The sequence below is a fragment of the Bos taurus genome, chromosome 8 (genome assembly GCF_002263795.3).
Source record: "Bos taurus isolate L1 Dominette 01449 registration number 42190680 breed Hereford chromosome 8, ARS-UCD2.0, whole genome shotgun sequence".
Lineage (NCBI taxonomy): Eukaryota > Metazoa > Chordata > Mammalia > Artiodactyla > Bovidae > Bos > Bos taurus.
This window is the reverse complement of record NC_037335.1, coordinates 59,295,402-59,719,276: the sequence shown is the minus strand read 5'-3', so window position 1 is coordinate 59,719,276 and position 423,875 is coordinate 59,295,402. Positions and strand designations below refer to the sequence as shown.

Here is a 423,875-nt window from a genome sequence, read left to right as displayed (position 1 = left end):
CTGGTCATTTTAAGGTAGCAATCAGTACTTGTTACTTTGAATATTTAAGATGCCTAAGGTAATGAAAGTATTTTTTAAATTTCATACTTTAAAATGAGAGTTTTTCTTATCTCTCAGCTTGGCCCTATTGCAGATGGTCACGTTCAGTGAGGCTTAGTAGATGTCTATCGTTCCTCACTTATCTCTTTTCCATGCCCCAGTTTGCTAATCTTCTTTCTCAGGTGTTTGAGCAGGGTGGAGGGAGAAGAAGGTTCTTACTTGACTAATACTGTCACAGACTAGTTTTAGTGTTTGGCAGGTATCTAAAATCCATTTTTTTGACAGATTCTTTCTTTGTTGGTGTAGATATTTCTCCTATACCAATTTACTTTAAGGTGAGTGAATTCAGCTCCTCTAGCTGATCACTTATAGCTCCTTTAGAAATCTCTAGGCAGTTAAAATGGAGAAGGCAGTGGCACCCCACTCCAGTACTCTTGCCTGGAAAATCCCATGGATGGAGGAGCCTGGTAGGCTGCAGTCCATGGGGTCGCTAGAGTCGGACACGACTGAGCAACTTCACTCTCACTTTTCAATTTCATGCATTGGAGAAGGAAATGGCAACCCACTCCAGTGTTCTTGCCTGGAGAATCCCAGGGACGGGGGAGCCTGGTGGGCTGCCGTCTATGGGGTCGCACAGTCAGACACAACTGAAGCGACTTAGCAGCAGCAGTAGCAGTAGCAGTAGGCAGTTAAAAAATCAACTTTACTGAAGTATAATTATGCACAATAAAATGCACAGATTTTAAGTGTACAGTTTGATGAGTTTTGACAAATGTATACATACATCCATGTAACCACCTCTGAAATCAAGATATAGAAAATTTACCTCATGCTCTTAGACAGGCAATCAATCCCACCCTCAGGCAACCTTCTATCTATTTAGAAATATCCAGGCATTTGACACCATATCTCTTGCTTCCTTCTGGGGAAGTCTCCTCAACCTTTCAGATGGTCTCTGCGACCAGATAAAGAAACCCTAACTAGGTTTCTTTTATGGCTCATGTCTGATCTATGGGGAGCACTCATGAACCACTTGTCCTGAAAAACAATGCCAATCTCACCAACACTATTAATATCTCCTCTTGCTCTGCCGTAGAACAAATAGCTAGCTCTTCTCTCACTTTTGAGATTTTCCAGGTATGAGTCAGGCATGAGTTCTCTGTATCCCTCCACCCATTAACTGTATCAATCTTGGCAAGTAATTTCCTTATACCCTTTCAAAACTGAACTGAGGGTGGGACTCAAAGCCCACCAGTAATTCTCTCCAAGGATACTCTTCCAATGTCTGAATTTCTGGCCCCTTTCTCAAGGTGGGTAAGGAATTAAGACTTTGAGACTTTTCATATCCGATTTTTTGGCAAGTCTTACATGGTTATCTAAAACTTCACCTTGGAAAGAAGCATCTGCTGTTTTGGATCCTTGAAAAAAAAGTCATGTCCAATTCTTTGTGACTGAATGGACTATACCTCGCCAGGCTCCTTTACCCTGTGGAATAGGAATTCCTTTATGGAATTTTCCCAGCAAGAATACTGGAGTGGATTGCCATTGGCTCCTTAGTAGAGACCAAGACTCAACTCTCCCAAGATGCATATGAGCCATCAGGGAGGGTGCCAAATGTTCAGGAGTTTGGGGGGATATTATTGACCTGAAGAGGTGTCAGTTCTTGGGTCAAAGAGAAGTTCAGTCCAGTTTAGTCCACCAGTTGTGTCCGACTCTTTGTGACACCATGGACTGCAGCACATCAAGCCTCCCTGTCCATCACCAAATCCTGGAGTTTACTCAAACTCATGTCCATCGAGTTGGTGATGCCATCCAGCCATCTCATCCTCTGTTCTCCCCTCCTCCTGCCTTCAGTCTTTCCTAGCATCAGAGTCTTTTCAAATGAGTCAGATCTTCACATCAGGTGGCCAAAGTATTGCAGTTTCAGCTTCAGCATCAGTCCTTCCAATGAACATTCAGGACTGATTTCTTTTAGGTTGAACTGGTTGGATCTCCTTGCTTTCCAAGGGACTCTCAAGAGTCTTCTCCAACACCACAGTTCAAAAGCATCTTCAGCACTCAGTTTTCTTTATAGTCCAACTCTCACATCCATATATGACTATGGGAAAAACCATAGCTTTGACTAGATGGACCTCTGTCAGCAAAGTAATGTCTCTGCTTTTTAATATGCTGTCTAGGTTGATCATAACTTTTTTTCCAAGGAGCAAGTGTCTTTTAATTTCATGGCTGCAGTCACCATCTGCAGTGATTTTGGAGCCCCCCAAAATAAAGTCTGCCACTGTTTCCCCATCTATTTGCCATGAAGTGATGGGACCAGATGCCATAATCTTAGTTTTCTGAATATTGAGCTTTAAGCCAGGTTTTCCACTCTCTTTCACTTTCATCAAGAAGCTCTTTAGTCCCTCTTTACTTTCTGCCATATCAGTGATGTCATCTGCATATCTGAGATTATTGATATTTCTCTCAGCAATCTTGATTCCAGTTTGTGCTTCATCCAGTCCTGTATTTTTCATGATGTACTCTGCATATAAGATAAATAAGTAGGGTAACAATATACAGCTTTGATGTACTTCTTTCCTGGTTTGGAACCAGTCTGTTGTTCCATGTGCAGTTCTAACTGTTGCTTCTTGACCTGCATATAAGTTTCTCAGGAGGCAGGTCAGGTGGTCTGGTATTCCCATTTCTTGAAGAATTTTCCTCAGTTTGTTGTGATCCACAAAGTCAAAGGCTTCGGCAAAGTCAATAAAGCAGAAGATGTTTTTCTGGAACTCTCTTGCTTTTTCCATGATCCAGCAGATGTTGGCAATTTAATCTCTGGTTCCTCTGCCTTTTCTAAATCCAGCTTGAACATCTGGAAGTTCACGGTTCATGTATTGCTGAAGCCTGGCTTGGAGAATTTTGAGCATTACTTTACTAGCATGTGAGATGAGTGCAATTGTGCGGTAGTTTGAGCATTCCGTGGCATTGCCTTTCTTTGGGATTGGAATGAAAACTGACCTTTTCCAGTCCTGTGGCCACTGCTGAGTTTTCCAAATTTACTGGCATATTGAGTGCAGCACTTTCACAGCATCATCTTTCAGGATTTGAAATAGCTCAACTGGAATTCCATCACCTCCACTAGCTTTGTTCATAGTGATGCTTCCTAAGGCCCACTTGACTTCACATTCCAGGATGTCTGGCTCTAGGTCAGTGATCACACCATCGTGATTATCTGGGTCATGAAGATCTTTTTTGTACAGTTTTTCTGTGTATTCTTGCCACCTCTTCTTAATATCTTCTGCTTCTGTTAGGTCCATACCATTTCTGTCCTTTATTGAGCCCATCTTTTCATGAAATGTTCCCTTGGTATCTCTAATTTTCTTGAAGAGATCTCTAGTCTTTCCCATTCTGTTTTCCTCTATTTCTTTGCATTGATCGCTAAGGAAGGCTTTCTTATCTCTCCTTGCTATTCTTTGGAACTCTGCATTGAAATGGGAATATCTTTCCTTTTGTCTTTTGCCTTTTGCTTCTCTTCTTTTCACAGCTATTTCTAAGGCCTCCCCAGACAGGCATTTTGCTTTTTTGCATTTTTTCCCATGGGGATTGTCTTGATCCCTGTCTCCTGTACAATGTCACGAACCTCATTCCATAGTTCATCAGGCACTCTACCTATCAGATCTAGTCCCTTAAATCTATTTCTCACTTCCACTGTATAATCCATAAGGGATTTGATTTGGGTCATAGCTGAATGGTCTAGTGGTTTTCCCTACTTTCTTCAATTTAAGTCTGAATTTGGCAATAAGGAGAGTTCATTATCTGAGCCACAGTCAGCTCCTGGTCTTGTTTTTGCTGACTGTATTGAGCTTCTCCATCTTTGGCTGCAAAGAATATAATCAATCTGATTTCGGTGTTGACCATCTGGTGATGTCCATGTGTAGAGTTTTCTCTTGTGTTGTTGGAAGAGGGTGTTTGCTATGACCAATGCATTCTCTTGGCAAAACTCTTAGCCTTTTCCCTGCTTCGTTCCAATTCCAAGGCCAAATTTGCCTGTTACCCTAGGTGTTTCTTGACTTCCTACTTTTGCATTCCAGTCCCCTATAATGAAAAGGACATCTTTTTTGGGTGTTAGTTCTAAAAGGTCTTGTAGGTCCTCATAGAACCATTCAACTTCAGCTTCTTCAGCATTACTGGTTGGGGCATAGACTTGGATTACTGTGATATTGAATGGTTTGCCTTGGAAACGAACAGAGATGATTCTGTCGTTTTTGAGATTGCATCCAAGTACTGCATTTTGGACTCTTTTGTTGACCATGATGGCTACTCCATTTCTTCTAAGGGATTCCTGCCCACAGTAGTAGATATAATGGTCATCTGAGTTAAATTCACCCATTCCAGTCCATTTTAGCTCGCTGATTCCTAGGATGTCGACGTTCACTCTTGCCATCTCCTGTTTGACTACTTCCAATTTGCCTCGATTCATGGAACTAACATTCCAGGTTCCTATGCAGTATTGCTCTTTACAACATCAGACCTTGCTTCTATCACCAGTCACACCCACAACTGGGTATTGTTTTTGCTTTGGCTCCATCCCTTCATTCTTTCTGGAATTATTTCTCCACTGATCTCCAGTAGCATATTGGGCACCTACTGACCTGGGGAGTTCCTCTTTCAGTATCCTATCATTTTGTCTTTTCATACTGTTTATGGGGTTCTCAAGACAAGAATACTGAGGACTTCAACTTGACTAGAAGCTTTGGGGGTTAAGGAATTACTGGTTTGAGGCTCAGTTGTCTCTGACTCTTTGTGACCCCATGGACTGTAGCCTACCAGGCTCCTCTGTCCATGGGATTTTCCAGGCAATAGTACTGGAGTGGATTGCCATTTCCTTCTCCAGGGGATCTTCCTGACCCAGGGATCGACCCCGGGTCTCCTGCATTGTAGACAGATGCTTTACCATCTGGGCCACCAGGGAAGTGCTCAGCCTGGGGCATGTCATCAATGGCCATGCTATACCTCCTCAGGAGATACTCAAACACAGTTCTGTCTCAGTTTCTGTGGGGTCTCTGGGTCCTGATGCATACAAGGTATGTTTGAGCCCTCTGAGCATCTCTGGTGGGTATGGGGTTTGATTCAAAATGCAGTTTCACCCCTCCTACCATCTTGCTGTGGCTTCTCCTCTGCCCTTGGACATGGGGTATCTCCTCAGTCACTCTTCAAAGAGAAGAGAAGGAGGCAAAATCTTGAGCTGTCCTACCAAGGCAAGAACAATCTCCATTCTTTTTCTGGTCCAGAAACTCTCCTTTGGCTTCTTATGACCAACTGTTCACAGCTGCCTCCTCCTTTTGGTATCCAGGCCAGCAAAAGACTCTTCCTGAATCCCTCAGATAAACCTGGTAAGGCTGCCAGGGTGAATATGCTTGTGCCGGGCCCTGGCAAATTTTATGGTTGCTCTGGGTATGGGAACGATTATTAGATCCTTCTTTTCCCTTCCTCACATTCCCCCTTTTCACCCATTACTTCTTTAACAGGAGGGAAAGGGGCAGGGCACAACTTTTGAAAGAATTCACACAACATATACCAACCAGAATCAAATGGGATCATGATAGCAGACAAAACTAGATCAGCAAGTGAAATGGCACAGCCAGAAGTGCCATGACAGTTCCAAGGCACTGTTGAGAGATCAAGGAAAGGGCAGTGGCCCAAATCCTGGAAATCTCCACCCCTTCCCCCAAATAGTTGGAATCCTACCACTCATTAGCATATTAAATTGCCCGGCCTATAAAAACTAACCATGCCACATTTAAAGGCCGCACTCATCTTCTGTAGTGGCCCACACTCTGTCTGTGGAGTTTGCTTCTCTCTGTATGTGAATAAATCCACTTCTTACCTATCACTTTGTCTCTCACCAAATTCTTTCTGTGTTGAGATATCAAGAACCTGAGCTTCATTAGGTCCAGAAACCAGGTACTGTGGGTTTTGGCTGGGTTTGAGTCCCTGCCACGTGGGTCAAGTCCCAAGCAGTGTTTTGGCTGGGTTTGAGTCCCAGCCATGTGGGTTCAACTCCCAGACTGGGTTTTGGATGGTTCGAGTCCCAGCACATGGGTTTGAGTAGCAATCTGTGGTAAACAGTTTCACTTCCACATGTGCTTGTCCAGATTAGAACTTGGAAGGGTTGGTAGAGGAGGCCTGACATGACTTTTTTTTGAAATGCTGTAATTGTGACAGATGTCTGGGGCTTATTTTTTACCTTACTTTGCCTTACCGGGCACAGCCTTTTAGGGAATGAAAAGGTTGAGCCCCTGGAGTGAGAGTGGAAGTGTGGTATTACACTGGTTTCCAGGGGCTCTTATTTCTTCTTAAGTTGTGTAAATCTAAGGGAGGAAGAGCAATGGCTCTAGTCAGGAGGCCATGAGTGAAAAGATGCCTGCTAAGTATAACTGGAAACTAGATCCTGAAGGATAAAATTCACATCGAAAGGACAGGTAAAAGACAGTTTTAGGAAAAATAAAAGGTAGCAGATTTCATTCAGTTACTTACTAATTGAAAAACATTAATAATCCAAGCGTTAGCATTTTGTTTAGTTATTCAAATTAAAAAATGAAACAATTGTTATTCTCAAGGCGATCATCATGGCCTAGCAGAGGAGAAAACAGTAAAATAGGCATGTAAATGATACACAGTCAAATCATGGGAACCAAAAATAAGAAAAATGTATAAGGTGGTCTTGTGCAAGGAAGAGGCAAACAACTCAGAGTAGGGAATTGGGTGTCAGTGAAGGCTCCCAGAGGAAGCAACTAAAGCTACTGAGGTTGAAGATCAGATAGACCTTAGCTAGACAAAGGAAAGAATGTATTCTAAGAGGAGAGAACAGAAAGGGCCAAGGCACAGTGGCTGCTGAAGACAGTGGGACCTTTGGGGGAATTGCAAATAATTTTGTACATGCAGCAGAAAGTGACAATGAAGCTGGAGAGGTAGGCACTGCCAAAGGCAGGAAAGCTCTGATAATTCACTAATGGACTTTAAACTGCAAATGACATGATCTGATTTGGATTTTTGAAAGATCATTCTCTGTGGTGTGGATAATGGGTTGGGAATAAGCAGAATCAGAGGCAGGGAGATCTGAGAGGAGGATGTTGGCACAGTCTAGGCAAGGAACAATGAAATCTATGGGATTGGGAACAAATATGAGGAGAAAGACTTAAAGATATTTCTAAGACAAAGTGACAGGATAGATTGGATTAGAGGAACGGAAGGGAGCTGTCTAGAAAGACTTCTAGTTTTTTGGTTTGAGCAACTGGGTGGTAGTGCTATCAGGGAAACAAAAATAGAGAAGCTAATTTAAATTTATTCAACAGATATTTATTAAAGACCCATTATATATTGTACACAGACAGGTAAATTAGTGATTATAATTCCTTGTGATAAATATCACTGATGGTGACATTTATATACAGGGGAGTAACCGAATACATTGGACAGACATATAAAAGTCACACTGAGGAATTAGGGTAAGCTCTTACAGGAGACAGTGCCTAATCTGAGTGTTTATTTATTTTTTTAAAATCGAGGTAAAATTCTCCCAACACAAAACATTCTCATAACCCTTTTTAAGTATACAATGCAGTGGCACTTGGTACATTCACAATGTTGTTCAACCATTACTTCTATTTAGTTCCAACTATTCTGAGTTTCTGGAGGGTGACTAGAAGTTTGCTAGATGAAGAAGGGAGTAGGCAAAGCATGTTAGGATATGACAACAGTATGCTGACGACAAGAAGACCAGAAATAGCATGACTGGAGTGAATGCAGATGGGGGAGAAGTAGAAGACAACGCTAGAGAGGGCCCAACAATAAAACATGCAGATTTTAACTAGATCCTGAGGTGTGCAAGACTCTTAGAGGATGCTAAGCTGGGGCTTGACACAGTCAAGTTTGCAGTTCAGAAAGATGACTCTGGAAATGGTACTGGTGATACTTTAGACAGGGGAAAGCCAGAAAGATGAGTGGGGAGATTTTCTGCAGTAATCCAGGTGAGAGACGATCCAAATATGAACAAGGGCAGTGGTAATAAAGGAGGAAACTGAAAGCAAGGCAATGGAGATGCTGAATTTATATTACTTGATGACTTATTAGACATCAGACTATACAGGAAGAGTATAGTATTCTGCCTTGGGTGACTCAGATGACAGTAATGACATTCCTGGGGTGAAATTTGGGAGGAATATATTTAATACAGTTGGTGAGTTTCCTGAGATTCAACTAAGTGAAGTGTCTTAGAGTCAGTTTGATAAATGAATCTGGACCTCAGAAGAGAGATCTAGGATAGAAAGAGAGTTAAGAATCTTCTTTTTTTTGGTAAATAAAACCATGACGTTATAAGAAGTCACTCAGGAAAAGTGTACAGAGAAAAATGAGCAGAGAACCTAGGGTTGAGCTTTGGGAACGAATATTTAAGGTGTGCAAATAGTATATAAATATACAGTTAAAAGATACTGAGGCCAAGACAGAGTTTAGTAACTGGGAAGAAAAGTGGAATAGAAGTAAAGAAGTAGAGAAAGAGTTGGGGAAGGGAAACACTGGTCTCATTTGAAAGGGGGCAGGTGTCAGGAATCTATAGACTGATGTTATTGCTTGGCCTGAGTTACTATCACTGGGGCCCCAACAGACCATACAAATCTCTCCACTCCAAAATAAGCAGTTTATTACTTGTCTATAAACTTATTAGAAACAGTTTCTCAAGTACATACAATTTCTTCTCAAAATAATTTTATGGAATGAAAACAAATGTTCACCAGTTATGGCTTATGTCCCTCAAGAAAAGATTTTTTTAAATCCCCTGCATTTCCCATCCCAGTTCTGAGGCCTGAAAAGGTGTCAGTTCTTGGGTCAAAGAGAAGAGAGGGTGGCAAAATCTTGAGCTGTCCTACCAATGCAGGAACAATCTCCATTCGTTTTTTGGTCTAGAAACTCTCCTTTGGCTTCTTATGACCAACTGTTCACAGCTGTCTCCTCCTTTTAGTATCCAGGCCAGCAAAAGATTTACTCTGATTACCTCAGATGAAGCCAGGAAAGGTGCCTGGGTGAATTGCTTGTGCGGGGCCCTGGCAAATTTTATGGTTGCTCTGGGTATGGGAAAGATTGTTAGATCTTACTTTTCTTTTCCCTTCCTCACATTGCCCCTCTTCACTCAGTATCTCCACATGTGCTTGTCCAGATTAGAACTTGGAAGGTAAGGGGAGGCCTGACATGACTTTTTCTTGAAATGCTGTAACTCTGACAGATGTCTGGGGCTCTTTCTTTACTTTGCCTTGCCTTACTTGGGCACAGCCTTCTAGGGAATGGAGAGGCTGAGCCCCTGCAGTGAGAGTGGAAGAGCGAGTTTATGCTAGTTTCCAGGGGCTCTAGTCTCTCCTTATTAAGTTTCGTGAATCCAAGAGAGGAAGAGCAATGACTGCCTCCTTTGGGGCTTCCCCAAAGACCTCTACTTTTTATAATGAAAGCTGTTTCTCTTGGGCAATTTGGCCTTCACGGTCTTGCCGGAAGTGATGAGGGCCCCAAAGCCCTGTTTGTGGGAAAACGCGTAGGCAGAGCGTCGAGAGGCTGTGTGTTTCAGTTTGGTCCGGATTGGGTATGGCAGTGGATGTCTCATGCAGTGATGAATTCTGTCAATAATCTATAGTCAGAGCATGGGGGACAGGATTTTTATCCATAGAGGCAAAGGCTAAGAGGGTCATGAATTCTATTTGGATAGATTCTTGTTGCACTCACCTGGTCCACGCTGACGGGCCAGAACAGTGGTTTGAGAAACTGGTACCCAATCACAGGCAACATGCAGAGGATTATGCTGAGGATAACACTCAGCCACATCTGTGGCAGGTTCAGAGTGTTCCTGGCCACACCTGTAAACAAAGAGCCAGAAAGGGAAGGCGGGACCAACGCCTGGAAGGAGGGGGCTGTCAGCCTGAACTTAGGTACTTCTTCAGCCCAAAGAAAGAAGTTACTGATTTGGAAACAGTTTAGTCTCCTGAGAAAAATATAAACGCTAAAGGACTGTACTGGGGTCCTTGGTGTAGCCAAAGTCACTGTGAATTCACATGCCTTTGTCTCCCCCTAAAGGCCAGGCAAGGCAGCAGCGGTGAGGGTAGGTTCTAGGAGTCCTAGAGCACTGACCGAGACACAAAAATGGGATGGGGGGTTTTGGAGGGGAAAAATGAGTGGCTTGACAAAAAATAGGAACCAGTTATATACAGTAACATCTGTCTGTTATTTTGTCCTCATCAGAGTGGAGATGAGAGAGGGGAAAATTAATACAGGAGCTAAGAAGGCATTATGTCATAGTAGGAAGGACATCTGACTGGGAGTCAGGAGGCCTAGATTTGAGTCATTAAAAAAAACTTCCAGTCTCTAAAGTGGTGCAATAATTCTTGCCCTGTCTATCTCTCGGTCTGCTTGTAACGCTCAAATTAGGTAAGAAACTTAAAAATATCTTAGAGACTCTAATAAGGTAAAGTATTTTCGCTAGCTAGATTTTGAGTCCTTTTAGGGCTAAGATCATGTCTCAATCATATCTATATCCATGGAGTCTAATACATAGCAATAGCTGCTCAGTAAACATTTAATAAACAAATAGACTTGGTTCACACTCCCACCCCCAGCCCCAGCCCCAGCCCCTTGCCACACTGGGCAGAATATTACCTAGGAACTGGAAGATGTCGGGGAACAATAAGCATAAGCCATCACTGTACAGGAAGAATAAGACGCAAAAGTAGAAACCCAGGCTACCCCAGGTGAAGACATGGCTTATCATCGTCCAGTAGGTTGTCTCCAGTGTAATCTGAAAAGCACCCTCTTATGTACATTAGCCTACAACCCAGGATCTTCAGTTACCTCCCTTCTCCCATTTCATAAAAGGGGACACTCCCTTTCTGCCTCCCCTCCCTCCTTCCCTTCCTCTCTTCCAGACAGGCTCCCCATGCAATCCCCTTACCCCACCACCGGCCACACCTGCATTGTGACCACACAGAGCAAGGAGGTTTGCACTATCAGGGAGAAGGACTGGTAGTCGGAGATCTCCTTCCCATCTTTGCGCACTGAATTGTAAACAGTCCCCATAGGGATAAAGAACAGCACAAAGGAACTGTAGATCCCATGCAACAAACACTTCACAAATTCCTTCTTGTTGAAATACAGGTTGTGCTGGCCTGGCTCATACAGCTCTGGGAAGCGTAGGCTCCATGTTTCATTCACATCCTGGAAGCATCAGAGAGTAAGGAGGAAGGCTCAGGGTCTCTCCAAAGGTCCCATCTCCAGCAGAGTAGAGGCTTCTCCCCTCACTGAGTTTGCTGTTAGGCTGCCTAGGAGATTCCTCATGGATTACTTGAGATGTGGAACCAGAGAACAGAGCAGTGACCAGAACCTTTCTAAAGCCCTACTCTCTAGGCAGGGATATACGTGGTGGAAGAAAGCTAAAAGTTCATGATGGGGAGTTAAGAAAGGGGGAAGTTAGGATTGGGAGTAGAGGGAAGGAAGGACTGGAGCTTGGGTGGGGAGGCAACTGGGACATGAGTCCCTAGTTCTAAGTGTTCTTTTGGCTGAGTATTCTGTCAAAAGCCAGTGGGAGGCAAGAGGCGGCCGGTGGCATCCAGTTAGTCCGTTAGAGGTATTTCTGTTCTGTGATGCTCCTCCCATTCCCGTAGCCACTGGGAAACTCAGCTGAGGTAATTCTCTGTGAGGATGACATGGGACCATCTTCATCTCCTAAATCTAAAACTCTGGGTAACAAGGATTGAGGCTTGTTTTGAGAGGTTGTGGATCCCTAGATTTAGATCACTGAAGCTGTATAGCTGCTGAATGACAGAACTCATCCTCTTGCTGCTCTGAGGCTGGCAGCTACTTCATGGAGAGTTTCCTTCCTACCCTGATGGAGACCAGGAACCACGATCCCGTGATGTCCTCTTTCAGCTACTTTATTTCTCTTTGGAGGCTCCCTTTTTATTCTACGTACCCAGGACTGGAGGTTGGGTAGAAGAGGGAGAGGTAGGGCACCAGGACCCTTGTTGCCCAGGGAAATTTCCAAGAGGATTAGGCAGTACCCCCCAGGCTGACTCCCTACAATTTGAGGAATCAGACCCATACTTCCAAGCTTGGCCTTCAGGATTCTCGCCTAGGCCTCGCTTATCCCATTATCTCTTTATGGGTCTCTCCTTTCTGGAGCCCCTTGATTTATCTAGTCCTGCCCCAACAACTATTTCCTTCCACTTTTGTACACACTCCATTTATTGCACAGCACAATGTCTGTGTTTCTCTCTATGAAGAAAAACTTGACACAGGAAAGTTTGGGTTTCTGCAGCCGATGATTATTCTGTGGCAGAGTATACTTTACTTTATCCAATGATACCTCTCCAGGTGGTGAGCTCCCTCCCTTCCTCTAGAAATGATTCTATTTACATTTGACTTTGGAGCCTATCTCTTGGCTGCTGCTGTCCTTTTCATTCCTGGGAATACTCTTCAAGGGGCCAGGGGCTTCAGCCTTGACTAAGAGGTTTGTTGCTGGTCTTACCTGATCAAACAGACTCAAGCCCAGGACAGGGAGGGAGGTGTAGACCAGGTTGTAGAAAGTGATAAACCAGGTATCATAAACTGTCTGGAAGAACACCAAGGAGATTTCTTAGGAGATTTCTCTTTTCCAAAGTCTCAGCTCTACCTCCCAGCTTTAAGAGGACCCCTTCTGCCCTCCACCTACCCATCACCGTGATAACCTAGAACATGGTTTGGATTTCTGAAATTTGACCAAGAAAGCTGACTGCAGACTCTGTTTGGTCCCTGGGTCCTAGGCTGGGGCAAGGCCACATTACACTTGTTTGTGGCCAATCTGATGAGGATGATTTAGACCAACTCTACCATGACCTGTACTGCTCCTCTCTGCATGGAAAGGACCCAGAGTGGCTGCTAGGGAATGCTGAGTGTACCCCTGCACTCCCAGGCATGTAAGCCTCTGTGTTCTTTATCTGCTTTATGGCATTCAGTAGTTCTATAACCCTGGACACCTTCTAACACTGGCAAGCAGAACAGACCCATGAGCCTATAGTAGGCTACTTTCTTTCCTAGCCACAAGAGGTCAGCAGTAACATGTACATATACATACGCCTCCCACAAGCTAGGCTGGTGTTACTAGACACTAGGGGCAGACAAACCCACTACTGTCTGCTGACTGGTCTGTTTTCCTGGAGCCTTAAGGTCATAGCATAGCAAGGTCACAAAGGTAGTAGGGATCTCCCAAGATGATCGTTCCGGAGGTTGTTTCTCTTTGGGAATCCTGAGAAACTTCTTATAGGAAAAAGGGAATTCTCATAGAACATCAACATCCAAGGATCACTTCTCCCCACTTCTGTGGAGATTTCATACTCATTAGAGCAACAACAGTTTTTGGCAGGGTGGTATGTCTGGGTGAGGAAGGAGAAGTAAAGAGAAGCTGTGTTTCCAAGTGTTAGTTCAGTTCAGCCTGTTCCATAAAGATTACTCTGGATCCTAAAAAACTCTCAGATCCAGGAATCTCATCCCCACCACTCCCCACCTCCATTACATATGTTTGGAAATTCTAGGTCTCTATGTCATGGGAAAGATGGAAGTATCTTCTGGGAGAGTTCTGTGGGTAGAAGTCAAGGCTGAGTCAGAGCCAGGACAGAGTTTAGAACTCTAAGGTTAAGTGCAGGGTTAGGAGATGGGATCATCATGGGTGAGGAGTATAAAGGATGGATGGTGCCACATCATACACAGGTCTCTAGAGGTGAAAAAGGGTCTGAACTGGCTGAAGTGGAGGAAGATTAGAGAAGACCCACTTGACCAGAGTGGAGAATGCCACTTGAGCACTTACCTGTGCAGAGAACCCACTGTAGAAGGCATACCAGACATGCACCAGGGTGAAGGAAAAGTTTTTGTAAAAGAAGTAGCTTAGAAACTTGCACATGCGATTATAGGACCAGCGGCCATGAACCAAGAGCAGACGCTGAAGATAGCGGAACTGGGAGAAGGCGTAGTCGCTGCTGAGCATGGCCTGCATCCCCTCCTGGCCACTGATGCCGACTCCAATGTGGGCAGCTGCAAAGGAACCCCAGGAAATTTTCAGCCAAAGAGCTTTCTCTCTGGGCTCCCAGCCTGGGAAGTGTACGATTAAGGCTGAGATCGCGTTTCATGTACCTCTTATTTTACACCTGAAAAACACTGGTAGGCCCAGCTGAAGTGCCATTTACTTAATGGAGTCTTTTCTCCTCAGTGGATTTCCCTTCCCCCACAAGTCAGAAAACAGCCCCTTCATTCACGCTTTGTTTTGGATGCTGCCCCCCGAGATTACCGGGTATGGCTAGCATTATTGTAGAAGTCTGTCCTTGATGGTCTTTGTACTTACTATAGCCATCTGGGCTCTCCCCTACTGCCCAGGTGCTCAGGTAAAAAAATTTCTTGTTATCTCTTGATAACAGATTCAGGATGGATATCAACCTAACACATTATTTATTTATCTAAGTTTATCTAAGGAGCTAACTCCAACTGTTGGGAGAACAGTGATGTACATACTTTGTTAGTAAGAAATGAGTTCTTCAGGAAGCTTAAGGTGTCTTTTTCTGGATAAAGCAAGGGAGACTCGGGTTCAATCCCTGGGTCAGGAAGATTCCCTGGAGAAGGGAATGGCTATGCACTCCAGTAGTCTTGCTTGGAGAATTCCATGGACAGAGGAGCCTAGCGGACTACAGGTCATGGGGTCGCATAGAGTCAGACATGTCGAGCAACTAACACTTTCACTTTTATGCTTGATGGAAGATAAGACTTAAATTTCTAAAAGTTTTAATTGGCCTGTGGTAGTATAGATTAAATTCTTTGATCTTCTGGTACATACCGATTACACTGCTTAACAGAATAACTAAAACCTCTGAGGCCCTAAAAGTCAAATAAGTTCCAGAAACTGGAGAAAGAGAGCAAGAACGCTTCCTAGTGTTGAAACTGAGGCTGGCATATATGCTAGTGTCTTCAGTATGGGAGAGAGGTTGGGCTAGAGGACCCCTAGATGTGATCATAGCTCACAGAACTATAAGCTGCTGGAGGCTAACAGCGTTCAGCTGAAATTAACACCAGTTTCAGCCATTTGCTTCTATTACTCTGAAGCATCAGTAAGTTTGCTATTCTTCTCCAGCCAGGGGAGTCAGGGAAAGCTCTTGGGAATAACGCCTCAGAGAGGAAAAGATCCCTGCATCAGGCTGCATAGCTAATTCCCTGGTTGGGCAGCCCTGTTGTCTGCCTAACATTGTTCAACTCTACAGCCTTCAAGAAAGGAACCAACCATGACTCCGGCCCCGGGGTCCTTTCTGTGGGCTTTGATGCCATCTCAACAAGATGGGTGTTGTGGTTGCACAGCTTGTTCTCTGAGCATGTGCTTGTGTTCTTGTTGGAGCCATGGGTATCTGAGTACATGAGTGTTACATGCATGAATCTGAATGTGTGTGCATGACTGTATGTAATGATGTATAAATAAGTGGGTACTCAGGTGCCGAGGAACATGGATGAAGTTGCAACAGTATAAATGCACAATACATACAGGACATATGCAGGAGAATGAACCAGCAGCACAGAGCCACACACATCAGTTTTGCCCATGGAAGAAGGAAAGGGCGAGCCCACGGCTAGGCACTACTGCCCCCGACCCCTCACATGCCTTTGATCATGCTGACGTCATTGGCCCCGTCCCCGATGGCCAGTGTCACCGCCTTCTTGTACTTCTTCACCAGTTCTACCACCTGGGCTTTCTGGAGGGGTGTCATCCGGCAGCAGATCACCCCCTTGCACATGCATGCCGTCCGCACCAGTTCCAACTCCAGGTTTCCTTCTAGAGCGTGGGCCTGCAGCACCAGGACACATCTACATTCCAGGCTGCCCCAAAAGCTCTTGGGACAGAACCTTCCTTGGCCCTCTCTTTCCCCTCCGTTCTCCCCTCTCAGGCAGAGCTGCTCCCAAGATGCTCCATTCCCAGTGAAGCCAAGCCCCCAGGTCAGTTCTAGGTATCCTGACCCAGCTTCCAGTAGGAAACCATGAGAGTCTCTCACTACGTCAAATTGGTTGACTGGGTTAAAAGGCCCAGAGACCTTTTGGAGGACCTGGTTCTGCTCACTTCCCTCCTTCCTCAAGTAATGGGCAACATCAGCAGTGAAGAATTTGGAGAAGGAAGGAATAAGCCCTTGGCTTCTCTTTCCTCATTACTCCTGCCTAGAGAAGGCCGGGGGAAAGGTGTCTGACAGGGAGGGGGACTAGGGTAACTCAAGGAATAGCAAAAGGATCTTGAAATTTCCCTGAAGTGGGTTGGACCTAAGAAAAGATTTCCTTGGAAGAAGAGAACAGAGTTGTAGATCTGTGTTGCCCACCAGACTGTAGCCATTGATGATTAAGCCATAGCTGCCATTGGGCACCTCCTCAGGTATTTTGAAGGGTGGTTGGGGCTTTGTGGCGAGGTAACTGTTTACGGGGTCTGATTCCAGTAGAGAGTCGGGTTTCATCTTTTCCCTTGCTGACCTGTAAGCCAAGAGTGATGATTAATGTCTGACCGGAAGCCTTAGAGCTTAGGAAGGAAAAGGTGTCCTAAAGTGAAAATGGGCCAGATGGATGCAGAGCCTCTGCAGAGTACCTTCCAGGGCCTCAGACACAACCACCTCCTGAGACCTGCCCCCGCCTTGCGTGTGATCTACACATGACACTTCTCCACTTCCACACACTCCTTGAGCTCTAATGCCTCTTCACAAAATTCTCTCAGATATTTTAGGACTTTTGTTTTGCCCTCCCCCACTTCTTCTCTGTCCCTTCTGGTAATGTGGGAGCCATACTGGGGGAAGAGATGGGTAGGAAATCTTGGTTCCAGTGACAGGCTGTGGCAGTTCTTCCCTCATACCTGAGTTCTCCTCCAACAGTCTCATCATTGTTGCCTTCCACGATAAATATCTCATCCATCTCATCCTCGAATATGTTACAGGCATAGGCAATGTTCACAGCGGTCTCTGCAGGGCAAGGGGGAACACAGGTCGCATTTGGCTGGGACAGGGTCTTTACAGTGCACAGGCATAAGGTGCAGACACGTGGGCTGCAGACCCCATGTGTCCACAGCTGCCATGGATGCATTTGAATGTGTTTTTCATGAGTCAGTAGAGACTATCTTCAAACATCCACAGGACAGACTTGTAAGTTATTGATCAATAACTAGGATCATTCTGACTTAGCTTCCTCTAGGAAGCTTTCCTTATTACGTAAAGCAATTCCAGTCTGTACTCACTTCTCCAGGCAATCTGGATATACTTCCTTGATCAGTACTGTGCCCGTTTCTATGCTAGATTTTATGGGGGACTGAGATATATTTAGGCTGTAGCATTGGTCAGGCAAGGAGCTCCCCTTACCTTGCTTATCTCCAGTTAAAACCCAAATTTTAATTTTGGCTTTGTTCAGGGTGAGGATCGTCTCAGGTACTCCATCCTGCAGCTTGTCTTCTATGGCTGTGGCCCCTAACAGCTTGGAACAGAGATATCAGTGAGAGAGGAAAAGGAAGAGACTCATGGCATTTTGTTGTTGATCAGTTGCTCAGTCATATCTGACTCTTTGTGACCCCATGGACTGCAGCATGCCAGGCTTCCCTGTCCCTCACTATCTCCCACAGTTTGCTCAACTCATATCCATTGAGTCGATGCCATCCAACCATCATCCTCTGTCACCCTCTTCTCCTCCTGCCTTTAATCTTTCCCAGCATTTAGTGGTATCCAACAACTTGACTGGCACCTTAGTATCCTCTTTAGTAAGCTGGCTCTGTCCTGGCACAAGGGCCTCAATGGCATAAAACTCACGGCCTTCTGCCCTTCAACAGATACACTTCTTCAATTACACACTGACATCAAATTTAGAAACAGAATATAAGGAATCAAAGAGGGAAAAGACTGACTAAGTCGTACATGAAGCTTTGTGCCACTTCTAAACCCTCTGTTTCTCAGCACACTTTTCCTTCTCTCTTGCTCTCAGAGCACGTTTCCTGGCCTTGGTCTCCAAAAGTGGTATGTCTCAGACAAGGGACTCCCAAATCCAACTCGTTTTTCAGCTCTAAAAGAGTTTGGATGAACTTCATTTGTTTGCATCTACTGAGGGCTTCTGAGGTTTTCAAGGCCTTTCCCACACTAGATCAAAAGCATGTTGGTCCACACCATGCCTTCTTCTCAATGATATCCTACTGATCACAGGGATGGGCACCAACACTGAGTCTGAGGAACTGACAGATGGACAAACGACTGACTGATTGCTGCTGGGCCTCTAAAAGGACAGACTAGAAACACCACAGAGCTAACCATGGAAGGAGATTTGTGACCTTTGGCACCTCTAAATTTTCCCATTTGGTATCAGCAATTTCTCTTATTTTTACTAAAATAATTTTATTTATTTATTTTTGGCTGTGCTGGGTCTTCATTGCTGTCTGGGCTTTTTTCTAGTTGTGGTGTGCAGGCTTCTCACTGTGGTAGCTTCTCTTGTTGAGGAGTATGGCCTCTAGGGCAGGCGGGCTTCAGTAGCTGTAACACATAGGCTCAATAATTGTGGCTCCCAGGCTCTAGAGCACAGGCTCAGTAGTTGTGGCACAGGAGCTTAGTTGCTCCATGGAGTGCGGGATCTTCCCAGATCAGGGATTGAACCCATGTCTCCTACATTGGCGGGTGAATTCTTAAGCACTAGACCACAGCAATTTCTCTTTTTATAGCAGAGCCTGTATCAATCTGGTCAAAAATGTTGGGGTCATCCTTAACTTCTTTTATCATATTCTATAATCCACCAGCAAATTCTGTTGGCTCTACTGTTTAAAAGTGTACATAATTTGATCATTTCTCACCACTTCCGCTACTTCTATCTGATCCAAGCCATTATCATTTCTCTCTGGTACTACTGCAGTTACTTTCTACTTGGTCTCCCTGTGTCTGCACTTGCTCCTTTACAGCATAATCCCCACATGGCAGTCAGACTAATCATTGTAAAAGCTATCACATGCCTCCTCTGGTTGAGCTGTTCAGTGGTTTTTCATGTCTCACTATAAGTCTTTATACCAGCCTGTCAAGACCTGCTACTGCTTCTCTGTTTCATGTCCTTTTATTCTCTCCTTGCTTACACTGTATCAGTCACATCAGCTGCCTTGCTCTTCAACTAACAAATTAGGTCTGCTCCTGTTTCATGGTCCTCGCTTTTACTATTCCTTCTTTCTGGAAAACTGACTCCCCAGAGATCTGCTTGGCTTGTACCTTCTTCAGATCTCTGCTCAGATGTCTTTTTCATAGTGAGGACCAAGTGCCTTATTTAAAATAGCAGTTATGCTCTCTCTTCTATAACACACACACACATGCAATGTGCTAATACTCCCAACCCTTCTTCCTGGCTTTATTTTCTTCCACAGAACTGTCACACCTAACATACTATGTATATATATTACTTTTTGGTCTGTTTTGTCTACTACTACATGCTCAGGGCTTAAAACAGTACCTGGCAAAGCACTTAATAAAATATTGTTGAATGAAAGAGTGAATACTATTGTCTTGATTATTCCATCAATTAATTCCATCATTTATTTTCATTTCTCCCTGCCTTCCTTCATCAAGTATTCAGTGGGCATCGTAAATAGCAAATACTTTTTGTACATCATTCAGACCTTGATTTCTTCCAGATTACTTAGCTTCTGTGGACATCTTTGGGATAAGAAACACTGCCAGAAAGATGAAATTTACAACCAATGCATTTTTCATTATTTATGGATTTCAAAGATGCACAATATCCTGAGTCAGCTTGGATTCTATATCCAGAGACAGCCTGAACCTATGACTTGCTGGAAGCCATTCTCAGAGTCCTTGTTCAGTCTCCCAACTGCTCCCCTGCCCCTAATCTGTCCCTGATTTTCGCACACTAACCATCAGGTCTCTTTCAATCTCTTCGTAGATAATTGATATTTTATTTTCCCGATCCTCCAAAGACAAGCAGGCTTCACTGTGCTTCTTGCTCCAGTCCTGGAAGAATGCACTGTCCAGTTCTCGGTAGGCCACCATGAGGGTGCGAAGGCCATCACTGGCAAAATCCTGGAAGACATGTGTGCACTGAGTGGACTTGGGCTGAGTTAGGGCTGAGTCAGGAATGACAGACTAGCCCCACAGGCTCCCTCTGCCCATGAGAGAGGGTTTATTGCCTAGTATCACAGGGCTACTACCTAACCAGAAAACACCTGTTTTCTCAGTCAGATGTCCTAAAGATAAGGCCAGTATAGCTGTGTATAAAGTCTGAGAATACTTCCGAGAGACAGAAGATTCTAACTTCTACCTATGGTTAGGCAGTTTGCTGTGACCGTGGTAAAGAATGAAGCCTTCAGACTTCTTCTAAAATTGGGATAGTAATTCACCCTCCACACAGAAGATAATGATGTTTATAATATGAGAAAGAAGGGAGTGATAAAGCAAAAAGGAATTTTTATAAAAAATAAGGGTGTTACTGGTTTTTTTTATAAGCATACATTCATTTATTTTCGTTTCTCCCTGCCTTCCTTCATCAAGTATTCGTGGGCATCTTAAACAGCAAATTTGTGTGTTTGTCTACAGCTGGTTGGTTTCCCAGGTGGCTCAGTGGTAAAAAATCCACCTGCCCAAACAGGAGATGCGAGTTCATCCCCTGGTTTGGGAAGATGCCCTGGAGAAGGAAATGGCAACCCACTCCCTTTCTTGCCTGGGAAATCCCATGGACCTCTGAGGAGCCTGGTAGGCTACAGTCCATGGGGTTGCAAAGAGTCAGACATGACTTAGCAACTAAACCATCACCACCACCTACAGCTGGTTGGCTCAGCTGATTTAGTCACAGCCAAGAGTGCTAATGAGGTCACTGCTGAAATGCTCTCTGGGTAAGTTAGTACCTTTTGCTCTTTGGCCACCAATGTATCCTGCTGCTGCTGCTAAGTCACGTCAGTCGTGTCCGACTCTGTGCGATCCCATAAGACGGCAGCCCACCAGGCTCCTCTGTCCCTGGGATTCTCCAGGCAAGAACACTGGAATGGGTTGCCATTTCCTTCTCCAATGCATGAAAGTGAAAAGTGAAAGTGAAGTCACTCAGTCGTGTCCCACTCTTCGCGACCCCGTGGACTGTAGCCTACCAGGCACCTCCGTCTATGGAATTTTCCAGGCAAGAGTACTGGAGTGGGTTGCCATTGCCTTTTCCTAATGTATCCTAACTAACCACAACTAATTATCTTGCAGAAGTATACTCTTGGTTACAAGGAAAGCAGGGTGACAGTGTGGGTAGTTTAGGACACAATCCATATCTAACTGAAAATGAGTTAGAAGCAGACTTTGTGTATTGAGAACTGCAAATGAATAACAATTCTACACAATCACTGGTAATAGTGAGCTTTAAAATAATTCACTGTGGCATCACAAGACCAAAGAGAAACAGAATTTATCACCTTGATATTTTGTTATTAGTTCTCTGTATAACTCCTGAGTACTTCACGTTAGCTGTCAGGTAAAAATAACATTCAGGAATATCTGTAGAGAATCCTATCTCTTTTTAAAAAATTAATTAACTTATTTGGCTGTGCCTAGTCTTAGTTGCAGCATGTGAGATCTAGTTCCCTGACCTGGTCCCCTGCACTGAGACTGCAGAGTCTTAACCACTGGACCACCAGGGAAGTCCATGAATCCTCTCTCTTAAATCTCTTTACTGTTGACAGGTGAAGCTATAAAAAAGAAGGCTGAGAGATGCTCTCAAGAGACTTCTTACAAAGGAAAAATCTTCATACTGGTTTCCCTAATGGTTGCACCAGTTTATATTCCCACCAACAGTATATGAAGGTTCCCTTTTCTCCACATCCTCACCAACCCTTGTTATTTCTTGTCTTCTTGATGATTTAAAATAGAATTACCATATGATCCAGATCCAGCTATTCCAATTCTGGGTATTTATATTTATCCAAATAAAATGAAACCACTAATTCAGAAAGATACATGCACCCTTATGTTCACTGCAGCAATATTTACAACAGTCAAGACATGGAAACAGCCTAAGTGTCCACTGATGAATGGAACACTTCACACTCATAAAAAGTAGAAATCTTGCTATCTGTGACAAATAGATGGACCTTCACAGTATTATGTTGTTTGAAATAAATCAGATAAAGAAAGACCAGACACCATATGATTTCACTCATATGTGGAATCTAAAAAACAAACAAATGAACAAACAAAACAAAAACAAACTCATAGATAAAGAGAACAGATTGGGGGTTACTAGAGGGGAGACGGAGAAGGCAATGGCACCCCACTCCAGTACTTTTGCCTGGAAAATCCCATGGACGGAGTAGCCTGATAGGCTGTAGTACATGAGGTCGCTAAAAGTCAGACACAACTGAGAGACTTCCCTTTCACTTTTCACTTTCCTGCATTGGAGAAGGAAATGGCAACCCACTCCAGTGTTCTTGCCTAGAGAGTCCCAGGGACGGGGGAGCCTGGTGGGCTGCCATCTATGGGGTCACACAGAGTTGGACACGACTGAAGCGACTTAGCAGCAGCAGCAGCAGAGGGGAAAGGGGTTGGGGGGTGAAAGGGGGTCAACTGATGGGGATGGGTGATAACAAGACAAAGTGGTGATCACTTTGAAGTATATGCAAGTATCACATTATAATGGCGTACACCTAAAACTTATTTAATATTACATACCAATTTTACCTCAATAATATACATACATATATGCACATATATATTCAGGAATTAAAAATATACATCAGCCATTTAAAAAAAGGAAGAGATATGGCAGAAATTGATCTTGCATGGCATACTGATACGAGGACTTGGCAAGCTTAACAATACATTGACAGATTCTTAATCCATTCAACAAATACTTTAGCAGACTGTCCTTAACATTATTTCCTACATATCTCTTACTTGTATGTTTTTCTTTTCCCTTGTGGGGGGCAAATTGGGGTCCTGGGGTCCTGACTGCTGCTTGTTTTTGTGTGATCTGTTTGCTGGATTCCTGTCTTAGAGGGCTTGGAGCTGTGCTTCTGCATAAATGGGTTTCTGGAACTTGACTCTTACAGAATATTCTCAATGGTTAATAGACTAATGTAGTCAGGCTCCACTATGGGCGTCTGTTAAGGTTGGTTGCAGGTCAAAAGATTTGAAATGGTTTTATGATTCCCCTTTGAATCTAGTCTGTGGAAATGCTGAGAAGATACCCAAATTCATGTGTTCTGGACGGTTAAAAGATAAGGGAGGTTTTCAGAGTAGCCTATCACACACACACACACAGCCTATAACACACACACACACACACACACTGAAGAAACAAAACTGTGACCTCAGGAAACCAGTTTGAGAGTTGTCCTATGAGGGACACATCAGTGGTTTTTTTCAAAAACTAGAGATACAATGCTATGTACCATAAAAATCACCCTATTAAAGTACACAATTAAGTGTAATATATAGGTATACAATTAAGTACACAATTATGTATAATATAATGTATATGTATATATACGTATACACCTGCAATGTGGGAGACCTGGGTTCGATCCCTGAGTAGGGAAAATCCCCTGGAGAAGAGAACGGCTACCTACTCCAGTATTCTGGCCTGGAGAATTCCATGGACTGTATAGTCCATGGGGTTACAAAGAATCGAACACAACTCAGCAACTTTCACTTTCTATGTATCTATATGTCTATATACTGATAAAGTTGTGCAACCATCACTACTATCTTAATCCCAAACATTTTCATCATCTCTGAGATGATGAAACCCCATTACCTATTAGCAGTCATTCCCATTCCCTTTTTCTAGAGCCCCTGGTAACCACTAATCTACTTTCTCTTCTGCAGATTTGCCTGTTCTGTACATTTCATATAAATGAAATCATACAATACTGGCCCTTTGTGCCTGGCTTCTTTCACTTAGCATAATGTCTTCAAGGTTTATCATGCTACACATTGTAGCATGTATTAAGTATGTCATTCCCTTCTGTGACTGGCTAGCATTCACTGTAGAGATTTATCACATTTTATTTACTCATTCATCCACTGATGGGGATCTGGGTGGTTTCTGTATGAATAATGCTGATATAAGCATTAGTGTACACATTTTTGTGTGAAGGTAAGTTTTCATTTCCCTTGGGAATACACCTAGGCGTGGAACTGCTGGGTCATATGACAACTCTGTGCTTAACTTTTTCAGGAACTGCCATTGCCAGACTGTTTTCCAAAATGGCTGTACCATTTTACATTCTCGTCAGCAATGTGTGCAGGGTACAATTTTTCTATATCCTTGGCAGTACTCATTATTGTCTGATCATCTGTTTGATTTTAGTTACTTTAGTGATGTGAAGTAGCATCTTGTGATTTGATTTGCTTTCCCCTGATGGCTATGACATTGAACATCTTTTCATGTGCCTATTGACCATTTGTTCTCTGATTTTCGACTATGTGTTAATGTAGGGCCACGCCAAAATGTCCTAATAAAATAGCATTTCCTCCAAACTATTTCTTCCTTAAAATACTTCTCTGATCTGCCTTTTCCCCCATCACATCCCCTGTCCCATCTCTCCAACCCTTGATATATCCAGGTTTAGGGGTAGAAACCTCAGAGAGCATGAATATGGTTTTCCTTTCTAATGTTAGCATACTGGAGCCATTCTCTCCGTTACATCTCAAATCCCAGAAGGTGGAAGTGGAGTGCGGCAGGTAGGCACCTGTGGGGATTCTAACCCTATAAATAACAGAGGATGGTGTCACACAGTCACCTAAACAGTCCAGGCCTGGTGATTTCTGCTCCATACCTAAAAGCAGTCTGTTCCTGTCATGACTGGGCCAGGAATCACAGAGTGAACTGTCCTGACTGTACTAAATGTTCCTACAACATATTCTCATCATGCCCCCTGGGATCCTGGCCCATTCAACTCCTCACTGCAGAAGCTGGCCACATGGTCAATGAGAATCCCACAGAAGGATGTAGTTTTTACTCTTCTATCAATTAGAGAGACACAGATACCAATCTACCTCATACTGAAACACACTGACATGGGGACACGTACGCGGATACACATCCAGATACACAGAGCCACCTGCTGCTCTCCTGCCCCGCAACCTGAACACTTACATCTAAATGGTCCATGGTTATGTCTTTGAGGGATCTACAGGATGGGTGAAGGAGCTCACAGATGATCGTGTCTGCACCCTTGCAGAATAGCAGTATGCGATTTTCAGGTGTCCTCACTGAAAATAAGCAAAGTAAGCAAAGTAACCACATGGGTCCGTTGTCACAAGAACATGTCGAAGCCACTGAGGGATGGCTGAAGGCTGTTCCCATGAGGTTTGTTTCTGATACCACGTGAAGCTAAGCACTCAATGAGTGGTCACACAGGGTGAATGATGAGGGCTGGTGAAATGTGAGAGATCTTTTGGAACCAGTTTTTCCATGGGTTCAACATCACCTATGGAAGACTGATACAGAATCACATTTAGCTTCTCAAGTCCAAGTTCCAGACCAAGGCCCATACCTAGTGAAGACCAAGGAATAAAAATGACCTTCCTCTTCAGTCTGAGGCCCAAACTAAGAGCAAGATAGTATGAATTTCCCCCATAATGCCTGCCCCCATTTCTCATTCCAAGTTCAGGCTTTAAGAGTTTATTCTCCATTCTTATCTTGGCTTTGAAAGTTCTGACAAGTCACTATCCAGGATCACTAAATAAGGGGCTTAGCATGTGGTTGTTAAGTTATATATGTGTATAGAAGGAAATATAAAGAATTATGAGAGAGAAAGTGGGAATGGCTGTGTCTGTATTTGTGGCAAGAGTGCCTTGGAAATGGCATGTGGGTGAGAGAAAATATTTGTGTGCAGACAGAAGAGAAAAATGAATGTATGAATGTATATGAAATACAAAGAAGGGGAGAGGACTGACAAGGAGCGGCACCCACCAATAACTGACATCCTCTTGCGCACATTGCTGAAGTCCAAGATAGCCAGCAGTTGGTAGATTCTCGCTTTCCCCATTTCGACTACCATGATTGTCTCAGACGTGCGGGAACGGAACACAAAGCCAAAGTTCCTGGCAGCAGTGACCAGGGCACCTTCATCTGGGGACTGAGCCTGGTAAACCAGCTCACCTGGCAGGAGAGAAGAGGGCAGCCAGAGCCCATAGAGATGTGCGGATGAAGTCCACCCAGAAGTTAGACTGTCATCCAAGTGGCTGACATAAAGATGGAGCCCAGGAGGGGCATCTTTCTTCAAAATTTCCTCATACGTCTGGCCCTAAAAGGCCAGGTTGCACAGAACAGGTCAGTTTCTTTTTTCTTTCTAATATTTTCACCTCACTTCACAGACCTGAGTTAGTATTACAGAGGTACACAGTACATGTACACAAACAAAACATAGCTAGCTGCTTTCCAACTTTAGAGGGTAAAGGTGGCTCAGGAGGTTGTTAAAAATGAAGGTTCCTGGGTCCGAGCCAAACTACAGAATCCAGAATCACAAAACCTGGGAGGATAGCCCAGGAAATTGAATTTTAACAAATCTCCTGAGTGAGTCTCATGCAGATAGGTCTACGTAAAGGCTCCTGCATAAGACTGGCTGCACTTTGATGAACACTGCTACAGGGTAACAAGATTGATGGTTTAGTAAACAATTAAAATATATATATTAATGCGTACTGTTGCCTTTGAAACTCTCATCCTGGGAAGCTAAATGACTTACTCTGTTGAATCAATCTTTCAACCTGTTATTACTCAAGACATTTCTGGAACTCTTCTTTTAGGATACCCCCATAACCTGAGCTATATTTTGGATTATTTCTCTTTTGAAGGCCAATTTAATTTTGAAAAGCAATTAGGCACAAGAATATTATACTTGGGAATGATGTAGATGAAACAGTATAATTTTAGGTCAGACATACCATGTGTCCATTGGATAGTAAGACTATTTTCTTGTGTGTTTCCTACCTTGTCACTCAAGGAAGTAAACAAAGGTAAGTCCAAATATGCTTCAAGTCATAGCGATTAACTGGAATGTCAGACCTGGAGAGGCCTTGGTGGGGTGGGAGCTTATGGGACCAGATGACACAAGATTTGGGTTCTTATCCCATTTTTGCCTTTCTTAGCTATAGGACTTTAGTCAAGTCACTTAATTTCTTTTAGCTTCAGCTTACTTCACTATAAAACAAGGATCATTCTTCTTATTTTGCAGAGGGCTGTCATGAAGACTGTGGGAGGTAAAATAAATGAAAGCAACTTGTAAAATTATAAAGTGATGTAAAAATATAAGGTATTACCCATGGTAGTATTCTATTAAGTCAATTATATTGACTTTAAAAGATGTGATTTATTGGCTGCCTAAATTCTTGTTTGTTAAGGAAAAAAGTCTTTTTAATTTAAAATCAGTAATTTCTCATTATTTCTAAAAAAGATTTCAATAAATTCATGGATGACATTGTTGTCTTTGGTGACTGAAGAAATTAGGGCATACGGGGATACCTTTAAATTGTGAAGCAACAAGAGGATGACAACTCATCCTTTAGGAAGTCTTGTCAGAGGTAGTGGGGTTGATCTTGGCAATAAATTAGACAAACTCTGTGACAGAACATTAGAGAATCTCAAGTTCCCTAGATAGCACCAAGTTTGACCCCTATCCAATGACTGAATCTTCTTTAAGATCAAGAGGTTGTTTTCTACTTGAATATATCCAGGGACTAGGAGCTCACTACTTATCTTGATTATCCATCCCATTGCTGGACAACTCTCCCTATTAAAAAGTTCTTTCTTAGATTAAGCCATTAAAACGATATCAACCCCCACCCCCAAATCAGCCTAGACTCGACATATTCTCAATGAGGCCTCATGATTACTCACCTTCTACTTTCTCTTCTGATATCACGGTATGACACAATGAGAGTGACAGGAAAAACAAATGTACCCAGCGATCTCCCCTTTTCACCGCTTCGACCAAAGTCTTGTCATAAAATGAAAACTTAGGATCGGCCAGTTTGTTGTAGGAGAAGTCAACCTTTTCTCTTTTCTGGAACACATAAGTCAGAATGAACTTCTCAACAGCAGCTTGATACTTTATAGAAGGTCAACTGATTTAGGGGCAATTTCTGGAATGTGATGAGAACTCTCAGGAGGATGGGAAAAGAAAAGCAAGATAAGTGAGAGAGATCCCATGCTGGTTTCTGAGGCCTTTGTACTCTGACCTGGACCATCCATTCACTCAGAAAAGATCCATCACACAGGAGAGAAGCTGAGCACTTCCTGGCAGACCCTTCTTGCCCCCTTTCAACTCCAGCTGTCCTAAATGATCAATGGGCATCTTCAGGCTCTATTCTTCCAAGTCCCAAATCCATGACAAATCAAACCTGAGGATACAAGAGGGTAACTGTTCCCTATGAGTAAATGGTTAAGTCCTGTCTCTAGCTGTCCTCTACCTGATTTGGGGAGCTGGGGAGGGAAGGAGTAAGGTACAAATGATATCCTTGTGTTGCACTATTCCTATTTTAGCCCACAAGAGGGCTAGAGAGGAATATTACAAGATAGGGCCAAGGATGTATAGCAAGGAGGCTTCAGTATAGACTTCTTATTCACAGACTTAATTTTGAACCATTTTATTTGACCCATCAGCACCCCTGATTCCTTCCTGCCTCTAGTCCTCAAGGTTATTGATCTTGCCTCAATCTTTAGACCTAATATTCACTACCATTTTCCTGGCTATGGGCTTGGCTCCTTTAAATGTTGACTGTCATTCATTTCAGGTAGGCTGCTGGTAGCCACCTTGGGTAAACATTCTTTTCTGGCTCAGTTTGGTCCCAAGACTCTCTTATGCCTACCCTGGAGTGCAGTGTTGTTAACAGACTTCACCAGGCCACACCAGAACTCTCAAGGATATATAACCAGTTTTTCGTAGTTGTGGTGCTATTACACCAGAACTGGGCTGGGCTCCAATGTGTCAACTACAGACACAATTGTCCTGCTTGGTGCTAAGTTGGGGAAACAGTAGTCTGCAGTGGGCTATACTGGCTCTTTTCTATGTCCCATCTAGAGAGTTTTTTGTCATGACAGTGAGAGAGTATGGTCAGATCCAGAGCCAAGTTCTAGACCTGGCCAACCACAGAATTGCGAGTTCTGATAAGTTTGTGGGTTCAGTAATTTAAGATAACTCATTATATAGCATCCTCTGAGGCTTTTCTAGAACTGGGCTCTTGTACTAGTACATTGTTTGAGACTAGAAGCTGGTGAGTGATGAGAGAGAAGTTGGAGAGGTAGATATGAGGCAGATCCTGCATTATCATATTATATCATATTATAGGGAACCACAGCAATTTTCTGCCAAGAGTCATATGATCAGATAGTCCTCTGGTAGCACCATGAAGAATATATTGAAAGTAGCAAGACAGGAGGCTGGGAGACCAGTTAGTAGGCCACTCAGTAATTCACAAGAGAAGTCATGAAGTAGTGACAAAATAAATATTAAATTCAGGGCATGGTTTGAAAATGTTTTTGACAAACTGACCTGGGGATACCTGAAGGGCATACAGGTAGTAACAAAAGCAGGTTTGTATAGTTTTGAAGCTCAGGTAAGAGATCTGAGCTAGTTTCTAATCTCCTGTTCCAAACAAGTAATGTTTGAGAACACTGGACCTAGCTGGGTATGGGACTGGGGCAGGGCTGGTTTGGAGCCGCAGTACAGCATGATCTGAGAGGTATTATTCATGAATTACTCCGAAATTGGAAGTCAAACATCCAGCTGAATAAGACTGAATGGCGAATCCAAGTCCCAGACAAAAGGATGGAAACTGGGGATATCAGATAAGAGGAAATGAACTTAGAATGGAGGGTAGATGATGCAGTAATGAATTGAGGAAGCTCTTTGAGATGCTGTGACACAGCTATAGATAGTTTTTATAGGATATCTTTAGCCTTGGTCATGAAAGGGGAGGGAGATACAAAGGGTTCCTGGATATGTGGATTTGGAGTTCATTAGTAAGTAGGCAGTAAGGTCAGTAAAAACATGATACTATAAAGATGGGAAAAGAGGTGCAATAATAGAGCCCTGGGGGAGAAGGGAGTGAGATGTGGTAGAAGGCCTGAGGGTGGTGAATTTGGGAATAGCTAATAAAAAGAATTAAGAATTAAACTGACCATAAATAAATTAAAAAATTATCCAAGAGGCACTGGAAACCCAAAAGAAGTTGGAGTCTCTGAATTTGTAAAGGTTTTGTGATCTCCAAAAAGTACTTGGCATTCTGAGATTAGAAACAGAGAAGGGTAGATGGCTTGATTAATTCAAGATTGAGATTTATTGGGAGATCAAAGAGAGGAAAAAAAGGGAGGTGTTGAAGATGCTCATGATCTTGGGTACAGATCGGAGGAAAGGAAGTAAAGTCACAAGGGATTGACATACTGGAGAAAAAGGAGAACAGAGAGTTCGTAAATCTTCCTAGGATAAGAAAGCAGGTATACTAGGAGTCAAGTACGAAGAAAACTGGAGGAATAAGGTTTGTGACCAGAGATCATGACAAGGGAGTTTACAATTTCATAGTACAATTCTGGATGATGACATGATGACCCAGAAATGGATGATACAGATTTTTTTTGAGTCCAAGAAGTAATCTGAAAGATAAATTCTTTCAGACACCTGAAAGCATCTATGGTGCTAGATCACCCATAAAGAAACCAATACCACCAAGATGACAGCAGGGATTGGGCAGAGAGGGAAAACATGAAAAAGTTTCAAAGTCCTCAGGATGAAGTGGAGAAGCCAGGAGATGTGTAAATGTCAATGAAAGGAAGAGAAAGGAGAATAGCTAGAAGGCATCAAAACACACTGCATCACAGGAAGAAAGATTATATGAGGGAAAAAAGTAATAGTTTAAAAGTGGCACAGGAAAGAATGTCCCTGGTGGTCCAGTGGGTAAGAATCCACTTTCTAATTCAGGGGACCCAGGTTTGAGGCCTGGTTGGGGAACTAAGATATGCTGCCAGGCAACAGCCTGTATGTTGCAACTAGAGAAGCCTGTACACCACAACTACTGAGCCCACACATTTAGAGCCTGTGCACTGCAAGAAAATAAGTTCATGCACTACAATGAAGACCCAGTGCAGCCAAAAGAAAGAAAAGTGGCACAGGATAATGAGGAAAATATCTTTGGGATTTTGGTATGCTGAGTGTGAGAGATGGAGGAAAAGGAATATTCTCAGGGAAAGTTATGTTTCATTCAAGGTAGGAAGAAGAAAGCATTTTTAGGAAAAGATTCCATTGAACCAGAGGAAAATGCGTTATGGTCACACAGTAGTGAAAGGAAGAGGAAGAGAAAGGATGCTCCAGGGTAACAGTTTACTCCCTAGAAGCAATCTTTGTTGATTTTGCCAAGGTCATTAGCAGAGTTCCTGCCAGAGGACTGAAGGCAAATACTGATTTTATTTCCCATTTCCAATCTCTCTGGATGGATAGAGTGAGGCATTAGTTGGGAGCTGGAGTTAGCTGCTCAGTATGTAAATGAAGTGGCTAAGGGTTTGGAATTGGTTCTGACAGGAAAAGGATAGGTGAAGAGTACCCCGAATGTAATGAAAGAAGCCTTATGAAAGAAGGTTTGACTCAAATTCATAAACAAAAGCCAAGATCCAATAATGGAAAAAAACAGTAAAAATGAACCAGCCTGAGACAGGAAGAATGAAAAGGAAAATATTTTTACAATTGTGTGGGTTAGGACTTTTGAATATGTCACAGATCCTGAAGTTATAAAAGAAAAAGATTGATAGAACTGGTTACATAAATTAAATACTTCTAAACACAAATTTATAAACAAAATACAAAAATGGAAAAAATAATTATAATATATATACCAAAGGAAAAGTTGATATTTTTACTATATAAAGACTCCTTGGAAATAAGAAAAAAAAAAACCCCAAAGAATATGAACATGCAATTCACAAAATAATAATATATAGGCAATAAAGTGATTGGGAAGAGGAAAGAAACTAAGTATATAAAAATAATTCAATCTGATTAGTAATCAAATAAAGGTAAATTAAATGAGATATAATTTTCACCAATTAAATTTCTAAAGATTGAAATATTAATACCTAGTACTGACAAGGACATGATAAAAGAGGAATTTTCCTATATTTTTGGTGGGATTAATATGTGAACCGTGAACTTCCTGATGTTCAAGCTGGTTTTAGAAAAGGCAGAGGAACCAGAGATCAAATTGCCAACATCCATTGGATCATGGAAAAAGCTCCTAGAGAGTTCCAGAAAAACATCTATTTCTGCTTTATTGACTATGCCAAAGCCTTTGACTGTGCGGATCACAATAAACTGTGGAAAATTCTGAAAGAGATGGGAATACCAGACCACCTGATCTGCCTTTTGAGAAATCTATATGCAGGTCAGGAAGCAACAGTTAGAACTGGACATGGAACAACAGAATGGTTCCAAATAGGAAAAGGAGTACGTCAAGGCTGTATATTGTCACCCTGCTTATTTAACTTATATGCAGAGTACATCATGAGAAACGCTGGCCTGGAAGAAACACAAGCTGGAATAAAGATTGCTGGGAGAAATATCGATAACCTCAGATATTCAAATGACATCACCCTTATGGCAGAAAGTGAAGAGGAACTCAAAAGCCTCTTGATGAAAGTGAAAGTGGAGAGTGAAAAAGTTGGCTTAAAGCTCAACATTCAGAAAACGAAGATCATGGCATCGGGTCCCATCACTTCATGGGAAATAGATGGGGAAACAGTGGAAACAGTGTCAGACTTTATTTTTCTGGGCTCCAAAATCACTGCAGATGGTGACTGCAGCCATGAAATTAAGACGCTTACCAACCTAGATAGCATACTCAAAAGCAGAGACATTACTTTGCCAACAAAGGTTCGTCTAGTCAAGGCTATGGTTTTTCCTGTGGTCATGTATGGATGTGAAAGTTGGACTGTGAAGAAGGCTGAGCGCTGAAGAATTGATGCTTTTGAACTGTGGTGTTGGAGAAGACTCTTGAGAGTGCCTTGGACTGCAAGGAGATCCAACCAGTCCATTCTGAAGGAGATCAGCCCTGGGATTTCTTTGGAAGGAATGATGCTAAAGCTGAAACTCCAGTACTTTGGCCACCTCATGCGAAGAGTTGACTCATTGGAAAAGATCCTGATGCTGGGAGGGATTGGGGGCAGGAGGAGAAGGGGACGACAGAGGATGAGATGGCTGGATGGCATCACTGACTCGACGGATGTGAGTCTGAGTGAACTCCAGGAGTTGGTGATGGACAGGGAGGCCTGGTGTGCTGCGATTCATGGGATCGCAAAGAGTCAGACACGACGGAGTGACTGATCTGACTGATCTGATCTGATCCAGAGAGCAATATGGCACTACTAAATGCATTAAAAATCTAGCCACCCTTTCAGCAACTAATTTTACTTACAGGACTTTATTCTAAGGAAATAATTATCAGAAGAGGAGACAAAAATGTATGTACCTGGGTGCTTATCATAATGCTATTTATAATAGCAAAAGACAGCAGAATAAAAACAGGAGATTGGCTACATCAATTAAGATGCATCGATATACCTCAATGGTGAAAAATTGAAAGCATTTCCCCTAAAGTCAGGAACAAGACAAGGGTGCCCACTCTCACCACTACTATTTAACATAGTTTTGGAACTTTTGGCCACAGCAATCAGAGCAGAAAAAGAAATAATAGGAATCCAGATTGGAAAAGAAGTAAAACTCTCACTGTTTGCAGATCACATGATCCTCTACATAGAAAACCCTAAAGACTCCACCAGAAAATTACTAGAGCTAATCAATGAATATAGTAAAGTTGCAGGATATAAAATCAACACACAGAAATCCCTTGCATTCCTATACACTAACAATGAGAAAACAGAAAGAGAAATTAAGGAAACAATTCCATTCACCATTGCAATGAAAAGAATAAAATACTTAGGAATATATCTACCTAAAGAAACAAAAGGCCTATATATAGAAAACTATAAAGCACTGGTGAAAGAAATCAGAGAGGACACAAATAGATGGAGAAATATACCATGTTCTTGGATCAGAAGAATCAATATAGTAAAAATAAGTACACTACCCAAAGCAATCTATAGATTCAATACAATCCCTATCAAGCTACCAACAGTATTTTTCACAGAACTAGAACAAATAATTTCACAATTTGTGTGGAAATACAAAACACCTCGAATAGCCAAAGCGATCTTGAGAAAGAAGAACGGAACTGGAGGAATCAACCTGCCTGACTTCAGGCTCTACTACAAAGCCACAGTCATCAAGACAGTATGGTACTGGCACAAAGACAGAAATATAGATCAATGGAACAAAATAGAAAGCCCAGAGATAAATCCACGCACCTATGGACACCTTATCTTCAACAAAGGAGGCAAGAATATACAGTGGAGAAAAGATAATGTCTTTAACAAGTGGTGCTGGGAAAACTGGTCAACCACTTGTAATAGAAAAACTAGAAGACTTTCTAACACCATACACAAAAATAAACTCAAAATGGATTAAAGATCTAAACGTAAGACCAGAAACTGTAAAACTCCTAGAGGAGAACATAGGCAAAACACTCTCCGACATAAATCACAGCAGGATTCTCTATGACCCACCTCCCAGAATATTGGGAAAAAAAAGCAAAAATAAACAAATGGGACCTAATTAAAATTAAAAGCTTTTGCACAACAAAGGAAACTATAAGCAAGGTGAAAAGACAACCTTCAGAATGGGAGAAAATAATAGCAAACGAAGCAACTGACAAACAACTAATCTCAAAAATATACAAGCAACTCCTACAGCTCAATTCCAGAAAAATAAACAACCTGATCAAAAAATGGGCCAAAGAACTAAACAGACATTTCTCCAAAGAAGACATACAGATGGCTAAGAAACACATGAAGAGATGCTCAACGTCACTCATTATTAGAGAAATGCAAATCAAAACCACAATGAGGTACCATTTCACACCAGTCAGAATGGCTGCAATCCAAAAGTCTATAAGCAATAAAGTGCTGGAGAGGGTGTGGAGAAAAGGAACCCTCTTACACTGTTGGTGGGAATGCAAACTAGTACAGCCACTATGGAGAACAGTGTGGAGATGCCTTAAAACACTGGAAATAGAACTGCCATATGACCCAGCAGTCCCACTGCTGGGCATACACACCAAGGAAACCAGAATTGAAAGAGACACGTGTACCCCAATGTTCATCGCAGCACTGTTTATAATAGCCAGGACATGGAAGCAACCTAGATGTCCATCAATAGACGAATGGATAAGAAAGCTGTGGTACATATACACAATGGAGTATTACTCAGCCATTAAAAAGAATACATTTGAATCAGTTCTAATGAGGTGGATGAAACTGAAGCCTATTATACAGAGTGAAGTAAGCCAGAAAGAAAAACACCAATACAGTATACTAATGCACATATATGGAATTTAGAAAGATGGTAATGAAAACCCTGTATGTGAGACAGAAAAGGAGACACAGATGTATAGAACAGTCTTTTGGACTCTGTGGGAGAAGGTGGGGGTGGGATGGTTTGGGGGAATGGCATTGAAACATGTATATTATCATATGTGAAATGAATCGCCAGTCCAGGTTCAATGCATGATACAGGATGCTTGGGGCTGGTGCACTGGGATGACCCAGAGGGATGTGATGGGCAGGGAGGTGGGAGGGGGTTCAGGATGGGGAACACATGTACACCCGTAGCGGATTCATGTCAATGTATGGCAAAAACCAATACAATATTGTAAAGTAATTAGCCTCCAATTAAAAAAAAAAGATGTATCGATATAGCTGGATACAACAGTCATTCAAAATGATATAGATGTAGACATAAATATACCTAAATATACAGACATGGAAGGAGGGCCACAATATATACTGTGTCTGATGAATAAAAAGAGGCTGAAAATAGCATGGATGTTGTGATCCATCCATCCTTCCTTCCTACTTACCTACCTATCAGACCTAGATGTATATGTGTGTATATATACACATGAAAAGTATCTGAAAAGATCAGATCAGTCGCTCAGTTGTGTCTGACTCTTTGCGACCCCATGAATCGCAGCACGCCAGGCCTCCCTGTCCATCACCAACTCCTGGAGTTCACTCAGACTCACATCCATCGAGTCAGTGATGCCATCCAGCCATCTCATCCTCTGTCATCCCCTTCTCCTCCTGCCCCCAATTCCTCCCAGCATCAGAGTCCTTTCCAATGAGTCAACTCTTCGCATGAGGTGGCCAAAGTACTGGAGTTTCAGCTTTAGCATCATTCCTTCCAAAGAAATCCCAGGGCTGATCTCCTTTAGAATGGACTGGTTGGATCTCCTTGCAGTCCAAGGCACTCTCAAGAGTCTTCTCCAACACCACAGTTCAAAAGCATCAATTCTTCGGCGCTCAGCCTTCTTCACAGTAAAATACTCCCAAATTTGACACTGGTTATCTAAATGAGACTAAATCATTTTTAACTTTCTTCTTCATACATTTCTATATTGTTTGAATTTCTTATTATAAGCACAGATAATTTTTTTAAACAGAAAAAACCCAATAAAGCTATTTTCAATTTATTTATTTATTAATAAGTAAATAAATGTTTTAAAGAAATTTTAATAGCACTATTGAGAAAACAAGTAATATTTATATGCAGAACTAGAATTTATTCTCGAGTAATGTAATGTCTTCCAAAAAAGTATCTTAAACGACTATTTATTTGCTGTCCTAGATCATTTTTATGAGCTCAAGGATTTATCCCTTTGCTGGCTTCTATAGACATTCTTGACTTTAAAAATATTTATATATCATTTGTATGTAATTATATACATAATAACCTTCTTATAAAAAGGTATTTTCATTTAAAAACACAAACCCAAATCTGCTCAAATAAACAGGTTATTTCCATAATACTTTCTGATATTACAGGGTCAATAACAGCTGGGGTATTTCAGGGGCTCAGGGAGTCCCAGTCTGTACTGAAGATGCTGCTGTAAAGCATAGCCTCGCTCAGCTCCTGCATGCACCTCACAGGGACCTGTAAACACTCACCTTGGAGACTTCTGTCCTAGGTCCGTTTTTGTCACAAACATCACCTGTTGGTAAGTAAACAGAGTACACACTTGGCAAAGGTTTTAAAGAAGGATTTACATTTCTTTTTATTGTGGTAAAAGATATATAACATAAATTTTCATTTTAACCATTTTTTAGTTAAAAAATCAGTATCATTCACAATATTGTGCAACACTCACCATTATATATTTCCTAAACTTTTTCAGCATCCTAAACAGAAACTCCTTACTTTCCCTTATTCCCAGCCCCTGGTAACCTCTAATCTGCTTTCTGCCTCTATAAATTTGCCTATTCTAGATGTTTCATACAAGTAGAATGATACACTATTTCCTATTTTGTCTGGCTCATTTCACATAGCATAAAGTTTTCAAGAATCATTCATGTTGTAGCATGTGTCAGAACTTTTTTACTTTTTATGTTGGAGGTCGTGACATTGTACAGGACACAGGAATCAAGACCATCCCCAAGAAAAAGATATACAAAAAAGCAAAATGGCTGTCTGAGGAGGCCTTACAAATAGCTGTGAAAAGAAGGGAAGCAAAAAGCAAAGGAGAAAAGGAAAGACATACCCATTTGAATACAGAGTTCCAAAGAATAGCAAGGAGAGATAAGAAAGCCTTCCTTAGCGATCAATGCAAAGAAATAGAGGAAAACAATAGAATAGGAAAGACTAGAGATCTCTTCAAGAAAATTAGAGATACCAAGGGAACATTTAATGCAAAGATGGGCTCAATAAAGGACAGAAATGGTAGGGACCTAATAGAAGCAGAAGATATTAAGAAGAGGTGGCAAGAATACGCAGAAGAACTGTTCAAAAAAGAACTTCATGACCCAGATAATCACGATGGTGTGATCACTCATCTAGAGCCAGACATCCTGGAGTGTGAAGTCAAGTGGGCCTTAGGAAGCATCACTACAAACAAAGCTAGTGGAGGTGATGGAATTTCAGTTGAGCTATTTCAAATCCTGAAAGATGATGCTGTGAAAGTGCTGCACTCAATATGCCAGCAGATTTGGAAAACTCAGCAGTGGCCACAGGGTTGGAAAAGGTCAGTTTTCATTCCAATCCCAAAGAAAGGCAATGCCAAAGAATGCTCAAACTACTGCACAATTGCACTCATCTCACACGCTATTAAAGTAATGCTCAAAATTTTCCAAGCCAGGCTTCAGCAATACGTGAACTTCCACTGACTCAACGGACATGGGTTTGGGTGAACTCCGGGAGTTGGTGATGGACAGGGAGGCCTGGCGTGCTGTGATTCATGGGGTTGCAAAGAGTCAGGACATGACTGAGTGACTGAACTGAACTGAACTCCTTGGAAGGAAAGTTATGATCAACCTATACAGCATATTAAAAAACAAAGACATTACTTTGTCAACAAAGGTCCATCTAGTCAAGGCTATGGTTTTTTCAGTGGTCATGTACTGATGTGAGTTGGGCTAGAAAGAAAGCTGAGGTCCGAAGAATTGATGCTTTTGAACTGTGGTGTTGGAGAAGACTTTAAGCGTCCCTTGGACTGCAAGGAGATCCAACCAGTCCATCCTAAAGGAGATCAGTCCTGAGTGTTCATTAGAAGGACTGATGTTGAAGCTGAAACTCCAATACTTTGGCCACCTGATGTGAAGAGCTGACTCATTTTAAAAGACCCTGATGCTGGGAAAGATTGAGGACAGGAGGAGAAGGGATGACAGAGGATGAGATGGTTTGATGGCATCACGACTCAATGGACATGGGCTTGGGTAGACTCTGGGCGTTGGTGATGGACAGGGCGGCCTGGCGTGCTGTGGTTCATGGGGTTGTAAAGAGTCGGACACGACTGAGTGACTGAACTGAACTGTCTGAGTATTCCATTACAGGAATACTTTCCATGGCAGGAAAGCTATGACAAACCTACGGTGTGTTAAAAAGCAACGACATCACTTTGCTGACAAAGGTCCGTATAGTCAAGGCTATGGTCTTTCCAGTAGTCATGTACAAATGTGAGAACTGGGCAGTAAAGAAGGCAGAGTGCCGAAGAATTGATGCTTTCAAACTGTAGTGTTGAAGAAGACTCTTGAGAGTCCCCTGGAAAGCAAGGAGATCAAAACAGTCAATCTAAAAGGAAATCAATCCCGAATACTCTTTAGAAAGACTGATGCTGAAGCTGAAGCTCCAATACTTTGGCTACCTGATTCAAACCACTGACTCCATTAGAAAAGACCCTGATGCTGGGAAAGATTGAAGGCAGAAGGAGAAGAGGGCAAAAGGATGAGATGGTTGGATGGCTGATTTAATGATCACTGATTCAATGGACATGAACTTGGGCAAACCCTAGGAGATGGTGAGGGACAGGGAAACCTGGCGTGCTGCAGTCCATGGGATCACGAAGAAGCATACATGACTTGGTGACTGATTAACAACAACATTCCATTAAATGGATATATCACAGTTTGTTTACCTATTCAATTGCTGATGGAAACATGGGTTGTTTCCACCTTTGGCTATTGCGGATACTGCTGCAATGAACATGGATACGTCTCTCTGTTTGAATCCTGTTTTTCTTTTTCCTCTTTTTGGTATATACCTAGGAATGGAATTACTGGGTCATACGATCTGCCTGCAGTGCAGGAGATCTGGGTTCAATCTCTGGGTTGGGAAGATCCCCTTGGAGAAGGAATAGCTATCCACTTCAGTATTCTTGTCTGGAGAATTCCATGTACAGAAGAGCCTGTTGGGCTATAGTCCACGGGATCACAAAGAGTTGGACACGACTGAGAGATCAATACTTTTACTTTTCTTTCATAGTAATTTAAAGTAGGATTTTAAAAATATTTATTTATTTTATTTGGCTGCATTGGGTTTTAGTTGCAGCATGCCAGCTTCTCAAGTTGTGGCTTGTGGGTTCCAGAGCATGCGGGCTCAGTAGTTGTGGTGTAAGGGCTTAGTTGCTTCACCATACGTGGAATCTTAGTTCCTCTAACAGGGATCAAACTCAAGTCTCCAGAATTGGAAGGTAGATTCTTAACCACTGGATCACCAAGGAAGTCCCCAAAATAAAGGAGGATTTTTAAAAATTTAATTCTTTTATGTGGTTGCACCAGTTCTTAATTGCCACAAGCGGAATCTTTGAGTTGCAGTATTTGAACTCTTAGTTGACGTATGTGGGATATACCCAGTTCCCTGACCAGGGATTGAATCCTCATCCCCTGCATTGGGCAGGCAGATTCTTAACCACTGGACTGCAGGGGAAGTTCTAAGGAGGATTTTAAAAGCTTATTTCTTCTGATTCTATCATCCTAGACTTGCAATTAAGCTCCTCAAATCTCCTCAGGCCATGTAGCTCTCAGTGCCCTATAAGCTCCTTTCTCCAAGCAAATGGTAAGAATTCTGCTGCTTGGGGTGCAACTCTTCTCCTTAAGTGTGAGTAAGGTGAGCCTGGAGGCTTGGCATCTATGAGACCTTGAACCTCAGGAAGCTCTTCATCAGAAAAGTCCCCTAGAAGAGAGGTTAAAGTAGTGCTGGAATGCTTAGGGTTCTTGGCCAGTAGATAGCACAGACAGATTGGGGGTGGAAGACAGTCTGATGCCAAGTGCAGAAACACCCAGGACCCTTTGCAACCCTACCTAGCATATGATCAGGTCTCACAATGAGTTAGAAAATTAAGATCCTCACCCAAATCAACCACCCCAAAATAATCTTTCAGAGTTTATACATGTGAAAACTTATTTGGCAGGAGTAATAGAAAATATTAGAATGCTCTAGCTTTTAAAAATCCTTTAACTGTAATTTTTAAATTTAATTATTAAATTTTTAAAAAGTTGTACATTTTAAAGAGTACAATTCAGGGGCACTTAGTGCATTCACAATGTTTTACAACCACCACATCTTTCTAGCTTCAAAGCTTTTCCATCATCCCAGAAGAATACCCCATGTGCTCTAGCTTTTTTGATGTGATTGCTTTCCTTCGCTAGTTACTGCCATAATGTTCACACATATGAAGACTTAACACTATCACAAAAACAAGCTCATCTAACACAGGAAATAAATGAACAACCGGGTATGGGAGACACTAATCAAATTCTGAGCACCCTTTGATGACTTCTTTCTAGACTGTTTATTGATCTGAGGTGGAATCAGGAGAATAGCAGCTTCAGTAACACCCTGGTTGCACCATCTGATTTAATGTGAGATTAACTAACATTCCCAAGACATTGGCAATTCTCTGAAGACAGAGATTAAGTCTTATACATATTTGCAATGTCCCACACAATGGATGGCATCTATAATGTGCTAGGTAAGTGTTTTTTGGTTAGAACTGAATGGACTAGGTGATCTTTGCTTAGGGGACAGCAAGTTGTAAGAGTAAGTAAATGTGAATTTAGAGACATACAGATTTAGAGATAGATTATTCCTGAGAACAACCCGCAAAGTAAAATTTCCCCAAGGGAAAGCAGAAAGACATGCATACCATATAATGTCCCGTTAATTGAACACTTGTTGAAAATCATGATGTTCTGAGTCAGGGTCCCTGTTTTGTCAGAGAACACATATTTGACCTGGCCGAGCTCCTCATTAAGGGTGGTGGTACGAGCCTGTGCTGGTGTGTTCTTTGGTTCATAAAACATCTTCTGATCCCAGTTGATATAGAAACTGTTGCCCAATCTTATTATCTCAACACTAAGGAGAAAGCAAGAAAAGAAGGGTCCTGGGTCAACACAGGGCAAGTAAATTCATCCCCCTGGTTTCCTTCTTCCCAGTCCTGTGGTAGAAATGAAAATCAGAATACCTTCTCTCAGAACCTACAGTCTTGAAGGACCCTTCATACTAGCCAACCCACTGTAATTCTACTTTGATCATTATCACTCAAGTCTTTACTTATTACCAGAAAACTGATTAACTTTGCTGAGGCATATTCCCTTTACACTACTTCGTTCAAATTTTTAAAAATTCTGTAACAATGCAAGGCCTGACAGAGTTAAGCTAGTTTATAAAAGGCAGCCAAAGCTTAATTAGAGGGGTATTGCTGCTGTCACGTAAACTCATTAATGGGAAAGAGAGATACTTGAGACTGGAGACTGTGCTTCTTCGTTTCAGAAGAGGAAGGGGAAGATCTGTGAGACTCAGAAACAGCTTACTGGAGCTGATCCTCTGATAAAGTTCTCAGCAGACCCAGCTTGCCTGTAGGGTAGCTTTTTCCTAAAACAGCTTCCTCTCCATTTTATCTGAATTTTCCCAGTTGTGTTAGTCACATTCCACTTTTATTCTAAATGACACGCCTTATGGATTCTCCATGGCTTCCCTCGTGGCTCAGCCAATGCAGGAGATGTGGATTTGATTCCTGGGTTGGGAAGATCCCCTGGAGAAGGAAATGGCAACCCACTCCAGTATTCTTGCTTGGAGAATCCCATGGACAGAGGAGCCTGGCAAGCCACGGTCCATGGGGTCACAAAAGAGTTGGACATGACTTAGCCACTAAATAACAACATGGTTAACAAGCATCTTCATTTTAAAACAGTGCAGACTTTTTAAGTGCCTTCCTTCCTATCATCATTCATACTTCAGTTGAGTCAGTTCAGTCGCTCAGTCATGTCCGACTCTTTGCTACCCCATGAATCACAGCACGCCAGGCCTCCCTGTCCATCACCAACTCCCGGAGTTCACTCAGACTCACGTCCATAGAGTCAGTGATGCCATCCAGCCATCTCATCCTCTGTCGTCCCCTTCTCCTCCTGCCCCCAATCCCTCCCAGCATCAGAGTCTTTTCCAATGAGTCAACTCTTCGCATGAGGTGGCCGAAGTATTGGAGTTTCAGCTTTAGCACCACTCCTTCCAAAGAAATCCCAGGGCTGATCTCCTTCAGAATGGACTGGCTGGAGTGTGTGTTATCTCATTGCTTCATTAGTAACCCCTGTCTGAGACAACTGCATTAAGAAACATGAATCTTTTGTTTGAGGTGAGGGAGGTGGTGCTCAGGCCCTCATTATTGACTTTATTAGTCCTCATGTGTTGAGTTTTGACCCCTCTCTTCCTTCACCAGACCAGTCACCATAGCAACCTCTCTAAACTCAGACACTTAATGATATTATTTCTTTCCTTAGAAAGATTTCTGTTGGTCTTAGGATAAAGCCCAAACTCCTTGACCTAGCATTGAAGGCTCTCCTGAATCTAATCCTAAATTACCATCCAACACCTCAGTCTAGGCTCACTCACTGTTCTATGACCAGATCAAGCTTTTAAAAACCTCTAACCTTTGTACATACTGATCTTTCTGCTTGTAATATTATTTTCGTATTTTCTTATTGGTAAATTCTCCTCTTTTCTCATGTATCAGTTTGATGATTACTTTTTTCTGTAAATCCCTAAGACTCTGTAGGTGGAACCAACCTATTCCTTTTCTAGGCTCCCATAGCATTCACATATTAATTTCTATTACATAATTCTTCATATTGTATCTTAATTATTTACTTAAGTATCTGTTTCCATGGCTATGTTGTAAGCTTATCTGGAGGAAGGGCTGTATTATTATTCATGTATCTTTCTCTGTAACCTAATATAGTGCTTGGCACATAGTCAGTTCAGTCACTCAGTTGTTCAGACTCTTTATGACCCCATGGACTGCAGCATGCCAGGCTTCTCCATCCATCACCAATTCCCGAAGCTTACTCAAACTCATGTCCATTGCATCGGTGATGGCATCCAACCATCTCATCCTCTGTTGTCCCCTTCTCCTCCCACCTTCAATCTTTCCCAGCATCAGGGTCTTTTCCAATGGGTCAGTTCTTTGCATCAGGTAGCCAAAGTATTGCAGTTTCAGCTTCAGCATCAGTTAGTCCTTCCAATTAATATTCAAGATTGACTCCCTTTAGGATGGACTGGTTGGATCTCCTTGCAGTCCAAGGGACTCTCAAAAGTCTTCTCCAACACCACAGTTCAAAAGCATCAATTCTTCTGTACTCAGCTTTCTTTATAGTCCAACTCTCACATCCATACATGACTACTGGAAAAACCATAGCTTTCACTAGACGGACCTTTGTTGGTACCTTTGTTGGTAACATAGTAGGTGTTCAGTAAATATTTAATTAGTAAGATAATTTAGCTAACTTAGCACACATGCATATAGGGTGATTTTAGGGTTCGGATGCCACAATGTAGGGTTTAGAAAACCCGAAAAGGATGCAGAAAATGTGTTTGGGTGCATTTATGTGAAAGGGAATGCTGGAACTCAAAAAAGGAGATTGGAATACAGTAAAAACTTATTTTACCTATATTTCAAATTTTTTTCCAATGTGCTCATGAAAAGGGGAAGGAAACATCCTTCATCTTCTCCATCTTTTAGGAACCAGAATTTAAGTCACAATCACACCTACCTGCAGTTTGCCACATTGTTTCTGGGGGAAAAAGCATTCTGAGTTCTGAGTCATTTACAAATGACTGTTTAGAATCTGGGTCATTGATAAACTAGGGGCTGCCTAGCTTTTACTTTAACACAAAATTTGTGTGCATTGTTTTCTAATTATTTCATGTGTTTGTATGTCTTATTTAGTCATGTACATTATAAATTATTTGAGTGTAGGAATAATTTTTTATTATATAACCCACAAAGTATCTAGCACAGTATTCTGGACATAGAAAGCATTTATGCAAACTCTAAATATTTCTCAGAGTGTTTTGTGCACCAGGCACTCTGGAAAGTAAAAGGTTAAAGAGCACAGCATCTGTGTTTCCTGAAAGTTCACAGTCTAGTTGGGGAATAAGAAGGAAGTATCCTCCCCCAGAAGAAGTCAGCTCCTCCCTCAGCTGTCAAAGAAGCCTACCTGACGTAGAGGGAAATAGGCACCATGGTGTTGAGGATAATGAAGTAGGACCAGAACATAAGGGTGGCAGAGAAAACTGATGAAGAGACATAGTCTTCCCACGGCAGATAATCCTGGAAGTAGTAACCTTTGTTGTTTTCCCAAATATAATGACCAACTGCTAGGAGAAAACACATGCAGCCTAAAAACAGGAAAATCTAGAAATCAAAAAAAGAATTAAATTAACATTTCATCCAAGATGTACTGCTTTAGTTCTACCATCTGGAGTCTCTCCCTCAACAAAGCTTCTCTCTTTTCTTTGAGGGCAGGGTGGGGGGGTTCCCCCCTGAAGCTCACAGTCTCTAGGCAGTAGTCCACAAGACAGAAAAGAAAGCCCAGCAGGAGTCATCCTTGGGATTTTGATAGGACAAAACAGTAACTAAAATGCATTAAGTATTAAGTGCCAATAACAGTGCTAAGTACTCTACGTGTATTATTTAATATTATTCTCGTCTTTTAATAATAGATAATAAACTTGATATTAAGAATGGAAAAGTATTTTGCCTGAAGTTATCTGGCTACTATCCAGGAGAGACAGGTTTTGGACCAGTTCCAGAACCCAAGCTCTTAATTACTCCATTATTGAAGTGAGGTTCTACTTTAACAAAAGTATAAAAAGTGTGACACTGGCTTAGCAGTTGCAGGTGGGGAGGTGAGAAGGAAATGGATGTAAAAGGCTGACAATATAGCAATCATGTTTACAGAAAGAAGATGGTAAAATAGGAAGGCAGACCATGTGCCTACTGAGCCTAGAACTCTAAGGGAAGTGGTTGGAAAGAATTAGAATATTAGTGTGTGTGGACTGACTTTGACAAAGGAAAGATTTGAAGTAGGTGAATAATTGCAAGAGGAATAGAGTGAAATTTGGGGCTTCCCTGTGGCTCAGACAGTAAAGCATCTGCCTGCAATGCGGGAGACCCAGGTTCAATCTCTGGGTCAGGAAGATCCCCTGGAGAAGGAAATGGCAACCCACTCCAGTACTCTTGCCTGGAGAATTCCATGGACTGAGGAGCCTGGTGAGCTACAGTCCATGGGGTCGCAAAGAGCCAGACATGACTGAGCAACTTCACTTTCACTTTCACTTGGGTCATCAAATTAAATCACTATCTTGAAGAGATATCTCCACTCCCATGTTCAATGAAGCGTTATTTGCAATGGCCAAGACATGGAAACAATCTAAGTGTCTATCGACAGATGAATGGATAAAGAAAATGTGATACACACACACTCACACACAGACACAGACACAGACACAGACACACACAGACACACACACACTACAATGGAACATTATTCAGCCATGAAAAAAGGGAATTCTATAATTTGTGATAAATGCCCAACTCTTTAAGAAATGCCAAATGCTTTCCAAAGTGGTTATACAATTTTACATTCCATCAGCATCACATGCCCACATATCTACAAAGAAGACATGTATTGTTACTGTGAACTTCTAAGTCTACTCAGAGGTCTTCAAACCTATGCCCTTTGTCACAAGGTGTGAACTGTTCAAAGTAACCCATCCCCACTGGTAGAAAACTGTAGGTCTCAACTTTGAGTTACTGATAAAAAGTCTTTGAAGACAAGAGTATTAAGGCAGAAGAAGCAGATCTAACTAGGACCACTCTCAAAAAATGAGATTTAAAAATCTTTTTTATTATAAAAAACTTCAAACACATATTAAGATATTAAATATTATAATGAACTTCTATGTACCCATCACCCAGCTTCATCAATGATCAATTCATGGCTGGTTTTATTTTATTCCAAATCTCCTCTTCCTCTGTCCTCTCTTTTATTTTAAGCAAATTTCTAACATTATATAATTTTATTTGGAAACTGTTTAATATATATCTTTAAAGGATCTTACTTAATATATATCTTTAAAGGATCTTACTTAAACACATAATCACGATACCTTTATCACTTAAAAAGTTAGTAATAAACCCTCAATATCATTCAATATTTGAGACTTGAGAGTTGAATGAGGGATGAAAGAGAATAAAGCAGGAGCATTAAGATAAAAAAGAACAAAATCTGCTTTTATTCCTAGCCTAATGCAGATTCATATTGAGTAGTTCCATTCTTTGTGATGCAGGTTTCTCTGGGGCCATAAAACTCTTCATAATCTTACTCCCCCTTTGTTCTGCTTCTCTTCACTGAGTTATGTGACAGAATGGCTTCTCCTCATGGTTCAGATTAAACTTTAATGATGAGTTCTAATGGCTGTGCTTTATCCATGTCAGTTAAGTTCAGTCACTCAGTCGTGTCTGACTCTTTGCAATCCCATGGACTGCAGCATACCAGGATTCCCTGTCCCTCACCAACTTCCAGAGCCTGCTTGAACTCATGTCCATCAAATCGATGATGCCATTCAACCATCTCATCCTCTGTCGTCTCCTTCTCCTCTTGCCTTCAATCTTCCCCAGCATTAGGGTCTTTGCAAATGAGTCAGTTCTTCCCATCAGGTGGCCCAAATTATTGGAGTTATAGCTTTAGCATCAGTCCTTCCAATGAACATTCAGGACTGATTTCCTTTAGGATGGACTGGTTGGATCTCCTTGCTGTCCAAGGGACTCTCAAGAGTCTTCTCCAACACCACAATTTAAAAGCATCATTTCTTCAGTGCTCAGCTTTCTTTATAGTCTAACTCTCACATCCATACATGACTACTGGAAAAACCATAGCCTTGACTAGACGGACCTTTGTTGGCAAAGTAATATCTCTGCTTTTGAATATGCTTTCTAGATTGGTCATAGCTTTTCTTCCAAGGAGCAAGTGTCTTTTAATTTCATGGCTGCAGTCACCATCTGCAGTGATTTTGGAGCCCCCCAAAATAAAGTCTGTCACCATTTCCATTGTTTCCCCATCTATTTGCTATGAAGTGATGGGACCAGATGCCATGATCTTCATTTTCTGAATGTTGAGTTTTAAGCCAACTTTTTCACTCTCTTTCACTTTCAATAAGAGGTTCTTTTGTTCTTCTTCACTTTCGGCCATAAGGATGGTATCATCTGCATATCTGAGGTTATTGATACTTCTCCCAGCAATCTTGATTCCAGCTTGTGCTTCATCCAGCCCGGCATTTCTCATGATGTGTTCTGCATATAAGTTAAATAACCAGGGTGATAATATACAGCCTTAAGGTACTCCTTTCCCAATTTGGAACCAGTCTGTTGTTTCATGTCCAGTTCTAACTGTTGCTTCTTATCCTGCATACACATTTCTTAGGAGGTAGGTCAGGTAGTCTGGTATTCCCATCTCTTACAGAATTTTCCTCAGTTTGTTGTGATCCACACAGTTAAAGGCTTTGGCATAGTCAATAAAGCAGAAGTAGATGTTTTTCTGGAACTCTATTGTTTTTTCAGTGATCCAGCAGATGTTGGCAATTTGATCTCTGGTTCCTCTGCCTTTTCTAAATCCAGCTTGAACATCTGGAAGTTCTTGGTTCACATGCTGTTGAAGCCTGGCTTGGAGAATTTTGAGCATTACTTTACTAGCGTGTGAAATGAGTGCAATTATATGGTAGTTTGAACATTCTTTGGCATTGCCTTTCTTTGGGATAGGAATGAAAACTGACCTTTTCCAGTCCTGTGGCCACTTCTGAGTTTTCCAAATTTACTGGTATATTGAGTGCAGCACTTCCACAGAATCATCTTTTAGGGTTTGAAATAGCTCAACTGAAATTCCATCACCTCCACTAGCTTTGTTCATAGTGATGCTTTCTATGGTCCACTTGACTTCACATTCCAGGATGTCTGGCTCTAGGTGAGTGATCACAAATCATGGTTATCTGGGTCATGAAGATCTTTTTTGTACAGTTCTTCTGTGTATTCTTTTTTTTTCCCCCCAAACTTATTTATTTTTAATTGAAAGCAAATTGCTTCACAATATTGTATTGGTTTCTGCCATACATCAACATGAATCAGCCATAGGTATACATATGTCCCCTCTCTCTTGAACCACATTCATTTTTTTTTTGAAGTTTTTGTTTTTTAATTTTATTTTTAAACTTTACAATATTGTATTAGTTTTGCCAAATATTGAAATGAATCCGCCACAGGTATACCCGCGTTCCCCATCCTGAACCCTCCTTCCTCCTCCCTCCCCTACCCTCCCTCTGGGTCGTCCCAATGCACCAGCCCCAAGCATCCAGTACCATGCATCGAACCTGGACTGGCGACTCGTTTCATACATGATATTATACATGTTTCAATGCTATTCTCCCAAATCTCCCCACCCTCTCCCTCTCCCACAGAGTCCATAAGACTGATCTATACATCTTCTGTGTATTCTTGACCACTCTTCTTAATATCTTCTGCTTCTGTTAGGTCCATACCATTTCTGTCCTTTATTGTGCCCGTCTTTACATGAAATGTTCCCTTGGTATCTTGAATTTTCTTGAAGAGATCTCTAGACTTTCCTATTCTATTGTTTTCCTCTACTTGTTTGCATGGATCACTGAGGAAGGCTTTCTTATCTCTCCTTGCTATTCTTTGGAACTCTGCATTTAGATGCATATATCCTTCCTTTTCTCCTTTGCCTTCAGCTTCTCTTATTTTCTCAGTTATTTGTAAGGCTCCTCAGACAACCATTTTGTCCTTTAGCATTTCTTTTTCTTGGGGATGGTCTTGATCCCTGCCTCCTCTACAATGCCATGAACCTCCGAACCTCCATCCATAGTTCTTCAGGTACTCTGCCTATCAGATCTAATCACTTGAATCTATTTCTCACTTCCACTGTATAATCGTAAGGGATTTGATTTAGGTCATACCTGAATGGTCTAGTGCTTTTCCCTATTTTCTTCAATTTCAGTCTGAATTTGGCAATAAGGAGTTCATGATCTGAGACACAGTCAGCTCCCAGTCTTGTTTTTGCTGACTGTATAGAGCGTCTCCATCTTTGGCTGCAAACAATATAATTAATCTGATTTCGGTATTGACCATCTGATGATGTCCATGTGTAGAGTCGTCTTCCATGTGGCCAATATTAAATTTGAAACCATATTCCTCTACCTGCCACTTCTCCAGCCCCAATTCTATCAACTCCAGTTGTTAAAAAGGAAGGAAGGTAAAATGATGATAATAAATTATTATTACTTACTTATAAATATAAATTTATTTTTAATTATTTTAAATTATTAGAATAAATAAACTTGACACCCTCTAAAGTTGTGGGAGAAAATTACAGAGTGACTTTCAACACTGCTTCTGCTCCATCCCTGTTAATGACCCATCAGTCATTTCTAGGGCTGTGCCCTCCCCTCAACCAGAAAGGAAATCAGTTCTATCAGACCAAGCCCCTGAGCGCAGGACTTCTCCCACTCAGAGAGGCCTGCAGGGGCAGTACACAATCTGCTGTTTCCTCATTCCTAGAGCTTTTTCTGCCATCCTGAGACTTTCTAAAATCTTGCAGATGGTCTCTTTCTTAAGAAACATTTATGCTGTGATGGGGTTTATTGGTACTTAGTCTCTAAAGCTTCACAGTGCTTCCTCTGTATAGGAAGAAAGAAATAAGAAATTGGTTGTTGCTACAAACCCCAAACTTTACTTTGTTTATTATGAGAGCCAGTCAGACCCAAGAAGAGCAGATTACCTCCCATTTTGTACTGTGTGTCCAGTAAAGGCTGAAAGAGATTCTCAAGTCTGTCAAGAACTAAGGCCATTGCTGATCACAGTCCTAGGCAGCCTGTAAAAAGAATATTCCTCGGTCCTTGGGCCTTTCACTTCTGTGCTTTTCACTGTACCTTTTCACTCCAGAAGTATAGCCTAGATTTCTGGCATCATTTAAATTTCAAGCACTGATTTTTTTTTTCTTTGCCCCACAAATACAGTCCTACTTAAAGAGACTAGGGTTCACAAAGCATTGTCACTGTGAGCTCTGGGGAGCTCTGGGCACAGGGAAAGGACCAGACTCCAGGTCAGCTATGGGTTTATCAAGAAGCGTCTTTACTCATCTTGCTTCCTGTCTCTGTCAGAATTTCCCCTAAGAATCATTTCTAAAAATGGGGAAGAAATGAAATGTTCAAATGAGGAAGAATTTCTGCTTCAGCTTGAGAAATGGAGTGCGTTATATCTAACTACACTGACAATGTCTTGGCAAAAATACCACATAAACAAAACTGCTGAGCTGATAAGAACCTAGCTAATTCGAGAACATTTCTTCATTTAGTAACCATTCAAAAGATACTTCCTGAGAACAGCTTTGTACAAGACACTCCCAAGGATGTAGAGATGGATATAATTTCTACCTTAGAGGCTCATAATTTGGTAGCTCAGGCACTCATTTGTCTTTCTAACTTAGCACAGAATAATGATGCTTCTATTATGTGTTATTTTCCAGTAGTCATGTATGGATGTGAGAGTTGGACTATAAAGAAAGCTGAGGGCCGAAGAATTAATGCTTTTAAACTGTGGTGTTGGAGAAGATTCTTAAGAGTCCTTTGGACTGCGAGGAGATCCAACTGGTCAATCCTAAAGGAAATCAGTCCTGAATATTCATTGGAAAGACTGATGCTGAAGCTGAAACTGCAGTACTTTGGTACCCTGATGCGAAGAGCTGACTCATTTGAAAAGACCCTAATGCTGGGAAAGATTGAGGGCAGGAGGAGAAGGGGACGACAGAGGATGAGATGGTTGGATGGCATCACCGACTCAGTGGACATGAGTTTGAGTAAACTCCGGGAGTTGGTGATGGACAGAGAGGCCTGGCATGCTGCGGTTCATGGAGTCACAAAGAGTCGGACACGACTGAGTGACTGAACTGAACTGATTATATGCTAAACACAGTTCTAGGGACTGGGATACAATGGTGATAAAAGACAACGTCTTAACTCTCAGAGGGTTTGTAATCCTGTGGATATAGGTGGAAAACAAACAAGTTAAGAAATGAAAAATACAAGTTAACTAGTGCTAAATGCTGTGAGGGAGAAGGCAATGGCATCCCACTCCAGTACTCTTGCCTGGAAAATCCCATGGACGGAGGAGCCTGGTAGGCTGCAGTCCGTGGGGTCGCTAAGAGTGGGACACGACTGAGAGCCTTCACTTTCACTTTGCACTTTCATGCATTGGAGGAGGAAACGGCAACCCACTCCAGTGTTCTTGCCTGGAGAATCCCAGGGACGGCGGGGCCTGGTGGGCTGCCGTCTATGGGGTCGCAGAGTTGGACACGACTGAAGCGACTTAGCAATAGCAAATGCTGTGAGGAAAATAAAACAAGTTAACAGAATAAAAAAGGTCTTGGTGGAGGTGATGCCCACTTTAGATGGGTGGCAGAGAAGGCTTCTCTGAAAAGGAGACGTTAAAACCCTGAAAAAGAAGCAAGCCATGCAAAGGCCTATGCAGCCATTGGCCAGCCAGAATGAAGTTCCCATGAGAGGAAGAAGTCTGCTCTCTCACTTGATTTGTAGTTTGCCTGGGTATAGATTTCTAGGTCAAACTGAGAACTTTGAAGGTATGAACCTCTGGTTTCCAGGACTCAGTAGTGCTGGTGAGAAATCTGATGCCAATCTAATTCTCATTGTTTGTTCATATCTTACTCTTATCTCTATGAAAACTTTGAGGTACTTCTAAACACCACTGGAGCTCTAGAATTTAATGATGTTTAATGGATGTTTTAAATCTGAAATTCATATCCTTCTTCGATTATAGGAAATATTCTTCTATTATTTCTTTGACAATATTGTTCCCTCCATTTTTGCATTCTGATACTCCTGGGAGATCCTGTGGGGGTTCTTGGTTTGGTCCTCCAATTAAAAAAAGTATTTATCTCTTAGATTTTTGGTTTTAAGGTCTAGTATTCTTTGACTCTTTATTTCAGCCCTTCTATTGACTTTTTAATTTCAGTAGTTTTTACTTTCCAAAATTCTTTTTTGTTGTTCTTAGATTGCTTATTTTATTCTTTGATTAAAAAAAATTGTAGGGAATTCCCTAGCAGTCCAGTGGTTAAGTTTCCACACTTTTGCTGTTGGCCTAGGGTTGATGCCCAAGCCACAGCATGGCCAAAAAAAAAAAAAAAGAATCAGTCTATTCTTATTTGTGCAATTGTTTCTTCTAAGAATAGTGAAATTCTTTTGAAAGTTCTTTTCTCTTTTGAATTATAATGTTTTTTCCAGAGTCAGTTATTTTATTTGTCCTCATCCTCTTCTTTTGTGCTCCTGGTTTTTTTTCCAGATCACTTAAAAACAGAAGTAAAAGAGTAGTTTGACCATTATAGGTTGGCTTTATTTCCTTTGGATAGGTTCATTTCCCTAGTAGGCCACTCCCCTGAATGGGAAGATGGAACCACGAGCTCTGTGTAGGTAGGCAAAATGTGTTAGTTCACTGGTTTTACCCTAGGATATAAAAGGAACTTGCAGGCAAACTTGAGTCCCCCAAATTTAAAATAAAGTGGGTTTACTCAGAAGTGATGACACCCACATTAGAAGCCCTAGCCCTCTGCAGAGGTTGTTAAATTTCTTCAGAAAGCAGTTCTCTTGTTTGAGACTGGAAGTCAAATACATTTGTTTTTGCTATATGGATGCCTATAGGGGTGTTAGGATGGTACAGAGGGCCAGTGGTTGTCCAAGCTGTTTTATGGGCAGTTTTAAAATTAGTTGTCCTGATTATTATATCCACATATCTTACTCCTGCTCTCCATTCCTGCTCTCTCAAGCTTGGAACTACTCTTGAGGAATGCATTGCTGCTGAAGAGGAACGCATTGCCACCAAAGCTTCCACTATTCTGGCTTACCTATCAGTACAATCTAGCAACTTTATGCATTCCCAAAGCCCATCAACTTCTTGGGTCTGCTGATGGTTCTTCATCCTTTGTCAGAGAATTTATTTTCTATTTGTACTTTCTCACAGTCGTACCGGGCTCGAACAGCAACATCCTTCTTAAACTAGATGCCCAAGAGGAAGCATGGGACCCAAGATGATACTCCCTATTTTCTGAAGGAAAGATTGCATGAAAGAGCTCACAAATGCAGGAATTCATAGCAGCTAGTTGGCTAGTGTAGCTGCTCTGGGCATCTACACCACTTCTCTGCTGAATCCACCTTGTAGGGATTTGAATAGGGAACTACATTCTCTCTTTGAAGACTCCCACTGCAGATCTCTCCATGCAGGTGTGCATGCTAAGTCGCTTCAGTCATGTCCAACTCTTTGCAACCCTATGGACTGTAGCCTGCCAGGGTCCTCTGTCCATGGGGACTCTCCAGGCAAGAATACTGGAAAGGGTTGCCATGCCCTCCTCCAGGGATGGAACCCTCATCTCTTAAGTCTCCTGCATTGGCAGGCAGGTTCTTTACCACTAGTACCACCTCAGAAACCCAGATACCTCTGCTTTAATCTGCTCTAGGCCTGCTATTCAGCTATTATCCTAGGACTTCCTTTCAGTGTTTGCATGTTTCCTGGCTTCCAAATCTTTCTTGGTTTATTCTCTTCTTTTGCTTGAGTATACTTTAGAAACATCCTAAGAGAGGATACGTAAGGAGTAAATTTTTTTTGAGTCTTTGCACATACCGAAATTTCTTTATACTCGCATTTTATTGACAGCTTCAATGGATTTAGAATTAGAAGATGCAAATATTTTTCTGGCAGACTTTCGAAGGCAACAACATTTACCTTCTGCTGTTGCTGTTGAGAAGGTCAATGCCATTCTGATTCTTGTTTATGACCTTTTATTTCTCTCTGAAAGCTCTTGCTGCTGCTAAGTCACTTCAGTCGTGTCCCACTCTGTGCGACCCCATAGACAGCAGCCCATCAGGCTCCCCTGCCCCTGGGATTCTCCAGGCAAGAGTACTGGAGTGGGGTGCCATCGCCTTCTCCACTGAAAGCTCTTAGGATCTTTTAAAAAATTTTATAATTTCTTCACATGTGGTCAGATTTTCATGTTAAATAGACTTGTCACGTGTTTTAATTTTATCTCCACAGGGTGATAGCAAGCATAGCAGAAAGAGAATTGACTCTGAAAAGTTATGCCTAGATGGATAGGTGTGATCATTGAATAAAATTATGTATGTAAAGCATCTGGCACATATTGATGCTCTATCTTCCCAAAGTGAATTTATATACTTGACAGCTGGACCCAGGACTTATAAATCCTTATGGTCCTCATAATACCTGGCACATATTAGATTCTCAATAAAAATGACTTCACCTCACCATACACAAAAATAAACTCAAGATGGCTTAAAGACTTAAACAAAAGACATCATCATAAAACCCCTAGAAGAGAGCATAGGCAAAACATTCTGTGTGACATAAATTGTACTGATGTTTTCTTAGGTCAGTCTCCCAAGGCAATAGAAATATAAACAAAATGAAAAAAAATGGGACCTAATCAAACTTACAAGCTTTTGCACAGGCAAGGAAACCATAAACAAAATGAAAAGACAACCTACAGAATGGGAGAAAATATTTGCAAATGATGCAAGTGAAAAAGGCTTAATTTCCAAAACATACAAACAGCATAAACAAATGAACAACAAAAAAACAAACAACCTTATCCAAAAATGGGCAGCAGACCTAAATAAACATTTCTCCAAAGAAGATACACAAGTGATTAATAGACACAAGAAAAAACGTTCAACATCAAGAATTATTAGAGAAATACAAAGCAAAACTATAATGAAGTACCATTTTAACTGGTCAGAATGGTCATCATCAAAAAGTCTACAAATAACAAATGCTGGAAAGGGTGTGCAGAAAAGGGAATCCTCTTACACTGTTGGTGGGAATGTATATTGGTACAGCCACTGTGGAAAATAGCATAAAGATTCCTCAGAAAACTAAAAGTAGAATTACCATATGATCTAGCAATCCCACTTCTGGTCATACACTCAGACAACACTATAATTCAAAAAGATACATGCACTCCTTGGTTCATAGCAGCTCTATTCATAATAGCCACGACATGAAAACAAAGTAAATGTCCACTGACAGATGAATGGATAAAGATGTGGTACACATATATAATAGAATACTACTCAGCCATAAAAAAGAATGAAATAATGCCATTTCCAGCAACATGGCTGCAGCTAGAGATTGTCATATTAATACTAAGTGAAGTAAGTTAAAAAGAGAAAGACAAATATCATATGATTTCACTTATATGTGGAATCTAAAATATGGCACAAATGAACCCATTTATGAAACAAAATAGAATCACGGACATACAGAACAGACTGGTGGTTGCCAAGGGGGAAGGATGGAATGGGAGGTTGGGGTTAGCAGATGTAAGCTTTTATATATAGAATGGAAAAACAACAAGGTCCTACTGAACAGCATAAAAAATTATAGTCAATATCCTATGATAAACCATAATGGGAAAGAATATTAAATAAGGAAGTATATATATGCATAGCTGAATTACTTTGCTGTATAGCAGTAATGAACATAACTCTAAATCAACTACACTTTAATAAAAAAATATGACTTGACAATGAGTCTTTGACATTATTTTTCTGTGGGACTTTATGTTATTTATCTTTACTATGACTTAACTTGCATATTTGTCAGTGGGAAAAATATTTCTTGACTTATTGTTCATAGATGTTGTGAAGCTGCTGTAAGTGAATGTGAAAATATTCTAAAAAGTTAAAATTCCTCTACAGGTGTCAAGTATTATCACTACCTTTCAGATAGGTAACCAGGTAGTTGAGCTTTCTTAGGCATATGGGAGATATCTTGTTTTAAAGACAACCCTAGGCTAAATTACCTACTTATTCCCTAATGATACACTCTCTGATATTGTCAAAGGCATATTTACCTCTGCTGCCTTTCTGAATTCTCAACTATGATTATCTTCTTCATTAATAAACCAGGAAACGTCACTTTGTTTCAACTGCTGAAAGCTATGCAGACAGTAGTGGAAAGAAAAAGATAGTGAATACTAATATCTGGTCTCAAAGCTGAATGAACTTCCTAATTTTCTAAAATCCCAGTGGTGCAAGAGGTAAAGAATCTGCCTGCCAACGCAGGAGATGCAAGAGACACCAGTTCTATCCCTCGGTTGGGAAGATCCCCTGAAGGAGGGCATGGGAATCCACTCCAATATTCTTGCTTGGGAAATCCCACGCACAGATGAGCTTGGTGGGCTATAGTCCGTGGGGTCGCAAAGAGTTGGACATGACTGAACATGCACACACACATATGATAAGCATGGAAATTAACTAATTAATCTTCAATTTAAAATTTTATTCTTAAAGCTGATTATCATCTACTGAGTGCTTTTTAAAAAATTTTTTATTGGTGTATAGCTGATTTACAATGTTGTGTTGTTTCAGGTATACAGCAAAGTGAATCATTTATACATATATCCACTCTTAGAGATTCTTTTCTCATATAGGCCATTACAGAGTATTCAGTAGACTTCCCTATGCTATACAGTAGGTCCTTGTTTGTTAACTATCTTATATATAGTAGTGTGTATATATCAATCCCAATCTCCTAATTTATCTCTCCCCCCTTACTGCCTAATAATCATAAATTTGTTTTCTACATCTGTGACTATTTCTGTTTTTTAAATAAGTTCATTTGTACTCTTTTTTTTATGATTTCACATATAATCAGTATGTACTGAGTGCTTTTCAAATTTCATTTCTTAGCAGTAGAATCCTCTATTCTCTAACTGAAATTTTACAGAACAGATAAATGTGAGGCTGCTCTTTTTGAAGCAGGAACTTCAGAATGAAGAGGCCAGAACAAAACTCTTGATCTTCTCTATTCCCCCTGCAGCAGACCTTAGCCTTCTCTAAGGAAATAGAGTTTGAAAATCATTGGTTTAAGTGAGGTGATCTTATTAATCTAAGTAAGAGCTTATTGAAGTGGTCATGAGTTAAACTGGCTAAGAAGAAAAAGAAAAAAAGTGTCAATGAGTTTTCTTCTTATCTGGTCCAGATATAAGTTTGTGGGGTCCTAAAACTGCTTGAGACTTTCAGACAAGTAAATTCTGACTTGAAAATACCAGCTACTGCTGTAGAAGGAAGCAAAGAAGGCCTATTTATAAAAATACAGAAAAGAGGTCTTTAACTTACCCAGAGCACGAGGACATTCATGAGGTGGTCTATGTGTGTCCGTTTAAAGGTGGACTTCCCACTGTTCTGCATTACTTTGGTGTCTGGTCCTAAGTTAAACAGGGAGACATCATCTCAGAATCTCTAAATATTCTCAAGAGGACTGAAATTGGGTTGAAACACACCTTTATGATCACTTTATCAAACTTCTTTCCAATGCTAAAGGATAAAGCCTTGGAGGAAGGCTCATGGTTGGTGCCCCAAACTCAAAGAATGGAAAATTTATTTCTTAGGATAATCCCAATTACTTCTGCAAACTGCATCAGTGCTGAAACCTCCCTCTCTGCAGCATCTTAGACAGTCTAGTTTTTCATTGGTAAGTCAGAATAGGGGCCTCAAGCTTCTCTCTCATCACCATCTGGTTTATTTAGCTTAGAAAAAGGGTCTTCTGACAAGGAGATATTCATCTTCTTTTGAGGAAACCCATAGCTGGACCAGGCTCTATTTAAAGTTTCTAACTAGGAAATGGAGAAAGTAAAAGGCAATGGCAAGTGATTTCTTCTGAGGTGGGAGGTGAGATTTCTCTGAAGCTGAGCGATAGAGACTTTGAACTTCATGATAGGACAGACAATAAGTAGAAATAAAGGACTTTTAATGACACACTGAGACTAGAGCTGGAAATTATGATCTTACTGTGGTTGTTGTCACGAATACTCACCGTCACCGAGGGCATAGGGAGCACAAAAGCTTCCTTCATTTTCCGGCACTACATTATAACTCCAGAAAATCCCTCACTAAGTATGAAGGATTATGGTTCTAAATGCCATCTCAGGATGGGCCACTGCTCAGGAGCCACATGTGCCCTTTCTCTGGCATGAACACTTCACACTGTATTTTATCTTCCCCATAATGAGCACCATGTTTATTCTCTCCACATGCGAATAATCCACATGTATACCCTCCCCTTTCACACTGTTCTCCTTTCAAATGCTAATTCTATGTATACTTCTATGTGTATACCTTGTCTAGTGTCCAGATGTGGTTAGAAAGACTCATGAATGTTCTGTGGCCTTGGAACACAAAGCCTTCCACTATCAAAGGCAGGGCTGATATGCTGGCAGCTCAGTGTTTGGAAAAAAAGTCATTTTTTTTTTTCCTAAAAAAAAAAGTTTTTTCTTAATTCCTCCATCCATCTATCCATCTCCCTGCCTCCCTTCTTCAAAGCCATAGTGTTCTGGTATATACCTGAGCATCATATCTACATCATGAAAACTAAGTGCCCACAATGTGGCTATGAATGGAATCCAGCAGGCTGGGGGTTTGTGACTCCAGAAAGACGTACCAGTAAAAATAACCAAGCCATAGCACCAATCTGTATTTCTGATGACACAGCCTCGGAGAATCAGTCTGTCATGATTCAGGATGTAGTTTTTTCCCTTATACATGAGTATTCCTGTGAATCTGTCCAACTTGTTATTGGGAGACTCACACCTCACTTCTCCTGAAAAAAAAAAAAAAAAAAAGGAATAAGAGTCCTAACTCTGTAATCTTAATTCTTTCCTAACAGGAAGTTCAGTTCAGTTTAGTCACTCAGTCGTGTCCGACTCTTTGCGACCCCATGAACAGCAGCACACCAGGCCTCCCTGTCCATCACCAACTCCTGGAGTCCACCCAAACCCATGTCCACTGTGTCAGTGATGCCATCCAACCATCTCATCCTCTGTCGTCCCCTTCTCCTCCTGCCCTCAATCTTTCCCAGCAAAGAGGAGGCTTAATAGAAAAGAGGAAAGAACAAGCCTCTTTCAAAATATACACACACCTTTTTTTCCTATCCTTTCTCAGCCACTGCCCATTTCTCAGCAGCTCCCTTTAGAAAGGCAGACAGAGGGTTCTGGGCATCAGAGAAGAGTAATTCTGTGACATGGGTTATCCAGAAAGAGAACAACCCACATGATAACTTATTACCATTAGTACTTCCAGATCAAATGAGCTAAATCTGAATAGATTCAGAAACTACTTAAAGCAAACGTAGTATTTTTTTCAAAATGGAAATAAGTTAATTTTTTCATGATTAGTAAAGTAAAATATGTCCTTTTGTAAATTATATACAACATTAAAAAGGAGAAAGTAAAATTCACTCACTGCCTAGAAATAAGTGCTATTAACCTTTTATAGTATATCCTTCCAAGATTTTTTCTATACATATACTCATAAACATATATATATTTCTAAAGACAAATTTATGTTACATTATACTGTGCATAGTGTATTGTAATCTTTTTAAACTTATATGTTGTGAATATTTTTCCATATAAGTAAATATCAACTTGCATACTGTTTTTTATGAGTTATATATAATTCACTATATGGCTATATCAAACTTTAACCACACCTCTTCTGATAAAAATTTGGGTTGGCAAATCTATTTCAAAACTCACCATCAAAAGCAGACAGAAGCTTCAGGTTATCTTCCATCTCACTGGTAACGGTGATGGCCTGCTTCACTTTCAAGTTGGTTTCACTAGAGTAAGGAATGCACATATATAACAGCAGTACAGGTCCGGTTTCTCCTACTTTAGAAAATAGTTGTTGCCAATATTGCTTGGCTTTCAGACTTGAGTTGTCAGAGTCACTCCTATTGTCATCCTCTCTCAAGGGCAGTACTGAGGTAGAATGGTGGTGCTGCTAAGTCGATTCAGTCGTGGCCGACTCTGTAACCCCACAGACGGCAGCCCACCAGGCTGCCCCATCCCTGGGATTCTCCAGGCAAGAACACTGGTTCTTGCCATTTCCTTCTCCAATGCATGAAAGTGAAAAGTGAAAGTGAAGTCGTTCAGTAGTGTCCGACTCTTAGCGACCCCATGGACTGCAGCCTCCCAGGCTCCTCCGTCCATGGGATTTTCCAGGCAAGAGTACTGGAGTGGGGTGCCATTGCCTTCTCCAGGAAGCTAAATATTAGCCCACTTGCTCCCCTCTCTCCCTGAAACACATATCAACTACTTTAACCAACCTATGAGATCTTGCTGGTGGAGCTGCTCTAGAAAAGCTGAAGAAACATCACAAAATAACCTGGAGGTGGTACCTACTCCCTTCAAAAGTAAGGTCCTGGTAAGAACCTGTGAACACTTGCAAGTAAACATACTCCTCGTCTCACAAATGTTTATAGGACCCATGAAGGGATCTCACTTAACCATTATTTGATACAGAAATGCACAGAGATAGAAGTAAAAACAAAGCCACATTTCAAAAAGTTTGTGGGCACTAAGAGGAAGAGTTGTAAGGATGCAGATTAACATAAAACTCCACAGGACAAGCTCTCTGAAGATGGCCTCTATCTTCCAAAGATCTTAGCTTTTGCACATTAATGAATTTCTACCTTAAATCCTTTCCAGAACATGGTTTATCAGTACATAATTATCTCAGTATTCATTCCCCCACCCCAAGAAACTTTGGAACTATATTCTGAAATTTCATAGTCCGGTTAACCTTTCCTATCACTCAGCATTATTGAATATAGTCAGACTGAATGTTTCCAATTTGAAGATGGAGAATAATTGCCCAGATTCTGCACCCAGTTGGATGCTCAATTATCTGTCAAGAGCTCAGCCTTAGACTTGAGGCCTCCTATCTTATCTGGATATTTCTAGCTTTTAGCACTTCATTCTCTGCATCATGCTGTCCCTCAATGAGAAATCATTCTAAGCTGGCTCAACCGTCTTATTGGACTATGAGGAAGGAACACTCACCCATCCAGTTCTGCAGTTTCTATATATGCCAGACTGTAGGGCTCACTGCTCGAGAGTAATAGTATATCAGCCTGTGGTCAGGAAAGGCAGAGAAGATAAGGAAGGCAGACTTTTAAAATTACAAACTCAGGAACAGCTATTCATCCTAAGAATTTTATAGACATTTGGTTTACTTTCTTTGTCTCGAGACCCATCACTGGTACCACACACCTCCTTTCTTAAAGCCAGTCATACTTTACCTGGAATTGTGGTGAGAAGTGGACAAGAACAAACTTCTTACCACAGGAGCTGGTGATCTCTAGATGCACAGTGAAGCAGGTGAATATCACCAAAAGGAGTGGTCACAGAAGTGCTAAAAAGGTTTCTACTCAAGCCCAAAGAGAAAAAGCCACAGCCCAAAGAGGTACTCACCGTAACAATCTGATTGTTTTCTAGTTTAATTATATCTCCCACTTGGACATTCATCCATTTTTCTGTCACTATCCTGCAAGAAAGTGAACCTTGAATGCCTGCATGCCAGCTCTGAGAATATTCCTACAGTCCTGTTTTGACAATCAAGGGGGGAAAAAAAGCTGAGATGAACTCAAAGCTCAGAGGAGGACCAAACTGCTTTGGGATACTCCTTGCCCAAGCAGTATCAAGAATGGGGCCCATTTCTCTTGATCAGGCTATAAGAGTTTTCTAAAACTCTATAATGGTATATGTAGATATACAGGCACATAATTTTTCTTTAAGTAAAAGCAATATATGCATATGGTAAAAATACAGTTCAAATAATTAAAAATATAGAAAAAGAAAAAGTAAAGTCTCCTCTCTCCCCAGATTATAGTTTTGTCACTTATAACAATTTTTTGCATTTCTTTTGAGAAAATGTCAATCCATATAATCACATAATAGATATACATTTTAAAATGACATACTAGATACATAATTTTCTGTACTTTGCATTTTTCATTTAATAATATATCTGAGAGAACACTTACAGAGGTGTGGCTCATTCCTCTTGATAGCTAAAAAAATGTGGCTTTTAACTAAAGATGTGCTTGTAGCCAGAATTACTGACTACAATGACAGAAATCACAACTCAAAAAACAAAATTTTTCAAAGGTGTTAATATCTCTGTTCAAACATATGTGCTGTACAAAAAGGACACCACTTTCTGGAATATAGACAATTCATCTCAAGTGTTAAATAAATCAGACATTCATTGGCTTACAAAGTTTAACCATTAGGGCCCTGCTTGTGAATTCCTACTCTAAAACCACTCTATGACAAATTTTTCTGTAATAGTTTTATAAAACCCAAGTGCTCAAGCTCCTTGGGAAGTTCATTTGACTAAATTCATTCAGTAATTCCTAGCTTTACAAATTTCTTATACACTCAGTTTTATCTTTTCTCCTTATTTCTATAGCTTTCTTTTTTTAAATTTTGTTTTTAATCACAACTAACTTTTTTAGTGATGAGAGGCTTCAACAGATCAAAACACTTGAGGAAATAATCCATCATGAGTAAGAATCAGCAAACACAATAAATAACAGAATCAGATGCCCAAGAACTTCCCATAATAGAATTCTATGATTAAAACTATAGTTCTTGATATGTGTGTACTTAGTCACTCAGGATGAGTCCAACTCTTTGTTGACCCCATGGACTACGGCCTGCCAGGCTCCTCTGTCCATGGGGATTCTCCAGGCAAGAATACTGGAGTGGGTTGCCATACCCTCCTCCAGGGGATCTTTCAAACCCAAGGATTGAACCCAGGTCTCCCGCATTGCAAGCGGAATCTTTACCGACTGAGCTACCAGGGAAGGACAAGAATATTGGAGTGGGTAGCCTATCACTTCTCCAGGGGATCTTCCCGACCCAGGAATTGAACCAGGGTCTCTTGAAATCCTATGCTAATGCTAAGTCGCTTCAGTCGTGTCCAACTCTGTGTGACCCCATAGACGGCAGCCCACCAGGCTCCCCCGTCCCTGGGATTCTCCAGGCAAGAACACTGGAGTGGGCTGCCATTTCCTTCTCCAATGCATGAAAGTGAAGAGTGAAAGTGAAGTCGCTCAGTCGTCTCCGACTCTTAGCGACTCCATGGATTGCAGCCTAACAGGCTCCTCCGTCCATGGGATTTTCTAAGCAAGAGTACTGGAGTGGGGTGCCATTGCCTTTGCAACAACATGGATGGACTTGGAGGATATTATGCTAAGTGAAATTAGTCAGACATATAAAGACAAATACTGTATGATATCACTTATATGTGGAATCTAAAAAATACAGCAAACTAGTGAATATAACAAAAAGAAACAGACTCACACATACAGAGAACAAACTAGTGGTTACCAATGGAGTCAGAGAAGGGGGAGGGGCAATATATGGGGAGGGGATGAAGAGGTACAAAGCATTACATATAAAATAAGCTACAAGGATATATTGTACAACACAAGTAATACAGACAACATTTTATAATAACTATAAAGGAAGTATAACCTTTAAAAACTGTGACTCACTATATTGTATACCTATAACATATAATGTTGAACATCAACTGTACTTCAATTAAAAAAAAATTTTTTTTAAATAGAAATATATATATAAAACTGCAGCTACTGGGTGTTGTGTAAGGTCACCATGAGAAAGGATTGGACCTCATCTTGAATTCCCTCAGATCTGTATTTGTTTGTGATCATGCTTCTGCAAACACTGGTCACTTCTCCTTTCATATAATCTCTGTTGAATTCTTCCCCATCTTTTAAGCACAAACATCATCTTTTCTAGAAAGTCTTCCTTAATTTCTTTAGCCAGCTATGATGGCCTATTTTTTTAATTAATTCTTATGATAATTTTTGTACCTCTTACAATAATCTTCATATTTTGCTTTATATAAAATTATGCCAGTCTCCCTCTATCCCTGCCAAAGGTAAACTGCTCCAATTTTGCAGAACCCCACAAAAAAATAAGCATTTACCCATACTTTAGATAGATAAGACCAAACACTACAGCAATGAGGTCAACACCAATATTTTCTTTAGATTGTTAACAAAAAGATGTCCTAACCAAAGTCTACAGTAGAATGGTCAATAAGTCATGTAGAATCCACTGATGCACTAAAGACAGACATCTCCATGCTGACCATCGTACTGGTAATGACCACTTGCATACTAATATCATGTCATAATTTGTTAATTTCTTTAATATATATTATTTTGTTTTCATTTTTGTAAGCATCCTTTAAGGTAAAGAATATTATTTTCATTTTATAGATAAGAAATATGAGGCCCAGAGAAGCAAGTTCAGGGCATACTAGAAACAAACTCTTCCTATGTCCAGCCCAAGGCTCTTTTCACTGTCTTAAATCACCTTTCCAAACACATCAAGTTTTAGCAAGGTCAGTGCTCTCCCAGAGCTGATTCAACCTAAACTGGCTTCCCAAGAAGCACTTACCTGCCATTCATCAGCACCAGAACAGAACGATTGTTGACTTGATTATCATTTTGGTGCCTTTTCTAAAATCATACAAGAAAATGTTCAGGAAATAGAGCAAACTGTATTTAGAAGATTAATATTTTGAAGTATTGTTCAATGTAGTTCCTCTTCTTTGTAATTCTCCCTTACCCCCGTTTCTTCACCACCTTACCCTCCAGCCCCTGGCCAATTCCAAGTTCTTCCACCATTAAAACCAGACCAAGGAGCTGACTGTCTCTGAGAAGCTGGGAAAGGAGGTCAGAAAAAGAATCAAGCGAGAAGAAAGAGACAAACTCTTTGTTTTAATATCAAGAGCCAAAACCTGGGGTAATGAGAATAAATAACTTATGTTGAAAGCCACAGAAGAGAGAATGCAAAATGATGGGGCTACACCTTGGTAGGTAGAGGGAAGTTATGTATTCACAAGCATACCAATACCCCTACCCTCAACCACAGTCAGCATAAGAAGCTTCTACCATGGATACAATGAGGAAAGGGGAATAGAGGTCTATTCAAAGACCAAATAAGAGAGTAACAAATAAGTCCTGATGCTAAGATTCACATGAGTCCCTTTCCTTTCAGTTGAGATTACTCCCTGGGAAGAGGGTAGAAAGAATCCTGAATTGGTCAGAATATTTCTCCTAAAGAGACTGAGTTCTAAACCAGAAGGAACTGCCTGGGTTATCCTGAATTGGTAAGTTTAGCTTTTGGCTCTCATTAAAAAAGGGCTGAGATGGTGAGGTGGTGGTTATGAGTTACACTGAGTTTAGTTATGGAAAGTTAAGTTATATTTTTGCACATCTTAGTTGTGCCTGAAATTTAAACCACTATATATGTTAATTCTGGGTTTAAAGAGCCACAGAGTTAAAGAGCTGGAGAAACACTCTGCTCTTAAACTTTGATATAAAAATCAGAAGGACTCTCTTAGGGAAGCTCCAAACAGGTCAACACGATGGGCTTCCCAAATCCCACTGGTAGGCACAGCACCGGTTCCCCACGTTTGCCCTCCCACCTGGCCCTGCTGTAAAGGAGCATGCAGGAAGCCACGCTGCACTCGCTGAGAGCCAGCTTCTCCCGCCAAGGCCAGGGGAGGAGCCAGCCTCTGTTGAGTCATGATGCTCTCTAAACTCAGAGGGTTCCTAGCTGTGTGCACCTGATAGAACCGAAAGCTGGAGAGGGAAATACGGAGAGTCAGAGAGGAGAACAGGAATGCAGAAAGGGGAGATAAGACCAGAGAAAGCAAGGGGGACAGGAAGAAGGGAAGAGGAATATAGAAATGGGAGAAGGGTGAATGGAGAAAGAAAGGTGAGAGCAAACCCAGAGAGAGCTAAGTAAAGGCAGAGGTGGGTTATGAAGGAGATGGAAGGAAACCTGGAAATGGCGGCAGTAAGAAGACAGAGAAAGGCCTTGCGTGAGTGACCCCTTTCTGGCCATGGATGGCTCACCAATCTTGGGCTTAAGGGAATCTCATATTCCTCTGGCACAAGTAAGGACATAGGGAAAGGAAACACCTCTTTCCTTCTTCCTTCTAGTATTAGGCAGTTCTGGGGAGTCCTTCCTGCTCCCTTCCTCCCCTGCCTGACTAGGTACAGTGAGGGAAGAGAGGCCCTGGAAGCCACTTCACCACATCATCGATGGCATCTTTCACTGCTGTTATGGACAGCACCACCATCAGCGGTATCACAGTCGTGTACCATGCCAAGGAGGAGATCTGAGGAATCAACTGGGAGAGGGAAGGGGAGAGAAACATAGGTCAGAAAGCTTAAAGGACAATGTATTTCCTCCCAACCCCCACTGCACCACCATTTCCGTCTCCCTAGATTCATAATAAGTTCAACAATCCTAGTTGCTTTCCACTGTTATAACCTCCAACTAGCCACCCCAGTATAAGCAAACACCTCCTAAAGATGAAAGAAGAGGAGATGATAAATTGCCAGGTAATGTCCTGAACTCTAATATCTTTGTCTTGATGGCAAAGAGCCATTCCTCTCTTCTGATAATGAAGGTGCTGGGGGGTAGGGCATTAAGTGTGGGCATGGGAGAACCACATAACCGCCTATACCCCTTCAGCACAAGGGGAAATGAGATGACCCGTCTCTCTCTCCCAACTTGTGCCTACCCTGCTAGGCTTCCGTGCCCTGTGCTGATGTTCTAAACCATTCTCCTCCCTTGGTGCTCCCATGTGTTAACTTTCTGTCGGGGAGGCTGGGACAAGAAGGAGGAATGGGGCTGCAGCTGAGGCGGGGGTGTAGAATCAAGTCTGTGGCCTTTCACGGTTAAGCTGAACTGTGGTGATGCAGTCATGGTGAGGGAGCACCCCTTAGCATGGGACTCGGCGACCGTGTCTCCTTCCTCTTATAGAGGGTTGTTTCACCCTGGCTAATCCTGACCACAGCTATTCTAGGAGACTGGCCCGAGACTCCAGCCATCCATTCGCCCATTGTCTAAAGAGAGAAGACATCTCTCAGTTTAAGGAGGAGAAGGACTGATTACATAACCTGACCCCAGGGAAGTTGATAAAATATTCTGTGGAAAAGACCCTAAAAGGTAATACCTGTAGAAAAAGCAAAAAGAGGAAATATGCATTTGCAAGTCTCTGGAACTGTTCAAACAGGTTCATAGGCAAGAAGTTTAAGGCATTATATTTTGAGGTTTTGACGCTATTATCCTGTTAGTAAAAGAACACAAGCACAATTAGAGTAACAAAAGACTGCACCTCCAAGTCTTAACAAAAAGGACCAAGACCACTTCATAAAATAGGAAAAAGCTAATAGCTTCCCAACATAGTGAGGGAAGGAAGGAAGAAGTGTTTGTCTCCAGACTCTTTTCTTTGAGGCCTAGAGAGGCCTATGTATGTATGCCAAAGATGGCAAGGTTGATCAATATGGGACATTCTTAGGAGGGGCAGAATGTATTTACGCCCTGAGTCGAATTCTTTATTTACTGATGCTATTGATAATAATTATGATAATAAAATCAATAACAATCAAAACTTATTAAATATTTATTATATGTAAAGTACTATTCTAAGTACTTTAGTACTATTTTAAATATTTTAGAAAAAGCAACTTATTTAATTCTCAAAACAACTGCAAGAAGGGAGTAATATCACCTTTTCAGGATGCGGCAACTGAGGCCCTGAGGTTAATTTATTTGCCGAAGACCATCTATTTACTTGTGGAGTTGAGATTGTACTGTTCCCTGAGCCCCAGTTCACTTGTGCAGCCATCCAAATGCTTTCATTCCTTAGAATCAGAAATCTTTCTGTTTCATCTTATCTTCTGACTCAAGTTCCTTCTCAGTGCCAAACAGTAGGCAAGTTTGCCATTTGTGTTCACTCTACTCAGAGCTCTCTACTGAAGCTTTTCTTAAGTCTGGCAAACCCATTTTGCTGTGTCTTTACATGTTGCTTTCAGTGCTGAAAGGTGTCAGATGCCAAAAGCAAATGACTGTCTTTCAACCTTAGCCCACTGAAGGTTCTTACAATGGTTGCTTTCAGCACTGGAGAATCACTTGCCCCTTAATTGTCCTGGGAGAGGTCTGAACAGTGGGAACTTGCTACCTCTTCAATGCTAATCTCAAGATGTTGACAAGACCATCTTACTTTCTACTTTTGGATCTTCAGTTGTTTGACCTAAGATGTAAGGGTTTGAATCTAAGAGCTTAAGAAAAGTAGGAGAATGAGACCAAATAATCCAAGGACAGGGCTTCTCTCCCACCTCCTCCACCTATAGGGTCAAACAAAAGAACAAACCTACCTGCAGTCCTGGAAAACAGACACTGCTTAAGCATGAAGAATCTCTTTCTGGGTCCTAACTTGGGAAGACATCTGAATACTCTTGGAGAACCAACACTTTTTTTGTCTTAAGGCTAAAACTGGCCTTGGAAGACTAGACAGGCAACCCAGTCACGTCTTGCTTAAGGTCTATTTCCCTAGGGAAGAGAAGCTGGTCAAATAGCTTAGCACTTAGGAGTTTAGAGATCCAAGTTAAACCTAAGATTTCCTTGGTGTTTCTCCATGACTTTTCAATTAATGATCAGTCAAACACTATACATTTCTCAAGGTTTGTTCTGTTCACAGCTCTATGCTGGGCTACTCTAGTAGTAGGGACTGAAAAAGAGTTAAACAAAATCTGTCCTGGAAAGTTCACAGCTATGTCTTGAATGGAGTTCTAACTAAATGACCTCTAAGGCCCCTCCCAACCCTGAGGGTAGGTTATTCTAACATAGAAATGGTTTTCTTTGATTTTAAGATACTCTGAATTTCTGAGTGTCTAAATCCAGATGACAACACTTGGACCCAAAGATCTTTTGATCTTTTACCTTACTAAAGTCTGGCTTTAGTAAATTTTCCATTTGACTTTACAGTTAATGTATTTTGGTTTCTACTCATTTGGGTAGCATTTTTTTTAGAAAACAAAGACAAAAGCTATGCTGATTCTGTCCCAAGATAGACAAATCAGTAGTTCTTTACTAACTTGGCAACTAGTGTTTTGTCCTACTCTTAAATGTCAAACCAGAAGCAAGATCTTAAGGATATAGAACATTTGCTTAACTATAGAATTCTTGTGTTTAATTCATTTGACATGACAGTGATGGTAGATTTGGATTTGGGGTATTTATTTATTTGGGCAGGGATATTCCCTGGTGGTTCAGACAGTAAAGAATCCGCATGCAATGCTGGAGACCAGAGTTTGATCCCTAGGTTGAGAAGATCCCCTGGAGGAGGGTATGGCAACGTACTCCAGTATTCTTGCCTGGAGAATCCCCACAGAAAAAGGAGCCTGGTGGGCTACAGTCCATGGGGTCACAAAGAGTCGGACATGACTGAGTGACTAAGCACAGCTCCCGACTGACTGCTAAAGTGGAAAATAGAAAACAGAAGGCCAAGGATATAATGAGAATCAGTAGTTAGGGGGCTGAAAAGAGGAAAAGGAGCAGTGGTGGTGGTGGTTTAGTCACTCAGTCATGTCTGACTCTTGCGATGTCTCTGGAATTTCCCAGGCAAGAATACTGGAGTGGGTTGCCATTTCGTTTTGCAGGGAATCTTTCTGACCCAGGGATCAAACCCATGTCTCCTACATTGCAGGCAGTCTCCTGCATCACAAATGGATTTTCTACCACTGAGCCACCAGGGAAGGCTAAAAGGAGTAGGAATGGAAGAAATTAGAGAAATAGGGGAAAAATGAGAAACGGGGCCAGGGAAACGCAATGGTTGTTAAGTACATAAGAATCAGTGAAATCTGTTTACTTGTTCATCAATTATTTGCATACATTTATTGAATTTCATTTATGGGCCAGATTTTGTGATGGGAACAGTAGTTACAAAGATGAATGAAATTTGTACCCGTCTTTTAAGGGGTAACAGTTTTTTGGTGAAAGAGAACTAACATTTTCACAACCATATTTAACTCTAACAACCACCACGTACAGTGAACATTATTATGTTCTTTTTATAGATGAGGGAACTGAAGATCAAAGAAATTAAAATAAATAATGTGCCTAAGGATACAACGTTAGTAAGGAGTAGAACTTGTTCAAACTCAGAGTGATGCCAAAACCTGCACCTTAGAGTTACTTAGAAAAAGCTTAGAGAGTGGAAAAGGTAGAGAAGGGGAAACCTGTTCCCACAGCCATATCCTAAATATTGTTATTATCCAGAGCCTCTCTAACTCAGCAATCATAAACTAGTATCCTATAGAGACTACTGTATGTGTATAAATATATATATACATGCACATAGACATACACTATATACATAGTATATATATATACACACACACATATATATTGTATATATATACACATGTATATTATATACTTACAGCATTATATATTAAAATATCTACATATGCATAAAGTAACATATAAGTAAAAATTGCTTATAATTATAAAAGATTAGAAACAATCCAAATGTCAATTTGTAAGAAAGTGGTTACATAAATTATGCTATCTGCCAGGGAAGCAGTTGAAAAAAGAAGGAAAATGCTATTATGAAATTATAATTATGAAAACATCTCCAGGACATAATGTTAGGGTTCAGAATAGTTTAAGAAAGTGGGGAAATGATAATATATATATATGTGTGTGTGTGTGTGTGTGCATGTGTGTGTGTGTATTTGCTTTATTTGCACAAAGAAGCACTGCTGAATATATGATAAACTAATAAAAGTGATTCCTTCTAGGGAGCAGAGATATGGACAAGGATGGGGTATTGGAGCATGACTTTTAAACATGTATCTTTTTATGAGTTACTTATTCATAAATAAATAAGTGAAAATGAACAATCTAATAGAAAATGGGCACAAACCATTAACAGTCGTTTCCATAAAAAGATGTACAAAGGCTAATTAACATAAAAATTATTGCTGTCACTCAAAATTAAGGAAAGATAGATAATGAAATGTCATTTTCCACAAAAGAGTCTGGTAAAGATAAAAAAGACTGACAATACCAATTTGGCAGGAATATGGAGAAGTGAGAAGTCTTTGTTATAGATAGAAATATAAATAGATATAACCTTTTTAGAGGGCAATCTGGCAATACGTATCAAATATTTAATGTGTTTCATTTTTGATCTGGCCAATTCACTTCTAGGAAACTCTCCTAAAGTATATTCACACAAATGTGCCAAAGTATATGGCGTATAAAATGGTGTTCATTTAGGACCATTTATCGCAGCAAAACATTGTAGAAATATTTTTCGGAGGGGGCACCTGGATATAAATGGAGACACTTAAAATGTTAATCAGTAAGAAACTGGTTAAATCAATTAAGGTATATTGATACAATGGAAAACTATGTTGTATTAAATGAATTAATATCAGGAGGAGAAGGGGATGACAGAGGATGAGATGGTTGGATGACATCACCAACTTGATGGACATGAATTTGAGCAAGCTCTGGGAATTGGTGATGGACAGGGAAGCCTGGCTTGCTGTAGTCCACGGGGTCACAAAGAGTCAGACACCACTGAGCAACTGAACTGAACTGATAGCTAATATTGCACAGGGGTTTTTGAATGGTTCTGGTTGGCCCTTGAAACACTCGAGTATTAAGCACAGCAGCACCTGTGCAGTTTAAAATCTGTGTATAATTTATAGTTGGCTCTCAGTATCTGAGGTTTCACATCCACCGATTTAGCCATCCTTGGACTGAGTAGTACCACAGTACATATTTCTTGAAAAAAAATCTGTATGTCAGTGGACTCATGCAGTTCAAACCTGTTATATTCAAAGATCAAAGGTAAACAGTTGAAGAGTCTTATCCCTAAGAGTGTACCATGTAAATTGTTATAGGTCTTGGCCTTAAGAGAAAATAGTCAAAAAATATAGAAATATGGTTAAAAAATCAAATAAAAATTATAACTTTAAATAGTAATGTCATTAATTTAAAGTCTTCTGATATTTGATATTCTCAGAACACGATGATTCACTGTAAAAAGTTCTGACTCCCTTTTAAAAACTCATAAAGTATTTAAAAGGTAGATCATGCAAGGTTTTTAATAATGATGAAATAAATTGGAAAACAGAAATAATGAATGTTAATAAATTCTAGTCAAATTGTAAGATATGGGTTGAAAATGTTTACTTTGACATATGTGTATTTGAAATGATAAATAGATTATTCTTAATGTATTTGCATATATAATTGCTTTTTCCCCTTCTTCTTAGGAATTAGATACACTTAAGCAACATCTAGATTCACTGAATATGAAAAAAGAGAGCTTGGAAGCTCTAAGTATAAAATGAAGTAAAAGTTTTCATATTACTCAGCTGCAAAAGGTAATTCAGTTGAATATATTAACGGAACTCATTCAGGTATATATTTATTTAGTAGTTTCCTAACAGAAGTATAATTTCTTTCCCATTCAGAACTTCAAATATCCTAGTTTAGTAAAAAAGTAGATTCAGTGGGCATGGCAACCCATTCCAGTATTTTTGCCTGGAGAACCCATGGACAGAGGAGGCTGGCAGGCTATAGTCCAAAGGGTCGCAAAGAGTCAGATATGGCAGAGCGATTGAATTGAACTGATTAAACAAATTAGGAAGGTCTACATGTACTATCACAGAGAGATGTCTAAGTGAAAAAAGAAAACTATGAAGCTATGCTTTCATTTGTTCAAGCTACGGTATTTCTTTTCGAGGAGCAATATATAAAAACCAAAATTTGAGACACATCCTCCCCTGAGCCTAGGTCACTGGATTAATTTGGTTTCTGAGCCCTCACTGCACCAGCCCTCATTGTACGGGAGCTTGAAAGAAAGTAGAACCTATGTTGTAGGATTTACATCTACAAGGAGTTTCCTGCCTCACAGACAATGGGGAATATTAGAGGAAAATATCAGCCCCCTCTTGAAATAGCTAAAGACCATATACTCACTGGGTATCCAAACAGACTGTTAAATTCTCTGTTGTTGGCTTGCAGATATCTCTTGTGTTCTGAAAAAGATGAGAGAAATGATGAGCAGGATGCCCCTCTGAGATGAGCCTGGGATGCTGGTTGCCAGTGACTTCACTAGCATCTCACACGTTCTCACCAAGAATATCTGTCCACAAACAGGTGTTGTCTCTTTGTTTAAAGAATCAAGCAATACGGTAAAAAATGGAAACCCTCAAGTGTTCAAGCTTTCTGGAGGCAAGAGGACAAGTAACTTCTGAGGAGCTCTCTACCATTAATGCTTCTAGTAACCCTAGACAATGTTTCCACAGACAACAGGCTGGCCTGCATCAACATTATTGCCAAACACAGAAACCCAAACCTCCTTCATAAGTTAATTACAGCAATAGTTTTAGATATCTGAGGTTCTTTCTAAGGCCAGCCTTTCTTAAATTTGCTCTGAATTAATAAATCATTACCAGTATCTTTTGCACAGAAACCAGCGTGCTGGATGCTGTGAGGAGATAAAAAGATAAGTAAGGCAGAGTCCTTACTTCAAGGGACTTGTGATTTAGTGGAGTCAGCATGATAACAACAACACGTGACAAAATCATCACATCAAAATATACAGATGTCACAAACTATTACAGATAGCTCATTAATGTGTTATAAAACATCTCAAAAGTATAAATTATCAACAGATCTTTCTGTCCTGAATAAAACATTCCTATAGCCTCTTGAATTCTTCATTGGTTCAACAAGCATTTACTGAGTTCTTGGCAGGTGTTAAGCCCTGTGTTAGGAACATTCATGTACGAGTTTTTGTATGGACATGTTTTTATTTCTCTTGGGTATATACATAGGAATAGAATTACTCAGTCATATGGTAACTCTGGTTTTAACATTTTGAGAAACTACCAAACAAGTCTTCACAGCAGTTGCATGATTTTACATTCTTTCTGACAATGTATGAGAATTCCAATTTCTTCATATCCTTGCCAACACTTGTAAAAGACTGTGCTTTTTTATTTTAACTATCTTAGTGGATATGAAGTAATGTCTCATTGTGATTTTGCTTTGCATGTCCATATTGACTAATGAGGGATTCCCTGGTAGCTCAGCTGGTAAAGAATCTGCCTGCAATGCAGGAGACCTGGGTTCAACCCATGGGTCAGGAAGATCCCCTGGAGAAGGGATAGGCTACTCACTCCAGTATCCTTGGGCTTCCCTGGTGGCTCAGCTGGTAAAGAATCTGCTTGCAATGCGGGAGACTGGGATTCAATCCCTGGGTTGGGAAGATCCCCTGGAGAAGGGAATGACTGCCCACAGCAGTATTCTGGCCTGGAGAATTCCATGGACTAATTAATTAGTCCACTGACTAAAGATGATATTGAGTATCTTTTCATGTATTTTATTGAACATTTATATATCTTCTTTGGAGAAATGTCTATTCAGATCCTTTGCTCATTTTTAAACCAGGTTAATTATCTTTTTATCACTGAACTATGAGTTCTTAATATGTTCTGAACAGAAATCAGTTATAAGTGACTTGCAAATATTTTGTCTCTTATTTTAAATGTCACTTTATAATGTACCAAATTCTAACATATTGAATATAATTATGGGTTTTCTTAAGCCTCCTGCATTGGTAGACAGGTTCTTTACCATTAGCACCACCTGGGAAGCCCCTAATTATGGGTTTTCTATTAAGTTCTAGTCTATCCATCTTAAGAAAAAAATGTTTAATTAAAGTACAGTTGGTTTACAATATTGTGTTAGTTTCAGGTGTACAGAAAAGTGATTCAGTTGTTTATATATATATATATATGATTTTTTCAGATAATTTTCCATTATACATTATTATGAGATATTGAATATAGTTCCCTGTGCTATATAGTAAATCCTTGCTGCTTATCTATATTATGTATAGTAGTTTTTATTTGTTAATCCCATACTCCTGATTTATCCCTCCCTCCATTCATCTCTTAAATTATGTAACTTGTAATACAGGATAGAGAGTCTTCTATTTTAACATCTTCTTGGCTATTCTTTTTCTAAAAAGTAATTAATTTGGCTGTGCCGGGTCTTAGTTGCGGCACGCAGATCTTTAATTGTGGCATGTGAACTCTTAATTGTAGCATGTGGGATCTAGTTCCCTGACCAGGGATCGAATCTGAGCCTGGTGCATGGGGAGCGCAGAGTCTTAGCCACTGGACCCCCAGAGATGTTTCTTCTTGGCTATTCTTGTCTATTTTCTCTTCTAGGTAAACTTCAGAATCATTTTGGCCAATTTGCTTAAGACTGGAGTTTTAATTAGAGGTGAAGACAAAGAAAATTTTATTCACTAGATCCTGGGGATGGAGTGAAAGTGGGTTATTAGAAAATGCAGAGCTCCCTCCCATGGGAAGCACAGTCAGGTCTGGAAAATCACACTGCATTTCTCAGGGGGCTAAGATAATATGCTTCTGAAAGCTGAGGAGAGAGCCAGTGATAAGACAGGGACTTTTTGGTTCTTCATGTAATTTCCTTTATTTATCCTCTGGTTGTCAGCAAAAATTACTAAAGATCATGAAATCAGAACAAGACTAAATTTCTTATAGAAAATATCTAAGGGGCCAAAGTCTGCACATTGGGCAATGCTTGAAGTTCAGAATTTGCACAAATTGCAGGAAAGGTGAAACTGGGATGCTTAGTTCCTTTTACCCAAGGATTTAAATATATATATTTCGAAACTACACAGATGAATTTGGAGACAGATGACATTTTTGCACTATTAGTCAGTCCCCCATTCAGTAGCATACTATATCCCCGGAGGGAGACTGGTATGCCCCCAGGAAACCACTTCTTTGTACATGGTGATCACATCTGTACAATCACTTTGCTAACAATACACAGATTCAAGGGATTGGATCTGATAGGCAGAGTGCCTGAAGAACTATGGACGGAGGTACGTGACACTGTACAGGAGGCAGGGATAAGGACCATCACCAAGAAAAAGAAATGTAAAAGGCAAAATGGTTGTCTGAGGAAGCCTTACAAATAGCTGTGAAAAGAAGAGAAGCAAAAGGCAAAGGAGAAAAGGAAAGATATACCCATTTGAATGCAGAGTTCTAAAAAATAGCAAGGAGAGATAAGAAAGTCTTCCTCAGTAATCCATGCAAACAAATAGAGGAAAACAATAGAATTGGAAAGACTAGAGATCTCTTCAAGAAAATTCGAGATACCAAGGGAACATTTCCTGCAAACATGGGCACAATAAAGGACAGAAATGGTATGGACCTAACAGAAGCAGAAGATGTTAAGAAGAGGTGGCAAGAATACACAGAAGAACTATACAAAAAAGATCTTCATGACCCAGATAATCACAATGGTGTGACCACTGGACTAGAGCCAGACATCCTGGAATGCGAAGTCAAGTGGGCCTTAGGAAGCATCACTATGAACAAAGCTGGTGGAGGTGATGGCATTCTAGTTGAGCTATTTCAAATCCTAAAAGATGATGCAGTGAAAGTGCTGCACTCAATATGCCATTAAATTTGGAAAACTCAGCAGTGGCCACAGGACTGGAAAAGACCAGTTTTCATTCCTATCCCAGAGAAAGGCAATGCCAAAGAATGCTCAAACTATTGCACAATTGCACTCATCTCACACACTAGCAAAGTAATGCTCAAAATTCTCTAAGCCAGGCTTTAATAGTATGTGAACTGAGAACTTCCAGATGTTCCAGTTGGATTTAGAAAAGGTAGAGGAACCAGAGATCAAATTGTCAACATCTGTTGGATCATGGGAAAAGCAAGAGAGTTCCAGAAAAATATCTACTTCTGCTTTATTGACTATGCCAAAGTCTTTAACTGTGTGGATCACAACAAACTGAGGAAAATTCTTCAAGAGATGGGAATACCAGACCACCTGACCTACCTCCTAAGAAATGTGTGTGCAGGTCAAGAAGCAACAGTTAGAACTGGACATGGAACAACAGACTGGTTCCAAATAGGAAAAGGAGTACGTCAAGGCTGTATACTGTCACCCTGCTTATTAACTTATATGCAGAGTACATCATGAGAAATGCTGGGCTGGAGGAAGCACAAGCTGGACTCAAGATGCTGGGAGAAATATCAATAACCTCAGATATGCAGATGATACCACCCTTATGGCAGAAAGTGAAGAAGAACTAAAGAGCCTTCTGATGAAAGTGAAAGATGAGAGTGAAAAAGTTGGTTTAAAGCTCAACATTCAGAAAACTAAGATCATGGCATCCAGTCCCATCACTTTATGGCAAATAGATGGGGAAACAATGGAAACAGTGACAGACTTTATTTTGAGGAGCTCCAAAATCACTGCAGATTGTGACTGCAGCCATGAAATCAAAAGACGCTTGCTCCTTGGAAGAAAAGTTATGACCAACCTAGGCAGCATACTAAAAAGCAGAGCCATTACTTTGTCTACAAAGGCCCATCTAGTCAAAGCTATGGTTTTTCCAGTGGTCATGTATGGATGTGAGAGTTGGACTAGAAAGAAAGCTGAGGGCTGAAGAATTGATGCTTTTGAACTGTGGTGTTGGAGAAGACTCTTGAGAGTCCCTTGGACTGCAAGGAGATCCAACCAGTGCATCCTAAAGAAAATCAGTCCTGAATGTTCATTCGAAGGACTAACGCTGAAGCTGAAGCTCCAATACTTTGGCCACTTGATGCAAAGAACTGACTCATTTGAAAAGACCCTGATGCTGGGAAAGATTGAAGGAGGGAGGAGAAAGGGACAACAGAGGATGAGATGGTTGGATGGCATCACTGACTCAATAGACATGAGTTTGAGTAAGCTCCAGGAACTGGTAATGGACAGGGAAGCCTGGCGTGCTGCAGTCCATGGGGCTGCAAAGAGTTAGACACAACTGAGCGACAGAACTGATCTGAACAACATAAACAAGTGGCTATAAGTCTTCGCTGGACTAGTTTACCACCCAGCTATGCAGCTTATAATTTGTTCTTCTGGACTAGTATGTTTCTTTCTTGTTTCATTCTCGCAATTACTAGGATTAGCTGAATAAAGGTGGGGCAATTTGAGATGGGACTGACAGAAAGTTTGGTTGTACTTTATTTTGACTAGTTCGTGGCTTATTTACAACCTGATGATATGAGAGCTTCTGCTAACCATTATAATTTAGGTTGTGCAAAGCAATGGAACATGTATGGCTCAGATAACTTAGATGCATCTAGGATTTAGAGGTGCTGCATGGCCTATGCTCTTTGTACAGGAACTTTCTCAGGGACCCAGATGGCTGCCTGATTAAAGCAGAGTACCAGGGTAGAACTGGTGTTTCTATGGTATTAAGGTGATCCAGTACATGAGCAGGTTGCTTTTCTACTATGTTCATTCTCAATTTGCTCAGGCATTGGTTAATAAAATCAGTCTCTCCCCTGGTGTTTGCCTTTCCAACCAAACCCGACACACCAGCACAGCCTCTAAATTTTTTCAAAAATATTATTTTATGCTGCTTGATAAGTTTCTAATATTTTCTTATTGAACTTCACATTCTTATTAAATTTAACCCTAGATATAACTATGTTTTTATAATTAATTTAAATTGGAGGATAACTACTTTTACGGTATTGTGATGGTTTTTGCCATGCATCAACATGAATCGGCCACAGGTATACATGTGTTCCCCTGCCCCCATACTAACTATGTTTTTAACTTAATAAAGGTCTAACAGGTTTTCCCAGCAACTTATCTAGGTGTAGCAAGCTATCCCATCTAAGCATAGCAGCCCCAAGGGATACATGGAGTTGAGGCTCTGCACAACAACTGAATACATACCTCCCTCTTTGAGTTTAGGAGTAAAATAAAGCAGGCAGATCCCAAAGTTCAGAGCCTGAGTTGGTGGAGACAGACTGAGACTTCAAAGTGGGTAATGGGATTAACCAAAACCTAGTTCTGGCTCTTTGATCCCAGGCCTGCTATGAAAAAGAAGAGTAGGATTTTCACCATGAAGGAAAGAAAAAATTGAGGCCTAGAAAGTTGAATTTCTTAAGATGCCTCTGAAAAAAGGAAAAGCTGGAACAATGAGAAAAGTGGTTAAAACTTCAGTTAGCACAATCATCTAGAAGAAACTAAAAGTCTGAGAGAAAAAGAAGACAAACTTAAGGAAAGAGAGTAGCCAGTCATGTTTGAGATACTAAAGACAGAAAAAAAAAGTTTTAGATGAGACAATAAAGGATTAATTCAAGATTCCCTAGGGCTTGTGAATACTGTTGAGAAAAGACTAGGATGACCAAGTGTTTTCCCCATTGCATGTTAATTCAAAGTTTATTTGTGTTTGGCTGAAGCAAGAGTGAGAAAATGTGAATTACAGATGAGAAGTTAGAACTATAGAAGATTGCAAATTAGCTTAGACAAGGAGAGTCTAGGAGATGGTCTAGTTGAAGTAGTCATGGCTATGGAATTCAAGGGGACAAACATTAACTCTTTTTATGGCTGAATAATATTCCATTTGGGTGTGTGTGTGTGTGTGTGTGTGTGTGTGTGTGTGTGTAGCAGCTGGGATCCATTCATCTGCCTGTGAACACTTAGGTTGTTTCCATGTCTTGGCTATCGCAAACAGTGCTGCTGAAAACATAAGGGGTGCATGTTCTGGTGATGGCCATTCTGACAAGTGTCAGGCGGGTATTTCATTGTAACTTGATTTGCATTTTAATAATTAGCAATGTTGAGCACATTTTTTCATGTGCCTACTGGCTATTTGCACTTCTTTTTTGGAGAAATGTCTAGGTATTCTGTTCATTTTTTTACTGGGTTGTTTGGCTTTTCTGTTGCTGTTATTAAATTGTATGAGCTGTTTAGAAATTAAGTCCTTGTTGGTCACATCGTTTGCAAATATTTTCTCCCAATCCATAAGTTGTCTTTTCATTTTGCCTATGGTTTCCTTTGCTGCACAAAAGCTTGTAGGTTTGATAAGGTACAATTTATTTTTGCTTTAATTTCTATTGTCTTGGGAGACTGACCAAAGGCATTGTTGTAACATTGTTACGGTTTATATCAGAATGTTTTTAATATGTTCTCTTCTGGGAGTTTTATGGTGTTATATTTTTAAGTCTTCAAGCCATTTCAAGTTTATTGTTGTGTACTGGTGTGAGAGTATGTTCCGATTTCATTGATTTACACTATCCTCCATGTTTTCTGTTCATAAGAAGATGCAGGAGAAATTGGTCAGTTAGCCTGTTTTCCTTAGCCCTCTCTCTTTCAGCAGTTCTGAGAGTACAAGCAGTCTTGCTGCTTTTTCCCTCTGTTGGGAGTTGCCTGACTTCCTCTTCCTAGAACTAGGGCCTCTGTCCTTGTCATGGGCTACTTCCAGGAATCAGACAACTGCGTAATAACAGAAAGAAAAGAAGGTGTGCTGCTAAGCTGCTAAGTCACTTCAGTCGTGTCTGACTCTGTGCGACCCCATAGACGGCAGCCCACCAGGCTCCCCTGTCCCTGGGATTCTCCAGGCAAGAACACTGGAGTGGGTTGCCATTGCCTTCTCCAATGCATGAAAGTGAAAAGTGAAAGTGAAGTCACTCAGTCACGTCCGACTCCTAGCGACTCCATGGACTGCAGCCTACCAGGCTCCTCCATCCATGGGATTCTCCAGGCAAGAGTACTGGAGTGGGGTGCCACTGCCTTCTCCGAAAGAAGGTGTAGTGTGGCCTTAAATCAGTGACCTAGATTCCTTCTCTGTACCTTCTCCATTCTTCAATAGGAAGCCTAAACATAGAGCTACAGGCTGGTTTGCTTTCTCAAAATTTTATGTCAGAAAAAGATGTTGTTTTTTTTTTTTCATCTCAGGCTGGTTTATCCTTAAAGATGCCTTGGCTGTGATAACCCCAGCTCCTTTTAGTACTTATATTCACCACAGGAAAGCATGAAGTGGTACAGAAATCCTCTCTCACACCATAGCCAGATTCTCTAGCCCTGTCTGTAAAAAGTCTACAAAAGCTGACCTTATCTGCTTCAGCAACTGATTTTCCACATTGACCGCTTCTCTTTTAGCAAGAGGCAGTTGTGAACAATGGGGAGAGGAAAAGGAACACACGTTTTCCTGTTCAACTTCCAATAAAAGTACAAAAGATGAGCAATTGTAACTACTTAAAATTTTCAGAAGGCAAAATGATGGAGCCTCTCATTTTAAGTACAAAGGATTTACTTCTGCAAAGTATATTTCCTTTCCTGGTCAGTTAGCTCAACTGGTAGTTTGGTAGGTTGGCAGTCTATTTATTCGTCCTATATGAGAGTGCACACACACGTGCAAGCATGTATGCACTTTTTAGAGGCAATAATGATGTACAGACTTAAGAGTTTCCCCTACCTCTATTTTGTTTGTCCTCACTTTCCTTTTCAGATACAGACATCTCAGGGCAGTTTCAGTTATTATTCCCCGGAACTTCTGTAAGGAAATAAAAACATTTAGAATGAGAAGTTCTCATTGCCGATACCATTTGACTTAAACATATACTTAAGAAACTTGGAACTTGACCTCTAAAATCCAAAATAAATCTACCTCTAAAAATACATATGTTAAATTTTAGAATTCATTTCAAACATCCTTATCATAAAGTTATAGTTTTAAAACTTGGGAAATAAATTCCATTTTCTAGCAACCAAATCTAAGCTGATAACTATAATCTGTCAGAAAAATTAGCTGAAACTTGGAAACAGGAAAAAGAAATTATTGGGTGATCTTTCAGTGAAGTTCTGGGCCTGTACCTTTGATTAGCTTTTTATTGACTGGAGTGTTCTATAACTCCAGCGGGCAGCAGTTAACTTATAGATTTTCATCTAATATAGATACAAATATTTTATGTCTAGTGGAAAAGATAACTCCAAAATTTAGGACTAACTTTAGGCACCAGTGAGTTAATAATAGTTGGAGAAATGAAGTGCTGGTTATTGTGACAAATTGATCAGTGCATGCTTTCTATAAAAGTATCCAACATTTTTAAAAAGTAAAATGAAATACTGTGTATGCCAAAAAAATTCACATGTGCTGCAAGTTTTGTACCCCAACCTGAGGTCTGTTTCTTCTGCCAGCAGAATCTGTGTGCTCCTAACCAACATTAGCTATTCTAGCATCCCCACTCTTGAGGCACCCTGAGACATCTCAGGAACCCCCACAGTAGGTTCAAATCCCACAGGGCCATCAGCAGCTTTGAGAGGGTAGCTTGGCTAAATGCACACAAGCAGTACAGCTTGGAATGTGAAATGGTTATGACACTTAACAGCCAGCCAGGGACCTGACTAATGAGTATTTAGCTAGAACCAGGCATTCACCCAATCCTCTGACGCTCTCTGCATGCACATCACATTACATAGCAGCCAACTGGAAAGTACATTTAAGCTGTTAAACTCAGAGGAGGAGTGGAAAAATGTGAGGGAAGGGAAGAAGAAATGCAATGTGGGAGGAAAAAGGGAAGAGATGGAGCAAAAAAAAAAAAAAGGATTAGGACCCAGAGAACTGGGTTTCATATCAAAATCTGCTACTAATCAACAACATGTTTGAGGTCTTTACTGCATTAGTAATAAAGAACATTTTATTGAAAAATAAAAAATAACAATGAGACTTGAGACAAGTTATTAACCACTTCATGTCTCAAATTTCTCCTACAATGAGACTATTAAAAAAGAAAATAAATTAAGCAGATACAAGATGGAGGAAAAACTTGATAAGGAATAAATTTGCCAGAGAGAGGTTTAGGGGTAATTATGCATGACAAACTAAATACAACATTAGTTTCCATTAGAGAGCTAAGAAGAAGAGCTGTGAGAGGATTAAATAATATATGACAACATCTCCTACAGTAAAAAAGTAGTCAATCAAGAAATGTCAATATTTTAACATTTTAATATACATGCCTACCAGGTTGGTGAAAAAAAAATTAAGTCTAATAATACTGTGTCTGAGAGAAAGTAGAACTACTGGAACACTTACACACTGTTGCTGATATTAAAAATTGGACAGCTACTTTGGAAAACAATTTGGCCTTATCCAATAAAGCTGATGGAGCATTTACCCTATAACCCAGCTAGTCCATCTTATGAATACACCCAAGGGAAACTGTCACAATACATCACACGCAAGGATGTGTGCCGCTAGCACTGCTCTCAGTGGCAAAGCTGGAAACCAACCAAATGGCTATAACGGTAGAAGAGAGAAGTAACTTGCGGTATGTTCATAAAATGGAAAGCTACATAGTAGTGAAAACGAGTGAGCTAAGTTATACATATTAACATTGTTAAATTTCAGGAATATAATATTTAGGGAAAGAACAAACTGCAAAAGAATACATGAAGTATTATTCCACTTACATAAAGATCATGCAAAACTATATCATCAGGGATAAATACATTCAAGATAAATCTATAAAGAAAAACAAGGGAATGAAAAATACAAAATTCAGGACAGAGGTAGGGAAAGGGAGGGGAAGTGGGATGGAAAAAGCATACTGAGAACTTCAAGCTACACTCGTGCTCATGGTGTTATTCTTTACAACTTACAATTTGTTATAAACTTTATATCTATTCAATATATGATAATAACAAAAGAACTAAAAAATTAAAGTGAATATGGTGGTGGTGGTGGCTGAGTCACTAAGTCATGTCTGACTCCTGTGACCCCATGGATTGCAGCTGCCAGGCTCCTCTGCCCATGGGACTCTCCAGGCAAGAACACTGCAGTGGGCTGCCATTTCCCTCTCCAGGAAAGTGAACGTATCAGATAGGAAATACTCTTCCCCTCTTACTCAGGAAAGTCATTTTCTAAATAACACTTATTAAAAGAGTAGGCCCAATTCAGATTATTACATTAAAATTTTTATTTTGAGATAATTTTAAACTTACAAAAGAGCTGCAAAAATAGTATATAGAGGATTTCCATACACTCTTCACCCACCTTCTTATGTTAATATATAACCTTAAAACAATGACCAAACTAAGAAATTAACCTGGGTATAATACTATTAACCAAAGTATAGAAAATATTTATTTCCAATTCTTCCCACTAAAGTTGTCATGTTGTTGTTCCAGGACCTAACCCAGGATCCCATGTTACATTTACTTGTATGCCTCGTTCAACCTGTGAGTGTTCCTCATTCTTTCCTTGTTTTTCATAATCTTGACAGTGTTGAAGGGTACTGGCCAGCTCTCTTATAGAACGTGCCCCAACTTGCATTTGTGCCCTTCTCATTGTGTCATATCAGGGGGTACATTCTGTCACATGCACTCCTAGTGATGTGAACCTGGAATGCTTAGCTAAGCCGGTGTCTGCCAGAACTTCGCACTGTAAACTTACTATTTTTCCCTTTACAATTACTAAAAATTTGGGAGGGGGAAATCAAAACATTTTAAAAAGAAGATTGAAAAACAGAGTCATACATAAGTCATTAAGGAAAAGTCAAGAAATAATAATGCCAGCCTTTATAAGACAGTTATAGAAACAAAAGCTCTTTTATTTAGACATGAGAATCTAATGGTAGAAGTGAAAGGTCCCACCTTGAACTGATAACCTCCAAGCTGCCTAGACTTTGAAATGAACTGCCTAACATAGAAATGGGGTGGAGGGTGGAGTACTGATCTACCAATCTATAGAGTTCCAACTGGCATCACACTGCAAACCAACTTCAAGTTCCCCCAAGCCACAGCTGTGATTCTGTACTGCCAGCATCCTGCACCCTCCCCACACTTATATATAAAAACTAGTGAATTTACAAACTGCGAAGTATTAGAGAAAGTCTTTATAATTAGCATAGTCTGAAAACTACATAAACTAAAACACAGTATAGTCTAGCAAGGGCATATTTGTGATACAAACATAGCCAATGACTCAGTACTAGAATATCACAGACGGCATGCACACAGTCACTGCTGACTTTCAAATAGCAAATCTGTCTTCCAGAGAAGAGAGCTCTTTACCAACGAAGGAACAAACCCTGATTGACTTGAATGCTTATGAGAATCTGAGGAAGGACTCTCACATAGAAGAGATGTACCCATCATCCCTGGACTAAAAGAAGAGCTACGTTTTTCCCCAAAACAGTTGTGTAAAACTATGGATGCTTCCAGTCTACTCCATTAAGGTGTCTCTGTGTTAGCTATTACAGCCGATGCACAAATCCCCAGAGTTACCCCAGAAATCAGTGTTCCTCTGTGTCAATCCCCACCCCCATGAATCTCAGCAAAGGTAATAGAAGTTTTCTGCTTAATTCTTTCTTCTCTTTTTAAAAAATTCAACAGAAACACCTATATTAAGGGCTGCCCTGGTGGCTCAAAGGGTAAAGCGTCTGCCTGCAATGTGGGATACCCGGGTTTGATCCCTGGGTTGGGAAGATCCCCTGGAGAAAGAAATGGCAACCCACTCTGGTATTCTTCCCTGGAAAATCCCATGGATGGAGAAGCCTGGTAAGCTATAGTCCATGGGGTTGCAAAGAGCTGGACACGACTGAGCAACTTCACCTATACTAAAAAAAAAATAAAAAGCAAGTCTTACCCTGAAAGGCTTTAAAAGGCACAGCCTGAAAACTGCCAGAACTCCACACTACACCTCTCTTCTTAGTGGCAGTCCTTGCCTTACCCCTCCCTTATTTCAACCATAAATTCTTTCTGACAGGAAAACAGTCTAGTAAAACAAAGATCTTCTAAACTTAGTAACTTTAAACCTGTGGTTGGGAAAGGAAGAGGTTGAAATACCTACTAGTCTATGAGACCACTTACTTAGATGGCTAGATCTCCTTCAGTTTCCTATGTCTGATTCCTGGCTTCTGGGAACTTGTCAAATTCTGTGTACGTGTTTGTGTGTGTGTTTTAAAACTGTTTCCTTTAAATACGGAAAATGAAGAGAGCTTCAAAACCCTCGTCTGCAACCTGCTTCTTCCAAAGGTGGTTCATGGATCCCTCATAACCTTCCAATTAACTTGGATTTGGTTTCAAGTGGTTTAAAGCAAAAAGAATATAGGATGAATATAAAACAAAACTTCAAAACAATGGAACAGAAAAAATCCTGCAAAACAGAACAGTTTCTTAGCCACTGCTTTTATTTTCAAACTCATGGTCTTCCCCAGGAGTTATCTGCTCAGCTTATAAGACAGGCTTTGTAAAGCAACTGTGTACTACAGAACCCCCTCTTTTCTGCCTAGAGTTTTAATTTGGGTCTGAACAAATGTTGGAGTCCACATAATCTCCTGGCACTTGTAATTTTGCTGTCTTGCAGAGAAAGTTCCTTATTAGGTAGTGTAACACTGACGCTTTGGGATAATTTATTTTCCCTTTCTTTCAGTCTATAAAAGTGAGTCAGTGTTTTACTAAGCTGGTCTTGACTATTTTACACATACATGTAGTTAACAAGTATCTGTTCAATGGAATCTTAGAAACTAAGTGCTATGTTCTTTTTTAAACAAATTTTATTTGTTTTTTGGGAGCAAGAGTGAGATAATGAAAGAGTGCTGACTGCTGGGGAGCCTGGACACCCCTACACTATTCTAAGCTGGATTCCTAAATTATCTGTACTTGGGCTTCCCAGGTGGTGCTAGTAGTAAAGAACCCACCTGCCAGTGCAGGAGGCATAGAGACTCGGGTTCAATCCCTGGGTTGGGAAGATCCCCTGAAGGAGGAAATGGCAACCTACTCCAGTACTCTTGCCTGGAGAATCCCATGGCCAGAGGAGCCTGGCAGGCTACGGTCCATGGCGTCGCAGAGTCGGTCACGACTGAAGCAACTAAGCACAGCACAGCACAAATGACACTTCCCCTCAGTTTTCTAGCTTTTCTCATCTATAATAAAAGGCAATACCTGTCATTTTCCTTTATCACTCCCTGCCCCGCCAAAATTTAATGTAAAGCAGGTTTTTTTTCCCCAAAAGCTATTATGTAGAGCAAGGAGGTTTCAGAACCCTATTCTGAACTGGATTAAGGGTAGAGGGGAGAGAGGAGGAGAGAGGAGGAAAAGGGACTTCCTCTCCTTCAACTTGAATAACTCTGACTTTATCTGGGATTTTTCTATATTTTAAATGGAAAAAATAGTTTCTCCTGCTAAAAAAAATGTTGGAAGATCAGCTGGTGCTTCTGGGGTAAGTGCTTACTTGAGCAAGTGAAAATGTATGTTTGTAGATGGAACTTAACCTCTAGCTAGTCCTTAACAGCCTCTCTCAGTGTCCCTAACACTGGCAACTATGTGGTCTTAACACAAATTACCAAAAAAAGTTGGAACTACTGGGAACCTCAGAAAATATTTCACCTCCTCACCCCCATCTTTTCTATTCCCACGGTGATACCACAGTTCATTAAGACATTTAGTCTTCTCTTCCCTTGTTTTCATGGCAATTAATTATGGTTTTCCTCCATGCCTCTTTGACAGCCCTGCAGTGTGATGTGGTAGTCATGTACAGATGTGAGAGCTGGACCATAAAGAAGGCATAGCACTGAAGAATTGATGCTTTCGAACTGTGATGCTGGAGAAGACTCTTGAGAGTCTCTTGGACAGCAAGGAAATCAACCCTGAATACTCACTGGAAGGACTGATGCTGAAGCTGAAGCTCCAATACTGTGGCCACCCGATGCAAAGAGCCAACTCACTGGAAAAGACCCTGATGCTGGGAAAGGTTGAAGGCAGGAGATGAAGAGGACAGACTGGACAAATTCTGGGAGACAGTGGGGGATAGGGAGGCCTGGCATGCTGCAGCCCATGGGGTCATAAAGAGTCGTACATGACTTAGCGACTGAAAGCTGAAACTCCAATACTTCGGCCACTTGATGTGAAGAGCTGACTCATTTGAAAAGACCCTGATGCTGGGAAAGATTGAGGGCAAGAGGAGAAGGGGACGACAGAGGATGAGATGGTTGGATGGCATCACCAACTCAATGGACATGGGTTTGGGTAGACTCCGGTAGTTGGTGATGGACAGGGAGGCCTGGCGTGCTGCGGTTCATGGGGTCGCAAAGAGTCGGACATGACTGAGGGACTGAACTGAACTAGGGACTGAACAACAGTGTGATGTAGTGGAATTAGGCTGACCTAACGCTAAACCCTGGAGGCAGCACTATCAAATGTATGACCTTGGTCTAGTGAAATAATCACTCTGAACTACTCCTTATCTCTCACATGAGCATAATCACTTCACTTTGGTTGCAAGGACTCTTTGCAACACAGAGGAGCCTGACAGGTTCCTCTGTCCATGGAATTTTCCAGGCAAGAATACTGGAGTGGGTTGCCATTTCTTCCTCTGAGGGATCTTCCTGACCCATGGCTCAAACCCAGGTCTCTTACATCTCCTGCACTGGCAGGTAGATTCTTTACCACTAGAGCCAGCTGGGAAGCCCCCTATATAAGATAAAAGTATATCAAGTATTTTTTTTACAGTGCCTTGAAGCAGGGCAAAGACTAACCGAGTTTTGCCAAGAAAATGCACTGGTCATAGCAAACACCCTCTTCCAACAACACAAGAGAAAACTCTACACATGGACATCACCAGATGGTCAACACCGAAATCAGATTGATTATATTCTTTGCAACCAAAGATGGAGAAGCTCTATACAGTCAAGACCAGGAGCTGACTGTGGCTCAGACCATGAACTCCTTATTGCCAAATTCAGACTTAAATTGAAGAAAGTAGGGAAAACCACTAGACCATTCAGGTATGACCTAAATAAAATCCCTTATGATTATACAGTGGAAGTGAGAAATAGATTTAAGGGCCTAGATCTAATAGATAGAGTGCCTGATGAACTATGGAATGAGGTTCATGACATTGTACAGGAGACAGGGATCAAGACCATCCCCATGGAAAAGAAATGCAAAAAAGCAAAATAGCTGTCTGGGGAGGCCTTACAAATAGCTGTGAAAAGAAGAGAAGTGAAAAGCAAAGGAGAAAAGGAAAGATATAAGCATCTGAATGCAGAGTTCCAAAGAATAGCAAGAAGAGATAAGAAAGCCTTCCTCAGCGATCAATGCAAAGAAACAGAGGAAAACAACAGAATGGGAAAGACTAGGGGTCTCTTCAAGAAAATGAGAGCTACCAAGGGAACATTTCATGCAAAGATGGGCTCGATAAAAGACAGAAATGGTACGGACCTAACAGAAGCAGAAGATATTAAGAAGAGATGGCAAGAATACACAGAAGAACTGTACAAAAAAGATCTTCACGACCCAGATAATCACGATGGTGTGATAACTGACCTAGAGCCAGACATCCTGGAATGTGAAGTCAAGTGGGCCTTAGAAAGGTCACTAAGAACAAAGCTAGTGGAGGTGATGGAATTCCAGTCAAGCTATTTCAAATTCTGAAAGATGATGCTGTGAACGTGCTGCACTCAATCTGCCAGCAAATTTGGAAAACTCAGCAGTGGCCACAGGACTGGAAAAGGTCAGGTTTCATTCCAATCTCAAAGAAAGGCAATGCTAAAGAATGCTCAAACTACTGCACAATTGCACTCATCTCACATGCTAGTAAAGTAATGCTCAAAATTCTCCAAGCCAGGCTTCAGCAATACGTGAACTGTGAACTTTCAGATGTTCAAGCTGGTTTTAGAAAAGGCAGAGGAACCAGAGATCAAATTGCCAACATCCATTGGATCATGGAAAAAGCAAGAGAGTTCCAGAAAAACATCTATTTCTGCTTTATTGACTATGCCAAAGCCTTTGACTGTGTGGATCACAATAAACTGTGAAAAATTCTTCAAGAGATGGGAATACCAGACCACCTGTTCCTGCCTCTTGAGAAACCTGTATGCAGGTCAGGAAGCAACAGTTAGAACTGCACGTGGAAACAACAGACTGGTTCCAAATAGGAAAAGGAGTACAAGGTGGTATATTGTCACCCTGTTTATTTATCTTATATACAGAGTACATCATGAGAAATGCTGGACTGGAAGAAACACAAGCTGGAATCAAGATTGCCAGGAGAAATATCAATAACCTCAAATACGCAGATGACACCACCCTTATGGCAGAAAGTGAAGAGGAACTAAAAAGCCTCTTGATGAAAGTGAAAGTGGAGAGTGAAAATGTTGGCTTAAAGCTCACATTCAGAAAACTAAGATCATGGCATCTGGTCCCATCACTTCATGGGAAATAGATGGGGAAACAGTGGAAACAGTGTCAGACTTTATTTTTTGGGGCTCCAACATCACTGCAGATGGTGACTACAGCCATGAAATTAAAAGATGCTTACTCCTTGGAAGGAAAGTTATGACCAACCTAGATAGCATATTCAAAAGCAGAGACATTACTTTGCCAACAAAGGTCCGTCTAGTCAAGGCTATGTTTTTTCCTGTGGTCTTGTATGGATGTGAGAGTTGGACTGTGAAGAAGGCTGAGCACCGAAGAACTGAGGCTTTTGAACTGTGGTGTTGGACCAAGACTCTTGAGAGTCCCTTGGACTGCAAGGAGATCCAACCAGTCCATTCTGAAGGAGATCAGCCCTGGGATTTCTTTGGAGGAAATGATGCTGAAGCTGAAACTCCAGTACTTTGGCCACCTCATGCGAAGAGTTGACTCATTGGAAGAGACTCTGATGCTGGGGGGGATTGGGGGCAGGAGGAGAAAGGGATGACAGAGGATGAGATGGCTTGATGGCATCACTGACTCGATAGATGCAAGTCTGAGTGAACTCTGGGAGTTTGTGATGGACAGGGAGGCCGGCGTGCTGCGATTCATGGGGTTGCAAAGAGTCGGACACGACTGAGTGACTGAACTGAACTGAACTGCACATATTTAGGTGAGCTTCTTTCAAGGCACTGTTCTTATCCCTGTTTTTTGTGTGGGTTCTTCCCTGAGTTATGTATGATATCATGTCCCCTCATGGCATCTCTAGCCCTGGCTCCTAAAGCTATATCTAGTTCCAAACTTAAACAGTTAGACATTTCCTCTTAGGTGGTCACTTGCATCTCAAGATAAACATATTCCAAAATGACATTGCTTACCTTCTCTGCTAGTTAGCATATCTGTTCTATGCTAACTAGCAGAATACAGAAGTTATTCTGTAACTTGTTTGTAAAATTTAAGAGTTACCATCTGTTCCTCCTCTGATCACCTGTCAGATTCTATAAATTCCATCTGAGAGTCTCCTGAAGCTACTATCTCCTTTCTAATCCCTCTAACATATCAGATTCTTTATACTTACTCCTGTATTCAAGTTCCTGTGATTTGCTTCCAATTTTATAAACTGTCCACTGCTGCCCTAGAGCAGACAATGGTCATGACTTCTTACCAGCTCAGAAACCTTCAGTGGCTTCCCATGGGTTACTGAATTAAGTTCAGCCACACATACAAGATGCTATAGTTTGAACACAAACTGTTCTTTCATCTTTCTTTGCCACTATTTACCTTTATTCAAAATGGCCTATGTACTTTTCCCTCTGTATGGCCCGTGCTTTCCTGCACCTATGCCATTGCTCACACTGTTCCTTCCAAGGCTAATGCCCTACTCTGTTATCAGTTAAAATCTTTCAAAGGTGAACTTACAAAGGCCTGTTCAAATCCCATGAACTTCTCAATGACATTTCTCTGCTTTCCTGATCCAAAAATAATATTTCTCCCATCCTAACTCCCATACCACTTGGTTGACGTTATTTCCCTAAAACTAATAGTTGTTCTTGTGCTATAATTATTTTTCTCAACTTCATCCCTCTTGGCAAGTGTGAAAATGCCTACGTAATTTCTGTATCCTCTAAAGCCCTAGCACAGGGCCTGGCTTCTAAATAGGAGATCAGATGTAAAAAAAAAATTTGTGAACTTGAAAAAGGAATAAAGACAAGCAATTGGTGAGTTCATTAAGAAAATCAGACCAAGGAAATCCTTTCTGAATAATACATGTTATAAGATGTCTCCTTCTAATAATTTCATCAAGACAACTCCCATCAAGAACACACTTTATCTGATGATTTACCTGGGATCTGTACATCTCTCAGTTAAAACCAACCCAAAGAGATAGTGTCCTTAGCTGAACTACTTCATTAGATACACATGTGGCGGCCAGAAAGTGGGGACAATCTGTGACTTACATAACCTCAAATCCTAAACTCTAAGGGATTTTCTGGCCCCACGTGCCACTTCTCTGTTGGTGGTCTATGCTCCATTATTTCATAACCGAAGGCAGAACATTTCTAATGCTACCAGGTCAACAAGCTGTGGGAGTTCAAGTAACTCCCATATGAGGCTCCTGGTGCCCACATATCCCCAGGAAGCACTGGCTTTGAGACTAAACTGGGAGTTGACAACTAAAGTTGTCAAGTGGTTTTCTCATATCAAATGGGGTTTTATTGGGTCTAAGGAGAGTGAGTCACAGAGGGATCAGACTCAATCAAACTAAACCCAAATGAGAAGAATAACATTGCCTTCCACTCCCACCAGGCATGTCTGAGCTGGGAGCCATCCTGGATCTTGCGTGGCCTCTCAGGGTCACTTTGGTTCTGAAAATTACAGAATTCCACAATTGGAAAAGCACCGGGAGATAAATGGTTCATTCTCCCACTCAGAGCAATCATTCCCCAGCAATCCTGGCCACCTTGCTTAAATACTTCCAGTGACGAAGAAATCACTATCTCTTAAGATAGCCTCTGCATTTTCAGACAAGTCTATTTATAAATTCCTTTATTCATTAGATTTCTCCTGACCTTTATAAGCCCTGGAGGCAAGCAAGCGCCAACAATAGGGCCTGCCTGAATTCTATCTTATCCTAGCTCGTGAGCACTGAGATGAACAAGCATGCACACCTTGAGGGTGCTACTTTATATATTACCCTTCACCCACCATCACCTTCCATCATGTGGCAATGTGGTCACCTGTGAGCCCTGAAATCTGGCTGATCCACCTACTACAAAAGCAGCAGTCAATAAAATGAACTATGAGCACCTTATCTGTTTTCCGCACAGATCTAGGACACCTTAGCTTTGCTGCTTGCCCTAATTCTTAAATGCACTCAACTCCAATCTTATTCAACCTCAAATCCTTTTAGAGATTTCAATTCTCTGTTAGCTCCCAGAGATTTCCAATAACCTAACTCTACATATTTCAATTCCAATCCAACAAATTCAAATCATGTGCTAGCTCAACTGGTTGGGCCTACTCAGACAAATGCTATGTAAAGCAAGAGTAATAGTTCTGCTCATTGCAGTCCTGACAACAGACTGAGCAGGTGGGCACAATTATTTATTTTACAGGCTTCCTCAGCAACTCCAATTAATGGAGAATCCCTACACTCCCTTAATTTCAGTAACTTCTGATGGACTTCTTCTGGGTTATGCTGAGTGGTCAGTTGTATGGCTGATCTCAGGAAACTGTGGAGTGCTTGATAAGGAAGCTACAGGATCCAAAAGGACAAATATGGTAAAAATTTGGGAACCAGATTTTAAACATGCTCACCCACGCCCTTGAAAGTTAACAAGAACTCAATATTCGTGAATGTTTAACCATCTATGGAAATATTTTCTGAAGTAATCTTCTTAAGAGATGATTTACAAATGTGCTGATAAGATTAAAATACAGCCTAAATAAATCTCAGCATGGGGCTTAGGTCCCTCTCTAAAAAGGGAGGCATGAAATTAAAATAGAACTAATCTAAGAGAAACTACTCATTAACACCAACATATTGGTCATGAGAAAGTGAAGGAGTGACTGTTTTTAGAATAAAAATTATTCAACCACTATTTCAACCACTGCCTGGGGAGAAGTTTTTCTGATAATAATGCCAATCAGAATTATTTGGAAAGAAGTATCACTAGAACAGAACAGTTTATCAGACTATCAGAATACCATATCTTAATGTAAATACCACATAGAAACATCCAGTTCTCTTTGTTGTAATTCTGGGACCTTGAATTTGGTTTCCTGGGTAGAGCTGGCCACTAGAAAGCAATGACCTGAACATTACAAGATTTCCCATGGTAAAACTTCTAAATTAGGTATTTTGTTGATAAATTATTCTTTCCAGGAAGAAAAGAGTGAATTGATTCCCTAGGACCTGATTACTCTTAGGATAAGCCATAAATTGAACCAAATTTGTAAGCCCTGGATTGGTGATGACTACAGCAGGGTATAGATTTGAGAGGCCCGACCTTAGTAGTTTGTTGTCTCAGCCTCACTACCTCATTTTTCCACAACAATATGGTATTTATAAAATGCAATGATTAGAGATTCATGAGCTCTAACATTTTAACTCAACCCTGAGTCTTCCCTTTCACTTTTCACTTTCATGCATTGGAGAAGGAAATGGCAACTCACTCCAGTGTTCTTGCCTGGAGAATCCCAGGGACAGGGGAGCCTGGTGGGCTGCTGTCTATGGGGTTACACAGAGTCAGACACGACTGAAGTGACTTAGCAGCAGCAGCAGCAGCTGAGTCTTTTCATCTATACATAAGGTTGGACAAGATAATTTCCACTGCCCTTTCCAGTCTTAGAATTATTCTTGCTATTAGAAATAACAAGATTTCAGTAAGGTGCCTAGTTACAAACAAAATTTACAACTAAACGGCCTTTCTAGATACTTATAATAAGCAGCTGGGGAAAAAATGGGAAAAGTGCCATTTACATAGGGCGTGTGTGTGTGTGTATGTGTGTGTGTGCACACATGCTAAGTCACTTCAGTCATGTCCAACTCTTTCATAGGGCAAGAAGATTTAAAACTAGGAATATGCCTGACAATAAATGTACAGATCAATATAAAAAGTTGCAAAATTTTACTGAGGTCTGTAGAAGAAGACCTGAATTAACATAGAAATAACATGTTCCTGATAGGGAGACTCAATATTGCAGAAATATACACTATCCCCCAGTTTAAGCCACAATTTCAATACAATCACAACCAATGGAACTTTTTTGAAATCAAATACATTTAAAAATGTATATGTAAAGAGAGCACTTATTTAGTATCTTTCCAGTTGGGGTTTCCTAGAGGAGGCACAATTTTCTAAGTTTTTTGTATAAAAGAAAGTCTTGTATACTTTTTGAAGGCAAAAAACCCCACTTTTCATTGCTTTAATACATCATCAAGCCTAGAACATACATGTAGTACTGTGAACCTGGCATTCTCAGATTTAATAGCTGTATAAAGCCAGCTTTCATAAGCAACCTTGAAAGCTCATACTATAGACTGATTTTACTGAAGCATAAATCTGAATTGGGCGCTCTGTGAAGTCAGTGTGCGGTAGTCAGTAAAACAGTGAGTGAGCCTAGCTGACTGCCTAGAATTTGCATCTCAAAGAGGTTGATTTTCGTGTGTATTCTATGAGCTATCATTTATGTAGTAATTTTCATTTAAGACCCAGAAGCTACTTCAGTTCAATTCAGTTTAGTCGCTGAGTCGTGTCCAACTCTTTGTGACCCCATGAACCACAGCATGCCAGGCCTCCCTATCCATCACCAATTGCCAGACTCTACCCAAACCCATGTCCATTGAGTCGGTGACACCATACAACCACCTCATCCTCTGTCGTCCCCTTCTCCTCCTGCCCTCAATCTTTCCCAGAATCAGGGTCTTTTCAAATGAGTCAGCTCTTCGCATCAGGTGGCCAAAGTACTGGAGTTTCAGCTTCAACATCAGTCCTTCCAATGAACACCCAGGACTGATCTCTTTAGGATGGATTGGTTGGATCTCCTTGCTGTCCAAGGGACTCTCAAGAGTCTTCTCCAACACCACAGTTCAAAAGCATCAATTCTTTGACCCTCAGCTTTCTTTATAGTCCAACTCTCACATCCGTACATGACTACTGGAAAAACCATACCCTTGACTAGATGGACCTTTGTGGACAAAGTAATGTCTCTGCTTTTTAATATGCTGTCTAGGTTGGTCATAGCTTTTCTTCTAAGGAGCAAGCGCCTTTTAATTTCACGGCTGCAGTCACCATCTGGAGTGATTTTGGAGCCCCCCAAAATAAAGTCAGTCACTGTTTCCACTGTTTCCCCATCTATTTTCCATGAAATGATGGGACCGGATGCTATGATCTTAAGTTTTCTGAATGTTGAACTTTAAACCAACATTTTCACTTTCCTCTTTCACTTTCATCAAGAGGCTCTTTAGTTCTTCTTCACTTTCTGCCATAAAGGTGGTGTCATCTGCATATCTGAGGTTACTGATATTTCTCCCAGCAATCTTGATTTCAGCTTGTGCTTCCTCCAGCCCAGCGTTTCTCATGATGTACTCTGCATAGAAGTTAAATAAGCAGGGTGACAATATACAGCCTTGACGTACTCCTTTTCCTACTTGGAACCAGTCTGTTGTTCCATGTCTAGTTCTAACTGTTGCTTCCTGACCTGCATACAGGTTTCTCAAGAGGCAGGTCAGGTGGTCTGGTATTCCCATCTCTTTCAGAATTTTCCACAGTTTATTGTGATCCACACAGTCAAAGGGTTTGGCATAGTCAATAAAGCAGAAGAAGCTATTTAACTTTTCAATTATATTTTATTTAATATTAATTTATTTTTATTCAATTACATTTTATTCTACAGGAAGAATTATACATTCTAAAGAGTCGGATACAACTGAGCAACTAACACAACAACAGGAAGAATTATACATTACAATGCAATTCACAAATTTAGGACACCTGACAATCTATTCGTGAATGGATACATGCGCGCGCGCGCGCACACACACACACACACACACACACACACACGATGGGTGGTTGGCCACAGGGCTCTGAAGATGCAGAGGAAGAACATGACAAGTTCAAAGTGGGAACAAAAGTGGCTAGGGATGAATGGTTAAAGATCAAGAAGAAAATACAGATTGGGGAAATGAAAGGAGACTGAAGAAACTTTCTGAAGTTTAAATGAAATGAGTAAGGCTATAGAAAGGTTCTAATTTCATTTAACAAATGTGTCAAGTATTACACTAGGGCTAAGAGTTGCAGAAAAGGATCACACACTACCCCTATCACTGCCTTGAAGTGATAGTAGATGAGACATACAAGGAAAAATTGCTCTACAGTGTGGTGGATAGTAGGAGAGAGGTAAGGTCAGGGTGCTGCAGAAGTGCAAATGCAAAGCATCTAAACCAGATTGCAGGGATCTGGTAATGTTTCTCGAGCAGATCTTGAGCTGAGTCTTCAAGAATAAATATGTTAGCTTAGTGAACATGGGAGATGGGAGTTTTCCAGGCAGGAGTGAGGCACAACATATGAAATGGCATGAAGTACATTGCAGAATGCCACTGAAAACTTTAAAAGGTTAGTTAACATCATCAGACTTGTGATTCAGAAAGATACAGCATCAGAATGGAGTCTAGCTTGACTGATGGCCCAGAAATGAGTTAAGATGCTGCTATTTGTAATTGAGAGGAAAAAAATAATGAATATATGAGTTAAGGCATTTGTAATGAGGATGGGAGAAGGGGTGACATTTGACAGTTTTTCTGTATGAGGTAAAATATCCATGAAGTGGAATTTACCTTGTGATTCACTGTAAAGTCCAGGATGTGAACTTCAGTTTCTAGACTCAGAAACTTGGTTTTGGCTGTTCATTGAGACTGAATCTACAATTCACATTAATACTGATAAGGTTTTAGAGGCTAATTAAGACCAGAATGGCAGATGATTATTTGTAATGAAACAGATTAATTGTCCCAGTGACTATAACTTTTACTTTGGCACATTCAGATATTTTCTCCTTGGAAAAAGATATATATGAAAATTCAATCATTATCAGAAGATTGCTTGATCAACATGGAATTAGAGGACAGGGAAATTAAATTGTGTGCTTTAAACATTTAATAACATCAGGCCACAATGCAGCAAGAGAAATGTTCAAGTTTGTGACCTACCTTCTCTCTCCTGGACAGTACTTGCACAGGCACAACCAAAGTATGCTTCTCACTCTTGTGTTCCTATGTCATCTTTGTTAACTAACAGCAGTTTATGAATATTCTTCAGACAAATATATTTAGTCAACTCTTAATCTGCCCAGGCTGTCTTTTAAGGGTGATTTTTGGGTAGCTTTGCCTTGATTTGTGCTGAATTTACAATTTAATTTTCAGTTGTAAATCTAATTTCCCTTATTTCCAAGATCTTAGAAATGAAAGTGGAAGAACAACTGACTTCTTAGTTACCATTTAAGTCCTACAATCCAAGCAAAAGATGAAAAAGACAATGGAGTAGGAGGGAAATGAGTAGGATCCAAACAAAATATAGTTTACAAAGAGATGTTCTTAAGGCAATTAACCATAGGCTGGATATATAAAACTTTACAACTCAAACAAATTAAATACATATGCAATTTATATATGGGCTTCCCTGGTGGCTCAGACAGTAAAGAATCTGCCTGCAATGCAGGAGACCCAGATTCAATCCCTGCGTTGGGAAGATCCCCTAGAGTAGGAAATGGCACCCACTCCAGTATTCTTGCTTGGAGAATCCTGTGGACTGAGGAGCCTGGCGGCTACAGTCCATGGGGTTACAAAGAGTCATACTAACATACACACATATGTATATCGAATAATTACATTGTACAATGTGTTAAATGTCAATTATATCTCAATAAAGTTGGGGACAAAAAAAGAAGCAATCGTGTACATGTTACAGTGAAATACAGAAACGAATAAGATTGTGAATGAGGAAGATAATGAGATCTAAAAGTACAAATAGATATAATGCAAAAATGATAAATGCTTTAAGGGGATTTGGAGAGGATAGTAAACAAAATGCCAAAATAGTTCTGAAGGAGGAATTATTCCAGGTGGAGAAGTCAAGAAAAAGTGGCATTTGTCTTATAGTAGCAGTGAAAGTCTTGGTAAAAACAGATTCAAATAATTTTTTCCATTGATAATCAAATAACCTTTAAAATCAAATATATGCCATATTAATTTAAAATTTTATCATTATTTATTAATACTTATATCCAGTTATGAAAAACTTTATGGATATAATTAGATATACATTTTTAAAATGGAAAAGCTAAACAGAAAAGTAAATAAGGTGTCAAAGCTTAGTAATTGTGCATAGGCCTCTGTGGCCCCAGGGTTTCATTGTTACTCAATATTTCCTTGTTTGAACAGCTCATACAACTCAGTAACAAAACAACCCAATCAAAAATGGGCATGAGTTTGAGCAAACTCTGGGAGTAGGTGAAGGACGGGGAAGCCTGGCGTGCTGCAGTCCATGGGGTTGCAAGGAGTCAGACACAACTGAGCAACTGAACAGAACTGATATGGAATACTACTCAGCCATAAAAAAGAATGAAATAATGCCATTTACAGCAGTATGGATGGACCTAGAGATTATCATACTTTTTTAAATGAAGTAAGTCAGAAAGACAAATATCATACGATATCACTTACATGTGGAATCTAAAATATGACACAAGTGAACTAATCTGTGAACCAGAACAGACTCACAGAGAGAACAGACTTTGTGGTTTCTAACAGGGGGGAGGGGTGGGGGAGGGATGGATTGGTAGCTTGGGATTAGCAGATGCAAACTACTATATATATGTACAACTGAATCACTTTGCTGTATACTAGAAACTAACACAACTTTATAAATCAACTATATTTCAATAAAATTAATTAAAAAAAAATTTCCTGTTTGGCTCTTTTGGAGGTCAAGCAGTTTTCTTACTAGTTGGCTCTCTCAAAGGGATGACCAAGAAATGAAAAAATAATTTTTTTTTCTTAAAAGGTATATTTGGGACCTAAAGGGAAGGGATGGGGGGAGGGGAGGGACACTCAAGAGGGAGAGGATATATGTATAATTATGGCTGATTCATGTTGTTGTATGGCAGAAACCAACCCAACACTGTAAAGCAATTTTCTTCCAATTAAAAAAATAAATTTAAAAAGAAAAATGGTATACTTGGTCTTATTAACCCATGGATTTTAGAATTTTATAATTATACTTTTCATTTAACTTCATTTTATTGATTTAAACCTACTGGATCTTTTATTTTAGTAGGAAAATATACAATTCACTACAACAGCAACTAAAGGAGTAAAATATCCATTAACTATTATACTTTTCTCCCCCATCAGTTCCATCTCTCTTCATTTTATACCCTCAGAAACACTCCTCATTATACAGAACATTATGCAATGCTCTTTGCATCTGATCATCAGAGCTAGATCAATCATTGCTTAAAAAAAAAACTCCTTTAAGTCTCTGAACCATGAATAAACCAGAGATCACAAACCTTTTGAAGACTGTTTTTCCTTAGCACAAAAACTATAACAAGGAATAAGGGAAACTCATCATTTGCATTTGTTTAGGTTTCATGACTTATAAAATTATCTCATTAAGCTTGAGATACAGGGAAAGGTAATAATCCATTTACAGTTGAGAAAACTTAGGCTCTGAGAAATATAAAGTGGAAAAAAAACAGACCTGGGAGTCGTGCTTTTTGATTCTAAGTCCTGAATTTAAGGCCCATTCCCATCCTTTGGGTGAATATTTCTCCATTTTAAACCACAGGGATTCTTTTTTGTTTTGTAGAACGTCTCCCATTTGTTCAAGAAAATGAAGGTCTAATCTCCTTGGCTACCTTGCCTGAGGCAACATATGTGGCCACCCAGGTGTACACTGCATATCTTTAGTGGTTACCATTCACAGACCACAATGAGAACTGTGTCCCTGGAGTTGTATAATGTCATGATACTGGTATTGACGTTTCTAATACCTGCTAACAAGGCCTGTACTTGACTTTCTATCTTGTACTTGGTCACTGAGTGACAGTGTGGCAAACTCTTAAGAAGAAGTCAGGCTTGGAGAGAAGACAGTGGCATGCAGAATGAAAGATTATACATAAGTAGCTTTGGATCTGTGATTTTTTTTTAGTAGCAGATTCAGTTTCCTAATTATGCTGGGCTTAGCTCATGCCAAAAGTATTTGAATTTGAAATTCCTTAAGGACTTACTTGAGAATGAAAGCTAACATATTAAAGGCATGTTGACCACTGGGCAGCCGAAACTAATGACAAAGTGTCTACGAGCTAAAAGCTCAGGCATTTTACATAAATAGGCAAGAGGTGAACTCTATTATTAAACTTAGTAATAAAAGTGCTAAGTCGCTTGATCATGTCCAACTTTTTGTGACCCTATGGACTGTAGCCTACTAGGCTCCTCTGTCCATGGGGTTCTCCAGGCAAGAATACTGGAGTGGAAGGAAGGAAGGAAATGTATTTTCTTCTCCAAGGGATTTTCCTGACCCAGGGACTGAACCTAGGTCTCCTGCATTGAAAGCAGATTTTTACAATCTGACCTACCAGGAAGCCCAATAATAAGTGCTGCTGCTGCTGCGGCTAAGTCACTTCAGTCGTGTCCGACTCTGTGCGACCCCATAGATGGCAGCCCACCAGGCTCCCCCGTCCCTGGGATTCTCCAGGCAAGAACACTGGAGTGGGTTGCCATTTTCTTCCTCAATGCATGAAAGTGAAAAGTGAAAGTGAAGTCGCTCAGTCATGTTCGACTCTTAGCAACCCCATGGACTGCAGCCTACCGGGCTCCTCCATCCATGGGATTATCCAGGTAAGAGCACCGGAGTGGGTTGCCATTGCCTTCTCCAAATAAATAATGAGGTAACATTAATTCAGAGCTCACTATGTTGTCAGCACTTACATATCTTTTTTTCACTTAATCCTTAAAATAATATTATGATTAGTATTACAAAGATGAATACCACTGTATAATTAATACCATTGTATTATTACTCTTTCAACATTACAGATAATGAAACTAAGGCAAAGGAGAGGCTAAGTAACTTGCCCAACATAACTCAGCTCAGTATCAGTTCAGTTCAGTCGCTCAGTCATGTCCAACTCTGCAACCGCATGAATCGCAGAACACCAGGCCTCCCTATCCATCACCAACTCCCAGAGTTCACCCAAACTCATACCATTGAGTCGGTGATGCCATCTAACCATCTCATCCTCTGTCGTCCCCTTCTACTCCTGCCTTCAATCTTTCCCAACATCAGAGTCTTTTCAAATGAGTCAACTCTTTACATCAAGTGGTCAAAATATTGGAGTTTCAGCATCAACATCAGTCTTTCCAGTGAACACCCAAGACTGATTTCCTTTAGGATGGACTAATTGGATCCCCTTGCAGCCCAAGGGACTCTCAAGAGTCTTCTCCAACACCACAGTTCAAAAGCATCAATTCTTCGACCCTCAGCTTTCTTTATAGTCCAACTCTCACATCCATACATGACTACTGGAAAAACCATACCCTTGACTAGATGGACCTTTGTGGACAAAGTAATGTCTCTGCTTTTTAATATGCTGTCTAGGTTGGTCATAGCTTTTCTTCCAAGGAGCAAGCGTCTTTTAATTTCATGGCTGCAGTCACAATCTGCAGTGATTTTGGAGCCCCCCAAAATAAAGTCAGTCACTGTTTCCACTGTTTCCCCATCTATTTCCCATGAAGTGATGGGACCAGATACCATGATCTTAGTTTTCTGAATGTTGAGCTTTAAATCAAATTTTTCACTTTCCTCTTTCACTTTCATCAAGAGGCTCTTTAGTTCTTCACTTTCTACCATAAGGGCGGTGTCATCTGCATATCTGAGGTTATTGATATTTCTCCCAGCAATCTTAATTCCAGCTTGTGCTTCCTCCAGCCCAGCGTTTCTCATGATGTACTCTGCATAGAAGTTAAATAAGCAGGGTGACAATATACAGCCTTGACGTACTCCTTTTCCTATTTGGAACCAGTATGTTGTTTGTTCCATGTCTAGTTCTAACTGTTTCTTCCTGACCTGCATATAGGTTTCTCAAGAGGCAGGTCAGGTGGTCTGGTATTCCCATCTCTTGAAGAATTTCCCACAGTTTATTGTGATCCACACAGTCAAAGGCTTTGGCATAGTCAATAAAGCAGAAATAGATGTTTTTCTGGAACTCTCTTGCTTTTTTGATGATCCAGCAGATGTTGGCAATTTGATCTCTGGTTCCTCTGCCTTATCTAAAACCAGCTTGAACATATGGAATTTCATGGTTCACGTACTGCTGAAGCCTGACTTGGAGAATTTTGAGCATTACTTTACTAGCATGTGAGATGAGTGCAATTGTGCGGTAGTTTGAGCATTCTTTGGCATTGCCTTTCTTTGGGATTGGAATGAAAACTGACCTTTTCCAGTCCTGTGGCCACTGCTGAGTTTTCCAAATTTGCTGATATATTGAGTGCAGCACTTTCACAGCATCATCTTTCAGGATTTGAAATAGCTCAATTGGAATTCCATCACCTCTACTAGCTTTGTTCGTAGTGATACTTCCTAAGGCCCAACTGACTTCACATTCCAGGGTGTCTGGCTCTAGGTGAGTGATCACACCATTGTGATTATCTGGGTCATGAAGATCTTTTTTGTACAGTTCTTCTGTGTATTCTTGCCACCTCTTCTTAATAACTTCTGCTTCTGTTAGGTCCATACCATTTCTGTCCTTTATTGAGCCCATCTTTGCATGAAATGTTCCCTTGGTATCTTGAATTTTCTTGAAGAGATCTCTAGTCTTTCCCGTTCTATTGTTTTCCTCTATTTCTTTGCATTGATCACTGAGGAAGGCTTTCTTATCTCTCCTTGCTATTCTTTGGAACCCTGCATTCAAATGGGTATATCTTTCCTTTCTTGTTTGCTTTTTGCTTCTTTTCTTTTCACAGCTATTTGTAAAGCCTCCTCAGATAGCCACTTTGCTTTTTTGCATTTCTTTTCCATGGGGATGGTCTTGATCCCTGTCTCCTGTACAATGTCACAAACCTCTGTCCATAGTTCATCAGGTACTCTGTCTATCAGATCTAGTCCCTTAAATCTCTTTCTCACTTCCACTGTATGATCAATCATAAGGGATTTGATTTAGGTCACAGCTGAATGATTTAGTGATTTCCCCACTTTCTTCAATTTTAGTCTTAATTTGGCAATATGGAGTTCATGATCTGAGCCACAGTCAGCTCCCGGTCTTGTTTTTGCTGACTGTATAGAGCTTCTCCATCTTTGGCTGCAAAGAATATAATTAATCTGATTTTGGTGTTGACCATCTAGTGATGTCCATGTGTAGAGTCTTCTCTTGTGTTCTTGGAAGAGGGTGTTTGCTGTGACCAGTGTGTTCTCTTAGCAAAACCCTATTAGCCTTTGCCCTGCTTCATTCAGTACTCCAAGACCAAATTTGCCTGTTACTCCAGGTGTTTCTTGACTTCTTACTTTTGCATTCCAGTCCCCTATAATGAAAAGGACATCTTTTTTGGGTGTTAGTTCTAAAAGGTCTTGTAGGTGTTCATAGAACTGTTCAACTTCAGCTTCTTCAGCATTATTGGTCAGGGCATAGACTTGGATTACTGTGATACTGAATGGTTTGCCTTGGAAATGAACAGAGATCATTCTGTTGTTTTTGAGATTGCATCCAAGTACTGCATTTTGGACTCTTTTGTTGACCATGATGGCTATTCCATTTCTTCTAAAGGATTCTTGCCGACAGTAGTAGATATAATGGTCATGAGTTAAATTCACCCATTCCAGTCCATCTTAGTTCACTGATTCCTAGAATGTTGACGTTCACTCTTGCCATCTCCTGTTTGACCACTTCCAGTCTGCCTTGATTCACGGACCTAACATTCCAGGTTCCTGTGCAATATTGCAGCAGCGGCTGAGAGGAGCTACCCCATGTCCAAGTTAAGGAGCAGCGGCAGTGCTTTGCTGGAGCAGCCGTGAAGAGATACACCATGTCCAAGGTAAGAGAAACTTAAGTAAGATGGCAGGCACTGAGAGAGGGCATCAGAGGGCAGACAGACTGAAAACAGAATCACAGACAACTATCCAATCTGATCACACGCATCACAGCGTCTCTAACTCAATGAAATTAAGCCATGCCGTGTGGGGCCACCCAAGATGGATGGGTCATGGTGAAGAGGTCTGACAGAGTGTGGTCCACTGGAGAAGGGAATTGCAAACCACTTCAGTATTCTTGCCTTGAGAACTCCATGAACAGTATAAAAGGGCAAAAAGATAGGACACTGAAAGATGAACTCCCCAGGTCGGTAGGTGCCCAATATGCTACTGGAGATCAATGGAGAAATAACTCCAGAAAGAATGAAGGGATGTAGCCAAAGCAAAAACAACACCCAGTTGTGGATGTGACTGGTGTTAGAAGCAAGGTCCGATGTTGTAAAGAGCAATATCACTTAGCTAATACATGGCAAAGCCAGTAAGGAACACAGATAGTCTAACTTCAAAGCCTGTGCTTTTAACCACCACATATAATCATAAAATTATTATGATTAATATAAAAATGTATACCAACAACTAGGTGATAATCAGGAATGGCAGGGAAAATGTGAGGAGAAAAACTGTGAGAAGTAAATATGAATAGAGAAGAAGCCCTCTTCTATTGTCTTCCCTGAAGTGCAGTCACTTTGTATTATAGCAGCCCCTTATCCATAACATTCATATTTGGCAGCGAGCTGGTGGTAAGCAACAACTAACCATTGAACAGCCAATGCAGACAACATGAAATTTATGCACTAAAGTATTTTAATTCAAGCAAGGAGAGGCTATTTAAAATAGTAATAAAAGGGGCTTTCCTGGTGGCTCAGTGGTAAAGAATCTTCCTGCCAAAGCAGGAGACGTGGGTTCGATCCCTGGTCGGGGAAGATCCCACATGCTGTGGAGCAACTAAGCCCATGCACCACAACTACTGAGCTTGTGCTCTAGAGCCCAGGAGCTGCAGCTACTGAAACCCTCGCACCCGAAAGCCTGTGCTCAACATGAGAAGCCACTGCAATGAGAAGCCCGCACCCTGCCATGAAGAGGAGCCCCTGCTCACTGCAACTAGAGAAAAGCCCACCAAGCAACGAAGACACAGCAGTCATAAATAAATAAATATTTTTAAAACGATAGTAATAAAAGCCACATACAGTTCAATAGCTCCAGAAGGCACTAGAAATAATACAGTATCATAACATGTAACACTGAATCATCAAAATAAAGGTTAAAATTTGTTTCATATATTGTATTTAAGAAAGTGAGAAAACATCTAACAAATTTTAGAAAGTGTTTCGTCTAAAATGGTTAGAACAGAAACACTGCTGAACAGAAAATAAATTGTTATCTGAAAAAATCATTTATTTTCCAATGATGTTTATTTACTGATGTTTATGTACTTACTTCTGCCACTCCACTCTTTGGGAGTCTTCAGTTCAGTCGCTCAGTCATGTCCACCTCTTTGCAACCCCATGGACTGTAGCACGCCAGGCCTCCCTGTCCATTACCAACTCCCAGAGTTTACTCAAACTCATGTCCATTGAGTAGGTGATGCTTGGGAGTCTTAACTCCTTGTTAATCCATAATCTTGAAGTATGGGAATTGTATTTTCTTTCCCTTTGAATACCTTCCAAAAAGCCTAGGGACTGGGGCTCTACACACAGTGAGAATTAAATTACCCCATCTTTATGCAGAAATAAAACGCCATGAAATATTTCAAGTTATTTTCATTTCTTTAAGAAAGTTTTTTTTCCTACAAATCATACATTAGTACATTCTTATTTTAAAAACTCACACAAGACAGAGGTATACAAAGTAAAACATTAAAGTCCCTTTTCATAATATCCACCACTATATCCCACTCCCCTTTCTAGAATCACTGTTAATGGTTTGCTATTCCTCTTTCCGTAACTTTTACTTTGCATTTACACACATTTATACAAATAAAGTACATAGTTTCAGGATTTTTTTCCATTTACAAACATGCCTATATTTCATCATTTATTCAGGCCATCTTTTTGTCTATCAATAAAGTCTTATAGTTAAGTTTTCTGCATTTCTTTTTATGTTTATTCTTAGACAGTTTAAGATTTTGTTCCTAATGTGAATGGAATCTTTCTCTTATATTTCCTAATTGATAATGCTATTGAGTAAGAAAGCTTTTGATTTTTGTGTAGTGATTATATACCTAGAGGTCCCTTAATTTTCATGAGGAGGCTATCAACTTTATCCCCAGCTTAGGTGGTTTTGGTATCTGAATCTGCCCTGTGTCCTTAACAGCTCCCTCCTCATACACTGGTGCCTTCAAAGGCTCTTAAAATGTTCCATAGTCTCAGGATGTCTTCCTAGGTTTTTGTGTGCAAAACCTACTCCAACACATTCATTAGGATGGCTACTACTTTTTAAAAAAGAAAAAAAAAATACTATTGGCAAAGATGTGGAGAAATTAGAATGCAATTAGAAATTAGATCCTTGTGCATTGTTGGTGGAAATGTAAAATGGTGCAGCTGATATGGAGAAGAATATGGTGGCTCTTAAAAGAGTTAAAAACAGAATTAGCATACAATGCAGCAGTTCTACTTTGGGGTATATACCCAAAAGAACTGAAAGCAGGGACTTAGGAGAGATTTGTATACTTATGCTTTTGGCAGTATTATTCACAAGAGCTAAGGAGCAGAAGCAACCCAAATATCCATTGACAAATAGTTAAACAACATGTGACATGTTAAACAACACACACACACATATGTATATAACAAAATATTATTCAGCCTTAAAAAGGAAGGAAATTATGACATGCTACAATGTAAAGGAACCTTAGGAACATTATGTTAAGTGAAATAAGCCAGTCGTAGAAAGATAAGTACTGTATGATTATACTTTTATGAGGCACCTAGAGTAGTCCCATTCATAGAGACAGAAAGAAGAGTGGTGGTTGCCATCCCAGGGGCTGGCAATTGGGAGAAAGGGGAGTTATTGTTCAATTGGTACAGAGTTTCAGATTTAAAGATGAAAAGATGGACTTCCCTGGTGGTCCTATGATTAGGAGTCCTTGAAATGTAGAGGACGTGCATTTTTTTTTTTTAATTCAGTCCTGTTTCTAAAACCCTCAGTTTGGGCCAGTGGTCCCTTCTAAGAAAGATCTGACAGGTAAGGCACACAATTCTAGAATATAGACTATCTTTACTTCAGGTATAACTATAAACTTAATGATGTTCAATATATATTAAAAGCTTGAGATATAATATTTATGCAGAATTACTTTAAGGATATACACCTTGTTCACTTCTTAGTATTAGTTTTTGGTTTTTTTTTAATGCCAAGGCTTGACAGATGAACTCTAGAAACTTTGTGAACCTTCTAAAATTGTCTATACCTGTGTATTTTTTCTGGGGAAAGGTCCTAAGCTTTTAAAACTTTCTTAATATGCTTTTTTTTTTTTTTTAAAGAGCTAAGACTCTTTACAGACCGTAAAATTTGTTCGTCCTTGGACTGAGACAGACAATCAAAGCTTTACCTCAATCTCATTGTTCTGCCCCAAACTCAGACTGGCTTTTACGGAACAATGCTTTGGCACTATGCCAATAGCCTATATTAAAGGATATTAAGTGAAAACAGCTTCAGGCCTAAAAATGTGTTTCGGTAAATACTACAGGCTCCCATAAAGACAGAGCAAGACAAAGATGGGCACAGATCTTAACCAGATAGTATGTCTGTAAAGGCACAAATGTGCTGATGCCATCATTAGACAAAAACAGATTATGAACAGGCCAAGAAGAGTGAAATTTCCTACGGAAGAAAATTAGAGTCAAATCAAACACCGTAGGATTTGGAAAGCCACAAATGCAGACATTAACGGCAGTATTTGGGTAAATGTATATAACCTCTTGCATATACATGGAGTATACATAAGCTTAAAAAAAATTCAAACTACATAAGGTTTCATGTGAAATATTAAACAACTCTCCCTTCTCAATCTCAGGATAATTCTCTTTTATACAACCCTCATATTCCTCTATTTAGCTAAAATCCATCCACCCATCCTTCAAAGCTCAGCTTTTAAAATTATAACAACAAGCGTAATTCAAATGGAACTGATTTTGTTTTACCAAACCCAAAACAACTTCCTCTCTTCTTCAAACACACACACACTCTTTGGAAATCCCATAGCTCTTTTATTGTTTTTCAAATTCTTTAAAAGCAAGTATGTCCACAAAAAACTACAAGAGAAGATTTTCCGTTAGAGAAAATCCTCCCAAACAGCAATCAATAGTTGTTGGAATTATGTCAAGAGTTTAGTTCCAAACCTTGGTAGAAAATCTAAGCTTTCTCCAAAATAGCCATATCAGAAAATTATATTAATATGACAAATTATCACACTAAGAATGCAAAGTACATGGTCCGGTATTGAAGAAATTAGTTATTAAGTTAGGCCTCTATAAAAAGAGAAACAAGTTCAACAAAACCCTTCGGTCATCTTACCTTAAACTCACATGGAAAAAGGACTAATGACAGGAGGAGTATTCAAATCATGATTCCATTTTATAGAATGTTAATAATCCCAATTAATTCAATTAGCCCAGTGAAAGTTCTTGTTGGTCTATTTCTATTTCCCCTTGCAAGTTCACATATGAAGAACACTTTCTCATCTTTAGCTTTTGCTAAAGACACTTCCACCATGGTTATCACAGCAGATCTTTGGCTTTCTCTCTTAAATACCTTCAAAATTAAAGTACTTACCTGTGCCTCAAGTCTATAGGTAGAACATCCCTCTCATTGCCCTCTGAAAAGAACACTGAAACATTCCTCTCAAATGTGAATTAATATCATCAGTGGTTAAAACCAAAAACTTTCTATAATAATTTCAACTCTATAATTTTTTTTTCCTCCCACCTTTGTAGCCAAAAGTAGTCTCAAGCCAGGTCAGAGCGAAGTCAAGTCTGAGTTTTGCCCCAAGAAGTTTCTTGGAAATATAAAATTGTAAGAACCTTCCTGGTGGGCTTCAGTTCAATTCTATGAGTGCTCTGAGAGCACAAGCTGCCAATTTCCTGGCTTTCTGAGTAGAATGTGGTACAGTGCAGTACTAAGTAAATACTATTGTTGACTACTGAACTTTGGGTATCTCAGCAGATATGAGCTAAGCACTTACCTGAATTAAAAGGTTTTATATATTTAATCTCAGAGAAACACCACCTAAGAATAAAACAAAAAACTTCTTGTCAGTTAGCTCAGGCCCTGCTGACAGAATAATACCTACAATTTGACAAAATTTACTGTGTGCTGGATACTTTCCTATATGCTTTACGTAGACCATCTTGTTTAATTTTTACTAAAATCCGGGCCTAAGAAGAGGGTATTATTCTTTTTGAAAGAGGAAAAATACAAGGTTTAAGGTTAAGACGTGCTCAGGGACATACAATCAGAGAGTGGTAGAGTCACAGTGATAGAGATTTGAATCCTGCTTGCCTGACCCCTGGTGACCATGATTCTATATCATCCTTCTTATACACATGGCCCCAAATGAAGAGGTGATTGTCCAACAGAATGATGCTCAGCTGTGTTCTTTCTATAAAACTTAATGAGTGATTTTAAAAAAGAGGTGATTGTCAAGTAGGGATCTGTGGCGGTTACTGAGAATTCTGGTCACATGCCTGCTTCTGAAGTATAAATTAGAGCCTTAAATGCCCAGATGCTCCTCTTTGATAGATCTGGCACTGAGTTCAGGATGAAATCCAGTGTTCTACTATGACCCCACATTTCATCATTCATTGCTGCTTTACATTTGACCCAAAATCTCTTAAGACAATCTTTCCCAAAAGTATCATTCATGGATCAGTTGTTTCAAAGACAACTGAAAAACCTTTGTAGAAAATACAGATATCTGGCCCCCACCCTGGATGTACTGGTTCAGGGGGAGGTATGACAAGATACCCTAGAGGTGCTTTTGCCTACTGAATTTTAGACTATTCATCGCCTCGAAGCAAAAAAGCCAGGGTAATGAAAAGGAAGTAAATGGAAAGCCAACCTCCAAGTCAGGCCGGTGTTAAGAAAAAGGACAGAGATCTTGTGAGTAGACATAGAGCCAAAACCTAATTTGGGAACTGGAAAAGATCTTGGAAATTGTCTATTTCAATGGTTTTCTATCAGTGTTCCATGTAGCCTTAGGAGTTATAAAATGGGATATCAGAAAAAGGAACCAGTAGTCAGAGTTTAAAGTCCTAAAAAAGTGACTGCAGAAGCCCTACTGACAGATGTTTTGTAACCTGGATTCCCATATAAAATTTAATCTGAATAAACAGCTCTGCTGATTTAAAATAAAAGGGAGTTACCAAAAAAAAAAAAAAAAAAATCTCAAGACCCAACATGCATCCTAGACCAACTAAATCAAGTCAATGCAAGTTGTATTCTTCAGTATCAAGGGATTCCTATATATATCCAAAGCTGGGAACCTGATCTGTGCTCTGTCATTCGAGATGAAAGGAGACTAAGACCCAAAGAATTTAAAGGTGATCAGGATTCAAACCAGTATCTCTCGACTGCTAGCTCACCGTTCTATATTATTCTCTCTCCTCAATCAGAATGAACCAACTGTTCCTCTAAGGTAGAGAGCACACAAATAAAATTATTATGTAAGTTCACATTTTCAGATCTCTCTATTTTTTTAAAGAGTACTTCATATACATTTTCCCTTTAGATTTTTATACAGGGGAAGTAGGCAGGGCAAAACTTATATTTTAGAGATGAGGAAATCAAAGGTCAATTAAGTTAACTTTCAGTGGCTTAAAGGTAGGGCCAGAATTTAAATCTTTATATTCTAACTTCTGGATTAAGTAAATTAAATTTGGCAAGTGATTATTGAGTGCCTAGTACATGTTAGTTAAGACATGGTCAAAAATGCAAAAAAATATCATCCATGCCCTCAATTAGTATACAGTCTTCTTAGAAAGACAGAGACAACTAAAATACTGCACTGCCTCACTTAACCCTTGGATTGGCAGAAATTGAAAATTTTCCTTGACTGGCCTTGATGACAAAGTCCAATTCTCTTCAGAATCAGTCTGTGGCTTCTAATTTCTTCCTGACTATGGCTATTTATTCCAGGGGACACAAAGATTTGACACGGCCATGCAGCTGTATATACTGCATCTCTAGACACGGCCATGCAGCTGTATATTCCTTGACAGGGGTAGAGAAGAAAGAATGGTGCAATTTCAGTGAGATTCATTTCATATTCTCCAAAGCCAAGGATATGACTCAGCAGAAGACTGGGAGATTCCAAGACAAAGGACTAGGTAGAAAATAAAGGGTATTCACATAAATATTTGCTTTTCCCCAGCAGTTAGGTAACAGTTAGACTGTTCACAGTCTACAATTTATAGATAGACACAGTTATCTATAATTAAACAATCTTTACAGTTGTTGAAGATAACTCCTGCACACTAAAGGGGGAAAGAGCATGTAGATACTAATATTTGTATCTATGATTCGGGATGACAGAGAAGGTCACAGATGGACAAGAGTACTCAAAGAAAACTTTTTCATGAGGAATTCATTAGCCATTGCAAAATGTTGCCATGAAGATTTTGTTACATATAAGATAATGAGAAAACCAGGAACTCATGTTTTATTACTGGGCTGAAAGAGTTGGCCAGGAATAGTCCACCAGTTTTTCTCAAACTTTAATATGAATCAGAATCACCTGGTAGCTGTGCCCTCCTTTCCCCCCTCCTCTGGCCCTTGACCAGAGATTCTAATTCAGCAGGTCTGTGGTGCTGTCCAAGAATTTATCTCTCTTACAAATATAGGTGATGCTGATGCTGTTCAGATCTAATATTTTGAGAACTGCTTGTGTACCAGGAAGTCTACACTATACTGGGCTTCCCTGATAGCTCAGCTGGTAAAGAATCCTCCTGTAATGCAAAAGACCCTGATTTGACTTCTGGGTCTGGAAGATCTGCTGCAGAAGGGATAGGCTACCCATCCCAGTACTCCCTGGTGGCTCAGCTACCCATCCCAGGCTTCCCTGGTGGCTCAGCTGGTAAAGAATCTGCCTGCAATGTGGGAGACCTGGGTTTGATCCCTGGGTTGGGAAGATCCCCTGGAGAATGGAATGGCTATCCACTCCAGTATTTTGACCTGGAGAAGTCCATGGGGTTGCAAAGAGTTGAACATGACTGAGTGACTTTCATTTTCACACTTTCTATATTATACTGGATACACACACACTTGTAAATTATGGCAATTTAGTTAACTCCCTATTGTTGACTTTGTAAATGATACTCTCTATACCCACCTAACAGCCAAAAAAGATCACTCAGAAAGAAGTTTTGGCTAGTCACCTAACAAGACAATCTGTTCTAGAGCAGAAATCTATGCATTTGGACATTTCAGAGATTCTCACTCAAGACAATAGGCCCCAGGTTGAGAACCCCTTACTTGTATGCTAATGCTTCAAAAATATGTATCTTCAGCCTGAATTTTTATCCTGAGCTTCAGTAGTACATATTCAAATATCTATTTAACATCTGTATGTGGATGTCACACAATTGCCTCAAAATCTACATGTACTGAGGAGTGACTGTTTAATAGGGATGGCGTTCCTTCTTGGCACATGAAGAAGTTCTGGGACTTCCTTGGTGATGGAGTGGATAAGAATTTGCCTGCCAATGCAGGGGTCACAAGTTCAATCACTGGTTCAGGAAGATTCCACACAGCATGGAGCAACTAAGCCCCTGCAACATAACAACTGAGTCTGCGCTTACTGAGCTCACAAGCCGCCAACTACTGAGTCCGTGTGCCGCAACCAGTGAAGCCCGTGTGCCTAGATTCCATGCTCCACAACAAGAGAAGCCATGGGAATGAGAAGCCCACGCACCACAACGAAGAGTAGCCCCTGCCTGCTGCAATTAGAGAAAGCCCACACAAAGTAACAAAGACCCAGTGCAGCCAAAAATAAATAAATACAATTATATAAAAAGTTCTGGAACCAGACAGTAATGATGGTTGTGAAACACTGTGAACATACTTAGTGTCATGTAATTGTACACTTTCAAATGGTATATTTAACATAACATGCATTTTACAATGAAAAATCTACATTTACAAAACTGACATTATCACCTTTATTCTCAATGCCCACACACCCCAAATTTGTGCTTTCTCTTGTATTTCCTGTCTTTGGACATCTGTTACTAGTCTTATTATCTACCTAGTAGTCCATGCCATGAAACCCGAGTCATCTCTAACAATGCTCTTTCATTCTCCCACTTTAACAATTAATCATGAAGTTCTGTACTTTCTCCCTCATTAATAAAAAGTTAACTTGGAATAGTCCTCTATCACTATCCCCAAAGCTTCTACTTAAGTTCAGGCCACCATTATTAGCCTCATAGTCTCCAGCAGATTTGTACCTTCCCACCTTCCACCTAAACCCCACTTTAACTGACTCTTCATCTTGCCAGAGTGACTTATCATTTTGCTTAAAAACCCACCATTGCCTTTAGGATAAATTCTTCATGATCTGGCCTCTGTTTACGTCTCTGTTTTGTCTCTAACCATTGTCCTACACAAAGCCAAAATGCAGTGATATAAGCTACCTGCAATTTCCAGCTCATCACCAACTACTTTTTTTTTTTAAACTCAAGTGCACATATTACTCCAAATCCCTAGAATTTCATTTCCCTCTGTTTAGACTTGGCTAAGTTCTACGGGAAAGATTTAATTTGAGGGCTTCCCTGGTGGCTCAGACGGTAAAGTGTCTGTCTACAATGCGGGAGACCTGGGTTCTATCCCTGGATCAGGAAGATCCCCTGGAGAAGGAAATGGCAATCCACTCCAGTACTATTGCCTGGAAAATCCCATGGACAGAGGAGCCTGGTAGGCTACAGTCCATGGGGTCGCAGAGTCGGACACGACTGAGCGACTTCACTTTCACTTCCAAGTTCTACGGGAAAGATTGAATTTACATCATCACGCTCAGGAAGTCTTTCAGATGCCCCAAGGATGATGTCCTTATTATGAGCTTCTATGTTTACTCATATCTTAATATTATACTTTAAGTTGAAGTCATCTGTCTCCTTTAAAGACCGCATTATCCTTGAGCGTAGGGACTACATATTAATGCATCTCCAGTGCCTAAAACAGTACATAGCATGTGGTATGTTCTAAATAAATATTTTTAAATGAACAAGTGATGCCCTAGTGAATAATAGGAACCCTGATATCAGAAGTTACACAACTTTCCAATGACTTCCTACCTTACTCTGATTAAAAGCCAAAGTCATTACAATGGGCTAGAGTTCTGACTTCATCTCCTGGTATTCTCCCCTTCATTCACTCCAGTTCCAGCAACCCTCTGAAGTCTTGACTGGAAAAGCATTTCAGCCAAGGAGCCATTTAGGCACATGCTTTAAGGAAGGAACTAAAATACACTGAGCCTCCAGCATGTGCTAGGCACTTTCATGTGTCACATCACAGGATCCTCACAATCACTCTAGGACAAAGGCAATACTACCGCCATTTCCATGGACTGAGTAAAATATTGGACAATGACAGCTAAAGAGACTAAGCCTAAGAGTAGATTTTGAATTTGAACACAGGGATAACTTCCTTGGAAAGAAAGAGTCCATAGTGGTGACTTTTCCTCCCCTAGATATCTTGTATGCTGGTTATTCTGTTTGCTGGGCCTCCTTCCAGCCAACTCCCTCTGCCCTGCTCTGGGAAGCTGACCTCAATAAACTACATTATCCAAACTACCTTGCCCAGGGCATCTGTCTGGGTGTTGTCAATTGCAGGTACCAGCTGGAGACCAGAGGGCAAGAAGAGAAAGGTTAGGGCATTTATTTCTCTACTTTCCTGCTGCCTCGTCTAAGTCCTTATAATGGCTGCTTAACACTTAAGCCTACAGCTTCCTGTCAGTCTACCAAATTGTAGGTCTCACTGGGCCCTAGTAACAACACTCTCCTTTCTTACCCTTGAGGCCTAGGAGTGCTACTGATTCACCACTGTTGGGTTTCATCATTTCTTTTTAGTTTTTGTTAACAATGATCATACGTCTGTAAATTATCCTTTGGTTAAACTCTCTTCAATTAAATTCTTTTGAATCCACCAATTATTTTCCTACAAGGACTCTTGACTGATATACTAAACAATAAATGGCATGTTCTTCTCCTTTGTTCTTCCACTCATTAAATTTCCAGTGTCTTCAATCAAGTCTCCTTCCTCTCCTTTAATCTGAAGCTTCCCATCTTTCCATGTCTACATGGTGCCCCAAGAAGTCTAAGCATTCTATTACCCACAGAGCAACACTGCTGTTACTATTCTGCTGAATCTCAAGTGACATTGGCACTCTGTTGTCCTTTTAGTTCTAAGACTGGTTGGCTCTGTTAGTCTGACCATCCTGTCAGGACAATAAACTCATTGCAGGGAAATTGAGCAATTTTAATCTCCAAACAAACAAATTTTAGCTCAAGAGAACCTTAGACTTTACTTGTCTGAAGTGAAAGTCACTCAGTCATGTCTGACTCTTTGCAACCCCATGGACTGTAGCCTGCCAGGCTCCTCTGACCATGGAATTCTCCAGGCAAGAATACTGGAGTGGGTAGTCATTCCCTTCCCCAAGGATCTTCCTGACCCAGGGATTGAACCCAGGTCTTCTGCATTGCAGGCACTCTTTACTGTCTGGGTCACTACAGAAGCCATGTTATCACTGTCATGTCCAACTCTGTGTGACCCCATGGACTATACAGCCCACCAGGCTCCTCTATCCAGGCAAGAATACTGGAGTGGGTTGCCAATCCCTTCTCCAGGGGATCTTCCCAAACCACTGATCAAACCTGGGTCTCCCGCATTGCAGGCAGATTCTGTACCGACTGAGCCACCAGGGAAGACTTTACCTTGTCTAACCACCTTACTTTACAGATGGGAAGGTTCAGGCTCATACAGGGAAAGACTCTCACAGCTATACAGCTGCAGACTTAGGTTCATCATCTAATCTCTGCCTACTATTTCACCAGGCTGTGATACTGCACTGGGTACCTAATAGGCACTCAATATGATTACTCACTCCTAAATTCATATGGGCTTTGCTTTGTTCAATACTAGGCTCCATGCCTAGGTGAGTACCTGGTACATATGATACACACAGCACATATTTATTGATTTTGAATCCAGGACACAGAAAGACAAATTCCTTGGAAGTTATCAGAGCTCAGAGGATCATTTGTAATAATGATAATAATCCCTTATACACCTAAAGAAAATGTATAGTTTTCAAAGTGCTTTCCAATTTTAAAAAGCCCATTTGATCCCTCTGAGGTAGACACAGCAGGGATGCATAGTCCGTTTTACAGATGCAAACAACAGCCTCTGAAGGGTTCAAAGTCAAGGTCCCCTGACTAGTATGTAGCAGAGCGGAGACTCCTGTTCATGTCTTCTGACTCCCACTTCAATACCACCTCCACTACTCCATGTTGCTTCTTTAGCTTAGCCATGCTGCTTCAAGAAAAGGGGGGGGGGGCGGTTTATTCATGGAGCTAGCCCAAATATTCACAATGACTAGGTGAATTATACACTTATGCTGATAGAAATGATTTTGCTTTAAAAAAAAATCCACTTAAAGGTACTTCTATTCCACTTCTGATTAGATACAGTCTGCAGAATACCTCCAACTCTTGATACAACAAGGCTTGTTATTTCCCCCCGCCCCCCGAGAGGACAGTTACCATCTGTGTGGTCTGGAGTGAAGGAGACAGCACTTTTAAGACATCACTTTCAGTACAGACCAAAGTCAGGCCCTTTTAAAACCAGGTGTTCAGAGAAACAGCATCTTGTTTCTCAGCCTGGCCCCACCAGAGAGATGTCACATGATTTCTTCAAGATTAAATGCACCAAGAAGCCATCTTCAGTTCTTCTGACTGAATTCTCTTATGAAGAACACTTTAATACAGATTTCACCCTGGGTTTTAACTACTCGTATGACCTCTGATACTAATCAGGGTATCACAGAAACCAAAGATAACCTAAACATATATCCAGACTCTTTGGATTTTAGTTTCCATTAAGAGCTCAGAGTATTGGTACAGAAAATTACCCAAAGTCTTACATCAGGGATTACAAACTCAAATACCTCCCAGGCACCAGGTAAATAATGTAAAATCCAGTATGACAAAATAAGGAATAATGGGAGTCTCCTCAGTGTTTTTTGGGGGCCATTACATGTGGCATGCAGGATCTTAGTTCCTGGGCCCATTCCCCCTACATTGGAAGCAAAGTCTTAACCACTGCATCACCAGAGAAGTCCTTGGAGTCTATATAAACTGTAGAAAACTAATTTGCTAGTTGCTCTGAGCTCCAACCACCTGTCATTTTTTGGGTACATTAAGTTTTTCCAGTTTTTCCCCCAAAGCAGGAAATATGCATTTTTTAAATGTTAAATGTTTTTTAAAAGTTAGTTACTAATTCAAATATGCAAGTCTTTTGTAGGCTATCAGCCAGAGTCTGACTTTTCCTTATGGGGTAGGTTTCCTGCTCCATATGAGAGAAGAATGATAGCAAACGTGCCACTTTCAAGTCAAATATGGTATAGGATTCACGGTTTCCTTCTGAGAGACTCTGTGGACAGTGTTGGAAAAGTGGACAGAAAACTCCCTGAGTTAGTAGGAATGTACCTTGACTGGGGGTCTAGGGGATATCTGCTTTATTAACTAGACAGATACCCTCGGGAAGGAATTTGTGGGGGAAGATCCCCTCTGCTAGGTATCTGGGCAGATAAGTCTCTGAAGCCTCTAGGAAACGCATATACTCCAGTATGGGGATGCGGAGGATTGGGAGAACAGTTTACAAGAAAGCATAAAGACAGACAGCTACTGGGAAATACACAGAGTGCGATAAGAGGGGTACAATCTCTTCAGTCTTGGGAGGGAGAAGGTTATAACCTCTCCTCGGGCGCCACCTTCGGGCGCCTCTTTCTCACCATCGCTCCGCAGCCGTCGACTCCAGGGAACTGCCGCCATCTTAACGCACCTTTCTGCGCAGGTGCCCGGGAGCCCCCACTACCCAGCCCAGAGAGAGCCCCGCCTCCCGCCACACCCCTCCTCCCCAAGCCCCCGCCCACCACGCCCCCTTTCTCAGAAATCTGCCCTTTCCCCTAGCTGTGTTAGGCTCCTCCGCTTGTGACTGCAGAGAGGAGGAAAGAGCCGCTGGTCTAAATCTGTCATTATATTAGAAAGTCATTTCTACAGCTTTCCACACTTTACCGGAATTACCAGATCCCAAAGGCTGCTACAAGATAATTTATTACAGACTAGTCAATAATTTCTTATAACAATGGCACATACAATTTAAAACAGCAAAGATGCTTCGTTTCTTGTTTCATGTAATGGCTAATGCAGAGTCCTCAAGAAGTCCAAGAGGCTGCTATGAGGATACTGAAGGATCATGTCACATCTCTGGGCAAGGGCCTGGGAAGTCCACATGACTCCCTGGGAGTGTTGAGCCCCCCTCCCCCTCTGCTCCCCATCCACCCCCAATCTAGCCTGTACAGAGGGATCACAGTCTAAGTTCCTTCTGTAGAGTTGAACGGTTTATGAGGGGGACAGCAGCTGACCTAAATGAAAGGGAGTGAGGACAAAGGCTAGATTCTGTCTGCAAGGGGAAGGACCACCAAAAGGCAGTGGCCATAGGTGAACAGGACTCCTTCTAGACTGATTTCCACAATTTTTGGCTTTGTTCAGGGCTTATCTATGAAGAAGCCCTCTCTCCTGGATTCTTCAACTAGCTCTCAGATATGTATACTTAAGAGCCTTTCATGTCCTAAAGCATCACTCCCCTTCCTAAAGGAGTGAGGTAGGGAGACTCCTGGGCAGGTGGCCCCTGGTGCTTGGGTTCCAAAGAAATTCTGCTCAGGCCTCTGAAGCACCATGTGAACCTGGTTCTACTCATGAGAGCTAATCTGGGGGAAGGGATTAGCATAGCTCATTGCTGAAAGATATCTTGTTCAGTCTCAATGCCCTGTACTCACTTGAGCTACTCTACACTGCTGGGTTCTGCTCAACAGATGGTCTGCATTCTATTCTGTGTGTTCCTGCCCTGGCCATACTCCAGTTCAGACTACAGGGCTCAGCAATACCTGTAGACTCAACGGATTACTTACCTCATTAGGCACAAGCTCCAGGCCCTCTAAACATGTTCCTCTAATGATTGGTATATATGGATCTAACTGGATTAGGTGTGGTATGGAGGGGGGGAAAAAAGGGGTGTGGGAGTGGAAGGATCTCTACCAAGAATGGCTGACACTCTCAGAAATGTCTGCCCCTCCATGAAAAATCTCCCTGTGTGGTAAGCCCCACAGCCCAGCTCCTAGCACCACAGACCTGCTGGTCAGGGATTCAGACCCTTTCTGTGAAAAGCCACACTCACACCACCCTAGATTTTCCCTTAAACTTTCCTAACTGAATGAATCAGCCTCTTGACTGTGAGGATCTAAGATGACTATGTAGTAACTCCTATTATCCCTGACTGGTGGAACTGGTGCCCTCTGGTTGGCACAGGAGTCTGGGTGCTCAGCTCCCCTCCTCCATAGAACGAGACTCTGATTTGAGCTTCACAAACTCCCGGGCCACTTCGTCATTGCTCCTCTGAGACAGAATCCGGAGAATGGTCACGCCTGTCTCATCCATGTGGATCTTACGGCCCAAGGGGCACCAGCAAGCACAGCTGCCCTTGGCTGCCACATCCCTCAGAGGCATTACAGCCAGCCCCAGCACATGGTCCTCCCGGGCAAAGCAGTAATCCTTCACGCATATCTGCAACTCATAGGCTTCTGGCCCCTCTTCATTTCCCAGGAGGCTGTGAGCACAGGGTAAATGGAAGATAGGAGACCAGAGATGAGGGCGTCCTCAAATGAATTCACCCCAGCCACCATCCAGCCCATCCCTTCTCTCCTCTCTTTAATTCTTATTCTACAGATCACCCCCATCCCAAAGTCCTTTAGATCCCCCAACCATAACTTACAAGTGAAACGTCTCGTTGTACTTGGGAGCCCAGTTGTTACTTTTTGACTTGGTTGTGAACTTCCTCTTTTTATCACTTTGGTGAGGGCCAACCATGGTGACTTCGACAAAGGGCCGGAACATACCTGCTGTCTGCCACTTGAGGTCATTGGCAGCCACCACTACACAAATATGGAAACCTGTGAGGTAACCCATCACGCATTCCCAGTTCTTAAGCCCCCAGGTGGGATTCCCCTTGGAGGAGGGCTAAGCTGAAGGACTGGGATAAGCAGTCCCTGCCTTTGACTGATGGGGCCACTGGGCAAGAAAAGGTCTCAAGCCTGTGCATCCATGCCACTCACCTTTCACTGTGACCTTGTGCTCCCCAGTTCCAGGATGTGTAAACAAGTCCACCTGAATAGAGACTTCTCCCACAGGATCATCCACACCGGACCCTGGTGGGCAGAGGGACAGATGGTTCCCTACCGGAGAACTTGAAGACCTTAGGCCCAGTTACTCCAGGTAAAACCAAGAGCTGGGAGGCTACTATCCTACACCCTAAAGCAAGAAGCAGTCACCCACAGAAGCTATGGGGATGTGAGCCACGGGGAAAGGAAAAGAAAGGGGATGAAGAATGAGGCTGTGTATAAAAATACAAGTCAGGGTGACAACATTTTAGGTGAAACTTCTTCCAAAACTACAACTGAAATCTCTCAGGTTCTCCAAACTTCTCTTATCTCCTGGGCTGAAGAATTTTTCATTGAAAGATGATGGGAAAGGACAGTGCCGCCATCCTATATTTTTGTCTGAGAATTGTGTCCACCCCATGGTTTCTCAGCAGAACAATGTGGGTCCCATCCAGCCCAAAGCAGCTCCTTCCCACCTATGGGCTGCCCTGCACACAGTGACTTCTTCCTACTCAAACCTGGACCTCTCCACACACAGCTCCCCAATGCCCCCTGGCCAGTCTGCAGGCTCCCCTCAGTAGAGGCCTCACTCTATTTTGGGAAAACCCCAGTACCCTGCACTCCAGATAAAATTTTTTTTGTCCTCAGATGGAGTGGTGGGGGAATTCTGAAGACAACTATTGTTAACCCCATCTTGGACTATACAAATACACTGCCCAACTCTGAGACTTGGGATAGAACCTCTGACCTTTGACATCTGGTTCCCTCAGCCCCACCTTAAGCAGCTCATTCTAGTTCACAGGGGACAGTATTAGCCCGTATTAGATTCACATCTGCATGGTGTATAACGTACCCTTTTCCGGCTGAATGTCCTCATTAGCAGTAAACCTAATACCTTTCCCATCATGCACTGAGTGAGGACAGGCAAGTCAAGAGGTAGCAGCAGTAGGACAGAGAAAGAAGAATCAGTTAGAGTCTAAGAAGTTCACAGGCATTCAGAGCAGCTCTAACACATAGTCTGAGGGAGCACAGAGATGGAGCAGGGTGCAGAGAGAAGTCTAAGAACTGGGGCCAGTGAATGCTCCAAATTATACTTAACAGTTTGCACATCAACCAAATCACAGACAGAGGCAGTAGAACATACAGCAAGTTTCTGAGACCAGCAGGACACAATAAAGAAAGCTGTAGGCTCTAATTTCCTAGGCTCCAAGTGACAAAGCAGTGGGTAGAACACATACACACAACTGCAGACTCCCCATGGTCACCACCCCTGCCTGGTCTTACTTCCTATGTGCCCAGTCCAGCCTCACCTCATCTTTATATCTAGCTCAAAGCTCAGTGTCTCTGAAAAGCCTTTTAGATTAACTCCTAGCCTCTCTGATGTTGTGGGCCTTTACACATACTCATCTCTGTGAAAGGTCCCCCTATCTTGTTGAGCAAGGCTCATAACTCCTTTTGCTCTTTCTTCTCACTCTGGGCTTGAAATAAGAACACATGTGGAAAATGAAACAGTATTGCAGGTCCCCCTGCATTTCTTAATCTTCCATCAACCCCATCCTAACTGCTTAGATCCCCTCCTTCTTCCAATCTGGGTCAGTTCACAGCTCAGTAAGGCTTAAGCCTTCCCACCCCCAGGCCCCTGCCAAGTTCACTCCTCTGGGCAGCAGGCCTAGGTTTCCCTGGAAGGAGCAATTAATGATTGCATCTTGAAGGTCCTTCCCAAGAGGACTTCCTCCTCAGGGTCAGGGTCTGAATTGCAGTCTGAGCCGTGTTTGTACAGATGTGTTTGGCTATGAATGGGCCTGCCTGGAGACTGGGAGGGGTTCTGAGAACTGGAAATCATTGGGCGAGAACCAGCTACCTGGGTGCCCCGTGCACCAGCATCACTCACGAAGCTGGAGCCTCAGGTCTGTACAGCCCCGTGATCCATACCCTGCTTTCAATTGCTCCCACAGATCACCCCTCTTAGCCTTCTTCTCATCCACACTGGAGAATCTGGGAAATCTTTGGCTCCCAAAGCTGTAAGACTTCACGAGTATCTTAACCACTCATTCTCAAGGCTTCCTCACACATTTTTCCTATCAAACAGGGTATACTCCTTGAGCTCAAGACACATGCACTGGCCAGATGATGTTGGGAAATGAAAGCTCAGGCACATCTCCCAGATCTCTGGGATTCCTATCTGGTATGAGTCTGGGGTAGGTAGGGGTAAGTATTGGGGTCCATCAAGAAAATCCTGATGTCTATATGTGAAGGGCTTTCTGAAGAAGTCCCTGGAGCCTCCCTGAGGGCTACAGGAGACTGACTCCCTAGGGGCAGAGACATAGCAGGGAGGAGAGTGGGGACCTGAAACCCTTGGGCCTTACCCTGGGCAGTCTGTGAGCGCACAAAGGTCTTGATGAGGGTGTCTGTGGTCTGTGTGTACAGAGATAGGGCATAGCGCAGGGACTGCAGATCTGGGCTCTTCTCCAGGAAGGTTTTCTTCAGCCCGTTGCCTCCGGCGTGAAAGTATTGCTGAAAGACAAGAATAACTGCTACTGCATCATCTCCCTTCAGAGAGGCAGCTCCCCAACAAATCCTGAGAAAGGACATCCAAGCAGAGGCCGGCAAAGATGCCAGAAGAGGACAGGGAGTCGTTCAATAAACAAGATCAGGAATGCCACACAGAGCCAGGGTCACAGTCTCTCAGGTGCAGAGACTTATGTGAGTATCTGGCAGGAGTGGTAAGGGATGGCCACACTTCTGGACGTGATGTCTGATGGATGAATCTATATGGACAGGCACAGATACAGGATAGAAGCTTTTTAGTCAGAAGTGGTGCTTTACCCTTGGGAACCCTTAGAGCACTTTATACCTATGACCTACCTCTCTCCCCAGTGCCCTGAATCACAGCCCATGTGTACCTGCCTTATTACCACCTTATACCGGATGATACTCTGGTTATTACCAAATTATACCAGATTATAAGTATCCTGATGCAGGAACCATATCTGATTCTCTCTGCATCCTTCCTAGTGTATTAGTGCCTGGACACATGTTGTCTGGTTGAATAAATGAATGCATTGTAGGGGAAAAAAATACCCTTTGAAACCCAAATGATTTTAAACATAAATGAAGAGCTTAGCCCGATCTGGGATATTGGATCTGGAAGATTAATTCCCATTGGGAAATATTCCAGAATGACAATGAGGTTACTAAGTGAACTAAAGTGTCCTCAGAAGCCAAGAATAAATGTTCTAGCTCTTTGGTGATTCACGTGAGGCCACACAGGAGGTACCATTTTGGTTGCTCCCAAGAGGAATGTGGATGCAACAGAGAAAGATACAGATACAAAACCCACTCTCTCCTGGATGTGAGGGGGCCCGAGGGACCCCTAATCTGGCCGAGTGGAATGCCAGGACCAAGAGGGTAGGGTAGGAAGGCAGTCTGAAGGAGGGGGTCTTCCACCTTGATGGTGTCCAGGGCGAGGTCAAGGACGGCACACTGCTTTGGAGTCAGATTCCGTGTTTCCTCTCGCACCATGTGGTCCTGGAGCCCCAGAGAAAGCAACAACATCAGGACAGCTTGTGGCTGTCATGAAGGTCCCCCACTTGTCAGCCCACAGCTGCATGCCTCTCTCCTTCTCCTCCTCTTCAGTCTTCAGAGCTCAGATTTCCCCCCTCCCAGGCAACCCCTGCCCTTCCCATCTGGCTGCAGAAGGACCCCATGTATCCAGAGTACCTTGAGTTTGGAAAGTTGGCTCAGCTCCTTGGCAGCAGTGAAGATCAGCTGGGTGCCCTGGGCAGGGAGAGAATCATTCAACCAGAGAACTGCAAACTCCATCAGGAAGCAGGGAGCTGGGTAAGGGAGATACAGCAGGAGGAACTGGAAAGGAGCTGTCCTTACCGTCTGGTCAGTAAGTGGAGGCAGAACAATCATCCTTTCCATTGTGTTCATTACCACCCGCCAGAGTTCCTTCAGTACCCGCTTCAGGACCGTCTTCTCACACACAGTGGCAAAAAGTGTGAGGCTGCAGGGCCAGGCCACAGGTCAGGATGGGGTGAGTGCTGAGAGGCCCCCTCCCTGAGCAGCTCTTCTGATTGCCTCTACCTGCTTCGTCCCTACAGGACAGTACTGGGTGCTGTACTCACTTGCCGTCCAGGAAGTCCATGAGAGGCCGGAGCACACTGTCTGCATCCTGAGTCACCGAGGCCCGTGCGTTGGGGGATGCGTTCCCTGGGCCCCGCACCTGGCTCAGGATGTCGGCCATTTGTCGCACGCACTCATCAATCCGCACCTGGAAACTACACATGTGCCCCCAGTGTGGCCCTCCTCAACCCCCACACACACGGGCCCTAAGTGGCTCCAGCTGCTCGGTCCCACCCGAGCACACACGTGGTGCAGCTGACAGGGCAGGCCAGCAGGAAGCGGGGAAGATGCACAAAGGTGCGCTGGGCGGAGGCCAGTGGGGCAGGGGCTCCGGGACTGGCCAGGCACCACAACTGGCTCTGAGGGCCGTGCATTCTGGGGCCACTGACCTGTTTCCAAACACCATGCTGAGCTCATCCAAAACTGTATTCAGTTTCACCTGAAGCTCCTTCAGACTGTCTGCAGTTTCAGGGTCCAGCTGTATCCATAGGAGGCAGGCTTGGCTAAGCTGGTTCTCTTAGGCTTTTCTCCCCTCCTGTGCCCCAACCCCTCCCTCCTAGGGCCTCTACCCCAGTGCCTACTCAAATCTCTCAGCTAAAACCAGTTCTAAACCCCAAGCTAAACTTCAGGTCTAGACCCAGTCAGGACAGGGCAGAGTTCTACGGCTGAGGAGCTTGGGAACAAAGAGAGAATGCAGCAACCCTGAACCTCAGACCTACCTCCTTGCCTCCCATGGCCTCAAACATCTTCTCCAGCTGCACCCTCAGCTGCTGCATGTTGTTCATCAGGATGCAAGGCTGTGGGGAAGGATGAAGTGTTAAGTCTTGGCTCCATTCAGCACAGAACTCAGTCTAGGGCCCCTGCCTCTCACATGACTCTAAAAACCACAGGGAATTTACAGCATGTGTTACACCTGTCTCTCCCTAAGCACTGAGATCTGGAAGCAATGCTGATGGCTCTCATTAAATGAAGACTAGAAGCAAATGTTTCTGCTTTAACTCTGAATAGGGGGCCCCAGGTATTCATGGGATTACCCTTTATAACTCCCTGAATGTATTTTTTAAAAAAAGAAAGCCTAAGCAAAGGTCTAGCTCAGTAGAGGATAAATTACCAAATGGAGGCTCAAAGTAACTCCTTATCAGGTTCTTGTTATTTTGTGGCATAATCTCAAGCACAGCCCTGCTGGGAATCACAAGTCAGGAGCATCACCCCATCCTCAGCTCTGAGGATAGTTTCAAAAGCAAAGAGCCTGGCCCTCACCATTTTCTCCTTTGTGCAGTAAGCTGGGAAGTTCTTTGATAAGATGTCTGCATATTCCATGAGCACCTTCCCGATGGTCTGAGAAGAAAGAGGAAGAGGAAGGAGAAGGGACCCTTAGCTTTCCCCATGAGGATAGTACCTGGGGTCACACTTCTCCCAGAACAGTAACAACATGTACATAAAGAGGAATCTCAAAGTAGGGGACCAATCTCCCTCTCTACCCACTGAAACAAACCCACCTGTCTGCCCCAGATTCAAGTAAAGGAGCATGGGGTGACGCCAGGCTATACCCAAAAGCCATCACAAAGAGGGGTTGATCTCAGGTCTGTAGATAGGCCATGAGTGTAATGGAGTAAGGGGAAAAGAGTAGGAGGGTCATGGTACCTTAGAAAATCTCCTCATGTAGTGGGCAAGGATGTTGGGGTCTGGGCATTCCAATTTCCGGATGATCTCAAAGCTCTGATTGAGCTGTGTGAAGACGTCCACCACAGAGCAAGAGAAGAGCGCGTGCTCTGATGTCTGCTGGAACTAAGGAAGGCCACACACAGGGTCATCATCTGCAGCTGCTACCTCATCCCAAGTCTGTAAGGTTCTGAGGGGCTCTCTGCACAGCAGGGGTGGCTCCATGGCTCTGGACAGCCCTCTATATGGACTCTATCAGGCAGGGATGGCCATCCCGGCTAGCGCCCAGGAACTCCTGCTGACAGCTAATTGCTGGGAGACCTGGCTAGACACCTGTGAAGTTCAAGCCCCTGACTTACCCCATCCTTCTTATCTCGTTCCAAGGCCCCACGCAGGAATTCCAAGGACACATCCTCATTCTCGTCCAGCCACTGCAGGACAAACTGCTCAAACCACCTGCAGCCAGGCAGGAAGATGGAGGGGTTGGAGCTAGTGGTTGGCAGCTGCCACGTGCCTGACAGCAAGGATACTGGCAGTGCCCAGCCCCTGAGCCCCCCTTCCCTCTGCAGCCCCCCACATGATGACTCACGCTGGGTATTCGGGCACCTGGCCCTGGAGGGCAGGCAGATCCTGCACGTATTCATTGTGGAGCCACTTCACCTTGAAGTGCAGGTTCATGTAGTCAGCACTCTTACACAGCCTGTCTTTCTCATGCTCTGGTTGCGGGGAGAGAGGCGGGGTCTGAGCTTCCTGAGCTCAGGCGGATCCAGTTGGATGGTGCTATCAGGTGTCTTAGAAGAGGAGTGATTTCCCAGCACCTCCCCACAGTCATCTCTCCCTAGCAGTGAGTATTCTGCTAAAAGCCTGACCCAAATCTTCCTTTAGAGGCTAAGTCAGACACCCAGATAAGGCCCACAGTCTTCCTGTGCTGACTTTTGGAAGTGCAAGTGAGATACGGGCTACTGGTGAAGAAGAGGAGAAAAGGATATGGGCGCTAAGGCTGACTAGTGGGGAAACGGCCCAGGACACGAGAGGGATGATGCTTTACTTTACGCTTTATCTTCCAGGGCTTTACTAATCCTAGTAGCTGAGCCATTTCCTCAGATGGACTTAAATGCAGAGATGAGCAGTCATACATGACATACATGGGTTACTGACAGCCACACAGAGACAGGGAAAATCAAAGTGGGCCCAAGCTAACAGAAAGAGCAGTTGAGCAGCCACAGTGTAACAGAATCCTGAGGTAAACTGAACAGCGCCAGAGCAGAGCTGAAACACTGGAAAATGAACTCTCGGAGAAGTATGAAATAAGTCAGTGTGGAAACCATGGAAACACAAGCAGATGAAAGAGCCATCCGGCTACAGGAAATGGGATGCTTATGTGAAAGGTTATACAGCCAAGTCAGCAGAGGCTTCTGGAAAATCTAGGATAAAGATCACCAACAGCTTGCCCAGAGAGTCTAGAGCACTGGCCACACCCACAGGTTTCCTTCATCTACCCCCTTTAGAGATGAAGCATTAATTTTGTTTGCATAATAAAAGCCAACTGTGTGCTTACATGTAACATAATGGTGAAAGCAAGCAAAATGGGGAGAGTACTGAGTGACAGGGAGGGGAAGGTCGTTGTCCTTGGGAACACTACTGCTCAACTCCGAGTTGCCACAGGTGATGCTCCTCCATGTCAAGATAGAACAGCCAGTCTGCCCTTGTCAATCAGTACAGCAGACACCCAAGGAGGAAACGGGAGGCTGGGATTCAGCCTCAAAAGGCTCCTTTGTCCCAGGAATGTCATCTCCCGGCATTGCAGGCAGCACCGCCTCAACCCAAGGTTGCATTTGCAGACTCTTCTATGAAGCAGTGAGCCAGAGAAGAGGAAAAAGGAGTAAGACTAGAGGTAAAGGGACAACAACCGAAAGTGCTTACCACTCAGAAAGAGGACTTTTCGTATACGAATGACAGTGGAGGCTTGTGACAGAGCAGAGACGCCAATGAGCAGTACAGAAAGGGAAAAAGTCACGGACACCAAAGACACCCTCCCAGGGCCTCCCCCTTGTCTTCCACCACCCTGCTGTCCTTAAACCAGGCCAAGAACCTAGAAACATAAGAAGGAACCACCAGGAGGGCCCTCTCTCCTTTCTGGTCAACAACCCACTGGGAGAAGGGGCAGTGCTGCTCCATCCCTTCAGAGCTCCCTGATTCTCTTCTTCTAGGGACCTTCAAGCTACTGCGTTTGCAGAGAATTCTCACTTTCTCTGTCAATCCATAATCTGTAGTCCGGCCTCAATCCCTAATTTCTAATTAACTTCTATGGTACAAAACCTAACAGGATGAATGATGAAACACTGCTGCTGCTGCTGCTGCTAAGTCGCTTCAGTTGTGTCCGACTCTGTGCAACCCCACAGACTGCAGCCTACCAGGCTCCTCCACCCATGGGATTTTCCAGGCGAGAGTACTGGAGTGGGTTGCCACTGCCTTCTCCGGATGAAATACTGGCCACACTTTATTCTAACAAGTCTCATGGAGTCATGCTCCAGTAGTTACTTGAGGCTGTTGTTGGGGGGCAGGGGTGTTAGAGGATGGTTGATCTGTTAAAAAGGGGCAATTGAGTATCTAAACCTTCTCCTGCCCCTGACTTCCATGTTCCTCCCTCCATTCATCTTTCTCCTTGGAGAGTTCTTTCAACCTCATGATTTCAACTACCAGACTGCTGACATCTCCCCCAGATCTCTCTCTGGTTCTGGTAATGTCTGTACAAGTCTTTGATGGAACATCTCACTTTGCCTGGGTTTAACTCCAGTCACCATCTTTTGCTATCTTAACATCTTCAGCTGAAGTTGAACATAGTATACACACTAATCTTACCCTCTTGTTCAATACTGAGCATCATCTTCAAGTCTTCCTTCTTCCTATCTATTCATATCCATTTAACCCACTAATCCCTGTTAATTTCATCTCTAAAACTTCTCTGGAATTTATCCATTTCTTTATAGTCACACTTGTACCTGTCTAGGTCTCATTACCACCATCTCCAACTTGGATTACTATAATAGTCTCCAATCTGGTCTTCCTCCAACCTATTCTCTATATGGTAGCCAGAGTAAGTGGTTTTTCTATATTAAAAATGTGGTCATGTTAATCCCTTGTTTAACCTGGGTTGCTGTTCAATGGTTCTCAACGGCCTCAGGATAGAGTCCAAAATCCTAAATATGGCTTAAAACCTCCTGTATGATCTAGCTCTATCCTGCTTCTCTGTCTTCACCTCTCACTCATCTCTTCCCCTACACTCTAAAGTGTTAATCACACTGAATTACCGTATCCAGTTCCTGAAGCATGCCAGCTCTCTCTAGAACCCAAGTCTCTGAACATACTGTAACCTCTGCCTAAAATGTCTGTCGCTCCCTTCCCTGTCACGAATGCCTTCCCTCCCCACAGATAAGTTCTATCATCCTTCAGGTGTCAGTCAGTATATCACCTCCTACAGAAAGCCCTCCCAGGTGCTCTTTCCAGGTCTGGGTTATGCGATTCTCAGCACCCAATGCTTATTCCCTTGGTAGCACTTAAGTTTGAATTGTAACTGCCAAATTATAGGTTTGCTATCTAGACTGATCTGAGCTTCTCACCAGCTAGGACTATGCCTCATTTATCTCACTGGGGTTCCAACAACTAGCATAGTATGTGGCACAAAGAATGTACTCAATATGCTTGGTGAACAGGGTGGGGATTTACTGAAGAAACTTTCTGTTCTGTATCATAACTGGGACAGTAGTTACACAGGTGTACTTATTGGTCAAAACTCATCAAATTGTACTCTTAGAGTGTTATCTTATTTTATGCATATTATACCTCAACAAAGTTGACTTTAGAAAGGCTGAGTGAATGGTAGCATTATAACAGCAGCGGTCAACACTATCCTTTTATCAGCCAGGTCTCCAAACCCCTCCCCTTCTCTTGCCCTTCGCCATCCTGACAATCACCAAGTCCTGTCACAGCTTCCTTCCAATATCTAGCCAAGCCCATTCTTCCTCTAAGTTCTCTGCTATAATTCCAGCCCATCCCCCTGCCATAAACTATCAGACCATCTGTACCCAGCTTCCAGTCTCTCCCTGTTCTGCCTGCCCCCATTTTCCACTGAGGTAAAATCTTATAAAAATACTATTGTGTTAACACTGCATCTCTGCTCATGAGCCTTTAATAAATGTCAGGCAGTATTCTAAGTATGTCACATACATCTCAGCCACTTCGTTAGCTCAACGAAATAGATGCTATCATCACTCCCATTTTATAGATTAATAAAAATGGGAGCTCACAAGAATTAAGTAGCTCAGTCTAAGTAGCTCAGTCTAAGAACACACTGAGGAGTAAGTGGTAAAACTGAGATTTGAAACCAGGTCAACATGAGTTCTTTCTTTAAATCAGTTTTCAACTCTTTTATGTTTTAAACATCAGCAGAATTCCCCTTTTGAAAGAAATTTCATTTAAAGCCTCATATAAAATTGATAAAAGCAGAGCTGACTTGGCAGGTGGCAGGTAGAAGTCCTGGGGCCCAGCCCTGCACGCCCCTCTCCTGCCCCCACCTCCACCCTCCTCTTGCTGTTTCCCCTTTTTACCTGTTTCCTCTGTTTTAAAAACCTCTGCCCAGCCTTACACTATTCCTCTTGTGGAATCAATACACTTTTCACACGTACTTGTCTTCCCGCCCCTGCCCCTGCCCCCTAAATTCACTAGAGCTGGAGTTCTTTAAGAACTGGGGCAATACTCCTCGTCGCACTCACCATGTGATACCTGGGGGAAAGGGACAGGTGACCAAGTCAGAGGCCGGACCAGCTAAGGCATGGCCTACAGCCCCAGGCATGACCCAGTGTGGACAGGAGGCAGCCTGCTCTGGGGAAGAATTACAGAACGTGCATGGACAGTACGTGACTGTCTGAAACTAAGCACAGATCTGCAGGGTTTCTTTCAACCTCAAAACTTACTGCTCCTAAACCTCAAAAGTTTAAAAGTCTGAGAGGGTTACCCATGTCCTACCACCCTACCCAAATAACACATGCAGACTCTGGTTTGTCCTTGCTCCAGACTGCTCCCCCTCTATCTAGGTCCACTTTCACAGACTGAGGAGACGACTGACATAACATACAGCAACAGGAAATGCACTTATTTATAAGTGAGCACAGATGGGTAAAACAGGAAGGTCTGACACAGGAAGGTCTGATAGGGAGTGATATCTTTGTGGGCCAAAGTGGGAGATGAACAGAATAAGCAGAATGAACAAGATGAGTAATAACTGGTTCCATGGAAGAAGTGAGGAAAGAAGTATCTTTCTGGGTTTGTCATGCCAGTCTAGAACAACTTTCAAAGAAAGTCAGGCCAAGCAGTCTATGGTGTGAGAAAATAATCTTATCTATGTATTTAAAGCTCCATGATGCTGTAAAACTGTAAAGGCAAGTGTCGTAAGACCATTCTCTAGGGAGTGGGCCACTCGAGAACACCCAGCATGGGAAGAGTTGATCTCTGGGCTGGAAAAGTGTGAAATAGGCGCTTGCTCTGGAGCTGGAAGGAGGAACCTACATCCACACAGCAACTTCCATTACTCCTTTGGCTGAAGCTTTGCCTACCCAAGGTCTCCTGAGGCCTATCACCCACTATGCCTAGAATCCTTCTAGTTTCTCACCGCACTATTCACTTGGAAAGTGTAGTTGTCTGGGAGAAGAAAGGGATGGAAAACAGGTGCTTTGGCTAGGGGTTTGCAGCCCACTGCCATGCCTTACCCTCCAGTGCATATTTCATGTCTTGGGCAAAGAGTTGCCACATCACTTCTGCGCTGACTTTTCCCACATTCAACTCCTGGGGAAACCTGGATGATGGAAGAAGACATAGTCAGAGAACAAGGCAGAGGCATTTGATTAATTCTAAGGCCAATAGGACTAGTTCTTGGAGGTCAGATTGAAGAGAGGAGAAGCCTAGGAAATAGGGCTAGGCTCCAACTGTAGAATAAGGACCCAGGGCCAGTGGTAGGCAGAGGGACACATTGGAGCAGAAGATCCCCTCAGGCAAGGTGGCCCTAGGGGAGATGATGCCTAGAAGGCAGGGAACTCTGGCCAGGAGGAGAAGGGTTGAGGCTGAAAGACAAGCCCAGGCTAAATAAGCTAGGGCAGAAGAAGCAAGAAGTTGGGCATCAGAAGGCCCTCTTTATTCACAGTGGATGGACACATACACGCCTGGTCTCTGGATCCCCAGGGACTCCTAGGGCAGCCACTCCCAGAGGTCTCTCTCTCCAGGGAGGCTGGTTCAGTCGGGGCGGGGCCCCTCATTATGTTTCCACAACTGTCTCCAGAAACAGTCACCCAGACAGATACAAGGGACAGAGGGACAGATGGACGAACAGGAGGAAGAGGTGGCACTGTGAACACACAGAGACAGGAAAGAAAGAGGCTGTTAGACAGGTGGACAAACCAACCACCAAACAGAAAGGCCAAGTGAGGTGATACTTACTGGTTCAGAACGAGGGTGTAGGAATTCTTATCTTCCTCTATGATTGACACAATGAGTGTGATGAGTTTGGGCCAGAAATCCAGGTTCCTAATGCTGGGCCCCTGTTCTTCTGGAGGCAGCTCCTGATTCTTATTCCCGAGAAGATGGTGATAGATAGTGAGAGTCAGAGGAGAATATGGAGAGTCTTCCTCTCCCCCTTCCCCACACCATGCCCCTTCCTTTAGAATCAGGCACCCTTCCTTTCTTATACCCTGTCTTCCACAAGACACCACCACCCATTCTACAGAGCGGTGACCACTGGGAGGTCCTTGGACAGAAAGAATCTGTCTCTGAGAACTTCTCTCCCAAGCTCCAGAGCATTGCTCTAATAAGCTTGATCAGTCCAGGAGACATAAAGATGCCTGTCCCCCTTCCTTCTTCTCCCAGTAGCTAAGAGCATAGTGAATTCCTGGTTGAAGTAAACAGCCCCTTCAGTCTAAATGGGTCTAGTTCCATGTGATCCCCATTGGCAGTTCTTTTATTCTAGTGGTGGCCCTCCTCTAACATCACCCACTGCCCCACCACACACAAGTACATCTCAGCTCTGAGAAGTTCCTTCAAGTTCTACAGGAGCTACAGAACAGATCCAGCATGCAGGCTGGCCCAGCCCTCAGGGAAGCAAAACTTCCCTTAGCCCCCTGAAAGTCATTAGGGGGAAGAACTGCATTTGGAAGTTATTTGCCCAGCTGGATAAGAAAAAGCCTTGGGAAGCCAAGAATATTCAATGTGGAAAGGATAGTCTCTTCAATAAATGATGTTGGGAAAACTGGATATCCACAAGCAAAAGAATGAAATTGGACCCATATCTTATGCAGAGGGCATGTAGCTCAGAGGGTAAAGCATCTGTCTACAATGCAGGAGACCCGGGTTTGATCCCTGGGTCAGGAAGATCCCCTGGAGAAGGAAATGGCAACCCACTCCAGTACTCTAACTCAAAATGGATTAAGGACTTAAATGTAAGACCTGAAACCATAAAACTCCTAGGGAAAAAAACATGGGAAAAGCTCCCTGATGGTCACTTTGGATATGAAAACAAAATCAAAAATCAAAAAGTAAGACTATATCAAACTAAAAGGTTTCTACACAGCAGAAGAAACAATCAACAAAATAAAAAGACAACCTACAGAGGGTGGAAAGTATTTGTAAACCACCTATCTGATAAGGGGTTAATTCCCAAAATAGATAAGGAACTCAAACAACTCAATAGCAAAAAACAAAACAAACAAAAAAACCCCAATCTGACAAAAAAATGGGAAGAAGACTTAAACAGACATCTCTCCAAAGGAAATACACCAATGCCCAACAAGTACAAGGAGAGGTTTTCAATATCACCAATCATTAGGGATGTGGATGTGACTGGTAATGGAAGTAAAGTCCGATTCTGTAAAGAGCAATATTGCATAGGAACGTGGAATGTTAGGTCCATGAATGAAGGCAAATTGGAAGTGGTCAAACAGAAGACGGCAAGAGTGAACATCAACAATTTAGGAATCAGTGAACTAAAATGGACTGGAATGGGTGAATTTAACTCATGACCATTATATCTACTTCTGTGGGCAAGAATCCCTTAGAAGAAATGGAGTAGCCATCATAGTCAACAAGAGTCTGAAATGCAGTACTTGGATGCAATCTCAAAAATGACAGAATGACCTCTGTTCGTTTCCAAGGCAAACCATTCAGTATCACAGTAATCCAAGTCGATGCCCCAACCAGTAATGCTGAAGAAGCTATAGTTGAACGGTTCTGTGAATACCTACAAGACCTTCTAGAACTAACACCCAAAAAAGATGTCCTTTTCATTATAGGGGACTGGAATGCAAAAGTAGGAAGTCAAGAAATACCTGGAATAACAGGCAAATTTGGCCTTGGAGTACAGAATGAAGCAGGGCAAAGGCTAATAGAGTTTTGCCAAGAGAACGCACTGGTCATAGCAAACACCCTCTTCTAACAACACAAGAGAAGACTCTACACATGGATATCATCAGATGGTCAATACGGAAATCAGACTGATTATATTCTTTGCAGCCAAAGATGGAGAAGCTCTATACAGTCAGCAAAAACAAGACCGGGAACAGCCTGTGGCTCAAATGATGAACTCCTCATTGCCAAATTCAGACTGAAATTGAAGAAAGTAGGGAAAACCACTAGACCATTCAGGTATGACCTAAATCAAATAACTTATGATTATACAGTGGAAGTGATAAATAGATTCAAGGGATTAGATCTGATAGACTGCTTGAAGAACTATGGATGGAGGTTCATGACATTGTATAGGAGGCAGTGATCAAGACCATCCCCAGGAAAAAGAAATGCAAAAAAGGCAAAATGGTTGTCTGAAGAGGCCTTACAAAAAGCTGTGAAAAGAAGAGAAGCAAAAGGCAAAGGAGAAAAGGAAAGATATACCCATTGAATGCAGAGTTCCAAAGAATAGCAAGGAGAGATAAGAAAGCCTTCCTCAGTGATAAACGCAAACAAATAGAGAAAAACAATAGAATGAGAAAGATTAGAGATCTCTTCAAGAAAATTCAAGATACCAAGGGAACATTTCATGCAAAGATGGGCTCGATAAAGGACAGAAATGGTATGGACCTAACAGAAGCAGAAGATATTAAGAAGAGGTGGCAAGAACACAGAGTTCAGTTCAGTTCAGTCGTTCAGTCATGTCCGACTCTTTGTGACCCCATGAATCGCAGCACACCAGGCCTCACTGTCCATCACCAACTCTCAGATTTCACTCAGACTCATGTCCATCGAGTCAGTGATGCCATCCAGCCATCTCATTCTCTGTCATCCCCTTTTCCTCCTGCCCCCAATCCCTCCCAGCATCCGAGTCTTTTCCAATGAGTCAACTCTTCGCATGAAGTGGCCAAAGTACTGGAGTTTCAGCTTTAGCATCATTCCTTCCAAAGAAATCCCAGGGCTGATCTCCTTTAGAATGGACTGGTTGGATCTCCTTGCAGTCCAAGGGACTCTCAAGAGTCTTCTCCAACACCACAGTTCAAAAGCATCAGTTCTTTGGCATTCAGCTCTCTTCACAGTCCAACTCTCACATCCATATATGACCACTGGAAAAATTATAGCCTTGGCTAGATGGACCTTTGTTGGCAAAATAATGTCTCTGCTTTTGAATATGCTGTCTAGGTTGGTCATAACTTTCCTTCCAAGGAGTAAGCGTCTTTTAATTTCATGGCTGCAGTCACCATCTGCAGTGATTTTGGAGCCCCCAAAAATAAGGTCTGACACTGTTTCCACTGTTTCCCCATCTATGTGCCATGAAGTGATGGGACCAGGTGCCATGATCTTTGTTTTCTGAATGTTGAGCTTTAAGCCAACTTTTTCACTCTCCACTTTCACTTTCATCAAGAGGCTTTTTAGTTCCTCTTCACAGAAAAACTATACAAAAAAGATCTTCATGACCCAGATAATCACAATGGTGTGATCACTCACCTAGAGCCAGACATCCTGGAATGTGAAGTCAAGTGGGCCTTAGGAAGAATCATTATGAACAAAGCTAGTGGAGGTGACAGCATTCCAGTTGAACTATTTCAAATCTTAAAAGATGATGCTGTGAAAGTGCTGCACTCAATATGCCAGTAAATTTAGAAAACTCAGCAGTGGCCACAGGATTGGAAAAAGTCAGTTTTTATTCCAATCTCCAAGAAAGACAATGCCAAAGAGTGCTCAAACCTCTGCACAATGGCACTCATCTCACATGCTAACAAAGTATGCTTAAAATTCTCCACTCCAGGTTCAACAATACGTGAACTGAGTACTTCCAGATGTTCAAGCTGGATTTAGAAAAGGCAGAGGAACCAGAGATCAAATTGCTATAATCCACTGGATCATCGAAAAAGCAAGAGAGTTCCAGAAAAACATCTACTTCTGTTTTATTGACTATGCCAAAGCTTTTGACTGTGTAGATCACAACAAACTGAGGAAAATTCTTCAAGAGATGGGAATACCAGACTACCTGACCTGCCTCCTGAGAAATCTGTATGCAGGTCAAGAAGCAACAGTTAGAACTGAACATGGAACAACACACTGGGTCCAAATCGGGAAAGGAGTACGTCAAGGCTGTAATTGTATATTGTCACCCTGCTTATTTAACTTATATCCAGAGTACATCATGAGAAATGCTGGGCTGGAAGAAGCACAAGCTGGAATCAAGATTGCTGGGAGAAATATCAATAACCTCAGATATGCAGATGACACCACTCTTATGGCAGAAAGTGAAGAAGAACTAAAGAGCCTCTTGATGAAAGTGAAAGGGGAGAGTGAAAAAGTTGGCTTAAAACTCAACATTCAGAAAACTAAGATCATGGCATCTGGTCCCATCACTTCATGGCAAATAGATGGGGAAACAATGGAAATGGTGACAGATTTTATTTTTTTGGGCTCCAAAATCACTGCAGATTGTGACTGCAGCCATGAAATTAAAAGACGCTTGCTCCTTTTAAGAAAAGTTATGACCAACCTAGGCAGCATATTAAAAAGCAGAGACATTACTTTGCCAACAAAGGTCTGTCTAGTCAAAGCTATGGTTTTTCCAGTAGTCATATATGGTTGTGAGAGTTGGACTATAAAGAAAGCTGAGCACTGAAGGATTGATGCTTTTGAACTGTGTTGTTGGAGAAAACTCTTGAGAGTCGCTTGGACTACAAGGACATCCAACCAGTGCATCCTAAAGGAAATCAGTCCTGAATGTTCATTAGAAGGACTGATTCTGAAGCTGAAACTCCAATACTTTGGCTACCTGATGTGAAGAACTGACTCATTGGTAAAGACCCTGAAGCTGGGAATGATTGAGGGAGGGAGGAGGAAAGGATGACAGAGGATGAGATGGTTGGATGGCATCACCCACTCAATGGACACAAGTTTGAGGAAGCTCTGGGAGTTGGTGATGGACAGGGAAGCCTGGCGTGCCGCAGTCCATGGTGTTGCAAAGAGTCGGACAGGACTGAGCAACTGAATTGAACTGAACTGAATCATTAGGGAAATGCAAATCAATGAGATATCACCTCCTATTTGTTAGAATGGCTTTTATCAAAAAGAGAAGAGATAAATGCAAGTGAGATGCAGATTATATCCCTAGGGCTTGACCTTGTTCAAAGAACAGATAGATGAATGAATCAAGGACTGAAGGTCAGTAGAGGGAAATGAAAGACACCAAGGGTTTACTTGGGGCATCCCTGAGAGCTCAGTTGGTAGAAAATCCACCTACAATACAGGAAACCCCAGTTTGACTCCTGGGTCAGGAAGATCTGCTGGAGAAGGGATTGCCTACCCACTCCAGAGTTCTTGGGCTTCCCTTGTGGCTCAGCTGGTAAAGAATCTGCCTGCAACATGAGAGACCTGGGCTCGATCTCTGGGTTGGGAAGATCCCCTGGAGAAGAAAAAGGCTACCTTCTGGCCTGGAGAATTCCATGGACTCTATATATGGGGTCACAAAGAGTTGGATACGACTGAGTGATTTTCACTTTCACTGAGGGTTTACTTCAGTACAAATAATGAGAAAATAAGAATGAGAGAAAGTTAAAAAAAAAACACAAAAAACAGCAAAATAAAAAGGCTAAAGAAAGTCCTTGAATGGTTTATAAGGCCTCTTTCAAAGTCTAGATTTATCTAAAACTAGGTCCGATTCCTCTTTGTGACCCCACAGACTGAAGCCAAAAGGCTCTTCTGTCCAAGAATAGCAGAGTGGGTTGTCATTTCCTTCTCCAGGGAATCTTCCCAAGTCAGGGATTGAATGTGGGTCTCCCTCATTTCAGGTAGACTCTTTACCAACTGAGCCACTAGGGAAGAGATAGAGAATAGAGACCAGGTATTTAGACAGACTCCTGTATAACTGAAAGATAAAAGCTAAAAACAGTATCTTTCCCTAACAGAGAGAATGTGTTGATGGATGACGAAGCCTTGAGTGCGGCAAGCTTAACAAAGGCTCCAGTAGCTCAGATCTCAGGGGAAGGGAGCCTGGAACACAGAGGTGTTTACATGAGTCAGAATAAAATTAACCTCAGGGGGAAAGCAGACTCTAGGAAGGACTAAGAATTCACCTACTCACTCCCTGAACTGAGTTCAAATTTAGGTCCCTTTCTTCAATACCAAAGTAAAATTTATTGTTGCTGTTTCTGTTCAACTCAGTTATGTAACATCTTGTCCAATGGTTCCTATCCATCTACAAATGTCTCACATGATCTAGATGGTCCCCACTCCACAACCCACTCACTCCTGAGAACATCAAGGACTTTTCCTGAGCTCCCTTCCACCACAATCATACGAAAGAAAGCTGAGGCTTCAAGAACCACTGACAGCTGGCCCCACCTGAGCCCGATCCTCTTACCAGCTGGTACTGGCGGCTGTACAAGTCATGGCAGTTGTTGAAGATATACTCATATGTTGAGTTCAAACAGGCCTTCACACAATCTTTTACTACCTGGCTGGCTCTTGGAGGGCTCTGAAGTTCTTGCACCTGCCAATTAATTTAAAAAAATATGGGTCCAGGGTCCTGCTGACCTGAGTGAGATCTCTTCCTAGAAGTGCCCCCAAATTATCCCAGATTCCTTCATCCTTCTCAAGGTCCCTGGACCTTGCCCTGAGATGAAATTGTCAGCACAGCTGATGGAGAGAACTACCTAGTCCATCCTTCTTGATCCATGATCTTCTTGGAAGTAACTCAGGAACAGATATATGGAAATATAGGTTTAGAGGTGATGGATCCTATAGCCTTAGACTATATACTCAATGATTCTTGGCTTCCATGTCCTGGGGCCAGGTCCCCAGCCTAGCACCTCCCAGCCCAAATTCATCTCTTACCTTCATTCGGAAGAAAGTAATGCTGGTCAGCAAATCCACTGTGGACTTTAAGTCCTGAAGTCGCTCAGGGCTCCCAGCAGGGAAATTATTCTGTTGCAAATCAAGAAAATGTAAGAGAGGAACAGAAGAATATGAAAGCCTTCCCTGCCAAAAGCAAGGGATCACCTAAGGACCACCCATAGGGATCTTTCCTAGTGAAGCAGAACAAAAATGCTGTAAGACTACATATCTCTCTTTTCCATGGACTCAGGCCCTTGCCAAAAGCAGGTGTTAATAACCCCAGGCCCAGAAAGCAACATGTCCTACCCCCAACCCTACTTCCCATGCAACGTGTGAGTATTTGCACAAATAAACATACAGACATTCACACACACGCACACACACTTTTTTCTTGGGTGAAGAGTCTTACACCCAAACAATGAATTCTTCAGAAGTTACAATCTAACTGTATATCATGGAATATAAGTGGAGCCACACCATAGAAAAGACTGGGATCCAGGACGTATACTTTCTGTACAGTGGGTCTTGGTTACTCTACCATTCTGGAGCCAGCAGATGGCAAAGCTCTGAGCAGAACTGCTTTTGGAGTGAGTTCCTTAGGATCTTTCCACCTTAGGATCTTTCTTTCCTTTTGGCATGAGTTTTAGGGAGAAGCTGCCAAAGAGAGCTTAAGGAAGATGCTGCACCACTCTCCATTTTAAGGGTTGCTTTTTTTAAACCTTCAAAAGGCTACTTATATGCCAAACACAAGATATACAGTCAACTCTCCATTATTCGTGCAAATGGAGGGCACTGAAGGTGCAGATAATTAAAATTGCACTTCTTGACTTTGAGGTTGTTTTATACTTACTTTTTAATGTGGGTATATTGCCTGTTCTGGAAATTCACAACACTTTAAAGCAAGTAATGAAGTCATTCTAAGGCGGCCTAACTTAGGAAGAACAAAAAAACTGCCCATTTCCCTGTCCTGATCTAGACACTCACCTTCCTGCTATATCTCTGTCCTCTCTCCATTCTAGAAATGGACATATCTGCTACACATTACTTGCCCAAGCCAAGCTACTCTCTCTTCCCTTAGCCAGATCCGCACACCTTGCCTAGAAAATGAGGAGAATATGGCAAGACACAACAAGAAAATGTAACTATCTATGTTTTAAAGGGCATTTCTGGAAGAGATTATCCTTAGGAGACTCCCTGATGGGAATATCATCAGAGAGTTTGGTAGAGTGACATGTGTGGGGTTAGAAAGCCAACTATCTATAAACAGCAACCACACCTGCTACTGTTTAAACACTGCATGGGCCCTGGAGTTGGAAGACCCACAGGTGTCAGTGATGTTGGCCATACTCAGATGTGATGAAAAGGACTAATTTTCCTTGCCTTCAATTTTTATAGTTGTGATTGGCCCATAGTCTCTCTAGACTGACCTTGATATTATCCTTCATCCCACCCCACAGCCATGTCTTCACTCACCCTGTAGGTAGAGAGGTCAATCCTCAGTGAGTTGTGCAGCTGGTCCAGAAGTTTCACAAATCTCTCTTTCTAAGGGTGGTAAACAAATAATGGAGAAGAGAAAAGATCAGTTCCTGAGCCCTCAGACTGTAGCAAAAAGAGCACCATCTCAGGGTGAGGAGAAAACTCTGAGTTGGGGACACATCAGGTCTTGTATTTGCCAAAGAAGAGAACAACAAACCACGCAAAGGAGAAGTGGGATAGGTCATTCCTGTTCCATCTCTTAGCATTCAGACTGGGGACTCTTCCCACACTGACAAGAGGAGACACATTTCTGGGACTGGAAACAGCACTGAATACAAATCAAGAGGAGATGACCAGCGCATCTCCATCCCACTGGGACTCTAACTAATTCAGGAAACTCTAGACACAGTCTCCAACTTATTCCTGAGTTTGTGGTGTCCTAACTTATCTTGGGATAGCTCTTAACAGTGAAACAGCCACAGCCTGGCAGTGAGGAGGGGAAAGAGAAATAGTGATACATTTGGAAGGTGATCGGTGATACATTTGGAAGGTGGAACCACATTCCACATCATTTCCCTTAGTTTATACATTTTAAATGTCAAAATAAATAACAAATACTATTTGATACTTTATTTTTATAAAAGTATAATTAAATACGGAATCACGTTCCTGTAGGCTATTTGTATAGTGGTCCTAGAACTCACATATTGATAATATTATATAGCATCAGATATTAAGTAAATAGATACTGTGAAGAAACAGAAAGGAATAGATATTTGACTGGCTTAATCAATGACACTAATTCCTCTACAGAAAGACTATCAACATCAAAAAAGTGATTACTACCAAGGAAAAGCACTCAGAGATTAGAGATACTGATTTGGGAGTATCAGTAATTTTATCTCTAAAGAGTAGTCTTTGTGGTGGATCAGAAATATTCCATCCAGTTTATATTGAACTTACATCAGGTGACATTACAAGCAATGATTCAACTTCTCAAATACTTTAATAACAGGAAAGGATATACCCTGGATCAGGAAAACAGTCCAGACACTAAGAAAGGGTTAAGTTCAGGTATGTACTGGTATTCTCGCTTAGACGTCAGACCATGTGAACTTAAGTGGTATGAATCTGTCAGAGAGAGACTGAATAATAAGAAGGTTCCTTTGTGAACCTGCAGGGCTGAGGAACATGGTGACTCAACCAAGCTTTTGGCCCAGAGACTTCTCCCTCAGCCCACGTTGTGCCCCTACCAAACCACCATGGTGCTGAGGAGAGTCTACTGGTAGAATAAATACCCATAAGGAAACAAGTTCACTATCTAGGTGACACTATATATTTGAATTTTTAGGCATATCAGCTCTGCAGTACCAATTGAAAAATCAAACGCTTGTTAATTGATAACAATCAGGTAACATGTCTTAACATCACACTCACCCCAAAGTTGGAGGCTGCAAAACGATCAGATGCAGAGACATTGGTGGAGGCAGTTGTGTGGGCATAGTAGGCATTGATGTTGGCCAGTAAGGTGCTCATCACTGCTGGCACACCAGGACACATGTACTTGGATGACAAACATGCAAAATGCCTGAAAAACAGTGTCTTCAGCCTCAAAGACTCTTCAGGGTTTGTGGCAAAAGCCAAGTAATCAAAAGATCCCACTCTTGTGTATGAAGCTTATGATCACCTTGGCAGACAAAGATTTTCATAATTTATTTATTCAAACATACATTCAATGAACACCTACTGTGTGCCAGGCCCTACGCTAAGTTCCAGAATCCAAAGAGGTGATAGCCTGGCAAGTGTCAGAAAATAAGTCAGTAACTTAAGGCATGCTATGCAAAAATTCTGTGGGAACATACACGAAGGTCATCTAAATTAGAATGGCTGGGAGCTAGAATAGACTAGAAAAAAGGCTTCTCAAAGAAGAGATGGTTGAAACAAGTCTTAAAAGATAGTAAGAATTAATCATTGGAGAAGTATGCGGGCAAAGGGAAACTGTATTTCAAAAACAAATCTCTTCATGGAGAAAGTCATTCATTTGGGAAACCTTCCTTATAGCCGTTGTTCAAGTGTTTGATAGACAAATACTAAGAAATGACAGAGGAGCAGCAGACAGAGAACAGATAGTAAAAGGAGTTTATCCTAGATGGTATGGTACTTTTTAAACAGAGGTTTACTGTGATCAGATTAGTTTTTCAAAAAGGTCACCTTGATGGTAAAAATCAGAAAAGAAAACTTGGAGAGAGGTAAGACTAAGACAGAAAGACCAATTGAAGAGTTATTGCAATCACTCAGAAAAGAAGCAACAAGGCACCAAATGGAACAAAGAAATGGTTAAGAGCATAGACCCAATAACCAGATTCTAGGGTTGAGTCACAGCTCCACCACTCAGGGACCTTAGATAAATTATTTCAACTTCGTTATGCCTGTTTTTTACCTACAAAATGGAAATAATAATGACCTGGGGATGAAATGAGTTAACATTCATAAATTACTTAGACCAGTGCCTGGCACATAAGGAAATGGTATATAGAAGTTGTTGTTATTATTATCATTATTACTGAGCTATAGCAATACTGATAGATTAAAAACATTTCTAGGAGGTAGAATCTAGAGGTTTCAGAGACTGATTAGATGGTGGTAGTAAGAAAAAAAAGTTTAGGCTGACATCTGAATTTCTGTTTGGATAACTGTGTAATAAACTGTTCCATTTACTAAAATAGGAAATACAGGAAGAACAGGACAGATTTGCTGGAGATAATGTTGATTTGGATTTTGAATCATATTGAGTTTGCAATGCCTGTGGAAATACCCAGAAAGCAAATCAAAATGGATCTGAAACTCAGGAAAAGATCTGGTCTGGAGAAAGAGATCTGGGAGTCCTAAGCTCAAAAGTAGTAGTTGAGGTTATAGGCTTGAATGAAGTCATCCAGGGAGTGGAAGAAGGCAAGAAAGGCAGAGGGGCCATTCTCCAACCTCATTCCTCAATATGTTTCTCCATCTAGACTAAACTTCTTGTAATTCTTTGAATAGTCTATGCTCTGTTGCATCTTAGCATCTCTGCACCTATCCTACCAGAAATGCCCTTCCCTCTTTTCTGTATTTCAAGTGTCAGCTCTTCAACAGCTTCCCTCACAGGCCTCTCCTCAAATTTAGATGCTCTCATAATACACTGTGATTACTTCTTGATGGCACTTATCACATTATAATGCAATTGTTTGTTTACTGGTCTGTCTGTCCAGTATTCTTGCCTTGAGAATCCCATGGATGGAGGAGCCTGGTAGGCTGCAGTCCATGGGGTCGCTAAGAGTCAGACACGACTGAGCAACTTCACTTTCACTTTTCACTTTCATGCATTGGAGAAGGAAATGGGAACCAACTCCAGTGTTCTTGCCTGGAGAATCCCAGGGACAGAGGAGGCTGGTGGGCTGCCGTCTATGGGGGTCGCATAGAGTCGGACACAACTGAAGCGGCTTAGCAGCTCTCCTGCTACACCAAGTTCCCCAAACACAGAGGCCCCCTTATTCATCTTCGTGTTCTCAACATGTGGCACAACATATGACACATACAAAGAACTAAGTCAAACTAAATACAAGAGCACAGCCAGGGCACTAGCTACCTTCTGCTTACCCAGTGTTGTTTCCTGTGCAGAGCTCTAGTGGCAGCCCCTCCAACACACAGCCTATACCTGTTCTCATGGTGGGGATTTCTGTCATAGCACGTGTACCCTGTATGCTCAGGCCTGTGATGACTGGGCAAGTCTGTTCTTGTATACACACCCATGCCCTGTGAATTCTGGGGTAGACAGACAACTCCCCTCTCCCCGAGTTACTGATAAACACACTCCCTTTATACATTACTCTCTCTGCCTTGGGGTACAGATCCACCTCACCCAGCTCAGAGAGGGATAGCAATGAATCACTGCCTACTACCCGACTAGGGACCTGTCCACTCTATCAGTGTACCTCCATTAGCTATTTCAAGAGTTGGTAGCCATTTCCCAGGGCCCCAGGGGAGCCTTACGTCATGGCCTGATATATGGACTCAATGCCATAGCGCATGGCAAATTCATCCACAATTTCCTGGGCAGTCTCATCAAAGTACACCTTCCATGCATCATCTCCTCGAGCCTCAGGGATCTGGACTCCTCCGCTGCCCTGAATGTCCGTGAGGTAATGGAAGAGGTTCTATAGGAGACACAGTAAAATATATATTGATATTAAAGAGTTAAACTATATATTAGGAAAAAACCCTGTTGGTAAAGACCAGGAGAGTGTGAATAGGGTTCAACAGAAATTCTGTCCTTCGAGTCACTGCTCAGTAACTCCTATGGCCCCAGTTGTCTGTTCTCGCGTTAGTAAAAGAGAACCGAGGCTGGGACTGTTTCTTGGGCTTGTCTGCCACGCACAGTGAGCCAAGAATAAAATAAAAATGGGCTCCAGAACTTCAAGTAGCAAGCCTTCCTACTTATTGTCAAAGGCACCTCCCAACCTAGCGTTCTGGCACCCCATCTCCCAAGAGCTGGCTCACCTCATGGAGACACGTGTACTGCACATGATATGGGGCTACCTTCTCTTCTCCCTTGATCTCCACGCTGATTTGCAGTCGGATGGCCCCCGAGACGGCTGACTTGTCTGTCCTCTTCTCTAGGAAGGAAAGAAGACTGGAGATTGACCACAATGCAAATGCAGACAGCACAGACAGCTCCCATCCTGGCTTAACCCAAAGGAAAGGGGGCACCAACACAAGTGTTCACCAAACAAACCGAACTCACTGCAGTGACCGTATACTTCACAAATACTCCAGAACTGGCTGGGTGGAAGAAAAGAAGTGCCCGGTGGGCTAAAGGCACTAGGGGTGAGATCTCACTCTCTGAAAGATGGAAAAAATGTTCATCTAGAGTGCACCCCAGACACCCCCAGGCCTCTGTCCCCATCTCTATCTGTGGTGGGTTCTCTGTTGGGAAAGCAAGCTCTGTATGGAGATGTATATGCTCTGGGGACTGAGTAGTGGACTCGGTAGACAGGGTTTTCCCCAGGTTCTCCAGTCAGGCTCTCCCTTCCCAGAAGCTTTCTCTGGTCCTGCTTCCTCACCCAAGTTGTACCAGACGTCCATTTCGCCACTCAGTGTTCGAACCTCAATGATGGTTTGGCCGAGGAAATCATCAGACTCTCGCTTTAGCCGCTGCTTTACTCGTGACTTGATGTCATCATCCTCATCCCACACACGTACCTTAATGCGGTCAGAAGAGTTGTGGCACTCACTGTAAGAGAGTCAGGCAGGTTCTGTTATGGACGGGCCCAGCAACCCTCTCTCTTATGACTTCCACTTCCTTCCCAAAGCTCTACCAGCTGCACTTGAGGCTGACAGAGGAAGAGAAGGAGTCACAGGACACTGGTACTCAAGTCCCCAGTGAGTCGGGCTATCTGAGCAAATGGCTCTCCACTCCTTAGCCTGGGTAGCTCTCCCAACAGAAAACAGCCTGATAGATGCCACAGAACCCTAGGAAGCAGTTGGTAGTTCCCTCCCCTGAGTCCTGTATGAAGTCCATAAAGATGTTAAATGTTCATGGTAAGCCCATCTGGTCATATTTGCTTTAGTTTTCTACCTAACATCCCCATATATCTGGGAATGCGCTTGGTGAACTTCTCTCATTCTCCTTCTTCGTCTTCTTTTTTTTAATCATTCTTTAATAGCCACTTGACTTGTCATTTTCTCTATGGTGCTTGCTTTGGAGGGGTAGTTTGCCAGGTACCTCCCTCACACTCTCCATCCCCAGCAGTTGCTTTTTGGATCCCTGCTGCCTTATCTAAAAGTTGTACTTGGCAGAGTTTGCTGCTCCTTATCCTATGTTCTCATAATGTCTTTGCACATTCTGTTAAAGTATTATAGGATAACTACTGGTCTACTGAAAAATAACAGACAAATCATCAATAAGCCTCTTAAAGCCAGGCATTGTCTTATACATTTTTAGATGACAATATCATGTAGAGTGTCTTATACAGAATACAAGTGTGTATTAGTTGCTCAGTCATGTCTGGCTCTTTGCAACCCCATGGACTGAAGCCCACCAGGTTCCTCTGTCCATGGAATTCTCCAGGCAAGAATACTGCAGTGGGTAGCCATTCCCTTTCCAGGGGATCTTCCCAACCCAGGGATTGAACCTGGGTCTCCCAAACTGCAGGCAGATTCTTTACCATCTGAGAAGAATACAAATTGCTTACTAAATGAAAAGTGGGAAAAATTGACTATAGAGCCAATTCATTTAGCATTAACTGTAAGTATCACTTCTCGGCCTTTTGCCAAGATTGAGTGTAGAATTAACCATAAGTAATAGTCAAGCAGGAACCAGTCAGCTTCTTGACAAAAAGGTGCTCCCCTCAGTAACTATCGCCTCTGGACTGGAGATGGCTTTTATAGGCCCCAATTCCTTTTCCCAATTTCCTTCCAAGTAGCCAAGAGCAGAAGGTCTCTACATAAGCTGCCTGTTTGGCTGATTCAGACTCAAAGTCCTGGTCCTAGGCATTAACGGGGGTGGATAAAGCATCTGGATTCACCAGACACCAGTCCAGGTTCTAGGCTACAGCTTGCCATTTTTCAGCAGTCATCCCTTGCTGTCATATGAAATAGTCTGTACAAAAGTGAGATACTGAATAAAGGAGAAGGGAGTGGAAGCTGAGGCAGAAAGAAAAGCAGAGCACTTAAGGGAAATGGAAAATTGTCCAAAATCCAAGGTTTCTATCTTCAAGTCTACCCACTTGCAGGACAAGCTGTTCCCACCCCACTCCCTGGAAGAGACTAATTCTTCCTAGGGGTTAGGAAAATGAAAAGTCTAGCATTACAGGATGGCAGGGCTGCAAGGCACACAGTTGCATGGCAGTCTCTGGCTCTGTCACTCAGCTGTAGTAAAATCTTGCTAGCACTAGAAAAAGCAGTATGGTTTGCCCAGGGGCCCCTTTAATAGCCCAAGTTAAGACTTGAGTGCAATAACCCTGATACAACAGTCTATGAGAAGGAGACCTAGGAAAAGAATAAATGCTAGCCAATTAAAGCAAGTGAGAAATGGGTCTTCTCCATTGCCTCTACCCCATCTCTCTTAGAGTCCAAGTCCAGAACAACAGGATTTAACGCTGTTCCCAAAATACACACAGTCCCAGGAAAGACGACTTTCCCAGTATGACTTACAAATGGAACTTCTCCTCCCAAACAGGATTCAGGTTTCCAAAAATGGTCTTGGTACGCTTCTTGGTTTTGCCCACTTGCACAGTCACATAAGGGTCACTGGATCCTGTCTTGTCCTTGGCTTGTAGGCCCTGGGCACACACCACTGCAACCCAGACACACACAGAAGGAGGCTTCAGAGTACACTCTGGAAGTCATGAGCCCTCCAAAGTACGACTCATACTTCCCATCTTGGAGCACCCTCTATCTGCTCCTTGTACAGGAGCAGATTTCCTCACTCCTCCACTTCTATTCTTAGCCCTAAACCTTTCCCTCAAAGCCTAGCCCAAGAATCCTACCTCTTCCCTGGACCCTAACTGACCACTTGCCCAGACAGGTCCTTACCTGTTCTGATACATGCATGCTTCAGTCATATGCACCCAGCTAATAAATCACTGGTTAACTACTCCCTGATCTCCTGCCTGTCCCCTTTCCCCCAGCCTCCCAGCTCTTATAACATCAAACTGCTAACCAAGTCTGTAATATCAGATTGTTACTAAATTCTTGCATTATCATTCAGATTGCAATCGTCAGTCTTGCCTCTCCCAGCACCACTGGCATTGGAGTCTAGAAGAGGAGGAGTAATGAATAATGAGGGCTTCATTCTGTGTTCTTTCCCCCACAGTCCCTGCTTCCTCATGCTCAGGATGCTTCCTCCCCAGGCTCCTCCCCATGGCCAAGGCCATCCTGTCCCCTCAAACTCTGGCCTGCTCACCAGTGATGGTGATTTTGGCTGACCATTTGGAGGTGCCATCCAACACACTCTGCTTCACTGTTTTCATTTGTTGCACATGGGCGACTTTGCTCACATTGAAGACATCCCGGATAACTTCAAAGATCTCTGGCTTATTCCGCTCTCGGATCTTCATGCGGTCCTTCATGGCCATGATGATGTTCTGGGTCCGGTCCTCCGCTCCATGTTTAGAGCTCTTTTCTGCAGCCCCTGAAGAGTGGCCAGAGACAGAAAGTAGGGTAACCAACAGGTCACCTACCAGATCAAGGATCAGGCTGAAGAATGGGGCTTAGGAGATGTCACTGAGCAGTGAGAGAAGCTTAGGAAGACGTATTTTTCTGGGAAAAGTTGGTATCTGTGGGGCCTGCTAGAGTTTAATGCCTGGCCAGTGGAGTTTAAAAGGCAACTCAAAGAATAGCAAAAAGTTGATCATTGTTATATGTTAACAATATAACTAATATGTTAATTAGTCCATTCTCTCTATTTAGAAACATATTGCGTTTTTCATGAGAAAAGAAAAAAAAATGTAGCTCAGTCTGCAGTTGGTTTTGTCTTTCTTCCATCTACATGCTTGTTGAGAGATACCCCTCCAAGTCTAAGGCCAAAATATCAAAATGGGTATCCCAGTTACCAGGGAATGGTTGTGGATAGGCACAACTCCACCAAACTCATCCAAATGCCAAGTCATGATATGGATCTCAGAATTCATCATAGCTCGTAGCTGGGCACATCCTCCCCTGTGGCTCCAGTGTCTCAAATCTCAGAAGACATTGTGGTATGGTGAGAAAATTATGGCTTTGTTATCTGACAGACTTGGGTTCCAATCCTGACTCTACTACTCCCTGCTGGGTAAATACATTTCTTCTATCAGAAGAAAGTGGCACTTATCTCTCAAGATTTGTAGTAAGCATTTTATTAGCATAAAGCATCCAGCCCAGTGCCTGCCATCTGACACTGGGCTAAGTGCTTTATTTATTGAGTAATAAACACTCTCTACTATTGTTACCATCCGTATTATCCTGGCAAGGCCAAGGGCCATTTTTACCAGCCATGACCCCAGCCAGCTCATCTCTGCTGTCCTAAGGATTATGGAGGAACAGAGATTTCCTCCAGTGTATTTCACCAACCAGGCTTCTCAGGCAAAGGATTCATCCTTTCTTTATTGGCAGATTGGATCTTAACCTCTCTCCAGTCTCCAAAGGCTCAGGTCTTAACTACAAAATTTGGAGCAAAGAAGAAAGGTCAACATTCACCTCTTAACCCTGGGAGGATGGAAAGCAGATTTTCTGTCTAGGAAAGTCTAGACAGAAAAGGGAAGGGCATTTAATTCCACTCTGTACTTCATAGAACTTAGATAAATGAAAAGTGACCTGGGCTGCATCTACTCTTGCATTTAGCATATCCCATGCAATGATATTTCCCTGGAAGGGGACCTCGGAAAGGCTCTTAAAGAGAAGATAAGACACCCTGGCTATTATAGAGCACCTCTTTAGAGGCTTCCAGCAAGCAGCCTATGTAGCCAGTTGCTAGTTCTCCCAATTAAAGCAAGGTGCTGCTGACACCTGTCCTTGTCACCCCCTCATGATGGATTTGGGCAAAGTCATCACCAGCACCCAACTCTTCTGCTATGTTCAGCCTGTCTCTTCATGTCCACTACAGCCATGTCACTGGCATCAATCTAGGGTTTTTCAAAGAATGACATTTTAAGTCAACAATTCCTTGAGGCCCTTTTAGGTCTCATATCTTTCCTTGGGATAATGAAGTGCTTGTGAGTCTAAAGGTGACCTTCCTTTCTCCTACCACAATTTCTGAAGCTTTCATTGCTGTGGCGTGGCAATAAGGAACACCTGAAGACCTGGAGGGGTGAGAGAATACTTTCCCACACCCCCACCCCTGCTCTTCCCAGGGTCTAACCATAGCAGTGCAAGCCGAGCAGGAGTGGAGCAAGGAGATAAGAACTTGGAGTGCTACCACCTCCTGTGCCACAACTTGCTGCTTTCCCTGCTCCTGTTCTTCCCACTCAGATGGTGGCACAAGTCACATGTTTAGCAAGGGCTTTGGGAGCCACACATTCTCCTTCTGGACCTCTGCCTCATCCATTTGAAGATTCTGTTCTTGGTACTAACGTCTAAAATCTCCACCTAGAAGCAAGGAGTAAATTCCACCTTCCCTGAGTCTGGAGATCTAGACCTTCAGAGGCTCCTCTCTGAGGCCTAGAACCCCAGAACTCTCTCTTCCTATTAGTTCTCGTCCCTGATTAAATATACTCTAGTTTTTTGGGCAATACAGCCATCGTGGTGTGTACAATACCCAAGTAGAGCCTCTGGGATCACCTGAATCCTGGAAGAGATTCTAACTCCATCCAAGTGCCATAGGAAGCTCAATGAATTTTTCCTAAAGGTGTTTAAGCGAGTGTTACAAGACCTTGTTACAAGACAAGTTATTGGGAAAGGCAATATCTCTTGACTTAGGAACCTACTTTCTCTAAAAAGGAAAGAGCTTCAGAGTCAGGTAAATTGGAGGGATGATGGCTCAGCCATCCTGGTTCCTTGTTGCCAGACTATGTTGGAGAGGCCCTGCTGCCCACAAGCCCCCTCCCCCACCTGTCATCCCACAGGTGTACTCACGCTGCAGGCAGTCAGCATTGAGTAGGTCCTGGCACTTCTCATGGCACTTGACTCCACACTCGCTGCAGCGCATGCCCTGCCGGGCAATGCCCCAGAGCAGGCCTTCACACTCATAGCAGTAGGTGGGGGTGGTGGCTGACCACACCTCAAAGTTGTGGGGTGTGGTGCACGAGATGGGATAGATTAAGGCCTGCAGGGTTTTCTTATACACATGTGATTTCTGAAAAACACATATCCCATCATCCATCAGTGACTTTAGTTCTCTGCTGAGAGATACCACTACTAAGCCCAGTGCATGGCTATCAAGACCTCTGGCAGCCAAGGAGATGCTTCAGCCTGGCCTGGCCCACATTCTAGCCCAGCAGAAAGAAGCCCCAACATCATGTGCTCCTGGTCATCCGAGGAGCACATCCATGACCTGAATGCTAGATTTGAGCCTTGCCCCAGCATTCGGGCTCTTTAGGGAAACAGAGGGTACTAGGCTCACCATAAATCCCTGACATGAGTGGTCACGTACTCCAACATGAGATTTAGGTTTACCCCTGGTCTGGACCTTTGCTTCTCCCAGTGTGGAAAACTTGATGCTATAATATCTGTTTCATTAACAGACTCCACCCAAAACTTTTGAATTCCGTGTATGGCTACAGAGATGATCACTGGGCCATAGGCGAGTGGATTCATGAAAGCCCAAGGGTCACTTACCAGCTCTTCATCTTTGAGAGAGGTGCGTGTAGCCATTGCAGAAGTAATGCCTGCTTTCCGGGACTGGACCAGTGACTGTGAGAGAAGACTTGCTGTCAGCCCTGGCTACTACCAAGGGCTGGGCAAAGTACCGGGGAGGGAGTTTCAGTGACCAAAGCTATTTGAGGATAACTTACTACTTTCTATTTTTACTGTCATTCACAGGGGACTCTCCACAGGTAATGGGTAACAAGTACCTGAGGTTAAGATTCAAACTCAAGGCCCTCTGGGAACTGTTCTAACAATGATAGAACAGAACAGCACTTCTCTCAGGGTACCTGTCATCTAAGAGTTTCTCCTTCCTCCAACATTTTTAGGTATCTGACCCCATTAGGTATCTGCCCCAAAGAAAGGCAGAGGCAAATGAAAAGTCTAGAATTACAGTATGAAACAGGTCATTAAGAACAGGACAGACACAAAACTCTGCCAGAGTTGCATTCAAGAACCATCACTGGGAACAATGATGCTATACTAAATCTCCAGTCCTGGGCACTAGCCCATGCCCACACAATCCCAGGTAGCTGTGGAGGCCAACAGCCCAAATGAGCAGGGCACTGAGTGAAAGGGGGCAATGTAGCCTCACTGAAATCAAGCAGGGCAGGGGGTTACACATGAGGTCTAGGATGCCCTGCTAGAAAGGCCCATGAGTCTGCCAAGCCCGAGCTTTAGGGGCAGCCTCCAGAGCGGCACACGGTTTCCCTAAGGCAGTGGACACCAGGCAGACAGAACTCATTACATCAGCCTGAGCAGCAAGAATAGTGGGGGCGTGCCCAGGGAGGTCGAGATTCGGGCTTTTATAAAGGATGGAAATGGGCTCTGGAGACACTCACCATAGCCTGCGCAGAGGACAGCAGAAAAAGGAACAACATGATGTTAAAACCCCACAAGGGCATGAAAGCTTTCAGACACAACTGAGAGGTTCTTCCCTGAAGTCCAAAGCAGGAAATATGTCCCAGTCCCCTCTGTCTCTATCCTCTATCCACTGTATCCAACCCAGACAGCTGCCCAGGGCCCAAGGCCTAGAAGGAGAGTCATGCCATAAAGTGAAATATGGACAAGGTTAAAAGACAGAGGACGGGAAACAAGAAATGAGTAAGATACTGACATCCACTCGGTTAAGCAAAAAAAAAAAATGGTGAGCAAGGAGGGAGAAGGTAAGAAAAAGCAGGGAAAATAGAAAGAAAGAAGAGAAAAAAGAAGAGATGAAAGACAATGAAAGAAGGTAATCAAGAAAAGTTGACATAATCTTCAACCAGCCAGCTGGATGAAGTGTTGATGGGATAAGAGGTGCACTAGAAAGGAGGAGATGGGAAAGACATATCAATAGCAGGGGGAAAGGGAAGGAAAGAAAGAAATGATGAAGAGAAATACAAGGATACTTGTATTCAGTCAGTCAAGAAGGGAGAAACTGGTAGGGAAAAAAGAGCACAATATGGAGGAAAAATAAAAAAAAGAGTAGACAAAAAATATCAAATAGATTGAATAGGGGGGAAAAAACCAGGAATAGAAAATGGTAATAAGAAAAAGGGTTCAAGTCTTACTCAACATCTGGCTCTGAGACTCTAGGGTACCTGGGTGCCACTCTAACCCCAGTGAGATCATACGAGGTCCTACTGAAGCCATCACTAAGTCTCAGTGAGGCTTTAAATGACTGATCATCAGACTAATACCTGTCGCTGAAGGCCCCACTTCCATTCCTGACAGCTCACTAAGATTGCTCACTCACCAGGTCGCTGACAAGCGGCAGTGGCTTCTTTCTGCGTAGATCCGGCATGCTGTCAATGCCATAGAGCCCTCCAGCTGGCCTGAGGAGAGAAGAAAATATGTCAGGACCTTTAGTCTCCCCTTGAGTTACTGGCAGGTTCAATGTTCCATTCTCCTTGCTCATCCTCTCCCCAAAGAAGGATGAACTGACCCTCACCATGGGCCTTTAAGAGGAAAAAGGAGGACAGAAAGTGAGGGAAGTAAAGCCATGGGATGACAAACAATGGAATCTGCTCTCAGTCTCCTTCTAAGGTTTTAGCCAAGGACTGAAAGCTCTTTTATCACACTATGCCAGTCCAAGGTGCCTTTGTTTATTTGAAGACCCCTGTGCTCCATAAAAGGTGGGAACTGATGCTTAAGATAGCTTCTCCCTACACTCAGGCCAGAGACATTCATGCCTAAAGTTAAGTCTTTCCAGACCTGTGCTAGAATAGAGCTCAGGAATAGCTCTACAGAAGAGGTGCTGCCTAGGTGAGCAAGACTGACAAACAAGAACATGTAGAAACAGACCTTCTCCACCCTGAGGAAGAGTCCCCAGTTCTGTCTATCCAAGCCTCCTGAAGAAAAAGTCTCTATGGAAACAGGAGCCTGCATAATCAAATGGAGGCAGGGGAAGTAGATGAGAGACTTCCAAAAGATCATTTAGAGGGGAAAAAAGACCATTTAAGAAGGAAACAGCTAAGTGACTCAGAGTGTGGCCTAGCCCTATGGTCACATCAACAGAAACCAAGAAAAAACTTACAGCTGGAGCAACTGAAAGTGAAGTGAAATTGTCAGTCACCCAGTCATGTCCAACTCTTTGTAACCCCATGGACTATAGCCCACCAGGCTCCTCTGTCCATGGGATTCTCCTGGCAAGAATACTGGTGTGGGTTGCCATGCCCTTCTCCAGGGGATCTTCCCCAACCAGGGATCAAACCCAGGTCTCCTGCATTGAAGGCAGATTCTTTACCATCTGAGCCACTGGGGAAGCCTATGAGCAACTTGAGATTTCTAAAACTCTTATACTTTTTTTATACTTATTAACTTTTCTGTTCTTTGCCTGCTATTCCATATAACAATACACAATAAAAATACAGAGAATTTCCTAAAAAGAACATCATTCTTACATTGAGATAATCTGGATTTTATCCCCAACTCTTCTACTAATTCACTACGTATCCTCTGCCAAAATTCCTTCCTCTCTCTGGATCTTGGTGTCACTTCCATAAAATGAGAGGAACTATAAAAACCTCTCTGACCTTTCAGAAACTATCCTTCTGAGCTTTAATTAAATTAACTCAGGTATTTGGTTTTCATGTAAGCAATGAAGCGGGGAAAGAAGGGTGGCTGGGTTGTACACCACAGCTGGTGTGAAAAGAGAAATATCACAGAAGAATAAGTACATACTGCTAGCTATATGGGCAAAAAATGGAGCCACAAATTAGGTCAAGGCTAGGAGTTGGAGCAGGCAACCCATTATGCTGATTTCTAATCATCTAGCTTCCTGAATATGGGCAGTGAGCTTTGTTCTCAATGAGACCACCACACCTATGAAAGTTTGAAACTTGTGACAGTTTCTAAGGACTAAGCTGAAGGCAGGGAAAGATGACAACAGGGAGACATTTAGAAAATCCCTGCATGGCTCCATTTAAAAATAGCCTGGTTATGTTGCGTTGGTATGTATGAAGTTTAAAATTATTTGAAGAAAAATGCTAAAGCCCTGAAGAAGGGCTGCTGAAGAAGCAACTGATGCCACAAATTTGTGGCTAATTCTGAAAACTATAAAATGTATACCTTAAGCCAAGAAGTGTCTTTTTTTGGCAACACAAATGAGCTTTTGACAAAAGAAGAGTGGTTCATTCACATGACTAACTCTTGCTATAAAAAAGACATATTAAAAGGAAAAGAAGCATTTAAAAATATAGTTGATAACTTTCTGATCTAATCTTTTTTCTTCCCTGGTGATGAGGAAGAGGAGGCAGCCACTGAGAACTTCAACGTCAGGACTTTGAGGGGCAAGGACAGAAGGAAGAGCCTAACGGTCTTGAGAGCTGTATGTGGAGGGTAGAGATGGTGCAGGCACTTAAACACTTTCCTCTCTTAATAACAGTAAGTCATAGCAGTTGAACAATTTAAAATGATTCTCTGGTGCAATCACATGGGTCTGAAACTCCCAGACAAGAAACACAAACAGAACCCACAGAGCTCGTCAAGGATACTACTTATGTCTTCACTATAGTAGAATGGAGTAAGTAAGTGACTCACAACAGCTGAGGCCAGCAGCAAGCTAAGCAATTACACTATCAACAGTGGAATAGAAGGAAACCAGTTCTAAATGCAGATATTTTTCTAGTTTTCTCATCCTTATACATAAAGAGCATACCACCACTATGATGCGATACAGCAGAAATTCCAGAAATAAGGATGGGGAGCCCCAAAGTTCCCTCCCCTGCTTCAGGGGAACCATTCTGCAAAGCTCTCTCTTCCGTCTCTGGGGAATCAGTCTGCAGCGTCCTCTCCTCTGCCCCGGAGAAACAATCGTCTCGACAGTGGAACCTCTTCCTTCTCCAGAATCCAGCTGATGAAGCTGTTTCTCCTGCTTCCCAAGGGAAAAGCTAAAGCAGCATAAGAGACTGTAAGATTCACAGAAACCTTGAAGTGCCACACTTACCCTTCTGGAAGCCACTGGGGCATACAGGGATCACCACCATCTGGAATCTTTACAGAGAGAAAGAGAGAGAAGTTAGCTCCTGGGAAAGATGGGAGAGTGCCATATTTCTTTGGTCAGGCAGTGAGCAGTGAAGCAGGAAGCCCAGAGCAGCACAGGTCACATACACCGTGTGGTGACATGGCCGGCCTGAGGTGGAAGCCAGTTCCCTGACCAGCCAGGGCCACAAGCAGGCAGCTGAAGTGAGTAGGACTTCATCTCCCTTCTCCCCAGTGAGCACGGAGGATATAAGCTCACAGAGAACCCAGGACTAAGGTCCACTGGGAGTGTGAGAGCTGCCAGAATGTAGAGCCCCCTCACATATCCACTGGTATAGAACAGTAAGCATGGGCCAAGAGAGGGCCCGTGTAGGCTTCCAGGCCTCACTAAAGCCAAAGGACAACTTCATATAGAGTCCAGTCTTCCAGCTATATTCTTAAGTTCTGTTGGCTGCCCTAGAGTCAGACCTGGTCTTTCTGGATTCCTGTCTCATCTTGTGATTTGACTTGGCCTAGGGTCCTTGAAGCTATAACTTATTGACACTGAGTATGCTCTACATTTGATAAACTCGATAAAACAAAAGAATACAGGGCAGATTAGATACTTGGATTACCATTCTTGCAAATTTTATGAACTCTACAATAAGAAGCTGAAAACTGAAGCACCAAATAATTCAAGCAAGGAACTGTTGGAAAATACTTTTTAAAGCTTTTTGTTAAAAAAAAAAAAAAAAAAAAATCCAAAGCAAATCCTTCAGGCAGAGTACAGAGAGTTCCAAAGCTGCCAGGGCTTTCAGAGGACCAATGGCACCTGCTACTTAGGCTCAACAGACAGTACTCGCGGGTCTGGGGCTTTCTGTTCCTCCTTGTTTCCTCCACCCCCAATGACTTCCCTGACTCCTGGGATCTGGATTCCAGCTAGCCATCCTGAGCAAAGGAGCTCCAGATCAAGGGAGGCAGAGGTACGCTGTTAGGCTCTGGACAGGGGGTGAAGTTTTGGGAGGGCTAAAGATGGGAGGAGTTATAGACAAAATGAGGCAAGAGAGTGAAAAAGAGGTAGGACAAGCTAATCGGTGATGTAAAAGTGGGTTAGAGTGACCCTGGACCAGCAGGAAGCTCAAGATGCACTTTGGATTTAAGATCCTTTTCAGGTTGCCTGTGCTCTAATCAAGCCTATCTGCCTACTGCCTGAGGCCCTTTGTGACCACACTTCGCTGCTTCTGCCTCCTACCCTGGTTCTATGAGTGGGATGAAATGGTAGAGGGAGGGCCAGGCCCAAAAGTCAGTCAGAAGGTTGAATCAAGTCTCCTATGGTTCCTGTGAGGGGCAGCCCATTCCTAAATCCCCAGATCCCACCAACCAACTTATCCTCCCTTTAGAAACAGTCACTGCACTCAGCAGATTTTTACTTCCTACCTAGAATTAGGTGGTTGCCAGAAGCCACTGGGCGTAAGGAAACAAAATCACAAAACATCTTTGGCAGCCAGGGTTCACAGGCTCAGATCATACACATTTCCTGTGCTTAGAGGGGGCAGTGGGTCTGCAGAAGCCTGCAGACACAGTGCAGAGCATGCACACACAGGGCACAGGAGGGCTAGGGGAATGAGAGCAGGTCTCAACAAAGTACCTATAGGAGGTACATTCATAGACACAACTTGCACCTGAGGAACCATAGGTGAGCACGGATCCCGCATACAGAGATACAGAGCATGCACACCCATTTGGGGGAGGACTCGGTGTTCACCAGGGCTCAAATCACCGGCAAGCGCACCCTTACCATCTTGAGGAACCAGTGCTTGTAGGCACAGAGCTTTAGTACACCACACATTCTCATGGTGTGGGGAAACCACACCACAGGTCTGCAGACCCTTGTGCTCACAGAGAGGCCAGGAAGCCTGCTCAGAAGCACAAAGCACTTTCACATTTAGGCCCCAAGCAAGAGGCACAAAAAGCCTACAAAAACTCCCGCTCTCAAATACAAAGTGTATATGCATGCTGGGCTCAGCGAGGGTTTACAGCATATGCCAGTCGGCAGCCACAAGTAGAAAATGGACACACACTGTGCAAAGTAGGAAAAAAGGAAGGCAGTCAGTGCCTGGGGGGGTCAAACTGAGCACAAGGGTAAGCACACACATGCTACACTGAATGTGTGCCATACAGGCACACACATCCTCACAAGGCTCCACGGGTGTCTGCAGGAGCACACACGGGCATGGAGCATGCACACAAACTGCTGTCAGGACAAACACACCGGCTGCATGAGCCACAGCTCATAAGCACGCATGCGTGCACACACACACATACACACATTGTACTCAGGAGGGAGGGGAGAGAACCAACAACAAAGGGGCCCCAAAGGGCCAGAGCACAACCTGAAGGGCTCCTCGCTTTCCTTCTGCAAGGAGAGAAAGAGCAGGAAAAAAAAGGGCAGAGAGGTTAGTAGATTCATCCTAAACCAGGTAGAGCTAACCTCGTGGGACATGGAGGAGAGCTCGGAGAAGTCCTCTAACAACCCGGCAGCTCAGAGCCTGGCTCCCGGAATCCTCACCTGTATACGCTGCCCCTGCTTTTTAGTTTAGAACAGGTTTGGCTACAAAAACCAAAGGACCAAGTCGGCCTGGGAATTTCAGCCACCCTTTCCCCTCTTTCCAAAGTGGTCTGCATGCAGGGTCAGGGCCACCGGGGCCACAAGGCCAGCTGTGTTACCAAGGGGCACTCCCACAGGCCATCTGAACCGACTGAACACAGAGCAGGTTCCTTCCTCAGGAGCTACATGAGCTCATCTGAATCTGGGCTAAGTCTGAGAACCCCAAAGGCCGGGTAGCTGAGCCCTCTCCCTTTTCTAACACAGGCTGGCTACGTGTTTTGCCCCATAAGCCTTGGCCTGTTTTCCCAGAGCCTATGTTAAGTTAGGCCAAGTTAGGGCCTAGAAGTAAGGCCAGGACCTGGAGGCTCAGTGCCCATAGATTTGGAGGCACCAAGTCCTTATCAAGTCACTATGACTTAAGTCACTATGATCTGAATGATAAAACCACGGCTGCAATCCCAGGTTTGATTATCTACCAAACTTAGAACAATACATCAAGAGAAACTGACACTTCCAGAAGGACCCAAGCAAACCACAGGAGAGGAAGAATAAAGTCCAGAAATTACTCCTTTCCTATTTGCCAGACACTACACAGCCTTCTAGGCCACACTTGCTTGACAGAGGCTTCCTTCTCTAAGCAAAGTCCATTATCTGGACCCATTAGCCCCTCTTTTCTTTTTTTCCCATCCCTTTGAATAAAGATTCACTGACATTACATAACAAACAAGTAGAAGGGAGAGTCATGGTAACTAGTAAGTTCTCAATTTTTCAAGCTATTTCTGATTACCTAATGGGTCACCTGACTTGACAGAAGAGATTCAGGAATAGGAATCTTCCAAAACAGTGCAGAAAAGTGGGTGAGATTAAAAAAACATTTCTGGGAGAGGGAACTGTCTCTTCTACTACATATACTCCCTACTTCCTGGGAACACTCTGTTCCCTTTGAAAAAGAAAGCTAGGCAACGAACTGACCCTGTGATTCGAGTTGAAAAGGTTTTTCTCTTCCTCCACTATCTTAAATATATTGTACATATCATGTTAAAGTTGCTTCAGTTGTGTCCTTCTATTCTTCCCAGAGTTCCCCACGATGCCTAAAGAAGAAAAGTCAATATATTGTCATGACCTAGCTTCTTGCATTGATTGGGTGAACTCAGACTTATTCTTAAAAACTTAGATCAAATATTAATGTCTCTGAAAATTTATCTGCCTTCCTCTCAAAAACAGAATTAGGTGCTTCTCTACTATGCGTCCATGGTACCCATGCTTTTGTGTACACACTTCTATGACAGTTTGTTGTCAGTATGTTTCATTGTTAATTGTCTGTATAAATGTCTCCCTTTACATATTGTGAATTTCTTGAGAGCAAGAATTATATATATATATTTTATTTCACCTTTGTAGTCTGAGGGTTTAGCACATCCAGTGTTTTTATGTAGTAAAAGGAACTTGAAATTCAGAACTTAGAAAACAACAGCCTTTCTAAAGACATGTGTCTTGCCTAAGAGAAAAGATAGGCCTCTTAGCCTGTACCATTTTCCAGACCCCAAAGAACTGCTGTACTAGTCCCTTCAGTTTGTCCCAACCCCTGGCCAAACATTTTCTTATTAATAACTTAAAAATATCTTTTCTTGTTAGGAATCAAACACTTTGTGCCTCCTAACTTCTTAAAATACCTTAGGGTTTTTCCACTCAGATTTAGTTTTCAATTTAAGTGATACATGTCTATATAACACCTGCTTTGCAGGAAAATTTCTGATCCCTAAGAATAATCTTACTCTTCCAGATAGTCCATCTGATAAGGACGAGACACACACTTCCTCACTGTTAAAACAATCTTAACTCCATTACTTTGGAGTCAAAGATTTGAGGCACTCAACTTACCTGAGCCTGCATTTCCTTATCTTTAAAAAGAAGATAAGACTAGTGATTGCCCAGAGTTATTGTGAGGATTCATTTCTTTTTAAAATTTTTAAAATTTTAAATTTGTTTTTAATTGGAGGATAATTGCTTTACAATGTTGTACTGGTTTCTGCCATACATCAGCATGAATCAGCCATAAGTATACATATGTTCCCTCCCTCTTGGACCTCCCTCCTACCTCATCCCACCCCTCTAGGTTGTCTCAGAGCACCAGGTTGAGCTCCCTGTATTATACAACAACTTCTCATTAGCTATCTGTTTTACACATGATAATTTACGTATGTCAATGTTACTCTCTCAATCCATGCCACCCTCTCCTTTCCCTGCTGTGGCCACAGGTCTGTTCTCTGTGTCTGAGCCTATATTCCTGCCCTGCAAATAAGTTCATCAGTACCATTTTTCTACAGTCCATATATAAGCATTAATATATAGATATTTGTTTTCCTCTTTCTGACTTACTTTACTCTGTATAACAGGCTCTGTTATAGGTTCACCCACCTCACCAGAACTGACTCAACTGTGTTCCTTTTATGGCTGAGTAATATTTCATTGTATATATGTACCACGACTTCCATTCCTTAAATATTCACTGAGAACCTACTTCACATTAGGTGCTGTTCTCATGCTGCTAGAGCAGTGAATTGTGATCTTAAGAAGCTTCTATTCTAGTAGGAGGAACAGACAACTAGTAATGATGGTGAAGATGATGACAGCTGCGAACACCAAGTGAACACAATATATATCTGGCATTTTATTTGAGTAAGCTCATTTACTTCTCACAACAACTCTGAGTAAATACTGTTATAATCTCCATTTTCCTATTGATTAAAATGAAGATCACAGAGATGTTAAGAAACTTGCCTGAAGTCACAGCAAGCGGCAAAGCCAAAATTTGAAACAGGTACTCTGGTTCCAGAATCTGGAACTATGTATACTGTAACCTGATGGGAAGAGCTGACTCATTGGAAAAGACTCTGATGCTGGGAGGGATTGGGGACAGGAGGAGAAGGGGACGACAGAGGAGGAGATGGCTGGGTGGCATCACCTACTTGATGGACCAACTCCAGGAGTTGGTGATGGACAGGGAGGCCTGGTGTGCTGCAGCCCATGGGGTCGCAAAGAATCAGACACGACTGAGCGACTGAAGTGAACTGAACTGATCACAAATGATAGGGACTTAGCTGAAAAATCCAGGTAAGGGGAAAAGATATTGTCCCCAGTGGTGATGTTATGCTATGAAAAGTTTATAAATGATTGTCAGGAAGCCTCATTGCTAAAAGAACATCTAAGCAGAGATATGAAGAAAAATTAGTAAAAAAGCTATTCAGAATGCAAAGAGAAAAGTATTCCAGTCAGAACACACAGCAAGTGTAAAGTCTGAGCTGACAGCATGGCTGGTGTGAAGGAACAAGTCTGCCTTAGAGGATCATTTCAAATAGTGCCCTCATAAGCACTTTGGCTTTCATTCTGTTCAGAACAGAGAAGTGATATGATCTGACTTGTGTTTTATGTGGATTACTATGGCTGGGGAGAACAGACTGCAGACAGACAAGGGTAGAAACCGGGAGATCAGCAAGACTACCACTATCATCTAGACGAGAGAAAATGGTGACTGAGATTGAGATGTTAGTGCTAAGGTTTAGAATACGTTTGAAAGGCAAAGCAGATGGAATTTAATAACTGATTGGATATGGCTTATGAAAGAAACAGAGAAGTCAAGATTGACTCTATGGGGACTTCCCTGGTGGTGCAGTGTTTAAGACTCCATGCTCCCAATGCAAGGGGCCCAGGTTCAATCCTTGGTCAGGGAACTAGATCCCACATGCCGCAACTAAGACCTAGCACAGCTGAAAACAAACAAGCAAATAAAAAACAAAACAATGTGGTTTAAAAAAAAAAAAAAAGAATGACTATGGATTTGGGTCTGAGCAGCTAGCTGTAAGAATGGAGTTGCCGTTTACTGGTAAGGAAGACTATAGGGAAAGTAGGTTTGGCAGGGTTTACGGAGAAAGATCAGGAGTTTGGTTTTGAAAATGTCTAATCTGAGATGTCTATTCACACGGAAATGTGGGTGTAAGTAGATGTGGAATCTGGTATTCCTAGAAGATATCTGGGCCAGATATCAATCTGGGAATGCTTATGAAAATCATGAGACTGAAAGAGATTATCTAGGAAGTGAGTATAAATAAAAAGTAGTGGTCAGGATTGAATTGTGAGGTACTACAACGGTGGGAAGATAAGGAGGTAGTAGCAAATATGACTCCAGAAGAAACGGTCAATAATATTGGAGGAGATACAAGACAGAGAGGTATTCTGGAAGCCAAATGAAGAAAGTATTTCAAAAAGAAGGAATCTAGGGACTACCCTGGTGGCCCAGTGGTTAAGACTGCAATTTCAATGTAGGGGATGCAGGTTTGATCTCCACTTCGGAGAACTAAGAATCCCACATCACACATGTCCAAAAAAAAAAAAAAGAAAGAAAGAAATTGAGGCATAAAAATAGACTAAAGATTATTAATGGACTAGAACTGGTAGTCTAGAAGTAAACTCTTACATTTATGGCCAGTTGATTTTTACCATTCAACAGATAAAGAATATTATTTTTCAATAAATGGTGTTGAGATAACTAGACATACACATGCTCAAGAAGGAGGCTGGACCCCTGTCTCACACCATTCACAAAAATTAACTCAAAATGAATCACAGACCTAAACATAAGCACTAAATAAAACTATGAAACATTTAGGAAAAAAAAGTATGAGTAAATTTTTGTGACCTTGAATTAGAGGATGGTTTAGCTATAAAACCAAAAGCAAAATCAACACCAGAATAGATAAATAGAACTTCATCAAAATTTAAAACTTTTGTACTCTAATACCCATATTCTGATGGCAAACCAAACAAAGCCAACCAGGAAATAACAAGTGTTATTTAGCAAGGATGTTGAAAAACTAGAACCTATGTGCACTATTGTTAGGAATGTGCAATGACAGCTGCTGTAGAAAACAACACAGCAATGCCTCAAAAAAAAAAAAAAAAAAAAAAATCAGGATTACCATATGATCCAAGAATGCCACTCCTGTGCATATACCCAAAAGAAATGAAAGCAAGAACTTCAACAGATATTTGTACACCCCTACTTATAGCAGCATTATTCACAATAGCCAAAACGTAGAAGAAACCCAAGTGTCCACTGATGGATGAATGGATAAACAAATGTAGTATATATACATACAATGGAATATCATTCACCCTTAAAAAGGCAGGAAATTCTGACATATGCTACAACATGGTGAACTTCAAAGACATTATGTCAAGTGAAATGAGCCAGCCACAAAAGAACAAATATTGTGCAAATACACTTATATGAGGTACCTAGAGCAGTCAAATTTAGAGAGACAGAAAGTACAATGGTGATTGCCAGTGGCTGAGGGGAGGAGAGAACAGGGAGTTAATTTCATGTACCAGAACTCTGTACCAGAGTTTCAGCTAGGGAAAATGGAAAAAGTTCTGGGGATTAGATAGTGGCGATGACCACATGGTGATGGTCATGTGAATGAATTTTAAATGGCTAAAATGTCAAATTTTATGTTTTCTATATTTTATTACAATAATTTTTTCTGAAAAATAAAACATTTACACTTCAAAGGATACCATAAAGAAAATAAAAAGACAACAAACAAATTGGGGGAAAATATTTACAAATTATTTGGACCTATGTCCTTACGTCATTATTATCTGGACCCTTAGATTATACAGTGGAAGTAACAAATAGATTCAAGGGATTAGATCTGATTGACAGAGTGCCTTAAGAACTATGGACGGAGGTTCATGACATTGTACAGGAGGCAGGGATCAAGACCATCCCCAAGAAAAGGAAATGCAAAAAGGTAAAATGGTTGTCTGAAGAGGCCTTACAAATAGCTGTGCAAAGAAGAGAAGCGAAAGGCAAAGGAGAAAAGGAAAGATATACCCATTTGAACGCAGAGTTCCAAAGAATAGCAAGGAGAGATAAGTAAGCCTTCCTTAGTGATCAATGCAAACAAACAGAGGAAAACAAAGGAATGGGAAAGACTAGAGATCTTTTCAAGAAAATCTGAGATACTGAGGGAACATTTCATGCAAAGATGGGCTCAATAAAGGACAGAAATGGTATGGACCTAACAGAAGCAGAAGATATTAACAGGTGGCAAGAATACACAAAGAACTATACAAAAAAGATCTTCACAACCTAGATAACCATGACAGTGTGATCACTCACCTAGAGCCAGACATCCTGGAATGCAAAGTCAAATGGGCTTTAGGAAGCATCACTATGAACAAAGCTAGTGGAGGTGATGGCATTCCAGTTGAGCTATTTCAAATCCTAAAAGATGATGCTGTGAAAGTGCTGCACTCTATATGCCAGCAAATTTGGAAAACTCAGCAGTGGCCACAGGACTGGAAAAGATCAGTTTTCATTGCAATCCCAAAGAAGTGCAATGCCAAAGAATGTTAAACTACTGCACAACTGTACTCATTTCACATGCAAGCAAGGTAATGCTCAAAATTCTCCAAGCCAGGCTTCAGCAGTACATGAAGCGAGAAATTCCAGATATTCAAGCTGGATTTAGAAAAGGCAGAGGAAATAGATCAAATTGCCAACATCTGTTGGATTATCAAAAAAGCAAGAGAGTTCCAGAAAAACATCTACTTTTGCTTTATTGACTATACCAAAGCCTTTGACTGTATAGATCATGACAAACTGTGGAAAACTGTTTAAGAAATGGGACTACCAGACCACCTGACCTGCCTGCCAAGAAAACTGTATGCAGGTCAAGAAGCAACAGTTAGAACTGGACATGGAACAACAGACTGGTTCCAAATCAGGAAAGGAGTATGTCAAGGCTGTACATTGTTACCCTGCTTATTTAACTTATATGCAGAGTACATCATGTGAAATGCTGGGCTGGAGGAAGCACAAGCTGGAATCAAGATTGCTGGGAGAAATATCAATAACCTCAGATACACATCACGTATGCAGATGACACCACTCATATGGCAGAAAGTGAAGAGGGACTAAAGAGCCTCTTGATGAAAGTGAAAGAGGAGAGTGAAAGCTGGCCTAAAATTCAACATTCAAAAAACTAAGATCATCCGGTCCCATCACTCCTTGGCAAATAGATGGAGAAACAAGGGAAACAGTGACAGACTTTATTTTCCTGGGCTCCAAAATCACTGCAGATGGTGACTGCAGCCATGAAATTAAAAGACGCTTGCTCCTTGGAAGAAAAGCTATGACCAACATAGCACATTAAAAAGCAGAGGCATTACTTTGCCAACAAAGGTCTGTCTAGTCAAAGCTATAGTTTTTCCACTAGTCATGTATGGATGTTAGAGCTGGACTATAAGGAAAGCTGAGGGCCAAAGAATTGATGCTTTTGAACTGTGGTGTTGGAGAAGACTCTTGAGAATCCCTTGGACTGCAAGGAGATCAAACCAGTCAGTCCTAAAGGAAATCAGTCCTGAATATTCATTGAAAGGACTGATACTGACGCTGAAACTCCAATACTTTGGCTACCTGATGTGAGGAACTGACTCACTGGAAAAGACCCTGATGCTGGGAAAGACTGAAGGTGGGAGGAGAAAAGGACAACAGAGGATGAGATGGTTGGATGGCATCAATGACTTAATGTATGAGTTTGAGCAAGCTCCAGGAGTTGGTGATGGACAGGGAAGCCTGGCATGCTGCAGTCCAGGGGGTCGCAAAGAGTCAGACACGACTGAGCGACTGAACTGAACTGATGTCCAGAACATATGAACAACTCTTACAACTCAACAGAAAAAGACAAACAATTCAATTTTAAAATGGATAAAGGATTTAAATAGACATTTCTTCAAAGAAAATATAAAACTGGCCAATAAGCATATGAAAAGATATTTTAACATCATTAACCACTGCTGCTGCTGCTGCTAAGTCGCTTCAGTCGTGTCTGACTCTGTGCGACCCCATGGACTGCAGCCTACCAGGCTTCTCCGTCCATGGGATTTTCCAGGCAAGAACACTGGAGTGGGTTGCCATTTCCTTCTCCAATGCATGAAAGTGGAAAGTGAAAGTGAAGTTGCTCAGTAGTGTCTGACTCTTAGCAACCCCATGGACTGCAGCCTACCAGGCTCCTCCATCTATGGGATTTTCCAGGCAACAGTACTGGAGTGGGGTGCCATTGCCTTCTCCCTCATTAACCACTAGGGAAATGAAAATCAAAGCTAGAAGATACCAGTCACACTCACTAGGATGGCTCTAGTAAAAATACAATGGCTAGGATGTGGAGAAATTTGAACTTGCATACACTGCTGGCAGAAATGCAAAACGCTGCAACCACATTGGTAAATAGTCTAGAAGTTCCAAAAAAAATGTGAAACACAGTTACCATATGACCCAGTGTTCCATTTCTAGGTATATACACAAGAGAATCAGAATATATGTCCACAAAAAAACAGCAACATTATTCATAATAGCCAAAAATGTGGTAAAAAAAAGCGCACAACAAAATGTCCATCAACTGACGAATGTATGAACAAAAATGTGCTATTTCCATATAATGGAATATTATTCAGCCACAAAAAGAAATGAAGCACCCATACATGCTACAACATTGGTCAGTTTTGAAAACATTGTTCTGAGTAAGCTCAGACTGGAAAAGGTCTCAAGCAGAGCAGTGAAGAAAGCTTTTTCAAATCTTTCTTGTGGTAGCAGTCACTACTGTATTGAATCAGTTTACCAGGTTAGCGTGACTCCTCTTGTGGACTCTACAGCCAGAAAGTGTTGGCCAGAGGCCTGCCTGCGTGCTTATTTACCTTGCTCTATTCCTTGTGCTTTAAGGAATGGTGCTGGAGTCAGGCTGGATCTAGCACTGAAGGGATGCTGCCACTGCCCGATAGCCTCTTTACCACCCCGTCTGTAGCCCATAGACCAGAGTGGATCTTGGAAAGCACCCAGAATTCTGGCTTGATCTCTTACTGGTGTTTCACAATAGTTTCTTCTCATTATTTCTGCTGCTGTCACAAGTTCCTGCATGGTCCACTAGGATGTCAGCCCAGAAGAGAAACATTGCAACTTGAAGAACTGAGCCCCAGAGTTCTGGATACTCAGGCTAACATTGACTCCCACTACAGTTAAAAGAGTTAGTAAGGAAGTACTGCTTTGATATGAGTTGTTTCTACTGTTACTACAATATTGGGTTGGCCAAAAAGTTCATTTGGATTTTTCTGTAACATCTTATGGAAAAAACCTGAATGACCTTTTTAGCCAATCCAATATAAAAATTTCTAAGTGCCCAGGAAGAAAGAAAAGGGGCTGCAAAGTTAAAGAGAGACCAAAACCCTTTGTATCTGAGGAATTATAGAAAGCTTCCTGGAGCAAGTGAAACTTCGGCTGTATGTTGAAGAACTGAGTAAATTTTCCTAGGTTGATGTGGCAAACATAACACCTCAAGCTAGAAGTAAGCATGTATATGTGATATGCTGAAAACAAAGTACAAGGTGAATTTGTGAGACTGAAGATTCCTTCCAGGTGGAGGACCGTGGGACAACAGAAGATAAGCCTGGAAATGTAAACTAGAGACCAGGTGTAGTGGCCTTGAATGCCAAGTGAAGGAATTGAGACTTTTTGATAGGGTATAAAGAGCAGCTCTAGGGATATTGGAAAGGAATATGATTTTAATTTTATGATGATACATTCATGATTCAAATTCTAAAAATTATTTTTTAAAGTGTATACAGTAAAAAAGAATCTCATTTCACTAGTTTTTTACCTAATACCTTTTCCCATGGGCAATCCTATACCAGTTTCTTATGTATCTTAGTGGTTTTTTGTTTGGTTGGTTAGCTGGGTTGTTGTTGTTGTTGTTGTTTGGCCATGCCACGTGGCTTGCAAGATCTCAGTTCCCTGGCCAGGGACTGATCCTGGGTGACAGCAATGAAAGCCCAGAATCCTAACCACTAGGTCACTAGGGAACTCCTTTGTTAAATATTCTATACATATATACAAACAAAAACTATGCATTTGTGTATGTAGTCTTCATCTCTCCTTTTTATACAAATGTATGGGCTTCCCTAGTGGCTCAGTGGTTTAAAAAAAAAAAAAATCCGCCTGCCAATGCAGAAGACACGGGCTTGATTCCTGAGTCAGGGATTCCCCTGGAGTAGGAAATGGCAATCCACTCCATTATTCTTGCCTGGAGAATCCCATGGACAGAGGAGCCTGATGGGCTATAGTTCATGGGGTTGCAAAAGAGTCTGACATGACTTAGCACCTAAACAACAACAAAGCATCTTACACATACTGCTCTGCACCTTGTTTTCTGAAATATGTCAATATATCTTCCCATTTCAGCAAAGAGGTACCTCTTTCTTTTTATAGCTGCATGGTACTGTATTTCATTGTTTGGATGCACCAGTAAGTTATTTAACCAGGCTTTCTTAAGAACGTTTAGGTTGTTTTCAATCTTCACTATTAAAAACAATACCTCATAAATAGCCTTGAACATATGTCCCTTCTACACGTGAAAATGTGCCTGCAGGATATATTCTTGGAAGTAGTGCTGGGTCTCAAAGGGCATACATAATTCTGATGAATGCTGCCAACTGCCTTCCTCAGAGGTTATACCAATTTCCACTCCCATGCCACCAGCAATGGATGAGTACCTGTTCTCTCACATCTTTGCCAACACAATATGTTTCATAATTTTAATCTTGCCTTAGAAAGATTAATCAGGTTATATGCATAAGAGGACAACCTCATTTACATTTAAAATTAGATGAATAAAGCATATGCTCTTTGGATAAATTTATTATAATTTTGATTGGGAGAGGTAATTTTAAAGCTACATGTCATCTCCATGCTGCCCAGAAAAGACTTTTCTCAATTCTTGTAGCCAAAAACCATTCCATTGTCTAAATGTTAGGTAAGCAGCCTTTAACTGGAGATGGAAGAAAGGGAATATGACCAGTGGGGAGCAGAGTCGGGCTCTTGGGCAGGGTCAGCGCTGCAAGAAGTTTTTGGACAGCTCCGAGTTAGAACTAAGGTTCTGTACTGTCAACTCCAGTACTGGGAAGGAGACAGGTCAGGATAAGGGAAATTCCCACAGTGGCCCACAAGGTGGAAAAGCCCCATCAGCTGTTGGAGAAATGGCAATCTTATCTCAGCAAGAAGCTCATGGAGAATAATTTTAAAATGCAACACAGGATTGCATCAGCATCTTAGCTCCTATGAGAAACATACCTCTTTCCCCCATTCCTGCCTCCTACCCCACACCTACTTTACACCAGGATAGCCTAAAGTTCTGCAGCTATAAACTATTTTTGCTCAAATGCTCTTCCTCTTTTGAAAAGGTACTTTCTAAAGCTCCTGCCAATAAACTGGGAGCTCCCTATGGACAAGAACTCTTTTTCTGTTGCTTTTCAATTGTCACTCTAATTCCCACAAGATCAACTTACAAATCTATACCCCAGTAATTGAGACTGATTGAAGATGTGAACCTCCCCCATCACCTTGTGAAGCTCACCACCAAGCTGGATCTCATGCTGGCCTGATGCATGTCACACCCAGCCAGCTGCAAACCCATTCACCAGAGACTTGAAATACCTGGGTGCGTGTCTTCTACTGAGAGATGGTCTGTCTTCTGTACTAGCTCGTGTATAAGTTTTTTCTGCCTCAGTCTTTTCTCTCTTAGAACATCTTTAAAATTGCTGATGCATCTGTTGAGGTAGATTGTCTCTGTGCACACTTGCTCTAGGCTTAGTCTGCCCTGTTTGGGAGATTCAGGCCTGGAACAAGTTTCACTTCCCAGACACGGAGCCAGAGCAAACCCTGGCGATGAATATGCAAGAGGCAAGTTACTGGAAGCCAGAGAGGAGTTGCTGGGATCCTGAGAGGTCTGGTCTCCCTGGGCAGAGATGCCCACTCCACCAGACACCACGCTGAGTATGCTCTCACTCCCCTGACTCCCAGGGCTCCCCAGTGAGAAATCCTGAGCACCCCCTGAACTCACTGTGCCAAGAAGTCTATCACTGTTCTCGGACTGGGAGCCACTCTCAATGCTTTCAAGGTCCTCAGGGGTGATGGACCCACTGTTCTCCAGCTTCTGAAACACTCCCTGCAAAGCTGAACGAAAGTGGTCAATTGCTCGGCCCAGTTTACTCGTGTAAAACTTGATCTCTACATCTTCATCCTCCTGCGAGCCACCCAGGCGAGAGGACTTTTCCAAGACATCTTTGAGGACCTGAGCAGAATGTTCCTCCTCCTCATTCAAGTCAATATGAACCATGTCATTGAAAGTCTCGGGCCCAATGCTGATTTCCTCCATCAGGCTGTCACAGCTCAGAGTTGCAAACCTTCTGGACTTATCTGTTAAGAGGTCCTCTAGCTGCTTTGCGCTCAGAATATCCAACCCAGGTTCACAGGCCAGGAGTTTGTCCTCTGTCTTCAGCAACCCAGACAGTGATAGGCAACTGCCAGTCTCACTTTTGTCGCTGCAGTTGTTTTCTGTTTTTGCTGTTTTATATACTTCAAGTCCTTGGTTACACTGTTTGAAAACCTGGGATTTCCCAGAATCCTCCTCTTTCGAGATTAACACTAGGGAAGGTTCCTCACATTGATGGAGGGTGGATAAAGAAGCCTCTCTTCCTATCAATTCACTGCAGGAGCCCCTGAGAACCTGGGGGTTTCCTAATGTTCCTCTGACTTCACCCCCTTGCTTAGACTCATTACTTGGCTTTGCCAAATCATTCTTGGGTGGGAAGCAAAGGCCTTGCTGTTCAGGGGTCTGGGGTTCTCTATGTTGATTCTGAGCCCTCATTTGATGTGCTCCTGTTATTGGTCCTCTGTCCCCCGTTTCCACCTGAAAAACTGGCTGATCCAGGTGTAAAGAATTCAAATTACGATGCTGGAGTTGTTGTTCCAAAGATGAGAGAGACTCCTTTGGGGGATTCTTAGAGCATGGTGGCTGGCTTGGCTCTTCTCTGGTGGTGATCCGGACCCCTAAACTCTGCAAGAGGATGGATTTCTGCAATATGAGGTCCCTATGCTCTAGATGGGCAAGCTTCACAACAGTAGGCCTGGGAGCTGGGGCTCTGCCAGCTCGGTAAGCCTCTTTAATGAACCTATTGCACTGCATGCCATTAACACACATGTGCTTGGCCAGGAAGTTGTGAGCCAGCTCCATGGTATTTTCCCCATCTTGCTCAGGAAGTCCATACAGATACAGAATGGCTTCCTCGCTGGGTCTGTCCACATGGGGTTCCTGGGCCTTTCCCCCCACACACCCTTTGGCCAGGGAACTGCTGCCCACATGTAAGCCTTCTATTTCACTCAGAACTGAGTCTACACAGCTAGAGACCTCATCCACCGAACCTCGGACTTGGCTCAAGTGCTGCCGCAACTCAGCAATCTCAGTTTGGAGACGGCTGATGCCCTGCAGTTCTCTGATGATATAGTCCACTACATCCCCCAAAGGTTCTTGCTGTTCATGGCGACAGCCTTGGCCAAGGCCTCTGGACAAAAGGGGCTTGGCTTGATCCCTCTCTGAGGGCTCTGGACAGCTTCTGGTAATGCTGGCAGATGAGAGGTCCTGAGAGGCAGACCCTGAAACACAGGCTGTGGAGCCCAGAGGAAGCTGGCTGCTGGCCTGCTGCCCAAAGCTGCAATGCTGGGCCAGACCCCCATCTGTATCCCCACCAATGGCGGAGGCTACAGGCCCACAGTGAGGGGGCAGGAAGCTGTCCTCTGGCAAGGTTCCAGCAGGGCCTGAGGACTTGCTCTTGATGCCACACAGAGTCTCTGCCTTAGCTTTATCTGGGGAAAGCCTGGAGGAGGATCCCAAGGTGACCATGATTTCTTCCTCTGATTCTTGCAACAATCGCTTCATTTTCTCCCTCAGGGTCTGAGGGATTTTCAAGCTTGTTCCTCTTGTTTCTGGTCAGAATGGTTAATAGAGATTGTGTTAGAAGGCAATATCCTGACCTGCTCTTTTCCGTCTATTTTTAGCAATTATTGATGGCTGATGCCTGGGGCTTGGCCCACAGTGATGCCTGGAACAGTCCCATGTGTGGTCTCAAACCTGGCACATGTCCCTGGATCCTGGTTTGACTCTTACCCTGCAGCTAGTGAAAAAGGAAAACAGTGTGCTTGGATCAGAAGGCAGCATGGTACTATGAATCAAGCAGGAATAAGAACATTACCTTCTAAGACTCTAGGAGTCAACAGTGACCTGCCTCCCAAGGCTAGCCTTAAAGGTTACAGGCAGTCACTTCTCTCTCCTTGGCTTCCCATCAGAGTTTTGATGTAAAATCAGATCAAGCCCTTGTGTTGTGAGCAAGGGCTGATGCCAAAGGGATCAGGACTGAAACAGACACCTGGGAAACAGGTGGGATGAACTCGACAGAGACTGAACCTTTACAAATTCAACATGAGGCTCAGCAACGAACACACAGATGTTTAACCACCAAACCTCAAATCACACACACAGTAACAGACAAGACATGGAATGTTTCTTTTTTTTCCCTCCAGTTTGTTATTCTGGTGAAGACTCAGCTACTTAAAGGTTTGCTCCTGCCTGTGCTTATAGCACAAAGTGTTTTCCCTCTGCTTAGTGATAGCAACTCTGCACTTGGAGAGAGGACCATGACAAGAAAGTGATTTCCTAGCTGTCTACTGCTGGAGTAACAGAGCGCTGCTCTAACCCTCTGAATGGCCTGGAGAAAACAATACATGTGGCAGGCAGGGAGCTGGTTACATTGGAGAGGGTTCCAGGGTGCTCTGCTGTTCTCCAAAAAGGTGAAAAAAGACCTGCCACCAGTCTCGCCCCTAAATACTAAGCTACCAGTGACTGTAACTTATAGAGATGATTGTTACCTTCTGGGGGGTGGGGCGTGGGGTGGGAATCCATTCCCTTTTTACTGGAAAAATGCAGAATGTAGGGAAGGAGCAGAGTGGAAAGGACAAAGGGTGAAGCAGAGAGGCCGGGAGTGCATGGGACTGCCAGTACTCTCTGGCTCTGCTGGGTCAGCTGGGGGTGGGTCAAATAGGTTGGTGGGAGACACGCTACCCTTCCTGTTCTTCAACTGGAGATGGTTTCTCTATTTTCTAGATTTGACCTAGATTTCTATATCTTCTAACACCCCTGCCTCCTCCTAACTCAAGTTAACCCTAAAAAGTGAAAACTGTCTGCGAAGAACACAAGCTGACTGCTCCCATAGCAATCATTTGTGGGGAAGACCACCAACTATAGTCTGTGGGTCTGAAAATTAAAAGCACTGGACTTCTCCAGGCTAAGAAGAACCAGAAGAACTAGTCCCAAGACTTGAAATAAAGATGAAGCTGACCTCTTTTACTGGAAATAACTAGGCCAAGAATCAAGAGACTAGATTAATTTCCTTTTCATTCTTCCCTTCTTGCTAGCTCATGTAAAAACTCTTACTTCATCAAGGAATTCTTCATTTAAGAACTCTTAACCATCCTGTGAGGCATCGGAGAGGCCTAATTACTGCTTTTTAAGCATTACTGCTTTACTTCAATGTTTCAAGGGGTGAGGATCAGCTATACCCGTAATGTGGTCAACTCAACCTAGTCTGTGTGTGTGTGTATGTGTGTGTGTGAGAGTCAGATACTCAGACAGACAGACAATACATGCACAATCTGAACTGCTGAGTCTCGGGTTTGGAGATCCAGTTGCCTAGACATCAAAGCCCCCAATTCCAGGAATGACTCAAATTCTTACTTCTCTCCTTCCGAAAGAAGAAAATCTACATTTCCAAAGCCACCCCTCTTTTCTCCGTAAGGTGCAAGGTCTGGGTGCCCTGATTTGGTCTTGGTGCCCAGTATTAGCTTTAAACCATGTCCCCAGCCTGATAGACTAGAGCTGGCAATTTGCCTTTCAAGCTCTTCTCAAAGGAGAAAGACCGTTTACTAAACCAAGATGGAAGCTCTGTGTATAAGCCACGAGCAAGTGGTACTAGGCTGAGAATCCCTAGACCTTAAGTTTGAGTCTTGCTTCACCAGTGACCTTGGATTAAACACTTCTCCTCTCTGTGCCTTAGTTTCCTCATCTGTAAAGTGGGGGAGGTCATCACAGAGATGTTATAAAATGAGAGACCACTGGTAAACTGCACAGCACCGGAGTACAGTTATTATTACTGACATGGCAAGACCCTGAGACAAACAAGCAGGGAGACCAGTGTCTAAGCCTAGTGTGCAGCTGCCTAAATGGTATGATTTGAGCGAACCATGACTTCTATCCCAGCCCCAGACCCCTAGCCTTCTCAGTGTCTTCTAACGGTCTGCAGCAAGGCCTGGATGACAACCATTACAGTGTCCCTTTTTGTCAGTCTTTCTTCTAGAAGTTTTCTTTTTAAGGTAAGGAAAGGGAAGAGCAAAATATTCACTCCCAACATTTCATTCAGGTGACAGGATGCTTGCCGCCCTCCCTCAGGCAACCTGAAAGCACCAGGAAGGGGAAGAACAGCTGCAGGGGCCGAGCCTTCCTTTCTAATGCTGACGAGGCTCAGAACACACTGCCAGGCCCTCCACGGCTGGCCCCACTCTGGTCTAGAGGAGGCAGTTTTCCAGGAACAACACGGAAGCTGACTGTCCTGCTATTGCTTCAGTGCAGGCCAGGTTAACTTTGGGCCTATCTGCTTCTACCCATCAGATCAGTATTCCAGGTGGGCCTGGCATAACTTCCTGGACAGTCTCGCCAGGTCCAAGAGTACAGTGCCTACACCACTGGCTGGCCAGCCACACAGGGGACCAATGGCACAGCCGCTGCCATCCAGAGCCTTTTCCTGCGGCATTCTGAAGGTCTAAAGGCAGAGCTGCCTGCTTTCCTATTTAATACATCAGAAACAAACAGGAAATTTCCAGCTAGAGCTCCCAGAACAGCTCCTCCTGGGCTCAAACAAAGATGCTTGTGTTCATACTAAACAAACAAAACCCTCTAAATCTTCTGAATTGGTAGCCGCAGCTCCCAGATGAATTCTGAACTTAAGAATCACCTCCTAGGGACGTGGGTTCTGTAAAGGCGCCAAAGCCACTCAGTCATCCACCTATTTAGGTTTGGAAACAGGGGACAGAGCTCACTGTGATGCCCAGAGGATTAACCAGTCACTCTGCTCAGAATGCCATAGGATACCAGGAGACAGGATGGGCTGAAAGGGCAACCAGAAGAGCCAGGATGTCCAGCTCAAGGCCCCCTCCTTCTTCAGCCTTTCTTTGCTACTTCTGTCCACAGGAATGGGATAACCGGGGCCAAAGCGTGAGTAAAACAGTTGATCTCTAAATCAATTCAATCAATGTGCCAGGCACTAAGCTACGTGCTAGGAATATAAGACACAGTTCCTGCTCTCTAATATATTAAAGTTTGGAAACAGAGTTAGGCATATAAACTATCACATAGTGATACATGTATAACAGAAGTTGTAATAGAAAACCAAGCACCTAATTCCAGGGTGGGGAATGGGAAGTTGATGGGAAGTCCAGCAAAAGCAGGACAGGAAAGGCCACCGAGAAGAAGTAATACTTGAACTGGAAAGGCATAAGGAGGCCTTGGGGCCCAACCAGCTGAAAGCCAGCCCTCTAGTTTCCTTCAAGGTACACAGTGCTGTCATGCTGCCCTATCCACTTGGCCTATCCACTCAAGTCAACTCTCCAAACTTCATACATATACCCTTGAAAATGACCATATCTTTCTGCAGTCTTTTCCTAAGGAATGCCTAAGGCTGGGAAGAATAAGGCGGCCCTTTCAAGGAATACCTGCTTTTGAAAAGGGAACATACCAAAACAAGATGAATTAATCAAAAGGAACAAAGTTTCAGTGATGGAAAGCTGAGAACGATGTCAGGGAGGAGATCCCTTATATCACACCGCATCAGCACCAGCCTGCCACAAACAGTCAAGAAGAAAAAAGCTCTCGGCTTTCTGAAATGCCTGGTTCTTTCATCTCTCTCTGCCTTATCAAATAAATGTCATTAGGAATGTGAGTATTCCTTGTAAAATTGCTTCTGACCCAAATCTTGGCTTGGAGGAAACAAAGGGGAGACCTCTGGGAATAGGCCAGGGCTCTTTGCACATATATCAAGCAGCCTCTCATTCTGTGTGAAACAAACACAGAAGGCAGAAAGCCAAGGGCTCTGCGTCTCCTACCTACCTCCCCCATATCACCCACAGAGTCAGATCATTCCTGAGCTATTTACCAATAATGCTGTATGGCTAATATGGTGGGAAATGAATTTCTAGGACCAAGGCAGATAGGGGTACTCTTATGATGTTAATCTTTGAGAAATTATCAATGCTCACAGAGAATCCTGTCAGACACAATGATCAGAGTCACAGGTATAAAGGCTGAGATTTGCCAAAGGGAATGAAGGATGCTCCTCAAATGTGTAGCAAGGTCCCTGAGTTTGAACAAATTCTGGGAGATAGTGAAGGACAGTGAAACCTGGCACACTGCAGTCCACAGGGCTGCAAAGAGTCCAATGCAACTGAACAACAACAACAGAGGTCCCTGTACTGTAGTTGCCACCCCTGCTCACCGGCCTCAGGAGGCCCTCCATTTATTGGCCAGAAGCCGAACATGGTAAAGGAAAGAAAACTTCAAGCGCTGTATCCAAGAAGGGAGACAGACCCTCAGCGGGTGTACAGTAGCATGGAAAAGGATGCTGCCTTCTGAGGGCTGGTATATCAAAACCCCAGAATGAAGACTGAATAGCAGCCAGGAGAGCTGGGTATTCTGTGTCCTTCCCAGGGTGCCCTGCCAGCAGTACAAGGGTTTATTATACTGAAGAGTCTAACAAACCATAAAACAAATACATATGTACCTAGACTCGGATGCTCTTGACAAAGACTCTTTGCCCAAACTTGAGTCAGCCTCCTTGGAGTCCTCTTTGTGACTAGGCCCCTGTCCTTGGACTCTGTTTAGTCCAATTTTAGCAAACATTTCACTGGGTCAGTTTAGTGAAAATTCCCCACCTTTGATATCAAACCAAATTCCTTATCCCTCACCCTGGCCTGATTCCAGCAAAAACCCTGTCAAGTCCATTTACCCAGATGCCTCTCTTCCCCTGATGCTTCCTCTTAGTCATTTTCCATCCACTGACCCTCACCCTGTTACTTGGCTAAAAATTCTCAGTTGTGTTTAGAGTTGGGCTCAATCTTTCTCCTCTTACAATACTGCAGAATAATAGCCCCCCTGAATACAGTCTGTCTTACCATTTCTAACAGGTACCAGAACAACTTTTTTCTTAAGCACTCTCCATGTTCTCTTTTTCTTTACTACCTAGGACTCTTGTGAGTAAACTGAAGATGGCATGTGAGTAGGAATCTAGCCCCTGAACACTCTCCTATCCACCCCCTGCACCCCCACATTCTTCATCCTTTCACTCTGCTCTAGTGTCTTCACAGAACTTATTGATACTACCACCTGATAGATCATATATTTGTCTGCTTATCATCTGTCTTTCTCCCCAACCTAGAATGTGAGCAAAGACTCTGTTTTGTTCATTGCTGCAGCCTTAGTACACAGTGCCTGGCATATATGATGCTCAAACTAAAACAAAATAAATCTTGCCATTAAATAAATGGATCCAGGACACAAAATCAAAAAATGCTAGAGTTGGAAGAGTTCTTTAGAGTTTATCAAGGCCTGGAATCAGACCACATTGTGATCTAGCCTACAGGCTAGTTTTGTTTGGCTATCATACATTTTTCTAAATTTGAAATTTCAAAGTCTTTAGGCAGAACAGTGAATATACAGGCTTCTCAGAAGCCCAATTACCCAAGTTTGTAATACTTGACCTAGAATGACACCCTTGTTGTTCATCTATTTTACTCTGGCAGACACTTAAGTGGGAGGCTCTTGCTTAAGTGAGTGTGAACTCCATTATATAGAAAACCGGGCCTTGTTTGTGTTTTAATTCCTAATGCCTAGCACAGGGCATTACTATGCCAAGCATATAGCCCAGCACACAGTGAGAGCTCAGTGCCATGGAAGGAATAAGTAAGTGATGGCAGAGATGATTTAGAATCCAAGTATTCTGCTTTCTAGTCCATTTCTGTTCCCATAAAAACATACTGCCTTTGAGTTCTAGATTTTCTTATAGATTGATGGCTTACAATCCCCTTCCATGGTAAAACTAAGCTGGAAACTTCTCCCCAAATATACTTGCTCACAATTTGGAGGCAGGGGGACTCACTCAGGACAAATAAACAGAGTACTGGCAGCACCAGCCTCTGCCAGACTGTTAGTTAGCTGGCATCTTTCCAGAATACAAGACTGGCAGAAAGAGACCCTGTGTATCTTCCCCAGGGATGCCGTCACAGGGCTGCCACTTGCCCTCTAGCTGGAAGAGCTGCCTTCATCCTTGTGCTGATGGTGGGTCTAGAACCACACTGTTCGACAGAAATAGAATGTGAGCCACATATATAATTTTAAACATTTCTAGTAGCTGCACAAATTAAAAGAAATAAGTAAAATTAATTTTAATGTATTTTATTTTCCCCATTACCCAAGATATTATTCTTTCAATACAAAATCAATCTAAAAATATCATCATATATAGGCATTCTGTTTTTCATACTGAGTCCTTGAACTCTGGTATGTATCTTCCACTTACAGCACATCTCAGTTTAAACTAGCCACTCTTCAAGCACTCAGCAACCACATGTGGCTGGTGGCTACTACATTGAATAGCATAGTTTTAGAAGGTTAGGGCGAGGGACACTCTGGAGAACCTTTAAAACCTGGCAGTGGATGCTCACTGCCAAGAAGAGACTGTCATCTCAGGGGCAGTAGAATGTTCTTTCACTCTCCCTTTAACCTGCTCACTCGGATCCTAGCTCATTTGGTGACGGGCTCGATCCTCCCCAAGGCTACAAAGAACAAAGGCCCAAACCTGCAGGGAATGAGACCTTTTCTCTCTCAACCCGACTCTTTCTAGAGACCATGCAACTCCGTGTAGCCTAGGTCCAACACTATGGGCAAACTTACAAGAAAAATATGGTAACTTCAACAGAAGCTACACCTTCGCAGGGAAGACTTACAGACTTCTCACAGACAAGAGCATAGTCTCAATGCAGCTGGGTCAAAGGTATGCAATCCTACACAACTCACACTAGAGGGAAACACGGCAGTAGTAAAATTGTTTAAAATTTTACAGTTTACAAGGTTCCCATTTTATCGTCACAACAATTCTGTGAGGTAAGAGGTAAGAATTACTATTCTGATTTCATAAATGAGGAAAATAAAGTTCAGAGGGTTTAAATGACTTGACCAAGGTCACTGAGTAGAGCTGGGATTTAACAGGGTCCTCAATCTACAAAAGTTAGTGCTTTTTTCATCTTACAAGCATGATACAAGTGGACATATTATCTGTTACCCATGTGTGTCCACATTTAAATCAGAGAAAACTCAAGATGACTTTTGTATATATAGAGTAAAAACACGAGGATGAATTAATACTCACATTAGACAGAAGCACAGTATAGACATTTAAACACACTCTCACACGTTGGAAAAATGGAAAAGTTTCTGAATATACATAGGCATATGCAAGAATAGGAAGGTTATGTAGGTATATGCATACATGTATGAGATAAAAGAACATATATACGAATGCACATGAAAGGAAAGATAGCTTGTGTATATTTATGTAAGATGAATGAATGAGTTGTCTATATATATATATGTAACACACAAGAGAGGAACGGACAGGTTTTTTATAAACATATGAACATATCAAGAGAGAGATACAGATTCTTTGTATACAGGTATGTACATATACGAAAGGGGGATGGTATTTATATACATACAGGAGAGTTTCAAGGAGGAATGGATGGTCAGGTTATCAGCATATAAACACGTGCACGTGAAGACTCTACCTTCAGTGCTGAGTATGCTGTTTTTCACTCCTTATAATGACCCCCACCAGCAAGTTGGCTCATGCAGTTATGTAATTAATGTAGCTGCTCCATATTCCACCCACAAATGCTTTGCTTTTGTCCCTGCTTCTCATTCAGAGTCAGTCATACACTCAACACCACTTACCTTGCTGCTGCAATCAAAATAAGAGTTAAAGAAATGAAAAGGGGGGAACAAAAAAACACATAAGAACCACAAATTCTCAAGTTTTAGAATGCAAGTGCTGTCTCTAAAAGGAAATCCATTCAGAAGCACTCCTTGGTTTGACAGAGAAGCCACAGGATGAACTTTGTAAGCCACAGTACAGCTGCTTGCCCACCCAACAAACAGAGAGCTGAGGAGCAATTATTCCCGGCTGCACCCAGCTGGCTGGCTCCTTGGTGCAAAGTTGAAGATAGGAACAATACCCGGTAGAGAAATTCCCTCAGTGATGGGCTGGGCAGGAGTCTTGCTGGCTGCAAATCTAGGAATCCAATCTGGTCCACACCTCTCTGCTGAGGGGGGATACTGATGACCAGCCCGCTGAAGGTTATAGCAGCCAAACTTTGACTGGACGTGGAATTCTAACTCAATCGATTCCGGGCTCTGAGACAGAGACAGAAAGCAGGGCAGCTACTGCTCCTGCTGCTGCTCCTCCTCCTCTCCAGCTGCTTCCTGCCTGCAACCTCCCATAGGGCACCAGCCCTCCTCACACATTCCCGGCGCACACACCCCCTTTCCCAGCACACTCACGCACACACAGACCTCACCAGCAAGCTCACTCACACACCCTCCGTGAGTGTCTCTCCCTCTCCCTAAATATAGATGTTACTCTCTCCCCTCCCCCATTTCTTCCTCCCACCTCTTCTCCCCCTCCTTTCTTTTCCTCTGCCTATCCACCTCGCTCATGTCTGGGCTAGAGGATACAGAGAGACAGAAGACGGAGCCCTATGCTCGGAGGAGCCCTGTGCTCGGAGGAGCTCCTAGCCTCAGAGGGAAGACAGAACACAGCAAAAACAGAGCATAATACAAAAGGAGTCGTCCCTTCTACTGAGATAAGCTCTAGGTTTTTGTTTGGTTGCCTTTTGGTTTTGGTTTTCTATGTATATAATCTGCGTCTGCATTTGGCAAAGCTGGAGAACAAGTAAAGTCCCAAGGGCAGTTAACACCAAACACCACCACGTTCTCAAAGTAGGTACCTAGTCTAGTTCTTCCTGAACAGCCACAGCAAAAGAACCAACCAGAAAACAAGAACTCCCTTAGGCTATGCCAAGGCAATGATTAGACAGAAGTAGAGAAACAGGGTGGGCTGAGGAAGGCCCTCTATACTGCAGAAGTCAGGACCACAGATTGTTCTGGAATCTAGAATCAGGAACTAACTCACCTAAATTAGAAACTAACTAACCTAAAGTGGAAAAGACCCTGATATTGGGAAAGACTGAAGGCAGGAGGAGAAGGGGGTGACAGAGGATGAGATGGTTGGATGGCATCACTGACTCAATGGACATGAGTTTGAGCAAGTTCCAGGAGATGGTGAAGAACAGGGAGGCTTGGTGTGCTGCAGTCCATGGGGTCGCAGAGAGTTGGACACAACTGAGTGACTGAACAATAAACCTAAAGTAATATCATGTTGATCTAAAGTGCATAAGGTTTAGGACCCTGGTCTCATAGTCCCAAATTTCCTGGACCTTTGCCAGTGGCAGCCTCACCTCCCTGGAGACGTGCTAGTCAGGTGGTTCTCACATGGCCCTAATTCCAAATAATTCAACAACTCTAGTGGAATTATCAGGAAATTCCAGTTAAATTTCATCAGGAAATTATCCTTATCTTCAAAGAACACTCAAGTTGTTCACTGCAACACAATGCCAAGCATAATCCAGGGACCCTTGAAGCCCTGGAGCATTAATGACAAAAATGTGAAACACATGATACCTCTTTCTATTCTGCAACCACAGGACAGGAAAAACACTGTTTGAGCCCAGAGAATCTCAGAATTCTTCTCAAAATAGTGCTCTAGTCAGCCAGTAACAATCCAGTGAAGCCATTCCTATTCTACCTCCTCTGGGCCTAATCTAATAAAATAATCCCCTCCTCCTCAGGTTAACAGCAGGTGGGCAGATTGGATTCACCCATCATGCCCACACCAGGCTCTCAAACCTTCCTACTTCTGCTGCCCTGCAACATTCCTCATGACCATGCACAACAAAATGAGGCCCTGCTGGCCAGGAAGCAGGCAGTCTATGGGGGCCACCTTGGAATCTGTCATTACAGAACAGCAGCCCTATACGGTAGATAAAACAAGCTTTTAAATTAAGAATGATTTCCTCGGCTTATCCAAGATCCTGAGGAGAAAGCGTTGAAGCTAGAGCCAACATTTGCCTCCCTACTGCCTTCTTCCAATAATACTGCTTCCCCCTCAACCAAGGAAAAAAAATTAGATTTACAGAGACACTACACAACCCATTTCTTAACCATCCACCTCATTATGCAGCCAACACTGACAGCAAAGCAAATACCTCCTAACCCAGTTGGGAGCTGGCTGGATGACAGAAGAGATAAGGGCTGACAGTGCAACCATAACCACATCTAAATACAGAAAGGGAAAAAAAAAAACCTTGAAAACTGTCAAATTTCAGTGGAAGTCTTGGCAAATTTACTGTGGAGCTCCTCATTTTTCAGCCAGAAGAAAGAGGTAAAGGGTTTATTAACACAAGAAATATAGCGAAGACTGATGAAATTGGAATTCCCTCCCCCAGATCCATAGCCACTCCTAAAGAGGTCAGAGCAGTGGCTGTCGTGACCAGGTTTGGGTCTGAGTTTCCTACACTCAAGAGAAGATCAAACTCTCAAGACTGAGAAAGACCCTCAGAGGTAGGACACCACCCATAGAACCTACTTCTTCCTAGTGCATCCACCAGGGGCTAGGACCTCCAGAGGCTGTAACTGAGGCTGATGCATCTGTCTTGTCCATATGCCTATGCAAACACATTCAGCTCATCATCGAAGCAGTCTGAGTTTTCCAGAAAAACAAAGGCTCAGACAAGAGAAAATGTGTTTAGGACATGAGGTGTAACAAATCTGCTATCTCTAGTTCTAGTCTTCAGGAGAGCACTCATCTGGCTCTGTCCAGAAACTACTTTTGTATCTTTCCTCCTTCTCAAGGTTCAGCAAAAGAAACAAGGGGCATAAGCGAGAAAGTGGTAAACAGCAGTCACTGTAAACTCAGTAAAAAAGCAGTGCTCCTTTTGTCACTGTTCAACAGAGCCCAGAGAGTGCCAGACATTATGTGACCAAAGGACAATCAGACCTCCTCAATGAACTAGTCTTTTGTGTGCCCAGTTGCTCAACTGTGTCCGACTCTTTGCAACCCTTTGGACTGTAGCCCGCCAGGCTTCTTTGTCCATGAGATTCTCCAGGCAAGAATACTGGAGTGGGTTGCCATTTTCTCCTCCAGGGGATCTTCCCGACCCAGGGATTGAATCCACATCTCCTGTGTCTACTACACTGGCAGGCAGATTCTTTACCATTGAGCCACCTGGGAAGCCCCTTTTGGGATAGACATAATTTCTGTTTCCTGAGCCATGTGAGCAAACTGCAGCTCCCTTCTCACCGTGGATCTTTTTCTTGGGAATCCTGGGCAGGCCGAAAAGGATAGGAGTACCTCGTAGAGGTAAGAGTTAGTACAAGCACCCACCTTAGCTGGGCAGCTTCCTCAAAGCAGGGCTGTTTAAGAACCAGCTGGACAGAATTAGGAAAACAGATTGGGTTAAGAAGGAAAATGCATTTATCCAGAAGCTGTGAAATGCTCTGAACAGACATTCTCAAGGTCTGGTTCCCAATTTAAATCTTTGCAGGGATCTTCGCCTAGAGACAGATGAATCAAGATGGAAATTCAACATGAGACACCGACACTCACGCAGAGTTGTGGGAAGGTTCAGAGCTGCAGGAGCTCTAAAGGGGAACCAAATGGGTGGGTTAGTCAGAAGACCACCTGGTGCACAAAACTCATCTTCAGCTAATGCATCTGAGATTTGCCACACAAAGACCGGAGGAGGGGCTCACCAATCGCAGTTCTCTCCTCTCATACAAACCAATCTATGTCTCCTTGGGGCTAAATACAATAGGCTAGGAAGCAAAGAATGTGTCTGCTCCAAACCCAGCCTGCCTTTTCAGATGTCACTACCAGAGTGGCTGGGTCAGAAGCAACACATGCCCACCTTTTCTTCCAGTGTCAACAATCACATCCACAAGGCGCAAAGGATAGGTTGACCCAAGCCTGACTTATGCAGGAATAAGCTTGTGATGCTTCTTTCTCTACAACTAAGTAAAGCCAGGAGCAACATGAAGAGGCTGGTATATGGTCAGACAACCTGGATCTGTTTCATGAGGAAAACACTCTGTTCTGGTGGCACAGTCTCTTTTTCCCCTGTCCTCTATAAACTACTCAGAAATTACATGCAGCAAAGAATGATGGGTGACGGGAGGTGGTTCTCCTTCTTCCCACAGGAACATGCCCACTAAAGGAGTGAGCAGCCTGGCAGGGACACACTCACTTCACTGATGTGCTAAGACATAGTTGCTGCACAGTCTAAATCAGACTTGACAAGCTGCAAGGCAGGCCTAAGGAGTCACAAACTGCTGACAAATTTCAGTTCTATAATCAGGTCAAGCTCTGATTAGCAAAATTTTTAAAAGCTGATAAACTCTTCAGGACTGTCCAGCTAAACAGGTTTCCAGTCTAGACTTCTGAAGCATGTGGTCCTATTTTCACTCCTGGAACTAATGATCAAAAATATACACAAAATATACACAGCAAAGCTGTGTACATGTCCACCGCCCTCTTAAATAAACTTAGTTAAAGTCACAGTTCCCAGATGAGGGCTCCTTAGGACTAAGGCTGGTGCTGACCTATATATCTGATTATATATTTCCTGGTCTAGTCCACAAAGTGAACTGGTCCTGCCTTAGTCTCTGTATCCCAAAGGAGCCAAGGGTCCATATGCTGAGAATTCTCTAGTGGGAACCCAAAATTCAAAATTTCAGGGGGAAGTAAACCTCTAGCACTATGTTCTGACTGGCTAATATTGATCAAATATCCCCTTCAATTCTTTGTGGCTTGTTCTGAGATCTACCTGAGTGAACCCAATTCTGGAAAATTCTCTTAGTGTAGGCTCCTGTTTCTATAAGCTCTTCAAAATATGTGCCTAGCCAACAAACAAATCTCAAGTGTCTTGGGACTCAATGAAGGGACTCCCAAAAAGGAGGGGTTTTCCCTGTACGATTTTCTATATATTTAAATATATTTGGTTTGAGGCATTGAGTTATAGAAAACTAGCTAATGTTCAAAGAAGGAAGAGAAAACTTAAGGGATACCTATATTATTAGCTGGGGATCTCTGACAGATTACTAGGGGGAGAAAGGGCTTCCCTGGTGGCTCAGACAGTAAACAATCTGCCTGCAAGTTAAGAGAGCCAGGTTTGGTCCCTGGGTCAGGAAGACCCCCTAGAGAAGTGGGGGGGGGGTCCCCACTCTTCTTGCCTGGAGAATTCCATGAATGGAGGAGCCTGGTGGGTCCACGGGGTCATAAAGTGTTGGACATGACTGAGCGACTAACACACACACACACAGAAGAAAGGGAAGTACTCAACTAGGTAAAGCAGAAGTGAGAAAGCACTGGATTTAGCCTGAAAGCAGGGAATGCCCAAGGGAAACCCTGTTGGTGGTACAGGCATTGGAACCCTATGCTGACAGCTCACCCATACATCACACCCAGAAATAACCTCTCTCCTCAGACACAAGATCTTTAGAATCCCTATATTCTAATTCTCTATTCAATGACAGAATCCTCTTGCAAAATCCTTTATCCCCTCCTATGTCACAAAGTCTAATCAATTTACCTTCCTACCTATAAAATCGTCCCTTTTTCTACAACCCATAGTCTATGCTTCATTATCTCTCACTCAAGTTGCTTTAAAATATCCATCCTCCCTAGTCTCTCTTCCTCCAAAGCCACCTCCCTTTCACCCCTCCTTACTCCTAATCCATTCCTGACAATTTGTTAGAGGGATAGTTCTAAAATGGATAGATTTTTGTCACTCATTTTCTTAAAATCCTTCTGTGACTGCTCTCAGGAAAAAGTCCATGCTCGCTCCTTGGCATATTATCAAAGTTCTTTCTTGACCTGTCCATGTCTAGAGGAATCTAAAGTACCCCAATTCCCTAAGTTTGGTCAAACCAAACTCCTTACACTCACTGAATGTGCCATCCCGTCCTTTGTTCTTTCCATACGACACTGTCTAGAGTGCTAGCAGAGAGTAAAAACCAGTATGCTGAGGATGCTAAAAAACCTTACAAGTGCTTGTCAGAAAACAAGACAAAACAGCAAAAACTACTTTGGTATCTTGTTATGGGTTGAACTGTGTTTTTCAAAATCCATGTGTTGAAGTCCTCATCCTCAGTACCTCAGTGTGCCACCTTGTCTGGAGACAGCGTCTTTAGAGATGTAATCAAGTTAAAGTAAGGTCCTTAAGTTAAGCTCTATCCAACATGACTGGTATCTTTATAAAAAAAGAAGTCTGGACATAAAGATATAAAGAAAAAACAGTATGAAGAGACACAGGGAGAAGACGACTACCTACAGACCAAGGAAGAAGACTGGAATAGATCCTTCCCTTACAGTACTCAGAAGGAGCTAACCCCGCTTTACACCTTGATTTTGGACTTCTAGCCTCCAGAACTGTGAGACAATAAATTTTTGTTGTGTAAGCCACCCAGTCTGTGATCCTTTGTTATGGCAGCCCTAACAGACTAGTACAGTATCTCTGAGCATTAGGGGTCGCAAAGAGTCAGACACGACTGAGCAATTGAACTGAACTGAATACAATTTCACCAAAATAAATAAATAATAGAATGAATAATTACTAGGTACCTGGGTATAATACCAGGCATGATGAAAAGATATAATCCTTGCCCTTAGGGAGTTCATAACCTAACAGAGGAAATATTATGATATGGAGCACTGCTACACATACCCATATTCTGAGGAGTGTTAGCGCTTGTGCTTGGAAGACTGATAGTGCCATTTGCTGATAACGCACATACATGAAAGGAGGTCAAGGAGAAAGAAAAAACAATGAGTACAGTTTAAACATGCTGCATCAGGTACCTATGAAATTTCTGGTGACAATATCACAGGCACCATGTCATGAGTGTGGAATTCATGAAAGAGGACTGAAGTAGATAAAGAAATCTGGGGTTCATTAGTGTATGGGTGAGATTATCGACAGAAGAGCATGAGATGGGAAACAGAACCCTGGAAATCAAGTTTTAAGGGGCAAGCAGAGAAAAAGAAATGCTGAAAGGAAAACAAAGATGGAACTGTCAGAAATAAGAAAAGGACTTCAAGGGACAGATATGGCCAAAGCCAAGAAGGAAGAGCATTCTGGGTAGAAACCAGTCAACAGCTTTTGTCTCACCTGTCATAAGAAATGCTCTAGGGTGTTGGTTTTCATCTAGAACGCCCTTCCTAATTTGTCATCTTTGGCTATTTATGTCTGAATGTCCTTAGGTGTGGACCAAATAAACACATTTCCCTAGCATGCCTGAAGATGACAACCAGCAAAGGAAAGTAGACACCCACAGAATTGGCAAAGATTATTTGCTACAACTCACCTCTTCCCTTTGGCTTGAAGATGTCTTATTTTATATATTTGACTGTACTTCAGGATATGCTTGCTTTGGAATGGTGGTAAATCTCAGCTGCCTTGTTTATGGAAAGAACACAACTTGCCACTTACAAGGAGTCATGGATCTCCTTAATGACTTGCTTAAGGAAGCAAGTTATCCCTTGGTTTCTATCCTTCTAAGCTCATTATTTTATTTCTTAGCTATTTCTTGATATTTAATAACAACTGTTGATGTAGCCCTCTCTAGGAATTCCTCTGACAAGACTTCTCTGACCACCTTAACTCAAAGGGATTACTCCTTACTTTATAGTCTTATGGCAATTATTTTGTTATAAACCTTTTCATTCCTTTTGGACTAATTACCTATGGTCTTGCAATACCACTTCATACTTTTAAGCAATCTTCCCACAAAACTTTGCTGAGTGCCTAAGGAATCAAAAGTTATAGGGATAATTCGTTCCTGACCTCAAGTACGATCTAGGAAAGGAGTTAAGCTTCCAGATATACAAGGAAAATGCCAGTAGAAAGCAGAAGTAACAAGAAAATAAGTGGCCAGGAATAGGATCTCTGAATCCCTGAACTCTTTTTTTTTTTTTTTAACCTACATGTACTAGGCCCTCAAGGCATATTAAACAGAGAAGACACTCCAGGTGAATACTGGAGTGTGTAGCTACTGCCTCCTCCAGGGGATCTTCCCAACCCAGGGATGGAACCCAGGTCTCCTGCATTGTAGGCAGATTTTTACCATCTGAGCCACCAGGGAAGCCCACTCCACATGAAAATTCACTCAATTCCTAAGACTTCTGACTCAAACTCTTGCTAGGCCTTCTAACTTATATCAGGCTGCACCATAAAGACATCTTGAATAGAAGAACAATTCCAATGACAAGTCAAGCAGTCTGCAACTTGACTCTTTGCTCCTGGGTCCATATCCTTGACTAGACATCTGAATTTCTCCCTGTGCAGGAGGAAGTACTAAAAAAAAAAAAAAAAAAAAAAAATCAAAGGCCCAAATCAGTTTTTTTCACCTGCCTTCTCATGCCCCAATTTATTTCCAACTGAAGAGCTCCTGCCTCCAGCATTACAACTGGAGTGTCTATTCTTTGGGCCTGGAATGAGAGGGCAGCCTTTGGCAATGTCTAAAGGTTAATGTGAGGGACTAATATGTATAATAAAAGACACAGGTGAAATGTATGAGAATTTGTTAGAGTAAATATTTCTATCTTTCAAGGTGTTGGTTTGGATGAGAATCAGGGAAGGCTCTGTGAAAGAGGCAAAACTGAAGAGAAGAAAAGGCATTCAAGGCAGAGGATATAGGATAAACAAAGATATGAAAAGGACAAAAAGGACATCACATCAAAAAGGTGTGATGTTGGAAAGGAAGGAAAAGTAACATATACTAAATGTTAACAACATGCCAGTTCCTACCCTACATGTATTATCTTATTTAATCCATATTTATTAACGGAGGCAAACAGTATCCAATTCGGAAATGAGAAAACTAAGTTTATAAGAGACTGGGTGACTTGCCTAAGGTTACATAGTCGGTAAGTGGTGGAGCCATACCTCAAATTCAGGCTCTTGCTAATTCCAAGGCTCAATTTCTTCCAACTGTATGATATGTGCTCTGGATTAACAAAGGTTAGCAAAGTAGGTTGGACCAATTTATGGTGGTCATGGATGTCAAGCTAAAAAGTTGAAATTATAATTTAACTACCAATGGAAAGAAAAACTAATGTTTTTTAAGAAAAAAATTTTCATTCATTCATTTACTCATTCACTCAGTCACATATATCTGTTAAGACTTGCTGGATGCCAGGCATCAGGGATATAAAGTTTAACAGACACAGTCTCTATTTTGTATTGCCATGCTCTTTTCACCTAGCTTTTATTTAAACTTTTTATTGAATTGTAGCATACATACAAAAAAGTACACAAATCAAAAGTACACCAATGTAAACAGAATTCAGATCAAGGACAGAACATCATCAGAATTTCAGAAGCCCCACTACACTTGTATCTAGTTACTACCTACCCCCTTACGCCAAAATAATCACTATCCTGAAATCTGACACCACAGGTTACTTTTGCCTGTTTCTGAATTTAATACAAAAGGAGTCACATAGTAGCTACTCTTTCAAGAAATATATAATCTTGAGGTCAAACAATTCCAGGACAGTATGATAAACACCAAAATCGACTATATATAAAATGCTATAGAAAGAGAGAAAAATGTGTATCTAATTCTAAATGGGGACTTTCAGGAAGGCTTCAAAGGATGTGACATTTAAGTTGAACCCTGAGCACAAGCAGTAGCCATGACTAATGCTCTTTTTCAGAAAGATAAGTCTGATAGTGGAATACACAACAGATTCCAAGAAAAATAAATAAAAGCAAGAAAACAACTGGAAGACTATTACCATAGTCTAAGCAGTAAAGAGAACATGAATGCAGAGAGGAACAGAGAGGGGACTGATAAAAGATATTACAGAGAGAAAAAGAGCAAGATCTGGCAAATGAGCTAATGTAGGAGGTAAAAGAGAAGGAAGAATGACACCATAATTTTGAGTGGGTGAACTAGCAAAATGATGGTGATGTTAATACAAACAGAGAACAAAGGAAGAGGAACAGGCCCAAAACGGAAGCTTCAAACATTGAGATATTGTGATAACACAGTAGCAGATAACTAGATATGAAGGATAGAACCTAAGGAAAAAAGGGAGGGTGAGAAGTATATATTTGGGAATCATCTGCTTGAAAGGCTTGTTGGGAGTCTACTGGCTGCCCGGCATGGAAGCCAGGATCAAGCACAGTACTGCCCATAGAGCAGTTCAATTAGTGTATATCAATCAATGACTGGATTAGAGGCTGAGGAGATGCAGATTTGAGATTAAAAAAGATGCCTGAGGAGGAGAGTATAGAAAGAAGAGACAGAGACAGACAGGAAAGGAGGCAAGCAAGGCACCAAAGAACCAGAAGAACCCATGAAAATAGGAAGCTACAAGTAAGGAGTTTCAAAAGTTACTAGGGAATGCCACAGAGTAAAATGAGAATAGAGACTGAAGTATCTGACCAAAAAAAGTGTTTAATATTTAAGTTAATGATGGATATTTCTATCTACTCTCTGGCCTACAAGCTCCTAAATAATAAGAAAATGCTGGGAACTTCTCTGGCGGTATAGTGGTTGAGAATCCACATGCTGCGGGACAACTAAGCCCACATGCCCCAACTACTGAGCCTGTGTGCTGCAACGGAAGACCCAGAGCAGGCAAACATTTTTTTTTTAATTCTTTTAAAAAGAAAATATCTTACAAATAGCCCCAACAGTACCTAGTTGTACCCACTTATTAGCTGGCTTGATTTTTTTAAAAGGAATAACTATATTAGCTGCTTCCTTTTAAATAACTTTTGCAGATGAATTCTCTCTTACAGAGCAAGAATTCCTTCCCAGACAGGATCAAATGCTCCCAATCGCTGTATAGTCACATAAGCAGCAAGAGTGAAAGCAGAAGAAAGCAGAAAGGGCTGCTTTCTTATTCCTTCCATATACATTTACAAAGTACTTCTCTTTGCTAACACTATGTCCAGAAAATACCACCAGCAGGAGTGAAGGCCTGCTGCCAGAACCTGACACCCTCCTCTGACTCTAGGTGGGCTAATGATATGACAGCATTCCTCAGAAGTGTTCCAACATACTCCTCAGAAACCAGAGCCAAACTCCACCTTTTGAAACAAGGCGTCCCAAATCCCAGTCCCAGATGTGACGTCTTATAATTCTCAAGGTTCACTCACAGTTTAGAATGAGATCTAAGGTTTACAGAAGAACAATCACTGATAACCACCCAGTTTCAGGACATAAATGGGTCCAGAATATTTCAGAGAAAGGTTAAGCATTTCCCCTGACAAGTACACAAAAACAGCAAAGTATTTCCACAGTGCCCAGGGTAGCCTTTGGCCTGCTCTCCCAGGCTCCTCAGGGTAAAGCACTCCACAGATGTTTTTCCTTGCAGGTCCCAGAGAAGCACCATATATAGACAGCCTCATCTGAGAGATCCGCATAGCAAGTTATCCCAGGAACACCACGCCATCTGTAGTCTAGAGCCCTGTAAGAGCCTGAAATCCTCGGGACTGGCTCTATGCCATTTCAACCATCGGAAGCAGCTTCACCGGGTTCCCATTTGGCAGCAAAGCCTCCAGCTGTGCTCCCCAACACCTTTGGCGGGTCACTAAGGCCTAGGCTAGGGAGGTCATGAGAAAGCCCTGTCAACACTTCAGTAATCAGAACCCCACTGATGACTTAGGCAATTGTGTATAAAGCTCTGCCCTCAAAAATGCATTTTTCTATGATCTCACCAAAACTATGGAGAGGGGACAGTTATTATTCCTAATTTTACTTTGTTCAAGTTCTCTCAGATTTTGAGACTAAGCTACTACAAAGACCTAGTTCTTTGTATTTCTAGTTGAGGCCTAAATTTTATTAGTAATAGGGATAAGAGTAAACAAATACAAAAGGCACTGGATATCATGCATGGGTCTGCATACAGCAGCCTAGAGAGCATATTTCCCACCAACTAGACCTTGGGAAATAAAAGATTCTCAGCTGAGAAACACTGATGCTTCTGAGCCATCTTCTTCCCCCTTCTGCCCAAGTTTTTGTCTGCTAGGGCTGCTATAACATACTACTACAGACTGGGTGGCTTAAGGAACAGAAATTGATTCTTACAGTTCTGGAGGCTGGGGGTCCAAGATCAATGTGGCAGCTAGGCTGGTTCCCTCTGAGGCCTCTCTCCTCGGCTTATGTAGACGGCCATCTTCTCTCTGTCTTCACAAGACCTTCCTTCCATGTATGTGTGTATCCTAATCTCTCCTCACAAGGATATAGTCAGATTTCAGCAGGGCCTATCCAAAGTACCTGTTTATTGTAATTACCTCTTCAAAGGCCCTATCACTGAATACAATCACATTCTAAGACGCTGGGTATTACAACTTCAACATAGGAACCAGGGAGCGGAGGGCAATTCAGCCCATAACAGGTAGAAAAGGTAAAATCAGAGCTTTTAGGAATTTAAAATGAAAACTCATTAGGAATTTAAAGGCAGGGGAATAAAGGCTACAATCTAGAACCAAAATCCAGGCACCCTGCTGTTTTCCTTTCTCATGTCAAGAGTCTTTGGACTAGAGTAGAAGGAACATTCTAGTTGTTGGCTTTAGAGAAAAAGAATTAAGCCAATCTCAGCTTTCATCCCTGCTCTGGCCTGCTGCCTACCTGACATGGAGTACATGAGCAGAAGGACCATTTGAGTCCTTTCTGGATATTTCTGCTCAGTTCAGTGCAGATGGGAGAAGAAGAGGTAGAGGCCTTTTCTCTGTGTATAAAGGAATATGCAACAGCTTAATTTCTTAAGGATATCATTACTATTACCCATTCAGCTTCATCTCTGGAACTTCCCTCTGCCTAGTTTTTACCAAAACAGTTAAATTCCAAAGACTGAGCTAGATTTGTATATTAAAATAACAGAACAGGAGGTGCTGAGACTATCAGGCTGTAGCAAGACCTAGTAGCTCAAGGGCATGCTTCTATTACTAACAAACTGGGCAAGTTTCTTCCACACCCTGTAAAAGCAAACAACATCTTACTGCTTCAAAGGCTCCGGTGATATTGCCAATTTCCTCACAGACATTTAAGAAGTGAGCAGAGAGGAAATTCAGAAAAGGGAGATTGAAGAGACATCAGAGAAGATGAATACTAGAGATGGTTTCTTAGATGTAAAAACAAGAAGGAGTGTGCAGGCACATCAAATACTGCAGTGAGTCCAATAAGATAAAGACTTGAAAACAACCACAGGATAAGGTAGCAATGGACCTTCACAAACACAGTTTTAATGAGCTGACAATGAAATAATCTGGGAAAAACTTTCCTCAAGTGTATGCCTTGGAAAATAACTCCTACAGGATGCTTTTTCAAATCAGAGTTTCATAGTTTAAAAAGTTTAATGCTCTGTATTTTTTCCCCTCTTGAAGAATCACAACAAACCTAAATATATTCAAGTTTCTGAGAAGTCCTGTGATAAAGCCATCTGTTTATGTTGCACTCTATTGGAACTCAGTGTTTTCCAAATGTCTTTGACCATAAAACTCTTTATCAAATGATAAAGAATCTACTAACATTTCTAGAAAATGGAGTCCTATGAAACACACTTTGGAAAACAGGGTTCTAAGATGACGGTGGTAGATACTAGTATTAAGAAGGCTCTGGAGTTAAATAGGTCTGGATTCAAATCTGGTTCTAACTCTTACCACACAGGTGATCCTGGACAAGTTTCTTTCTAAACCTGTTTCTTAATCTACAAAATAGGCCTAATCACATAAGCCTAATTTGTAGAATTATTATAGGGATTCACTTGGATAATGCTCGGAAAGCACTTAAAATAATAGTCTTCAATAATGATTACTATGATAATGATGATGACAAGGACTATGGAAAGTAATTGAGATTAGAAGGAAAACTGTGATGTACACACTAACGTTTTCAATGACTGAATGTGGAGGTATGCAAAAGTTGAGGTCTAACTTCAACAAGGAAGGCAGGTGTGAGAACAGTTTATGCAAGGATCTAGTAATGGCCTTGAAGTGGTAAAGAATGCCAGAGAAAACCAAACCTCATTCCTGATCCAGTAATACATGGGTCATTTTCAAAAAGGCATAGTCTCCACATAAAAGGGCTTTAATGAACTGATAGGTTTAAGCCAGTAAAGAATGTATCTGTACTGGTATCAGATATCAGGTAAGGACTCCACAGTTTTCCAAAGGACAGACAGGGCCTGGAGGGCTCTTGTCTAAGAGAGGTCTCTCTAATCTGTGAAGCGGCAGTAGGGCCTATTCTTAGGTAGGGCTTACCGAAAGTCTGAAGTGGGGTGCTAAAAGCTATAGTTAAGAGAGATCCAAAAGTATTGGGGTTTACTACAGGATTTATATTGGAACATTGCGGAAGTAGCAAAATATCAGAAACAACCATCTAATTGAGATCCATCAATAGAGAAGAGAGTACACAAATTGTAATACATCTACAGAAAAAAAATACTATGCAGCTATTTTTGAAATGCAGTAGCTCTTTATGATAGGGAAAAATCTTCAAGATGCAACAATAAATGAATAAAAAGTGAAGGACAATGTATGCAATACACATAGACACATGCTTATAAATGCAGTTTACCTCCAGACTGATTCAAAAGACACAGGTAACAAAGAGATGGGGGAGATGGCCTGGAAGTCTGAAGCAGGAGGCAAACTTTACTTTATACATATCTTTTTCATATAACTTTACATTTTTATATTTATTACTTATTCAAGTCATTCTTTAGTTTTTTGTTTTATTTTTTTTTCAGTGTTACAATAGAAATCGTTAGGGAGAAGGCTGAGAGATTTTGAGGAAAAGGAAGGATCACTGTGGTCTCCATGAGGGCAAAAAGCTGAGGTAATAAAAGTTAAGATAGGCAGACATGACCAGAGCAAAATTCCTGGAGTTTAAAATTACAGAAAAAGTGCTTCTCTTGTGCAACTAAGCCTAAGACATGGGGTCCTCAAAGGCCCTCCCTTGAACCTCACTATTTTCTGAAGAGGAATTAATTTTTTGGGGCTTCAACAGCCGCACAAGGTGCATGTCTCTTTGCTGGGGGAAGAGTCACAGTCAGAAGAGAACTTTGCAGGAGAGAGTCAGTTTGTTCTGTCTTCATGATCTTTCTTGAGAAAATGTTGATTCATCCCTCAAGCTAACCAGCTACAATCTTGGACCTCTTGGGATGGCCCCATTTAAACACGAGCCTTCTAATCTATTTGCTCAGTTCCATCTCTGCCACTGACTCTCCTCCATCAGCTTTCTTTAGCAACCTAAGAACTTCTGTCAAGTCTTCCTCATGGCCTACCTCCATGCCATCTCCTTCACTGTCCCTTCCACCTGGAACACCCACCCACCTGCTGCCACCGCAGTCTCTGTTTCTAGAGCTAAAAAGTCTCACCTCCTCCCCCAGATTTTTCTGCAGCTAAGCCAAATAAGGTACAGAATCACATCCATTCCACCCACATTACCAACATTACTGCCTCAACAGCATTAGCAATGTCAAACACTCATTAAGCACATATAGCCAGGTACTCAGCCAGCCCAGATACAGAGATGACCTATATGACCTCTTCCCTTAAGTTGCTGACAGTCTTACAGGAATGGCATAAGGGTAGCTAGGTCCATATGGCACTTTCTCAAAGTCTATTGAATGCACTATAAGTTAAAGAAGTGTAAAAGATCTACAAACCTATGCTGCTGCTGCTGCTAAGTCGCTTCAGTCGTGTCCAACTCTGTACGACCCCACAGACAGCAGCCCACCAGGCTCTGCTGTCCCTGGGGTTCTCCAGGCAAGAACACTGGAGTGGGTTGCCATTTCCTTCTCCAATGCATGAAAATGAAAAGTGAAAGTGAAGTCGCTCAGTCGTGTCTGACTCTTAGCGACCCCGTGGACTGTAGCCCACCAGCCTCCTCCGTCCATGGGATTTTCCAGGCAGGAGTAGTGGAGTGGGGTGCCATTGTAATCCAAAAATGCCAATTAAAACAAAGAGATACCATTCTTCTTCTGCCAAATTGACTAAAAATTTCTAAAACAGTAATACTCAATCTTGGTGCAAGACATTCAATTACTGAAAGTATAAATTGGAAAAACTTTTCTGAAAACACAGGTAGAAGCTTATCATAAACCTTTAAAAGGCATGCACTTTTAAACTCAGCAATTTATCTGACTACTTTCAGAAAGCTAAGTTAAATAATCAGAAATGAAAAGAAACTTATGTATAATGATATTCATCATAGCTTTATTCATAACAGTAAAGAAATAAGAGGAACTATTAAGGAACATCTACATGATGGAATACTGTAATCTACCAATAATCATTAAAACATGCTTTTGAAAAATACTTAATAACTCAGAATAAAGCTCACAAGACAATGCCTAAGGGAGAAAAATTCTAAATTCACACATAGTAATATAAACTCTGTTAACTTTATATTAATGTATATATAAATTATATAACATAGCTAACTTCAATAGTTAGTATTTTGCTGTTATTGGCTTTAGGTGCTGGGCCTTGGGAAACTTTCTTTTTAAAGAATTACGAGAAGATAAAGAAGTACAGGGAGATTTCTGTGGAAATGCTAATGGGCTTTTCTGATGACTTAAGCATCCATAAAAGACTGGCTAAACACTCTGCCAGGTTCTATATTGAGCTCTAGAACAGCAGCAATAAAAAGCATAGCCCTGGCATTCAAAGATCTTACAAGTACACAGGATAGATGTAACAGTAAACAAGTAACTCCATTAAACGCAAATTTAGCCAAAGTATGGTAGTCTCTCCTTATTCTGGGGCTATGTTCCAAGACCCCAGTGGATGCCTGTATGTATATATAAATTAACAGTAATAATTAATGATAGAACAATTATAACAATATAGTTATCTCTCAGTATCCACAGAAAATTGATTCCAGGACCTGCCATGAATATCAAAATCCAAGGATGCTCAAGTCCCATAGTTGGCCTTTGGGATTCAAGGTTGTGCATCTGCAGATTCAACCAGAGATTGCATAGATCTACAGTGTTTATTTTTAAAAACCCACATATAAATGGACCCATGCAGTTCAAATCCGTATTGTTCAAAGGTCAACTGTATACTGTAATAAAATTTATGTGAATGTGGTCTCTCTTGCTCTCTCTAAAACTGTAAAAACCTAGTGCTTTTTCTAATTTTACTAAGCATTTATCACACACTATGACCACAACTTTTGCAGTTTGAGGTGTGACAGCAAAACTAGCGTGAATTTCTTTTTCCTTCTTACCAATTTCATGGTTAGAAGATTCATCCTAACTATAGATCTTAGCCACCTCAGTGTATCATTTTTTTCTTTCCTTATTTTAAATTTACTTTTTAAAAAACTTTTTCTTTTGTATTAGAGTATTGCCAATTAACACTGTTGTGATAGTTTCAGGTGATAAAACAGTGAAGGGACTCAGCCATACATATACAAGTATCCATTCTCCTCCAAACTCCCCTTCCATCCAGGCTGTCACATAACATTGAGCAGAGCTCCATGTGCTGTACAGTAGATCCTTGTTGATTATCCATTTTAAATATAGAAGTGTATATATGCCCATCCCAAACTCTTAACTATCCCTCCTGCCTTTTAAAAATCAAGAACTTTCAACCATTTCTCTTAAAGGAAGCACTTTACTGCTTTTCAGTGGTATATATGAATTGCCAGACATATGCACACACACTACTTTTATATAAGAATAACTAATAGAACTCTATTTGGTGCTCTGTAATGACCCATATGGGAATGAAGTCTAGAGAATAGGTATATTGTACATGTATGGCTGATTCACTGTGCTACACAGCAGAAACTAATACAACACTGCAAATCAACTGTACTCTAATAAAAAACTAATAAAATAATAAAAGAGAAAAGTGAAAAAAATAATGAGTTGCTAGCATCACTACTCTTGCACTCTGGAGCCATTATTAAGTAAAATAATGGTTATCTGATGACAAAGACTGCCATCTCATGACAGTCAATTGGAGCTGAGACGGCTACTAAGTGTTTAATGGGTGGGATATGTTGAACAAAGGGATGATTCACATCCAGAATGAGAAGGAGTGGGACAGCATGAGATTTCATCACACTACTCAGAAAAGCATTCAATTTAAACTTTATTATTATTTCTGGAACTTTCCATTTATTATTTTTGGACTGTGGCTAACTACAGGTAACCAAAACTGCAAAAGGCGAAACCAAAGATACAGGTGGGAGTCTACTCTATGCACAGAGTCTGGAAGTTTTACCCAAAAAATGACACCTGACTGGATATAAAAGATGTGGATGAATAGTTAGAGACACAGAGAAGGAGAAAGAGTATTTATTCCATGCATGGAAACAGTAAGTACTTTGAACAAAAGATTTTATATATTGGAAATGTTGACTAAACAGAGTATGGAAAGAAGCAACACTGGAAAGGAATGTAGTCTATATCATTGCTATTCAAATTCTTTCTGCAAAGGATCTGGTTTTTTTATTCCCAATATGTCATGACATTACTAGTAAGAGTTTAAGTTGGTGGAAGGCAGATATACTTTGGGATAGTTATTAAAGTTTTTCACAAATATCCCAATCTATCTATTTCAAGGTATACCATTTGCTTGAAGTTATATATGATTATATAATTTGGTTAAGCCATAGAAATGTAAGCAAAAGTGACATGCTGTATCTTCTGGGCCAAAGAGTAATCTGCTATGTTCTCTTTCATTTGTTATCTTTTCTTTCCCTCCACCACCAATATCGGCAATGTTCTAGAAGCTGGCTGATCACTTACCCTGGATTGCACAGAAGATAACAAAGTAGAACTTCTCAACATACAGGATGATAAGAAGCATGAGCAAAATAAACCTTTGTTGTTTTAAGACACTGATAAATGGAGAGCAATATTTATTGAAATTATAAACACATATCCCCTCAGATATATTTGAACACACAAAAAATGATGTATGTAAAAGGTAATCATTTGCAATATGGTTTGTTACAGCAAATGGCCCAAAAGAACCAAATGAACATCAACAGAAGACAAATTAAATACTGTAGTTCATTCATACAATGAAATATTATGCAACCACTTAAAAAGAAAAAAGTTCTCCTAGAGCTAATATGGAAGAATCTCCAAGTGAAAAAACAAGATATTCCCTGTGTGTATAATATACCATTTTTTTTTTTTTTTGGTAAAGAAAAAACGGGGGATTAGAATATAATTAATACTTACACCGGCATAGGGAAATTCTATAATAATAAGAAACTAACAAAAAATTATTATCTTAGGGCAGATAGGTGGAACTTCCAATTACTCAGAAAGAAAGTCCCTGGTGCCATACTTAACTTCTTACTGTCTCACAACCTCAATCAATCTGCCAGCAAATCTCATCTTAAGTATAAATGGTGTACTTCTGCCTCTATCTTCAGCTGTTATCAGATCCTTCTTTTAACTCTGGCTTCCCTTCCTCCTCTTGGCCACATCTAATCAGCTTTCAGTTACATGACCTGTGTTAAGAATATATTTACTACTGTTTCAATATTCATTAAATTGCAGTCATTCTTGGTTACTCTTAAATAAACCATGCTTTTCTCTAGATGATTCCAAGCTTTGGCAACTGCTTTAGCTATTCTTGAGAGACTCTGAATTGCCTCTTAAAAGGCCTTAACAAACCGCTCCAATACATTCTTGTTTTTCTCATTCAGAACTCTTCTTCTACATGGAGGTTATTTATTTTCCTTTATTATAATTATAAGACCCTTACTTTTGAAAAATTAGTAATAAAAAACTGATGGAAAAAAAAGAGAAATCTCTTCCTTATAGTAGTATGCCAACTAACGAATGTAGAAAGGATAATGGAAATAGAAAGTTACCATTTGGCAACCAGCGTTTGTGGTGGTAGATTCAGACAGGAATCATACATGGATCCTTAGCCTGTACATGGAGATTTGATGAGAACGAGATACTGGCATCGTCTCAGAGTACGGAACCACAAAACACTTAGGAATTGCCAAGAAAAAATGGTGCCCAACAGTGGAGAAATCTAATTGATACAGCCTTAACTAGGTGATTAAGGTCAACATTGCAAGGGGTAGGACAGGCTGACAACATGTACTTTCTGATGCAATTCACTAAAAAGAGTCCAATATACCATTTTTGTGTAATCCCTGCCAAGGAAGTATGGCCTGAGTCTGGACATGAGGAAACACTAGACAGACCCAAAGTGAAGAAAACAAAGTGAAAGGCCTATAGTATCCTTCAAAAACAAGAGGAACTGTTTCAGATTAAAGGAGATTAAGAGACAAGATTACTAAATGCAACATGTTAGCCTGAGTTGTATCCTGGACCAGAGAAGAGACATTGTTGGGACAGTTAGCAAAATTTGCATGGGGTTTTGATGACAGTGTTGTCATTGTGGATTTCTTGGTTACAGTGGAGAGCAGCCTTGCCTTTTTGTAAAATACAAAAAGGAAAACATCATGCCTCTCCCTTTCTCTCAAATGGTTCAGCAAAAGATTAATCATTATGGATGCAGGGTGATAAAGCAAAAATAATACAAAATGTCAATAACTGGGGCACTTTGGTGAGCAGGATACGGGAGTTCTTTACACTACCGTTTGTCAACTTTTCTCTTAAGTTTTAGGTTATTTCAAAATAAATTACTTTTAAAGTGTGTTTACACAGGTAAGCATGCTTTCATTTTTAACAGCTGCCAGGTATATAGTACTGACAGCCACTTGTCATCATTTAAAAACCACCTTTCTGCCTGAAGACTGACTACTGAAACACAAATAAAGATACTCCAAACTTGGAACATTGAAAATGAAAAATATTTCTATTTTTATTTTTTTACATTAGATATTAATGTGTTGATGTTTTAGACCTTAAATGAGGGGAGCCCACAGAAATTTCTGAGTAAAATTTCCAACCCTGTAAAAGTCAGCCAGTGGCACTTGAACTGGCTGGCCAAAGGAAATAACAACTAACCCTAACAGGCCCTGAAACAGTCTCCTATCCTAAACTCGAAATAGCCTCTCCGGTGATAGTAGTACCAAAACAGCATTTAATAACAGACCCACCAGGTCTATTTGAGTTCCATTATTTAGGGTAGAAGGAAGTCAACAGCTACCTCCCCATCTCTTAAGGCTCTAGCTTACTTGTCATGCATTCCCAGAGGCACACTATAATATGACTAATCACTGGCTGCTTCTTCAGCACCATATGTCTCCCAATTTCAAAGCAAAAACTGTCCCAGCTAGAACCGGAACAACAGACTTCCTACCTCCTGCAGCTGGAGTCGAACCTTGGTAACTGCTCGGATCCAGTGCGCTCTGGCTTGGGTAAATGGCGAAGATGCAGTCTCCTCAGGAAAACTTGTAACAGAGAAAAGAATGTTCGTTAAAAATAAGCCCAGGTCACAGGATGACAGTGCTCAAGTCAAAACTGCCAAATACCTAAAATTAAAAGGTCTGCATTCATGCCTATACTTGTCTAGTGATTCAAGCCACTAAAACAGCATATCCTGAACATCCAACATGAAAAAAATTCTTCTCTAAAATGACAATTGCTTTTAGTTTTTCATCTGTTCCCTCTCTTTCTTTCCCTTTTTCCACTCACCTGATGAGGCAGCTCACTGGAACAGTTAGGGGTCAGGATACCAAAAGCAGTGACAAGGGCCCTAAGCCAGTGGCTAACAAGGAAACGGTGCAGAGGGGCGTGGAGTAGACCTCTTTCCCGCCTCTCAGGATGGCCACTCTCCCTTGGGGGCTCTACATAGCATCCTGGGGGCAGAACTGTGTTTCTGCAAACCCTTTCTACTCCACTAAGTGTTTTGGAAGGCCTATCAATTCCTAGTCTACATCAAAGCACTAAGAAAAAAGGCAGAGCCCTCCTCCTGCTGTGATCTTGTTCCTTGAGCTGCCTCAGGAACATCCTAAGTGCAAGGAACAACACACATAACAAAGGAGCTCCGAGGCAGAAACACTAGCCTATATTAAACAAATAATCATCTAGGTTTTACCTGTGGAATAGTGGTTCATTCTTGGTGATGATGCTTCTCCCCTCACTCACTGGCATCTATCGCCAAGGCAGTAAACAAGAAACCACCATACAGACACACAAAATATATGCTAGGCACTGATGCCACTTAACTGCATCAGTTGTTTTAAAACATCTGTGGGCACTTCTGAAACCAGCCTGGATGTCACTTGCACAGCTAGGATCTGGGATGACAAAGCCATGAGAGAAGGACGGGCACTTCTGCTGCTTGACCAAGAACTCTACCCAGACAATAACATCTTTAAAGTCCAAAGTCTACAAAGAGCTATCTTTCAGTGAGTTGTCAGTCAAGTTAAAAAAAAAAGCTGGTCCAGAACTCAGTCTCTCTGATGTCTTGTCTACTAGATGAGCCACCAGAGACAACTAAAAATCAGGAAAACAAACAGAAAATAATTTTCTGCCTTCGAGTGGTACAGTAGAGGCATCAACTGTTTTCTAACTTTTACCATATAATCAGTGTTCAGTGCTCTGATCTTCCCATGACCTTGAAATTTGAGAATTTAAGTCACACCTAGCTCTTGTCACTCTACTCCAGTGGTTTTCAACTAAGGACAGTTTTGCCCCTCAGGAGAACTCTGGCAATAATATCTGGAGACATGTCTGGTTTTCACACCAAGAGCTGCTGGTGTGAAAACATGTAGTGTGCAGACATGTAGTGTGCAGAGGCCAGGGATGCCACTAAACATTCTACAAGGCGTACAATAGCTCCCCATAACAAACGATAATCTGGCTCGGGGAGTCCCCTGATGGCCTAGTGGTTAAGACTCGGTGCTTTCACTGTGGAGGCCTGAATTCAACCCCTGGTCAGGGAACCACACCACATGCTGCACAATGTAGCTAAAATATCAAAAACAAAACAAAACAAAAAAACGAAGAAAGAATTATCTGGCTAAAAATGTTAATAGTGCCAAGACTGAGAAACCCTGCTTTGTCCCAACCTATCAGCAACTTACTGACCGATTTAGCTCAACAATAACAATACTCAAACTCAGTACTAAGCTTCATTATGTGACTGTTAAAAGGACAAGTTTAAAATTTTCCTTCTTCTGGGTACCAACTGCCAGATGTACTGCTAGGCCCCAGGGAGACAGAAAGGTGATTTAGATCTGGCTTCTAGATCAGTTCTTTAACTGCCTCCCAGATTAGTCAAGAGAAAAAAAAAAAAAGAAAAACAATGTTCACCAAAAAAATTTAAACATTAATAGGCTAGGAAGCCTGTTTTATTTGAAGCAGCTCCTCTGAATGAAATAATCTTCAGGGCTCAGGTCAGTTCCAGACTCAGAGGTTGTCATACATGGGGTCAACTAGTAAGCCAAGAACTACAGACTCTAGAAGGCCTGGTACACTGCAGCTACAATGTTCTTCAGAGTTCCTTGAAATACTTTGGTAATTACACCAGAAAACAATGGAAGCAGTGCAGAGATAAGCCTCAGTATCCTGATCACAACCATACCCAGCTGCAGGGAAACAAACAGAGCAATTGCATTCTGTCACCAGTACCATAGGGCAGGTACTGAGGAAACCATATGAGCTCCTCAAGGTAGCCATGACCTACCTCTCCTGGGGGCTTCGGACAAGGTCTTTGTGTAGCACCATATCTGGGGGTGGATGGGCCATGGCATCTTCTTTCATCTCCTTGGGTTCACACACTCCCCTCTTCTCCTCTTCACCTGTCACCTCCAAGGCTTTCTCTTGTTCTCCAAAACCCACTTGGCCATCCCTGGAGAGGCTGCTGGAGCTGTGGCAGGAATGAATGGAGTCCCTCTCCCGACGGTCATCATCTTGTTCATGACACTGGTCCAGTTCACTTAACTGAGAGCTTCCTTGACTCACGTTACAGGAGGAGCCATACCTACTACTGCTGGTGGGGCTGTGAGAATGAGAGGAGGACAGATTAGTAAATAAATACAAACTAAACACTGGAACAAAATAATGAATGAATCCAGGAAATAATGATTCTATTAGTGGCAAGGATCACAAACAGGAGGTTCCTGGGAAGAGAGGAGCAAAGTTCACATTCTAGAAGAACTAGGCTCTATTCAGCAAAATCACAACAAGGAAAAACAACACAGCATGCTGGGTTCTCCAATAGCACTTAGCCCCAACCCTGCAACTGACTTTGAAGAATTTTTTATCTTAATCTGCTATTTTGTAAGCATTAAGAATTATTCAAATAGTCTGTTTATGCCTAAAATTCTCTGCTCGAACTTCTTAAAAACAACCTGTCCAGTGGCTGTAATCAAAGTTTTCTAATTTTCACAAAGTAAAATGGATAGATGAACTCTACTCCCTTTTTCTGTTACCTATTAAATTGAGAACTCTTTTCTTCCTCTCCAATTGGAAATATAAAGGTCTGTTCCTCAGAATGTGCAAAGGAAAGTGAATATGTTCCTTCAATTGTCCCTCAACCACCTGCACAAGGTAATGGAAGCCAAATAGAGGCTAGGACAAAGAAATTCCTCAGGGAGAATGGTCTCATTGACATGAATGTTACCGTGGTATCCCTGGCAGCATAGGAAGTATCCCAGAGCCATCTATAACTGAGTTCCTCTCAGGTCATGGCTCAGTTTTGGACAAAATGGACACAGTCCAACTCCAAGATCTGAGTCAGGGCCACATTAATGCATTTTTGTTCCTGAAGAGAGACCAGCACAATCCCCTCTCTCAACCACCTGAATTCCCATACCTGGAAAGGAAATTTGTTCTCCTGGTATAAGAGGCATAGAGAAAATGGCAGTGAATCATGACTGTACAGGAAGAATAGCATTCATAAGTTACTCCCTTGAGCCATATACTAAATTTTAAAGATTCAGTTCTATTCAAAATAGAGGGACTTGGGGATGATCTACATGACCTATCCTAGCCCCATTTGGATAGTTCCATCCCAAGTCAGGGGCCCTTCATTTTAATTCTGTGGGGACAATAGACAAGGAATTCCCTTGCCAAAGAGTCAAGCTTTAACTAAGGGCTAATGTTTATTGTTCTCCAGTGTTATTTTCCCTCCGGTTCCTCCCAATTATCTGGTGTTTCCAGGCTGATTTCTGATTTTTCATCCCATAGCAGTAGGAGAGGTACCAGGCCACTGTGCTGAGTAGTTCCTAACACACAATCTCCAAAGTGTTTGACCAACTTCTTTGGACTGTTTTGGGCCAGTGCTCAAGGCAGCACTCTTAAACTGTCCTGTATGGTACATCTTCTTAGGGGAAATAATAGTACGCTTTGCAGGTGGACCCTGTACAATGCTCCACCATAGAGCACAATGCTCCACAGCAAATGATAGCCCTGAGCTCCTGGGAGACTCTACCAAAAACACCTAAGAAACACCAGTCTCACGGATGATAAAACTCAGAAACTGGAAGAAGCTATGCAAATCCATATGGAATAGGATATACAGTATAGATTAATCCAAGCCATCCTTTGCATTTTATATTCTACTTAGTAATTTCACTGCCACTGGAGAAAGCATCTTAGAAGACTTGGAAAAGCAAAGCAAAGTAGATCTCTCCCAGCTATTATAGATACAGGTGTTCAAAGCCCAAGGAAGCATTCAAGCCTATCACATGGCTGTAATTATTAATAATATATGCCACTCAATGACTTGCTGCCTCTTCTTGCCCTCCCTTCTCCCTTCTACATTATTCAAGGCAGAGCAAGCCAGAGTAAGTAAATCCCAGAATTTAGCCTTTCCTTTAACCAGGAAGCGCATTGTTCCAATAAGTGAATTATATTTGGTAGAGAGAAGAGATGACAATATCCACATATTATTTCTTGTTACTTAATGCCTAACATGAAGCTCAGGTGCTGGGAAAGACACAAGGAGGATAAAAAGCAGGCTATGGTTAAGCTACCACTAAGTCATTGCATCATAAATGGTCAATTCCTTAAAATCATTTATGATGCTTTAGTTGAGAACAGGCCTTTTGCTGGTCTTTGGTTCCTTGATGTCCAGCAGAGTAACTGGCTGCTGTACATTTGAAACACAGCTAGTGCTAGCAGGCTCTGCCTCCTCTTCATGTGTTTCTGGTTGAAGTAGCTCAGAGACAGTGCAGTGTTCTTCCTCATGACTCTCTGAAGGACAGATATCTTTGGTATCCTTGTCTTCTCCAGATGCTGGGATTTCTTGCTGGTTTTTCACTTCTCCAGGCCTTGAGAGCTCCTGAGTACATATACTTGGCCCGGCCTCCAGCTGCTCAGAGGTCCCAGAGGGCTGAGTCAAGACCTTAGCTGGCTCAGCAAAGGCCCCAGACCTTTGAGAAGACTCCAAAGTTTTGTCAGTCTCACCAGATTTAAGGTCCTGATCACTGCTTATAACCAAAGCTGGAGAGGAGGATTCTGCAGGCATTTGTTCAGAGTCCCCTTTGTTCTCTTTCAGCCATGGAAATGAAAGATCCAGCTTCTTTCCAAACCTTAGTTTTGAATTGCTTGCTACTACACTACTCCCCTTCCCCTCACTACCTCCCTCAAAGAGAGTTGACAGCTTCTTAAAACTGGACATTAAACCAGTCTCTGCTGCTCTACTGCCAGTGGAGGAGGGAGAGGAAAAGAAGGAGCTCAGTGATTTCCCGTAGTCAGCAGCAGAAGATGGGAAATGGAGCTTTGGCCAACTGGTCATGTTTGGGATTGGCTGCTCCGCTTCCTGGGGGACTGCAGGTGAGTCTTTCTGGGCATCAAGTATCTCACAATGTTCTTTGGCACAAAGCACAGGTTCCTCCAGTGGAGGGTGAGAAATGTACCCTTGGGTTTCCGGTGTGGCACTCTGGCTGACACTTGCCTCACTGAACAGCGCTGTTTCTAGTGAACTGGCTGCCTGTAGCTCTAAGAAGTCTTGGTTTGCAGAGATGGATTGCATATCTGGCTCTGGCTCAAGAGGAAGAGGTGGCTGAACTGGAGGAGGAAGCTCTTTGGCAATCCAGGTAGGATCTGGATGCAACTGTATTGGCAATGGGATATGCTCTGCTTCCAATGATGCCTCTGTGTCTGTAGCCTGCAGCATCCCCATGTCTCCTTCATCGCTCAGAGACAATACTCCTTGCCCAGTATCATCCCCTGAGACAGAAGATGCACCCTCAATTATTTCAGAATGTTGGGGTTCTGGAATATTGTCTGGAATATTCTTGTTTTCCATTTCAGTTGTTAGTTTAGGATCATCTGTCAAGGTCTCCAAGTCTGACTCTGCACTAACCACAGTCATTCCACAGTCACTGACCATAGATTCTGAATTGAGTGCTCCCAAGGTAACTTCTTTACACAAATTTTCTGGAGGTACTGACCCTACAGTATCTCTGAGACTACCATTTTGAAGCAATGCAGTAGCTGGAACAGATGATTCTTGTTTGCATGTCTCTGGTTTGGGACTTTTAAAAATTCCAAATAACTCACCTTTGAGAGGCTGAGATGATGTACCAGAAGAAAGAGAGAAAAAAGAATTTTTCTTTGGAGGTTTAGGAGAAGAGAAAAGTCCGGAGAATGTTTTGGGAGGTTCAATTAAGGACCCAGAGAAAGATTTCACTTTGGTCACAAACCCCGAAAGCATTTCTACTGAAGAGTCCAACACTGATTTGTCTTCCTCTTTATCCTCACCTTGACTCTGGAGGTGCCATGTATCTCCTGGCTCCACAGAGGAAGAAGTTGGCTCCAGGATCTTTGTTAAGATCTCATCAGGGGCCTTTTCTAATGGCAAATTCAATGGATCACTAGTAAATCTTTCATTTTGGTGGGAGTTAGTACAAGTGTTTAAATTGTTGAGCTTTTCAACCAAATGGCTATCATGGGGAAAAGAACTGGGCAGTGAGTCATTCATGGATGCTTCTTGTATAAAAGCTTCTTCGTGGGTAGATATCTCAAGGGTCTCTGGACCAATGAGCAGTGTTTCAGTCTGTGCCTGAAATCCTGGTGAATGAGGAACAATGTCTTTTTGTGACTGATTTATCTGGAAATCTGAAGATGTCCTTGGTCCATTACTGGAACCTAGTTTTCCTGGATCATTCTCCTCTACATTGAGCTCATCTGCAAGGGAGATAATCTCAGTGGTGTTGCTAATGGAAACACAAGAAGCCATTTGCTGTTCATGAACTACTTCCTGGACCATGCTATCTCCATTGCCATTAGAACCTTCTTTAGTTACTGTACCACTCATGTCCACAAAAACACTTGGCTTCTTACAGGGCTGGGAAGTCACTGGAGCAGTAGTTGAAAGGCTCTGTTTTTTCCCAGGACTCTGCTGCTTTTCATCCAAAAAAGACAAGCTGAAGAAACTGAAAGAGCTTTTAGGAGAGGCATCCTTCTTGCTGCCTGAGTTAGCAGTGGGGAAAAAGGAAGGAAGTGTGAATAGCCCTTCTGCTTGAGATTTGGTTCTGGGTAGAGCAGCAGAGGCTCTGTTCCCAGATTTTTCAGATCCAGTCAGGAAAGAAAATATATTTTTTCTTGTTGGCAATTCTGGTTGGGAGGGAGATGTGGCAGTTGAAAAACTGTGGTCTTTGTCAGAAAAATGATCTTGTTCATTTGAATTTCTTCTGCTCGGAATATCTAAAGATATTTTATCACTTTTTGGGACTTCTGTCACTATAGACATACCACTGGCTTCTACTGAAGAATCTTTGGAACAGTCTTTGAAACCTGTTGAGAAAGATGAATTTGGTGACTTGTAGGTTAGGTGGTCGCTGGAGGGTACCTCTTCTTCAGTCAAATGATCACCCTTGATCTCCTTAATTGCTGGTTCCTTTAGCTCACTGTCATCAATGGTAGTCTGCTTGTTCAGACCTCTAACTCGAACTTTCCCTTTAGAGGAAACTGGTGCAACAGGAAAGTTCCCAACATCCTGTCTAGCTAGATGTGTGGCATTAGGACTAGACTTGACCTCTTCCATATTAGTCACTGAAGAAACAGCCACATTTTCCATTGTTTGTATAGGAGACACACTGCTTTTAAAGAAATCCCCTAGAGTACCAAAAAAATTTGAAACACCAGGAGATTCATTCTTTTCCTGAGATGATATCTTTCTATTTTTATCATTATTCTTTTCTAAACTTGGTGATCCTTCTTTATTTACTTGGGTTTTAAACAGGTTCAGAAATCCAGATGACTGCTTCTCATTTGCTGTTGCACTTACTGAAGGGTCTTCTTCCCGGCCAAAGAGTTTCAGCGCGCTTTTAAATAAAGTTCTCTCAGACTCTTTGGAAGATTGGTCCTGGGGAGGCTTATAGTTCTTGTGTTCATCCCTACTAAACTGTGATACACAGGAAACTGAAACAGAGTCAGCTGTAATCATCTTGTCATCTTCTATATCTGAATTATCCTCAGGAGTTGCTTGGCTTACCTGAAAAACAGGTTTTAACAAACTTTGCTTTTTCACAGGCATGCTTTTATTTAAAGGGGATTCTTTCTTCATATTTTTAGTAAATTCTAGTTGCTGAACACTGGATACTATTTGTCTCTCTGAATCCTTCTTGAGAAGACTTTCTTTCTCATTTTGAGAGTTACTCTCTAGTTGCTTACTTGAGATTAATAACTGAAGACTGTCATTTGTTACCTCTGCTAAGTTTGACTGCTGATCTCTTTTCTCTGTGGCTGATGACTTTAAGGCTTCACTCTTATCAAAATTCAAAGTATTTCCAATTGAAGCACCCAAAGCAGAAAATAACGAAGTCACTTTGTTCAATGATGACATCTCTTCTGTTTGCTGTGGGATGTTAGTCTTATTTTCAGGAAATGTGTTAGTCTTATCTTCTGAAGAGGAAGCTTCTTCAGAAGAAGACTGGATCCAGTGGAAACTGGAAAGGTTAACTGATGAATCCTTAGAGAGAGGCTGATGTTTATCTCCCTTTATAATTTCATTTTTATTTAAGACATGATTACCAATAGTTTGGGGCTGATTTCTGAGATCCAATATACATTCAAAGTCTTCAGAACCACATGGCCTTTCTTTAAAAGCTACAAAATTTCCTTCAGACTTTTGAGGATTATAGCCTGAAAAATCTAATAGTTGATTCCTTTGGTCATAATCTGACTCAAGTACTTGTGAAAAGGTTCCTAAGTTTAGATACACTGGTCCCTCACTTCTTGGCAAAACTACAGATAAATCAAGTGGGTCATCATTTGGTTCCTCTTCAACATACCACAGTAATTCATCTTCCTTGTCAAGTACTTTAAAACTGTAAGCAGAAACAGTACAATCATCCAACATAATACTTGACAGATCATTTGTCACATTTTGTAGGTCACAATTCAAATACTCTTCATAAGAAAAATCAGGTATAAATAAATATGCATACTGCCCAGTAGAATCAGTAAGGAAAAAGTAGATATATTGGCCATCATGGAACATAAAATATCCATAATCACCATCCTCTGATGGCCACCACATTCCATTTTCAAGACATGACAACCACTCCTGATATTCATAACCAACACTTGAAAAAATAAAGTTTTCATCCATTCTTGATGAATCTAGATCAACTATGGGGCGTGTACTCTTCTCATAACCTGAAGAACAACTTAACTCAATGGGTAATTCTTCTAGTGAATTCTTAGTCTCATTAATTGGAAAATAACAAGAACTTCCATATAATGAGTTAGCTGCCCACATATCACCTCTTAATAAGTAATCTTCATTAAATGCTAACTGGTTGAATGATTCATATGGTAAGTCACACCAAATGACACTGTTTGGATTTGTTCTCCCCTCCGAGATATTTGCATTTTGATCTTTTTGGCAAAAATTTATTGCTGAGTTTTCTGAGTCAGGCCACAAGAAAACATCGGTTGATGGAAATGTATTTTGATTCAACACATAATATACTGGCTGAATTTTTCTGGAATTTTTTGAGAAATCTTTTATATCAGAATCCCAGTCATAAGAGAAAGGACTGTCCATGTCTTCAAAAGACTGATAGTGGTTTGAATGACTAAGAATATTAGTATTTAGTATAGGTGAAGTTGACTTGTTAGAATTTTCATGTAGTTTTGCCTCAAGAACATGATGTGGTATTTGCCTCATAGGCAAAGATTTCTCTGATAGGTCCTGCTGTGCAACTGGAGTGCAGTGAAGTACACTGTTGGCAGAAGAGGGGCAATTCTTTTCACTTTGCTGGTTTTTCCACGTAGGAGGGCAATGATTGTCAACCCCAGCATCAGATAATGGAATGTCTTCTTTAGGTAAAGTCAAGCATCTTTTTATAAAGCCAGAAGTTTCTTGTTTTTCACGATTCCTCTGGTTTTCAGAAGTCACACATGAAGTAACAGGGATCTCATCCGAGGATAAACATTTAGTTCCATTCAAACCTTTTAGGTCACCTAAAGACATGGACTTTGCTGCATCTGGTTTAGAATCAGTCATACTGCTACCGGATATCAAGTTAAAAATTCCAGAGAATAGGCTTGGGGTATTATTCCTGTGAGGAGAGTCATCTTTTTTCACATTTAATTCTTGTTGATTAGACAAGTTTTCTAAAGAAGAAAACCTGTTAAACAGGCTAGAAAAGAGTCCTCCTTGGGTTCTTTTCTCAGAAGCTTTGTCTACAAGTTTGTCATCACTCGTTTCATTAACCGAGGTGGGTTTTGAAGTGGTAGAACTAAATGCTAATGAAGAGTCTGGCACTGTTAAGGATGTCACTTGTGTAAGAGCCTTACTTTCTTCTAAAGAATCTGAAGGTATATGTTCTTTGGACACATCTCCAGGAATGTTTAAGGTATCTCTCTCACAGTTCTCTACTGCTGTGTGCTCACTTGAGTTTAATTCCTCTATACTCCCAAATTTCCCAAGATTACTATTAATATTTGGAGCCAAATCACACTTTATTTTAGTAAGTGTGGCATCTTCAGAAGTATTTATTTGGTCACTCTCATTAGATGTCTTTATATCACCAAATTTCCTTAGATTACTATAAATATCTGGAACTGAATTAGATTTTATTGAACTAAGTTTGGTATTTGCATGGCAGTTTCTTTGGACCTCCTCATCAGTGGTTACTGCTGAGCCATGAAAACTCTGGTCATTGACAGTTTTATGGCTGTCAGTGAAAGAAAATTTAAACAAAGGGAACATGCTTCCTTTCTCTTTTAAATCCTGCTGCTTTTCAGAATGACTAAGAACTTTGAGAAATGGAATATGTAATTTTCCACTAAAGGAAAAGGAACATCCATCTTTCTTAGGGTCCCTTTCCCATCCATCTTCTTCCAACTGGTGAATTTTCATAGAGTCTGACAAAGTCTCCTTCGAACAGGTCTCAGGGGAAGTGAGCAAAAACTGGTTAAAATATTTATTGAGTGGCTCCAGGAAATCATCACCAGTAATTTTCTTTCCCTCTAATGGCTCTGAAGATGCCTCTTTATTTGCAGTTCTACTCCCAGCTACACAAGGATGTTCCAAAGTATCCTTGACACATATTTTTGGTTGCTCTGGTGACACAGACAGATCTGTACAGGGTTCTCTTTCCAATAGATTCGCAACATCATCTTTCTTACTTGCAGAAAGAGCTAAGTTAGAAGGTTCAAAGGCTGAGTTAGAAGACAACAAATCCTCACTTACGGGCATTTGGTGGTGGGGAGTTTCTCCATCACTCCTATTTAAAGTGACAATGCTACTGTCATTGCCAAGGGTATCTTCCCTTTGATTTGACCCCAAATCACATACAACAAAGTTTTCCTTTCTTGTTGACTTGCTCTGGTCATCATCGTTTTTGGTTTCATCCTTTTCCGAAAAAAGCTTTAATGGATTTAGCATGCTGAAAACAGACTTTATAACAGAACTCTGACTCTGTGGGGCCGAGTCCCTTCCACCAGTTTCTGTTGCATCCTGAAAGTTTAGATTTCCAGTTGTACTGTTCTTGTGCTCACTTTCAAAAGTTTTGTCCACTTTGCAAAAGTCCTTATTGTCAACTGTTTGAGAAGGTATCGGAGACGGAGATTGTACAGAAGGATCCTTCTCTGATACTGACCTGGCTCTGGGTCTAGATGGCGAATTACTCACCCCTGTTTGATTGAGAGTTTCTGTTTTCTCTGGAACTAAATGAACCAGCTTTTCCACAGAGGTTGTCAGATGCTTTGTGCCTGAACCCACCTTTTCTGAGAGTGAACTAAATAAAGATCCAACAGCACATTTAACTCCATTCAGCTCAGGGAAAGAGATGGCCTTGTCCTTCTCATTCTTGACAAGGTTTGAAGATGGTATTTGATCCTCAGGCATTTTCTTTTCTGCATTATTAATAGTACTATCATGTTTAAGTGTTTTTTTAGTTTCTGAAAGGGAACCAAATTTATTAATCTCCTCTTCCTTTTCTGCTAAATATTCTGACACTGTTTCTACCAAACACTGAAGCTCATCCATTGTATCAACATAGTCCTCCTTGGGTTCCTCAACACAGGAAAGGGTCATCTCTTCCGTGGGGCACCCAGACAGATCTCTAAGTGTGTCTGTATCACAATTCATCCTTTGGGATGGGAATGAAGGATTTGCTCTATAATATTCTTCTGGAAAACCTCCAATATGATGGAGATTGGATGGATGACATGTTGGTGAGAGTAAACCTTCCTGCTTATCAGAAACAGGAGAACCCAGAAGTTCATCAGAAGTACTGCTGGTAGAATCTTCAAGAATATCTAATGGAGTGAAATTAGTAACATGCTGGTTTAAGTCAGATGACTTTTCATAGTTCTTAAAACAACCAGGAAGATCAAAATCATGATTTTCTAAGTTAGCGGCCCACTTGCCACTCTTAACCACAAATCCATTTTTGTAGGGATGCAAAACTGTATAGTTTTGTTCCTTCTTTTCAATGTGGCAAAAGTCACAATTTCCAGTGTTAGGATATATACTTTTAAAGTTAGTCTTAGTCCCTGATTTATCATCATATTGTCTTCTTTCACTGTCTTCAAAATGACTATACAAGGGTGTTTTTTTCCTTCTCCTATCTATTGTATCATATTTCTGAGGATATCTGGAGAAAGCAGGCATTTCAAACTTAAGGTCATAATTAAAGGCAGCAGAGAATTCTGTCTCTTGGCTTTGAGATGGTGCCTTTTTTGAATTCTTGTACTTTGGTTGTATTTGTTGGTTGTAATATTTATCAGTTTTCAAAAGAGTTCTCACTTCTTTTACCTCTGCTTCCTTTAAGTTTATGTTACTGTCTTCTAGAAACTCTTGAGACATTTCCCCCTCTACCTCCTCATATATACATTCTTGCTCTTCATAGTCAACATCAGAGAAAGATGGAATAATTCTAATTTTGTCATTTTGAGCCTGAAAGCCTTGTCTGATGTAAAGAGAAAAATGGAGGAATAGTAAGGCAGGAAAAAAAAAAAGGAGAAACAGGGAAAAGAAAAAAAAAATTGTAAGATTTAGTGCATATTCAATGAGAAAACTAAAATTAGTAAAATTATCTGTCTGATAAAAACCATTCAGACTGAAAAGATATAAGGAAATCCATACATTCTTAATTCAGCATTATAACAACATAGTCAAAAAGTTTTTTCCACATCAGAGAAAGACTACCTATAACAACTTTAAAATACTTCACTTGCTACCGTTAACTACTTATTGTTTTCTAAGAAATAAAGAAGCAAATAATAAGAATATGTTCCATCAATATTTAGAATGTATTTATAATGCCAAAGTTTAGAACTGTTACATAGCCCATGAACATATATCAAGGGATATCAAGAAACCTAAATTTCCTGATGAATTTGGGTCTGAGAAGCCACCAAGCTGTTAACTTGCTGAAGGTTGTATTTTAGGCAATATAGCCAAGAATATGGTCAAACATACTATTTTTAAAAAGAAAAATATGTAGAAAATATAATAAAAATTTTTGACTACTATAAGTCAAACCTTGTCATAGTACCAAAAAGAGAAAATTATTTAAAGTATCATAATTTGTCATTTGTGAAACCTAAAGGCTACATGCATTGAGGATCACAGTGAAACGAACATATTTTGCATACTGATTACAGAATCAGAAGCTACACATTCAACTTCAGTCAGTGAATACAGAAGACAGCCGACCTTTCTTTCACTGAAGTTAAAGACTGCCTATTTCCTGTGTACCAAGGTGGGGGTGTAGAGAAGGCCTGCAGACTAGGAGTCTGTCAGCTCAGTGTGTTCTTCTATAGATCTAACATCTGATAGCATTTATTTAGGAAACAGAAACAACATCAAAGTGTCACTTAGCCTCTAAAGAGCCATCAAGAGTGAGACGGATATTCTTTTGATACCCCTCAACACTAGAGATATGCTTAATAGCTCACAAAGTCCAACACCATTGTCAAACCTCCAATTATGCATTTTTATATAATATACATACATTTCCCATTATTCTGGTTATTCCCATTATTTGCTTGAGTGAGGGAAACCAATTTATACATACATATATATGTGTGTGTGTGTGTGTGTGTGTGTGTGTATATATATATATATACACACACACACATAAAATATGCAGTTTCATTATTCTCAGATATTCTCAAAAAGTCAAACTAACTCACTCCATCCTAGAAGAAGTCTTTATCATTGCAACGTAAATCAGTCAATAGCCATGGCTGTGGTAATAGAAACTACTTATTTGTACATTTCTGGTTTACTGGAAGGTACTACAAACTGTTGGTTCAATCAAGGATTTTAAATTCTTCCTTAAAAGCCCTAACTTAAGGTCTTAGACTATTTCCAAGAACTTAGTATTTACAGTAATAGAAGTTTAAAAACCAAACTAGTGATACAATTTCTTCAAAAAATTTTTAAAGAAAAATCAAGTCAAAAATTTGTTAAAAATGTCGGTAATACAAGTTTACTTAAAAATCATGTTAACGTCTCCTTTGCTGGAGATGCTAAAATATTTACTCTTTAATCTCATTTCATATACTGATACAGAAAACTAATCAAATTTATATGTGATCAATTAAAGAAAAATTTTAGGAAAAAAAAATTACAACTTAAAGTACAACACTAATGCTCTTCCAAGTGTTACTACAGCAGTGATAACAAGGTGATGATCAGGTAAACTACATATTCTTCTGACAACTGCAGTCATAATTCAAGTTGATGTGCCATTATTATTGCTGGCCTGCACACTCAACGCTTGTAAATACAGAGGGGAAAGAGAGCCAAAACAATTTTTTTTTTTGCTATTATGTTTTTTTTCTTAAAGAAAATATAAATAACCAAAACCAAATGAATAAAATAAGCAGTTAATAAACCAGCAAGAAGTAGGGACCAACTTCAGTAGGATTCCTGCCACACTTCTTTTCAGAATTAAATTGTGAACAGTAAGAATTCTACATGATAAAATTTTACTGAAAATACTCTCAGAGATGACAGTAAACAGAGTTAGGATGTTGTCTAGCAGGTATATAACCATCTGAGGTTCAGAATATTTACTTACCAGTTTGATACGGTGGGGAAAACTCTCAGATCATCCTATAATATAGTCAATTTTAGCAACCAAAATTATGAGCTAAATTGGAGTGGTTTTTCAAAAAACTAACCTCCAACCAGTGAAATATTGATTCAGGAAACAATTATCAATGGATGCTAAAATCAATATATAAACGGTTGTTTAAGAAACAGAATATATTCACAATCTCAGGTGTCATCCCAGAGATCCACAATTACAAAGAAGAAAGGTAACTTTACATTAGAGAAATCTGGTATATATACCAGATTAACCCAGAAATCAAATTAAATGTCAACAATAACAAGACAATGTAAAATGTGACTGCTGATGCACTGTGAAGGAAACGTCTATGCAATGTTTTTGTCAAACATATTTAACCTGATTATAAACCGGAAAAACAATCAGACCAAACTAAATTAAGAGGCATTCTCAAAATTGGTTTGGACTCTTCAAAAAATGTTAGTGTCTCAAAAGATTAAAAATAAAAAAGTAAGGGAATTTTGTGAGATTATAGGAGACTACAGAAACAGGGAAATCACATGTAAGGCACCATACTCTTTAACTGGATCCTGCATCAAAAAAAAAAAAAAAAAAATATATATATATATATATATATAGGAGAAGGAAATAGCAACCCACTCCGGTACTCTTGCCTGGGAAATCCCGTGGACGGAGGAGCCTGGTAGGCTACAGTCCATGGGGTCGCTAAGAGTCAGAGACGACTGAGCGATTTCACTTTCACGCATTGGAGAAGGAAATGGCAACCCACTCCAGTATTCTTGCCTGGAGAATCCCAGGGACAGAGGAGTCTGGTGGGCTGCTGTCTATGGGATCACACAAAATCAGACATGACTAAAGCAACTTAGCAGCAGCAGCAGCATAAAGAACATTATTGGGACAACTGAAAAAATTTAAATATGGTCTAGATGCTAAATAATATTGTATCTTTAAATTTCTTTGAGTGTGATCATAATATTATGGTTATATAAAAGAAAGTCCTTTTTCTTGGGAGTTATACGCTGAAGTACCTCCTGGTAAAGTAACTTGGTATCTTCAACTTACTTTCAAATGGTTCAGGAAAAAAGAAAATGCATGTGTGGTACTTCCCTGGCAGTCCAGTGGTTAGGACTCCATGCTTTTACTACCAAGCACATGGGTTCAATCCCTGACTGGGGAGCTAAGATCCCATAAGTTCTAAGGCATGGCCAAAAAAGCAAAAAAATGTATGTGTATATGAATATATATTACAGAGAATGAGACAAAGTAAACATGACAGAATGTTAATACACCTAATGAATCTAGGCTATGTGAATATATGAGAAGTATATATTATTTCTCTAAATTTTAAGTATGATTTTTTTTTTAAGTTTGGGGAAGAGTAGGGAGCATATACAGAGAAGGCAATGGCACCCCACACCAGTACTCTTGCCTGGAAAATCCCATGGAAGGAGGAGCCTGGAAGGCTGCAGTCCATGGGGTCGCTGAGAGTTGGACACAACTGAGCGACTTCACTTTCACTTTTCACTTTCATACATTGGAGAAGGAAATGGCAACCCACTCCAGTGTTCTTGCCTGGAGAATCCCAGGGACGGGGGAGCCTGGTAGGCTGCTGTCTATGGGGTCGCACAGAGTCAGACACAACTGAAGTGACTTAGCAGTAGCAGCAGGGAGCATATATGTATGTATTTGCTTTTATGCTTTTAAGCATATGACAATGGTCTGTGGAAGTGTGCATAAGAAACAAGGGTGGTAGAGAACTAGGAGGCAGGAAGAGGAGGCAATAGAGGAAGACAAACAGGTGTGGGTGGGTAATTCTTTGCTGTGTATTATATTGTACCTTAACATACTTAGGTTGCCGTCTATGGGGTCACACAGAGTCGGACACGACTGAAGAGACTTAGCAGCTTACAGCAGCAACATACTTTTACATTAAATGTTTTATGTATTTAAGAAATTAATAAAAAGCTTTTTTTTAAGTTCCAGCAAAAGTACCGAATCTGCTATAGTGAGATTATATTGGTTTTCTTCTGACATTCCCAGGGAAATATTTAGGTAGGATGAATTACCCAAACATTTAATATCTGTGGGTTTTTTTTTTTTTTTTTTTTAATCTTAATGAAAGGTATATCAAAGTCACTGGGCTGGGCAGAGAGGTGAGCAGGTTTTTTTCAGCCATCTACCCCAAGTATGTCTGTCCCCACCTACTGATAATAAAGAAAAACTCTTACTGATGGACATACATAAATGTGGGCTTCCTTGGTGGCTCAATCGGTAAAGAACCTGCCTGCAATGTGGGAGACCTGGGTTCGATTCCTGGGTCCAGAAGATCCCCTAGAGAAGGAAATAGCAACTCACTCCAGTATTCTTGCCTGGGAAATCCCATGGACAGAGGAGGCTGGTGGGCTACAATCCATGGGGTTGCAAGAGTCCAACACAACTTAATGACTAAGCCACCATCCCATGCATAAATGTGAACTTTATAAAGAAGAGGGGGAAAAAAAGACTGAGATTCTACATAAAATGGCTGTAGGTTGGTCCACCATACTGCTATATTTCCTCTATCACCTCAGGTACCCAAATCTTTGATGTCAGTTGCATCCTGGGACCTGCCTAGGAAAAGAAAGCATTTTGTTCCCAACACCCACCTGAGGGCCCGCCGCTCTGGATACTCAAGGTCATAACTTTGCACAGAGTCATTGCAAGAGTCCCGGGAACTGCCCTGAAGCAGCAGCTGCTGTGGCAATCGCACAGGCACTGGGAACTGGTGCACAGAAGCGTTGGGCTGGGCAGTTGTATGGTAAGGAGGCGGGATGCTATTGCTGGTCTCACTGCGATAATCACTATCTCGGTCATCCACGGCACTGTCAGGATCTTCAAAAGCTGTGGAATAAGCACAGTCAATCAAAATACCCCAGCTTTATTCAGTTCTCTAGAATTCTTTTCTGCTTCCAACATAGGGAGCCAAAAGCCCGAGCCTTGAGAACAAGAGCAAGCTGAGCTGCCCATGAGCGTAGTGACCTTAAAGTCATGCAAAAAACTGTCTCAATACCCACAAGTCTCTCTCCTTCTCTAACAAGATAAGACAGTTGGTTTAATTTTAGTGCTGATTCTCAGAGGAGTTCCAAGTGGCATTTTCCCAATGCAGAATTTTCTGGAATTCTGTTTCTCTAAGCTATTGTAACCCTAATGAAAACCTACTTTTAAATGTCTTAAATAGATTCTGGTGCTCCACTATTATCAAAATGGGGCAAAAGGGGAAGAAACAGTTTCTTCATCTCTTAGAAAAGCGAAATTTTTGTTTAAAGTTAGCATGATGTTTTCAGACTTTAAAAATACATTAGTGAGTCAAATAAGCAGGTCCACCATTGAAAACTGGTACAGGAAATCAAGAAGGTCAAAGTCAAGACTTAGAAGTCAAGTTCTGTATGCAGCCAAGAACAGCAGCAGTCTTACTGTCTCACTGCAACACTGGGTTTTTCTAATAATTTCTATTGAGCACCCATACCCTGGGCTCAGAATTCCCATCCCAAGCCTTCATCCCATTTCCTCAGAAGAAGAGGAAAACACATTCACTGCCAATGGGGTCTTACTGACAAAGCAGCTAATTTATCTAATAGCAGTGACTACAATTTCATAGACTTATTTCTGCTTTTCCAGTTAGCACCTGACTGGTCACCATTTTTTTCTTGGTGTTAGCTAAAATGACCAGAGTTACAAATCTTGCTCCAAGCAAAAATAAAAATATGCAACACTGTGCTTGGAAAGGGAGTTCAACCTAACAGTGTTTTGTAGTTTATTTTCCACAGAAGCCATTTCTGACATGATACCCATATGTGTATAATTAATAAGGTCCCATATGTTCTTTCTTGCCAAGTTTCTATTTGGCTCACAATAAGGAAAAGGAACATTCACCATCCCAAAATGTAGATACTTTAAGCAGATGATGGACTCATCTTAGTAATTAAAAAAAAATCTTGGTAGTAATGTGGGCAGCAGAAGCCTCCTAATGACCATAAAATGAGGCTTTTACAATAGCTCATGTAGGAGATAAGAACATATATCCACACAGTGGAAACAGAAGAGAGTTAATGAACTAGAGGAAGAAAAAACAGACAGAAATGATAAAAGCTGGGGACAAATGGAAGGTAACAGGGAAATGGCCCCTTGGCTTCTACGTCAGACAACTTGGTAGATAATCCCACTAAAAGGGAACATGAACATGTGGGTTTCAGACATCGCTCGGGGTTACAGCTGGGAGTAGGGGTAATAAGATCTTATGAGCTTTGCCCACTTAAGTTTAAGGTAACACATGAACAAAAGAAAGGAACAGGGAAATGAGCAGAACTTCAGGGGGGAAAAATCAGTATGAAAAAGGATAATCTTCAAATGGTCAGGAACAATACCAGTCAAACACGGGGAGAGAAAACACTCTGTTTACAAAGCACTCTGATTACACATTAGGGAAAAGAGACTTTGGAGGTACTGGTTTTAGACCTTGATGCATCTGTTGTGCTGACGACTAGAAAGGATCAAGGGACAAAAACCAGTATGCCATTCAGATGTATTCTTTCTGAATTCACAGAAGGAGTAAATGTGAAGAAGTCAGTGCTGGATTATTCATGCATACAGATGAGGGGGCAGAGGCAACCAAGGAGCCAAAAGTCTACTTAAACTCCAGCAGGAGACTGTGCTATTAGTATATCATCCAGAGACTCAAGATGGGAGTCTCCGAAGCAGCAGCAGTAATAGACAATCCTGTTGACTATGAGTCCAGGAGAGGGTAGCTCAGCCAGAGTTAGGAGCCCAGTATCCTGAGCCAGAAACTACATGCAGAAACCCTTCCTCGCTGCATCTGACCTATGACTCCTGACCTATGATTCCTTAATAATGATCGGCTTTATTTTGCTAAGCTAAGGGGAGGGGTATTCCAAAACACCCCTAAAGGCTGACACATTTCTGTGCTGAAGGAATAAAGGGCAAATAAAGAAGAAGCCGGGAGCAGGAGAAAGTGGGTATGAAAAATAGGAGGAGACTGGAGAAAGGAAATACAAGGAAGTGAGGTGAGACAAAGAATAGGAGCAGAATAAAGGTTGGTCAAGGGCAAAAGCCAGCTTTTCTCCCCCTATACCATCCCCAATTTCCTTAGAAAGGAAACATCCTGGCACCACCAAAGCTGATTAGAAACTGAAAAAGGAAATTACAGAAAAGACTTGAGTGAAAGCATCGTACTTTCTGCTACCGCACAGAACCTTTTCATCTAGAACAGAAAACTTCTGGTTTCCCTGAGAAAGAGACACTGAGAACAGGTTTGGTTATTCAGCTTATGGAGGACTTGTGAGCTAGTCTGAGGGCAAAAGTTGAAAAGCCCTTTGAAATTAAAAGGCTGGGAAATTTTACTCATTCAAATATTTATTGAGTGTCCACCAGCTGCAAGGCTAAACAACACAGAAGATTTGGAGTACAGAGTCAGTCTAATAGGAGAGAGAAAATATGGATACAGATACAAGGAAGTATCTATCATGAGAACAGTATAAACCAAATGCTATATGAGTTGCAGATTGGATCACTTCCTGTTAAAATGAACAGGGAAATCATTAAGGAAGTTATGACTCTGAAAGACTGGAGGGTTTTTAATAGGTGAAGATGTGGGTGAGGGGAAATGCCTTCTAGAATCTGGAGAAAAGCAATGGCATGAGTAAAGGTCCAATGATGGGAAAGGATATATATATATATATCTCTCAAAGGTCATATATATTTTTGGTCATATATATTTTTAAAGGCTATGTATATATTTTTATGAAACATTTTATAGCTCATTTAGCAAGTACATAAAAGGACATGAAAGGGAAATGACAGAAATAAACATGGAAGAGTAGGCTGGGACAGAGATGAGCCTCAGGCAGACAGTAGGCACTCAAACAAAACTGAATGATGTATTGAACAGTGAGGTTCTCCAGTATGTGGTGCTCCTGGACTGAGTCTCCATCTTTAAATCCAGAATACAGGCAAAACTTTATCAGAGAAGGAATGAAAATTCAAACTTTTTTTTCACAGGTTACTTCTTTCTACTCGAAAACCTTAATAATCCGAGCTCTCTTAGGCTGTGTTTGCATAGTTTCCTGGTGCAAATACTCAGGATTCAAATCATAGGAAGTACATACTCCATGAGAAATTATAGTGACAGAACAAAATTTGGCCCCTCTTAGCAACTACTGGATACCTAATCACTGAAACTCAATCAACCTGTCCACCTCCCATCAGCCCAGGTAACACAGCCAGTAATGCCAGCCTAGGGCTGTGACTCTTGCTAGAAAGAACTCTCTTAAGTTCTTAGAGAGAGCCCACTGTCTAAGCTCAAGAACAAAGGTGGCCTCTAGCCTAGCTAGACTGCTTCAAGGAAAGTCAAACCAGCCTCTTGTTCACATCACAAAACCAATGACCTCTCCTAGAATGAAATTTCTCCTGCTAGTCATTGTGTCCCTTAGCTAAAAGGCCAAAGGAGGGGCTGATGGCACTTGTCTCTGGAGAAGATAAATCAGGAGACTCTGTCAGGATTATAATTGAAACTCTGAAATTTCTCCATCTCTCTCTGTGTCTCTCACACTCACACGCACACATACACACACATGCATGCACATGCACAGACACAAAGTCTTCAGGAAATCAGCCTGAAAGGATACAACTTTCCACTGCAGCAAATTCTCTCCTGGGCTTCAAGAAGGGGAAGAGGAGGGAATGGCATTATATATGCTTATATGCATGAATATCCAGCCTCAGTCAGAGGGAGTATGTTAAAGGGTAAAATTAAGAAAATTATAAGGTATTCAAATTCTTACATACTCTGTTGGTCTCCCCAGCCCAAATAGGTCCAGTGACCTAAGAAAATCACAAGTGGTAACAAAAAAGAAGAGTGACAGAGACAATTTTAGGATGAATTCAAAGATTATTTTCCATCTCACCAATTAGTATATACTGACTTGAGTCTACCCTACTTGTATTCCATTTATTTTTCATAACATATAGAGAGCATTTGCCTTCTATTGAGCATAAGACAAATCTGCAAAGTACTGTTGCTCTCTGTAACTCACTATCTAGTGAACAAAAAACTACTGCTTCTGTACATACTCTTTTAAATCTCCTTCTGGCCTAGGTGTCTCTCAGAACATCATCACTGAGGACTTACTATATCCTTCCATATTCAAAATGAGAAAAATTTGACTTGCTTCTAAGAAACCCTTCCTTATCTCAATATTCACCAAACCTGAGCCTACTACAATAAATCCACAAGAAACTCAGACCTGGTTACTGTGGGAAAGACAGCAATTCCCTTATTTGGAAGCAATGACATCTAATTTTTCTGCTCTCTATTGAAAATTAAAAACCCAAAGGATGGTATTAATCTCTAGTCTTCTAATATGTAACAAAACTCTGTAGCTTGCAGGGCACTCAGATATAGCCACTTTTTTCTGAATTTCCTATAAATTTTTAAAAGAGTCCATTAAAACACAGAAGCTTCAACCAAAGAAAACTGAAAACATTTCCTACACATTTTTCAAGATTAAAAAATTCAATATTAATTAAATGTAAATCCTATCCCACATCCAAGCTGAATTTGAGGCAACTCAAATCCAACAAAGAAATCACTAAAAATGGGCCTCAATCCCAAGAAACAAGGAACAAGTTGGCTTCATAGTTAAGAATATGGATATTGAAATCAAAGTTAAATTCTTCTGGCTCTTCCATGTACTAGTATATCTTGAAAAAGTTATTATAGATGCTTCCTCATCTGTAATATGAGAACAATAATAATATGAGTCTCATTGGTTTCTATAAGGATTACAAGAGAAAATATAAGTAGGGTACTTAGCACAGGTCCCTGGAAAATGGTAAGCAATTCACATTTCTTGTTGTTTTGCCATGATGCCAGGTTTTTGCTTGCTTTACAGGTTCCTAACAAATGTTAATAGATAGCAGGAAGATCAGCACACTTCAACAGTTGTAATGTCCACTAAGGGATTGATGACGTCTAGGTTTAAAAGTCCCCAGAGTTCTGAGGGTGCAGCTACCTTAACTGCTTGCCATAAGACTCAAAATTCTGGAAGCAGTGAATGATGCCAACACAGGCTGGATTCACTACCTGAATTAATTCCCAATCCTGAGGAAATGAGACTATGCATGTGACACAGGCTGTTTATACACTGAGGGTCAATTTTCTTCTTACGTACCTACCTTCTTCCTACCACCTATGTCTCTTCTCAGTTTAGTGTGTGATTTAAAAAATTTTAATAATTTAACTTTCTAACCATGAAGTGGGGGTAAAAATTCTCCCAGGCAACTGCAACAGGATAAGTACTGTGTTTCTTTTCAAAAGAAAACTGAAAAATGATCACATGGAACTTTCGAATATGCCTATCAACTTAGATTGCTTCAGGCTGCTTCTCACTGAAACTCTGGGCTCACAGAAGGCTCTCTTGCATTGCACAGCCTCATTCTTAAATGGTCAGCAGCAGTACATAGTAAGTGCTCAATAAATATTTCTTATGTGAATAAATCCAACAAATGACCCAATCCCATCTACTGGGTCCATCTCTAAACCGTGGAAATAACAGTTATGTTCTCTGACTATCCAGTTCCCTATTCTCATTTCAGCCTGGTACCACTGTAAGAGAAACAACACTAGTTTAATTAAGCCAAGTTTCCTTCCCACCCCTCAAAACCACTAAAACATCACACTAGCCAACAGAACTATTACTGTGGAGAATTAGATCTTCCTAGGCATTGTTGTTCAGTCTCTCAGTCATGTCCGACTCTTTGCAACCCCATGGACTGCAGCAGGCCAGGCTTCCCTGTCCTTCACCATCTCCCAGAGCTTGCTCAAACTCATGAACTCACGTCCATTGAGTCAGTGATGCCATCCAACTAACTCATTCTCTGTCATCCCCTTCTCCTCCTGCCTTCAATCTTTCCCAGCATCAGGGTCTTTTCCAATAAGTCATTTCTTCACATCAGGTGGCCAAAGTATTAGAGCTTCATGAGTCCTTCCAATAGATATTCAGGATTGATTTCCTTTAGGATTGATTTGATCTTTCAGTCCAAGGGACTCTCAAAAGTCTTCTCCAACATCACAGTTCAAAAGCATTGATTCTTCAGTGTTCAGCCTTCATTATGGTCCAACACACACACCCATACGTGACTACTGGAAAAACCGTGTCTTTGACTATATGGACCTTTGCTGGTAAAGCAATGTCTCTGCTATACTAGGCATAAGAACCAAGAAAAGGAGGACTGAAGTGTTCCAGGAAACCAAAATTATACATACAAAGGCCCATCAGTAAACTGAGGATAGTTCTAGCATGTCTGAATGAGACTCTGCAGGGTTATGAAAGAACCTGAACAAAGTGAGTCTTGAGTATTAATACATGTATGTTTAAAAATTTAGTAATGTTATGAGTTTGGAATTATTTGGAGGTTAATAGAGAGCTATCACAGCTTTTGAGCAGGGGAGAGACAGGATCAGATTTCTCATTTTAGAAAGAGAATGGTGGTACAGTGTGGCCACAGGTTGGTACAGCAGGTAGACAGGGAGGCTGGTAAGCAGGCTATTGCACTGACCTGACAAAAGCTTGAAATAGGGAAACAGCAGAAGGAGTGGAGAGAAGTAGATATATTTATAAGATATGCTGGAGGTAAAGTCAATAGGGTTTAATAGGTAACTGAATGTGGAAAGTGGAGAAAATAAAGCCTAAATAATATTGCCCAGGTTTTTATCTTGAGTTACTGGGTGGATATGATATCATTCATTAAAGGAAATACAAACTAGAGGAAGGTTGAAAGATGATGAATTCAGTGTTAGATACATTTATCAGCTCCGTAGTATCTATGAGACATCTCAAATGAGTAGGAATGGAAGATAGCTGGATATGTGAGAAAAGAGATATGGAACAAAAGACTTAGATGTTTTCAGAGCACAAGATCCCATGAGTTACAGGAACTTTTCTTCTCTGTCTCTTGCTATATCTATAGTGCCTAAACAGTGTCTGACACAAAGCAGAAGCTCCACAAATATTTGCAACTGAATAGATAAAATATAAGTAAATAAAACAATGAGGTAGAGAGGATAGGACGAGAAAAAAACTGCATATAGGGGAAGAGAGAATCTATGGAATAGACACATTTTTAAAAAAACATTAAAAAAAAAAAAAAAGAACTGACAATACAGTGTTGGTGAGGCTGTGGAGCAACTAGAACTCTCACATGTGGCTGGCAAGAATGTCAAGTGGTAGGCCACCCTGGAAAATAATCTGGGCATTTCTTATGAAGTTACATACACACCATGCAACCCAGAAATACTCCTTCTATATATTTACCTGAGAAAAATAAAAACATGTTCATACAAAATCCTATATACAAATGTTTACAGCTGCTTAATTCATATTCACTAAAAACTAGAAACAAGTGTCCTTCAACTGATGAATAAATAAACTACAGTACATCCATACAGCAGACTACTACTCAGGAATAAAAAGGAATAAACTAATGACACGCATAAATGAATTCCAAATGCATACAATATGTGAAACAAGCCAGACCCAAAGCTACACACTATATAATTCCACTTAAATGACTTTCTGGAAAAGGCAAAACTATAGAGACAGAAAACAGATTAGTGATTGTCACGGGCCAAGAATGGGAGAGGCTGACTATAAAGGGGTTTACAGGAATTTTTAGGGTTGATGGAACTGCTCTATACCTTGACTGTGGTTATGGTTACAAAACTGTATGTGTTTGAAAAAACTCATAAGATTGTACACTAAAAGGGAGAATTTTATTATATGTGAATTATACATTAATAAATCTGAATTTTTAAAAAAGGAAGAGTCCACAAAGGAGCCTGCAAAGAAGCTGGAAAGGAAGAAAACCACGACAATGAGGTCCCTGAAGTCAGGAAAACAAGTTTTCAAGAAAGGAGTGAGTGGTTAACAAGTAGCAGTGCTATAGAGTGATCAAAATAAAACTGAGAATGTGCTACTGAATTTAGAAACAAAAAAGTCACTCTAATTTTAATGACAGAAATTTTAATGAGTGAAAGCTACAGTATAGATTGTTCAGAAGCAAATGGAAGCACAAGTAGTGGAATAAAGAGACATCAAGAGATTCCACAATTCATGCGTAAAACGTGCAATATGAGCAAGGTTGAGGGTACCACTTATCACAGGACATTAGAGAGGAAGCAAAGCGAGAAGAGACACTGGCCAAACATGTTACAGAAAAACCTTCAAGTATGCTAAGAGCTTATTAGAAAATCAGTAACATTCTCATGTTGGGCATTCACACATCGAATGAGTATCAAACTGACAATTTTAATGAGCAGGCTAATGTTTCCTATTCCCTAGAGCTTCGAATGTCTTCAAGTTCACATACTTGACAAATGAATAACCAATTACCCTCTAGCTCAGTGTCACCTGATGCTGTAAGAGTAAGGCAGACTATAAAACTAGAGCCTCCACTGTCAGTGACAGTTTATTTAAAATGTTATGAGCTCTCTTCAGATATATTAGCAAACAAGTATATACATCAAGTCCAAAACCACAGAACTCTGGACACTACACAAAGCCAACACTTCAAAACTATTCCTAAAATTCCTTTCTACTTTTATCTCCCATGTCCAATCTGCCAACAAGCTTAGTAATTAAGTTCATTGAAGTCTCCTTCCAATTGTCCCTTTCTGATAGGTTTCACTCTTCTTAGCGAAGAACTTGTTATCTCATGCTTGAATTATTACAGATTTTGATTGAACTAAGGTCCATCTAGTCAAGGCTATGGTTTTTCCAATAGTCATGTATGGATATGAGAGTTGGACTATAAAGAAAGCTGAGCGCAGAATTGATGCTTTTGAACTGTGGTGTTGGAGAAGTCCCTTGGACTGCAAGGAGATCCAACCAGTCCATCCTAAAGGAAATCAGTCCTGGGTGTTCACTGGAAGGACTGAGGTTGAAGCTGAAACTCCAATATTTTGGCCACCTGATGCAAAGGGCTGACTCATTTGAAAAGACCCTGATGTTGGGAAAGATTGAAGGCAGGAGGAGAAGGGGACGACAGAGAATGAGATGGTTAGATGGCATCACAGACTCAGTGGACATGAGTGTGGGTAAACTGCGGCAGTTGGTGATGGACAGGGAGGCCTGGAGTGCTGCAGTTCATGGGGTTGCAAAGAGTCGGACGCAACTGAGCGACTGAACTGAACTGAAGACCTTCTAAGGGCTTTCCTGGTGTCTCAGATGGTAAAGAATCTGCCTGCAATGCGGGAGACCTGGGTTCAATCCCTGGGTTGAGAAGATCCCTTGGGGAAGGGCATGACCATCCATTCCAGTATTCTTGCCTGGAGAATCCCCATGGACAGAGGAGCCTGGCGGGCTATAGTCCATGGGGTCACAAAGAGTCAGGAAGGACTGAGCGACTAAGCACAGCACGGCAGCAAGACCTTCTAATCTCTGTTCCATTCAATCTATTCAGCAGACTGAAACTAGACTAATTTTCCTAAATCTAGCTTCTAATCACTTCATTATCCTTTCAAAAATACACAAGTCTTTATAAATAAGCATATTTATCGTCCTGGCTCTGGTATCAAATAAACATGAAACCCCATTGCTAACCAGTCCCCCCTCAAACAAAAGTTTTTGTTACTGGCAAACAGATTGTCGCAGCTCCTATGCTTGCTGTACTCAGGAGATAGAAAAAGTAATGAGTCCAATTTCCCTGACCCATCCCCTGACTTCTGAATCTGGAATATCCTTCACTTCTACTCCTTGTTGGTATAATGGAAATGGTTTAAGCTTTGGAATCAAATAAACCTACGTTCAAAGCCATCGCTTACTAGCTGTGTAATCTTAGGCTGGTTAACTTCTCTATACTTCTATTTGTCATTCATAAAGAGTGAAGAGTAATACTACTTCTCAGATTTGCAGAAATATTGAAAGTCACATATGTAGCATTTAACTACCATGAGCTAGACAAATGGTAATTATTCAGTAAATATTCCCTATCCTCCCGTATATAGTTGGAACCCATCCTTAAGTTCCACTTAAACAACTCTCTTTGAACAATGCTCAATGACTTCAGTACAGTGTCTCTGTTGACAATCAAAATAAAAGCCATCTGTTTATCTCTTAAAAAGTTAAACATACACCAACCCATATGATCCAGCCGTTCCACTCCTAGGTATTTAACAAGAGAAACGAAAACACATGATCATGCGGATGTTCATATTAATCATAATAACTGGAAACAATCCAAATGTCTATCAACAACTGAATGGATAAATAAAATGTGTATACTCATGTAATAGAAGACTACTCAATAAAAAGAAACAAATTACTGATACACTGGACAAAATGGAACAATCTCAAATTCTTCGGCTGAGTGAAGGAAGCTAGACACAACAGACTACGTGTTATATGTTTCCATTTCACATAAAACTCTAGGAAATAAAATTTAATCTATAGTGATAAAAAAGCCTATCAGTGGTTGCCTGGAGCCAGGGGTGGGGAGAAGGATGAACTGCAAAGAGCATAAGGAAATGTTTAAAGATATGGAAATGTTCTGTATTTTGATTGTGGTGGTAGTTTCACTGGTATATACATCTGTCAAAAGCAATCAAACTCTACACTTCAAATGGGTGACTCTTTTGCATGTACATTATATCTCAACAAAGTTGATTTTTTAAAAAACACTTGCTTTAGAATGTGATGTATTTTACTGCTTGCCTTAGTCCAATGAATCCCATCTCTAGCCTAGGTTTAAGTTCTTGAAAGCAAGATCCAATCTTATATTCCCTTATATTCCTCCCAATGCTCAGCACAGAAATCCTGTACTGAAGGAGATAACAAGTGAATAAAAGCAAGTTCTTCTTAATCTTAGAAAGCAGTGTCTTTAAATTTTAAGAATTACTTGAGACTCTTGTTTAAAATGCAGATTCCTAGACCATATTCCCTTAAATTCTGATTTAAAATGCCTGGAGTGGCATGGGAACCTGCATTGGCTGTTGTAACTGCCTTTTCAATAAGCAACTTGGACTCTAATGCCAAGTGATTCTTGAATTACAATTTGAAAAACAGCTACAGAATCTCCTATATGAAAAACACCAGTCTCCAGACTGAGAACTCCAGCACACTGCTCCTGTGCTGAAGGATGGAGGAAGCAGCCAGATAAGCTCTCCCTTGGGCTTGAAGACCACTGTGATCATACAGGTAACTGAAAAAATTCTACCAAGTCCAGGACCAAATAACTGGTCCCGTTAATAATTAAAAATGAACCCTCTTTCCAGAAGGCAAAGCTTCTGCACTTATTTCTGTTGACTATGCTACAACAACATACTCACAAGCTTCTTCTTCTGCCTACTTCATCCTGTTTCTAGTGGAAAGCATAAGGAATCAGAAATACATGAAAGAAAATAAGGTCTATAATTATCCAACAAAACACCTCCAGACAACTACTACATCACCAATGAATAGTCCAGTGCTGGTCAATTTTTCCATGACAATGAAATGACAAGAGATTTGAGCCCTAGGCTTCAAGTGAACAGCCATCTGTCTAGAACAGCAAAGACAGGACTCACCTATCAATTACTAAATTGTAGTAATTACTAGGTAGCTCACAAAGAACAATGAAGTCAAACATGAGAAATTCCTCTCTTGAGACAGTAGACTAGATGAATACTATAGAGCTTCTCTTTTCATGAAAAAACAGTAAAGAACCTATAATTAAGAAATGTATTGAATACTTTGAACCTAACATAGGGGAATAACAAAAGGAAACTATTGACCAAACTTCCTTGTGAATATAGATATAAAAATCCAAAATAAAATATAAGCAAATCAAACATAGCATTATATTAAAAGAATACTTTTTTAAAAAAAAAGAATGTTTTTTACCATAATCAAGTAGAGAATGTTAAAGAAAGGCAAGATGATTAATAGAAATTGATGAGGACATTCATTGCTGTTTGTAAGTCAAAGGAAAATACCCCTGAATAACTGGATAGGTATTATTAAGGGCTTCCCAGGTGGCTCAGTGGTAAAGAATCCTCTGGCAATGCAGGAGACAACGAGACATAGGTTCATTTCCTGGGTCAGGAAGATTCCCTGTAAAAGGAAATGGTAACCCACTCCAGTATTCTTGCCTGGGAAATGACAGAGGAGTTTGGCGGGCTATAGTTCACGGGGTCAACAAGAGTCAGATGTGACTTACTGATTAAACAACAACTACTAAGGTATTTTTGGTTTGTTTAAGTTTTTTTTTTTTTAAAGGTTATTTTGATGTGGACCATTTTTTAAGTTTGTACTGAATTTGTTACAATACTGCTTCTGTTTTATGTTTTGGTTTTTTGGCCCCAGGGCATATCGGGCTTTAGCTCCCCAACCAGGGATCAAATCCACTGCCCCTGCATTGGAAGGTAATGACTGGACTACCAGGGAGTCCCAATTAACGCATTTTGAAACATTCAACATCCATTCATTCATGGTTAATATGAAAACTACTGGGGAATAAAATGCACAAAAGTACACAAATGTCAAGTGTAGTGCTCAGTGAACATGTGAACACACTCAAGTAACCACCACACAGATCAAGAAACAGTATTAGCAGCACCAGCAGATCTCTTCCTACCTCTTTCCAGCACTCAACTAGCCTTTGAACCAGCTGTTGCCCATCACACTTTTCCCAGAGAGCCAACTGCTACTTCTCTCACTTCCTCCAAGTCTTTACTCAAAAGTCATTTCACTGTGGCTTATATACTTAACCACCTTATTTAAAATTATAATTCCATTTCAGTTCTAGCATTCCCAATTGCTTTTCACCAACTACTCTTTTTTCCTTATTGAGTATGTTTATTGTCTATCTCCTGCCACCCAGGATCTTTGTTTTGCTTCCTGATATGTCCTAAGCACCTAGAAGAGAACCTAGAACGTGCCGAAAAATGTCTGTAGAAAAAAAGGATTGAGGGATACAAGCAGACAGGAGAGGAGAGGGTGAAAGGGCAGTATGGCTGGATGTGAGAAAAGGAGTATAAACAACAGGGTTTATAAACAGGTACAATCTTTCCAGCATATAATCTGGCAGTATCTAACAAAATTTCGAATGTGCATATTCCTTAACTCAGTAATTCCACTTAATAGAAATACATTAATTCAACTAATATATATTGAGCAAAGGTACTGGGGATACACAGATAAGCATTTTCCCTACTCATGAAATTTATGACCTAGAGATAAAAATAAATATTAAGCAAATAATCACAGTTCCGAGTAAGTTATGAAGGCAAGGTAAATACACAGAGGTCCATAAAAGAATATATAATAGGGGAGGGGAGATCCATGTGCACATTCACAGAATTGAGGAAGTTACGATCATAAAGTCAAAATAATAAAATAAACTTTTTGTTTTATGAAGTATGTGTTATATATGTTATATGTTATATATGTAAATGGGGTTCCCTGGTGGCTCAGCTGGTAAAGAATCCACCTGCAATGCAGGAGACCTGGGTTCAATCCCTGGGTTGGGAAGATCCCCTGGAGAAGAGAAAGGCTACCCACTCCAGTATTCTGGCCTGGAGAATTCCATGGACTGTAAGGGGCTTCCCTGGTAGCTCAGATGGTAAAGAATCCACCTACAATGTAGGAGACCCCGGTTTGATCCCTGGGTTGGGAAGTTTGCCTGGAGAAGGGATAGGCTACCCAATCCAGTATTCATGGACTTCCCTGGTGGCTCTGATGGTAAAGAATCCACCTGCAATGTGGGAGACTTGGGTTCGATCCCTGGGTTGGGAAGATCCCCTGGAGGAGGGTATGGCAACCCACTCCAGTATTCTTGCCTGGAGAATCCCAATGGACAGAGGAGCCTGGCAGGCTACAGTCCATGGGTCACAAAGAGTGTGACATGACTGAGTGACTAAGCACAGCATATATCTAAATAAATGTATGTTTTATATGTTATATTCTACAATTAAATTATAACATATAAAAATTGTAATTGTAGAATATAACATAAAAATACATTTATTTATATATATAACATATATATATATATAACCTCATAAAACAAAACCTTATTTTATTTATATTTCACAATTAGGTTCTTTTTTTACTGCATCAAACAAAATGCTCACACCACAACCACCACCACCATCTGATTGTTTCATTCTCCTGAATTAAGTCTTTAAAAGCTCCCCATTGTCTTCAAGATAAAAATATAAACAGCTTGCTGTGGCATTCAAACTCTTCCTGACATGAGCATTCTGTGCCTCTCTGGCCTCTTCTCTGACCCCTTCCTTACTCTATCTCCTGCCTTCAAGCCATTCAGAATATAGTATACTTAAGGGATGCTTTTTCTTAACTGTGAGTATGTTTTATTTATTTATTTAGGCTGTGCTGGGTCTTCAGAGCAGTGTGAGGGCTTCTCAACTGTGAAGGCTTCTCTGGTTGCAGAGTGTGGGCTCAGTAGTTGTGGCACAGGCGCTCATCTACACCATGGCATGTGGGATCTTCCTGGACTAGGGATCGAACCTGTGTCCCCTGCATTGGCAAGTGGATTTTAAGTGATGCTTTTTCATCTTGGTATCCTAATACCATAAACTCTTTCCTCCTTTCCTTGACTGACTCCTACTCATCTTCCAAAACTCAGTTTATTTTGGAGTTTTGTGGGGTGTGGGGAATGGATAGCTACAACACAGGAGAATAGTAGGGAAGTGAAATTATTCTGCATGATACTATGAGGGTATATGTGTCATTACATATTTGTCAAAACCCATACAATATGCAGCAATGTAATGCACAACATGAAAAATATAATTAACACTGCTGCTGCTGCAGCTAAGTCGCTTCAGTCGTGTCCAACTCTGTACGACCCCATAGACGGCAGCCTACCAGGCTCCTCCGTCCTTGGGTTCTCCAGGCAAGAATGCTGAAGTGGGTTTCCATTTCCTTCTCCAATGCATGAAAGTGAAAAGTGAAAAGGAAGTCCCTCAGTCGTGTCTGACTCTTCACGACCCCATGGACTGAAGCCTACCAGGCTCCTCCATCCATGGGAGTTTCCAGGCAAGAGTATTGGAATGGACTGCCATTGCCTTCTCCGTAATTAACACCACCGCTACTACTACTACTACTACTACTACTACTACTACTACTACTAAGTCGCTTCAGTCGTGTCCAACTCTGTACGACCCCACAGACAGCAGCCCACCAGGCTCCGCTGTCCCTGGGATTCTCCAGGCAAGAACACTGGAGTGGGTTGCCATGTCCTTCTCAAATGCATGAAAGTGAAAAGTGAAAGTGAAGTCGCTCAATTGTGTCCGACTCTTAGCGACCCCATGGACTGCAGCCCACCAGGCTCCTCCGCCCATGGGATTTTCCAGGCAAGAGCAACACTACTGTATGTCATATATGAAAGTGGTTAACAGTAAATCCTGAGTTCTCCTCACAAAAAACTTTTTTTTAATTTTGTATTTATACAAAATGATATTCACCAAACTTATTGTGATCATATCATGATGTATGTAAATCAAATCATTACACTGTACACCTTAAACTTACACAGTACTGTATGTCAATTATATCTTAATAAAACTGGAAGGAAAAAAAGGAATAATCCCATCGAATATACAACCCAAAGAGTGAACCATAATGAAACATATGGACTTTGGTTGATCTTAAACTTTTTTTTTCAATTTAGATATTTCCTCTAGGAAGATATTCCTAACCATCCCAAATTTGGATTAAGTTTTCTTTCTCTATACTCCCCTATCATTTACATATCACATGGTACTAGTTACCTGTTTCCTCCTCTCTGGACTTGAGTTCACTAAGATCAAGGACTTTCCATTTCTATACCCTCTGGTGCCTAGCATGATTCTTCCCATGAGGAAGAGGTGCCCAATAACTGTTAGTGTAATGAACAATTCTATCAATTGTTGATATCTACCATAATTCTGTCAATCATGTTTTATCAATCAAATTCATTGCTTACCACTTTTACCAATAAAATCTATAATAAAAAGCCATAAGATGACCATGCTTTTATGGGAATAACAGTTATGCAATTAATATGTAACAGCTAATTTATGCCCAGATTAGGCACTTAAATGTTTTAATCAAATAAAACTTTGATACACTAACCTGAAATTTTTAACCTGCATAATTGTCTAACATAGCAATTGAACAGAAATGATAATAAGTTAATGTAATGACTGCAATTAGCCACATCAAATTTTTTCTGGAAGATGGCAGTTTAGAAATAAATAAGCGAGTCAGAAGGCTGCAATTAACATTATTTCTATCAGCCAAATCATATTGTTATAGTCTCTCTCTTTTCTTTGTTAGTTTGCCAACACCTGTAATTAGCATCAGTATCAACTGCTTCCACCAATATCACATGTACAATGTAAAACTCATCACCCACTCTTACTGAAAGAAGTCCTAGGCCCACTGCGCTGCCCTACTACTAAAATAAGACTCCCTACACTCTAGGAGTCTGTAACTAGCATATTTTCCTGTCTGAGAGTCCTAGTCCTGAACTAGACGTACCAGCAGCTATGGACTGATCCTCTACTCCCACTACCGAGAACAGATGATATGCCAGCCAGTAAGAGGTTCCTTAGCTACGACTGAGGGAATACAGTGGGCTATGTTTTGAATTCCCCCTTCATAATTTTCGTTTATCCTACTATGAATATCTTAGTAGGATACATCACTACATTCCAATTAGCTTCTTCAAAAGTCATCTCTAAATTCATCTCTTCTGGAAAGTCTTCCTGAACAAACTACATGTCATTCTTAACCATTTGCTTCTTTGCCTCCTTAATATTTCCCTCTCTATTTCCAAGGTATCACTATTCCTCAGATAAAGTGGTAGATAGTGGAAGAAAAATGGCAAAGAATGGATATGAGCTAGACTTCTGTTTCCTGGGATCTGAGAAATAAGAAGGGGGTAAGGGGAAACTGATGAGGTGGGAGAATCTGCAGAATAGAGGCCAGGTGCGAATGCAGTCCTGCTTTCCTGCAGGGCATGTAGTCCTTGATAAATAAGTGAGAGTAAGTGATGGCTCAGAGGGTAAAGAATCCACCTGCAATGCAGGAGACACAGAAGATCCCTGGGTCAGGAAGACCCCTGGTGGAGGAAATGGCAACCCACTCCAGTATTCTTGCCTGGAAAACCCCATGGACAGAGGAGCCTGGCAGGCTACAGTGCAAAGGGTTGCAAAGAGTTAGACACGACTGAGCACACATGCTAATGGCCTCTAATCAGCGACATAAGCTTCCTCTCAGGCTTCCCTGGTGGTTCAGACAGAAAAGAAACTGCCTGCAAAGCAGGAGACCAGGGTTCGATCCCTAGATTGGGAAGATCCCCTGAAGAAGGGAACTGCTACACACTCCAGTATTCTTGCCTGGAAAATCCCATGGACAGAGGAGCCTGGCAGGCTACAGACCATGGGGTCCCAAGGAATCGGACACCACTGCACACTAACACTTTCACTTTTCTGCTTCCATTGTTCACAGAAATACATCTTTAGTTATAGCCACCAATTTTTTTTTAGTATAAGTTGATTTACAATGAAATATTAGTTTGAGCTGTACAGCAAAGTGAATCAGTTATACATATACATATATCCACTCTTTTTTTTTCAGACTCTTTTCCCATATCAGTTCAGTTCAGTTCAGTTGCTCAGTTGTGTCCGACTCTTTGCAACTCCATGAATCGCAGCACGCCAGGCCTCGCTGTCCATCACCAACTCCCGGAGTTCACTCAGACTCACGTCCATCGAGTCAGAGATGTCATCCAGCCATCTCATCCTCTGTCGTCCCCTTCTCCTCCTGCCCCCAATCCCTCCCAGCATCAGGGTCTTTTCCAATGAGTCAACTCTTCGCATGAGGTGGCCAAAGTACTGGAGTTTCAGCTTCAGCATCATTCCTTCCAAAGAAATCCCAGGGCTGATTTCCTTCAGAATGGACTGGTTGGATCTCCTTGCAGTCCAAGGGACTCTCAAGAGTCTTCTCCAACACCACAGTTCAAAGGCATCAATTCTTGGACACTCAGCCTTCTTCACAGTCCAACTCTCACATCCATACATGACCACAGGAAAAACCATAGCCTTTTCTAGATGAACCTTTGTTGGCAAAGTAATGTCTCTGCTTTTGAATATGCTGTCTAGGTTGGTCATAACTTTCCTTCCAAGGAGTAAGCGTCTTTTAATTTCATGGCTGCAGTCACAATCTGCAGTGATTTTGGAGCCCAGAAAAATAAAGTCTGACACTGTTTCCACTGTTTCCCCATCTATTTCCCATGACCTGATGGGACTGGATGCCATGATCTTCGTTTTCTGAATGTTGAGATTTAAGCCAACTTTTTCACTCTCCACTTTCACTTTCATCAAGAGGCTTTTGAGTTCCTCTTCACTTTCTGCCATAAGGGTGGTGTCATCTGCACATCTGAGGTTATTGATATTTCTCCCGGCAATCTTGATTCCAGCTTGTGTTTCTTCCAGCCCAGCGTTTCTCATGATGTACTCTGCATAGAAGTTAAATAAACAGGGTGACAGTATACAGCCTTGACGAACTCTTTTTCCTATTTGGAACCAGTCTGTTGTTCCATGTCCAGTTCTAACTGTTGCTTCCTGACCTGCATACAGGTTTCTCAAGAGGCAGGTCAGGTGGTCTGGTATTCCCATCTCTTTCAGAATTTTCCACAGTTTATTGTGATCCACACAGTCAAAGGCTTTGGCATAGTCAATAAAGCAGAAATTGATGCTTTTCTGGAACTCTCTCGCTTTTTCCATGATCCAATGGATGTTGGCAATTTGATCTCTGGTTCTTCTGCCTTTTCTAAAGCCAGCTTGAACATCAGGAAGTTCACAGTTCACATATTGCTGAAGCCTGGCTTGGAGAATTTTGAGCGTTACTTTACTAGTGTGTGAGATGAGTGCAATTGTGCGGTAGTTGGAGCGTTCTTTGGCATTGCCTTTCTTTGGGATTGGAATGAAAACTGACCTTTTCCAGTCCTGTGGCCACTGCTGAGTTTTCCAAATTTGCTGGCATATTGAGTGCAGCACTTTCACAGCATCATCTTTCAGGATTTGGAATAGCTCAACTGGAATTCCATCACCTCCACTAGCTTTGTTCGTAGTGATGCTTTCTAAGGCCCACTTGACTTCACATTCCAGGATGTCTGGCTCTAGGTCAGTGATCACACCATCGTGATTATCTGAGTCGTGAAGATCTTTTTTGTACAGTTCTTCTGTGTATTCTTGCCACCTCTTCTTAATATCTTCTGCTTCTGTTAAGTCCATACCATTTCTGTCCTTTATCGAGCCCATCTTTGCATGAAATGTTCCCTTGGTATCTCTGATTTTCTTGAAGAGATCCCTAGTCTTTCCCATTCTGTTGTTTTCCTCTATTTTTTTGCATTGGTTGCTGAGGAAGGCTTTCTTATCTCTTCTTGCTATTCTTTGGAACTCTGCATTCAGATGTTTGTATCTTTCATTTTCTCCTTTGCTTTCCGCTTCTCTTCTTTTCACAGCTATTTGTAAGGCCTCCCCAAACAGCCAATTTGCTTTTTTGCATTTCTTTTCCATGGGGATGGTCTTGATCCCTGTCTCCTGTACAATGTCACGAACCTCATTCCATAGTTCATCAGGCACTCTATCTATCAGATCTAGTCCCTTAAATCTATTTCTCACTTCCACTGTATAATCATAAGGGATTTGATTTAGGTCATACCTGAATGGTCTAGTGGTTTTCCCTACTTTCTTCAATTTAAGTCTGAATTTGGCAATAAGGAGTTCATGGTCTGAGCCACAGTCAGCTCCTGGTCTTGTTTTTGCTGACTGTATAGAGCTTCTCCATCTTTGGCTGCAAAAAATATAATCAATCTGATTTCGGTGTTGACCATCTGGTGATGTCCATGTGTACAGTCTTCTCTTGTGTTGTTGGAAGAGGGTGTTTGCTATGACCAGTGCATTTTCTTGGCAAAACTCTATTAGTCTTTGCCCTGCTTCATTCTGTATTCCAAGGCCAAATTTGCCTGTTACCCCAGGTGCTTCTTGACTTCCTACTTTTGCATTCCAGTCCCCTATAATGAAAAGGACATCTTTTTTGGGTGTTAGTTCTAAAAGGTCTTGTAGGTCTTCATAGAACCGTTCAACTTCAGCTTCTTCAGCGTTACTGGTTGGGGCATAGACTTGGATTACTGTGATATTGAATGGTTGTCCTTGGAAACGAACAGAGATCATTCTGTCTTTTTTTTTTTTTTTTAGTTTTATTTTATTTTTAAACTTTACATAATTGTATTAGTTTTGCCATATATCAAAATGAATCCACCACAGGTATACATGTGTTCCCCATCCTGAACCCTCCTCCCTCCTCCCTCCCCATACCATCCCTCTGGGTCGTCCCAGTGCACTAGCCCCAAGCATCCAGTATCATATATCAAACCTGGACTAGCATCTCGTTTCATACATGATATTTTACATGTTTCAATGTCATTCTCCCAAATCTTCCCACCCTCTCCCTCTCCCACAGAGTCCATAAGACTGTTCTATACATCAGTGTCTCTTTTGCTGTCTCGTACACAGGGTTATTGTTACCATCTTTCTAAATTCCATATATATGCGTTAGTATATTGCATTCGTGTTTTTCCTTCTGGCTTACTTCACTCTGTATAATAGGCTCCAGTTTCATCCACCTCATTAGAACTGATTCAAATGTATTCTTTTTAATGGCTGAGTAATACTCCATTGTGTATATGTACCACAGCTTTCTTATCCATTCATCCGCTGATGGACATCTAGGTTGCTTCCATGTCCTGGCTATTATAAACAGTGCTGCGATGAACATTGGGGTACACGTGTCTCTTTCCCTTCTGGTTTCCTCAGTGTGTATGCCCAGCAGTGGGATTGCTGGATCATAAGGCAGTTCTATTTCCAGTTTTTTAAGCAATCTCCACACTGTTCTCCATAGTGGCTATACTAGTTTGCATTCACACCAACAGTGTAAGAGGGTTCCCTTTTCTCCACACCCTCTCCAGCATTTATTATTTGTAGATTTTTAGATCACAGCCATTCTGACTGGTGTGAAATGGCACCTCATAGTGGTTTTGATTTGCATTTCTCTGATAATGAGTGATGTTGAGCATCTTTTCATGTGTTTGGTAGCCATCTGTATGTCTTCTTTGGAGAAATGTCTATTTAGTTCTTTGGCCCATTTTTTGATTGGGTCATTTATTTTTCTGGAGTTGAGCTGTAGGAGTTGCTTGTATATTTTTGAGATTAGTTGTTTGTCGGTTGCTTCATTTGCTATTATTTTCTCCCATTCTGAAGGCTGTCTTTTCACCTTGCTAATAGTTTCCTTTGATGTGCAGAAGCTTTTAAGGGTAATTAGGTCCCATTTGTTTATTTTTGCTTTTATTTCCAATATTCTGGGAGGTGGGTCATAGAGGATCCTGCTGTGATGTATGTTGGAGAGTGTTTTGCCTATGTTCTCCTCTAGGAGTTTTATAGTTTCTGGTCTTACGTTGAGATCTTTAATCCATTTTGAGTTTATTTTTGTGTGTGGTGTTAGAAAGTGTTCTAGTTTCATTCTTTTACAAGTGGTTGACCAGATTTCCCAGCACCACTTGTTAAAGAGATTGTCTTTAATCCATTGTATATTCTTGCCTCCTTTGTCAAAGATAAGGTGTCCATATGTGCGTGGATTTATCTCTGGGCTTTCTATTTTGTTCCATTGATCTATATTCTGTCGTTTTTGAGACTGCATCCAAGTACTGCATTTCGGACTCTTTTGTTGACCATGATGGCCACTCCATTTCTTCTGAGGGATTCCTGCCCGCAGTAGTAGATATAATGGTCATCTGAGTTAAATTCACCCGTTCCAGTCCATTTCAGTTCGCTGATTCCTAGAATGTCGACATTCACTCTTGCCATCTCTTGTTTGACCACTTCCAATTTGCCTTGATTCATGGACCTGACATTCCAGGTTCCTATTCAATATTGCTCTTTACAGCATCAGACCTTGCTTCTATCATCAGTCACATCCACAGCTGGGTATTCTTCTTGCTTTGGCTCCATCCCTTCATTCTTTCTGGAGTTATTTCTCCACTGATCTCCGGTAGCATATTGGGCACCTACTGACCTGGGGAGTTTCTCTTTCAGTATCCTATCATTTTGCCTTTTCATACTGTTCATGGGGTTCTCAAGGCAAGAATACTGAAGTGGTTTGCCATTCCCTTCTCCAGTGGACCACATTCTGTCAGATCTCTCCACCATGACCCACCCGTCTTGGGTGGCCCCACGAGCATGGCTTAGTTTCATTGAGTTAGACAAGGCTGTGGTCCTAGTGTGATTAGATTGACTAGTTTTCTGTGAGTATGGTTTCAGTGTGTTTGCCCTCTGATGCCCTCCTGCAACACCTACCGTCTTACTTGGGTTTCTCTTACCTTGGGCGTGGGGTATCTCTTCACGACTACTCCAGCAAAGCGCAGCCATTGCTCCTTACCTTGGACGAGGGGTATCTCCTCACCGCCGCCGCCCTTCCTGACCTTCAACGTGGGATAGCTCCTCTAGGCCCTCCTGCGCCCGTGCAGCCACAGCTCCTTGGATGTGGGGTTGGTCCTCCCGGCCGCCGCCCTTGGCCTCGGGCGTGGGGGCGTGGGGTAGCTCCTCCCGCCCGCCGCGTCTGACTTCGGACGCTGGTAACTCCTCTCCTCGCCACCCCTGACCTCGGACGCTGGGTATCTCCTCTCGGCCGCCCCCCTTGACCTCGGACTCGGGGTAGCTCCTCTCCGCGGTTCCTGCGCCGTCGCAACCTGGTACTCTCGGCCGCTGCCCCTGACCTTGGACGTGGGGTAACTCCTCTTGGCCGCAGTCCTTCGGGCATGGGGTCCTCCCAGCTTCTGCCCCTGACCTCGGACGTGGGGTGGCTCCTCTTGGCCGCACTTAGCGCGCCCGTCGCAGCCGCCTGCGCTTTAGCGCGCCTGACGCACAGGTCTTGAGGGCTTCCTTAAACCTAGGCGGACAGGATCTCTGGCAGCCTCCTTTTATGAAAAGCCAAGGAGTAAGCGTCTTTTAATTTCATGGCTGCAGTCACAATCTGCAGTGATTTTGGAGCCCAGAAAAATAAAGTCTGACACTGTTTCCACTGTTTCCCCATCTATTTCCCATGACCTGATGGGACCAGATGCCATGATCTTCGTTTTCTGAATGTTGAGCTTTAAGCCAACTTTTTCACTCTCCACTTTCACTTTCATCAAGAGGCTTTTGAGTTCCTCTTCACTTTCTGCCATAAGGGTGGTGTCATCTGCACATCTGAGGTTATTGATATTTCTCCCGGCAATCTTGATTCCAGCTTGTGTTTCTTCCAGTCCAGCGTTTCTCATGATGTACTCTGCATAGAAGTTAAAATAAGCAGGGTGACAATATACAGCCTTGACGTACTCCTCTTCCTATTTGGAACCAGTCTGTTGTTCCATGTCCAGTTCTAACTGTGGTTTCCTGACCTACATACAGGTTTCTCAAGAGGCAGGTCAGGTGGTCTGGTATTCCCATCTCTTTCAGAATTTTCCAGTGTATTGTGATCCACACAGTCAAAGGCTTTGGCATAGTCAATAAAGCAGAAATAGATGTTTTTCTGGAACTCTCTTGCTTTTTCTATGATCCAACAGATATTGGCAATTTGATCTCTGGTTCCTCTGCCTTTTCTAAAACCAGCTTGAACATCAGGAAGTTCATGGTTCACATATTGCTGATATAGGTCATTATAAAGTACTGAGTAGAGTTCCCTGTACTACACAGCCGGTTCTTATCAGCTGTCTACTTTTTATATAGTAGTGTGTACGTGTCAATTCCAAATTTGTCCCTGCCCCTCATATCCCCTGGTAACCATAAGCTTGTTTTCTACATCCACGACTGTATTAATAGTTCTATTTTGTAAGTAAGTTCATTAGTACAAGTGTAAATCTAGTCTTGCTTGTGGTAGCTAGAGAAATGGAACTAATAACAGAATTGGCAGTATCTGCCCAGACTTCTGTGTTTGGCTGAATCTTGCAGGGGAATTATACCATCATCTATACAGTAATAGGCAGTAATCTAATCTTCCAGGTGAGGAATATCTGGTTACACATATATAATAGCCTATTTCCCTGCCTCCCCAAACAGGTAGAATATTAAAAATAAGACAAATCACAGCATGGCACTGGACAGTTTTAGATGAAGACCAAGAATCATACAATATAAGAGGAATATTTGAGTGTGCTGCAGACAAGGGATATAGTACATCAAGCCTGATGGTTTAAGCGTAGTGGGAAGCACTAATACCTCATGCTTCTTAAGGATCAGTAACATCAGCATGATGGGTCACCAGGAAATATAACACTAATGGTTGAAAAGGGAAAAAAAGGAAAGACATTTTTATGTAAACACGTCACTTCTGGGCATGTTGGTAAAAGAAACCCTTTTGAAGTCAGTGTGATCAAATAAGATATCATAAGTTGGTAGGCAAATTGTATTCCTGATGATGCCTCTGAATGTTGGTCACTGTTTTTCATGCATGTGACTAACACCCAACTGCTCTGAACTGACTCATTCTTTAAGAAAAATTTTAAACAATATGTTGAGTTATGCCCTATTTTGCTAATTTAAAAGACTGATTCATACTCAGGAGATTTCAGTATAGGATCTGATAAGGTACTATTTATACGTAACACTGTAACAAAAGCAGTGAAACAAACCTTTCATAGACAATCAGAGAAAATCTCTTTGAAACATCAATGGTGGGCTGTATCTCAAAGTTTCAAGCTTGCTTAGAGGTCATATTACATATAAAAAAACAGATCCCCAAATTTATTTCAACCATAGTAATTTATTACAAGAGACCTCAGGGATGTAACCAACAGAAGAGACAACTTTAAGAGCTACTTAAAACTCTCAATCAAGGAACCACTAGTATTGTTTAGCTAAACATTGCCAATTCCAACAACCATCATCATTCAACCATCAACCAACAACCATCATTCAATTAAGTCTCAAATACAAAGTGAAAAAATAAATCTACAATGGCCTACCTCTATAGTGTAAGGCCTGGGATCATTTTCTAATAAATATTTATTAGCTTTTAAATTATCATGAAATAAATGCATTTGGAGAAAATTTAGAAAGTATAAAGAAGGATAAAGAAAAAAATTACCCACAATTCTACCACTGAGAGACACTATTAAAACTATTTCCTAGGTTTTGTCCCTATGCTTATGAGTAATTTGTATTTCAGATAGCTGGGATCCTACTACTTCGTCAGTTTAGGATCCTGCTTTTCTAAAAACTTATTCACATAAATGTTCCCTGCATTTTAAAAAATTACTTACAAACATATTATTCCATTATATGGAACTTGCCACAATTACCCGTTCTTCCAGTAATTTTGAAATGTTTCCCCATTGTAACTAAAATCTATTCATAAGTGTTTCTTTGCATCTCAAGTTATTTTCCCTGAATGGTTCCTAGAAGTGAAATTACTGAGTTAGAAAGGTTGTACTAATTTACACACCCTGACAGAATATGTGAGTACTCCTCTCACCAAGTCCTTGCCAGATGCTGATTCACTTTTGATTCATTTCTCAGTTGCAGCCAGTGATACTGTCATTGATAACACAGTGGGTGGGCAAAGCAGACATGTAAAAACTGAATACAGCAGAAAGCTGCAGAACTTAGTACTGTCACTTGGTGTGGCAACACAGTGTGCTACTGCACTCCTTGACAAGACATAGGTATAAACATCTTTACTGAAGACTGAAGTTTGAATACCTTGATTTCTAAATACGATCCCCCACTAAAAGAAGCCAGGGCTCACTGAAGAAATGACTTATTCTATTACAGAAGCAGAAAAGGACAAGAAGAGCCTGGAACAGCTTATATCAGGAAAGGAAGGAAATGGTTAAATAAATAAATAAATAAATAATGGGGTCACATCAAAAGGACACAAGATCTGAGTTAAGGGGACTGGGACGGGCCAAATTTGGGAGAATTTGAGCAAAGAGAATGACAGAAGTGAATTCGTAAGTCCATAGTGATAGTCATAAAAAAGGAGGGTAAGCGAGGAGGGAAAGCTTTACAGAACACTGGCAGTTACTCAATGTAAAGGAATGATAGAATTAGGAAACCAACATTTTGCAACACCAATGTAACAATAAATTTAGGCCATAATCATAATGGATTCTAAAATTAATGGATGAAAGGTTACAAGAAATAGGTTAAATACACACAGTCTCAAAGTACTACCTACCTACCCCCAATATTTTACTTATTAATTACAAAAGGGAAAAAAATACCTTAGCAGTGGAGAAATCTAGAGAACATCATTTGAACTAGTAATTCTGTTTTTTCCAGTAGTCATGTATGGATGTGAGAGGTGGACTATAAAGAAAGCTGAGCACTGAAAAATTGATGCTTTTGAACTGTGGTGTTGGAGAAGGCTCTTGAGAGTCCCTTGGACTGCAAGGAGATCCATCCTAAAGGAGATCAGTCCTAGGTGTTCAATGGTAGGACTGATGCTAAAGCTGAAACTCCAATACTTTGGCCACCTGATGCGAAGAGCTGACTCATTTGAAAAGACCCGGATGCTGGGAAAGATTGAGGGCGGGAGAGAAGGGGACAACAGAGGATGAGATGATTAGATGGCATCACTGACTCAGTGGACATGAGTTTGGGTAAACTGCAGGAGCTGGTGATGGAGAGGGAGGCCTGGCGTGCTGTGGTCCACGGTGTCACAAAGAACTGGACACGACTGAGCGACTGAACTTAACTGACCTAATAATTAACATAAGCATCACAAATAAAGGGACAAACTCACATCAGCTCTGTAGTAACCAGAAGTGATTATGAAGAAACAATCAGATCAATCCAAATTTTAGGGAATTCTGAAAGAAACTTTAACTGGATCCTTGTCAGCTGTCCAGCAGAATGGCTATGTTGATATGGAAATAAACAACTTTTGGAGAGAGCAATTGTTGGTGAAGAGAGGCTACACTGTCCCTTCTCCTGTTTCTCCTCTCTGAATTCAAGTGAGGAGAAGTTCTAAGATTCACAAAGACTGGGGGTGCTTGCAGAAGGGAAGCCAGACAGGTCTACGTGGGTAGAAGAACTGCTGATCTGAACCCTGTAGACAAGAGGACTGAAAAGAGGAAGCAGAGCTGGGAGACAGAGAATAGAAGGAAATTGCCTTGGTTTCTCAGATCAAGAATAAGTGAGCTCCCCAAGAGTCAAATGAATTTTGTGGAATATGGTTGGGCCTGCGTGCATGCTAAGTTGCTTAGTCATGTCCAACTCTTTGCAACCACATGGACTGTAGCCCACCAGACTCCTCTAAGCATGCAATTCTCCAGGTAAGAATACTGGAGTGGGTTGCCATGCCCTCCTCCAAGGGATCTTCTCAACGCAGGGATCAAACCCACATCTCTTATGTCTCCTGCATTGGCAGGCAGATTCTTTACTGCTAGTGGTGCCTGGGCCTGAGCTGTCCTGTTACTCTCCCCATTCAAAAAGTCTCTATTTGGTAGGATCCCAGCAGCAGCAAACTAAGTACATCTACTGTTGGAAGAAGTCAGTAGTGTAAGAAAGAGGCTGAACCAAAGCAATCTCTCGCATCCAGGAACTGGACCCTGAAGGGTACAATGAGGTAACTTCTGGAGGGTCACAAATGGACCCCAGTGAGAGAGCAGGCATTCACCTACCCAAGAGAGCAGAAAGAATCAAGCAGTAGCAATCCGACAGGCAACAACCACCAACAAAAAGAGGCTCAAGACCTCTTCGAGGAGGACAGATGTTATTGTTCTTAGAAAACTCAAATATCTTGAGAATCTCAGTGTAAGTCTTACCTGTCCGGGAAGACTGCTCCAAATACTGACAGTATGAGAATAAGACACTGGAGTGACATGACTGTTCATGCATAGGTATGTCTTTGTGTAACAGCATTCACTGAAATATCCCAGGTCACCTCCAGCACACAGAAAACATTTGAGATTTCTTTTAATCCTGCTCAAGTGGCTTCATTGGAACCAGAGTCTCACCTGCTACTTTCAGAGAGCCCAGGATTCCTTCTGCAGCATGCACAACTTGTTGGAACATAGCAGTCTCAGTGAGCATCCACTGGCCTAGACACAGCACCCAGCCATTCCCTTTCCAGGGACCTACTGTTCACTAGTACCACCCAGAAAGTAGACATAAGGTCCCAAGATGTCTACTCTGGTCACCTTCTTTCTCTCTCACTCAAGTCAAGCAAGGCTTCTCTTATTCAGGAAAAGGGAGATTAAGGTGAATCTCTACTTCCTCCCATAGTATTTATTCAAAACATTTTGAACATTGCCCTCAAATTCTAGGCTTTCAGTTACTAAAGTCAGGAACACCATTTCTTCAGTTCTTGCCTTCCATATCTTTCCCTGAAGTAATGGGAACAAGAACTGACAATAACACAAGGGATAAAAGATATGTGGACATAATGTAATAATCGCCCTATGACATATCTACATATATCACAGTTACCAAAGGAGAATGACATATCCTAAGATAAAAGTGAATGCAAAGTGTTATTACTGAATGTTAAACTCACCATCAGAAAAGTCTGGAAAGAAAACATTGGAAAAAGAATATAGTTCACCCCAAAATTTTTAAAGAATCTCAATTTTTAAAGACATAATTGGGGCCAGAGGAACTTTCATATCAAAGATAAGAAAAAGGGTTTCTTTAGAGTAGTAGCCCAGTGATTTCTGAAAATATTTTGTGGACATGTCACAGTGACTGCAGAGAACTGACCCTAGCAAAAAAAACAGAAGAGGGACCATCCACATGAAGAACTCTCAGGACTAGGAAGGTACAGTCACACGATATTACAGCTAAGAGTTCTAGAGGTTATTTAGACCAACACTCCCATTTTATACATCAAGAAATTGAAATAGACAATGGAAAGACTTTCAAAATCACTCAGAGAGACAGCAGTAAACCAACCTCTAGAACAAGGATCCAGTTATTCCATTCCTCTTGTTAATAACTTTTAACTATTAAAATTAGTACATTGTTAAATATTTAGAAAATGAAAGAAATGCGAAAAGGGATTTAAAAAGTCCCCATGTATCAAAGAAAAGTTTGGTTAGTATTTTAGTGTTTCTCTAGGTATTCTCCCCCTAACTGTACAGATACATTTATAATAAGTATATTAGTCTGCTCAGACTGCCATAACAAAATACTATAGACTAGGTAGCTTAACAAAAGAAATGTATTTTCTCAGTCTCTGGAGGCTGAAAAGTTAGAGATCAGCATTCTGGCAGAGTTCAGTGAGAACTCTCTTCCCAGCTTATAAATGGCCACCTTCTTGCCATGTATTCTCAGATGGCAGAGAGCACAGTTGTCTCTTCTTTTTAAATAGGTAACAGACTTATCAGATCAGGGCTCCATCTTTATGACTTCATTTAAAGTCATAAATGACTCTCTCAATACAAACACATTGGGAGTTGGGGCCTCAATATATGAATTTCAGGGGGACAAAATTCAGCTCTAGCATTCTGCCTCTGGTCCCCCAAAATTCACATCCTTAAAACATGCAAAATGCATTCATTCATTCCAGCATCAATTCTAAAGTCCAAAAACTCATTTAAATACCAACTAAATTAGATATGAGTGAGAATTCAGTTATGATTCATCCTGAGGCAAAATTCCTCTCTAGCTGTGAACCTGTGAAACCAAGTATGTGCTTCCAAATTACAATGATGAGACAGAAGGATAACCTCACTCCACCAGGAAGAGATAGGAAAGAAGTGACAGGTCTCAAGCTAGTCCAAAACCTAGCAAGGCAAATTCCATTAGATCATGAGGCTAGAGAATAATTCTCTTTGGTTCCATGACCCGTCCTCCACTGGAGTGACACTGTCACTCCCACAGCTCTGCAGAAGGGCCCTGGCCCCATAGCTCTCAGTGGTGATCACCCTCTGAAACAGAAGGAAACATCTCTGTCCCCTGGGCCTGTGCTGAGAGTGGCAGCCCTGATATTCTCCAAATCACCTTCCGGGTCACTTTTGCCTTTCCTCAAGAACAGCACATGTTTACAGTCAAATACTCTATGATTGAGTCTTGAAGAATTCAAGAAATCCAACAGCCTTCCTTCATTCCATCCCTCTTTCTCTGTCCCCTTTCGTTGAAATTGGCAATGTCTCTGCTGGTATAATTCCATCTCTATTCCTGGCTTCTGCTGATGGCTGGTTAAGTCCATGAGTCATACCATGATCTCTTTAGTATTTTCTTCAGAACAAGATTTTTCATTTTTCACAAAATATAGGCTAAGGATAGGCTAAGAATTGCCAAATCTCCAAATTCAAGTTCCTTTTTATTTAACAATTTCATCTTCAATTCAACCCTCTCTTCTGGCATTTTACTATTAGCAATAAGGAAGACCCAAGGCATATCTTCATTATTTAGTTTAGAAATCACCTCTGCTAAACACCCAATTTGATCACTTATAAATTGTACCTTTCACAAAACCCTCAAACAATTCAGCTAAGTTCATTGCCACAAGGATCACCTTTCCTCCAGTTTCCAATAAACCATCCCTCATTTCTATCTGACACTTCTCCAGAACATCCTTTAATATCCATTTCTCCCAACAGTCCCTGCACAACAACCTTGTTTGCACCTCAAAATTCTTCCAGTCTTTATATCCATTACCCAAACTTCCAAAGCTGCTGTCACATTTTTAGGTATTTGTTACTGCAGCACCCCGACTCTCAGCACCAAAACCTATACTAGTCTGCTCAGCTGCCGTAACAAAATACCACAGTCTAGGTGGTCTAAACAACAGAAATTTGTATCCCACAGGTTTAAAGTCTAGGAAGCCCAAGCTCAAGGTGCCAGCTGATTTGGTTCCTGATGAAAGTTCTCTTCCTGGCCTGTAGATGGCCACCTTCTTGCTCCATTCCCCTTAGAAATCTCTAAGGTTATCAGCCCTAACAAATTAGAGCCTCATTCTTACATTTTCAATTAATCTTTCTCATCTGCTCACAGGCTCTATCTCCAAATACAGTCACATAAGGGGCCAGGGCTTCAACATATGAATTTTAGGGGTATGCAATTTGGGGTATATAGGAAAAACTCTTAAATTATACATACACACACACACATATACCTATGAGTGAAAAAGTTGGCTTAAAGCTCAACATTCAGAAAACTAAGATCATGGCATCCGGTCCCATCACTTCATGGGAAATAGATGGGGAAACCGTGGAAACAGCATCAGACTTTATTTTTCTGGCTCCAAAATCACTGCAGATGGTGACTGCAGCCATGAAATTAAAAGACGCTTACTCCTTGGAAGGAAAGTTATGACCAACCTAGATAGCATATTCAAAAGCAGAGATATTACTTTGCCAACAAAGGTACGTCTAGTCAAGGCTATGGTTTTTCCAGTCCAGTGGTCATGTATGGATGTGAGAGTTGGACTGTGAAGAAGGCTGAGCACCGAAGAATTGATGCTTTTGAACTGTGGTGTTGGAGAAGACTCTTGAGAGTCCCTTGGACTGCAAGGAGATCCAACCAGTCCATCCTAAAGGAGATCAGTCCTGGGTGTTCATTGGAAGGACTGATGTTGAAGCTGAAACTCCAGTACTTTGGCCACCTCATGCGAAGAGTTGAGTCACTGGAAAAGACCCTGATGCTGGGAGGGATTGGGGGCAGGAGGAGAAGGGGACGACAGAGGATGAGATGGCTGGATGGCATCACCAACTCGATGGACATGTGTTTGAGTAAACTCCAGGAGTTGGTGATGGACAGGGAAGCCTGGCGTGCTGTGATTCATGGGGTTGCAAAGAGTCGGACACGACTGAGCGACTGAACTGAACTGAACTGATGTATATGCATATGCACATACAGAGAGTAAGAGTTTTGTATATTTTAATTTAGTTTCATGAAAATTTCCCTATTATTCAAAGCATAATATTCAAATCTTATGACTATTATATTTACTGTTGCTTATTAAGTCATTTTCAAATTTTGCTATTTAAATATTTTGAAATGAATATCTTTCTATACAAATCCTCATCAGTTTCTTGATTATTTAGGACAAATTTCAAGAAATTCAGCTGCTGAGTCAAAGGTTATGGATTTTTAAAGCCTCTTGGTACATATTATCAAATGGCTTCCCACAAACCTATACTAGTATATACTGCCATTTGCAGTAGATATTATAATTAGAATAAAAATATTTTTCTAACTGAAAAAAAGCCAGTGTCATAAATGACTAAAAAGGCAAGTTTTTTATTAAAGGAGATTAAAGATTCAGGACAACTGAGTAAAAATGTGCAATTCTTGATTAAATTACATGCTGGTGCAAGGCAGGTCTATGAAAACACTTGGGGGACAACTGGGGAATTCTTAATATTAACTATATATCATATATTATTAATATATATAATCAATGTTAAATCTCTTGATTCTAATAATGGTATTTTGGTTATGCAAAGTGTTCTCTTAGGAGACACATGCTGATGTGTCATAAAGTCTGATGCTTATATTCAAATGATTCCAGAAAACACACATGTATATTTTTATGTATGTGCATATACAGACAGAAATGGGAAACATCAGTAGGGAGAAAGAGAAGCAAATTTGGCAAAATGTTAATCACTGAATCTAGTAAAAGGTAACTCGGTATTCAATGTACTGTTTTCTCAACTTTCCTATAAGTTTAAAGTTTTTCCAAATAAAAATATATTAGAGAGTAGTCAAAAGACAGGGATAGGCTATGCGTATAAAACAAATTGGGCTTCCCTGGTGGCTCAGACAGTAAAGAATCCACCTGCAATGCAGGAGACCTAGGATCAATCCCTGGATTGGAAAGATCCCCTGGAGAAGGGAACAGATACCCACTCCGGTATTCTGGCCTGAAGAATTCCATGGACAGAGGAGCCTGGCAGGCTACAGTCCACGGGGTTGCAAAGAGTTGGACACCACTGAGCGACTTTTCACTTCACTTCACATAAAACAAATTAGCTGGTAAACATATTTAAAAAGTAAGAGAATTCATAAATGCTGATTATTTACATTCTCTTATTTCCTCCTGCCCTCTAAGCATTTGCTCTTTAATCACTTGAACTGCATTTCATCAAATGGAACCAAGAAGGAATGGAAGAGAAAGCTCAATTATTCCATTTCACTTGCATTAGCCATCTTGGAAAAAGACTTAAAAGATTAAAAACTCAAAATTATCTCATTACAATGAGTTTTGGAAATGACTTAGAGACTTTAATTCACAACTTGGTGTTCAATTCAGATTCTTGTCTCCCATGACTCTAAATGCTTGATAAATACTAGTTCCCAAATGGGAAAAATGAAAGTAACAAATCATATGTAAAATAGGTGTTATTTAAATAAAGAAAAAGTACTGACCTCTGCCAGTGGTCTCTCTTTTATCAGGAAAGTAAGTAGCCAATAGAATAGAAGACAACCAATGGATTTATAAACCATGGATAGAGGTTCTTCTTCTCAGAAACAGTATGAAGTGGTATAACATGGTGGTTTAATGCATGGGCTATAGAGTCAGACTGTTTGTATCTGAGTATTTACTTCACCACTTACTATGTGATCTGTGGCAAATAACTCAATCTCAGTTTCCTCATCTTAAAAACGAGGAAAACAGTAAAATCTATGTCTTAGGGTTACTGTGAAGATTAAATAAGTTACTACATTTCAGCTCTTACAGCAGCATCTGGCATACTATCAAACCTCAAAATATGTTAGCTGCTATGGTTCTTATTATTAGTAGCATTACTACAATAACTACTACCACTATTACCAGGACTATCAACCTGCCATTGAAAAGATTTTGGCAGTGATTCACAAACACTACAGCAACACAAACGAAATAAAACATAGGCACAGCCAACCCCCAGAGTTGAAAAAGTGAAAGGGAACTAATTTCGAGTCAGTCCTTTGGTGTCTGCTCAAGCTATTCTGAGAGAAACTGAAAAGATACCAATATACCAACAATGTACAGCTCATTTCAAAAAGGAATTTGTGTGGTCTGGATAAGTTAACCTCAAAGGAAATAACAAATTCTCTCACTCAGTTAATCATTTATCAAACTTTACTGAGGCTTACTGATCTCCTTTACTGAGGCTTACCTGAGTTCCTCCCAGGTGGCACTAGTGGGTAAAGAACCCGCCCAGCAATGTAGGAAATACAAGAGACATGGGTTTGATCCCTGGGTAGGCAAGATCCCCCAGAGGAGGAAATGGCAACCCACTCCAGTATTCTTGCCTGGAGAATTCCATGGACAGAGGAGTCTGGTGGGCTACAGTCCATGGGGTCACAGAGAGTCATACACAAATGAAGCAACTTAGCCCACACACACATATTATGTTACCAGGTGTTGAGCCAGATGCTAGGAATACAAATTTTGGCCTTTAAGAATTTTGCATTCTTATCAAATAAATATATATAGATTATAACATATGATGGCTATATATATATAGGATACAATGGGAGCAGAGGAAAGACCTAAACTAGAGTTTCCAGAGGTGGAAACTCTTAAAGGACAATAACAGATAAATGGAGACAGAACAGTAAAAATCATTCCTCTAGGGGTAAAAGCTGGTAAACAGAGGAAAAAAAAGCCTCACTGCCCTACCTACAGCCACACAAAACCAAAAGATCTCTTCTTAAAGCTAACGGGGAGATAGCCATTGGGAGGATGAGCCTGAATAAGGTGTATTTCTGGAATATCTTCTGTTTATACACACCATCTCTCTCCAACCTCCCCAACTCAAAATAAGCCACATTTGGAGAACTGACAGAAAGCTGTGATTAAGAAGAGATTCAGAGACAAGTTTCTCACTTACAACACTGGGCGGCAGCAGTAGGCAATTGCTTCCTCTGGCTTTCTTCTTGACTAGAATACTAGAGGAAGAAAGGAGAAAAAAAACAAAACACAGTAAGAGGCCCAAGTAAAGAGGAAGCGGGGGAAAAAACATAGCTACCTATAAAAAGGTTTAGCATTTGACTGGAGTCAGATTTCTTATCAAACAGAAACAGATCATCCTGCTGTTGATTTTCCTGTGTGATCCTGACATACAGGCCAGACTATCAGATATGGCATTGGCCCAGTGTGACAAGCTAAACCAGGAGAGCAGAAAGTCGGCTCTGATCAAGGTCAGCTGGGCACCATTCTAGCTCTGCCAGGCAGTGGTGGAAGGCTTTAGTCTTAGAAGATTTAGAGGACTTAGAAAACTCAGATAAAGTATAGATTTCCCATCTGGGTGATGGAACTGAAAACCTCTCTGAGACTTGAGTTTTCTCCATCTTTAAAAAGAAAAAAAAAAGTGGTTCTTCCCTCACAAGATCCTGTGGGAAGTGAAATCACTTACGTAAGTATGCAATACAACATCTGGTATTTACTAGAGTCTCCTTCCCAGTTATACTCTAACCTCCCCAACACAACTCACCACTATCACCACCAAAAAAACAGACCACTGAAGCCATACAAAGAAAGTTCTGTAAAAGGAAGCCAAATTAAGTTCATGTATTGAAGATGGGCAAGATTTAGAAAGGCAAAACAAAAAAGCATAAACAAATTAACACAGATACAGAGAGTCTGGAAGGCAAAATGGGTTTGGTTCAAAGCCCATTGGAGGACTGGAAAAATATAGCAATTTGGTTCAGCAATTTATAAAGGTAAGTTGGAAATGTGAGTTTTCATCCTGACTCTGCCATTTATTAATAAACTGTAGATTCTGGGCAAGACAGAGCTTCTCGAACACTGAAGGCGTCATCCATTCAACAGATATTTCTTGAGTGCCTATTACGTCTAAGGCCTTGTTCCAGGCACTGGGGGAATAGAAATCACAGTAAGGAGTTTAGATGTTACTCTAGTCTGTTGAGAAGCTGTGTGAAGTTTTAAACACCAGAGGGATATGACTTGATTACGCTTTAAAATCATTTTGGCTGCTGTGAGAGAAGAACTGTAGGGAAATAAGACTAGTTATTGTAATTATTCAGATGAAAGTTGATTAGTGGCTTACACATGAATGTTAGTGGTGAAGGGCATGTAAAGTGATTGGATACAAAATACAAAACACTTTTCGTATATAAACATACTCTTCTATAAAAAGTACTTTACAAGCAACAAACTACAATACGAATACCAGAGGCAGACAATGCTATTACTACCTCCATTACAGTAAGGAGCAGAAGTCAAGCACAGTTCAAACAATATATATAGTATTAGTAAAACTGTCAATCATAAAAAAGTTCAAAACTTCCTAAAGGCCAAGCAACCCACTCCAAAGTAATAAAGGGACTTGATTATAATAACTAGTATAAATAACTAGTTTATATAAATTATATAAACTAGTATAAGTCAGTCGTGTCCGACTCTTTGCAACCCCATGGACTGTAGCCTATCAGGCTCCTCCGTCCATGGGATTTTCCAGGCAAGAGTGCTGGAGTGGATTGCCATTTCCTTCTCCAGGGGATCTTCCTGACCCAGGAATCGAGCCCGGGTCTCCTGAATTGCAGGCAGACGCTTTACCAACTGAGCCACCAGGGAAGCCCACTAGTATAAATAATAATGATTTTTACAGATAGTACACAGGCATAACAGTGAGGAAATCATAAAACTTTAAGCATTAAACTAGAAGAAGAATTCAGACTAAATAGATGAAGCAGATATTTCCAGAAGACATGTTTAATGAATCTCTTTATGGTCCAGCAGAAAACTAAAGACGACCTCAGTTAGTTCAGTTCAGTCGCTCAGTCATGTCCGACTCTTTGCGACCCCATGAATCACAGCACGCCAGGCCTCCCTGTCCATCACCATCTCCCGGAGTTCACTCAAACTCACGTCCATTGAGTCAGTGATGCCATCCACCCATCTCATCCTCTGTCGTCCCCTTTTCCTCCTGCCCCCAATCCCTCCCAGCATCAGAGTCTTTTCCAATGAGTCAACTCTTCACACGAGGTGGCCAAAGTACTGGAGTTTCAGCTTTAGCATCATTCCTTCCAAAGAACACCCAGGACTGATCTCCTTTAGGATGGACTGGTTGGATCTCCTTGCAGTCCAAGGGACTCTCAAGAGTCTTCTCCAACACTACAGTTAAAAAGCATCAATTCTTCAGCGCTCAGCTTTCATCACAGTCCAACTCTCGCATCCATACCTGACCACTGGAAAAACCATAGCCTTGACTAGACGGACCTTTGTTGGCAAAGAACACCTACAATCTAATTAATGATATTAAGAGATCTGAGGAAAAAAAAAACTATAGTATTTATCTTATAGAAAATGTAAGTATTATAAGTAAGGAAAATTAAAGGCCAATCTCATTTATGAAAATGGATGCAAAAATCCTAGATCACCAAACCAAATCATATGTTGGTTATTCATCATATATTCACATTTCCATGTGAATATGTATGTATATGTAAGAATGTTGACATATAAATAATGTATCATGACCAAAAGGACTTTAAAGGATAGTTCAATATCACCACATGAAGAGATTAAAGGAGAAAAACTATATGATCTACCAATGCAGAAAAAAATCTTGATTAAATCCCTTACTTTTTCATGATAAAATACCTTGGAAAATCAGAAGGAAAATAAGATTTTCTTTAATCTGATAAAGGGTATCCATCAAAATCTATAGCAAATATCATACTTCAAGACTCATGAAGCATTCTCTTCACAGTCAGGAAAAAGACAAGGCTTCCCCACTTTCTCTATTAAAAATTACACAAGATGTTTTACACAATGACATTTTTAAAATAAGAGGTCATCAAAAACAAGAAATGTCTGAAAAAATATCACAGTCAAGAGTAGGCTAAGGAGACATGACACTTAAATGTAATACAGTGCTCTGAATGGAATAATGGTACTGAAAAACAACATGAGAGAAAAATCTTAAAATTTTTTTCAAAAACTAAGGATTTTTAGTTAATAAAATATAAAATATTAACTTTTAGTTAATAATAACATACCAATAAGGGCCCACTAACAAAGCTAGTGGAGGTGATGGAATTCCAGTTGAGCTATTTCAAATCCTAAAAGATGATGCTGTGAAAATGCTGCACTCAGTATGTCAGCAAATTTGGAAAACTCAGGAGTGGCCACAGGACTGGAAAAGGTCAGTTTTCATTCCAATCCCAAAGAAAGGCAATGCCAAAGAATGCTCAAACTACCACACAATTGCACTCATCTCACATGCTAGTAAAGTAACGCTCAAAATTCTCCAAGCCAGGCTTCAGCAATACATGAACCGTGAACTTTCAGATGTTCAAGCTGGTTTTAGAAAAGGCAGATGAACCAGGTATCAAATTGCCAACATCCGCTGGATCATCGAAAAAGCTAGAGAGTTCCAGAAAAACATCTATTTCTGCTTTATTAACTATGCCAAAGCCTTTGACTGTGTGGATCACAATAAACTGTGGGAAATTCTGAAAGAGATGGGAATACCAGACCACCTGACCTGCCTCTTGAGAAACCTGTATGCAGGTCAGGAAGCAACAGTTAGAACTGGACATGGAACAACAGACTGGTTCCAAATAGGAAAAGAAGTACGTCAAGGCTGTATATTGTCACCCTGCTTATTTAACTTATATGCAGAGTACATCATGAGAAATGCTGAGCTGGAGGAAGCACAAGCTGGAATCAAGATTGCCGGGAGAAATATCAATAACCTCTGATATGTAGATGACACCACCCTTATGGCAGAAAGCAAAGAAGATCTAAAGAGCCTCTTGATGAAAGTGAAAGAGGAAAGTGAAAAAGTAGGCTTAAAGCTCAACATTCAGAAAACTAAGATCATGGCATCCAGTCCCATTACTTCATGGCAAACAGATGGGGAAATCATGGAAACAGTGGCTGACTTTACTTTTTTGGGCTCTGAAATCACTACAGATGGTGATTGCAGCCATGAAATTAAAAGACACTTACTCCTTGGAAGGAAAGTTATGACCAACCTAGATAGCATATTCAAAAGCAGAGACATTACTTTGCCAACAAAGGTCCGTCTAGTCAAGGCTATGGTTTTTCCAGTAGTCATGTATGGATGTGAGAGTTGGACTATAAAGAAAGCTGAGCGCTTAAGAATTGATGCTTTTGAACTGTGGTGTTGGAGAAGACTCTAGAAAGTCCCTTGGACTGCAAAGAGATCTAACCAGTCCATCCTAAAGGAGATCAGTCCTGAGTGGTCATTGGAAGGGCTGATGTTGAAGCTGAAACTCCAAAACTTTGGCCACCTGATGCAAAGAGCTGACTCATTTGAAAAGACCCTGATGCTGAGAAAGATTGAAGGCGGGAGGAGAAGGGGACAACAGACGATGAGATGGTTGGATGGCATCACCGACTTAGTGGACATGAGTTTGGGTAAACTGCGGGAGTTGGTGATGGACAGGGAGGCCTGGCATGCTGTGGCCCATTGGGTCGCAAAAAGTTTGACATGACTGAGTGACTGAACTGAACTGAATTGAATTGTAATAAATGTACCATACTAATGTAAGATGTTACTAATAAGGAAAACTAGAGGGAGAGGGAAGATAAAAGGTGATATGGAAACCTTCTGTACCAACTGCTTAATATTTTTGTAAATGTACAAGTGCTGTAAAAAATAAATTCTGCTAATAAAAATAAATGTGCAAAAAATTTCACTTAAAAAATAAGACATAAGGATGAGAAAGAAAAAAACTTACTATTCAAAAATACAAAAACTAAAACACCCAAAGGAATTTCTAAACTAGTAGAATAACGAGTTGGTAAATAAGATGAATGCTAAAAATAAAATTGAACAGCAGTGCCTTATATAGATAGCGATAAACTACTAGAAACTGTAATTTTTAAATATATCATTCACAATTACTAGGAATAAACCTAGCAAAAGAAGCATAAAACTTCATTGAGGGGCTTCCCTGGTGGCTCTGTGGTAAAGAATCTGCCTGACAATGCAGGAGACACTGATCTGGGAAGATCCCACAAGCCATAGAGGAACTAAGCCCTAGCATCCCAACTAGTGAGCCTGTGCTCAAGAGCCCAGGAGCTGCAACTTTTGAGCCCATTCACCTACAGCCTGTGCTCTGCAAGAGAAGCCACTGCAATAAGAAGCCCACACGCCACAACTAGAGAGTAGCCGCTTCTAAGCAATGAAGACCCAGAACAGACAAAAATAAATAAATAAATAATTTAAAAGAAAAGAACCCTGTATGGAGAAAATGGGTTTTTCTCCTACAGCATTTCTGATCTTCTGAAGCTTAACTATATTTATTACACTTCCTGCTTATTGTCCGTCTCCTCCTAGTTGATCGAAGAGGACACTGGTCTTTGTTTTAACTTCTGATGTATACGAAGCATGTACAATAGTGCCTGGTACACAGTGCTCAAAAAGTTATTTGGTGAACAAATGACTAAATTGGTGACAAATGTCACCAATAAACAGACAAATGTGACTTCTGGTTCAAGATGGCAGAATAGAAAAGACTTGTGCTCGTCTCCTCCTGCAAAAGCACCAAAATCCAACTAGTTGTTGAATAACCACGGAAAGGAGGCCACTGGAACCTACCAGAAAAAGATAGCCCACATTCAAAGACAAAGAAGAAGCTTCAGCAAGACAGAAGAAGGGGCACAATCATGATAAAATCAAATCCCATACCCATTTGGTGAGTGATCCACAAGCTGGAGAACAATAACACCAAAGAAGTTCTCCCACTGTTGTAAAGGTTTGGAACCCCATATCAGGCTCCCCAGCCTGGGGACCCAACAAAGGGACTGGGAATCCCCAGGGAATCTGACCTTGAAGGCCAGTGGGATTTGATCATAAGACTTCCACAGGACCGGGAAAACAGAAGCTCCAATCTTAAAGGGCACAAACAAAACCTTGAACACACCAAGACTCAGGGGAAAGGAGCAGTGACTCCATAGGAAACTGAACCAAAACTACCTGCTAGTGCTGGAGGGTCTCCTGTGGAGGAGTGGGTTGCCAGGGGCTCACCAAAGGATTGGGTAACTGGCAGCAGCTGTTTGGGAAGGTCCCCTTTGGCATAAACCCTCTTGAAGGTCACCATTAACCCAACCACAGAGTCCATAAACATGAGTGTGTTTGTGTGTTAGTTGCTCAGTCGTGCCCGACTCTTTGTGACCCCATGGACTGAAGCCCACCAGGCTCCTCTGTCCATGGGATTTTCCAGGCAAGGATACTGGAGTGGGTTGCCATTTCCTTCTCCAGGGGATCTTCCTGACCCAGGGATTGAACCTGGGTCTCCTGCACTGCAGGCAGATTCGTTACCATCTGAGCTATGAGGGAAACCCATAGACATGAGGGCTGAGGCCAAAAAATTAATAGGGAAGAAGAGCAACCCCACCCATCAGCAGATAATTAGATTAAAGCTTTATGGAGTAAGGACCTGCCCACCAGAGCAAGAACTAGTTTTTCCCACCACCAGTCTCTCCCATCAGGAAGCTTATAGATTAGCTTCCTCCATCAGAGGGTAGGCAGAAGGAAGAAGAACCACAATCAAACCATACCACAGAAAGTTAATCAGCATGAAAAAGCAGAAAGTTACGTCCCAGATGAAAGGACAAGATAAAACACCAGAAAACAACTAAATGAAGTGGAGATTGGCAACCTTCCAAAAAAAGAATTCAGAATAATGATAGTGAGTATGATTCAAGATCTTGGAAAAAGAATTGAGGCAAAGATTGAGAAGATGCAAGAAATGTTTACCAAAGACCTAGAAGAACTAAAGAATAAACAAGCAGAGATAAACAATACATTAAAAAAAAAAACAACAATACATTAGAAGGAATCCATAGCAGAATAACTGAGGCAGAAGCACGGACAAATGATCTGGAGGACAAAATGGTGGAAATCACTGCCACAGAACAGAATATAGAAAAAAAGAATGAAAAGAAATGAAGACAGACTAGGAGACCTCTGGGACAACATTTAATGCACCAGCATTCACATTATAGATGTCCCAGAAGGAGAAGAGAGAGAGAAAGGACCCGAGAAAATATTTGGAGAGAGATAATAGTTGAAAACTTCCCTAACATGGGAAAGGAAATAATCAACAAAGTCCAGGAAATATAGAGAGTCCCAGTCAGGATAAACCCAACGAGGAGCACACCAAGACACACAGTAATCAAACTGACAACAATTAAAGACAGAGATAAAATACTAAAAACAACAAGGGAAAAACAACAAATAACAAACAAGGGAATTCTCATCAGGCTATCAGCTGATCTCTCAACAGAAATTCTACAAGCCAGAAGGGAATGGCATGATATATTTAAAGTGATGAAAAGGAAGAAACTACAACCAAGAATACTCGAGCCAGCAAGACTCTCGTTCAGATTTGACAGAGAAATCAAAAGCTTTCCAGACAAGCAAGTTAATAAAATTCAGCACCACCAAACCAGCTTTACAACAAATGTTTTCTCTAGTCAGAAAACAAGAGAAGGAAAAGCCTTACCTACAGAAAACAAACCTCAAAACATTTTTTAAAAAACTAAGAAAACTGTAATAGGATCATACACATCAATAATTACCTTAAATGTAAATGGATTAAATGCACTAACCAAAAGACACAGACAGGCTGAGCAGAAGAAAACATGCACATGTTTGCACTTCCACTTACCACATCACTCTGCTTGACCCCCCAAATTGTATGTAATTATCTTACATTGTTAGGTTAATCATGTTTCCATTATGGCTTGCAACTGTAATTATCTTTTTTTTCTGGCTATTGATTGTTAAAACTGAAAATATCTTTTACTATTGTGATTATGTAACTTAATACCAATGGGATTATGTAACTATGTAACTTTGGAAAAAGAATTTATGGAGAATGATGTTGGGGGTGGGGGAAGGGTTGGTTATTTTCAAAGTGGAACATTGAGATGAAGGAAAGCGTTCCTTAGTTCACACGTGAAAGCAGAGGGACCCAGAACATCCAGTGATGTGGAAGGGTCAGAACTGATCCGACAGTGGACTCCAGTCTTCTTTCAGGCGTCTCCCTCTTACGCTTACTGCGTCATGCCTGACTCCTGTTGCAACAGGGTCTCCCGGTTGGAATCAGTGACACAGGTGACAGGCTGGCGTTTTTCAGCCTTCCAGTTGATAAACTATTTATCTGATGGATTCCTGCGGGACCCATACTGAGCCTGAACTGAAAGTATCCACTTGGACCATCTGTTCTCTCTGTACACTGAAAATCAAACCTCTTCCCCTCGCCCTAGTCGGTTCTTACTCTGTCTGACCTTCAGATGCCCACGCTGGCCTTCTAAAGCAGTGCCATGGCACTTGAAAGACCTGCCACATCTCACTCTAAAGGGTTTGAACTGCCAATTCTTGTCATTTTCTAAAGAACCATTTCAAAGTGAAATTGTTATATTGTCTGTCCTGCGTGTGTCAGAGTTGGGTTTTTGTGGAGGTGCAGAGCAGGCAACACCGTAAGTTGCTCTGAGATCCTTGTTCCGAAGTACATTCTTGGTTATCTGTACTTCTGTAGCTGGTGTACCCACTTAATACCATTGTACCATGATTGGTCAACAGAAAAATTATAGAATTCTATATCACTAAAATAACTGCTTAACACAAAAATCTGTAATCACTTCTTAAATTTCATATGCATATCAGCATTATCTTAGAATTTTATGAAAAATACAAATGTCTAGGTACTGCTTTTTTTTTTTTTTTTTTTGGCCAGAGCTCCAGATATGTTTCTAATGAGCAGCCATGTTTAAAAACAATGGACTTAATGAGGATCTTTTACTTTTACCTAGTTTGTTTCACATTTTCTATTTTATATTCAGTGCTTCCATTTCATTTAGTTTATTTTCTCCAATTTCTCCATCTCTTCACTTTTTTTTTGATGTTCTTTCTCAAGCCTTTATCAAGCATAGTAGAAAAGCTTTTGTATACATATATGTAATATGTATAATATATATATTTTAGAAAACATGAATTTTTGCCTAAGTAAAAAATGTATGACATTTTGATTCCACTTGTAGGAATAGAATGCTAGATTTCTAATTAAAAAAAATAAACATGCAACAAGCAACAAAAGTTTACTGTATAGCACAGGAACTATAATCAGTATCTTATAATAACTTATAATGGAAAACAATTTCAAAAATATGTGTGTATGTATAACTGAATCACACACAAACAGAAAGAATTCTACTTTTTGAAATTTTGTAATGTTTATCTTTTTGACAGTTTTTCTAAATGTCCTATGGACATCTAATAACAACCTATGAGATACAAAATTTTAAATGTATTTTTGTAGGATATGGTTAATATAAATTAATTAAATATAAATCTATTATATTTAAATTATTAATGGCATCATTCAAGATGCTCCTATTCTTATTTTTTCTGCACTTGATAAAATATTCTCAGAGAAATGTAAATATGTCTTACTATGATTATATATTTTTTCTTTTCTATTTCTTCTGATTTTTGCTTTATGTATGTTTCTTTGTTGTTAAGGTGTCTAATGGTTTATGATGTCTATCTTCTTTGTGAATTGTGCCTTTTATCATTAAAAATATTCACCTTTGTTCTACTTAAAATAGATAAATATATATTTTTTAAAAGTTAAGACAGAGAAATGCAAATTTAAATGATAAAGCTCTAAACCCATTAGATTAGCAAAAATTTTAAATCTGACAATAACAAGTGTTAGTAAAAATATAGAGAAGCGGGAAAACTAGAATATAAATTGGCACAATTACTTTAGCAAACAATTTAGCAACATCTAATAATGTTGCATAGAGCACATGCCACAACAGAGCTATTCTATTTCCAGGTGTATACCCAGAGACTGTCCCTCACATAAGCATAGAGAAACAGGCTCAGAGATGTTTACTGAAGCATGCATTTATAATATTGAAAACCTAATTTTCCATGAGTAGAAAAAGTAATAAACAGTGACACATTTAAGCTCAAGTAGTAGATGCCAAGGCCAGTCTTGACCCAAGAGGCTGCTGTGTATGGGAACTGTTGCACACCACAGGGGGAAAAATATAAGATTCAACATTGTGTTTTTAAAGTGATTTTTCAGTGAGTTTGACCAAATTTTGATAATCACTGAATCTTGGAGATAAGTGTACAGGTTTCATTTTACTAGTCCTTTAACTTTTATATTTTTGTTTAAAACTTTTTCATGATAAATATACAAAAAAGAAAAGAAGAAGCTTCCACTAATCAAAGATGAGACAAGTTTAGTATCAAAAAGATCAAAGACTGAAATGGGTTGAAACACAACATATAAAAATTCATAAATTGATAATGATATGCCATTAGAAAAAGGAAAACAATGCACAGGTCATCTTGAGAAGCTGCTTATGCAACAGCTCATTAATTTGAAAACTGCTAAAGGGAATGTTTTTCTTACACAGACTTTATTTCAAGTGAACCAAGTAGCAGGTGAGAGAAAGTTCTGTTATATAGACAAATCATAGCTAGTAAATGTTGAAGAGGTAATATAATTAGAAAAACATCACTGTGCAACCCTAATAAAATAATCATTATTATTTGTTGCTAAAACCATTAGGTAAAAGGCTGGTGGGATCACTTTATAACAGATGAAATAGACTGACACCAAGTGGAATCCACTGAGGCAAGACACAATCTGCCTTCAAAACAAACCAAAAACAACGTCAGTCTAAATCTCCATCTAATCCTCAAACTACCAGATACAGTTTTTCAGTTTAAAAAAATAAGAGGGATAGAGAAACATGGTAAATAAGATCTCGGGGACATAATCAGTCAAATCCAGAATGTGTGGAATTCTATAAAACAAATGAGAGAAGAGGAAACCAATTCTAGAATAAAAATGGTTTAAGAAACATAATAACCAAATACATACAATTTGCCTGGATCCTGAACTGAATATATCTACTGTGAATATATCTAATGGAAAACTGAACTCAGACTAGTAAGAAATTATGGTTAAATTCAATGTGTTAAAAGCACTGCAATTATTTTTTAAGTTAAAGATGTATACTGCCACACTTAGGTATTTGTGGGTGAGAGAAGATGATGTCTGGGATCTATTTTAAAATACTCCATCAAAAGAGGGAAGAGTTATTTCTATATATTTTGCATGTTCAAAACTTTTGATAATAAAAACAGCCTTTAAACAAACTAACAATCACAATGAGACACCACTTTTAATCACTAGAAGGGCTGTTCAAAAAGACAGATAAATGTTGGCAAAGATATGAAGAAATTAGTCCCCTTATAAAGCCCTGGTGGGAATGTAAACTGGTATAGCTACTTTGTAAAACAATCTGGATGTTTCTAAAACTGTTAACTATAAGTTACCATCTTTTCCAGAAATTCTTTTCCCAGGTATGTCCAAACAAAAACTTACACCTGAATGTTCACAGAAGCATTATCCATATTAATAGAAAGATGGAACTGACAAATGGATAAATAAAACATAGTAGTGCATAGCCATAGAGGGGAACACTATTTGGCAATGGAAGAGAACAGAGTACTGTTAAATGCCACAAGATAGAAGAAACTTTGAAAATATGTCAAGTAAAGGAAGACAGGCACAAAGGACCATATATCGTATAATTCCATTTATATGAATATCTATTATAAGCCAATGTACACAGACAGAAAGTAGATTAGCGGTTACCCAGGTCTGAGAAGGATACTCCCAGGATTAGAGTATAATAGCTAAGGGCACAGGGCTTCTTACAGGGCAATGAAAATGCTCTAAAATTGTGATAAATGTACAACTCCGAATATACTAAAAGCTATTAAATGTGGGAGCTATATGCTATGTGAACTGTATCTCAATAAAAACTGGAAAAAAAAACAGGGAGGCCTAGGAACAGATGAAGAAAATAAACTCAGTGAGTGCCATATGTTAGAATAGAAACAGAAAGCAAAAAACTCAAGAGTTGAAACTATAGACCAAGAACCATCATTTCTAGAACTTGGAAAATTCTACAATTGTATATGCTACATTTTGGGGTTTCTTTGTTTTGTTTTGTTTTAACCCCTTCATCTGATTCTACATAAAGTAAAGCCTGTAAAATAAAAAATGCAATGCATGTCTTTACTAGGGAAACAAAGATCAAAGTTTGAAAAACTGTATAGCACTCCACAGGCAGGGTTTGGGAAAAGAGAAATACAAAGGGTAAGGTGAATACAAGGATAGAGTGGATTTTGGCATTTACAAGGGGAGAAGGCAGACTGAAGCTTTCAATGAAGAAAAGTTAGGGTGCTGGCTTGGATATGAGAAAAGTTATGCAGCTTTAATAACAGAAAGCCTACTAAGGATTTAGATAAGGTAAGGAAAAACCCTGAAAAGAGTAGTTCATACTTGTCCCACTTCTTCATCTTTGAGTTAACTCATTGTGAGTTGAATTGTGTCCTTCAAAAAGGTATGTTGTGGGGACGTCCCTGGTGGTCCAGTGGCTAAGACTCCACACTCCCAGCAGGGCCCTGAGTTCGATCCCTGGTCAGGGAACTAGATCCCACATGTAGCAACTAAGACTTGGCACAATCAAATAAATATTTTTAAAAAAGAAAGAAAGATACGTTGTGAACTCCTAAGCCTCAGTACTTACAAATGCAACCTTATTTGGAAATAGATTCCCTGCAGATGTAATCGAGTTAATCCAATGACTGGTATCCCCCAAAAATGAAAGGAAATTTGAATATAGACACAAAAAGAGAGAACATTTTGTGAGGCCAGGCAGACAACACAGGAAGGCATGTAAAAATGGAGACAGAGACTGAAATAATGTGTCTGACAAGCAAAGGAACAGCAAAGGCTGCTGGGAAGCACCAGAAACTAGAAGAGAAGCATGGAACAGCTTCTTCCCAAAGCCTCCAGAAGAAATTGATCCCACCAACACTGATGTCAGAATTTCAGCCTCCAGAACTGCATGAGAGAATATATTTCTGTCATTGTAAGTCACCCAGTATGTGTTACTTTGTTTTGGCAGCCCTGGGAAACCAACATACTCATCAAATCACTTCACACTGTCAAGAATTTCTGCCTTAAAACTCTTTTTCTTTGTTCTGAAAACCTTTTCTGGTTCTCCAGAGGAGGCATGGCATCTCACTCCAGTACTCTTGCCTGGAAAATCCCTTGGATAGAGGAGCCTGGTGGGCCGTGGTCCATAGAGTCGCAAAGTGTCAGACTACTGAAGTGACTTAGCACGCACTCTCTTTTAGGCAGCTCTTCCTCAGACTTCTTTGTTTCTCAAGATTCTATCTTTGATGTTTCCCAAAGTTTTGTCTCTATTCTTCAATACTCTTTCTACCTACTTTACCTGAGTCTGTGCTTCTATTCTTATGACTTCAACTGCTACAAATATGTTAATAAATCCAAATTCTATGCCTGACCTCATCCAACCTTGAGCTTCAGATTCTGTCAGGAGGTTGCTTACCAGTCATTTCCACAAAAATATACCCTCGCACTCCAAATTCTAAAGGAAATCAACCCTGAATATTCATTGGAAGGACTGGTGCTGAAGCTGAAGTGCCAATACTTTGGCCACCTGATGTGAAGAACTGACTCATTGGAAAAGACCCTGATGCTGGTAAAGATTGAAGGCAGGAGGAGAAGGGGGCAACAGAGGATGAGATAGTTGCATGGCATCACTGACTCAATGGACATGAGTTTGAGCAGGCTCCGGGAGATGAAGGACAGGGAAGCCTGGCATACTACAATGCATGGGGTCTCAGAGTTGGAATTGACTTAGAGACTCAACAACAACAACTCCAAATTCTACCTCTGTCTAATCAGACAAATGCTCTAATAGCCCAGCATGTCCTAAGTAAAAAACTTACCTTTTCCCTCTACTACCACCAACAAAAACATTCCCCATTCCTAATGGCCCAGACTGAGCTGACTGTGTTCTATTCTGTGCACCAACCTCATCTCTGGAAATAAGTTAGGAACTAAGCAATGCAGTAGTCTAAACAACAGCACATAAATAAGGATACATATCCAAAAATCTAGGAATGAGGTGGAAAAAAGCCTTCTGCCCATCTCTGTTGCAAGAAGACAGATTCCCTAGTATAAAGTTGCTCCCCAACAGTCTAAAGTCAGACTAGTGCCAATTCAGCCACTTCTGGGGGGCAGTAGGAAGAAAAGAAAAAATGGATAGATCTTTCCAATAACAGGCAATCTTCTAGCTACCTTTTTTTCTTTAATACAGTTTAAATTCTTTCATTCTTTAGCATGTTCCTGAATCACTCCCTTAAAGTGTCCTATACAGACACTCTTCACGTTGTAAGTTTCCCTGGTGGCTCAGCTGGTAAAGAATCCATCTGTAATGCAGGAGACTCTGGTTTGATTGCTAGGTCGGGAAGATGCCCTAGAGAAGGGAAAGGCTACCCACTCCAGTATTCTTGGGCTTCCCTGGTGGCTCAGCTGGTAAAGAATCTGCCTGCAATGCAGGAGACCCTGGTTCGATTGCTGGGTCAGGAAGATACGCTGGAGAAGGGATAGGCTACCCACTCTGGTATTCTGGCCTGGAGAATTCTGTGGACTGTAGAGTCCATGGGGTCACAAAGAGTCGGACACGACTGAGCGACTTCCACTTTCACATTGTAAAAACAGGTCCTACCTCATTGTCAGGTCCCAAGGCATTCATTTGCTCCAATCTGTAGGTCCAATATCTAGCTTCCTCTTCTGGGATATCTATCACAAAAAAAGAAGAAGCCACATTACTAGGTTAATAATTTAATCACATAATTAAGATAATACTTAATTAAATGATCTAAGTTAGAAGGGTGGTAGTGATGGACTAATTTTACATGTTCTTGCCATGAACATTATCTTGAATCTTTACAAAAACTAAAATAATATATCATTATTCCCATCGGATCAGAAGACTTAAAATCATTCAGATGTCAATAAGTCCCAGAGCAATTATAGATTCAACATAGTCGCTACTAAAAATCCCAGTTTTTTGGCAGAAATATAAATGTTCATAGCAACATTATTCACAATAGTTAAAATGTGGAAGCAACCCAAGTATCCATCAATGAAAGGATAAGCAAAATGTGATATACACAGACTAGGAAATATTATTCAGTCTTAAAAAGGAAGGAAATTCTGATATATGCTACAACATAGGTAAACCTTGAGGATACTAGGCTAAGTGAAATAAACCAGTTATACACAAAAAAGCCAAATGCTGTATGAGTCCACTTATACAAGGTACTTAGAGTAGTCAAAATCAGAGACAGAAAGAAGAATGGCAGTTGCCAGGAGCTAGGGGCAGAGGAGAATGGGGAGGTATTGTTTAATGGGTAGAGAGGCTCTAGTTTTGCAAGATGAAAAGAGCTATGGCTATGAATAGTGGTGACAGCTGCACAACGTTATGAATGTATTCACACGGCTGAACTGTATATTTTAAATGGCTGAGGTACTTAATTTTATGTTATGTGTATTCTACCACAACAAAAGAAGAGCAAATAAAAATGAAATACATAGCCTTTTTCTATATATTTAAGATTGAATATAACAACTTCCAAAAAATGAAACATCTTTTAAAAAACATCAAATATCCATATATTCAGCACAAAAGAGAAACCAGTCTGAGACAAAATATGGATCAGGTCAGCTTTGGTGACATTTAAACAGGTACACTTTCTAGCAGTCCACAAGAAGGAATCAAATACAGCCCTTTCTCCTTTGTCCTTCCTAGGCAAAATTTCACCTCCTTCCCCTCAAACTACTTACTCTTCAGCAATTGGTGACACTATTTCAAAGTCTTACAATAAAACCTTCGAGTAATTTACTACCTAATTTGTTCAGCACTCCCCATCCATAAAATAGTGTACTCTGCATGTGTTAAAAGGAAGTGAGAGGGGAGGCAGAGCTGCTGTGCTGCAGGTTCTGATGTAGAACAATGTAGAACAATGTTCTGATGTAGAACAATTCACCAAGATACATACACTGTTAAGTAGAAAACAGCAAAGGACAGCGGATGTGTTAGAATATGTACTATGTGTGTTTTCAAAAGGAGATGGGATTTAAATATATGCTTATAGATTCAAAGACTGAGCCTGGAAAGATCCACAAGTATTAACTGTGGTAGCCTATAACGAAGAAAGGTAACTGATTTGTGAGGGAGATCTAATTTTTACTGGGTAGTTTTTAAACCATGGTGCATGTATTACTGCCTCACTGCTCAAAATAGTTTTAAGAAGAAAAAATACAGAGCTACAAGGATGGTTATTGAAGTACTATTTAACAGTACAAACTTAGAACAATCAAAGTACCCAACAAGAGGAGTGGTTAAATATATATTAGTTTAAATTAAAAGCCCAGGCTCTGGAGCCAAATCATCTCAAAATTAACTTTACCACTTAACTACCCAAATGATCTCGGGCAAAAGATTTAAATACTTTGTGCCTCTGTTTCCTCATCTCTAAAATGGAACTAATAGTTGCGTCTACCTCAAAAGACTAAAGTGAAGATTAAATGAGATAACATATGTAAATGCTTAGGATACACCCACAGGCACACAGTTACTGATCAACAAATGCTATTTTTACTATTATTGTGCATTCATACACTAAAAGCAAATGAACCACTGAAACACATTTTATATAACATTAATATTATAATTATGTAATTAGTATATAAAACAGCTCAAAATAATATACAATGCCATTTTATAGGAAAAACTGTATATGTATATTGAAAAAACATAATATGTAAAAAAAATATCTAGTAAATGAGATTGTAAGAAATCTTTGTCTTTTTGTACACCTGTATTTTCTGAACTTACAACATGATTTTAAAAATTAAAAGCATGTTTAAAAGATGATGGTATAAAATTTAATAGAATATTTCATAGGTTTCTGAATTATCCAAAGGAAAATTCCTTTGCTGAAATATGGCATGCTACAAGCCAAATTCTTCCTTAAGAAGGACCCTTAAAGTTTTTAAAAATTATATCCCAAACATGGTTATCATAGAGACAAATCCTTATTGGCACACTTACATTAACTCACAAAGACACTTATCTGAGATTCTACCTTAATGTTTATTCAAAACAATTTATTAGGCACCTATTATGTGCCAAGCAAATACTATAGATACCAAAATAAACTATCCAAGTGCTCTCATGAAACAAAATCTAGAAAGAAATGTATATTTCTCCCTATGACACAATATAATGATGCAGTTTTGAAAGAGGAATGCTTGCTTAAAATGCAATGAGAAGTGGACTGACCGATTTCTAGCATGACAGTGTGAGGAGCTCCACAGATCTATTTCCTAGAGGAACTGAACATACTTTTTAAAAATACCATTTAAAGTCTCTAGAAGTAGAAGATATTAAGAAGAGGTGGCAAGAATACACAGAAAGAAAGTCGCTCAGTCGTGTCTGACTCTTTGCGACCCCGTGGACTGTAGCCTACCAGGCTCTTCCGTCCATGGGATTTTCCAGGCAAGAATACTGGAGTGGGTTGCCATTTCCTTCTCCAGGGGATCTTCCCGACCCAAGGATTGAACCCGGGCCTCCCGCACTGTAGGCAGATGCTTTACCATCTGAGCCACCAGGGAAGTCAGGAATACACAAAAGAACTATACAAAAAAAAGATCTTAACGACCCAGATAACCACGATGGTGTGATCACTCACCTAGAACAGACATCCTGAAGTGTGAAGTCAAGTGGGCCTTAGATAGCATTATTAGAAACAAAGCTACTGGAGGCGATGGAATTCCAGCTGAGCTATTTCAAGTCCTAAAAGACGATGCTGTGAAAGTGCTACACTCAATATGCCAGCATATTTGGAAAACATAAGAGTGGCCACAGGACTGGAAAAGGTCAGTTTTCATTCCAATCCCAAAGAAAGGCAATGCCAAAGAATGTTCAAACTACCACACAATTGCACTCATCTCACATGCTAGCATGGCACCCCACTCCAGCACTCTTGCCTGGAAAATCCCATGGACAGAGGAGCCTGGTGGGCTGCAGTCCATGGGGTCACTAAGAGTCGGACACGACTGAGCGACTTCACTTTCACTTTTCACTTTCATGCATTGGAGAAGGAAGTGGCAACCCACTCCAGTGTTCTTGCCTGGAGAATTCCAGGGATGGGGGAGCCTCGTGGGCTGCCATCTATGGCGATCGCACAGAGTCGGATACGACTGAGCAACTTAGCAGCAGCAGCAGTACATGCTAGCAAAGTAATGCTCAAAATTCTTGAAGATAGGCTTCACAGTATGTGAACTGAGAACTTTCATATCTTCAAGCTGGATTTAGAAAAGGCAGAGGAACTAGGAATCAAATTGAGAACATCTGGTGAATCATAGAAAAGGCAAGAGAATTCCAGAAACACATCTGCTTCATTGACGACACTAAAGCCTTTGACTGTGTGGATCACAACAAACTGTGGAAAATTCTTCAAGAGATGGGAATACTTTACTTGCTTCCTGAGAAATCTGTATGTAGGTCAAGAAGCAACAGTTAGAACTGGACATGGAATAATGGACTGGTTCCAAATTGGGAAAGGAGTATGTCATTGTCACCCTGCTTATTTAACTTATATGCAGAGTACATCATGCGAAATGTGGACTGGATAAAGCACAAGCTGCAATCAAGTGCAGGGAGAAATATCAATAACCTCAGATATGCAGATGATACCACCCTTATGGCAGAAAGTGAAGAGGAACTAAAGAGCCTCTTGATGAAAGTTAAAGAGGAGAGTGAAAAAGTTGGAGGACAGGGAGGCCTGGCATGCTGCAGTCCATGGGGTCACAAAAAGTCAGACACGACTGAGCAACTGAACTGAACTGAAAGTCTCTAGAAATGGTCCTAAGAGCAAACAGAAGAAGAAACATATATTCAAGAAAATCAACTACAACTTTAAGTGGTGTAGTTGAACCAAGATCCTTCCCCACCCACCCTGCTCCAAATTCAACAAGACAAACTTCATTCCAGACTAGGTACAGCTAAGAACACATCACTAAGAATACAAGCAACTAAGCTATAAGCAAGAACTCCAACTATTTTTCTCTTCACCTGAAACTAGGCCTACAGATATGCAAGAAAGTCTTCCTTTCTGTTTTTTGTAAAGTAATAGTTGTTCTGAGTTTATTATTTCTGAGCTTACTGGAAAATCATGCCATTTTTGCTCAAATCATCAGAAGGTACAAGATAAAAACAGATTGATATCTGCAACAACAAGAGTATACATGAATATAAGTAAACAGTCAAAATTAAAACTGAAAAAAGTTAAAATTAAATTAAACAAGATACCAATGTTTAAAAATTGGGAAGTTACAAAATGTTGGCAAAGATGTGCAGAAAAAAGACACTTGAGACATAGTTGGTAGGAATATAAACTGGCACAATCCTTTTTTTTTTTTTAACACAAGCAACTTGGCAGTACTATGAAAAGTAACAATGAACATATCTTTTTATCTATTCCTTAAATTCTACTCTAAGGAATTTCTCTTAGACTCATAAATGGGTACAGATAAAGCTGTTCATTATAGCAGCATATATATTAAAAAAAAACAAACTGGAAACAACCTACATGTCAATCAGTAAATGATTGCAAAAGAAAAAGGACTGCTTAATTTATGATATAAAGAAACTATTGAGATCAGCAAGATAGATAAGTAGAACATGAAATGATGTCCAAGATAATATGCTTTATACAACACTATCACCATAAATAGTACATAAAGTATGACCGAAATTTGTAAAAAGAAATTTCTAGAGAAGAAATTTCTTGTGCCTAGACCAAGACACAAGAAATTTATTTCTGGGGAATGCAAAAGAGGTCAAAGGAAGCAGGAAGAGAGACTTAACTTTCTATCCATATACATTCCCATACTATCTAAATTTTTACAATGAATATGTATTTTTGTGTGATTTTTTTAAATTACTATTCTATTAGTACTACTTAAATGTTTAAATTGACAAATCATAGGGTATATATTAACTTCAAGACAATAAATGTGAAAATATTATCAAAAGAATAAGTCACTGACATTATCTGACAAGTATTTCATAAGTCATCATAAGAAATGGTTAATAAGAAACTAAATGACTTGAAAAGAATGCTTTTAGAGTGGACTCTTTAATGAGCACCATTCTAGACTTTACTTTGCACATACCCAAGCTCGGTGTTAGAGGGAAGAGAACGGAAAACAGAATGCCCTGAAGGGAGAAGGGCTGACAAAAGACACAGCAATAAAACAACTAGAAACAACTTCAAACAGCATTAAATGTAAAAAGCATTAAATGGTTTTTAAAATCAGACTCACCAAAAGGCAACTCAAATCTTGTATCAAGCAAAATTTTATGGGGAGTTGGGTTTTTAGTTCCACAGATTTCATCATCTTTCATTAATGTCTCTGCCTCCAACGTGGACCATTCCCCAGGCCCTTCCTAGAAAACAGAGATCTAAGATTAAACTTCACTCTTTCAGAACTCCCTCTCATTTAAAGGCCCAAGTGTTTTTCTCTCATTTTCCCTGTCAGAGAGCTTCTGAGAGCCACTCACATATCCTAATGAGGCAAACACACCAGAGTCTCACCACCCTGCCTCTGCTTCTGTCCCCCCTCTCTGGTGGGAAGGCAGTTTTCACTGTACTCAGCTTTCTGCCAGCCCACCAAGGATAGAATTTCCAGAGCACTAAACTCAAAAACAAGGCATCCCCATGGATCAATATTTAATGTGTACTATTCTTAATGACTATATCACTTAATGCATCACTACTTCTAATCGCTAAAGAGCCAGTAACATCACTAGTTAAGCTGACCTGAACTGGGGCCACAGTGAAAATATTCAAAGTCAGTGACGTAGGAAATGATACTGAGTTACATTCTCATCTGGTAAAGTACGGCAGAAATTCAGTGTTGAAAACACTGTATGAAGTCAAGTGTGAATACCAATTGCCAAACTTGTAGTTCCTTTAACTCTATTAGGGCTATAAGTAGAAGAAGGAAGACTGAAATCAGGTCCCTAGGATTGGTGACTCAAAGAGCTGGCTAACAAAGTTTGATGGGACTCTTCTCAGAACAGTGTCTTCGAGGAAATTCAGAAGCCACAGTTTTCCTAGATTTGACCAATCTCTCGCTCTCTCACTCTCACATAAACACACACACACTCTCTCTCTCCTTTTCCCCTTCCCTTGCACTCCCCTCCTTCACCCTGCCGATCCCACACACATCCCCACCACCATGCACAGAGTACACAGAGGTGCGAACTACCTGACAAGGCTAAAAAGGTACTCTGGCATCCCTGAGTTCAGTCACAGGGCAGAGGGAAGGCCAGACTTAAATAAAATCTCCTGTACCTCTGGGTGACATTAGGAATTAGCAGGTATTATGTCCTCTGGTTAGAAACGGGACAGAAAAATCTGAAATATATGGATGAACATTAGCTGAATGGAGCTAGGGTGAGGAGAAGCAAGGGCTAGAGCCATACCTCCAAAGGGGCAATGCACTGACTGACCTCATCCGACTGACGAATCGTCTTCAGTGCAATCCACACAGTCCCCACCATGGTGTCCCAGATCAGTCCTTTGTTCCATACTTCCACACTGAGACCCAGGTCCAGGCGACTAATCTCACTAAAGGAAAGGAGAAAGCCCTTTTTTAGAAAACCAGGGTAATATAAAAGAAATAGCGATATCTGTTTTGCTAAACCTCATCAGGAAAAAATCAAAATGTCCCAGATGTTTCAACCACTCTCTATGTCCCTGGACACATACGTAGGTATGCACAGAAAGTTTCCTCTGTCAATCTGTCTCTTCTCCCTTGGAGCTACAATCATGGGTAGACTAACACAGTTTCACAAGAAGAATGAGAGCATTACTGCCAGCAGTGTCTGCATACAGTCTCTGAACTTAAGCAATAATTTCATATGTTTTACTATAATACTAGCACTGCCCCCAAGTTATACCTGTGGACAAAATGTGGTCCACTGGAGAAGGGAATGGCAAACCACTTCAGTATTCTTGCCTTGAGAACCTCATGAACAGTATGAAAAGGCAAAAAGACTGGACACTGAAAGATGGACTCGCCCAGTTGGTAGGTGCCCAATATGCTACTGGAGATCAGTAAAGAAATAACTCCAGAAAGAATGAAGAGATGGATCCAAACCAAAAACCACACCCAGTTGTGGATGTGACTGGTGATAGAAGCAAAGCCCGATGAACCTGGATATTGCTCTTTATAATAAGGAACCTAGAATGTTAGGTCCATGAACAAGGCAAACTGGAAGTGGTCAAACAGGAAGTGTCAAGAATGAACATCAACACTTTAGGAATCAGCAAACTAAAATGGACTGGAATAGGTGAATTTAACTCATGACCATTATATCTACTACTGTGGGCAAAATCCCTTAGAAGAAATGGAGTGGCCATCATAGTCAACAAAAAAGTCTGAAATGCAGGACTTGGATGTAATCTCAAAAATAACAGAATGATCTCTGTTTGTTTCCAAGGAAAACCATTCAATATCACAGTAATCCAAGTCTGTGACCTGACCAGTAATTCTGAAGAAGCTGAAGTTGAATGGTTCTATGAAGACCTACAAGACCTTCTAGAACTAACACCCAAAAAAGATGTCCTTTTCATTATAGGGGACTGGAATGCAAAAGTAAGAAGTCAAGAAACAGCTGGAGTAACAGGCAAATTTGGCCTTGGAGTACAGAATGAAGCAGGGCAAAAGCTAACAGAGTTTTGCCAAGAGTACACACTGGTCACAGCAAACACCCTCTTTCAACAACACAAGAGAAGACTCTACACATGGAGATCACCAGATGGTCAATATCAAAATCAGATTGATTATATTCTTTGCAACCAAAGATGGAGAAGCTCTATAAAGTCAGCAAAAACAAGACCGGGAGCTGACTGTGGCTCAGATCATGAACTTTTTATTGCCAAACTCAGACTTAAATTGAAGAAAGTAGGGAAAACCACTAGACCATTCAGGTATGACCTAAATCAAATCCCTTACGATTATACAGTAGAAGTGAGAAATAGATTCAAGGGATTAGATCTGATAGACAGAGTGCCTGATGAACTACGGATGGAGGTTCGTGACATTGTACAAGAGACAGGGATCAAGACCATCCCCAAGAAAAAGAAATGCAAAAAAGCAAAATGGCTGTCTGAGGAGGCCCTACAAATAGCCGTGAAAAGAAGAGAAGCAAAAAGCAAATACCCATTTGAACACAGAGTTCCAAAGAATAGCAAGGAGAGATAAGAAAGCCTTTCCTCAGCAATCAGTGCAAAGAAATAGAGGAAAACAATAGAATGGGAAAGACCAGAGATCTCTTCAAGAAAATCAGAGATACCAACAGAACATTTCATGCAAAGATGGGCACAATAAAGGACAGAAATGGTAGGGACCTAACAGAAGCAGAAGATATTAAGAAGAGGGGTCAAGAATACACAGAAGAACAAAAAATACAAAATAGATCTTCATGACCCAGATAATCACGATGGTGTGATCACTCACCTAGGGCCAGACATCCTGGAATGCAAAGTCAAGTGGGCCTGAGGAAGCATCACTACAAACAAAGCTAGTGGACATGATGGCATTCCAGTTGAGCTATTTCAAATCCTAAAAGATAATGCTGTGAAAGTGCTGCACTCAATATGTCAGCAAATTTGAAAAACTCAGCAGTGGCCACAGGACTGGAAAAGGTCAGTTTTCATTCCAATCCCAAAGAAAGGCAATGCCAAAGAATGCTCAAACTACCGCACAATTGCACTCATCTCACATGCTAGTAAAGTAATACTCAAAATTCTCCAAGCCAGGCTTCAACAGCATGTGAACCATGAACTTCCAGATGTCCAAGCTGGATTTAGAAAAGGCAGAGGAACCAGAGATCAAATTGCCAACATCCGCTGGATCATCGAAAAAGCTAGAGAGTTCCAGAAAAACATCTGTTTCTGCTTTATTGACTATGCCAAAGCCTTTGACTGTGTGGATCACAACAAACTGAGGGAAATTCTTCAAGAGATGGGAATACCAGACCACTTGACCTGCCTCTTGAGAAATTTGTATGACAGTCAGGAAGCAACAGTTAGAACTGGACATGGAACAACAGACTGCTTCCAAATAGGGAAAGGAGTACATCAAGGTGGCATATTGTCACCCTGCTTATTTAACTTATATGCAGAGTACATCATGAGAAATGCTGGGCTGGATGAAGCATAAACTGGAATCAAGATTGCTGGGGGAAATATCAATAACCTCAGATATGCAGATGACACCATTCTTATGGCTGAAAGAGAAGAAAAACTAAAGAGCCTCTTGATGAAAGTGAAAGAGCAGAGTGGAAAAGTTTGCTTAAAACTCAACATTCAGAAAACTAAGATCATGGCCTCTGGTCCCATCACTTCATGGCACATAGATGGGGAAACAATGGAAACAGTGACAGACTTTATTTTTGGGGGCTCCAAAATCACTGCAGATGGTGACTGCGGCCATGAAATTAAAAGACGCTTACTCCTTGGTAGAAAATTTATGACCAACCTTGACAGCATATTAAAAAGCAGAGACATTACTTTGCCAAAAAAGGTCCGTCTAGGCAAAGCTATGGTTTTTCCAGTAGTCATGTATGGATGTGAGAGTTGGACTATAAAGAAAGCTGAGCACTGAAGAATTGATCCTTTTGAACTGTAACGATGGAAAAGACTCTTGAGAGTTCTTTGGGCTGCAAGGAGATCCAACCAGTCCCTCCTAAAGGAAATCAGTCCTGAATATTCATTGGAAGGACTGATGCTGAAGCTGAAACTCCAATACTTTGGCCACCTGATATGAAGAAATGACTCATTGGAAAAGACCCTGATGCTGAGAAAGACTGAAGGTGGGAGAAGGGGACGACAGAGGATGAGATGGTTGGATTGCATCACCGACTCAATGGATATGAATTTGAGTAAACTCCGGGAGTTGGTGATGGACAGGGAGGCCTGGCTTGCTGCAGTCCATGGGGTCGCAAAGAGTCGGATACGACTGAGTGACTGAACTGAACTGAACTGACAGGAATCTTTGAGGAAAAAGCGAGGCTTCTTTACCAGATATATGAACGGGAGTCGAAGAAAAAGTAAAAGGGCCCCTGAGAACATCTAATCTTGTTGGGAACATGGGGTGAGGCAAGTGAGGGACGCTATAGTGTGCTAGTTCACACCACTCAGTCCCTGCAGAACTCAGTAGTCATTATCAGTTAAAGCAGGCACTGTTACTTATAAATGAAATGATCACAAGATAATAATAAACACAATGATTTTCCTATAATAATAACTAGGAAAAAATATTTGAAAAGAAACTAGAAAGAGCCAGACAACAACTAAGCAGAAGCAAGAGTCATATATGGAAGAATATCAGTTAGGAAGGGCTAACTCAAAAATAATTATGGACTTAGGATGAAACAAGCAAACCCTTATGTTAACGCTAAAAAACATTCTCTAGAAAGCTCCTATGGAAGCACAAATTTACTTGCAGGGAAATGTAAGAAAGATGAGAAAAGGCCAATTCCAGCAGGAAAAGCACAATGGAATTCTTAGAAAAACAACAGCTATTAATCACATGAAGTTTTGAGTCTGTGCTTGAGAGAGAGCTTGGCTTCCCTGTTGTAGTATTAAGATACATATTCTTAGATTCACTAGTTTGGGATGTGGCATTATAGCTGTAAAATTCATATCAAGCATGTTGAAGACAAGTAAAGCAGAGAAAATTTGCCCCTTTTATGTAAATACAACAGAATAGAAAAGAACTGAGTTCAATTTTTTCATTTAATGTAATTTCCCTGAGCATATACAATACATATGGATTGGTACTTTGGGAAAGACACACAATACAGGACCCAGTTCCTCTCTTGAGAAACTTCCAAGCTATCTGGAGAGCTATTCAAAACCATAAAGTAGGTGACTATACCCAGTTACTATGTTAGGGCATTCACCCTGGGGAAAGGTAGCTTTTGCACACCATTTCATTCAGCCTAATTAACTGATCAGCCTTGGAAAATAAATGTAACAATCCCAAATCTTTTGAATATAAAAAAGAAAAATTACTTAGGGATATATATAATATCCTCAAAGAAAGTCCTAAATAGCATCTCAAGTGTGTGAAAAGTTGGTGTCAGTCACTCAGTTGTGTCTGACTTTTTGCTACCCCATGGACTATAGCCCACCAGGCTCTCCTGTCCATGGGATTTCCCAGGCAAGAATATTGGAGTGGTTAGCCATTCCCTTCTCCAGGGGATCTTCCTGATCCAGGGATCGAACCCGTGTCTCCTGCATTGCAGGCAGATTCTTTACCATCTGAGCCACCAGGGAAACCCCATCTCAAGCCAACAGCTAAAAAAAAAAATAGCCAGAGGTCTTTACAGCTTGACTTGGAGCAGATGAAAAAGAAAATCTATTCTTCAGGGAACTCTGGGGAATAAGGCCCAAACAAAGATATCTTCTATAAGAAGCCTCTTATCTACATCTGCTCAGATGGCTCAACTAAGAGAAGTCTGAGAGCTCTGTTTTGCCTCATCCCCAGTGCTGTGGGGAAGCTTCTTCTCTCTACAATACTCAATTGACAGTGTATGTACATATATGTATACAGGATCCTGGGCTAGGCAAATTCATAATAAGTGAAGATGCCCTCCTTGCCCTTAAGGAATGAACAGTCTACTCCTGGAAATAAGATAAATACTAAAGATAAATGAAAAACACCAAAATGAACATTAGATACTATCATATAATATATCAGGGAGAAAAAAAGAAAAGGAGAAAGGGAGACAAGTGACCAGCAATGGAGTTGCCAGTGACAGAAGAGCAGGATAGGAGGAGTAAGGAATAGGCGCAGAAAGGTGGGTAACATAGCTAATAAAACCCATGTAAAGGAGAGGGGAGAAAATTCACACAGTATCTCAAGGTGGGAGACAGAAGAAAAAGTCACACATATCACAGTAGGGCTGAAAGAGGAAGTGCTATGGGAAATCGGAAAATAAACAAGAATAATGCTACTATGCTGATGAGAGACTGCAGATGATTGTTATGTTTCACATGCTGGGAACAGTTATAATTTTAGTGATTACGACAGCCATAGGGAAGTCAAAAGAAAGAAGGATCGCTAGGTTTATATACCACAGCCAGAACTGTGGTATGGCAAACAAGGAAGAGACTTGAAAACACTGTTTATAGCTGACTTTGCATGAGTGAAGAAAGAAACACATGATCTCACTCTGATGTCAATACAACAGAGAGGGAATAAATGAGATTTATAATCTTGAGAGAGAGGCAACCAGTAAGAAATCTGACACTACTAGCTTTTCTGGAAGCCCCAGTTCTTCAGCTTCCAGGACACCACTATCTTGTTTCTCCTTCCTCTTCTCTGTTCTCTCCTTCTTAGTCCCCTTTGTCCCCTCTTTAAATACTGGTGCTCTCCAGGCCCTACCCTAGGCCCTTTTCTCACCCTACACATTCTCCCTAAGCTTTCTCATCTACGCCTATGGCTTCAACTAACCAAAATATTTCTCCAACCTAGGCTTCCTCCATGAGTAGCAGGTTCAAGTTTCTATCTTTTGTAATGTTCTTCCTACCTGTCCTGTAAGAACTTCAAATATAAGCTTGTTAGTAACTGATACAGTATGTCCTGTCCTATTGAGTATCACGCCACTTATCCAGTCATCCAAGACAAGTCTTGGTTCTACCTCCTTAATATCTTCCATCTATCCTTCTGTTACTGTCTTAGCCCAAACCCTCATAATCTTAACCTTTAAGTACTATAATAAAGTTTCCTAAGTGGTACTATAAGCAGCAACATATTAAAAGCCTAGAGGATTAGAATATTCCCCCATAAAGAGAGTCATCCTATGTCTCAGATGCACTATAAAACTCACAATTTCACTTCAATCACAAATTTCACAGAAATTTTAATACATTTTCTTTTTGACCAACTTGTGCCCACCTTCCCCCAAAATAAGTATAACCTTGTGAGAGAGTAGACCTTTATAGATAAGGAAATTGACACTCAGAGAAGCTAAGTGATTGGCTCAGTCTTTCAGAAATGATAGCCTATATTTTACTTTCCTTTCCTAGATCAGAAAAAAAAATTGCTTAAATTTAAGAGGAAAAAAGGAAATAGCAAGTTTTTAAAGTCACAATCATAATATACTAAATTCTGTGTCATATGCAAGCAATTCAACTAACATTTACTCATTTTTATTATTAATTAGATGAAGGTAAAATATTTTACTCCATAAAACAAAAAGGATTAAAAGCACATGTCCTTATCTTCAAAAGCAGGTGACTTAAGCGGGGAGGCTCCAAATGGAGGAGATATGTGTGTATTATGGCTGATTTGTGTTATTGTACAGCCAGAACCAACAAAAGATTGTAAAGCAATTTTCCTCCAATTAAAAAATAAATTAAAAAAAAATAAAGACAGCAGTTTAAATAGAGTATTTTAAAAAAGCAGGTGACTTAGAAATGCAAACACAGGCCTCACATGCATAACCACATTCCTTCAAGGAGTCTTCTGAGAACTGAAAAAACATTAAGTTAGGTTTAATATCACACTAAGTATGTTGTACTGCAGCTAATTCTGACTAGTAGGTAGATCTGACTAGGTATATTTTCACCCACATAAACTGAGAGTTTACTCGAATTCATAATTCATTTCTGAAAATATATTATAAATCTGGGAGGGAACAAAACTGCAGATCACTTTACTGTAGTAGGTGTGTGTACCTACTACATACCTCACTGGTTCAGGATAGGGAACACATGTATACCTGTGGCGGATTCATTTTGATATTTGGCAAAACTAATACAATTATGTAAAGTTTAAAAATAAAATAAAATTAGAAAAAAAAAATCTAAAATTAAATGAAAAATAAATAAATTAAAAAAAAGAATACTTAACATGCTATTAAAATGTTTTTGAATATTTAATATGTTTTATAAATCTTATATATACACAAAATCTTTAGCCTCTACTTGTTTAATCCAATGTGATTAACTTGGAAATATTATCAAATATTGTAGGCATGCTGCTACTGCAAAGTACTTACAACATAAAATCTTGTTCCCAGGAAGGTTGATCGCCACGAACTGCTACAGTTGTACTCTTCACATTTTGCACTTTCAGGGTCACATATGTGTTAAATTTGTCTTTGAAAAAAAGGCAAAACAAAGATATAATACTTAGTGCTCAGATGGTTATCCAATCTCACAAAGTCCTTGGAATTAAATAATGTCCAAATTATAGTATTACATGTAAGGAAAAACTGAAATTATATATTCTACAATATAGTATCATTTTAAACACAGAGGTACAAAAAAATTATAAAACACATACTATTCTCAAAAGCATAAGCTATAATAGTGTTTTTCAAATTTAAGGACTCTACTTTATCCTTTTCCAACAGACACACATGCACACACATATAAACAAAAACGAAAGCTTTATGAAATGCAAGATGTGATACCTTGGTATTTTCTATTCTAATTAAATTAAAATATTAATCATAACCACATAGGTTGACTTTATAGCCCACTTGAAGTTTGAAAAAATAATAATCTAATTGATCTTACAGAAAAGACATTATGCAAATTAACATATAAAGAAGTAAGTACCACAGAGAAAAAGTGCTAAAAGAAGACAGAAGAGGAAACAGTTACCTCTAGTTGTTTACAGTGACAAACACAGAGGAAAAACCCTCATAAAGGAAATGGATTTCAAGCTCAATCTATTCACCTTGGCCTAGAGCACAACTTACATAAAAAGAAATATTATTACAGATTAGAGAAAATGAAATTCTCTAACCTGAGAGTATAAATTGAGTACCAAACAAAGGTAGGTGGCCTGGATCTCAAAACTCAGAAATCTGACCTAACACAGCACATTTTGTTACTTCCTTTGTATCAGCCATGATTAGAGACACCGAATTGAGAGTTCACTTTTCTATGTAATAAGTTAATAATAACTTTATAAAATGAAAAAAAAAAAAGACTATCATTTTTGACTCACCAAATTGTCAAAGATCACTTAAAGCAACTATCAATGTTGGAGGTGTAAGAAAATGGGCACTGTCATGTACTTCTATTAGAAGGCAAATCTTTCTCTTAAGCATCATAAAAAACTATGGCGTTTTATACCCATAATTATAACTACAGTTATATCAAAGGTATATGAGGATACAAGCCCACCCACGTGAGGGAATTCCCATCCATATTTGGTAGTAGCAATGCAGTATACCAATGAGCTGTTTTCTAGCATAGGATTTTGTACTCCATTCCCCATATTCAACCATATAGCTGGCCAGACCAAAAGGAGATGCCACCCAAAAGCAGCCAGTCAATTAATGAGCTAACCAGAAGCTGAGACCAATATGATTCCCTCGCAAAATATTTTCAATAGAGAAAACAGAGAAATAGTGACAAATGATTGAAGAAGCTCAAAGGAGAGGCACATAAATTCCATTGGAGTAGCTATTATGGGGTATATGCAAGGCAGGTAAGCATAAAAAACCTGCTTGAAGAGAAAGGAGAGCAAAAAAGCTTTTCAGAAAGAGAAGTCCTAACCTGCAGCCACTGGAGAGAGCAGTAGGCTCAGAAACTCCTTTAGTTTCTGTTGCATCCAGGTTTGGTCTTTCAGATTTTTCTTGGGTTCCCAGTATGTTCTTTCCCCCCATAATCCACAGTACTCTCCTTCTGGCCCCAGCAGTAATCAGAGTAAGTCTTTGTAACTAACTTGATATTCAGTTAAGAAAATGTGTATTAAAATAAGGAGATACCCTTTTCACCTTCACATGAGAAAAGATTAAAAAATTTCATGCTATTTAATGTTGGTAAGGATTTGGGAAAATAAACACTCATATACTTTTGGCCTGATTAAAAGCTAGTAAACCTTTCAGAGGCACACTTTGGCAGCAGCTACTAAATTTGTTTAAAATACATACTTTTGGCCCAGCAATTCTCTACTTTTGGATTCCAGCATACAGATACATTTTCAAAAGCAGGCAATAATAAATGCATTAAGAAGATGTATTGCTTATGGCAAAAAAATTGAAATGACCTGAATATTCAATCAGGGACCTAGGGTACAACAACATTCTGTATACTTTTTTTTTACAATAGTTTCTTGTTGGTTATCTGTTTTAAATATAACAGTCTGTGTACAACATTTTGAAAGAAAGAACCAGATATATGTATACACACACATACACAAGAAAAAACTTTTATGATGTGTTGTTGGAAAAAAAAGCAGATGTATATATACACACATGTACACAAGAAAAAACTTTTATGATGTGTTGTTGGAAAAAAAGCCACATGTGTAGCTGATTCATTAGTGTATACATGCACATACACAGAAAAAGTCTGAAAAGGTGTATAAAAACCTCAAAACAGTTACTTCTGAGAAGTAGAACTAAGTTGGCCAATATGTAAGGAGACTAACTTTTCACTAGATTGACAGAGATTTCTTTGATGTTTTATAAAAGCATAGTTTTTTTTCTTCAACTTTTTGAGGTATAACTGGCAATTTAAAATTGTATATATTTAAGGTGTACAATCTAATGATTTTGTATATGTATACAAAGTGAAATAATCACCATAATCAAGAATATTCACATTCCTCACCACCTTATAATTACCATTTCCTCTGTTTGTGTGAGAGTTGAGAACACTTGAGATCTACCCTCTTAGCAATTTGAAGTATATAATATTTGTTAAACACAGACACATTATTGTACATCAGATTTTCAGAAATTATTCATTTGGTATAACTTTGCACCCCCTTGACCAACATCTTTCCATACTGACTTTTTAATTAATTTAATGAACTTAGTGCGTTTAACTAATTTAACCAATGAATCAAATGACATTTACGTTTTTTTGAAAGAATGTTTTTAAATCATAGCAAGTATGGGGAGAAGTACGTAAGAATTAAAGGCTGAAAAAAAAAAAAAAAAAGAATTAAAGGCTGGCCTTACCTGGTGAACCCTGGAATTTGGCTCTTTTAACTGCAAGAGAAAAAAAGAGGACACCATGAAGAATTCCTGCAAATTAATTTATTTAACCAGCATTTCTTTAGTAAATTAGTATGTGCCAAGATTAGAGTTAGGACTAGATTTTTAAGTCTAAGTCATTAGAGAAAAAAAGCTGAGACTTCTAATCAAAACTTGAATGCCAGAAGGGTCCTTAAAAGTCATCCAATCTAATCTTATACTCCAAGAAAACATCTTTTTGTTTTGTTTCAAACTAGTTTATTTAGGGGTTCCATTTTCACTCCTCAATAGATTTTATGTATTTCTTATATGCTTCTTCACTCATTAGTTCATCTAGTTCTGATGGGTTACTGAATGTCATCTTCATCAGCCAACTATCTTGATAACAAGATTTGTTGACAAGTCCTGGATTTTCTGCTAGAGCTTTATTAACTTCAGTTACTTCTCCTGATAGAGGAGAATAGAGTTCACTAGCAGCTTTCACACTTTCCAAAGCACCAAACTCTTCTTGTTTGTCAATTTTGTCCCAACTTCAGGCAGACTACAGTAAACATCTCCCAAAGCCTCCTGTGCAAAATTGCTGATTCCCACTGTTACAACACCGTTTTCTGTTGTTACCCATTCGTGTTATTATTCTGTGAATTTCCAGACCCAACAGCTGAGTGGGACCGGTGCGCAGCGCCTGCTCGAAGTCCCCAGGGCCACGGCGAGCAGGGCGCGTTCGGTGCCGACTGTGGCCCGCACGCTCAGGCACCCCTCGGAGTGCCATGTTCGCAGGGGTGCAGAGTGTCTCCTCGCAGCACCTAGAGCACCCCAGCCAGTGGGGACGGGGCAAGGCCAAGAAGACATCTCTTACAGCCTCTGACAAAGAGGTCAAGAGAACTAAATTATTCCTACGGCAGGCACCCAAATTCATGTCAGATGAACTTTCTAAGATTTAAATTATTCATATTCTTTATTTAAAACCCATCATAGGAACTCCTCCATTCCATTCATGCCAAAATAAGAGCTAATAGGCTAAATCTGGGACAAGTTTTAAACAAGAGTGAAAAGTAACTTTTTTCTGGGAATAAGCAGATATCAAAAGAATTCCTGTTCAAATAAAAGCTATCCAAACTAGAAGAGAAGAGGTAAAACTGTCATTATATGCAGATAACATGATACTATATATCAAAAACCCTTAAGGCTCAACACAAAAACCCAGGATAGAAGATTAACATACAGAAACTGGCTGCATTTCTTTTCACTAACAATGAAATATCAGACAGGGAAAGTAAAAACACAATCCCTTTTAAAATCACATCCAAAAAAAAAAAAAATACTTAAGGTACTTCCCTGGTGGTCCAGTGGCTAAAGACTCCATGCTCCCAATGCAGGGGGGCCAGGGGGCCAGCTTTGATCCCTGGTCAATGAACTAGATCCCATACGCTGCAATTAAGAGTTCATATGCCAAAACTAAGACCCAGTGCAGCCAAATAAATAAATATTTTTTAAAAACAAAACTTAAGATACTGGATGCTTAGGGCTGGTGCACTGGGATGACCCAGAGGGATGGTACGGGGACGGAGGAGGGAGGAGGGTTCAGGATGGGGAACACGTGTATACCTGTGGCGGATTCATGTTGATATATGGCAAAACCAATACAATATTGTATAGGTAAAAAGTAAAAAAAAAAAAAAAAAAAGAGTAAACTTCACCAAGGAGAGGAAAGGCTTATAGGTAGAGAAGTATAAAACACTTACAAAGGAAACTGAAGATGATTTACAGAAATGGAAAGATACCTTATGCTCTTGGATTGGAAGAATCAATATTGTTAATATGGCCATACTACCTTAAAGCAATCTTCAGGTTTAATGGAATCCCTATCAAATTACCCATGGCTTTTTCCACAGAACTAGAACAAATAATCCTAAAATTTATATGGAATTATAAAAGACGAAGAATTGCCAAAGCAATTCTGAGAAAAAGAACAATGTAGGAGGCATAATCCTCCCAGACTTCAGACAATACTACAAAGCTACAATCAAAACGGTGTGGTATTGCCACAAAAACAGACGTGTGGATAAGTGGAATAGAGAGCCCAGAAAATAAACCCACATACCTACAGGCAAAGGAGACAAGAATATACAATGGAGAAAAGAGTTTCTTTGGCAACTGGTGTTGGGAAAGTTGGACAGCTGCATGTAAATCAATGACATTAGCACACTGCCTCACTCTACACAAAAATAAACTCAAAGTAGTTTAAAGACTTAAATATAAGTTTGATACCATAAAACTCCTAGAAGAGAACACAGGCAAAACATTCTCTGACATGAATCATACCAATGTTTTCTTAGGTCAGTCTCCTAAGGCAACAGAAGTAAAAGCAAAAAATAAACAAATGGGATGCAATCAAACTTATTAGCTTTTGTACAGCAAAAGAAATCATAAACAAAAAGACACCCTACAGAATGAGAGAAAATACTTGCAATTTTATGACCAACAAGGGTTTAATTACCAAAATATACAGAGTTCATACAACTCAATAACAAAAAACAAACACCACAATCAAAAAATGGGCAGAAGACTTTCTAAAGAGAGATTTCTCCAAAGGAGACAATGAGATGGCCAACAAGCACATGAAAAGATGCTCAACATCACTAATTATTAGAGAGGAATGTAAATCAGAACTAAAATAAAGTATCAGAATGGCCCTCACTAAAAAGTCTACAAACAACAAATGCTGGAGAAGTGCAGAGAAACAGGAACTCTTCTACATTGTTGGTGGGAGTGTAAACAGGTGTAGTCACTATGGAGAACAGTGTGGGGGTTCCTTAAAAATCTAAAAACAGAGTTGCCATATGATCCTGCAATTCTACTCCTCGGCATATATTTGAAGAACTATAATTCAAAAGATACATGCAAGAGCTGGTTTATTTTGCTATACAACAGAAATTAACACAACATTGTAAGGCGACTATACTCCAATAAAAATTAATTTTTAAAAAAGATACATGCACTCATATCCTCATAGCAGCACTATTTACAATACCAAAGACAGGGAAATACCCTAAATGTCCATCAACAGATGATGGGTAAAGATGTGGTTCAATACATACAGTGAAATATTACTCAGCCATAAAAAGAATGAAATAATGCCATATGCAGCAACAAGGATGGAGTTTGAGATTGTCACACTAAGTGAAGTCAGAAAGAGAAAGACAAATACCATATGATACCACTTATACATGGAATCTAAAATATGACACTTGGAGAAGGCAATGGCACCCCACTCCAGTACTCTTACCTGGAAAATCTCATGGACGGAGAAGCCTGGAAGGCTGCAGTCCATGGGGTCGCTAAGAGTCAGACACGACTGAGCAACTTCACTTTCACTTTTCACTTTCATGCATTAGAGAAGGAAGTGGCAGCCCACTCCAGTGTTCTTGCCTGGAGAATCCCAGGGATGGGGAAGCCTGGTGGGCTGCCATCTACGGGGTCACACAGAGTCAGACACGACTGAAGTGACTTAGCAGCAGCAGCAAAATATGACACTAATGAACTTACCTATGAAACAGAGACTTACAGACATAGAGATCAGATCTGTGGGTGCCAAGGGGGGAGGTGGTGGTGATGGGATGAATTAGAAGTTTGGGATTAGCAGAAGCAAACAATTATATATAGAGAATGGATAAACAACAATGTCTTATTGTAGAGCACAGGAAACTATATTCAATATCCTGTGATAAACCATAAGGGAAAAGAGTATGAAAAAGATTGTATATGTATGTATAACTGAATCACTTTACTGTACTTCAGAAATTAACACAGCATTGTTAAGTCAACTATACTTCAATAAAATAAACTGTCTTTTAAAAAAGAGAGAGAGAGGGAGTGTTCCAGTCTAAATGATCACACAGAGCTTGGTTTCCAAAACATCAGTGGAGAACTGCCTAAGACAGAATCCCATGCTGGGACTGTAGCCTACCAGCTCTTAGGAAAGATCAAAGACCACACAAGCAGGAAAACTGCTAAACTCCAGAAAGCATCAACTATCTTTCTGTCAAAGAAGATTAAGCCTAAATGCCACAGGGGGGAAAAAAGATAAGGAAATCTTAAGACACAATGCTACTTAGGAAACTCAGAGTACAGATCTGCCATTATCCTTGTTCTGCATTACAACTAAAAGCTTCACCTTAGCTGACATGCAAGCCTTGCTTTTTCCAACAGATGGGTAATCCAGCACCTTTTACGAGGCCTTCTCTATTTTATTAGTGCCAAAATCTATTCCTTTTCATTCAAAGTATGTCTCCCACTGGACTCTCCCTTTTAGTCTTGTGTCAATTTCTCTTAATTATTCTTCAATTTCATTTAATTCACAACTTACTGTAAAAGCTACAGTAATCAAGACAGTGTGGCAGTACAAGGAAAATAGACACAGACCAATGGAATAAAATAGAAATATATCCAAGAATAGCATAAAATATAGTGTGTAATGATATAAATTACAGTAAATAATTTATAAATAACACATATTATAAATGTAATATAAATATATTATATTTATATATTACATAAATAATATAATATTTATATCACATATATTTATATAATATAAATATATATCATATATAATATATGTGTGATATATGATATATGTTATATATCACATGATATATAACATATATCACATATATTTATAAATAATATAAATATTATAAATAATATAATATAAATATAATATACGTGATATAAATAACACATATTATCCTTACTTCATGCCATATGTAAAACTTAACTTGAAATGAATCCTAATCAAAATTCCAGCAAGTTACTTTGTGGATACAGATAAACTGATTCTAAAGTTTATATGGAGAGGAAAAAGACTCAGAATAGCCAACTTAATATCAAAGCAAAAGAACAAATTTGGAGGACTGACACTACCCAACACTGACTTTTTATAAAGTTAATAGTATTCAAGACAATATAGTATTAAGAAAAGAAGAGACAAATCAATGGAACAGAATAGAGAGCTAGAAATAAGCTCATGAAAATGTAATCAACCAATCTTTAAACAAAGGAGCAAAGGCAATAAAACAGAGCAATGATAGTTTTTTCAATAAATGGGGCTAGGACAAATGGATATTAACATATAAAAAATGAATCTAGACAAAGACCTTCACGAGAGTTAATTCAAAACAGATCACAGACACAAAGTAAAACATAAAACTCCTAGAAAATAACATAGGAGAAAAAAATCTAGATAAATCTAGGGCATGTGATGGATTTTTTAGTTATAAGAGGAATAATTTATGAAAGAAATAACTGATAAGCTGGACTTCACTAAAATCAAAAACTGCTCTGTGAAAGACAATGTGTCAAGAGAATGAGAAAACAAGCTATAGACGTGTATTTTGCAAAAGACACATATGATAAAGGACTGTTATTCAAAATATATAAAAAAACTCAAAACTAAGTAAGAAAACACACAATCTCATTTTAAAATGGGCAAAAGACCTTAACAGATACCTCACCAAAAAAGATACACCCATGGCAAGTAATCCTATGAAAAGATGTTCAACATCATATGTCATCAGGGAATTATAGATTGAAACAACTATGCACAAAATGGTGTTAAACAAAAAACAAATACTGCATTAAATGTACGAGGTGGCTATTTGTCCTCTGGGCTCCCTAGTATCAAAATACTCTCCCTCTTCTGAAGAAATCCTGAAAGAGGAGGGAAGCAGAACTTTACAACTCACGGCAAAAGTCAAAGGTGGGGGGCGGAGGGAGGGAATAAATAAATAAAAAAATTAAAAAGAAGCGGGGCAGGGAAAAAAGAAGTCAAAGACAACAGATCAAGGTATAGCAATCACGTTCCCAACCTGAATCTTGAGGGGCTGAAACAGAGATGCATGGCTGGTTAGAGAAAGTTGCAGAAAAGTTAGGATTCCAGTAGAAGAGCTGCAGCTGCTGCTGCTAAGTTGCTTCAGTCGTGTCCGACTCTGTGCGACCCCACAGACGGCAGCCCACCAGGCTCCCCCGTCCCTGGGATTCTCCAGGCAAGAACACTAGAATGGGTTGCCATTTACTTCTCCAATGCGTGAAAGTGAAAAGTGAAAGTGAAGTCACTTAGTCGTGTCCGGCTCATAGCGACCCCATGGACTGCAGCCTACCAGGCTCCTCCGTCCATGAGATTTTCCAGGCAAGAGTACTGGAGTGGGGTGCCATTGCCTTCTCCGGTTCATTATATAGACCCTTAGACAAAAAGCATAACTATCTTAGGCCTCAAGGTTTTCAGATAGAAATGAAAGCTACATTTGTTCTAGAAAATGAAGATTTTTGTCAATCTAGTTTCTGCAAAATGAGGTTAAGAGGAGATAAAAGAAATGATGTGGAAGGACACTGAGACATAAAATATTCCAATTACCATTTAAAAATTAACTATTTTCATAAATTACAATGTTCTGATGATCAAGTTACATGCACTAGATTTCGGCAAAAACAACAGCATGGAAATTCACTTTTAAAGAAACATCAAATTGTGCTTGGTGTTACTTGAAAAATAAAATCCTCAGAATTCTGAAGGCCTAGTTTTACTAATTTATTCTGAATTTTTATATTAATGCCTAGAGAGTAACAAAGACTGTTTCAGCTGTCACTACTTTAACCTTAGAATACTATACTAAATTTGATATCCATTTTATTTTTTATTTGTAATAAAAATATATGTGCACACTTAAATATCAAATACTCTATAATGTTATAATGTTCCTGATACTTCAGTTAAAAAAAAAAAGAGCACCTGGGGTGGGGGTTGACTTCACTGCAAACAAGAAAAGATTAGGAGCCAACATACTAAATGAAACAAAATGAGTTCTCTGCTTTCCAGGCTTCTTTAGCTGTTCTGACCAATTCTTTTCTCCAAAATGTACCTGCAGTTTTAAGCAAACCAATTTTTTAAAAATACATTAATAAATAAAATCAGGTGCTAAAACTGAGATGACACGAGGGTTGAAATTATCTGATGAGGATTTTAAAACAGCCATCATAAAGATACTTCAATGAATAATTACGAACATATTTGTAATTGAACTAAATAAATGAAAAGCTGGAAACTCCTGGCAAAGAGTTTATAAAATAAAGTGACAGACTTTATTTTCTTGGGCTCCAAAATCACTGCAGATGGTGACTGCAGCCATGAAATTAAAAGATGCTTGCTCCTTGGAAGAAAAGTTATGACCAACCTAGACAGCATATTAAAAAGCAGAGACATTACTTTGCCAGCAAAGGTCCATCTAGTCAAAGCTATGGTTTTTCCAATAGTCATGTATGGATGTGAGAGCTGGACTATAAAGAAAACTAAGCGCCAAAGATTTGATGCTTTTGAATTCTGGTGTTGCAGAAGACTCTTGAGAGTCCCTTGGACAGCAAGGAGATCCAACCAGTCCATCCTAAAGGAAATCAGTCCTGAATATTCATTGGAAGGACTGATGCTGAAGCTGAGACTCCAATACTTTGGCCACCTGATGTGAAGAACTGACTCATTTAAAAAGACCCTGATGCTGGGAAAGATTGAAGGTGGAAGGAGAAGGGAACAACAGAGGATCAGATGGTTGGATGGCATCACCAACTCAATGGACATGAGTTTGAGTAAACTCTGGGAGTTGGCAATGGACAGGGAGGCCTGGTGTGCTATAGTCCATGGGGTGGCAGAGAGTCAGACACAAATGAGCGACTGAATTGAACTTGGCAAGGAAATGAAAGATATAAAGAAGAAACAAGTGTCAGTTTTAGAACTAAAAACTATAGTAACCAAAATTTAAAAACTCAGTGGATGACTTTAAAAGTAGTAAAGTTAACTCCTACCCCAGGTACTCTTTTTTTTTTTGATTGAAGTATAGTTGATTTACAATGTTGTGTTAGTTTCTGGCGTACAGTGAAGTAATTAGGTTATATATATTTTCATATTCTTTTTCATGCCAGGCTATTGTGTGTGTGTGTGTGTGTGTGTGAGCTCAGTCATGTCCAACTCTTTGAGATCCCATGGACTGTAACTAGCCAGGCTCCTCTGTTCATGGGATTTCCCAAGCAAGAATACTAGAGGGGGCTGCCATTTCCATACTGTTTTCCATAGCGACTGCACCAATTTACATTGCCACCAACAGTGCAGGAAGGTTTCCTTCTCTACACACCCTCTCCAGCATTTGCTATTTGTAGACTTTTTAATGATGGCCATTCTGACCAGTGTGAGGTGATACCTCATTGTAGTTTTAATTTGCATTTCTTTAATAATTAGTGATGTTGAGCATCTTTTCATGTGCCTGTCTTCTTTGGAGAAATGCCTCTTTAGGTCTTCTGCCTGTTTTTATTGTGTTGTTGGTTGATTGCTTTTGTTGTTTTTTTTAAACTAAGTTGTATTACCCATTTTATATTTTGGAAATTAAGGCCTTGTTGGTCACATCATTTGAAAGTGATGTTAAAACATAACAGACTGATCAACAAACTTGTCATCTGTCTACATATGAAGTTAATTTCAAGGTAGTTTTTTCAGAGTCAAAGCTGAGAGGAGCTCCAACTACAGTGCACAATCCCTCCTTATCATCTAATACCGCAACACTAACAGGTATGAAAAGCAAAAAAGAAAACGTGCAAAAAAGAGATAATCATAATTGAACACAAGCTCTTTAAGACTCCGCCAATATGAAAACTCTGGAAGTCAGAGTTAAACAGAAAACTCAGTGGCTTTCCTTGTGGTCCAGTGGCTAGGACTCTGTGCTCCCAATGCAGGGGTCTGGGTTCGATCCCTGGTCAGGGAATTGGATCCCACATGCCGAAACCAAGAGTTCAAATGCTGCAACTAAGACCTGGTAGAGCCAAATAAATAAATAATAATTTTTTTTAAAAAAAGACAGAGAGAATGCACAGGCAGAGCATTTGGCTCCAGGATGCTTACAATTAAAAGTAAAAACAAGAGATTATTTCTCTTTTTATTTGCACTATGCCTAATGCTTAAAAACACTAGAACTTCAGTTCCTGAGTTTCTCTGACCTTACTGAAGAATCAAATCTACAACTGGCACCTTTGAGATTATAGGAAATAATCCTATTCACACTGACTCTACACCCAGTGACCTGGTTCCTCAGGCACTGGGAATGGCTAACCTGCATTGTTCTACTTTGTCCTTCTGATGAAATAATTCCCAAAGCCTTGTGGCACTAGTTCCCCTGTTTGCAACCTTCTGTTTTAGAATCTAGCATTAAAGAAGTGTCACTTGTCAAATATGATAACCACCATTTCCTTTTTGCTAAAAAGTTAACATTTTAAACATCCCTGGTGGCTCAGATGGTAAAGTGCCTGTCTACAATGAGGGAGACTCGGGTTCGATCCCTGGGTCGGGAAGATCCCCTGGAGAAGGAAATGGCAATCCACTCCAGTACTATTGCCTGGAAAATCCCATGGACAGAGGAGCCTGGTAGGCTACAGTCCATGAGGTCACAAAGAGTCGGACATGACTGAGCAACTTCACTTTCTTTCTTTCTTTAACATTTTAAAAGACAGGAATCATATAATCCTACTGTTCTGTTTTCAATCTGGTATAATACGTATTTTTAATATAGTTGCAATTATTATGGTGTATATGTTTACAGCTGGACATGGAACAACAGACTGGTTCCAAATAGGAAAAGCAGTATGTCAAGGCTGTGTATTGTCACCCTGCTTATTTAACTTATATGCAGAGTACATCATGAGAAACGGTGGACTGGAAGAAACACAAGCTAGAATCAAGACTGCTGGGAGAAATATCAGTAACCTCAGATATGCAGATGAAACCATCCTTATGGCAGAAAGTGAAGAACTAAAGAGCCTCTTGATGAAAGAAAAAGAAGAGAGTGAAAAAGTTGGCTTAAAGCTCAACATTCAGAAAACTAAGATCATGGCATCTGGTCCCATCATTTCATGGCAAATAGATGGGGAAACAGTGGAAACAGTGGCTGACTTTATTTTTCTGGGCTCCAAAATCACTGCAGATGGTGACTGCAGCCATGAAATTAAAAGACACTTACTCCTTGGAAGGAAAGTTATGACCAACCTAGACAGCATATTAAAAAGCAGAGATATTACTTTGTCAACAAAGGTCCGTCCAGTCAAGGCTATGGTTTTTCCAGTAGTCATGTATGGATGTAAGATTTGGACTATAAAGAAAGCTGAGTGCCGAAGAATTGATGCTTTTGAACTGTGGTGTTGGAGAAGACTCTTGAGAGTCCCTTGGACTGCAAGGACATCCAACCAGTCCATCCTAAAGGAGATCAGTCCTGGGTGTTGATCAGAAGGATTGATGTTGAAGCTGAAACTCCAATACTTTGGCCACCTGATGTGAAGAACTGACTCATTAGAAAAGACCCTGATGCTGGAAAAGATTGAGGGCAGGAGGAGAAGGGGACAACAGAGGATCAGATGGTTGGATGGCATCACTGACTCAACGGACATGGGTTCAGGTAGACTCCGAGAGTTGGTGATGGACAGGGAGGCCTGGCGTGCTGTGGTTCATGGGGTCGCAAAGAGTCGGACACGACTGAGTGACTGAACTGAACTGAACTGGATATAAAGATGCACCAACTGTGACAGCTGTCAAACAACTGAACACAGGAGTTGACTCAGGCATTCTGACTGGTTAGCAAGATGTCCTTTTCCTTCCCTCTCCTTTATGATCAACTATCAAGTGGCAGACCATTTTCCAGTGCAACAAAGGTAGCGAACAAGCAGACCCATTCTTTAGGAGAAGACAGGACTATTCTGATACAAAGCAGCAGCGTGGCCATACCAGATCTGAACCTAACATAAAAGCTTTGCCAAATACAAATAAAAACTCTACACAATGAGAAATGTCCCCTAATAGGATGATTTCCAGCCAAGGCTACTCCTCATTTCCTGAGGTTGCTGGCTCACTTAACTGGCAATCAGGGGCCTATGTGAAAATCTAAGTGGAGGCTTCTAACAGGAAATGGAGAATGAGGTCATTTAGGAAATACCCTGTTTCTGGAGGGTAAAAAAGCTACATATGAATGAATATCTTATTATTCTTGGGTGGAGACAAATTTTTAACTGTTTTTAAGAAGACCATGAAATGACTCTAAAACAAGAAAAATAAGAAAACAGCACTCAAAAGTAACACTTAAAATTACGTATTGCAAAAAAAAAATTAGGCAGTATTTCACAGCTTCTAAGTATTTAAAACATAGAGTCACAAAAGCAAAATGAAAGACTAAAATAATAAGGAAGTCTCCTAAAGGCAGATTAAAAAAAAAAAAAGAAGAAGCTCAGTGAGATAAGAATATTAAGGCAAACATAAGAAAAATTATCGGGAATTCCCTGGTTGCCTAGTGGTTAGGGTTCCAGGCTTTCACTGCCATGGCTTATGTTTGATGCCTAGTTGAGGAACTGAAATCCTATAAGCCGTGCTGTAGCCAGAAAAAGAAAAAGAATAAAGTAATAATAAAAATTAAAACTGAAAGAAAAGAAAGAGGGAAATTACGAAAAATTCATTAGACATATAAAGAGAAAAGGCCTTTCGACATTGAAGAAACTGAAATGAGGATTTAAAGAAGAAATTTAAGAAATTCTCTAAGAATGAAAAAGAAAAAAAAATGAAAGATTAATAAAATTTTAAGAGGTGAAGGGAAAGGAGGGACAGACAGTAGCAGAGCTCTAACACATGAATAACTCGAGTTCCTAAAAAATGATATAGGAACAAATGGAACAGAAGTAATATTCAAATACAGAAGAAAGTTTTCTTCAGATGAAGAAAGAGATCAAGGGTATCAGATAAGATTAATAAACAAAAAAAAGAAGGGATCAGTACTTAAAAATATTTTAGTGAAAAGCACCATCTATCGACATTCTTCTCAAGACAAAATGACCCAAAAAATGGCAATCCAAGGATTCTATACCTAGCTATGTGGCATTCACCTATGAAAAGGAGTCCATCCTGCTCTAGGTGCCTTGCTAAAACAAACACTGTATCACTGACCCTGAGCAAAGGAAAGCAACTCAGTGCAGTTCTTCATGTATTTAATTACCTACATCTACAACATGACTTCATCAACCTGTCCCTCTTTAATTAAACCAAGAGCGACCATCAGTTCCAAAGGCAGTCAATCGGTAGACTACACAGCTGTTCAAGAGATGCTGTGAAAGAAAAACTATGCTAGAAGTAAGCATAAGGGATAGTGACTGACCAAATCAATCAGCATCTCACTTAGGGGAGAGAAATGTGAATCACACAGACAAATCTGAGAAAAGTGAGAACAAAAGTAGAAAAAAAAAAACAAGTAAAGAGAAAAACCAAACAATTATTATGTCTCCATTCCACACTGAGAAATTTCTGAGGTTCGAGTGGTAACAAGATGGCCTGTTTATTATGACTGCATGCATCCTGAATCTTTTAGTTTCCCAAGTGAACTCTATTCTCTTGAGGAACTGATTCCTGTTCTTCCCAGGAAACCTAGTTGTGTGGCTTGGCTGGTTTTCACAAGGCTAAGCTAAAATTTGACTTATCTTCATATTCTGTATGCATCTTCAGAAGTGAGGGAAAAAATAGTGCATTTGAGGGATCTCTGGTAGTTTGATTATGGTTGGAAGCTAAAGAGTGGGGACAGAAAATGGCAAGAGTGAAGGCCTGGGTTCAAACCTTGGTCGGAAAACTAAAATCCTGCATGCTGCAAAACATGGCCAAAAAAATTTTTTTTTAATTTTAAAAACCTTAAAAAATAAGGTCTTCTTAAAGAAACTTCTAGTGGGAAGGAAGGGAGACTGCTGTTTGTCCTAACAAAATGTATAGTACTTTACTGCCTGACCCTTTAAACTATACATGCATAGAATTTTGATCAAAATTTTTTTTTAAAAAGAAGCAATGTCTGGCAGGAAAGAGCAAAGCAAAAAAAAGTTAAAATACAGATAACAGATATATGAGGATTAAGTTAATAAAAGTAAAACACTTAGAACAGATTCTGGCACATAGTAGGCAGTCAATAAATGTTAGCTATGATGATGACTGTTAATACAGTTATCAAAAAATGGAAGAAAGTAAATTGTGCAAAAAAGAAAATATGTTAATAAACATATGACTCTTGTCCTTAATAAGGATATTCACAATACACTTCATTTTCACATGTTTAAATACTCATTCTTCAACACCAAACACTAATATTATCTCTTACTAAATTTCCCAAGTTTTTTCCAACATACTGTTAGTCTAAAATAGCATCCTTGCTCCAAATTTTTACGGCAGTTTATATGCACCTCTTGCTTTCTATCTCCCCTTGGGAGTTATTCACACCAAAATCTTAACTCCTATAATGGGCAAAAACTCTTTAAGGCCAAAATTATTTTTTAGCTCATAAGACAATTCCTTTTTTGAAACATACACTCCCCTCCGCCAAACAAATACCATAAGTACTTCTTTGCAACAAGACTTTCTTTGGTAACCAGTTTGGTAACTACCAATTCTTTCACATAATTAGAAAATATGAGCCTTATAATATAAAATTGATTGATGCAATGTAATTGTAATAAGGCAGTTTTGAGTTTAGATGCCAGTGCTACACCTAAAATATAAACATGGTATTGGCTTTTACTTACATATTTTTAGGAGTAATGGGTTATCTGTGCCCAATCCTTGGATGCATAAACATATTAAAGAGTAAACTCCAGGGACTTCCACTGGTGGTCCAGTGGTTAAGACTCCTCACTTCGAATGCAGGGTGCATGAATTCAATCCCTGGTTGGGAAACTCCACATGCCACACAGCATGGTCCAAAAAAAAAAAAAAAAGAAGGGTAAAGGCCACATCTACTTGGCCCCATAAAACAGAAGGATCAATGGCCATTTCTCTGGGACAGTTAGAGACAATAGAACTAATGGTTGAAGCACTGAGGTTCTTTGGGGACCCAAAAGCTGTCAGAAGACTTCTACCCATCCTTCTTTGAGGTTGACATATATAACAGAACAAAACAAAACCCTCCATTTTCATAGATGGCAAAGGAATCATCCCCTTTTACTCCACTAGATCTTAGGAGGCAATATTAAAAGTTGCTTATGTTTTACCCAGACTTTGTAAGCCTGTGTTTTCTGTACAAAGGCCCACTAATTTAGAGGCTCTCAAACATTAGTCTTTATTCAGATTAACCCAAATGTACATTGTGCATCAAGTACATCTGCCACTAGTATACATAGTTCAGTTCAGTTCAGTCACTCAGTCGTGTCCGACTCTTTGCAACCCCATGAATCGCAGCACGCCAGGCCTCCCTGTCCATCACCATCTCCCGGAGTGCACTCAAACTCACATCCACCGAGTCGATGATGCCATCCAGCCATCTCATCCTCTGTCGTCCCCTTCTCCTCCTTCCCCCAATCCCTCCCAGCATCAGAGTCTTTTCCAATGAGTCAACTGTTCGCATGAGGAGGCCAAAGTACTGGAGTTTCAGCTTTAGCATATTCCTTCCAAAGAAACCCCAGGGCTGATCTCCTTTATATATAAGTGGAATATAAATTTAAAAACGGGTCTGTTGGGACTTTCCTGGTGGTCCAGTGGCTAGGACTCCACGCTACCAATGCAGGGGGTCTGGGTTTGATCCCTGGTCAGGGAACTAGATCCCACATGCCACAACTAAGAGTCTGCATGCTGCAACTAAAGATCCCACATGCCACAATGAAAATCGAAGCTCCTGCAAGCCACAACAAAGACCTGACACAGCCAACTAAAAATAACTTTTTTTAATAAATAAATAATAAAAATGGGTCTCTTAAAGTCTATGGGAAAGTAGATGTAGAAATAGAAAGTTACAACACAAATGCTACAATGGAGATAAATACAAGACATTGGAATAGAATAGGATTATAGTGATGACAGTGAGATCAGTGAAAACAATAAGTACAACTAACATTTTTTGAAAATACAGGGCCACTTAATCCCTTAAATGCTGGCTTCATCCCCACAGAAACTCTGTGAGATAAGCAGTGGTATTATTTTCATGTTACACATAAGGAAACTGTGTTTTGGAGAGGTTTAACCAATTTGCTCAGGTTACATAGCCAGTAAGTAAAAGCGCAGGGGCTCAAACTCAGTCAGTTCAACTTAAAGACCTATCTATATTCTTTATCACCATGGTAGGTTGCCATTCTCCTGGTCTGGAGAGTACAGGTGTTTTTCCAGAAGGTATCCTTGTTAGCTTCCCCCATTTTGAATGGAAGAAGCTTAGGAACGGTTCAGTAGGTGGCACCATTATGCGACAGGTATATACTAGAGGGCTTTACTGAGGATGAGAGGGTTGGAAAGGTTTACTGACTTTACATGGATGTTTTAATTGGATCTGGGTTTTTTAAATGTATTTGTACCTCTCTTTTGAAGCTTTTCTGACTGCTGCTAATGATGTCCTCTGTGTATATGTGTGTGTGTGTGTGTGTGTGTATTGGGAAGGGGGGAATAGAAATATTGTATAAAAGAATTTCTTGTTATCAGAATGTCAGCTCTCCTAACTCAGGAATGAAACAAACTTAAAAAGCAACAGATATACAATGGAAAGCCATTGGAAGATCAGGGTAGAGGGTGACATGATCTGATTTACATTTTTAGAAGACAACTCTGATTACTGTTTGGAGAATGTACCTCAGGGGAGCACAAACGGCTGAGAAAACGCGTGTATTGGATAGCTACTGCAATGGTCCAGACGAGAGAGAGAAAGAAGAATGGAACTGGAGGAATCAACCTACTTGACTTCAGGCTCTACTACAAAGCCACAGTTATCAAGACAGTATGGTACTGGCACAAAGACAGAACTATAGATCAATGGAACAAAATAGAAAGCCCAGAGATAAATCCACACACATATGGACACCTTATCTTTGACAAAGGAGGCAAGAATATACAATGGATTAAAGACAATCTCTTTAACAAGTGGGGCTGGGAAATCTGGTCAACCACTTGTAAAAGAATGAAACTAGAACACTTTCTAATGCCATACACAAAAATAAACTCAAAATGGATTAAAGATCTCAACGTAAGACCAGAAACTATAAAACTCCTAGAGGAGAACATAGGCAAAACACTCTCTGACATTATTCACAGCAGGATCCTCTATGACCCACCTCCCAGAATATTGGAAATAAAAGCAAAAATAAACAAATGGGACCTAATTAACCTTAAAAGCTTCTGCACATCAAAGGAAACTATTAGCAAGGTGAAAAGACAGCCTTCAGAATGGGAGAAAATAATAGCAAATGAAGCAACCGACAAACAACTAATCTCAAAAATATACAGACGAGAGACGATGGTGTTTGCACCAAGTAGTGCAGGTTGCTGTTGCTGTTTAGTCACTAAATCGTGTCCGACTTTTTGTGACCCCATGGACTACAACGCAGAGATGGTGAAAAAGATCTGAGAAAATAAAGTATGTGAAGGATTAAGAATTAGTTTCCAAAGCCAAGGCAGAGTAGGTGAATATCAGTAGTCTCTGGTACACAGATGTTTTTACATTTCAGGTTCATTCCTTCCATATTTATTGAGGGACTACTGTCAGGCACTTTGCCAAGTAACACAGAGATAGATATCCTCTCTACCCTCAAGGGTCTCAATCTCAATCTAGTATTGGAATGGCTGCACCAGCCAATGTGCTGTCAATGCCTCAGGTTCTGTTTGACTTTATCAAAGCTGAATGACATCTCCAATTTTAAGATCAAATTAACAGTGTAATTTGCATCCAGGACCTTGAAGGGTTACAGTAGTCAACATCCAAAAAAAAAAAATCAAAACCAGCAAAAGACCTGATATTCTCAGCTCAGCCCCCAAATGTTTGCCTCGGCTCATCTTAAACACAATTTCCCAAACTATAATTGAGCTCCTTAGCTTTCACTTCTTATTTTCATGGATCTAACTCATCCCCACAACTTGACGGTTGGTGCTGCTTTTCTAAGAAGGCAGACTGAAGGAACTTCAAAATTATGAGACTGGAAAATAGTAATTCTCTCTGTACTCTTTCAAGATAGCACTGATAATGCCTCTTTCTTAGGAAGTCCCTGTGGTCCCAGGGAAATAAGCATTGCTAACGCCAGAAAAAAGGAATCAAGGTAGCTTATTACACCTGGATCTGCTCTAGGATTTAAAGGTGCAAAATAAAAACCAGCTGCTGAGACTTCCTCAGTTCCCTACTTTGCTCCCTGAAGAAGGAAAGCAGAAAGTAGATACAGAATCAGGACAGAAGCCCTGGCTAAGAACAAAGAGCGTGTATTAACCTGAATCCCCATCATGAATCACAGCCTTGCCGTTGCAAAGGGGCTTGCAGAACTCAATGAAGCTATGAGCCTTGCTGTGCAAAGCCACCCAAGACACACAGGTTACAGTGAAGAATTCCGACAAACTGTGGTCCCCTGGAGGAGACAATGGCAACTCACTCCAGTATTCTTGTCGAGAGAACTCCATGAACTGTATGAAAAGGCAAAAAGATATGACACCGGAAGATGAAGCCTCAGGTCGGTAGGTGTTCAACATGCTACTGGGATGAGATGGTTAAATAGCATCACCGACTCAATGGACATGAACTTAAGCAAACTCCAGGAGACAGTGGAGGACAGAGGAGCCTGGTGTGCTGCAGTCCCTGGGGTCACAGAGTTGGACATGAACTGAACAACAATAATTAACCTGAATAATCTGCTGGATGTGGCTCTCTTAACATCCCTAAATACAGTGAAAAGTATATAAAGGGAGAGCACAGAAATGTTCAAAGCAAAGGAATACTGAAAGGAAAAGAGTAAAGTGGGGAAAACTTAGAAGAATATACGTACAATGGAGGAATAACTAGCATAAGCTCAAAATTTAAATTCAGCTTAGAGAAAATAGTGACTGTGGAAAAGGAATAACTGTGTTGATAAAGATGCCTGCTAAGTGTTATCATGGAGGCTATACAAGAAAAAAAATTAGACAAGATTCTTAGAAAGATATAGAACATTTATAGGTATGACAATATAAAAACACCTTCATTTCCTACCCTTTCAAGTTTTAGAAATGATGGCTAAGAAGCAGCTTTACACAAATGTACAATAATGTAGAATAAACTGAACATAGCAAGTATACACTTTTTTTAAAACCATTAACTGTTTCATGAAAAAAGAAAAAGAGCATGCTCCAAAAAAAATCTATAGGACATGAAAAATTTTTCTTAATAACCAAAAATGTACACTAGAAGAGGCCATGAAGGATCAAAATCATATTGATCCATATATTATAAATATTTATTTATACATTACAAAAGAAATGTTTATAATACATAGATTCAAAAGTGTAAGATTAAAACTATAAAGTAAAATGGATAGTATGTTGTGGAAACTACAAGGTTTTTATTCACTCAACATTTTATTGAGGGTCAATTATGTATAAGAGGAGGTCTTAAGAGAGGTCAGAAAAGTAACTATAACATCACCACTGCCCTTAAAGAACTGAGTCTAGCAGGGAAGCAGCCATATTATCCAAACAGGGAACAAGTGCTATAAGAGAATTGTTAACACACATTTATCTCTGCTTCCCCACCTCCCATTGCTTCTTAACTATTCTAATCTGGCTTCTACTCTTACCACTCCACTGAAACTGCTCTCGACAAGGCCTGTCACCTCCATGCCACCAAACCCAATGGACACTTTCCAATTCTCATCTGACTCTACTGTACATTAACTCCTCACTCTTTGAAACAGATTCATCTTGACTTTCATGGCATCTGTGGATTTGTGTCTGCATATGAGGTGGCCCCTTTTCAGTCTCCTTTGTCATCATTTCTACCAAAACCTCAGATTGTTGGAGTTCCCTTGAGCTTGCTCTCATACCCTGTTTTGCTTTTACATTCACTCACTAAATGATTATCATCTACTCCCATGGTTTAAAAGTACCATCTTTGTGGTTACAATTTCCCAATGCCCACCTGCAGACCAGTCTTCCAGGTTTCTCAAACCTAATATTTCTGCAAGTGAACTCTTGACTAATCCTCCCACCAAGGCTGTTCTTTCACCAAATCTTTGGTACCTCAGTAAACAGTACTGCCATCATCCACTTGCTCAAGACAGAAATTTGTGAACCAACCCTCAAGGATCCCTTCTCTGTCACCCTCCATTTCCAATCAAGTCCTGTCAATCTTACCTACTTAACAGTGCTCAAATCAATCCACTATTCCGGATCTCCATTTCCATTAGCCTAAGCCATCCTCGTATCACCTGGTCTATTGCAGTAGACTACTAATTAGCTTCCAGTTTTTAATCCTGTCCTCTTTAAAGTATTCTACACCCACTCTAGCCCATGATTTTTTTGGGGGGCCACGCCTCTTGACCCAGACCAGGGATTGAACTTCATCCACAGCAGTGAAGCCCAGAATCCTAACCACTATACTACTAGAGTACTCTCTACCTTACAATTTTTTTTAATGTAAATTAGATCCTTCAATGGCTGCCCATTGGCAATCAAACTTTTGCCTGATCTGGCCCTGCTTACTTTTCAACTTATGCAGCTTTATTCTCTTCTGTTGTACCCTATCATTGGGCCTTCTTTCAGTTCCTCGAATATTATAATCTCTTTTCACCCACAGGACCTTCCAATAGGACCATTTCCTCTATTGGAAAGGCTCTTCTTCCACCTACCCCAACAGTCTACTGATTATAGATAGCTCCTTCTCATCTTTCAGGTTTTAGTTGAAATGTCCACACTTCAGAGAGGCCTTCTTCAACCATTCATTGCAAAAATAAAACTCTTATTTACTCCCAATTCTTTTTCTTTATAGTATTTATGATGATTTGCATTTACATATTTATTTCTGATCACCTGTCATCTCCTCACCCACTTAGTCTATGCCTTCCATGAAAGCAGGAACCATGTTGATATCTACTACTCACAAGGTGTTTAGGCCACCTTGTTTGTAGTACGTTTTTACAGCAGCCCTAGCAAACTAATAAAACTGTAAAAATCTCTGATGACTATCCTTAAAGATAATCAGGAATGTATAAAAAATGTATTTTCCTGGGGACTTCCCTTGTGGTCCAGTGGCTAAGACTCCAGGCTCCCAGTGCAGGGGGCCTGGGTTCAATCCCTGGTTAGGGAACTAGATCCCACATGTTGCAACAGAGTTCACAAGCTGCAACTAAAGATCCTGCATGCTGCAACTAAGACCTGGCATGGCTAAATAAAATTTTTTTTAATGTATTTTCCTACGATAAAGCCCTAGAAGTGGAACCGCAGTCAAATAAGCAGCAGTTTTATGGCTCCTAATATAGCTGACCATTGAACAACACCAGGGTTAGTGGCCCTGACCCTCTGCACAATCAAGATCGCTCCCTATACGCAATTGTTCTGTCTGCAGTCTCTATAAGTGCTTTGGTATCCAAGGATTTAAACTGTGGGGACTTCCCTGGCAGTCCAGCACTTAAGACTCTGTGCTTCCACTGCAGGGGGCATGGGTTCCATTTCTGGTCAGGGAACTAAGATCCTGCATGCTGTGTGACAAAAAATAAAAAAAAACTGTGAATCATGTAGTACAACTGTATTCACTACTGAAAAAAAGTCCACAAATAGTGAACCCCAGCAGTTCAAACCTGTGTTGTTCAAGGGTCAACTGCACATAACATCCCATATGACTGATCTTTCCTCTACATGGTCTCATATATTCTTTAACTTCTCTCTAGGATCCCCAGAGATGGTTAGGACAAGAAATATTAGTCCCCTTTTACATCCAGGAAAACTGGCTCAGGAAATTCAGTGCTAGTAATCAAACCTAGCATTTTTTCAAAAGACTAGAGATGAACTGTCCAATATGATAGCCTGCAGCTATACGTGATCATTTAAAGTAATCAAAATTAAGTAAACTTAAAGAGTCAGTCCTAGGTTGCACCAGCCACAATCAAAACCTCAGTAGCTACGTGGTGACTAGTGGTCACCATGCTGAAGAGCACCAACATGGAACATCTTCTTCATCACAAAAAGTTCTAGCTAATATCACTGCATTAGCACATGCTGAGGACCAGGAAGCAGGCTCACAATGCTTGGCACGACAGATCTTTGAATAAGTTCTAAAACTGGTTAACCAGGATCCTCAAGCAATTTCCTCAAGAAATTGCTCATGATGATTCAGCAGAGGACATGTGTAACACAATAAGGGCAGGAACCAAGCTAAGACACACTGAAGCATAATTACAACAAAGTCCATCTGAGAGACCACAGGAGCCTCTCAAGGGTACTCACAAATACTGTGACTCATCCTAGATTACAATGGGCAAATAACATGCATAGTAAGGTTATGCACAGATTCATGCTTACAAAGAAAAATGTCTAGCTCGGCATTATAGAAACACTCAATAATTCTACCTTATGCTTTTTTAAACCTATGTCTACACCTAACTAAATTTTCATTTTACTAGAAATCCTGGAAAATCATCTAAGTAGGTTAGGCCCTAATTTCTAAAAGATGTATGGTTCTCTGGACCTCAAAACAATGTGCTATTTTTTAATAGATACCATTGAGTATTTAATATATACCATGAATTATATATTAAATTTTATAAAGAAACATATGTTATTATTTAAATATTTTAAACATCAGATCAGATCAGATCAGTCGCTCAGTCGTCTTCGACTTTTTGCGACCCCATGAATCGCAGCACACCAGGCCTCCCTGTCCATCACCAACTCCCGGAGTTCACTCAGACTCACATCCATCGAGTCAGTGATGCCATCCAGCCATGTCATCCTCTGTCGTCCCCTTCTCCTCCTGCCCCCAATCCCTCCCAGCATCAGAGTCTTTTCCAATGAGTCAACTCTTCGCATGAGGTGGCCAAAGTACTGGAGTTTCAGCTTTAGCATCATTCCTTCCAAAGAAATCCCAGGGCTGATCTCCTTCAGAATGGACTGGTTGGATCTCCTTGCAGTCCAAGGGACTCTCAAGAGTCTTCTCCAACACCACAGTTCCAAAGCATCAATTCTTCAGCACTCAGCCTTCGTCACAGTCCAACTCTCACATCCATATATGACCACTGGAAAAACCATAGCCTTGACTAGACGGACCTTTGTTGGCAAAGTAATGTCTCTGCTTTTAAATATGCTATCTAGGTTGGTCATAACTTTCCTTCCAAGGAGTAAGCGTCTTTTAATTTCATGGCTGCAGTCACCATCTGTAGTGATTTTGGAGCCCAGAAAAATAAAGTTTGACACTGTTTCCACTGTTTCCCCATCTATTTCCCATGAAGTGGTGGGACTGGATGCCATGATCTTTGTTTTCTGAATGTTGAGCTTTAAGCCAACTTTTTCACTCTCCACTTTCACTTTCATCAAGAGGCTTTTGAGTTCCTCTTCACTTTCTGCCATAAGGGTGGTGTCATCTGCATATCTGAGGTTATTGATATTTCTCCCGGCAATCTTGATTCCAGCTTGTGTTTCTTCCAGTCCAGCGTTTCTCATGATGTACTCTGCATAGAAGTTAAATAAACAGGGTGACAATATACAGCCTTGACGAACTCATACAGAAACAATTATGACCACACCTATACATAACAGCTAGACTGACTAGACCTCAACATTTTGCTATATTTGCTTCAGATCTTTTTTTTCAAGATTTAATAAAACATTACAGATAACATTAAAATACCTACTTAATCCTATTCCTTCCCTTCCTTTAAGTATCCATTATCCTGACAGTAATAATGTGTCATTCCAGTCCAAAAAACTTTTTACTACTTGTATTTGTGTCCATAAATAATACACAGTGCTGTTTGGATGTTTCTAAATGTTAAATATATGGCATTATATTGAATGAATCTGTAAACTTGCTTTCCTACACTTTTTGGTTTGAGATTTATCATTATTGATAAGTGAAGCTTAATTTATTCATGTAACTTAGTTTAGCATTCTATTTCATGAACATATCACAATTTATTTATCCAGACTTCTACTGTGAGACTTTCAGGTTCTTTCCAAATTCTTGCCATTGCAAATAATGCCGCAATGAACATTCTCCTGCATGTCTCCTTTGACCAAGTGCATGGACTGGAATTCACCAGATTATAAAGTATATGTGTCTCAACTTTGCTAGGTATTGCCAGATTGCACTCTAAGTGGTCATAGAAATGTACACTTTCACCTACTGCATTGTTATTACTCAGTCGCTAAGTTGCGTCTGACTCTTTTCGACCCCACGGATTGTAGCACGCCAGGCTTCCCTGTCCTTCAGTATTTCCCAGAGTTTGCTCAAACTCATGTCCATTGAGTCAATGACACTATCCAACCATCTCATCCTATGTCGCCCCCATCTCCCAGTATCAAGATCTTTTCCAACAAGTCAGCTCTTTGCATCAGGTGGCCAAAGTATTGGAGCTTCATTGTCAGCATCAGTCTTTTCAATGAATATTCAGGGTTGATTTCCTTTAGGATTGACTGGTTTGATCTTCTTGCTGTCTGAGGGACTCTCAAGAGTCTTCTCCAGCATCACAGTTCACGTAAGTTCCCAAAACAATACTTATCAAAAAACTTCATGTGTCAAATAATTTACTAAATAAGAAATAATTGTCCATACTCAATAACAATTTTGAAGTAACAAACTAGCTTTCAATTTCATAGCTCTTGGAATAAAGACCAAATTTGAATAAATACAACAAAATCCAACGAAGCCAAAATATTCCATATTAATTTCTCCAATGCCATCTTTCTTTCAATGCCTGTCTGTAAAACAGGAGCTATGGTAGGCACTTAATCCTAACAACATTATAGAAAAATGTTTTTCAAAATTTTTTTAACCCAGCCTATAATAAGAAACATGTCTTACATTGCAACAAAGTTCCCATCTGCTTACATCCATTTGTATATATGTATGTTCAGAAGGCAATGGCACCCCACTCCAGTATTCTTGCCTGGAAAATCCCATGGATGGAGGAGCCTGTTAGGCTGCAGTCCATGGGGTCATTAAGAGTCGGACACAACTGAGTGACTTCACTTACACTTTTCACTGTCATGCATTGGAGAAGAAATGGCAACCCACTCCAGTGTTCTTGCCTGAAGAATCCCAGAGACGGGGGAGCCTGGTGGGCTGCTGTCTATGGGATTGCACAGAGTCGGACACGACTGAAGTGACTTAGCAGTAGCAGTTGCTAAATTCTGACCGACTCTGCAATCCCATGAACTGCAGCATGCCAGGGTTCCTTGTACTTCATGATCTCCTGGAGTTGGCTTAAACTCATGTCCATTCAATCATCTCATCCCTTGTTGTCCCCTTCTCCTCCTACCCTCAATCTTTTCCAGCATCAGGGTCTTTTCCAATGAGTTGGCTCTTCACATCAGGTGGCCAAAGAATTGAAGCTATGAAACAAAAGTCTCACGAAATAATACTTTTCTAGCTGGTTTCAAGACTAATTGTGCCTACAATTTGGAAAAAACACTACAGTAGGGTGTACAACTTTCTACTTTACATATTAATAAAACAGAGAGTTTAAGTAACTTATCCAAGGTCTCACATTTAAATAAACAGTGAAATCTGAAATTCAAACCCAGTTTCAAAAGCCACACTTCTTGCAATCCACAGCTTTCTCCTTGCAATACACTATTTGTACTAAATCCACACCAACTGAAATAGCTAATGCTTCAGTTTATGCTCACATGAACAAAAGCACAAAAAAATAAATTCTGTAAAAATATGGTGATGTGACTAAAAAAGTTGCAAAACAGTCATATACATATGATTTCATTCAAGGATTACATTTCTGAAATAGTCAAATATCAGTGCTAATCCTCCACTTTACTATGCTATTTATCATAACTTAAGTACCGATGAAGTATAAATATGCTACCCTGTCCTTGGAAAAAAAAAGACTTAATTTTTCAAGGAATCAAAAATATACTACCTATGAGCTCCTTCTCAAACCAAAAGACAAACAACTTACTTACGTCAAACTTTAACAAAGCTGATGACTAATTCTAAAGTAAATACAGTCCAGGTTATAACTGAGCATGTGCAAGTGCTCAAGTGTATCTTTTTCAATGTTTTCTAAATAAACAAACCTCAGTTGGAATAGTTTACATTAATATACAACCAGATTTCTATGGTTACTATTTATCAGAAACAATTCCAGCTTAGTTATACACACATAGCACAAGGTCAGTCTGGCCATCTATCCACCTAATTCCTTCATTAGGCAGCTCATTCAGACTACAGTAGAATGGAAAGAAAAATAAGAACATTATTTGCTTCATTCAGTTTAATGTTTTTAACTTCAATACCTAAAACTACTGTAATAAATCTCTTATCTTGCATGTAAATCACAACTACTGCTTAGTCTTTATTAAAAATACATTAAATATCCCACAGGGAAGCCCACAGGTTATTAATTGCTGATATGCAACTGATACATAAACACATTAAATCAAAGCAAATGTTTACTGAGCATTACTTATTATATGAAAGAGTCTGTGGTCCTGTTGAAGATATCTCAAAGTAGCTACAAGCTAGAATTTATCATTAATATATGTGTGTGCACGGGCATGTCTGCACGTGTGTGGTGTAGTTTTTAGTAACTTAAGTCCCTTCACCAGTTGCAACAAAAAGTACAAACCTAGATCTCAAGAAAGGTAGACAGCAAGTTTTCTAGACATTACGTAAATAGCATTTACAGATCATTAAACAGCAGTTAACATCCTGAAAGGAAAACAGAGGCTGTAAGTGACGTTAGATCAGACTTCTGCTAGAAATGGTCAGACCATTCCAAGGAAAGCAATAGCTACTGACATCACAAAGACATGTTTGGCAACCAATCCTCAATTATCAAATATTGGTATAATTTCATGTCAGTGATTTATTATGATTTCATTACAGTGATCGCTTGGGCTTCCTCAATGGTAAAGAACCTGCCTGGCAATGCAGGCGACACAAGAGACACAAGTTCGATCCCCGAGTCAGGAAGATCCCTTGGAGTAGGAAACAACATCGCACTCCAGTATTCTTGCCTGGATAATCCCATGGGCAGAGGAGTAGTCCATAGGGTCACAGAGTCAGAGACAAATGAGCATTCAGCACACACAGTGATCTCTTAACTGTAAGCAGATCAGCATTATTAACACAGTAATATATTCCCTTCCTTGTCTATTTTGCTTGTTTTTTCATATATACTTTCAAATAGCTTATAAGCTGCCATCATAATTTCAAATGGATCATTACATTGGCACCTCTTAAACATTCTACAAGATCCTTTCCAGTTTCCAAAAATTAAAGATATAAACCCAGAAAGGTTTTGTCAAATTCTATTCTAAATGGTAATATTCCACTAGCAAAAAAATCAGGATAAGTTGTATATAAAGTATGATGCAATTTTATGTAAAAGAAAAAAGTTTATATACACATACACACACACTACAGAGACAGTAGAATTATAATTTTAATTTTTCTCTTGATGTACTTCCCCAAATTTTTAAAGTGAGCATATATTGCTCTTAAACTGAGGAAAAGTAATTGTCAAAGCTTTCCCTACTATCACCCAGATGAAATCTATAATGTCACTTATCATACTCTGTTCTGTAACACAGTTATATTCTCTCATATATGTCTTCTCTGTTAGATTGCAAACTAGTTGAAGAATAGACCACATCTGTTTATCTTTGTAAGCAACATAATATAGTGTATACAATAATGCCTTATATGGGTTAAGGCTGTATTGTGCTTTAGATGAAAACAGTAAGGCATATTAGGTTAACTTCATAGACAGCACAAGACAAACAGTGAACTTTAGTCTCTTGAATAAACTCCTGTTGAATCCACGACAAAAATACATATACTAAATGCATGCATATACCAACATGATAGTTTTCTTAATCAGATATATTCAAGACTGCTGCTGCTGCTGCTAAGTCACTTCAGTCATGTTTGACTCTGTGCGACCCCATAGACGGAAGCCCACCAGGCTCCCCTGTTCCTGGGATTCTCCAGGCAAGAACGCTGGAGTGGGTTGCCATTTCCTTCTCCAATGCATAAAAGTGAAAGTGAAGTCACTCAGTCGTGTCCGACTCTTCACGACCCCATGGACTGTAGCCTACCAGGCTCCTCCGTCCATGGGATTTTCCAGGCAAGAGTACTGGAGTGGGTTGCCATTTCCTTCTCCTATATTCAAGACTAGTAGATGTTAAAACTTTCAAGTATCAACTGCCTAAGAACAGCAGCTCAGCACTTTGCCTGACCTAGCCAGGAAAGAAAGTCTACAATTTTATGTCTTAAGTTGACTTGGCATACAATATCCCAAGATAGTAATTATCTATCTCATTTTACATGAAAAGTGGCTGTATTTCAGTGGAAGACCAATGAATTCCCAGATATATCTTAGGTCAGACTTTATGAATAGCTTCCAGCTCCTAAATTTTCAAAACAGTTATATGTACCACTCTGCATTATCTGTTTCTTTTTTAACTGCAGAGTACTTTCATATTTACTGTCAATTTGACCCTCACTCCAGCTGAGACTGGCACAGGTATTATCTTTCCCATTTGACAAAAGATGACTGAGTGAAGAAACTGAGAGATGAAACTTTAGTCACTATCTAGTGAGACTCAATAAAGAAGGAAATGGCAACCCACTCCAGTACTCTTGCCTGGAGAATCCCATGGACAGAGGAGCCTGGCAGGCTACAGTCCATGGGGTCGCAAAGAGTCGGACACAACTGAAGCGACTTAGCACGCATGCAGTGAGACTCAAAACAGTTCTCCTGAATCCAAAATCCTGGATTTTCCATTATACCACATTTCCTCCCAAGGGGGAAACGGGAATTTAAGTTGTAAACTCTATTAAACGAGAGCCATAATGAACTCTCTACATACAGAGTGTCTATATATATATTACAGCAGGTGTTTTATAGCAGTCAACAAACACCTGCTATAATGTTGCCCCTGAATACATCCTAAGGAAACAAACCACTGCTATAGTGAGACTGATTCACAGGCAACAATGCACAAAACCATTTTCCCCTAAACATCTATAAAATAAGACTTTTTTGTTCCAAAGCACTATCCTATATACTAATTTTGTATTTTATAGTTTATAGTTCTTGTTGTTCAGTTGCTCATTTGTGCCCGACTCTTGTGATCCCATGGACTGCAGCACACCAGGCTTCCCTGTCCTTCACTATCTCCTGCAGTTTGCTCAAACTCATGTCCATCAAGTCAGTGATGCTATCCAACCATCTCATCCTATGGTGCCCCCTTCTCCTCCTGCCCTCAGTCTTTCCCAGCATCAGGGTCTTTTCCTGTGAGTCAGCTCTTTACTTCAGGTGGCCAGAGTACTGGAGCTTCATCATCAGCATCAGTCCTTCCAATGAATATTCAGGGTTGATTTCCTTTAGGATTGCCTGGTTTGATCTCCTTGTAGTTTATAGTTAGGCAGAAAAATCTAAATTCAGCTACACAGTACATAAAAGTACTAATTTCTGTGGGCACACTGCCCTCGTCTGTAAAATGAGAATAATAAACTAACAAGGTTATCATGAGAATTAAATTATTAATCCTTATATGCTTATTAGTAAGAGAGTTTGGCCAAAAGTAAGGGCTCATTAAATGTTAGTTTTAATATTTCACTGATTCTAAGATGGTGGGACATTTTCTTATATTTTAACAACTCAGAAAAAATCCATTTTATAATCAATGATGCATCATAGCTCAATCAATAGTATTTTTTCTTAATGATACATAAAATGATGCTTCTTGCAATCTCTGGCAAAAGATTTTATAGTTGATGAAATATAATATTATATGAAATATAAGATGCTGCTGAGCAAACATTTACCCTGCCACCACTCTTCTATTCAAAAGATTCACAAGCAATGCACCAAATCTACATCTCTAACCCTGCTCTCCCAAGACATGTTTCCGTCTGTGACATGTGGACAGATTGGCAGCACCTCAGATTTAACGGGTTCAAAATCAGAATCAACTCCTCAGAAGCTATTATTCTTTGTTTCTGATCCAAATTAATAACACCTTAAAGAAAAACTTGCACCTGAAACTTTGTAAGTCACCTACACTTCAATCAATCAACTAGTGGACTGTCCTACAAATACTGTTACAAACCAACAAGTTCAAATATTTAAAATGTTTCTACAAATTAAAAAAAAAAGAAGAAAAACCTGACTCCACCTTTACCTTCTTCCTCTCGCTCTCCTAGTTGAGGCCTTTCCTGTCTCTTAGTTAGAATCAAACACCCCATTTCTGCACCCATTTTATTTTCTACTTCTATTCTAGAAATTACCAAACTGTACCCAGAAACATATTTAGTTGTACATATAGCTGTTTCCCCATCTTGGCTCTCAGTTTCTTGAGGGCAAGGCCCATTTCTTACTCATTTTTATATACCCAGGATGACTAGTTCAATGCCTCACCTGTAGCTAATTGCTCAATAAAATTGAGCTAATTGCTAGCATAAAATTTTGGGATCTCTTCAAGAAAATCAGAGATACCAAAAGAACATTTCATGCAAAGATGAGCTTGATAAAGGACAGAAATGGTATGGACCTAACAGAAGCAGAAGATATTAAGAAGAGATGGCAGAAATACACAGAAGACTTTGATATAGTTCCATGTATTTTGGCATTTAATATTACTGCTAAAAGTCTAGAAAATTTATTATCTTAGCGATTTTAAAAAAAGAAAATTGAATGAGGTATGAAACTTCTAATCCAATTCTGAGAATATAAAGAAATACTATGTTGTTAAAAAAAAACAAAACAAAACCAAGAAATTAACAAGTGATACAGTATTATTAACTAAAGTCAGATTTTGTTCAAATTTCACAAAACTTTATGCTAGTGTCTATTATTTGTTTTCGTACCTTATTTAAGTCTCCACATTGTATTTCACTGCATTGAGCAGCTGCAACAAATTCTGGTAAATTCTGTTTTCATTTTTGTTCTATTACAAATATTTTCTAATTTTCCTTGTTATGGCTTCTTAGATATACCCCTCATGTAAAAGTGGACATTTAATTTCCAAATCTGTGGGATTTTGTTTAAAGTATCTTTAATATTAATTTCTCATTATGATATTAACTTCTCATTTAAATGCTTTCTTCTCTGCAGTCACTCCTGTGGTTTTTTTTTTCAGTCTAATTTTACTTAGGCTTTCAATGGCTAAGTTGAAGATATCTCTTGGTAAATGTCACATTGCACTTAAAAATATGTGGATTATTTTCAAATATCTTTTGATATTGATTCTACTGTAATTCCACAGTGACAAGAGAACAGACTCTGTATGATTTCAATATGTTTAGACCATGACATTTTTGCACCTTTTTTTATGTCCCTGGATATGTTCCAGTGTCTCCTAGTTTATAGTCTGTGGGAACTTGAATAGAATTTGTATCCTACTGTTGTGTGAAAATTGTATAAATTTTAATTATGTTGAATTGGTTCAGAGTGCTTTTCAGGTCTACTATATCCTACTTCTCTAGATAATCACGATGGTGTTGACCACTGACCTAGAGCCAGACATCCTGGAATGTGAAGTCAAGTGGGCCTTAGAAAGCATCACTACGAACAAAGCTAGTTGGAGGTGATGGAATTCCAGTTGAGCTATTCCAAATCCTGAAAGATGATGCTGTGAAAGTGCTGCACTCAATATGCCAGCAAATTTGGAAAACTCAGCAGTGGCCACAGGACTGGAAAAGGTCAGTTTTCATTCCAATCCCAAAGAAAGGCAATGCCAAAGAATGCTCAAACTACCGCACAATTGCACTCATCTCACACGCTAGTAAAGTAATGCTCAAAATTCTCCAAGCCAGGCTTCAGCAATATGTGAACCATGAACTTCCTGATGTTCAAGCTGGTTTTAGAAAAGGCAGAGGAACCAGAGATCAAATTGCCAACATCCACTGGATCATCGAAAAAGCAAGAGAGTTCCAGAAAAACATCTGTTTCTGCTTTATTGACTATGCCAAAGCCTTTGACTGTGTGGATCACAATAAACTGTGGAAAATTCTGAAAGAGATGGGAATACCAGAACACCTGATCTGCCTCTTGAGAATTTGTATGCAGGTCAGGAAGCAACAGTTAGAACTGGACACGGAACAACAGACTGGTTCCAAATAGGAAAAGGAGTTCGTCAAGGCTGTATATTGTCACCCTGCTTATTTAACTTCTATGCAGAGTACATCATGAGAAACGCTGGACTGGAAGAAACACAAGCTGGAATCAAGATTGCCAGGAGAAATATCAATAACCTCAGAGATGCAGATGACACCACCCTTATGGCAGAAAGTGAAGAGGAACTCAAAAGCCTCTTGATGAAAGTGAAAGTGGAGAGTGAAAAAGTTGGCTTAAAGCTCAACATTCAGAAAACGAAGATCATGGCATCTGGTCCCATCACTTCATGGGAAATAGATGGGGAAACAGTGGAAACAGTGTCAGACTTTATTTTTGGGGCTCCAAAATCACTGCAGATGGTGACTGCAGCCATGAAATTAAAAGACGCTTACTCCTTGGAAGGAAAGTTATGACCAACCTAGATAGCATATTCAAAAGCAGAGACATTACTTTGCCAACAAAGGTCCGTCTAGTCAGGGCTATGGTTTTTCCAGTGGTCATATATGGATGTGAGAGTTGGACTTTGAAGAAGGCTGAGCACCGAAGAATTGATGCTTTTGAACAGTGGTGTTGGAGAAGACTCTTGAGAGTCCCTTGGACTGCAAGGAGATCCAACCAGTCCATTCTGAAGGAGATCAGCCCTGGGATTTCTTTGGAAGGAATGATGCTGAAGCTGAAACTCCAGTACTTTGGCCACCTCATGCGAAGAGTTGACTCATTGGAAAAGACTCTGATGCTGGGAGGGATTGGGGGCAGGAGGAGAAGGGGACGACAGAGGATGAGATGGCTGGATGGCATCACTGACTCGATGGACGTGAGTCTGGGTGAACTCCAGGAGTTGGTGATGGACAGGGAAGCCTGGTGTGCTACGATTCATGGGGTTGCAAAGAGTTGGACATGACTGAGAGACTGTTCTGATCTGATATCAAAGTCTTGAGTGAATATAAATTTGAAATTTAGCATTCTATTATAGTAAGTCAAACAAGTGGAATCAAGATGTCATAAATTTTTTTAGCTAGGCAAAAATTCATAAATTTTCTAAAATATATGTATTATATTATACATACTATATATATGTATACATAAGCTTTTCTACAATGCTTGTTAAAGGCTTGAGAAAGTACAACAACAAAAAAAAAGAGGCAGAGAAATTGGAAAACATAAACTAAATGATATGGGGAGCACTAAATATGAAATAAAAAAATGAAACAAAGTAGATAAAAGATTATCATACAGTCCAGTTGTTTTTAAACATGGGTGCTCATTAGAAATACATCTGGAGCTTTGGAGAAGAAGAGCAATACCTGGGGATTTGCATTTTTCAAAAAATTACACAATAATTCTATTATGCATCTGGATTTTAAAAACTGCTTTTCTATTAAATGGTAGTCTTAGTAATATAGAATTCTATGATTTTCTGTTGACCAATCATGATGTAATGGTATTAAATAATTGCTATGAAATTATTAAATTTAAAATATTTATTAAAAAGTAATTATTTATTAAATAATCAGTATTAAAAACATAATCACAATAGTAAAAGATGCTTATGTTTTCACAATCAATAGCCAGACAAAAAATAGAAGACAATTATAGTTGCAAACCATAATGGAAACATGATTAACCTAACAATATAAAATAATTACATACAATTTGAGGGGTCAAGCAGAGTGATGTGATAAGTGGAAGTGCATACATGCACATGTTCTCAATCTGCCCAGGCAGTCTATGTCTTTTGTTTGGTGCATTTAATCCATTTACAGTTAAGGTAATTATCAATATGTATGATCCTATTACTATTTTCTTAATTGTTTTTGGTTTATTTTTGTGTAGGTTTTTCCCCTCTCTTGTGTCTCCTGCCTAAAAAAGTTCCTTTAAAATTTGTTGTAAAGCTGGTTTGGTGGTGGTGAACTCTCTCAGCTTTTGCTTGTCTGGAAAGCTTTTGATTTCTCCATCAAATCTGAATGAGAGTCTTGCTGGGTAGACTATTCTTTGCTGTAGGTTATTCCCTTTCATCACTTTAAATATATCATGCCATTCCCTTCTGGCTTGTAGTTTCTGTTGACAAATCAGCTGATAACCTTATAGTAGTTCCCTTGGGTGTTATTTGTCGTTTTTCCCTTGTTGCTTTTAATATTTTATCTTTAATTTTCGTCATTTTGATTACTATGTGTATCAGTGTTCCTCCTTGGGTTTATCCTGCCTGGGGCTCCATGCTTCCTGGACTTGGTTGACTATTTCCCTTCCCATGTTAGGTATACATACATGTTCGTTGCTCAGTCATGTCCAACTCATTGCAACCCCATGAACTGTAGTCTGCCAAGCTCCTCTGTCCATGGAATTCTCCAGGCAAGAATACTGGAGTGGGTGGCCATTTCCTTCTCCAGGGGATCTTCCCAACCCAGGGATTGAACACAGGTCTCTGCGTTGCAGGCAGATTCTTTGCCATGTTTTCATGGTAAGTTTTCAGCTATTATTTCTTCAAATATTTTCTTGGATCCTCTCTCTCTCTCTTCCTTCTGGGACTCCTATAATGTGAATGTAGGTGCATTTAATGTTGTCCCAGAGGTCTCTTAGGTTGTCTTCATTTTTTTTTCATTCTTTTTTTATATAGTCTGCTATGCAGCAGTTATTTCCACCATTCTGTCCTCCAGGTGACTTATCTGTTCTTCTGCATCAGTTATTCTGCTATTGATTCCTTCTAATGTATTGTTCATCTCTGTTTGTTTGTTCTTTAATCCTTCTAGGTCTTTGGTAAACATTTATTGCATCTTCTCAATCTTTGCCTTCATTCTTTATCCAAGATTCTGAATCATCTTCACTAGCATTATGAATTTTTTTGGAAGGTTGTCTATCTCCACTTCATTTGGTTGTTTCCCTGGGGTTTTATCTTGTCCCTTCATCTGGAACAAAAACCCTCTACTTTTTCATCCTGGTTAACTTTCTGTGGTGTGATTTTTGGTTCTAGCCATTGTGGGACTGTGGTTCTTCTTGCTTCTTATTTCTTCCCTCTGATGGAGAAGGCTAAGAGGCTTGTATAAGCTTCCTGATGGGAGAGACTGGTGGTGGAAAAACTGGGTCTTGCTCTGGTGGGCAGGGCTATGCTCAGTAAAACTTTAATCTGCTGATGGATGGGGAAGTTCCTGAAATCATATTCTTTACTTGTGTATCTACCTTTAATAGGGGCTTCATAAATAGTTTGAATAGATGTATAAACTTTAAAGATGTAGAAATTAAGGTTAAGTAACATGTAAGGACATACAACATATAAGTGGTGGAGCTGATATATTCACTAACTCAGATCAGATCAGTCGCTCAGTCGTGTCCGACTCTTTGCGACCCCATGAATTGCAGTACACCAGGCCTCCCTGTCCATCACCAACTCCTGGAGTTCACCCAGACTCACGTCCATCGAGTCAGTGATGCCATCCAGCCATCTCATCCTCTGTTGTTCCCTTCTCCTCCTGCCCCCAATCCCTCCCAGCATCAGAGTCTTTTCCAATGAGTCAACTTTTCACATGAGGTGGCCAAAGTACTGGAGTTTCAGCTTTAGCATCATTCCTTCCAAAGAAATCCCAGGGCTGATCTCCTTCAGAATGGACTGGTTGGATCTCCTTGCAGTCCAAGGGACTCTCAAGAGTCTTCTCCAACACCACAGTTCCAAAGCATCAATTCTTCGGTGCTCAGCCTTCTTCAAAGTCCAACTCTCACATCCATATATGACCACTGGAAAAACCATAGCCCTGACTAGACGGACCTTTGTTGGCAAAGTAATGTCTCTGCTTTTGAATATGCTATCTAGGTTGGTCATAACTTTCCTTCCAAGGAGTAAGCGTCTTTTAATTTCATGGCTGCAGTCACCATCTGTAGTGATTTTGGAGCCCAGAAAAATTAAGTCTGACTCAGATCTGCCTAAAACCCAAACTTTTCATATCTACCCCATATCACACTAGTAAAGCATAGTAAGAGTAAAAGTAAGAAAGATAGACTGGAGAGCATCATCAGATAGTCAGATGATGAAGTTTAAAATTATAAAAGCAGAGCACCATTCCAAGGAGTGATATACTGTAGGATGTGATCATGGGTGTGGATGGCTGAAATGAGGTAGACAGAGATTTATATCTGTATCATTCACCACCCTCTCCTTGGCAAGCAGATTTTCTGTATCCATTTGCAGATAAAGGCTCTACAAATTCGGCTCATAACTAACAGAAACATCAGTGAGCTAGCCCTTTGAATCATCTCTGTCCCACTCTGAATCACACATAAAAGCAATTACCTCCCCAATGTCCAGTCCCTTAGTTGCTAGGAGAATCTTCCTCATTCACAGCCCTCTAGCCTCTTCTCAATATCACTCATTGTAAAACACTATGAAAATTATTAAGGCAAACAGCTGCAAGAGAAAATTAATAGCTTAACACAGTCCACAGGCCTATCTGTTCTCCAGTCCCAAAAAAGTACTAAGAACTAAATGCATAGAAAGAAGTAATAGAAAGAAAAAAAGATTTTTCTTTTGGGAAATATGTGCTTTCTAGTAATTAATAATTTATTTTTCCTATTTTATATAATTGCTTAGGAGGAAACAATTTGTATACATACACCCTAGCACGAAATTTCTCGTGTCATATTTTGACCACATATTTTATCACTATGAGGTTCACTGGCACACACAAAAAAAGAAGCCCTGATGACTTTTTCCTTTGATGTCAGGGCCTCTCTCAAATAGTTGCTTTTGGAGATTACACCTGAGAATTCATTTTTACTGAAGAAGACAAATAGAAGAATGAGACAATTTCCTTTATAAGGCTGAACACAAAATTCTACCAATGCCTACATTTTTCTTTTCTTTCTCAGTAATCACAGAAAGATCACAACAAAGCAGGAAATACAAAGCTGGTTGCCTGATCTTCCTCATCAGGAGCAGCTACACCTAAGTATTCTATACAACAGTAAATAAGCTATGGATCTCACCACCCTTTTCTAACAGTTCAAATCTTATCAAAATATGTGGTCCCCCAACAGTGACCAATTAGTTGCTGTTATTTTCAGTATGACGAAGTCATAGATATAAACATAGCTGATGTACTTCAACGTTGTGGGTTTTATCGTTATTGATGTTGCAAAGTCCCCATCTCTGGCCATTACGAGCTTCTCACTGTTAATATTTTGATATGTATCTTTTCAGCCTTTTCCCCCCAAGAGTTACCTACCGTTTGACCTTTCTCCTCATCCCCTTTTTCATTTTTCATTGAGCTCCATGTTCACATGCATTTTCTCATGTCAGTAATTTCTTTTAAAACTTTTCATCTAAAAATAATTTCAGACTTACAAAAAAGTTGCAAAAATAAAAATAGGTAACTTCTGTCTTTAGAAAAATGATATTCCTTTTTAAAAGTATGTAATGCCCCTAAGTTCAGGGCTAAGCTATTATCTTTGTTCAGCATGATAAACAAGAATTCAATATTTCTTTCAAAAAATGAAAGCCACAGATTTCAGTCTTAAATGTGAGGCATCAATTTGAGCATAATGGTCAGGTCATTAAAAAAAAAAAACACACACAAAACATTACCAAGCCTATAGGATTAACATGCAATAAGTATGTATTAATTCCTATGAAGTGGTTTGATAACCTGGCCAAATTCCTTTTTTTTTTATGTTTTGATGAATATCAGAAATACAGTTACTAGGAAGGTAAATTGGTAGATCTTAGAAGACTGTTTTACATTATCAACTACAGTTGAACATAACCAGTGTTTTGATCCCACATATATATACACACACCCATCAGAAATACATACGAAGGTAGACCAAAAGACACAAAATACAAAAACATTTGGAGTGGCATTATAAAATCACAGTCCAAGATGGAAAAAAAGATGTCCAGCAAAGGTAAATAAACTGTGGCATATTCATACACTGAGCTACTATACAGCAATACAAATAAACTACTGCAAAATGCATCAAGTGGAAGCATCTGACAAGCGTAAGATTAAGCAGAAGCATCCCCCCCAAAAATATTGTATAATCCCATTTATAAGAAGTCCAATATGTCAATAATATATCAATTCTTAAAAGCTCAAAAACAGGCAAACTATATATTTTGCTGTGAGCCTAAAACTGCTCTTAAAAAATAAAGTTTATTTTAAAAATAAATAAATGAAGTTTAATAATTAAAAAAAAAATACTAAACTATTCTGTAGCATTGGAATAGTATAACATTATCTTTGGGGAAAATGGGAGGAAGCACTGACTGAAAGGAAGAGTACGTGGGCTTCTGGGGTGTTAGTAGTATTCTATATCTTGAACAAGGTGGTGATCATTTGAGTGTGTTCACTTTGTGATAATTCAGTGAGTCATACACTTAAAGACTTGTTTACTTTAATATACATATAAATCAAAAAATTTTTAATATATAAATATTGACTCTTTTCTGAACTTTATTAAAGACAGTCCACTATAATGTATGTATAAAATACCCCAACTTAAAGAATAGTGCTTTATTTAAAAGTTAGAAAAAATAGTGCAGTATTTCCCTACTCTAGCAGGAACTTAACTTATTCTACTTATCCCAACTCAGACTTAATAATCCTAATGGATTCTGAGTTTATCTAATAAAGGAGATATTAACATTTTAAGACCTATGTAGATTGCTTGGACTCTTATCTATGTATATGTATCATAAACAGGCATAGAGAAGGTACTCTACAAATATTTACCAATGATACACATCCCAAACTTTAAACAAAGTCACATAGCAAAGTCTGAAATACCTTGCACTGGTAAAACAGGATCAACACTCAGCCTGCTGGTCTAAAGAGTGCAACTTCTAGAAACCTAACCTCTAAAAACTAAAAAAATTACAGAATGTACTGATTATAAGGAAGAACACAATTGTGATAACTCTCTTTGGCAGAGGAAATTGGTCCTTTTCCCCTTCCCTGCTGCCTGGCTCAAATAAGGCATAATCAACTTCCTGATGTCATAGCTAAGCAAAAAGGAACCCAGCAGCAACTCTGCTCATGAGGGCAGAAACTACTTAAACTACCTGATGCGATGAAAACCCAGCAGCAAGGAGTTAGCTGAGGCAGATGACAATGTTGCAGAAATGAGATGAGAAGAAACCCTTGATCAACCTGTTCTTATTCCTGAAAACTCTAAAATCATTATTATTCCTACTTTTCAGAGTGATAATAAATCAAAATATATCACTGGAGTCTTCCCAGGCTAGAATTAACCCACAATCAACAGGTGTCCTGAGTGTCCATCAGAGTCTACCTTCTAAGAGTTTCCCAGTAGTATCTGTTCAGTTAGTTAGATGACTGTATGTGCTTATAAAATATAAGTTTTTCTAAGGGCAAATCACAACATACATCGATTTGATATAGTTCTCATTACTAGAGATATTGATTTGTTCTGTCTTAAAAACACAAGTAATAAATATTCAGCATCCCTGGTGGCTCAGACAGTAAAGAATCTGCCTGCAGCGCAGGAGACTCAGGTTCGATCCCTGGGTTGGGAACATACCCTGGAGAAGGTAATGACAACCCACTCCAGTATTCTTGCCTGGAGAATTCCATGGACAAAGGAGCCTGGTGGGCTTCAGACCATAGGGTCCCAAAGAGTTGGGACACAACTGAGCGACTAACACATAGAAAATAAATTTTTAAATAATCAAAGAAGATAAACAAGTACGTGAAAATCACAGGTCAAACTTAAGAGAGCTGAGGTCTTCAGGATTTTGGTAAACATAAAGTTTTACCCACTGGTAAAGGATCTGCTTCTCACAGAGGACTGCTGATATGAGAGATCCCTCCAGGTGAGTGTAATTATTATGCCAAGAAAACAGCAATGAGCAAATCACACAGAAAAGACAGATGGAAAGCTGACTGGTGATCTCCAAACATAACAAAACTATCTATAGCAATGTTCATTGTGGCATTGTTTATTACAGCAAAATTATAAATTATATTGTTTATAAAGGCAAAATTTATAATAGTAAAAAAAATTCTGATTGTTCATCAATATGAAACTGGTTAAATTACATATGCTCATAAAATGAAACAGTACTCCACAGCCATTAAAAGGAACAATTTAAACTCACGAAAGCTGATAGGAAAATAAATCATTAAGCTTTTTAAAAAGTTAAATATACCTCTAATTGTAGAATCTATATACTTAAATGTAATGAAAATTTCCAAGATGGACAAGAAAGAGTACACAGTAGTTACCTCTGGGGAGTAAGAATAGGGAATAAAGACAGGAGAACTTTGTCCTTTCACGTCACATCCTAAAACTGAATTTCTTATCATACATATATATCACCTCTATAATAAAGACAAAACAATGAAAGCAAAGAACAAAAACCTTAACGATGCTGAGCAGGTGATAGGACCATGATGATTTTTATTTTCCTTTTTACACTTTTCTGTATTTTCTCAATTTTCTGTGATTAACAGTATGTTAGTCCACGGGGTCGCTAAGAGTTGGACACAATTGAGCGACTTCACTTTCACTTTTCACTTTCTTGCACTGGAGAAGAAAATGGCAACCCACTCCGGTGTTTTTGCCTGGAGAATCCCAGGAACGGGGGAGCCTGGTGGGTTGCCATCTATGGGGTGGCACAGAGTCGGACACGACTGAAGTGACTTAGCAGCAGCAGCAGCAGCAGCAGCAGCAGCAGCAGCAGCATATATTGCTTCTTATACCCCCAAAACTTTTTTGTTTTAGATTTTTTAACAAGTGTGGTCACTTTTAGTTCAAATTAGGGAGAAAAATCCAGAGCTCAGTTATAAGCACTATAGCAATTACAAAGAAATATGGAAAGACTCAGTTCTCAAAGTGCTTATTTATTTGGAGAAAACAGTCATGAACACCAAGACATCAAAAGTTAAAGAAAATCCTTGATTTAGTTTACTGGAGTTGCTTAGGTGGTACTGGCTCCTACGGAAGCAAAAGATACCAGTATTGTGAGGAAAGCTGTGCCAGATACTTGAAGAAAGACTAAGTGAATTATATAAAAGAATTTTTTTTTCAAAATTCAAGTCTAATATCCCACTCGATGTTGAAATTCCTTTTACCACTCATTCAATCTCTGCTTAAGTATCCTATGTCAAAAAATTCTCATAAATAGTCCATTCCATTTGTTAACAACTCTGTTTAAGTTCTTTCTTATGTTAAAAGCTAAAATGTCTCCTATCATTTTCAACACTGGCTGACTTGTCCTAGTTCTGTCTGAGCAACAGTTTAGACAATTTTCATTTACTATTATGATCCTTCTGCAAGAAGGATCAAATTCCTCAAATGGTTTCTACACCCTTCGATATTCTAATTATTCCCCTTTGAACAAACTAGTTTCTCAGTTTGCCTCTTAGAATCAACTACCCTAATTGAACACAGAATTCCAGAACTGATCTGACCAGTGCTTTTATCTCCTTAGTCTGGGTCACCATGAACACAGAGCAAGACTAGTTGCTAGGCGGTATACAATTCATCGCCAAATCAGCGGCACTGTTCAGATCCTGAGTAATTTATGTTTTAAGGAATTTAACGCATTAAAAGAGAAAGATCACTGTGGACTGATGAACTGAGGACATTTTCAACAACAAAAGTAGACTATAAGCTGGGAAAGGAAGAATACATTTTCGATAAGCAGAAAACACAGAACACTGCCATGGTGCGAATGAACAAAGCTAGTGCTAGAGCAAAGTATCTGCATAAGGACAGGCAAGAACATAGGGCCAAAAGGAGGGCTAGAGTCATACTACTGAGAGCCCCTAACCTGCAGGGGATAAGGCATGATTAAAGGGTTAAACCAAAAAATTGATTTCTTGATTGAGATATTTGGAATGACTAAATCAATATCAGTTTGTCAAATTCAACATCAGATTAAATACTGTTTGAATTTTTTTTTCTAAATTGAGGTATGGTTAATTCACAGTGTTGTATTAGTTACATGTATACAGCAAAGTGATTCAGTTTTAACGTATATTGTGCATTATTTTTCAGGTTCTTTTCGATTATAGAGAGAAAGAGCATAGTTAGCTAAACAGAATTCCTTGAAAATGAAAGTCACCTGATATTAGAACAAATTGAAAGCAACAGCTCCTTCTCTGAAGCATCAATTCAATTAAAGAGGAATTTCTGGTTTAATAGTGCTCCTGGCTGAAGAATCTTTCATAAGGGATAGTTCTGTAATACAGTGCGGCAGTAGAGAATTAAAACTGTCCAAGGGACACTGCAAACCCCAACCTCTCCCAAATCCTGCTACTCAACAGCAGGGATCTAAAGGAATAAATAGATTCCCAGCTGCTGAGAGAAAATGTCTTACTAAAAGCAAAGCAAAATTCTCATTAATGAAAAATCAACCATGAAAGAAGAAAATTTCTGTGTGTCTCATAATCCCTGGAAATAATCAAATCCATTTTGGGTTAATACAGATTTAACAAAACAGTGAGAGAGAACAGAGGAAAGCAGTTTCATTTGCCAAAAGCTGGGGGAAACACTTAACAGAGATCACAACCAACAATGCTTCTAATCCACAGAATCAAAAGAAACATGAACTCGATCCAATGAAAGGTGCTGGGAAAAGGTTCTCATAGATAAATTCCCTCACTCACAACCGAGCCACCTTATCCCACCTTGTTCAACACGGATATGATAGGCTGTAACTTGAATTTCCCAAGATCAAATTCAATACGTAATCCAAACCCTGCTTTTTCTGATCTGGTAATCTCTAAAATCACAGTCCCTGCACTCATTCAAAACCAGCCCTGAGCTTCTACTATATCAGGCACCTAGAACACAAAAACCATTAACAGCCTCTACCCTCATGAAGCTTAGTCGACACACCTTGCCTCCTCATAAACCCCAAAGCTCTTGAATTAAAATATCTTCTCAGGTGGGTCAAGCGTCCTCAGTGGAAAAGCAATAAAGGACTTCACCTTTAGTTAGTGTGAGAGAAGTAAATATAAGTAAGTAAATCATACTTCTTATGCTCTGCTCTGAAAGAAGAGAAGCCGACACAACCTTTTCAAGTCGAATGAGCATACAGTTAGCCCGGACTACACAGGAGGAGCAGGGGACAAAGACAAGCAACAGGGGGGTGGAACGCCAATAAATACATTGGAAGAAGGGATACGACAGCTGTACTCCTTCAAAGCACGATTAGAAAGAACCTGCTACTAAGCCGACTGAGGTTTTACGGTGCGGCGAGAAGGAAAAGAATAGAGGCTGCCCGCTCTGAACTGACGCCCGCTATCCGTGGTCCCTAGCTCGTCCACTCTCACTAGAGGACAGCTCTGGATGTTATTTAATAGGATCTGGGCCTGCCAGCCAACAACACTGTCACATGGCCACCGGAACGGAGAGGTAACAGTCCCTCACAGGAGCGTGAAGAAAAACGAGAGAGAGTGGAAAGAACTCTTCAAGATGTTCATAAAGGAGTTAACATAATGGTTTCCCGAGACAAGGGCGGGGCGTGAAGTTTGAAAAAGGTGGTAACCCGACGCCCACTGGAAGCTCGTGGAGATCCCTGAGCGACCTCGGTCCCTCCACCTCAGTCCGCGCACTCACCGCGCACGCAGAGCAGCGACATGGCCGAGCCGCCGGCGATCCGCCGCGCCCCCGCCCCGCCGCCGCTCCCTCTCTCCTCTTAGCAGGTGCCGCGGCAGTTCCCGCTATCGACCCCACGGGTCTCCCCGCTCCTCATGGTCCCCGTAGCAGGCAGCGTCCCGCCGCTCCGTCTGACCCGCTCCAATTTTCACCGTCTGAGCGGGCTCCCGATAGTGGGGACTACCGGCCGGCAGGCGGGGGACTGGGCGCGGCACCACGGCGCCATCGCTGGGAGGTAAGGGCGATCGGGACTCCCTCCCTCACTCCACCCGGGATCCGAGCGAGCGCCGGGATAGAGCCAAGCCGTGGCGCCCCGCCTCCCAGCCAATCAACTCACGCCCAGTCCGCCGCCCCGCCCCCGAAGGGCACGTAGGAGGCGGGGTCCTTTTCCGCTTTCCTCAGTAAAAGAATGAAGGCTGCTCCGCCCACTAACGAGGCTTATGGCCGAGAGGGGCGGGCTTCCCCGGCACCTGTGTGAGGCGGGAATTGCAGCTTTGTGCCCCTTTCATGTGGGCGGGGCTTCTACGCAGGAACAGATTCTTTTCATTGAGAATTTCTGTCCGACTTCCTTAAAGAATCTATCCCTCTGTAATATTAACAAGAAAGTACCACACTGAAACTAATTTGCTGGTTAGTCGCTAAGTCGTGTCCGACTCTTTTGCGACCCCAAGGACTGTAGCTTACCAGGCTCCTCTGTCCATGAGATTTCCTAGGTAAGAATACCGGAGTGGGTTGCCATTTCCTCTTCCAGGGAATCTTCTCCATCCAGGGATTGAACCCTCATCGCCTGTACTGGCAGGCGGATTCTCTACAATGCGTCACCTGGGAAGCTCCAATTCTTCATTAGCCCTGCTCAAGTTTCTGTGTTTGCAAGCCGTTGGCACAGCTGGATTCTGCCTGTCAGACCCAGAGAGGGTCTATATTAATCTAACAGGGTCTTTGCCCTCCAAAAGCAAACCTAGCTAGCTGTAAGTAGGAGCCTGGAGAAGGAAAGGGGAAGACTTGATTTATCCAGGGTTTGTCCAAATTTAGAGAAATATCCAAAGAAAGATTTTGAGCAAAGCAACTCCACAAGCCTAGTCAACAAAGATGCCTGACGGGCATTCTCTGGACTTCTGGATGTTGAAATATCTAGCTCTTTAGTCCAGCTGTCCTAACCTCAAGAGCAAGGGACTAAAAAGGTGTTGAACTTCTGGACTCTGGAACTAAGAATAGAGACCAAATAAAAACAAATAAAACAAAACAAAACACAAAACAAAACACACACAAAAAAACTCTTATGGAACCAGAGATTCTCCTAGGGGATGCAGAGGCCATCTAACAAAGGATGGAAAGTCACTCTGCACTTGGAAACAGTATAGAGTAGTGGGAAACAACCTAATAAAATCATGAAGAGCATGAAAATTTGAAGCCAATCATATTCACCTGGTATAGTACCTATTATCATGTAACAAATTACCCCAAAACTTAGTAGCTTAAAACTGCATTTATTATCTCACAGTTACTGTACAGCACAGAGAACAATATTATTACTATAATAATTACTGTACTATCAATATCCTATGATAAACCATAATGGAAAAGAATATTAAAAAAGAAGATACAGTATGTATAACTGACTCACTTTGCTGTACAAATCATTAACACAATGTAAATCAACTATATTTCAATTAAAATTTTTTTATTTAAAAAAACAAAAATATTTTAGTGCTATCAATATATACACCAAGTTGACTTCAAAAGTCTACACAAGCATATTTCCCATCAGCAAACTGGGAGTGATATACTAATATGTACTCTGTAACACTGAACAATAACATTTAAAAAATCTTTTATCAATTAAAAAAAATTCAATATTATCTCACAATTTCTGTGGGTCAGAAATCTGGGTATGGCTTAATCAGATCCTCTGGTTCAAGGTTTCTTACAGACTGCAAGCAAAGTTCCAGCTGGACTGCAAAAGGATTCACTTCCAAGCTCACTCATATAATTGTTGGCAGGTCTCAATTTCTCCTGAGCACTTGAACAGAGAGCCTCAGCTCCTTATTGGCATTGGCTGGTCTCAGTTCCTTGTCATGTGGACCTCTCCAAAATGGCAGGTAGCTTCCTCAAAGCATGCAAACCAAGAAGGCAATAAAGTCTAATAGCAAGATGGAAGTCACAATCTTTTCTAATCTAAGAATAGAGTGATATCTCCTTATTTTTTTCATCAGAAGCAGTCACACTCAGGAAAACGGAATTCCACAAGGACATAAATACCACCAGGAGGTAGGATCATTTGGGGGCCATCTTAGAAATCTGCCTACCATAACTTGATTTGAATCCTAGCTCTGGTACTTGTGACCTAGGGCAAGCTACATGACTTCAGTTTCCCAGGAAATAATGATAGTATCTACTTCATAAGAGGGTTTTGAGGTTTAAATGACAAAATGCTTTTAAATTAGGGCTTCCCTGGTGGCTCGATGGTAAGGAATTCGCCTGCCAAAGCAGGAGACACGGGTTCAATCCCGGATCCAGGAAGACCTCATGTGCCTCTGAAGAATTAAGCCCATACTCCACAACTACTGAGCCTGTGCTCTAGAGCCCACGAGCTGCAAATACTGAACCCACGCACTGCAACTACTGAAGCCCATGCACATTAGAGCACGTGCTCCACAACAAGAGAAGCCGCCACAATGAGAAGCCCACACATCCCAACTAAAGAAAGCCCGCTCGCAGCATGGGCAAAAATAAATAAATAAATAAATACTTGGTGCATACTACATGCCCAATACATGTTTGTTACTATTTAGGTTGTGAACATGATGGGGGAATGCAGCTGGGAGGTGAAAAGACACTAAGCAGAGCAACAGTCAGTGTCTGAAGGTTGTGTTGCAGATGCTGAGGGATCCCAGTTTCCCAGTTAAAAGTTCAGAGGAAGAAAGCACTAAAGTCCTCTGCTCTCTAGGCACTTGACTAGGAACAATTATGCTCATAAGAAAGCTTAGGGTATCTTCAGAAGCAACTCAAACAGGGATAAAAAGCCAGAACCTTCTTGTCCCACTGTTTACATTAATTTTTCCAACACAGTACTTGAAAGTTCTTCAGCGTTTGCATGGATTTGACACTTAGATTTAGCTGGCAGGTAGCTCAGCACTAAGACTTTTTGAGATCCAGGAAATGAGGAGGAAGGAGGGAAGGATCAAAGAAAATAGGTAATAATGGAAACCCAAAAATCTCAAGACAGTAAAGCCAAATACCAAGGGCTGGCATTGCTGCTGTCTTTTTGGAAACTCTCAGGCAGAAGGAGCAGAGTACAAACCCTGTTCCAGGGGAGCCCTCTACCAACTTTATGATCATCCTTAAGTCATCCTCCAAGACCATTAAAAGTTTACCCTTCCTGAGACTTCCCTTGTGGTCCAGTGGTTAAGAACGCACCCTGCACACTGTGCAATTTTCTTCCAATTAAAATTAAAAAAAAGAATTCACCTTGAAATGCGGGATACAGGGGTTCATTCTCTGGTCCGGGAACTAAGATCCCACATGGTGCAGAGCAGCTAAGCCCGTGTGCCACAACTGTTGAAGCCTGCGCATTCTGGAAGCTTTCATGCTGCAACTACTGAGCCCATGTGCCACAACTAGTTGATGCGCTGCAACGAAAAATCCCACATGCCACATGGTGCAACCATGAATAAATCAAATAATTAATAGATAAATAACTCAATTTGAGAAATATTCATTAAATACTTTTTAAGTCAGGCATAGAGAGACAATACAAAAGTAACATAGTAATCACAGTTCTTATCCTTAAATAGTTTATAAGTGATAGGAAAGATCTATGGGAGATGAGGGGGAACTAAACTAGGGCAGTAAACTAGGGGGAAGGAAAGAGACAATCCCCCTAACCCTTCCATCAGTGTTAAGGAGCCAAAAGTGATGGAACTAGGCACACAATGACTACGAATGTAGTAGAGAAGATCCTTTCTTTCATAGCCAACAACTGGGTGAGAGGGCAAAGGAGAGAGTTTTAAATTCAGATTAGGGAATTCCCTGGCAGTCCAGTAGTTAGGACTCTGTGCTTTCACTGCAAAGTCCCAGGTTCAATCCCTGGTTGGGGAACTAAGATTCCACAAACTGAATGGTGCAGCCAAATAAATTAAAAAATAAATAAATAAAGTCAGACTGGCTAAAAAGATGATGCTATGGTTAATGTAGTTTTTAGGACAAAGATGTGTCCCTTGGACATGTATATTAAGTTTGAGATGTGCTGGGATAACCTTCAGATAGTCACATTAGACAGCATGTAATATGTAATTGACCCTGAGAAAGCAATCCAGGCTAGATATACAGATTTCAGTCAATAAAAATATAACTATTTTAATCCCTATTTTGTTGATAAAGAAAATGAGGCAATAATAGTTGGCATAATCCTCCCACTCATTAGCTCATGAAATTACCTGGCCCATAAAAATTAACCACTCCCACAGCCCTGGGCCCTGTCACCTTCTGAGAAGGACTACATTCTGCCTACGGAATGTATATCTCTCTAAATAAATCCACTTTCACTTTACCATTTAGGCTCACTCCTAAATTCTTTCCTGAGCAACATCAAGGACCCTCACTTGGTGGCCAATCCCAAGAACTCGCCCAAGACCTGGAACATGACCATTCTCTTGTTCTCCATTTTCCTTCAATAAAAGATAACCTGAAAATGACTGCAAAATTAGGATAAAATCTCATTAATTTATACAGCAAAGCAGAAGAAAGAACAATATCTCAAGAGACAAAAGGCTGCACATCCTAATCTCCTGTGCATCTCCAAAGAGACCCTTGTTTGAATATCTAAAGTTCATTTAGTTCACAACATAGGAGATACCTCTATATTGTAAAGACTGGGGACTAGACTTTATCCCTAGAGAGACTTATCTTTATTCCCAAGGTTTGAATAAGGACTCAGATTTACCACGTCTCCAATAAAACACTTTAAGAACTGGGGGGAGGGTAAACAGTCCCTTTGCCCTTAATAAATGGAGAAAATAATTTTGATTTATCCTTAATACTTTCAAAGTTCTCAACTCTCCAAGCAAATGTTCTCACCAAAAGGTGATTAGAGAGAACCAGAGGGACTTCCCTGAGGGTTCAGTGGTTAAGAATTCACCTTGCAATTCGGGGACGCAGATTTGATCCCTGGTCAGGGAACTAAGATCCCACATGCCACAGGGCAACTAAGCCCATGCACCACAACTAGAGAGTCCATTTGCCACAACTAAGACCCAATGCAGCCAAATAAATTTTAAAAAGTGAAGAGATGCAATTTTCTTTTCTTGGACTTATTTCTTAAGCTACTACAATCAAACATTTCTTTGCAGTGGAAATACCAGGGAGCAGTGGAAGTTCCAGGGAACACTAAAGGATTCGTTAATTGTCCAAACCATTTTGAATCCTAAATTGATGTTTTCTGCAGTTTGGAGGCAAATGACCTCTAGAAGAGTATGCTCGTAGCCTGGGCCCTGCAGACTAGCGGTCTCTACTACAAATCGGGGGCATAGGACAGCAAGGCAGATGTCAACTGTTGTCAGGCCTTTTACAGTCTCTCCTGAGGCAAAACCGGGGTCTCCTTAGTAACATACACTTAACAATTCTCATACTTCATTTGGGAAACTATTCTTTAACAGAAAGATAAAAATCAAATCAGCATTATCTCAAAACAGAGGACTTCCAACAATTTGTAAATATTAAATGTTCTTTTTTGTTATTAGAATATATGACCTATTTCTGAGAAAGGAGGAACACAGAACTTAAAGTAACTTGCTTTAAAACAAAGAATAATGCTCCAATGATCTATTAATGTATTTTCATTACCAAAAAAGAACACATTCCTTCAGGATTAGGGTCAGAGGGCCTAAGGTTTTCTTTAAGGATTTTGTCTTCTATAACAATAAGGCTTTTGATATGCAAATATAAACTCCCAGAAGAGATGGATATAGAAAAATGGTTTGGCTTAATAAAGCATTGTGAATAGAGAGATGTGCAGGGGAATATGAGAGAGGGTAAAAAAAAAAATCCTTAGATGGCTGAAGGTCTTTTAAGAATATTTAAGGAACTGGGAGGTTCAAATATTCAATTTTAAATTATTTAGGTAGATATCTTTCTATTCCTTACATCACCCCCAAAGCTTCAGTAAAGCCTGCCATTCACAAATGCTTCCCATAAGGGGTTTGGGGGAGAAAAAGAATTCTGTCTAGGTTAGAAAAAAATAAAAGAAAGACCAGCCGAGGGAGGTGAAACACCTAGTGAATTACAAATTCAGCAAGGGCCAGGGACCCTAGGCCCAGAATGGTCATGAGAAGTCAACGTCCTCCCCACTCCTGGAATTCACAGAAGGCTCCAGGATGGCACTAGACTTCCCACTGAATATGGAGTAAAGGGCTAGATGCAATTTTATTTAATCTCAAAGGGAAGGGTAATTCCAACTACCATCTCAGTTTCAACTGAAATAAGGAAAGTTTGTTTCATCACTGAGATTTTATCTATAAAAGCAGAAAGGCTATTTGAATAGGCCCTGTGCATAGACAAAAGTTTATACAATCTGTTGCTAAAGGAACAAGCTGCATATACACTATACAAAACATCTTTTTTTTTTTTTCCCACATGTGCAGCTGCAGGGATCTTAGGTCCCGGACCAGGCTTCCTGCAGTGGAACGACACAGTCCTAACCACTGGACTGCCAGAGAATTCCCAAAGCATCTGTCTTTTGAGCCAAGGGCTCCCAGGGCCTAGCTGTGTGGACAGAAGGAGAAGGAATGGCTGTCAGGGGCTGAAGGCTGATCCACACGGCATAATGCTGCCAAGCACACAGGGTATGGTAGGAAAAAATCCTAAAAGAAAGTCGAAATTCAATTCACATCTTTATGAACCTGAACAGATGGGCAAACTCATCCTCTGGAGATAATCAACCCCATCTGTCAAAAAGAGAACAGTTACCAATTCCAAGAGCCAAAACACACAAAGATTTTAGTAATGCTGGGGAGAGAGGGAGTAAGTGGATGGGGGCGAGTGGAGTTGGAAGGGGCAGGTGGTGGGGAGAAGGAACTCAGGACTGACTAAGACCTGCCCAGTGGTCATAAGCACCATGAGGAGCTCTCTGGCACAAACCAAGACCTGCTGGCATGTCCACCACACACGCATACATAAGATCTAGAGCCCTCTTCCTCCTTAATTTACTATTTCTGACTCATTTTCTTCTTCAAACTATGTAATACAGATGTGAAGTAGAACCTCAAGTCTCCATGTTTTTCAAGTCTCCTTTGTTTTTCCTCCTCCTCAAACTCTAAACCTTGCCCACAGCTATCTATATATGTCAGTAGGTTCCAAATCTTTATCTTTGGTTCAGACTGCTCTCCTCTATATGTCTAATAACCCACGAGGTTTCTCTACTTGAATATCACTCTGTTACTCAAACTCAGTATGTGAAAATTTAAAACCACTGGAATGCCTTAAAATATATATTCTACTTCTTGACCCAGAAAGTCTACTTGGCAAAATAAAATCTCCTTCTTCTGTTTTAAAAGATCAGTGTGCTTAGAGTCACCAAATTATTATTTTTCCGTTGGTCCTAAAGTGAGAAGATTCTTGTAAAGTTTCACAGTTCAGTTCAGTTCAGTCACTCAGTCGTGTCCAACTCTTTGCGACCCCATGAATCGCAGCACGCCAGGCCTCCCTGTCCATCACCATCTCCCAGAGTTCACTCAGACTCACGTCCATCGAGTCAGTGATGCCATCCAGCCATCTCATCCTCTGTCGTCCCCTTCTCCTCCTGCCCCCAATCCCTTCCAGCATCAGAGTCTTTTCCAATGAGTCAACTCTTCGCATCAGGTGGCCAAAGTACTGGAGTTTCAGCTTTAGCATCATTCCTTCCAAAGAAATCCCAGGGCTGATCTCCTTCAGAATGGACTGGTTGGATCTCCTTGCAGTCCAAGGGACTCTCAAGAGTCTTCTCCAACACCACAGTTCAAAAGCATCAATTCTTCGGCGCTCAGCCTTCTTCAAAGTCCAACTCTCACATCCATACATGACCACAGGAAAAACCATAGCCTTGACTAGACGAACCTTTGTTGGCAAAGTAATGTCTCTGCTTTTGAATATGCTATCTAGGTTGGTCATAACTTTCCTTCCAAGGAGTAAGCGTCTTTTAATTTCAGGGCTGCAGTCACCATCTGCAGTGATTTTGGAGCCCCCAAAAATAAAGTCTGACACTGCTTCCACTGTGTCCCCATCTATTTCCCATGAAGTGATGGGACCGGATGCAACTCTTACTAAATAAGGGAATGTTGATATTATTTGGAACAACAAAGAATTACAAAAAACCTGTTTTATCTGTACATTTAATGCAATCCTAGTAAAAATCCTAGAAGATAGGCATGTGTATGTGTGTCTATGAAAACTGGTCAGCTGATCCTAAAATTTATATAGAAATGGAATGGGCTGAGAATAGTCAATATAATCTTATGATCTTAAAGTTGGAGGATATGCACCACCACATATCAACACAGTAATTAAGACAGCTCGACAATGGTGCAAGGAGGGACAGGAACACATCATATATTATGAACATGTGTTTTATGAAAAACAGACATTGCATAGAAAAGGGGGAAAGGGTTGTTTTGTTAATAAAAATCATCCAAAACTTGGAAATGCTGCAAAGAAAAGACAGCAGGGGCAGCCAAAGATTACCCAGGCAACAAACTTTTGCTTTACTCATTATCTATTATTAATTAAAGGCTAACTCTGTGTATGCTATGCTATGCTAAGTCACTTCAGTCATGTCCGACTCTGTGCGGCCCCATAAACGGCAGCCCACCAGGCTCCCCGTCCCTGGGATTCTCCAGGCAAGAACATTGGAGTGGGTTGCCATTTCCTTCTCCAGTGCATGAAAGTGAAAAGTGAAAGTGAAGTCGCTCGGTCATGTCCGACTCCTAGCGACCCCATGGACTGCAGCCCACCAGGCTCCTCCGTCCATGGGATTTTCCAGGCAAGAGTACCAGAGTGGGGTGCCATTGCCTTCTCTGAACTCTGTGTACCACCATGTATAAAATAGGTAGCTAGTGGGAAGCTGTTATATAGCACAGGGAGCTGAGTTTGGTGCTCTGTGATGCCCAAGAGGGGCGGGAGGGGAGGCGGGGTGGGAGGGAGGCTCAAAAGGAAGGAGACATAAGTATAGATACAGCTGATTCACTTTGTTGTACAGCAGAAGCACAACATTGTAAAGCTCCAATAATAAATTTTTAAAAAAGAAATCACCCCCCAAATAAATAAACAAACAAAAATAAAGGCTAACTCTGTGAAGTCGTATGTTAACGAATAGATTTTTGTCTGGTGATGATGCAAAGGATTTGATTATTAGAAAACGTTATGGTGTTACTATTCTGTAGACATTAACTACTTTTATATCTAACCTAAAATCTCATTTTAGCATTCTTTTTTCAAATGCCTGTGAATACCCAGGATGGTTAATTTTATGTGTCAGCTTAACTGGGCCACAGGGTACCAAATATTTGGTCAAACATTATTCTGGATATGTCTATAAGGATGGTTCTGAATGAAATTAACATATGAATAGGTACACTGAGTAAAGCTTCCTTTACTCGGGAAGGGCTTCCCTTGTGGCTGAGCTGGTAAAGAATCTGCCTGCAATGCCGGAGACCTGGGTTGGATACCTGGGTTGGGAAGTCCCCTGGAGAAGGGAAAAGACTACCCACTCCAGTATTTTGGCCTGGAGAATTCCATGGACTGTATAGTCCATGGGGTCCCAAAGAGTCAGACAGGACTAAGCAACTTCCACTTTAACTGAGTAAAGCAGATTGCTCTCCCTAATGTGGTGGGGCAGGGGAGGGTCCTCACCTAATCAGTGGAAGACCTGAATAGACAAAAGGACTGAAGAAGAGAATTTCTCTCTGACTGATTTCCTCTGAGCTGAGACATTAGTCTTTTTTCCTACCAGTGGACTCAAACTGAAAAATCAGTTTTGCCTGGGTCTTCAGGCTGCCAGCTTTCAGACTGTAACTATATTGGCAGCTTTCTTGGTTCTCAGGCCTTTGGACTGGAACTGGAACTACACCATCAGCTATCCTAGGTCTCTAGCTTGACAGCTTGGGACTTGTCAGCCTCCGCAGTACTGTGAGCCAACTCCTTATAATAAAACCTCTCCATTTGTATCTCTACATATATACACACCCAGAACTCTGACTAATATAACCCCTAATTTCCTCAATTGCTCATTACACATGCTTTACCTGCTTATCTTTGACATATGTTCATTCTATCTTCTTGTAAGAATCTTGCTCTTAACTTTTTGGAAATTGTACTATAATAGTTTTTGTAAAAGTTTCTGGTTCAACTGAATAACTGAGGGAAAAATGAATCTTGACATCTGCTTCACACTACACACAAAATCTATTCCAGATGATTAAATAAGAGGTAAAATAATAAAGTTTCTAGACAATAACCTAAGATAATATATTCATTTCCAAGTAGACAAAGACTTTTTAAATAGAGCATAAAAACCATTGAATATAAACAAAAAGATGTAAACTGGACAGGTTAAAGAACCTCTGCACATTGAAAGACTCCACTAAGAGAATAAACAGGCAAGCTACAGAATGGGAAAATGGATTTGCAAGAGATTCCTCATCAGAAAAACATCAAATAAATTGCAGATGAAAGACATTCTACAAAACATCTGAAATATCTGATCAATAAAATTGTCTATAAAATTGTTCAGATCATCAAGAACAAGGAAGTCTGAGAAAATATCAACGCCAAGAGGAGTTTAAGGAGACATGAAAACTAAACCTAATGTGTTATCCTGGATGGGACATTAGGTAGAAACTAAGGGAATCAGAATAAAGTATGGACTTTAATGATAGTGTATCAGTTCAGTTCAGTCACTCAGTTGTGTCAGACTCTTTGTAACCCCATGGACTGCAGCATGCCAGGCATCCCTGTCCATCACCAACTCCCGGAGTTTACCCAAACTCATGTCCACTGCGGAGAAGGCAATGGCAACCCACTCCAGTGCTCTTGCCTGGAAGATCCCATGGATGGAGGGGCCTGGTGGGCTGCAGTCCATGGGGTCGCTGGGAGTCGGACACAACTGAGCGACTTCACTTTCACTTTTCACTTTCATGCATTGGAGAAGGAAATGGCAACCCACTCCAGTGTTCTTGCCTGGAGAATCCCAGGGACGGGGGAGCCTGGTGGGCTGCCGTCTATGGGGTCACACAGAGTCGGACACGACTGAAGTGACTTAGCAGCAGCAGTAGCAGCAGCATGTCCATTGAGTCGGTGATGCCATCCAACCACCTCATCCTCTGTCGTCCCCTTCTCCTCCTGCCCTCAATCTTTCCCAGCATCAGGGTCTTTTCAAATGAGTCAGCTCTTCACATCAGGTGCCCAAAGTATTGGAGTTTCAGCTTCAACATCAGTCCTTCCAATGAACACACAGGACTGATCTCCTTTAGGATGTATCTTAAATACTTATTTACATGTATTGATATATATAATATATCAATATTGGTTAATTAATTATAGCATACGTACCATACTAATGTAAGATGTTATTAAACAATTGTGGAGAACAAAGTGGAGAATTGAGTGTGGGGTACACAGAAACTTTCTATACTATCTTCACAAACTTTCTGTAAATCTAAAATTATTCTAAAATTAAAAGTTTATTTTTAGGGATTTTCCTGGTGGTCCAGTGGTTGCCGTTAGCCTTTGAATGCAAGGGGTGTGGGTTGGATCCCTGGTGGGGAGCTAAGATTCCAATGCCTCCCACCAAAACATCAAAAACATAAAACAAAAATAATATTATAACAAATTCAATAAAGACTTTTAAAATGATCCTGATAATAAAAACCTTTTTTAAAAGTTTTTTTAAATCTAGTAATTTACCCAAATTTAGCTAGTAATCAAGTAATTTGCCCAATACAGCTAGTCTAGAGTCCTTACCAAACCAAATAACTTCAAATTTGAGCTTTTTCCACTACACAAACCCTTCCAATTTTACCCTCTATAAGGGGACGACAGAGGATGAGATGGCTGGATGGCATCATCGACTCATGCACATGAGTTTGGGTGAACTCCAGGAGTTGGTGATGGACAGGGAGGCCTGGAGTGCTGCGATTCATGCGGTCGCAAAGAGTTGGACACGACTGAGAGACTGAACTGAGCATTATAGAAGTATTAGACAATCTGAGTAGTTCCGTAAGAGCAGAACATTTTTTTTCTTTTTCTTTTTTCATTTTGCCTAGCGCACCATTGGTGTTTAGTAAAGCCGCTTGTTAACTACTCACAGAAAGAAGTCACAGAGATCCAAAGAATCTGAGACTTCGAGATAACTTTACCAGGTCCAGTCCATCACACAGCCATCAATACCTCCGGCTCCATCGAGAAGCTTACTAGGCTCTGGGCTCAGAGCCACTCAGCTCTGCAAGGGACCTGGGCTGCCATCTACCGGTAGCTCGTAAGCATCGCCCTCCCCTGGACATATCTTGGGAACTCGTGGGGCTCCCGGGAAGTTGAAGACTCAGGCGCTAATGAAATTACAGAACGTGTGTAACAGTCACATAGTTCAGTCGACACTTATACAAAGCAAAGGCTCTACTTTGGCTCATAAAATTCACAAACTTCTCGCTGACCTACCTCCACAGCTACAGACCTAACTCTTACTGCCTGTGTCCTGCACACCGTAGGCTACAGAAACTGCTCCTCCTCACAGACTTGAGACCCCCGCCAACCAGATTCCCGCATTTTCACAGAATTCTGAAGTTCTTTGCACTACTTTGCAAACCCTACAGACCTCCCCTATTAGGGCAAATACGCGCGCTAACCCAGACGCCTTCACTAAGAGGCTCAAGTTCCGCAGGCAGCTCACACCAGCTCGAAAGCCTGGGAGGGCTCCAACCAGGTTCGGGCGCCCACAAGCTAGCGCTTTGGCGCAGGTTCTGGCTCCCCATCTCCGGCCGGATCTGGTCAGCCCAGGCTGCACACTGTGGGATGAGGCCCCGCCCCTTTAGACCTGTCATCACAGAAGCCGCACGTGTCCGGGGTGGGCCCTCAGGCGACCTGCAGCCATCACTTTGACTCCTCCGCCATCCACTGGGGCCACCGCCGCCAATCAAAACCAGCGGTTCCGGACTGCAGCGCCAGCGCCGGGGTGAGGCCAGCCAGAGAAGGGGTGGGGGGAGGAGAGGCTCCGAGATGGGAGGGGGCTAGCAGTGGAAGCGAGCCTGGCACCGGTTCTGCCAGCCTGGAATCCGAGGGGGCGGATCCTAGTGAAAGGCAAAGACCAGAAGGGGGCGGGGATCAAGGGTGGAGCGGGGACCGGGGTGGGACGAAAGACCAGCAGAGGTTCAATGTGGAGACGCCAAGAAGACGAGAAGGGGCGGAGCCAGAAAGGGGCAGGATCTGAATTACAGGGGAGGAGCCCCAGGAATTAAAGAAACTAGGAAAGGGGACGAGCCAGGGGAAGGTGGGAGGTGGGACAACGGAGAGGGTGGGTCGTGTCGTTGCGGGGGCGGGGCTCGGACCAAAGGGGCGAGGTTTGCAGGCCGAGGCTGCAGCTAGGGCAGCTATGTAACTGCTCCAATCCACTACCTCCCCAGTTGCAACGGGACTCACGGAACTACAGGTGTGGGGCGGGTGAGCGTGGAAGAATGGACTAGTACGGGGGTGCGCTTGGGTAAACATGAGGCGGGAGGATCACGTCAGGGAAGGAAAAGATCTGGAGAAATGCTGGGGTGGGGATGGAGTAAAACAGCTGGGGGAGGAGGGAGGGGCTCAATGTTTGGGCTAAGAGGTGCATTCTCCGGTACCCCTTGTGGGGGAAGGGCGGGAGTGCTTTGTGAGGCTGGGAAGTACAATGTGAAGGGGTGAGGTGAAGTGAAGGGTTGGAGATGATACTTGAGGGGGAGGGGATATGAAAGCGCTTTAGGGGAAAGTGGAGGGGGCGTTGTGTGATGGAGACGGGCTAGTGGTCCAGAGTGTGGGAGGGACTGTGTGGAGGAAGAAGGTATGGGGGCTGTGGGCACTATGTGAGGGGAAGGGGTTGCAGGCCCCAGCTGAGGAGGGAAGAACCCGTAGTGCCTTGACAAAGTCTGGAGGCTTTGTAGAGATTCCAGGAAAAGGTTTTTGTACTGTGTCTCAGGGATGAGGGTGATGGGATTACTGGGATGAAGAAGCCAGTCTGCAGTGTTCCTGGCTCCTCAGTTCCTAACTCCACCTTCAGGCCTGAGCACTCAGAGAGTATGCAGGCCCCACTTGCTACTAGAGCTTGTGTGACTGTATCTGTCTGGATGAGACTGGGATATTTTTCCCTTAGCTGGTGTCCCTGGAGACCCTTCCCCCCTTAGGTTCTGGGTAGCCCCTCACTGTAGTTCCTGTTCCTCTTAGAAGCTTGCCTTAGTCCCTGCCTTTCCCCTCCTCCCCCACTTTGCCCTGCCCTTAAGCTCTGGGTGTGCTCATTTCCCACTTCCTTCCTCGCCTGGGGCCTGGCCTGGTCCTTGCCTGTCTAGGAGCTGTGCCCTGCCCCAGACTTTGTACTCATTGGCCAGAGACCTAGGTAACCAGCAGCAAGGCCCAGACCTCACCCTCACTACTACCAAGGTCTCTCCCTGCAGCTCCCCAAGTGAGTGGTAGATACATTTTTACCACTTGCCACAAACTGATTTCTGCACACTTTTCCTTTTCCTGGGTAGGGAACCCTAATTCCCTCAAAAATTCTGGGCTTCTGTGGGAGAGGGAAATGGTGAGAAATGCTGAGGGTCTGCGAAGCATGCTTTGAGAGGTGAGCCAGTATTGTTGGCTGAACTGGGAAGGGAGGTTCCAGTCTCCACTGGGGGAGGGACAGGGAATGGCTCCCCACCCTCCTGGCTTGGAATCTGACTATCTGAACCAGACTAGGGCCTAGTCTCTGATTCCCTGAGGCGACTTGATGTAGTGCCAGAGTTCTTTTTGCCCCTGGGCAGGCTGCAAGAGGGTGAGAAAGCCTGCTTTCCACACAGTGGCTGAATGAGAGTGACAGTGTTGCTGAAAGGGGCCCCAAGCCAGTCTCCTCTGGCTGAGAGACTGGCTGGGGAGGGAGGGGGTGCCTAAGCCAGACAAAGCCGAGGGGTAGGGTGGGGTAAAGAAGGGCAGGCTGAAGCCTTTTGAGGAGGAGCTGATTACTATGGCAACACAGCTTCCCAGATTGTCTCTCAGAGAGGCGGGCTTAGGGTGGACTCACTCCAGTTTCCTCAAGATTGAGGCATTTGTTTGAGTGGGTGGGGCTTGAAGAGAAAGGGCATTGGTTTGCTATGCAGGGGCTGGAGTATATAGACTTTCTGCTTCCATACAAGCAGCAGAGCATCCAGATGCTTGGACCCATCCTCAGAAAATGGTTAAGAGTGAACAATAGCCATTAGGATGATAGCAGTATAAGGTCAGAGTTCTAGAGGCCTCAGTGGTAATTGTTTATACAAACTCATTTTACAGATTTGGAAATTAAGAAAGAAGAGACTGATATTTTCTCCAGGTCTCATAGTGAAAGACCAGGCATTAGGACCCAGGTCTTCTGATGGCACCCCACTCCAGTACTCTTGCCTGGAAAATCCCATGGACGGAGGAGCCTGGTAGGCTGCAGTCCATGGGGTCGCTAAGAGTCGGACACGACTGAGCGACTTCACTTTCACTTTTCACTTCCATGCATTGGAGAAGAAAATGGCAACCCACTCCAGTGTTCTTGCCTGGAGAATCCCAGGGACGGCGGAGCCTGTGGGCTGCCCTCTATGGGGTCGCACAGAGTTGGACACGACTGAAGCGACTTAGCAGCAGTAGCAGCTTCTGAATACTCTTCACTCAGCCCAGGGGTCAATGTTTCTTTGAGCCAACATTTATTGAGCACCTATTATGTGCCAGGCGCTGATACTGATTCTGGGAGGACTAGCATGAATACAACAGAGTTGCAGCTCTCATGGAGCTTGTATTCTAACCCAGGGAGAAAGAAATGTGTGTGTGGCTGCAGGGGGAGAGAAAAGAGAGGGAGGGGGAAAGAGCTGAAGAGAAGTGCCAGCTGGTGATAACTGCTATGAAAATAATAAAGCAGAGTAAGAATTTAGGGCAGCTAGGTAAAGCCTCTTGATTGTACAACGCTGCTTGCTCTCCCAGAGCACAATGAGGCCTAGAATGTCTTTGATCCTTCCCCCTGAACTACTGTCCCTAGGCTTCTGCAGATGACTAAGGTCTGGGCCTATGGTCTTGGCAGTTAGTTAAAACAAGGTGGGGTCACCAAGGGATTATTTCTTTCCTACAGTGTTGTATGTCTACCTGTCTTCCCAGTAAGCTTTTACTAAGGTAGGCTCTTAGATTGGTACTCTGCAGCTTTGTTCAGGGTGTTGAAAATTCCCTAAATCCTGTTCCTTAGCATTAGGGAACCAGCAAGGAAGTCAGTCCATGGCAACTTCTTTTTCATGGTTTCCTCCCTGGTCTGAGGTGAAGAGAAAGGAAGCTAGAGGAATTGTTACAGGTTTGTCCTTCCTAAGTCTAGGGCACAGGGAGGAAGTAGGGGAGGAGAGCCTCATTCTACTGTCCAGTGACAACTTCAGGGCCCTTAGGGCCTGCACTACAGGCAAGGTAGAAACAAGGACCTTGGGGCTTTGGTGCCTTCTGAACTACAAAAGAATTCACTTCGCTCTTCCAAAGGTACGGCCAGGGAGCATGCCCTGCCTGATGCCAGTTCTCCAGGGCCTCAGTTTGGGTCTTCCCTTTTTTGGCTCTGGTGTTTGCCTCTTTTTTCTACGGAAGACCCCAGTCTTAGCAACCTCTTAAGTTCCAAATTGTCTGACTTCACAAGTGCAGAGGGAAAAGTAGACAAGACTGTTTCTTTTCTTAGCTTGCCCATAGATCAGCCCCTCTAAAAAGTGTCTTAATGTCTAATCCTTGCAAAGGTTTCCATCCTGGTCATTTAAAGAATAGGGCTTGCCAGGTGGCGCTAGTGGTAAAGAACCTGCCTGCTGATGCAGGAAAGACGTAAGAGATGCAGGTTCGATCCCTGGGTCAGGAAGATACCCTGGAGGAGAGCATGGCAATCCACGCCAGTATTCTTGCCTGGAGAATCCAATGGACAGAGGAGCCTAGCGAGCTACAGTAATAAGAGAATAAGAATTAGGAATGCTGGTTCTGCTGCCACTTAATTTGGTTGGGTCTAAGCTGGGCTTGGGGCCCAGTGACTCAGGAGGAGGGTGGGGAGTTTCGAGGGAGTTGTGAGTCATGGGGTGAGCTCTGTCACAAGAGTTGGGCATATTTCCCCCTACTCTGGGCAGAAGCCTTCTGATCCCACTTTCCTGGGTGCTCTGCCTCCTTGAACAAGGGCTTATGAATAGAAAGAGTGCTGGCAGAAAGACTGAAGCAGTTTGATCTCAAAATGAAAGTTTAAAGACATAATGATGTCTAGGTTCCTGAATTAAAATGTATCCCTATCTCAGGAGCCCTTGAAGCCCTCTAATGTAGGCAAAACAACATCAATATAGAGAAAAAGAAGGAAGAATGCCATTTCTCAATGGAAGGAGATGAGATCCCACTTCAAGACCCTTTTATCCTGGCACGAAGGAAGCTTCCTGAGCTTCAACAGCCCTGTGGTCTCTGGTTTGCAAGGCACAGAGAGATGATGGGAGTGGGTATATTTGGAATCTAGTGTTGGAAGAGCAAGCTGACTTTGGGGATTGTCGAACTTTGTCTATGAACGCCCTAGGCCGTCCTATTAACCTTCCTCTGAAGAGGAAGGGCGCAGTGAGAAGTGGGAGGCCGACGTCTTTGAAAGGGTTAAAAGGCAGGGCTGAGAGAGGCTGAGAGGCAGTTGTGGGGTTAAAATGGGCGGGGCAACCCTAGGTAGGCCTGCCCCCTTATGGGCCAATGGACAGGCATCTTTTGAAGGGGGCGTGCCTCACACGTGAGGTCGTGTGGAGGCTGGCCTCCTTTAGGCCAATGAGTATGGTCGCTGAGATGGGGGCGTAGCTTGAGGGGGGCGTGGCGGCCTCTAAGGCGGCAGCGGGGGTGTGAGGGGAGCTGGGCGGGGCGGGCTGCCCCATCAGCTGGTAGGAAATGGCCTGTGAGTCAGAGGGGCAGCGGAGTCGGCTTCGCGGAGCCGGGGCGGCCACGGGGAGGGACAGTCGCGGGGAGGGGCGCGGCAGCGGCTTGGGGGCTGCGGGCGCCAGGGCCCGCTAGTGTTGCACACGAAACTGACAGAGAAGAACCTAGCAGAGCGGGACTCAGCCTGAGCCACCCTTTGTCTGGGTTGGGGGCCCGAGGCGGGGAGGACCGGGCATTCGAGGGGAGGGACTGGGACTGGACGGAAGGGCCCGGAGCAGCGGCGCCGCGGCGGAGCCAATTTGGGAACGGGGTGAGTTTGTGGTAGGGGGAAATAGCAAATCTCCGAAGCTCCAGTAGGGAATGGGGCCTGTCCCAGGTTGTGAGGAGGAGAAAGGTGAGGCAGGACCTGGGAGGCTAAATAGGAGGTGGGGGATCGGTCAGAACAAGGAGTCCTAGAGCCCGGGTGCTGGGGTGAGTCTCCTGGGCTCATTTTGGAGGAGGTGCTAAGATTTGCTTCCTCTCCAGGAAGGGTGGAGGGCTCTAGGCCAGAGGCAAGGTGTTTGGTGAAATAGCACAGGGTAACCTACCTACCCACAGTAGTGGTCCTTGGGAATGGCCTCCCTAGTTTGTGCAGACGCCTGGGGGACAAAATGTAGAGCAGCTGGTAGCAGTTCTTTCTGAACTGGGTGAATGTGGAAAGCACATGAAGAATTCTTCTTGCCACCTTCCTTGATCAGGGTAGAAATGGATATCTTTAATACTGAAGGGAAAGGGAAGGTAAGTCTGGGAGCTCAACACCCACCTATCCCACCTCTCAGGCCTAGCAGGTGTCTGAAGGTACAGACCCCATGGTATTATGGGACTTGTTGTTTTTTCTGGCCTTGCTCCCTTGGCATGTTGGGAGCTGTAGTCCTTGCCAGCCACAGCTTGGCACAGCTGTTTGATGCCAGCTGCTGCCCACCCCTTCCCAGAGTGAGATTTGGCCTATCCTGCCCCTCCCCCTCCCCATGTCCTGCCCCATGAGTCAGCTTGAAGCCATGGACTAGAGCCAGACTGGCTGGGTGGCAGAGAAGTGAGTCTTAGAGCTTTTCATTGACAGGGCAGGAACTGAGAGGGCTCTGGGGTAATGAGCAGATGCCAGTCATGCTGGGGTCAAGTAGGGCATCTTGTCATCATGATGCTTCCCCAGGGCAAGGGCTGAAGAGGTCAACTGGGATGACCTAGGGGTGGGAGTGCTAAGGAAAAGGCCCTTCCTGAATCTGTACAGGGTGGGTAGAGGCAAGGAGGGAAGAGTTGAGTACAGGTTGTACCCTCTGACAATGCTGCCATTGGCATCCTGCCCTTTCCAGACACCCCACCCACCACAGGGAACCAGAATTTTCTTAGGGCTTCTAGTTCTAATGAGAACTTGGTGAAACAGGATAGTGTAGGGTGCAGTGATGGGAACTTGGTGTAGGAAAGCTTTTCAGTCCCTAGATGCAAAGCTTCCCTTTTTCCCTGCCTCCCGCCCCCGTTTCTGTTGTCACTGATTCTCCTCATACAATTAATCTCCCTGCTTCTCTCATGTTGGGAGTTCTTCTCTGCACTCTCCGCTGCCCAGATCTCTGGGGCTTGTATTCTACTTTTCTGAGCCCTGCTATGTGCCTACCCCGTGCCTGGAGTCAGGCAGAGGATTCAAGTAAAACCTATCTTCAAGAACCCCATAGTCAGTCTTACCTACAAGAGCAAGCAAAACTGTCGCAGGATTACAGGAGACAGTGACACTGCCGTAAGTGAAGTCTCAGAAGAGACAAATATTTATGCTCCAGGACAGCCAGAGGAAGTTTTATGGAGAGGATGGCATTTGGCCTAGCCAAGGAGGAAGGGTAAGACTTGGATAGGCATAGGGGGACATTCCCCCCTGAAAAGGAAAGTGTTTTGTGGATAGCAGGCAGCAAAGGCGACTGACCAAAGCATAAGTTTGATCCTGCGTGCAGTGTTTTCTCCCGTGAAGGAAGAGAGCCTTTGATTTGACATCCCCTCACCCAATATGGGCTCCTGAGGGTGGACGAGTTAGTGAAGACCATCTTGTACCCAGGCAGAAAAGCAGTGGTTTGAGTTTTGGGGTGTTGGATGTGTTGGGGAGGAGTAGCGAGGCACTCCAGCTGTCTGGCTGTCACTGCCTTATCTCTAGTTTGCAGAGCCTGGGGGAGGGGCAGGCCCTGGAGAGTGTCTTCTAGCAGTGCTTCCTCCACACCCTGCCCCCTCTAGACTTGTTTTTGGTTAGATTTGTTGCTTCCTGTTAAAGGGACAGACTGCTGGGGACAATTGGGAGTTTAACTCTGAAAGACCCACTTTGAGCTAGCCTGAGGTTTGTACTTCCAAGGAGCCCTGATTGGGGGGGGATATTTTTATAAGACCTCTGCCCTGAGAATTATGGAGTGGCATTTGTTCCTTTAGAGATAGGTAGATGGGAAGGAGTTGGGTAACTCAGTGGCCTTGACTAGGAGAGTTGAATTCTTGCCTTGGCCACCTTTCAGTTGTCATGGTCTTTTGGATCTTGGGGTTTCTCATCCCCCATCTCATTTAGGGCAGGAGTCCCCCAGCTGGTGGCCCTGACAAGTAGTTTTCCTCCCTCAACTTACTTGTCACATCCTATTACAATGAGCTAAGACCTGCCACTCTGTGACTCTTTGTACAACCCAGTTCTGCCCTCTGGGCCCTGGATCCCAAGACTACTGCTTCCGTCTCTGCAGGGGTACTGTGAAGGAGTATGTCCTCTATAAACTGGAGGAGGATGTCCTGGGGTATACTCTGTGAGCGCAGCCCTCCCACTGGCTCCAGAGATCCTGGCTTATGCCAGGCTTATCCCATTTTTCTTTCCTCAGGGTCCAGCTGAGCCTAGGAGCTGCACGGAATGGTGGCAGTCACCTTGCCAGTGCAGCAGGCATGGACCAGACTGCAAGCTAGGAGAGCAAGACATCAGCCAGGAAGAGAGAACACACAGCTAGGCTTAAGGCCTCTTCATCGGGGTGAGTGCCAGAGAGAGGGAGGGGGAGCAGATTCAGTTAGAAACCTGAGCGAAACAGGTCACCTGTTCAGCAGCTTTGAGCGTGTCCTCTGTATTCCATCAATCCATCTGGGGCATTTAGTTATCTTCACCCCCCTGGAACCTCACAAGGTCACCTCTCCAGTCCAGGGGAGGATCTGAATTTCATCTGGGAGGGAGACGATTCATGGATTCCTCTCACCATCTTTTCTTCTCTTCTCTTGCACAGATGTCCCCAGGCCCCCCAGCCCAAGCCCAGCATAAAGGCTGTGGGGGGGGTCCCCCCTGACCGAAGGCGGGGCTTCATGCGCCACGTGCAGGCGGAGACGTCTCCATCCTCAGAGCCAGAGGCTGGCCCTTCGCAGCCTGCAGTCAGGCAGGGGGCCCTCCAGGGTGGCCTGCTCATGGGCTACAGCCCAGCGGGGGGGGCGACATCCCCCGGGGTCTACCAGGTATCCATCTTTTCCCCTCCAGCTGGTGCCTCTGAGCCTCCTAGGGCCCTGAAACGGCCAGCCCCACCTACCGAGGGTCCCAGGGAACTGAAGAGAGGCCCCGGACTAGGGGCCAGAGAGGGACTGTCCCCTGAAGAGCCACCTACTGTGGGGCTCTTGGGCCCAGAGGGACTGGGGCTGAAACTGGGCGTGGCCAGCCAACATTTCTGCCATCACGGCCTCTGTGTTGTGGAACAAGGAGGTAGCTCCACCTCACCTTGGACTTCGGGGGCCCGAAGTTCCCCCTTGCCCCCATCAAATGCTTCCTGCAGTACTTTGCACACCAGAGACTGGGCTTCCCCAGATCCAAGGGGACAGGGGTCCCTGGGGTCGTCCCTGGGGCCAGCCCCTCCAGGCCAGCTGCACACACTTGACACTGATTTGCACAGTCTTGCACAAATAGGGGGTAAGAGCCTAGTGTCTGGGGTGGGCAATGGGGGCAGCCCCTGGCCTAGGGAGTCCCCTGGCACTGCCAATGGGTGCAGCCCCGAGCACACACCCCCTGGCCCCGGACCTCCAGGCCCCTGCCCCACCAAGCGAAGGCTGCTTCCTGCTGGAGAAGCCCTGGATGTCAGCTCTGAGGATGAGGGGCCAGCCCCTCGGAGGCGCCGGGGAACCCTGGGCCACCCTCCTGCTGCCAACAGTTCTGATGCCAAAGCCACACCCTTCTGGAGCCACCTGCTGCCTGGGCCCAAGGAGCCTGTGCTGGTAAGCCAGGAGAGGAAGTAGTCTGCTCTTACGTGGATATCTGTGTGAGGAAAGGTGATGGCTTGAGGTATGTTCCTATGAGAGCTTGTGATGAGCCTGGCTTCTATCTAGTGTCCTTACCTAATCTTTCCTCTCCACAGGACCCAACAGACTGTAATCCCATGGGGCGGAGGCTGAAAGGTGCCCGTCGCCTGAAGCTGTAAGTGCCCTGCTTCTCCCTGAAAATGGGGCAGAAGTCTGTAATTCTCTTTCCAACCCCAGGCAAGGGGACCTCAGGGAAGGGGCCTTAGGTGGGGCCAAAGGACAATAGCAAACATCCCAGAACATCTCAAGTCAACCAGCCCACTCGTGCGTCCTCTCCCCTACCAGGAGCTCCCTTCGAAGCCTCCGGAAGGGACCAGGCCTGCTGAGCCCTCCCAGTGCCTCCCCTGTTCCTGCCCCTGCTGTCAGCCGTACCCTGTTGGGCAACTTTGAGGTAGTTCCCTTTGGATTCCTTGATTGGTGGGTCTTGCAGGAAGGGATGGTAGCATGTGGCTTGGATAGATAAGGAAAACAGATAGCATCTTTCTCACATGTTTCCCTACCCTAACCCCAGGAATCATTGCTGCGAGGACGCTTCGCACCGTCCGGCCGCATTGAGGGCTTCACAGCAGAGATTGGAGCTAGTGGATCCTACTGCCCTCAGCATGTCACGCTGCCCGTCACTGTCACCTTCTTTGATGTTTCTGAACAAAATGCCCCGGCTCCCTTCCTGGTATGACCTGACCTCAACCCAAAGGGCATGAGGGGTTAGAAGCAGGAGGTATTCTTTTTTTTTTTTCAATTAACAATGCAAAAGACTTTATTGGGAAAAGGCACTCAGGTGGAGAGCAGTGGTTGAACTCCTCTGGAGGGATTCTTGAGATGTTCTTACCTAAGAGTCAGGGCCTAGTGGGAGAGAACTCTTGTATGGGGCAGGGGCCAAGTCCCAGAATGAGAGATGGTGGAGATGGATGAGTGGTCTGGGAAATCTCCCACACCCTACTTGACTGATAACTCCTTGGCCTTCCCAGGGCGTCGTGGACCTGAGTCCCCTGGGGAGGAAGGGTTACAGCGTGCCCAAGGTGGGCACCATCCAAGTGGTGAGTTTTCCCCGAGGGGGACTGGGAGTGGGGAGTGGAAATCATCCCCTCGACCCTACCAACCTTGCCTGTGCTGTCCCCAGACCTTATTTAACCCCAACCAGACTGTGGTGAAGATGTTCCTCGTGACCTTTGACTTTTCGGACATGCCTGCTGCCCATATGACCTTCCTGCGCCACCGCCTCTTTTTGGTGCCTGTGGGTGAGGAGGGGAATGCTGGCCCCACCCGCCGCCTCCTCTGCTACTTATTGCACCTCAGGTGAGGACAGGGCCCCGGGGCCACTGGGCAGGAGGCCTAGGTATCTTTTCCACAACCCAGGTATGTCCTTCCTGAATAGGATCTCCCCTCGCTTCTTATCAGTCTGGAGTCTTACTTTGATCACCCTGTCCTCCCCCAGGTTCCGGAGCTCCCGCTCAGGCCGCTTAAGCCTGCATGGCGACATCCGCCTGCTTTTTTCCCGCCGGAGCCTGGAACTGGACACAGGGCTCCCCTACGAACTGCAGGCTGTGACCGAGGCCCCTCACAATCCACGTTATTCACCTTTGCCCTGACTGTCAATGCCCTGAACCCCTCTGGGCCAAGGACCTGCCCATCCTGCTCCATCTTGGACAGAGTGAATACCTGGAGAGGTGGCGAGAGACCTTCAGGCTTGAATTAAAGCCCTCGACATGCTCATGCCCAAATTGACCGTTTGGGTGTTTAAAGCTTCTGACCTTACCACACTCTGCCCTGTTCTGGGTCCTCCACGTGTCGGCCCCACCCTTGGGATTTCCCAGGCTGGCTGCGACGGTGGGGAGGAACTGGAGCTACCCCAAGGTTGTCCTAAGTTCCCAGGCAAGTCATGCCAGCATTGCCTCCCTGTCCTGGGCAGGGGCCATTTATTATTTTATTTATTTTTAATTTATAATTTATTCAAATTGGATTGCCTTGGTAACCTCCCAAACCTGATAATTGGCATTGCCCCCCCTCCTTTCCCACTCTCAGATATTGCTCCAACCTCAGGAGTTGAAGAGGCTGATGTGGGGGCTGTGGGAGAAGTATTCTCCCTCAGCTGAGAGCAGAGAAGTTATCCCAGAAGAACTGAGTCACCAGCCAAAGGCTCAGCTTCCCCTGTCCATCCCAATGCCTTTCACTTCCCTGACCTCACCCCTCCTGAAAGCCAACTTGTGTGTGTGTATGTTTGTGTGTGTGTGTGTTGTGTGTGTGGTATGTATGTGAGAGAGAGTGTGTGCATGCAGTTGTGCACACATCTAGGACTCCAGACTCCGGTTGTCCCTCTCCTTCTTCTGCCTGTGTCTCTTTGCTTTGGGGTCCTGACTGAGGAAGGTGTTCAGGGTACAGAGTCAGGGCCAAGGACTAGGGTGCCTCCTCCTTCCTGGCCAGATTCTGACCCACCTACCTCAGTTGGGGTGAGGGGCACCCCTCAAACTCAGTCATGTAGTTACCAACTACCCTATTCCCCAGTCTAGACTCTGACCCAGCCTTAGCTCTGATGCCTGGGGCTGGGCTGAGGGGAACAAACATTTGCTGAAACTTGAAAAAAAAAACAACCCAGGAAAAAAATCGCACCTGGTACTTTTTTTTTTTTTTTTTTAAGAAAAAAAAAAGAAAGAATAAACTCTTGTTTGGAAACTTGAACTAAGCCTTACTTATTCTGTTGGGGACAGCATGGGAATGGGGATGGGAGGACCTAACTGGAGCTGGGACTCTGCCCTTTCCCAGGGAAAAGGTGTGAGGCCAGGAGGTTTAGGGGAGACCCCCATGATTCTTAGGGTCTGGTCTAGCTCTTTTAATATAATGGGGTGGCGTGATGGGGAAGGTTCTGCCATGAAAGCTGAACTTCGAATGTAGATCTGGATTCTTATACAGGTTCTATTGATGATTTTAGCTCCTCTGAGTTTCAGCACTCTGATATGTAAAATGAGGATGACTAGGCAAGTCCTATGTGCCAGAGCATCAGAAATGTGTGCAGGGTGAATGCTGAATTTTGGGGCTGTGTGCTGCACCATGGTGTGTAAAGGAACCTGGCCTAATAGACCCTGACGGGGTAGAGGTAGAAAAGCTATGGTGCCTTGGGAAAAGATGGGAGAGAAATCTCAGTCCAATCACTGTTAGGCCCAATCACCATGGCAACTGGAATGGGGTCAGTCCCCAGTGGGAGGGCTGGGTACGACACAGCAGGACTACCAGAGAATGTCACCATGGCAACCTTGGCTCTGAGGCAGCGCCAGTCGCCTGGTCGCTATGGTGACAGATGGGGCGATTATACGCTCAGAAGGGTAAACTGAGTCTCCAGTGGGGGTAAAGAACTCTGGGAGGCTTATCTGGGCCACCTACACGTGGGAAATAGCCTCCAGTTGGTCACTGTGTTGGGAAGCTTGGGCTTGTTCAGAGAGAACAAGAACCTTCGGCCTTGGGCGCTCTCTGGAAGATCTGGGTCTCACCGGGAGCAACTTGACTCACGCTTCTGCCAAGTAATGCTGATTGGCTGAGTATGGGAGGGGGAGGGGAAAGAGGAAGACCGGAAGTACATCCGGGGGAGTGGAAATACGGGAGGAAAGGCTCAGGTCCGGACATCTAGAGCGACCGCTCTGCTACGCGTCTCGTTGGTTCCGGAGGTCCCTGTGGCCGTGGGAAATGCTGGCGCGCGCGGCGCGGGGGACTGGGGCCCTTTTGCTGAAGGTGAGTGCGAGGCATCCTTTTCTAAGGATCAGGCCAGAAATCACCTGGGTCTTCAACTGGGAATGGGCCAGATTCTAAGTTTGGGGAGAGAACTGAGGTCGGAGGTTATGGTACTCACATGAGTCCCTCTCCGAGAACCCTTTAGGGTTGTGGTTTAGGAACTTGACTCCCGGACGGGCGCCGAAAGGGGCGGGCTGCCTGGCTGGCTGGGCCTCTGCAAATCCCCTTCTTCCTTTCAGGGCTCCGTCCAGGCTTCTGCCCGCGCTCCGCGCCGCGCCTCCTCTGGATTGCCCCGAAACACCGTGGTCCTGTTTGTGCCACAGCAGGAGGCCTGGGTGGTGGAGCGAATGGGCCGATTCCACCGGATCCTGGAGCCTGTGAGAACCTCTTCTGCCCACCACGGGCCAGCCTGAATCCCAATTCCCTCACGACATGGGGGGATGGGGTGAGACCTTGGTGGGGCCTGCCTTCGCCTTTGGCTTCTAAACACCCTAGACCAAACCCGGCAGGGCCCAGACTGTTGACCGTCATACCCATCTTACCACCTTTTCCTATTGCCCTAGCATCCCACAGGCCCCATGTTGGGAATCTCTTCTGTTTACCCTCTCAGTTCCACCTGTCTGCATGGAGAAGGCTACTCTGCTGGCTCCTGTTCCCTTAATTTTCCCTTCCATTCGAAGATCCAGCCTGGCATTTCTACCCTTACCTTCCTATCTATCAGTGTCATCCCAAGTCTTCTGTTTTCTGGGCAGAATCTATATTGATTGCCTACCCACTCCAGGCCTAGCTTAGATTCCAACCCTACAGTCCCACGTCCTTCTGAAGACCTATGACTCTTCTTCCCAGGGCTTGAATATCCTCATCCCTGTGTTAGACCGGATCCGATATGTGCAGAGTCTCAAGGAAATTGTCATCAACGTGCCTGAGCAGTCTGCTGTGACACTTGGTGAGGGGTGCGGGGTGACACGGGTTCTCTGAGGCCGTTAGGCCATGGTGGCAGGAGAAAGAGCTCATTGGAACCCAGGGGCCTGACCTTCTTTCTCTCCTGCTCCCGCACCTACAGACAATGTAACGCTGCAAATTGATGGAGTCCTTTACCTCCGAATCATGGACCCCTACAAGGTATCTACCTTTGCAGCTCCTGAGTTGCTCTCCTTCCTAAAATCCTGCCCCAAACCACTTACAGTCTCCATGCCCCTTTCAGGCAAGCTATGGTGTGGAAGACCCTGAGTATGCTGTCACCCAGCTAGCTCAGACAACCATGAGATCAGAGCTCGGCAAACTCTCTCTGGACAAAGTCTTCCGGGTAAGGGGATCTGAGCCAGAGTTAGGGTTTGAGGACTCATACCTGGCACTCAGTCCTTTCTGGGATCAGTCTCTGGACCTTCTTCACCTAGCCTCCTGATAGGTGAGTTGAGGCCATGGAACTTCCACCTCTCGTCCTCCAGGAGCGGGAGTCCCTCAATGCTAGCATCGTGGATGCCATCAACCAGGCTGCCGACTGCTGGGGCATCCGCTGCCTCCGTTATGAGATCAAGGATATCCATGTACCACCCCGGGTGAAGGAGTCCATGCAGATGCAGGTGGAGAACGGGGGGAGTGGGGAAGACTACTTCAGGAGACTCCAGTTGCATGGGAAACCTGGACCCTCTTCCTTACTGAAATGGGTCCAACTGCAGATCGGTGTCAGGTCTTTCTTTTACTCTGGTTTCTCGTTGCTTGGGGCTTCTAGGTGGAGGCAGAGCGGCGGAAACGGGCCACAGTTCTAGAGTCTGAGGGGACTCGAGAGTCAGCCATCAATGTGGCAGAGGGAAAGAAGCAGGCACAGATCCTGGCCTCCGAGGCAGAGAAGGCTGAACAAATAAATCAGGCAGCAGGTCAGCAGAGGGTAGAGGCTGAGGGATGAACAGGGTGTGGGTCTTTGAAGGTTGGTAAGGACAGAAGCTTTGGGGTACCCTGACCTCATAGATCAAGGTCTGTCTCTTCTTTTCTTTCAGGAGAGGCCAGTGCAGTTCTGGCCAAGGCCAAGGCTAAAGCTGAAGCTATTCGAATCTTGGCTGCAGCTCTGACACAACATGTGAGAGGCTCCTGGGTGGGAGTAGGGATGGGATTTGGCAATAGAAGGGGTTCTCTCTTCTACCCTGGGGGAAATTCTTGCTTTTTTCGGTTCCATTGAGCCGCATTCTGTGATCTCTTGTATTGTGATTTGCATGTCCTCTTTCTAGGAACCTGATTTCTCTCTACTTTCTTCCTTCCTTCCCCTCCAAGTCTGTGATCTCTGATTTTTATCCTCCTTGTGGCCACAGAATGGAGATGCAGCAGCTTCACTGACTGTGGCCGAGCAGTACGTCAGCGCGTTCTCTAAACTGGCCAAGGACTCCAACACCATCCTGCTGCCCTCCAACCCCGGTGACGTTACCAGTATGGTGGCTCAGGTTAGAGTGCCCTGAGGACCCAGCACAGCACCAGTGCCAGAGACCAAGACTGTCCCGCCACCATCGTCACTTCCACCATAGAGACTTTTAGAGTGCCCTGAGACCTACACCTCTCTTCGTCCCCTGAATGAAACACTCCACTCATCCCTGATGGAAGGAAACCCCTTGAGACATCCTTTTTTTTGCAGATACCTGTATTAGCATTTTGAGGGTGACCCCGCGCTGGGAGTGTGTAACATTCCTAGAATAGACTCCAAAACTTTTAAGACTGAGGCTTAAGAGAGAGAAAGGGAAAACAAGTTTACTGGCCCCAGCTCTCCCTTCTTCCTTTGAGCCATTGGTGTGTTGGGCTGTGCCTCCTGCCATGTGTCCTGATGGCTGTCTCTCTGACCCTCTCCTTAGGCCATGGGTGTGTATGGGGCCCTCACCAAAGCCCCGATACCGGAAGCCCAGGACTCAGTCTCCAGCAGGAGCAGCAGAGATGTCCGGAGCACAGATGCGAGTCTGGATGAGGAACTTGATCGAGTCAAGCTGAGTTAATGGAGCTGGGCTTGGGCAGGGAGGTGGGGGACAGGGAAGCAGCACCGCCAGACTCTGGTTCTAGCCTCCCTGCCAAGATTTTGGTTATTATTTTTTTATTTGAACTTTAATCATGTAATAAACTGGCCAATGGCAAACTGAAACTGTCCTCTTTGCTTGGGGAATGAAGTTGGGAAAGTCACCAGTGTTTTCCTTGGATGACTTCTGCCAACCTCCAGTCCTGTCAGGTCTTGGGAACCGATTCCTCCGTGAATAAGAATGAACCTCGTGTCAGTCATCCTGCCTGTCTTCAGGAGAAGCTGTGGGATATAGTGGAAGGATTAAGCCATATGTCTACCAAACTGCCAGCTGGGGAGAGTAGTCCCCCCTCTTGCTAAGTGTGGGGCTGTGAATTTGAGCAAGTATTGGGGTTTTATTAAAGGGAAAGAGGACTGCCCTTGTAGAGTAGTGCTGCCTAATGCTCATCGGGTCCTCGGGGACTGAGGACACTCATTCGTTCATTCAAAGACATTGAATCATGTCTACCATGTGCCAAGCTCAATGTTAGACATAGGTTACAAAAGAACCCAAACCCAGTCATCCCTGTTTTCACAGGAAGCAGACTGAGGTACAAAGTGATGCGTGCTGAGGTGGAGGAAAGTTCTGGCTGAGGGATCCTGTGGGGAGGAGCATGTCACTGTGGGCAGCAAGGTTACTAACCCTGCCACTGGGCTCAGGCTGGAAAAACTGATGGACTCATCAGATGATGGTTTGGGACTAAGATATGCAAAGATCCATGGCTCCAAAGAAGTTAGAACTTCTGGCTGAAGGGTGGGGTATTAAGGGATGTGACTGTGTGGCAAAGGCCAAATCTCAGGGAGATAGGGTCCTGAAAGCTTGGACTTTATCGAGGGGAGGCTGATGCATAGGCGTGAAGGGTTTTTTCCCCTTCCCATGAAGAATTTTAAGACGATTAAGGTAATCAGTGTTTAGATAGAGCCGCCCTGCTGCTATGTGGTCAGGGGATCTGAAAGAGATGGGAGGCTGGAAGGACAGTAAGAGGGCTGCCTCAGTGGTCCTAGAGGGTTAACAGAGAAGGGGCTTTGGGGATGAAGGCAGAGGGATATTTCAAAATATTTCTGAATTAGAATTTATTTATCCATTTAATAACTGCTTATTGAATCCCAACTATACGCCAGGAATAGAGGATACAGTAATAAAATTTCCTACTCTCAATGAACTTACATTCTATTTGGAGGGGACAAATCGTTAATAAGATGCTGATGAGTTGTGCTACAGAGGAAATTAAAGGAAGGGAGATGGTGAACTTGATGGGGCTGTAACATTAAGTAGCGTGTTGCAGGAAGCCTCACTGATGGTGCATTTAAGCTTAGACATGGAGATGAGGGGAAGAGACACCTGGCCATCTGGGAGTAAAGCTAACAGGAGATTGCAGACACACCTAAGGCAGAGAGTGGCTGCCTTACTGGGAAGAGCTAGGAGCTGCAGTGGATGGGACACAGTTCGGGAAATAAAGGGCAGCTAGATGAATCAGATAAGGAGGTGGGGAGAGGGTGTGTAGATTGCTAGGGCCACTAAAATCATTTGGGCTCAACTCTGAGATGAGAAACCACTGGAGAGGTTTTCTGTTTTGTTTTAAATGGTAGTTTTTCTGAGATAATTCACATACACTGCAATTCACCTGCTTCAAGTGTGAATTCAATAATGTGTAATATGTTCATATGTCGTGCAACTGTCACAGTCGAACATTTTCATCACTGCTCTCCCATTCCCACCCTGCCACAAAACCCGGTGCCCATCAGCAGTCATTCCTCTCTCCCCTGGGCCCTAGACAACCACTAATTTACTTTCTGTGTCTGTAGCTTTATGTATTCTTATAAATGGGAAAAGTACGTGCTAGTTTGTGATAGGTTTTTTCCTACTTAGCATGTTTTTAAGGTTCGTTCATGTAGCAGCATGTAACCACTTGTAATACTTTATCTTTCTTTTTTAATTGGCAAACAATATTCTGTTGTATAGATATAACATATTTTGTTCATCCATTCATCAGTGAAGGCCATTTGGGATGTTTTCACCTTTTGGCTATTATGATAAGGCTACTGTGAACCTTCATGTGCACATTTTTGTGTGGCCACATGTTTTTCCTTTCCCTTGGGTATATACCTACAAGTGGAATTGTTGGGTTATATGGTAAGTCTGTTTAACCTTCTGAAGAACTGCCAAACTTTTCAAAAGCTGATGTACCATTTTACAATTCCAACTGCAGTTGGACCATTCAGTTCAGTTCAGTTCAGTTCAGTTGCTCAGTCGTGTCCGACTCTTTGCGACCCCATGAATCGCAGCACGCCAGGCCTCCCTGTCCATCACCAACTCCCGGAGTTAACTCAGACTCACGTCCATCGAGTCAGTGATGCCATCCAGCCATCTCATCCTCTGTCGTCCCCTTCTCCTCTTGCCCCCAATCCCTCCCAGCATCAGAGTCTTTTCCAATGAGTCAACTCTTCACATGAGGTGGCCAAAGTACTGGAGTTTCAGCTTTAGCATCATTCCTTCCAAAGAAATCCTAGGGCTGATCTCCTTCAGAATGGACTGGTTGGATCTCCTTGCAGTCCAAGGGACTCTCAAGAGTCTTCTCCAACACCACAGTTCAAAAGCATCAATTCTTTGGCACTCAGCTTTCTTCACAGTCCAACTCTCACATCCATACATGACAGTATGACCTAAATAAAATCCCTTATGATTATACAGTGGAAGTGAGAAATAGATTTAAGGGACTAGATCTGTTGATAGAGTGCCTGATGAACTATGGACGGAGGTTTGTGACATTGTACAGGAGACAGGGATCAAGACCATCCCCAAGAAAAAGAAATGCAAAAAAGCAAAATGACTGTCTGAGGAGGCCTTACAAATAGCTGTGAAAAGTAAAGGAGAAAGAAAAGATATACCCATTTGAATGCAGAGTTCCAAAGAATAACAACAAGAGATAAGAAAGCCTTCCTCAGCAATCAATGCAAAGAAATAGAGAAAAATAATAGAATAGGAAAGACTAGAAATCTCTTCAAGAAAATTAGAGATACCAAGGGAACATTTCATGCAAAGATGGGCTCAATAAAGGACAGAAATGGTATGGACCTAACAGAAGCAGAAGATATTAAGAAGAAGTGGCAAGAAAACACAGAAAAACTGTACAAAAAAGATCTTCACGACCCAGATAATCACAACGGTGTGATCACTCACCTAGAACCAGACATCCTGGAATGTGAAGTCAAGTGGGCCTTAGGAAGTATCACTATGAACAAAGCTAGTAGAGGTGATGGAATTCCAGTTGAATTATTTCAAATCCTAAAAGATGATGCTGTGAAAGTGCTGCACTCAATATGCCAGCAAATTTGGAAAACTCAGCAGTGGCCACAGGACTGGAAAAGGTCAGTTTTCATTCCAATCCCAAAGAAAGGCAGTGCCAAAGAATGCTCAAACTACCGCACAATTGCACTCATCTCACATGCTAGTAAAGTAATGCTCAAAATTCTCCAAGGCAGGCTTCAGCAATACATGAACTGTGAACTTCCAGATGTTCAACCTGGATTTAGAAAAGGCAGAGGAACCAGAGATCAAATTGCCAACATCCGCTGGATCATCGAAAAAACAACAGAGTTCCAGAAAACATCTGTTTCTGCTTTATTGACTATGCAAAAGCCTTTGACTATGTGGATCACAATAAACTGTGGAAAATTCTGAAAGAGATGGGCATACCAGACCACCTGACCTCCCTCTTGAGGAACCTGTATGGAGGTCAGGAAGCAACAGTTAGAACTGGACATGAAATAACAGACTGCTTCCAAGTAGGAAAAGGAGTACATCAAGGCTGTATATTGTCACCCTGCTTATTTAACTTCTATGCAGAGTACATCATGAGAAACACTGGGGTGGAAGAAGCACAAGCTGGAATCAAGATTGCTCGGAGAAATATCAATAACCTCAGATATACAGATGACACCACCCTTATGGCAGAAAGTGAAGAGGAACTAAAGCGCCTCTTGATGAAAGTGAAAGTGGAGAGTGAAAAAGTTGGCTTAAAGCTCAACATTCAGAAAACGAAGATCATGGCATGTGGTCCCATCACTTCATGGCAAATAGATGGGGAAACAGTGAGAACAGTGGCTGATTTTATTTTGGGGGGCTCCAAAATCACTCCAGATGGTGACTGCAGCCATGAAATTAAAAGACGCTTACTCCTTGGAAGGAAAGTTATGACCAACCTAGACAGCATATTAAAAAGCAGAGATATTACTTTGTCAACAAAGATCCATCTAGCCAAGGCTATGGTTTTTCCAGTAGTCATATGGATGTGAGAGTTGGACTATAAAGAAAACTGAGCCCCGAAGAATTGATGCTTTTGAACTGTGGTGTTGGAGAAGACTCCCAAGAGTCTCTTGGACTGCAAGGAGATCCAACCAGTTCATCCTAAAGGAAATCAGTCCTGGGTGTTCATTGGAAGGACTGATGTTGAAGCTGAAACTCCAATATTTTGGCCACCTGATGCGAAGAGCTGACTCATTTGAAAAGACCCTGATGCTGGCAAAGATTGAAGGCAGGAAGAGAAGGGGACAACAGAGGATGAGATGGTTAGATGGCATCACCAACTCAATGGACATGAGTTCGGGTAAACTCCAGGAGTTGGTGATGGACAGGGAGGCCTGGCGTGCTGCGGTTCACGGGGTTGCAAAGAGTTGGATACGACTGAGCAACTGAACTGAATTGAACTGAATTGAACTTTCTTCACATCCATACCAATACTGGTTATAGCTATCCTCCTGGGTTTGAAGTGATATGTCCAACATTTTGCTGATGGCTAATAATATTGAGCATCTTCTAATGTGTTAATTGGTCATTCATGTATCTTCTTTGGAGAAATGTCTATTCATATCCTTTGCTCAATTTTGAATTGATTGTCTTTTTATTAATGAGTTGTAAGATTCAGTGAAAAACTTGGGAAGGATGAATAATAAAAGCTATCGTTTGGAGTCAGCTTGGCAAAAAAGGAGAAATAAATATTATCCCTATTTTACAGACGAGATAATGTCCAATAATGATAATCAGTGGCAGAGCTAGGTTTCAAGCTAAGTTTGGCTTCAGAAGCCTAGATCTTAGTCTTAACCAAGAATGGACAGTGGTTCCCTCAACTCTTGTAGCTTAATGCCTTGCCCCGGATTCTAAATTACTATAATCTCCCATTAAACTCCTCAGGCCAGCCCGGCGTTCCTTGCCGAACTTCCTCGGAGGCGCCAGCAGATGGCGACGAAGACCCCTGCGGGTCGCTCTATCCGTCGCATGCACCTCTGTGGTGCCGGGCCGCAGGCGCCGTCGCTGCACTTCCGGGCGCCATTCAAGGTGAGGCAGGGGCTCCCCAAACACCCTTACTCTTGCTTTTCCCAAAAATTAGGGACCCGTCTACCCCACTCACAGAGCTCGAAGTCTGGCGGGCCCATACCCGGTCAAGGTGTCCAGCTGGAGGCCGGACAGCCATCGGAGGAGGCAAAGTCATCTGGACGTCTGGGTCCCAGCGAGGCCCAACCGCCTTAAGACCTCGCGCTTCTGCCCTGCTGAGCCGGGTCGCGCTTTTCGTCTGGCTATCCTGGGTGTCCGGAAGCGGAGTACGACTCCTAATTCCCCGCCAGGCGGCGCCGTCAGCCTGGCCTGGATTCCCCTGTGGCTGTGAGCCTTGGCCACCCCAGGGGTGTTGAAATTGGCGAGCAGAGAGGAGAAGCGGGCTGTCGGAAAGCAGTCTACCACTTGGAATAAGTTTTCCCCTGGATTGTGTTTTCCATCATTAAGATCTCCTGAAGTACATATACAAATTCTTATGCTCCACCCTCAAAGATCCTGATTCCGGGGATCTCGGGTGACGTTTTTTACTTAATTTTACTTTTGGCTGCCCTGGGTCTTCCTTGCTTTGCGTGGGCTTTCTTTCCTTGGAGTGAGTAGGGGCTGCTCTTCCTTGCAGTGCCTGCTCTCATTGTGGTGGCTTCTCTCGTTAGGGAGCACTGGGCTCTAGAGTTCAGGCTCAGGAGTTGTGGTGCACGGGTATGTGGAATCTCCCCCGACCAGGGATACCACCCGTGGCCCCTGTGTTGACACGTGGATTCTTAAGCACTGGACCATCAAGGAAGTCTGAAAGTCAGCACTTTTAAAACACCCACTCCAGGTTGATGCTGGTAGTCTGCACACCTCACTTTCAGAAACTCTCATATAACTGATGGAGAGGAACACTACATTGGGTTGGCTATGGGACTCTTTATCTTCAGGAGAGCTTCCAAGAGGAAGTGATTCTAACAGGTCTTTGTACTGAGAGACTAGAATATCTACTGGTTCTTTGCCTCACAGTTATGAATTCCCTCTCCTGCCACTACCAAGATGCAGAAGATCTCAGTGCTGCTTTTCCTGGCCTGGGTGAGCTTCCTCTTCTACGCCGGCATTGCTCTCTTCACCAGTGGCTTCCTGCTCACCCGTTGGGAGCTCACCAACCATAGCAGCTGTCAAGAGCCCCCAGGCCCTGGAGCCCTGCCATGGGGGGGCCGAGGGGAACCCGGGGCCTGCTGGATGGCTTCCCGATTCTCTCGGCTCGTGTTGGTGGTGATAGATGCTCTGCGATTTGACTTTGCCCAGCCCCAGCGCTCACCTGTTTCTGGGGAGCCTCCTGTCTCCCTGCCTTTCCTGGGTAAAATGGGCTTCTTGCAGAGACTCCTGGAAAGTCAGCCCCACCATGCCAGGCTCTACCAAGCCAAGGCTGACCCCCCGACCACCACCATGCAGCGCCTCAAGGCCTTAACCACCGGCTCACTGCCTACCTTTGTTGATGCTGGCAGTAATTTTGCCAGCAGCGCCATAGTGGAAGATAATCTCATTAAGCAGCTTTCCAGTACAGGTTAGTCCTCTTTGGAGTCCAGGAGTACCTTGGCAAATTTCTTTAGAAGTCAGAGAATCAGAACTTTGGGTGCCTAGCTGCATGTTTGACTAGCTAGTACAGGAAGGAGAAAGAGACCACAGCCCTGCCTGCAGGGAGCACAGGTGCAGGCTGTGTCCTGGAGTTTCTAATCTGCACGGGGTATTGATTTTACTTTTGGGGAGCTCTTGGTCAAGGGGCATGGGAGAGATGAAGAGTTGTGGGTCTGGTATCCTCACAAAGTGTGGAGGAGAAAGAGAATCCAGGCTCTGTCCACTCATTGACTGGGAAAAAGCAAGATGCACCCAGGAAAAACAGAGCAGCCAAGATAGAGCCAGGGTCTGAGGACTAGCAGAGCCTTTTATAGGAACAAGTAGTAAGAGATCTGGGTGGAGTATTGTTGTTAGGGAAAGCTTCCTGGTAGAAAGTGGTAGGCCTCAAAGGATAGAGTTGTTGAATGAACGGCTGTGCCTTAGAGTGCACGGTTGGGAATTCTGATAGATCTTTAAAAGGCCTCTCCTCTTCCTCCTCCCCTGACTCCTATGTCCCTGCAGGAAGACGTGTGGTCTTCATGGGAGATGAAACCTGGAATGATCTTTTCCCTGGAGTTTTCTCCCAAGCTTTATTCTTCCCATCCTTCAATGTCAGAGACCTAGAGACAGTGGACAATGGCATCATGAAACACCTCTATCCAACCAGTGAGCATGGGGTCCAAGGCAGGCCTGACCAAGACTGGGCGGTGGGGAGGGCTGTGTCAGTTACATATTCTGAACCTACCATGGATGCAGTGGCCTGGGCCTGTGTCCTTGGACGTAGGAACATCAGAGCCTGGCTGGGGTTGAAGAGTGAGCCTCAATCCCATGTGCTCAGGTTCTCTCCTTCACAGTGGACAGTGACGAATGGGACGTGCTGATTACTCACTTCCTGGGTGTGGATCACTGTGGCCACAAGCATGACCCTTACCATCCTGAAATGGCTAAGAAACTTACTCAAATGGATAAAATGATCCAGTGAGTGTGGGATTTTGGCTGGGGGAATGGGTTTGTGTCTGAGATGATATGTGGTCCCAAAAGAAAAAAATCCTTATTTGGGGTCCCTTTCTTGGTTGAATTCTGTCTTTAGGCTTTTCTCTGACACTAGTGGTCTCATCCATTTTGAGTAACTCAGTGTGTGGTTTCGGGCAGTAGGGTTGGTGCTAAAGAAGTGTCTTTTTGCCAGATGTCTAGGCCCCACTAATGGAGTTATGGCTGGGGGTAAATGGGCCCCTGAAAAAAATATTTATCTCTCCCTACCTCCTGACACATTTCTTGATCCCCCCAGGGGACTTGTGAAGCGTCTGAAGAACGACACACTGCTGGTGGTGACTGGGGACCATGGGATGACCATCAGTGGGAACCATGGAGGAGAGAGTGAGCTGGAAACCTCAGCTGCACTTTTTCTATATAGTCCCAGAGCTCTCTTCCCCAGCGCTCCTGCAGAGGTAAGGCCTCTGTGTGGTTTTGTGTGGTTTCCTGCTATTCAACTTGCATCATGATCATAGCATTCTTGTGGATCTCTCCATTTTAATCCCCCAAATTCATGACCTTGGGTATCCTTCACTCTTGTTTCCTGCCTAAGTCCCCTATGTCTTCCACTCCAAACACTGATCTTACCTCTTTTTTTTTTTGGCTGCTCTACATGGCATGAGGAATCTTAGTTTACTGACCAAGGATTGAACCTATTCTCCCTGCAGTAGAATCACAGAGTCTTAACCACTGGGCCAGGAAGTCCTCTTTGGTGAACCCGTTGACCCCGTCCCTGTTCTCTAGGAGCCAGAGATAATTCCTCAAATCAGCCTTGTACCTACGCTGGCCCTGCTGCTGGGCCTGCCCATCCCATTTGGAAACATCGGGGAGGTGATAGCTGAGGTGTTCTCAGAGATCGAAGACTCCCAGCCTCGCTTCTCTGCTCTGGCCCAAGCCTCAGCTCTGCATCTCAATGCCCAGCAGGTAAGTAATGGGCTGGGCTTCCAGGTGACAGAGTTAAGTTGGGCATGGGAGAATCATAATGACCCACTTGATTATCCCTTGTTCAGTCTTAATCACACATTCCATAGCCATATCCTCCCTCTCCCTCTGTCCTAGAGAGATTTTGGGATCCTGATTTCCAGGTACCCTCTTTGGTAGTACCTATCTTTGCCCGCGTCCCAATTTATGTCTCTGAGCTTCTCCCCTTGGCCTCTGATCTTTTTTGCCAGGTGTCCCGATTTCTTCACACCTACTCAGCCACTGCTCAGGACCTTCAAGTTCAGGAGCTGCATCGATTGCAGAAGCTCTTCTCCAAGGCTTCTGCTGACTACCAGCGACTTCTGCAGAGCCCCCAGGGGGCTGAGGCAGTGCTCCAAACTGTGATTCCTGAGCTGCAGCAGTTCCTGCGGGGAGTTCGGGCCATGTGCATTGAGTCTTGGGCTCGTTTTTCTCTGGTCCGCATGGCAGGGGGTGCTGCTCTTCTGGCTGCTACCTGCTTTCTTTGCCTACTGGTATCCCAGTGGGCAACATCCCCAGCCTTCTATTTCGGCCCTCTCCTAAAACCCACAGCCTCGGGTCTGAGTGGCGCCATGGTGTGTGCTGGACTCCTGGCATCTACTGGGCTGAAGCTGGATTCCATGGTTCTAGGGGCCATGGCTGCAGTGGGCTCACTCCTGCCTTTTCTGTGGAAAGCTTGGGCGAGCTGGGGATCGAAAAGGCCCCTGGCCTCTCTCCTTCCCATGCCCGGGCCAGTCCTATTACTCCTGCTCATTCGCTTTGCTGGTTTCTTCTCTGATAGCTATATTATAACCGAAGCCAGGGTTGCCCCCTTCCTTTTGATCTCACTCATCTTGCTCCTGGTTGCCCGACTTCACTGGGAGGGCAAGCTGCTGCCACCTAAGCTACTCTCGATACCTCGCCTTGGCTTTTTGACTCCAGCAGGTCCCCCGCAATACAGTGCCATGCATGCCGTGGGACTTGGAGTTGGGTTGCTTTTATGTATAAGGCTAGCTGGACTTTTTTATCGCTGCCATGAAGAGACACCTGTTTGTAGCTCCTCTCCCTTGCTGAGTCCCTTGCGATCCACAGTGGATGGTCGAACCAAGAATTTGTGGTATGGAGCTTGTGTCGGGGCACTGGTGGCCCTGTTAGCCTCTGTGCGGCTGTGGCTTCACTGCTATGGTAATCTCAAGAGCCCTGAGCCCCCTGTGCTCTTTGTGCGCTGGGGTCTGCCCCTAATGGGACTGGGCACTGCTGCCTACTGGGCATTGGCATCAGGGGCAGATGAAGCACCCCCGCGTCTCCGGGCCCTGGTCTCTGGGGCATCAGTTATGTTGCCTCGGGCTGTGGCAGGGTTGGCCGCTTCAGGGCTCATGCTGCTGCTCTGGAGGCCTGTGACAGTGCTGGTGAAGGCCACAACAGGTGCTCCAAGGACCAGGACTGTCCTCACTCCCTTCTCAGGTCCCCCCACTTCTCAGGCTGACTTGGATTATGTGGTTCCTCAAATCTACCGACACATACAAGAGGAGTTCCGGGGCCGGCTAGAGAGGACCAAATCTCAGGGTCTGCTGACGGTGGCTGCCTATCAGTTGGGGAGCGTCTACTCAGCTGCTGTGGTTATGGCCCTTACCCTCTTGGCCTTCCCACTTCTGCTATTGCATGCAGAGCGCATTAGCCTTGTGTTCCTGCTTCTGTTTCTGCAGAGCTTCCTTCTCCTGCATCTGCTTGCTGCCGGGATACCCATCACCACCCCTGGTAAATACATGTCTCAGTCCTGATTCATCCACGGACAGTAGGGATGTAAGTTCGGCCCCTCTTATCTTTAGGGAGGTGTTGCTCCTCAGGATCTTCACCTTGATACAGGGTCTCACACCTCCCAGTCAAGAGGGTCTTCCTGATGTCTTCTCCCTTATCTACTGTAGCCAACTGAACCCTCACATTGACTTTCAGGGCCAGCAGAATTCATGGAGGAGATAGACACACAGTACTCTAAGACTCAGTTTTTATGGAAATGCTGCACCCTCATGAGTGCATTTCCGGATTTTCCAGTGATAAGAGATAGTGAACTGTGTGTATATGAGAGAAGGAAGTTGACCACAGATTAGAGCAGGGGGCTTTGTGCCAGGGAGGGAATTAGAATAACAGAGTGTTGATTATTAGAAGGTTGGGGTGTTGGGGATGTGTGTATGTAGGAGACTTAGCACTGAGGTTGTAGTTGTGTGTGACCTCGGGGCAGTGGGCTGTGGGGTAGGGAGTGGGACATGACTGTAAAGAGGCATATCTGTTCCCCCAGGTCCTTTTACTGTGCCATGGCATGCAGTTTTTGCATGGGCCCTCATGGCCACACAGACCTTCTATACCACCGGCCACCAGCCTGTCTTTTCAGCTATCCAATGGCATGCAGCCTTCGTGGGAGTCTCAGAGAGTCGTGACTTTACCTGGCTGTCTGCTTTCCTGGTGGGAGCCAACACCTTTGCCTCCCATATTCTCTTTGCAGGTACTTCCTCATTCCTCCTTTGCTTCCACTGTGGCTTTGTGGAAGGAAAGGAAGCCCCTGCATTTGAGTAGGGAAAGATCATTTTGTTAGATCTTTGGCACCCCTTGGCCTGTGCTGATTGGAGGCTGAGCCAGCTAGAGTACTTGGGGGACAGGGTGACCTGGTCCATGGGTCTTCCCTTGATTCTAGCCCTGCCTTTCTCTGAGGCAGTAGGTTGCCCGTTGCTCCTGCTCTGGCCCTTTCTGTGTGAGAATCAAGGATCCCAGAAGAGGCGGCAGCCCCCAGGAAATGAAGCTGAGGCCAGAGTCAGGCCTGAGGAGGAGCAGGAGCCACGGATGGAAATGCGGCTCCGGGATGCACCTCACCACTTCAGTGCAGCACTGCTGCAGCTGGGCCTCAAGTACCTCTTTGTCCTTGGTATTCAGGTGGGTGCAAGGGACAGATCATGGAGTTAGTGATCTTTTCACATGCGTGGACATCACCTTCTTTCACACTTTGCCAAAACCCTAGGAGAGAGCCTTGATTGAAGCTTAGATAAGTGAAGTAATTTCCCAAAGGCCAGTGACCTCAAATGGCAATACTGAGACTTGAACCTGGGTCTCCATCCTAGTCTTGGATTGTTTCCTCTCTACAGGCTAGATCTGGACTTGATGGTTGCATATGGGGATTACTCCATTGGACAGACTGGAAAAGCTGAGGTGATGGTCAGGATTCTTTCCCAAGCTGTGATAATTAATCTTCCTTTCCTTCAGAGGCAGAGTGTATGGCTCTGACATTCCCTCCACCCTGAGAAGCCGAGCCTGAGTGTTAAGAGACACAGATGAATAGTGCTTGTCCACGGTCACACTGCAAGTCGTAGTAGGGCCAAGAAAAGAATTAGGTTTCCTAACTCTCAGCCCAGAGTTCTTTCCACTGACAGGTACTGCTTTCCTTCCCCTTCCATTCTTCACAGGGGTCTACAGCAACTCTCTACTTGACCCACTTCCTTCTCCCCTTCCCAAATAACTTGACCCCTCCTCTCTTCCCTCAGATTCTGGCCTGTGTCTTGGCAGCCTCCATCCTCCGCAGGCATCTCTTGGTCTGGAAGGTGTTTGCCCCCAAGTGAGTGGATTTGCTTGAGAAATGTTGTTGTGGGGAGGGTGAACTTTGGATTAAACAGTGAACATCCAGAATGGACAAGGTTTTGCCTCAGTGGGGAAAAGACTCTAGATCTACTGTTTGTGTCCTTTGAGATTCTCTACTTTTCTTTGCAGGTTCATTTTTGAGGCCATGGGCTTCATTGTGAGCAGCGTGGGACTTTGTCTAGGCATAGCTTTGGTGATGCGAGTAGATGGTGCTGTGAGCTCCTGGTTCAGGCAGTTAGTTCTGACCCAACAGAAAGCTGGAGAACAATCTAGCCTGGTCTGTACGGGTGCTGGATCATCTGCAAGAAAGGCTCAGCCACACCTCTTACCACCATGCAGCCAGGACCTACTGGCATCTGGGACTTCATTATTTTATAATTCAAGATCATAGTAGAGCCTAATTCCTAACTCCTGCATTGGATACATCTGAGCGACTGAGGGGCTGTCTCCAAAGTGGAATAAAATAATAATGTAAATATATGTGTCTGAGGTATGGGGAAGCCCTGACTGTCCTGTAGGGGATATGAAGAAGTTCTGTCTCCCTTATTCAGGCACAGATGGGATCAGCTGTCTTACGCAGACCTGGCTGCATTTAAGACCCTTTGAGAAGTGGTTGGAGTTGTCTGAATTCACTTCTCCCAACTCTTTGCAAATCCCTACTGTTATTCCACCTGCCATTTCCCTTTGCCATGGGACGTATTTTACTAAATTCTTTTGCTTTGGCTGATAACAGAGCCGCATCATGGGGCACCGACTCACTATCTGAAGCCCCAGTAGTGCTGTGTCTCCTCCTTGACGTGTATTCTTACTTCAGAACACTCTGCCCTTCTCTCCTGTGGAGGCCTCCCTGGATCAGACCTACTTGCCCATCTAACACACCTTGTCCTGTTGATTATTCCTGACTTGGGGCCAAAACCGTATGAATCTGAAGATCCTAAGATGTCTCCAGTGCCCCTCTATGTTGTGTTGAAGTGCTGGCATGAAATCCTCATGGAAATGTCCACCAAAGTAATGGGAAGCAGTTTCTGAGGAGAAGGGTCAGGATTGGGGTTTGAAGTTTGAGGGTGCCCAGAACAGGAAGAGATGTGACCACTTGAAGAGATGAGGTATATGATTTGCAAATAATTTCTCCCACTTTGTGACTTTTCTTTGAATTTTCTTGTATTTATTTTCTATTGAGAAATCATCTCTGAATTTTTCCCCCCAGTTTTATTGAGATATAATTGACATCACTGTTTAAGGTGTACAGCATAATGGTTTGACTTACATCTTTGATGGTGTCTTTGTGGCAGAGAGGTTTTAATTTTAATCGATTCCAGTTTATCCATTTTGAGTTGACTTTGTAGATGGCAAGGGTTGCAGTTTGTTTCTTCTTTGCATATGGAGCTCCAGTTCTGTTCCCTCCATTTGTTGAAAGGATTGGGCAGGTACATTTGAGCAGTGCAGGGTGCACAAGCATGGGGCTGCACTGCCAGCTAGTCGGACTGCATGCGGTTGAACAGACTGGTGAGCACGTTGGTGCTTCATGGTGATAGGATGTGCTGATTACCAAGGGTCTCCGTCTCCAGTCAGTTCTTATTTATTTATTTATTTATTTAACTTATGGCTATGCTAGGTCTTTGGTGCTGCACCTAAAATTTCTCTAGTTGACAGGAGCAGGGGCTACTACTCTTCCTTGTGGTGGGCTGGCTGCTCCTTGGGTGACTTCTCTTGTTGCAGCTGGCAGAATCAGTAGTTGTGGCTCCTGGGCTTAGTTGCCCCGAGGCATGTGGGGTCCTCCAACGTCAGGAATCGAACCGTGATCCCTGCAATGGGGATCTCAACCACTGGACCACCAGGAAGTCCTGGTCAGTTCTTTTTGAAGAGACTTCTGGAGCTGGAGTTTTCCTGGCGGCTCCCACTGGTACTACAACTCCCAGCATGCATAGGGCGGGTCAGCCTGCCGCGGCGGGGGAAGTTCCCGGCCGATGGGGGCCTTTAGCTGAGAGGGAAGGACTTCGCCGCGGGTTCCGGGTGTTGAGGTCAACTTCCCAAGGCTTTGGCAACCTCGATGGCTGAACAGCGGGACGGCGAGCCCTACGGCCTCCCCAGTCAGACACGCCTCCGATCTCTGGCCCGTCTCTGCCTCCCTTTCTGGTCTGGCCTCTTGTTTCTTCTTCCAATTTCCCGCGAAGAGTAAGTAACCCTGGAAGACGACCAACCGCCGCCTAGCATTTTGCCAACTGGGCCAACCAGAAGCGCGGGTAGAAAAGGCGGAGGTGGAATCCCCGCCAAGCAGGGGAGAGTTCGTTTCTCCCGGAAACGGTGGGCCGTCCTGATTGGAACCCCGCGAACAGCAAAGGATTCTTGGCCGGGGGCAGAAGTGCACGAACCCTTTCTTCCTTGCTCAGTGGGGGCTTAAGGCTTACCCTTCAGCAGCCCCCTTCAGGTGTCTGGCCCCAGCCTTGGCTATCATGGCTCACCAGACTCCTCTGGGCTCTTCAGCCTCACACGTCAGCTGCCTGGACCTGTGGAGGGAAAAGAATGACCAGCTAGTTCGACAGGCCAAGGTAACGCTGTTGCTGGGACCCTTGCTTTGCAACCCCCAGATACCAGGAAAAGGGTATGCAGTGGATTTACTCTGGCCAGTGGGTAGGGGCTGAGCTTGACCTCCCCTAAAGAACCAGAAATGGCTGGAGAATGAAACCCCTTGCCACAGCTGCAAGGAAAGTACTATTACCCCATCCTAAATTTGACAGGTTGCTCAGGACTCAAGTCTGCCTATGAGGCGACAGCAGTTGGCTCAGGATGCACTGGAAGGGCTCAGGGGACTCCTCTGTAGTCTGCGGGGTAAGTAGGGCCCTCCCCAGGATGGTCACTCCTGCCCTCCACATCCAGAGACCAGTTCCTGTTCTGCATGTCTAGAATTGAAGCGATTACTCAGGGGGTAAGTCCTGTTTAAGACACAGACAGGACTGGAATGGAATCATCATTGTACAGGTGAATCTCTCTCTTCCTTAGGCACACACACACATACATACATCGGCACACAGAAGCGTGTGAAGAAGTGATTTCCAAGACGGTCTATTTGGAAAACATTCTGGCTGTTCCATTACACACACACACACACACACACACGGAAGCATTTGAGGAAACAGTTTCCAAGATGGCCTATTTGGAAAACATTGTGGCCGTTCTATAATCTACCAGAGTACCAGAGTGGGTTCTTTATTGAGGACATTTTGGTTGGGGTGGGGTGATCTCTTTCACCTGAGAGTGGTCTGTGAGATCAGCATTTGTGGCTCCAGGGCTACCTGCGACTGTTTCTGTTCTGCCTTTGGAACTGACTGTCATCTGCAACTTTATCACCCTGAGGGCAAACCTGGCACAGGGTTTCACTGAGGACCTGGCACAGGATATCCAGCAGGGCCTAGAGAGAGGTAAGGGCCAGAGATTGCCTTCCGTGCCCCTGCCAGCCTCAGTCTGGGCTTAAGTTCTTGCAGGGGGATAGGAACAACATAATCTGTCACCTCCCAGAGATGCCCTGATCCTCCATGTATTCCTCAGACCAGGAGCTCCTTTGTGACCTTTGGGCTCCTGCAGAGAAGGAAAGCTAGAGATGAGGTTGCACCTCAGCTCTATGTGTGTGTATACTCTACAGTGCTGGAGACGCAGGGGCAGCTGGAAGCCAGGCTGGAACATGGGCTCTGGGGGCTGTGGGACTCCACCCTCCGTGTTTCCTCCCTTCTGCCGGAGCTGCTCCCTGCCCTTCACCACCTTGCCGGCCTGCAGGCTGCCCTCTGGCTGACCACTAACCGTCTTGGGGACCTGACCTTGCTGCTGCAGACCCTGACTGTTAGCCAGGTAATTCAGATAGTGATCTGGATCTAAGGGTCTCTTTCCTCCTCCCACCCTTCCTAGCTGCAGTATCATTATTATGTGCTGGAAAGGCTGCTGGGTTGGTGTTCAGAAGACCCCGGTTCTCTCAGGACTCTTAAGTGACCTTGCTCTGATTTGTTCCTCATTGGAGGCATTTTCTTGGGAGCTTGATTATCTTGGGTAGAATTAGGGCTCTCGTGACCTTGCTGAAGTCACTTCCCTGCTTCAGTCTTTGTGTCAGTAACCCAAACATGGTCCCTGCTCTGTGTTCTTGTGGACTTATCCTGAGTGAGAAGGCTCATTAAGATTATCACTGCCCCAGGTTTTTATTCCTACCTGTATCCTTTCCCCTCAGCTATTAATCTCTTAGAAATGAGGGAACAAGAATCAAGAGGATCCTTGAGTTTAAAGTCCATTCGGGGCAGACTGAGATAGAGAGGGGGTAGTTAAAAGCCTGGAACCTCTCATCATCCTTCTTCCCCAGAGCAGAGCCTCTGAAGATATGCTGCTGCTTCTGAAAACTTGGAGACCCCCAGCTGAGGAGTCAGATGCTCCGCTGACCCTGCAGGATGCCCGAGGCTTGAGGGATGTCCTTCTGACAGCATTTGCCTATCGTCAAGGCCAGTTAACAATCTGACTTGTCCCTTCCTCTCCACTTCCTGTCTTAAGAAGTCCTCTGGGCTCATGTCTTTTCTGTCCTGTACCATTCAGCTTGGTGGAACTTCTCTGTGCTCTTCTTCCCCATCAGGCCCACTTGCCCTGTTGGCCTCTCTAAGCTCACAGCCTGCTTGTCCACAGGCCTCCAGGAGCTGATCACAGGGAGCTTGCCCAAGGCACTGAGCAGCCTGCATGAAGCGGCCTCAGGTCTGTGCCCACGGTCTCTGTTGGTCCAGGTATACACAGCCCTGGGGACCTGTCTTCGTAAGATGGTAAAGACCGTCCTAGCATGAGTTGGAGAAACCACAGTTTTCTACTTTGTGAGGGTAGCTGAGGCTTGTGTCCTTTGTGTCCTTTCTGCCCCCTAGGGCAGTCCACAGAGAGCTCTGCTCTACTTGGTTGCAGCCCTGAAAGAGGGATCGACCTGGGGTCCCCCGCTTCTGGAGGCCTCCAGGCTATATCAGCAACTGGGGAACATAGCAGCGGAGATTGAGAGTCTGGAGCTGCTGGTTGAGGTAAGGAACTATGCCAGGCGAAGATGCAGGTAATGCTGAGATGCTTGTGCTTGTGTGACTAGTCAAGGTTTAAGTAGAAGGATATATAGTTCCCGGAGATTATAGAAACTTTCTTCTTTTTGTTAGGCTTTGAGTATCACTCGTATCCCTGAAGCTCGTCAGCTTCTCATTGAGGTAGAGTTATTACTCCCACAACCTGACCCAGCCTCACCCCTTCACTGTGGCACACAGAGCCAGGCCAAGTACCTGCTAGCAAGCCGATGCCTACAGACAGGAAGGTGAGGTTCCATCTTGCTCACCTGAACTCCCCTTCCCACTTCTGATGGCACCCCTGTGGTGTGACTCTGCTTCTGTTCTTGCAAGTTGAGAGGATAAATAAATCAAGAGTGGGACACGGGTCCCCACTATCAGCTTCCTGCCTTGCTGCTGGACCTGAGCTGAGGACTCTTTTCCCCTTCACTAACCTCCTGTATCTTGAAAACTCTATAAAGTCTTCTCCCAGATCCAGTCTGTAAATAGTGTAGATCCATACTGAGCCAATGTTGGAGTCCCACACCTCACCCTTCCCTCACCCCAGGGCCCTTAGCTAAGAGCTTTTGGAGGGCCCTGCTATGGCCTAAAGTGAGGCTCTTGGGTTATGACTCTTCAGGGCAGCAGACGCTGCAGAACATTACCTGGACCTGCTCGCCCTGTTGCTGGATGGCTCAGAGCCAAAGGTGGGTATGCCACGTTTCTATGTAGTGGGGTGGGAGAGTTGGAGTTTCCTTTGGAGTAGAGCAGGAGTGCTTTTTTCTGACCTTTCCTCTGCTCTTTTTTTTGTCCATTCTGGGAGACCAGATTGGGAAGGTTCCCAGAGCAAGGGAGATCCAGGGCAGCAAGCAGTGGATGGTCCCTGCATGGTACTAGAGCCTGGTGATGATACTAGAGCCTTGGAGGTAGTGGTTCATGTCTCCTCAAGACACTGCATTGCATTCTCTTCCCACCGCAGTTCTCCCCACCACCTTGCCCTCCAGGGCCCTGTGTACCTGAGTTGTTTTTGGAGGCAGCAGCAGCGTTGATCCAGGCAGGCCGAGCCCAGGATGCTTTGACCGTATGTGAGGAGCTGCTTAGCCGTACATCATTTCTGCTTCCCAAGAGGCCTCGGCTGTGGGAAGATGCCAGAAGAAGAACCAAAGAGTCACCACACTGCTCACACTGGGTCTCTGCTACCCATCTGCTTCAGGGCCAAGCTTGGGTGCAACTGGGGGCCCAAAAGGAGGCAATTAGTGAATATAGCCGGTGAGTTCAGGAAGCCAACCAGGACCCTAGGGTAAATGTGGAGGGATAATTTTGTAACTGGGACCTGAGTTGGTAAGCTCTATTCTTAATCTACTCACCCCAGAGTTTCTGAGGTTAACTCTTCTTTACCCCTGCTCTCTATCCCACTTCAGGTGTCTTGAGCTGCTCTTCCGGGCCACACCTAAGGATAAAGAACAAGGTGAGCTAGACTTAGTTTTTCTGTGGTGGTGGTGGTTTCATTTCCATGTGTCCTAGCCCACCAAGAGATTTAAGAGAAAGGGACTCCAAACACAAGAGATACGGCATTGAGGTTTTGGGGACGGTCTGGCTGGAAACAAATGTCTTGATTTTTGGAGAGGTCCCCAGGGCCTGCTTCCAGCTGTGAGCAGGGGTGTACGTCAGATATGGCACTACAACAGCTTCAGACAGCTGCCCTCATTAGTCGTGGACTGGAATGGGTGGCCCTTGGCCAGGATACCAAAGCCCTACAGGACTTCCTTCTCAGTGTGCAGATGTGCCCAGGTATGTACATATGCAGGCATGAGCTATGCACAGATGTGTAAGGACAGAGAGGGCCATGGGGGAGGTACTTGGGGATTAGTGTAAGAGTGATGTTCTTTGATTGGAGGGGTGAATGGGGTTGTGCCTGTATATATGTAGGGATACATAACAGTTGTGCAGACATATGCAAGACATACAGGCATGTGTGAAGGCCTCCCGGGAGTTCTCTAGGCTTCCTAATGTCTTTAGACACAAAGACCGTACCTGTGCTGAGAGTATGTTGGGCAGGAGCAGGGTCAGCTGAGCCCTTTGTCCTGGGCAGGAAGTACCCAGGATTAGGCATTATTGGCAATGATGTATCCCTGACTCCATGTAGGCAAAACACATTACTGGTCTAGGCCTTAGTTTCCCCTTTTATAAAATGATGTTAAGTCTGTGTCAAGTTCTAAGGCCCTGTGCTCTGGGCTGGGGCTACAGGTAATCAAGATGCTTCCTATCACCTGCTTCAGACTCTGAGGAGGCTGGATCGGAGGGATGAGGCCACTGCTCTCTGGCGGAGGCTGGAGGCCCAAACTGAGTTGCCACAGGAGAATACTGCATGGTGAGGTTAAGGGGGCAGCTGGCTTCTAGAGTCCTTAGGCCTATTGGGGGTGGTGGTGAATCAAGGGAGTGAATGGCTATTCAGTCTTCTGCCTATCCTCCCTTAAACATCACCCTTTTTGCTTTCAGGTCCCTCCCCCTGTACTTAGAAACCTGTTTGGGCTGGATCCGTCCCCCTGACCGTGAAACCCTTTGTGAGGAATTTCAGACATCTGGAGACTCGTGACCTGTAGCTGCCATGTTTCAAAGAACCAGAACTGGGGCCTCAGTGGGCCATCTGTGGGAAGGGCTTTCTGCCATCCCATCCTTGGGAAATGTGGCTGGAGCTGATCATTCCAGTATATGTCTGGCATTGGAGAGGTTGATGGTAGTCCTGTAAAATTTGGTCTGGTTACTGCTATTCTGATTCCAGAGAAGTCCTGCTTCCACCAACAAGGCATTGACTTGCTCATATCCTGTTTCCCTTTTCATGTGTTGAGTAAAATTTCGTATCTATCTGTTGTCTGCCTACTACATATACTTGGGTGGGAAGGCTCACAGCTTAGCTTTCTGATTCAATTGAGTGCTGGATGTCCATGATACCCTCTCCCAACATCATCTACCTTATGAGCCTCGAGAAAGGGCTAAGGGAATCCTTACTCAAGAAGCAGTACCTTTAATCCTTGTTACCTGAAAGCAAAAATTCTTAGAGGAAAGAATTTCCCACCCCCACCCTAATCCCAAATTTGGATTTCCACTGTTTGAGTCAAATATGTCTGTGTCAATAGGGGGTGAAGGGTGAATGCAGTCAACGGACCCCCAAAGCTGCAGACTGAATAGTTAGGGCTACCTGGCGATCTGGACATGAACTTGAGCAAACTCTGGGAGATAGTAAAAGACAGGAAAGACTGGCGCACTGCAGTCTGTGGGGTTGCAGAGTCGGACACTACTTAGCAGTTTAACAGCAACAACCTGGCATTTTGGGCCCAAGGACTTCCAAGACTCAAAATTGTACTCAGTGTACAATTTTCTTGCTGCCTTGAGCTCTGTTGAATCTGCTGTGTGTTCTGTAGCTGCCTTTTGACTCCTTTCTGGACTTGAGTCTACTCCCTCCTTTAGCCATGAATATTAATAGCCAGTGGAAAGGAAGCATGTATCTCCAAGTCCCGAGAAACTGTAAAGCCTATGGGATTACGATTACCAAAGAGTGTAATGACGATAGGGTAGAGTGGATTAAGAGGGTGTTAGAGTCTAGAATAAAGGTGGCTGGAGCCGGCGTCCTGAAGGAGCAAGGAGAGGGGTTAGAGTGAATACTCAGGTTTTGGTAGAAGACGGGTGTGTAGTTTATCAATACAACTGGACTAGGCTAATATAAGGGTTCAATCCATTGTGCCAGGTTTTTCTAGTAGGGTAAACTCAGGAGCCAATGAACTGGAGCCAAGTGGGAGAGTCTGCCTCCCAGGGATAAAGGCTCTCCTTTCGCCAGTCGATCTGGCCCTGTTCTTTTCGTTGATTGGTCGGAAATCCCAATCCGTCGAGGAAGCGAAGCGTTGCGGCCAATTGACGTGGCGTTACTAGGCGTGTTGCGCCCCTGAGGCGGGAGCCAGGCCACAAACGAATTTCCTGATTGGCTCCGGTCCGCGGGTTGCTGGGGAGAGGCACGGAGAGGCGGGCGGGAGTCGCCAGGGCAGACGCTGATTGGCTGGGGTGAGAGCACCTCTCCTTCCGATGATTCGGCTCTTCTCCGCTCAGTCTTAGCGAAGCGTCTGCAGCCGTCGTTTGAGTCGTCGCCGCCGCTACCCCCCTCGCGGATCAGGCGCTAGCGTCGCCCGCCCGCTCGTCCACCGCCCTAGTGCCGCTGGGAGGAAACGAGAGGGAGGCCTGCGGGTTTGTCGCCGCCACTCGCCCCCCCTCCGGGAGAGCCGAGTCCCGGCCCAGTCGGTCGCCTGCCACCCCTCAGAGCCGTTACCCGCGGTCCGCCACAGCCGCCGGCTGGGAGAAGCGCGCGCCATGGCCTCCGGAGCTGAGTGAGTGTGTGCGCGCGCCCGTCCGCCCCTTGTGGGTGCGCGCACCGGGAGACCCACCGCCCTGGGTAGGCCCAGCCGGGCCTGGCTGTGGGCGCGTCTTGGAGGTGGAGACAGGGAACGAGGGAGAGGGAAGAAGAGGAAGGGGGCGAATGAGGAGCCGCGGACCCCACCGGGCCCAGCTGCGCACCCGCGCGCCCCCTAGGCGGGGCTTGCGTTGGGCCTGGGTCGGGGCCTGGGCCAGATCGTGCTGTGTCATGCAGGCCCGGGCCGGCCTGATTGGCTCCTTTGGAAGGGCCGTCCCGACCTAGTGAGTTCTGCGGGCTCACACTGACGGCGCAGAGCCCCGGGGGCTTGCGGCGCCCACCTGCGATCTGATCTGCCACCCGCTTTGGGCCTTTGGTCCCAGGAGAGCGCAGGCCCCGCGGCGGGCCCAACGCCCTAACTGGGCCCGGTGGGCGTGGACTTTGAGCCACGTGAAGGCCTTAGCCCGGAGACCGAGGCGGAGGCCGGAGCTGGGAAAGGCCTGGGAGCTCAGGGAAGCTCACGAAAGCCCTTTTAGAGCTGGGTTGGCGTGGCCAGTAGTTAAAGACCTGAGTGGTGAGAGGCTGTTGAGGAGAGGGCGGGCCCAGCCGTTCGGTTCTGGCCGCCTTCATATTAATAATACTTGAGGCCTGTTATTCATACGAGAAGGCTTTCGTCAGTTTTCCTTGATGTTGTGAAATGGGATTCTTTAGGTTCTTGATAAAATTCAAATCTCAGGTCGTTTTTTGTCGGCCTTTCTAGATTTCAGTCTTTGTGGTGTGAAGGTTAGAGTTCCCTTAAACTCACACATTCCTTTCCCTAAGCAGCAGTGTTGAGAAATCCTGGGCCCTCTGCTCAGGAAAGCATCAGATAAAACCTGACCACCTCTGCCCGTTTTAGAATCAAGGGCTTTAGATACTAGGAGTATAAGGGGAGACACTGCCATCCTGTGGAAACCCTTCTATGCAAATCACTTTACTGACTTGAGAGTTTAGGTGGGGTTTTTTTTTTTTTTTTTTTTTGAGACGTGTTCCCTTTTTTCAAGTTTCTGAATTGAGATGAAGTATTACTCAGGTGCCTATTTAAAAGAACTACTTAATAATTAAAGTAGTCTCTTAGTCTTTAGTTGCCAAGACTGAAAGTAAAAATCCAGAATTCTTGAAACCTGGCATCATAAGAGTTTCTGATCTCTATGTCATTTTGATGACTCTTAACCTGAACTCTGTCCAAGTCTCCTGTGGCCCGTTGGGGTTCTGAAAAGGGCCTGAATCATGCCGAAGACCAGGGGGATGTCCCCCAAAACAGTTCTTCAGGACTGTTGGCCGGGGATCAAACTGAATTCCATCATGTAGAGATTACTTCCTTTGATCTCAGTAGATAGATGTGGAATTAAAGGTCTTTTAAGAGCATCCCACTCTTCTCCAGTGCCAGGGTCAGGAATGTAGGCCGAATGGAGATTTTCCTAGAATGCAGCTTTGGGGTTAAAATACAAAGTGATGGCTAGAGGCTCCTGATACTTTATTTTTGTCTAGCCCTAGTCCTATACATCAGACAGGAAGATGGGCAGCCCTTGAAGGATACTTTGATGCATAGGAGAGAGGGAGAATTGATGGATTTAAATTGCCCTCTCATATTGACCATGGTTGCTTTCCAGGATGTTTATCAGCATTGGAAGAGTATGCCTCTGCAGCATTGTGATCACCACCTTTGGGTTAAAAAGTTAGTCACTCAGTTGTGTCCGACTGTTTGTGACCCCATGGACTGTAGCCCACCAGGCTCCTCTGTCCGTAGAATTCTCCAGGCAAGAATACTGGATTGGGTTGCCATTTCCTTCTCCAGGGGATTTTTGGGTTGGGGGAGGCAAATTTAAGCTAAGAAAACTCCACTCTTGGAAATTAAAGGGAATGAATAAAGATCCAGGCTATGTGAGAGGGTCAGCAGAAAACTTACAACATTTTTAGATGAGTGGGATTTGTGTAATATTACTTTTGAATGTATTAGGACCAAAAGATGTAAAAAAAATCCTGTTAACTTCCTAGCTGTTATTCTAGAATACAGACATCTTTTTTTCTTGCAAATTGTGAAGATATTTCCAGTAGGAATACTATTTTGTCTTTTGTTGGCTGATAATTCCCAGATCCTAGAACAGTGCCTGGTGTATTTATGGAATTCTCCAGGCAAGAATACTGGAGTGGGTAGCCAGTCCCTTCTCCAGGGGATCTTCCCAACCCAGGGATCAAACCCAGGTCTCCCACATTGCAGGTAGGTTCTTTATCATCTGAGCCACCAGGGAAAAACATAATATATGCGTGCATGCTAAATTGTTTCAATCATGTCCAACTCTGTGCAACCCTATGGACCATAGTCTGCCAAACTCCTCTGTCCATGGAATTCTTCAGGCAAGAATACTGAAGAGTACGTGGCCATGTCCTCCTCCAGGGGATCTTCCTGACCCAGAGATCAAACCCGAGTCTTCTGCATCAGCAGACAGATTCTGATCCCTAGTGCCAGGAAGCTCACACACACACACAGACACACCCCTTGTTAATTTGTTGAGTGAAGAAATAATCCATGGGAAATGTTTCTTTTTATTTATTCCCTGGTGTTTTCCATTGTCTGGCCTCCTTATTTGGGTTAATGCCCATGTTTTCCTGAGCCTTACTAAGAGAAGGTAAGACCTTCTCTTTAAAGGGAGAGCCCGCAGAGAAATTGGTGTTGGGAAGTGGTTTAGGTAGTTTATTTAGATAGTTTATTTAGGTAGTTTAAACTGAGTTCAGACTCAGGCAACCTTGATTTAGACAAGAGGGATTTGGATTTGTCCCATGTCTCAGCATTTCTTGGTTTTAACTTTGAACCAACTCCATGGAGTTGTGTGTCTTTGCAGAGATAACCTTGAAACTCCATTTGAGCTTGAGCTTCTCTCTGGTGAAGATTCCAGATCTGATAGTGTTTTGTGTTCGCTTTTTTCAAATATAATGGTCTTTATGCTTTGCATTCCTGTGGTGTACAGAATGCTCTGGCGTTCAGCAGGTTTAGCCAGTAGGAAGGGTAATTCTAATGATTCTTCTTCATAGTTTCCAGGCTTACTTTGTGGGGCTTGGGGCCTCTCCAAGCCCCATGGGAGGTTGTCTTACTTACTGTAGGAAGGTCAGCAAAGAAAGAGCTTGCGCTGTGTTCTGCAATGCTAATCATACTAAACGTCAGATACCATATGCCAGACATTCATATATCACTTAAGACAGTCCATTTTGCATTCAACATCTCACTATTTTAAGATAGTAATCCTCTGTGATGAGTGCTACTGTAGTCCCCATTTTATATCAGCCTCCAGAGAGGTCAAATCACTTGCCCAAGATCACAGCTAAGTGGCAGGGTTGGAATTCAGACCCAACAGGTCTGACTGCAGAGCCCCTTCTCTTAATCACTATTCTGTACTGTCTAAGACTATTTCCATTTCTCTAATTACTGCTCAGCCTCCACTTTTATTTTGTTTTCTTAGTTTCCTGACCCTAGGCAAGATCACCTGGGGTCTTACAGCTGGGATACCAGTACTCGGAATACCAAGAGTTGCTGAAACAGGAATTGTAATATGTACTTGATAAGCATTCTTGATCTTGGCTTACTTTCTCTTTATTTGAGCTCTGTGTGGGGACAACTTCATCAATGTACTATTTCTTTCCCAAGTATGAGTTTTAGAGACTGGTGGGGACGTTCCTGGAATTTGTTTTGGAACTGACTTCTTTTTCTCTTTCTAGTTCAAAAGGCGATGATTTATCAACAGCCATTCTTAAACAGAAAAACCGTCCCAATCGGTTAATTGTTGATGAAGCCATCAATGAGGACAACAGTGTGGTATCCTTGTCCCAGGTAAGTTGGGTCCACAGTCCAATCTTTGCTTATTGCACTTAACCTGAGGGCTTTTCCCAGGTTTCTTTTCTCATTTTTCTTGCAGTGACCACAGATAGAATGGGGTTTACTGGGAATCCCAACCTCCAGGGCTGCTGCTTATCCCCTGGCCCAGTGACCCAAAGGCCTTAACCTTCTTTCCTCAGCCCAAGATGGATGAACTGCAGTTGTTCCGAGGTGACACAGTGTTGCTGAAAGGAAAGAAGAGGCGGGAAGCTGTGTGCATTGTGCTTTCTGATGACACATGTTCTGATGAGAAGATTCGAATGAATAGAGTTGTTCGGAATAACCTTCGCGTACACCTGGGGGATGTTATCAGGTGTGTGTGGAGTTCTTGGCCCCTCAGGGATGGGAGGCCAGAGACTGCCTGCTTTACAGGCAGTACCCCCATAAAGGCCTTGGCAACTGCAGATACTGGGAGCTTGCAGGCCATGGGAAGACTTAGGTTTCTAGGTTGTCTTTAGGTTTTGGGTCTGCCTCTGGGACTTCAAAATCTGCCTCTTCATGACCCTTGGGACAGGTTGGCATTTCTTGACTTTCTTGGTACCTTTATTTTTTTCTACCAGGGGTCACACCATAGACCTTGGTTTAGGATGCCATTTGAGGGCTGTATCTGCCAAATAAGCTTATAGCCTTGCATTGATGGCTTTTGTCGGGGCTAGAATGAGATGGGAGTATGGGCATGGAAGGTGGACTCGTAGCAGGTTTGTATAAAGATCCAAGCTAATCGAGGTGAGAGGCATAGTTTGAGCCAGGCCTTGGATAGTTCCAGTCTGAGTGATTAGACTTTAGGCAAGAGGTTTCTCCATCTTGAAGTCATCACTGGCCACTGCTACCCAACCATCTTGTCACCTGGCCAGGAACATCTCAGGTTTCTGATTCTTTTGGGGGGATTCTAGGTTTTATGGAGCCTTCTTCCTGAAAGTGCTTAGTCACTTTCTCAAGGTGCTCTGACCATCTGACCAAGATGATTTTTTCACTTGTATTTCTCTGACCCTGACACTTGTCAGACTAAGGTCCCCTTTTGTAATGTTGGGTTACCAGTAGTAACCAGAATGGGTTATCCTTGGATATGTCTCATTGAAGACCTTCCCTCTTGTGTCTTCGTGGGGATTCCAGATGTGTGGGTCTTTCTTTTGCCTCATTGATTGGGAGTGGGCAATCCCAGCAGCTTCTTCTAGAGGCTCCCCCTTCTATCACTCTACCCTGCGTATGACCTGTTCTGCTTGGCTGTTGCTTTGCCTTCACTCCCACCCTACCCTCTTGCCTCTCTTCACCTAAAGCCATCCCTGCCTTTTCTCTTTGGCTCGCCATCAGCTCTCTGTGCCAGGCCCTTTTGGATACCCAGAGCCTGGGGCTGCAGTGTGGTTGGTAATGTGGAGTCTGCTTGTCATTCTCAGTATCCAGCCATGCCCTGATGTGAAGTACGGCAAACGCATCCATGTACTACCCATCGATGACACAGTGGAAGGCATCACTGGCAATCTCTTTGAGGTTTACCTTAAGCCATACTTCCTGGAAGCTTATCGACCCATCCGGAAAGGTGAGAAATAATTCTAAGGACTGAACTCAAGGGCTATTGTTGTAGGGATACCCAAAAGTAAACCTTGGTCCATCTTTGTCTATTCTCATACATGTATGCATACATACACATTCCGCACATGTGTACTCTCTCCTTCCCTGCTTCCTTGCACTTCCCCTTTTTCCCATTCCCACTGCTTGTTCTAGTACAGTAAGCTATCTTCTCTTGTATCTCTGAAGGAAGAGGTGGGCAATTTGGGGTGTATCACAGTCCACAGTGTATTTAATACTTAGCACAGTTCTGCTGGTGGTGGTGGTGGTTGTGCAAGCTTGGGTTATCTATACCTCAGAAGTCAAAAATCTTATGGGCTTCTTCCTGGCACATCAGGTTTTATTCACTGTCTTTTGAGGGGCAGAGAGACTTTTCACAATTTCGTTTTCTCTTTTTGCCTGATGCTTAATGATGCTGGATGGGAAGGAGAAAGGACAGTATCTAGTGAACTTGGCATTCTAGATCCCAGGTTCTGATGGGGAATTCTTAGCTTGGTCTGGTGATAGATAACCTCTGACTGCTCTTGTGCTGATTGCTCTCACAGGAGACATTTTCCTTGTCCGGGGTGGGATGCGTGCTGTAGAGTTCAAAGTAGTGGAGACAGATCCCAGTCCTTATTGCATTGTTGCGCCAGACACAGTGATCCACTGTGAAGGGGAGCCAATCAAACGAGAGGTGAGTTCTCTTCCTGATCCCGGTATCCCACTTTGTGAGTGCTCAGCAGGGCAGTAGTGTGGTAGTTCCAAAGAATCCTCAGGCTTGATGGTTAAGCTACTTCCCAGAGGTGGAAAGCATGGCTATTCATTTCTGGACCTAGGTATTTTTTAGAAGTATCTGATATCAATAATCTTTAAAATCTAGATTGAGCCTAATGAGTCAAGTGGTTGAAATGATTTTTGAAGAAGTGATGCTAATGATGACATCCAGACCCCTGCCCATTTCCCACACTTTCTAGCTTCAGGTCTTAGGGGAACCCACTGCAATAAGACTAAGGACAATGTAATGAGGAAAGGCTATGCTAGAAATCTTTGCCATGGAATAAATAAACAAATATAAAGTAAAAGCAAAGATTGGAAATTCCCTGGCAGTCCAGTCATTAGGACTCTGCACTCTTACTGCTTAGGGTGCAGGTTTGATCCCTTTTGGGGAACTAAGATCCCACAAGCTGCGCAGCATGGCCATATAAATAAAGAAATTCTTGCCCTGGGGTTTTTTGAATTGTTCTTTGAGGCATGATCCCCTTAGAGGAGAATCTTCTCATACAGCAGATTCTCTATACCACCTTTAGAGAAACTCACCTTCTGCTGATCGCAGCATTCTTACCTTCTTTTCTTTTTCTCTTCCATCTTCAGGATGAGGAAGAGTCCTTGAATGAAGTGGGCTACGATGACATTGGTGGCTGCAGGAAACAATTAGCTCAGATAAAGGAGATGGTGGAGTTGCCCTTGAGACACCCTGCCCTCTTTAAGGCCATTGGTGTGAAGGTGAGTATTTTGGGCTCTGTTAGCCCAGAATACTTGTGGTGATTAACAACAACTCACTGTCTATCTGTGTTTCATATCTGTTTTCAGATATGTTTTCATATCTGTGTTTCATCATTGCCTTGGATTCGAGAGGAAGTACTATATTCAGGTTTATAAAACACTCTAAATTCGTTAAAGCTACTAATGGTCTAGAACAGAGTAGGCCATTTAAGTTCTCTGTTGAATTTTTTTTTCTTAATTACAGCCTTCAAAATGTAAAGACCATTCTTATCTAATGGGCCCTATAAATGGATCTAATGAACCCAATAAATACATAAATAGTCTGTTTTAAATATTTATTATTTAAAGTCTCACCATAGTTGCCAGCTTGTCTAGAATGTGTGTGTGTGAAGTCGCTCAGTCATGTCCAACTCTTTGTGACCCCGTGAACTGTAGCCTGCCAGGCTCCTCTGTCCATGGGATTCTCTAGGCAAGAGTACTGCAGTGGGTTGCCATTTCCTTTTCCAGGGGATCTTCCCAACCCAGGGATCGAACCCTGGTCTCCTGCATTGCAGGCAGACGCTTTATCCTCTGAGCCACCAGGGAAGCCAAGTGTTGCCCAATAGCAGTAAAGGAAATTTGCAGTGTTAAGGATCCTGAGTCCAGAATATTTGAGAACTGCTGGTCTAAAATGTAACATCTCAATTGTTCCTGTATCATAGGACACCCTGAAGATGAAGTTTCTATCTATCCCTTTCCCTAATATACGTTGTGTAAATAAATTTATCTTTTCTGGGGGTACTTTTCCATATCCTTCCAGTGGATGAAGCCAGAGAAAAGACAACTTCAAAGAGGAAAACTTGTGGCTGTTGGTAGGGGAAGGCATTCCCACATGATAATAAATCCTGGAGGGTTGTGATTATAGCAGTGAGTGGGCCTCTGGCCAACAGTCTTCAATGGTTGAGCTAGTCCTTGGCTCTTACCTGTCTAAAGTCATGCCCTTGGCCTAATGCCCTCTTACTTTTCCTAGATCCAAGATCTTCAGACTCACTCACACTAAGAGTTTCTTAGTGTGGTTTCTCTGCTGTCTGTCTCCTATTTTTTCATAAGTATTGTCAGCTTTCTGGCATTATTATCTCTGCTGCAAAGAGGAGTGAGTATGGTCTGAAGTAAAGTGTCTTCCTAGCAACTGCTGTTTGAGGGCTCATTCCGAGTTGAGCTCTAATTCTCATCCTGTTTAAATAGAGTCCTTCTTAGGCCATTTTAGGGTACCTGGGGTTTGGAGAAGATGAGAGTCTGAACCTAATCAACCCTCTACTGGTCCTCAGCCTCCTCGGGGAATCCTGCTCTATGGACCTCCTGGGACTGGGAAGACCTTGATTGCTCGAGCTGTGGCAAATGAGACTGGCGCCTTCTTCTTTTTGATCAATGGTAGGAGACTTGGTTCACTTTGTGTTTGGTTGGACTCCACTCTGAGCTAAGCATGACCCAGTCTCATGAGCAGGAGAAATCATGGACATGCTTATTTGTATACATAGCCTCATGTATACTTCAGTGTTTGTATTCTAAAGTCCATTGCAGACAGATAAACAGCAACAGGAGGGTATGCTATTCTGGTGTCCCTTGATTTATCCTACCTTGAGAAAGAGCGTTAACAGGCTGAAGACATTAAAGAGGAGTGCTTACTTATTTGAGAGGGTTTGGGGAAAGACTGGCTGAGATCAACTATCTCTTTGAGAATGATATTTCACTGGTAGAGGTCCAACCGGTGCTCCTTCTGCTCTGGTCAGAGGTCCCACAGCATCTGCTGTCACCATCTTCATACCTTTCAGCTCAACTGAGATAAGTGTATTGAGCCCCTTGACTTCCTTTTATCCTGGCTTGGTGGCTACCCTGGGATAATTGTTGGTAGGGGCTGTGAGAAAGTAGGCAGATGTTACCACATTCTCACCCAGGACCTGTCTCTGAGCTAGACAGACAAGATATCTGAATACTTTTTGAGATTGAGGAAGGATGTATTTTTGTCACTTCATGCATTCTACTTGCTTTCAGGTCCTGAGATCATGAGCAAGTTGGCCGGTGAGTCTGAGAGCAACCTTCGTAAAGCCTTTGAAGAGGCTGAGAAGAATGCTCCTGCTATTATTTTCATTGATGAATTGGATGCCATTGCTCCCAAAAGAGAGAAAGTAGGAACTTAACCAAGGGGATAGTAGGGTTTTAAAAGGTCCTGACTTCACTTCTGACCGGACATTTTGTCCTGACAGACCCATGGGGAGGTGGAGCGGCGTATTGTATCACAGTTGTTGACCCTCATGGATGGCCTAAAGCAGAGAGCACATGTCATTGTTATGGCAGCAACCAACAGACCCAACAGCATTGACCCAGCCCTACGGCGATTTGGTAAGGACCCCAAATAACTCTTTTTGCTGTCTTTGCTCACGTGGAGATTATGTCTCCAGTGGGCTTAATCCTGTTGATCCCATATCTGTCCTTCATCTAAGTCACCTAATCCTGAGGATTTCTTTTTTTTTTTTTTTTGAGGATTTCATGAAGCCCTTTGCAGTTAGGTAAAGAGTAAGGTCCTTTCTTTCCCTTATTCCTTGTCATGTCCAGGGTAACCACCCATCCTGGTTTGCCTGAGACTGAGGGATTTCCCAAGATATGGGGCTTTCAGTGCTAACACCAGACATTTCCTGGTCACAGTGTAATGGTTGGACGCCTTAGGCCTGGGCCCTTCTTCCCTATGCACCAGAAATGATCCCTGTCTATGCATCATATCACAGGTCGCTTTGACAGAGAGGTGGATATTGGAATCCCTGACGCTACAGGACGCTTGGAAATTCTTCAGATCCACACCAAGAACATGAAGCTGGCAGATGATGTGGACCTTGAACAGGTGGCATGTTGATGAGGGCTGGCCAAAAGTTCAGATGTCTTGTTTCCATACAGTTGAAGGGAACTGACTAGGGACAGAAGCTTCAGATGGGAGGCGATTGATTTTAATTCCTGGGCAGGGAAAGGGAAGTGATCTGAGATTGAATCCAGGAAACTAGGGTTGGCATTTTTCTTGGTTTACAGTGAATTAGGGTGAACCAGAATATTGGGGGCAGCTTTATTTCTAGGCCCCAAGTGCAGGCTTGAATACTTAAAGTCCAGCTAATGAAAGGGCTGCTGGTATGTGTTTAGGGAAATGGAGGACCCAGAGATAGGAGTCAGAGGAAGAGGGCAGGTTTCTGTTATCTAAGGCAGAATAGAGACATCTAAGCTAGGTCTCATTCTCAGAGACAGGAGAGTAAGTAGATCTTCTCTCTGCAGGTAGCCAATGAGACTCATGGGCATGTGGGAGCTGACTTAGCAGCCCTGTGCTCTGAGGCTGCTCTGCAAGCCATCCGTAAGAAGATGGACCTCATTGACCTAGAAGACGAGACCATTGATGCTGAGGTCATGAACTCCCTGGCAGTTACTATGGATGACTTCCGAGTAAGGGCCGCTCTCCCTTTCAGGTACATGCACATGCACTTTGATCTCTTTCCTGGCAATTCTCATCCCCAATTTTTCTTCCCTTTTTAGTGGGCCCTGAGCCAGAGCAACCCATCAGCACTGCGGGAAACTGTGGTAGAGGTGCCACAAGTGACCTGGGAGGACATTGGGGGCTTGGAGGATGTCAAACGTGAGCTTCAGGAGCTGGTCCAGGTAGGATGCTTGGTCCAGGGTGGGTCACTGTCTCAGCACATTGTCATTGAGCTGGTGGTATTGGGGTGTTGGCATATTGATTGCAGAAATTATGAGCATGATTCAGGAACCTGCTGTTCTGAGGTTGGAAGCACCAAGAAGCCTGTCGCCTTACACCATGAGATGGTGTGGGAGGATGCTTCTGTTAGGTTGAGTTTCTCTCAAACTGGGGGAGATATCCCCAAATCGTCTTTCTTTTTCCTCCTAGTATCCTGTGGAGCACCCAGACAAATTCCTCAAGTTTGGCATGACACCCTCCAAGGGAGTACTGTTCTATGGACCTCCTGGCTGTGGGAAAACCTTGCTGGCCAAAGCCATTGCTAATGAGTGCCAGGCCAACTTCATCTCCATCAAGGGTCCTGAGCTGCTCACCATGTGGTTTGGAGAGTCTGAGGCCAACGTGAGGGAAATCTTCGACAAGGTGAGCTACAAGTGCCTGGGCTATCAATTCACTTGCTTGAGAACAAGTTAGGGGTAGAGGCTGTTCTTTGGGAGATTAAGACCATCCCATTCTGGCAGCTCAGTTAGGGCAGTGAAGGTCACTTTATTTTCCATTTTTTCTCAGGTCTGAGGGACCCAGTTGTGCTAATGCTCAAGTCCATCTGTCCCTCTCACAGGCACGCCAAGCTGCCCCCTGTGTACTGTTCTTTGATGAGCTGGATTCGATTGCCAAGGCCCGTGGTGGCAACATTGGAGATGGTGGTGGGGCTGCCGACCGAGTCATCAACCAGATCCTGACAGAAATGGATGGCATGTCCACAAAGAAAAATGTATTTATCATTGGCGCTACTAACCGACCTGACATCATTGATCCTGCCATCCTGCGACCTGGCCGCCTTGATCAGCTCATCTATATCCCGCTTCCCGATGAGAAGTCCCGTGTTGCCATTCTCAAGGCCAACCTGCGCAAGTCCCCAGTTGCCAAGGCAGGTGCAAGGTCTTGGGTCACAGGGTCATGAATCTGCAGGCTGTGCGGAATGCTCCTTGGTTCCTGGACAAGGTTCCATTGGGGATTCCTGGGGTTATGGTTGAAAAGGAAGGATGGAAAATTTGAGGGTATTAAGATGATCTAGAATAAGGAATAAAACTGGTGGCAGAGATGGAACAAAGTGGAATTGGAAGTGCTTTGGTGGCTCAAAGATCAGTGTATCTCAGGGGAAAAGAGGCTAAAAGCTAAGGTAGCTCTGTTGCTTCTTTTAGGATGTGGATTTAGAGTTCCTGGCTAAAATGACTAATGGCTTCTCTGGAGCTGACTTGACCGAGATTTGCCAACGTGCTTGCAAGTTGGCCATTCGTGAATCGATCGAGAGTGAAATTAGGCGAGAACGGGAGCGGCAAACCAACCCGTCAGCAATGGTGAGTCTGCATCCTTAACCCAGATGTGCCCATCGTAGGGAGCCAGGGGACAGTCTCCACAGTGCCCTAGAGTGTAAGGTTTTGGAAAGTTCATCTATCAGATGTTTAGCATGCCATGGAAGAGAAAATGCTAAGTAGATAACCATGTCAATCAGGAATTACAAAGGCTGAGAAGAAATGAGCATAGAAACAAATAGAGCAGGGCTGAGAAGCTAGGATCTATGGACCTATTCCTGGTGTTTCATGGACCCCCTAATTCAGGGGGTTAGGCTGCCACAGGGATGAGATGGTGCAACAATGTAAGAGGAAGAAGACTGAAAGCTGAGCCATCAGGATACCTAAATGGTGTGAAAACCAAAGGAGGAGCGAAGACAACATCTGGTAGAGAAGAGTGTCAGGGTTAACAGGGAGAGTCAATGCAAATCACAAAAGTGTAAGAAAAGTGTAAGTGTAATTCAAATGGAGAATTTGATATGTATGTGTTATAAGCTCAATAAAGATGGGGACTCTTGTTCTCTCACTTGTTTCCTTCTGTATCAGGGCACAGTGTTGGAAACTGACTTAATGAGCAAATAAGTAATTGGCTTTCTTTACCATTGGTGATGTTTCTTTCCCTCTTATAAAAGCTTATAAACTACAGTGATCCAAAGTCACAGCAGTTGAGTGGCTTCTTAGTAGAAGAGATAGGGTGTGAGCCTGGGCTATAAAGAGAATAGAGGTTGGGTAGAAGAAGTAAGTCACCCAAGTAGATTGGTTGAGGAATAGAACTGCAGGAATTGGGAGAACCTGGATACATTAAAGAGGTTGTGTGTTACTGGAAGTGAGGCCTGTGGGTAAGGTATAATTCAGTTGTGATAAGCACTGAGAGCCATTGACATTTTCTTTTTGAAAATAAAGGCTTATGGGGTATAATTTACATTTTGTAAAATTCACTATTTTTAGTATACTGTTTCCATGCTTTTTAACAAGTATGTTTTAAGTTCTGTAACTGCTACCACAGTTGAGATGGACAAATTTCTGTCATCCCAAAAAGTTCCCTTATGCCACCTTTTCCCCTTTCTTTGGCTGCAACGTGCGGATTCTTAGTTTCCCGATCAGAGATCAAACCCATGCCCCCTGCACTGGATGCTCAGAGTGTCAACTCCTGGACTGCCAGGGAAATCCCTCTCATGTCACTTTAATCAGCTTTTTATTCCCATCATAAGCTCTTGGTAGTGAAATCTGTCCCTACAGTTTTACCATTTCCAGAATACATTGGCAGGTTTTTAAGCAAGGCAGTGACTCAGTTTTAGGAATATTGGCCTGGCAGCATATTCAAGTTGGATAGCAGAGGCCCAATCTGCTGCTGCAATAATGGGGTCAGGAAGGCTAAGGAAGGAATCCAGGCAGAGCCTTAACCAGCCCTGGTGGTCTGTGTTTACCCATCCTACAGGAAGTAGAAGAGGATGATCCAGTGCCTGAGATCCGCCGAGATCACTTTGAGGAAGCTATGCGCTTTGCCCGCCGTTCTGTCAGTGATAATGACATCCGGAAGTATGAAATGTTTGCTCAGACCCTTCAGCAGAGTCGAGGCTTTGGCAGCTTCAGGTAACTAGGTTTCAGTGGGCTATTTTTAAGTCGTCTTGGGGAACTATACAACCAAGGTAGTGGGAGCCCTAAGGATGCTAGAAGGGGTAATTGTGAAAATCATACACAAGCCCTATCCTAACCCTCTTTTTTGCCTCTGCTCTTAATACAGATTCCCTTCAGGAAACCAGGGTGGAGCTGGCCCCAGTCAGGGCAGTGGCGGTGGCACAGGTGGCAGTGTATACACAGAAGATAATGATGATGACCTGTATGGCTAAGTGGTGGTGGCCAGCAAGCAGTGAGCTGGCCTGGCTGGACCTTGTTCCCTGAGGGTGGGGGCGCTCGCCCAGGAGGGACCAGGCGTGCGCCCACAGCCTGCTCCATTCCTCAGTCTGAACAGTTCAGCTACAGTCAGACTCTGGACAGGGGGTTACTGTTGCAAAAAAAAAAAATTTAATACAAAAGCGATAAAATAAAAGCGATTTTCATTTGGGAGGCAGAGAGTGAATTACCAACAAGGAATTGGGCCTGAGGCCTATACCATTTCTGCTGTAGTTTAGAGCAGTGCAGGAGGAACCTCTGTGGGTGTGAACAAAGGCATTATCACCAGTCCCCACAGCAAAGCATCTGCACTTCACTCAATGCTGCCCAAGCCCTCCCTTTCCCCTACCCAACCTGGGCAGGAGGGTGAAGGGCTGCAGTTGCTGGGTGTTTATATAGAGAGTAGGTTGATTTTTATTTTACATGCTTTTGAGTTAATGTTGGAAAACTAATCACAAGCAGTTTCTAAACCAAAAACGACATATTGTAAAAGGACAATAAACGTTGGGTCAAAATGGAGCCTGAGTCCTGGCCCCTGTGCCTGCTTCTTTCCTGGGAAGGGCCTTGGGCTGCTCCTCACTGCCAAGGCACTCTTCCAAATGTGAAATACTAGAAGTGAGGTTGCACCCTCTTCCCCTCCTGATTAACATTGGTGTACTGCTACCTTGCCCAGTGTCTGTGGTTTCACTGGATAGGACTGCAGTGGAGGGCAGGGTGCAGCCTGATGGAACTTCAGAAGTGGTGAATGTGGCATCCTCTACCTATATTTGATGGGGATGGTGAGACTAGGCCTGTAGAGTCCCCTTTTCCTGACCAAGGCTGGGTTGGGGTATAGTCTCTGGAGATGGATGTTCTCTTGATGCATCTAGAAATTTTCATATATTCATGTTCTGGTTGAGGATCACTTACAATTATGTCCACCTTTATGTAATTTGTATTATAAAAACATAGCTTTTTTTCTAATATAAAATTCTAGTTTTGGATGTGTTTCTTTCTAAACTAAACATCCTCCCCTGCTCCTAGTTTTTCAGATGATTGCTTGCATAGTTTTGTCTAGGTATAGTGTGTCTTCTTTGTTCAACATGTACCAGCGTAATCACTTAGTATTTCTGGGATCGGTATCATGATGCCTTATTGAAGAGGAGTATGATGCAGAGAAAATAACCTGCTGAATCAAGCTAGTCATTCTAGTATTTACACCAGCCTCCAGTTTGACGTTTATAGGTAGGTAATCTGCAAGGACTCAAGATAGTTACGTAGACTGATTAAATTGGGGCATCTTGAACTCATGTGCTATGAAATAGATATTCTTACACTTTTGTGATTTGCATTGACTCTCCCTGTTAACCGTAACACTTTTCTCTACCAGATGTTGTCTTCGCTCCTCCTTTGGTTTTCACACCATTTAGGTATCCTGATGGCTCAGCTTTCAGTCTTCTTACTCTTACATTGTTGCACCATCTCATCCCTGTGGCAGCCTAACCTCAGTGAGACCAAAGGCAGGGTCTTTTGGAGAAAAGACATTTGATACCTCTGCATCAAGCTGTGGGAAGAGCGCGGATGGCAAGATCCCACAAAATACGTGAAGGGTACTAATAATACGTTACAGAAATTTATGTTAGAATGATTGTTTTGTACTCACTTATAACACACAGTATACCTATAGGGAAGGTGGTTGGAACTCTATAGACTCTTTAGGAAAAAACAAGAGCAGACTTGTGAGAGGCCTGGTTTTGCTTCTGACATGTGTGCTCATAGCAGTGTAGCATCAAACAGGCACTTAGCTCTTCTGGGGTCTCAAGATTTCTTTATCAAGTCTGATAAAATGATTGATGGTGCTTCGTAAACTGTAGAAGGCAGTGTGAGGGATGGTTTATTGTCAACATGCACCTGCAGAATTCTGTATAAACCAGTAGGTGAACTGTAAAGCAAGTCCCTCTTTTTCCCCACAAGTTTCTCAGGAAGAAATTGGAATGAGTCTTACAGCAGATCACGTTCTATGATTAGAAGATGGGTTTCTAATCAAGAATATGGCATCAAATTAGATCATAGAGGACCAACAGTTTACCACAGAGGCAAAAGCAAAGATGGAACTTCTCTGCGACCCCATGGACAGCAGCCCACCAGGCTCCCCCGTCCCTGGGATTCTCCAGGCAAGAACACTGGCGTGGGTTGCCATTTCCTTCTCCAACGCGTGGAAGTGAAGCTACTCAGTTGTGTCCGACTCTAAGTGACCCCATGGACTGCAGCCTACCAGGCTCCTCTATCCATGGGATTTTCCAAGCAAGAGTACTGGAGTGGGGTGCCATTGCCTTCTCCACTCAGTTCCATGACCAGGGATCAAACCTGGGCTCCCACAGTGAAAGCACTGAGGCCTATCCACGGGACCACCAGGGATTTCCTGATAAATCACTTAAAAAAAAAACACTTGGGGAATTTCCTGGTGGCCCAGTGGTTAGGATTTGGTGCGTTTACTGCTGTGGGCCTGGGTTTGATCCCTGATTGAGGAACTAAGATCTGCAACATGCCCCACCACCACCACTCCCCCCCCCCAAAAAATTGCAAGATAGTCATCTTTTTTTTTGAGGATAAAGGAGGAATCAAGGATGGCAGGCGTCTGGCTTTGTATTGGGGTGGACGTACACCCTTCAATAGGAACGCACGCATTGAAAGAAAAGATTAAAGGGAAAAAGAGTAGGTTTTAGACAAGTTGAATATGCAACAATACCAGTAAGTGGTTAGATATGCAGACCTGAAGCCTAGAGATGGTTTAAAAATGACCCGTGTTTTGAAATACAGCACCTAATGGGATGGGGTGAAGAAATTTTTTTAATGCTGTTGATAAAATTGGACATCTTTTTGCAGGGCTGGGGGAATCAGATTCCCTCCATTCCCTACTCAAAAGTTACATTAATAATCTAAATGTACATCTGTGGAAATTCCTTGGTGGTCCAGTGATTAGGATTGCACCCTTTCCCCTGAGGAGGGCACAGGTTTGATCTCTAGTTGGGGAGCTAAAATTGCACATGCAAGGCACAGCCATAAGTAAACAAGTATACGTCCATGAAAGTGCTAGAATAAAGTGTTTTAGAAGCCATAAAGAAAAATGGTAGATTTAAACTCTGGCATGGTAAAAATCACCTTAAAATTAGAAAATAAGCTACATAAATTGGGAGAAAATATTTGCAGCAAATGTAACAGGTTGAATGAATATCTGTGATAGGCAGGATAATGCCATTCTGGACCCGGCGTGCCCCCCACCCCCAATGTCCACATCCTAATCCTTGGCACCTATGAATGTTATGCTATATGGCCAAAGAAAGTTGCAAATGGCATTAAGGTTGCTAAGCAACTGACTCTAAGATGGGAAAAGTATCTTGGATTGTCAGGATGGGCCCAATTTAATTAAAAGTATCCTTAAAAGTGGGAGAGGGAAGAAAAAGTGACATAATAGGAAAAGTTAACTTTCTTTTGCTAGCTTTGAAGATGGAGGAGGAGGGCCAATAGCTGAGGAATGAGGGCAGCCTCTAGAAGCTGGGAAAGACAAGGAATGAACCCTACCCAGTGCCCACAAAGAAATATGGCCCTACCAACCTCTTGATTTTAGCCCTGTGAGACATATATCAGACTTAACGAACTTTGTGTTGTGGTAATTTGTTATGGCAGCAGTAGAAAAGTAATAACAGTATTACAAACTGCAATCAAAAAATGGGTATACGATATGATAGAAAAGGGATAAACTTTTGTGACCTTGGGATGCATGAGCTAAACCTGAGAAAGAGAGCAGAGGGCTGACAAGAACTGGCTAGAAAGATAGATTTGTGGATCAAGTAAAGAAGGCGATCATGCCTAGGACCAATAACAGCTGCCTAGCCTCGGATCAGTTGTGCTCCTGTGTATATTTTTCTTCTGTTGACTTCCTGCAGAGTTTTTCTCAAGGGCAACACTGGGCTGTGCTTTCCTGGCCTTAACAGTCTCACCCTGTAGAGGACTCCAGGTTGATCATATGTGAATAGCTAGAAAAGAAAGTTAAGCCTATAGAATCCCAAGCTCTCTACATGTGGGACCCTGATCCTGAGGATGTAACAGCTGCAGCAGCATAGGGAATTGACATTCCCAGTACCCAAGACTCCAAAAAAAGACGTGAGTGGGACTTTTCTAGTTCAGCTAGTTTATTAGCATTTCCTTTGTCTCCCCGCCTCCCAACTGGTTGGGCTTCATTTCTTGGGATACTTATATTGGGTGCCAGTACTACCAGGCTTTCCTCTGCTGATGGATTTGGTGGGCATGGATCCATGGGTACCCAGAAACTTGGCTAATATCCTTTGGAGACTGCTGGTAAGGGGAGCGGGAGGTGAGGAGGAAAGATGCTTCCATGCCCAAGGGCAGGGCTTACAGTGCCTAGGGGACAGAATGTCAGGAGTTCCCAGCCTTGCCCCTCTCTGACCTTGGGAACTTAAATATTTGGAGTGAGGCTGGGGGTAGAAAGCAGTGTGTGGAGAGCACTGGTTGCTCTGCTGAGATCCTCGTGAAAGTCTACTGACAAGGTTCTCTGCTAATCTGGCCTGAGCTGGGTGGCTTTCCTCTGTAACTGTGAATGACCCCAAACTTGCATCTGCTTCTCCATAGTCTCCTCCTTTGGGTTTCCTGGGGCTGGCTCTCTTTTTGGCTGAAGATAGGGCTGAAGCTTTGTCTTGTCTCCTGCCTGAGGCTAGAACCACAGGGTTTGAGGGCTCTTCCTGGCCCAGGCAGTTCTCACCAGCCTCCATGTGAACATATGACTCTTGGGGTGAGATCTGGTACACTGTCTTTGCTTGCTTTCTTTGCTCTTTCCGAGACCCTTGTTCTGCCCTGCCAGACTTTTGTGTCTGAGGTTGGAAAGAGAAGTGGGAGTGATAACAGTAGGGGACCTGGACAGGCTGAGTCACTGTGCTCTGAGCTTTAGGGGGATGACAGCTTGAAGAGTGCGGCCACAGACTTGGGGGATGAGTCTGCTGTGGTGGGCAAGAAGAGAGTTTCCGGGTGGCTTGAGTTGTGGAGCTCAGGATAAGGGAGCTGCTGAATGACTGACTTGGAGATCTGGAAGCAGGGCTCTGCTGTAGTTTCTCCAGCCTGAGTTCCAGCTCCTTACTCCAGTGCCAGGGCCGGATCCCAGAGTAGGTGGGTACCTTTGGGATAGCCTCACCCTGGGAGGATGGAGTCTCTGTGTTAGCCCCTGTTAACAGCCCTCCCTTGGGTAGGCCAGGTTGGTTGGACTCAATCTTCAGAGCTTGAGCTTGGGCAGGAGGCCAGGGTATTGGCTGTAGGTGATCCACTGCTGGAGGGTTGGGGTCCTGGATGATCCCTCTGAGATGTTGCATATTCCTTCTCACAAACTCAAGGTCAATGTGTGGATCTGGTAGAAGAGCAGAGAACCTGGGAGTTGCGGCTGGGAGTTCAGTGGTCCTGCAGTTCTCTGTATGTTTCACTGTTTCCTCCTCAGGCTTATAGTCAGGTTTGTCTCCAATAGGCTCACTCGTGTGACACTTGGACACAGAGTTTGGGAGTGGGCTGGGGCTCCACACTGGGGACGCAGGAACCCAACAGATTTCTTTCTGCTCCACATCCCCCCAAATAGGCTTAGAGTCAGGCTGGACTCCCAAGGAGTTGGCTCCATGTGGGTCTTGGGGTAAGCTGCAGTCCGGGAGCTCTGAGGTCCGGGAGTCCTTTCTCCCTCCTAGGTCCCCACATCTAGCTTCAGATTCAAATGGGACTCCCATAGGGCTAGCTCTGAGGGAATCCAGTACAAGAACTGGGGGTGTGCTGAAGGCCAGAGATGGGGATTCAGAAGCCCAGGAATTCCTGGAGTGATCAGTGTCCTTCCATGCAGTTTCTGACCCAGTGAGGCCTCCCACAGGACTGATTCTGTGGTGTTCTAGAACAGGAGCAAGAGAGAGGCTGTGGCCAGGGCCTGGGGACTCTGAAGTCCAGAGGTTCTCTCTCTGCCTTATGGCCCCCCTCAAAGTGTTGGAGTCAGACAAGACTGCCTGGACACCTGTGCCTATGGACTCCAGAGAAGCTGAGGGGAAGCTGGGAGGTGAAACTGGGTCTGCAGAGACACAGAGATTTTCTTTACTCTCCATGCCTTTCCTTGGAGTCTCAGATTCTGAAGGAACACAAGTAGATCTGGTTCCATGGAGCCCTGGGTCAAGGTCAAAGGCTGGAGGCTCCGAGGCCCAAGATTTTGTTGAATTTTCTCTGTATCTCCACTGGGGCTCGTATCCAGATGACTCTCCGAAGAGTCTGCCTCCCAGGAGTTCTGGCAGGGGATGTGGGGAAGGGCAGAGGGCTGACACTGGAGACCCAGAGGCCATAGGGTTAGCTCTGTGTCCCAAGGATCCCCAGAAATCCTTGGTTGCAGAAGGTCCTCCTTCAGGGCTGATTTCCTGGGCTTCTGATAGAGGGTCTAGAGGCTGGCAGGGGGCTGGCATTGGGGGCTGAAAGGCTTGAGTACTCTCTTTATGTCCTGTGGTTCCCCATTGAGTCATATCTGCAGGTGGAACTCCCAGGGTGTTAGTTCCTTGAGGCTCTATCAAGGGGGCTACGGATTGGCAAGGGACCAAGATGGCAGGCTCAGGGATCTGAGGCTTCTCTCTTTGCCTCATGGTTTCCCAGAGGGCCTCAGATCCAGAAGGGCCTCCAAGAGGGCTGACTCCCTGGCATTCTGGCAGAGAAGCTTGGGTTAGGCTGGTAGCTGGCATTGCTGGCTCAGGGATTTTGGGGTCCTCCTTTTGCCCCATGGTCTGCCATGGGGCCTCAGACCTAGTTAGGGCTCCCAGGAGACTAGAGGGATTCTCTGCTAGGGAGGCAGAGAGTGAGTCTGGAAAGTGTTGTTGGAGACTAGGATCACATGGCACCTTCCACCAGACCTCAGATGAATAGAAGAGCTTGGAGGGTCTGGTTCTTTGAAAGTTAGGCTGTTGGTGCAGAGCTTGATCCCCGGAGACCCAAGGGATCTCTCTCTGCCGCGTAAGCCACTGTGTATTTGCTTCAGTGCCAGATAGGACTGTCTTACGGTCCATGGGAAAGGGGTTAAGATGAAGGGGAAGTGATGGGACAGGAGGGGAAGATGGAGAGGGAAGTTGTTGAGGATCAGAGGCCATCCTTTCCAGATCCTCTGTAGTATGGGCTTCCTGGGTGGGAAGTGGGGTTGGGAAGCCATACCAGGGAAGCAGCAATACTGGGGATCTAGGCAGGAAGGCAAGCTTGTTAAAGAAGACAGAAGGACTAACAGATAGCTTCAAGGGAGAAAGGCCACCTGAGCTCAGGAAGATGGCCTCCAAGGACTCACTGTGCAGAGAGGGCAGACCCCAGAAGAACTGGCTTTTTCTCTCCTGTGGGCGGCTCCCTGATGTTGTCGTGTGCCTCACAGGCAGGTTGGTCAAGATCTGAAAGGTGGGAAAGGATCGGGGAGGGTTTGGGGCCTGTGTGAGTCCTTGCTCTAGTGTCCCTGGGGCCTTATGGAGGCCTTCAGAATTACAAGATGGCTGAGATGGGGCTGTAGTGACTTGCTCTCCAATAGGAGCTTCTTTAGGAAGAGAACATGTCTTCAGTGGATCCAGAAATGCCTCCTCTTCCTCCTCTGACTTCTGCTTCCACAGGTGATCAAGGAAAGCCACACGGTACAGAAGTGGTAGGCCCTGGGGAGGGGAGAAAGATACAGTCAGGTGTGAAGGCTTTCCAGAGACACAGAGTGTGTATCATGAAGGCCTCAGTCTCTGGTCTACACCCAGAGTGGACAGTCACTCACTGGGGCCCACGTCTGGGGACAACAGTCCCTTACCCATCTGGTGTTAATGGCCATTACCCAGCCACATTTGAAGACCAGCATTTCCTTACATAACTCAACATCTAGGGTCAGTGAGCACTTACCTGGCTTCAAATGTTGTGTTAATGGTAAAACTCACCCGGCCTCACACTTAAGGCTTATGTGGTCACTTCTTTGGGCCCACATTGATGTCTATGACTCCTCCCCTGAACTCATGTGGTGAATCGTTTAACCCAGCTGCACTGCTGTGTCATTCACCTTGCCTCGCATCTTGTCCCCAGAGTACCAGGGCTGAAGCTGCTGCCATGTCCCAAGCTGCCACCACCTCTGGATCTGCCAAACCATGAACAAAAACAGTGTTATCAGATTCCCTGGACTCTGGAGGCAGCTGCTGCCACAGTGTCTGCAGGCTAGGGCATAGGTCAGCTGGTTCCAGAGAAGCCCCACGACCCCCTCAGACCCACGCAGGTCCTCTGGCAGCCATTCCATTTTCCTCAGCCTAGTGGCAGTTTACCCTCCTGAGGTCATCACTGCATCACAGAACAAAGAACTCCCATCCCCCACATACCTAACAACAGTCTGTCTGAATTTAGGGCCAAAACATTGCCCCCAGTAGACAACTCAAACTTCATTCAGTGAAACCTGAGTGATCCCCTTTTGTCTTGATTCCTAAGATCAGAATTACCTTCAGGCATTGTGGATGAGGACATGGATTCTAGCATCAAGCTGCCTTATTTAAATCCTAGCTCTGCCACTTCTTACCTGTGAAGTCTCAAAAGACTCAGTGCCTAAATTCTCTCACCTGTAAAATGGGGATAATATTATTACTTAGCACATAGAGTTGTTTTGAAGATTAAATGAAGAAAACATTTATATGCTTAGAGTAGTACATAGTATATGCTGTGTTAAAATTTTCTTTTGTTGCCATAAATGATCAATAACCAATCTAAAGTAAGATTAGAATAGAGAACAGTTTTATTTGAGTCAAGCTAAAGACTGTAACCCGGGAGACAGCCTCTCATAGCTCTGAGGAACTGCTCCCAAGAAGCCTGGTTTCCAGCACAGCTTTATATCTTGTCAGAATAAAAGACATCAAACATAACAGGGGTACATTTCTTCCATGTTTCAAAAAAGATTACTTGGTACACAGCAAGTCAGTATGGCCTTGGTACCTGGGAAGGGAGCCTTATCGTCAAAGGAGTACTGGCATTGGCCTCCCACGAAGGGAGGCGTTTATCTCTAACTTCAAAACAGATATTCTTTAGTTCTGGACAATGCACCCTTTTCTTCAATGATTAAATCAGATGTACAATGTATGTTTGATAGACTACAAGACGGGCTTGTAGCTAGTATAAAGTTCAAGTCAAATCATTTATAAGCCAGAATGACTTCCCCATACCTCAATATGTGAAAATGTCTTCCATCACTTTTATTTTTAAAAATTTGTATTTATTTTTGGCTGTCTGCAGGCTTTCTCTAGTTGCGGTGAGTGGGCTTCTCATTGCTGTGGCTTTTCTTGTTGAGGAGCACAGGCTCTAGGGTGCACAGGTGTCAGTAGTTGTGGCACACGGGCTTAGTTGCCCTGCAGCATGTGGAATTTTCCCAGACCAGGGATCAAAGCTGTGTCCCCTACATTGGCAAGTAGATTCTTAACCACTGGGAACAAGAGAAGTCATCTTTCATCACTTTTAAAGTTCCTAATTATTAATATAAGCCTCATTCCATCTTTAATAGGTAGAGTCTGTTTCCTCTTTTATATCTCATGTCTTTAGGTTGCCTGAGATCTTTTTTGCAAGCATTCATGTTAAGGATGACAGTAAATCAAATGTGCTTGATCTTTTTTTTTTTTTTTCTTTTGTTCCTCTTTCCCCTAAAATCACCACTCTGTTCCATTTCAACTCCTCTTTTTTGGATCAAGCTTCAATATCTGCCTTTGCAATACATTTCAGTGCCTCTCTTCTCACCCTGCCCCATCAGCTGCCAGCTTAGTCTGGTAGAAAGACCGTGAGTTGAAGTTGAGGAGACGGATTTTCTAGCTCTGTCACTGTTTGGCCATGTGATCTTGGGCAAGAAAACGTTCTCCACTGGTACCATGATTTGGCCTAGATTTATTCATTTGCTCAATCCACATATATTTATTAAGTGCTCCCTGTGGATCAGGTATTGTGCTCAGTCTTGAGGAGGCAGATGATAGGGTCTCTGTGCTAAAGTAGTTCCCATTTCAGTGAGGGAAATAGTCAAATAATAGAAGTTAAATAGAGATATGCACAGGGTACTAAGGAGGTGGAGGACATCTAACCAGCTTGGGGAAGGGGATGGCTTGTCAGAGGGTGCTTCCCAGAAGAGATCAGTGCTTGGTTTGAAGAGTCAAGAAAATGAGAGTGTAGGAAGCAAGAGGACAATTCAAGCAGTGGAAACAGCCTGTGTAAAAGTGGTGGGGCAGAGAAAGCATGTCCCATTAGGGAAACAAGATGTTTCAGTGCATGTGTTGTATTAGGTGGGGATAAGGGAAGCAGTAGGACAGACGAGATCACAAAGGGCCCTGAATACCAGACTAAGAAGTTGGAGCTTTATCCTGAAGGTGATGGGAAATAACTGTGAAATTTTGAGCAGGGAAGAGACAAGATCAAGTCTGTGTCTTGGAAAGAATACTCTGGCTATAGTGAGGGCAAAGAGATTGAAAGCAAGAGATTGGCTAGGGAAACTTTGCTTTAGTTTGGGCAAAAGATGAGGCCTGAACCAAGGCAGTGATGGTGGGAGTGGAAAATGACAGTCAAGTAAAATTCCAAAGTTATAATTGATTAGACTTGGTTACCAGTGGGATGGAGTGGAATGAGGAGTTGTTTTGCAGAAAGTTTTCCCTTTCATCTCAGGTTCAAAGGATTTGTTAACAAAATAAGTCACTTGTTATATACTAATAAATAATACAGATATTTATTAGAGAATTATCTAGCTTTCAACATACTAACATTAAAAGAAAAGAGAAATAGAAAGAGCAGAGAATATATCACCAAATTGGGTTTTGACCAACATCCAGACTTAATCAGCATTGGAAACTCCTATATCACAGTACATCTGGATTCCCAAATGGGAAAGGGTCCCAGGCGGCACATCCACTCAGTGGGTGAGACTTCAAAGATTTCAGTTCGAGTTCCTGCTTATAATCCCAGGACAATCTGTGACCAAATCACAGTTCTGGTTTCATATTAATGCTGTTTGTTTTGTTGTGTAAAACTTGGAATATAGTTAAGCCTGGGGCTTAGTTGGCAAGGCCCTCTCCAGGGTCTCATCAATCTCAAGATTTCTCCCTCATCTTATCTATGGTGCTACAAGGCTTGCACTCACAGCAGGTAGTCACTCACAGTCACTCACAGTCAGGGCAGCGTCCAGGCAGGTTAGAAGCAGGATCAGAGGCTTGCTCTGCTTTTTCTCTGAAGCCGAAACAAGACTATTCATTTAATTTCCCTAACAGGAGTTGAGAATGACTCCAGCGTTTCTGACTTGGGGGGACTGGGTGTATATGTTTGTGCCATTTTACTGAGATAAGTAACACAAACCTGGTGACCGATTTAGGATGACGGGGCAATGTGTTCCATTTTAGACATTTGCATTTGAGATTCTTGTGACAAGGATATATTTGTTAGGCAGGAGGCAGTTAGATACATGCAATGAAGCTTGGGAAAGCAGTCTATTCAATTCCAGTTCAGTTGCTCAGTTGTGTCCAACTCTTTCCCATCCCATGCAGTGCAGCATGCCAGGCTTCCCTGTCCATCACCAACTCCCGGAGCTTGCTCAAACTCATGTCCATTGACTCGGTGATGCCATCTAACCATCTCATCCTCTGTCATCCCCTTCTCCTGCCTTCAATCTTTCCCAGCATCAGGGTCTTTTCCAATGAGTCAGTTCTTCACATCAGGTGGCCAAAGTATTGGAGCTTCAGCATCAGTCCTTCCAATGAATATTCATGACTGATTTCCTTTAGGATTGACTGGTTTGATCTTGCAGTTCAAGGGACTCTCAGGAATCTTCTCCAACACCACAGTTCAAAAGCATCAGTTCTTCAGCACTCAGCTTTCCTTATGGTCCAACTCTCACATCCATACATGACTACTGAAAAAAGCATAGCTTTGACTAGATGGACCTTTGTCAGCAAAGTAATGTCTCTGCTTTTTAATATGCTGTCTAGGTTGGTCACAGCTTTTCTTCCAAGGAGCAAGCATGTTTTAATTTCATGGCTGCAGTCAGCATCTGCAGTGATTTTGGAGCTCAAGAAAATAGTCTCTCACTGTTTCCATTGTTTCCCCATCTATTTGCCATGAAGAGATGGGACTGGATGCCATGATCTTAGTTTTTTTAATATGAGTTTTAAGCCAGCTTTTTCACTCTCCTTTTTTTACCTTCATCAAGAGGTTCTTTAGTTCCTCTTTGCTTTCTGCCATAAGGGTGATGTCATCTGCATATCTGAGGTTATTGATATTTCTCCTGGTAATCTTGATTTCAGCTTGTGCTTCATCCAGCCTGCCTTTTTACATGATGTACTCTGCATATAAGTTAAATAAACAGGGTGACAATATACAGCCTTGACGTCCTCCTATCCCAATTTGGAACCAGTCCGTTGTTCCATATCCCATTCTAACTGTGGCTTCTTGACCTCCATACAGATTTCTCAGGATGCAGGTAAAGTGGCAGGTAAAGCAATCTATATAGGGTATAAAATTTGACAGCTAGCAGTATATACGTAGCAGCAAAAATCATAAAAGGGCTTAAAGATACATACTCATAATAAGACTTGGCCCAGACAATGTGGCCAGGAGTTTGTTTCTTGTTTTCTTTTTTGTAACTTGCACACATGCACAGTTGCTCAGTCGTGTCCGACTCTTTGCGACCCTGTAAACTGTAGGCTGCCAAGTTTCTCTGTCCATGGAATTCTCCAGACAAGAATACTGGAGTGAGTAGCCATTCCCTTCTCCAGGGATCTTCCCAACCCAGAGATCAAACCCCTCTTTTTTTAATTTTATCTATTTTTTATTGAAGGATAATTGCTTTACAGAATTTCGCTGTTTTCTGTCAAACTTCAACATGAATCAACCATAGGTATACATATTACATGCCCCCCTCACCCCCCACCACTTTGAGACAAACCCGCATCTCTTGCATCTCCTGCATTGACAGGCAGATTTTTTACCACTACGCCACCTGGGAAGCCGACTTGAATGAGTAGCCAACATTGTAAGATTAGTAGATTGTACACAATAATATTTTTGGGTAAAATCTGGCAACACAGGCCTCTCATTCCCACCAAGTTAAGACCATTTAAAGCTAAGTAGAAGGTCCTTTTGGAGAAGGCGATGGGACCCCACTCCAGTACTCTTGCCTGGAAAATACCATGGATGGAGGAGCCTGGTAGGCACAGTCCATGGGGTCGAGAACAGTCGGACACAACTGAGCGACTTCACTTTTACTTTTCACTTTCATGGATTGGAGAAGGAAATGGCAACCCACTCCAGTGTTCTTGCCTGGAGAATCCCAGGGAAGGGGGAGCCTGGTGGGCTGCTGTCTTTGGGGCCGCACAGAGTTGGACACGACTGAAGTGACTTAGCAGCAGCAGCAGCAGAAGGTCCTTTAGTGGCCCTGTGCTTTCCAGCTCACCATGTTCTCCTTGTTAAAGCCAAGGCTAAAGACTAGTTTCTGTTTATTTTATGCTATGATTTTGTTTTCTTACACTTGTCTATTTTTAGTCATTTGTATTATCTGCCTGATATTTGAGTTTGCTATCTCTGGATGAATAAAGTAAGTTGAGTTCTGATAGGAAATAGAGAAGACAATACTGAATACTTATTCTGTGCCAGCTTATTTACATTTACAGCAGAATAATTTCCCAAGTGCTGTGTGCTACTCATTGTCAAAAGAGATACTCAGTAGGAAGAAAAGGTAACTTTGCTCTCCTCTCTTCTAAGAATTATAGGTTTCTTATCTTATGGAATAGTTAATGGGTTTTGAATTTTCTAGTCCCAAATTAAAGTTGCAGTACACCTGTTCTACAACCTTATCCAGGCTCTTGTGTAGGATAAAAATTTAAGGTGCTCTTAAGAAGAAGATGGCGGAAGTGCTGGGTTGAAAGAAGAGGAGTTGCCCAAGGATAGCCATGTGTTCAGGGACTAGAGAAAAGAGATATTGCAATAGGCTCCATGAGTGACAGAAGTCAATTAGGAGGTTGGACTTCCCTGGTGGTAGAGTGGTAAAGAATCCACCTGCCAATGCAGGAGACTTGAGTTCGATCCCTGGGTCAGGAAGATCCATTGGAGAAGAAATGGCAACCCACTCCAGCACTCTTGCCTATAGAATCCGATGGACAGAGAAGCTTCATGGGCATAGTCCAAGGTGTCACAAAGAGTTGGACATGACTGATTGACTGAGCAGGCATGCCAGGAAGATTCCACATGCTGTGGAACAATTAAGCCCATGCGCTACAGTTACTGAGCCTGCACTTTAGAGCCCTGGAGCTGCAACTACTGAAGCCTCAGTGCTATAACTGCTGAAGCCCCTGTGCCTAGAACCTGTGCTCTGCAACAAGAGAAGCTGCCACAATGAGAAGCCTGTGCACTGAAGCTAGAGAGTAGCTCCTGCTCTCTGCAACTAGAAAAAGCCTGAGGACCACAAGGAAGACCCAGCACAACCGAAAATAAATAAATAAAAAAATTTTAAAAAGTCAGTTAAGAGGTAGCAGGACTTCTCATAGGGAGAGCTGATTTAATGGTTAGGGCACTAAATATCTAGTACATAGCCTGGGGAACTGTAGCAAAAGATGCTGATGTACACACTTGGCAGAGATGAGGTGGAGTCACTTGCCTCTGTGTGGACTGTATGAGTTTAGACAATGCACATCCCAGTGGAAACCATGACAGACTCAAGACCCGAGGTTCTTTCCTAAATGTTCTTTGTTTGGTCAATGTATATACCACACTAAAGAGGGGAAAAACCCCACTCCCACATGAATCATGATTAATATTAGATATCTTACAACCCTGATAAATAAGAGTTTCGAGCCAGATTTAGTTTAATTTAGAAAAATTAAGTAATGTAATGTTTCTTGTGCCTCAGTTGTGGGATAAATTTATACTCTAACATAACTATCTCATTTAATCTTTACAACCCTTTAAAGTAGGTATCGGAGAAGGCAATGGCACCCCACTCCATTACTCTTGCCTGGAAAATCCCATGGATGGAGGAGCCTGGTAGGCTGCAGTCCATGGGTTTGCTAAGAGTCGGACACGACTGAGCAACTTCACTTTTACTTTTCACTTTCCTGCATTGGAGAAGGAAATGGCAACCCACTCCAGTGTTCTTGCCTGGAGAATCCCAGGGACGGGGAGCCTGGTGGGCTGCCGTCTATGGGGTCGCACAGAGTCGGACATGACTGAAGTGACTTAGCAGCAGCAGCAAAGTAGGTATTGTTATATTCTTTCAACATAGGAGAATCTGTGACACAAAGAAATTAACATATATATATTATTATTATATCTATATTTCTGTGTATCCATAGTATATAGATATTCCATAAGGCAGAGTTAGAGATTGAGAACCCCCTTGTATTGTGAGTAATCATTTGGGTATATGTGACAGAAATTAAAATCCAACCAGTGTAAATAAATGGGAATGTATGATTCATATCTGAACAATCCAGGGGTAGGGGTGGCTTCAGGTAATAGGACTGACGCAGGGATTCAACTTGATGTCATCAGGATTCAATTTTCATTTCTTTCCTGTCTTTTTCTTTTTTTGGCTGCATTGCATGGCTTGCAGGATCTTAGTTTCCTGATTAGGGATCAAACCCATGCCCCCTGTAGTAGAAGCTCAGAGTCCTAACCACTGGACCACCAGCGAATTCCCCTGTTTTCATTTCTTGACTCTGTCTTATGTGCTGACTATTTTCAGGTGTCGTGTGGGTAGCAAGTTCAAGTGAAGCTGAAAATGTGGTGTTGCTGTGACAATATTGTCCTTATGGATTCCAATTGGTCATGTATCCATCATTGAACTACTCACTGAACTGCACACAGGGAAATAGAATGCTTCATCTGACAGGTCTGAATCATACACTCACTCTTGGAGTAAGGGTGTGGAGGGAAGAACACTCCACCTGCACGTGGACTGAGACCAAAGAAGCAGGGGTATGGTTATTCCTCCAGGAGACACAGAGATACTGTTTTTGGAAAGGTGCATGCCTGCTCTCAGCAAAATAAGATGGCATAAAAGAGATGTCCACTACAGCTCTCTCTAACTACCCCATTCTGTTTTCTGGCCCAGAGCCATGCCAGATGTTTTGAGATCTGGGGCTTAAATTGAAACATGAATGCAATGCAGATTCTCTGAGGTTGGGGAAGGGGTTGGATGGGGCATAGAGCAGAGATCTTGAAGGAGGGAAATCTATGGGAGACCCAAACATCAGTGTGGATAGCCCTATTCAATGACTTAGACTCAGTTCCTAGATATTTTCATCTCAGAGTCCTTTACCTCTGCTACTATCCAACTATGGCCATATCTGAAGCATCATCACCAGGAAACACTCTACTTTCTGAAATAATATAGTCTTATATCACCCTCTAACTTCAACCTCCAGATTTATCCTAAAATACCAACTCTTCAACCTTCTCAGGATATCTAGTCCATTGATCTTTCCACTTTCTCCTCATCCATAAACAACCTCTTGCCTTATTTCCTCCCTCTCCAAGACAGACTTCATGGTTCATCACCTAATCAACATTCATCAATTCAATCTGGGAAAATCCCAACTTGATGCCAGAGCTGCTCTCTGGGAAGGCAGAGCTCAGCATTATTGGATAAAAATCACACATATAGATAAGTTGGTGGCACCATAAATTCATGGTCTATGACTAATGGTCAAATTCGTCATTATTTGAAATGCTTTTATTCATGCATTCCATTTATTAAGGGCCTGCTATATGCTAGACACTGTTCTAAGTATTGGGATACATGGGTGATCAAAACAGGCAAAGCTTCCCTGGCAGTCCAGTGATTAGGACTCTGAGGGGGTTTGATCCCTGATTGGGGAACTAAATCCCCACAAACCCCATCATGCGGCACACACACACAACAGGAGGCAAAGCTTCTTGACCATGGTGCTATGTAATTTATTTCTTAGTAAATTCTCCCACTCTACTCAAAACCAGTTCAAACCTTCTTTACTTTCCTCCACTTCTTTCTCTCTCGGCCCCTAACATATATGGCAGAGCTCTACTTTTCAGAGAAATCAGGAGCTATCCTATGAGAACTTTGCATCATCCCAAATCATTGCCTCCAATCTCCTTTCTTCCTGCTATAGTGAAAGGTGTTCCTCTGGGAGACCTTCCTTGACGCCCCCAAGCTAGGACGGGTGCCCTCATCCTCTCCTCCTCCACAGGCACTTTCCACACTAGACTGTAACTTGTATCTTAATTATCTGAGGGCAGGGACCTTGTCTACCCAGTTCACTGTTTTAACCTCAGCATCAGGCTCTTAGCTTGGGCTTTCCTTGTGGCTCAGCAGGTAAAAAATCTGCCTGCAGTGCAGGAGACCTTGGTTCGATTCCTGGGTTTGGAAGATCCCCTGGAGAAGGGAAAGGCTACCCACTCTAGTATTCTAGCCTGGAGAATTCCATGTACTACAGTCCATAGGGTTGCAAAGAGTCGGACACGACTGAGTGACTTTCACGTTCAGGCGCTTAGTACATAGTTGGAGCTCAGTACCCTAAGGGTGAATGAACGAAAGGGTGAGATTTCCGGAGAGGGCCTGCTTATGGGCGGGGCCTGCTCATGGGCGGGGCGGGGCGGGGCGGGGCTGGGCGGGGGCCGCCTCAGGACTGTCCTCTCAGGCTTCTTGGAGGCCACTAGCAGACAACAGCTCAGGACGCTGAAGTAAGCATACTTGAGATCAGAGCGCACAGCCAAGATTCGGGCAAGGCTTTTCGGACGCCTCAGGGCCCATTCCGGGGCAGGACTCTATCCTCGGAAGGCCTCTGGGTGCGGCGGCTAAGCCCAGGTCTCGCCGCGGAGCGCACCATCTTCCACATGCGGCCGTAGCTTTGGCGTCATAAAACTGCCCAACTCGTTTTTTTCCCTTTCCCTCCGCCTTCCTTCTCCCTTTTCCCGACCCCTCTTTCCTCTTCCTCCTCCCTTTTCCCCTTCCCATTTCATCCAGAAGGATGTGTCGAGTGAAGGGCCAGTAACCCAGCTCCAGTTGCAGCACCGCGGGATCGACACGCTCCATTCCCCTGCACCTGAGGGGCCCAGTGTTCCAAAAACGTCAGGACTGGTCTGAACTGTGAAACCTGAAGGAACCGCCCCTCCGGGAGGGATTGGCGTCCTCGGGAGGGTGAAGGTCATGTCCAGGAGGATTGTTTCAGGTGGGAGGACGAAGTGGGGAGGCCCCGGGGGCGGCCGGCAGTGGGAGCAGAGGGCGGGGCGGGCCCCAGCCTTGAACACAGATGTGGGCAGAAGTCAGGGGCCATCCTGAGGGGCTGGCCCCGCAGGCTTCTAGAGGGGAATCCGAAGCAACTACCTTCAAATCTCTTGCTGTATTTTTTGGGGGGGCTTCTATGTGTCAGGTCCTGTGTTTGATAGGCACTCTAGCTATGTCCTACTAGAGATAGGAGGAAATGTTACTTTTTAAATTTTGTCTATCTCACGTCTTAGTTGTGGCACTGAGTGGCTCCAGAGTGCAGGGCTTAGTTGCTCCCAGTCTTGTGGAATCTTAGTTCACTGACCAGGGCTCAAACACACATCCCCTGCATTGCAAGGCAAACTCTCAGCCACTGGACCACCAGGGAAGTCCTCAGAAATGTTACTGAAAAAAAAAAAAAGAATTTATTTACTTATGTCCACTAAAAAGACACACAACGTGTGAGAGCTGTGAATTAAGTATTATTTGGGGTAAAATGAGGACTGCATCACTTAATGGGAAATAGATGGGGAAACAGTGGAAACAGTGTCAGACTTTATTTTGGGGGGCTCCAAAATCATTGCAGATGGTGATTGCAGCCATGAAATTAAAAGATGCTTACTCCTTGGAAGGAAAGTTATGACCAACCTAGATAGCATATTGAAAAGCAGAGACATTACTTTGCCAACAAAGGTACTTCTAGTCAAGGCTATGGTTTTTCCAGTAGTTATGTATGGATGTGAGAGTTGGACTGTGAAGAAAGCTGAGCACCGAAGAATTGATGCTTTTGAACTGTGGTGTTGTAGAAGACTCTTGAAAGTCCCATGGACTGCAAGGAGATCCAACCAGTCCATTCTAAAGGAGATCAGTCCTGGGATTTCTTTGGAAGGAATGATGCTAAAGCTGAAACTCCAGTATTTTGGCCACCTCATGTGAAGAGTTAACTCATTGGAAAAGACTCTGATGCTGGGAGGGATTAGGGGCAGGAGGAGAAGGGGATGACAGAGGATGAGATGGCTGGATGGCATCACTGACTTGATGGACATGAGTTTGAGTGAACTCTGGGAGTTGGTGATGGACAGGGAGGCCTGGCATGCTGCAACTCACGGGGTCGCAAAGAGTCGGACACAACTGAGTGACTGAACTGACTGACTGACTGAGGACTGCAGTGTAGCATATAGCACCTCAGATATCTCTGAGAGACTGATTCAAAGCGGCAGTAGGGGAAGGTCAGTGTATAAAATTTTGGTGAAGGGAAAGTTAAGTTAACATAATCAAGTCCTTACTTTAAAAAAGGTTTCCTGCTAGTCACTGTGAAGGGATTTAGTACTTTTCTAGATATGAAGAGATGTAAGAATTTGGATCATGAAATAAGTTCCTAACTATCTAAAGACCTATTCCATCAGTTTCCCTGGAGCACAGAGTACCTCACTTTCCACCCTGAATTCCCTTTAGTGGGTATTGATGGTTGGCAGCTGCAGCAGCACAGGTAGATGTTGTTTGCTGCTGCTAAGTCACTTTAGTCGTGTCCGACTCTGTGCGACCCCAGAGATGGCAGCCCACCAGGCTCCCCTGCCCCTGGGATTCTCCAGGCAAGAACACTGGAGTGGGTTGCCATTTCCTTCTCCAAAGCATGAAAGTGAAAAGTGAAAGTGAAGTTGCTCAGTCGTGTCTGACCCTCAGTGACCCCATGGACTGCAGCCTTCCAGGCTCCTCCATTCATGGGATTTTCCAGGCAAGAGTACTGAAGTGGGGTTTCATTGCCTTCTCCGTGTTGTTGTTTAGTTACTAGCAAATGCTCTTGGCAAGTGCCAATTTGTAGTAGTAGTAGTGTTAGTCACTCAGTTGTGTCTAACTCTTTACAACCCCATGGACTGTGGCCTGCCAGGCTCCTCTGTCCGTGGGATTCTCCAGGCAAGAATACTGGAGTGGATTGCCATTGCCTTATCCAGAGGATCTTTCTGACCCAGGAATCAAACCTGGGTCTCCTGCATTGCAGGCAGATTCTTTACCATCTGAGCTACCGGGAAGATCAGCCAATTTGTAGTTGACACTTATTTTTGGTTGTGTTGGGTCTTCATGATACGTGAGCTTTCTCTAGTTGCAATAGCAAGGGCCACTGTCTAGTTGAGGTTCGTGAGCTTCTCACTGCGGTGGCTTCTCTTGTTGCACACCATGGGCTCTAGTAGTTACCACCTGTGGGCTCCGAGGAATGTGGTATCTTCCCCAACCAAGGTTTGAACCCATGTCCCCTGCATTGGCAGGTGGATCTTATCCACTGCACCATGAGGGAAGTCCTGCATATTTCTTACATACAATATTAGATCAAATTTTTTGTTTGAAAACTTACTGTAGAATAAGCATTTCCATATATTGTAAAACATTGGGTAAATATGATTTTTTGGAGAAAACTTTGGTGTTTATTTTGTGGTATTTGATTCAGCTAATGTTGACTTGATAAAGAGTTGATGTTAGAGAGGACTAAGTCTTTAAAAATGTGAATTTTATTTATTTTTGGAATACATATATTTACATGGCAAAAACAAAACCTGTGTGTCCCAGCACAGGTGGAAATGGTGAGGAGTTTTATGCAATGGTACAAAATGAAGCAGGGCAAAGGCTAACAGAGTTTGCCAAGAGAACGCACTGGTCATAGCAAACACCATCTTCCAACAACACAGGAGATGACTCTATACATGGACATCACCAGATGGTCAGTACCAAAATCAGATTGATTATATTCTTTGCGGCTGAAGATGGAGAAGCTCTATACAGTCAACAAAAACAAGACCAGAAGCTGACAGTGGCTCAGATCTTGAACTCCTTATTGCCAAATTCAGACTTAAATTGAAGAAAGTAGGGAAAACCACTAGACCATTCAGGTATGACCTAAATCAAATCCCTTATGCTTATACAGTGGAAATGACAAATAGATTCAGGGGATTAGATCTGATAGACACAGTGCCCAGAGAACTATGTGCGGAGATTCGTGACATTGTGCAGGAAGTAATGATCAAGATCACTCCAAGAAAAAGAAATGCAAAAAGGCAAAATGGTTGTCTGAAGAGGCCTTACAAATAGTTGAGAAAAGAAAAAAGAGAAGCTAAAGGCAAAGGAGAAAAAGGAAAGATATACCTATTTGAATGCAGAATTCCAAAGAATAGCAAGGAGACATAAGAGAGCCTTCCTTAGTGATCAACGCAAAGAAACAGAGAAAAACAATAGAATGGGAGAGACTAGAGATCTCTTCAAGAAAATTAGAGATACCAAGGGAACATTTCATGCAAAGATGGGTACAATAAAGTATAGAAGCGGTATGAATCTAACAGAAGCAGAAGATATTAAGAAGAGGTGGCAAGACACAGAAGAACTATACAAAAAAGATCTTAATGACCCTGATAACCACGATGGTGTGATCACTCATCTAGAGCTAGACATCCTGGAATGCGAAGTCAAGTGGGCCTTAGGAAGCATCAATACGAACAAAGCTAGTGGAGGTGATGGCATTCCAGTGGAGCTATTTCACTTCCTCAAAGATGATGCTGTGAAAGTGCTGCAGTCAATATGCCAGCAAATTTGAGTGCCATGTGCTCAGCAGTGGCCACAGGACTGGAAAAGATCAGTTTTCATTTCAATCCCAAAGAAAGGCAATGCCAAAGAATGTTCAAACTACCATACAATGGCACTCATCTCACAAACTAGCAAAGTAATACTCAAAATTCCCCAAGCCAGGCTTCAGCAATATGTGAACTGTGAACTTCCAGATGTTCAAGCTGGATTTAGAAAAGGCAGAGGAACCAGAGATCAAATTGCCAACATCTGTTGGATCATCGAAAAAGCAAGAGAGTTCCAGAAAAACATCTACTTCTGCTTTATTGACTACGCTAAAGTCTTTTGTGTGGATCACAACAAACTATGGAAAATTCTTAAAGACATGGGAATACCAGGCCATCTGACGTGCCTCCCGAGAAATCTGTATGCAGGTCAAGAAGCAACAGTTAGAACCAGACATGGAACAACGGACTAGTTCCAAATTGGGATAGGAGGACATCAAGGCTGTATATTGTCACCCTGTTTATTTAACTTCTATGCAGACTATATCATGCGAAATGCTGGGCTAGATGAAGCACAAGCTGGAATCAAGATTGCCGGGAGAAATATCAATAACCTCAGATATGCAGATGACACCACCCTTATGACAGAACACAAAGAGGAACTGAAGAGCCTCTTGATGAAAGTGAAAGAGTGAAAAAGCTGGCTTGAAACTCAACATTCAAAAATCTTAGATCGTGGCAAATAGATGGGGAAACAGTGGAAACAGTGAGAGACTTTATTTTCCTGGGCTCCAAAATTGCTGCAGATGGTGACTGCAGCCATGAAATTAAAAGGTGCTCCTTGGAAGAAAAGCTATGACCAACCTAGACAGCATGTTAAAAAGCAGAGATATTACTTTGCCAACAAAGGTCCATCTAGTCAAAGCTATGGTTATTTCAGTAGTCATGTATGGATGTGAGAGTCGGACCATAAAGAAAGCTGAGTGCTGAAGAACTCATGCACTGTGGTGTTGGAGAAGACTCTTTAAGAGTCCCTTGGACTGCAAGGAGATGAAACCAGTCCATCCTAAAGGAAATCAGTCCTGAGTATTCATTGGAAGGACTGATGCTAAAGCTGAAATCTGCAGTACTTTGGCCACCTGATGCAAAGAACTGACTCATTGGGAAAGACCCTGATGCTGGGAAAGATTGAAGGCAGGAGAAGGGAACAACAAAAGTTGAGAAGGTTGGATGTCATCACTGAGTCAATGGACATGAGTTTGAGCAAGCTCCTGCAGTTGGTGATGGACAGGCAAGCCTGGCGTGCTGCTGTCCACAGGGTCACAAAGAGTCAGACAGGACTGAAGGACTGAACTAAACTGAACTTTATGCAATGGTTCAAGGGTGGGTTGTTGAAAAGGATCAGGGTGTGTGCAGGACTTGCATTCCTCTAATCTGGCTTTCCGTGTTCTCCTGATGAGCTTCTGTGATTCTGGAGGTTATCAAACTGACTTCTCTGGAATGAAAATGCTTCATCTGGTAGTTATCATCTTCCACAGGTGGAGCAGTGGTGAAGAATCCACCTGCCAATGCAAGAGACACAGGAAATGCAGGTTCGATCCCTGGATCGGGAAGATCCCCTGGAGTAGGAAATGGCAACCCACTCCAGTATTCTTGCCTGGAACATCCCATGGACAGAAGAGCCTTGCAGGCTTCAGACCATGGGTCGAAAAGACTTGGACATGACAGCACACACTCATGTCATTAGTTTTGCAGAAGAGCTCAAAAACAGTTATATGTGTATCCCTTGAGGCAAAAACTGGATCCGGTCCCAAGACTGCACTATTGTTTCTTCACTGCTCCTCCCTGGTCTCTGCATTCCTTCCCTTCCCTGATTAGCAACTGTTTGAACCTGCCCTTTGGAACTCAGGAGACGTCAAGGAGGCTGAAGCCTATTTCCTACAAACAGGAAATGGGAAACACAGAAAAACTTCCTTGCCCAGGAGCCACATAGGGTCCTGCTTGGTTTCACATTCTTAGTGTCACCAGAGACAGATTGTTTTTTTTAATTGGCTCTGGTTTCCAACGTGCAGATTTGTTCACATGTTCAATATATAGCCCTTTTGATTGCCTGGTTTTATGTGCAGTTCTCAGATTCAGCTCCCCATACTTTGTCAGTTCTAAACACTATTCCTCCTTTGGGCTGATAACCAATAAAGCTTTAGATTTCTGGGTTGGGCATATTTTTAGGGCAACCTTAGTATCTGTGTTCCGGTGGCTCAGACGGTAAAGAATCTGCCTGCAATGCAGGAGACCTGGGTTTGATTCCTGGAGTTAAAATTAGTTTTTGGTTTTTTTTTAATCAAAGTAATGTATGCATATTGTTTTAAAAGTCAGATAGTAATTTCTTTTAACAAAAAGCAGGCTTGGGAATTCCCTGGTGGTCCAGTGGTTATGACTTGATGCTTTCTTAGTTGGGCCCTGATTCAGTCCCTGGTTTGGTATCTAAAATCCCACAAGCCAAGCAGAGTGGCCAAGGGTGGGGTGGGGGGAAGAGTCTTTTTCCCCCACCTTCTTCTACCTCAAGCTTTGCTTATCAGAGGTAACAACTATATGTTCTTTTGGCTATTTTTTCCATTGTTCACATCTTATTTTTCTGTTTTACAGGACATGATCCGTTTTCTCATACATATTTTAAAGTATTTATATATAAATCTCAAGTTTTTAACAACAAACACAATTGTTTGTGTATTCTTTGGCATGTTAATAGTTGTTATGCCATTATTGTCCCCATAATATTTTGTGTAATAATGTGCACTGAAATTGCCTTTGATAAATGATTTCCTTTATCTTGTGTAGAGGAAATTCACTTTTAAATGAATCCTCACAGTTGACTACACAGTGAGACCCAAGGTTCAATGAGGGATGACCCTCATTCAACTGGTGATGACACCAGTTCTGCAAAGGTCTGTTGTGAAATAGTGTTTCTGAGTAATAAGCATTAAAAGAATGCTGTACAGCAGAGAAAAATGAAAAAGCTGGTGGTCACATACAAAATTTTCAATTGACAATATTAAGAGACATTTAAGCAAATATTAAGAGGCATTAAGAGCAAATTTGAGTGACTTCCCAGGTGTACCAGTGGTTAAGACTTTACCTTCCAATGCAAGGGGTGCAAGTTCAGTCCCTGGTAGGAGATCTAAGATCCCACGTTGGGCCTCAGGGCCAAAAAAACAAAACATAAAACAGAAACAATATTGTAACAAATTCAATAGACTTTAAAAAATGGTCCACATCAAAAAATCTTCAAAAAAAAGAGCAAATTTGATCAGAAATTTCCTTTTAACAGTCATTTCAACATGTAAGCAATATGAAAAAATTATTACTGAGACATCTTTCATCCTTATTTGGTACTGTATTTAAAATCCAGTGTATATTTTACACTTATAGCACATCTTAGTTCAGACTAGCCACATTTCAAAGTGCTTCAGCTGTTGTGGCTAGCAGCTACTGTATGTGATAACACAGGATTAAATTATGAAGATAGTTCAGGTTACTTATAGGAGAATAGTCTTTCAAAACACATTCATCACACACCTCAGGTATCTCTGGTTCACATGTTTCCTTTGTGATTGAGCTGATCTGGAGAGCAGTGCTGAGATGCTAGAGTCTAAGCTCTATCATGGGGTAAAATCCTATCAAATGGAAACATTGATGCCCTTGTTGAGATTATTTACCCTTTTCATTAAGGATTGTAGTGATGTGTTCAGTCGTGGCAAAGTCTTTGTGACCCCATGGACTGTAGCCCACCAGGCTGCTCTGTCCATGGAATTTTCTAGGCAATAGTACTGGTGTGAGTTGTCATTTCCTTCTCCATCATTAAGGACTACTAACTAAAAAAATCAACTGAGGATCACATACAAAAAACACTTGTTTGAGATTTTCAAAGGAAAAAAATAGAAAATACTTTAATCATTTTAAAAATGATTTCTGGATAAGAACTCAGAATTTCATTAATTAAATGTAGAAAATCATAATGTTCATATATAATAAATGTCTGCAACTTGCCTAGGGAGAGGAGAATAATAATTGAGTCCGAGCCCCTCATTCCTTTTTGTTTTTCAGCATCAGTGCAGAAGGAAGAGGAGCAAAGGGAGCATTTGGTAGGTAAGGTTCTGACTGTTCAGTCCATAGCACTCAAGGGTTAACCTTAATCTCTCCTCTTCATGACCCAAGGGCCACATCCACAGTCTCTAAGGATGTCAGCTGCTAGAGCTCAACCCTCAGAAAACAAAGCTCTCCTCAGGGAGAGTCATGGGAAGGAGTTAGAACCAAGCACACTTGGTCGGTTACCTGCTAGGTCCGTCCTGGAAGTGGAAGAATGGTAGAGCTGGCCAGTGGGTCTTGGCCACCAGGTGGCAGTGTGAGACACAGTGGAATGGATATCTATAGGCAGGCCTTTTGGGTCCTGATTTGGGACAAATTGTTTTAACTTTCCTAAGGCTCAGAGTCAGACTTTATTTTTGGGGGCTCCAAAATCACTGCAGATGGTGATTGCAGCCATGAAATTAAAAGATGCTTACTCCTTGGAAGAAAAGTTATGACCAACCTAGATAGCATATTAAAAAGCAGAGATATTACTTTGCCAACAAAAGTCTATCTAGTCAAGGCTATGGTTTTTCCAGAGGTCATGTATAGATGTGAGAGTTGGACTGTGAAGAAAGCTGAGCGCTGAAGAATTGATGCTTTTGAAATGTGGTGTTGGAGAAGACTCTTGAGAGCCCCATGGACTGCAAGGAGATCCAACCAGTCCATCCTAAAGATCAGTCCTGGGTGTTCATTGGAAGGACTGATGCTGAAGCCGAAACTCCCATACTTTGGCCACCTGATGCAAAGAGTTGACTCATTGGAAAAGACCCTGATGCTGGGAGGGATTGGGGGCAGGAGGAAAAGGGGATGACAGAGGATGAGATGGCTGGATGGCATCACCAACTCGATGGACGTGTGTTTGAGTGAACTCCGGGAGTTAGTGATGGACAGGGAGGCCTGGCATGCTGTGATTCATGGGGTCGCAAAGAGTCAGATACGACTGAGTGACTGAACCGAATTGAACTGAACTGAAGGCTCAGATTC

The 423,875-nt window shown here is 42.2% G+C and overlaps 8 protein-coding genes and 1 long non-coding RNA gene across 33 annotated transcripts in view; 6 read left to right on the top strand and 3 right to left on the bottom strand.

The window, feature by feature from the left end:
- Nucleotides 1-8,697: 8,697 nt before the first annotated feature.
- Nucleotides 8,698-119,438, bottom strand: LOC516849 (phospholipid-transporting ATPase FetA). Of its 4 annotated transcripts, XM_059889555.1 has the most exons (29): nucleotides 119,224-119,438; nucleotides 110,401-110,444; nucleotides 81,911-81,988; nucleotides 73,573-73,631; nucleotides 67,745-67,858; nucleotides 66,815-66,913; nucleotides 65,170-65,231; nucleotides 62,146-62,218; nucleotides 61,735-61,805; nucleotides 60,427-60,509; nucleotides 59,331-59,489; nucleotides 58,010-58,098; nucleotides 44,956-45,152; nucleotides 41,610-41,818; nucleotides 37,141-37,184; nucleotides 27,934-28,099; nucleotides 26,008-26,196; nucleotides 25,189-25,304; nucleotides 19,974-20,138; nucleotides 17,445-17,556; nucleotides 16,946-17,051; nucleotides 16,425-16,572; nucleotides 15,722-15,905; nucleotides 13,892-14,115; nucleotides 12,578-12,661; nucleotides 11,023-11,268; nucleotides 10,714-10,852; nucleotides 9,787-9,917; nucleotides 8,698-9,691 (listed from the first exon to the last, which is right to left on the bottom strand). In XM_059889555.1, exons 3-29 carry the CDS (start codon nucleotides 81,951-81,953, stop codon nucleotides 9,500-9,502), a joined length of 3,504 nt encoding a protein of 1,167 aa, XP_059745538.1. In that variant the 5' UTR covers nucleotides 81,954-81,988; nucleotides 110,401-110,444; nucleotides 119,224-119,438; the 3' UTR covers nucleotides 8,698-9,499. The 4 variants fall into 4 exon arrangements, with proteins under 4 accessions (XP_059745538.1, XP_010806258.1, XP_010806260.1 ...); XM_010807956.4 differs by lacking the exons at nucleotides 110,401-110,444; nucleotides 119,224-119,438 and adding an exon at nucleotides 109,992-110,193; XM_010807958.4 differs by lacking the exons at nucleotides 110,401-110,444; nucleotides 119,224-119,438 and adding an exon at nucleotides 110,145-110,193.
- An 88-nt stretch (nucleotides 119,439-119,526) lies between these two features.
- Nucleotides 119,527-332,255, bottom strand: UNC13B (unc-13 homolog B). Of its 7 annotated transcripts, XM_024995783.2 has the most exons (41): nucleotides 331,899-332,204; nucleotides 289,212-289,241; nucleotides 286,287-286,386; nucleotides 278,721-278,838; nucleotides 277,529-277,652; nucleotides 271,860-271,933; nucleotides 257,110-257,167; nucleotides 221,850-222,084; nucleotides 206,379-206,693; nucleotides 204,048-204,138; nucleotides 160,340-160,426; nucleotides 157,997-158,043; nucleotides 155,306-155,384; nucleotides 153,541-153,615; nucleotides 152,839-153,058; nucleotides 150,194-150,421; nucleotides 149,443-149,584; nucleotides 147,351-147,520; nucleotides 146,788-146,903; nucleotides 146,281-146,444; nucleotides 143,692-143,842; nucleotides 142,252-142,320; nucleotides 140,779-140,868; nucleotides 140,306-140,434; nucleotides 133,927-134,054; nucleotides 133,203-133,288; nucleotides 128,027-128,153; nucleotides 127,797-127,893; nucleotides 127,420-127,563; nucleotides 127,036-127,113; nucleotides 126,495-126,572; nucleotides 126,165-126,253; nucleotides 125,778-125,930; nucleotides 125,533-125,656; nucleotides 125,368-125,424; nucleotides 125,095-125,175; nucleotides 124,014-124,161; nucleotides 122,501-122,557; nucleotides 121,603-121,695; nucleotides 121,263-121,422; nucleotides 119,528-121,097 (listed from the first exon to the last, which is right to left on the bottom strand). In XM_024995783.2, exons 1-41 carry the CDS (start codon nucleotides 331,918-331,920, stop codon nucleotides 120,812-120,814), a joined length of 4,920 nt encoding a protein of 1,639 aa, XP_024851551.1. In that variant the 5' UTR covers nucleotides 331,921-332,204; the 3' UTR covers nucleotides 119,528-120,811. The 7 variants fall into 7 exon arrangements, with proteins under 7 accessions (NP_001180168.2, XP_024851551.1, XP_059745111.1 ...); XM_059889128.1 differs by lacking the exon at nucleotides 122,501-122,557; XM_005210089.4 differs by lacking the exon at nucleotides 160,340-160,426.
- Nucleotides 332,256-345,049: 12,794 nt separating this feature from the next.
- On the top strand, nucleotides 345,050-357,026 carry ATOSB (atos homolog B). Of its 6 annotated transcripts, XR_003035870.2 has the most exons (10): nucleotides 345,507-345,606; nucleotides 352,907-353,050; nucleotides 353,297-354,266; nucleotides 354,407-354,465; nucleotides 354,636-354,741; nucleotides 354,862-355,020; nucleotides 355,319-355,387; nucleotides 355,471-355,646; nucleotides 355,786-356,222; nucleotides 356,373-357,026. XR_003035870.2 is itself a non-coding variant. In XM_005210077.5 (9 exons), exons 3-9 carry the CDS (start codon nucleotides 353,373-353,375, stop codon nucleotides 355,937-355,939), a joined length of 1,617 nt encoding a protein of 538 aa, XP_005210134.1. In that variant the 5' UTR covers nucleotides 345,050-345,132; nucleotides 352,907-353,050; nucleotides 353,297-353,372; the 3' UTR covers nucleotides 355,940-357,026. The 6 variants fall into 6 exon arrangements, 5 of the variants coding, with proteins under 5 accessions (XP_005210134.1, XP_010806232.1, NP_001014893.1 ...); XM_005210077.5 differs by lacking the exon at nucleotides 345,507-345,606 and adding an exon at nucleotides 345,050-345,132 and having other exon boundaries at nucleotides 355,786-357,026; XM_010807930.4 differs by having other exon boundaries at nucleotides 345,507-345,617; nucleotides 355,786-357,026.
- An 898-nt stretch (nucleotides 357,027-357,924) lies between these two features.
- On the top strand, nucleotides 357,925-361,184 carry STOML2 (stomatin like 2). Its single transcript, NM_001038068.1, is given in 10 exon segments — nucleotides 357,925-358,070; nucleotides 358,310-358,447; nucleotides 358,917-359,016; nucleotides 359,134-359,192; nucleotides 359,275-359,376; nucleotides 359,519-359,653; nucleotides 359,803-359,947; nucleotides 360,068-360,147; nucleotides 360,377-360,505; nucleotides 360,908-361,184. Coding segments are annotated over 10 exon segments (1,071 nt in total). The 5' UTR covers nucleotides 357,925-358,025; the 3' UTR covers nucleotides 361,046-361,184.
- A 5,210-nt stretch (nucleotides 361,185-366,394) lies between these two features.
- PIGO (phosphatidylinositol glycan anchor biosynthesis class O) lies at nucleotides 366,395-374,095 on the top strand. 4 transcript variants are annotated; one of them, XM_024996195.2, is made up of 11 exons: nucleotides 366,395-366,436; nucleotides 367,430-367,970; nucleotides 368,543-368,686; nucleotides 368,875-368,998; nucleotides 369,309-369,468; nucleotides 369,797-369,976; nucleotides 370,225-371,749; nucleotides 372,288-372,491; nucleotides 372,702-372,916; nucleotides 373,522-373,592; nucleotides 373,745-374,095. In XM_024996195.2, the coding sequence occupies exons 2-11, from the start codon at nucleotides 367,460-367,462 to the stop codon at nucleotides 374,004-374,006; spliced, it is 3,396 nt and encodes a 1,131-aa protein (XP_024851963.1). In that variant the 5' UTR covers nucleotides 366,395-366,436; nucleotides 367,430-367,459; the 3' UTR covers nucleotides 374,007-374,095. The 4 variants fall into 4 exon arrangements, with proteins under 4 accessions (XP_024851963.1, XP_024851964.1, XP_024851962.1 ...); XM_024996196.2 differs by having other exon boundaries at nucleotides 366,395-366,947; nucleotides 367,430-367,495; XM_024996194.2 differs by having other exon boundaries at nucleotides 366,395-366,947.
- A 1,479-nt stretch (nucleotides 374,096-375,574) lies between these two features.
- On the top strand, nucleotides 375,575-381,519 carry FANCG (FA complementation group G). 7 transcript variants are annotated; one of them, XR_235579.5, is made up of 14 exons: nucleotides 375,575-376,164; nucleotides 376,354-376,444; nucleotides 376,903-377,034; nucleotides 377,256-377,458; nucleotides 377,958-378,093; nucleotides 378,272-378,402; nucleotides 378,499-378,645; nucleotides 378,772-378,923; nucleotides 379,295-379,361; nucleotides 379,634-379,923; nucleotides 380,076-380,122; nucleotides 380,290-380,445; nucleotides 380,934-381,025; nucleotides 381,154-381,242. XR_235579.5 is itself a non-coding variant. In XM_005210120.5 (14 exons), exons 1-14 carry the CDS (start codon nucleotides 376,069-376,071, stop codon nucleotides 381,248-381,250), a joined length of 1,833 nt encoding a protein of 610 aa, XP_005210177.1. In that variant the 5' UTR covers nucleotides 375,575-376,068; the 3' UTR covers nucleotides 381,251-381,519.
- A 1,234-nt stretch (nucleotides 381,520-382,753) lies between these two features.
- Nucleotides 382,754-397,487, top strand: VCP (valosin containing protein). Its single transcript, NM_001034294.2, is given in 17 exon segments — nucleotides 382,754-383,030; nucleotides 386,807-386,918; nucleotides 387,104-387,276; nucleotides 388,358-388,500; nucleotides 389,075-389,205; nucleotides 389,883-390,014; nucleotides 391,322-391,424; nucleotides 392,046-392,179; nucleotides 392,258-392,393; nucleotides 392,777-392,889; nucleotides 393,309-393,473; nucleotides 393,564-393,686; nucleotides 393,934-394,146; nucleotides 394,343-394,651; nucleotides 394,926-395,081; nucleotides 396,514-396,668; nucleotides 396,820-397,487. Coding segments are annotated over 17 exon segments (2,421 nt in total). The 5' UTR covers nucleotides 382,754-383,013; the 3' UTR covers nucleotides 396,926-397,487.
- A 3,632-nt stretch (nucleotides 397,488-401,119) lies between these two features.
- C8H9orf131 (chromosome 8 C9orf131 homolog) lies at nucleotides 401,120-405,333 on the bottom strand. The gene is made up of 2 exons (XM_005210132.5): nucleotides 405,034-405,333; nucleotides 401,120-404,647 (listed from the first exon to the last, which is right to left on the bottom strand). Exons 1-2 carry the CDS (start codon nucleotides 405,262-405,264, stop codon nucleotides 401,186-401,188), a joined length of 3,693 nt encoding a protein of 1,230 aa, XP_005210189.1. The 5' UTR covers nucleotides 405,265-405,333; the 3' UTR covers nucleotides 401,120-401,185.
- Nucleotides 405,334-414,594: 9,261 nt separating this feature from the next.
- LOC132346032 (uncharacterized) overlaps nucleotides 414,595-423,875 on the top strand; it is a 14,427-nt gene continuing 5,146 nt past the window's right edge. The window contains exons 1-2 of one of the 2 annotated variants that reach the window (XR_009495745.1): nucleotides 414,595-415,174; nucleotides 422,868-422,905. This is a non-coding gene — a long non-coding RNA (uncharacterized lncRNA). Of the gene's footprint in view, nucleotides 415,175-422,867; nucleotides 422,910-423,875 lie in introns of both variants that reach the window. The other variant, XR_009495746.1, reaches the window with a different exon arrangement.

Excerpts from the sequence above, each read along its gene's own strand:
- LOC516849 (XM_059889555.1), bottom strand. The coding sequence starts at position 81,953 with ATGTCTGTATCTGAAAAGGAAAGTGAGGACAAACAAAATAGAG. Across the intron at positions 60,510-61,734 it reads GAAACTGCAGAACTGGATGG|TGAAACCAACTTGAAAGTGA; the intron begins GTGAGTGTTCCT and ends TCCTTACTCTAG. Across the intron at positions 28,100-37,140 it reads CTAGGACAGAAGTCTCCAAG|AAAAGAGAAAAGGTTGACTT; the intron begins GTGAGTGTTTAC and ends TATGTGTTCCAG.
- UNC13B (XM_015472522.3), bottom strand. The coding sequence starts at position 174,444 with ATGAAGCGATTGTTGCAAGAATCAGAGGAAGAAATCATGGTCACCTTG. Across the intron at positions 142,321-143,691 it reads TTGCAGCCTCCAACTTTGGG|AAAGAGAGATTTGTGAAACT; the intron begins GTGAGTGTGATG and ends TACCACCCTTAG. Across the intron at positions 134,055-140,305 it reads ACAGCCGCCAGTACCAGCTG|AATCAGGAGCTGCCTCCAGA; the intron begins GTAAGAGGATCG and ends CTCGGGAATAAG.
- ATOSB (XM_005210077.5), top strand. The coding sequence starts at position 353,373 with ATGCGCCACGTGCAGGCGGAGACGTCTCCATCCTCAGAGCCAGAGGCT. Across the intron at positions 354,267-354,406 it reads GGCCCAAGGAGCCTGTGCTG|GACCCAACAGACTGTAATCC; the intron begins GTAAGCCAGGAG and ends TCCTCTCCACAG. Across the intron at positions 354,466-354,635 it reads GGTGCCCGTCGCCTGAAGCT|GAGCTCCCTTCGAAGCCTCC; the intron begins GTAAGTGCCCTG and ends CTCCCCTACCAG.
- PIGO (XM_024996195.2), top strand. The coding sequence starts at position 367,460 with ATGCAGAAGATCTCAGTGCTGCTTTTCCTGGCCTGGGTGAGCTTCCTC. Across the intron at positions 368,999-369,308 it reads CAAATGGATAAAATGATCCA|GGGACTTGTGAAGCGTCTGA; the intron begins GTGAGTGTGGGA and ends TGATCCCCCCAG. Across the intron at positions 371,750-372,287 it reads GATACCCATCACCACCCCTG|GTCCTTTTACTGTGCCATGG; the intron begins GTAAATACATGT and ends CTGTTCCCCCAG.
- FANCG (XM_005210118.5), top strand. The coding sequence starts at position 376,069 with ATGGCTCACCAGACTCCTCTGGGCTCTTCAGCCTCACACGTCAGCTGC. Across the intron at positions 379,924-380,075 it reads GCAATTAGTGAATATAGCCG|GTGTCTTGAGCTGCTCTTCC; the intron begins GTGAGTTCAGGA and ends ATCCCACTTCAG. Across the intron at positions 381,026-381,153 it reads CCACAGGAGAATACTGCATG|GTCCCTCCCCCTGTACTTAG; the intron begins GTGAGGTTAAGG and ends TTTTGCTTTCAG.
- C8H9orf131 (XM_005210132.5), bottom strand. The coding sequence starts at position 405,264 with ATGGAATGGCTGCCAGAGGACCTGCGTGGGTCTGAGGGGGTCGTGGGG. Across the intron at positions 404,648-405,033 it reads GGGACAAGATGCGAGGCAAG|GGCCTACCACTTCTGTACCG; the intron begins GTGAATGACACA and ends TCCCCTCCCCAG.